Source organism: Sciurus vulgaris (genome assembly GCF_902686455.1).
Source record: "Sciurus vulgaris genome assembly, chromosome: 16".
NCBI classification, from domain to species: domain Eukaryota; kingdom Metazoa; phylum Chordata; class Mammalia; order Rodentia; family Sciuridae; genus Sciurus; species Sciurus vulgaris.
The window spans coordinates 43,866,589-44,443,304 of record NC_136477.1 but is presented as its reverse complement, the minus strand read 5'-3'; the positions used below and the strand labels follow the sequence as shown (position 1 = coordinate 44,443,304).

At 35.9% G+C, this 576,716-nt stretch overlaps 1 protein-coding gene across 1 annotated transcript; it reads left to right on the top strand.

Annotated features, from left to right (window-relative positions):
* The first annotated feature begins 140,420 nt into the window (after positions 1-140,420).
* On the top strand, positions 140,421-542,008 carry KCNH8 (potassium voltage-gated channel subfamily H member 8). Its single transcript, XM_079115168.1, has 16 exons — positions 140,421-140,673; positions 249,056-249,289; positions 275,857-275,988; positions 323,017-323,144; positions 329,782-330,022; positions 413,501-413,658; positions 419,624-419,831; positions 455,804-456,001; positions 466,532-466,731; positions 467,594-467,843; positions 473,855-474,069; positions 502,574-502,612; positions 509,418-509,776; positions 511,779-511,885; positions 514,390-514,466; positions 540,515-542,008. The coding sequence occupies exons 1-16, from the start codon at positions 140,598-140,600 to the stop codon at positions 541,223-541,225; spliced, it is 3,333 nt and encodes a 1,110-aa protein (XP_078971294.1). The 5' UTR covers positions 140,421-140,597; the 3' UTR covers positions 541,226-542,008.
* The last annotated feature ends 34,708 nt before the right edge of the window (positions 542,009-576,716 follow it).

Genomic DNA, 576,716 nt, shown 5'->3' with positions numbered 1-576,716 from the left:
TTTTTCTTAATGTATTAACCTGATGAAATATATTTTAAAAGTTCTACTATGGAAACATCTTTGCATTTTTGGAATTGAACCCAGTATCTAGTATATTTTACTTTAATTGTTGCCAGATTCCATTTGCTAATGTTTTATTTAGAATTTTTACATTGATAAAAATGAGATTCTTAAATATTCTTTTTGTGCAATATTTGTTAGATTTTTAGTATTTATTATATTCATTAGAATAAATAATTTGAAAGTAGATTTCTTTTTCTAATGTTTGGAAAACTTTAGGAGGTATTAAATTATCTATTCATTAAGGTTTCATAGAATTCCTTTATAAACTTATCTCTGTATGGTGTTTTCTGGGAATTGGCTAACTCTCTTTCTTACATAGAATCTGTCTATTTAAATTTTCTATTTCATCTGAGAGAAGTTTTGGAATATTTTGTATTCCTAGAAATTAAAACATTTCATCCAGATTTTCAAATGTATTCAAATATTAGCAAAATGATTTTACTGAGTTTAAAATTTTCTCTATTGCTGTGAATATTCCCCCTTACTAGTTCTTACTTTTGCTATTGAGTGCTATTTTTCTCTTTCTCTTGATGAGATTAATGGTTTATTAGATTTTTCAAAATACAAGCATATAAGTAAAACCCAGATAAATTTTAAAAATATAAAACTTATAAATAAAACTAACCATTATTCGCTTTCCTCATTCATGAATTGGTGATGTTCTAGCAAACAACCATAGGATCTTAAGGGCTCCCTCTCCCTCTTAAAATGTGATGTTGCCTGGGACAGTTTTTCTCCTGGCTGTAGTGGCTGGAGAAGTTCTGTTTCATGCTATGAGTTGACCTGCCCAATTCTATTTTAGGTTTCCCATCCTCCTCCTACAATCAGCAGGCTACTTAGGCATGTTACTATCTTGACAGTGGCAGAAGCTCAAGAGGGCTTGCTCAACAGCAAAAACACTCCATAGACCTCTACTACACCACATCTGTTGACATCCCATTGACCAAAGAAACCCATATGGCCAAGTCAAAGTCAAGGGCAGAGAACACACCCAAGAATACCTGAACAAGTGAGATCATTTGTCAGTCTATCAGACATTCATCACTTCTCTTCAGTATATTTCATTTTCTCTTTATCAAATTTTTGAGTTGGCTGTCAATTTTCATTTCTTTATTTTATTTTTAATTTTTACAGACTGCATTTTGACATATTTTAAGATCATGCATCCTCCTCTAGATCCTGTCTCCATTACATCCCATAGGTTCTAAAGAGTTTTTGCTATAGTTTTTCCTGTATTTTCTGCTATTTCATTTTTTAATTTCCTCTTCAACTTAGATCTTAAGAAAATTATTTTTTTTATAAATTCCAGGTGGAAGTATCTTTTTTATTGTCTAGTTTTATTGCCTGGTGATTAGAAAAGCTTGCATCTTTGGTTCCAATTTATTTTAAATTGAGAGTATATTAAGAATTTTCTGCTGACCTATATGGTCAAGTTTCACTAAACATTCAGAGGTTTATTTGAAAATCAGCAAGAAACAGAATTATCTTATCAATTAGCTCTATATTATTGTATTTTCTGGGGCAAAAAATATGTTTCTCAAAGTTTATGTGTTGAAAACTTGATCCCCGAATTCATGTCAGTGGTATTTGGAATGGGAGTCTTTGGGGAGGAATTTAGGGTTACATGATAACCTAAGAAGTTTACGGTCCACTGAGTTTTCTATGTTAATAACTTAATTCTTCAACCCAGAATTACATACTTCTCTTTCTTTTATAACAGAAAATGTTTTCACCCCTCCAAATCTCTGGGCTTTTTGTATATGAAATGGAAATTATGTACCATTTGTAGGTGTCATATCTATGACTATCATGAGAATATCTTGAGATTGGATATCTGATCCTATTGCAGAGATCAAGGATAATCATAGCGATATCAGTTATAATTGTGGATCCAAGACATGGTAATTTTCATAACTATAACAATATTAGAAATATTAGGTTTGAAGAAGTCTCCAAAAATACAAGAAAAATTCTGGGAATTGGAATTTTCCCGGAATAACGAGATGTTGCCCTTCTTACCCTGCACTGGGTATGCCTTCAGGAACTACGTATTCCTGGGATTTCAGCTTGGACAGTGCTCACCAATCTCCACTTTGTCTATCAGTTGCCATTTTAATAATGTAATCATGTTCATCTGCTGAAGGAGTTGAGGCTACTGTGTTTGAATAACTATGAAATATAAGATTAGAAGCATGACTTTTGACTCATTGAACAGAAGACAGGTTAAAAGCTGTGATATGTTCTGACCTGCAGCCCCCCGCAATGTCTAAGCCACACTGGGGAATTCCCTACCCTCCTCAGAGGGTGCCTACTTGTTCTTAATCTCACTCTTATTTTTGTAGCTAACCTTCAGAAAGAAAAAAAAAATTGGTGGTAGAGTGGTCTTATTTGTGTTATAAAAGTTTATTTTCAGCAGGATTCCAGGAGGGAAGAAAGGAGTCCTGAAATCTGTGTGAGATTCCTTTCTGATCCTCTCTCAGTGGGCATTCTCATATCTCTGTGGCTTTTTGACATCCATCATTGTAGCAGATCACTGTGACTCATTTGGACTAACTGGCTGACAGAGCCATCTGCTGTCAAGGAACCCAATTCAGAATTATCCAATCAGGAAGCCAAACAAAATACATCTCTGAATCACAGGACAGAAGGAGAGCTGCTATCATCTGCCGGTAATTTTTTTTTTTCTTTAAATAAGGTTTTCCCTTCAAGCAGGTGGAAGGATTCACCTTACAGAGCCTCTGTGATTGGCTCTCAGCCAGTCTTCTGCATTTTTCACAGCTGGCATCAAGATAAACTAATTTTTTTTTTCACTGAATTGACCCCTATTACTTCCATTTTTCACCAGCTCACAACCAATTGATGGGATACAATTTAATACAATGCAATTAATGTTACAGCACCTTTCATAGCAAAGCATCAAAAAATGATTTAAAACTGAAAGGCCAACCAATGGGATTGGGGGGATAGGGAGAGGAGAGGTAGAAGACAACAGAACCCTTAGAGAAAAGAGAATCCTAAGAAACAGGACAACATATTCTGCCTACTCTGGCAGAAAGACAACAAAAGTTTAATATTTATTTCACTGAGATGATCCTAAGAATTCAATAAATCTTTCCAAAGATGGCACATAGAGGGATGGGGAACTGATGAAAAAGAGGAGGACTCTGTCAAACAGAAGGAAATTATGAGCAGGAGCAGAGAACTGAGAAAAAAGCATTTATAGCCAGCTCCTCATGACACTGCCCTTTGTCCTAAGTCATTTTCCACCACCACCTACCACCTGAGCTCTTTATGTATTCATTCACTCTTCTACCTGTCTTTGAATATGAAGTTGGACTTATGGATTTATCCAATGCATTACAGTCCATATTTAGCATTTTTTATGTCGATGGTCAGATTGCTTCAAATTTTTAACCTTGGTAGACCTGCTGGCTTCTATGTCCCTTTGACATTTTTCCAACATTCTTTGAATGCTTTCTTGCAACTCAGTTTGTATATTTTTAGTTGCAGCTCTGGAATTAATCTTTCTTCTAAGGAGTTATGGTAGCTTTGAGTGGAGAATGATATTTAGCAGCCAATGTCAAAGTACTGGCTATGCTCATGGTACTAGAATTTTCACGTTTTCTAACCTATCAGTGTTCAGAACTAGGAAAAACAACTAAACTGAGAATTCAAATATATGCACACTTATCTACACCTATTCACACATTAAAACAATGAATTTACCTTATAATTCAAATTCTAATACCCTGGGTTTATTCTATAAATCCGCCTTTCTGTGTGTATAATTCTCTTCTATGAGAAAAATCTGGAACTCATTACCATCAATAGAGCTCCATATTCAATCACAGTACAAACTGTGATTTCAGAATTGTTCATCTATACCTTGTGAAAATTCAAGCCTGTTAAACAGAGATCAATGTTTGAGAGTAAAGTTATATAAAAATAAGTGTTAAACTTGTATACTATAAAATATACAAATCTTAAATGCACAATTCAACGAGTTTCAATAAATGCCTGCATCCCGATAACTCACAATAGTATGAAGACAAAGTTTCATCATGGTAGAAAGTTCTTCCTTGCCACTTCCTGATAAACCTTACCTAATAGGTTTACGTTTCTTCTTTTAGAAATTCACATATTTGAAATCATGGAGTTTAGATTCTTTTGGGTCTGGCTTCATTTGCTCAGTATTGTCTGAAAGATTCATCCTCTGGTATTGATTGGCCAATAGTTGTTCATTTTTATTTTTTCATATTACTCCATTGCATGACTACATGAAAATTATCTCTTGTTGATAGGTATTTGGTTGTTTCCAACTTTGAACTATTATTAGTAAAACTACTAGAAATGCTTTTTATAAAGTGTGGAGTAAAAACATACTTACCTTTTGGGTAAATCTCTAGTACTGGATTTGGTAGATCATAAGGAGGATATATGCTCAACTAAAAAACGTTTTTTTTCAAAATGAATTTTACTGTTTTAACTCCATCACAAATGTATGAGAATTACAGTTGCTCCACATCCTTGACAATTGGTCTTTTTTGAGTTTAACTATTATGCTAATCATGGAGTAGACTCGTCATGATTTAATTGAATTTTCTATCTGATTAATGGTGCAGAATTCTTTTTCATTTACTTATTGCCCACATTTATTTCTTCCTCTGGAAGTTTCTAATCAGGTCTTTTTACACTGAAATGCCTATCTATTTATTATTAAATTGTAGGATAGATGTTTTTCATCTTTCATCAGATATGTGATTTGCAAATAATTCCTCTTGATTTACCCTCGGGTCATAAAGATTTGTTTTTCAGGGTTTCTTCCAGAAACTTTATAAGTTTAGTTTTTAAAATTAGGCCTGTGATTAATCTCAAACTGGATTTTGCAGGTTGCATGAAAAAGAGGCCAAATTTCATTGTTTTTAGGTAGTTATCTGGTTGTTTTAGCAGCATTTATTGAGGTCCTTCAATGCTATTGTCAAAAATCAAATGACTATATAATTGTGGGTATATTTCTGAACTCTATTTTGTTTTATTTAATAATCTCTTCAGACACCACACTGTCTTTATTTTGTAGCTTCATAGTAAATTTTGAAGTCAGGGAATGTAAGCCCTCCTATGTTATTTTCCTTTTTAATTGTTTAAGCTATTCAGATTACTTGCACTTCCACATAAATTTTAAAATAAATTTATGAAATTTAAAAATAAAACAACATGCTGAAGTTATTATTGATCTTGTATTGAATCTTTATTACAACTTGGGGAGAATTGACAGCTTGACAATAATGTGCCTTCCAATCCATGAATATGGTCTATGGTCATCTCTCAATTTATTTAGGATTTCTTTAATTTCTCTTATTAATTTTTTTGCAGATTCTGCAGAGAGATTTCATGTGTGTTGTTCAATTTATCCTTGGAATTTTATTCACTTGTTACTGTTGTAGATGAAGTTTTTAAATTATTTTTCCAAATTCTTTGATCTTAATACAGAAGTATAACAAATTGATGTGCGTTAACTTTTTATAATGTGACCTTACTAAATTCACTCTTTGGTCTAGCAGATGTTTTGTATATTCTTTAGGCTTTACTAATAATTATGCCATATGCATAATTCTGAATGTTTTAATTCTTACTTTCTAATCTTTTTATCTGTATTAGTGAGGGTTTTCTAGGGGATCAGAATGAATAGAATTGCATATGTAATATGAGAGGCGATTTATTAGATTGGCTTACATAATGGAAGACTAGATGGTTCCATCATGGCAATATAGAGAGCAGGGGAAAGAAGCAGCTGCTTGGTACAAGAAGTTGGAAGACTCAGAATGAGTAGGAGTAATGATGCAGCCCCATTCTAAGGCAGCAAGTCAGGAAGCTCTATGGAGTGCCACTGGTGCGAGTCCACATTCAAAGTCTTGAATCATTTGGAATCTAATGTCCATGGTTGATGGGAGGAATAAAAATTGCACCCTCTCAAGAAGATTGCATGCAATGGTAGGCTTCCTTCTTCTGCTTTTTTGTTTCATCTAGGCCCCAACCTATGAACTGGCTGGGTGAGACCCATAGGTCAGGGCAGGTCTTACCCCCTGAGTTGGCTGACCCACATGCCAATCATCTCTGGGAACACCCTCACAGACACAACTAGAGGTGTTTTTTATTTTTATTTTTTTTACCAGCTCTCTAGAAAACTCTCAATCCAGTCAGATGAACATCAAAGATTAAACAACATAATATTTGTCTTTTAAGCAAATAACAAGTTTAATTTGAAAAGAAATGTGATTTTATAGATATAATTCTAACACAAGACTAGGGCACTATCAACCAAAAGACATTCTAAGTGATAGCAATTCTGGCAGAAGATACCACATATTAACTTTTTAAAAATTTTCGAGTAAATTTGGGAGATGCTAAATTTTAAAATAGGAATTACCAGGCATGCTGACCTGTTATCCCAGTAACTGAGGAGGCTGAGACAGGAGGATCACAAGTTCAAAGCTGACCTCAGCAACATAGTGAGACCCTCCTCAAAATGAAAAATAGAAAGGGCTGGGGCGGTGACTCAGTGTCCCTGGGTTCAATCCCCAGTACCAAAAAAGAAAGGAATAGGAATTTATCTACATACTATTGTAGACTATCTACACTCATTTGTAAAAATTTTATATTTCTATGTGACTAAATTCTTACATGTTCTCTATTTCTAATGATGGTTAGAAAATAATAATGTAAAATTGCCAGTTAGCAGTAACTTGATCTTTCCAGTTTAAAGCCTGCTTGTTTAGGTAACTTTACTCAGTTTAACACCTCGACATGGTCCACACCATTTTCTTTCCAAAAATAAAGTTCGGAATTGAGGCAAATGCCTTCTGAGGCTTACTCTTATTAAACTCCAATGGAGGTATAGTTTGTCTCACCTTAATCTAGGCAATAACCATTTGTCCTACTCCATCTGTTGTTCAGGTGATCATAATAGATATTATGATTGTCTGTAGTCTCAGCAAAATCAAAGTCTCATGGTGACCGTCCTCATTGTTCCTCATTATTCTGGCTTGAATCGTATACCCTTAAAATCCACATGATGAATTCCAAACTCCAAATATCACAGAATATGATCTTATTTTGAAATAGGGTCATTGCTGATGGTTAAGTGAGGTCATTATAATGGGTTCTAATCTAATACGACTATGTTCTTATTTAAAAAGGGAAATTTGGAGGCAGACATGAACATAGGGATTATGCTATGTAAAGAGGAAATCAGAGTTTGAAGTGTCTATAAGCCAAGGAACCACAAGCATTGCCAGAAAACCACCAGAAACTAGAAAAGAGGCATGGAACACATTGTTTCTTGCAACCTGACAACATCTTGATCTTAAACTTCTAATCTCCAAAACTAGGAATTACAAATTTCTGTTGTTCCTAATCTACCAGTTTCTGGTCCTTTGTTAGAGCAGTTCTAGCAGACTAATGATTCATTTTCACTTCTGGATGTTCATACTTGGCTCCTATTGACACTCTAAGGCCCCTGCTTTTTTGCTACAACTTCTTTTTCTTGTTTAGACTCACTGTTGCACTCTTTTGTATGTGATCACCATGCCATTTACTATGGAGAACCAAAGTAAACCCAATGTCTTACTGCTCAGTTATTTTCTCTTTCCTCAATAAGAATACAGATAAATTTTGAACTCCTTCCATTCTATATAGCTGTCAAGGGAGAGTCCATTGGCAAATTCTCTCCTATTTTTCTGCCTTAATAATAATCTTTACTATATAATAGTCTTTTTCTATATAATCTTTTCTCTTTCACTGGACAGCCCACATTGGCACAACAGAAAATCTTGCATTTAGATGTTTGTTTGAGTCAGTATTTTTGTTGCTATGACCAAAAGACCTGGCAAGAACAATTAGATGAAGAAAAGTTTATTGGAGAGATCATGGCTTCAGAGGTCTCAGTCCACAGAGTGCTGGCTCCATTTCTCAGGGCTTGAGATGAGGCAGAACAACATGGAAGAAGAGTGTGGCAGAGGGAAGGGACTCACAAGATGATCAGAGAGCAAAAAGAGAGACTCCACTCACCAGATGCAAAAAATATACCCTAAAGTCACAGCCCCAATACCTACCTCCTCCAGTCACACCCTACCTGCTTTCAGTTACCACTCGGTTAATCTCCCGCAAAGGATTAATCCACTAATTGTGTTAAGGCTCCTATAACCCAATCATTTCACCTGTGAAAATGCTTGCATTATCTCACACATGATATTAGGACATCTAATATCTAAACCATAACATTCTACCCCTGGCCTCCTAAAGCTCATGCCCATCTCACAATGCAAAATACTTTTAGTCTAGTTTCAAGAGCTCCCGTAGCAGAGAATCCCAAATTCCAGGTCAGCCTCAGCAACTTAACAATACCCTAAGCAACTTAGTGAGAACCTGTCTCAAAGTAAAAAAATAAAAAGGGCTAGGAATGTGGCTCAGTGGTTCAGTGCCCCTGGGTTAAATCCCCAGGGCCAAAATAAAATAAAACAAAATAAAATAAAATAAAATAAATCTCTAGAGGTGGGTCAAGATGGTGAACTAGAGAAGGTTACTTTCCAAACTGCATGGGACAAGAGAGCAAACAGCTTCTCTCCAAGGTCAATAAAAAAAAAGAAAAAGAAAAAGAAGAAAGAAATCTTACTGGGATTTAATACTGGACTCTTAGAATGGCCTAGGGACTCAGAAAGTTAGATGGAATAAAATTTTCAAAAATAAAAGAAAGAAAAATCCCACTTCTGGCACCAGCAGCTGCCTATTTGGATCCACTGCGGGCAGGTCAGAGAGAGAGAGAGAGAGAGAGGCTAAGAGTCACCAAGGTGTGACTTGAAGCAGAGAGGATATTCAGGAGCGGAACCAGTGGGTAAGTCGCACTTTGCATCTCTGTGAGAGGGATGCTGTGCTTTTTCCCGTGATCTGTGAAGAGTGGGGTCAGTTGCCATCTCTCTCCACTGTGCTAGGGTGACTGGTGGGTGTGTCTCCAAACCCAGGCACCCAAACCAGGTGAAATTCAGGCATGATAAGTGTTGCACCCAGGGGAATTCCAGACACACAGAACTGAGATCCTGGGTGTCCCTCACTCTGAGACTCTAGGTTCACAGGCCCACCTGGGAAAAACCCAGGACTTGATTGGATAGAGGGGGAGATGAAATGTGCCCTCTGGATCTGAGCCCAGGTGGTGAAGATTCAGGAGCCACGGGAGGTGAAGAGGAGCGAAGGACTGGCTCCTCCAACCCTGAGTGGAACCCGGGGGAGATTCCAGCAATGTAGCCACCCAGAGTGAGACCAGAAGCAGCTGGGTTTTGGAGGGTGCTGATTTAAAAGCTTTACCAAACATCATTCCACAAAGCATCAGGGGTAGCTAGACCCAAATTCCACCTGTAGGAGCTCCACCTCTGTGAACCCCTTTCACAGAACTCTACAGTGACCTCTTGCTGTGCCTGGAGTAGACAACACTCTCCAACCTGCCCCACCACATACTACTGAGAAGGGAAGTTGAAAACTGCAACCTGACTACTTAGAAAAAAGAAGGAATTGACAGCCCCTGACTACTACTCTTGTGTGCAATATTCATCTTAATGAATAAATGACCTAAAATTACATCTCAAAACCCTAGGAAAAGAAAAACAAATCAACACCAAAATAGTAGAAGAGAGGAAATAATTAAAACCAGAGCCAAAATCAATGAAATTGAAACAAAAGAAACAATGAAAAAATTGACAAAAATGTTGATGCCTTGAAAAAAATCAATAAAATTGATAAACCCCTAGCCATACCGACGAAGAGAAAAAGATAGAAAATCCAAATTACTAAAACATGTGATGAAAAAGGAAATATCACAACAGACCCAACTGAAATACAGAAGATAGAGATTATTTGAAAATTTATACTCTAATGAAATAGAAAATATTGAAGATATCAATGAATTTCTAGAGCCATATGACCTACCTAAACTGAATCAGGAGGTCAGACACGATTTAAACAGAACAATTTCAAGTAATGAAATAGAAAACTCCATCAAAAACCTACCAATTAAGAAAAACCCCAGACCTTATAGACTCTCAACCAAGTTCTACAAGACCTTCAAAGAAGAATTAACACCAATATGCCTCAATTTATTGCATGAAATAGAAAGAGAGGGAACCCTTCCAAACTCATTCTATGAGGCTAATATCACCCTGATACCAAAACCAGACAAAGACACATCAAGGAAAGAAAACTTCAAACCAATATCTCTGATGAACATACATGCAAAAATTCTCAATAAAATTCTGACAAATTGCATACAAAAACATATTAAAAAGATAGTACATCGCAATCAAGTGGGGTTCAACCCAGGGATGCAGGATTGGTTCAACATACAGAAATCAATAAATGTAATTCATCATATCAATAGGCTTAAAAATAAGAATCATATGATCATCTCAATAGATGCAGAAAAAACATTTGACAAAATACAGCACCCCTTCATGTTCAAAATGTAGAAAATCTAGGGATAGTAGGAACATACCTGAACACCATAAAAGCCATGTATGCTAACCCAAGGCCAACATAATTCTAAACAGAAAAATTGAAAACATTCTTCTAAAAATTCTTTCACCACTTTTATTCAACATTGTCATTGAAATTCTAGCCAAAGCAATTAGAAGAAAGAAATTAAAGGTATACAAATAGGAAAAGAAGAGCTTAAACTATCACTATTTGCTGATGAAATTATTCTATATTTAGAAGATCCAAAAAATTCCATAAAATAACTTGTAGAACTAATAAATGAATTCAGCAAAGTAGCAGGGTATAAAACCAATATCCATAAATCAATTGCATTCCTATACACCAATGATGAATCAGCTGAAAGAGAAATTCAGAAAACTACCCCATTCACATTACCCTCAAAAAACAAACAAACAAACAAACAAAAAATAACAACCAAAAAACCCACCTGGGAATCAATCTAACAAAAGCAGTGAATGGCATCTATGATGAAAACTACAGAACACTAAAGAAAGAAATTGAAGAAGACCTTAGAAGATGGAAAGATCTCCCATGTTCTTGGATAAGCAGAATCAATGTTATTCAATATGGCCATAGTACCAAAAGCACTAAACAGATTTAAAGCAATTCTATTAAAATTCCAATGACATTCTTCATAGAAATAGAAAAGCAATCATGAAATTCATTTGGAAAAATAAGAGACCCAGAATAGTCAAAGCAATCCTTTGCAAGAAAAGTGGAGCAGGAGGCAGCACAATACCAAACCTCAAACTATGCTACAGAGCTATAATAACAAAACCAGCATGGTATTATTAGCACCAAAACAGACATGGAGACCAATGGTACAGAATAGAAGACACAAAGACAAACCCAGTCTCATTCTAGACACAGGTGCCAAAAACATTCACCGGAGGAAAGATAGCCTATTCAACAAATGGTGCTGAGAAAAATAGAAAGCCACATGTAACAAAATGAAATTAAACCTTTATCTCTCACCCTGCATAAACCTCAATTCAAAGTGGATCAAAAACTTAGGCACAAGAACAGACATCCTGCACCTAAAAGAAGAAAGAGTAATCTTCACCATGGTGAACCCAAATCTTCACCATGTTGGGTTAGGATCTGACTTCCTTAACAAGACCCCTAAAGTGCAAGAAGTTAAATCAAGAGTCAATAAATGGATGGATTCACACTAAAAAGTTTTTTCTCGGCAAAAGAAATAATCAGTAATGTGAATAGAGAACCTGCAGTTTGGGAGAAAATCTTTAACACATGCACCTCAGATAAAGCATTAATTTCTAGGGTACATAAAGAACTCAAAAACTTAACACCAAACAACCAAATAACCCAATCAAGAAATGGGATAAGGAACTGAACAAACACTTCACAGAAGAAGATATACAATCAATCAACAAATGTATGAAAAAATGTTCAATAATCTAGCGATTAAAGAAATGCAAATCAAAGCTACTCTAAGATATCATCTCACTCCCGTGAGAATGGTAATTATCAAGAATACAATTAAAATGAATCAAACAACATTACCATATGTAAACTTATGATTATACAAATGGTATGCCTTTAACCCATGTACAAACAGACAAACAACATGTATCCCATTTGTTTACAATAAAAAAAAAATAAAAAAAAATAAAAAAAATAAATTCCAAAAAAAAAGAATACAATTAAATATAAAAGTAGGTGAGGATGTGGGGGAAAAGGTACACTCATATATTGATGATGGGAATTCAAAATGGCACAACCTTTATGGAAAGCAGTATGGAGAGTCCTCATAAAACTTGGAATGGAACCACCATTTGACCCAGTTATCCCATTCCTCGGTTTATACACAAAGGACTTAAAATTAGCATATTACAGTGATGCAGCCACATCAATGTTTATAGCAGTTCAACTCAGAAGAATGAAATTATGGCATTTGCTAGTAAATGGAGAATATCATGCTAAGTGAAATAAGCCAAACCCAAGAAACCAAAAGCCAAACGTTTTCTCTGATATGCAGATGCTCATTCACAACAAGGGGTGGGGGGCTAGGGAAGAATATAATTACTTTATATTAAGTAGAGGGGAGGGAAGGGGATAGAGGGGGAGGAAGGATAGTAGATTGAAATAGATATTATTACCTCACGTACATATATGACTGCATGACCAATGTGATCCAACAATATGTACAACCAGAAAAATGAGAAATTATACTCCACTTATGTATGATCTATCAAAATGTATAAATACATTCTACTGTCATTTACAACTAATTAGAACAAAATTAAAACACTTTTAAGAACTCTTCATAAAACCATATATATATATATATTTATAGGTGTATGTATATATATGCACACACATATATATACACACACATGCACACACCTCAGTTTTGTTTTATATTATGAACAGCCAAAATCTATTGTTCTCTTTTACTCTTCCTTTAACTCTTTACTACTATTATCTCTCTTCCTTCCTCTCAATTATTACATCTTACATCTACTCTACATTCTCCCTCTTTACTTTTTGAAATAAAAATTTTTATTTTTATCTTTTTTAAACAAAATGTCTCTAGGCAATTGGCTATTATACCATTTCTGTTCATAGTGCCAATTAACATTGTGGATGCCAAAATAGGAACCAAATATTTAGTTTAATGCTGAATATTATTTAAAATAATATTAATAAAATTAATATTATTTTGGTTGTTGCTATTATTTATCTCCCCCTAAAATTCGAGGTACTAGAAATCTTCAGGACCACTATAAATTCATAAGGTAGAAGATCTACCACCTCAGATTCTTACTGATAAATAGGTAGATATTCAAAAATATGCAAAAGCAAAGGAACAAATCATCCCAAACAAATCAAAATACCCCATTAACAGATTCCAAGGATATCACAGTGTAAGATATGTCAGAGAAGTAATTTAGAATGTTCACAGTGATGCTAGTCTTTAAGTTAAAAACAATATGAGGATTAAAATCAAAAAGAAAATGCAAGAAATGAATGATTATTTCAATAAGAAGATAAAAATTCCAAAAAAGAATCAATCTGAAATTCTAAAGATGAAGGAATCAATACACCAATTTAAAAATTCAATGGAAAGCATCACCAGCAGACCAGACCACATGAAAGATCAAGTTTCAGGCACAGAAGATAAAATACATAATCTGGAAAATAAAGTTGACCATGGAGTAAAGATGCTAAGAGAACACGAACAGAACTTTTAAGCAATGTGGGATAAAATGAAAAGACCCAATTTAAGATTTATTGGGATAAATGAAGGCTTAGCAATACAAACCAAAGGAATGCACCATCTTTTCAATGGAATAAAACCAGAAAACTTCCAACACCTTAACAATGAAATGGAAAATCAAATAGGGGAAGCTTTCAGGACTCTAAATATGCAAAATTACAACAGACCTATACCAAAATACATCATTTTGAAAATGCTCAACACATAGAATAAGGATAAAATTTTAAAGTCCACCAGAGGGGGGGAAAAAAACAGGTCACATTTAGAGAAAAACCACCTCAGATCTCAGGTGATTTCTCGGCTCAGATCATAAAAGGCAGAAAGTCTTGGAATAATATATACCAAGTCCTGAAAAACAATAACTGTCAACCAAAAATACTATATCTGGCAAAATTAAGTTTTAGATTTGATGACAAAACAGTAACCTTCCATGATAAACCAAAGTTAAAGGAATTCACAACTAGAAAGCTTGTACTACAAAACATACTCAGTAAAATATTTCATGAAGAAAAAATGAAAACTAAAATTGAAAACCAGAAAAGAGAGGAACTACGCTATAATGCTCAATCAAAGGAGAAACTAACTCAAATTAAAAACCAAAAATAAATCAAAATGACAGGGAATAAAAATCATATCTCAATAATAACATTGAATGCAAATGGCCTGAACTCCTCAATCAAAAGACAAAGACTGGCAGATTGGATTTAAAAACAATACCCAACAATATGCTGTTTCCAAGCATATGTTGCTATGCTGCTCACCTCATAGGCAAAGACATCCACAGATTTAAAATAAAAGGATGGGGAAAAAAATCACTCACATGGTTCTGGAAAACAAAGAGTTGTTTCTATCTTCATGTCAGATAAAGTGGACTTCAAACCAGAGTTAATTGGAAGGGACCAAGAAGTTCATTTCATCTGTTTAAGGGAACTATACATCACAAGATGTAACAACTGTAAATATTTATGCCCCAAACAATGGATCATATCTGTACATCAAATAAACCCTTCTCAATTTCAAGAATCAAATAGACCACAACATAATAATACTTTTTGGCTTTAATAAGCTTCTCTCATCACCAGATAGATCATCCAAACAAAAACTAAATAAAAGAAGCTATAGAACTAAAAAACACAATTAATAATTTAGACTTAACAGACATATATGGAACATTTCACCAATCAGTGACTGAATACACGATCTTCTTAGAAGCACACAGATCATTTTCTAACATAAATCACATCTTGGGGCACAAAGCAACTTTTAGCAAATATGAAAAATATTAGAGATAATACCTTGCATTCTATCAGATCATAAGGGAATGAAATTATAAATCAACAATATAATAAAAATAGAAGCTACTCTAACACCTGGACACTAAATAATATATCACTGAATGATAAATAGAGACTAGAAAAAATCAGGGATAAAATTTAAAAAGAAACTTAAAGGCAAATAAATGAGAATAGCAACAAACATATCAAAATCCCTGGATCACTATGAAGGTAGTTTTAAGAGGAAAGTTCATAGAACTGAGCTCATTCATTAAAACATTAGAAAGTCACCAAATAAATAACCTAACATTACATCTCAAAGCCCTGGGAAAAGACGAACAAATCAACACTAAAAGTGGTAGAAACAGGAAATAATTAAAATCAGATTCAAAGTCAATAAAATTGAAACAACAAGAACCAAAACCAATTCAAAAAATCAATAAAACTAAAAGTTTTTTTTTTTTAAATCACTAAAATTGATAAACCCTTTGCCATGCTAACTAATAAAAACAGGGAAAAATAATTTCTAAGATTCATGATGAAAAAGGAAGTATCACCATGGACACCACAAAATTAGTTTGAAAACTTATACTTCAATAAAATAGAGAATCTTGAAGACATTGACAAATTTCTGGAGACATATGACCTGCCCAAATTGAACAAGGAGGACATAGAAGATGAAAACAGATTAATTTCAAGCAATGAAATTAAAGAAAACATCAAAAGCCTTTAGCAAAAGCAAAGCCCAGGACTGGATGAATTCTCTACTGAATTCTACCAGACCCTCAAAGAAGAACCAACACCAGTCCTTCTCAAACTATTCCAAGAAATATGAAATAAGGGACCCTTCCAAGCTCATTCTATGAAGATAGTATTACCCAAAACCAGACAAAGACACATCAAGGAAAGAAAACTTCAGACCAATATCCCTAATGAACACAGATGTAAAAATTATTAATAAAACTCTGGCAAATCACATACCAAAAAAAAAAAAAAAAAAGCATTAAAAAGATAGAGCACCATGATCATGTGGGTTTCATTCCAGGAATGCAAGGTTGGTTCAACATAAGGAAATTAGTAAATGTAATTCATCACATCAATAGACATAAAGACAAGAATCTATGATTATCTTGATAGATGAAGAAAGAGCATTTGACAAAATACAGCATCTATTCATATTCAAAACACTAGGAAAACTTGGGATAGTAGGAAAATACCTCAACATTGTAAAAGCTATATTCATTACACCCAAGGCCAGCATCATTGTAAATGGAGATAAACTGAAGGCATTCCCTCTAAAAACTGGAACAAGACATGGATGCCCTCTTTCACCACTTCTATTCAAAATAATCCTTGAAATTCTAGCCAGAGTAACTAGGCAAAAGATAGAAATTAAAGGGATACGAGTAGAAAAAGAAGAGCTCAAACTATTCCTACTTGCCAACAACATGATCCTAATTTTATAAGTCCCAAAAACTCCAACAGAAAACTTATAGAACTCCTAAATGAAATCAGAAAAATATTAAAATTAATACCCATAGATCAATTACATTCTTATACATCAATGATGAATCAGCTGAAAGAGAAATTAGGAAAACTATTTCATTCACAATAGCTCAGGGGAAAAAAAATGTCTGGGAATCAATCTAGCAAAAGAGGTGAATGGTATCTACAATGAAAACTACAGAACACTAAAGAAAGAAATTGAAGAAGACCTTAGAATATGAATAGATGTCCCATGTTTTTGGGTAGGTAGAATTAATATTATCAAAATGCCCATAGTATCAAAAGCACTAAGCCAATTTAAAACAATTCCTATTAAAATCCCAATAACATTCTTCATAGAAATAGAAAAAACCGATCATGAAGTTCATTTAGAAAAATAGGAGGCCCAGAATAACCAAAGCAATCCTCAGCAAGAAATGTGAAGCAGAAGGCATCACAATACCAGACCTTAAATTATACTACAGAGCTATAGTAACAAAAACAGCACAGTGTTTGCACCAAAACAGACATGGCGACCAATGGTACAGAATAGAAGACACAAAGACAAACTCACATAAATACAGTTATCTCATACTGGACAAAGGAACCATAAAAACACATTGGAGAAAGTATAACTTCTTTAAAAATTGTGCTGGGAAAACTGGAAATCCATGTGTAACAGAATAAAAATTAACCCCTATCTCTCACTCTGCACAAAACTGAACTCAACATGAATCAAAGACCTAGACATTATACCAGAAATCCTACACCTACTAAAAAAAAAATATATATAGTCCCCAATACTCCATCCTATCAGCTTAGGAACCAACTTCCTCAACAAGACACCTAAAGAATAAGAGTAAAATCAAGAATCAATAAATAAAACTAAAAAGGTTCTTCATGCAGTGGGTTCCTCGTGACAAGATCTGTGGACACCACACCCACCTGACCTAGAGATGGTGGGTCTTTATGACTCCACCGTGCCATGCACTGTACATCATTCATTATAGTAGAGGGAGGTATGGAGAGATTTCAGAGCCTAGCTGGAGTCAAAGCCAACAGTGCACACCAAACTGACACCTGACGTAACTATTCAGGAAAGTCATTTACTAAAAAGGCTACCCATAAAAGTGGTAAAGATATCCGAATCATATGTACAAATTCCAATGTAAAAGCACAAGAAATGTTTAAAATCAAGGTAACATGACACATCCAGAAGAACAAAATAACTCTTTAAAGAAAGACCCCAAATAAAATGATATTGATGAAATACCTAATATATAATTTAAAAGAATGATTATAAATAAGTTCAATGAAATTCAAATGAATATAAGCAGGTAGTTGAATGAAATTAGAAAATGCAGGATATGATTGAGAAATTCAGCAAAGGGAGATCTTGAGAAAGAATCAAACAGAAATTTCCAAAATGGCTCAATAGTCAAATTAAAAACATAGTTGAAAACCTTGACAATAGACTAAATCAATCAGAAGAAAGAATATTTGGATTTAAACACAGGTCTATTGAAATATTCCAGTCAGATCTAGAGAGTAGAAAGACAGAAGAAAAGAAAGATTGATTGAAGAGAAACTGGATGCAATGATGTAGCCCTGTAATTCCAGGGCCCTGGAAGACTGAGGTAGAAGGATCACAAATTCAAGGCCAGCTCGGCAACTTTTTCAGAGCCTGTCTGAAGATAAAAAAATTAAAAACTGGGAATGTAGCTCAATGGTAAAGCACTTCCAGGTTCAATCCCCAGTACAGAGAGAGATTGTAAGAGAGAGAGAGACACACACACAGAGAGAGAGAGAGAGAGAGAGAGAGAGAGAGAGAGAATTCTAGACATTTGAGACACTGTTAAATAAACAAATATTCACTTATTTGGAGGATCTAAAGGAAGATAAAATAAAAGACATAGAATGTCTATTTGATGAAATAATAATTAAAAACTTCCCTAATCTTAGGAAATATATGGACACCTAATCTTAGGAAAGATACAGATATCCAGGAACAGGAGGCCTACAGGACACCAAATAGACATGAACATAAAAGATCCTAACTCTGACATATTATAATCAAACTGTCAGTAATATAAGCAACAAGAGAATTCTAAAAGCTAAAAAAGCACTAAATCACATGTAAGGGAAAATCCATTAGACTAATAACAGATTTCTTACAGAGCTGATGAGAATGGACTGACGTGTTAACAAGTTATGAAAGAAATTAATAGTCATTCAAATATACTATATCCAGCAAAGCTATCCTTCAGACATGAAAGAAAAATAAAGACTTCTCAGGAAAAGCAAAAACAGGGAATCATTATCACAGGACCAACTTCTTTCTAAAGATGCTTAAGAAAGTCCTAGGTCCAAAAGAAAAAGAAAGATAACTGCCATCATGAAACACATGAATGTATAAAACCCACTGATAGAGTAGACGTAAAAAAGAGAAATAGAAATGAATCAAAACTCAATATAAGAAACCACCAAACACAAAGATGAACAATAAGAGAGGAATAAAAAAATGAATGGTATTCAAAACAAATAAAGAAATTTAACAAAATAAGAGGAATAAGTCCTTACAAGATATGAAATTGCACATCAATGTTTACGGCAGCTTAATTCACTGGACAAATGGATAAAGAAAATGTGGTATATATATATTTATATATATATACACACACACATATATATACATGATGGAATATTACTCAGCTTTAAAGAAGAATGGAATCCTGGCATTTTCTGGTAAATGGATGGAGCTGGAGAATATCATGTTATGTGAAGTAAGCCAAACCCCAAAAAACCAAAGGCTGAATGTTTTCTCTGATATGTAGATGCTGATTCACAATAAGGGGGTGGGGAAAAATAGGGAAGAATAGAGTTACTTTATATTAGGTAGAGAGGAATGAAGGGAGGAGAAGTGTTATAGGGGAAGGAATAATAGTAGAGTGAAATAGACATTATTACCTCATGTACATATATGACTGCATGACCCATGTGATCCTACAATATGTGTAATTAGAAAATGAGAGATTACATTCCATTTATACATAAATGTATTCTACTGTCATGTACAAGTAATTAGGACAAAATAAATGAATAAATAAAAACAATAAAAAATAAAAAGATATATAATGGTTGAATAAATACAAAAATAAGGCCCCAAAATATGCTGCCTACTAGAAACTTTCTTTCAGTAAAAATAACCCAGATGAAAAGTGAAAGGAGAGAAAAAGTTATTCCATGCAAACAGAAACCAAAAGTAACCAGGAGTAGCTATTTTTATGTCAGACAAAATAGACTTTGGATCTATCAAGATCTCTGTTGGTTGGGATCTTAAATGTCCCCCAAAAGCTCATCTGTTGAAGTCTCAGTTCCAAGCTGGTGGTGCTATCGTGAGAACTGAAAGAGGTAGAACCAAAGTAAATCACTAGGGGTGTGTCTTTGGAAGGTATATTGAGACTTGGGCCCCCTCTCTTCTCTCCCCCTCCATTTCTTGGCCACTCTGAAGTAAGCAGCTCTGCTCTACAACCTGTTCCCTGCTGAAGCACCTAATTTTGCAAAACAAACACTATTAGATGACTGAAGCTGGACCTTAAACATATACAGTGGTCAATGAAACTTGACATTTCTGCCATATGTATTCAATGTCATTCAGATAAAAAAATTCTCTGCCATTAAAAAAGAAAAAAAGACTACACAGAGAGACCAATAGAAAAGAAAACAGAGGCATACATCTGCAGCCAATTAATTTCAAAGGCGCCAAAAACATATGTTGGAGAAAGGATAGTCTTTTTGATAGTCACGCAGGAAAAACAGAATATTTAAACAGAAGATTTAAACTTGATCTTTATTCCCCACACTGTACAAAAATATACTCAAAATGAATCAAGGACCTAAATGTAATATATGAACTGTGAAACAACTAGAAGAAAACGGAAGAAAAGCATCATGACTTTGGTATAGGCAATGAGTCTTTGAATATGGCCCCAAATGCACAGGAAACAAAAATAGACAAATGGGATCCCATGGAATTTTAAATCTTCTGAACAATAAAGAAAATAATCAACAGAGTAAAGAGACAAACTTTAGAAAGGGAGAGCATATCTGCTAACTATTCATCTGGCAAAGGGTTAATATCCTACATATATAAGGAGCTCAAAAAACTTAAAACAATCCAATTGCAAGTAGACAAGTAATCTGAATGAATGCTTCTCAAAATGAGAAATACAAATTGCCAACAAATACATGAAAAAATGTGTAATGTTATTAGCTATTAGTGAAATGCTAGTCAAACCTACAATGAGGTCTCATCTCACCTTAGTTGGAAAAGATATTATCAAAAATAACAAATTCTGATGAGGAAGTGGAGAAAAAGAAACCCTTATACGTTGTTGATGGTAATATAAATTAGTGTAAGCATTATGGAGAACAGTAAGGAATTCCTTTTAAAAAACTAAAACCTGTCAGCACAATGGTGCATGCCTGTAATCCCAGCAGCTTGGGAGACTAAGGAAGGAAGATTGCAAGTTCAAAACCAACCTCTGCAACTTAGCAAGGCCCTCAGTAACTTAGGGAGATTCTGTCTCAAAATTTAAGAAACATAAAATGGGTTATGGATGTGGCTCAGTGGTTAAGTACCCCTGAGTTCAACCCCCAGTACCAAAAACCAAAACCAAAACAAAACAAAACAGAAGACCTAAAAATAGTTTTATGATATGATCCAGCAATCCTACTCCTGGGTCTGTTTCCAAAGAAAATGAAATTATTATGTTGAGGAGATATCTGCTTCTCATGTTTGTTGCTGAACTATTGACATTATCCAAGGAACAGAAACAAGCCAAATGTCTATCAAATGATGAATATAGAAAGAAAATATGATACATATATATGTATATATTATGCATACACATATATATGTGTGTGTGTGTGTGTGTGTGTGTGTGTATGTGTGTAAGAAAGAATGAAATTCTGTCATTTGCAGCAAAATGAATGAAACCAATGGATGTTCTGTTAAGTAAAATAACCCAGACAGAGAAAGACAAGTATGGCATGTTCTCTCTCATATGTAAAACTTTGGGGGAAAACATGTTGACCTGGTTATAGTATATTGATTACTAGAGTTTGGGAAGGGGTGGGGAGTGTAAAAAAAGAGAGGCTAGATTTATCAGTGCAGGCTATAAGCACGTATGGAAGTATCACCCTGGATCCCATCAGTATGTACAGTTAATACATATTCATAGAAAGCATAACTTCCCTCCCTCCTTTTATCCATGCCCCTTTGCAATGTGAATTGTAGTTACTTGACTCAAAAGGTAGACTTTGCTTTCCCATCTCTTATATCTGGTCTGAACTTATGACTTGCAATGACCAGTGGAATACAGACAAAGTAACCTTGTGATGGTTTCAAGTCTAGGCCTCTAGTGGCCTTAGGAATTCTACTCTGTGCAGAAACATCCCAGCCTCTCTGGGAACAAGTGTGAGCCAACCTATTGGATGATGGAAAGTCACATGCACCATCCCAACTGAGGCCATCCTCCACCAGCCTTCCCTATTAACTGACTGTAGGCTTATGGTTGAGACCAGCTGAGACCAGAACTGTGCAGCTAGGCCTGGCCCTAACACCCATCTATAGAATCATGGTACAAACAAGTGGTTTCTGCTTCAGGTAATTAAACTTGGGGGTGGTTTGTTATTCAGTCACTAGTTCTGTGGCCAGATTGTTCCTCTCCATAACTATTTTAATCACTTTTTGGTAGTCTTTCTCTCTTCTCTCTCTACTTTCATCCTATGTACACATTGATTTCAATTTAATTTCTTAATCAGTACTCTTATTCTTCCACTTCTTGTTCAAATAAACCCTCAGTGACTCTTGCTTGTCCAGGTAATAAAGTCTCAACTTTCATCTGTTATTCAAGGCCCTTCATGATTTTTCCATAATGTAAAGGTTGACTCCAAGGCTACTGCTACTTTGCTTCACTTACCCTTGAATTTGTCAAAATCTGTAATCAGAAGTCCTTGACTATGAGAGACCATCGACTGAAGAGCATCATTCATTTAACGCACATCTTATTCTACTACCTTGTGGATGATACGTTTCTTTTGAAATTGATTCTAAGACAGCTCCTGATTTAGGGACATTAAAATATGAAAAGGTAATGTGACTGAGAAGGGAAGAAACAGAGTCCTCATCTTTTTCTCCTGTCTGATGTTACTTGCCTCTTGCCTCTGTCTAGAACAGCTCTCCCCACTTATATTCACCCCGTCTACATATTCAAATAATCCTGAACATACAAAGTCTATTCAAAAGCCCCCACCTTAGAAATCCTTGAGACCCTGTCTGTTCCCTGAGCTGAATGCAATTGCTCCTACATGACCTCCCTTAGAATCATGAAAACCACTCTCAGGCACTTGTCACCTCCTACTCTCTACCGGCAACATTTTTCTTTGCTATTTGATTATATACAGCTTCAGAATAATTTAGCATTTATTGAATATTTTACACTTTTTTGTTACTCCAAAAGAAGTTCTGAGTATGACATCTATTGGACATTATTCTCTTTATATTAATCAAATAAATTAATGAACCTCTAAGACTTCCTTTTATTCTGCCACTAATTAACCATGTGACTTTAGACAACTTAACTTCCTCTGGCTGATGCGCAAATCATAGAGGAGACAATGGATGTGTAAATATTCTGTATAAACTGTAAGATCAATTCAAGGCATTAGCACTGTTTCTTCTTCTGAGAAATGAGGCAGTTGAATTTAATCTATTTCAAAAATTGCCTGTAAGTAGCATTCCACAGTGATATGATTGCCAGCTTTTGCTTTTTCCTTGAAGGTGAGGTGACTTTAAACACCAGGTACAGAACCTGCCTCTTAGAAAGCTTTTCTTGGTAGCTGTTTGTGCTAGTGAATATTCCTAGTTTTTATTCCATACAGCTTTGCACCATGTGCACAGGTCAAAGGAGACATAGATAGGTACAATGAGCCAATGCTATTCAGTTCTGTCTCCTGCATTCTGAGACCAAAGGAGATATTCTTATGAAGAAAGAGTTAGGTGTTATTACAGTGATATAAATCACCCAAGAGTTTGATTCAGAAGATTTTTTATTAACTAAAACTTTTATTAATAAAAGTAGATTAAAAACATATTAAGAGTTCAATATTTTAAAGAATTACCCTCAGGAAATAGGCATATGGTGATTGGTGTTAGCTATAATGATATACCATAATTAACATGAGCACTACAGAATCTTGAGCCCTATGTCCCTGCATGATGGTGGGTTTTCTAGCTTAGTTTGAAAAAGTTTGATTCAATTCACTCTCATTCAATTTTATTTATTTCAACATAAAGGTAGCATTTGATGTTGTGGAAAGAAGGTTGGTTTTATCTAAGATTTTAGAATTCATGGACTTCAACATTGACCACTGTATATGTGGTGTTTGGAAACTTACCTGTAGCTTTTAAACCTAATTTCCTCATCTGCAAAATGAGAACAATATATGACACTTCACAATAAAGTCTCCAGCACAATGATCATCTCATCTTACTCTAACTTCTTTAGTTTATGCCAGTTTTTTAACTTAATTCAACGTCAACTATTTATCAACTGCAAGGCTGTAACATAACAATGAATGATAATAGCATCCTGGCAAATATGGGCTTCTGGGAAACCTCTGTGATTCAAAAGCTTATCCTTGAGAAGATGTGCATTATTTGATTAAGCAAAAGATTACATTGCAATGGGCAATGAAGCAGATGTATTTAGTCCAAGACACAAAGCGATGGGAGATTTGGTGATCATGCATATGGACACATTAAAAGATGTCACACTAAACTGGAAATCCCTATGCAACAGAATGAAATCAAACCCCTATCTCTCACCCTGCACAAAACTCAACTCAAAATGGACCAAGGACTTCGGAATCAGACCAGAGACCCTTCATCTTATAGAAGAAAAAGTAGGTCCAAATCTTCAACATGTCGGCTTAGGATCAGAATTCCTTAACAGGACTCCCATAGCACAAGAAATAAAATCAAGAATCAACAACTGGGATAGATTCAAACTAGAAAGCTTTCTTTCAGCAAAGGAAGCTATCAGCAATGTGAAGAGAGAGCCTACAGAGTGGGAGAAAATCTTTGCCACTCATACTTCAGATAGAGCACTAATTTCCAGAATATATAAAGAACTCAAAAAACACTACACCAAGAATACAAATAATCCAATCAAAAAATGGGCTAAGGAAATGAACAGACACTTCACAGAAGAAGATGTACAAGCAATCAACAGATATATGAAAAAATGTTCAACATCTCTAGTAATAAGAGAAATGCAAATCAAAACCACCCTAAGATTCCATCTCACCCCAATTAGAATGGCGATTATCAAGAACATAAGTAACAATAGGTGTTGGTGAGGATGTGGGGAAAAAGGTACACTCATACATTGTTGGTGGGGTTGCAAATTAGTGCAGCCACTCTGGAAAGCAGTATGGAGATTCCTCAGAAAGCTTGGAATGGAACCACCATTTGTCCCAGTTATCCCACTCCTCGGCCTATACCCAAAGGACTTAAAATCAGCATACTACAGAGATACAGCCACATCAATGTTCATAGCTGCTCAATTCACAATAGCCAGATTGTGGAACCAACCTAGATGTCCTTCAATTGATGAATGGATAAAGAAACTGTGGTATATATATATACAATGGAATGTTACTCCACCATAAAGAATGATAAAACTATGGCACTTGCAGGCTAATGGATGAAATTGGAGAATATCATGCTAAGTGAGATAAGCAATCTTAAAAAGCCAAAGGACGAATGATCTCACTGATAAGTGGATGATGACACCTAATGAGGGGTGGGAGGGGGGCAAGAATGGAGGAAGGAAGGACTATGTAGAGGGAAAAGAGGGGTGGGAGGGGTGGTGGGAAGGAAAAAAAATAACAGAATGAATCAAACAACATTACCCTATGTAAATTTATGATTACACAAATGGTATGCCTTGACTCCATGTACAGAGAAACAACATGTATCCCATTTGTCTACAATAAAAAAAAAAAAAAAAGATGTCACACTGTGGTGAGTTTTGAGATCTTAAACTGAAATTTTCCCGTGTCAAAGATGAATTCTGACTTGACAGAAAGTATTACAAAGTTTACTATAAGCTGAAAATGTTGGCACATTCTCTCATTGATGAATTTAATTGCTCTTGAGCATTAAAGATAACAGTTTGGGAAGCTGGTGAGCATGTCCATGGTAGAGTGCTTGCCTGGTATGAAAGAAGCCCTGGGTTTGATCTCCAGCACCGCAATAAGTAAGTAAATAAATAAATAAACAAAAGGATGAATAGAAGGTAATAGTTCATTCTAAGTAATTGATAACATTGAAGTATAACTCACACTCCTGGCTTTTATTATTGTGACCAAAGAAATTTGCAAGGGTTTAAGGTTATTCTAGACAGAATATCTTATAATAGTATAGCACACAATCCCTAGATCTCAGGAGCTAAACATATAAAGTTGATTACTTGTTCCCACAAGCTCTATTATACACTGAGTAACACTGCTGCCACCATCACCACCACCACCAAGGCAGCTGTGCTCCATGGGATGACTCAGCGATCCAGGCTCTTGTGGTTTTGTCATCTCAACAACCACCATGTTTTCCACTCAAGGAGAGAAGAGAGAGTTGGGGAATTTTGCAGTGACTTTCTCTGCCTCCAGTGGGAGCAATGCATATCAGTTCTCCTTCTATTTCATTGGCCACAGTTATTACCTGGATCTGCCTTCTTCCTGCTAGAGAGTTAGGAAGCATTGGCTCTCATATCCCCTGGAAGAGAACAATGACTAGATACTGGTGTTCTTCATAGATTATTAAAGGCTACCCTAGTGAGACTATTACAAAGGAGAACCTGATGTTTTCTCTGAAAAATTGGTGTCTCTACTCCACTATAAAAATAAAGAAGCCTCTGGATTTTAGGGAGACAGTGGTCTCCTATGAAGAGGTCAGTGGGCATGGTCTCAAAGGAAGGCATGAGTGAAGATACATATTGCAGTTAATGGACTGTATCCGACCCTTCCTGTTCCCCACTTAATGCAGCTCAGCCCTACTTCTTTCCCAGTCCCTGCTGCATAACCAGCTCTGCATGAGCTTTCCCACTCAGAACTCAAATACATGCAAGCAGAACTGTGAGTGAATTAATAGACCAATACATAAACGATTCCCTCTTCACTCTTCACCCAGACATGGAGGTCTGAGATGCATTTCAGAAGGCATTACAAAGTCCCAAGGGATGAGCAGCAGGCACACAGCAGTGGCCATCACGATCATGCCTTCTCTTCTTAGCCTTTCCTCCTTTCCTGTGTCATTTTGCTGCCACTCCCTCCTGTTTCCTCAAAGCACATTCAGAGGAACTTTGGCTAAAACTGAATATGATAGAACAATCTTTAAAGCTTGAAATTCCTAACTCCATAACTCCTCATAATGTAAACTGATAAGGGTGATCAACTGTGTATAAGGAGCCAAGGAGACCCCTGGAAAGAAAAGATTGAAATGTACATTTCTTTGGGGTTCAAGGTTATTAGAATAACTCTGATGCATGAACACAGTCCCAAGTGAGGTTGGTCAGTAGCAGAAAACACGCTGGGTCTCTAATGCCAGTCTTATTATCTTATTATAAGCTGTAACCTAGGCCAGGGTTAAGCACAGTGTGAGGACAAGGTTATGAACGTTGTCTAATCTGGACTGTGTGAATGTGCTTGGGACAGGTTGCTGGTGTACATGACTGTAATCTACACAGCTATGCAAATGGGAGCCCAGTCATAATGCAGTGTGGGCCAGGATAGATGAGGGGAATCCTGAAGGCAGATGCTTGTTTCCTTTCTGCTCTGTAAGCCACTATGTTGAACAGTGATGTCTGGGCTTATGCATGTTGGTCATCAGGAGAGGGGCAGGATTTCATAAGACCTATGCTGTGTACCACACAAGAATCTGCAGCTCTTTCTGCCAGAGACTTTCAGACTAGGGCTGAGAATACAACAGCTATAAGACAAGAATTGCTATTGCTTGGATGGAAGCATCCTTACTCCGGGGGGGGGGGGGGGGGGGGAGTTGCCTCAGAGAGCAGTGTAACCGGATGACCCAGGTAGGATTGAACCAAGAAGGAGAGACATGCTTGTGGTAGTCAAGATAGAAGCTGGACTTGCAAAATGTCTTTTAAGCTTTGTTAGAAGGTAGCAAACAATAAGGAGGCATCACCTGACCTGAGTGCCATGAATTATTTTAAATCTCTTCAAACATAAAAAAATTTTAAAAATCTCAACATGTTTCTGATCCTCCTGGTCACTCAGAGATGGGAAACTAAAGCTATGTATGTAGTCAGGAGTTTTATAATAGTCACTGATTCTCAGCGTTTGCTTATTGTGGGTTTGTGCAGTGTTAATATTAAATCTGAATTACATCACCCCGAATCCTCTTTTCCTGCATGGAAAACACTTGACCAAAAAGAAGTTTCATGTGAGGCTGAAAGACAGAGTGAAACTGCAACTGTGTTTATGTGTACAGGATACATGAAGGTTCAGGAGTGGTCACTGAGCACTCACTTTGTCACTGCTGTGCTGATTTGCCTCATTGGTGTGGGGCAGTCACGAAGCGATGCTACTCCAACCCACCCAGGTATCCTCTTCAGTCTCTCTGCACCCTGGACCAGGATCATGTCTAGCTTTTTGATTAGGGCACTGACGTCTCCTGCTGGACACCCATGCTAGCAAAGCAAGAGGCCTGGAGGTAAGTTCCAGTGTTCCCCAGGGGTTCCAATTTGTCCTTGCCCTCTCCCATTCCACACCTATTCTTCTTTTTTCATGGCCAGTCCTGTGGATGTCAGGACCAGATCAAGACACAAAAAGAATAGTCCTACATAAACTATTTTACCAGCTCCTACATTTTTACATGGTAACCTCCCTTAATAAGCCCCTTATTCTCTGTCTCTCCTGGTGCATCTGCTTCTCCGATCAAACTGTGACTTGCTATCTTGGGGAAAAACCAGAGATTTCTGTTTCACAACTTTGGGTCAGAAGAGTTTCAACCTGCTTTGTCCTGATTTCACTTGTGCTATGTGTAATAGGGGTTGTGAAAGGAGGTGAGAAAAACAATGCTGTGCTAAGAGAAGGGTCTCTGGGGACTGTCCCCAGTGTCACACAGCAGCACAGATGCCATGACACCCAAAACCAACATCAAATCCCTGCAGGGACATGACAGGTGAAGAATAGGAAGGGAGCAGGCCAGGGCAGACTGGAGGCATGCACATGCATCTTCTTAGGGGGAAGCAGCCGATCCCTCAAGCCCATTGTAAGTAGGTGAGTGTAATGGCCTGTTGTACTACTGCTAAGTGGATTCATGAAAAGCTGCAAATTCAAGTTCTTATATAAAATTTCCCAATTTTAAATGCTCATTACAACAAGAACAAAAATCAATGTGTAAATCTAATGAATTCTGTCAGTGGGCCACATTTAGCCCAGATTAAACGAATTCCAGAGCCAAATTATCTGGGTTCAGGTTTTTGCTTCACCCTTTGGTAGATGTGTCGCCTTGGACAAGTCTTTGCATCCCTAATGCATAGATGAGAGTGACACTACTTACCTTGTATGTTCATGAAGATCAAATAAGTTACGAATGAACTTCCTAAGAGACCAACAAAAGCAAGATGCACCATTACTTTATGGGCCCCGGAGAAAAGATGGCCACCAGTTAGGCTATGACACAATGCTTTCTTATCCCTTAGAATTGATATTTTAGAATTATTGGAAACTATTGAACTTCCTTCGGAGTTATTTCAGCATAGATTTTTGTCATATTATCACTGTTGGATAGATGTATAAATATTGTGATAATTTGGTTTGGTATTCTTTGAAGTTCCCCCACATTCTAAGTCTGACAAGCATGAATTAGTTTTCAATTGTTTTCCAACAGATTGCCATGACAAGTGCTGTTGGGGGCAGTGGTGATGTGGCACTTCATTAAAGAGAGCTCCCTACTGCCTCCAGAAATTTCCTCCAAGTTGCTGACCCTTAATGAAAGTTTCTATGTTGCCACTTTCTTGATCTCACCAGAAGATGTAAATGGAGAATTCTTAAATAGAAAGATTTGTGTTAGAAAGACTTGTGTTCTTTCCATACGTGGTCTTTAAATTAACGATTGCTGTCTAAACACTCAAAGGATTTCAATTGTTCAGTCACTCACTAGTCTGTGCAAACATCAGCACCATGTAATAACTGTTTTGCTGAGTGAGGCTGTCAAAATTTCATTAATTGTAAGATATTTTCGGGTTTCCTAGACGTTAATATGTAAAGGAAAAAAAATATGTATTAATACTGAAGGAGAGCCTTGGCAAAGCTCTTAGAAAATAAAGCAATATCTAAGTGTTTGATAAAAACAAATCTTTTATAGAGGAAAAAGCTAATATTTTTGTAAGTCTCAGTTCAATCAATGTATTCTCTACAAGGCCTTCCTTAAGATATTATTTGACCTGTAAAATAGGTATCATCTGAATGGGAATGACTGCTTATGACGATACATGGGTAGATAGTGGTCAGGAGTAGCGCACCATATGTGTGCCGATTCATCCAACCTGAGTCTGAGGGCTAGAATGGTCTAACCTGGGAAAGACCCAGGGGTTGGGAAGGGCAAAGAGAACATCTAGAGATCCTTGGAGAAGTAAAAACAGACATATAATATCGGTTTTGACCAACAAATGTAACCTGTTGAAGATGAGAACCAATGAGAATCAGGGAAGAGAGAAAAAAAACAGAGACGACACATGCAAGTTGGATGTTCTAGTTAGACGGCCTCAGAAAACGCAAGTCAAGGCTCATCTGTCTGACCTAGGCTGTCTGGGCCAAGCCAAGTCCAGGAGAGGTCATCATTTGTGATGGCGTAGTCTCAGGGACCCACTTGTCCATTAAACCTGAATTTCAAAATCTCCCCTATGAGAGCAAAAAAAGCACTGCTCCGGCTTTGGGATTCTCATTGCCGTTTGGCCCCTTCCCCATCCTGAGCCCCTAGAAGGGTCAGGATTTAGTGAGGCCCGCGCCAGTGAGAAATCAGGCAGAGGGAAGGGCCAGCTCTCTCCGACCCCACCTCCCGCGATTATAAATGATTCTGTGAGCCGAACGGGGCATTGTATATTTCATTTACAATGATTGTACAACAGCTGTATAATCGATGTTGCCGAAGATATGAGTGTTGCTCAGAGTGTAGCATAAATGTCCACAGTGCGCTGCAAATGTGAATAAGAATGGCCCTGCCTGCATAGTAATTGGTATTATTACTGGAATGAATGAGAAAGCCACATATGGATGAATGGGTGGGGCTGCAAGAGGGTGCAGCATGAGAGACTAATGGTAGCTTTTATTTCTCTTATCCATGCCTGTTCTTTTGAATAACCAGCCAGAGTAGGTGGAGGAAAAGACATAAGAAGTGGGAATATGGTAGAGAAAGAGTAAAGCTGTGTATTCACAATGTTCTCTATCATGACCTTTCCTCTTTGTCAATGCCCACTCTTATTAATTGCATTAAAGTACATCACACATCCCCTCCTGGAAAAATAAAATCTCCCTCTTACAGAGGGGTGGAAGGAAAGACTTAGTGAAAGGGATGGGGGTGGGGGGAGACATTGGGAAGAGAAACACTTCAGGTTAATTGGAGCTGAGAATATAAAATACTCGTCTTAAAGTGTGTGCTTCAGTTATGAGAAGGAAAGAGTCGAGATCATAATGTTTTCTGTGCAGGATTCAACACAGCATGGGTGTTTTAAAACAAGCGGTAATCATTTCTCACAGAGAAATTAGAAGCAGCAGCTCCCGGCTCAGGACAAGCACGGGAGAGACCGGTTCTTTTCTTCTCTCCAGGGAGACACACAGTAGTCAACAGAGGAGTCCCTTAAACCAAACGGCAGAGTTAGTGACGGAGAGAATTACAGAGTTCAATTTGCTTAGTGCTTCACTCAGTCAGAAAGAAATGACACTGAATTCTCCTGGAAATCTGAAAATTAGGAGGGAAGAAATGTGGGTTGGAAAAATTAAACAGTCCGGCCTCTACAGAGGTTGAAAAAGCAAATTCATCGGTCAACTTTGGAGTCAGGAAATAACAGAACATTGTTACAACAATTTCTTTGGCAAAGCTGGCTATGCTATTTCTTTGAGAAGAGGAGCTTTTGAGCCTAGTTTAAAAAAAAAAAAAAAAAAAAAAACAGCCTCTGCCGGGCTAGACAGAGCTTTGACTTGCTTGCTCTCATTCTGGGTGCATTCATGTGGCATCTGAATCACTATTAGGTCTCTGTTTAAAAATTCATTTTTTTTTTAACTAGAAATAATTTCTCTAAAGTAATAAACAATGCACTGCATAACACCAAGTTGAAAATTCTTAGAAATAAATGCAGGGAAATTAGTTACAATTATTCACATAGTTCTTCAAAATGGTAGCACATGAGAAGAAAGAGGGATCCTTCTCACCCTCTTTTTGAAGACCATCTTTGTTTACTTCATTCCCAAGTATTAAGAGATTGCATGATCCATTTGCATAGGATAACTAACATATACCACATCATTTGCACGTCTGCAAGTACACGTGAGTAACCGTAATTACACGTGACACCAATTACTCTATTACTTTGTATTAAATTATAATGGAAAATTCCACTAGAGAATTGAAGCCTAATTGCATCTTAATTTGCATAATTTTGCATATTAATTACATCTCAGATGAATAATAAATTTCAGCAGATTTTTAATTTATGCATAGACACAAAAACAAGTGGAGAAATAATTTAGAAAAAAAATACCAGCAACTATTACTTAGGGCATTCAACTAATTTTGCTTAGTTTAGCAAAACAAAACTTGGTTTGTTTAATATAGCATCTTTAGGCTGATTGCTGTTTATTGCACAATATGTCAGTCTTGTAGCATAGGTGCAGACATGGCTTCTCTTAATAAAAAAAAAGTGTTCAATTATAGTATTTATTCAAGTTTAGGGATTTTATATTTCGATAAAACTGTCTCAGATAACATCATTTGGTTGGAAATATCTTTAATTGTGATACATTTTTTACTGAGGATTAATTTCTATTGAGTTATTTTAAATGTAGATTACAAAAAAAATAAAATATAAAGATATCTTGGTGAAGGAGATCACTAATAAAATATGTCAATTGCTTTCTTGTTTTGAATCTACAATGAAATCACCTAAGACTGTTTGAGTGATTTTGCATGAACAATTCAGAGTGAGAATTTCCATGCATTTTTGTATTATGGGGTACAATGATTTAGAAGGATGGCTTTTAAAGATGACTATTATTTTCTGATTGTTTTCTTTGTTTTACATTGCCTGCATGGTAAACAGTAATACTTGTTCTTGATTGCTAGAGACCTCGATTTTAAATTCAGTCACCTTTGCTTTGGATTTATTAAATAAACTGAAGGTATATTTCTCTAAGTTAATTAATGCATTTTTAGTTACATAGCGGTATCTACATTGACAGTCATTAAAAAATACACTGACTTAGTATTCTCCAATGACAATTTGTAACTGAAAATTCTTTTCATCCACCTTTTGCCTACATCCAAGGTTTATTTCTTTTTACCTGCTGCCACTGTTCAAGGAGGGGGAAAACCCTTAGCTCTGCCTCCACCAAGTCTAATACTATGATCATTTGCCAAATTATACAAAAGGAGAGGATGACAAAGTCCTAATAAATCAGGAAACTGTCAAGATTAATAATCTCAGCCGTCATCTGTTTTCCTATAAAAACCCTACTGGCATCAAATATTTTCCAGTTTGTTTTGCAGTTCTGTTGGAGCAGAAACTGGACCCGTGCCAGCCTGGTGCCGTGCGACCTCCAAGAAGCCATTCTATATGTCTTTTATCACATTAGTCTGGATTTCACAATTGTGCTGGTTCACAGGGCTGTAAGCAAGAATTCTTTACAACATATGTTCCCCTTCTCCGGTTACTGATCATTGTTATTATTCGCTATGTGATAGGCAACACTTTTGAGCCTAAACGTCTGGAATTGTCTTTGTTTCCTTATATGTCAGTATCTTCTGTTTGTATCAGAAAAGTTTGACTCGTTTTAGGCAAACTAAAAAAGCTGGAAAAATAAAGACTTGTCCGTGCTTGCATTATTACATAAATTCCTTTTAAGTGCTTGACTCTGGTCTTTGGCTTCTGTTACCAGGTTACAGCCTAGGAATACTCTTGATTATTTGGATATTTAACAACTGAAATAGTTCAGCAATCCAAAATAGAACCGCATTGATGATTGCATCTATCTCTACTTTTTTGTTCAACCCTTTTGATCAGGTTCTTATATTAAAGAGATTTGAGCTGGCTGAGTTCCTCAGACAGCCCCAATCCTTCTAACATTTGAACAATGGTTCCCTCTTGTGGCCTTGCTTTAGTACTACAGTTTGAGAAAGTGGGGAAAGTAAAAATCTCTTGTGATATTAAAATGAGCTTCTATGAAGCACACTGTATTAATCTACTTGCACATTTTATTTGGAGAACTTACCAGAATTCCCACACCTTTATTGCTTATTTACAGTAAGACATAAGTTTTGGAATTTTGGAGAAAGAACAATCAAGCAGTCTGATGTTTATGACTAAAGATATTAAAGGGAAAATCTGTTCGGAATAGAGTGTCTACATTTTAGGACGATTTGGAAGTTGTTGATGTGTTTATGGGGAAAAGGCAGTTTGACTTCCATCGTAAGCTTCAGAAATAAATTTATAATTTAACAATTGGCAAGATTCATCACCTTCTAAAGGAGCATGACAGGTGTAGAAATTAATCTAGATCATGCTTATACTTTCAGGCATTTTATACTTAGAGTTCATCAGGGGCTAAAAACCTTAAGCTTAACCTGTTGTTCAGAGATGATCTTTCCAAGCACCTTTGATATGTGCTTTTAAAGATTGACTTTGAGTTCCTTTTCTCCAGGGGCCCCCATCTTACACCCTCCAAATGACTGTGATCCATAGCATTCTTCTGACCCAGCCACTGTAAACAGCCTCAGATGCATCCTCTCAGTGTTAAGCTATGTTCAGAACAGCAACCACCAGGAGATGTCCCTTAAGTAGATTTTTTTTCTCCCTCTGAAGATCATGTTTAATGTAAAAGTAAAGTGTTGTTCGTAACAGAGACAAGAATCTGCTCTTGCGGTCACAGGACTGTTACTATCTACGAAAGATCGCAGCCATCCATGCAAGATGGATGTGATGTTTTTTAGTAGACTTCACAATTCCGAGTAATACAAATACCATCCTTCAATTCTATTCTAAGGATCCGTTTTAAAGAATGGAAGCATTTGTATTTGTCAAGCCATTTTCAAGCCACAATCCTTCTCATTCACCACAGAGTTTATTTATTTGAAAGTTGAACGTGGGAAATGAGATTCAGAATGAAAATGGACACTCTTTTGAGAGTCCTGGGGAAGGTAGTAAAAAGAGAGTTGATTGCCAAGAAGCAAGAGCTCGGCGAGCATATCATTACTGGCACAACATATTACTTATTCTTTTGATTCCGAATGAACTCCTTCCCTCCCCTCCCTCAGCCACCCTGGCTCGGTCACCAACTCGGTCTCCACCTTGTTGCCAAGGCTGCCGGGAACCTGCAGGACACCTGCGTGGATTTTGCTGATGAGACTCCATTTCCTTGAGACTCGCACACCTTTCTGTTGTGTGGGGATAAAAGCACAGGCGGTTAATTTTTAACTCTCCACCTGCAACGTGAGTCATGTCAGAAGTTCACCTCACAGAGGAAAGTAATATATTCAGGATATAGGAAAACCTTCAAATTTTTAATTTAGCACAAACTTCAAAATGTAAAAGAGTGACTTTTCTTCTTCAAATAGTGAGATTTAATTTTTTTTTTTTAAATGCTGCTTGTAATGGTCCTTTGCTGCCCTATTCCATCATGACTGTGAGTTGGAGATACATCTCTCTTTGTCAAGGGCAACCCAGGTCTGTTCCAAGGCCTTTCATGGAGTTAATGCCCAATCTTCTATGACAGGTTTCCTACCATTACACGATTACTAGCATCTTGTGGACATTTTCTTTAAAAAAAAAAAAAACAAAACAAAACAAAAAAAAAATCAACTACTTTTTATAGTATACCTGTTTTTAAACTCTTATTCCCTCCCTGCCCTTGTTCCCAATTTATCTCTGTCTCTGGCCCTGTCTCTCCCTCTCTCTGTCTTATTATCTCTCTTTATGAGATCAGCAGATTTAATTTGTTTGCACAGGAATAATAAAAAGCAAAATCCATTGGCTCTTCATTTTCTTTCTCTTAAGAGATCACAGACAACTTGGAAGTTAGCAAAATAAATAAGGAAATAGGACAACTGACTCAAATTTCAGATTTAAGGAACCTGTAAAATGTTAAAGTATTTTGGGTTTGAGACTAATAATTTGCCAGCTCTTTATTTTTCCAAAATAGGTTGCAGACAACCTAGAAAATCACCATATTTCCTAAACATCATTTAATAAAATCTTTAATAATGAAAGAATGAGGAGAACATAAACTCAGAAAGATAAAAAAAAGGATATCCTTGTTGTATTTAGCTTGAAAAAATTATCTTTGCATTTTCTTATTTTTCTCCTTTTGTCTATGAGGAAAGCTGAAGTTCAATCTAGAATGGGGTTAGTCCACAGACCAGTGCCTGGAACTCGCTTGCTGTTTGTCTGTCCTGCAGGGCCCTCATCAAATTCACCTCCTCCAGGAGATTCCCCTGGATTTCCAAGATAAGAACAAGCAACTCCGCAATCAAAGCTTTCATCAGGCATCATTTCATTTCCATGTGTTTTATCATGAAATTTGATTCATAGGTAATTACTTCCACCTCCAGATTGTAGATTCCATGAGGTCAGGAATTCCTGCAACTTCCTCATTTTTTTTAAGAAGCACTCCATAAATGTCAAGTGACCGAATGAACCCAAATCTAGAAGAAAATAATATGATTTATTCGAGTTGCTTTTTCTTCCTGCAGCCCAACAATTTCTTATTACCACGCAGAAGAAGGTTGAGACATGGCAGAACTGGGACTCCATCGCCCTCACCATGCTTGTGACGAAGGCCCAAGAGGAGGGAGAAGGCTCCCCAACAGTTCTGTGTTCAACCCCCAAATCACTATATATGGAGAGAGAGTATCCAGAACATTGCTCTAATAAGACTATAACCTAAAACTCAGGTACAGGAGATTGCGTGTGTGTGTGTGTGTGTGTGTGTGTGTGTGTGTGTGTGTGTGTAGACATATTCTAAGTCTTAGATGCTCCTCCATGAGCTTGACTGGTCACAAGCCGGGTACAGAAGCTCTTGTCTGGTCTGAGCTTCTGGTTCTTTAGGGTGAGTCAGGTGTTAGAGATTTCTCTCTCTCAACATCCCAAATGTATGGGAGAGGAGTCAGAAACTGAGACCCAGAAAAACAAAACAACCACCTTCTGACTCCCCAGCCAACACTTTCCCCACTCAAACCATTTAATCAACAGAAGGGACAATCATGTGGCCACTTGTGCTTTTAAAAGAGAGGATTTGGGAAGTCATCTAATTATTTTTATGCGACATTAAGAAAGGAAAAGGAAAAGAGGAGCAGTGTACCAAAAGCTGGAAGGTAACTCTACAGGAAACCCGGTCTCTCTCAGCTGCTCATGGCCTCGGGAGCCAAGACCAGGGCCCAGAGGAAAATCCAGGACTGATTCATTCTTGGCAGAAACCTTTTTTTTTTTTTTGGGTGAGTTAGCCGCCCACTAGCCTTTTTTTTCTCCCATCTTCTAGATAAAAATGAGTGTTTAAAAACTGTGCTAAAATTTTCAAAAACACCTTAAAAAGATTCCATTACTTAAAGTGATTTGGATAATTGTGTTCAATGGTAGCCATTATTTAAAAATATAATTAGTTGCTGAACTCAGAGAAGGAGGGAAATTTCTGCAGGTGTTTCTCATTATTTGCTATGCATACAAAATATCTGCATAAATTACCATTATTATTCCAATGTATACTAAGAGACAATAAAGCATTAGCAAGCAAAGAAGAATGCTGTTGACCCACAGACTGCGAGAGGCCTGGATGAGCAGTAATAGTGTGCTGGCCTTCAGCTCTATTGCCGCACACGTGCGACGGCATTCAGAATGGAGAGAAACAATTCTGCACCTGTAACAATATTACATATGGAACGTAACTCCATCAGAAAGATATTGAACATAGCAGAGGGGGAGGGAGGAACCACCACAGAGCTGGTGACACGGAATCACGTAGCTGCGATTGTTTTAAAAGGTGGATGCACACCGTCGGTGGTTATTGGGGGGTATATTTCTTTGAGTTTCAAGCCCCCCTAGAATACACAACTGATTCTTTTTTTTAAGTATGTGCTGCATTTCACATTTTTCTTTTATGGGTATTTCTGGGGTTGGATGGCAATGTTATTGGCAGCATGGTCCGACAGAATTTTCTGTGATGATGGAAATGTTCCATCTGCACAGTCCAATACAGTAGCCAGGTGTGGCTGTTGAGACCTTGAAATAAGATTGGTGTGACTAAGAAACTGATTTTTAAAAAACTTTAATTTTAATTAGTTTTCATCTAAATAACCATCTGTGGGTGGTAGCTACTATATTAGACAACTTAAGGAATTTAATTTCATTGACTAGTTCATGTCAATAAAAATAGTGACTAATGTCTTTTAAGTACTTATTACATACCAGACCCTGGCTTAAACATTATTTCATTTAAATTACCAGAACAAATCTGAGTTAGGTACTGTTGGGTTGAGGATACTGAGGTTTATAGTTATTAAATATGTGTCTTGATGACAACGTACTAACTTACGGAAGTCGGGATATATTCTAGACGGTCCGACTCAAGCTTTCTCCTTATGAATTTTGTTAAAGTGGCATCAAGAAATATGCTACTGAATCTGCTCTATTTATCTACAATAAGTCCTGTAGTTATATAAATGGGAGCAAGTGATAAATGAATGATGTGGAAACATGCTGTGTAGAAGGTCAAGATTATCCAACAATCAATGCAGTTCTTGACATGGACAAGCTGGAGTCCCAAGGAGCTGAGTCCAAGCACATCAGTGGCCAGCAGCTCAGGACCATGTCACTGAGTCACACAAGTGTACAGCAAGTACCGGCAACAGCCTGCCCCACCATGAGCACTCATAAGATGGTGCATCTGCCTTCTCCATGGAAACTGGATACAGAAGCCAAGAAGGAAACATGGAAAGAAGATAGGTTGGGTCCGATTGCCTGGTGACAAAGAGCAAAGGAAAATCACAAATTGGGCAGTGAAAAGTCACTAAGGACTTGATACATAATTCTGTCTTTTATTTATCATCCTTGAGCTATCTGTGATTCTCTACCTGAATACTTTCATAGCTTCCTGTATTTCAAGAGTTCACCATCCTGCTCATGCCGAAGGCCCATCCAAAAACAGAAGTACTTGGTCAAGAAAATTAAGGAAGCAAATATTTTTCACACTCCTGTCACAGTGTGTGCTAAAAGAAACCTGTTCGAGTCTTGCAGCTGCAGCCTTTGGTATATTCTTAGAATTCATGTAATTTTCTGCAGACTATACACATATGCATATATTTTGAATATTACTGGAAGAAAGACCCAGAAGAAAACTTTCATTTCGCCCAAACTGTGTACTTGTCACATCCCCTATGTTAGGTAGGTTAAGTTATTCCCACTGGACTTCAGAAAGTTTTAGGAACTTTCCCAAAGACACACAGTTAGTGAATTAGGAAGTCAAAATTTGTACTCAGATCTATTAAACTCTGAAAAGTGACCCTGTGTTATTGCTCGGACCTGCCTCCCACTGCTATGTAGTAATGTCTGTGACCCAAGCTTGAAGTTCTAAATAGAGTCTGAATAGAGTCTCATTTTTGATGTTCAACACAATCAAAGCTTCAAAGATGCAAACCAGTTCATCAGACTTGAGTGACAACATGTCTCACAATCCTTCTGATTCTCTTCCTTTCAAATGAACTCCACACTCTGTCCTTAGCCCAGCTTTATGCCATCTTCTACCGGAACTTTCCTGATTTATAATTCTTCACAGTCATTTTATTGTTATTCTGGCCCAATTTCTTAGGGGCTGAACTAATTACCTCTCCCTCAATGTATCATGTCCTTCCTCTGCATTTGCACCTGTCTTTCCATCTCAAGGGCCCTTGTTTAGGTGTCTGCCCTTCATTCCAGCTCTTGTAGGCACATTTTATCCCCTTTCTTTTTGTATCTTCAGGCACTCACAAAGTGCCTGAACGTAGTAGGTGCATTTTCAGGCTGAACTCAATTAAACCACAGAGCCAGTTCACCTAAGCTCTACCAACTACTAATTAAACCAAGATACGCATCCCTTTCGCATGGACAGTACTGCTGAGTGATCTAGCCAAATAATGCTGTGTCCATAACCAGTTCACCTACTGCTGTATAATTATTTGCTCTGATTCCGTTTCACCATGGGATGGTGAGCCCTTTAAAGTAAGGATCTTATTATTTATATCAATACAGCACATAGGCCAAAAATACAAACTTTGGAGCCAGATCACCCAATTCAAGTCCCAAAGACCACACAGTGAATACTGCTCAGATCTTTGTTTATAAAATTGACAGACTACATAGAGATCATTGCCACTAAAAGAAAAGTTGAATGTCACTCACAGCTGCCTTAAAAACACATCACACGGGTCCACAGGAGGAAGCCACAGACTTGATCAGGAGGCAGAAGCAGCAGAAGTCAGGGAATAGGCTAGGTCAGAGATTTTGTTGGGATTTCTGCAGGAAAGGCAAGCAGGGCAGAACAAATAGTTGCTCTATTTATATGTATATATGTATATATTTGTGTATTCATATTTACGTGTGTGTGTGTGTATATGTGTGTGTGTTTATCGTTGGCTGATTTAAACGATTACTGTGAGCCCTGGGCTATAGGAGTGCTCCCTAAAGCCTGTGCACAGTCCTGGAATGATTTGAAGCAGTGAAACCTGGCTTGACATGTGAAAGGGTCTGTGGAAGCATCCACTAGGGATCACTTGGTTTGCATATGAAAAGTACACTCCTGGCCCTTTCTTATCTCTCAGGATTGGCTAACCCTAGAAAAGGCAATTTCTCTGTGGCCAGCAAGATTTTTAGAATGTAAAACAGCATAAGACATAGAAAATAAGAAGAAGAAGAAGAAAAAAAAGCCAACGTAAGACAAAATATTTTCAAAATTAAAAAACAAAACAGGAAATAAGCATATTAGCACAATGACCTTGAAGAAGTTGCTTAACTTCTGCGTGACTTTTCTCCTCTGTAAAATGGGGATAATAATAATCACAACATCATAGGGCTATGGTGAGGATTAAATAAATTAATATGAAAAACGAAGAGTAATCCCAGCAGCTCAGGAGGCTGAGGCAGGAGGATCACAAATTCAAAGCCAGCCTCAGCAATTTAGCAAGGCCCTAAGTAACTCAGTGAGACCCTGTCTCTAAATAAAATATAAAAAAGGGCTGGGGATGTGGCTCAGTGGTTAAGCCTCCCTGGGTTCAATCCCTAGTAACAACAACAACAACAAAATCAGAGAGAAGTATATGACATGGAAGACATATGATATGAAAATTAGCAATAGCATTTGTCACTAACACCTCTCATAAATGCCTCCCAAATAGGAGGTGCTCAAACAGCACTGAATGAATGAATGCAGGAGTGAGTGAGAGAGAGACCTTATGACTATGTACCTTCATGTTAAGAAACCACTTTTTTAATTTCTTAGAGACAGAAAATGAATGCATATGTAAAATTGGCACCGGAATAAGGACCAATCAAGACTAGTGAAAGAATAAGATTCCCAGTGACTAAAGCTTTTGCTACTGTTTTCCCATAGTGCTTCTTTTAGTTCATCTATCTCTGTCTCAATATTTAAGGCAGGCATTTGTCTTTCAGGTTTCTTTTGGCATCACTGCAGTCATCAAATGAAACATAATTTCCCCCATCCATAACCCAGTGAAGTTTAGTTGGACTTGGTACCGCTTCCAATTTAAAAAAAAAAAAAAAAAAAAAAAAAACACATCTTCAGACATCAGCAGCATGAGGCAATCTAAGAAATAAGTGTGCATTAGGTCTCGAAATAGACTTTTCCTTTATTATCTGTATATAGCAGCTATCTAATAGAAAACGAAGCAACAGCATTCATCTCCTTCTGCAGGCATTACTACCCTTGCAACAAGCATAGAATCTAGCCCCATTCTCTACTTTTAGTCTCAGATACATAGATGTTTAGAGTTGGAAAACTGGATGATATTTAATCTACTCCCTGGATTTTCAAAGAAGAAAACAGTTTCCAGTGCCCCATCTGGCATCTCTTGTCAACAGCCTTGGGACAAGGACTCATTTCTATGTATTTAGGACATGCAGGATAATGCCTTATTTTCTTAAATCGGTATGGTGCTCAAATGAATGCAAACATTTTTACTATTCATAATACAAAAAATTAACTTTAGTGAGCAATGAGGCCTGTAAATGTCCATCTACTGTAGCCCTGATGCTAAGAACATGCCAGAGACAATTTATATCACGACACAGGTAAGTAACTAATCCTCTTTTTCGTGGATATGAACTGTTCTACTGGAATCAACACTGGATGGAGACTTCAGAGGCAGAGACCTACTCACCTCTAGATATGTGACTGTGTAAATGATTTAAAACTCCAGGGCCTCTGTTTTCTTATCTGTAAAATAAAAAGCGTAAACCAGATGTTCATGATCTAACATCTCATGATTTTATGAGGGGATTTATAATCAAACCTTATGGTACTAATTACCTACAGGTCATTAGTAGGTAATCTTTTAAAAAACTTTTTAGGTTATTTCCTATAACAAGAGGTCTAATTTAAAAATGAGTCAAGTTATAGGCCTTTCTATAGCATTCAGTTCTACACACTTGAAATAGGAAATGTTAGCTATTTAATCAGTCAGGTTCGTAATTTAGTTTGTAAACTCAGAGACCATATCTAGGTTTTACATAATATTGATTACATGATCAGGGCTCATTAAAGGATAATAATTTAAAAATCACTTCTAAGTGCTACCATTTTCTAGCTAATTTCCTTTCCATGTGAATGCTTCATATTTTAATATATCACCCTTTTCTCCTATTTATTTATTTATTTGCTCTAGAAAAACCAGTGAAAATTAATCCAGAATGATGACAAAATTAATGAAAATTTAAATGAAAGTGTAATCTTATTGGAATTTCAATTTTGATGACATAATAATAGGCTTATATAGCACCTTTCATCTATGGACCTCTAAGCACTTTACAAACATTAGTTAATTCGCACAACAATCCTGTGAGGTTGGCAATTATAATCAGCCCCATTATGTAAATCAGGGAAGTGCAATACAGGAAGGTTAAGTTCCTCAGGCAACAGGAAAACCAGTGGCAGAGCCAGCATCAGACCAGGAGTTTTCCTCTGCTTAGAACTGCACACTCAAAGAACCTCCTGGAAAGCCTAATATTTTGGTTGGTTTCCATGAAAGACCTCTTTTCAAAAGAAAGTCCCAAATAAATGCCTAATTTTGCCAACTTTACAGAGTTCCATATAGGTTGTGAAAAAATAGGAGGGTTAGAAGAGGACAGTGGGGAACCTGCCTTGAAACATGAACAATACCAGTATTCTTGTGCATTTCCTCAGCAGCAAGACTCCAGTCAGGAGGCTGTGTGATTAACCCTTTTTTTCATGAGCAACATTTGAAGGAAAAATATTAATCCAAATACTAATGTGAATGTTGTTTATAATAGCAGAAATTCTTTCTGCAGAGCTTTTTGTTGAAATGTGCAAGATATTAGAGGTTTTGTATGTTATCTCATTTACTCTTCATAATGACCTATACATTGATGTATTCGTTAGCCATTGCTGTGTAACAAAGTGCCTTAAGACATAATGACTTCAATATACTTTCATTCTTGCTCACGTATCTGAGTCAGATGGGGTTGGTGATGTGGACAGGTGTTATGGTTTGAATCTGGAATGTCTGCCAAAGTCTCTGTGCTGTGCTCAGAGGTGGGGCTTTTGGTAAGGGATTAGATCCTGAGGCTCTGACCTCAATAGTGGATAACCTAATCCATTGATGGCTAAATGGACTACTGGGAGGTGAGACCTTGGAAGAAGGAAGTCCCTGGGCGTGTTCCCTGCAAGGGTTTGTCTTCTCTCTCTCTTTCTCTTTGCTTCTCAGCCGCCATGATCTGAGAAGCTTCTCTCCATCATGCCCCTTCTACCATGATGCTCTGCCTCACTTCAGGCCTAGAGCAATGGAGCTGGCCAATGCTGGGCTGAATCCTCTGAAAACATGAACCAAAATAACTCTTTCATCCTCTAAATTGTTCTTGTCAAATATTTTGGTCACAAAAAATGGGAAGCTGACTAACACAGTGGGGCTTGGCTTTTAGCTCCAGATTGGATCCAGCTCTACTCCACTCCACGAGTCGCTCCTCCTTAGACAGCAGGGTATCTGGAACATATTTTTCTCGTGGTCAGAAGATTTTCAATTGTCACTGCATCACATCTACTGCCACCCGCTTGGGAATGCAAGTTACATGGCCAGCCTAAAGCCAAAATGTGGTAAGGAACCCAGCCCAGCATAAGACAATGGATTTGTATGGCTAAATTCAGCATCCATGAGGTAGAAAAGTTTATTCTGCCCATGATGTTAGTGGAAAAAGAGTGAATATTTTTAATGCTAATCAAACCTATGTCATTGTAGGTATTCTTGTCCCCATTTTATTTTATTTATTTTTATTTTTTATTGGTTTAGGGGGATGGGATACTGGGGATTGAACTCAGGGACATTGGACCACTGAGCCACATCCCCAGCCCTATTTTGTATTTTATTTAGACACAGGGTCTCACTGAGTTGCTTAGCGCCCTGCTTTTGCTGAGGCTGGCTTTGACTCAAGATCCTCCTGCCTCAGCCTCCTGAGCCACTGGGATTATAGGCAGGTGCTACCACTCCCGGCTTGTCCCCATTTTATAGATGAGAAAGCAGGCTGAAGGCAGGGAAGAATAGGTCATTTTACTTCCATATTTCTACCAGTCCCTGCTCCCAGTGTTGTCTCTCTTTAAACACCAAGTGTATTATAGGCTGTTTTCTCGTCTCCCAAATCATCCACTCAAAAGGGATAATATACCCACCTCCTCCTCTTCACTGGAGACTGATGATGATTTAAATTACAGGGCCAGGGACCTCTTTATCCTGGTTATGGCTTAAGCAGAGGCTAAATAGCCCTTTTTGATTCTGTGCCTACAGTTTCTCATGGGACCAAAAAGCCCTGAGCCCTTCTCAAACCTTCATCACCAGTGCATTTAAGCCATTAAACCATCCTGCTGCATTTCAAAGAATGATGCAGGCAATTCACAGAAAGCGCCCTTTAGCTTTTGGATGTATGAATTAATCATTCCAGCTAACTAGATACAGAGTTCACCTAAGGTCTCTGACCTCCTCAAGATAAATATTAAACATATCGGACTTACTCAGTGGAAGCAATGCAAATTACCAGCAGTCCCCAGGTCAAGGATTTAAGAGGTGATAAGAAGTTCAAATAAATCAGACCATAAGGGCAGGCAGGAGTTTTATTATTGGTGTGAATATTGCATTGTTCATATACTGTTGTCTCCTGCCAATATCAGCAGGAACACCAGGAAGGGTAAGACCGGCTGGTTCAAATTTTGTACTTTTGCTGGCAGTTATAACTTTCAACTCTATTTACTCTGCATGAATTACAAACATGAGAAAAGAGAAAAGATTTGCAACTTTATTAGTATATATCCACTGGTTTAAAGGCGCTAACACTATTTTGTATCAGTGAAACTATGAAATGCATAAAAGCTGCAACATTCCAATATTTGCTCTTCAAATTCCATTTTGCAGAGAGCAAGGATTCCCTGGCAGGGCTTCAGGAGCAGCTGCAGGAGAAAAAAGAGAGGCAGAGGTACTGTGCCCTTGGCCTCCCCTTATTCTACCGGAGCAGCTGCATTTTTATCTGCTTTATCAATTGAACTCCATGTACAATTACATTGAAATAAAAGCATTCTGCTGTTGAAAAAATGGTTGAAAACCATTGGTTTTGATCATGTCTTTCTCTGCTATAATATTCATTTTTCTAGACCAAACAACTGTGCTTATCTTGAACATGGCCTTAACATTTATTTATTTTATTTTTGGCTCTTTGTGTATCAGTAAAGAATGGCATTCTCTTTGGCACGTTTTAGCTTTTTTCCAAAACATGCCCAATTTTGTTTTGATTGCTTTAATCTTTCTGTTCTCTTCTCCTTATGTTCAGCATCAAAATTGCTATTTTACTCCTAGCCTAGGGACAAGGCATGTTTGATACCATTTCAAATAAATAATCTAAGTGGAGATTGGAGAGGAAAACAATGTGATCTCTCAGGTCTAGGCATGGTTGTGTTACATTTAATTTATGCAAAGCTTTCCGTATCACACTCCCTATAGGATTTCCCTTGGAAGCTGATCACTACCTTTCAGGATAGTGGAGTTTTGTGGCCCACACAGTAAGGAATGGTCTAACCCAAAGGGCTCTTTCCCATCACTTCCACTTTCCATCTCTTTTTTCTAAGTGTCATGGATGGATGAGCGGAGAGACCACAGAAACACACAGGCTGTTCCCAGAAAGCCAGAGCTGCTTTGTATCCATTTATATGTCGACATGGTGTGAAACCCCCTGGACAGATACAGCAGCTCTTCATTGCGAACACTTCAGCCTTCTCTTTTAACACAATATTCCAACCCTCCCTTCTCTCTTACCACACTGAGCAATGCCTCACTTTGCACCAACCCTCAGCTCCAGGGTCTGTGTCACCATGCAGCAGAGAAAGAAGAATCAAATTGAAACTCTGGTGCTGTCAAGTGATTCCTGTCTCGTTGGCACCAAATGCTGGTGGAAATTTCTGACCTATTTAAATGACTGTGATTTCCGACATCACGAAAACTATCTTGCCAATTCTTTCTTATATTGGCAATCATGTTGAAATAAAATTCATGATGATTCTTTGTCACATTTTAGCAATGTTGAAGAATTATAGCGGGAGTATTCATTTTGAATCTTTACATGTGTTCAACACAGTGTCTATATTGATCCGTTAAGTAAAAAGTATTTTACTTCCCTATAACACAGAGACAGGTCTGAGTCCTACTAACATTTTAAGTTCTTTATACAGCACCATATTATGAATTTGTGTGCAAATTCTGTTTTTGAAAAACACTGGTTCCTCAATTCCTAGTAGTAGATGTGGCCAGCACTCCATCTGTATCTAGGTATTACCATTTGGAAGCACCTAGGGCCAACTTCCAATCATTAGGCAAAAGAGGTTCCACTAGTGGACATATGTATCTCTACATGTACAACAGAATGAGAGTACAACTGATTAGTATGCTTTGGTTGACAGCCCCAACCTATCGCTGTTAGGAATTTGGGTCAACCTGCTCCAGTTCTATCACCCTTTGGGTGGCATAACTCTAAGGGCCATGTCCTACACTAACTTCCAGAGTCCCCCAATGAGATGAAACTCCAGTTGCCCACGGTGATGGCTGACTTGATAACACATCATTTTTCTGTTCTTTCTTTCCCTGACTCACTTCCCCTGTTTCCTACTTGAATTTCCTGGGATCAACTCCCGAACAATTTGCACTCAGATCTTTGTTTCACAATTTGTTTCAAAGGTCATTCAAACTAAAACTACTCTCAGCTTTCAGCTCATCATCGATAATAGGAAGGATATGCTAACTCCCTCATAGCCTTGGAAAGATGCAATGAAACACTATCTATAAGCCGCTACTGCCACCAAGTAGGCATTCAGTGAATTACAGTTAACCATAGCATGTACCTCTCACCTTGACTCCCTACCTCCATTCCCTGTTTCCCTACAGTTTTCTCTCTTCCTCTTTTTTTTTTTTTTTTTTTTAAATCGGGACACAGTGTTCTTGCTCTTCCTCAGATACCCCAAGCACATTCCTGCTATGGTCTTCACAATATCCTCTTCCTGATATCTGCCAGGCTATTCCCTTCACCTCTCTTCAGCCTTGCTCAAAACTTGATCTGACCAATAAGGATTTCCCAGACCAATCATATATAAGATGGCACTTTCCATAAGATTTCAAATTTCCCTTACCCTACTTTGTTTTACTTCATTATACTCATGATGGCAGGAGCCAGGTGTTGTTTTATGTCCTACTGTATCACCAGTACCGGTAATAGAGATAAGCACATACAGAATGTAAAAATAGCACTTATTAAATGAATAAATGAATATTCACAAGATCCCAAACTTAAAAATCCCTTTTAAAAATTCTTATGCTGAAATATATTGATTAGGGGAATCTTATCAGATTATGCCAGTGGTGTGCTGGAGATGGCTTATAAATACAAGAGCCAACTGTTAAACATTCAACAATTTTTTTTCCCAACCATTTGCTAAAGTGTTATAGTTTTAAATTGGCTATGATGGAAGGATTTACACCATGGAAATTAGCAAATGCTATAAATCAAGACTTTCAGAAAACCAGCTTTCCAACACACCACTGATGACAGCTAAGATTTGAGTGTGAACCAAACTAACTGCTTTTGGATTGACTGGAATGTAACTTTGGACTAAGGATAAAGAGTAACATTACTCAACACAGATATCAATCTTGTCATTCAGTTGGGCTTTACATGTGATAGGGTAGGATAATCCCCCAGGAAGCTGTAGTAACGTTTTCTTCTGTGCTGTATCACATGATGCATACATTTTTATTGTTGCTTATATGACATGTGGAAAATCTGAAACTTTGAAAACAACATTAATATATTAAAAATTAACTCTATAAGGACAAGACACTGCTCATCTTTATAATCCCCAAAGACTAACAAAATTTGACTATAGTAGGCTCATTGAAAGTTTGAATGATACAACAGTAAGAGTCAGGTTATGAAGATTGACACAAAAATAAGGACATAAAACTGACTCCATAATGCTCCCTTCCATAATATCTTAAATAATGAAGTTGAGCCCAATGTCATCTTGAATTGGCAATCACTTCATGGAGATGGCAGAAATAATGCAATGGACTTGGTCCTTTTTTTTCTTTGCACAAATAATCTCTACTAAGGGTAGGAGTTTTCAAGATATCATTTCTAGTCAATGTTTAAATATAAATTGACTTATTGAGCCACAGGGATATATGATGAAAACTGAGTAAAATTTCAGTTTCGGTTTACATGCCATGAGTTCAGTTAAAGGTGTGTTATTGACTACTGTCAGGTATAACTAATTAGAACAAATTTTTTAAAATATGTTATTGAAGTCTGAGTACTAATTTTCTCTTTAGATGAATGTCTTAGGTAAGCAGGAAAGTTTATGCTGCGCTAATAACGAAATCCAGAAATTTTAGTGATAGAAATCAATAAAACTTTTTCCTATGTATCTTAGTTTTATATGAGAAATGGGGATCTCTTAGGTAGGGCTCCTCCAACATGTTTCTACTTGCAGAACGCAGACATACGACTCCATTATAATTGCAAGAAGTGGAAAAGAGGTAGTCTTCCTGTGGTTTAGGGAAGGAGAAATAACTCTGTTGAGTATCCAGTCAGTCTCTGCTACAATGCAGCTAAAATTCTCAAGAGATTCTGCACACAAATTCATTTCGTGGAAAATCTCACTACCAAAAATTATTGACAACAGTCTACTTGTCCTGTGAGTCAAAGTCTGTTTGCTGCCCAACCACTAGCCATGTATCCTTTCCCATTCTTGGCTAGGAGCCTGTTTCCTTCTCCTGGAGTCTGGTTTGCCTAACCTCTCTTCATTGACCTTATGAATCTGGAAGATAAATCTGACGGGAGTTCCTGGAGAAAATTTTCCTCCCTGATCAAAAAGAGAACAGAAGTTAAGTTCCCCCATTTTCTTTCGTTGATGTGGGCATGTGTTCTGTGATGCCTGGAATTAGTTCCACCACCTTGTGACAATGAGAAGAGACATAGCAGAGGTACAGAGATGGCAGGCCCAGAAGATGGAAGTGACAGACTCTGATGACAGAAAAGAACCACTGAATGAACTCTGGAACCTGCTACCGTTGGTCTCTTTATTATTTGAGATAATAAAATTTTTATAATAGAGCCTATGAGAGAAGAATGGGGGAACTTTAGAACATGTAGAAGAAAATGAGAGGAAAGGGGCTATGAAAAATGGTGGAATGAGATAGACATCATTATCCTATGTACATGTATGATTACACGAATGGTCTGAATCTACATTGTGCACAACCATAGAAATGAAATTATGTACTGCATTTGTGTACAATGAATCAAAAGGCAGTCTGTAAAAAATTAAAAGCTAAATAAAAATAATAAAATAAATAAATAAATAGAGCCTATCTCAGGGTATTATTATAGTTACATATTTCAGGGTATTTAAGCCTGTATTAACATGTATGTACTGAGTGCCCTATTGACACAAGGTGCAGAGGTGACCATAATAAGGCCATTTCTGTACCACTCCAGATCTGCTCTGTTACATCAGCTGGACACTCAGATGCTGTTAGACACCATGGTGAAAGACAAGCCATGACAAGGTCTCTAGTGAAGAGATGCCAGAGATGTGAAGGGGGACATTAAATTGTTCTTCATTACAAAGCAACAGGAATTTTCAGGATGTTTCTCTGGTAGATCAACAGAAAAGAGCTTTGGGACTCAAAGGGAATAAAAGGAGGTGGGAGAAAGTTTTCCATGGTGAAACCTGATCTTAAGAGTTTGTCTGTAAACATCCATAAGGGGAGGGGAGAAGGACCAGGCATTTTTGTCACATTGATGTCTGATCTCTAAGTTTCTGCTGTTTTTCTCTTTCTGCTTTTATTTCACTTTTGTTATACCAAATCTTTGAGAAAGTTATTAAACATTAACAGTTATGCCTTGGTGTCTTAGAGAATAAGGTGAACAACTCATTCAAGTTTTCTTGGGACTTCTTCAGTCTTAGCCCAGAAAGTTCCTCATCCCACACACCCAGATGAATGGTTGTCCTACTGAAGAATGAGGGAAGAGAGATAGATCCCTGGATGACAGTGGTGATTAAAGGGTGAGAGTTAATAAAAATGGAACCAGGAGCAGTGTTTTGAACCAGAAGGTGACAGGCACTGAGAAAATGATAGTACTTTGCTGGGAATTTTGAGTGACACAGGACAGGTTATTGCATTTACCCCTGGGACCCGAGAAGTCAAATGGACTATTTGAATGTAAAGAAAAGAGCAACCTCAGACAATTGGGAAGCACAAGGATCCTGTTGTTGCTAGTTTAAACTGATTTCTATAAGTCTGGTAAGTACTGCAAAGAAACACAAAACTTCCTGACAGCACCTAACAGAGAAATCTTTCTAGATGTATCTAGACAGACCTGCAGAGGACATGCATCCTTGCCAATCTGAATTTGAGATCTTCCAGGCAGATTAATTCTCCAGTGTCACTGATAAAATAGCACTTTTTAATGACTACAATTAATAGTGACTTTTAGTGACTGCAAAAAATAAAACTTGGAAACTAGTGTGAGAATTATAAATAATTCAAATAATTTTTTATAGACCTCAGCACCTGTAAGACTGTCCCATTCTCAAAACGGGTGCTTTTGAATCTCTCTGATTCATTTTTACCTGACTCTGACTAAGGACAAAATTTTCCCATAAATCAATTCTGCTTAACACATTACCCAGTTAGAAGGTTGATTCTCCCAGATACAGACTCTCAAGATGAGGGACTGATGATAATATGTGGCATCACATCAGCCTCCAGTGTATGGTGTGGGAACACGCGATGTTGACCATGAGAATCTCAAGATGTTTTCTAAGCCAGTTTCCAGAAAAAGATAACTTTGAGGGTTCAATCATTTTCTTTATGTCACACCATGTGACATGGAGGGCCCAGGCGCCCTGATTTCCTTTTTTTTTTTTTTTTTTTTGTTCTTTAAAATTCTCTTATATTTAGGTAATAATTGGACCATTGGCCATACAACCTTCTTGCAACTCCTATCTATTTGCCAGAACCTGTTGGGGGTTATAACATATGAGGACAAATAGAACCCTGGGTTTTGGGTCCAGGGGTAGACTAAGGAGTGCTGCTTCTGAGGAGCAGTGTCCAATCCAGGAAACATTTGTGGAGTCACTGCATAGAAGTTGGAGCAGCCCTTTTAAAACTGATAGACAAGGGACTGGCATAGGGTTGGAAACCAGAACTCTGAAAATCAGGTCATTGCTTAGGAGAGATAAACAAGCGCCAAATGGGCCATGGTTCTCTCATGTTCCTTGAAGGCTGCAAGGCCTACAGGTGGATCATCACAGAGTTGTAGCATCAGCTAGTGTCAATGGGGGTGTGTTTTCTGGTTATCAGCTCCCTGTTCCAGAAGGCAAGAAAATCTGGAATACATCAGGAAAAAGAAATCGTGGAGCTACTTCGACTTCATTCTTTAGAGCTTTGAAGGTAAATGGCATTCTCAATGAGGATACCACAGTTCTGCCAGGCACACCAGGATAAGAAAGCAGATTTGGAATTTGCACCAAACACCTTTCTTATGGGCAATCCACCTTCTCATCATCCAAATCTCCAAAACCGAAAAGAATGTGCAAAGTTAAGTATAAACTATAGAATCTCAGGGAAGAGAATTCTATTCACCCAAAGGCAGTTAAGCTCATAATGTGTTTTTGTGTGCTAAGTGGTATTTCACTGTAGAAGTTGTCTGAGCAGCACACATTGGATTGCCACCAGCCTCCAGAGTCGTAAGAAAAGAAAATGATCACTTATGTATCTTAGTGGCTTATCAGGGAACATGGAAGAATTAATGTATTTATTCTTTCTTCTGAGATTAAATGTAATTGCTTTAAAAAGATAATCATGCTATTGTTTGAATTGTATGCATTTCTTATGAAGCACTAATACATTTTCCTGTAGTCTGACAAAGTGTATGGTCTCTTATCCTCATTTCCCTGTGGATAAATACTTTGTTAATTAATAAAGTATTATACGAGCACTTAGTGTCTGCATTTAACAGTGCAAGGATTTCATTCAGATTATGTTAATAGATTGTTCACATTATTTCTTGCATTAATTACAACTTCTTTCTGTGGTTTCATCATAAGAGCATTGTCTCTGTGAATACAGGGGGCTTTTTGGATTATATTCTTGTTTGACTGCTGAAGTAACGCTAAGAAAATATTATTATATTGAGAACCACTCGCTAGGACTTGGATCAAAAGACAAAAACAGAGATTCAATTATTTCAAACTCTTAGAGGCAACACAATTAGTCTGCCCTACTTGAATCAAAATCAAGCAAGTTGGGAATTTTTCTAGAAACCACAATAACTTAGGAACAAATTTATGACATTGGTATTCCATATCATGTTACCTTAGGCATAATTATGAGGAAAAAAAGTAAAAGGTTTCCTCCTAGTAATTGGTAAATGCAGAATTCAAATGAAGCAAATATGTGGTGTGGGTACAAATTCTTAGGCCACAGGTGTGCAGGAAATTTCACTTTATTTTTTCAAATCAACTTAATTTTGACTCATCCTGCTGTGCTAGTAGGAACTTTAATCATCATTACTACATGGACCACCCCTCTCTCCTGGTGTTAAACAGGTTCTGAAGTCTTTGGTAGTTTCTAGAAATAATGAAGCCTAGGATATCCACCATGGATCCACCGTGGTCACCACTGAGGCATCTGTGACTCATACCCAGTGTCCTTTCAGGTCTGACTTTGCTGCATCTGTGCCCCAGCAATTTGCCTACTTTGGAAAGCTGAGGGTCTCTTTTGGCTCCAAGGATGAGCCTCCCAGCATATCTCTAAAGAAGCAATCCCCATTGGTCTACAGATGGAGCACTGCCACCAGGAAATAGGTCAGTCCCCCTCCATCTCTTTTCTCTGTCCTAAAAAATATTTCCCTTCTTCACTCCTGTTACTCCAATAGCCATTTACTTTGTCTGTAGTTGTCCAGAGAAGTAACTATCTTTAGCATTTGTCTTTTTTAGGCTTTTCCTGGTCAGGAGTACAAGTTCTAAGGAACTGAAAGATGTCTGCCAGGCCAAAATATCTCGGAGGTCTTTTCGAGAGAACTAGCTATGTGCTTCCAGTAAAGGTGAGAAGAATAAATATAGGAGGAAAACACATAAATCATGATCTCAGTAACAGATCCTGGAACATAAACCATTTTATGAAGCCATGCAATCTTGTTTTCTAAAAATTAAAATTTGCAAAATAAGTTCTGTAGTCATTATTTCATATAGAAAGGGAAATGTTTTGTAAAAACTAAACTAGCTTGCATTCAGACTTTACAAAGGCACAAATTTGATGTTGTAGGTGATAAAATGATAAAACATTAATATTTGACATTTTGTCTAATTATATTTGTATACAAAATGATTAGATTATTTTCACTTTATTGAATATTCCAGTGAAGTGTAATTTCTGAAAGTAAGAAATGTATTTTCCTTCCTCTATTTATATGCACACCCACTCTTCATTTTTTCCTCTTGCCTTTTCTCTCTGAACCAGCCCTTCAAAATGTACCCCATTTCGTTGGTGGTTTATCCCATTCATGACTACCTCTTGCCCTTTCCACTTCTTCCGTTATCTGTGGTTGCAGATTTAGTGAACAACAACAGGACAACCAGTCTGAAATGCCCTGAATTTCAGAAAAACAGTACAGAAAATTTTAGTATTTCAGTGCATGGAACAAACTTGCTGTAGTTTGGAAGTCAAATATCCCCCGGAGGCCTGTGTGTTAAGGTGCTAGGGAGATGCTATTAGAAGGTGATAAAATCTTCAAGAGGAAGAACTTTGTGAAAGGTTCTTAGGATATTGGAGGTGTGTCCTTAAAGGGGCCAATGGGATCCCAGTTCATTTTTCTTCACTCTCATTGCTTCATGGCCATGAGGGTGGTGTTGTAGCTTGGTCATGTGCTCTCCTTGTGATGTACTGCCTTGTCACAGGCCCAAAGCAATGGGGTCAATGACTCAAGGACTGGAACCTCTAAAAGTATGAGTCAAACAGAAAAATAAAACAAAAGAAAACAAAACAAAACTTTTCTCTTTATACGTTGACTATCTCAGGTATGTATTATAGTAATGGAAAGCTAAGTAACACAATAGTTATACCAAAGAAAAAAGAAACTTCATAGTTTATATGAATTTTAGTGATAACTGAGAATTTTGTATTTTAACTGGCAACTCTACTCATATCCCAAGTCACTTTCTCCTGTTTTTTCCTCTAACCTCTTCCACCTCCTGTCACAGATAATTACTAATCCATGAGCAAAGTTTCACAAAAAGCAAGATGAATATGCTCTAGAGAGCTACTGTACCACCTTGTCCCTATAGTTGATGATACAATAATGTATCATGCACTTTAAAATTGGTTAAGAGGGCCATATATCATGTTAAGTGCTCTCACTACAATAAGATAAAATTTCAAGAAGAAAAGCCATTGTAGTAAATTGTGAAAGAATCTTCAAAGAAGAGGCACTTTGGTTGAATATCTCAAAATCTCTGACGAATTTCTCAACCTGTGCTCCCAGGACCTAAAGTATCTTAGAAACAGAAGACTGACCTCAAAAGATAAAATCTAACAGCCTCAGGATTCCACATTTATGGTGGAAATAAAAAGTCAAGATAAGGAATTAAGAGTTTAGGTTAGAAGACAGTTTGAGTCATGTCAAAAAGAAAACTCAAAGAGTTTATAATAACTGAGCATTGTGAATTCATGAAATAAAATGGAAAATCCACACTGAAATTGCAATGGAAAGAGAGTTGTTGTTTTTAACTTGATAGCACTAGAGTTAGGAAGATAAGTTTATCATCAAACAGTTCTCTTTAGAAATCATCCATCTATCCATCTGGAATATGAAGACCCTTGATACAGAGAGAGGGGAGGCTGGGGAGGTGGAGACCCTCTGAAGACGGCAATTCTGTCAACCGTATCTGTGGTTGAAGTGAAGGTAAAGAAGAAATGATTGTTCCTGCTAGAAAACAGAAATAAACTTACAGATCAGGATTTCCAAGTGAGAGTGCAGGAATGGGGAAGCAGAGGTGTTTATTTCAAGTCAAAACAAAAAAGCATGTAGGATATGGGCCTCCAGGTACGACCAAGTCTCCAGGATGCTTTCAAGTTGAACATGTTTCTGCATTGCAAGGATATTTCCTAAGTGGTTTTTCTTAAGCTGTTGCTGATTAAATCAAATCTGAATCTGGCAAAGTAACAGCACAAGACAGGGGAAAGCCAGTAGATGATGCATTAATGCAGTCTTGAAAATAATTTTCAAGTCTTACTCAGCAACAAAATTTGTTTATATCCTGCTTCATATGGAATGATTTCATTCCTTTGTTTTTTTTTTTAAGTCTGCTTTTTATAATACCCATTTGAATCAGGCATTAAATTAATCAAAAAAAAAATTCTTCTTATAATTAATTCCAAAGAAAAGAAGAGTACCACCTTCTCCAGCCAACAGAGTGAGGACCTCTGTCATTCAGTAGAATTTATGCAGAAAGAAATGGTCTTTATTTTTAAAAAGACAAAAAGACGAACAAAAGAAAGAAAAAAAGAAAGAGGCAGCAGATTGAGGCAGATCTATGTTTGAAACCCATCATAATCATTTACTGTCATTTACTATGTGTAGCTTTGAATGGAGCCATTAACCTCTCTGAGTTTCTTTCCTTAACTATAATATGCTATAATAATGCCTACTATACAAGACTGTTAAAAATTTAAAATAATATCTGTAAAGTGCTTCATATATAATAATACCTACCATTTAATGAGGGTTATTAATATACCCCAAAGCTCAAAAAATAGAATTACTAAGACCTCTTGAGTAAGTTACATTTCTCAAAATGTGTTGGGGAAACATTAGTCCCTACAGATGGGTCTATTTGTTAAAGACCATGAGAAGCACTACAACTTAAAAATCTGCTTGAGTGTAACACTGAGCTTTCTAAAGTTAGGAATGCTGTAACCTTTAATTCAGTTTTTTAGTCTGTTTTACACTACTATAAGAGAATAGAGAGACAAGGTAAATGATAAACAGAAGTTTATTTGACTTTCAATTCTGGAGGCTGGAAAGGCCTAGAGCTTGTGCTAGCTTCTGGTGAGGGCCTTCACACAAGGTGGTGGCAGGGCAGGGGGGGCACATGTGAGACCAAGAGAAATAATGGTGCTGAACTCATCCTTATATCAGGAGCCCATTCCCCTGGAAATGGCATTAAGGGGTTAATTCCCTCTAAAAAAGCCCTACATCTTAATCATCACATTGGGAATTAAGTTTCCAACACATGAATTTTGGGGACCCATTTAGACCATAGCAGACTTCTACAGAAATTTCAGTCTTGAGCCAACTTTGTTCCCAGTATTGAAAAAAAGTAATTTATTTCTGGTAGTTCAGCTGAGGAAATACTTCCGACTTACATTGTTTTAAACATTGTTTCCTTTACCTTTCACTGATATTTTTTAATCCCCAGTTTATGAAGTTTGGAAGAAATGTCATTTATTAAAAGTATACTAATGTATAATCTGACCAAGGGACTTGTGCCAAAAATTTCAAAGTATTTTATCTGAATTGATTCATTTCTTTAAGGAACTAATACATCTACCACAATTAAAATGCACTGGAAGAGAATTTCAAAGACCTCTTTGTCTTATGAATGAAACACTACATTCCCAGTTTCTATGGCTAAAGATCCTAGATTGCCTCCATTTACACTCTGAGCCCTCTTTCTCATCTCATTCTCTCAAATTCCCTTAGTTTCTGCTTTCACTGCTCTCTCCATCTTGAATAATAATGGTGAGCATCCCTACATAAATACAATCCACTGTACCATTTGTTTTGCTTGAAAACTTCATGTCTTCACCAACTGGGTTCCACATGTCCATGAATGACTGTCTACAAACAGCTGCACAGAATATCAATGAACCAAGTCAACCTCCTATTCTAGATCTGAGAGTCCATGAATGCCTCTGCTTCCTACAGCCCCAATAGAAAGACCCTTACCTATCAATCCCAACCTCTAGGTTTAATCTAAACATTTTTAATAACCTAAAAGCAAACAGGGAATCAATATTTTTGATAATATATAAGATGGCAGTGATTTTTACATGACTGGTGAAGTACTTACACAAGTACCTGTTAAACAAGACAAGACTTCTCTATGAGCAGGCTGACAACACAGTCTTACTTAGGTACTGTTTTGGACTTTAGAGGAAGTAGTCTGTTGGTAATAGACCATAATCCAGAAGCTACCAATCTGAGCATTTCATACCTGGCCATCATGCGATAAGCCCAGAGATCATCAGCTCTGATCCCAAAGGCCTCATAGAAAGCACTGGTTGTGGGATGCAGCCAGAGCTCTCATCTCAAAATCTCAATTCCTAGAACACTACAGCATCAAAAGGCCTGCTGGGTTGGCAGGGGCTTCCTCAGTGATGTCCAAGTCCAGGGCTGTGGTGGTGAAAGGGCTGAGGTGTTTTGGCACCAAGGATGGAGAATGGCTTCTCAGCACCTGCCCACAGCATGCTTGCTTCCAGGTGCTATGATAAAAACCTTGGCTTTTTATTATTCTTCAGCCCAACATAAGACCATAAACAAAGAGGAATGAGGATGAACTCCCTGGATGGTGGAAATAAGACCTCTATTATAGCAGAATGAAATACACATGCTCATCATCAATCTCTGCTTATAACTTTCATATTGTTATTTTCATGCATATGAAAACTCATTGTCATAAAATTCAAGTGTAGGTTTTTTCATCAAGTTTCAGCTTCCCAGACAGGAAGTCTTGAATAAAATGTCTAATAATAATAAACACACTTAACACTTTTCCTTTATAAGCACAATTCCAAACATTTCACAAATGTTGACTACCTCAATACTCAGAACCCTCTGAAGCAAATACTATTATGAGTCCATTTTAGAGGTGAGAGTAAAATGAAATAATGCTAGGTGGGGAGACTGAGGCTCTGTTTGATTGTGAGCCTTTACAGACCAGAGAACCCTGTCTGAGCAAAGAGGTACCAGGAAGGACTTGACAGTGGAGACCTCTGATGTTACTGTGAAGTGATAAATAGAGGAAAGTCATTAAAATCACAGTTGGCCTCAGTTTCCCTGTCTGTAAGATGAACATATGTTCAGTGTTCTCCCTGAGCACCTGAAAATGTTTCCAAACAAGAAAAGCCACAACTGTTATGAATAATAGCATAATCACTATCAATAGGTGACCTACTATTATGGAAATGAAAGTAACACAATTTGAACCAGAATTGTCTGATTTCTATGCAATATGATACCTCTTGCAAAAGGACTAATGAAATGGGCTGGGATGTGGCTCAGTGGCAGAGTGCTTGCCTAGCATGCACTAGGCCCTGGGTTCAATCCCCAGCACCACACACACTCACACACACACAAATACACACAAAAATCAAAATGAGGAGACGGTTTTAAACACAGAAAAGTAGATTTTTTAAAAAAGAAGGTTTTAGGAAATAAAGTGTACTCTCTCTGGAGTAAACTTTTAAGGAAGAGAGGCAGTCATAATTTATTCTGAGTTATTTTCTAGTTCAGGCAAAATATTACAGAAGGCTAAATGAAATCCTCTATATTCAACAATTTTTGGCTTTAAAAAATAACAATCTAACATAAACATGGGGGGGGAAAGCATGTTTGATTAGAAGGTAAATCTGCAACAAGTATAGGCTGAAATATTTAACCAAAAACAACTGACCTCTATCAGATCTACAACCTTAAATATATAATGAAGAGATGGGAGCAAAATGTAATTATTTCTATGGAAATTTTAGTTCATTTATGAGATCACAGCCCAGGTGATACAGCTGGAAACATAGGATTTCAGTCCTCATGCTCAGTATTCCAGAAAACATGATGCAGCTATGTTCAACCTTTCTGGGCAGGAAATTTTAAATGCAAATTTTCTAGGAGACCTCTTGCAAAACAACAAAATAAAACAACAATAAATCCTCTTTCCAGGATCTTTTTTTGAAAGACAGTGAGGTAATGTAATGAAACTCTCTAATATACTTCTACAACTACCATTGTAATCTGTGAGATAATCCTACAAAAACAGATTTGGAGTGACTCCAGTTCCTGCTGTCATTTTGGACTAAGACAAGTAGTACAAATGGGCAGACAATTTTTTTTTTATAATGAAATCTAGAAATTTGTTTGGAAGACCCTGAGTAATTTCATTGGTGCCGTTTGATACTACAGTGCCATCAGCATGAAACGGAACAGTTCTGCTTTAAAGTGCCTGGCAAAAAAAGTGTATGTCTGCATCTCAGAAGCATAAGCCATAAACATGTTACTGTAAATTCCATTTTTTAGAGCAGAGATTAATAATGCATGAGCATGCATTTCTTATCACCATTCCAATGGAATTTCTGGAGACTTTTAATTCTAAGGTAAAAAAAAAGGTGTATATTTTCTATGTTGTCATATGTGTGCTGTACATGTACTAAGAGATAGAGACACATAAAGAAAAAATATGAATCTTGAAAGAATTATCTTTTTATCCTTAAGTATTTTCTGGTGTCTCTGGAGGAATCAAAAGTGTCACTGCACATATTTCAGAAAGTTAAAAAAAAAGAACAGAAACATAATGATGTATCTTCATGGGGATTCCATTATTTACAAGTGAATTTGCAGGTGAGTACAAAGGAATGGTTTCTCAGCACTCCCCAAATCCTTTAGAAATTGAAAATTTGTATGAAGTTTAACTCTAGAATGCCTGGCTTGGAAAAATGCTATTTCTAAGAATACATGTTTGCTCCCACATGCACACACATATGAATATGCACTCAGAAACATAAAATATGCACAAATAGAAGGTGGTGGCTAAGATGGTCTTTTTGCGGTCAAGATATAAGGTCTTTAGTCAGGAACTTCCATTTTTTTTTTCAGTCCATAAAACCATTAGATTATCGATGGGAACTCTTATTTAGGAGGCTCCCAAGAAAGCTCTTCTGTTTGCTTTGATGCTATGCATTTGGGTGAAAAGTACCTCGTGTTCCAGTACTTGACCTGTTGGCTAAGCTCTACAACCTCCACATAATTCTTTTTCTGGTTCTCCTTCTCTGATTCATAATGTTTCCATAGATTTTTAATCTATCTTATTTTTGTATTAGCCACACAACAGCATGTGTTGGACGGTACTTTCCGTAGCCTGCCTAAGCCCGCACAAGGGAGGTTGGCCTCTAATTGCATGAAGACACTAGAATAGTCACATCTCTAGGGTCCATTCTTTAGAAATTGATTTTACAAAATGACCTTTGAGGGAGGTACAAATTCTGCTGTGAGATCATTTGAGTTTTACTTGTGGCTCACCTTATGAGGAGGATGGTGATGATTGTCAACCTAATATTAATTCTTCAATCCCATCTCCCTTGCTCAGGGTGGCAGTGTACCTAGCTAAAAATAGTCTATTGCAGCTATAGATGGTTGTAGATGTAATGCTGACCAATAAAAATGGCTGAAAGCTTCTGGTTCCCTATTATTTTCATTAACATAAACACACCCACTTCTATAGCTAGTACTGAGCAGCCATTGAGTTTCTCAATGATGCCAGAGTCCCTGTCCCAAGTGCAACCATTATCATCTTTTTGATATGCCCTCCTTGGGAATATAGTTAGCCAGAGGATGCTCTGCTCTTACATATCTTAATTAATGAATCTATTTTAATGCATTTCTATGCTTTTAAATCCTTATTCAAATCTACCATAGTTATCCCGTATCTTTACCTTACTTCCTGCTATTATTTCTAGCACCAAGGAAATATTCCTACTCTAGGGGTCAAGTACAGAGCACCAATAATATGTGTTCCAAGAAGAAAGAGATAAATCCTTTCCTATTTTTATTGCCTAATTTATTGCTCTGAATTGTGCACTTCTTATAATAGAAACCACTAAATATATGTGGTAGTTTAAATTTAAATGAATTAAAATTAAACCAAAGTTAAAACCACTTCCTCAGTCATAGTAGTCACATTTTTAAGTTCTCTGCAACCATGTATTATTGGTGAATATTTCTTTATCCATGACATTATTACCAGTTCTTTATAGTTATTTCTCACGATAACTTTCTGAAACAGATTCTGTTTTTACCAGCACCAACAATATCGCAGAGAATAATCTTTGTGAATATAATATGTGATGGTATTGCTATGGTTTTTCCCTCCAGGACTCATACATTAGAATCTTGGTCCTCAGTGTAGTGATGCTGGGATTTGTTGGAACCTTTAAGAAGAGACTTACTGTGAGGTAAGTAGATCATTGTGGGCACCACCCTCAGAAGAGATTGATACTGGTTTCACAGAGTGAGTTAGTCATTCTTGCAAGAGTAAGTTGTTATAAAGGAGCAAATCTGACCATGAAGATTACTCTAGCTTCCTGTTTTGGCAAGGGATGCCTCTCACAACATTCCCACCATGATGCCAGCTACCATAAGTCCCTCATCAGAGGCCAAATGGGGATGCCTGATCTTAGACATTTAGAATCCAAAACTGTGAGTTCTTTTTTTATATATTACTCAACCTCAAGTATTTTGTGATAGAAACAGAAAATTGAATGTAAATAGATTAACGTATCTTGATGGACTTTCTAAAGTTATACAGTCAGTAGTTGTGAGTCTGGAAAATACACCTATATTATTCATCTCCAAAGTCACTCCATTATGTTGCCACTAAAGATCATATTTTTCTGTTGACTTAGATTTCTCTCTGTTTTAGACAGCTTTTTTTTTTTCTTGCTGTGACCACAAAAGCCTGACAAAACAATTTTAGAAGAGGAAAACTCTTTTTGGCATTCACATTTTCAGAGGCCTCAGTCCATAAATGGGCTGATTCTATTGTTCTGGGCCTAAGATGAGGCAATCATCATGGTGGAAGTGTGTAAAGGAGGAAAGAAGCTCAGGATATGACAATCAGTAAGGAAAGAGATATTTTCTGCTCACCAGAGACAAAATATAAACCCAAAGACACACCCATAGTGACCTCACTCCTCCAGCCACAAGCTACCTTCCCAGTTACCACCCACTTAATCCATTCAATTAGATTAATGAATCAATTAGGTTAAGGCTCTCATAAAGCAATCATTTCACCTTTAAACTGTCTTGCATCATCTCACCCATGAGTAGGATACCTCATACCTAATTCATAACATTCCCTTACTGTCCTTTGATGATAATATTTAAATTGAGGAAGAGTCATAGATTCTGACTGTGCTGTGAACAGATGAAAATTTTACCTTATTTTACAAAGAGATGCAAAGATGGTTTTGCGAGTTTTTTTTTTTAAAGCTGATACCTACAAGAAATAAGTCATAGAAAGTAGGAAAGTGAACAAACATCAAAATTGTGAGATAATTTTAACACCAACATGCACGCCATGGGAAAACCAGACAGAGAGGAGGGGGGAAAAGAAGTATAAGAAATAACAACTAAAAGCTTGTCAAATTTGCTGAAAAAATGAACATACACACCAATGAATTTCAACAAACTCAGTTAGGATAAATTCAATCTCAACAGTCTCCAAGTAGGATGTACATTCAACACCCAGACACATTATAGTAAAAATGCTGAAAGTCAAGACCAAGAGAAAATCTTGCAAGCAGAAAGAGACAAGTGAATCACCACATATATGGGAGCCCTGATAGTGTTAACATGGGATATTCACAGTACTGAAAGGAAAAAAAGATAAACCAACACACCAAAATGATCACCCAAGAATTTTATATCCAGCAAAACTATCCTTCAAAAAATGAAGCAAAATAAACACTAATTTCTAAAAATCAAAAACTCAGAGACTCAATGCTAGAAGACCCACCTATGCCTAAAGCAAGTCAATCAAGATGGAAATTCAAATTCACATGAAAAACAAAAAACAAAGATCACCAGTTTTATTATACATTATAAAATGCAATATAATTGCATATTTCTTTTTTCTTCTGTGAACGTATTTTAAAAGCAATTGTATAAAACAAAATGCAAAGAATTATATTAGGTAGCCTATAACATAAAATGTAACATTTTACAATAACAGAAAAAGGAAGTGGGTTGGAGCAGAGTTCTACTGAAGTAAAGAAATGATACCAAGAAATGTGCAGAGAACCTAAAGAAGGTTAAGGACACAGTTGCACCAAGAAAATAAGAGCAGAAGTCATTGGGACAATGAAGATATTTAGCAAAGAAATTTAAGAGGAAAAAAATATAATGAAGTTAGTTTAGTGATAAATTTTTAATATAATTTTTGATACCAGTAAAAAAGTGAATTCTGTAAATAACAATATGGGCATATTTATGGGAAGAAAGCTCAGAATTTTGGGGCTCTGGTTTGTCTTTAGAACCCTGCAGGGGATCCTCAAGGGGCATTGCTGGCCAGTACCTGAGTTGTAACAATTTATGTCTGGGGCAGGTGGGCAAAGCATGTTTCCTCCACATTGCAGAATAAAGTCCTACTTCCTGTTGTCAAGGGAAAAAAAAGAAAAGAAAAGAAAGAAAAAGAATTGATACCAGATATTATACAATGAGAACAAATGAAAAAGTATAGAAATGTTCAATAAAAAGCAAATATATAAAATTCTAAAAGTACATACTTGTTCTCTTTTCTTAGTGTATTTAATAGATATAATTATATAAACTAATAATTATAACAATGTATTGCTGAGTTCACAACATATATAGATATAATATACACAAGAACAATAGCACAAAAAAGAGACGCAAGAATAAAGTTTTTTAGTAATAGCTAAATTAAATGCAAATTAAATACAAATCTTGGTGGAACTAAATTAAATACAAATCTGACATAAAATGTGTATGTTAAGATGGAGAACTACCATGGAGAATGTAATTTAAAATATGGTGAAAATACTAAAGACATTAAAATGTTGCAATAGAAAAAAATCACTTAATGCACATGACAGCTGGAATGAGTATATTAATACTAGACAAAGTAGACCTTAAAAAAATGCTAGAGACAAAAAACTTAACACCAACAAAACAACCTAATCAATAAATGGGCAAAGGAACTAAAAAGATACTTCACAGAAGAAATACAATTGTTCAACAAATGTATGAAAAACTGTTCAACATCTCTATCAATTAGAGAAATACAAATCAAAACTACTCTATGATTCCATCTCACTCCAATCAGAATGGCAATTACCAAGAATACAAACAATAAATGTTTGCAAGGATGTAGGGAAAAGGGTACACTCATACATTGCTTGTAGGATATGCAAACTGGTGCAACCATCATGGAAAGAAGTATGGAGATTCCTCAGAAACCTAGAATGGAACCACCATTTGACCCAATTATCCCACTCCTTGGTTATACCCAAAGGACTTAAAATCAATAAACGGTAGTGGTGCAGTCACTCAACTCACAATAACTAAACTGTGGAACCGGCCTAGGTGCCCTTCATCAGATGAATGGATAAAGAAAATGTGGTATATATACACAATAGAACACTACTCAGACATAAAGAAAAATGAAATTATGAAATTTGCCAGTAAATGGATATAACTGGAGACTATTATGCTAAGTGAAATAAGCCAAGCCCCAAACTCAAAGACCAAATATTCTCTCTGATATGTGGATGCTAACTCACAATAAGGGAGGGAATAATAGAAATTTACGGGATTAGACAAAGGGGAATAAAGGGAAGGGAGGGGGATAAGAATAAGAAAGACAGTGGAATGAATTGGACATAACTTTCCTATGTTCTTATATGAATACACAGCCAGTGTAACTCCACATCATGTACAACCACAAAAACGGTATGTTATGCTTCATGTATGTATGATATGTCAAAATATGTTCTACTGTCATGTATAACTAAAAAGAACAAATAAAAAGTTTTAGACATGCTAGAGATAAAGGGCATTTAATGACAAAAGATAATCTGTCAGGATTATCTAGGTACTAAACGGTTTGAAAAATTCTATAAATAAATTAGACCTAATAGTTATCTACAGACTATTCCATCCAACAATAGCAGAATTCACATTCTTAGATACACATAGAAAATTCTCTGAGATAGATACATACTAGATCCCAAAACAAACCCTAATGGATTTAAAAGTATTTAAGTCACACAAAGTAGTTTTTCTTATTATAATTGAGTGCAATTGGAAACTAATAACAGAAACAAATTTGGGGATTTACAGACATGGAAATGGAACAACACACTGGAAAATAGCCAATGAGTAATAAAAAAAAAAAAAAGAAATTACAACAGAGAAAATTAGATAAAATAAAGATGCAACATAATAAAACTTATGCAATGCAGCTAAAGCATTGCTTAGAAAAATATTAATAGCTATAAACACCTACATTAAATGAGAAGAAAGATCTCACATCAACAACTTGTTTTCTCCTTAATGTAGTAGAAACAAGAGCAAATTAGATCCACGGCAAGCAGAAGGAAGATAATAATATAGATTAGGGTGAAAATTAACGAAATAGCGAGTAGAATAACAATAAACACAATCAACCAAATCCAAAATTTGGTTATTTGAAAAGGTCAACAAATTCACACTCTTTAGCCAAACTGACCAAGAAATAAACACAGAAGTCTCGAATTATCCAAATCAAAGATGAAAGAGGGGACATTACTACTAACCTTAAAGAAATAAAAAATAGTATGAAATGAAAACTATGAACAACTATATGTCAACGAATTAGATGGCAGAGATGAAATAGAAAAATCCTAGAAATATGCAAACAACCAAAAGAAACAAGAATAACTATACAATTCAAATAGAGTCATAACATGTAAAGAGATTGAATTAGCAGTTTTTAAAAAATTCTACAAGACATTATTACCCAATATACATGTATGATTACACTACTGGTATGACTCAGCACCATGTACAGCCAGAGGAATGAGAAATTATGCTCCATTTGTGTACAATGTGTCAAAATGCATTCTACTATCATGTATAACCGATTAGAACAAATTAATTTTTTTTTAATTCTACAAGAAAAATCCCAGGGCAAGAGGACTTTACTTGTGATTTATGCCAAATACATAAGACAAGTTCTTCACCAACTATTCTAAAAAGCACAAGAGAAGAGAAACTTCCCAACTTATTCTATGAGGCCAGTATGACTGACAAAGAACCCAATCAATAAATGGGCCAAGGAACTGGACAATTTACAAAAGAAGACATACAGCCAACTAATAAATATATGAACAAGTACTCAACATCTCTAGTAATTAAAGAAATGCAAATTAAAACAACTCTAAGATTTCATCTTACCCAAAGTAGAATGGCTATTATCAAGAACACAAACAATAATAGATGTTGGCATGGATGTGGGGAAAATGGCACACTTGTACATTGCTGGTGGAGTTGCAAATTGGTGCAGCCACTCGGGAAAGCAGGGTGGAGAATCCTCAGAAAATTTGGAATGGACCCACCTTTTGACCCAGTTATTCCACTCCTCGGTTTATACCCAAAGAACTTAAAATCAGCATACTACAGTAACACAGCTGCATCAATGTTTATAGCAGCTCAATTCACAATAGCTAGATTGTGGAACCAACCTAGATGCCCTTCAACAGATAAATGGATAAAGAAACTGTGGTATGTGTACATAATGGAATGTTATTCAGTCATAAAGAAGAATAATATTATGGTATTTGCAAATAAATGGATGGAATTGGAGAATAACATGCTAAGTGAAATAAGCTAATCCCCCAAAACCAAAGGTCAAATGTTTTCCCTGATAAGTGGGGAATGATATATAATGGGGGTGGGGGGGTGTGGAGAGTAAGAGAAGAATAGAGGAACTTTGGATTATGTAGAAGGAAATGAGAGGGAGGGGTTATGAAAAATAGTGGTATGAGACAGACATCATCACCCTATGTACATGTATGATTACACAAATGGCATGAATCTACATCATGTACAACCATGGAAATGAAATGATGTACCCCATTTGTGTACAATGAATCAAAATGTAGTCTGTAAAAAAATTAAAAAAAAAAAATTCCATTAAAAAAGTAAAAGAGAAAACCTATAAAAGAAGTCTTGAAAATAATATGTCTCATAATAACAATGAAATACTACTGCATACCACTACAATGGCTTTAATTAAGAAATAATAATAATAAAAAAAAGAAATAATAATAAGTTGTAAAGATATGCAAACATTAAATCCCTCATATACTGTAATGCAATTAATATAAAATAGGGCAATCACTTTGAAAATCAATCTGGCTATACCTCCAATGGGTGAAGACAGAGTTACCATATGATTTCGGCATTTCCATTTCAGGAGTTCACTCAAGAAAAATAAAAACCTATGTTCACACAAAAACTTGCACATGCATATTGTACCACACTATTCACAATAGTTAAAAGGTAGAAACAGCCCAATGTCCATCATATGATGAATGAAATAACAAAAAGTGATCCATCCATTTAAAGGAATAGTATGTGGTGATAAAAAGCAAGGAACAGGGCTGGGGTCATGGTTCAGTGATAGAGCACTTGCCTCACATGTGTGAGGCACTGGGTTCCATCCTCAGCACCACATAAAAATAAACAAACAAATAAATAAATAAAGGTATCCGTGTAAAAAAAAAAAACAAGAAAAATGCATAAAACTTGCAATGTTATGCTGAGCGAAGAAACCAGACAAATAAAGAATGACAAGTTGTATGACTCTATTTATGGGTGATGATGGTCACAATAGGCAAATCTATGGGGATGGAAAGCAGACATTAAGTTGCCTGGGGCTGAAGAGATCAGGTAGTGATGGATGATGGCAAAGAGTGTAGAATTTCTTTTGGGAATGATGAAAGTTTTCTAAAGTTGATTATGGTGATGATGCTCAGCAGTAAATATGCAAACAGTCATTGAACTGGACACTTTGAGTGAATTGTATACTATGGTACCAATAAAGCAGTTTAAAATAGAGCAATAGCTAATGCCAGGTTTCTGTAAAATAAGAAAAGTAGGAACGAATATATGAATATTGTTTTAGTCAGCTATTTTGCTGCTGTGACTAAATGACCTGACCAGCACAACTGTAAAGGAGGAAAGGTTTATTTGAGGGCTCACAGTTTCAGAGGTCTTAGTCCGTGGGAGGCTGGCTCCATTCCTCCAGGGCTCAAGGTGAGGCTGAACATCATGACAGGAGGGGGTGGTGGAAGGAAGCAGCCCACCTCATGGTGATCAGGAAGGAGAGAGACAGTCTCCACTCTCCAGATAAAAAATATATACCCCCAAAGCCATGCCCCAATTCCAGTCTCCTCCAGCCACACCCTACCACTTCAATTAATCCCCATCAGGGATTAATTCACTTATTGGGTTAAGACTCTTACAACCTAATCATTTCTCCTCTGAACCTTACTGCATTGTCTCATATATGAGCTTTTGGGGGACACCTCACATCCAAACCATAACAAGTATATAAACCATATAGATTTTATGTTCAATTCAGTAGTTATCAACCACGTGTGCCTATCTAAATTTAAATTTTAAGTAAATAAAATTAGATACAATTAAAAATTGAATTATACAATTATAGTTATCACGTCTCATGTTTTCCATATCCACATGTGGCTAACCACTGAACAGGGCATATCTAGCACACATCCATCATCTCAGAAGTTCTTCTAGACAACACTTTATATATATCTATAATCTATATATCACACATTTATTTTTGCATTTGCCAAATTTTTATCTCAAAATAAGAGCAATTTCTTATTTTGAGGTTTTTTTCCTGGCCAGTTTAAAATTATTTTTTCAAATAAAGGAAAAATAACTTAATAACTGTTCCTACCTTGGGAGAAAAATGATTGTTAATCCACATTAGCTCTCACTCCCATTTCCAATCTCCTCATGAAAAAGTCTGGGATCATCGAAGTATAATATTTTCAGTGGTACCCAGTTTGCAAATTTATGCAGAAAAAAAGTAGTTTATAAGAGTGAAAGTAGAGAAAGATGAGAGTCTTGGCATATTAAGATGCATCTTATTGGTATGTAAATATTGAGTATTAATGTAGAAACAAAGGTGGTTTTGACAGTGAAGTGCTAATATTTCAACCTCATCTGAGGATAAAACATGCCCTTGATTGAATCAAAGGCATTCAAAAGAAGGGTTATTTCAATTGCTCTGTCACTGGAGAATAAGAAAAAGGTAAAAGAAAATATTCTATTGATATGTGTTGTCACTTGGGTTTACTTTTCTGTAGTCATCTCTGTGTGAATTTGATTGTATTTTATGTCACCTTGGTGAACAATACCACAAATGTTAAGACCACTTAGCATTCAACTATAAAGGAGCTAAGAAAAGAGTTCTGGTTTTCATGTCGATCAGCATCTTCTGCTTAGATTGGGAGGCCTTAAAATTAACTCAAGCAGTATAAAAAAAATCAGACACAATGCTTAACAGGCCGTCTCACAAAAGACTTCCTTTATGGCTCATCAGAGTAAATTTCCTGTCAAAATACTCCCCATTCTAAGTAAAGGTTATCTATTCACATGAACACCTGACTTATAAAATCAATCAGGGCACAATAAGAAAGATGCCTGCTTTTGTATGCATTCATGTTGTTGCTCCCATTAACTTAACTTCCTAAAAATATATTTCATTTTTTCAGTCTGCTCTGCATAACTCATTAACATCATAATCGCCAGCAATAATTGCCAGAAGTGAGTAAAGAAAACTGCAAAAGATGAAGAGTTGAATTACCACTTAATGAAAGAAGAAGGAAAAAAAAAAAAGAAGAAGACAATTTAAATCAACAGTCTACGATGCTGCCACCACTCCCTTCCTTGAGAAAATGTATAGTAATTGTGTTTCTTGGAGCCTGTTGTGTTTATAAATGAGGCTTCTCAGACAGTGAATTCTCAGAATGATTCTATGGGTTTAATGGGTGGCGTGAATCAAATAAACTTAAGAATATTTGCTTAGCAAACTAAAAAGGCATTTGTATAGCAAATTGCAAAATAAAATTAATGAAAATATTTTCAAAATCATCTCTAGGGCAATAAAAAGCCTGGCCAAAAGAAAATGTTTCTGCTTGGTCCTTGAAAAGTGCAGAATCTCTCAAGGAAATGTTTGCTCTACTTGAGATGGTTATCTATTTTAACCAGTGCTTCTCGACAGGAATTGATTTGGGCTCTCAGGGAACACAGAACAATGCCTGAAGAAATTTTGAGTAGTCACAACTCAGAGGATGCTGCTGGTGTATAGGACAGCTCCCTGCAACAAAGAATCGCCTGTCCCAAAATGCCATAGAACCAGGTTGAGAAACCTTAATTTACACCAACAAAAGGACTTGAGATATTATGATAAAAGGCAACAAATAAAAAGATGTCCTTTGGGTTGGAGATGTAGCTTAGTGATGGAACATGTGCCTAGAATCTGCAGGCCCTGAGTTCTATCTCCAGCACTGCAAAAATAAATAACAGTAATAACATTTCTTTCTTTTGCGTACTGGGGATTGAACCTAGGGGTGCTTACCCAATAAGTCACCTCCCAGCCCTTTTAATTCTTTATTTTAAGACAGGGTCTTGCTAAGTTGCTTCAGGCCTCACTAAATTTCTGAGACTGGCCTCAAACTTATGATTCTACTGCCTCAGCCTCCCAAATTGCTGGGATTGCAGGTGTGTGCAACCATGTCCAGCCAAGAAATGTTTCTTAACAACAAAAGGATCATGAGCAATCTAACAAAAGCTGAAAATTTAATGCAACAATTTACAAAACAATGATTTATTTTACAGTTTAGAGAGCAAGATGAAAATATGGAGATGGAAAAGAGAAGATGATACATTCCTCCAGCTGGCCTGACTGGCCAAAAACTCCACTTTCGGTGATTTAGATCTGATGCACGTCAAATAATCAGCAGCCTCTAATTGTGGCAAAGTATCATTATGGTTTATAATTTTGTCATCCTTAAGTCCGCAAACATATGAGTTATTATGAGATATAGGTTAAGGGGGTTGATAACTTCAGCCAAGTAGACATATAAAAGTATATTAAAATAGAATTTTGGTAAATGCCTTGAAATAGTGATTCTTAAGCAATACCATGCATTAGAATCACCTGGAAGATTTGTTAAGAATACCACTTATAGGCTCTACCCCTGTAATTTTTGATACAGTAGGTCTAGGGTGGTTCTGAGAATTTACACCTTTAATAAGTGTCCAGGTGATGCTGATGATGTTGGTCTGTGGTCATTCTTTGAGAACCATGGCCTTAAGTCAATGGATACTGCATCCTAAAATGAAGCAGGAGACAACTATGATGCAAATGTTTAGAGGAGATGGATAAAAAATTCCCCACTCACAACAAAGACATAAGCAAATAGAGATGTAAAGATGTAAAGTGGAACCTATTTTAGAAGTAACTGTAAAACTTATGCTTTTTATCCCCATGTTGTTAGTGGTGGGTCTGGAGAGTGCAGACAGCATCCATCAAGACTAGAAGAAAAAACTTCAGTTTAACCACATGGAAATCGAATGACAAGTGTCACAACCCGGAGTAGACTCATTGTATTTTGCAATACAGAGCAAATCATCGATCTCGTTTGAGAAACTTAGAGTAAGAGAGACTAGGTGACCAGCCGAATAATGGCAGGACAAATGTTAAGTGGCTAGTGTGGTGAAATTAATCCACATCTTTGGAGTTTGTCAAGAAAAGAGATGGGAAGAATTTCCCACCTTTAGATCACGCAGCCCTTGCAAAGGTCCTAACATGGGGTGATTTTAAATTCTGTCCACAATAGGAGGCTGCAGGGAGCAAAGAGACCTCGGGAGAAAAGACTGGAGGTATTGCTGGATTTGTAGGATTGGGAAGAAGTAAGATATCAGTCATAATAGAGGTCATTTCTTTCATCAGGGAAATGACAGGTGGATGATTTGTACAAGAATGAGGAGATGAAGGACTGGGGTTGTGACTCAGTGATATAGAGCTTGCCTAGCATGTGTGAGGCACTGGGTTCAATTCTCAGCACTGCATATAAATAAATAAAATAAAGGTCCATTGACAACTAAATTTTTTTTAAATGAGGAGATGAGATATCTCAAACAACCTATTGAAGTGACTTCAGAAATTTCATTTCTAAGTGCCTACCACATTTTCACAGCACTAAAGCTAAAGAAACAAGATTACTGGCTAAATGAGAATGTTTTCTCCTTAACATACCTTCCTCCCTCACTCCAACACTGAAAAGGTCAGAAGAAAACTTTAAAGGAAAAAAAATTAGACAAACTAAATTTAACAGTTTAAACACAGAATGATTCATGAATCAGGCAGCATTCAGAAACAGAAGAGTTTCAGAGAACTCTGTGCAGCAGTGTGAGCTGTTTCATAAGCCCAGTGAGGAAGCAAAGGAGAGATACCATCTGATTGGCAACCACTGGGCATTTCCCTCCTTTGGGCTTGGTGAGATCAATTGGCTGCCTATGATTGACTGAAACTCAACTGTTTGTGATTGGCTGAAATTTGGCTATTCATTACCCAAAAATACACCCCTAAAATAGATTTTGTTTACACACTAAATTAGCTTACAATTTGTGACACAGGAACTGAAAGTACAGGTAGCCTCAGACTGATAGCTTTCTGCTTATTCAATTTGACATTTTCCTCCTTTCAACCAGCCTCCCCACCTTGAGAGCCTGACCAGAATCTTGGAGATGAACAGCCACTCTTCCTTACCATCATAATGGACTTGTTTAGTCTCAGTGTGAAAGCCACAAGTCACAACTTGAAGTCGGTTGAAAGACTCTTTATGTCCTCTTTGTGCTTTTCTCATTTTAACCAGAGTGAGACTATTCGATGCACAATGGATTGGCTGCATAGAAGCATTTAAGACTCTTGAGAGGATACAGCACACCAGGGAAATGGTCATGATATCTATTAGGAGGATAATCCAAAGAGACTGAAATATGCTCATTAAGAAAGGCCTCCTCGAATCAAACCTATTAAAATCAAATAAGTCAAAGAATCATCCAGGAAAGAAATTGACTTGTTTTAACCAAGAAACTTATATGTTGAGTTCATGTACCTAAGTTTCTGCGATACTTGACATGTTGATTCAAAGGCAGTAGGAGATGTTAGTTGATGATGCAGCACACATCCCTCCCATTCAGCCAACAGATAGAAGGCAATCCTTATCTAAAATAACTTCAACAAGGGAATTTAGAGAAATCTATCAGACAACTACAGCCTTCGAAGTAGAGTCAACCACAGTAGGTAATGTTTGAGACAGCTATGGGAGAACAACCTCATTTACATTTACACCAAACCAGATAAGGAGAATCCTACCACAAGATGCCCATTTGGAGAGATTTAGGCCTGCCGGAAAATTCTTCTTTACTCTATATTTCAAATTAAAAGGTATAAACCAATGTTCAGTACCAAATTAGTTCTAGAAAAATGGGGGTATCATTAGAATTCCTTATCTATTTGACTACTTATTTCTCCCTTATTTAAATATGGAGTTGCTTACTTGTATAATTATTAAATCCTCCATGAATAAAAATGCCTCCTGGAGGGACAAACATGCAATATCATATGAGACACCTTTGGTGTTAGGGGCGACTGGTAGGGAAGCACTGCTAGTATTTATGTAAGACTCCACTCTTGAATTATTGCATGATTGCAGGCTACTAGCAATGAGAGAATTAGGGTTACAAATGTGTCTACAAACTGTCAAATTATCTTTCCCTTTGGTTTTCCTATGCATTTCTGGCATAATTTAACTACAAAATACTCACCATAGGTTTTATCTACTGTTGATTTAAAAGAGGAATCTGAATACATGAATGTAAAAGCCTAACTTTATAGAAAGGCTCAGATGTGCAAATTGAACACATAGTCACACTTGAAATATCACTGAGATTTGTTATAGAGTGAACTACAGCATCTCCAAGATCAGGTAGGGATTTAGGTTTAACATGACATATTTAGCATTCAGTTAAGTTTTCTGCAGAAGTTATCAGTTGTGATTTCCAAATGATAGTTTCAACTTGCCATTCATAAACAGAAAGACAGCCCAGGTAAAAGATTAAAAAGGAACAAAGTTTCATGATGACAGGGAACTCTTGATCTGTGATTTTGATGAAAATGTCCTTGACTAGGCTGTTGTCAGTTCTGGGTCTTTTAGGGTCTGCTGGGGCTCTCCCCAGTTAAGAAACGTAGACCTCAGGAAAAACCTTGAAGTTTTGCTACAACACAGATGGTGAAAACTTAGTATGATTCCTTCCCCTGGGATTCAAGGGCAGTCTTTCTCTAATGTTGATCCTAAAAGACCCAATCTCTGGGTTCTTAATATTAAAAAGATTGGTTGTCTTCAGTCAGTGAAATTATGAAAGACTTCTTTTACCTGGTGAAAATACACTTTGGTATGATGCATCAAAGTCTTAAAACATATATTGGTGTCAGATCTTAAAGAGCAGGAGAGACGTGAGGTTTAGATTTTAGGGGCGTACATTTTATAGTAATTCTGTCATAATGGTTAATTTGTGTTTCCTAATAGGGGTAGATATGATGGCCTTCTAGGCCAATTGCTATATCTTTGGTCAAGGCAATGCAATTGATTCAGATAGAAGATTCATTTTGTAGAAAACTCAGCATAAGATTTTTTCCTAATTGTTGAGAACTTTCACTTTATACCTAAAAATAATACTTTACCCTTCTCTTCTGCATATCTGAATTATCAATATTACCATTATCAAGTAAAATAGTAATTACTTTAACATAAGCACTATTAAGACCATGACAGTCCATCTAATAACCAAGGTGACTACCAAGTAACTAATTGGATAATAGCTTATATTGCATGAATACCCTGGGCAAAGAGATGGTTCACATACAGGGTGAGATGAAGCAAGATAGCATTCTATAGTATCATGTATTATGCTCTCAATATGATACAATTTCTTTTTTATTGGTTCTTTTCAGTTACATATGACAGCAGAATCTATTTTGATAGAATTGTATAAGCATGGAATATATCTTATTCTAGTTAGAGTCCCATTCTTATGAATCTACATGGTGGTCAGATTCACAGTGTTGTTTTTATATATATCCATGGAAGAACTATATCAGATTCATTCCACTATCTTTCCTTTGCTTATCCCCCCTTCCTTCCCTCCATTCCCCATTGTCTAATCTACTGCACTTCTATTCTCCGTCTTCTTGTTATTGTGGGTTAGCTTCTACCAATCAGAGAAAACATTCAACCCTTTGTTTTGGGGGACTGGATTACTCCAGTTAGCATGATAGTCTCCAGACCCATCCATTTGCTGGCATAAAGTCAGAATGAAACAATTTCAAACCAATGAACTGTTTATTTCTGAAATCTCTCATTTAAAATTTTGGATCATAGTTGACCACAATTGAAACTGAAGAAAGTAAAACCATAAATAAGGGGAACCATTTTAATCACATGATAATTCTATAAGGAATTTGATTACTTAATCATCCAGTTTCACTAGAAAAACAGAACTAATATGTGTGTGTATAGATACATGCATTAAATATTATATATGACATATATGTATGTATGTAAATACCTCATGCCTGTACTCATGTATATGTTATTTGTGTATGTACAGCATGTGCATACATGTGTGTTGCACCTGTGCATATTAAATTGTGTCTGTGTATATATAAATAATGTGTGTATATATAAATGATTGAGGGGACTGACTAGACAAATCTAAAACCCATAGAGCAAACCATTACAAAGGGGAAGCTGAAAGTTTTAGGGCATCAGCTTTGGCTTCAGTGCACAGAATTGTTTTTCTTCATCAAGGAAGCCTCAGTTCTGCTCTGTTATGGTTGGATATGAGAAGTTCCCCCAAATCTACTCTTGTACAGGAATATTCAGAGATAAAATGATTGGCCCATGAGAATCATTAGTCCATTCTAGTTTGAATGATGGGTGGTAACTGCAGGTAGGTGGGGTGTGGATGGAGGAGGTGGGAAACTGGGGGGGTGCATTCTGGGTCTTCCCAGTGGTCCCTTTCCCTCTCTGGCTCTCTGCTTCCTGACCCTGCCATGAGCTGAGCATCTTTCCTCCACTGGACCCTTCCCCAAAGATGAGCTGCCTCAGCTCAGACCCAGAACAATGGAGTTGACCATCTATGGACTCAGATATCTGAAACCATGAGCCCCGGATGAACTTTTCCTCCTCCAAGTTGTTCTTGTTGGGTATTTTGATTGCAGCAACACAAAGTCCAACTGAAACACACTATTGAAGTCTTTCAATGGATTAGATCAGGTCCATCCAGATTTTCAAGGATAATCTCTCTTCCTTGATATCAACTAATTATGATATTTATGACAGCTATAAATTGCCTTCACAGTCACACCTAGATTAATGTTTGATTGGATAACTTGACATATAAAACTGACTATGACAGCAACATTATCAAGGAACTTAGATAACTCCATACCATTGGATACAGGATTCTAACTCCTGAAGTCTGAAAATATGAATAGATGTGTGCAACTTTTTATACATATTAGTAGCACACTCCATTACTATCATGAACCAAATCTTGGTTCCACTAACCATGGGCACATACAGTCTACCCCAGAGAGCCTACTTACTTGACAAGTACAAGCCAAAGTTATTTTTGAATCACTAACTGATAAATGGAACTAAAAAGAGGAAAGCAATTAAAAGTGTTAAGAGTGCATATTGTCATTATTTACCTCTTTATATTCCAAAGATTCTATGGTAGATGTGTACATTTTACACTCTGAAAAATAAGCCTTTGATATATATTTTAAACAACTGCAAGAGACATTTCAAAGCACCACTAAAATCAAAAACAACTTTGTAATTAACTAACTACAGCACTCCAAATATGACAACATAATTTGAATTTATCACAATGTTATGATCTTATTTCAGTGCTAATATATCACAAGGTGTCTAATACTAGAGATTTAAAACTGGATTTTAGAGATTTGAGCTCCTGCCCTTACTTCAACTATTGGATGAGCTGATAACAACCAAAAAAATTAGTACAATGAAAACAACCTAGTCTTTAGCAGAGTTTGGACAGTCTCTCTCTTCAAATTCTTTTGACCACATTGGTCCCAAATTTTAGATTTGAAGTTGGGAGTGGAGAAGAGATAGTTGGCAGTTAGATTCCCCTTTGGCCCCAAGCTTTAGCCCCATTCAGCTCTTAGGAGACTGCCCATAATGTGGAATCGAACATTCTCCCAACTATCAATGAAGGGCTACTTTGAGTCCACATTTTGCTATCATTTATTTTGAATACAGTTCCTTTAGGAAGTCAAAGGGATTTAAAATAATTGGCAGGGCAGAATCCAGACATTCCTGAATTTTTTGCTCTGGTTCAAGCATATTTTGTGTAACAGAATTAAAATCTCAAACTTAACCCTTAAGAGTGCTTGAAATTGGTACTTTCCGTTTATTTTTATCTCACATGCACATGATAAATTGGTGTTATCCCCTTCTCTCTTATTTTGAAACAGGATTGAATAATAAGCTCTATTCTTCTATAATAGCCTTCATGCCTTTGTTCTCTTCTGAATATCCAACCTGAAACTTCTTTATTCATAGTCTTGGTCCTTCTGAGCTATTTTTTTTGGGTGCCTTCTCTATTCAAGTCAAGCTTTTATTATCCAAATAAAGAGCCTCCTTTGTGTAGATTTATCTCCTTGACCATGCCTTAGTGTTGGTAATTTACTCACCCAACTCATACTGAATTTTTGGATAGGCAGAAATATAAGATATTTCCCAAGATGACTGGTCCTGATGCATACACCCTATATATGTATAAGACCCTCTTCTTGAGTGTGGTGGGGTTAGGGAATAATATGGATGTCACTCTGTGGTAGTTTGCATTGTATGGTAAAAGTTATGGGATTTTTCAGGTGTCAGCTGATTTTGAGAAAAATCAAAAGCATGATTGTCCCAGGTAAGCCTGAGCTATCAAAAGAGGGTCCAGAGGTAAGAGAAAATAAGCAGTAGACATACCTCCTGTTGGCTCTGGAAAAATAAGCTGCCATGGTACGGAGAGAGTTGTGTGGCAGATACCTGGGACCTCAGTCTTTCTACCACAAGGAACTAAATCGTATGACCTTTGAAGAAGAACTCAAGCTCTAGAAAGACATACAGCCCTGTCAACACCTGAATTGCAGCCTTGTAAGATCCTGGGCAGAGGGCTCATTTGTGATATGCTTAGAACACTCCCTTCAGAAACTGTGAGATAACTAATGAATATTGTTTGAAGTTGCTAAGTTTGTAATAGTGTGTTACATGGCAATAGAAAATTAATGTTTTCAGGATAGTACTCTTACCAGAAACATAACTAAAGACTGGGATACTTAAGTATTTAAGTACATGTAATTCCAGGCTCAGTCAGCAGTGAGACTACTTCTACCAAAGCTGACCTATTCTTGCACACATGGGGAAAATGGACAAATCTCATAAAAAGGGAGAAATTAGTGTTTGAAAGCAAGAGATGCCTCCCTTCCAGTTCATTTCTAAGAGTATCTTTTTCTTACATTGCTAATAAAAAGGGAAATAATTTTGCTATCTGGGTTTCTTTTGTGAATAACTATATAATTCATCACTTCAGAACCTAAATCTTTCTCTCTGATCTGTAATTCTTCATGGCCTTTACAATAAAACAGTGACATCAACTCAGTGTGTCTCAACTATTCCACACTTTGTGACATTTCTGTTCAAAGTGATTTTTCGGCTCTTTGGCACTGGAGTTTCTTGATATATGCAATACCTTATTTATGGCTATGAATTGTGTTTGCTGGGTAGGCTCCAATGATTTGTATAGTGATTTGTAATATGTGTCCCTGAAAGCAACCATACAGAAATGAATTGCATTATAAAAACCACATCTGATGCCTCAATCAAGCCCATTCATTATAGTTCTGAAAATTCCACCACGCATAGGTCAGAGCTACTACTTTGCATATACCGGTAAGATTAGAGATTTCTGAGTTTTTGATTATTTTCTAAACCCAACTGAATGTCAATAATCAGAAACAAGCTATTTGGTTTTAACCATTATAGTAAAATAGCTTGTATGATTACAAATAAATAAAGACCAGTTCTTTGATCAGAATCCTTGCATGAATACATAAGCCCTGAAGCAGGTAGCATATCGAGGAGCAAGAAAGTTTATCGTGAACTCAAAAGAAACAGGAATGAATCCTTTCTCGTCTTTGCTTTCTTTTCCAATCATGAGTGGATAGGATGAATATGTGGTAATCCATCATGTTAGTCACTGACAAAAAAATATGTAAATGAATGCAAAGACATTTTTAAAAGTCATGATAACTTCTGCAGCCTGGGGATTTCTGAATCTCACTAGATGTTCTGTCCTGCACCTAGGTGCTATGGTTTGGATGCATTTGTCCTCCAAGAGTTTGTGCATCAGAGACTTGGTCCTAAGTTTGCCAGTGTAGAGATAGTGGGAGAGCCTTAGGACATTGGTTGTGCTGTCCACAGAAGGGATTAGGGTCATTCTCATGGGAACACTGAATTATTTCTCATGAAAGCAAAACTTATAAAAGACTGATCGAGATCCTTGAAACTCTCTCTGGATTCCTGTTTGGGAACATGAGCTCTTCTTCCTGTGTGTGGTACCATCTGCCATGAGATTCTCATCAGAGCTGAACTGATGTCAGTACTATGCCTTGAAAATGTTTATTTAGTTCAGAGTTTTGGAGGTTCAAAGTCCAAGATCGGGTAGCTCCTTTGATGAGGGCATTGGTGAGGGGTGTGTGTAGTGGCACATCATGGTGTGAGCACATGTAGGGGCAAGCAGTCACAACATTGGAGCAGAGAGAGAAGATGGGAAGGCTCTCTCAATACCTTTTAAGGCGCACCCCAATGACCTAAGGAATTCCCACTAGGCCCACCTTTAAAAATTCTATCATTTCTCAACGTCTCTTTTGGAAAAAGCCTCCTTAACATATGGAAATTTGGGGGACACTATCTAGTTCCAAATCATAGCACCTACTGTGTATCAGGCATTCTGTTAAACTGGTAGCATACCATGAATAAGAAGGTCAGCATTCCAACTCTATGGAAACTGCAATCTCCTGGGTATGGCAAAGGAAGGGGAAAAGTAGCTATACAAGGAATAATGTAAATTTTTCTTCTTTTAACTTGGGTCTATTGACCATTTATAATTATTCTTTCTTAGTGTATTAGTTCATTTCCATTATAATGAAATACCTGAAACAGGGTCACTTTATAAAGAAAATAGGTTTATTTAGCTCTCAGTCTAAAAGTTCAATGCCCAAACAGCATAGCACAGAGTATATGGTAAGAGGGTTGACTCTTTGGTCGTATCACCTTATAGTCAATAGCAATGACAAGAGTGTATGTAAGAGTGTGTGCAGAAACAATACGATTATACTTTGAGCCAGGACACAGAGAGAGCTGGGACTCACAATCCTCCAATGATCTAAGGACCTCCTACTAAGTCCTACCTCTTAAAGGTTACAACACTTCTAATGCTTCCAGGGGACCATGCCTTTAACACATGACACTCTGGAGGAACACAAATCATAGTCAAATAGTAGTGACACCAGAGATGATACCAGTGTGGAAAACGAGGATCCGAGTCTCGTTCCCCAAGTATTGAAGATCGAGCACCCAAGAAATGCTGAGCCAAGCACAAAAGGTTTTATTTAAAGGATATTTATTTAAATGATGGATCAGAGAGAGAGAGAGAGAGACAGAGACAGAGACTCCTCCACAGAGGAGAGAGTCTCAACTGGTGCCTGCGGGAGTGGGAGTGTCTTGCTCCTTTTATCTTTTCTTCTTATGCCCCCTCCTCCCCTTATCTTACCCACATGACCAAAAGGTGGGAAAGGAGCCTTCCAGGGGTCACTCTCCATATCTGCCCAGAAGGGTAGGAAGGGAGTCACCCAGGAGGTCTTCATTAACAACTCCTTGTTGAAAGGAACAATTCCCTGGAGGCAGGTAACCTTGGCAACAGGTTGGAGGAGGAGAAAGTGCTCTGGAGGTATTAGCATTTTATTTCCTTTTGAATCAGCCCCATCTTCCTGACCCAATCATTCATTACCTACACTGACTGTCCTTTTGAACCCCCACAAGAAGCACCATATTAAGATAGAAATTCCCAGCTACTCCTTTAACCCATCTTTGATTAACCTCTATGCTATGCTGACTCAGGGATTACCCATAGCAAGCTAGGTTTAAAGATAAAAGCAAGAACTAATGGGATGGGGGGAACAACCCTTATCAGGGACATTAGAGGATGCTACAGAATAAGTTTGGAAAAAAATCACTAGACAAACAGACAAGTGGGACAAATCCCAGTAATATCCACAACCCCTGGGAGAACTGGGTATCACAATCTAGGGTATACAACGTTATCTAAAGTACAGTTTCAACAAAATGGGTAAAACAACAATGTGTGGCCCATATGCAGGAAAATAAATGTCTCTGCTTCTTTAAAACTTTGCTGAAGAGGCACAGATGTTGAACTTGGCAGACAAAAAGGAGCATACATGTATATGTTAAGTATATTCAGAAACAAAAAGGAACTGTTCAAAAAATTGGAGCACATCATGATAGCCAGATCTCATCAAGTAGAGAATGTCAGTCCAGGAAGAGAAAGTATAAAAAATCAACCAGATTAAATTTTAGGAATAAAAAAGCATAACCATTAAATCAAAAAATTCACCAGTGTAGTTTAACAGAAGATTTGACCTGACAGAAGAATGAATAGCAAATATGAAATGGATCAATAAATATTAGCCAATCTAAAAAAATGGGAAGAAAAGAAGGGAGGAAATTATGACTAGAGCCTAAGACACACATGGGACCTCATCTAGCCTACCAACGTATACGTAGAGAGAGTGTCAGAAGAAGAGAGAAAGGAGAAGAAAAAATAGAGGAAGAAATCATGGCTAAACATTTCCAAAATTTGATCACCCCATTTGTCAAAAACAGAAGTGTTGGTCTACATATCCAAGGGTAACAAACTTCAAGTAACAAACACAAAGGGATCCCACCTAGACACATCACAGAGGACACCAGAGAATATCTTAAAAGTGGTAACCAAAACACTGTAATGCATCATGAACAAGTCAACCTCACTAAAAGTAACAAATGATGGGGAAAATGAAGGCCAGAAGCAGTGGGATGATATATTCAGAATGTTGAAACCATAATACTGTCTACTAATAATTCCATATGGATCAAAACTATAGCTAAATGAAGGCAGAATTAAGACATGGCAAACACAAAGACTGAAAGAATTCATAACCACTTTATATTTAGAAATACTAAGACCAGGCATGGTGGCACACTCCTGTAATCTCAGCAGCTCGGGAAGCTGAGGCCAGAGGATCGAAAGTTCCGAGCCAGCCTCAGCAACTCAGCAAGGCCCTCGGCAACTTAGCAAGACCCTGTCTCAAAATGAAAAATAAAAAAGGGAAGAGTATGTGACTCAGTAGTTGAGCATCTCTGGGCCCCTGGGTTCAATCCCTGGTACCAAATAATAAGAATAAGAATAAGTATAGGAATAAGAAGGAAAACAATGACACCTGGTAGCTAGAATCCACACAGAAATCAAGAGTGCCAGTAAGTCTATGTGAGCAAATATAAAAGAGGGGATAAAACTATATTTGCATATAAATATATATGTGAATATAAAATGTTTTCTTAACTGAATTAAAATTGAATAAAACAATCATTATAAAGTTGTTGGGTTGATTACATGAAGATATATGACAATGATAACATAAAGGATAGAGGGAGCAAATAAATCTGTGTTGGATAGTTTGTATGTTTCACTGGAATTAAGGGGTGGGAGGAGGACTAGAATCAAAGATACTTTAGGAACTTATTCCAATGGCTAGGAAATGGTCATTTACGGACTGAATAGGAAAGTTACAATAGACTGAAGGAAATCTGAGTGGGATAAAGAGATGTAATTAACAACACTTGAAAAGGATTATCGGAATAAAGAGGAAGGAAGGGGAAGCATAGGAGAAAGAAAATTTAAAACAGCTTGAAAAATGAAGTATCCAATGATACAATTGGAAATATTGACCCTTAATTGTAGATATATTTAAATTGTTTCTCAGCCTGAGAACTAAGTAAAAACCAGGTTCTTGAGGAGTGAGAGATAAGGCAGGTAAATTTTGATAAGCCTAAACTCCCTGCCCCACCCCTTATGAGTCCAATTCCAGTATGCCATGAGGGTAATGAGTCTCAGCAAGAAGAAGAGATCAACGTGGAAATGTCAAGCCATAGAGACATTGAAAGCAAATGAAAGTTCCTCATATATTTGATATTGTCTAGTACTGCTACTGTTAATGAGAAGAACTCATTTTCAATTTGGCTTAAGTTAATTATTAATAAAATAGTTATACTGTGATAAGCTTGGCAATGACTAGGAAGAAAACTCCTCATAGTTCACACCTGGAAGAAACTAGGAGAGGAAATGGGAAGAAAGGACTGAGAAATGCAATTGCGTTGGCAGATGGAGAGAAGGAAGAGAGCTTTCACTGGAACACCCTTCTTCTTGACTTTGTTCTGTTTTGTCATCCTCTGCAGGTTGAGTGATAACCTTATTGTTCCTTGTTTTTTTTCCCAGTGTCCATGTTTGTTTAAACAGCTTCCTGAATTTATGAAAATAATTTTTTAATTCGTAGATCATTCTTGTTGTACCCAAAGATATTTTGTTCCAAATATCTTAAACCCCATTAAGATGACCCTGGATATTTTTATTGAATGTTCAGATCTCTTGGTCCCACAGACCTAGCAGATAAGCCATCAGAATTTAGAAGTCCTGAATCTTCTGGTTTACAGTTTCTCACTGCAATACAGAAGTCTTTGTGTGAATTATACTAATTATTTAGTTATTTACTTTTAGATTAGAAAGATTTAGGAAAACAGACAATTGCTGTGGAACCTGGAATTTAGACAAGCATGCAGAAGATAATGCTAGGATTAATAAAAATATGGAGTAGTGTCTCCATAGAACCAATAATTCAAGCAAACTACTTTCTATATTTCTGTGTCCTCCTATCTCATATCATCACTCTTCCTATTCCTTTCTCATCTTTTGTTATTAGGGAGAAATATTACCTTCTAGAAAGTTCTTTGGTTATCAGCAGTAGCATAAGTCACTATGTAGATTTGATCAAGTAGCCTTGAACTAAATAGACTGTCTTGTTAAAAACATAGTAATTCCCAAAGAAGAAAATCTTGGCTGAGGAAGAGAAGATGTCAGCATGAACTATAGATATTGACATGATGAAAATCCCCAAACACTATTTAGAGATATTTATCACTCATTCCTTTGAGGATTCCCTAGTTTCCCAACAAATAGATGGGCTTGTCCAGTAAAGGCTTACAAGATAACCAAGTCTTACTGATAATCACCATAGGGTAAATTTAAGGCATATAATATGGTGTTTCAATAACCATAGTTTTATGCTATAAGAATTTGTAACAGCTTGCCCTACTGAAAAAGCATGAATGACTCAGTTTACTGAAGGTGGAAAAAATTTTCTAGTGTGAAATAGCTATTCTGGGCTAAGAACATTACACAGAGAGACCCTAGCTCAGGATGGTTTTACTTAGAATTTATGGACTTTCTAATGGTGCAAAAGTAATATGCATCAATAGAAATCATACTTCCAGTTTTGAATTTTGATCTTTTTTCACACTCATAACATGTGGTATAATACCCTTGTGATGCTGGGTGGTGGCAGCCAGCCACACGTCCCAGTCAGCACTGTGATCATGAGAATGAGCCACAGACACTTTACAAGATGCACTGTATTGCTGAACTCTGGTGTTCAGTAGCTTAGGTACATTAAATCCATTTTTTTTTTTTTTACTTCTGATATTTTCAACTTACAATAAGTTTTCCAGGACATAACTCATTATAACTTGAGGAGCAGGTATGGTATTATTAATTGAATGCTTTCCATAATTCTATAAGGAAGACACAATTATTTGTATTCTATGGCTGAGATACTAAGTTGCATAAAAGTTAGATCATATAATAAATGCAGAACAGATTATAGGGATAGATACCCATAATAGGTTATGGGGAGGGATGCTTGGACATTTTCTATTTCTGAATCTGGCACCGGGACATTATCCAAGTGCTTAGAAAATTTCTTGATAATTAAACCAAGAATTCACATTACATTCCTAACCATTATTTGGAATATCTATATCACTTGAGATATGTCCTCTGAGGCCTAAGGAAAGTAAAAATAAGAATGTAACACTTCATCTTGGTGTTAATCTTATTCTTTTTTTATTTTTTTTTATTGTAAACAAATGGGATACATTTTGATTCTCTGTACATGGAGTAAAGGCATACCATTCATGTAATCATAAATTTACACAGGGCAATGTTGTTTGATTCATTCTGCCATTTTTCCCCCTTCCCCCCCACCCCACCCACCCCTCTTTTCCCTCTGTACAGTCCTTCCTTCCTCCATTCTTGCCCCCCTCCCTAACCCTAACCCTAATGCTAACCCTTCCCACCTCCCATTATATGTCATCATCCGCTTATCAGCAAGATCATTCTTCCTTTGGTTTTTTTGAGACTGGCTTATCTCACTTAGCATGATATTCTCCAGTTTCATCCATTTGCCTGCAAATGCCATAATTTTATCATTCTTTATGGCGGAGTAATATTCCACTGTATATATATGCCACAGTTTCTTTATCCATTCATCAATTGAAGGGCATCTAGGTTGGTTCCACAATCTGGCTATGGTGAATTGAGCAGCAATGAATAATTGATGTGGCTGTGTCTCTGTTGTATGCTGATTTTAAGTCCTTTGGGTATAGGCCAAGGAGTGGGATAGCTGGGTCAAATGGTGGTTCCATTCCAAGCTTTCTGAGGAATCTCCATACTGCTTTCCAGAGTGGCTGCACTAATTTGCAGCCCCACCAGCAATGTATGAGTATACCTTTTTCCCCACATCCTCGTCAACACCTATTGTTGCTTGTGTTCTTGATAATCACCCTTCTAATTGGGGTGAGATGGAATCTTAGGGTAGTTTTGATTTGCATTTCTCTTATTACTAGAGATGTTGAACATTTTTTCATATATCTGTTGATTGCTTGTACATCTTCTTATGGAGCAAACACTGATCAAACATTAAAGAATTATTTTTAAAGTAAGCTTGCATTGATAGTTTTAAAGGACCTCAACTGTCTCAATCAGGCCTGGTTGTATAGTATTATAGGTTGAGTTTCCCTGGAGGTAGACTCTGAGATAGAGTTAGAGGACAGACAGTATTTTAGAGCCTATTGTTAAGATTAACATCTATAGGAAAGAAAGGAGAGATGCAGGTCTGGGCCAAGGGAGAAGGCAAGCTTGTGGTAAAGACCCAATAAAATCCTCAACCAACTCCAAGTGAAGTCCTGAAGCTGGGCCCTTCAGAATTGCTCTGATTTAGACCAAGATAGCCAGGTCTTAATATGTGCATATCAAGCTGTCATTGAATAATGTGGATCAGCTGCTTTGTGGAGGGGGTGTGACCTTGGGCAAAGGATTACCAAGAATAATTTCAGGAGATAGCTGACAGTTACAGACAATCATCCGACAGACTCTCATTCAGTGGAAGAAAATCTTCAACATTCCTGAAAATAGTCTAGGATGGATCAAAGCAGTGCCAACTACACTTACCCAGTTAATGGCTACTCCAGTCTTCAAATTCAGACCTGTCTGATTCTATGCACATGCTCTGTCCTTTATGTTATTGCACCTGTCTGAACACATAGGAAACACTGATTATGACTATTACTGAAATTGTAGCATCTCTAACCAGGCTTCAGAGTATCTTAAAGAACAAAACATGTGCACCTGGATGCTTAGGAAATGTTTAGTTTAGCTGCAATGATTGTGAACTAGATGTGTGAAGGGGCGTGACATTCTCCCCACTCCCCACTCTCTAGGAATAGCAATTGACTCAGACAAATCATCCCAGGGAGCAGGCATGTGGAGTTGTACACCAAGGTTTTGTTGTAGGTAGGTAGTCCTCAAACCTTTCCTAATCCTCAGGAAGGGCTCTAAAGGATGAGAGTTGGGTGTCCAGTTAGCTCCTGCCTTTGATTTTCTATTTTGAAAGAAGTTATCTGCAGCTGTGCAATGGAACATGATCAGTACTGCTGGACTTTGGCTCTTGTTTTCCCACACAGGATGGCAGGAGGCCAAAGACCTACTGCAGGTAAACTAGGTAAACCAGAGCTAAGTGATCCTTGAGGACTGAGCTCAAGGGAGGAGCCAGATGTTTCCCAAACCATAGGGATGCCTCCTGCCAGTGAGGGCTGAGCTGATAGGGAGGTACCAGATTTTTCCCAAACCATAATATTGGAGTTTTAGTTTGGGTTCTTTTACAAGCACAGCCTGAGGAAAGGACCCAAATACAGGTAGACATTTTGGGGAGATAGGTAATCCCGAAATGCATGATAAGAAGTATTTTAGTTAGTCTTTCTTTCTTTCTTTCTTTCTTTCTTTCTTTCTTTCTTTCTTTCTTTCTTTCTTTCTTTCTTTCTTTCTTTCTTTCTTTCTTTCTTTCTTTCTTTCTTGTCACTGTGAACAAAACATCTGACAAGAACAATAGAGAGAAGAAGTTTATCCTGGCTCATGGTTTCAGAAGTTCAGTCCAGGTCAGCTGACTCCATAGCTCCAGGCCCAAGGTAAATCAGAACACCACAGCAGAAGAGTATGGCAGAGGGAAGCAGCTCAGGACAGGGCAACCAGGAAGCAGAGAGAGCTCCACTCACCGAGGCAAAATAGAAACCACAAAGGCACACCTCCAGTGACCCAACCCCTCCATTCACACCTGCCTACAGTTACCACCCTGTTAATCCATACCAGTCAATTAAACTGGTGATGAGATTACAACTCTCATAATCTAAACATTTCACCTCTGAACAGTCTTGCATTATCTCACACATGAGCTTTTTGGTGACACTTCACATCTAAATCATAACAGAAAGAGAACATAGAGTATTGCAGGGAAATAGCTTTCAAGTTTATCTGTTATTTGGACTGGTTATTGCTGTTGGCGATTGGGGCTCAATTCCACTAAGAACCTTTTAAGGAACCTTGCAGAATGTGCCTCAAAATCATCCTATGAAGAGGGCACCTGAGAGATTTTCCCAGTGACTATAATCTCCTAGTATATAATGGTTTGCCCTGGGAATATTTATTGTCTCACTCTGCCTGAGCAAACTCCCTAGATTTTAGAGGAAGTATTAAAGAGCAGTGGAGAGTCCATGCAGGACACTGTTAGCCTGCATAGGAACTGTCCATCACACCTACTGCTGAAATCAGACATGGGCTGAGGAGTATGGCATAGGAATCTAAGAGGATCTACTAACAGTCCATGATTATCCAGGTCGGTATCCAGATGGTTTTTAAGGGATTAGCTCTTACAGGAGCAAGAGTAGAGAAATGGTCACTTGGATTGTCAACTCAGCTCTTCAATGTTTCTGCTCTGATACTCATTAAAAGCTTCCTGCTATGCACATTAGAAAACATTTTTACTCCTAGGAATTGTTTTTCAGGGGAATGTATGGGCTTCCTGCTTTTAGATCTGGCTCAGTCTTCCAGAATACAGGAGTGATTTACCCAAGCTGGGAGTCTTTTCTTATCCTCAGTAAATTTCTGTGTCTATACCTAAGAGAAGCAGCAGTCCGGAGATTACATGACTGGACAGTGCTATAAAGCTGGGTAGTTTCTCCTAGTTGTACATATTTTAATTCATTGACCTGATCAGTGCTTAGCATAAAAGCCAGTGATCATTATAAATATGATATTAGTAGTCTTTTATTTTGTCTGCTGAAGTTAGACTTTACCACTAACTTTATTACTACTTTGCGTTTCTGTATGTCCATTCTGCCATTTCTATGATTTCATTATATGATACAATGGGCTTCTGTTGCATATTTTTTTTCAATTGCTCAGGCAGTTTAAATAGGACATTTCACTTCATTTTGTTTCACTGCATACAATTCAGTAAAGGGTAGCAAGAGAGCTAAACTCTTTGAGTAGATGCTTTTCATTGCAAACCAGTTGGCTTTTCTCCTACTTTTTGAAAAATTCTGATAACATTCATGCTTCCAGATTCCTACCCCTCTCTGCATTTTCAGGCTTTTTCTCTGCATTGAACCTTGAAATGCAATTTTTCAGCACAGAGGAAAAGGACGCCTTCTTTGGCTGACGTCTAGAGATGAAAAATAAACATGAGGGTAGGTTTTAGCCTTCCTTCCTTTTAATTAACAAATGTATGAGTCTAAATAAAGTGATGAAGACCCTAAAACAAAAATACCAGCTATCCCTGGTTAGTCAATAGAGGACACAAAATTTCATTCTTTTAAACAGTGAACCATATTTATTTGTATATCATAACTCACAGCATTCTCTTGTGAAACTGCTACTAATATTCTCCTCTGCAGATGACAAGACTGAGCCATGTAGGCATTGAACAGCCCTCTCACATTCAATGCAGCAATTAATCAGAGGAGCCAGGACAGAAACCCAGGAAATCTAGCTTTCAAAACCCAGGCATTTTGCCCAGTATCCTCTGCTTCCTCTTATTTAAAGCTGTAAGTCTTTGGTATGAACTTAACAATACCTTTTCAAGCTGTAATGAAGTTAAGGATAGCAGCATTATTTATTTAACTGTTTATATTTGTCTGAAAATTAGCAGTAAAGCAAGGAAACTTCTGATTCTAGTTTTTATATGCACAATCCCATTTTAGCAGTCTTGATTTCTCCCACAAATCAAAGCCCAAGGATGTGCTTGTGTATTTTCCTGCAATACCACAAAGTACCACACATGTAAGGACTGCAGTTTGGAGAGATTTCTAATCATAGTAAATAAAATGTGGTAAAAATAAGACGACTTTTAGTGAGTTTTGACCTGTCTACCTAAAATCTCCAGAAACCCTAAGATAGCAATCATAGTAGAGTATTGGCATGCCTGCTTACTCTTGATTTTCCCCCCGCGGCTTTGACTTGTAATGAAGGCTGTAGTACACTAGATGGTAGCATTGCCACATGAGCTCTCAGCCCAAGATCCCAGTCTTTGAGAACTAAAGTGAGAAAGATGCCCATTTCAAAGTGGCACATTTACGAGGATGTAAATGAGTATCCTCTGATTTCAGTTAGAGGTAAAGACCTCTGGGAGAAGAACTCATAGAAAGGTGAGAGAATGGTTCTCAGCTCCTAGCTCAGTAGTGTTGTCCTTGAGAGATTTTCCCCTGTGAATTTAGGAAAGTCACTTTATGATCCTTAGGTGAATGGCAATAATGTAAAAAGCTCCTTCAGGCACCCATTAGAAAAACACAAATAGTTTGCCTGCCATTACATACTAAAATAGTTGATTTCTTATAGATTTTTAGTTATATGATTAATTGATAACCATAAATAATGATACGACTACAAATAAAATATATGCTAGGCATTGTGTATTTTTCCTTGAAAATAGACAAAACTTTTCCCCCTCCAAAACATGAGATTTGAAGGTTGAATAAAAAATTACTAGTCCTAATATTATTATGTGTGCTCCTTTTAAGTTCCCGAACATCACCCCATGTTTTTCCTTGCTCCAGAAATGCATTCTCTAGTCTTTATCCTTTCTGAACTCAGTCCAATACCAGATGTTTCATACCAAAGTCTCCGGTGACTATCTACCTCTCTGCCGAACCGGCTGAATGGGAGTTGAGAGGGAAGGAAGGTAGGAAGGAGGAAAGGAAGGAAGGAAGGAGGAAAGGAAGTCCCTATCTCACAGCATCTAAAAAGACAGACCTAGCCCTGGCATCCCCTGGGGAAACCCAAACCACCTTGCCCTGTAAACACAAAGACTACTTTAGCTATATTAGCCTTTAAACAGGCTTTTGTGGGTTGGCTTTGCAACCAACTACCATCTGTATACAATAGTGTGCTTGTGACAAATAGATTTGTCAAGCAGGGCAAGCTGTTCAAATGCTTGGGCTACAACCAACTCCTAGACTGGGGGCTAAAAATAATGATTATCTCTTTCATTTTTCTTTGACCTCCTACAGTTTTAATAGGATGTCCTAAGTCATACAGCTGCTTACATTCTAATTTATCTTGCTACAGCTATTTATTAACAAAGCAATAATTATGACATGACATAGGCTCAGTAGGACAATCCTGCTTTATGATTATTTTCCTGGAGATAAAGACAAAAAGCTTTCTGTAAAACCCTGCACTTTTTTCTGGGCAAAATCTAGGTGAGAGTGTTTTGTGCAATGTTTAACGGAGACAATTGATTGTGAAATATTATCATCAAACTCTACTTTGAAGAAGTACAGATTAAGAAAGCCTTAATACATATAACAACATATTTACAACTTATTCTTTTGGTCTTTAAATAATTTTCTGTTTATAGGGTTTTTTTCCCCTCCCTTTTAAGGTTATGTCTATTTGCCTTTCTTTCTTCCCACATTTCTTTAGCAAAAATATAATGAGTTCCTCCATGTCAGTGACTGTGTAAGGACCACAGTAAGGGTACATGTTAGAAAGAGGAGAAACACCTTGCCTATTATTCAGCAGATAATTTGAAACTGCAGGAAATACTATATGTTGATTAAAGTATTATTTGAAGAATTGCAACATTTCCCAGTCTTTGCTATCTGCCTTCATGTATGATACAGCATTCAAATGTCAGAACAATCCTAAATAGAGAAACTGAGATGCAAAGAAGTTGAGGGTCTTTTTCACAACCGTGGGGAATTCTAAAGCAAGTTGCTTTGCACTGATGCCCAGTTGCTAATGAATACCTGGACATTGTCTCTATTTTCTTAATTAAGCCTCAACTAGCTTAATTAATTAATAGCTACTTGCTAAGTACCTAAGCCAGAAAACTTGGTAAATTGTGACAAAAACTATTCTGTTCAGGATAACCAGGTGCCTAATAACTGTGGCCCTATCTGCTATGTGTTGTTTACATGAAGTTTCTCTAATGTTTGAAAAGAAAAACCAAGAGTTTAGATTTATGCCTATGTGGTTGTAAATACAGGAGTAAACAAGTCCATAGAATTGTTTGTATTTGCTCTTGATTGTACAATAAACAAAAACAAAGAATTCACCAGGACAAAAATGTTAATGAAAGGTAATCCTATTAGGTCCTACATTCTCATATTTGTCTTTGAATTAATTTCTTGATCCCAAAATCTATCTTCAAATAAACCAAGTTATGGCCAAGGTCAACTATTGTTCCCAAGACATGGAAACTGTCTGCTCTGTTATGTGAAGGTATTTGGAAGCAAGGTCTATTCCCTAGGATCTATGTCAAACCCCCATAATAACCTTACTTACAAGGATGAATTTTAGTTCTGTAGAATTTTAACATGACTGTGTTTGAAAGTCAAGCTTTACACATAAACTTAAAAGATGTGAAATGTGATGAAGTGATAAAAATTTCTGTACTACAGATGAAGAAAAGATAGGGGTCTCTGGATACCACAGGCAATAACAGAGACCAAGAGCAGTCCATTCTGACAAATTCCACTACATAAATGCTTAGTGCCTCCACAATGTTTGGGGAATAGCTGTGTACAGTGGGAGCCATCTCCCCAGAGGAAGCTTAATGGTACATATGATGTCAGTAATTTAGAAACATCATAAAATTCCCCAGCCCTAGCAGCCCTGTGTCAGTGCTCTTTCCTGGCCTTTCTTTCTTGGTACTCAGGTCCTGATCCAAATGTAACAGTAAAGTATCCGGCACTTAGGACTGTCCCAATTTGCATCAGGGTGACCAATCTATAGAAAATAAAATTTTTCTTTGAGCCTGTACTGTGGTCTTTCTGGTTCCATCATACTTTCTACCTCCTTAGGACTGGAGTCAGCATGTCACCTTTCTAAAAGACTGGGACTCCTGTCACAATTTATAGCCCACAGACCAAGCAATAGAGCTCATGTGATTCTCTATTTATTATCGAAGCCAGTAAATATTTCAGACTGAAATGGACAGTATTCACAATTTTCTAGAAAAACAAATATAAACCAAGATAGGTCTGGGCCAACCAGGATACATGACTCACTACCTACAACCAACTTGGTTTGCGAATGAGACTGTGGATCCATTGTTAATATGCACATCTCCTGCTGGGTGGCTAGCAAGGGGGGCAATCTGACTCACTTCTGTTCATGCCAGGTTCTTTGCACATGGTAATAGAAATTGTCTGGTCATTCTCATTGTAGACCATTCCTTTAGGCTTGTTTTTTTCAGTCTGTGGGAAATATTTTCCAGGTTGTTCCCACTTTTAACAGCCCTTCACTTTAAGCCCATGCCTGTTATGTCTCACAATGAGAGAATGCACCCAGAGAAATACCTTTATTAACTTTACCTTTACAGATTTGGTTGCCTCGTGACTGGCAAGAATCTATATTTATATTCATCAGATATATACTGAGTATCTACTATGTGTAAGACCTTTAAATTGAAGGGAATATAAATCTAAATCAATAAGAAAGGAAGGATCCAAGATGTCGGACTAGAGGGTGACTGCATCTCCAGTTGCTCCAGAACCCAGGATTCAAGAAGGGGAGGCATTGAGAGACTCGCTCTAAAATAGAGCCTCGGGGTGAGTCTCCCCCACCCGGTGAAGCGCTGCCCGGGCAGTAGGCCCAGATTCGGGTGGCTTATTAGAGTAGGGTAGGGCAGCTAGAGTCTTCCCCAGGCAGCCCTGTGCACTCCAGCGGTGGGCTCCTCCCACAGGGCCAGATTCTCCAGCATCTCGGAGCAGGCCCCCCAGTGAGAGTCTTTCTGCACAGAGCCAAGCTTCAAGTCCCTGAACCAGGGCGGTGAGTTCCTGCCCGCAGGTTGCTTCAGGGACCAGGGCAGCCAGGGACTTCCCCAAGCAGCCGGCAGCCCGGCCCCCTCCGGTGGGAAGTGCCTTTCCAGGCTAGCTTCTCGAAGCAGGCCCCCCAGTGAGAGCCTTTCCACACAGAGCCAGCTCCAAGTCCTGGAACCAGTAGAGGACTAGGGGCAGCTTTCCTTGGAAGCACTGCATTATCAAGTTACTCCAAGACTTCAGGCTACTGAAGGCAGGAAGGTGATACACTGGAAATCTACAGGGACACTATAAGCCAATAGAAGAATTCTGCAATATCACAAAGTCCCACTGACATCTGACCAATATGAGAAAACAAGGGAAGAAAATGTCTCAAACAAACCTAGATACTATATCAATAAAATCCAATGACAGCACAGCAGAAGAAATGTCAGAAAGGGAGTTCAGAATGTACATAATAAAACAATCGGGGAAGCAAACAAGGAGATGAAAGAGCAAATGCAGGCATTGAAGGAGGAGATGACAGAGCAAATGCAGGCATTAAATGATCACACCAATCAACAGTTAAAGGAGCAAATATGGGAAGCAAGAGACCATTTCAATAAAGAGTTAGAGATATTGAAAAAAAAACAAACAGAAATCCTTGAAATGAAGGAAACAATAAACCAAGTTAAAAACTCCATGGAAAGCATAATCAATAGGATAGAACACATGGAAGACAGAACCTCAGATATTGAAGACAAAATATTTAATCTTGAAAACAAAGTTGACCAAACAGAAAAGATGGTAAGAAATCATGAACAGAATCTCCAAGAATTATGGAATATCATGAAAAGGCCAAATTTAAGAATTATTGGGATTGAGGAAGGCTTAGAGAGACAAACCAAAGGAATGAACACTCTATTCAATGAAATAATATCAGAAAATTTCCCAAGTCTGAAGAATGAAATGGAAATCCAAGTACAAGAGGCTTATAGGACTCCAAATATACAAAATTGCAACAGACCCACACCAATGCACATTATTATGAAAATACCTAACATACAAAATAAAGACAGAATTTTAAAGGCCGTGAGAGAAAAGAATCAAATTACATTCAGGGAGAAAACAATAAGAATATCAGCAGATTTTTCAGTCCAGACCCTAAAAGCTAGAAGGGCCTGGAACAACATTTACCAAGCCCTGAAAGATAATGGATGCCAACCAAGAATCTTATACCCAGCAAAACTTACTTTCATATTTAACAATGAAATAAGATCCTTCCATGATAAACAAAAGCTAAAGGAATTTACAAAAAGAAAGCCAGCATTGCAGAACATTCTCAGCAAAATATTCCATGAGGAAGAGATAAAAAACAACGATGCAAATCAGCAACGGGAGGAACTAGCCTAAAGGAATAGCGAAATAAAGGGGAAACCAAAACATGTTAAAAAACAAAAATGAGTCAAATGACTGGGAATACAAATCATATCACAATAATAACCCTGAATGTTAATGGCCTGAACTCATCAATCAAAAGACATAGACTGGCAGCATGGATAAAAAAGAAAAACCCAACAATATGCTGTCTGCAAGAGACTCATCTCATAGAAAGAGTTACCCATAGACTAAAGGTGAAAGGATGGGAAAAAACATACCATGTACACGGACACAGCAAAAAAGCTGGAGTATCCATCCTCATTGCAGATAATGTGGACTTCAAGCCAAAACTAGTCAGAAGGGATAAAGAAGGACATTTCATACTGCTTAAGGGAAGCATAAATCAGCAAGACATAACAATCATAAATATCTATGCCCCGAATATTGGCTCATCCATGTACGTCAAACAAATCCTTCTCAATTCCAGAAATCAAATAGACCACAACACAATAATACTAGGCGATTTTAACACACCTCTCTCACCACTGGATAGATCGTCCAAACAAAAATCGAATAAAGAAACCATAGATCTCAATAACACAATCAACAATTTAGACTTAACCGAATTATATAGAATATACCATCCAACAAAGAATGAATACACTTTCTTCTCAGCAGCACATGGATCCTTCTCTAAAATAGACCATGTTTTATGCCACAAAGCTACTGTTAGCAAATACAAGAACATAGAGATACTACCTTGTACTCTGTCAGATCATAATGGATTGAAATTAGAAATAAATGACAGAATAAAAAACAGAAACTTCTCCCATACCTGGAGATTATTATATGATGAATGGATAACAGAAGACATCAGGAGGGAAATAAAAAAAAATTTTAGAAGTAAATGAGAACAAAGACACATCATATCAAAATCTCTGGGACACTATGAAAGCAGTACTTAGAGGAAGATTTATTTCATGGGGCGCATTCAACAAAAGAAGTAGAAATCAACAAATAAATGACTTAACACTACAGCTCAAAGCCCTAGAAAAAGAAGAGGAGACCAACACCAAAAGTAGTAGAAGACAGGAAATAGTTAAAATAGAGCTGAAATCAACAAAATTGAAACAAAAGAAACAATCGGAAAAATTAACAAAATAAAGAGTTTGTTCTTTGAAAAGATAAACAAAATTGATAAACCCTTAGCCACACTAACAAAGAGAAAGAGGGAGAAAACTCAAATTACTAAAATTTAGAATGAACAAGGAAATATCACAACAGACACTAGTGAAATACAAAACATAATTAGAAGCTATTTTGAAAATCTATACTCCAACAAAACAGAAAACCTCAAAGACATCAACAAGTTTCTAGAGACATATGAATTACCTAAACTGAATGAGGAGGTCATACACAACTTAAATAAATCAATTTCAAGCAATGAAATAGAAGAGGTCATCAAAAGCCTACCAACAAAGAAAAGTCCGGGACCAGATGGGTTCTCAGCTGAGTTCTACAAAACCTTTAAAGAAGAGCTCATTCCAATACTCCTCAAAGTATTCCATGAAATAGAAGAGGAGGGAACCCTCCCAAACTCATTCTATGAAGCCAATATCACCCTGATACCTAAACCAGACAGAGACACATCAAGGAAAGAAAATTTCAGACCAATATCCTTAATGAACATCGATGCAAAAATTCTCAACAAAATTTTAGCAAATCGCATACAAAAATATATTAAAAAGATAGTGTACCACGATCAAGTGGGTTTTATCCCAGGGATGCAAGGTTGGTTCAACATCCGGAAATCAATAAATGTCATTCACCATATCAACAGACTAAAAGTTAGGAATCACATGATTATTTTGATAGATGCAGAAAAAGCATTCAATCAAATACAGCATCCCTTCATGCTCAAAACGCTACAGAAAATTGGGGTAGTGGGAACATTCCTTAACATTGTAAAGGCCATCTACGCCAAGCCCATGGCGAATATCATTCTAAATGGTGAAAAACAGAAAGCATTCCCCCTAAAACCTGGAACAAGGCAGGGATGCCCTCTTTTACCACTTCTATTCAATATCGTTCTTGAGACTCTAACCAGAGCAATTAGACAAACCAAAGAAATTAAAGGGATACAAATTGGAAAAGAGGAACTCAAACTATCCCTGTTCACTGATGACATGATTATATATTTAGAGGAACCTGGAAATTCTGCCAGAAAACTCTTAGAACTCATAAGTGAATTCAGTAAAGTAGCAGGTTACAAGATCAATGCTCATAAATCCAATGCATTTTTATACATAAGTGATGAATCTTCAGAAAGAGAAATTAGGAAAACTACCCCATTCACAATAGCATCGAAAAAAATAAAATACTTGGGAATCAATCTCACAAAAGAGGTGAAAGACCTCTACAATGAGAACTGCAGAACACTAAAGAAAGAAATTAAAGAAAACCTTAGATGATGGAAAGATCTCCCATGTTCTTGGATAGGCAGAATTAATATTGTCAAAATGGCCATACTACCAAAACTGCTAAACAGATTCAATGCAATTCCAAATAAAATCCCAATGATGTACCTTACAGAAATAGAGCAAGCAATTATGAAATTCATCTGGAAGAATAAGAAACCCAGAATAGCTAAAGCAATCCTCAGTAGAAAGAGCAAAGCAGGGGGTATCGCAATACCAGATCTTCAACTCCACTACAAAGCAACAGTAACAAAAACGGCATGGTATTGGTACCAAAATAGACAGGTAGATCAATGGTACAGAATAGAGGACAAGGACACAAACCCAAATAAATACAATTTTCTCATACTAGACAAAGGTGCCGAAAATATGCAATGGAGAAAAGATAGCCTCTTCAACAAATGGTGCTGGGAAAACTGGAAAACCATATGCAACAGAATGAAATTAAACCCCTATATCTCACCCTGCACAAAACTCAGCTCAAAATGGATCAAGGACTTCGGAATCAAACCAGCGACCCTGCATCTTATAGAAGAAAAAGGAGGTCCAAGCCTTCAACTTGTTGGCTTAGGATCAGAATTCCTTAACAGGACTCCCATAGCACAAGAAATAAAAGCTAGAATCAACCACTGGGATAGATTCAAACTAAAAAGCTTTCTCTCAGCAAAGGAAACTATCAGTAATGTGAAGAGAGAGCCTACAGAGTGGGAGAATATCTTTGCCACTCATACTTCAGATAGAGCGCTAATTTCCAGAATCTATAAAGAACTCAAAAAACTCTACACCAAGAATACAAATAATCCAATCAACAAATGGGCTAAGGAAATGAACAGACACTTCACAGAAGAAGATGTACAAGCAATCAACAGATAAATGAAAAAATGTTCAACATCTCTAGTAATAAGAGAAATGCAAATCAAAACTACCCTAAGATTTCATCTCACCCCAATTAGAATGGCGATTATCAAGAACACAAGCAATAATAGGTGTTGGTGAGGATGCGGGGAAAAATGTACACTCATACATTGCTGGTGGGGTTGCAAATTAGTGCAGCCACTCTGGAAAGCAGTATGGAGATTCCTCAGAAAGCTTGGAATGGAACCACCATTTGACCCAGCTATCCCACTCCTTGGCCTATACCTAAAGGACTTAAAATCAGCATACTACAGAGATACAGCCACATCAATGTTCATAGCTGCTCAATTCACCATAGCTAGATTGTGGAACCAACGTAGATATCCTTCAATTGATGAATGAATAAAGAAACTGTGGCATATATATACAATGGAATATTACTCCACCATGAAGAATGATAAAATTATGGCATTTGCAGGCAAAAATGGATGAAATTGGAGGATATCATGCTAAGTGAGATAAGCCAATCTCTAAAAACTAAAGGACGAATGATCTCGCTGATAAGCCGATGAGGACATATAAGGGTGGGTAGGAGGGATTAGCGTTAGGGTTAGGGTTAGGGATAAGGAGGGTGGTAAGAATGGAGGAAGGAAGGATTGCATGGAGGGAAAAGAGGGGTGGGAGGGGTGGGGGGAAGGGAAAAAAAACAGAATGAATCAAACAATATTGTCCTATGTAAATTTATGATTTTTAATTAAAATAAATAAATAATAAAAAAAAGAAAGGAAGAAATTTGAACAATGATTACAGTGAGTTAGGAGCCATTAAAGAATTTCAGGTAAGGGGCATCTGCCTTTATATCATGGTTAAAATTCAAGATTCAGGTAAACCAATTATTAGCTGCCCCAGTTAGTCTCAAGAGGAAATATATAGCACAGTCAGGATAATTTTAGACATATTTTCACGAAAGAACTACACAAAGTCATGTAGCAAAAAGTTGGGGGACAACAAGGACAATACAGGAAAGTTGAGGTGGCAGCAATAATCACCGAAGGACTACAAGCAACGAGTGGACCCACGGGAAGAATCTTGTAAAGTGGACCCCCTTGAGAGCAGTAGCTGCAGTTGAGGGCAACCATCATTCTGAAACAACTCCTGGGGTCCCCAGTTGGCTAACGGAACTGGACAGTAGGGCTCAGAAGCCTATTGACGTAGGTCAGCATCCATAGGGAAGAGAGCATACTGAAGAGAGGTAGAAAACAGCTGGGAATGAGGGGCAGATGGGAGACATCTGCTTCACCGTCACTGACCAATTGTCCTCGTTACTACTAATGCATGCCTAGCTACCTCAGGCTTTACTCGAGTAACACAAAAAATAGGAGTCCAGAAAGACGCCTATCCCCAGCATCCTATAGAAAATGGAGTTGGAAACTCAGAATGAACATGAGGGTGCAGCTTGTGCCTGTTCCATGACCTCTGCAGAATCAGCTGAGAAGGCTTTGAGGGGAACTTGATAACTGGGGCTAGAATCATCTGCTCACTCATCCAGGTGCCAGCCAGTGATTTGAGCTGTTGACAGAGACCTTGGCTGGGGCTATGAGCCACAATCACTGTATGTGTAGCATCTTTCTGTAGTCTGTGCTCCTGCAGAGAATGGTGGCTGGATTCCAAGAGCAAATGTCCCAAAAGAGAACTAGGTGGAAGCTGTCAATTTTCATAAACGAGACACAGATTTCCCATAGTTTCAAATTCTACCATAGTAACAAGTTTACCCAGATTCCAGGATAGAGAACATAAACCCCACCTCTCCATGAAAAGAATATTAAAATCGCATTGTATGAAGAACATGAGCCATAAGAGAGAACGTGACTATCGTTGAAAAATGAAGCCTACCTCACCCAGTCAATAGAATTCCCTATCTCACTCTTAGTACCAGTGATTATATAACTTATATGCCTTAAAAATAAATTTTGAGTTAATGTAGTACTAATATATTGTTTGATTATATCCTTTGGGTATTATTTATTTCATTGTATTGTATACAAATAAGTAACATTGGGACAAGAAACAAAACCCTTTTTTTGAAACGAATGTGATACTTATTAACTGATTGTTATAATGCAATTATAGATCCTGTCCACCTTCCATCATTTTGATATACTAACACCTCTAGAAGAGAATGTCTATTATATATCTAGTCACACATTTAAAAATTAGATTAGAGCCAATTTTTGTTTTTATCATATAGGTATACACATTTGAGAAATTCTGTTAATTTTGGTACTTTTTCCTAAATGAATTGATAAGAAAATAGAATTTTTGTGATTATACATGAACTCCAAGATTAAACACATAATTACATAGTGGTGAATTCTAATTGAATTACAGAGAACTCAAGGAAAAAACTGAATGTATCCCATAGCTCTGAGGGACTTATTACTCATTCCATGCACAGTTCTGTTTTGAAGGAAAAGAAATCCCTCTTGGGATTGAATTAAATCCTGTTAAAGACATGGCTCAAAATATCAAAATATGAGCTGAGTTAACACTCTTATTTTACATCAGTAAATGACAGATGTCCTCTGAGGGAGAACAGCTCAGTGACCAGAGCTGAGAGATAACAAAGGCCCAAAGAAAACATTTGGACCCAGAAACTAAGGACAATGTTTTAGAATTATAATAAACTGGTAAAGCAAATGATACAAATTTAATCCAGGGTTTTGCTATCCTGGCATGAAATATAAATGCTTAACAAAAAGAAGACCTTGATATGTATTTGTTGTAAATAACTAATTATATAATATTACCATCAAAATAAAGAAGAGAATAGACTACCAGAATAGATCTATGTCTACTAAAGACATTGAACTAATAATTAATAACCTTCCAAAGTAGAAAATTCCAGTCCCAGATGGGCTCACTGGTAAATTCTATTAAACATTAAAGGAAGAAGTTAACCAATTCTCTCCAATCTCTTCCAGAAGATACAAGCAGAGGGAATATTTCCTAACTCACTCTAGGAGAACAGCATTACACTAATACACAATCCAAATAGAAGTATCATAAGAAAAAAATTCTACATGAACTTTGTTCATGTTCTTCCATGAAAAAAGTTACAAAAATTCTCAACAAGGTATAAATAGAATTATACCAGGTATAAATGTGACCAGGTATAAATAGAATTATAAACCATGACTATTAAGTAGAATTTATCCTAGTTATGCAAGAACAGTTCAGCATTCAAAAATCAATTAATGCAGTACATCATGTTTTTGACAGATTAAGGATGAAAATTCACATAATTATATCAACGGATACAAGAAACATCTGAAAAAAATTAAACACCCATTCAAGATAAAAACTGTCAGTAAACGTGAAATAGTAGAGATCTTTCTCAATTTCATAAAGAACATCTCCAAAACACCTACAGCTAATGTACTCAATGGTGAGAAACTAGAATTTTTCAGCTAAGATTAGGAAAAGGGAAGAAATGTGCCCTCTCACCATTCCTTTTCAACATCATATTGCAAGTCATGGTTAATGTACTAAGACATGAAAGGAAGAAATAATATTGCCTTTGTTCACAAATAAAATTGTCTTAATCATTTATGTAGAAAATTCTAAAGAATTAATAAGAATAACATAAACATTTTGGAACTAATAGGTGCTTATAACAAGGTTGCAGGATATTTAAAGTACAAATGTTAATCACTTTCTTATATACCAGCAATGGGCAAGTGGAATTTTATATTAAAAACATTGTCATTTATATTAGCTTCTTAAAAATAAAATACTTAGATATAAATCTAAGAAAATATTTAAAATCTATGTAAGGAAAGCTATAAACCTCTGATGAAAGAAATCAAAGAACTGAACAAGCACAGAGATATTCCATGTTCATGGATAGGAAAACTATATATTATGAAAACGTTACTTCTTCACTACTTCATATATAAATTCAACGTAGTCCAAGTACTAATCCTATATTTATTTTGTAGGCATTAAAGCATGTTTCTGAAGTTGTGGAGAAACAAAAGGACCCACATTAGACAACACATTCAAGAGAATGAGAAGATAAGCCAAAGCTTGGGAGTAAATATTTGGAAGAATTATATTTTATAAAGGACTCTTATCCAATATTGAATGGGGTTTCTTCCTTGGAGGGGTGAGGAGGACGACAGTGTCACCTACACACAGACAACGGGGACTTGATCCAGGTGGTGGTGAAGCAAAATCCGTTTATTGTGCACCAAGGTTTTGGTTACATAGACTATGCAGCTGCTTACATGAGGGGAGGCTCCTTCTGCACAACCAATGAGAAGGTCAATAACTCCACTTATCGGGATGTTCCCAAGGCTACAGGCAAGCATCACACGTCCACTGGATGGCATTCCAATCCAGCATGAGTGGTGGGCCTTTGCTTACACCATTGACTCAGTGATTACTGCCAAATATGCCTGTGGGACATTACCTACAATCCAAAATACATAATGAACTTTTAAACTCAACAGTGAGAAAATGAACAACCCATGGGAAACACGGGAGAATGTAGCAGTATTCTGTAAGTCTTAATTTATCAGTATGTCAAACAGACCCCATTTGCTGGGCACTTCCTGTGGTTAGTGTTGACTTGGTAAATGACTTATGCCAGATGTTCCTATCATTTAAAAGGAGATCTGCCATAAAATGAAAAATACTCAGCAGCAATACCAACATCCTTCCTAGTCATATTTAATTCCCCTTGAACTCAAAAGCTCAATACTGGGCATTTGGAAGTCAGTCTTCCATTGCCTTAAAAAAGTATTCTCTGTATGTAGGAAGAAAGATCTACAACATATCACCTACATACAGAAAATACTTTTTTAAAGGATTGAGCCCAGGGGCACTTTATCCAGCATTTTAAATTTTCCTTTTTTAGATAGGGCCTCACTAAGTTGCTGACCCTGGCTTTGAACTTGCTATTCTCCTGCTTTAGCTTCCCAAGTCACTGGGATTACAGGCATGCACCACTGCTCTCAGTTACAGTAATTCTAATATACACTATTTTTAGATTCATGTGTTGAACTTTGAAGACATCATTTTAGAGCAAAGATACTATGTATGCAGATATTTTATTTTAAGCATTTCTATAAATCTCCTGAAATATATGCCAGGAGATTTATAGAAATGCTTAAAATATAAAATATATATATATAATATATATGGCATATATATATATTATACATAAATACATATATATGTATGTGTAATTTCCAAGTAACATAGAAAGATAGCATCACCAATTTGACTGATATAGGAATCCTGATTTGGAATTTGGCTGGGTAAGTCACACATTATTCTCATTTTCAATTGGCACATTTAATAGCTCTTATTGTCACTATGAAATTGCTTCCTTGCGAATGACTAGAGAATGAGACTGAGTTTTTCGATCTGGATTCAGGAAGATGCTAATGTATTCTCTTAAGCACAGAAAGAATATATTTTCCTGGGGTCTAAATGATTAGGTTTCCCTTTTGTCAGCTGCAATTTTAACAAGGCATTTTCCTCAAGCTAGCTTTACCTCACTGTGGCTCCTTGCTTTTAAGGGGCAACTACATCCACATCTTGGCCTCCTCCAACCTCAAAGAAAAAAAGCTAATGCAGGTTAAAGAATGAAAACTGCATGTGAAGAGAGGAGGGAAAACCGTTGCTCCTTTCCCACCTCTGTATGGTCCTGGGATTACCTTTCACCTACTTGGACATCGCCCCTGAAGCTTGTCTAGTCAGGTCTGCCCATGAAATTGCCCAAATTTTAATAAAACTTTGTTGTTTTTTTAATTTTGATTAAAACAAATCATTCAACCTTAGCAAATCTTCTGATTAGTCTCCTCTGACATACTTCTCTGTTTCCTAGATTAGATGATCTACTCTATAACACATTATAGTTTGTGATATACCCATGTGTCTCCTGACCAGGGGCCTGTTATCTCCATTTATCTTCTGCAAAGGAGGAACTAGGGCCTGAGACATTATAAGGTTTGTCTCAAGGTCAAACAGGAAATAAATTGCAGAGCCAGCACAAGAGACCAGATCATTCAGCTTTTTTGTTCCTGGTTCTCAAAATTGAGCATGCATTAGAATTACTTGGGGCGTCAGTGATGTGAAATTTAGATTCCTAAGGTCCAGAGTTCCTAATTTAGAAGGACTGGGGGTAGCAGGAGCCAAACATTTGTATTTCAGACAATTTCCAGGTACTGGAACCCACGCGCTGAGGACCTCTGGTTTAAGAACATGCTATAAGCTGTGTTGTTCACATGCTCCTCCTACCAGACCTAGATTAATGTCTTAAAATAAAAACAAATATGAAATAAAACTGAGAGGGGACTACTATTAAAACATCTTTATTTGGGCCGTCTCCCTTCTGTCCTCTCACCTTGGAGTCCAGAGTTTATCATCATTGCTGCCTGACTGTAATGTCCTGAGATGGAAGTGTTGACAGCCAGAGGCTGCAGGGAAAGGAGACTGGGTGGGCTTTGTGTTTACAAAATGCATTTTCAGAGAATGATCATTTTAGTCTTTTCTTTTGATTTCATCACATGCTGTTCTCTCAGCAGGCTTTCAGCATCTGGCCTCCACAGGAAACTCCAGCTTGACTCTAAGAGTGAGGTAAGTCTTATTTTTAGCAAGAAAATATTCACCATTGCTAAATGTGTTTGGTTTTGCTTTAGATTTAAATATAGATTTATTTTAAAAGGCAGTGAGGCCAAAGGAAAAACAAATAGCCCTTGCATATGTTTGGGAAGAACTGTCTTATTAAAAAGAGAAGTTGGTCAGCTGAAAAGAAATTTCAAATATTTTTTAGAGCAAGGTACTATGATCTTAGGAAGTCACTTGATTTTAAATTCCTTAGACTATTCTAATGAAAATATGCCCTTACACTATGCCATATAATGTTTTGAAAAAATATTTACATTAATTATTAGTGCATGAGCTGCTATTTAAAAGAAAGGATAGAAAAGAGTAGAAGTGGTCCAGGTAGTGGAGATGAAAGAGTTCAGTGAAAATATATATTCTAGGAAGAGAAAATGTCATTACAAAGTGTCTGAGAGCTCAGTGCCTGATTTCAGTCATGAGCAGGAAGTAGAGGTGAAAACCAGGGTAGAAGTCAATCACAGAGCTAGGTTGCACATTATTGAAGGGTAGGTCTACAGTTCACTGAGCCTAGGAATCCAGGCACTCTAGACATAGGACTTTGGAATGGACTCTATCTGCAGCTAAAGTAGAGCTTCTTGTCTACTTTCAAGCCCTGTTCTCCTTGATCCTGAAACAAAGTAGAAGCTGATCCTAATGACATATTTAATTTTTTTTTTCATTTAGAAAGAAAAGACTGACTACCCTAGTCCTAAAGAATAAGTTTTGAGGTGTACAGTTTTTCCTTTTCTTCTCTCTCTCTCTCTCTTTTTTATTTATTTATTTTTTTTTTTTTTGTAGTTTTTCTTGATGCATGTAAGCAAATGGTTTATAAGTTTAAAAAAATTATTTGGTAAGTCCTTGTGTTAATATTGAAGGGCTCAGGAAAAAATTAAAATTTTAATGATTTCAAAAAAATAGAAAATACTAGTCAATAACATTTTTACAAAGGAAATCCTAGGACAAAATTAGTTTTACCAGAAAATTCTTGCAAATCTTCACAATATTATTATCTTGAATTTTACACAATAGGTAACTTCCTCTAGTCAATTGTATGAGAAAATGTAAACTTGATACTCAAATCAACAAGGACATAATGAAAAAAGAAAATTGCAAATTGATCTCAATCATTAATATGTATGAAAAAATCGTAAGTGAAATATTAGCAAATAATTCCAACAATGTACAGCAAATACATATCATTCCCAATGAGTTTATCTAGGAAATGCAAATACATGTAAATTAGAAAATCAATTAGTGTGATTCACAAAATTAACAAAATAAAGGGAAAAATGCGATCATCTGAATAGATTCAGAAATGCATTCAATAAAGTTAATGTATATTCATGATTTTTTGAAATACATGCTATTGTCTGGCCAAAACTAGGTTGGAATTTCCTTAATCTGATGAAGGAAAAAACTATGACTTGACTATTTACTCACTCTTATTACTAACTCTTCTTTCTTAATTAATCTCTGTGGTGGGGAAGGATATCAGTGTGGCCTACAAACAACAACAACAATAACAACAACAACAACAAAACCACATATCTTAACTATACTTATAGCTGATTGTTCATGAAATGTAAGGGCAAGTGCCCCTTCAGACCTCTGAGAAAGCCTTTTAAGAGCAAATGATTCCTCTGCTTTCTCCAACTCCGCTTCCTCCTTCTGACTCCCTAAACAGTTGTTGTGATAAATGAAACCCAGCAGCCATCTTGGGTCATGAAATGACCTTAAAAGGACAATTCACATGAGGAATGTTGGAGAAAAAAGAATAAAGATTTATATTTCTGATGACTTGATGTAGCTGCTATGTTTTCTCTTGATTACTTGCCTAATAGACCCTCAGGTAGAAAAACTTTCATTTTGGATTTCCTGAAAAACAAAACGAAACAAAACAAAAAAAACTTTGTGATTATTTTGACCTAATACAATTCTGATATAGAATTGGGGAGAGAGAGAGAGAGAGAGAGAGAGAGAGAGAGAGAGAGAGAGAGAGAGAGAGCGCGAGCGCGCAAGAGAGAGAGAAAAAACCTCTGGAGTAAGCATCATACTTAATAAATACTGAAATTAAACATGTTAAATATTTAAAGTAGGAATCACAAGAATGTCCATTATTTGAACTTCTAATTAATGTTATACTGGGAATTCTAGGCAACTAGTAAGAAAATAGAAATAAAAATGTGAGATTTCAAAAGAAGAACAAAGCTGATATTTGGAGATGAGATAATTTCCTACATAGGAAAGTAAATAATCTACAAATAAATTGTTAGAATTAAGAAAAAGTCTTAGTAACATTGCTGAATCCAAAGTCAAGCAAGATAAATCAGTGCAATTTCTGTACACTAGGCAAAGTCAGAAAATTGGAAAGAAAATAGCATAAGTATAAGGAACCCATAAAGAAATCTAAAATGTTTCTGGGACTTTCTGGGGAAAATTAGAAAATCTTATAGAAGGACATAATAGAAATTCTTACTAATGGAGCATCATACCATCTATAGAGATAAGAAGGCATAAGGCTACCAAGATGATCCTTTTCTCAAACTAATCTTCAGTTTGATGTCATTCTAATAAAACTTGCAATGATATTTTATTGATCTCAACCAATCTTTAATATAGATGGAAAAAGAAAAGACCAAAAAGAGATAAGACACTACTAACAATGAAGAATGGCATGAGAAACCATAGTGGTCAGGACATCCTGACAATTTTGGAAATATAAATAAACAGGGTAATGGAAAAAAAATTACATACAAATGAAAGCATATTTTATGAGGAAGCTGGCATTTCACCTCAGTGAGACTAATTAAAACTTGCACTGAAACGATTATTTACATGGAAGAAAATACAAATAAGTTTGAAGTACGTTAAGGGTGTAAGTGTCAAACTGAACACTTTTAGTGTTTACAGGACACAGTAGAGTAAAAGGAATAATATCAGGATAAAGAAATAGTTCCTTTTAAAAAATACAACTCATGAACCCATCCAGAACATTGTAGAAATTTGACGTTACAATGAAACACTTTTCCACCAAAAGAACTTATGAAGAAATAAAGAGACAAGTTTATGCAGAGAGACTTTTACATGTTAGTATAAAGGTGTGATCAGTTTGGGGTTATTTTGTTTGTTTGTTTGTTTGTTTGTTTTCACGCTGTGGATGGAACCCAAGGCCTTCCCCATGCTAGGCATGTGCTCTGTTGTAGCCCCAGCCTCTAATGACTGTGTGTAAAATGCCATCAAACTGCACAATTTTTAAAAAGTACATCTTTATGTATACATACTATACTTTGGTTGAAACAAAATTCCATCCTATGATGACTTTATAATTCATCTAGGTGGGGGCTTGCTCACTTGAGACAGGGAACGCAAGAGAGCGAACCACAAGAGAGCGAGGCACTAGGGGTTGCCCTGCGACAGGCAGATTTCCTGTGAAGTGAACAAAACTTAAACTTCAGGGGCTCTCAGTCCCAAGAGTCATTTTCAACGCACCAGGTAGGGGACTGAGCAACTGATGAGCTGTTCACTCCCCTGGAAGTCATCACCTTCCCACATATAGTAGAAAAACATGTGCATGCAGAGTACCTTCGTAACCACTCCCTGTGACCCACCCCCAGCCCAGGCTTCCCCTGCTCCTGGGCCCACCGCAGACCATGCCATTTTGAGTCCTGCTGACTTTGCCACAGGATGGGGCACAGGATCCTACCCCTCCTTCATGGGGACTCAAAGGAAGCAGAAGCTGCTGTAAGAACCTCCAGAGAGAGTTATCAGTTTGGAGAAGACGAGACTCTTTTCTCCGTATGGTTCCTTTTTTTTTTTTTTTTTTCCTTTGAAAAGATTTTCACATAGTTATGTAAACATATCAGGGCTTATTGAAAGCTTAGGAAAATATAAAGCAAATTAAATGGGAAGGAGAGAACTTAAAACTGTGAGCTAAATGTTGCATTTCCCATACTCAAAAGGAAAATAGCCCCAAATTAAAACCCTTCACAGAGAATATGCTTGTAGGTGCATCCCGTGCCCCAACCTTGCTCTCTTTGTTCTGGGTTTACTTTTTCAGAATCTGGTCACCTAATGTCAGGTGTGAAAATCTTGATCCATCCTTGGAAAACTTCATCCCTTCCCCATAGATTGTTAAGAATTAAAAAAAAAAAAAAAAAAAAAAGAATTACTCAAATCTTCAATTCCTTTCCTCCACAGTTCACTTCCTCCATTCTGAGTGATTCAATCTAGGATACTTCCCTGGAGACTCCTGGAGAACAGCTCAGGTTTACTTTGTACTCTGCGGCCCCCAGCACAATGCAGGCTGGGCAAAGCCCCCACCAAATTCAGCTACTTTTGAAAGTAGCCCAGCTACTGTGAATTACAGCTATGCTTTTTTTTTCCCCCAAGTTTTCAGGGGATGAGTGATCATGCACACATAGACTTGCACACGTGCTGAAAGCATATCCCTTCCTAGAACGAAGATGAACGCTCAAAGTATGATTTTCCAGCTGCTCCATCGCCCATGAAGCCACTCCTGTCCACAAAAGAGTTTGCATTTAAACCACAGAGAGCACTGTGTGCTCCAGCTTTTCATCTTCATCCTACTTCAGCTCTCAACCTGTGGCCCACCAGGCCTGCTAGGGACTAAGAAATTGGCAGTTACTGACTGAGCAAGTATTCCACTAGGTCTGTAAGGACCAACTGAAATCGCAAAATGATGCCTTGAAGGACCTAATTAACTTCGGAGCTGACACCACACTGTCTTTGCTTGGTCATTGTGTGAATGTGCTACAGACTGGTGATAATGGGAAAGGGAGGCATTGTACTAGAATTGATTGTATATTTGTGGTTTCCCTTGCCTAGAAAAATGGATCTCAAACTGTGATTCCCAAACCAGCAGGGGAGGCATAACCTGGAGACTCATTAGAACCAACTACTCAATTAAAAACTCTAGGGAGGGACTAGGGATCTGTGTTGAAGCCCGACCACCATTGGTTTAGAATATTCTTCTCCCCACTTATTTTCAACTCTGCCCGGGAGAATGGACTCAAATTTCACACCCATTTGTGAAGTCTTCCTCAAACCCACAGGCCTATTCACTAAGCAAAATAGAATTGCTCTGAATCTCTCTGTTCATGGTGTTCTTACAGATGTCCATCATAACACATATTACATTTTCTAAAATAGCAATCTTTCTACCCACACATCATGCATCAACTTGCTTAGATTTCATATGCCAATTACGATGCAAAGGTGTCATAAAGGAGGCTTCTTTCGTTGACAACATTATACCAGGAAGTCATGCAGGTGGAAACCAAACATTGTGAAAAAACAACACAAACACCATCCTGAAATTTTCATACAAGTCTCTTCTGCCATTCTCATAACCTCAGGAGAAATAAGAACCAACAAGGTAATTTTTAAGAATAGAAAGAAACTGATGAGGCAGAGAAGATTAAAAACAAGATCAGTGATTGGTGTGAATGTTGAGCTGTTGCTTCTTCCTAAGACCTTAGACTGCTTTGCCATTTCTTAATTAACCAGTCTTTTTGCTGTAGCCATTTGCAAGCTTCAGACATCAGCTCAGACATATATTGGAATGTAAATCTTCACCCTTTAAAAGATCGTGTGGTTAACTGTTTATGAGTCAGATATGAATGTATGAGATATGCTTGCAAACAGATTCACAATGTCCCAGTGGAGATGGCTCCTTGATTATAAGTTAAATACTTTTGGGTACTGCAGAATTTTCTTTCAGTTAACTGAGTATAATTAGAAAATTAGTGCTCCAGTGATCTAAACACAATTTTTAAGAGTAAATGCCAAAGATGCAAATTGAGTGAGGATTCCCCTCATTTTCCATTATCTGTGTTGGAAAACCAGAGTTGGCTATTTGTAGCCATATCAGAGATTGCTGCAAACCAAATAATACCTGTTTTTGCTTTGTGTTGGGAACAGCTCCCTGAAATGCTTCTCACATGCTTGGTCTTCCATGTAGAGTCCAACTAGACAGATTTTTCTTGCAGACATTGTTTTCAAAATATTGAACAAATACTCTTCATAGCTCATCTGATATTTTCAAGAAAATATAATGCCTTATTGTTATTGAAACTCATTACTTTGAAATTTATTGATAATGGAAGATAGCAACAAGTCTTAATTGATAATGGAAAATGAAGAAAAGGAGCTGTAAGATATCCCTAAAACATTTATAATTCATCACACAATTTTAGTTATGCTCTTATATATTCTGAACAGTAGAAATAAACATTTTTCACTACCTCTTCATTTTTTCTACTCAAAATTTTATCATTTTGTAAATAAATAATAATAGGACATATTCCCATTATGCCATTTTAACATTAATAAAAATAATGCCTATTCACTTTGGATAGTTAAGAAGTATAAATATGTAATAAAAAGATAATCACATTTAATTCCACCATTAAGGGAAAACCCATTTTTGGTAATTTTGTGAAGGATTTTCAATTCATTTATCTATATATGCATTTAATTTATTTTCAAATTTGGGATCATAATGCATTACACCACTTCAATATTGTTTTATTTAGTTATTGTAGCATGAGTATTTGTGTTTACTTTTCTAAAGGATTTTGATGCAAGAAAACTCAGATAGATAACAAACCTAATTCAAAGATGTCCAAGAGAGAATGTGAACCAAACATGTGATTTAAATTTTTCTTAAAGTCAGAAGGAAGTTGAAACTAATTTTAATAATATTTTATTTAACCTAACATATCCCCAAAATGACATTTTAAGAAGTAATCAAAACAAAGTATTATTGAGATATTTTACATTCCTTTTATTTTTTTAAATCTTAGAAATATAGTGCGTACTACATGCATACAGCATATCTTAAAGCTGATGAGTCACATGTCAGTTGCTCCATTTGACCAGCACCTGCCATATAGGACAGTGCATTGTCTCGATTACAGTTTTGTTTTGTTTTGTTTTACTTAACTACAATAGACAGCAAATAGCATATTAAAATGAGAACCCTGAAGAATGCGATTTCTTTTACATGACTCTTCTGTTATTTCTTCCTCACATCATGCGTCCCTATAAGATTCAAAGGTAATCCCAGTAATCTGGAATCCCCAATAATCTGGAGGTGCAATCTGCTCAAAGATTCCCTACCCTGCTGCTTCATCCCTACCATTTCCACACTCACCTCAATTCCCAGCAGCCAATGGTTCTTTGTGTGTGCCCAGGGCCTTGTGCACGCAAGGTAAGCACTCTACCGACTGAGCTATATCCCCAGCCCATCAGCCCATAGTTCTAGGACTTCCATCTTGAATTCTCTGGTCAGCTCCTTTGTGCCCTTGCTCTAAAGAAATGCCTTTGTGGACTTAAAATCAGCATACTACAGAGATACAGCCACAACAATGTTCACAGCCGCTCAATTCACAATAGCCAGATTGTGGAACCAACCTAGATGCCCTTCAATTGATGAATGGATAAAAAAACTGTGAGATATATATATATATATATATATATATATATATATATATATATATATATCACACACACAATGGAATATTACTCAGCTATAAAGAATAATAAAATTATGGCATTTGCAGGCAAATGGATGAAATTGGAGAATATCATGCTAAGTGAGATAAGCCAATCTCAAAAAACCAAAGGATGAATGATCTCGCTGATTAGCAGATGATGACACATAATGGGGGGGTGGGAGGGGGGCAAGAATGGAGGAAGGAGGGACTGTATAGAAGGATAAGAGGGGTGGGAGGGATGGGGGAAGAAAAAAATAACAGAATGAATCAAAAATTATTACCCTAGGTAAATGTATGATTACACAAATGATATGCCTCTACTTCATGTACAAACAGAGAAACAAGATGTATCCCATTTGTTTACAATAAAAATGAATTAAAAAAAAAAGAAATGCCTTTGTCTCTATACCTTGTGATTTCTTTGAAGTCATGTTTCCTAACTATATTTTTGGTCACTATGTTGGTCCGTAAACAGTCCTCTTAGGCAGCAGCCTTGAACTGGGGTCTGGGAATCAAAGTTTCCAAGGGATACTTGGAAAGATACTTGGTCATATGGAAAGAGAATCAAATTTTAAGTGATCGACTGCCATATGTATTTTCATCTAAAATTAACTGGCTTGAAAATGTTTCACGCAAATTCTCTTTTCTTTGAAAAATATTACTCAGTGTACTTTTTCCTTGAACCTTGTATTGCTCTGTGCCTTGCCCAAGTGGAAAAGTCTCCAGTGTGTGCAACAAAGAATCATTTCTAAATGTTGGTGCACATGCTGAGAAAGTGAATAAGTAAATGTAAGAAAAAGATAGCAAACAGGATATAGAGGCAGGTGCTTCCCAAATCTGTTTCTCACAACTTACCTAAGCAAGATATCAGTTACAGATTATTAAAAATAATGTTTGACAATAGACCATTATGTAATTCTTTTTGTATAACTTGGAGGATTTATCAAAGACTTGCAGCATCATTTCTAGGAACGTAACTCTTTCCTTGTCAACGGATTCAGGCCAACATAATTTCTGAGCACTTTTATTAAGAAAAAATAGGAATAAAACTAATGCTAAATCCTGTGCTTTAGAAAACATAAGGAAAACCCCATATGCATGGAAAAATCCCCATGTCTCTCAACAAATTCAAGGTAATATTATTTTTAAAAATTTATGCTAATTAGTTATACAGAACAGTAGAAAGCACTTATGCACTTTAATACATCATACATAAATGGAATATAATTGCTCATTTCTCTGGTTGTACATGATGTAGAATCACAGTAGTCATGGAGTCATATATGTAATAGGATAATAATGTCTGCTTCATTCCACTATTCTTCCTACTCCCATGTCCCCTCCTCTCCCTTTACTTCCCTCTACCTAAAGTAACTCTATTCTTCCCTAATCCCCCCTTATTGGGAATTAGCATCCACATATTGGAGAATATTTTTATGCTTATTATTTGGTAACATTTATAATGTATCTCACTTTTATTAGTTATGTATTCATAATTATTATGTAGATAATTCAATTTGGAAACTTATTGTCATAAAAAATAAAATATATAAAATTTAATTTATTTTTGCAGTACAGTCACAACAGTCACAACAGTTGAACTAAATTAAAGTGTTTCCCCTATCCGGAACTAATTGTTTTACTATCACCTTCTCATTTAATACTAACAGCAGTCATCTGAGGTAAATTGTATGTTTGTAATAGTTATCTATTGTTGAGTAACAAAGCACCCCAAAATTGAGTGGATCAATACACAACAATTTATCATTTCTCACTGTTCAGTGGGTCAGGGTACAGGCATGTCTCAGCTAGATAGTTCTGCTACACAGGGATCACTCATTCATCTAGCTTCAGCTGGTGGCTAGGCTGGGCTCAAAGGTCTAAGAAGCCTCCACTTAGAAGTCTAGTGCTCCTTATGTGCTCTCTCTCTCATTACATAAACTTTCCCCCACCTTATGGTGTTACCTGAGCTTCTTGATAGCATGGCATCTGGCTTTTCAGAATTGTTCAAGTTTATTTCTTGGACCGGCTCTGAGTTATTTTCTCTACAATCTTTTGGCAAAAGGAATTTATGAAGCTGGTCTACACTCAGGGGGATGGGAAATAAGATGTCCCTCTTGATGGATGGAGCAACATGAGCATAGACAGAGAATAGATAACAATTGCAGCTTTTTTAGGAGACTATCTACTATGATTCTTCTCATTTTTCACATGAGGCATTGGATTTCAGAGAGATTAGATTGAAACATTAATAAATGGCGATTGTGTGAGTGGAATCCAGATTTCACTGACTCCAGAGTCACATCCTTAACTATTATCCTTTACAGCTTCTAGTAGAATGGCTTCCATACATCAATTAACATCATTTTTTCTCAAAAATTTTCATAAAGTTCAAAGGGAGGGAACTCTTGAAAACTCATTCTATGATATCAGGATACTTTGATACCAAGGACAAAGGACAAATAAAAATATGAAACTAGAGCAACATCTTTGGCAAACATAGATGCAAAGATTATCATCAAAATTTTAGCAAACTGAGTCCAATCACACATCAAAAAGATCATACACCAAGATCAAATGGAGTTTATCCCAGGGATGCAGGATGGTTCAACTAATCATTTAGGCATCTCAATAGATTAAAGATATAAAGCCATATGATCATCTCAATAGATGCAGAAAATGCATTTGATAAAATTCAACATTCCTTTCTTAAAAACTCCACACAAATTGAGTATAGAAAAAAAAATACCTTAACATATCAAAGGCTAGATATGACAGATTCAAAAGGAACATGATTTGAATAGGAAAAGATGAAAGTGTTTCCTTTAAGATCTCTAGGAAGGCACAGATGTCCATGTTCATCCTCCTTATTCAACATAGTAGTAAAGTCTTAGCCAGGGGGATTAGGCAAGAGGAAGAAATAAAAGGCATACAAACAGGAAGAAAGGGAGTCAAATTATCCCTCTTTACATATGGAATAAATAGGAAAACCTGAAGATTACACTAATGATTAGAACTGATAAACAAATTCAGTAAAGCAATAGGATATAAAATCAACATATAAAACCTGTAGCTTTCTTTTTGCACCAATAATAAAATTTCTGAGAAAGAAATTGAGAAAGCAATCCCACTCATGGTAGTTTCCAATTAGAAATAAAGTAAAATACTTAGGAATAAATTTAACCAAGGAAAAGAATGACCTCGGCCATGTAGGAAAATTACAAATCACTGATGAAATAAATTGAAGAAGACACATGCTGTATTAGTTAGGCTCTTACCACTGTGACTGATTCATAATAAAAGACCCTGAATAGCCAAAGTAATCTTGAGCAAAAGAACAAGTCTGGAGGTATCTCAATACCTGATCTGAAGACATTCTACAGGGCTATATTATATAAGACAGCATGGTATTAACATAAAAACATCCACATAGACCAGTGGAACAGGACAGAAATCCCAGAAATAAATCCTTGCTTCTAAAGCAAGCTGATTCTCAACAAAGGCACCAAAGACATACATTGGAAACATGACAACCTTTTCAATAAGTGGTGCTGGGACATGGATATTCATGTGCAGAAGGATAAAACTAGACTACTACCCCTGGCCATGTACAAAAATTAACTAAAAATGGATCAAACACCTAAATATAGGACCTAAAACTGTGAAGCTACTTAGAAGAAAACATGAGGGAAACACTCAAAACATTGGAATGAGCAATGATCTCTTGGTTAAGGCTCAAAAGTACAGGAAACAAAAGCAAAAGTAGAAAATTGTGATTATATCAAACTGGAAACTTCTGCATAGCAAAGGAAACGTCAACAGGGTGAAGAAAAAAATCTACAGAATGGAGACAATTTTTGCAAACTATTAACCCAACAAACAATATTTAGAATATGTAAAAAACACAAAAAATGAATAACAAAAAAGATTATTTTAAAAAGCAGGCAAATGACCTGAATATCAATTCAAATGATCAAAAAAAAAAAAAAAATCAACATTACTACCCATTAAGGTAATGCATATCAAAATACAATGAGATCATTTCACTCCAGTCAAAATGACCATTACCAAAAAAGCAAAAAATAACAAATGCTGAGCTTAATATGTAGCTCAATGGTAGAGCACTTATCTAGCTTGTGCAAAATCCTGAGTTTAATCCCTAGCACCATTAAAAAACAAAAAAGATGCAGGTGAGGATTCAGAGAAAATAGTAGACTTACACACTTATATTGAGAATGTAAATTAGTATAGCCATTATAAAGAACACTGTGGAGGTGTCTCAAAAAACCTAAACATAGATATACTATATGATATAGCTCTTCCACTTCTGGGCATTACATTAAAAGAAATGTAATCAGCATATTGAAGAGATACCTGCACTTCCATGTTTGTTGCTGCACTCTTCACAACAACCAAGCTATGCAATCAAATAATATGTACATTGACAAATGAATGAATAAAGAAAATGTGATGTGTGTGTGTGAATATTATACAAGCATAAAAAAGAATGGAATCCCATCATTTGCAGTAAAATGGATGGATAGGAGTGTGTGTAAAGTAGAATGATCCAAGCACAAAAAGACAACTTTTACATGTTCTTATTCATTTGTAGAAGCTAAAAAGGAGTTGACTTCAAAGTAGAAGAGACTAGAATAGTGATTACTACAGAGAGGGAGGAAGGTTATCGAGGAAGAGGAATGAAGATAACTTGAATAAAGGGCACAAAATATAGTTATATAAGAGAAATAGTTTTTTGTATTCTATAGCATGGTAGGGTAATTATACTTTACAGTAACCTATCATGTATTTTATGAAGAACTAGGAGAGAGGAACTCTCTGCCTCTAAAATAAAGAAATGACAAGAATAAAATACTTATTTTTCAATTTTTTCATTACACAATGTATAGATGTTTTGAAATATCATACCATGCTTAATAACTATGTATAATTATTAAATGTTAATTAAAAAATAAAAATAAAAAGTACAGCAGACATCTTGTATGAAACTATGCTAGCTAGAAGACAATGGAGTAAGATCTTTAATTTGCAAAAAAAAAAAATACAAAAAACCTGTTACTATCTCCAATTTCCAATTTTAAAAATCTTTTTTAAAATGAAGGAAGAAAAAATCTTCTTAGACAATTATAAATTGAGGGCTTCATTACTACCTCACATACAGTTCAAAAAATATTAAAAGAAGTTCTTCAAGCATGGGTCAAATGATTACATATTCATAAAGAAAAAAGTTACTCATGGTCTCTAGGCATATATACAAATTGATTACAGGTAGATTTTAGAATAATGTAAAAGTCAAGCAAAAATCCTTTTAAAACATAATGTAGAAAAATATTTTCTTGATCTAACAAAATTTCTCAGATTGATGTTAGACTAAATTGAATTCAAAAACTTCTGTTCTCTAAAATACATAAAGTGAAAAGAGAAGTCACCATATGGAAGAAGTAAGCCATAGTACAATTTTCTGAGAACTTATCTTCAAGCTGGTATGAAATCTTATAGATACCTTCAAATCAGTAAGAGAAAGCAGGTGAGTCGGTAGAAAAATGAATAGTAGACTTAGTTAGTATCTAAGTGGCCAAGAAATATTTTAAAACATGTTCAATTCTATAACTATCAGTGAAATGCAGCTTAAAAGCAAATGGGACACCACCATGATGTGTGAAAGTAAAGTAACCGTCAGTATAAAGTGCTTACGAGGATGTTTAACAATGTGAATTCTCTTAAACTGGTAGAGGATTGTAAATGGTATAATGACTTTGGGAGAATTAAATATACCCACTCTTTGATCTGATAATTCTCAAGTACATGTCCAAAAGAAAAGAGCCCACCTTCCTATAAAAAGACTTTTTATATGAATGGCATTGCAGGTTTAGTAATCATAACCCCAGAGAAGAAGCAACCTGAATGTTTATCAACAGTATAACTTGTAAGAAATTAATGATAAAGTTATACAATGCAATACTTTACAGCAATGAAAGGAATAAATATGACTACATGTGACACCACAGGTGACTCTCACAACCACAATCTTAGTGATAGAAGCCAGACACAAAGAACATTTACTACATGTTTCCATTCATATAAAAATTCAACATCAGGCAAAATTAATCTCTGGTGGTAAAGTCTAGAGGAAACTTTATGGAATTGAGGCGGCAGTTGGGAGGAGCCATGGGGTGTGCTGAGAATGTGCTATTTTCTTGATTGTCATTGTGTTCACCTTGTCGTAATTCCTTGAAAAGCATGCTTAGGATTTATTAACTTTATTGCATGTATTGTTAAGATTTCAATAACAATTTTTTTAATAATAAAAAACAGCAAAGTGCAGAGCATATTATGTTCCAAACTTGAATAAATTTTAAAGTCATAAAAGTGGCAATGACTTCTTGTCCATTTGACCTGAAGTTTCCCTGGGAACCAATACTCTTCGTTGGGTGTCTGTGGCATAGGTGACATTCTTGGTTGGCAGCCCTGTGGAGCCTGAACTGTGAGTCAGTTCAGGTTCTGTTAGCCTTTGAGGGAGCAGCTCCCAGCAGGCAGCTTCCCTTTGCCCTTTCCTAGCATCTTTTACCTGTTTACTTTATGCTCCCTTCCTGCTGAGAGGTCTGTGGTATTAACAACAAATAAAGGGGCAGCTATAGCCTACACAAAGGGATGCCTTAGGTAATCCCTTTGTGATGAATCATCTGATTTTTTATTAATTCTTGTCCTTTTGATTTCAAGGGAAGGCAGAGGGCACTGCCTGAGATCCTACCAGTGATGAATACTTTTTGCTGTTTACTTGCCAATAATGGAAGGGTTTGACTTTTCTAAAGTATATGGTAATTTTCATCATGGTAGTGTTCAATTGCACAGCACCTTACAAAACATTTTTATATGCATTATCTCATTTGTTCTTCATAATAGTCCTTTCAAGGAAAGTGGGGCAGACATTATTATCTCCATTATATTCGAGAGGAAACTGAGTTCCATAGACATCTTGCAAAATAATCACTTTATTTCAGATGAATCGAGGAAGGTGAACTTTAATATCACTGTCTGAATTTTGGTTTCCCCAGAGACAGATTCTAAGCCAAAGTACAAGCACAAAGAATTTCTTTGGGAGAAGAAAGTACCAGAAAAGTTAGGGAGAAGTGAGATAAGGAAGGGAAAGCAATCAATAAAAGGATGTATTATCAAAATTTTCCACTGTGGGCTACTGGAATTCGGTTCTGCTGTGGAAACCAAAGTTATACATACATCTGAGGATTATTCCACCAACAGAGCAAAGGAGCTCAGAACTGGAATATATGTTCACTGACACTGGGGGCATTAACTTCCTATCACTTATGGCCTGTTTGGTGGACAAAGAAGATTCTGAAGACCAAAATTATTCTCAGTCAAAAAGATGCAAGGGGCTAGCAGTTGGAATTTAGGCCCAAGAGCACTGGAGTGTGATGATTATGTGCAGGGGATTAACAAGTGAGCTAGCTACACTTGGCTAATGAGTGAATCTTCTGGTCATTTGTGTTAGCCTTCCCTGCCTTCATGTCCTGGTTCTTTCTTCTTGTGCAAGAGCTCCCCATTATTATAGGGACCAAAGAATGAAGCATGTGACTTGAACTGGTATAATGAGAATTATGTGCTTTTTCTGGATTCCTGGGGGAAATTTATCACTTTATTCTGATGGATGTGGAAAAAAGAAGCTTGTAGTCCCAGCAACTGCTGGGGGTCACCTTGTTATTATAGAGAACTGACCTGAAGATGAAGCCAAACAAGGTCAGTCAAAGGGCATGAACGCAGGAAGCACTTCCTAAATGGTAGTATAATTCCCTGGCTCTAGGCTTACTTGAATCAACCTGAAAAATTGGATTTTATGATTAAGTAAAACGATTCTTTTCAGTGTTTAGTTATGTGAGTCATTTACTTACATTAAAGAGTCTAACTTATGAAATCAATATAACCTAATATAAAACACCATCCTTTGCAAGAATCATCATTATTTTATTGTTTTATACATTACTGAGAAAAAAAAATGCTTCCAACAAGCATCAATGCATCACAATGTCTTAGGTTTTTAAAATTTTATACTTTTTGAAAGATGACTGTTAATCGTAGAGGTTTTTTACATTTGAATTTTAAGAGCATTCATTAAAAAGGGGTACATGAATGAGAATAAAATGAGCTAGTTAAGATAACCTTACACCATGTTCCATTTAGAACCCACCTATTCTCAGATCATATCAACCATCATCATCATTACTCATGCTCACATGGTCTTACCAGATACACTCCTTGGGGACACGACTTTTCTTAAATATCTAAGAGTTACCTCTGTAATCTTCTAGGTTCTCACACCTGCAAATTTTAGTGCTTGCCATTTCTTGTATGTAATGGGCAATCTTTTAACATATCCTTTAGTAACGATACCTAACACAACCTCATCTACTGTGGATTTCTTTCTTGAGTCTCATAGAGCATTTGGTTGCAGGTTTGCGAGAAAATGTGAAAGGAGTTTATTCTTTCAATGGAAATATTTGCCCTACAAAGAGCAAATTTATAACCCACTGCCTTTTTCCGTTGCCTTACTTGGCACACAATAACTTTTCATCTTTAAATCATAAAGCAACTTACAAAAAAGCAGCAATGGGATTCAGTATGCATCATATATTTTAATAATGTTCATAGCACAATTGTTGTCATAACAGCTAGCTGTGATCAAGTTTTGGTCACACACAGGTAATGATAACTAAGTCATTGTTGCTTGGCAGAAAGTCATTGTGAGATGTTGAGTGTTTCACACATGACAATTTCAGAAACATCTGGAAAGATATGCATTTTAAAATAGATGAAATATATTCTTACATATTCAGTAGTGCAGTATCAAGTCCTCTCTCCTAATCTAGTCTTTCAATACACTCTATGCTTAATTTCAATAAGGATAGTTTGTCTTCTTCCATTTCATTATTATAGTTAGGGTTTTTTTCAGAATTTTTATTCTTTGTATATTTGTTATTTCTTTTGATCTTTGAAACATAAGCATTTGATAGTCCTTAAAAGATGCTCTATGGTCTAAGTATTTTTTAAAAAATTGTATAAAATAATATCTGAATAAAAGGAAATGAGGACTCAATTGCTGGGTAGGAAGAATTAATATTATAACAAAGCAAATCTTCAATAAATTAATTTGAGTATCCAAAATATTTTTCTGTGGATGTAAATCAGTTACTTATGTAATTCTTCTGGAAGGACAATGCAAAAGTACCTATTCTCCCTTTTTTAAGCAAAGAAAGGGTAACTTTCTCTAAAAGATTTAAAATATTCTGCAAGAAAGTTTTATTGAGAGCAATAAAGGTTGACACTGTTATAGACAAAATGAATGGAGTAGCCTAGAGGGTGCAAAGCATTAAACTTATGCAGAAAATTAATGCAGATTAAAAGTGGCTTTGAAATTTGGTGTGGGGGATGAGTTTTGTAAATGATATTTACAAGCAAATGATTATCAATTTATGGCCTTGTATAATTCAAAATTTAAGAATTACAAATAAAACAATATATGAATAACCCCATGTAGATATTTGGAGGAACTCCCCACCAAAAAAAACATGAAACCCAGAAGAAATTAAGAAAACATATTTAAAAACATGATGGTTATTTAAAAATATATGTACACAGAAAATTTATTAAGAAAGTTCTGAATTAAGCAATATATTGGGAGAAAATATAGGCATGTTTGTGTAATGATGAAACAACTAATATTCCAAATATATACAAAGAATAAAAAGTATGTCTGCAATACAATACGAAAACAATTTAATTTTGTGTGATGACATTTTGTGATTAAATTGCATTGAAAAAGCACATATGCTTTCACACCAAAAATAAAAGAGATTTGTTTGATTTGGGATGATCAAATATAAATACATATATATGTGCACATGTGTGTGTGTGTATAAACAGATGTATACATATATATTTATAGAGCAGATGATACAATATGCAAATTGTGATTCTGCTATTGAAAATTACATGCATTTTAATAATATGTATCAAAGAGAGCAGTGATTGTATCTGGAAAATATGAATAGAGTGATTTTCTCTTCTTTAATGAGCTGTATTTTCTGAATAACAGAAAACAAACCATCAACTGTGAGCCAAACTAAAAGTTTCCTAAATGTACTACATGTGTTAATTTTTCTTCTTTGAACTTTTCTTTGTTTTCCAAATTTACTTTATAACATATTTATTTGTCGATAGGATAAGTTATGTCATACTGCAATAAAAACTGACCCCACGTGTTCAGTAGCTGTACACATTGAAGTGCACCTATGATTTCTGCTTTTTGTTTCCTGGCTCTCGACCAGCTAAATGGCCCTGTGTAATTCTCCCCAGATGAGGGGAAGACCACATTTGTTCTAGGAACAATGAAAGTCTCAGCTACCACCTGCCCTTCTTGGGAAATAAATATTCTTTGTTAACTTCTCTCCACCCAGCACACCATCAGTCTTCCCCAAGAGTGACAACCCAATATCACAATGTCACTGACAACATCAAGCTCAAAATCCAGGCTGTGCTGCAGTTGCTCCCTCAGATTGGGTTGCAGTTCCTTTTGGTCCAGGCATCTATGAACTAAGGAGCAATTACTTTCTCGTCCCTTACTGGGTATAAAGTGGTGGAGCAAGAACAGGAAGACTTCAGTGAAGCCTCCCAGCAGAGAGAGAAGGAATGGGGACACATGGCCTGCACCAGCTGGCAGCAATTCTGAAACCCTGCTTAACACTCTCCCCTGCCAGTACCTTGTCAGGCTGTGACTCAGCTCTCAGGAAGAAGTCCCTGGGCCACTACAGCTTGTGAATCCTGCAGCCTTCTAGGAGTCTGTTTCTCTGGCATTGTTTTGATTTTTTTTTTTTTTTTTTGGCTACTTTTTTAAAGAATATGCCCTTTGAGGCTGTATAACTTTCCCTTCTCAGCCTGCTTCTTGCTTATGGAAATGAAAATTTGAAGACCTCAGGATTATTGTTGTGAGCAATCATGATTATTTTTGGATCAAACTCATGATTTTTTTTTAAAGGTAAAATTTGATTTTAAAATGCAAGAATCTTCCCCTTTGTTTGCTTATACTCTTATCAGTACACTGTACCACCACCCTCTCAGATTTGGTATATTTCTTTACTTTCTTGCCCCATACTTTTCTTGCTTGACCTGCTGACAGATACCTTAAGATTGTCAGGACAATGGGCATTAGGACAATAGTCTAGCATATACTTAACTGACCTTTGCCTTGATTATTTTAATTAGCTACCCAGTTTGCCATTTTTACTACAGTGTCAGGTGGATCCTCATCTTTCCAGCCTCTCTATATACCCTTTTTCATTTCCTGTTGCCCACCTATGAAGCTAAAGCCAAATACATTAGGGTTTTCTTTTCCTTTCCTGTTTTTATAGCAGCCCTAAGTTGGAGTATTGTTATTTTTACTGGTATGTATAATTATTTAAAGTTGAACTAAGAAATAAATCCTAAATGTCAGTAGCTTCACTTGACAAAGATTCATTTTTCACAAGTATATGCATTCTTTTTTTTTTTTTTTTCTGTTGCTAGCTAGTGACTTCCTTGCTTATAAATCTCTGTGCAGATCATCTTACAGTTTCAATCTTATGATAAGGCTTCTGGTTTACTGCAGAAGGGGGAAAAAATCTGAAGGGTACCACTATCAGCCAGAATTCATTACATGCATTACATGGACTTATCAAAGAAAGGGAGCTGGGAATTGTGAGGAAAGCACATAAGTATAAGGTGAGTATTAATTGCCTCTGTTCCAAGATATTATGAGTATTTAATACCACACTGAAAAAAAAGAGTAAATCCATTTTATGCAGGCTATTAATGTCCCCCCCCCCAAGAAATGTATAGGGATATTTTTTAAGCAGTAGTAACAATTAAGGAGAAAGGTTAAAAAATATATTCCAAACCAATTAAAAAAAACCTTATTTTCATTGTACTCACATGTTTTTTCTATGTTAGAAACATTACAATCACAGTTTATAATTGTATAGGAAATATATTTAGATATCTTACCTTATAAAATTTTTTAGTGATACCATAAACATTTATATTTGTAACCTTCCCACCCCCAAGAGAATTATTTCAAATTATGATATCAATTTTAACCTAGTTTTATCACAAAAATACTTGGAAATTATGTAAGTAGAAAACCAAGAAAACTGTAAAAAAAAACCATATCCTTGCCTCTTGTTTATAACTATTGTTAACATTTACATATATTTTCTCATTTTATGTTATACAGAGTATTATAAATATTATTTGATATATTTTCCTTTGCTAAATATTTAACATAATATTTCTCATACTATTCAAAATTACATGTAAACATCATTTAATAGCTATTCAATCAACCATATGGTATGTGCCATAATTTATATAATTAGATTCCGTTTTTTTGGACAGTCAGGTTTCTTTCCAATTCTCTAAATTATAAGTTATAGAAAATGAATCTCTTTGCACATAAACACTTTGTTCAAGTGTTTCATTAGTATAGATTCCAAGGAGTGCAATTACTTGATCAAAGAATATACATATTCAGAAGTTTAGTAAATATTAGCAAATACTTCCAGAAGTGTACTGATTTTTATTCCTTTTATCAGTGTATAAATATTATCAAACTTTTATTAGAACCAATATATATATATATATACACATACATGACATACATGTGTATTATATAGGTGTATTATACATCTTTGCTAAGTATTTTCAAAGAAGTGAAAATACCACCTTCTTACTCTACTCTAAGCATGTTATTTTTTAAAATTTATTTTTATCGTAAACAAATGGGACTGTATAGAGGGAAAAGAGGGGTGGAGGGGTGGGGGAGAAAAAAATAGCATGTTATTTTTTGAAGTAATTATTTTTATTTAATGGAAAATGATCTTCATAAAATAAAACAAGTAGAATTCAAGGTTACATTCAGTAACTTTTGACAAATATGTGTATGACCAAGTAACTGCTACCCCCGTCAAGAAATAATTTTTGGGGGGGTACCAAGGATTGAACCCAGGGGCTCTGAACCACCAAGCTACATCTATGGCCATATTACATTAACTTTTATGTATGGTGTGAGGTAAGGGTCAAGACTCATTTATTTTCCCTAAATGGAATTTTAGTTATTTCAGCATTGTTAGTTTAAAAAGGCTATAATTTTCCCACTTTAATACTTATATATATATTTTTTAAATTCAATTAACCTTATATAACTAGATCTATTTCAGTTATACTTATTTTATCTTCTTCACTTATATGTTTGTCGTGTACCAATACCCTACAGAATTAGTTACTGGAACCATGTAATTTTAGGTGGCTCTTTTATTTAATGGAGTTTGGGTAACTAAAATTTAAAAGAACTTGAATAACTAATGTGAAGGAACTCCCCAATACATAAGGAATTGCATTTTAAACAAAAGTTAACTTAGGGTCCCCTAAGTTTCCTTTTAGGATACAAAGTGGTGACTGCATGGTCTTTTATTGTGTGTGTGTGTGTGTGTGTGTGTGTGTGTGTGTGCGCTATTTAGTGAGAAACTATTATAGTTCACTGTTTTAGGAGCATATATTTAAATCAGAAAGGAATCTCAAATACCGTGTAGTCCAGCATTTCTCAAACTGTGATGAGCATATAGGGAAGTATATATTTCCCAATAATCAGGCATCTTCCACCACTTACACATTTTTAGCTTTATTTCCACTTGCAATATTAATATTTAATATAATCTCTTTTAAAACATAAATAATTTATGGAATGTAAAAATTGAAGTATATTTTAATCACTACTGAAATGGGAATATATTTTTTTCTTATATGTGTTTTCATAATAGATGATTATTAAGATGAAACAATGTCATCTTGGTATAAAGTAAAATCATCCCATAGGCAATGCATAGCATTGCACTCTGAGAAGTGCTTCCCTAGAAGCCTGTAAAACTGTGCTCTGAATCTTTAGGGGAATTTCCTCAGCAAAGGAATGATGTTGAACTGAGTCAGTTAGGTTTCATTTTTAGTGACAAAGATTTTGAATATTTATAACATGACCTATTTGTTCTAAGTGCTCAAGACTAGAACTCTATAGTGTCTTAATCCCAAGGCCAATGATTTTTAATTATTCTAGACTTCAGGAGTCTCTTTTCTCTGTTTACTCTCTAAAACATGTGTTTGCAAATTACTTCATATAGTTCTTATAAAAATGGAGCCATTATAATAGTGGGAAAAAGGCCCAATTAGCAAGTCAGACTGTGCTTTTGAGTTTGGTGAATTTATTGTACACAGAAAGCAGTGAGTTTGGGGTTTAATTTATGCCACAGAAAGTAATTAAGTAACACTTGAAATGTTGCAAATGAGAAAATAAATTTTCAATTTGATTATTAGCTTTTAATAATTTAGGTTTATAATAGAATTTCAAATTTTTTCCTGAGTGCAATTAATACAAGCACTATTTATTCTCTGAATATAATAACATGTAATGCATTTATACAATTGTTTTAAAGTAAGATTGCTTTTTAAAAAGAACCTGATCTTTAAAAAGTACAAAAGGGAAGAGAGGTGATTTTAGCTATTCTTCTGCACAAAATTCTTCCACATGTGCATAAATAAGCATTTAACAGCAATTAAAATAAAATCCCTAGATGTTCCTGTTTAACTGTTGCCTTTGGCAGAGAAGAATGAGTAAGCTTACAAAATGCTATCTAGGGAAATGTTTAACTGTTGAAATTTGAACTTAATATAAAGAAGAGGCAGTGTGGGCTTATGAAGCAGCAAAAATGCTCTCCATTTTCCAAATTCAAGTAAACTCGCACTTCTGCACCACACTTGACGGAAATAAATACACACTGAACCACAGCACCGGCTGCTTGATCACAAGGTACTTGAATTCCTCCAACCATCCATTCATTCATTCACTCACTCACTCATTCTTAACTTTTTTTTTTTTTTTTCCCGTATTGGGGATCGAACTCAGGGCCTTGTGATTGCGAGGTAAACACTCGCAAAAAATAGCTGAGCTATTTTCCCAGCCCTCACTCACTCATTCTTCATAGGAATAATCATATCTTTGTGGTATGGAACTCATTTTGTGTAATATTTTCATTTAGAATTATCTTGTGCACTAAGCACAGTTATGATAAGTATTAACTATTTTTAATGAAAAGAATAAGCCATTGATGCCTCACCCTATCCCAATGTATTTTATCATTTTATGCGTTATTTCTTCACCTCTAGTTGCCCACTTCTAAACCTGTGACTAAACATGACATTAATAGTCGAAAAGAAGCAAAGGAAAAGCTCACTACAAATTATATCCTTTAAATAGATCATTTATGTTCTTGGGAAACAACCTCTCCATAGTCTCTCCCCTATAATGTGAAAGGATTGACTTTTTTAGTTTAAAAAAAAAATCCACAAGTGTTAAGACGTGAAATTAGAATTATTTCATTATTTCAGAAACTTCATTACTTTTACGTATTTCTTCTTTTTGATTAAAACTCAGAGGTAAATACATTTTTCTTTAATATTCCAAAGGGAGATTTTAGCATGTGTATCTCTTAGAAAGAATAAAATTAAGTAGCTTATAGAACTGTGGAAAAAGATGATCAATTAATGTGCACATAGAAGTTTCTGAGTTATAGGCTAGAGGTGTAGTTCACTGGTAGAGTACTTGCCCAGCATACATGAGACCCTGAATTCAATCCCTAGTCCCAAAACAATAAGGTATCAGCTTTATATTCTTGTTTTAATTATAATCTATGTACATAGTAGAGTCACTGAGCTTTCCATTTGCTTTGTCTTACATCAGCAATTTAAAACGGAAATATTTCTTAAAGTAAATCCAGGTTGTTCTTTCCTGATTTTTCTCAGAGTTTAAAATACTCCAGTGTTAGACCCTTTAAATTCCTGTGATACATACTATGACCTATCTGGGTTTTCATATTATTTCAGGCAGTTATGTTATGGTTGCTACCTTTAAAAAATATTTGCCATCCTTAATGTACAATCCACATTTACTAGGCATTTATTAGGTTCTGGGATCAGTACTTTGTTAAATGGTCGAGAACACAAAGAATAAGATAAGTAGAAAGTCAGGGGTAAACCACAAGTTATACAATAATTTCAGATAGTTTCATAACCTAACATTGTAGGTGTTTTGCAGCTGACTAAAAAAATGTCACATTCTCTACTTCATCTGACTTCTCAAATTCTGCTAAACTCAAGGCAGCATGAGTGCCACCCTGCACCACCACCCCTGGGGGGAGAATAAGCCAAGTAGCAACCATAACTTTGAAAAAATTAAAAATATCTTTATTACAGAAGAAATTCATCAGTATACTTTAACATGAAAATAAAGTTCTAGAAAATGTGTCTTGTTTATCTTGTGACTTTAGAAATAACTTTCCCACTGCAATGAATCCCACACACACTCTGGTTTGAGAAGCTTTGAAGGTGGTCTACAAAAGATGAACTGTCATGAATATTTTATCAGAAGAGTTACACCTCAAAAGAAAAGAAGAGAGTTAATCTTGCAAGACTACATTAGGAACTGAATCTCAAGCGCACTGTGTGAATAATTTCAAAAATATTGATTCAAGAAGGAGCAGAGGCACAAAGGCAGGGTTGCCTGGGTATTTGGGTAAAACAATTAAGTTTTAAGTGCCCTCTCTTGAATTGGCTGTTTGACCTTATAAAAGTCACTTCCTTTCTCAGTGCATTACCCCTCCTCTGTTAGAGTGACTGTGCAGTCTCTGTGGTCTTCTCTAGTTGTGCCTTCTTATAATTCTAAAATGTACTGAATTTCTTGTTGCATTACTGCACTCCATTTTCAATTAATGAACACAGTAGAGTAACAGTGGTCCCTTAGTGCCAAACTCACCTCCAGAAATAGTTATAGCAGTACAATTTTAAAATGGATTTTGACTGCCTGCTATTTTGAGGTTGCTGCAAAGTGAAGAAACTAGCATTTATTGACCTATTGCATATTCACCAATAAAAAACGAAGTGACCCAACACTGTTCCTTCCAATCTATTTAGGAACAAAGTTTGTTGAGTGGAAATAGGTAGGAAACATTTCAAAACTGAGCAACTACAAAGGAAAACCTGAATCTTCAAGATTTAAGCCACTTCAAGTTAAAGTAATGGCCAGAGTGGAAAAGAATTAAGAGTAGAAGACTTTTAGAGAAAGTGAATGTTGAGTAGAATCTGGGAGCAGATGATAGATAGCTAAGTGATAAAAGAAGAAAGAGAAAGCAAGAGTTAAATGGGAGATAAAATGAATAACATAGCTGAAGTGAATCTGTCATTGAAAGATTTTGAGTAAAGTACTACAGTGAACATGCTGGAACACACAGGTCCTAGATAGATTCTCTTGACAATCCACACAGCCTTCTGCCACCATGTACAGAAGACAAATCTATATTGAAAACTCACAAAGAGCAAAGGTCTAGGTGAGGTACCGTGAAAGATACAAAGCGTCTAAAATAGCTCTGCTTCTAAGGTAGCTCTGATTTGGTAGGAAACTCAAGATAATGTTACATAGAAAGATAATGAATCCTACATTTTATAGAAAGAATTCAAAACATCAAAGGAACCATGTCTTTTTATTGCATGAGATATTACCAAATACAAAGTTTGCATAGTGCCACTGGAATTCAGAAAAGAGAGAGATCACAGAACTAGTACTGTGAGATAATTGAAAAGAAGTGGGTAGCATGATGTCTGACCATCAGGAACTTACATTTTATAAATGGTTCCTTCATCAACACTCAAAACTTTTCAACCTTCCTTCCCTTTATTTCTGTTTTCGGCTAGCTGGGTGATGACGGCATTGCCATTTACATCAGCACCAAAGATCTATTCTCATCGTCTCCTAAAACACTGGGTTTAAATACATACAAAGGAGCAGCAGGAGACTTGGAAAAGACTGAGTTTATATATATGTTTTTTTTTTTTCTTCTGTGAAAATCTAAAAACAGAAACTCAGAGTCTAGGGAAGAGAAGGAAAGTGTAAGAGTCACTTTTCATCTGGAATGTTCTAGGCAACTTTCTGAATTGTCTCTATGTGACTGTGAGCAGGAGGATACAGGTTTTCTTTCAAGTCTTCGTGGGTAGCAACGATTGTTGCTGGGTTCAAATTTCACATGTAAAGAAATAGCTCCGAAACTTTTTTGAAATTTTCTTCCTGAACGTGGATCATTTTAGATTAAAACCAAAGGCACCTTAGAAATCTGAAGCTATTCTTCCTTCCTTCTTCCCGTATATGAATCCCAGAGATAGTAAGTCATTTGATCCAGGTCTTGGAATTGGTTCTGAATAAACTTGGAGTGAAACTTGAGTTTTTGATGTCCAGTAGTTTGTTCTTTTGATAAAACCAATTGATGTGTTCCTCTAAGAATGTAGTAACATTAAAGATTTTGATTTCACTTAAATGACTGAGATGTCTATTTTTACCAGGACATATTCTGGCCTCTACTTAAGACAAAGATTACTTTAATATTAGACAAGTAAACAATATATTTTGCACAATAAATTTTCCCTACCTTCATACAGTTTCTGATTTATCCCATTTTTTTCATGGTTATTTTGAATTTCATTATTAACAAATACACATTCATTATTAAACAACTTGAAAACATGTCAGTCTATGTTTGAAAACATGTCAGTCTATGTTCTCATAATACCACCATTCTGGTTACTTTACTTGAATTGCATTTCTATATGTAAGTCTTATTTTAAGCAACCTGGAAATAGTTTAAGAAGTACAAAGAGATAATCCTATGAATAAATATGTTTTATCAAGCAGAACTTGCATCAACTCATTTTTCACAAATATCCACTCATCTATTGATATATTAAGCATAGTCCATTTAGCTTAATAGGCATCCAACAAGTGGGATCACTTTATAAATCCACTTTATAAATCCACATCATAAAGAGGTGGAAGCCCTAGTATGGGACAGGGGCATGGGATCTTGAACTCATAGTGAATACTTACAGGTTTAGGAAAGATGCTCTAACCCAGAAGTTTTGTGATTTAATGTTCATTCATAGAAAGTACCTGTGCATTCAATAATTTGAATGAGTACGTTTGGATCACATACAACTCCTTACCTTATTTTTGCATGCAAATGATCAATCCAGTAGTGTCGGGGAAAATCCTCAGAATTTCTTTTAAGTTCAAATTTGGGGTACTTAAAAATCAATGTATTATATTCCTCCCTGCATCCCCACATCTGCCTTCAGGATTTCAATCAAACATGAAAAGAAGAGATTAGATAGCAAAGTGAACTGTAATGAAAGAGTCATGAAGTCAGTATGGACATTTGGTCCAGAGGAAGACAGATGGAAATAACTCTGGAAGTAGACCATGAAAGTACAGTTGACTGTGATACTTTAAAAAGAAAAAATTCTTTTTTTAGTTGTGATGGACATAATACCTTTATTTTATTTATTTATTTTTATGTGGTGCTGAGGATTGACCCTGGTGCCTCACACATGCTAGGCAAGTGCTCTACCACTGAGCTACAACTCTAGCCCTGGCTGACATACTTTTGAAAATAATCCCTTATCTTGTGGACAGATAGATGTAGCTCTAATCTACTGGTAGCTGAAAGAGCAGGTCACTGATGGTGTTTACCAGTAGGGTCCAATGAAATTGGTGTTCCAGGTTTTGTGTAAGAGGCCTGAGCAGAGTATTGAAAATTAGAGAGCCACTGAGGAACATAATATTAAGTTTCCTGTGGCAGTGTATCTTCAGAACAAGAGAAAGATGATGAGATGTAATGAACAAAGCAATATTCACTTTTCAATATTCTGAAGAGGCTCAGATTCTCTCAGTGGCAAAAAGATATGAAATGTATTCTGGGTCATGGGACTTACCTGTGAAAATTAGTCAAGAGTAGAAGATGCTACTGGATAAATCCATGTATCTCCAGGAATCTACTATCCAAATATTGTTCATTGTAGTGACCTAACTTTTTAAGAAAAGGTATGTATAGGATAATCTATAATAATAATAAATAATAATTCCTTACATTCATCAAGTTCTTCTTATAATCCAGTTACTGTGATGTATTGTTTTATATTATTAATTCAATTATCACAGAAAAATCCAAGCAGGTGGTAATACTTTCCTTTATATATACAAGGTTGGTGAAGTACTTTTTAAGTGTCCTCTCTCTCTCTCTCTCTCTCTTTCTCTCTCTCTCTCTCTCTCTCTCTCTCTCTGTTATAGGTGAGCAGATCTGATCAAAGTGCTCTTAGAATAAGTGACATGTATAATTGCTGGACAGAAACACAGAAGAGCAGATATGTGGCCTTCCAGGTGGCTTTTCTGTTCAATGATAATGAAATGAATATTACCTTGGAATAATGACTTGAAGGTTTCAGTCTCTGAATGTGCAACCGCAATGTAGCTGAGTATCCATCAGTCTGGGTACCCAAGTAATTGCATAGAGAAAAGCCTCTTCTACTGTTTTATAATCAATAATTAAATTTTGATGGTCAGGCTGCTTAAATTTGAGGTGGGTATTCATTTGGTGCCATATCATAATTTAACCCATCCTTTCTAACAAGTAAGTAAAATAAGAGCACTAGAGCATAGATCTGGTAAGTACTTCTTCACTTTCCTCTGTGATGACAAGATGAGGACAAATGTGTCTCTTAGGGATTGGCTACCCAACTAACAGCTCCAGGTCATACTGCAGGGCTCTAAACCCCTAGGGTTTCCCCCATATTCCTGGTAGGCAACTTTAGATGAATTTCAACTCTCTCACTGAGCCTGAGAATGGTCTAAAAATTATTTTTAATATGGGAAGTCAGGTAGCTACTATCAATTTTTCAGAATGCAAACGTGATATAAAACCTGTTCGTCATCCATGTTATGGGCCTTTGTTTATATCACTCTTTGTTTATAATTGTTTTTAATATATGTGGTAGAATATGTAAGTTGGTTGACATCAACAATAATCCTGTTTGCTTAAGCCTCATTAACCATTCTAAGTTGGATGCTCTCTTACCAGCAGACAAGTGGAATCCTAGTAAATATAGGACATTTTTCTGTGACTATTCAAGTACATACCTATTGGCAAAGAGCATATGTGAATTACTATAAGAACACAAAGAAGGAGTACCTAAATTGGATTAAGGAACTCAAGGAAAGGTTTCAGCAGGACTGACATTGAAAATTATTCTTGAGTCATGAAAGTTAGCAAATGTGAGATGGTCATTTGAGATAGACATAACATGTGTTCAAAATGAATGGAGGCCAGAGAGAAGATAACACATTAGGGGAACAGCATCTAATGCAGCATATATCAAGTACAAGGTGAGGCGGGAGTTAGACTGCTACGTGAGTAGATGAGACTGGAAGACTTGCATTGCTTTAAGTGACAGGTAGTGTAGTTTGATTTTCCCTTAAAGAAATAGAGAGTTCAGAGAAAGAGTTGCATGATTATATTATAGAAAAAAACCCTCGTGCTGCCTGCAACATGAAGGGTAAACTGAAGAAGAATGGTTTTGTAACAGAAAGACCAGCTGAGGAAAATACTCATAGTAAGAAATAATAAGTGCATCAACTAAAAGGATGACAGGAGAAAATGGAGGAAGGACAGTCAGGTCCCACATATTTGAAGAAGTTAGAAGTGACAAATATTAGTGATAGATTATTTATTGGAGTTTAAGGGGAGGATATATAGATCAGTTCCCAGATTACAGTTTGGGCTCATGGTGAATCATGTATGACAAATAGGGGGGAAATGAGAAATAGGTGCTGGAGTGAAGACAACATAGAAAGAAGTGAGATGTTTTTTGATGGTTTTTAAAATTATTATTCAAGCCATAGAATCTAGCAAATGGGCTCAAGGTTCTCTCTTCTCAGGAAACCTCCCTGAGGTTCAAGTTGAATCTTCTGCAAAGCAGATCCAACTAGATGTCAAGGAAAGAGTGTGTGAAGGATAAGGGGGTGGGTTCCAGAGTAGGCAGGGTCTTCAGACTGTGTGGCAGGGTTGACAACCTGGGAAGAGGAGAAAAGGAGCAGTGGGTTGGATAAGCAGTAGACCGAGAAAGCTGACAAAGTCTTTGCTAACCTAATGTAGAATGCCTGAGCAAAGATCAACTATTAGGAGAGTCCCCCACTGAATAGGAAAGACCAAGTTTTAATACCGGCATCATGACTGACTAGGAGTAATCTTGGAAGAACATGGCTCAGCAGGAATGGTGCACCAGATTCCAGGTTGTGGCAGCTTGAGGCTGTTAACCAACAACAAACCTCCTAGGAAGCTCTCTTGAAATGAGAGTTGAGTAGAGTGCTTCCGGGGCCACCGCATGTCAGTTTCTGAACATTCCAGAACTCATTTTCCTTGATCATGGTGGTTAGACTGTATTTTACTACCTCTATAAAACTAGTATGGCTATGTGACTTATTTGGCCATTAGGTTTCAAGTACAAGTGCTAGATGCTCTTTATCCCACTAAGGGAAACACATTTTGAGGAGAATTTCCACCAATTTTGGTCCCAATAATGAGCAGAGATCCTTGTCAACTCATGCAAAAAATAGAATTGTTGTAATAAGCCACTGAATACCATTTTTACTGAAGAATAACCTGGACTATCCTGATTGAGACTGAAACTTTGGAGATTTTGCCGATGCAGTCATTATAGTTTTGATACACAATGGGGAACAGGGGCAGTACCATACTCCTAGAATCTACATTGGTTGGACATTAGAGCAGGGCAATTCAAAAGCATTAGTCAAATAAACTAATAAGTTTGAGCTTCTAGAGCCATTTTCATTTAGAAAGAAAAACTGGCAAACCAAAGTTCATAACAGGATATTAATACATAAGTAGAACACACACAATGTAAGAATCAGTCATCCATATTTATTGTGTGTAAAAAACTTTGTGTTAAATGCATTAGAATGCAAAAAGAAATAGATGCTTATTAATAATCCTTTCTGTCACATGCCACACTTTATGAGTTTCAAAGGCTTTTCACAAATATTTTCTTCCGCTCAATGAAATAAATAGGTAGGGAAAGTATTACCCCAGTTTTACAGATAAGAAAATAAAAATCCACAAAGATTGAATGACTTTACCCAAAGACACACGAAGGTCAAAAAGATGATAAGTAGTAGAGTCAAAACCAGCATTTGAGACTGCAGAGTAGATGCTCTCTTATATCATTGTGTAAATTAAATGTTTTTCCTTATCTTGAGGGCTAAAATACTTTTTAAAAAATAAAAAATTTATTGACACATTATAATTATGTATAATAGTGGGTTTAATTGTAATATATTCATATATGCACAGAACACAATTTGGTCAAATTCATTCCCTAGTAATATCCCTTTTCATCTTCTCTTTCCTCCATCCCCTTCCCATCTTCTATTCTACTGATCTCCCTTCTATTTTTATGAGATCCCTTTTGCCCACATTTTTTTTCCTTTTTTCTTTCTGGCTTCCACATGTAAGAGAAAATATGGACCCTTGATTTTTTAAGTCTTGCTTATTTCATTTAAAATTATGTTCTCCAGTTTCATCTGTTTCCCCACAAATGACATAATTTCAGTCTTCTTTGTGGCTCCATTTTGTGCACATATACCACATTTTCCTTAGTCATGCATCTGTGGAAGAACATTTAGGCTGATCCTGTCACTTGGCAATCATGAATTGTGCTGCTATAACTATGAGTATGCATGTATTGCTATAGGATGCTGACCTTTGTTCTTTTGGGTAAATGCCAAGGAGTGGTATACCTGGGTCATATGGTGGTTCCATTCTTAGTCTTTTGAGAAACCTGCATATTGATTTTCATAGTGATTGTATTAATTTACAATTCCACTAATGGTATATAAGTGATCCTTATGCCCCACACCCTCACCAGCATTTATTTATTAGCCCTTTTCAGTCCTAGCATCAAGTGTTGGAGAGACAGTCAACATTGAACAATGAAAATAATAATTGCTTTATCCATGCCTTATATTACTTAAGCGACTATAATGTATATTTGTCTCTCTTGTGCCTTGCATTTCTGTATATGGAATTATAGAATTGAACCTATATCTTGTACTCATAAATCCAAAATGTTTGTGGAAATATATAGAATAAGTGAAAATTAATTTTTAATCAAAGGTACCAGGGGATTGAACTCAGCAGTATTAGACCACTGAGTCACATCCCCAGCCCTATTTTATATTTTATTTACAGACAGGGTCTCACTGTGTTGCTTAGTGCCTCGCTTTTACCGAGGCTGGCTTTGAACTCGCAATCCTCTTGCCTCAGCCTCCAGAGCCACCAGGATTATAGGTGTGCACTACTGTCCCCCTCAATCAATGCCTTTTGAAATTCAAAATACTAAAAAATTGATGTGCAGGTTTTAAAATATTGCCCCCAATTTTTTGATACTTCTTCCATTAACAGAATAGATTTTTGTCTGTAATAAAAGGATTCTGGATTCTTTAATCAGTGGAGAGATTTTCTTTATTTGGGGCAGCCTTTAGGGAAAACTCCTGCCTCTCATGGTGACTCTTGATCTTTGATTTCAAGGTGACAAACAGGATTTAGTATGTTTAAGCTCCCATGGGGGTCGTATTTTAATGGAGCAGTTTGACTTCACCCAGTATGCAAATATTTAGGAGGAACATTAGGATCAGGGTTTGAATTTCAATTTATGGCAGGACGCTTGACATGCCTAACAGAGTCCCTGGTTTACAGTGGGGGCTGAAGGAGAGACTGAAACAGTGAATGACAAATGCCATGAAAACGAGGCTTTTGTTTTCCCATTCTCAAGCCCCTCTGTGTTTGTTTCTAGAAAGCGGTTTCCTGCATCAGGCAATCATAGATCAAACTATACTCACAAGGATAGTTTTTACATACACATACACATACACAGTCCTACAGTGCAAATTTTATGAACCCGAGCCATGGCTTACAACAAATACACGTCTTGCTGAACTTCAAGCACTTATCGCTTTTACATCGACAGAGGCAGCTGGGTTTTCTGGCACGCGATGCGCCACCCAAGCAGAAGCAGGGACTCCCTCATCTTTCTCTCCTCGGCTCCGCCCAGGAGGGAGCCAACCGAGCCACCCGCAGTTGCGCTCAGCTCACCGCGTGGGGGACACCCGCAGGAGCTCGATTTCCACAAAGCACGGCTGGCTCAGGACAAAAAAAAAAAAAAAAAAAGGAAAAAAAAAATCGTGGGGACAGTAAGGGCAGACCCGCTGCTAGAAGCAGCGGCTCACCGGGAAAGGGACCCCACGTCAAGGGCGTCACCACTGGATGACCGCCCACTCAGGAATCCCGGCCCCTCCCGGGCGCGCCCCCGCCCCACTAGCAGAGCGCGGCTGCCGGATCTTGAATTTCAACACAAAGGGAATCCTCGGCCGCAGGAAGTGCATCACCAGAAAGGGGGACCAGAGGCGGGGAGAGGGGGGATGCCTCTTTCTCTCTCCAGCCCCGCCCTCCGGGAGCCCCGGGCAGCGGTGACGAAACCCGCAGGGTCCCTTCATCCCCGCCCCCAGGAACCCGAAGAATTCAAATAAAGAGACACCCCACACACACTAGCTGTAGTGGGGGACAGTGCTCCCACCCCACCCCCACCACCATGCCCGAGTCTCTAGCGGCGAGGATACGAGCTGCTATCCGCGGTGGCTCAAACACCTGTTCGCTTTTCCTCTTCTTTCCTTCCGGGTGCGGGAGCACCTGGGCTTACGTTTATTTTTCTATCCTTGGGTTCTCAACTTTCCTTTCGTACCTCTCTCCTTTTTAAGATTTTCTCTAGAATCCAGGCTCTGGGTGTTCCCTCCACTTCTCGCAGAGTTGAGCAGCAGATTTGGGCAGCTTTTCTAGGCATAACGTTGGTAAAGAGGGAGTCCCCGCGTCATCAAGAAGGAGAAGGGCAGAGAGACCACTTTCGTTTTCTAAGACACCTGCGGTTCCTGGAGCTAGGCCAGGCTTTCTTCTTGGAGGTGTCAGTCTTGCGGGCAGCTTTTTATTGGAGAGGGGCGGGGAGGAAATCGGCTAGGGGACTTGTATTGAAGGTGTGTTTGCAAGGCAACCTTACTTTTTTGTGGTATTTTGCAAATCAATAAAATAGCAAACTTTTCTTGAAATGCTTTATTCACATTTCACGAAGAGTGGGAAACCATCCATTGTCCATTTTAAAGGCTCCCCCCTTTTAGTGTGGGATGGGATGGGAGGCCAATGGTATTTGGAGGGAGGTGACTGAAACACCACTTTTTGAAGCTCAAGGAGAGACTGAAACCCCTCTGCGCTTTGGGCCAATTCCCAGGTTAAAAAGACCCTGGTGACTGGGAAGTGGGGTGCGCCACTAACTTGAGCTGCCCTACTCCTGTAGCGTGAACTCGCAATGGCAGGTGCACCGGAAAGGGGCCAACTCCCCGCTTCTCTCCGGTGTCCTTGGCTGCCTCTGCTCCCTTGGACACCACTGGGGGGCCTCCCCCTCCCAAGTTCTAGGCGGAGGCCGTTTACCTGCCGGGACCTGTCTCCTCCCCTTCAACAATACCACACCCACGAGACTCGTCTCCCAGGGAGAGGGCCAGAGCGGGAACAAAGGGGTCTTTGTTCCCTGGCTCCTGGGGGGCGGGAGTCGCGCACGCTTCCTGACGCCCCTTGGAGACCCAGAGGCTTAACTATACAGCTTCCCCCAGATTGGGCGCAGTCCTCCACGACCCTAGAACCTTAGGTCAGGGCGCGGCGCCCTGGGCCGCCGCGTGCTCTTTCCGGGAGGGGAGGTGGGGGACAGGCACCGCGCGGCGGCGCCTGGCGGGCACAGTAGCCCGCGGAGGGACGGTGGGGGGGTTTCGGCAGCTGGCGGAGGTGGAGGGGGCGGGAGAGGGAGCCTGCGCCGGGCTGAGCCTGGAGGTGCGGGGCGGGCTCGGAGAGCGCTCGCGGGGCGGCTCTTGCCAGGGCAGCAGCGTCTGGAACTCGCTCTCTCTCTCCATCCATCCTCCTCCTTCCCTTGATCAGCCCCATCTCCAAGCCAGGCCCCCCTTCCCTGCTGTCATCACGTTCCCCTTCTCCCTTCTTGGCACTTTCCTTCCCAACCATCTTTCTGGACAAACTTTGATGGAGAATTTCACACCACGCTGGAAAAATGCCGGTTATGAAAGGATTACTGGCGCCCCAGAACACCTTCCTCGACACCATTGCCACCCGTTTTGACGGAACACGTAAGTCTTACACTTGAACGAGTTGCCTGATATTTTCAGAGAATGATTTTTATCTTATTCATTACTTTCGCTCCTACCTTTCTTTTTTGCACCAGAACAATGAATTTCCTTCTGTTCTTGCCAAGGTGTCTTTTGTGAGGAGAAAATTTTCCCCCTCCGGTGATTCGGTATAGTATTAACAGTTTGGATTGATGTAGTTGATTCTCTTGACTTCCTGGGTTTGTAAGGCTGTAAAACAGCCTGAAGAAACACCGACGCCTGTGTTCACTGTGGGACCTGTATTTTGGTACAATTTTAGGAAATTGGTTGAAATTCTACCAGGTGAAAATTGGGATATTGTGCTCCTTATCTTTCTAGAGTTTCAAGGCTTCCGAGGTTGGAGAGTTCCGAATGTTCTATCGTGGAGCTTCCTTCCGAGAGGTTTTTCGGCTTGACATGATTTCCCATCTGAGTTTTAAGAAGTGCAGACTAGAATCAGGATTGCCAAGTGTGAGCTTTCTGTAGACTTCGAAGTGTTGTGAGTTTGTCAGAATCTTCATTCCTGATTTTTTTAGCTAGAGTACCATACCTGAAATTAACACTCTTAACACTCAGAGACTAACCAGGAAGGAGTAGCTGACTATTATAAAAGCTGATCAGATCATAAGAGAAAGTTTTAATATTTTTTTTTTTTTAATATTTGGCTTGTTTAAATTGGCGTGGAAAAAAAAATAGATACAGTGTTGTGTGGATGTTTGGAGACTGTTCTGAATCTAGTGGTTCTCTTTCAGGACCACGGTCAGGTCCCCTCTCTCTTTCCCAGGTTTCTGAAACTCTGTGCTTGAGCCTGGAGAATCTTCCCAGAATAGCCCCAAAACAGGAGTCTGTACTACCACCCCTAAAAATGCCCTGAGTTGCTTCAACGATGATATCTACTTTTCTCCTACCTTATGCAGCTTCTGTGTACTTCCCCCACCACACACACTTTTTTTTTTTTTTTTTTTTTGGTCTGTTATACAAGACTCATAAATAAACTCGCTATTTCCAACAGCTTTCTTAGTGGTTCAAGTTCCATTGTTTTTACTACGACTGTGCATTTCTTAGAGCTAATATGAGAGAATGCATCTAATTCTATTTCCACTCCAGTGATCTAGATACATTTTCCTTTGGGATGTGAAGCTAGTCTTGGATTTCTATTCTTTTGGAATTGTTGGACAAGTTTATATGAGAGAAAAACAAAACAGTTTGATTTTGTTCAGTTTTTATTTTTTACATTCAGCCTAATTATAGTTGGTGTGGATGTTTGGTTCATTCTTCCAGTGTTTTTTCTTTAGGTTTTTGTCCATTCCTTTTCCTTTTATATTCTCCTTCTGTCTGACAGTATGAGTGATTAGCAATACTATTAGATGTCTTGCTTCTTTAGTCAATAATAATAAAAAAAATTGTTGGGAAAGTTCACACACCTTGCCACTCCCACTCCCACCAATGCCCAAGTACCACCAATATTACCACAGCTCTCTTTAACTGTACACAGTTACATGTACTACTATTTAAAATCTGAGAAATAATCAAGTTCATGTGGATGTTGGTTCTTGAAAGTTGAACTTTTAAAACTAAGAGGCTCTAAACATTGATCTTGAATGCATCTCTTGAAAATGAGGTAATTGGAAAATGGTAATTGCTTATCTCATTGTCACTTAAAGTTGAATGAAGTGCAATGTGTACTGAATCTTCCCAGCAGAGTCCTGGGAATTATTGCAGAGACACATTTAAATATCAATTGCTAATGAAAGAGGCTTTAGATCATCAGTGTGTGGATATCTTGTCCTCTTTCTGACTCTCACCATAACATGATAACAGGAGGGCATGCAGGGAGAGAGGGATGTATGTATATGTGTTTCTATTTTAGCTGTGCATTAATGTTAATAAACAGGAAGTCAGGAATTTCAAATCCTTATTTGAGAAGACCTCCTCACATATAAATGTTTATCATAATTTAAGAAAATCTAAACTCTGTGGGAAGGAGATGAGGTTTGGTTCATGTGCCATAGAATTTAGAGAATTCCTAGAGGGATCTAGTTTGTATGAAATCCATCAATCAGTGAAATAGATTTCAAAGTAATGAGTAAGATAAAAGTTTATTTTGGCAAGATTTTGTTTAAAAAATTTAATGACTATATCTCCTTTAAAGAAGTCTACTTGAAATAATGTTATTTTCTTATTTTTTTTTTTAAGTTGCAGGATGACTTGAATCATCTGAAACTTAAAGAACTTAAGCAAATTTTTAGCCACACATTTTGCTATATCTAGAATCATGAGCATACCATTTCTCCAGCTAGATATTTAGTTTATCTCATTATGACATCTTTTCTTACTGACATGATTTTTATTAAGCATTGTTACTACCTCTAAAGTTCTTTTTCCCATGATTATTCTTTTTCTCTTGATTTTTCAGTAGCAGTCATTTTGTTTTTGCCAGATAAAACTATTTGTAAATTTTAAACTCTCAAAACTCCACCCACTCAAAAAAAACTAAACTAAAAAATGAATATTGTCTTCATGCTCAACATGGATTGTGTTGACTTGCTCTATTTTCTGCTTTATTTATGAGGTACATTTTGTAGTCATGCTTATTTCTTTTTTAAATCTTATTTTGTACAATTTTAAAGAAAAAATAAGAGCAAACAATATACCTGGCTAACCTAATCAATGTGCAGTATTATTATTAGCTTTATTGATTTACTATCAAATGGAAAATAATAAAACAATTTAAGACATCATCTAGAAATCCAGCCAGGAAAAATAAACATGTGATTATATTGAAACCTATAACATAATCTTTCTAATTTATCAGTTGTGATAGTATCACAGAGCAACATAAAAGAAGTTAATATATTTTATCACCTAGTGACACTTTGTGGCTTTACATAATAAGATATTCTTTCCTTTTAATATTTATGAAGTGAGTTCTTAGGTTTGAAAGACGTTTGTGGACCATTACATTAAACTATTTTTTTCTTGATATATGATACAATTTGTAAATATTATTGGAAATCATAAATATTTTTATTTATAAAATTATCACTATAATATGTTCTTCTGGTTTGTCTTTAATTGAAGTATAATGTGACAGAAAAGCTAAAGATCTTTCAAATGTTGAATATGTATACCCCATTTAAGGGGAAAAAGTAAACCCAATGAATTTTATTAAGTGACATGTAACAACATTTTGCATTTGAAACACTCTAACACACACACACACACACACACAAACACAATTTTATCATTTTGGATTCCATATAGTTGACTCCTACATAGCTTTTTAGAAAATGTTTAACACATGAAAAAATCTTTCTAAAAGAGTAGACTTTTGTTGTAAGTATTAATCTATATGAAGGGAAAGTATAATAAAACACATAAGTACATATTTGAAAAAATAGTTCTTTAGTACAAATATTTGTCACAGGATTCCTATTGAGAAAAAAAAACACATTTTTTTTTTCTTTTTTTGAAGAATATAAAACTTTCAAAGAAAAGTGTCCATTTTCAAGCATAATAGTGCATTAGCCTACATTTCCTGGCCATATCAAAATTTAGCCTTCTTCTCCTTTGGGGTTACTAAGACAAGATTTAAGTTTTAAAGGAAGTTTGTAACCCAATGTACTACTTCAAGGAAATGCCAGTTAAAAATATTCAAAGTGATGGTGGTTTAGAAACTCATTGCATATATTTTGTGTACTCTTGTATAACCCTTTTGAATTTCCTAGGAAATTGGTTAAAATTAAAATGCACACTTACAGAGACCATAACTCATAGCTTTTCTTTCCATCTCTCTTAATGTTAGAGGCATAGGAAGGATAATGCACCCAATGTGGGAAAAAGAGGAAAGAATAAGGTGGGACAGTGGAGTTCTTTCTGTGTCTTAGCTATTTATGGTTTGAAACATGTTATCCAAGATGTTTAGCCAGTAAAAATAAAGAGCTCTATGGATCTGTAGGTAAAACGGTATTGCATGAATATATTCAGGGAACTACCTAGCACTGCACAGATATCACCCGCCAGTGGAAATTTGTAAAGACTTGTTTCTTATAGGCTCTTGGTAGTCTCTTGTTCCTATTTTTTATGTTTAGGAACTACGTTCCAGTATTAGTGTTCTACTTGTGATAATAAATTATCACAAACTTCATGGTTTATTATCTCACTTTCTCCCTAGGTCAGGTATCCAAGCACAGATCAGATGGGTCTTATCCACAGAATTCCATAAGACTGTAAGAAGGTTGTCAGATGGGACTGTGGTCTCATCTGAGGCCCAAGGTCCTCTTCCAACTGTGCCTGGTTGTTAGCAGAGTTGAAGTTTTTTGATTGATGTTCCTGTTTTCTTGTCAGCTGTCTACCAAGGAATTTCTCAGCCATTAGAATCTTCCATCAGATTTTTGCTATGTGGCATCTCCCATACACTCTTAGAACAGAAGAGCTTACTTCTTTAGACCAGTGGGGTGTGTGTAAGAGGGGGTGTCTCTCTTTTAGAAGTTCACCTAGGTCATCTCTACTCAAGTTAATCTCCCTTTTGATGAACTCAAAGTCAATTCATTAAAAATCTTAATTGCATCCTTAACCTCTGCTGTATCCATCAAATCCACATGTTCTCTGCACACTCAATGAGAGAAGGAATTGTAGAGGGTATGTACACAAGGAGGTGGAAATTTTGAGAGCTGTCAATAGAATTCTTCTGGCCACCCTTGCTGTCTCCTAATATTGCTGTACTATAATGCAAAACATAATGCTCTCACACTTGTTCTTCTATGAAGCAGATTTTTGAGCACATTCTGTAATTCAGTATGCAGAATACTCTACTGAGTTTACGTCTGAAATCTTTGGGAACATAAGGCCACACTTACTGGAGGGTTTTCCTTCACATCTGGTGATGGCATATGTGTAAATCTAGCCTAGTATATTTTCAGTCTCCTGTGCTGTCATTCATTTTTCTTTTTCTGATCTAGATGAAATGTGGTAGATATAGAAATATTTTCAGAATATTGACCTTGGTCTGTTTTTAGTTAAGAAAGGTTGTGGAGGTCTGTTGGTCCATGTACAGATACTTCAGATTACACTGCATGGGGAGTCCAAGAATGTGGTACCTGTGAAGACTTGCACCCAAGATAGATCCCTGCACTTCAAGGTGACTGTGTCTACCTCTTTAACTGTATTAATCAAACTATTTCCAAGCCAACCATATGGACTCATATGAAACTGCTCTTCTCTCTGTTTCTCATGCTTCTGACCATGTTTCAGATTGAGAAACTTCCCACAATACACTCCTGCTTTAAGGTCAGCTGTGTTAAACTAATTTTTTTTTTTTAATTTTAACTTTGCTCCGAGTAGGTATACTATTATTTTACTGTTACTCTCTTAACTATGTAAATGAATTCTTGCCCTCTGAAGGATTTATCATAGGGACTGTCATGATTACTGCAATGAACAAAGTATTTGACTTATAAGAAATGGATATGTCTGAATGTGTTCCTTTGATAAGATATACAAATATTAAAAAGTTGTTTTGTCTTTAAAAAATAACACCAGATAATTTTGTTTTGACATCATCATATAGATAAAATGCATACCTAATATGTTAAGAATATTATGCCCACAGTTCTAGGCTCTAGAATTTGGCATTACCTTCAGACCAAAGGCCGGGGCATAAGACCTCCTATTGCCAAGTAAACCAGCAAAGAACACAAGACCTTTGCATAAGTATGTTGAGGGCCCAGAGTTACAAGTGTCTGAGATATCCTGAACTCAACAGACTTCTGGGAGGGGTACGTTCTCTTTGGAGAAAGGTATTCTTTTTCATTCCGTCATTCCCTCAATACTGTTTAATGAACACTGACTATATACAAAGTCAGTATACCAGGATCTTTGGGAGATGTCAGACTTATCTTTTTCTCAAAGGGGACAATAAAACATACACAAATTATCATAATGTAGGTTTCCAATAAGAGCAATTCAGGAAGTACCAACAGAGGGCTGTATACATTTTGGTGAGGGAGAAATAATTTCTGTGGGGGAATGATCTGGAGGGCTTCATATAGTAAGTGAGTTTTGAGTTGTCTTATATATCATAGGACCAAGAACAACATTCTATTTCCTGTTCTAGTTTCTGCAGCACTTGGCATGGAGGCTTATAAGGACCTTCAAGGAAAATATATAATTTAGAGTGTGTGAAGGGAGCAAGATTGAGGCAAGAGGACAGTGGAAACTGGTCAGACCAGATGTAAAAGGTCTTTTTGAAAAAATGGGGCATGTTAATCATACAGAATGGTGGGTATCATGGCATATTCATGCCTTCACCTAACATTTTGATCAGTTTTACTCCCCATTACCTCCCCTTGTCCTTCCCACGTCCCTCCCACTTATCCCCTTTCTTTACTCCAGTGGTTGCCCGTCCACTTTCATGAGAGAACTTTTTTCTTTTTCTCCTCCTACTTCCACAAATGAGAGAAAGCATACAGTCCCTGTCTTTCTGAGTCTGGCTTATTTTGCTTAACACGATGCTCTCTGGTTCCATCCATTTTCCTACAAATGGCATAATTTTTCTCTTCTTTGTGACTGAATAAAACTCCAGTGTGTATGTATACTACTTTTTAAAATCCATTCATCTGTTGAGAAACACCTAGGCTGATTCCATAACTTGACTTGTGCTGTGATAAACATGTGTGTGCACATATCTATAAACGATGCTGACTTGAACTCTTTTGGATACGTACTGAGGAGTAGAATGCCTGGGTCATATGGTAGCTCCATTTTTAGTATAACATTCAGTTCTCCCAGCACCATTTGTTAAAGAGGCTGTCTTTTCTCCAGTATGTTTTAGTCACTTTGTCAAGAATCAGGTGTGTGGATTTATCTCTGCATCTTCTATTCTATTCTATTGATCTTCATGTCTGTTTTTAGGTCAGTCCCATGCTGTTTTCATTACTATGGCTCTATAGTATAATTTAAAATCAGTATGGTAATCCCTCAAGCATTGCTGTTGCTTAGGACAGCTTTGGCAATTCTGGGTCTTTTTGTAGACAGTCTTTAAATCCAGAATGCATTGTTATATTATGCCATCAGACAGCCATGTCATGGTAAGAAGTATCATGCCACCAAGGACTGGTCTAAAAACTTTCAAAACTCTTAACATTCCCATATTCTATACTTGCAAGCATAATACAAAGAAATGTTGACCTAGAGAGTTAAGACATTTCTGCTTACAAACTCTTCTAATAATACTTATATGCGGACATGAGTTCCATAGTATGTGGTAGAAATTTTTGTGTTCATTTTCCTAGGAATGTCTATTTTCTCTTAGGAAAATATTGATTTCCCATCACATAGCTGACTACCCTTCTTCTCCAGGGCTGTTCACCCCTGCATTTTACCACAGAATTATGTCCGTGATGAAGAAAAAGAATTGAGTCTGTCCTGCGAGTTGATTGGAGAAATGCCACAGGAAAAAGGCATGGAATTACAACCGCTGCAAAGATAATAAAGTTCACCCTGGCAATGTGTGTTTGCTGATATCATCTAACTACTAAGTTTCTAATCCATTTTTGGTTTAGCGGAGCCAACAAACAAAACAGATGATTCTTCAACTTTACCTACGGCATAGTTCAGATTTAGCAACTGAAGCAAATGAAGAGCTTTCTCAGTAATTTAAACAGTCAAATATAGTTCTTGGCTTATAAATTCTCTGGAAGAAATATTTTGCTTTCTTTTATACTTGTTAATGCAGTTGTTATCTATCTCCCTTAACCCTTCGAAATTCATATGTACCCAGATGAACTAATAATCTTTTGTAGTCTATCAAACCTATTTGTCTTATTATTTTTTTTCTGGTCCCTATCAGTACATCACCCACCCAGTTCTTCAAGCTAGAAATATGAATCAGTCTTGACTGCCCACACATCTAATTGGTTAGATGGTTATCAAATCCTTGATATTTTGCTGCAGAAATGCCCTAATTTGTGTCTTCATCTCCTTCACTGCTTCTGCTTTAATTTAGATCCTTCCTTTCTCAGCTACACAAATGCAAGCCTCCTCTAACTAGACCCCTGTAGCCGTTGGTCCTTTCTGTCACTCCCACCACTACCCCTTCAGTTTCCATTGTCTGAAGAGCAATTTCTGTTAGAAGCAATAGGACAAGTGAGTCAGGTAACTTTCCTGCTTGAAGTCATCCATTGAGTCTCTGCTACCTCTCAGATAAGGTCCACAGTTCTCACTGTCATCTGACCCCAAGGTGATTCCAAGGTGGCAGACATACTCATCCTAAATCCCCTGTTCATTCATGCCTCTGGGACTCCCAAGTTACCTTGAGAGAAAGATGGCTTTTGTCCTGCAGATGCCTTTTGTTCCAGAAGGTTCCCTTCTGTGAGGTACCAAGTAAAGTTGGGTGACATTTCCTTTGTGCTTTCACATGACCTTGTTCATCCCAAGGATTAGTTCTTAAATGTGCTGCAGTTATATGCTTCCATCTTCCAATGAGGAACTCCCTGAAACTCTGTTTTGGTTCATTTTGTATTCCATTCTCTCAGGTTTGCACTTGGAACAGTCCTCATTCAATAAATATTTGCTTAAGTGTAAGAATTTCAAGTTCCTTGAAGGCCAGGGATGTTGACTAAACACCTTTTTTTCCCCCCTCCAGTGGCAACTAGTCTTCCTATTATTAAACAGTATGTCATTAGATTTAGTTTTGAAGATTAACTGTAGACTAGCTTCCACCCCTCACCACTTCATTTTCACATGGTTCCAACACTGATTTGCTTCGTTAAACCCTAGTGATAATAGTGACTACTGCCCTGGGTATGTCTCCTGGGGTAGTCTATATTGTACTGGTGCTTTATCACTTCTACCGCGGCTCCAAATCTATGTGAAAAGCACCTTCTTTTTAAGTTAAAAGTTGGTAAAATTCAAGCTCAGAATTCTACTGCATCACACTAGCCTGTGATTTTTCTACTATAACCTGTGATTTTCCTACTATATAACACTGCCTCTGAAATGTTTGTATATTAAATATAAACAAACTGGGGTAATCTGTGGTATCATTTCTAGTTTCTAACTCTTTCAAAAGGGATTTATATTTTAATGTTCTTAGCTACTTCTAGTTAATGTGCTGGTTTTTTCCCCCTTGCCGATATATTATGCTTTAAGTACTTGTCATTTAAGGAGTGTTTTAAAATGGTATTTAAGACATAAATCTGGAACTACTAAATTCATTCACTGTGCAAAGCAGTTTTGCTCATCAAAGAAAATCTGCTGTCCATTTTTTTTTAAATAAAGAAATCCATACTCTGAGATTTTGATGCTTAGTATTTGCTGACTTTAGTACTTCCTTGTGATTTTTTTTTATTGTGAAGCTAATCTCTCTGTGGAGATATTCTAATTCTCATAGCTATTATAGTGACATCATTTTTTATTTTTAGCTTGTCAGGGTCTTATAAGGGAAATTCTTCTAGCTATTTTCAGTTTGCTTTCACAGGGAAGAATATATTGTCCAGTGTCAGGTACTGTTGACGTCTTTTAACAGAATTCACTTATCTTTTCCCCACAATGAATTTACAGGAAGAAATAAGTGTACTTTGCTCTCCAACTCTCAAATCTAATCCAAAGCTCTTTTTTTTTTTCTTCAGGTTTTCTTTTGTTCTATTAAGTCTTTTAGACAGATGTCCTTATTGCATTTGTCGCTCCAAATGAGTTTCTTATTCTAGTTATGGAACTAAAGAGAGTTAAGACCAGAGCACTTATCAGCCTTACCCTGTTCTATTTGATTTTCTAGAAGGAAGGATCCACATAAGAAATTTAGATGTTATCAAAATATCAAATACCCAGTTTGATAAGAAGTAGACTTGTCCTTAAATATGGTGTTTCTGGCTATTCATTCAATGGTGAGAATCATGTAGGAGATAAAATGGGCAAGCTTTTAACCTTAACTCTTAAGTAAATGTTTCTGCTGTGATTCCATGAATGATGGAAAAGAGGAAGGGTCTGTGAGAAAGAGCTTTGGTGTTGTATTAATTTGGAACAACTTCTGTTGGACTACATCTCAATGATCTGAAAATGACCCTGTCTTCTCTCTTAACAAGTCTGTGGTTTCTGATTTTAGGATACTGAATTGAACACCTGTGGTTCTTTTCTATGTGTACTTGATTTATATCATTATTAATAAATTATTATCTTCTACATAATATTATTTGAAATATATTATTGGTGAATATTTCAGTCTTACTATAAGTGAAGCTTAACATTATTTAATATATTTAGAGATTATTTGAATTTCTTTTTTAGTATGTGTTCACATTCTTTGTCTTTTATTTGCCATTTCCATATTTGATATCTTTGAGTTATTCACATCATATAAAATACAAACAATGACAACAATAACAACAACAACAACAAAACCCCAGAACTTTCTTAGTAATGTGAATTGCTGATTTTTTTTTTTTTTTTTTTTTTTGCACAATTTTGGTTGGGTCTTTGACATTTATGTAGCTGAATGAATCAATTTTTGTTATAATTTCTAGAATTTGTATCATACCTAGAGATGCATTTACTATTCTGAAACTATTTTTCAAATGTACCTTATAGTTTCATTTTGTGTTTTTGAGTATTCTCCTTTTCTCCTTCATTAATAAATTCCATAAGCTGATCTATTGAGTTTGATGTAAGGATCAAACTATAGTCTTTATAGATTCTTATCCAATTTTTTTCTAACAATTCCTTTTTCCTATGATAATTTAAAATGTTGAGTGTATCCTATTCTCTGTAATTCTATTTTTGAAACTTATCTATCCTATTACACTTATCTATCTTTTCCTTTATATGTCAGTATCATCATTTCAATTTTAGTATATGGTATGTCTTTAAATAATCAGTCTCAAAATTTTTATTTCACTATTGTTTTTGCAGAATTTTACTTGGCTAATTATACTTATTTAAAAGTCTATAAGAACTTCAGAATCAGATTATCTAGTTGAAAAAAATCGTGGTGGTAATTTTAATGAAATATTCTATAGGAAAAATGATACTTTTATGAAATTCACCATTCATATATAATAAATTGCTAGGTATTTCTATCGTTTACATCTTTTTGAAGCATTCTCAGTAAAACCCTTATACATTTCCTGCTTATTTTACTCCTGGAAATTTTGGCTTCCTAATTGTTATGTGAAATGGAATCTTTTTTCACTTCTTTTTTTACTTCAATCATGTTAGTTTCTTGGAAGGCTATTGACTCCTGTATGTTATTATTTTTTTAACCAGCAAGCTTACTGACTTTCTCCTATCTTTTGTAATAATTTTGAAGTTTGATTCTTGGGGTTCTCAGATAATAAATAATACTGGTCTCAAATAATGTAAGTTTTATATTCATGTTTACAATATTTACAACTCTTAACCTTTATCTCCCTACTTTTTTTCCTATTGTCTAGTTGCTTTGCTGTTTTAAGACAAATGTTAAACAATGGTAGGCATCAGTAGAATAGTGGAAAGGAATGGGAGCGAGGAGGGAAGGGAATAGGGAGGTCCTGGGAATGAAATTGACTGAAGTGTTGTGTGTATACATGAATACGGCACAGTGAATCCCACTATTATGTATGTTATGATGCACCAATAAGAAAGAGTTTTGAAATGGTGGTCATAAAGAAAATCCTTCCCCTTCCTAAATTTAACTTGAACACATGTTCACTGACCCCCTATGTTTAGGATTTTTTACGTATATATGAAGCATATTTATTATATAATATTTGCATTTTTTTCTCTTATTGTACATGTGAGTTATTGGATTTTGATGAGGGAATCACATGTTTATAATTGTGCTGATTAAAATGTAATCCCATCTGGCTTAGAATTTGCACCAGGCTTTTCATATTTTAATAAAGTATTATTAATTGTTGCATTAAGACAAAACAAAAATGGGTTGGTAGATCTCCATTTAGTTCTGACAGCTTTGGCTATGGCCTTATCTATCAGTGTCTCAGATGCCTGTGTAGTGAATACCTCTTAAATGTGTGCTTAAATCTGAAATATGGGCAGTAATAGCATGCATTTTTTGTCCTCTTTTCAGAAACAAAATGTATCTGTCTTCCTAGAAGAGCATGCATATTGTCTGCCAACCAGTAGTACCATAGACTGTATGAATCTACCAGGCCATAGACTAGTGCAGGCAATAGGAAATATGAGAAATTATAGCTTAACAAGAAATGTATGTAGAATATATTTATATTTTTGTCATTTAAAAAAAAAGTTTTACAAAAAACTCCTGGCATTATTGACTTTACAAAATGAAAAATTTGTTACAAAATGTTAAATTTCCATTTCTTAAGGAAGTTTCATGATGAAGACAATGTTGACATTTATATACTTTATGGGTGCTCACTTTGAGGCAAAATCACTACCACATTAAAATAAGAATATATAGGCCAGACGTGGTAGCACAGGCCTGTAATCCCAGCAGCTTGGAGACTGAAGCAGGAGGACTGCAAGTTCAAAGCCAGCCTCAGAAACTTAGTGAGGCCCTAAGCAACTTAGTGAGACCCTTTTTCAAAAATAAAAAATAAAATGGGCTGGGGATGAGGCTAAGTGGTTAAGTATCTCTGGGTTTAGTCCCTTGTACTCCCGGCCACACACACACACACACACACACACACACACACACACACACAAAACAGAATATACAAATATGCTGCCTAAACATCATCATGCTTTTAAAAAACAAGTTCCTAATTTAAGAAGAGTGTATGTGAAGATAATTCATTCTTCAGAAGATGTCTTGGACATGTTCTATGAAGCATGACTTCATTTACATCAAAGAACTACTTTTCTACGTGGATTTAATTCATTCTTTTTTTTGGTAAGGTTTTTAATTATATAATTTATATGCAATAAATATCACTCCTTTTAAGTGTACTATTCCATGAATTTTGTAAAGTATATACAATCAGGCCACCACAATCAAGATGTAGAATAATATCCTTATCCCCAAGGTCAATATCAGTCCCCAGCTTCCAGTACCTAGCAACTTATACTCTGTTTTCTATTCCTAGAGATCTGCTGTGTTTTGATGTAATATTAATAAAATCATACAAAATGTAGCTATTTGTCTGGTTTTTTTTTCATTTAGATAAATGATTTCACAATTTATTCTTTTTTCCCCCCTAAGGAATCAGTAATTCTACTTTATAGAATTTTCCTTATTTTTGATTCCAGGTTTTCCTATGCATGTAGAAAAAAAATGAAGCAAAATTTTGTTTCATAAGCAGAAGGTCTAAGACAGTACTAAGGCTATCAAAGTTTCCAGTGGAAATTAGGTAATTTTAATAATGCTTGAGTTTTTGCATCTAATTCTTAGGCTTCAGGTAAAGCATTTCCATGTTCATTTTGTGTGTTTTATATGTCATTATAAATGTTATTGTAAATTCAGTTTAAAAGGTCATTAAAGATAAAGTTAATGATTTTGTGGTGACATGATAAATATAATTTAATAGAACATACTATCATGGTAAAGATAATGTTATTCAATTAAAAAAAATCAGCCAGGTATAGTGGAGCACTCCTATAATCTCAGTAATTCAGGTGGTTGAGGCAGGAGGATCACAAGTTTAAGGCCAGCCTGGGAAAAAGAGTGAGACCCTGTGTCAAAATTCAAAAAGATTAAAAAGGACTGGGAATGTAGCTCAGTGGTAGAGCACCCTTGGGTTCAATCTCCAGTACTAAAAAAGAAAAAAAAAAAAAAAAAAAGACGGAATTTTAAAAAATTTATCAAGTGGAAATAGTCTTGGGTTTGGTATGTTGTGTATATAATTCATTTTTGTTCCCCCCAAAAGGTGATATTCTATCAATCACTATAAGAACTATAGTGACATAATTACCAAATATTTTTATATCTGAAGAATTAGTCATTCCATTATACGATTAATGATATTATATTCCAAAAAAAAATGTTCGTCATGGCAGTACAGAGTTCCTCTTTTTACTGACGGTCATCAGAATTTTGAAATATTTGAGCCTCCGAATTAATGGTGTAAACCAAGTGTCACAGGTGTTAATTTTTTTTACCCTAAACGAGCCTGTTTTCCTTTCGTTTTGTTTAAAACAAATATTTAATCAAATAGTTAATCAAATCACTTAAACAAAATACTTCAACTTTTAAACCTTGCGAGTAGCAATTATTTGAAGCCAAACCTGCAGAGAAAAGACGAAAGGCGTCACTAGACGCACCAAAGACGAAGGTCAACGGGGAGAGGCAGGTGGTGGCGGAGGGACGCGAAGGGGTCCAGCAGCCCCTCTGCACCCAGACTGACCGGCCGACACACTGCGCCTCCGCCAGTACCAAAGTAACAAAGGCACCTCAAGAACATGTAACAGTGATTTGTTGGGGGAAAAAAAAATTCATAGAGCTGCAGAAAATCGGTAACTTGAGCCCAAGAAATGACACCTCAGACCCGTGCCAGCTCCCGCCGCCAGCAGAGCCGAGCCAAGAGCGCGGACAAGAGACCCATGGTCGGTGGATAAAGAAATTGAAAAATTAAGAAGAATTGACCGGTTTACAGGGCAAGGCTGGTTTTTAAAGGGCACAGAGTTGGTAGGGAAGCGTCTCAGTGGAAATAGATCCACAGTGGTCCCTGTGGCGAAGGTTTCCCTGGGGATGGCAAACCCCCATGGCAGACAGGCCCAAAGCCCTGTGCGAACCTGGAACCTGCCAGCAGGTGAGGAAAATGTCCCTGGGTGCTGGAAGCTGTCCCCTTGCAACTTGCACAGCTGTGAAAGGAGAGGGTGGGGACTGGGAACTCTTAAAGGAAGTTACCAGTTGCTGATGAAGTTACCAGTTGCAGGGAAGTTACCTGCAGCCCACGAAAAAAAAAAAAAATTCCCAGAGGTTGCCTGAACCCGAACCAAGACTGAAACAGCCACAAAGAACATTTAACCTGGACCATTCAGCCTTTGGATCCCAAGAGAAATAAATCCCATCTTACCTGGCACCTCATAGGAAGTATTGTGAAGACACTGACTGGCTAGGCAAGCATATCTGCACTCCAGAGCGACAGGGGAAACCTGTGGGGGCTTGGTCCCTAAGTGCTGAAAGTGGATTTTTTGGAAAGCCCCAGAGATCCAGAAGCCCAACAGAGATAGGAAGCTCCACAGCAATAAAGGGAGTGGCCTAAATTTCAAATACCCACCAACAGAGATCCAAAACCCACCAAAGTCCAAACCCCAGCAACTGGAAACTCCAGCCTAGAACTCTGCAATCAACCCCCATATTGGATTACACAGTTCATCAGTCTATCCCACCCAATACTGGGAGATTGGAAGCTGAGAGCCACTACACCCATCTAGTCAGGAGCACAAGGACGGTGGCCAAAAACTCAGAACCTAAAAAAAATATAAAGACTGAAAATCCATCCAGTACCCATTCGTGTTAAAAACACACCTAGCTGGAGAAGCCAGGAATGAAAATTACCTCAACATCACAAAGACTGTTTATGGCAAACCCAAAGCCAACATCATACTGACTGGAGAAAAACTAAAAGCCTTTCCTTTAAAATCAGGAACAAGACAAGGCTGTTTATTCTCGCCCTTCCTATTCAATGTAGTCCTTGAAACATTAGCTAGTGTGATCAGGAAAGAGAAGGAAATCAAAGGGATACAAATAGGAAAAGAAGAAGTTAAAGCTATTTCTGTTTGCCAGTGATGTGATATAGATCTAAAAGACCCAAAAACTACATCAGAGGACTTCTAAAGCTTATAAACGAGGTTATCAAAGTGGTAGGATACAAGATCGACACCCACAAATCAATAGCTTTCCTATACTCCAATAGTGACTCAGCTGATGAAGAATTAAGGAAAAGTACGCCATTCACAATCACCTTAAAAATAAGATACTTGAGAATTAACCTAACCAAGGAAGTAAAAGAACTCTACAATGAAGATTATAGAACACTGAAGAAAGAAATTAAAGACGACCTTGGAAGATGGACCTCCATGTTGAATAGGCTATACTACAAAAAACAATATACAGATTCAATGCAATCCCCATCGAAACACCAACGACATTCTTTACAGAATTAGAAAAAACACTCCTTAAGTTCATTTGGATGAATAAAAGACCTAGAATAGCCAAAGCAATATTGAGCCTGAAAAGTGACGCAGGAGGCATCACGATACTCTATCTGAAATTATACTACAGAGCTATAGTAACAAAAACATCATTTTGGCATCAAAATAGACATGAAGACCAGTGGAGCAGAATGGAGAACACAGAGACAAATTCACATTCTTACAGTCATCTGATAGTTGACAGAGTTGCCAAAAATATATTTTGGAGAAAAGACAGCCTTTTTAAAAAATGGTGCAGGGAAAAGTGGGTAACTGTATGTAGAAAAGTGAACCTAGGGTCATTTCTCTCACCCTGCACAAAAGTCACATCAAAATGGATCAAAGACTTAGGAATTAGACCAGAAACTTGGCATGTGCCAGAAGATAACATAGGGTTAAACTTCCATCATTTAGGTGCTGGCACTGACTTCCTTACCAAGACCTCAAAACTCAAGAAATAATGCCAAGAATCAATAAGTAGGTTGCCATCAAATTAAAAAGATTTTTGCATAGCAAAGGAAAGGATCAAGAGGGTGAAGAGAGAGAGCCTACAGAATGGGAGAAAATTGTTGCCAGCTACCCCTTCAATAGGGGATTAATATCCAGAATATATAAATATATAAAAAACTCAAAAAATTTAACATCAAAGCAAGCAAACAAACGACCCAATCAGTAAATGGGCAAAAGAACTGAAATAATCTGAGAACAGATATTTCTCAAAAGAAGAAACATGAATGCCCAACAAATATGTGAAAAAATGTTAATCATCTGTAGCAATCAGGGAAATGTAAATCAAAACTATACTAATATAACATCTTACTCCTGTCAGAATGGCAATAATTAAGAATATAAACAATTGTAAATACTAGTGAGGATGCAGGAAGAAAGGTATACTTGTACATTGTTGGTAGGACTGCAGGTTAGTACAATCACTCTGAAAAGCAGTATAGAGATTCTTCAATAAAAGTAGGGATGGAACCAAATGACCCGGTTATCCCACTCTCTGGTGTTTTCCCAAAGAGTGAAAGTCAGCATACTACAGTGATACATCCACCTCAAAGTTTATAGCATCACAAGTCACAATAGCTAAATTATGGAATCAACCCAGATGCCCATCAATAGATGAATGAAGACATTGTAGTATACATACACAATAGAGTTCTACTCAGCCGTGAAGAAGAATGAATTTATGGCATTTACTGGTAAATGAATGGAAATGGAGAACATCATGCTAAGGGAAATAAGCCAAATTGAGAAACTCAAAGCTTAAGTGTTTTCTCTCCTATGTGAAAGCTTGAGCAAAATATAGGAGTGGAGGAAGGAGGGGCAGGATATCATAAAGATATAGGGAAGATCAGTAGTATAGAAGAAGGAGATGAAGAGGCAGAGTGAAGGGGTGGGAAAAGGGAGGCAATGCAGAATGAATTCTTTAAAAACTCATGTGCGTACATTCCACAGGGAATCTCACCTTTATGTATAAGTAAAAAGAACCAATCAAATATAAATACATAGATTAGTGAAAGGAAGTCTAGCAGAATGGATAAAGGAGAATGGGGGAGAAGAGGGAGAACTTGAGAGAAAAGGAGGGGAAAAGGAGGGGGTTCATGAACTAAAATTGAATTACATGTGCTTATGATTTTGTTGGGATTAACCCAACCACAATGTATAACTGTAAAGCTCTAATTTAAAAAATAAAGTTAAATAATGAGAGCTTAAATTGTGTGCTTTACTTAATTTTTAAATTCTTTAATTTTTATTTGGAATGTTTCAACTTGAAAGAGTATTTTGGTAGAATTTCTACTTTTAATTAGATAAATTTGTATTCAGTACTGATATTTTCAGCATCTAAATTTGACATGCTAAGACTCATACAGATTCTTTTGTAGTAAATTATTGTATTTTGAAAATATTTTTGAAGGTAGTTACTCTAAATCGGGCAATATGAGAGGATCCATGAAGTATTTAGACTAAAATAGTTACACTTTCCCATACAAATAAATAGAATTAAAAATATTTTCAACACAGCAAAATTAGGGAAGGGGATTGAGATTATATTTTGTTTAGCAGAATTTACTTTTTATAGATTTTTTTCAGCAACCGTAAGAGTTTTTATCCATTAAGATTTTTATGGCTTATAGTGAGGAGTTAATTGAAGATGTTAACAATTCCAAATTTATTAACCATAAAATGTACCATTGAGGAAAATTATAGGCAGTTTTATGAAAAATTAAAATTAATTGTACTACATAGAAAATGTAGAAATAAATGTTTAAAAAAATACTGCATAGAAAAAGAGACTGTTTCTGGCTAATACCAGCAACTTTGTACAAGAGATACATATGACTATATACATGACTTAAATATGTGAAGATATAATGAAATATCATTGTTTCAATTTTCCAGTAAATGATTTTATTTTTCAGTAGCATATAGACATAATATATGTTATTTAAAAGAAGTAACTCTTAAGTTTCTCAAAATAGTTATGGAAAAATAAATTTTGTAAGTTCATCAATATAGTAAAATCAGTCAAAAATAAAATATAAATACTTGTAAATTATCATTTTATTCTTTAATTTCTACTTTCACTCTGAGAGAACTTGCTAGTCATGGTGTTTTATGTACTCAGGTTGACAAACTCCAGTTTCCTAAAATGAAACTTTTAAAAAATTTAGTTTTTATATTATCTTCTGAGGTAGGATGGTAAACTTCAGAAAAAAGACACCCCACAGGAAGGAAAAGGGAAGAGAATTGACATTGAGCAAGCAACAAGGAACCCAATAGTACACTCAGCATTAAATATGTTCATTTATTTAATCTCTATACTGCAGTCAGATGTTTTTATTCCTAATCTATGGAAATTGAAGCTTGGAAAGACTGAATAAATTGTTAATGTCACATACTTTGAAAGTACTGAAGCTGAAATTTATACACATATTTTTGACAATAGCAAGCTGTGTTTAATAAAAGGCAAAAAATTGAATCTAAATTGTAAGGCATTAAATTTATGATTAAGATCTTGATAGTCATGCTTAACTTCACTAAAAGACACTTACAAACTATTTTATGCTTTTTTATAAAAACACCATGGAGAAACTCAACCCAGTAAGTTGCAAAGTGGCAGTGTTTAATAAACAGTATTTACTGAAATGTCCAGAAATCAACCTCTCTTGTTAGAATAAAGCACCCAAAATGATTCTTTTTACCTGATGGGTCATGACCCACTAGCATTGGAGACGTCAGAGCTATGCCACAAGCCCAGAGGCTTGAAAATATTAGAACTGATTCAGAGTTAGTGGTAGAATCATATTAAAATGCATCAGTGGTTTCTTTAGGGATGGGTAGGATCTAGGGGGCTAAAATTACATAGGGATATACAGAAACTTTTTTTCCCCACTTTTTTTCATTGGTGTATTATGTTTATATATAATGGTGGGATTAGTTGCTATATATTCATACATGCACACAATATAAAAATATAATGTGGCCAGTATCATTCCCCTACCCTCCCCCAACCTCTCCTCCTACTGTCAGGTCCCTTTCCTCTGTTCTACTAATCTCCTTTTCATTTTCATGAGATTCACCCCACAAAACTCATAATCCCACCCATCTTTCTTTTCCTTTTTCCTCTAGAGCATTCACATATGAGAGAAAACATTTGACACTTGACCTTCTAAGTTTGGTTTATTTTTTTATAACATAAAGGTCTCAAATTCCCTTAATTTTTCTATAAGTGACATAATTTCACTCTTTTAATGGATGAATAAAATTCCATTGTGTGTATATATATTTTTTCTTTATTCATTCTTTCATTGATGAACACCTAGTTTGGTTTCATAGTTTGGCTATTGTGAATTGCCTTGCTATAACCATGGGTATGCTTATATTACTGTAGTATGCTGACTTTCTTTCTCTCCTTTTCTCTTTCTTTCTTTCTTTCTTTCTTTCTTTCTTTCTTTCTTTCTTTCTTTTTTCTTTCTTTCTTTCTCTCTCTCCCTCTCTCTTTCCCTCTTTCCCTCTCTCTCTCTCTCTCTCTTTCTCTCTCTCTCTCTCTCTCTCTCTCTCTTTCTTTCTCTTTTTTTTTTTTTCCTTGAGTTTAATTACTGAGGGTAAATACCAAGAGTGGCTAGCTGGATCACGGTCTGCAGGAGGATCTTTTGAAGAGATGGCTATGGTTGCTGTTTTGATTGTGGTGGTGATGTTTTGGGTATATGCATCTATTACACTTGTCAGTTAGTATACACTGTGTATATGTACAGTTTATTTTATGTCAATTATACTTCAATAAATTTGTGAAAAATACTTCCTGGGCTAGGAGAGAGTGGGGTAGAATTAATACCACTAGGAATGACATATACTCTGCATGCTATCTATATGCCTTTCAGCAGGCAATCTTATCTGGTCTATTAATAGTTGTGTAGATTCAAATTATTGAGCATATGAGACTAGAAAAACTAGTGAAATTAACAATAAAGATATTGAATTTAGTAACTCAATAATTTTTATAGTAAAACTGGATTAAAGTCATTGCTGATCTTTTTTGACAAGAGTACAGACTTGCTTGCTGTGTTAGTTATTATCTGTGTTATTATTATTAACTGATTAGTTATTAACCTAGTGGTGTTTGGGGGTTGACTGGGGATTCACCTGATCCAGGTTGGGTTGGTGGGGTTGTTCTGGAATGGCTGGGCTCACTCATGCATATACAGATTGTCTAAGGCTAGCTCTTCTGTATGGGTGTGGCTGGAAAAACTTAGCTGGGACATTCCTGTTCCAGATGTCTCTCCTCTTATGTGGGCCTGAGCATGACCCTTGTAGTGATGGCAGAGGTAGAACAGAGCCAGCCCAATAAAATGACACATGATATTCCAGACATCTTGTGTCATGTTTGCTAATATCCTATTATTAAATTAAATCACATGGATGAGCAGAAGCATGGGAAATGATGCAGTGTCTACTGTACGTTCTGTTACCTTTGCCATACTATTCTTATCTTTTGGTAGGGGAGGAAGTGACATGTTTCAAAGATTTTAAATTCTTGAAAAAATATTATCCATGTTCATTTTCTTTGTAAAATGATAGTTTTATACTTCAGAAGTGCTGTTTTGTTTCCTCACATGCAATTAATATTTAAAAAGAGTATCGTAGAACAGAACATTTATGATGCTACATCATAGATGAGACACAGAAAAATGTTATTATTTTAATGTGATGGAAAACTGCACATGCAAAAAAACATACTTCTGCATATTTCTTTGCATTCAGCTGTTTTTGCAAGAAAAGTAATATACAAGAGGATGGTAATCACCTCAATCTTGTTCCCAGTGTATGTCTTACCCCCAGCACAGTTTCTAGTACATGGCTGAATTTCAAATATGTGTTGAATGAACTGAAACATTTTTAAAAAATAAGTTGCCTGTCTCTTTAAATGCTTTCATGAAATGGAACCGAGTTTGGTTAAATTACCTTGCTGGAGTGATGTCCAATAATAGACACACCAGTAAAGTTGGGGACAACACTAAGAAAATGAATAACTTATTTGTAAGTCAATCAAATATGATGATGACATGTAATCTTAAGCTCTACATTGAATGAAAAGCAACAGGAGTATCTAGTACGATTAAAAGAAGGTTTCTAAATATAGGCCCTCAATTGTTTTCCCACTGTGTTTTCTGTGTGTGAGCTGCTTGATGCAAGGCTACAATACCACTGACCATAAAACCTAGCACACTACAGTTGAAGCTCTGCTTAAAGAGCTCAGTTGGGGCTGCAATGTCAGCTGTAAATGACCAGATAGATTATATCCCATTTCTGCATTGGCTAGATATTGTGATATGTTTACATCATCATTTCCTATGTTCCTTGTTATGTGTCTATTATTTTAATTATTTTTTTTTTTACCACACGTGGAATAGACATGGGAGAAATTTTATCTCTGTTCTACAAGTGAGGAAATTGAATATTAACTGGTTTATGGTTACTGAGCAGATAGGTGACAGAGACAGAATTAGGACCAATTGTCCTAATTGTCAGGTCTGTATTTTTAAATCATATCACATTACTAGCAGAAAGGGCTGTATGGGGGAATTGAAAAATATTCGCCTAACAGAAACCTCATAAGAATCAATGAATTGTTGCTTCTGCTAATGTTAATGTTTCATAACTTGTTCAAAATGTTTTTTTTTGTAAATCTAAAAACCTGTAAGATTTTTCACATGTAATTGTGAGTCATTTCATAAATTGAAGAGTCCTCTTTCAACAGGTAATATTATCTATTGAATTTTCTTTCTTTCTCTATTAAATCTGAGACCAGGGAATATGATTCCACTCTCCCCCTCAATATTATTGCTGCTATATCTTTTTTTTTTAACAAGTCAATATCCTCTATTAATGAAAATATTCAAAGTGTAAGGGATACAAAAGTAAATGGCAATCTAGTTACTGTAGCCACATTCTAGTATTTTTCTATTCTAATTTGTGGATAATTGTATATTCACATGCAGTTGTAAGAAATAATAAAGACATCAATGTACTGTTCATCCAATTTTCCCCAATTTTCCCATCTTGTTTAACTCTAGTACAATATCACAACCAGGAAGTTGACATTTAAACAATTCATCCACCATATTCTAATTTCACTATTGTTTACATGTATTCATTTGTGTGCACATGTGTGCATTCTATGCAGTATTATATATAGATTTCTAGAATAACCACAACAGCCAAGCTGCAGAATAATTTTATCATAAGATTCCTTCATGCTATTCCTTTATAGTCCTAGTCACCTCTCTCCTTAACCTTGACAACCACTAATATGTTCTTCTATATAGTTTTGTGATTTCAAAAACACTGCATAAATGAGACCACACAGTAAATGGTTTTAGAAGTTGAATTTTTCACTCAGCATCATTCCCTCCAGATCCATCTCAGTTGGTATATGACACTATCAGTAGACAGATTGCTATTTTTTATTGCTGAGTAGTATTCTATCCACTTATTTTGGCTCTGATTCCCTCATACCTTAGTTGTATGGCATGATCTCTGAGGACTTAAAACTGTACAGGGCAAAAATGTGTTGTTTGAATGAATGCTCAAGCACCCCCAAAAAGCCAACATATTTGCGTTAACAGGTGCAACTATGAATCCTACAGAGATGGCATGTGTTCCTCCAGGTACTTCAACATTGCCCCAGTGATATAACTATCATTTTTATACATAAAAGATGAAGAGTGACAGTTTTCATTAACAAGTAGCTCATTAACAAGTTTCCTTAGAAAAAATTTTGGAACTATTTATTGACTTCTCATCTCTCAAATGAGAAAAAAAAAACCTCCAATATAATTATAAATTCAAAGACTTATCTGTGAAGTCATTATCTCCGGTTGGCTTTTAAACTATCCTTCAGCACACTTAGGGATTTAGCAAACACCTGCACTTCTTCTCCTCTCCATCCTCTTCCAACGAGAGCAACCCTGAGATAATCTCTTTTACACATTGAGTTTTGCATCAGTTTTCCTTTGAAAAATGACTTCTGTGGCTGAAAAGAAATTTGAAAACATCAGATCTGTCACCTAAACATTATATAACTGTAGCTGTTTCGCTGAATGAGCACTCCCAACCCCATGCTTGTTCAAACCCATTTCTGTGGAACCAGTTCTCCTCTACATAGATGAAATCTAGGTCAAGGGCTATGACATTTTTGGTTAGTGTTAGGTAATGAAGGTATTTTAATTTCTATAGTGCTCAGAAGTTCAGGTAATAAATATCCAGTTCAATGTAATATTCCCAATGTTCATCTTCCTTTGAAATGATGCCTTCTTTCCTCTCCCAGCAGAGATACAGTGTGGCCTGGAAACCTGTAGTGGGAAAGTTTCTTACCTCGAGTTTATATAACCCATCTGTTATCCTGCCTCAGGTTCATCTAGGTTAAACCTGGAGGAGGGAATGCAGCAGGAAAGTTCTTAGCTGACTAATATATCACCAACAAAGGTGAAACTTGTTTGATACATACCGCTCTCATAAAACTTGTAGAAGTCATTCTGACTCGTCACTGCCCAGGTCTGATTATTGGCTGTTCTGCTGTCTGATTGCTACATCTGTAGAAAAAGGTTCATAGATTGGGGTCACGGTGAAGGTGATTCCCTTTTGGGGTGTTTTGTGGAGTTCTTAAAACCTTCTCCCCTACACACATGTGCACACACACACATACACACACACAGACACCCCTAATGTTCCCTTGACTTAGATGATCACATTTACCTCTAGTTTATGACTCTTTCTACCTCCTCAGGATATCCAGTGAGATACCTCCAACTTGTTCTAAAGGGATCACTTCACCCTACAAGGGAGTCCTCTTGGTCAAAATCCAAGCCGTTTTTTGTTTGTTTGTTTGTTTTTTATTTTGTGAGCCTAGATTACTTCAGAGCCACAGGGAATAACACTTCCATGTTCTTCCCAGGCCATGTTCATTATAGCAACCTCTCTTCACTCCACTGGCAGGATATCTTTCATAGGCAGTTGGCCAGCCATCATGTCTGGCTTTTCGAATTGTTTCCCCAAGTTTCCAGAGAACCTACTTCCAGTATTTTACTGAAGACTCATTTTCTAGACTTGAGGTGAAGAGCATCCCCCTTCTATTTCTTAGAAACTACCTCTGAAATCTCCCAATCCCACCCTTCTCTGACATTAGTGTGAATGAAAGAATAAGAGTGTGAAAACTGTTTTTTGTTTAAAACAAACTTTTTACATGTAGATTCGCACCACCTGTTGGAATGTGGCAATATTAGAACCTAATGTTTTCGGCCCTCCCTAGAAATGGCAACTGGAATAGATATATACATTTTATTATTCTGCTATGTAACAAAGATAACACAGCACATGATTGTCCCTCAGTAAATGGATAGGTCTAAGTAAAGTAGATCTTACAAAGCCTATTGGGAATTAATAAGCATTTTTTATGACTGAGAGGTTGTGCATACATATGTTCTATTTTCTTGTTGAAGAACTTAAACCTAAATTTTATTATCAATGATTCTATGTATAATGCTTTGTTACAAAAAATGTACACATATTATCTTGTTTATTGTTTACGATTACCCTATTAGTTTGAGAAAGAATCCAATGTGTTCCCATTTGAAATCCATGAAGAAGATCCACCCATATTTATGTATTCCAACCTTACATCCTCCATGGAAGAGTTAATTATACAAATAAAAATAAGTTTTAAGAAAATCAGCTTTTTTCCCCTTAACTTTCTTAAGAACTTCCTCACTGTCCTAAAGTTTTCTAGGTTAAATTAGGCCCCTTGGAGAATATTGCTCATGGTTTGCTCCTATTAATTCATCTCTATGTACCTATTTATTTCTCAGTGACTGAGGGGTAAAAACTAAGTTTCAGGAAGAAATGAATGCTCCTTGCTTGCGATCTATCTTTCAACTTGTCACCTGTTAAGTTTTGATGCAAATGGTGAGATATATTGCTTTTCTTCAATTCTTCTTTAATATTCAAGTAGATATTCAGTAGCATGAATCTATAAATAAATGAGCCTATCAGGAGTAAGATGCCATGAATGACAGCTCTGCTCCTCTGATTACTACATTCACTTAAGTGATTTCATGTATATTTTTAAATTAGTGCCTGCAAAATTTTTGAAGGGTGCAAGGAAACAAGCTAATTACTTACAGTGCTGAGTTTATAGATAAAATGAGAAATATACCATTAACTCAGAGTGGGTCATGGTTCTGGGTAACCTATAAATGAGAAATATATTGGTTTTGAAAACTAGAAAAAAAAATCCATATGTGATTTTACTAAGTTGGTGTTGGTTAGCTGGTTAGATTTTCTCTGCTCAGTCAGTTGTCAAGGATCTTCACTTTGAATGTGTGCAAGAACTTGACGTGTTTGCACTCAGTGTGACAATGGGGTAATCTCATCCCGGTTGTACTAATTCCCTCTCTGTCATGTAGAAGGGGGCGGGAAAGGCTTTTGATCTTTGTAGATTGTTGCTGTCTGTCAATGGATTTTTCTCAGTGGAAATGTCTTCCTTTTTCTCTCCCCACTTCATATCTATTCTTTAACAGTCATGGGAATACTTTGACTACCTTCGTTAGTAGGGCAAATTATAAATCTTGCTGCTGCTTAATACTTAAATTATCTTTGTAAAAATTGTACTCAGAACATATTATAGTTCAGAGTAAGAAGTGGGTCTTATTAGCACCTCATTATGGAATTATATTATTATTATTATTATTATTATTTTACTTATATACTGGTCTCCCTCATCAAAAAACATATTCCTTGAAGACAATCTTGTTTTTTAAAATGTCTTACAGAGTGCTCAAGCACAGTAGAAAAATCTACTGAAAGTTATTAACCCAAACAAGAGTTATAGAAAGTGTTTATTTGTTCACCTACCTAGAGTCTTTCAAAATCACTCCATCAGCTTATATTCAGAAGTCTTTGTCATTACCATTGTTATCTCTGTCATCATCACTGTCATTATCTCATCTCCCACTTATTGATCTCTTGTGAAATACCAGTCTCTCTGCTAAGTGTGTTTTGCATAACCTCATTTAATCCACAAAACAGTCTTATGAGATATTGGCCTCATTTCCATTTTACAAATGATCAAACCCAAGAAGGGAGAAGATAAGCAATTTGTCTCATCTGAAAAAGTAGCAGAGTCATAGTTCAGACTCAGGTTGGCCTTATTTTTGGTCTGAGTTTTTTTTTTGTGTGTGTGTGTGTGTGTGTTTGGTTGTGGTAGAAGGTGCCCTTTCATCTTCTTGATTATATAATAAAACTTTCTTGGGGAGAAAAGAGGCCAGGGGTGAACACAGGACCTTGCTAATGCTAAGCACCTGCTTTACCACTGAGCTTTACCCTTAGCAGAAGGTTTTTCTTTCCTTGTTTTTAATTATTCTATTCCATCTTCTGTTAATTCCTCAGCTTTTTGCTCCCTTGGATGTACTGTATTATATTTAAAAGGCAAAAAAATGTTATCTGAGTTAATAGACACACACACAAACCTAGGTATGGGGAGCCATTTCCTTCTAGGTGGTTCTCAACTGTGGCTGCATATCACAATTGCCTAGTGAGTTGCTAAAAACTGGATGGAGACTCTTCAGGTTTCATCTCAGAACTGTTGAATCAGTCTCTTAGGAGGGACCCAGGGATCTGATTAAAGAAACAAATGTGTTTTGTAGGTGCAAAGTGGTTGGAAAACCATGGCCTGGGTCTGTGAAGTCATGACTTAAAGTTTTTTTCTCCCTGAGCACTGGCACATCAATGGGCAGTGGTGATGGTGCCTTAATAATGGACACCTGTATACCTCCTAGGTTTTTCCTAGTTCTTCCCTTCAATAAATAATTATCATCCTCTGTGTGCTTTACCTTGTGCCCAGCTTATACCTCCTAAATATAGAATGAAGACATAGTTCAGTCAGTTGGTCTCTTTTTCTTTTTAAGTAAAACTACAAGGCAGAACCACTTTGTCTACAGCATATTCAGTTACTTATGTTGTAGTTCTTTCACAAGAGATCAGTTTGTTACTGTTGCATGGAGGTAAGGGATTTAGAGAAGAGGAAGCAAGAGAGAAAGTCGCAAGTCATATGGATACATACAGCATGACAGAACATACTAAATCATTAATACAAGCTACTTACAACCTACGATATGAGAAAGTGATAGAAATTTTGTATATTTTCTTTATTATATCTATGACTATACTTCTTTCAATTATTAAATATTCTACATCTTCATATTGTCTTTGCATCCCTGGAATTTACCTAGGCACCAATTCCCAGTAACTGTTCCTCAGGTTTGACATCTGAAAATTCCTACAGATATCTTTATTGATTTTTGATCTGTTCTAATCTGTACCTGTGTGTGTTATACTGTCATGTAGCACCAAGTAACTATATTTTGATCAGTGGCAGAATAAATATATATATAAATGATGATAGTCTCATAAAGTTATAGTGGAGCTGAAAAATTCCTATTACTTATTATTTTTACTGTACATTCTCTATGATTATTTTATTAATTTATTTGGTGCTGGGGATTGAACTCAAAGGTAAGTTTAAGTAACATCCTTTCAGTTGTAAGTAACATCCCCAACTCTTTTTCACTTTTATTTTGAAACAAGTTCTTGCTAAGTTGCTTAGGGCCCTAGGGCCTCACTGAGTTCCTGAAGCTGGCCTTGAGCTTGTGATCTTTCTGCCTCAGCCTCCTGAGCATCTGGGGTTACAGGTCTGCACCACTGCACCAGTTCTGTGTTTAGATATTCAAGGCCTTATTGTGTTGCAATTGCCAGTGTGCAGCACAGTCATGTGCTGTACAGGTTTGTAGCCTAGAGCAACAAGCTATGCACGTAGCCTAGGAGTGTAGTCAGGCTGTACCACTCAATTGTATACCTACATCCTAAGAAGCAGGCACAGCCACAGAGCCACCTCAAGATGGGTTTCTCTTCATGGTGCATTATCCCTGACATTACAGGATGAGCCAATGCACTCACATTCCTTCGTTTTCTCCCATCTCCTTCATGTTCCCTCCTCTTCAGCTCACCATCCCCTGCATCTCTGCCACACCTCCTCATTCTCCCTTTTCTCCCTTTTGGGTTAAAAAAATAAAGAAAAATATTAGGAGCAGAAACTCTGTGTCAGGTAACACTTTCCCCTTACTCTTGCTACAGTTTACTTTCTAGGCCCCACATAGATATGAAATCATTTTTTCCCCTTTGTTCAGTAGTGTTTTGACATCTGATATCTGGCATTAGTTCCAGAGAGCAATTGTTCTTTTTAAGAATTTTTGTGTTTTCTGAATATTTTCAAATACATTCGAACAGAATGACTTTTTCCCCCCTTTGGCACTGCTGGGGATTGAACCCAAAGCGTCGTGCACGGTAGTGAAGTGTTCTACCAGTGAACTATCTCCCCAACCCAAGAATAAATTTTTCAAACACAAATGTGGTGGTTTTTTTCAAAATTAATACTGAAAATTCTTCCAAAGAATCCAACAAGAGTTAAGTTTATACCATTGTTTTAGTAAGTTCACAAACTTAGTATTACCCAGAACTGTCTAGCACTATCTTAATTCTATCTAGGTTAGAGTCAAACAAGCTAGTAAATAGTCAAAAATTTACTTTAAAAATTTTAATTCGGACCTCTTTCAAATTTTAAAAGAATATTGATTATCATTTATGTTCTCAATCTCAAGAGTCTAATTCAAAACAAATTTCCATGTTCCTAGTGAGTTTATTTTCTCTTTGTATCTTAAAATATATTCCTTATTCAATTTGCCTGGCATCTGCTACATGCTTTAGAATATAAGTAGTACAAAAATATTAGCTATTTTCAAAGAGGTGGTGTCTAGCATGAGAGAGGTTGTCTTTAATAATAAAACCTAGAGAGTCTTTTAATTTATTTTGATTTCTGTATTGTAATGTTTGTGCCTACTTTCTTTTGGAAAAGGAATATTTGAATCCATCTGTAATTGTTCGGTTTTCATTAATGAGAATCACTGTAAATGAAACAAAGAAATATACATCTTTGAAGTAGACACCAGTCATTTTATAGTTTATTATGTCTTTGACCAATTAGTCAAAGTATGGGATTGCTCTATTTGTTGTCTTTGAAATGATGAATTTGGCCTCTTTACTCTGAGCAAAGTGTCATCAGTTTTAAAGGACATTATTACACTGTGCCATACACTTTCTTTGTCCAAAGTTTTGACAACGGCTTGCCCTACCTATAAGAATTTACAAATACCTTGTTCACATTTATATATATCTCTAAGTCTTTGATTTGAAACATGTATAATAACTCTTTTGTGATTTTATTGGTGATGTTTCCATACTCATTGTTTTATTTCAAATTGGCCCATAAAATGGCAATGAATATGTCATACTTTTTGTGACTCTAATAGTTAGGATGTTATTTTATGATTATATTTTCTGTAAACTTTATGAAGAACATAAAGACAAATTATTATACATTTTCTAGTGTGTTTCTTCTGGAAATTCTGTCATATCACTTTCTTTTCACAACTTCTAAAATGAAATTTAATCATCTCCATTTCTCTGTTGATCATATATTTATGTAATTAAGTGTAGAGTCTCAGTGTAAACTGGGTCTCCTAATACTCCCCTATGACATTTCAGAGGGGCAAAGAAATCTGTGAACTATTTATATTTGCATTTGAATTCAAGTTCAAGTTCTCCTAAGGTATTCAGACTTCACATTAGACATTTTCCTCAACTACTGAATCGCTGTGTGGGAGCTCAGGATCAATTTGGGTACATTAGCTTATTTAGAAATAATGTTACCCAAAATGATAAAATTTCGTATTATGATGTCAGTTCTTTCTCTGAATTTGTTTCCTGTTACTGACATTTTCTCAGAAAATGTGTGCAGCTAAGTTTGGGGTGAAATATTTGTTCACCCCTTGTTCTTTAATATTTTACTCTGTATTTCACCCTTGAGTAAATTCAGAATGTTTTGTTTTTGATAAATCCTTGAAAAAAACACCTGAAGAATTATTTTATTTCAGCTTCTTATTTCCTTAAATATAAGGAAAGCTAAGGTGTAGAGAGGCACAGTAGGTTAGAACCCATGCTTTCTGTCTGTTGTCATGTCCATTCTGTAGAAGAATATATGGAACTGGAAAGAGTATTTGGCTTTGTGATTCATGTCTTTTCTACATAGATTCGTACTCCATGGGAATTGGCCTGTAGGGTAATAAATGTGCTAGAAGTTATATGATTTGGTTCAATGACAGTGACTATCATGCTAGCCCTAGTATCTTTTTTTTAAAAAATAATCTTTTTATAGACATTGTAAAGTTGAAGTTATACAAAGGCAGAAAAATGAAAACATAATGAGAGCTTAGCAAAAAGTAGAAGACCTACTAAGGTTTAAATATAACACCGATTCCTCCAAATTTCCCATAGTAAGCAGCGTCTGCTGTAGCAGAAATTGTCTTAAGTAAAACTTTTATCAATTTCGTCAATAGAGGCTGACATCTTTGCTTGCTGGTTGGATATAAGCCTTCTAGTGAATAGTATGTGGGTTCCATTGGGCACCTCTGTTCGCTTGGTTGGAATCTTTTTTCTTTTGGCTTTCTGTAGCAAAAGCAACTTTATTACCCATCCTGGAAGTCAGGGAAAGTAGGATCCCTTTTAAAGTTTTCACTTTAGCAAGTGAAAGTGGCTCACTAAATCATTATTCTGGGATTTGGGTTGAGATGCAGTTATCCAGGTTCCAATATCCAAAACTAATGAAGATTTGTATTAAGCTAAGTGTGCTCCACATGGCTTGAATCTGTTGTTGTCTGTGTGAACAGTCACATCCTGGTCACAGAATGATCCTTCTCCTTATTAGCTTGCAGACTTTTATCCAGCAACATTCTAGTGCCTTCCTCTGGGATCAGGTCTATGTATATGGATAGAGCACTATTCTTGAAAGATACTTTTCCTGAGCACTTTTGTCCACAAAAACTTCTCCTATTTTCTTCAGTCCATACAGTGCTTCATTATACATCATGTTGTACCACAATATGTATAACTTATTTTGTCATTTTTTAAGGTGGTGTTTTAATTTAACAATTTTTTTTTTTTTTGCAAATTTGGATATTTATCAACGTGTTGACAAATAAGAACAATATTGAACACTTCCTATAGGCCAGGCCCTATTCTAGGTAACAGGGTTATAGGTGGGAGTAATTCAGATATAGCCCTGCCTTCCTGAGACTTATATCATCATGATGGGTGGGGACCAGGAAGAAATCTAAAACATATTACATCAGTCCAGAGTGAGGCTTGACATTAAGGAAATATAAGATAAAAGAAACACAGGGTATAATTGAGGGAAATTTTTCTTGCACATGATGGTCAGAAAAAAGCTTTCAAAACAAGTGACCTTTAAATTAATTCTCAAATAATGAGAACAAACCAGCAATGGAAATATTGAGGGGACATCAAAGGCAGAAGTGAGTGAGACTAGATGAGGGAGGGGAGTGTGCTGTGAAACAAGTTCTGATAATTAGAAGAGACCATTTAATTAATGACTTAATTAACTTACCTAATTATGATAAATGACTTAAACCATGATAAATTTTAAGGACTACTTTTTCTCTTATTATTCCATTGATTAACAGAGAATGTTTTTCATAATTGATAGATGGAAGCAATCTTATTTATTTTAACAAAACTTCAGAACATAGATTTAAGGAATTGGTAGACTGGAGGCATTTTCTGTACTGTGCACTTACTCTATTGGAAATCCCCAGCTAAGCAGCATGGGGCTCAGCAAGCATGGAGGAAGGGTATTCTCATATAGCAGAGAACTTTCTAACTTAAATAACAAAGATGCAGGGATAGAAGGTGTTGGATAGATCTGAAAATGCTGAGATCCTGGTTGGTAGTTGCTTTTAATGTGGAAAACAGATTCTTTCTTGCTTTGTTAAGATTCCTTTAGGACTATTTTCTATCTTTAAAGCTATCAGAGAAGTTAATAGAAAAAATATTCTTTGTTTACTAAAACTTAATACTTATTTTGACTGGAACATACTCATTTTGAGCAAGAAGTATTTTAGAGTTAAACAAAATTTTTCTTTAACATATCTGTCTTTTAATTATTTAAACTTCATGACTTTAGTTTAGACTTCTATTCCGAGTAGATGTTTGTGTATGAAGTGTAGTCTCTTCTCATTATTTGCAGGAATCATATTCATTAAAGTTAGGTGGACGCTGACAATCAGCAAACACTGAACCATTTCTCCTAGGGGAGACACAGGGTGAGGTTCCTGCAAGCATCTAATCCCCACATTTTTGTCAGCAGACCATATGTCACATGTAACCTCATATCATATGTTTTTAGTTAAAGAATCTTTTAATGTTTATTGTTGATTCAGTAGCACTGACCTTAAAAACAATAACCCTGAAACTCATGCCTGAACAAAGCTTATCTAAGACACGTGTTTTCTCCATGAGGTGCATTATAGCCTTGTGCTTAGAAATACAGGCAAGGCTTCAGCACTACACTTGGGAGCCAATTTAAAGAGCACAGCCACCAACAAAATGCACAAAAATGTGAAAACCACAGCAGTGCACAGACCTTGAGAAGCACACCTGTTTACACTGAGAGCTGGAACTGGAAGGCAGAGTGTGTCTCCCTTCAGCCTCAGGTGGGAGCACGTCAGGTGACTCAGATTGATGCTCTGGGCACATCAGCAAATGACCACACCCTCTCCACAAATATTGATTTTGAGGTTACAGATGCCTTTTAATAAGTAGGGAAATTTGCAACTAAGGAATCAGTAACAGTGAGGCTTGATTGTATAATGACTCATCAATGGCATGTCTTGGTTACTAGAAGGTGGGAATTATCTTCTATTATATAATGTCTTCTAATTCATAATACTTGGTGGATAGCAGTTTCTTCCTTTCTGTGTTTCCATTTGTGGTCAGTTATAGGCAAGTATCTCTGCGTGTAACATTTTTATTTATTAAATGCATGAATATTTATGTACATGCATATTACTTAAAAACCCATACAAAGACAGAGAGAGCAAGTGAGAGAACAAGACTGAAAGAGGGAGAGAGGACATGTTGTGCTGAAGAAACTCATTTTTAAAAATAATGAATGTCCTAATTATTCATGTGTTAGTGCCATGGCCTGCTTAAAAATTCTTTGAAGTATATAAAATTGACTTAACCTCTTCTGTTTATAGACAATTAAACTGAAAACCCTTCATAATTAATATGATCTTAACATTATTTTAAAATGCAGTTAATGGGAAGTCATCCATCTTCTGACACAGTTAATTCAGTTTTTGCCACACTGCTAGCTACTGAATTTGAACATGTCATTATATATTAGAAGGTGATGCTTTATTTTACTTTTTTTTCCCTCAAACTATTAAAGTCAGTGGAAGGTTTGCTTAGTATATTACCAGCTCAATTCTTTGTCCACTTTTCAAAATTAATTTCTGTCATCTAATAACAATTGCTCAGGAAAAGAAATATAGTAATTGGGTAGCCTATTCCAGGATATTCTGTAGTTGTTTATTAATAAGGCTTAGAATTGATACTTCTTTGAAAATAAATTAATTCACTGCTTGTATTGTATTTCATACTTGGAGATTTTTCATTGCCATATCTCTGTAGAACAGAAATCTGTGGTCATTTTTTCATTAAAAAATTTATTGGGAATAAGGAATAATGAGCTGGTGCTCTCTTTTTGTCTCCCTAATCCTTAGGCTGTAATTCAGTGCCTCAACCTTCAACTACTTTTGCAAATTATGGTTGCATATTGTTGAGGGAGTGGCTAAAGTAGAAGGATGAATCTTCCCTCTTTTCAAGACATGCACACTACACTAAAAGAGGTATGATTGGCATGAGTAGGACAAAGAGCAGAGAATGGAAAGGGAATGCAACAATTAGCAACAAGGACTGGTAAGTGGACAAATGAGGGGAAGGCTGCTCCTTAGGGAGAATAGAGAGTGCTCATTTAAACTGAGGTAAGGAAGAGGTCTGGGCCTCCAGTAGGTTTAATGGAGCCAGGCATTCTTAAAGGCAGCTCCAGGAAGGATGGAATGATGATTTGAATCTGTGATGTAGGTGTTAAGTGTGAGGTGATGTGGCTGCACATTAATGAACAGGCAACTGTGAGCTATTGCAGAATGTTAAACTGGCAAAATGAAAGCCTTGCTTTAAGAAATGCATTCTAGCAATGGACTTGAGGTGAATTAGGTGAGATAGGACACCATCAGGGTCCCATTTTGTTTATGAGATCAAGGAATCTTAACCAGTAATGCAAATTTGAACTAGATAATGGAGATGAACATGAGAGGCATTGTTGAGAAAGAATATGCATTCATTGTAGTACTTTTCACTTGACTGAGAGAGTCTTCGCCCCAAATGTTGAGTTTTCATAGAGACTTTACTTCTAGTAAACTATTGGTTTTGTTGTTCTGCTTTTTATTTGAGATGGGAGAATGTTTATTATTTGTTTCCCTGCAAATTTGTCAAATGTACTTTTCTATGGTGGCAGTAAAAGACCATATATGAATTATCCATGTTTGAATAATAGGGACAAAATACTTGACATTATTTTAAAGCTATGATGATAATTAATCTTTACTAGTCATTCAGAAGATCCTTTAACATCATGGGTCTTGTCATCAATGTTATGAATGCCAGTTATCAAGCTACTTAATTTTCTATAACAAAGTTGGTTAATGGAATTTCAAGGAATTTACAGTTATATACTTCACTCAATCAATTGTTTGAGTAATCAGTAATCAATAGTAATCTGCTTCAGTTCCCCTGCAAAGAAATAATTTTTGGATTCAACTTTGTTGCCTCTTTTGGTTGTAATTTTTGTTCTTCAAGAAGAAGGTTAGCTGGCACAACTACTGGTATACATTTTATTTAAAAGTAGTAATAGTCTGTTTTCATCTCAAGAACTTTGAGAGTTTGGGTGGGTATTTAATGAGCTAATTTTATAAAAAAGACTAAAATATATAATATCTTTGAATAATATATGTAGTAATTTGATCAAGCAAAATGATAATAGCAGCAACAATAAAATCATTATCTTTATAAGTCCCAGAAGAAGTATAATAATAGATGTTTTTAGCAAAATCATGGATAAACAAGAGTATTAATACTTGTTCAAAAATACCAAAATACTAGATAAAGGAAAAATCTATCTATACTTGTTAGACTATACTCTCAACTCTAATCACAGAGAGAAGATCACATGATAGACATAATGCAAATGACATTCATGGTAGTTCTGCAGTGGACTGATGAGTGGGAAAAGGAAAACACTCTAGCAATAGACACTCCATTGGGGGGAAAAAAAAAAAAACAACAATTATTTAACAACCTCATAAGGGGCTGGTTTTCTGATAGGATACTGATGCTTTTGGGCATGGCCAAAATGAAAGTACATCGGTATAGCAGAGAGACTTTGTACCAAGAAATTTTGTTTTGAGTTTGTACCAACAGTTTAATATTAAACTGTCCAAATATTTAAAAGTTAAAATGATGGCAGTTCTGCTTCAGAATCAATCTTTTCTCCTCAAATGTTTGGAGAACATATGTTAGGACAGATTAGAGTAGAATACCATATAATTGGCAGTCCTATCATCTACCTACTTCCAGAGCTTTGTAAAAGTGATCTGGTATGATCTGCAGAGGCAAGAAAGAACTTTTCCAACCAGAGCAAAAGGAATCTTGAAGTCTACATTTTAGAGTATTCACAAAACTGTGCTCCTTACTGAATAACTATGAGAGCCACAACTGACTGTTAATCATCACTGGATAAATGAGGAATCAAAGATTTACTTTGGCCTTAAGAGCACTGTACTTTTTGAAATTAGTCATTGCCAGAGTTATTACAAGAATAAGCAAATAGCAGTTTCCTCAAGGCTGACTCTTTTTAAAGTGGTCTTATTTTGGACAGGTCCATTTGTCTTTTGATTTGACTTCAAACATGCAAAATTGTATTACAGCTTTAAAATCTCATTCACTATACTTATAAAGCAAGTTGGTACCAAATTGTTTGCTTTGGGTCTTGTTTTGTCTTTTAAATGCACCGCACCCCACAGGAGACTATTTGATAGACTCTGAAGATATACTCTGCAAAATGTTTTGTAAGGGCTTATTTTTAGAAAGCTATGCCAAGTTTAAAGTGCATGTACTATTCAATACTTCTGTTGATTGCTACATATAATTTCCTAGAATGATCACAAGAAAAAAAGATGTCGGTTAGGGGAAATTGAATAAAATAGAAATTAAATTCTTTCAGTCAATAGAGACAAAGGTATGGCATACTACTATAAAAAACAATTTAAGATTAACCTGAATACTATCTTAATATTTAATTATTATTATCAAAATATATAATTTTGGAAGAATTAACATCTTTATAATTGGTATTTCTTTCCAATAATATGATTTTGTTGTTTAAAGTATATTTTTGTAGAAAGGCCTTTTTTAGTCCTACTAAGACTCCAAGAGTTTACACCTAACAAATACTCAGAAAATAACTTACAAAAGACATACTTTATTAAAAGGAAAACTAAACCCTTAAGGACTTTGTGTTCTCTGCTTTCTTTCCTGTCACGTCTATTCCTTGCCCTTCTGCTTTGCCTAATATTTTATTTGACTCCAAAAGTTAGAAAAACAGGATAAAATTAAAGAGAGTAAGAGGAAGAAATGAAGAAAAACAAAGATAGATCTGCAGAAATGTTTACTATAAGGTAAAGAAAGATGTGATTAACAAAACCAATTTGTAATTTTGAAAAAATCAACGATATATAAATATATCAAGATTGATTCAGAAGAAAGAAAAAGCATGAAGAAACGATTTTGGAATAAAAAGGGGCATAGAATATTTCAAAAAAATCTTTATGATTACCATGAACCAGTTGAAGCCAATATAAAAACTTATATGCAATCCATGAATGTCTGTAAGATTATAAATTTCCAAAATTGACTAATATAATTTAAAAATGAAAGAGAATTAAAAATTTAATCAACTCAAAAATGTTGGTACTATTCCCTGTCTTGCACAGGCAACAGAATAATTATAAGCATTCTATCTAAAGAACTGATGATCCCTAATCTGGGCAGATTAAGGGAGAAAGAGTAAAATCTCCTTTCTCTAGAAATCTTGTTTTAAAATTGGACAAAGATAGTAGTAGAAAAGAAAATTAGGAAACAATACCTTCTGAATATACAAACATTATTTATAATAGTAGCAAAGTGAATTCAGTGTCTCGTTTGTGAGGTGTATAAAAAAAAAAAATAGCCAAATTCCTAGGTATCTGTACCAGAAAAGTCTGCCTCCACATCAGGAAAACCTTGGAATATGCTATAATAATAGAACTTCAGATGGCAAAGGGTAGCCAGGTATTCTTTGCTTCTCTTTCCATTAAGGGGAGGAAACTGTTTTTCCATACCCTGGATCTGTGTTCAGTCTTGTGACTTTCTGTGACTGAGGGACCATCAGCAAAGGTGATGGGAAGAAGAGGCTGGGAAAATGGTCGTCCATCAAACTTTCCTCTTCCTTGCTGCTGGGAGCCCTGGTACCATCAGGTGGTGAAGAAACCTGGGCTAGCCTCTTGCATCGTGAAAGGGTAAAAGGAGAAAAAATCCCCAGCAGTCCCTGCTGAGTCCTGGTAGGTCTGCTTGCTATATACAGCCTGCCTCAGAGGAGCCCAAAACAGAGCAGAATTGCTCTGTCAACACACCAAGTCATAAGAAACAAACAAACAACAACAACAAAAAATGAACGGTTGTTTTTAGCCACTAAGTTACAGGGCACCTTGTGACTCAGCAAAGCCTAAATGATACAATAGATATGCATGATCCTAGATGCAGACAAAATTTTAAATGTTTTTTGATGTTTCCTTATTATGAAACACCATAGCTAAATATCAGTAAAGTAGAACTTTCCTAACCTGATTAAAGATATTTAGCTGAAACTTATAGTTAATATAGTTAGTATACTTAGCAGTGAAACTTTAGAAGCATCCTCATTAAAATTTGGAACCAGTCAGTCAAGAATCCTGTTCATACCTCTTCTATTTAATATCGCACTGGAAGTTTTAATCGATGCAATATAATAATGAAAAAGGCAATGAAATATATAAATTAGAAAAGAAAGCCATATCCTTATTTGTAGATTATATGAGTGCCTATGTGGGAAGGCCTGGAGGATATAAATATTATTAGAATGAAAAACACTGAAGATAATATTGAAGAACAAGAAGGTGTGGAGAACTGTTTTACCAGGTGGCAAGACTTATTTCTTTTATTAATGTATAATAAGTAGATAAGGTATTGTGCAGGCATACAACAGTGACCAGTAGAACTGAACATGGCACCAAGAAACAGTATTAGATGTTTATAAAAACCTGATATCAGGCAGAGTTAACAATCCAAAGGATAAAATGACTATTCTGAGTCAACTGAAGACTTAAATAAATGAACAAAAGTATAAATATAGTCTTTAAAATGAAATAGAAAACTCTCTTTGGGATCATGGGGAGGGAGAAGTACACAAAACAGTACGAACTATAAAAAAGGGATTGACAATTATTATTAAATTGCAACTTAAAAACCATTTAGCAGCCACAATAAAACCTGTCATAGACAAAGTTGAATTGTAAGCTGCGGTTTGGAAGTAGATATTTGTCACACATAGAGCAGACAAATAATTCCAAATGATTTTTAAAAGATCTCTTCCTGCTAGTCTAAATAAGCGGATGAAGGCATATCATATAGGAGGAAATTCTCATGATAAATAAACTAAGAAAGAAAAAGGGAAAGATGCTCAACTTTACCAGTAAACAAGGAAATGGAAATTAAACATTTATTTTCTGTATGGGGAGTGTATTTTTTTTAAAAAAATCTGAACACAATGTGTTTTGGCAAGAGTTTGAAACAGGTTTAAACATATTTTTATTGGTATCAATTGAAAGAATCATCCAGGGAAAACAATTGGGCAATGATGGTAACCTTGAAAATGTGCCTGCTTTTTGACAAAATTTTTAGGAATTATGCTTTTAGAATTACATTCTAGAAAGTAATCCACTACAAGTACATAAGGAGATAAGTTCAGAATGCTGGTTTAATCATCCTTTGTAGTAGCAAATTTTACTATAGTTGTATAAGTAAATTCTGAATATAATCACATATTGAAATACTAAACCCCTATAATATAAAATGATCTCAAAAACATAATTTTGACAAAAAAGCCAAGTATGCCATTGTTTATATAAAGTTTTTAAAATATAGAAAACACCACATATTATTTATAGACCTATATCTGTGTGGTAACAGTGTAAAAATAGGCATGGGAATGATAAACACCGCTTTAAGGAATACAGCTGAAGGATGGAGGAGGACAGAATTCAGATACCCACGCACTTCAACTGTATATGTAATATTTTTTATTTTAAAAAATCTAAAGCAGAAGTGGAAAATTTTAATATTAAATAAAGTTGATTGAAGAATGAAAGAATGTGTCATTCTCTAACTTTCTGGGTGGGAATGATATTTCATTTGCAAATGGTGTTAAATAAAGTTAAGTTGTGTTGTTGCTAGTGTGAGATTTCTCAGGACCTTTTTTATACTAGGTTACACTGTGACTCTCTAACACCTTTTACCAGGGATTGAATTTTGAGCACATGTAGATGGAGAGACTAGATTATTGCAGAATACATGAGAGGAATGCAAATCTACAGATGGACAATGCTGTAGCATTCTTTATTAATGCAACTCCCTGGTTTTGGACCACCATCTGCCTATGGTCAAAGATTTAGCCAAAGTGGGTGAGACTTTGTTACATTTTTATTACTAATGTACAAGGGTATCAATTTGTCTATATCCTTGCCAAAAGTTTTTCTTTTTTGGTCAGGATTTTGGTTTTAGGTATTTGAGTGGGTGTGTAATGATATCTAAGTGGTTTTAATATGCATCTTCCTAATGATGAATGATGTCGAACATTTTTCTGTTGTACTTGTGAGTTATTAGATATCTCCTTTGGTGAAATTTCTAGGTCTTTTGCCATATTTTAAACTGGATGATGATGACAAAGATTTCTTTTTTTAGTTATAAGTGTGCTAGTCTGGATATAGTTCCTTTACAGGACAAAAGATTTGCAAATATTTTCTTTCTGTAAGAAAAAACATAATTTTTATCTGTATCTTATCTCTCGCATAATCTTACTTTGGACAGAAAGTACTGCTATGAAGACAACTTAAAGGAGAATCATTATAATAAAGCTGATTCTTCAGATAGTTACCATGTTTATGCTCCTGTGATTTATTTGCCCTTTCTCTTTAAAGGAAACAAATTTTATGAAAAAATTATTAGAATTCCTGCCTTCCAGTGGATGATGATTCTGCAAAATGAATGCCTTATATTTATTCTTCACATATACTTTGAAAACATAACCCCTGTTGAAAATATTCTTTGAAGTTTTCTCTTGATTCACGTTGGGCCAGTTTTAAATTTTTGCACATTACACACACACACACACACACACACACACACACATACACACACACTTATGAATTTTCTTTCCTTCAAAATGTAAGCATTACTACTTTGCCAGTTGCCGACATTGCCCTTATGGTTGTTGGACAAACTCCAGTTGACAAGTTAGTATTACATGGGAAGTAGGGATTTAGTGAAAAATAAATAAATCAATAAAAATAATCTCTAATAACACTTTTAAAAAACAACAGTTAGTAACAGTTCTAGAAATCTAGTGCTTCTGAAGAAACTAGATTAATTAGCATTTCAGCACTGAAGCCTAATGGGACGGGGAGCTGTTCTCCTGAGTCACCTGCTCAGATTGTCCAGAAGACTGCTGCATCCACACACTCCACTGCTGTTCATTCTCCCAGAGCTTCAGTGGTTGCAGATGCTCCTCTTTATAAAAGGAAGAAAAAAAGTTTTGCATGCTGCCCTTGCTGGCTTGAAATGGATGTCCTTTACACTTGAATATGCCTTTTGTTTCAATTGTCAAAATCTTTCTATTAAAGAAAACCTTATATGAACACCTGGCATTTCACAAATTATTGTGTTGCTTAAGGGCACTTTTCCTGGGCTCTGTCTTTTATTTAGATATTGAAAGGGCAGAGAATAAACAGATCACTTGTCTGTGCTCTGCCTTCACTTGATGTGAGGGGTGGGGGCAGGGACAGTAGTACATATTCTTGGATGTGTTCTTTTGTTCTGTGAAAGGATAATTTTCTTTTCCAGTCTTGGAGATTGAACCCAGGGATGCTCTACCAACAAGCTGCATTCTAGACACTTTTTATATTTTATTCTGATACAGGGACTCTCACTAAATTGCCTGGACTGAACTTGAACTTGTGATCCTCCTGCCTCAAACTGCCAAGGAGCTGGGATTACAGAGATATGCACCACTGCACCAAGCTTTTGTCTTTTTTTGTTTTGTTTTGTTTTTCAGTATGAGGACTGAACCTGGGAGCTCAAACATGCTAGGCAAGTGCTTTATCACTCAGCTGCATCCCCACATGCCCAGCCCAGGATACTTTTTTTTTTTTTTTTTGGGGTACCAGGGATCGAACCCAGAAGTGCTTAACCACTGAGCCACATCCCCAGCCACTGAGTTGCCTAGGGCCTGACTAAATTGCTAAGGCGGTTTTTGAATCCTCCTGCCTGAGCCTACTGGGTCTGCTGGGAATTAGAGGCATGCAACACTGTACCTGGCCCAAGGTAAATTTCTTAAAGAAGGGAAATGCATGACTTTTTTACAAATATAAAGCAAACACAACTATAAGTTGAGTAAAATTTTTACTTAACTTATATTTGTTAATTTTTGCTTACTTTACTTAATGTTAAGTAAAATCTTTACTTAAGTAATTAAGAACTTAATTTGAACTTAAGTTCAAAGAAGTCAACAAATCCCAAATTTATAGGAGTAAAGGAATGTTGAAATGATTGTACAAAAAGAAATGAAATTGGTTTTCCTGTAGGTGATAAGGTAGGGAAGGGCAATGCACAAGTTCATTAGAGACACCCAGTCATCTTTTCTGTTTATTCTATATGTCCATACAGTCTTAAGCAAGGTTTATCAAATTTTCCTGTAACATGCCAGATAGAGGATAGTATAGATTTTTGTGGGCCTTATTTTCTCTCATTCAACTCTGCTGTTGCAACATGAAAGTAGCTACAGATAATTGGTGAACAAAAGGGCAAGATTTTTTTGAATAAAACTTTATTTGTGGACACAAAGGTAGAATTTTATTTTATTTTCCTTCATCATGAAACATTACACTGTTTTATGTTTTCTGTCATGAAAATGCTATATTTTATGGTTTTTGTTTTCCAACCATTTAAAAATCTAGGGGGAAAAAAGCATTCTTTCTTATGGGTCATATAGCCTGCAGATCAAATATGGCTAACTAATCTATAGGGAATAATCTGAAAAGCTCATAACTAAAAATAGCACAGATTTTCAAAGTATAAGATTTGTGGCAATAAATTACCATACATAATAGTCTAAATACAATACATTTACATATATGCAAGTATAGGTACATATATGTGAATATAACAATAACAATAATAATAATAATAATAATAATAGAAAAACAAAGTCTTATCATAAAACATTTGAGAAACCACAGTTGGTTAAGTGAAGATAACCCTACCTTGTTGACTATAGTTACATCACCCCAGTTCATTGTCCACTTTTCTCATAAAACTAAACTTCATATGATGAAGTCAAAATTAGGATACGATGTTGAAGATGAGTTACCCAGAGTGATTCTCAGAGTTACCTATATCAAACTGTCATGAAGCTGATTGCTTTCCATGGGTTCATGAGAAACAGAGAAAAACTTAGAACCCAGTAATTCACAAGTGGTGAAAGCCTCTTTATAGAAGCTAAACCATAGGCATAAATGTTTTTCTTTTATTAAATATTATTTAAGTTGCACATATGGTGTAACAGTTTTTCAGATAGTCTCAAAATAGCCAGAACATGGCTTTGTCAGCCTTCATCAACTTGATAATTGGTATGAGTCTGTACTTTGGGCATAGCTATAAAATTATCTGTTTGTCTTTATATTATCTATGTTTTAGAAATGCTACTTCCTATGTACATATATGAATACACCACAGTGAATCTCACCATCGTGTATATCCACAAGACTAGGGTCCTAAAACTAAGATATATCCCATGCTTGTATAATTATATAGAAATGGACTCAAGTGACATGTATAACTGAAAAGATTCAATTTAAAAAAATATTCTGCAGACATGGAGAATCATCAGATATATTCTCGGGGTCCATGAGCACTAATAAGTTTTAAAACATGGTTTATTTTTACAAATGAGCTAAAAATATATTAACATATTTTCTGTTATCCATATTCCCACTTTATGACCAAGCATTGTTGAACAATTTTTGTTTCTTTGTGTTTATTTCTTTAATGGGTTTTAAATTATGTTTTAAAATGTAACCCTTTTTCTGTTATTTGTTCAGTTGTGATCCTTGGTCCCTTGTTATAGAGTTCACAAAAATTCTAGACCTGGGGTTGACAATCTTTCTGTAAAATGCCAGATCATAAATACTTAGGTATTTGTGGATCATAAGGTCTCTATCCTAACTATGCAACTTGACAATTGTAGCATGAAAGCAGCCACAGACAATATACAAATGTGTGATTGTGGCTATGTTTAAATAAAATTTTATTTACCAAACAATTGGTGGGTTAATTATGGCCCAGGACTAATTATTGCCCAGTGGTCTTACTTTGCATTCTAGAGCTTCTGATGATTCTCAAAAGTCTGAAGGAAAAACAACCTACAACTATACACTACTTTAACAAAATTGTTCTATAAAACAACATTTTTGCAAAGATAAATTAGGAACCCATTATTCGATTGTGACAGGATTCTTCATTTATGTATTTTAAATTAAAAATAAATTTAAATTTATTAATGTATGTTAAAAATTCTGTTTCAAAATATTTTATATATTTTTAAATATATATAAATATATTAGTTGTAGGTGGACACAAAGGAGGAAATGACAGAAGTTGTGGGAGATCTGAACTGCTCTAAGAGGTATCATAAATGAACTTTAAAAAAATATTGGTTGTAGATGAACACAATACCTTTATTTTATTTATTTATTTTTATGTGGTGCTGAGGATCAAACCCAGGGGTGCTAGTACTCTACCACTGAGCCACAACCCCAGCCCTTGTATATTTTTTAATAGCAAGTACATCATAGGTAGCTTTTTTTTCATTCATAGTCATGATGTATATATATATTTGAGAAACTAAATAAACTGATAACCATATTCCTAGATGGGATCAATTTTTTCATGCTCATCCTGTAAATTCAGGAATTTTAGATATCAGACAAACCAGAAAAGTTTAGTTGAAGAAACTTCGATAGTTAAAATACAATGGTTGATCATTCTTTAACAGAATAACATGAAAGTTTGCAAGTTGATCGGTTCTAAAAAATTCTATTTGCTGAGTTACTGATCTGCATAATTTATAAATATTACTTTTCTTTTTGAACATATTCAATGAATGCTTAATACTAAGTTGATTAATTTTAATGGATAAATTTATAAATGTAATTTATAATTTCTTTACTAATTTAATGACTCTAACAAATATTGCATATAAGAACTAATTTCAAATCCTTTTTAAAATCACTTAATTTTTTATGAAAGATTTTTTAATTGCTCAAATAACATTGATTTAGTTTATTCTAATTATTATATAAATTGGCAATTTATACTGAGGGACTACATGCATTTTAATAGTTCTGTAAGTTTCAGCTTGTTGACTTGTTATTGTTTTTATAGCAATATTTGAAGAATTATTTTATTGAAAGATAATTTTTTAGAAAGTAATAGCATGACTTAGTTTTCTTATGAAGACATTTCTTCTTATCTTCAAAAATTTATAATTCATATACAGAAACCAAAATTTATAATAAAATTATTACTCCTAATTATAAAGTCATCTTCAGAAATGTAACTTTACCTAGGAATGTTCCAAAGAAAACACATTAATATTGAGAAATAATGACTTTGTTATTAATTACAAAACTATGGCTGATGTGCTATTTAATGAAATAATGTGAAACTTAAAGCCTAAATAATATTTTTTAAAAACCCAAAATTAGAATGTGAAAAAACTAAAAACAAAAAGCTCAACAATTCCACCACATATGAACTGCTGAATATTTACATTTCAGTTGCTACAAATACAAAATTAAAACTGATATTCACAACAGATTCCTAAAAGAATAATAGGTTTCGACTCTAATTTAAAAAACGTTAATGAATAGTATATTCCTCACAATAGTTGAAACATTTGGCAAACTTTGGAGATCATTTGATAGACTGATTTTCACCTGAATTAATTTGGCAGCGTTGGCCTAGTTAAGGGATACCAAACATTTTGCTTGTGTTGAATGGAACACTTAAGTTGGAGCATCAGAATCAACATGTCTCTGAAGTCTGATGGTCAAGTAAACATCTCATATCTGGTCTTTGCAGGTTTTCCACTGATTCAGGTAACTCTAGGAACTAGTAAATGCTTTCTTCCCCATTTTCACCTGCAGAAACTCTAAGAAAAAAAATTGTATTCACTGTCCTCAGCAACTATCTCTTTCCCTTGGAGTTTTCAAAGGAGACCTCTGGTCTTGCCAAGAGCAAAAGCTGAACAGATGCCTCACTAAATGCAGTTAGCTCTTGGCTAGCTAAGGCTGCTTGTTCACAGTACATCAAGTTTTCTGTTTGTATTTTTTTTTTTTTAAAGCCCAGTTGAAGTATTTCAAAAAGCATAAACATATAAATACCTTGGGTGAAATCAAACTTTTGATGAGATATAAGGAATATAATACACAAATCTGGCAGCTATAAATAGCTGTGTGGAGGATATGTGTCCAATTTATTGATAGTCAAATAAAATCATCTGCAAGGACAAACAGTCTATATGGCTTTAATGTGGAAAAAATAGGATTCTATTGGAGTTGACCTAATTTTTTAAAGCAACAAGTAGAAATGACAATGTAGTAATTGTTTGATGTTCACAAGATGTAATGGGTAACAGAATTTAGGATTGAGTCCACAAAGAAATATTCATTTGTAGTCTCCTATTTCAAATCTTCACTTAAAATCTCTCAAACATGAATCTCATAAGGGTAGGGTATCTTCTACAAGTTTGTATACCCTTATTTTATGTTCATTATGCTATTCTTAATCTTATTTTTTTGCTTGAATCCAGGAGCACTCTATATCTAGACTATATCTTCAGCCTATATTATTTTTATTTTCAAACTATTGAAGTAAGATTTCACTACTTTCCAGGCTGGCCTCAAACTTATAAACCTTCTACCCCAACCTCCCGTGTTGCTGTGATTACAGGTGTGCACCATGGCACCTGGTTGCTAGTTTTATTTTTAAGAAAATAGATGTATGCAATCATCCTTTTGATGTGTATTAACAATGCTTGTCACATACTTTAATTATTCTTAATTTTATAGAATTAGTCAATGCCTTAAACTAGATTATTTTGAGGAATTAGCATGATTCTATCTTAAAATTTTTATAGAAACTCCTGTTTATAAAAGAACAGCAATATATGGTCCATTGAAAAATATTTTTAAACTGTAAAATGATGCATGAATATATAATTCAAATAGTGCATACATATGAAACTAAAAAATGCAATTCTCTTTCCAATTCCATGTTGTAGATGCACACACACACACACACACACACACACACACACACCCCATACACAAGCATTTATCTGCTAATCCTACCACTTTCTATCAAAAAAATTTTAGTAAACCTCTTCACAGACCTTTATTATGCATTTGCATTCATATCTATAATATAAATGGGTTTGTACTTTAATATGTTGCGACCCTCCCCCACTTTATATAACTTTGGAATCTTTCTATGCTAGTATATATATCTACTTCATTTAACATTAACATAGCATTTTATGACATGAATAATTTATAATAAGAATATTATCAGTTTATTCCATAGTATTGCTGAATTATAATATATCCCAAAGAATAGACATATAACTCATCAAATGTTGCTCTTATGTATATATTAAGGTTGTTTCAATTTTTACTACTTAAAATGTTAAGTTTATATATTCCGGTATACTTGCACACTTCCTTAAGACAGAGTCCTAGAAATGGAATTTCTGGGTCCAGATAGAATCACAATTAATATTTTAATACTCTGCAATTTTCCAGCTACATTAATTGTGATCCCACTGAAGTTGTGTAAGAATATTCATTTTCTAATAAGCTTGCCAGCATCGTATTTTATCAACCTTATAATATTTGTTAATATTATAAATGAGATATTATTATGATTTTAATGTATCTCATTAGTAATAAAATTGAAACTTGTTCACATATTAATTATCCACTAGCATAGTTTTTCTTGTCTTTTTATATCTTTAACTAATGGGCAGATTTTATTTCTTTGCGTACAATTGCTTTTCCTTTTAAATGGAGTCTTTCAAATTTAATTTAGAAAGTGTTTTTAAGGCTAGGGAAATTTTCTCCTCTTTGGTGATTCCATCTTCTCGGTTCCCTCTTTCTAGAATTCCTATTAGATGAGTGTTAGACTCTAATCACTCCACCTTTAAACTTTGCCCTTTAGTGTTCAACTTTTTGACCTTCACTGTCCAGTTCCTGTCCATTCAGTGTGGTGGACCCTCAGTTCTTAGTCTCCCATGTCAGAATTTCTACTTCTACATAATGAATTCATGTTTGTTTTGGTTTTCAAAGTCACAGACATAATAGTTACTAACCCTAAGAGTTGGTTACTCTGATTGGTGCTTAAATACACTGTCATTTTTCTCTTGATTGTAATCCAGTTCTTAATAGAATGCCTTTACATAGGTGCAGGTTGAGATCTTCCCTGGCTGAGATAATTTTAACTCTGTTGGATCTTCATATTAGTCTATTTCCATCTACTTTATGTCCTTCAGGAAACCTACAATTGTCCCAAATTCCCAGGACTCTATTGTATTTACATTTATTTTTTCACTTATTCTTTTCAAAAGTGTTTGGGAAGTGGGGAGATTTGCTTGGTCCACTGTCTTCCATCTTGATAGGATAAGACCACATTTCTTCTATTATTGACAAAATGTCTCTAGTTAGACAAATCATTCATTTGGAGTAATTGATTTTTTTCCCAAGGCATTCCTTTTCAGATCTCTATGGAGTTAGCTTTGATTTGTGTTTGAATTTGATCCCTTTATATTTATTTTCACACAGCCTGATTTCAATGAAAGCCATGGCTTCTTATCTTGTTTCAGTTTGAAATGCCTGTAGCAGTATATTTAGAAATGGTCTACAAACTTTGCTGGAAATTTAAACCAGTTAAATATTATTAGAAGCATTATTCTTCATTTCTTTTACTGTTTTAAATGCAGGATTGCCTTTGATTGTCATAACAGATTTAACATTTCCACATAACCTTTTAGAAAAGATTCATTTATAGAGGCACTGAAACTTTCTCACTTTAAAGCATCAGTAATGAGTTTTACTTTGAAAGCTTCAGACTGATCCCATGCACGTATTATTTTCATTCCCTACTTGACTAAAAGTTTTAGATTCTCAAATATATGCCATTTTTAAAAATAGTAAAGAGAACTTATTCTAATTCCAGTATTTAATACGCCTTTCTTTGCAAAACCTGTAATTTAGAGCTCAACACAAAGAATATGTGTAAGAATTGAATATTAATGTAAATTAGTGAAGTTTCTGCATAGAGACCAATGTGAACAATCTTCTTCATCTCCATGGACACTAGTCTTTCCTTGTTTTTGTGTCCAGTCATGGTCTCCTTTTCCTCCATGTTTTTCTTCACTCTGTGCCTTTATATGTAGTTTGACAATCATTTCTGCAGTATTTCTTGGGTGCCAAGCACTGTATTAAACCTAATATATACAAAGATAAGTAGGACATATTTTTTACCTGATCTTTTGACCTTCATGTGTGTACAAAGATCAATTGAGATGGTAGGGATGAAAATGCTTTGTAAAATATGGTATAATAAAAGGTACTATCAAAAATACAGGTAGGTATAGAACTTTTTCAATTTACAACTTGGGTAGAGAATAAAAGTTATAAAATTAGCCCTAATAGCTTTCAGAATATTGTCTGAAGTATTGAGTATTAAATTGGAGATAATTATGGTATTGCAAAAGGTGACTGCTAAAAGGATCATTTTACTGAAGAAATTTTGCTTTAAAGCTTCAAATATTTTGGGAAGCCTTGGAGGTGTCAAACACTTATTTCTTGTAGTTTTTGTGTGTGAGCAAGAATTCAGTGGTATGGTAGCTGTGGAAGTTTTCTGTAAATGGTAAAGCACTATGTAAATACAAGGTGCTATTATTGTGATGGAAAGTGAAGAGGAGAGGGAGCAATTTGGATATGATGCAGAATAGGGTATATACAGGGCAACTTTAGATAGGAAGAGACAATAGAGTAAGTTTTAAATAACACTAAAACTACCTGAAGAGAAGACAGTACAGTAAGTTTTGAGCAAATTTAGAACTACCTGTATATTGTATTGTGAAGTATGCTATAAAGGACTTCATTTCCCAAAATACCTCTGTCTATCACTTCCTCTGCCATTTGAAATTCTGCTACAGAAATTGCTTTCATTTGATGCTAATAATATGTTATAGTATGCATTCAAAAATAGCACTTTTATAATGTAGTGATTTAAGTTGAAAGTATTTTGCTGTGTGTTTATTGGCTCAACATTTTGAACTACATATTGGTGGTGGTATTTTATTATTGTTCCTTTTTTACTGATGAGTAAGTGAGAATCAATAGTTGAGTGAATTATTTATTTTTACTATGGTCCTTAGTCTGTCTCACTCCTCGTTTATTTCCACTCTATCATGATTAAACTCCCAATGAATGAAGTGTTCATTAAGCACCTATTAAAAAGCTAAGGAATTTCCAAGTCAGTATGGTTTCTCCACAGGGTTCACAAATTAGTTGGGAGACATGTCTTATGGGTTAGAAACAATTAGAGATCATAGGACAGGGCTTCATTTAAAGTACTAAATTGTATGGTAAGAGTTTTGTCAGTTTAGACAGTGGAGAAAACAACACGGATGGGTTTAGGTCAAGGTTAAGGGTGGAATTGTCTCCCTGTCACCTTTTTTCAAGTTGGGGGTTGAAAGCAGGACCTTGCCCACAGTAGGCATGTGTTCTATCACTGAGTTACCCTCCAAACCCTGTCCAAATATTTTAAAACTATAAAATGCTTAATTAGATTAAAAGATCCTTCCAGGGCAGGTGGTAAAATCATTCTGAGGAGGGCCACTGTAACTGAAAGTGACAGTAAAAATGACTGATAAGACATGTTTTAGGAGGGAAATACCAATAACTTCTACAATCTAGTGTTTCCCCTGAGCCTCATCAGCAGTAGTCACAGGAACACCTAAATCGTCTATTGCCTGCTTAAGATTCCTGGGACCCTCACATTCGTCTTCCCTGCTATCTTCATGGTGTCTGCTGAGCCCCTGATCTCTCTTCCACTCAGGAGCTGCTGCCCAGAGCTCTCACATACAGGGTGTTCTTTATTCCTGTGGGTTGTGAAATGCTTCTGCCTCCACTTCTAGTCAGGCTTTTAAGAAGGGTGCCTACAGCAGAGCCTTGGTTGCCATTGTCCTCTTCCTCACAAGTCTATCCATGATGACAGAGCAGAAAAATCAGATGGGTTCATTTCTCACTAGTAAGTGAGTACTCCATACCCAACAGAGAACTTCTTGGGTCTCCACACTTAGTCCTAGACGTCTGCTTCATTACTTGACCGTGTAATACCCATTATTGCCTTTAGTTTCTAGCAGAACTTACTGCTGTGTATTTAGGAGCCATGTGCTACAGTGCTCTGCCTCTGACTAACCATAAGAGTGGAGAGGAAGATAGGCTAGTGGGTCATTCCCCACTAGCCAGGGAATGACCTGGGACCCAAGCTCAATCCATCCAGTGGGGCATCCTGTGACTTTGACTCTAAAACAAGCTCTCCAAGAAAGAAGGATTGATGACAGTGGTTTCCATTACTTGTCATTTCTTTCAGAAGCATCCATCTTTTGACTGGCTGCCTTTGATTCTAGGATCCTTCAGTTAAGGCCTTCCCTGTGTCTTGGTCCTTCATCAGTTTGCATCTTCCATCTTCCCCTGGCCTTCTTGTGGATTCTGCATGTTTGATAACCTTCTATCAAATTCCTGGACATATTTTGTTCATTTGCTTTTTTTTTTTTTTTAAATATATTAAGATAACTCAAGTTAGTTTTCCTTACAACAAGGTGCTCTGAAACAAAGCAAAAGACCTTGCCAAATCTGCTTTTTGGGGGCAAGGTGACATTTTTTGCTTGTGCTAGATTTTCTCTGACAGACCCTATGCCCCTCCTGTCTTCAGCTGTTGTCTTCCTCTACCACCTTACAAGTAGCCAGGATTACTTGCATAAGCTTAGATCTTGTGAAGAATAACTCTTTTCCTGAATTTCCTAGTGCACATGTGTTTTGAGAAAATGATTAGGACTATTTAAGGAGTGAGGAGAGGGAAAGACTTACACAATCCCATGTATTAAGAAGCTTCAAATCCCCTCTGATCCCATACCATAGATATTATCACTTAATGCTCAGGCCAATACTCTGAGATGGGTGCTCTTAACTCATAGAAAGACTTAAATGGGGAAAAAAAAATTGCTTCATGTCTTTAGTAGAAAAATTGGCATTTTTAAGTCACTCACTCACCTTCCTGGTTTTCTGATTATGTGAAGGCACAGGACTGTACATTATCTTTGAGCTATTTACAACACTATCAATTGTGGACAAATGAAAGAAACACAAATATTTCTTGTCCATGGATGTGCAAATACAGTTTGTCTGGTGGAGGCTAAATTGACTCCTTTTCCTCACAATGGAAGAGCTTTCAGTCTACGTGTAAGGTGTAAGTTCATTTCAGCATTTTCTACTGGCTGTGTGGTTCTTTGAACCGCCCTTTGAAATAGTAACAACATCTGACTGGTTCTCTTATTCATTAGTAGGTTAAAAAACAAATCTTTGGCACATGAGCACTTTACATTTGTGTGAAAAACTTTTTATCTTTTTAAAAAATTATCCTTTAACAGTATCATTTAATGAAATAGAAAATATTATAGTTTTAACTTTCAGGGACTTGGCAGAGATAGAAATTTAACTCCAATTTCCCAACTTTGAATTCAACATTTTCAAATTGAACTTCACGCAGGAAAGAAATGATAAGTAAAACTATGGTTCCATCACTTCTGTCCAGACCTGTGTGTTAGTGTTCTAATGAGCTTCTTATTTCCAGGCTCTTTCCCCTTGATTTTTGCTTTACAGACTACTGACAAATTATTATTCTGAAACAATGGTTTATTCATTGCTCTTCAGCCATTGGTCCCAGTGACTCCCACAGTCAGCTATAAATAATTTGGACTACTGACTCCAGAATTTTTCCCTCTTCCCCACCCAGCACAATCTCATCCCGTGTACCCTCCAATATTATCTCAAATAGAACATGAGAAGTTCTTCCTCATCTGTGTCTTCTCAGATTTTGTTTTCTCTACTGTGAGGCCTTCTTTCACTCTGAATTACCAATTCCAGTAAGCCCTGAACAGTCAATCCCAATCCATTTTCACGTCTTCCATGATGTTTTCTCAAATCTATCTGGCATGGAGCCATCATAGTGTCCTCTAAGGCCATAACACTTATCTATTCAGTCATTCAGCAGGTAGTCTCAGTAACTGTTTTGGGGACACATAGGTATTTATGTTCCAGTTCTTAAAGGCAATAAAATACTGTAGTTAAGATAAGGTTTTGGAGTCAGGTTTCCTGAATTCAAATTATAGTCTTGCCACTTCTTCCCTCTCCAACCTTGGATGAGATGCATAACTTCTCAGTGTTTGATTTCTTTGTTTCTAATAGGACAATGAGAGTTCCCAACTAAGTGCGAGGATGATGTAGGTAAATTTATTTCAAACGCTTACAAATATTATTTCACTCAAAATGTGTTGTATAAAGGTTTATGTTATTGCTGATACTGTATCTGTTTTGCACATTATTGATTTATTTTCCAAACTAAATTTTAAATTAATTGAGGAAAGAAATGATTTTTAAAAAGTTTGATACACTATGTGTCACAAATATGGTTTTTAATCACTTGGTAAATGGGAGTTATTGAAGGAAGGCTTTTGAGCAGAGTCTTATGTGTCAAGCACTGTCCAGCAAGGTATTAGAAAGATTTTTGAAAAGGCTAGATCAAGAACTATTGCAATAATTCCAATATGTACTAGTTTTTGTTTTGTTTTGTTTTGTTTTGTTTTTGGTTTTTTTTTTTTTACTCATTTACAAGCAACGAACAATTTTGGTACCTGACATAGAGATATATCTTAGGGATTTGAAATGAACAAATAGCCATTCCAATTTTCAAAGCACTTAACTAATAAGTAAATGAATGGAGGTAATCCATTGCTAAGAAATATAATAGAATTATATATAGGTGTAGAATACAGAGGGAAACAGGAGCCATAAGAGAAATGGTTTCTTAAAGGAAGTAATTCTTGAGCACCAAGCAGGAGGAGTTGGGAGGTAAAAGTAGGGCAATATTCCAAGCAAGTTCAGCACTGCCTGGGAGAACCACAAAGGAGTCAGAACCTCAGGCAGTGGCTTGTGGCAGGTAAGCAGTCAAAGAAAACCGACTTGCTGACCAAGATCTGTCTATTGTCAGCCTTATGTTTATGGAATAAAATTATAAAATAGAAAATGTGTTGAAGGAAGAGCTATCTCGACATTTTCTAAGCTGTTTTGATCTTCTTCCATGTGTTTAACTTGTACTTCACGGTTATCCCTGATTTGTGTCCCTTACTCACACCTGAAGTCTGGTAGTTACTCATCACTAATCAGGTTGAAATAAGTCATGTTGTGTATTAAGCTGAGCTTCATTCTGTCCTCTGTTTTTTAACTGACAGGGTGCTTTTAGAACAATAAGTTCCACAAATGTCAGAGCATAAGCAAACTTTCATTATAAAAGCAATTTCCTAATATTACATAAATCATAATGAGAAACAAAGGACACTGAGTCCTGAGAAGCAAACTTTCCAATCATGTAACAAGAGAATACATCCCCAAATTTGTAAATAAGTGTTCTCAGCTTGTAATATTAAAAGTAGGTGCTGGATAACATCCACTATTCATGTAATTTATGTAGCAAAAAAAAATGTATCTGTCATTAATTATTAAAAGCAATTCACTTATATAACTGTTTATTCTTAGAAATATATGTTATATGTATTTCAAAACACTTAAAAAATCTCTTAGCAATGGGTATCAGAAGTTTCTAATTGTAAGGAACTATCTTTTGTTCTCATAAATGAGATGATTTCTTTAAGGTAAATTCAATGAAGTACATAAATCATTGAGAGCTTTGTGATAGATGTGTTACTAAAGCAAAATAGTATGTGACATAATACTACTGTTTCAATTTCAGAAGTCCTGTTGTCTAGATGAACTGGGTTCTATTCAGCTAATATCCTGACCTAATGCCACAGTTAATAATGGAGTTCATAATAGGATTTCTTTTTAAACTGTTATGCTATAAATTCTCTTGTGATATGAATGTCTTGGTACAAAACTAAAGAATATTACATCTTGTTCAATGAATTTCTGAGCTGGGTAATGAGGGTAAAAAAAAACCCAATTAATCAGTTTATTCCCCACATCATTCCAGAAATGAATATTTTGTAGCTTCCAGAGATACAAACTGGTAAAAAATAAAAGCAAAAAAAACGGGTGAAGAAATAAGAGTGATTAAAAAAAAGCTAGAAAATAAGATAAACATGGTTCAAACATATATCCAGATCAAAAAGTAAGCACAAATAACTAGTAGTTTATTCATTTTTAAGTATTTGTGTTTTAAAGATGTTTAAGAAATAACTAATGGACTATTAAATGAATAATTATACTTTACTAAAATTGTACGTTCTAAACAACATTGGTATATTTTTAGAATTTATTAAAAGTCCTCAATCATATGGCACCTATCCAAAGTTGTGAAGCCTCTGCTATACAATTAGGATACACACATTTTCCTCTGGAAAAATATTTCATCCAAGCTAATCAGAGTGTTCTTTAGCTAGTTATATTTTTCAGTTTTATATATATGTCTTAAAAAATAAATTAACGTTAGTTCAGCTTCATCTTTATAGACTAATTTTTATTAGGGCTTTAATTTTGTCCTGCAGAATATACCAATGTCAATTTATAACAGCAGTAATTTGGACCTATAAATTTCACAGAAACAATTTTGAGACAGGAAGTGTTCCCAAATCATTACTTGTACAGCGAGACTTCATTGATGAAGCTCTGACCTTAACATTGTACTTTTAAATTATTTAAAACATACTCTCAAGTTAGGCAACAAAAAATTTTGGATATATTTTCAAGTCTGTAAAAGATAATATATTAACAATTATTTTAAAATTTTTGTTAGATATTCATATATGTAGCTGAAAGCACCTTTTTAACAACATGTTTATTTTGTTGTTTATTTTGTTCCTCTTTAGTTTTTTGTTTCTAATTATTTTTCAAAATTCAAAATTCAAAAACTGTATTTTAAGGGCCAATTATGTGTCTTTGTGTCTTTTAATCTCACAACATCCTCTCCTTCAAGGATGTTAGCATGTCCATTTTACAGATACAAAAACTGTGGGATAGCAATGGTGAAGGATCATAATGAGTACAGGGGAGATAATTGAACATAAATTTTCAATTTTTTTATTCAATACTCCACCAGCTACTATACAGTGCAATTTTCTTAGCCATGCTCTCAATTTCTGGCTTATTCTTTAGTTCTATATCACTAACCCAGGCCCCATATCTTAACTCAGCAATTTCTTGGTGCTTCAAAGGACTGTTCACACTGATGTTATCCATTAGATTCACAGTCCAAGACAGAATGAGAACACGATATCTCAATTTTGCAACATCAAAACATGAGTTTTCTCTTTACTATGTTCCATTCTAATTTCTCTTCAAATGTTTTACTCATATTATTACACAAGGGAAAACAAATTGATTGTTTTCACATTTTGGATCAAAATCATTGGATGTTAACTTCTATTTCCCTGAAAAAAAAAGTTGTTTAAGTTCATTTTCATTCTAAAAACAAAATAACACTAACAAAATAAAAGGCCAATTTATTGTTTGACAGAATCACTACTAATGTTAAAGATAAAAACTGACAATATTAACTTTAAAAACATATTTTCTACACCAAATTAGTGAGTTGGGTAAAAATAAGGTCCTTTTTTGAGTTATGGCTGGAAGTGCAAAGAGGCCTTATGAGAAGGTCTCAACAATACGTCTTGGTTTGTTTGGGTCGGTCCTGGCTTATGCGTGTTGTCCTAGCATCCCATCTGGTTTAGCATTTATTCAAATTTTTGCAGCTTTTAAGGACAAGTTCTTATTATTCATTTTACTAAAATGAGCAGAGTTGGATTTAATTGATTTCTACTTTGCTTGCAGCTTCTGCCAGTCTGGATGCGTAGTTTGTGAGACCCATGTGCAATGAAGAGATTTCTCATTTTAACATGTGGTTGAATCTGAAGGACAATGGCCAGCCTATCTCTCTATTCCCAACCCTTTCCAGCTCCAATCTCTCTTCAAAGACTGCATGCATTGTGCTTGCTGATAAAACAAAGAGCTCTCAGACCTTAGAGGCTAGCAATAGCTTTTCCTTCTGTGCCAGTTGCACAAAGCTGCCAGACCAATAGCAATTGGAGTTAGTAGGAAATGTTGAAAATCATGCCTGGGGTATGAGAAATATGTATGGAAAATAGAGAATGAGTAGTTTTATTCTACAGAGAGTAGGCTATAGTCTTTTTTGTCATTAATTGTATGATTTAACTCTACAATGATATTGCATTATTTGGAAAACTTTTATTTTGGAATAAATCCTTTTATCAGCAATAACAGAATAAAAAAGAAATTATTATTCAATGAAATGTTATATAAAATGCTTTAAAAATTAATGATAAACATGTAACTTGCAAAAGTTAGTTAACATTTACCACCCATTATGGGGACCACAGACATGTCACTAAGTAATGACCACCAGAAGATACAAATTTGCTGAAGAAACATCATTGTCTGTTTCAAAAATTAGTTGAAATTTAGAATCAAAGAAAGGAGTCATCAAAATATTCATGTTTTAAATATGTAACAAACCGTGATTATTGCAAACAATGCTTACAAACAAGAACGCATTGAAATGAATCCTTACTAAAAGAGAAACTAAGCAAATTAAATAAGAAGAGCTCCACTAGTGTGAAAGACTGAATTTGGAATTTTATAAGTACATTTTGGAATGTCTTGCATGATGGGAATAGTGTTTTGTTAGAATTCTGCTCTTGCATTGAATGAGTTTATATATTTTGGAGTGTTTTAATTTAGCTAAACTTCCAAAGTATCATAACAGGGAGAAATCACTGATGCAAAGGATTTATTCCAAATAGTAAAAAAGCACCATCTCTGAGAAGATTTACAGGTTTTGACATAAAAATATTAAAATTGAGAACATATCCCAGGTATCATAATTTGCTTTTGGCTTGCCAGGTACCTCAGCATTCTGGAGAAAATGATTTTCACTTAAAAATGTTGAAGAGTACAAAAAAGCTCATTGGAAAATAACACACATTTCTAATGTATTACACATAAAATGTCTTTGAAGAAGTGTGCAGGTAATTTGACAAAGAAAATTAAAAATAATAAAACTATATTGGAATAACATAATTCTATTGACATGTAGTAGAGATAGAGATGGATAAGAAAGTGTATAAAATGCATACATATCTACAAAATTCTTTTCCTATTTATGTTGATTCTGAACTAATTTCTTGCAGGAAATTTTAAAGGACTTTCCAATTCTATTTTAGATTTACTAAATGTTTTATTACATATTTTTTAAACCTAGAACATCTTTGATAATATCAGGACAATTCTCAGAAATTGAAAGTGAATATTGCTTATGTTACTTTCAATGTTCAAATAATGTTCAAGAATTAGTTTCACATTGCTTCACTGGGCAAGAAATGCTAATTTTATTTTTAGAAAGAATTTTTATTTTGAGAAGGGGTATTAAGTAAAACATGTTATTTGTTCACTATTAAAACTGAATTGTCAGTTTTTAATTATTTCAAGAATTGTATAATTTAATTATTTGTATTGCTCCTTTTCAGTGTTATCATTCTTTGGATGATAAGCTACATGGCCTCCCTGTACTTGATGGCTAAAACCAAGCACTTGAGTCCAACATGAGCTAAGGCTGCTACTCTCTGTCTCTTTCTTTCCTCTTTGTCATGTTTCTGTGTGATCTTGGGAATGGATTACATGAGATAACATAACTGTAAGAGACCATGCCTTCATACTAGGCCAGTTCTTGGAGAGGACTGGATAGAAGCCCCTAAGGCTATCTGTTCCCATTGAATCAAAATCGCAAATTGTAATTTTAATCTGTAAATAAAGAATGTTCTGAAGGGGAATAAAAAATGAGTTATCATATAAATGATTTTCAGTTTTCCTTGCCTTTTTTTTTTTTTTACAGATTTTTAGACTTTATTTTTTTATTATTTTAGTTTTGATTCATTATACACAAATGGAGTACAACTATCGTTTCTCTGGTTGTACACGAAGTAGAGTCACACCATTTGCATATTCATACATGTACATAGGGTAATGATATTTGTCTCATTCTACTATCTTTTCTTTTCCTGCCCCCTCCTTACCTTTCATTATCAATCTGCACAATCCATCCTTCCTCCATTCTTCCCTTACCTACCCCCAGCCCCTGTAATGTATAATCAACCACTTATCAGAGAAATCATTCGGCAGTTGGTTTTGAGGGATTGGCTTATTTCACTTAACATGATATTCTCCAACTCCATCCATTTACCTGCAAATGTCATAATTTCATTCTTCTTTATGATTGAATAACATTCCATTGTTTGTATGTACCACAGTTCCTTTATCCATTCATCTGTTGAAGGGCATCTAGTTTGGTGAATTGAGCTGCTATAAACATTGATGTGGCTGCATCTCTGTAGTATGCTGATTTTAAGTCCTTTGGGTATAGGCCAAGGAGTGGGATAGCTGGTGAAATGGTGGTTCCATCCCAAGTTTTCGGAGGACTCTGTATACTGCTTTTTATAGTGGTTGCACCAAATTTGCAGCCCCACCAGCAATGTATGAGTGTACCTTTTCCCCCACATCCTCACCAACACTTATTGTTGCTTGTATTCTTGATAATAGATATTCTAATTGGGGTGAGATGAAATCTTAAGGTAGATTTGATTTGCATTTCTCTTATTACTAGAGATGTTGAACATTTTTTCATATATCTGTTGATTGCTTGTAGGTCCTTTTTTGTGAAGTATCTGCTCATTTCCTTAGCCTGTTTATGGATTGGGTTATTTGTATTCTTGGTGTAAAGTTTTTAAGTTCTTTGTAGATTCTGGAGATTAGTGCTTTATGTGAAGTGTATGTGGCAAAGATTTTCTCCCAATCTATAGGTTCTCTCTTCACATTGTTGATTGTTTCCTTTGCTGAGAAAAAAATTTTTTTTAGTTTGAATCTATCCCAATTATTGATTCCTGCTTTTATTTCTTGTGTTTTGGGAGACATGTTAAAGAAGCTTGGTCCTAAGCCGATATGATGAAGATTTGGACTTACTCTTTCATCTATTGGTGAAGGATCTCTTGTCTAATTCCTAGGTCCTTGATCCATTATGAGTTGGGTTTTATGCAGGGTGAGAGATAGGGGTTTAGTTTCATTTTGCTGCATTTGGATTTCCAGTTTTCCCAGCACCATTTGTTGAAGAGGCTATCTTTTCTCCATTGTATGTTGTTGGCACCTTTGTTTCGTATGAGATAACTGTATTTATGTGGGTTTGTCTCTGTGTCCTCTATTCTGTACCATCATTCTACCTGCCTATTTTCATACCAATATCATGCCGTTTTGTTACTAATGCTCTGTAGTATAGTCGAAGGTCTGGTATTGTGATACTACCTGCTTCGTTCTTCCTGCTAAGGATTACTTTAGTTGTTCTGGGCCTTTTATCCTTCCAAATGAATTTCATGATAAATTTCTCTATTACTATGTGGAAAATCATTGGGATTTTAATTGGAATTGCATTGAATTTGTATAGCACTTTTGGTAGTATGGCCATTTTGATACTATTAATTCTGCCTATCCAAGAAGATCTTTACATTTTCTAAGGTTTTCTTTAATTTCTTTCTTTAGTGTTCTGTAGTTCTCATTGTAGAGGTCTTTCACCTCTTTTGTTAGATTGATTCCCAGGGTTTTTTTTTTTTTTTTTTTTTTTTTTGGGGGGGGGTAGTTTTCCTAATTTCTCTTTCAGAGGATTCATCACTTATGAATAAAAATGCATTAGATTTATGAGCATTGATTTTATATCCTGCTACTTTACTGAATTCATTTATGAGTTCAAGAAGTTTTTGGTGAAATTTTTTGGTTCCTCTAAATATAGAATCATGTCATCAGCAAATAATGAATAGTTTGAGTTTTTCTTTTCCTATTCATATCCCTTTAATTTCTTTAGTCTGTCCAATTACTCTGGCTAGAGTTTCAAGGACGATTTTGAATAGAAGTGGTGAAAGAGGAAATCCCTGCCTTGTTCCAGTTTTTAGAGGGAATGCTTTCCGTTTTTCTCCATTTGGAATAATGTTGGCCATGGGTTTAGCATAGATAGCCTTTACAATGTTGAGGTATGTTCCCACTATCCCTATTTTTTCTAGTGTTTTGAGCATGAAGGGGTGCTGTATTTTATCAAATGCTTTTCTGCATCTATTGAAATAATCATCTGATTCTTAACATTAAGTTTGTTGATGTGGTGAATGACATTTGTTGATTTCCAGATGTTGATCCAATCTTGCATCCCTGGGATGAAATCCACTTGATCATATTGCACTATCTTTTTAATATGTTTTTGTATGTGATTTGCTAAAATTTTGTTAAGAATTTTTGCATCTATGTTCATTAGGGATATTGGTCTGAAGTTTTCTTCCCTTGATGTGTCTTTGTCTTATTTTGGTATCAGAGTCATATTAGTTTCATAAAATGAGTTTGGAAGGGTTCCCTCCTCCTCTACTTCATGAAATACTTTGAGGAGTATTGGAATGAGTTCTTCTTTGAAGGTCTTGTAGAACTCGGCTGAGAATCCATCTGGTCCTGGACTTTTCTGGGTTGGTAGGCTTTTGATGACTTCTTTGATTTCATTGCTTGAAATTGATCTATTTAAATTGTGTATGTCCTCCTGATTCAGTTTGGGTGGATCATACGTCTCTAGAAGCCTGTTGATGTCTTTGAGATTTTGTATTTTGTTGGAGTATAGATTTTCAAAGTAGTTTCTGATTATGTTTTGTATTTCAATATGTGTCTGTTGTGATATTTCCTTTTTCATCACAAATTTTAGTAATTTCCCTATCCTTCCCTTCATTAGTGTAGCTAAGGGTTTATTAATTTTGTTTATTTTTCCAAATAACCATCTTCCATTTTGTCAATTTTTTGTATTGTTTCTTTTGTTTCAATTCATTGATTTCAGCTCTGATTTTAATTATTTCCTGTCTTCTACTATTTCTGGTGTTGATATGTTCTTCTTTAGGGCTTTGAGCTGTAATGTTAGGTCATTTAATTGTTGACTTTTTCTTCTTTTATTGAATGTGCTCCATGCAAGGAATTTTCCTCTTAGTACTGTTTTCATAGTGTCCAGAGATTTTTTTTTTTTTTATTGTGTCCAGAGATTTTGATACGTTGTGTGGTGAATTACATTTGTTGATTTTCAGATGTTGATACAACCTTGCATCCCTGGGATTATCTTGTTTACCTGTAAGATTTTTTTATCTCCCCCCTGATTTCTTCTATTGTTTATGCATCATTCAATAGTGTATTAGTTAGTCTCCATGTGTTGAAGTAGTTTGTTTTTTTTTTTCTATTGTTGATTTCTAATTTCATTCCATTATGATCTGATTGAATGCAAGGTAATATCTCTATCTTTTTGTATTTGCTAAGAGTAGCTTTGTGGCATAACATATAGTCTATTTTAGAAAGGATCCATGTGCTGCTGAGAAGAAAGTTCATTCACTCATTGATGAATAGAATATTCTACATATGTCTATTGTCTAAATTGTTGATTGTGTTATTGAGTTCTATGGTTTCTTTGTTCAATTTTTGTTTGGAAGATCTGTCCAATGGTGACAGCAGTGTGTTAAAGTCACCTAGTATTATTGTGTTTGGGTCTATTTGGTTCCTGGAATTGAGAAGGATTTGTTTAATGTACATGGATGTGCTATTGTTTGGGGCATAAATATTTATGATTGTTATGTCTTGCTGATTTATGCTTCCCTTAAGCAGTATGTAATGTCCTTCTTATCCCTTCTAACTTTAGTTTGGAATCCACTTTATTTGAAATAAGGATGGAAACCCCTGCTTTTTTACTGAGTTTGTGTGCATGGTATGTTTTTTCCCAAACTTTCACCTTTAGTCTGTGGGCATCTTTTTCTATTAGATGAGTCTCTTGAAGGCAGCATATTGTTGGGTCTTTCTTTTTTAATCCAATTTGCCAATCTGTCTTTTGATCTATGAGCTTAGGTCATTAACATTCAGGGTTATTATTGAGATACGACTTGTATTCCCAGTCACTTTGACTTAATTTTGGCTTTTAACTTGACTTGGTTTCTCTAATTGGCTGTTCCTTTAGGGTAGTTCCTCCCTTTCCTGACTTACGTTGTTGTTTTCCATTTCTTCTTCATGGAATATTTTGCTGAGAATGTTCTGTAGTGCAGGGTTTCTATTTGTAAATTCTTTTGGCTTTATTTTTTTATTATGGAAGGATTTTATTTTGTCATCAAATCTGAAGATACATTTTGCTGGGTAAAAGATTCTTTGTTGGCATCCATTTTCTTTCAGAGCTTGAAATATGTTGTACCAGACCCTTTTTGCTTTTAGGGTCTGGGCTAAGAAATCTGCTGATATCCATATTGGTTTCCCCTTGTATGTAATCTGATGCTTTTCTCTTGCAGCCTTTAAAACTCTATCTTTATTTTGTATGTTAGGTATTTTCATTATAATGTGCCTCTGTGTGGATCTGTTGTAATTTTGTACATTTGGTGTCCTGTAAGCCTTTTGTATTTGATTTTCCATTTCATTCATTATATTTGGGAAATTTTCTGATATTATTTCATTTGAATAGATTATTCATTCCTTTGGTTTTTATCTTTGTGCCTTCCTCAATCCCAATAATTCTTAAATTTGGTCTTTTCATGTTATCCCATAACTCTTGGAGGTTCCATTTGTGATTCCTTACCATCTTCTATGTTTGTTCAACTTTGTTTTCAAGATTATTTTGTCTTCATTGTCTGAAGTTTTTCCAAGTGATCTAGCCTGTTGGTTATGCCTTTCTATTGAGTTTTTAATTTGGTTTATTGTTTCCTTCATTTCAAGGATTTCTATTTGTTTTTTTTTTTTCATAATCCCTCTCTCTCCTTATTGAAATGATCTGTTGCTTCCTGCAATTGCTCTTTTAACTGTTTATTTGTGTGATCATTCATTGCCTGCATTTGCTCTCTTATCTCATCATTTGCTTCTCAGATCATTTTAATTATGTACATTCTGAACTCCCTTCTGATATTTCTTCTGCCATGTTGTCATTGGGTTCTACTGATATAGCATCAAGGTTTGTTTGGACACTTCCTTCCCTTGTTTTCTCATGTTGTTCATATATCTTCCCTTCTAACAGTGAGAATCTGAGGTATTGCTGTTTCCCCCCTATAGACTTAGTGTCCCTGCAGATTTCCAATACCTCACCTTGAAGTGAGAGATCAATATTAACATGCCATACAAACAATATGCATTCTAAACCCAAACTGTCTCTATTAAGATATTAACCGTGTTGTCTTAATAAACAGAAATGATGAGTTCAAATTATTATCTACAGCATAACCAACAGGTTTGCAATAAGGACCACAATTTCTAATAGTGGACAAAGAGGATGAGGTGGGGTGTAGGATATGACATTAATGAGATAAGAAGTGAGTCTATATAGATACTATGTCCTAGGAACAGTAAAAACAGAATTAAAGAAATAGGTTGTTAACTTGAGAAAAGGGAGAAAGAGTCTCCAAGGAAGCAGATATATAAGAGTAAAGTAGAGACAGAAAAATATTAATAAAAGAAAAATTAGGAATATAGTAGGCATAATAAGAATAATTGTAATAATACTAGTAATTTAAAAATTCTGCAATAAAATTATACCGTACTTTCAAACCTCCTATTCTTCAGTAACCTGATTCCTGAGAGGAACTTTATAATGTCGTGTCCCAAGAAAGGTGCTGTCCCACTACCTTCAAGTCAGGAATAATCAATGCTTGTGGGCAAAGGCGACCCCCATGTTAATAGATGGTCAGCACAGTATGGGTGTGGGCCAGGACACGGGCCTGGGCCGGACACTGTAGATTCATGATTTTCTTTCCTTTTGAAATTCATATTTTGACCAAAATAATTTATAAAGTACATTTAACAAAACCATGTCATGTAGGAATACAGAGAAAGGGTAACTCACCTGAGATGCAGTGGTGGGGAGTGGAAGTGGTATCAAGGGAGACCTTCAGAAAATGTCTTAAAGGATTATAAAAACTATTCAAACAAAAAGAAAGAAGGAAAATCATTCCAGGAAGGAGGAAAATTATGAGCAGAGGCACAAAGGAGACAGAAAGTATGATGGAGAATTACAGGCAAACTGACTCTACAAAAGCATAAAAACATATGTGACAGGCAGGAGATGAGTTGAGGTAGAAGACAGAGCTGTCACATGAGGGCTTTTATGAACATTCAAGAAGCTTGAGACACCACTGGAATGGCTTTAAGTGGTGGAGGTGGTAATGAAATGGCCAGTTTTTATTATGGACAGGTTTTTGACCTCAGCACTATAAACATTTGGGCCAGATAATTATTTGCAATCAAGGGAAGGAGTGGGGTACTGTCTTGTGCATTGTAGGCTTCCGAGAACATCCCTAGCCCATGTCCTCTAGATACCAATACTAGTGCCCAGTTGTGACAAAAATGTCTTCAAACTTTGCAGATGTCCCCTGAGGAACAAAATCACCCTAAGTTGGCAGTCACTATTTGGGGTGAATCACCTGGAGGATGAATTTGAAAATGAAGACAAGTAGTAAAATCAGATCTGAATGTGGTGGAGAAAATTAAAGTGAAAAACAGTTATGGTAGAAAATATGGGAGACACTGGAATGGCAAATATCAGAAGAAAGATGGTGGGACAGAGGAGTTGGCAGGGCAAGGTTGGGAGAAATTATGAGTTTGGTTTTCAAGATGGAAAATTTAAGGTGCTTGAACTACATCAGACAGATGGAGCTGGAAGACAGTGGGATATACAAACCTGAAACTCCATGCAAACGTTTGATCTTAAAGGAGAGATATAAATGTTATTGGTAAAGTGAGGTAGGAAGTTTATAGAAAAACAAAAAAAGTGGGTCCATAATCAAAACTTTGAAGACAGAAGTAGAAGAGTGGATGGAAGGAGAGAAAATTATCCAGAACAAGGAATGGTCAGGAGCCTAGGAAGAGCCAAAAGACTGACCTTGAGACTTTCAAGAAGTGTCTTAATAATGTTGGATCAGAAGGCACATTGAAATAAGGAAGGAGAAATGTTCTTTTCACATAGCAGCCAGTTTGAGTGAAAAAATACAAAATTAAATAAAGACAAAGCTGGTCTGCTCTGTGGACTTGATGACTGGCACACAGTGAATGCTCAGAAGATGTGAGATGAATGGAAGAATATATAAATAAATCACAATGAAATTACTCTCAATAAGGAACAACTTTTGAGAATTGGTCTATACCCCTACATTTTAAATGGTTTTTGTCCATAATATTAATATCATATCTAAGAAAATTGAGATTAATTCACACTTCTCCCTTAGCCACTTTATAACAACATAAAATAATATATGTGAAGTATTTTGAGACTCTCAGATACAAGCATTGCAGGAATACATTTGTATTATGCCCCTTTCCATACCAATATGCACAAATATATAGCTGAATTTTACCAGTGACAAAGTCAGTTCAATGTGTAATTGGACTCAGCTACTCTATAAATAATCATTTATATGTCCTGAAATATGCCAAGTTATGTGTAGAAGGCTGTGGACAGCTGTCTCATATAGCTAATGGCTTTTCTCACCAAAAATGTAAAAAAGTAGATGTAATACTCATCACCAACATGATGTATTATGGATTCCAAAGAGGGGGAAAATATTTGCTCGTGTGAAATTTTAATGTAATTTTTTAAAGATTTCAAAATTTTTAAAAATGTAGTTCAGGGTATTCCTCATGCTTAATATCAATTTGCAATTCTAGTAAGATTTTTTTTAAATAAGAAATTAGTGACAGTTGAGTTAATAAAACTGTAGCACAAATAATCTTTGCCTGTTTATCTGCTTATACTACAGCTGAGAGTGTCAAATGCTATATTCCCTAGAAATTAATTTCCCAGGATTCAAGCTCAATTTAAGGAAATTAGTCATTATCTCTTGTCAGTGCTAAAGGATTGTTAATTTGAAAGATACTACATTATCTTTTGTTTATGAGGGGGTATTTCATTCTTTGTATTTCCTATCAGAAAGTACACATTGAACGTTTCAAATGTCAATATCTTTATTCCTATTGTGTATTTTCCATGTATCATAAAATACTCTAAGTGATCTGAAGTTGTCTGGATGTTACGAAGGAATAAGTTCACTTCTTTTGTAGTTAAATTAACCCCCTCACTATGTTTTCAAGGACTCAAAAGAGTGAAAAGAATAATATGGGATTCTTAATCAAGCTTGTGTAAGTGAAATGCTTGTGTGAATTGATAAACCACTGGTTACCATAAGATACAGATAATAAATACAAATTGTAGTCCTTATTCTCAGATGTTAGCAAACCAGATGGAAAGGAGGAACCATATATAAATCAGGAAGGAAACAATTACATGCTCTTTTGAGCAGAAGGCTTTTAGGAGTGAAGAAGGGTATGGGAACTGAGGAAGTCAAAGGGGCTGCATGACCCAGGCGATCTTCCTCTTTTTTGATGATATTGTTACTGGTCCCAAAGAGAAATCTGTTTTTCTCCAAGTTGTACTAGTATCCTTTTTCTGGGTAGGAAAGATGGGGAAAGAGGAATTATATTTGCCTTTGGAAAGAGCTCAGAGATAAAGCAAGGAATCAGGATTGTCAGGTATTCAGTATTTTTGGACTGGGGTCCTTTTTCAAACTTTCCTTGTTCAGGAAACAGAACCATCAAGGACTGCTTTGGACAGAGCTAATTTTCACTCAGTTTTTGGGACTTAAAGTAGTAAGGAAGTGGCTTCCTAAAATAAATATTTTTTAAAAAAGGTGTGTGTATGTGTGTGTGTTTACACCTTTTCCCTTCCTTTAGTTATTTTGCAATAGAGTTTTCTTTGATATTTAAAGCAGAATGCATTCTTTTACTTTAAAAGATTCATTGTGATTGCCTCCACAAGCAAACCAATAATCTCTTTTGTGCTTAGAAGTTGATTTACTAATGAAAATAAGTCACAAAAACATGCTTTCTTCACTTAGGAGAATAATTTGTATTTCTTGGACATGCTGTTATTGAATTTTATGAGGTTAAAGAAGTATATTCATCTAGAAATTAATGCTGATAAATTTAAGAAAATACTTGGACCATTTTAAAATAGAGTTGGCTCTTGTAAGCAAAGCTAATTTAATCTTTGGGAGTCTGGAGGGTTATTTAACACTTATCCAGAGATCGGCTATTACATTTTAAAGCATTCAAACCAGTCATGTGGACTGTTTCAAATTATCCAAGAGATTTGAATTCCCTTGCACAAATAAGCAAATGACCGTGCCTTCACATCTGCTCTAAGTACACAGTACAGCTCCGTCTACTGGATTCTGAACCAGTAGCAGCTTTGCATATAGGGGGATGTGTTGTCAATAGTAGCATGAAACCTGAGAGAGGTACTGCCTGTTCCCTCCAGTTGCCAAGCACTGAAGTCATAGACTGGAGCCATATGCTTGCTGACAACCTGGCAGAACCATTAGTAGAAGAGTTGCAGGTATCTGATGAGTTACCCACCATCTGCATAAGGTCTACTCCTTTTCCTGCCATTACTACAGCCTGGGCTGAGCAGGAGGGAAAACTTCAAGGTTTGAGCTACAAGAAGAGAACTTAGTGAGAGGCATATGAACAGGCTGAGGCTGCAGGTTCACCTCAAGGGGTATCCATTCCACACTTCTCTTTGCCAAGTATAACAGAGTGATCAGACAATTTACACTCTTTTCTGGTCTTCTCTTTTTTTGTACAGTGTGGACTTTTCAGTAAATAATCTCTAGGATCTCTTTGGGTTCTGATAAAGAACCCTTTTAGAATTTCCCATTTTTTTCCCCCAGGAAGACCTTTAACATTTTTTAAGTGGAGCAATTTGCCATCACATTTTAAAATGAAGAGAGAAAGATGAAGGGTTGACAGCAACAGGAAGCCCTTAAATGTGGTTCCTTTTCTACTTCCGCTTGCTTTCTGATTTTCTCCAAAGTGATATTACCCAAATGCATAAATTGAAATTATATCCTCTGAGACTGTATGCCTAGCTGTGTTATGATTAACACCCTGATTATATTGCACAAGCCTTAGGAAGGAAGTAATGCAAGAACCCTGCTGCTAGGTTAGTAAAGCCTTCTATTTATGTTCCTATTTCATTGAAAGCATAAGATGTGAGAGAATTCATTTCGTATTTCATCCTCTTTTGTATGAAACCTTTTGAGTACATATTTCTTACTTTTCTTTCTTTTTACTTGATTGTCTTTTTACTTTTGAAGTTCCACTGTGATGAGGTCTGACATGTTGTGAAATGGCCACTTCACTGTCATCACAGGTGAAGTTTCACAAGCCTATCAGTTCAAAAAAATGGGAAGAAGAAAACTAGGTGGGGACATATGTCCAAATAGGCATCATTCGCATTTCCTGGTGAGTCAAATGAGAGATCAAAACATAGGATGTTGGCAAGAATATGTTGATGGTGGATTTCCTCTGATGGCACCACTTGGGTGGAACCCTGTTAATACTGGACCCTGGAAATGTGGTGACCATCTGAAATTTTCGTGCTGAGAGCTCCCTTATTTACAACCATATGAAAACAAACTATCTCAGGAAAACACTTCTCTACTACTCAGTATTCGACCATTTTTATTTCAATCATGCCTGGAGAATGCTAGACTTGTGGACTTGATTCGTGTTGTCCCTTCTTCTGAAATTCCATTACCCCCTCCTTTATCCAGATATTAACAGCTGTGGTTTATGGATTCCTTCTCAGATGCAAGGTATTTATTAAGCATCCTGAATGTAATGATTACATTTTTCATCACAACTACCCTAAGAGAAAGGTATTAACCTTAGTTTAGGACTGAATAATTTTCCCAAAGGTCACATGGTGAACAGCTAGTAGTGTTGGGTTTGGAATCCATACCTATTTGATCCCAAAGCTCATAGTAATTGTGCCTAGAAAGGCTACTCATCTTCAAGTTCCAACAAGAATACTGTCTTTTTCAGTCTCAGCCACACTTTCCAACAGATGTTTGATCTGATCTCCTCTTCAGCCTTCATGCCGCTGGCAAGACATGTTTCTGAGTGATTTTCTGAGTGATTCTAGTGATTTTCTTCTCCCCTTTGTTAGAATTATCTAGTCATCTCCCAAATGGGTTATAAACCATCCCAAGGCCTCCAGCATGGTCTGTTTCTCATGGTTGAGGCTCATATTGTTTGAACTGAACTAAATGTTCTTCCGCTACCTTTGCTTATCACAGGAATACACCTTACCATCTCAGAATAGAAGTGGGAACAGGAGTTCTGGTGAAGATAACTCGGGAACAATCTGAAAAGGCTTTGCCAAGAATCTAATTAATTTTGAGCAGATCAGCAATTCTTCAGATTTGTTAAATCATTTTAGATTTTTTCCTGTAGCTGGGTTTTGTAACATTTGGGTTAAATAGCACAAAAATGAATGTCTAGTAATTATAGATTTTTAGGAAATCTTAAGGAATATCTCATCCAAGTTCTCTATTTTATTCATGAAATATCTGAAGGCTGAGGGGGTTTCATGAGTTGCTTAAAGCCACAGAGCAAATTAAAGTAGGCCTTTAACTGAAGTTCTCTCAACTGCTAGTCATTTATCTTCTGTAGTGATGGCTTTGAGCTTGAAGGTCATGAGGTTCCTCTTCCCACTTAGTGCAGGGATCCTTACAGTATTCCTAACTGATGTCCACAGTTTTACTTGTGCACATGGAACAAGAACACATTTTCTTCATAACCACCAATCTATTCCTTTTTAAATTAAGTATTGTTCTATACTAAACCCAACAGAATTATAATCCTGTCCACTGCTGAAAACAGGAGTTTCCTGATCTCTTTTTTGAACTCTTTTTCTTTTTTACCCTTATGTGATGCTATCAGTCCCAAGATTTTAAATACCTTCAAATTTCTATCTCTAGAACAGCAACATCTTTCCCTCTGACCCATGAACAACCGAATATTTTCCCTTGGATGGCTAATAGGCATCAGATTGATATCAAAAACCAAAATCTTGATTATAACCCCCCTCACTCCAGTCTTGTTCATCTCATGAAATAAGACTTTATTTTTTAGTTGCATGGATCAAAAATCAGAAGTCATGCTGATGTATCTTATTCTCTTTCATTGCACACCTAAACTGTCCATACTAACCCTATTAGCTCATTACTTAACATTTCTTCCAGAATACAACAAGTTCCTACCAACTCTACTGTTCCCATTCTACTCTTGGTTATCACACTCTCTTGCACTGATAGCTGTCCTACCTCAACCCCTGTTCTCCTCAACAGTCCATTCTTGGAGCAGTTGGAGCATAAATCAGCTCATGTCATTTCACAGCTTAAAACCTCCAGTGACTTCTCATCAGACTTACAGAAAAATAAAAATCTTCGCATGGTTTACAAGCTCCTAAGCATACCCCTGACTCCTTTCTGACTTTTATCTTTTGCTCCTTTTCCTCTCCTTTGGTGTCCCTATGTATTCTGCCTCCTTATTGTCCCTTAAACATACCACATAAAGTCCCAACTCCAGCCCTTTGCATTTGCAGTTCCCTCTGCTTTAAACCTCTCCTCCCTCTGACATTCCCACACATACTTCCTCAGCTGCCTTCAGGCCTGTACTCACCTTATCAGAAGGCTTTCCCAGTACATTATCCCAATACCCTCATTAATTTGTATTCAAATCATTTATCACTCTCTGACAAATTGCATTTGCACATTCATTTTTAATGTCCTTTTTATATCCCACAAAAGTGTGACTTCAATGAGACCTGGAATCTTATTTTATTTTTGTTGTTTTATGCAGTTTCTATAGTATCTAGAATAGTAAGTGCAAAATGTAGACACTATCTCTATTTGTTAATGTTCTTGTTAAATGAATTTATCCTTCAGTTTTGCCATTTACCCAGGTCTTGTATTGTAGAACTTTGGAACCCATGTGTGAGAATTTGCCTTTGTTCCCATAAATCTAGCTTTAGTTTGGGACCATTAGGCCAAGTTGGTAAATTTTTTTTTAATCTACATTTTTGCATTCCTTTGCTAATTTATAACAATAATACTAGTTGCAGTTTCATTTATTGAACACTTACATGGTCATCACTTGACCAAGTATTTTACAATTTTATTCACTTAACCCTTAAAATTATTCTGTTGGGGCTGGGGATAAAGCTTAGTTGATAGAGTGATTGCCTTGCAAGCACAAGGCCCTAGGTTCAATCCCCAGCATTGGAAAAAAAAAAAAAATTACTCTGTGGGTGGCTCTTGAGTGACAATGATCCTATATTATGGATGAGAACACTGAGCCCTCAAGATGTAAAGCAATTTGCTCCAACTCATACACCAATAAATGGATAGAGCAGAGTCACACTTCAAAGCCATATGCCTCTGGTTCAGATATACTGTGGATATCAGGAGCAAGGTTTCTGGAGTCAGATCTGGGCCAGCACTCCTCAGCTTTAGTTGTGTGATGTGGTCCAAGTCATTTTCTTCTCTAAGTTTTGGTTTGCTATCACATCAATGAGAATAAGAGTAATACTGATCTCATTTTTCAGATGATCAGATGAGATAATATTGGCTATGTGCTTAGTATCATCTTGACACAGAATAAAAGCTCAATAAGTGTTGTCATAATAGTAATATAATTTATAGAACTGACAATTTCAGGATTTTTGTGACTATGGGGCTATGCACATACTTTTAATGTCATTTTGTTCAACTTCAGTCTATATTAGTGCTTGCTTCCATCTGTATAATCTGAAATTTTGATAATGTTGTCATAATATAAACCACTGACTAGAAGTACTGAAAGATGTCAATTTAAAGATGGATTTTTATTACAAAACCAGAGGCTACCTCTGGAAACAACCTAAGCTTTGTTCATCTGCAACAAGTTATCAGTAAATATGGTACCTTCTAGAAGCATGCCTTCGTTTCACCAGTCTGTTTAGCTCATCTGCTAAAAGACCCTTCTGTTTTGTTTTCCTCATCTAGAGGTTCTATATGAGCTAAATGACTTATTAGAAGATCTAAGAAAAGATTATGAAGTTGGTAGCATTGGGTCATCTGGAGTTTAGTTAGCCCTATTTTCATCATTTCAGAGTGGTTATTAGTAAATGCAGTTAGCATCCCACCTAGCTCCCTTTACTGGCCTGGTATACGTGGTGTCAGTTATCAGTTTATGGCCTCCCAGCTCCACATGCACTCTTAAGAATGTGCTCTGTGGTAGTGGAATTCCTTTAAGAATTCTCCTTTAAAGTGAGCTTGAGAGACACTGCAGGAGGAAGAAGTTGTCCTGTCATTATTGGAGTGGTTCTGGGGTTGGTAATGTAGGTGCGAGGATATCCAGAGAAGTCTGCACCAGCATCAAGCCCTCTGCAAACCTACAAGATCTGATGATAACCTTTCTGCAGTGCTCTTGACAGAGAAACCAGAGCCCCAGCATGACTGGTGCTCCCTGAAGTTCTTCTACTCCCACTAGCACCTGGACTTCCACTACCCCTGTCTGCCCACACATTTGTTGCTGTTCATCTGTTTCAGTATGACTCTCAGGAATTCTGGAGAGTGGTCACCTGTCACTGTCCCAGCAACTCCAGTCCAACTCTCACCAGGCCATACCTTCACACTCCCCTACTGCCTGGTGGGCCAACCCACACATTCCTTCAAGTGTGTCCTTTCTGGATTCTCTCCCTCATTCCTAGAGTACTATAGAGTTACTCTTTTATCATGGCTAACAGTCCTTCATTCTAAAATGTCTCTGTTTGACTTAATGTAATTTCCACTTCCAGATTGAATTGAGACTGCTTCAGGACCATTTTGTAGGACCATTGACTACTAAATCACCGCTGCCCCTTCCTCTAGTAATTGCCCTCAGTTCATGGGAGCTGCCTTACCCAAGAGGTCAGCACTGTCCCCTCTGCCTCTCTTTGTGAGTCCAAGTCATTGTTTATCTGACAAAGTCTGCTTCTTTGACTTAAAGTAGCGCCATCTATGTGGTAAAGTCTGCTTTCCAGAGCTCTCCTATGGATCAGATCAAGACTGACCTTTACCAGAAATTGTGTCCTCTCTCAGCTCTCTCCCCACTTCTCAATCCTTCCTTCATTTCCTTACAGGCTTTCCCTGAGAGTACTTCCTCAATAAATCTTTGCCTCAGGCTCTAAGTCTCAGGAAGCTCACCTAAGGCATAAACCAAAGCAGAGCTAGAAGATGAGGAAGCTGATAATTATATTAGGTCTGTCCTGTGCTCTTTTTCATACCTTCTCATGGTTGAGGAATTTTCTACCTCCAACCATGTTCTCCCTAATTCAATATGTCTTCCAGGCTGAGCTACCTTGGCCTGGAGAATGGTCTGCCATTGGATCAGAGTGAAGTATGCTATTACTGGTCTGAGACCTGAGCCCGCTGTTTCTCGTCTGCATGCCCGTTGTCTATTCCGTGGAGGGTTACATAACCCCACTTATTACTGCCTAGGGCCCATCTCTCTCTCTTCTCCCTCCTTTGCAGAGGGTAGACCAATATCCTGACTGGAACTCTACATTTCCCTTTCCCTGAAAGTCTGCTTTAGACAAATCATGCTAAATCATGCTGCTATTCTCTAATCATTTTTATTTGGGGTAGGCTAGTTACCCATGCCTTGGAAATTGTGCACTAGCATTCACTAAGGTGCAAAAACTATGATGACAGCTTGACACTTGAATGCCTTTTAGGTAAATAATAGTTATTATTGAGAGGCCACAGCAGCAGGTTTATTTATAGCTCCTGCCACCACACACTAGCATTTAGGAGGGGTTGGTAGGAGGCAGTTGAAGGGCTGCTTAGGGACCCAGGAGAACCAAGAAGACCTAGATTTACCAGGGATTGTTTGTGTCAATCTTGAAAGATAATTGGGCCAACCCTGCGTGAGAACAGCATCTTTCAGCCCATTCCCTTTTCAGAAGCTTTAACACACAGTGAAAGCTTCAGCAAACAAGTCAACAGGTCTCAGATTTAATTGCCTCTTTCCCATGATCCCAGCTTGTATTTGGGTTTTCTGGTTTGTTCTTTGACCATCACATGCGGATTCCCTTGAGGATTTCTCATCCTGGTCTGTGCTACCTCGTAGACTCTAAGTGACTCCTGTTTTCCCATTTGGTAGTAATTACTTGAGAGTTACACAACTTCTCTCTACCTGCTCAACAAATAAACAAAGCAATAAATAAAGACCCATGTTCTTGTTGATAGGCTCTCCTTCCTTCGGAGACAAACTATTCCATTTTAGAAAGGTGGTTCTACTCTCTTTGGCACTGCTGCATTTTCTTTGTGACTGGATGAAGTACAGATGTTGCTAATTCAGTCACATTTTTAGTTGTCCCACAGTTAGATGAAATTATTAGCCATTTCTACAGAGTGTCAGCAACTGCAAATAGAAATGTGCCTTTGAAGGCAGCTGGTTCCAACTGGGAATTGGGAAATTAATAGGAATTTAGAATAATGGGTATGCTTGCAATGAACCCTTCATGGGTTCAGAAACCTAGTTCCTTTGGTAATTTGAATGAGCAGTTTTGCTAATAAAGTTTGTCTGTGTTTAGTGAACCTGCTGCATCTACCTGTCATTCACAAACAACTTGAATTATCACTTTCCCATCAAATTTTTTCCTTTCACTTAGCTTGTGGGCTGGTGGAACTGATTTTCTCCCCTGTGGTTAGGTGATGGAAGGATTAAAAACAAACAAACAAAAATAAATAAATAAATAAATTTTAGTACTAGTTTAAATATGCTGACCTTCTCCACCAGGAATGAAGGTTGTTTTCTATACATAACTTTGGATGAATTTCATATGGTACCACGTTTATTTTAAATGGCAGTTATTCTCAATAGAATTTTCCAATTACTATCAATGTCGACTGGTGGCTCTTGACCTCTTTACATAGTCAATTTCCAAGTGTCATGATCCCCATCCCTCTGAACATGGTGGATTTTTGCCTTCTGGAAAATGAGCTAGTGATCCCACAACTTCAAAATTTTAACAATCGATAATTCTTCATATGTGTAAAGCACATCAGAGTTTTCCTTGTCACCTTTATTTATGTGATCTTAACCTTTTCTGGGTCACTTTTCTTTTTCCTAGTGGAAATACATGTCCCATGAAATGCAAAGTGCTGCTCACTCACAAATACATCAGGAGCCCCTTTTGTGTTCTCTGCAGTTTTACATCAGTTAGAGAGCTGTTCTCAAGTAAACAGTCATCAGCAGGATTGATTTTTCCATGTGGCCCCTGGGATTGCAGCAGTGTGGCAATAGTCCAGATCCAGGCGCTGAGGCACTGTGGTTGAAGAAGGAGTCTGGGATCTGAGAGGGCAGGTTGAGCAATCTGATGGACAGCATGGCTTTGGAGCAAATATGGTAGTATAGGGGAGAGCTCAAATCCTAGGTTTCCATCACTTCCTAGCTGGTGTGGGGTGAGAGGAGATATTTAACATCTCAGAGATACTTTCTTCATCTTTCATTAGAGAATAACATGATGTGCCTCACAAAGTTTAAGAATTAAATGAGAGATGCATGAAAAGTCTCCAGCACAGTGTCTTCTACTAGGCTAATGTTTTGGGTTGATAGAGTCATCATCACTGCTAATTTAGGTGGAAGAGAAAACCATTTGCTTCTGTTCAGTTTATTTAAACATGGCTTAAGAAATGTCACCAGACATTTCTATATAGTTTATAAAAAATTCTTCACATTCAAACTTTCAAGGTAGGTGAGAATTCTGTGAGCAGGTGGGCATACAAGCATAGATGTGTAGATCATAATTAATACAGTGTTTTCTGGAAGCACACATTTTAAGGATTTGAAAAGTTTGTTTTATTTTAATATATTAAACCTTTTCCTTCATATTGTTTTTTCTTATTTATTTTTATTATTTTCTTTGCCTGTACTTATTTTTGGTGCTGGGGATTGAACCCAGAGCCTCATACATGCTAAGCACATGCTCTACCACATTGAGTACCCCTGAACCCTGCATTAATTTTTATGTACTTTTTCATTAAAAACCTTTTGTAGGAACAATGCATACTTATTTGTTATTATGTACTTAACAAATACTTATGTTGTGTTTACTTAGTTCCAGGCATTTTTAAGCCCATTGTAATTAATTCATTTAATCCTTGTTACAATTTTATGAAATTGCTTCTATTATCCCCATTTTACATTGGGGCACAGAGTAGGATTAAATCTCAAAAGTTCTGTAGGTAGAGCATGAGCCAGATTCGAATCCAAGCAGGCTGATGTCAGTCTGTGATTATGGGCATCAGGCTGTTTTTATAATGAGGTCTTTGGAATAATTGAAATTGGGATTATTTGAATTGTTCTGTGTTTAGTCAGTCTAGACTTTCTGGGTTGACATACAGTCATGATATTTAGTTCTTTAGGACTCTGGCATAACCAGGGTTTCCCCTTTGCCTGAAGTTATTGGTATTTGAGAGACAGGGAAGCAGTTTAGGGACGCCCTGGGAAGGAGCAAAGTGTTCAGACTCCCTCTTAAGAAACTGTGTCATAAATTAGGAACCAGAGAATTGACTGGATTAAACTGATTTATCAATAAATGCATATTATATACTGATACTGGGACCTTTGGCATTCTGAATCACCTTCAGAATAGCCCTGCTTAGCAATTCAAGTTGTGTTCAGCACAAATAGAAGACCTATACACCAAGGCCAGGGTTTTATCATGTATCTTCTTCTTCTTCTTCTGAAAAAGATATTAATTCTTTCTTTTAAGAAATTTTAAGCCCGGCGCAGTGGCGCATGCCTGTAATCCTAGTGGCTTGGGAGGCTGAGGCAAGAGGATCTTGAGTTCAAAGCCAGCCTCAGCAAAAGTGAGGCACTAAGAAACACAGTGAGACCCTGTCTCTAAATAAAATACAACATAAGACTGGGAATGTGGCTCAATGGTCAAGTGTCCCTGAGTTCAATCCCTGATCTAAAAGAAAAGAAAAAGAAAAAAAAATTTAAAAATTCACTAACCACAATAATCCATATGGATTTAAGAGATTGTTTTATGCTTCATAAAAGCTTTATACTTTGACAATTACTTATAGACTTCCTTTTCCTCTTTGGCAATTGTCCGATCCCTAATAGTGGCCTACTTTTAAAACAGCAGCTAACCATGTGTTTGTTTGAAAAACACCAGGAATTTCTCCAGCTATACCATCTCCTGATTTCCTTCCTATGTTACCAGTGGCTCCTTCTGGCTCCGTTTCTACTTCCCCTATTTTCTGAAGTGCTCCAGAACTCAGCTTTTAGTCAGATCCTATCACTCCTCTGCTCAAAATGCTGTAATGACTCCTTGTTCAAAGTCCTTACTCCCCTCTGTCTCTTTCTGGACTGATCACTTACAGCATGAGTTTGCTAGGGCTGCTATAACAAAGTACCACAAGATAAGTGGCTTAAACAACAAAGTGTATTTATCAAAATGCATTAATGCATTCCACTGCCATGTATAACTAACTAGAACAAATTTTTAAAAATTAAAATATATTTAAAAATTATATTTATTGTCTCACAGTCTTGGAGGCCAGAAGTTCCAAGTCAGGGTGTCGACCAGGCAACTCCCTCTGAGGGTCAGGGAAGGATCTGCACCAGGCTTCTCTCAGCCTCTGGTAGTTCCTGGTGGTGGGAGCAAAACTCCAATCTTCACTTGGTATTCTCTCTGGGTATATGACTTTCTTTATGTTCAGATTTCTCCTTTTGATAAGGACAAGAGTCTTATTGGATTAGATGCCCTCCCTATTCTACTAAAACCTCATCTTAATTGTATCATCAAGGGCCCTATTTCCATATAAGGTCACATTATGAGTCACTAGAGGCTAGAACTTCAACTTTTGAACTTGAAGCAGGAGGACACAATTCAGTTCTTAAAACCTACCCTGCTTGTCCTTCCTTACTATGGACATCCTTGAATGCTCAGATGTTCCTTCCTGAAAGTCTTCACATTGTATTTCCTCTGCCTGCATACTGCCTACCCGCTCTGTCCACATGGCTCACCACCTCCCTCTGGAAGCCTGTTTCCAAAGCTCCACTCCTCTGAGGTACCTACCCCAACCACCTTATTTAAATTAATCCCTCTATTCCTTCCCAAACTCCCTTTTTAATCATTTTTTTTTTGTTTTTTTCCCATAATACTTATCATCTGCTTACATACTTCTTAACTTGCTTATTTACTAGTTCTGTCGTTTATTGTTTGCCTTGCCCCCACTCTGTCACTGGGATATAAACCCCAAATGAGGGAATGTTTGCCCATTTTATTCTGATGTATTCCAAACACTAGAACAGTACTTGAGACTGAATTGCAGCTAAAAAAAAAAAAAAAAAAAAAAAAAATTGTAGATTTCCAATTTTTCTTCATTGGTTTTACTTTAGAGATGCAGACTTTTAACACATTGGAGTAAGGAGGGCAAAAGGAGGGCAACCATGTCTTAAACTACTTTCCTGGGACTTGGCTTACCCATACCCTACACCTGGAGCTTTTGGTCAACGTTGATCATGACTTCGAATCCTGGTAGAAGCTTTCCATATTTGCCTACTGAGAGTGCAAAGTATTTTCCATGTACAGGATAAAACCCGACCCTTCTTGAAATATAGATACAGGCTTCATTTGACTTGCTTCCACCCTCAGTTGGCACATGGAGATGCATGTTCTAGAGGCTTCTAGAAGGAGCTGAGATTCAGGTTGAGAACACAGGCATCATGACTCGAAGTGATTTTTCTACTAGCATCAAAAGTAAAAAGCTCCTAAAGTGACCGCAAAGTGCTCCAGGAGGCATTTCTCTAGCTTCGGAGAGAAGGCATTTCTCATCGGAGAGAATGAGGTTAAAACAGCCCTCGGATGTCACATCCAATTGACTTAATAATCACATCAGGATCTCTTATGGGCCCCTGGTAGCCCATGACAGGGGAGATTCCCAGCAGAACCACTAAGCTAGCCAAGTTACTGTGCATTTCTTGGTCTCAAAATCCATTTTAGATTTAAATGATCTGTTTCTTGTCAGTCTCTGTCCTCATGGAGTCTAATGAGGGCAAATATGCCTCACCCATTGCTTTCCACTCTGAATAGGCACAGGTAGATGTTTGATAAATGCTTCCTAAACTCTGACTGAAGCTATCTCAGAGTGCAGCCCACATAATCTCATAGAGGCTGCGTCACCATGCAGCTTCCTGGGCCAGATAGCATTGATGCCCAGTCCATGCTTTGGTTTAGTTTCCTTTTGAACTCATGACTGACTTGCAAAAATAAATGATGAAACACTAATCTAAATAGTACTTTTGCCCCAGGGAAGATTGGTGGATTGTAGAAGGGCTTGGAAGGGTGTTTCTGACATCATGGGCCCAGGTAGTGGAACATCTCAACACTGCATCCAAATGAATGAGACTTCTGAGGGAAGGACTGGCCACACAGATGTGGGAAAGGTGACATTGATTTTTTTTCCAGCCATGCTTATTGAGGGTGGCAACATTATCCGTGACTGATCATAAAACAAGAGGGGAATCAGGAGGCATCAGTTGTCTGAGGCAGCACATTTGATCCCTCAATGCACAGGTAATAAACTTATCTTGTTCCTTGTTTGGCAGCCCATCATGTGCTTTCTGAACAATGGCTCCTTTTTCTCTCTAGTCTTGACAATGCTATCCAGATGAATTTGTTTAGAAGAAAATACCAGGTGTGTCTGACTCCAGAGCTGGTTCCTTTTGATGGGAATGAGGTCTTTTGCAGATGGAGATTCCACTATCAGGGCATGGATGATGACTCAGCTCCAGGGTCTTTCACTTGCCTTGCCTTGGCAGGGACCTTAACCTGTCCTGCAATCATTGATGTTTTCAAAACTAATATATATATTTTTAACCAGAGTAAGTTCATAGTAGTGTCCCCCTCCATTATGATTTCCCTTCTGCATGTGGCTGCAGGTAATTTTGGGGAGCAGCTAAAAGGGAGAGTTGAATTGGGAATACATTTATTTAGATTAGCTTGAACAGAATATATTTGTGTAGTTTGCAGTAATTTCTAAGTGTAACCATTGTTTGTTGTCCTGGTATGTAGGAATGGACTGCTTGGGGGATTACTCAGGTCACCCACTCTCACTGAGTGGGTGTTGGGACACTAGGGTATAGGACCTGAGTTCTTGCCAACAGATGGATAGCTCCTCTGGTGCACTGCACCAGAATCATGTGAATGGAGGAGGAGAAAGAAGACTTGAAACACAGCTGGAAGCTGTCTGTGACTGTCATAAGGGGTGTATCAGGCAGTGGAGTAATCAGGCCAGTAGGTTATTTTTCTGGATTTTGGGATGTTTGTGTCTGGAAATCTTTTACTACTTTGTGTTTTGGGGAAAATTTTCTCATCCTAAATGAATGTTCATATTCATTCCTAATTTCTTTATATTTTTCTTGCATAATTCTCCCTATTTTTGAAAAGCCTTAGGATTTCCAAAACATGAATCCTCCCTGCCTCTGCCTCATCAATTCTCTTTAATTTGTTAAATTTTGACAAGTCCTCTGAGGTTTAATGCATAAAAATGCCAGATAAAGGTTAATGTCATTTTGCAGTTAATATAAATATTTACTGCCCTCTGCAACTTCTAAAAATATGTACATAGTAAACAATTGGTCTTTAAGAAGTCTCCAAGAGAAAGAAAAAAAAAAATTACACTAGCATCTCATTTTTATAGGATAAGTGGGTCAGGCAACTTGAGTGGATTTTCATAGCTTCAAATCCTCTAAAACTACTTAGGGTCCCTATTTATCCCATCCTTTCATAGGGGACTCTATTTTTCCACCTAAAACACTTTTTTCTAATGAATGGTAGATATTATGAGAGGATTGCCAAAAGCCACTTTTTTTTTTTTTTTTTTTTTTTGGTTAATGCAGTTATTCTACCTACATACAATGATACTTCAATTAATAAATAAATGTTTTATAGAGCTAAAATACTATTCAGTATTCTGATGCAAAAGTAGAGATAGTGAACTATTAAGCATTTCTCCTTGAACTAGAGTTGACTAACATAGGTCAAGGCATATGCAGTTGTGTACAGAGGATGATTCTTTTTGGAAATTGCAGTCATCAACCTCATGTGGTAAAGGTTTCAGAAGATATCAATGAAGCCTTATAAAAGTGCCTGTGATGTGACAAATATGAGCTTACCCTTTAAGTAAACTACATCTTTTTGAAAAGTAGTGCTTTTAAGAACTGATGAAAGTGATTAGAAAGAACTTCCCAGCTCAAGTGTTAGCCAGTTTTAGAATCTTTTTGAAACTTCTGCTTTGACCACAGATAACCTGTAGCAAAATCACTAGGTCCAGCTTGTTCCTGGACATTTTTGGGATAAAGCCTATAGGAACAATTAAAGAAAACTTTTGCATTATGAAGGAGGATTTTCATTTCCTGTCCTCAGAGTCTAAATAAGTGACCTCAGTGTGCACATCCCTGTGCTGATGTAGCCTTGGCCCCATTCCTTAACTTCATTGTATATATTTTCTTATCTTATGAAAGTTTGGATCCACAACTCTCATCATATTTCTAGCTCTTGCACACATATTTTGTGATCTTTATTTCTATTTCTATTTTAAATAGGGTGAGGTCCATAAAGGAAGAAGGGTAATTAGCACTTCAGGTGTATCACAATGTTTGGGGAGATGAAGTTAACCACTTACACCCTTAGAAGTCTACTGAATTATTGCTTAATACTTGGGCAACAGCTACTGGAAGGGATAATTCTGGCTTGAGATAAACAACTCCAAATATAGAGCATTAGAACAGAGGCACATTATTCAACAATACTGAACTAAGGTCTCTATATAAGGTTAAATTTTCTTGTAATGAAAATTATTTGCCACCACCCCTTATGAGGTAAATATATTGTGGATTAACATTTTATCTTTTAATAATATAGTCAGATCCCCGTCCACTCCCAGCATTAAACAAGTAATTAGTTCTTGAGTTGAGCTTTTGATGAAATAGTTTCCTTTATGTTTTGGGATTATATCATATATATAATATATATATGATATATATATAATATATATATATAATATAATATATATATATGTGTGTGTGTGTGTGTGTGTGTGTGTGTGTGTGTGTATACACACACACACACACACACACACACATTTTCATTTGAGGTCTCAAAATTGACTTTTGTCTCAGCATTCATTTCTAAATCTCACCACCAGAGCAAACCATTTTTGTGATTCATCATCTTTGCCTAATTCCTTTACAATTTGAGACAATGAAACCTCCAACTTCAGCCCAGTTTCTCAGTAGTTTAAAAACTTATAATCCCCTAAGATTTCCCTCTATTTATTTGGGAAATTAAAAAAAAAAAATTCACAATTTCTGCCCCTTTTTGTTGGTACTGGGGATTGAACCCAGGGTGCTTAACCACTGAGCCACATCCATAGCCCTTTTTAGTTTATATTTTGAGACAGGGTCTTGCTAAGTTGCTCAGAGCCTTGCCAAGTTGTTAAGCTGGCTTTGAAAGGTTGTACTGCTATATCACTTTTTAATGTTTAAAATATTTTTTGAGATAAAGAAGTATGCAAAGTCAGGCATGGAAAAAACATAAAAGAAATTACTTGAAATCATTTGTTAATGAACAGAAGAATAAATAAAGAAAGATTGAGACCTATAGGGGCACATCTTTTGTTGATTTTGCTTTCCTGTTGGAGAATATATGTGTACCTTAAAACATAATGCCATGATTTCTCTTTAAATTAATTGAAGTGTTTTTCATCTTCATGGTTCCAAAATGAGGCTTTTTATTTTCTGTGCAGGAAATAAGACAGCCTAAAACAGGAGACTGATTTTTCTTGGACATTAAATAAAAACAAATTCTGACATGTTTCAATGGTGAATATACTGTTATGTTCCAAGTTAGAAAATATTTAACCTTATTCCAATCATTGGATTTCTGAAACACTTGACAACATAATTTATGAAAGTTGCTGTGGAGCCTGTGAAAAGTTTATCTAGTAATGGTTATTTTGTTTACCTGAACCATGTTTGCTTTGAAAATTATGAATCCTAGCTTGTCTATGTTCAAAGAGAAATGGACCATTTAAAATGATCTAAAAATATCATTTATTTTACTGTCTTTTCCAAAAACATTTATTCCTACAAGGGTAAGAAGAATTAAGGACTCGTTTTGTTTTGATTTTGAACAAAATAGATCATTGATTAAAGTAAAACAGATATTTTGTTTTCCATTACTATGACTGGAAATACCAGTCATTCCTATGAATATATTTTGAGCTAGGTCTCCCTGGGTACTGTACAAATGTATGCCACCATGCATCAGGCCTAGCCTCTGACATATAAGAGCTTATAGCTTCCAATTTTATGACATTCCCACAGAACTCTAACACAGGGGTGGCTTCAGCAAAGGCTAGAGTGCAGTCACAGACAATTCAGCTGAAGAAGAGGAAGGAAAACCAGAGGCTAGTGACAAGCAACTAAAGAAAGAGGATCCAAATGGGATTTTTTTTTTTTTTTTTTTTTTTTTTTTTTTTTTTTTTTGCGGTACTGGGGATCGAACTCAGGGCCTTGTGTTTGCAAGACAAGCACTCTACCAGCTGAGCTATCTCCCCAGCCCCCAAATGGGATATTGATGTGATATTGGGAATAGAATAATATAAAGATGGAGTTGAAGGCAATAGTCAGAATATGGAGAAGGTTGCCTGCTCACCTGAAGAGCTTAGATTTTATTTTCAGTCACTGAAATCGAGAGCTAGGATGAAGGAAGATTTGTAGAGACAGCATAGACTTTGTGGAGATATTACAGAATGTTAAGTCAGGGAGGATCCATAAACATTCAAGTCATTGTTTTAGAGATAAGGAAAATTTCCATGATATGGACCTAAACTTATCACAAAAAATGTATGTGTAGACATTTAAAATATTTATGGACATTATTGTCTCTCATAATATATTTTGGCTGTTGCACTGTGTCAGTTAAACATATAGAGCAGTGATTTCAGAAGTGAGGCTCATTATCTGTGTACTCACAGTACTTATTACAAATTCAAGGTTTGGGAAAAGTAATACCATGAGCAAAGAACATTGTCAGGAATTGCAGATTTCTATTTTGAAAGAACACTTTTCATATGAAATTCATGTGCAGCTTCCCTTAGTCTTAGATGATCCAATGATGTAAATATCAAATGCTTATCTCATATGGTATAATTTGAAAAATGTTTAAAGCCTTCATGTTGGGAAAACAGATTTTATTTAGTAGTGCTGCAACTGACAGCAGTGTTGGCAAGATGCCTTTGAGAAAAAGCAGTGCCTACTATATTTAGCTATTTTATAAGATGTCTGCATATATTTGGTTTTATGTTTATATATATATATATATATAAAATAAATGAGTGAATACTCAGATAATGAACCCCACTTATAAAATCTTTTACACACACACACACACACACACACACACACACTTGTGTGTATGTGCGTTTATAAAATTTTCTGTCCTAAGTCCTACAAAGTGTTGTAGGTCGATTACCAAGAGACTCTTCTGCTTCAGATGTTGCAAGGAAAATATAAAACAAGTCCTCAAAACAAAGTGTAGTTTATATAATCCTTGTCTTGTTGAGGTCTTGACACCAAGAGGCTAAGTTATAGTTTGAATGGCATCATGATCCATCCCACCATTCTGGGCATTCTGGGCTCTCTCTCTCTCTCTCTCTCTCTCTCTCTCTCTCTCTCTCTCTCTCTCTCTCTCTCTTTCTCTCTCTCTCTCTCTCTCTCTCTCTCTCTCTCTCACTACACTTACACACACAGGCATCACCACCACCACCATGACCACCACCACACACAGCAAAATTCACCCAGGAGAGAGTCAACTGTTCCACTAGCCGATGTTCAAGTCACACTGGCTGTGCTTTGCAAAGTTCAGGTGGGTTCCATGCATAGGAGGCCTCTAGCCTGTGAATGGTACCTCCTGGGCAAAAGCAGGACTCATTTAAAAACGTCTCCACAAGATTCTCAGTGGCAGAAAAACAACACCAGCACACATTGGATCTATAGGTTTGTGTACTGTTCTGGAGATCCACAATTTCTGTCTCTCATTCCTGACCTTTTCCCTAGACCACAAGATTTAAGGTCTATTTCCAAGTCTACTCCTGGATGTTTCACTGGAATGCTTCTGCCTGAGTTGATTCAGTGGCTTCTTCCACTTCCTGCCTAGAATTTGTAGTTTATATTTAGGTCTACTATGAAAAATATCATTGTTTCATTCTAGAACCCACCTCACTCTTTCAACACCTCAGTCTGCTTCTCTCTCCAATCTTGAGACCAGACAAAACATCTCCCTCTCTCTGTGCTTTGTTCTTTAGCCTCTTTTGTCCTTAATACCTCATTTTACTCATTTCTTTGCAACTCAGGCAAAGTTACTATTCTCCATAGCATTACTAATAAGAGTTTGACAAGATATATGCAAACACAGAGGCACACATGGATTGTTACTGGTACAAAGATAGAAGGCACATTAACGATCTGTAAAGGTTATGAAAAAGAGGTTATCATAAAACTGTGAATGGAAAAATTTTAAAAATATCTCATTTATGCAGTATTCAGGAAAACAGGTAGTATCCACTCTGCACCAGACTCCCTCCACAGTCCTGAACTGAAGGTAATATTGCATGCCCACTTACCTTGTAGAGAGAACCAAGTCTGACTTCAGGAATGTTGTGTTTCTACTATATGTGAAAATAAGTGTGCTTAGATGATGTTTTAATCAACTTTGTGTTACTGTGACCAAAAGAACAATAAAACAACTTAAAGGAAGAAAAGTTTATTTTGGCTCATGATTTCAAAGGTCTCAGTCTCTAGATGACTAACTCTATTTCTTTGGGCCTGAGACAGAACATCATGGCACATGGGCTTGACAGAGAAAAGCAGCTCACAACACAGCAACCAGGAAGCAGAGAGAGTGCTCCACTCCTCAGAGAAAAAAATATATACACCAAAGTCATGCCCCCAGTGACCTTCCTTCAGTCATACCTTACCTGTCTACAGTTGTTACCCAGTTAATCCATGTCATTGGATTAATCCAACAATTAGGAAACTCTGATAATCTAATCATTTCACCTCTGAACTTTCTTGCTTTGTGAGCTTTTGGGGACACTCCATTTCAAAACCATAACAGATGGCAAGAGAACTACCATTTTGGGCAGCTTCCCATGCATAACGCTGTGCATTTCCTTATATTCCTCACCGAGAGCACATATTAGTCATGCAATTGAGGGATGAACGGCCATTCCTTCTTAGACCCCTGAGCAGAGAGAGAGGACCAATTTGTTCAAGATCACGTAATCACAAAGAGGAGAGCCAGAATTTGAATCCAGATGGTCTGATTCTATAATAGTACGTTTCCATGGGCAGTACCTGGCTCATTACCTATTTTTTGGACAAGTGCACCAAGAAGAGTAGTTCGTAAATGGTTGAAAAGAATAGAAAGAAAACACAACAATATTTGTTTTCGTATGTTTGCCTATTTTCTGTGTCTGCTTTCATGGTACAATGGGAATTGACCATTTGTGACTGAGACCAAAAGCCTCCCACACCCTAAAATATTTATTCTCTGGCCTTTTACAGAAGAGTTTGCTAACCCCTATTCTAAATTCTACATTCTTAATCCATCAGCTATACTAGCTCATGTTAGGCTCCTATTCAGTACTCTTAGAACTCCCAGCTTATTCATGTGAGTTTTAAAATGAAAATAGCAAGCATCTGGAAGCCTTTGGATGGCAGTGGCACAGATGTGAAATTTTAGGAGCAGCTCAATTCAGCCATAAAATAAATGTTGTGTAGTATTGTGGGAAAGCAAAATAAATGTTTCATTTACACCATTGCTAGCTCTGTCATTCATTAGGAAAAAAGGATTCCCATTGACAAAGAAAATGGAAGTTGTTTATGGGCTACATCACCAATATATTCAGCTAATTTGTGTTCATTTGTATTCATCAGGTTATTTTCCAAAATAGATGAAAAGTAGAACATTAGCTGGAAAGTTATGAATACAGACATTAATTGTTCAGCTAGTCATGCCCATGAGGGAGGCCAAAGGAGCCCAGCTGTGAATAAAGAATCACATTAAATACACCTGCTGTGTTCTGAGCATGGTGATGGGCAGTAACTCATTTTCTCAACCAGGGCTTAGAGGTGGAGTCACCACTGCAAGTCTTGAAGCTAGTAAACACAGAGTCAGATCAGGCTTTTGAACTGGTTCAAATTTGGATCTTTATTTAAAAAATGGCAAGATATGCATTATCACAAATTGTAAACTAACCTAGAATTCCTCATCCAGTTGGACAATGGATTCTTTTCCCCAATATCACCTATTATTTGATTCTGTCTGTTGTCAGTTGTTTAAAAGTAGGACAGTAGTTGAGAAAGTAACTAATATTACCACTGATTCATATCTTACAAAAATTGCTGGAGATATCAATCAAAAATTTTCATCACTGGAAGGCTTTAATTAATTTATTTCCAGCTTGTATAAAAGTTGGAGAGATGACTTGATTTCTAAGGATGTGACTAATTTTTATTTGTGCTTTGTGGTTATCTTAATTTCACAGTTGCTGAGTGTAAACATAGATGTTTAATAAAGTCTAAGTAAGCAGTGGACCATTTCACGTTACTCAGAACTAAGGAGCTTAACATCCATATTCAATGAGAGGAAAGAGAGGCCTGCCCCTGTACTTCTGGAAATATTGTGATTTTAGACAGTTGTTAACAAAGGTTACAGGAAAAGATGCATAACCTGTCCTTGGTAACATGATACCTAAAATTTTACTCTTTTAAAAAATTTGAAATACATGTCTTTTATATTAAGAAAAGACTAATGATCATCACTGTGCCTTTATGAAATGGAAATATGTATTTACTTCTGCCCAAGAATGTAGAGATTATTTGCACTTAGAAAACCTAAAAACTTTGCAAAAATCTACCGCAATATGAAAATTTATGTGTGTATTTGTGTCTCTTCCAAAAGACTCAACTCCTAGCGGGCATGTAATTTGGCACGATGTTTTTGTACTTGAGAAAGCAATTTTGCACTATGTTCCTAGAGCTTTAGAAATGTTCTTGCCCTCTGAACCAAAACTTTCATCTTATGGGAATTTTCTTTAAAATAAATTTAAAAGCTGGGTGCCGTGGTGCACACCTGTAATCCCAGCCTCAGGAGGCTGAGGCAGGAGCATCACATGAATTCAGAGCCAGCTTCAGCAACTTAGTGAAGCCCTAAATAACTTAGCAAGATCCTGTCTCTAAATAAAAAAAAAAAAAAAAAAAAAAAAAAACAGCGCCTTGAGGGTTGCTCAGTGGTTATATACCCCTAGGTTCAATTCCTGGTATAAATAAATAAATAAATAAATAAATAAATAAACAAATAAACAAATAAACAAATAAATAAATAAAATGTAAAAGTTGTTCTTCATTATGATAGTCATAGTGTGAAAAAAATTTTAAATAACCTGAACAAATAAGTATAAGAAAATGGTTAGCAAACTATAGCATGTCCAAACTGTTGACTATTTTGCTATTAGTAATGTAATATTAAAAATGTTTATCTATGATCATGGAGAAAAACTGCATTAACTGAAAATGAAGAATATGCGCTTTTTAAAAAATATGGTCATGTCCACATAAAATATTCACATGTACCTCTATGTTTACACATTTCAAAATGTATTACATTTTCCTCTTTATGCATGTTCCCCGTTAAGCCACACAAATTTGGGGACAGGGATTGTGATTTAATCACCAGTGTACTTTCCCTGTTACACATAATACATTTCAAATTTAAAAAAAAATTAAAGAAAAACAAAAAGACATAGCTTTGGGAACCACATAACCAAGGATACCATAGGTATTTTTTCCTTTAAACTTTAATCACAACTATCTAATACCATGATGCTGTAGATAATCTGCAATTTCTTTTGAATAAGTAAGAAAGAGGATAAAATAATTTAGTTTCCTTTATATAATTATCATTGGTGGGATTTTTTTTTTGCATTTTTTGCTTCAATTAATGATTTATCAAGACACAATTTTTAAAGTAAAAAGAAATTTACAATTTGTATATTGGAAAAAAGAAATAGCAACTTTTCTCCAGAACTTCTGGTAGCTTTAATGTGTAGGGACAAAATGGGTCTTTGTAATTTTACTCTAGTTTAAATAACCAGCCTAGAAAAGCATATCTGTTGCTTGGCTTCCTCTCTACCACATGGTGTTCTTTCACAGAATGGAGTATCCAACAATGCAATGCTGATTCATTATTAACTCTGATTTGGGGCATTGAGCCTTGAAGTAATGAGTGTGTAGGGCCTGATTCTGTGATTGCTACCCACTTTCAGTTTTCTTTTCATCAAAGGATCTCATCTTCATTCGCAAATATTCCTTTTTTTCCCAGAAACATCTCCCACAGTGCCCTTGCAGGTAAATACATCTCTGCTTGATGTATTAAATCAATACATCAAATTAATTGCAACAAGTTGAGATCTGACACCAGAAGAGAATACATGACACCCAGTCCCAGTCAGAGGTGCCTATGCTGAACTGCTTGTAAAACCTTTGAACTATGCATCAGAGATGATTGCTGCTGTATCTCGGTTTAAATTTATTTTTAGCAAAGAATGTACAAGAGCAATTAGGGCTACAGCATTTTGTTTTCTTTTTCTAAAGAAAAATACAGGGTCAAATGGAAGGCACCTGCATGATCAGCAAACAGAACACACCTTAGAGGTTTATTTACTTCAATCAATAGATTGCAAATGCTCTAATGTAACTTGAATATGTCATCCCTATTTGGTTGCCAAGAAGATAATCTGACTCCTGGTTTCATTTCCCCAACTATATCCTTCACTCAGAATTTGTAGCTGAAAATCTGTCAACAACTCATCAAAGGGATGTTTGATATAGAAAGATTTGAGTTATGAAAAAACCAAAGGTCCAGTGTAACAGAGCAGTTTCAGTTTCCATTTGCATGCATTAGGAAGCTCTGGGCCTCTATTTCTCCATTCAGTTCATTTTTATGCCTCTGTTGTCTAGGTTGCTGTGGAATTTAGAAAAGATCTAAAGTCCCCTGTAGGGTGCTGTTGTGAAACTTAGAAGAAGCACATACATTGGGCAGATCAATTAGGAAAAGGCTCCTCTTTGCACAGACTGGGTGTGTGAGGTTAGTCATCAGTCTCTCCTCACCCATTTGGCTGGGATCCTTTGTGAGATGCACAAATGCTCAACCCTGGATGGCAGCCCTGGATAAAGTGTGTGAGAGAGGATTGTATGAATCATTTGAGAGGTAGGCCACATGGGTTTCAGAAATAGTCCTTGACTACTTCAGAGAAAACCATCCTAATGGATGCCAAATCCAGAAAGCATGAAGAGCATCCAATTTGGATGTGTTGCTGATGTCTGACATACACGTGGCAGTTTGCTGTGGTCCAACCTAAATAGCTTCCCTATCAATATTGCCTTGGCAATTTTCTGATGTTTTAATTTTAAAAGCTATTTATCTCTTATCCTCATAGCTCATGCCCTGATATCCTTTCCTCTGTATAAACCAACTTGGTATCTTAAGTGGCTGCCATTTTTATCTGATATTAACTTTTGATATTGTTGAAAACAGCTTTGATTTGATATTATAGTTACTGTCAGCACACTGAATAGGTACCAATGTCAGGACACAAAGGTCAGTGAAGGGTATTTTAGCAGTAGAAAGTTTGTAGCAGAAGAATCACCAGCATCATTTGTTAAATAATCCTAGAAAAATGAAAATGACTATCAATTACTGGACGGATATTTCAAAAAAAACACATGTTTTTGTGGGTTATAAAGCTTACAGTGAACTTCAAGAAATGCTGGCACTCATGCTTCATGGCCGTGCTTCTTCGTTTATTATTGCATTGAGAGAGTAAGGAAAGATGGGAGGGAGGGAGAAGAATACCTGTCCACAGAAGAATGGATAGATTGATAAAGTGTTTTGTATCTATAGTTAAGTAGTTAAAATGAAACAAGTGGACATATAGTTATCAATGAGAACTGAAATAGAAAACAAACTTTACTGGCAGAGGGGAGCAGACATCAGAATAATGCATAAAGAATGTTATAATTTAGGGCTGGGGTTATACCTCAGTGGTAGAGCACTTGCCTGGCATGTGTGAGGCACTGGGTTTGATTCTTAGCACCACATATAAACAAATAAAGTTTCACTGACAACTAAAAAAAATTTTAGAAAGAATAATACAATTTATGGAAAATTTGCAAACACATGGAACATTTCTACAGATTGTTTATACATACAATAAATATGATGAAAATATAAAAACAAAAGTGGGTGGGATGATTGCTCACTCCTGTGTTACACATGTCTCTGGAACACACATATGCACCCTCTACGGAGGGATGAGAGAGACCATCACTGGGGAAGGAATGTCAGCAGCATCTTACTATCATCACATTAGGAAAAATATGAGAATGTTAATATTCATTAAATCTGAAAGATAAATATCTGGATGTTGGTCACATTACTCTCTTTAATTTTTATGTATGAATATTTAAGAATGAAAATATGGCAACCATCATTTGTAAAAGTCCATTTTACCTGGAAAAGATAAATTGTTTCAAATAAATGGATTTTTCTTAAAATGCAGATGTTAAATGCTAATCTTTTTAATGCCCTTATACTACTCAGGTATTTCAGATTTACAGAGCTACAGTAATCTAATGTGCTGGGTAAAAGTTATGCAAGTTGTAATTAGTTATTATCATCATCATCATATATTCATTTGATAGAACATTCCAATATAGTTTTATAGTTAGTGATTTTTTTTAAAAAAAATCAGTGAATAAATGATAGTTTTATGTGCCCAGATAGAGAACTGGGGTAGAGGAAAGCAAGAAACAGCTTGATGGCATAGTCCTGGGCCTTCTGACAATGTGTGGATTTTTCAATAGCATATAAATGGCTCCAGATTTCCCAGAGGGAGTTTCCACTTCTATCGATCGACTGCACCAATTACAAATATGAGCTCTAACTCCCAGATTCAAAAACAAAGTCTATAAGATACCCTCCTCCCACTACTGCTAGACACTTACTGATCTCAAATGACCTTGACAACTTAATCAAGTTCTATAATTTTCAGCAAATGTTTATCAAGAGCAAAGCTCAAGAAATGTAGTTTATGATGTAAACACATGCTAAGAAACAGCATTATCCCACACTCTACTTTTTCCCTCTATTTTACACTCTGATAATATTAGAGACAGGGAGGTTAGGTAATTGGTTCCCTTGCCCTTGTAAAGTCTCCCCTGGCATTATTATTTGTCTCCAATTGGAAAGCAAAATGTATTTGCCAGCACATGGTTATTAAATCACAAAAAGAGAGTTATGATTCTATACAAATAAGAAATTCTCAGAAAGGGTCACAAATATCTGCCAAAACAAAGACTTGTCATAATCTCTCTATTTCATGATTTGATCCCCCTCTTTTCAATTTGTTTTGTCATTATCTAGTCTACTATTTTCTCAGTCCAGAGAGAGGGGGAAATTGCACCATTTAATATATATGCAGCATTGGCACAAAAAGGAGAGGGCTCTCTTGTTCTAGGTTCACTCAGAAAGCAGAAGCATGGACTGTGGATGGACATTAGGATGGAAAATACTTAGTCTCTACCTGAATGTAATTGTTTTAGTCAACTTTTTTGTCTCCCTGTCCAAAAGACCTGGCAAGAACAATGTAGAGGTGGAAGAGTTTATTTTGTCTCATGGTTTCAGATGTCTCAGCCCATGGTCCGTCGACTCCATTGCTCTGGGTCTAACATGAGACAGAACGTCATAGCAGAAGGGCATGGTGGGGAAAAGCATCACAGAACATGACAACCAGGAAACAGAGAGAGCTCTACTCACCAGGGACAAAATATAAACCCCCTAAGTCATGTCCCCAGGGACCCAACTCTTCCAGCCACACCCAACCAGCCTACCGTTACCACCCACTTAATCCATATTGGTGGATTAATCCACTGATTAGGTTAAGACTCTCATAATCTAATCATTTCAAATCTGAAGATTCTTGTATTGCCTAACACATGAGCCTTGGGGGCATACCTCATGTCTAAACCATAAAAATAATTCTGTCTAGTGGTGAAGGAGGCTCAGAGGTCATAATCTACCTTAAACACAGTGACCTTCTTATCACGAAGAGAACTTGTAGTAAGATGGCAGACAGGCATTATCCAGAAGAAAGGGGGTGACCCTGAAGGGAAGAAACAGAAGACTTCTAAGGCCTCTTGAAAAAATCTAAGAAATAATATTTCCATGCTTTTTAAAGTGCAGCCACCAACCAAGACCTGAATTCTGGAGATTTTTATTTCTAAATATTACTACAAATCTAATTGCTATATTTCTCATTATAAAATTATAGAATATTTGTAAATTACATAGGGGGGCTGAGGATGAAGTTCAGTGGTAATAATCTCTACTTTTAGTGTGCTCTCGTTTTAGTTTGCTTTGCTATTCTCTGTAATAAAGAAAAAAAAAAAAAAAAAACAGGCATTTTCCCATCCATTAGACCTGCCATGTCCAGGCATCTCCCCTTAAGGTCACAAGATGACAACCACAGACCTGGATACCACAGTGCTACTCCAAGGCAGGGATGAGGGGTCAGAAAAATTAGAAGGGCACACTGGGTGGTAAGAGCATTTATCTTCTCATACCTCTTAACAGAAATGAAAAGAGCTCACTAGATATGTGCAAACTGACTTATCTCGGGACTCATTGGACAGAATGTGGTCACATAATAGCAAAAGGAAAGTTAGTTTTCACAATTGTAGCTACTTTATGATTACAATGATCTAAAATACAAATAGGAAAATGTTTTAAAAACCAGTCTAAAATTATTATTAGCAGAGGAAAGTAAAATTATGGGTTACACACACACACACACACACACACACACACACACATGCACACACACACACATTTGTTGGGAAGACTCATTGATTTGTGAAGTATCTCATCTGACTTCTCTTCCCCCACGTGCAGAGTTGAGCAAAGCAGAGAAGCCAAACCAGTACCTACAGGGTCATTCTTTTCAACTAGAGCATGTACAGTGTCTTCAAGAAAAGCCTTTCCCAGTCTCTTGACTCAAGGCAAGATTCTATCTATCCATTTATCCAAAAGTCTATACTGCAAATCATATTTAAGCATGAAATACACTCAGTATTGACCTGTAAAAATTGGTTTCATGATCTCCTTCTTGATTCTCTTCTATGTCCTCAGCCATTCTTTCTCAGTCTCATTTGATGGTTTCTCCTGAGTTTTCCAACCTGTAACCACTGGAGTCACCTGGAGTCAGTATTTATACTTTACCTTTTCTCTGTTTGTACTCACTCCATATATTTTTAAATTTCTGCTAATTCTAAATTTTTATCATCTGCTTAGCTCTCACCCTTAATCTTCAGACTCATGTATTTACCTACCTACTTTACCTCTCCTCTTGGATACTTAACAGTTTTCTTTAACAGCCTATCCAAGACCAGACTCTTAAAATCTCCAAAACTTGAAGACTTAGTTTTTAAAAATTCATAAATGGTACCTGTACCCCTCTAGTGTTTAAGGCAAAAGCATAGACATCATCCTTACATTTTTAAAAATCTATCCCACTGCAATCAAAGCCAGAGGCAAACCCCTTCTACTACTCTTCCTAAAATGCCTCATACCTACCACTTCTCACCACATTCACTGCTACCACCCTAGTCCAACATCACATTTTTAAAAAATGAACTAGTATGATAACTCCTAACTGTTCATTCCAGTCTGGCCCTTGCTCTTCTAGAGTCTGTTCTCAGCAAAACAGCTGGAGTGGCCCTTTCATGAAAGAAGCAAAGCAGTCACTCCTTGGGGGTTCCAGTCGTACTCCTTTCCTCGCTTTTCCACAAACATATCAAGCATGCTTCCACCTCCGTGCCTTTGCACTTGATCTCCCCTCTGCCTGGGAATCCTTCCTTTATGTCTACAGAGTCACTCCACCACTTTCCTGTTATAGTAATTTAGAAATTTCCAGGAGTCATTCCTAATTCTGCTTGTTCTACTTTACTTTCATAGCATGTCACCATACGATTTTTCTTTCTTTGACACAATGCCTAGCACATACATGTTCCATAAATATTTGCTGGATGATTAGTGAATATGTCTGTAAAATCAGACTACAATGCAAATGGTTCCTAATTCAAAAACCTTTGTATAGTTTTTGACTGATCTGTATGTCTACTCCCAGAAAGGGAAATTGCTGAAACAGCAATTTGGAAAAGATAGTTATGATTTATGGAGCAATGCCTTTAGTTTATTTTATGTGCGAGAATAACCGCCCCCTATTTTATAGGATGAGGACACTAAAGTTCGGAAAAGTACATAGTTTGCCAACATCTCATAACTAAAAAGGGTCCACATCTGACTGGCCCGAGCAACATACTAGAGTGTGCTAACTCTTTCCTGAAACAGTGAAAGAAATCTGACACATTCTGTGCTGTTTTAAGATATTTCTACAGCTGGCTTCTAATGTTCAAGCTACTGTTCTTTTTGTCTGTCTGTAATTTACCTTCCTCTCTCCCCTTCTTTTTCCTTTCTGCCTTTTTTCCTACCTATCTGTGTCCCTTTCTACACATCTGCTTTCTTTGCTTTTTTTCTCCCTTCGTAGCTTCCTTCCTTCTTTTCTTTATTTCATAAGATTAAAACTGTATGCACTATTTTTATATCATTGAGTACAATTGTCAGGTTATCTTCACTGTTTTCATGTACCTCTGCATCTATAATTTATTGAATCACCACAGGTCTGAGATGGAAAAGATCTGGAAATCATGTCATTAACTCCCTCTCCTTAGACATGAGATAAGAAAGGCCCAGAGAGGGGAGACGACTTGGGTCTGATCACACAGCTCGTTATTTATTGAACTGTAATTCTATTCTAAGGTTTCTAGTGTATAGACACCATTTATCCAAAATAGAAAATGTTCACCAGATGGACTATGTTTCATATTTAAGCCTCCTTATTACTTAGGTCTAAAAGATAAAATTTCATCATCACAGAAATGAACTTCCTCATGAGAAGACAGTTTTCCTTGTTGCAGGTTAGATGTCTTTTGTGGTCTCAACATCACTCAGGTGCACAGACGGCACTCCTTTAGAAAAAATGTGTACCTTGGATAATGTACAGTTAGGAAAAAAATGAAACTACACACACATAATGTGTGTGATGATAAGATATATAACAAGAGGAACTGTTTCCATATAGATTATGCAATTATGTATTTACAGGTTTATGTTATGTGGGCTTAGGTGTGAATGGCTAAAAAATCATATATAACTAAAATATTGAAATATCATCAAAAATTTTAATACTCAATGTTAAGGTATATAAAAACAGACTATAAATGTTAGAGAATAATGGGAGGAGATACCACTTTGATAAGATGATTAGGGAAGGGCTACCTAGGCAGTGGACATTTAATTTGAGACCTGAAGTATGAAAATGAGAGAAAAAGAACTATGGGGGCAAAAGTCTGGAGACTGGATGGAACTGGGAAGAACATACTCAGGTGAAGATACCAGGTGAGGAGTAAGAAAGATCTTAGGATATTATAGGGCAGGATGGAGGAAGACCGGGTTTCATTCCAAATGCAATGGAAAATCCTTAAAGAATTTAAATAGGAGAATGGTAAACATAGTTTTCTTGGCAGAGATTATTCTAGGTAATAAGATCAAGAGCAGGTGCTAAATCCACATGTGGGTTAGGTGACTACCCTTCACCGTCACAGCATTGACATTACTGATTTGTGAAAGAGCAAGGTTTCCAACATGAGGGTCCCGTGCAAGAGACTGGATAACCACGCAATGATAATGGCCTTTGTGATCCTCCCAAACATTGAGTTTCTGTAGTTCTCTGAACTGAGCTAATTTTTGAAAGTCTCTTGAAGAATGAAAGAAAAGCATAAAATCCAAGTTTTATTATACAGAAAGAAATTCATCCAAAGTTTAGAAATCTTGTACATACTTATCTACAGGGATGGTATCACCTCTCCAGGTGGGGCTGAGGAATATGATCTACAACTCCTTCCACTAGGACAGAAATTCTGAATTTGTTGTCTGATATAGATCACCCTAAATTCTCTTGCTTAAAATGAAGGTCTCCAGGACCCATGTCTTGGAGGTTCTAAGTTAGTAGATGCAAGGTGAGGCCTGGGGAACTATGAATGGAATAAGCAACCCAGGAAGTTCCTCTGGACAAAGTGGACCAGGAAGATGAGGGTCACACTTTGAGAAACAGTAGGCTTGGTGCAAAGAGCTGCTACTCAGACCCAGCTGTAAATCACATCCAGCTGTCATCTGCTTCACTTGGGGTTATCATAACTCTAAAATACACTTGAATGGTCAGCATTGTTAGGCTAGTCAACCTTTCTGAGCCTTCGTCTATAGTGATACTGACCTTAAGTTGCTAATGTGAGGGCCGGAAATTCAAAATACAAAATGCAGGCCTGAGAGGCTGGCATATCACTGCAGCTTAACAGGCAGCAGCTATTATCTGTTGTTTCTCAGTCTGTCTAATTTGTTTGGCTGCCTCCTTCCTGCTCATCTCTGTTTCATAACGCAGAGTCAGCCCTCACCTTTCTTGGTTTGTTTCTTAATTATCATCTTCTTGCCTCCACCTCTCACAAATTTCTAGACCCCTGCCCTTAGCAATTGTCACCCTTCTTAAAGTTTTGCCCACCCCCACTGCATTATTCTAAAGACAGTACAGTAAAAATATTGATAGTATAGCCATGGAATATCTATAACTATCAAATTAGTTTAGACTTAGGTTTCCTGCTGCAATTAACTTACAATTATCTCTTGTAAAGTCACTCATCTTTCCTGTTTAACCTAACATAAGTACTGTGAGGCAGAGAAGACTATGCAGTGGACAAATGAGGTTCTGGAAAATGCTACCAAATTATGAAAAACATTTGAATCTCATTAGCCTCTGAAGTACATAAACGAAGCTCAAATGGAGCAAGAATAGTCCGTCCACTCTGGTGTGTTGGGCTTACTGATTTATATATGTTGTCTTTAAAATTTTAAGTTTAACTGACCTTTAAAGTGTGAAAAAATACATCACTAAAATATGGCTGAATTAATCCACTTTTCTACTTCAGGTCTTCCTGTGTTTAAAGAAAGGAGCCCTTCCAGCCTACTTAAAATTAAAAGGAAATACTCATTGGATTAAACATAATTGCAAGCAAAGTCTAGATTATACAGCAGGAGGAACAGGAGATAAGTTAAATTAGATATTTGGGGAATTTGTGTATTCATAGTATATGACTGGTTTTATTTGGTGTATTCCATTTAATCTGTCTTTCAATGGGCCACACAGGATGCCAAAGTTAGTACCGGTTTTTCAGAACAAAAATCTTATCATGTGGTCTTTACTGTGTTCTTAAATCAACTCCTAAGAAAAGTTTTACAAAGGTATAAAAATTTAAATCACAATGAGCTACATAGTTGGTAGTTTATTTGAGAGAATAAAATTACACAAAATGAGAACTGTCCCAGGAAATCCACACCCTGCCACTTTCCTCCTAACTCCTAACTCCTTCCTTCCCTTTCCTCTGGGTTGAGGGCTTTGGCATTTTTATATTATCCAGTTAGTTGTGGAAGCTGTGAAGGAGAACTGTGGCCAGGAGAACTGTGTCTTCCCCTGCTCTTTGCAAAAAAGAAGGAGATGAGCAGGATCTTGTCAGGAAACCCACTTATGGTTCCTATTTGATTTGGAGGTGGGGTAGGGAAGGACAGGAATTACAAATACAAAAATGTAGGAATCATAGGTCTGCAAATCAGGGATATTTACATCAGACTTAGTTCTTTCTTTATAAAATATTTGGAACAGGTTAGCCTGCCCTCACTAGGACAGTGGTCAAGATGCAGATCTTGGATTAGAAAATTCCAAAGTAGCCTCTTAATGACCTGGAAAAATCCGTAATGTTTCCAAATGCTTGATTCATACACACACTGTTTTCTTGAAGGAGGAGTAGAGCCTTATTATTTCTTCCTGCTGTATACTGGAGAATGGGCTTTGTTTCGATTTATTTAGCCATCTGATTATGTTCAATCTGTTTTGGAATAGGAAGTTAAACTTTTTATTTCTGTTTATCAAAGATTTTCCTGAAAGTAGCACATTAACCTGAAAGCTAAGGACTTGAGATCAACTACATAGGGCGGATCTGGTTTTATTTTTAAAGCAAAGCTGCTGGTTTGTTATAAGTGATTTCTGCTTAACAATAAAACAGATAATAGATTCAGTAAAAAACATTGCCCTCCAATTTGGGGTGCTTTAAAGAAAGTTACATACTTGTTTTTCTCAAATATTTGTTGAACAGCTTCTGTATGCCAGGCAACTATGGTTACTATGGTTGGGACTACATTAATAAGCAAAAGAATCAAACCCCTGTCCCTTGGAGTGTACCTCTGAATGACAGAACATAGATAATAATACTAATTTTTAGAGAATAGAACAGATGATGTGAAAGACCATTTTGTTTGAAAAATTGAGTTTATGAGACAAGAACCAGAGAAAAGTCAAACACACTTTAATATTATTACCCATGTGTATGTAGAGAATCAATTGTGGTCAAAATACCGAGTGTATTTTATTGTCACCTTTAAGATTTTCTGAACTTTCTCCATTTTTCTTTATGAGTCATCTCACTGTGCCTTCATGAAAAACCATTTTTTTTCAAGTTGAAGCTCATTTCCTGAGACAATAAGCCTGACAGAAATTAGTACGACTCAACATTGACATACATACAGCTGACAAAAATGGAATTTCCAAAACTTACTGATGATTTTACTAGTTTTAAATTATAATAAAGAGTATTTTAGGGCTGGGTATGTAGCTTAGTGGTAGCTCACTTGCCTAACATGTGTGAGACCCTGGTTTCAATCCACAGTACTGAAAAGGAAAAAAAGAAAGGAAGGAAGGAAGGATGAAAACTAAATTTTCATCAAAGTGATTTGTCTTAATGAACTTTATCTTTTTTATTGGAAACTAGAAATCAGTTCTCTCAGATAGTTCTTTTTTCTTCATCAAGATTACTTTTTATTTTTAATCAAGTTACTTTTCCTCAGCCATTCAAATGAATGGTTAAACTTTAAGAAGATATTTTTGTGTAGATATTACACACATATGGTATAAAATTCAAAAGAAAAGATATACAATGAAAATAAGTCTGTGTGTGTGTGTGTGTGTGTGAGAGAGAGAGAAGAGAGAGAGAGAGAGAGAGAGAGAGAGAGAGAGAGAGAGAGAGAGACTAGGGATTGGACCTAGGGGCACTCTACTGCTGAGCTACATCCCCTGTCCTTTTTATTAGTTATTTTGAGACAGGGTCTTGCTAAATTGCTGAGACTGGCCTCGAACTTATGATCCTCTTGCCTCAGCCTGCCAAGTCACTGGGATCACAGACCTGTGTCACCCCACTGGCAGAATAAGTTTCCTTTTGTTATCCTTAGCTCCCCTCCCTTAGCCATTTATTGTCAGTAGGTTCTTGGAGCTTTCTCTAATGTTATTCCAACTTTAAGGTGCATTGAGTGAGTCCTATTAAAAATGCAGATTTCAGTTCATTTGTTCTGGGGGTGAGGCTTAAGATTTTGAATTGCCAAGAAGTTCCAACTAAAACTGATGTTGCTGGCACAGGACCATGCTCAATGGCAAGATTGTGAAGGACACTTGTTTACGTGTGCACATGCATGTGCATTTGTTTATCAGACTAAAGAGAGCAAGATATTCTTATAAGCATATACAACATACTGCTTTCTTTTATTACTTCGGCACTAGAGTTACAGCTTTGAGTTTTGCCTTGTTACAAAGTTTTCATCTAATCCTTGTCTATTTGGAGTGATAATTTACACAGTATTTTAAAAATAAATTTATGAATGAAGGATGAAAGCCAGCAATGTGACATTTGAAGATTGACACTGGATCTTCAAAACACAGGGACTGTGAGAATCTCTCTCTACAAATTTCTCATTTTTTTAAAAAAATAAGATTAGAAAAGTACTCAAATCTAAATAACTTCCTAAATTTTGGCTGAGGGCATGTGGAGATCTTTAGCTTACAGACAGTATCATTAATCTAATAAAGATGCCATCATACTTGGAAATGATACAATTAAGCTCCCTGAAATCAATATAAAGTACAAAGATCAATTAAATATTTTAAAATCATAGACATTAATATTCTATCTGCCTGAATAAAGTAGTCTCCAGTGATGACCATGTTCAATATCAGAAGGGATAGAAATGTTATCTTCATTGAACCTGTGTACAAAGGTAATTCTTAAAGCATGAGGGCAGCTCATAAGCAAGATTAAATGTTCATGCTTGTTTTTTACTCTCTGCAGAAAAATAAGAGCTAGTGAATTTGAGTTTGCCCATCTGCCTTACCTGCAGGGTATTTATTTTAATATAAGTACTTGCTAACACAACACAAGGTTTACTTTTTTAAAAGAGTAAGTACCAAAGGCACTCTTCGGAAATAAAGATTTGGATCATCCAAGTCTGAATTTCTGTGCTGTTGGTGTAAGGAGTCAAGGGTGTACAGATCTTTCTTTGATGTGATGTCAGTGTCTATCAGTAACCCCTTTGCTCTGAATGACTCTGAGGTCTGCCATATGGAGAGGTACTGGACTGGGTGCTAAAGATGATTGCCTTTAAATATTCGAACCTGCAGGGAAAGACCGATTTGAATCTGCCTAACCTTCTGAACATGGACTTACCTAAAGTTGTGATCCTCAAGCCCAGGTCATATAGTGTTATGTCTAACAATATGCACATAGTCACAAAATAAACAAATAATACATCTTTATGAAGTTTCGGTTAAATTAAAAATTTGTCAGGTCCACAAGAAAACAAAATCAAAACACTAAAATGAGAATAAATATATTAAAGAGTGAAATGCAAAATTCTGGTGCTTAGTTAAATTAAACATGAGATTTCAAAACACATCAGGCTTAGGATGATGACTCCAGATCCTTTATAATAGGCACTAACTGGCTTTGTCCAGTGAGAGCATATTTCAATGGGAAAATTTTAGAAACACTATGGTACACACCAACACGAACTGAGGAGATTGAAAAACAGTTCATTTGAATAGCAACTACATTTCTATGCCTCTTACGAGAGTCTGGAGTGGACCTATGCAAAATATTTCAGAACCAAGGAAGTTACTGTCATACTTTTGAAATATTGACTTTCTGGAGGAAATGAGGAAATGACAGAGGTTGTTGGGAGATCTGGACTGCTTTAAGAGATGTCATAAATTAACTTCTTAAAAATTTTTTTAGTTGTAGATGAACACAATCCTTTATTTTATTTATTTATTTTATGTGGTGCTGAGGATTGAACCTAGTGCCTCACACGTGCTAAGGCAAGCGCTGTACCACTGAGCTATAATCGCAGCCCATAAATTAACTTTTAATAAATGATCTCTATAAAGAAAAATCAGTGGCTTTGGGCACTTTGGAGCCTAGAAAAGATAAAAATATTTTTCAGCAACTTGCCCATTTCTCCTGGCAAGTCATGTCTTTAAAGAAAGTACACCTGATAGAGTAAAACCGTGTGATTTAGGCTGGGTTTTTCAGTTTTTAGTTTTGGATTTTCAATAGGAAACTGAAGTTCTTCAGGTCTCAATCTTCTCATCTTTAAAGTGACGCAAGTACAAACATTACAGTTAGTAGTAGATCAGTGTTTGCCTACACCTAATATTATTATTATTAATAGTAGTTGTAGCAGTAGTAGCAGTGATGGTATCTTCTATACCTCTCCATTCCTTTGGTGCTTAGGAAGTCAACAAAGAATTGTGCATTTCTCAGTGGGAAAGTAGTGTTCCAGATTAGGAGGTGAGACCACCGAATGACCTGGGTCTCTACTCATCATGAGATTCCCTCTGATGATCCATGAAAGCTTTTTGCTAAGGAAGCATTTAGAGAAATAATCAACTGCCTGATATGTAAATGCATTTAGATCTTACTGTTTGCTGTCACTTTCAAACTGCAAATACAAAAAAGGATGACCTAGAAACAAGCAGAGAAAAGCTGTGTGGCATTTAGATGCATATCACATATGCATAATTGATTCCTTAAAAGGTTAAATACCCTTAGCATATGTATGGATAGTGATATGCCCATGATGAGTGCCTAATCATTATGGCAGTGGCTTTGTTTTACATAATTCTAAAGTAAATGTCATGTTTCTTCTTTGGGAATTCCAGGACTGTATTCAGGAAAGCATATGTTTCCAAGTAGATAGCTGGGCAAAGGAGCTACACTTTCCCAAACAGAAGGACCATTCATGTAGCTAGTACACTAAGCTTTATAAAGCACAGACTGCCACTAAATTCTCTTTGGAATTGAAATGCAATTACATATCGAGGACAAATGCTAAATATAAACAGAAAAGACAAAATGCATGCCTTTATTTATTTATTTATTTTTGCTTTGTTTCTGTAGTATGTTTGCAGAAAGAATTAGCTATCTCACATGCACTATAATCCTTAAATAAAACACACAGACCAGGTAACTTGGCGAATCTTTCAGCATCTTTTTATCAAAAGCCTTAAAGGACTTGTCCTTTTTTCTTATGTCTGCTAGCAATTATAAAAATCCAAAGAAATTAATTCAAAAAAAGCATGTCACTAAGAAATATACAGAAAGAAATACTATGTTATATGCCTTAAATATCAGAAAAATAGACAATATATTGCATGAGAACAAATAACAGGTAAAAATATATGTAAATGTGAGTAATCATCACAAATATTGAAGTTATAAGTTTCTTCTTTGGGGACAAAAGGACATACAAGTATACCTGATACACACAAAGATTTTCTCTGGATAAATGGTCTATAGGTGTTTATTGCTTGAAAATTTTTAAATATATTTCAAATTTTCAAAAATGGAAAAGGCAAAATAACAAAAACATAGTAAAAAAAGTAATTATATTAATATGAGGTGGAAGGATATACTTTTGTATTTTACCTTAGAAAATTTAAATGAAGACCACATGCAAAACAACTAAAATATGGGTACCTAAGGGATCTGAAAATAGAAAGATGGGAAAAATATAGCAGACAGACAGACACTAACAAAAGAAAGCTATTGCAACTATATAACTGTTATATATAGCTACATATATAACAGATGGGAAAACTGAACTTGAGGACCAAATGTACTGCTTGTTCTTTCTCTCCAGTTCCTTTCCTTATTCATTCAACAACCCTACTACATCCAGGCATCTGTTCCTAATAGACCAGAACTTTCAGTAAGTCAACTCCACCTATTTTGTCTTATTCCAAGTTAGCCATTTTCAATGTCTATGAGACATTTAATCTCGAATTCTTACAGCAATTATTATATCTGTATTACTGATTTGGTACTTAGAGGCTGTGTTTTATTGTTTTCTGTATTCGTGCATTTCTTTAATTAAATTATAATATCCTAGAGCTATAGACCATGCTATATTCTTTAAACATCCCCTGTCCCTCACCCTAGGACCTGCCACATGGTAGAACCATGTATCCTGGCAGTAAACATGTTGATGATCTACTGAAAAATGACTTGTGAAAGCATATTAAGAATTCTTTTAGTATGTTTGAAGACTTCGCCAATGTTATGCTATTATATTTTCTAAGTAATCTCTCCACCACATTTTTAAGTAGGGGAAGAAGAGACACACATTATGGTTAAAGAGTGATTCCAAGCTGTGTGTGGTGAGACCTCAACCACCACCCCAAAGGAGAGTGCCTTCCTCTGAACCAAGCTGGAAATTCCCATAGGGTCATAACTGATCTTTAAGAACAGGGATCACATAAACTTTTTGCATCCATGCCTGGGACAAAGTCCAATATTAAATGTATAGTCAATAAATGATCCTGCAAAATATGAGAGAATTATCCTTCTGGGATAATTTAATTCTCTCCCATAACTTCAAAACAGCATATAATTTAGTTTCCAAGTGTGCAGCTTTAGCTCGGCATTCAGAGGGAGAAAGTGGCTAAGAGGGTGGAAAAGCCAGTGGGGCCAAGGTGGAATACAGGAGGTATAACCCCAATTGGTAGTCTGAGGTTAGGGGTTAGTTAGAACAAAGCTGAGTAGTGGATGATGTTTAGAAATTAACAGCAGAAGCTTAAAAGGAAATGAGGAAACCCATGGGATAGATCTCAGTGCTGGTCTTACTGACCATCAAGAAGTGGCTATAGTTCCTGCTTCCTCATGGCATGTGACAAAGGCTGTCTGCTCAGTAAACCTCTTTGAAACACATTACTTTTTGAATAGGCAATATATGAAGCATCTGGTATAAAATGCAAAGGGTGCATAGTAGGATATGTCATAAAAATAAGGTTTCATCTCAGTCACTTAGTCACTCTTTGTATAGAGACAACTACACTTACCAGTTATCACATTCATTTTTAGGTAGATGGCTTTGATATACATGTACATGTTTATGTATTTGTATTTTTTCTCAGATAGTTCCTATAACATACTAATTGAATCTTAATTTTTTCATTTAACAACTTATCCCATAGTCCTTTCTATTTTTAATTTATTATCAATACAATCTCAGCCTATAACATTATTGGTATATTGACAGTGTTCAACGTTTGTTTCTTGTGCAAATAAATGGATGGTTTTATAACAGTTTCTAATTCATTCTGAAACTAAGAGTAACCCACTAACAGGTTTTAGAAATGCCTCATTTTAAAGTCCCTCTCCAACATGCAGTGCTTTTCCCTGTAAATATCATATCCATCCTTCAAAGTAAATTCCAAAAAATCCATCCCATAAGAACCTTGTTTTAATATTGACTTTCAGGCTCTCCTCCAGGGGTTATCTCCAAACACTTTATAATAGTCTACTAGTTTTGATTGGCCTCTTATTTTTATTTGTTAATATAATAATAATAAATGTGAATATTGCTCTTAACAATAATCTTTATTGTGTCTTTGTGCCAGATACTTTGTTAGGCACTTTTTATGGGTAATCTCATTCATCCCTACAGTAGAGCTGAGGATATAGCTTAGTGGTAGACCACATGCTTAGCATGTGCAAGGCTCTGGGTTTGCTCCCTTGCAACACACACACACACACACACACACACACACACAAATCTCTACAACACATCATAAAGTAACTAAATAATCCTTATAACATACCTATTAGTGCCCTACAAAAGTCATCTTGACTCATCTTGGAGTCATGTGTAGACCATTTCCTTAAATACCAATGACTTTTGGCCTCTTCCTACCCAAGATATCTCTAAAGTATGAGTGGGTCAGAAGTGCCAATACATTGACTCCCTCCCAGGAGTGATCTTTAAACAGTGAGGTGTGAATGTTGGTGGATCAATACTCCACTTACTGGGAAAATCTTGAGTTCTGTTTTTCACAGTCACATCTAGGATACCCAGATGATTTAGTCTCAACTGAGTTGCCCATGGCATTAAGCCCCCTTATAATTTACCCTTTATTACCTTTCTTCCCTTCTGTACCTCAGTTCCCTACTGGGCTTCTTTCTGGAATCACCCGCAATTTCAACCTTCTTCAAATGTGAGGAAGCAGGTTTAGAGTGTTTGAGTATCTGATTGAAGTTCACCTGTACATCACATGGCAGTTAGGATATGAACCAGAAGCAGTCTTCAAAAGCACCATCCTTTACTGCCAATTAGATGGTGAGCGGCTCATAGCAGGCCTATGAACTGCAAGTCAAAGTTAGTGCTTAGTTCTCGCATCTGCTGTTGGATGCCATTTTCTGTTTTGGAGTGTCTCTTTATCACCACAGCACATCTGAACATGCATTAGCTAAACACATGTGCTCGGAATTTGTTGCTGAAATTGTCATTTAAAGATTTTTAAGTTGCTGAATTTCTTCTCCTTGCTTCTCTGCAGATAGCAACTTTATCCTCGCCAATGCCCAGGTGGCTAAAGGTTTCCCTATAGTCTACTGTTCCGATGGCTTCTGTGAGCTTGCTGGATTTGCCCGAACTGAAGTCATGCAGAAGAGTTGTAGCTGCAAGTTCTTATTTGGTGTTGAAACCAATGAGCAGCTGATGCTTCAAATAGAAAAATCACTGGAGGAAAAAACAGAATTCAAAGGAGAAATTATGTTCTACAAGAAGAATGGTGAGCTGGCTTTCTTTGGTGTTCGGTGGAGAGTGTTAGAGGTCACTCTCTTTCAACTCAGTGATTGTTCAATAAGTCCCATTAAGGCTTAATGGCATTTCACATAAATATGGTCTGCTAGAGAAGTTCCACAAATGACTTGGATGATGGCCTTGTTTTAGCCATTAGCAGCATAAACTGCCTGGAAATTATAACTATTCATTGTCACTATATGAACTGAGTTAATATATGTTGAAACAAAGTGTATTAGTATTATAGTCATTTAAAAAATATATATATATATTATATGTAACAGTTGTTAATATACTAACAGATGATCTTTTATTCAGGGACAGTTTTTCAAAGTTTATGCTTTTAGGAACCACATTTCAATTCCAGTCATAAAGGACAGAGTTCCAAGAGTTCACTGACAAAAAAGGAAGTTAATTTAAAGGATATCAGCATATGCAGTTTCCTGATGTAGAGCTTTTCTCACAATTCTCTGAAATTCTAAAGACAAAACAAGAGGCACTTGGTGTCTCAGGTTGGAATAAGTTTGCCTGGACTCAAAACAATAGTTCTCAAAAATACAAAGTATTTTCTTATGGCTGAAGTTTCATGATTCTCCTCTAATGAAAGATCTAGAGATGGGTGTCTGTAGTATTTGGGTCCCATGTAGTAACAGATATCACTACCACATGGGACTGGGTAGTTGGAGGGAACCCAAGAGGCAATGTAAGGGGAAAGTGCTAAATGAAAAATTTATACCACGCTATCATTACTGAGAGTCCACAATTACCCCTCTTCCTTTAATATCTTTCTGTTTTAGTCAGCTTCTCATTGCTGTGGGCTGTATATCTGACAAGAACAACTTAGAGAAGAAGTTTATTTTGGTTCATAATTTCAGAGGTTCAGTCCATGGTCGGTTGACTTCATAGCTCTGATCCTGAGATAAGAAAAAATATCATGGCAGAAGAGCATGGCAAAGAAAAATAGCTCAGGACATGGTAACCAGGAAACAGAGGGAGCTCCACTTACCAAGTACAAAATATAAACCACAGAGTCATGCCTCCAGTGACCTACTTCCTCCAGCCAAACCCAACCTGCCTACAGTTACCACTCCTTAATCCATTCAAGCATGTTAATCTATGGATTAGATTACATATCTCATAATCTAATCACTTGCCTCTGAATATTCTTGCATTATCTCACACATAAATTTTTTTGGGGACACCTCATATCCATAGCACTTCCCTTTTCCCCATTAGAAAGATAATCCTGTAAATTTTAGTTGTGTGCACAGATACCAAGCTAAAGAATATATTCCCAGACTTCTTTGTAGTTAGGTTGTACATGCAACTGAGTTTTGGGACAAGGATAGGCAAAAAGGAATGATTTCTATAAATTCTAGGTAATATCTCTAATAATGAAATAGTTTTCCTTCTAATTATTCTCTTTGCCCTTTCACATGGTATAACAGATCTTGTCAAAGATTTTTATATTGAAATCATAACCCCCAATATGATTATATTTGAAGACAGGACCTTTAAGGATGTAATAAAGATTTAATGAAATCATAAGAATGGGAGAATATCATACTAAGTGAAATAAGCCAATCCCAAAAAACTAAAGGCCGAATGTTTTCCCTGATAAGTGGATGATGATTTATAATGGGGGTGGAGAGTGGGGGGAGTGAGAAAAGAATGGAGGAACTTTAGATTATGTAGAGGGAAATGAGAGGGAAGAGGGGGTGGGAGTATGAAAAATGGTGAAATGAGAAAGACATCATTACCCTATGTACATGTATGATTACATGAATGGTATGAATCTACATCGTGCACAACCATTTGGGTACAATGAATCAAAATGCAGTCTGTAAAATTTAGAAAAATCATTAGAAAAAAAAGAGTGGGGCTTCTATCCATTATGACTTATGTCCTTGTGAGATATGGAAGAGGCACCAGAAATGTCCACACACAGGGAAAAGACCATGTGAGAATACAAGAAGTCAGCCCTCTGCAAGCCATGGAAAAAGGCTTTGGGAGAAATCAAATACCACAGCAGCTCAATCATAGATTTCAGCTGTGAGAACATAAAATTCTTAAACCAGTGCATTTTGTTATAGCAGTCCTAATAAACTAATACACATGGATTAGAAAGTTAAGGCAAAGTTGGAAAGCCAGCCTCAATCACTTGACAAGGACAATACAATAGTGGAATGCAGAGCAACAAAATAGAAGGAATCTGGGTTTTGTGACAGATCTACCTTTCAACCTCAGACAAAACTAAATATATTTCTATCTTCTTTGAGTCACTGTTTTGGGGGGGTCTTTATGTAACAACTTTTAAATTGCACTCTATCTCAGAATTTCTCATCTTTATCACTGTTAACATTTTGCAGTAATTTCTTTCTTGTGGGGGGGTTGTACATTGTAGATGATCAATAGCACCCCTGGCCTTTAGATCTCATACCCAACACTCTGAGGATATTGAAGTCAATGTCAGGTAGCAGAAAAGAAACCTGTGCATGGAAACTTCATCCCCTTTTATAGTTCATTTGTTCTTGGAGGACATTTCCTAATTGTGTGGATTTTGGATATGCAGTAGTCTTGAAGTACTGGACAGCACCCCTCTGGAACAAGGTTGTACCCCAGTTCTTTGGCACAAGGAACATGGTTCAGACCATTATGTTCTTCTCAGTGTCAGTAGATAAGCCCAGCATAGCAAATATGATATAATAAAAGAACTCTAGCTCTACTAATTACACCATGACCATTGAAAAGAGGGCCTGAGGTTAAAAAAATAAAAAATGGAGGTTGTTGCTGAGAGTGTGAACTGGCAGGGAATAATAAAACCGCCTTCAGGTGAAACAAAGGGGAAAAATATCCTTTGTCTGTAGTATCGGCTGACTCAGACTCATCCTTCTTAAGATAGGTGACTTGTGTAGGTCACTCCACATTCATTTGATTGTCTTCCTTTTTATGCCTCTTTGAAATACCTAAATGTGCCACCACTGAAAAAGAGTCAGGTCAAGGAGGAGATTCAGAGATGAAGAATAAATGATGTAGACTTTGGAGGCTCCACCAGCGAATTTCCTGAGCCTAATTTCTTATAAGATGCCTACAACCCTGGAAGAATGTGGGTGGAAATCATTTGAAGGCACCACCCAGCTCTGAGTGGTCACCATGGGGAGTTGTCTGACATTCTGAGCAAAGCAATTGATCCAGGTACAAGGGATTGAAAATTGCCATCTATCCTATCCTAAACATGCTGGATTATAGCTATTTATATAAATAGCTGGAGGCTTCATCAGGTGGTAGTTTGTTAGTAATGCTTGCTGAAAGAAATTAAAATGAATTACTAGAGGGACCTATGGATACTTGACAGCGTGTCTGGATTTCTGATTTTTAACACTATGCCTATGACACCAACAGTCTTACTTCTCTCCTTCAAGGATAATTTTCATTTAATATGCTTTAGAAAGCCTCACCCCTACCCCTGTTGATCCATTGGTTCCTTATAGAAGAACTTGTTACTTGTCTTAACCACATTTTGGTGGTTTGGTGCCAATTTTTGACATTCCTTGATTTGTAGAAACATCACCCAAATCTCTGCCTTCATCCTCACATGATGATCTCCCTGTGAGTATCCCCTTTTATTCAGAGTCCTTTCATACTGGATTAGGTCTTAACGTAATGATCTACTTTTAACATGAGGACATTTCTTAAAGACCCTATCTCAAATATGGTCTCATTATCAGTTACTGAGGATTGGACTCAAACATATATTTTTAAAGGGACAAAATTCAACCTTAAACACCTTGTTACAACCACATGAAATACCCTAGGATTTAAGTCACTTGCTCAAGATTGTAAACTATCCAGTAAGCCATTATGCACAAACATTCTTGCTTTCTCCAAGGTCATTGTTCTTAAATCTCTGTATTCTCTGTGGAAATGGAGATGGCACCACTTCCCAAGATCACTTTACGAATCTCTGGAAGCATTTGACTCAAAAATTAGAGAGCTGCTTTTGTCATATAATGGACAAAAGTCAAGAGATGCCAACTATCCTGTAGTGTGTGGGCTGGTCCTGCAGTTCAAGAATAGTCCAGTGTCTTGCATGACCTTCTAACACCCTGTTAGACTTTCTAGGATATAAAATGTTGCTTTCTAATTGCCTGGACCCAAAACTTAATATACAAAATGTTTCTGGAAGGTTTTACTTTCCCATTGAGTTTCCAAGAACCAAATCAGTATAAGTAAAGGAAAATTGAACTTTGTTCTGCTCGCCATCATTTCAGAACACCTTATCACCGACTTACAGTTTTTGTCCCTGATCCAACACATCTGTGTGGATTCTGCATTTGGACGTGACACATTCTCAGTGATTCTCCACATTGGTCCAGTTTTCCAGCTACTTTATTATATCCTCTACTCTAGTTGGTCATACCAGAGCATTTCTTTTTGAGATATATGTGATCAGAGATCACTTTTATTTTTCTTGGTTACTATTAATAATAGTAATGTATATACCTCTGTGTGGGGGGGGGTACTGGAGAATTAATTCAGTACCAATTAACCACTGAGCTATATCCCCAACCATCTTTATTTTTTGAGGCAGGGTCTCACTAAGTTGTTGTGGGTAATAATATATTTCTAAACGAAAACTATGTATATAGATAGGCAACTTTGGTCAGGATGATTTTCATTTATAAATAGCAAAGAGAGAATTATAAGTGTTTGTTAAAAAAGGAAAGCTTAGAATTGGTACAATTGTGGGTGACTCTCACAAACTCACTCCCAGGTCACCTGTGAGGTTTGCCATTTATTCACAACCTCCAGAAATATTGCTTACTTAATATTTTTTCGTTATGTGGATTCACTTTTTTTGAGCTTAAACTGAAAGCAAAAGAAAATTAAATCACTACTGTCTGTGGAAAACCAGGATAACTAGCTTCAAATAGAAGGGAATCATAAATAAATAGATGATGAAATCATTGTTCTTAAACTTTAACCTTAAAAAATAGAGAGTATGATATGAAATCTAAGTAATAATAACCTTAAATGATTATATTAGGCCAGATAGCACATGCTATGTTATTTAATTGTCCAAACCCTTCAGATACAGATGAGTTATCTCCTGTTTACAGTTTGGGAAATTGCGAGGCAGAAAAATGATAGAAGCACAGGTCTATATGTTGTATCTTAAATAGTGTCCAACTTATTTCCCATCCATTCTCATTTCCTCATTTTGCTTATCCACTATTGTGTTCACCTTTCTATATTGTCACGTGAAAGTGAACTATGGTAAATATTCAGAAGAAAGCCATTTGAATCTGTTGATTTCCTCCCTCCCTTCCTATCTCCTCCCTTCTTTCCTTCTTTTATTAATTTTTAAGGCAATATGCCTCCACGAAGATTATCTTGGCTTACTCCCAAGTTAGATGTGTATTCAGTTACAAATCCAAAGTGGAAGAACTAAGCTATTTATCAACTTTTTAAAAAGCATGGGAGAGGAGAGAGAGTGCTGGTACCAGGAAGGTAAAGAGGCTTCTTTTGGATCTAAATGGATGGAGGAAAAGATGAGATTGGCGGCATGGGAAGAAAGGGAGACAAAAGGGAGAGAGGGAGAAGGAGAAATGGGGAAAAGTCTGGTAGTATCTTACACATTTCCATCAAAATATTTAAATGTAGGCTTGACGTGCTAGGCGCATGCTTTGTCACTTCAAATACACATTTCAGCGAACACATGAATATTAAAATGCAAGATATTTATGTGTACTACCTAAAATAATTTTGTGTACTACCAGGAGCATTCCTATTACCAATTGGGCAAGATACCATTTTTGCTCAAATGTACAAATAAGCTGTCTAAATAAGGTATAGTTATATGCAATCTTAAAAATTAGTCCATGATAAATGACAAAAGAGCAAATTTCTTCATCAAGTTCCTGTTTTACAATGAGCTGCTTATAGCACATATTATTATAAGAAACATTACTTTCCTTCTTTTTCTTCTTAAAAGTTAAACTAGTAGAGAAAGGTGATCGTGGGATGGAGAAGAGAGAATGGGTAGTACTAGCGATTGAAAAAGATAAAACTATGTTATATGCATTTATAAAAATATCAACATGAACTATAAATAAAAGAAAAATTTACAAATTTTTATATCAAAGATAACACAACATGATGTTAAAAGGCACATATATAGTAAAATGATTACAGTAATGGAACAAATAAACTTTTCCATCATCTCACATAGTCACCATCCTTCCCCCTGTGGCAAGAGCAACTATAATCCACTAAAGTAGAAAACATCCTGAATATAATACACTATTATTAACTATAGTCCTGTTGTTGTACTTTGCTTCTTTTCTTCTGTTCATTTTACATATTTCCTACTCTGTATCCTTTGACCTGTGTGTTTCCATATCCTCTCCTTTACTCTGATCCTACTAATCACTGTTTTACTCTATCTTGATGTATTTTACATGTTTGTTTGTTTTAGATTTCACAAATAAGTGAGATCATGCAGTATTTTTTTATGTATGTGGTTTATTTCACTCATTCCTCTAAATCCATAATTCCTCTAAATCCATCCATGTTATGGCATATTGCAGGATCTCCTCTTTTAAGGCTGAATATGAATGTTTCTATACATACCATAATTTATTTGTTCATTCATCCATTGATGGACAGCTAGATTTTTCCATATCTTGTCTATTATGACTAATGCTGCTGTGAACATGGGGGTGAAGATTTCTTAACTAGGTTGTGATTCCATTTGCTTTGGGTATATACCCAGAAGACAGATTGCTGGGTCATAAGGAAGTTCTATTTTTAATTTCCTTAGGAACCTCTGGCATGTTTTCCATGATGGTGGCATCAATTTACATTTCTACCCCAATATTCATTTCTGCTACCTTTCCAGTATATTAGGACTCCCTTTCCTTTACTTCCTAGGCTTATCATCTCCTACCCTTTTGATAATAACCATCCTACCAGCTATTAGATGGTATCTCATGGTGATTTTGATTTGCATTTCCTTGATGATTAGGGATGTCAATCACCTTTTCATTTACCTTCTGGCTATTTTTTTTTTATTTTTATTTGTTCTTATTAGTTATGCATGAGAGTAGAATGCATTTATGCATTTTGATAAATCATACATGAATGGAGTATAATTTCTCATTTTTCTGATTGCACACATTGTAGGATCACCTCAGTCCTGCAATCATATGTTACATAAGGTAATAATGTCTGTTTCACTCTACTGACCTTCTGGCTATTTTCATGTCGTCACTGGAGAAATGTCTATTCAAGACCATTGCTAAAATAAATTTAAAATTTATCTTAACGTGGGGCTAAGGATTGAGCCCAGTGTCTCAAACATGCAAGGCAAGCGCTGTATCACTGAGCTACAACTTTAGCCTACTCTTTTTAAATTGGATATATTTTCTTGCTATTGAGTTATGTAAATTATTTATAAATCTTGGATATTAATTCTTCATTTGGTATATGATTTGAAACATTGTTTCTCAATCCATAGGTTGCCCATTCACATTGTTAATGGTTTATGATACTGTGTTGAAACATTTTAGTTTGATGTAGTCATCTTTATTTATTTCTGCTTTTGTAGCCTCAGGTTTTGTTGCAATATACAAAATATCATCACAAAGGTGAATGTCAAGGAACTTTTCCGTTTTACTCTATATTTTCAGGTCTTATATTTAGATTTTTTTTATCCACTTTGAGTAGGTTTTTACACATGGTGTAAATTTCATCTTTTTCGTATGGAAAAACAGTTTTGCCAGCACTGTTTATTGAAGAGACTGCCCTTTCCCTATTGTATTTTCTTGATGCATTTGTCAAAAAATTAGTTGACCATCTATGTTTGTATTTATTTCTTGGCTTTCTAGTTTTATCCACTGTTTTTATGACAGTACCATATTGTTTTAATTACTCTAGCTTTGTAATGTAAGTTTGAATCACATGCGATGCCTCTAATTTAGTTATTTTATTTTTTTCTTATAATTATTTTGACAATTTGAGCTCTTTTTTGGTCCCATATAATTTTTAGGATTTTTATTTCAATCTCCATGAAGAATGTCTTTGAGATTTTGATAGAGATTGCAATGAATTTGTATGTCACATTTTGTAATATGGACACTTTTAAAAATCTTAATTCTTTTGATCCATAAGTAGGGACAATTTTCCATTTATGTGTGGCCTCTTCAATTTCTTAGTATCAGGTCTTTCAGCTCTATCCCTTTTCTTCTGAGTATACATGTAACATATTCTTAGTAAGTTCTTTCATGCTCATTCAATATGACTCTGGCAGATTTTTAGAATATTTGATTAAACCCTTTGGGTGTTTTAGAATTGGAGCTCAATATAGGAAAGGAAATAAAGGCTTGGGGTTGTAGAATGTCAGATTATTCTCAAAATTAGCATTTTAAATGTGTAACATATGTGACTTCCCCAATTTGACTGTTAGGAGATGGCTTGTGGCATTGCATACAGAATGGTTTTGTGTAAGATCCAAATTTCAGAGAAAAGGGTGCTGTGCCCATCTATGTAATAAATGAACAGCAAGAACATGGATTTTAATGGAAGCATAGTGTCTAAATGTGTATCTTATGTGAATACGAGAGTTCCCAGCGTGGGCATCACTTGTAATTGCTTTAGAATTTCACTACATCTAGAGAATGATGAGGCAAGTTAGCCAGGAATCTATTTTAACAAGAGCTGGAGAAACCAGCCTTGAGATGATAGAAAATAAACTTTTTCTTTTAATCCTGAGATTGAGACCTGGAGAGGACGAAAAGATCCCTCTGAACAAAAAAAAAGGTCATTTTCCCACCCAGCCTTCTCACAGATCCAAACCGGAATCCAGGCCAAGAGAGAGGCAGCAAGTGCAGTGCTTTCTATAAAGATCTCCTCAGGCTGTCCAGGACATCAAAGTCATCGTCACCATGGGCATTTAGTTCACGTGGGGTGGTGGCACTGGCAGCAGCTGAGAGCATCCAAGTGAGTCTGGAGGACAATGCCAAACTTAGATTCTTGCATCACTGGAATCCAAGAAGGCTAGTTTGTGAAAAAAAATTCTGCTGGATCTTAGAAGTATTTGTGAAGATCTCCAAGGGGACTTGGTTTCCTGGAAAGCTGTGAAAGTGAGACCTTGAAAATGTTCTCCTATGAGATCGACATGACCTATTCTTATAGGCTAATGGAGTCAAGGAAGCAGGACACAGTTCACCTGGTGTCACAGTTATCTGTTGTTGTGTTATCTGTGCTTCCTTAAGACCTACCTCGTTGCTTGAAATACCTGTTATTGTGTCTTTCAATTTTGTGATTCAGGAATTCAGGATGGGCGTGGGTTAATGATTCTTTTTCCATGTGGAATTAGTATAGGTTGGTTATTTGATAGCATTCAGGTGAATTTGGAGGGTCTAGGATGGCTTCCCCCATGTCTAGCATCTTGAAAGGATGGGATCAGTTAGGACAGTCAACCAAATTACCTAGATGTGGACACTTTAGCATGCAGTATGAGTACCCTTGTATACCATGACGAGGCAGAAGCTACAAGATCTTTTAAGTCCTAATCTAGGGAGCTCTATAGTCTAACTTTCATTATACCATTTTGGCTTGAGCAGCCACAAATCCACTGATTCATGGGAAAACCTTGATCCCACCTCTTTTTAATTTGTTTTTCTCATTGGTGCAATATAATTATTCATAAGAGCAGGATTCATCATGCCATATTTATACATGCACATAATTTGATCAATATCATTCCCTGGTACCTTCCCTTTACAAGTCTTCTTCTTGATAAGGATGCCAAAGAATGTGTAGGAATGTGTTACCATCTCCATATCTACAGTTTAGAGAAACACACTGTGTGTACATGTATGTGTGCATGTATGTGCATGAAGCAAAAGGCAAGACAGAATTTCATTCTGATGTGTGTAAAATCTCTAGTTTTCATGTAGTCTGTAGGGCCACCAAATATTTTCCATGCTTACTGTAACTCAGTGTAGTAGACAACTGTAGGTCAGATTTTTTTTTTCCTTCATTGCTTTCTCCTGACTGATTCCCCTGAGGCCTTCCCTGTGACTCTGCACGCCCGCAAATAGAAAACATGCATTGCTCTTTATGTTTTAGTTGAAGGTTTTTAAAATGATTGCCAGTATATCTTCTCAGCCTTGGTTGGAGATTAATATTTTTATATTAATAAATATTAATATTATATTTTTAATATTATAATTTTTATATATAAAATATAAAAATTTTATATTTTTCCCTCCTGGGACTTTTACATTCCAGAGGTGAATCTCACAAATGCAAATACAGTAAACAACTTCGAAATTCTTGTAGCAGGGAGACAAGGGGCTCAGAAAGAATATGCAACGAAGTGTAGAAGGAACCTGCCTTGCAGTTTCTCCTTCTGCTGTGGATATCCAAGCCTCCTAGTTGTAAATATAGGCACCTTCCCTGGTCTACTTCTCAGATATCTGAATAAACTACTCAAAGAGAGAACATGCTCTTTTCTGGTGGCCATAGTTAAGTTTGCATTGTTTAATCGATGGGTTGGTGTTATACGTCAGTTTCATTATTGCAGTGTCCTCTGCTGACTCAAGCTCTCCAGCCAGGAGGATCAGAACAAAGGGAGACATTAGGGTATATCAGGCTGCAGAGCATTCATCAGGAACTGCTTAGCGTGGCTTGTCCTGCCAAGCTTGAGCATTCTCTATTACTGCCTAACTATATTCTTCCACATTTTCACTTCTTTAAAGACAGCCTTAGCACTTTCATGACTCAGCATTAAACAGTAATGGTTAACATTTATTAAGTTATCACTGTGGGTCAAGTTCTGTGCTCGGCTTTTCTTTCATTGATCCTTTCATCAACCTTTGAGGAAGAGCCTACTAATATCCCATTTTACAGTTAGAGATATTGATTCACATAGAAGTTAGGTGGAAGGGTTATATCCAGATGCTGGTAGTCTTACTCCTAGTCCCTGAACTTTCCTTGCTTGTTTCTTTGGTATTGGGGATTGAACCCAGGGGCACTTAACTACTGAGTCACATCTCCAGTCCTTTTTATTTTTAATTTTTAGACAGTTTTCACTACATTGCTTAGGGCCTTGCTAAGTTGCTGAGGCTGAACTTGAACTTGTGATTCTCAAGCATCCCAAGTCACCAGGATTACAGGTGTGTGCTACCATGCCCAACTTGTACTCTAAATCAATAAGTCATACTCACAAGATGATAAACCCAAGCTTCCTATTTAGGAAGCCCATGCTTCACTCACCTTCCCTGACCAATGACAGCAGGTAAATGGGCTTGCCATACATACCTCTGGGGGAAATTTCCAGCAAACTCTCAAGGAAAGAATCTATCACGTAACTCATTCATGTACTGTGGCTATTTGTAATTCCATCAATATAAGCCAGAAAGGAAATATAATCACAAACAATGAGAAATCTTTGGAAGTAAAGAGTTGCCTTTGAAACAAGAGATGCTTGTTATTTTAAAGGTTTTCTTTGGTGAGAAGAAATGATGTTGAACTTGTAGAATCAAGCCCTGACCTAGGTCTTCATGCTTCATTTACTATGTCTAGGCTTAGGATTGGCCGTGAAAGGCTATATAATGACAACAATAATTAAAACCAGAAAGATTTGAAGTAGAATCTCAGTTGACTACCACTCAATAAATATATTCCCTGGTTAAGCAACGTGGCTTATTTGTGCCTCATCTTTTCTCAAGTAGAGGTTCGACATTATCCTCATAGATGTCTGATGAAGAACGGGACTGAGAAAACCTTTCTTCAGCACACATGATCAGGACCAGCCACATAATTTGTAGGGTGCAATTCACAAGTAAAATCCATTTCCTTTGTTAAAAGATTATGAAAAAAATTTAAGACAGGAATAGCAGAACATTAAAGGAAAGCATGGGGCCCTTCTGGCCATGAGTCCGCTGTGACTACACAGATTGCACATCCATTATGATGACTCTGAATACAGTAGCCTTTTATTGAATATTTCTTCCTCCCTTGACATGTTCCCTCACCAGAAAAACCTATCTATTCCCAAAGTACCAGGTCCTCAGAACTTTGCCTTCACATGCCTGGAGCCTCACATCTGACCCTGGGGTCACTCTGATTCCTGGTCTGTGGGTCAGTTGCCACCATCCCCTCACCTGAGTAGGAAGCCAGGAATATGGAACCATCCTCAAAGAGATCCTAAAGTGTTCTGTGAGTTGGACAAGCCAAGAGTTGGACAAGAGTCACAGAATTAACACTAAAAAATTACTCACTTTAGACATGCTTGGGATCTACCCACAACATGAATAATTATATAATACTGACCAACTCTTATTATATAAGAACATCTGTGCTTTATTTCTCAGTGAAAAGCTCCATGACATCTTCAGATTTATGCAGTCACATGCATCAGTGTCTCACCCTTCCTGTCTCCACGTTAGTTCAGACCCTCCTCATTTGGAACCTGAGTTGCAACAATTCATCTTTAGTCATTGACCAGTCTTCAGACCTATACCCTTCAAGTTCTTTCTCCTCCCTGCCTCCAAAGCTATCTTCTCATAGTGCAAATCTGATCAGGGTGTGTTCCTCTGGCAAGGCTTCCCGTGGGGGATAGTTCTTGCCTTCCAGGATGAATGAAAACTCATCAGTCTGGCTTAAAGCCACTCATGAGCCAGTCCCAGTTTGTAGTCCATCTCTTTAAACTCACTCTTTCCCTTTTCCACCCTCCTGTCTCCCTTTATTCTTCATCATTCATAGTTCATTGCACCCTATACCTCAGCCTGATTAATTGTTTTATAGTTTTTTTAATGCTCCACATTTTATTTATTTATTTATTTTGTGGTGCTGGGGGTTGAACCCAGGGCCTTGTGCATGCAAGGCAAGCACTCTACCAATTGAGCTATATCCCCAGCCCCAATGCTCCACATTTTGACATGCTATATGCCTTTGAACTGGATGTCTGCCCCTGCCAGGAATGCTACACCCCACCCCATACCTTCACCTTCGCTTTAAGCTAATGAAAACTGAGGCTTGATTCAAGTTTATCTCAACTTCATGTCACGTTTTCCTTAGTCCTCCAGCCTCCTCCCCTTTTCTATCTACTTCAGCACATGGGTTGCATGGCTAAGGTATTTTCTTTTGGAACCCCCCTTTCCTTTTTCAACCTTCTCACAGTTAAAAGTAGAGGTGTTGTGGAATCCTGGAGTTCTCTGATGGGCTGAGAAGTAAATGTTGGTTTGCATGGGAAAAGGCCAGGCAGTTCTGAGGCATCCAATTCAGGAATGTGTGACTAAAGTCTAAAGGGTCATTCATTGACATCTCTCTGCTCTGGTCCTGTCTATCACAGATGCCTCTGGGAGGTTCAATCAATGCAAACGCAAAGGAGGTAGGAAGAGAGGCTAATGTCTCCCTAGAGCACACTGGCAGGAAAAAGCAAGGTGAAAGTAATGCAGGCAGTGCCAGCCACTTGCCACACCTCAGGAACTCCTATGCTTGTTGTTGGAGAATATGGACAATGGGACCACTCTGAATGGGAAAAGAGGCATTTTGCTCTACTTAGAAGCTCTGACATGTGAATGTCTCTCAAGGCTGAAAGGCTCTCCAAGAAGTAGTTCAATCGTTGGCCTTTAGCAACTTAGCAGGATGTGATAATGAATTTTTAGATGCATATTTGAAAACAAAAATATTATAAAAATCCTTTATAGAAAGCACTTTTTCCCATTTCCAGTGTGCTACAATGAAAAAAAAAAAAAAAATGATGGCCTTCGTGTGTGAAAAATTGAGTTCAGGTTCTCATGCAGCCACTAATGTACTGATTGTGACTTTGGCCAAGCAGTTTAACCCTTCAATACCTAATCTTTCCTGTAAAAGGCAAACACAGGAATTTATCTCTTAAAGTTGATGAGAGAATCAGATGAAGAAAGTAAGCTATAGAAAATGTAAAGAATCACATAAATGCTGGTTGTAATGAGTGTCAGACTAGATTTACCAGGGGGTGGGAAAAAAAAGCTTCCATTACTCAATGAACCACATGCTTTGGGGCAGTTTACTTTAACTTCCTCAGCCTTGGTTTTCTCTTCTGAAAAATGGCAATAACAGTACTAGCATCTTCTTCAAAGACTTGTAGAAGATACTGCTTGCCAGGAAATTTCCATAGTATCTGATATTGGATGTGTGCTCAGAAAACACTCATCACTCTTGCAAACAACAGCATTATGATTTCAAAGTTTGAATTCATCTTCCTATAATTAATTTCATTCTTTGAACACAAATTTTTAGAGTACTTGCTATGTTTGGACCAGATGCTCTCTGCTTTGTACAGGAAAGAGTACAAGGAAAGGGAAAACATTGTTCTTGCCCTCCTGCACCTAATAGTCCACAGAGAAGGAAGTTCTGATCATATAATCACACAAATCTGTTAGGTAGAATTATGGTTTAGATATGAGGTGTCTCCCAAAAGCTCATGAGTGAGACAATGCAAGAAAGCTTAGAGGTGAAATGATTGGGTTATGAGAATTTTAACTTAATCAATGCATTAATCCTCTGATAGGGATTAACTTAGTGGTAACTGTAGGCAGTTAGGGTGTGGCTTGAGGAGGTGGGTTATTGGGAGTGTGCCTTTGGGGTTTTTTGTTGTTGTTGTTGTTGTTTTTGTTTTTTGTTCTTGTTGAGCAGAGTTCTCTCTCTCTCTCTCTCTCTCTCTCTCTGTCTTTCTCTCTTTCTGTCTCTCTACTTTCTGATGGCATATCCCCAACTGCTTTCCTTCACCACACCCTTCTGCCATGATATTCTGCTTCTGCTCCTGCCCAGAGCAATGGAGTCAGTCATCTAGGGACATAGACCTTTGAAACTGTGAGCTCCTGAATAAACTTTTTCTTCTTAAATTGTTCTTGTTAGGTCTTTTGGTCAGAGCAGTGGAAAAGCTGACTAAAACAAGTAACTGGAAGGTAAGATGCAGGAGGCTATAAGAGGTATTATCAAGGACTTCTGATGAAGTATGGAATATAAAGAAGGTTTCATTATTTTAGTTGTATTTGGAAGAACAACTACAAAATGACTACATGGAGGAGAGAATGAAAGTATCCTAGGCAAAGGAACCACATGTGCAAAGGTCCTGGGAGAAAAGATCTCATTAGAGAAATGAGAAGAAGGCCAGTATAACTTGAAGATGGGCAGCCAAGTAGCCAGAGCAGATTGTGAGGCTCTGTAGACCATACTCAGACAATCAAGAGTTAACTAAAGGTGTCCATGTGTTTTAAGATGGGAGTCATATGATGAACATTTCATTTTACAAAAGATCATTTTGCTGCCACGTGAGACAGGTAATGCACATAAACAATAATGGTGACTCAGACAAGTGTTATTCAGAGTGTGACCTGAAGACCAGCAGTGACAGGATCATCTGGGACTTGTGAGGATTGCAATTAATCCAGCCCTACCCAGACCTCCTGAATCAAATCTAGGTCTGGGGCCATCTGTGCTTTCACAAGCACCCAGGCAATTTCAATGCTTCAGAAAGGTTAAGAGGAAGGAATTTTAGAGGTTTAGCCACTGGATTTGACAATGCTCAATGATTTTTTTTCTTTTCTTTTCTTTCCTTTCTTTCTTTTCTTTTCTTCTTCTTTTTTTTTTTTTTTTTTTTTTTTTTTGGGTAAGAGAAAGAAGTGTCAAGAATGACTTTAAAGTGTGCATCTGCCACAGGAAACACCGAATCTAGCTTTTGTACTTTTATGGGTGTATAAGAATATGTTTTGGGGTTAGAGGGGGAGGAATGGTTTAGCATGGCTTTTGGTTTTTGTGTGCATGTGTATATATTTTAGCATCCAAAGATCACTGCTGATAGACTCTGAGAAGCATCATTTAAAAATTACTTTACATGAAAACACACACACACACACACACACACAAACACACACATATTATGGCTTGGGACATCTATACCAATTGGTACTATAGAGCTGATTTCCTCTATGATAAGGAAAGCTATTTTTCTTGAAATCTTTACTTCCCCAGAATTCTTCACTTCTGAGTTCACTAAATTATCTTTTGAAACATCGTGTTCCACTATTAAAAAAAAAAAAAAGAAAGAAAGAAAGCACTTTGTTTCAGAAATACACTGGAACTAGAACAGCAAAAGAAATCTTGTTAACAATGCTACTAAGAAAAGATACTACAAAAAGGGAAAATGTTAAACTCGGGATGTGTTTTGAGGTTAATAAAAAAAAACCTGACTATCTAAGGTTGTTTCATTGTGTATAATATCTATAATGATTTAAAATATATCTGTCCCTCCCCATGCATGAAAGAGATTGCCAGAGTGAAACTTTCTCAAGGAATTCTAATGCTTTGGCCCGACTGCAGAGACTCCTTGGCCACAATCTTTCATTTTACTCCTTTAAATGACTGATTCATATGCCTTTAGTTTTGTGATGCAGCTTACAAAGCTCTTTCTTAATGCTTTAATTCCCAAAGTAGCTTCTGTTCATGAATTTGGAAGTAAAACCTTTGTCAGAGATTCTTTTAGATCACTTATGGCCATGACTATTTTTCAGGTGAAGTAAAATTAAGTATATTTTCATCAAACAGTAAGAAATAACTAACCTTTATTTAGGAAAATAGGATTGTCTGATTGGATAATCTTTTTTTACAAGGCATTGTTAATTCTAAAGAAATACTTCTGGTTCTTGCACTAATAAACAGTGCTTCTTAAATACCTTAATAGTAGAAAGACTAGTAAAATCCCCAAGAGTTCGGAATGAACTGGTGTTCAGCAATCTGCAGACTTCCTCATCAAGAGTTGGCAAATCATGGCCTCTATCTGGCAGGATGCTTGTTTTTGTAAATGAAGATTTATTGCAAAACAGCCATGCTCATTAGTTTACATATCGTCTATCACTATTTTAGTTCTACCTTGGCAGAGGGAAATACTTGAGACAGAGACCACATGAACTTCACACCCAGAAAATGTTTACTGTCTGGCCTTCTATGAGAATAAGCTTGCTTACTTCTGAAGGTGAATGACCAAATCTGTTAGATGGAATATCCAAATGGAGCCCTCAGTTTAGAATTCTGAATTTTCACATCTTCACTATACATATAGGCTTATAATGTGCTTTCTCCCCCCACCCAGCCTGTAATCATATTGAAGCTAGGAAGAAAATGTGCATAAATTTATTTTTCACAAAATAATGACTTTCTTGGGCTGATCAGAAATGTAAAGATGACCTTGTCAGAGCTCATCCCTCACCTTAGTAACCTGGGCACCACAGTGCTCCCACAGGCCCTGGGGTTGGTGTGGTGTCCACTCTATTTTTGGAGAGAAGCAGTAAGTTGCAGAAGACGTCTAACTGTTTTGCCTCACATGCCTGCCAAGTTGTGACTCAGGGCAATCTGGCGCAGCTTTGCGAGTCTTCGTTGAGAGTTGAGTTTGCACAATGGAAGAAATGTTCAGTATGTTTGTTGTCTGCATATTCTTAGAAAGTGCTAAATTGACACCTAAAACTGTAATCACATATTTATACACTGGAGAATTGTCATAAAATGCTTAAGCATTTCTTTTCAATTCCTCTGTATTTTCAATTTTTATCTCAACACTTCTGCTTTCTCACATTGAACCTGTTTTGCATCTCATTTACTTTATTTGCCTAACCTTTTAAGTACAGGTTCTAATTCTGAACATAATTGCTTAAAAATAGGATTTCATCAATGCTGAATTTGCTATGTCTTAGCTTATTCTATCAATAATAAATGCAAGTGAAAATTTTCCTTTTTAGATGTCAAAACTAGATTTTTAAGGAAGAGCCTGATCCTAAGCCAACATGATGAAGATCTGGGCCTACTTTGTCTTCTATTTGGTACAGAGTCTCTGGTCTAATTCCTAAGTCCTTGATCCATTTTGAGTTAAGTTTTGTGCAGGGTGAGAGATAGAGGTTTAATTTCATTTTGCTGCATATGGATTTCCAGTTTTCCCAGCACCATTTGTTGAACAGGCTATCTTTTCTCCATTGTATGTTTTTGGCTCCTTTGTCTAGTATAAGTTAACTGTATTTTTGTGGGTTTGTCTCTGTATCTTCTGAAACGAAATGTTGTACCCCATGTATGTATAATGAATCAAAATGCAGTTTGTAAAAATAAAAATAATAATTTTTAAGACAAGCATACAGATACTTCAAGGGAGAAAAACTTTGTTTCTGATAGATAATAACTTTTCCAAAAAGCATTCATCGCCAGATTAAACAATAATTGATAAGACCAAAAAAAAAAAAAAAAAAAAAAAACTAGATTTTTATTCCTTTCATCATTATTCCTTTGGTTAGGTTATTTTTTTAAGGTATGAAGAAATTCATTGTATTTTGAAAGCCCATGAAAACAAGTTATATGATTGAGACCTAGTTCCAGCTCTTCTCACAATTTAACATTTTAACCTTCTTTAGTTAACCACTCTGAAAGCAGGATTTTCATTTTTACTATAAAGAATTCCATCTCATTATCTCTAAGATCTTTTCTAATTCCAGGAATCTGAGATGACTATGAATATTTCAACTTAATATCTGATTAGACATTCTAAACAGAATTATCCTTTTTCAAAGTGTATGTGTGACATGTTTCCTTCACTTAAAATAGTTTAAAAATGTGTCATACATCCACAAAAGACAGAAACTATTACAGCAAACACCCACTCTCTACCACCACTGACTTTAACAGATGCTAGCAAATACTAATACTGAGCTACAGTTATGTTTCTCTGTGGCTAAAGAATTGGTGTTACATGTGTAGCTAGCCCTTACTTCATGTAAACTATTTAAAACTTATTAAATACTTCAAAGCTATTAACTCTAGTGTTTTCAAAACTCTTAACCAGGAGAAGTAGCCTTATATTCCTTATGCAGATGTAGTGTGGACAGGATACTCAGTAAATCAAATGGAGACTCCAGGACTTGGTGACATGCAATGTGATCTGAACTTGGTTTTTCTCCCAGTATATCTCAATTCTTAAATATACAACTTTTAATTACACTTCTTTGTGAACAATATAAATTGATTCTGATTATCTTAAGCAAAAATAGTAATTTATTGAAAGCATTGGTGTAACTTAAGGAACCAAGAAAAGGGGTGAAAAAGTCAGGAAGCAGTTGTGTTCTGTGAGGTCTAGGTAGCAAGAATAACAAGGTTCCCCGGCCTCCATTCTTGAATGAACCTCATATCTTCACTTTTGATCTTGGGAAGGGAAAAAACTGGTCCAGTGTGGATGATGGTCTACTCCTCAGGAAGGGTTAGCCAGGGCAACAGGTTGGATAATTCTACAAAGATTGCATGCAAAGAGGTGTGTTTCCTAGAGGAATTTGGGGGTGCAATAGAGGAGGAAAGGAGCACAAATGCTATTCTGACAAAAGTACTAAATGTTGACTCTACTAACTGTGGTAACCATGAGAATGTGTTCTCATATCTCAGATTATGGGAAAGTCATTGACTGACAGCCCCAACTACCATGCCTGAAACATCACTATATTGATACACAGAAGCCAAACTTTCCATGGCCTGCTCCCAGCCAAGGAAGGAACTAAGCAAGGATACTAAGACAGGCCTGTTCCTCAGCCAGATGACTCCCACCACTTCATGGCCTTGCTAAACTTCTTAGAACTGCACTGCAGTCTAAAATACCTTCATCCAATTTTTCTTCCTTCCTGTTGTCCTTTGCTTGACTTCAAACCTACATCATTCTTCTCATGGTGTGCTTCTAAGAGGACTTGAAATGATACACTAATAGGCCATTAATATTGAAGAGCAATGTTAAGCAGCACTTTGTGGATTATTCCTTAAGAATTATTATACTTTCCTACTCCCTCTTCTTGCACATTCTCCCATACCTCTCCCTTACTCCCCTCTACTTTTTCTGCAATAGCGTTTAAGACCTAATGAATATATAATTTATTTATATATCATAGTTACAATTTATTGTTTTTCACTCCAAACTAGAATAAAAAGTACTTTCAGGGCACATGACAAATCTATACTGCTTTGTTTGCTGATGCAGCCAAATACCTAGAACATTGCTGCCCACAGGAGGCAATCAATAAATGTCTATTGAATGAGTGAATAACTTTACGTCCAATTGCTTGCAATGTAATCTCCAAATATTCTCTTTTGGGTCCTAAACTAGGTAATCTGAGAATCATAGTCTCTCTCTACCATGCTACATCCATATAGGCATTATGTTTATTTATTGGTACCAACAATTTGTTTCCATTGCCCCAAAAGACCATAGAATCCTCCAGCTAATGCCTCTTGTAATTAAAGAAGGTTAACTTAATCCTCAGATTCACATTTAAATCAAGTTCTTTCTCACTGAACCACTGCTAGTTTGATGAAATCTTAAATTGTTTTCTTAAAGTCAAGAATCAAGGGAATGAGTTTATTCCAGTGTCTTATTCTCAGAAAAGCAGTGCACAAGTGGCAATCATGAAACCAAACCTGTCAGATTAGAAAGTTTCTGATCCCTAACCAGTTATCAATCCCATCTGGCTGCCTTATGACCAAGAACTCATTGAGAAGAGAAAGCCAAGTCTCAAATGTTGCCTGACTGGGGCTCACTTCCCTTAGTTCTTTCTGGACTTAGAAGAGAGGAATTTGGAGGATGTTGCTGTATGTCCTACATACAGAGCACCATTTTGGAAGCTTTTTTGGATAGCCAGAAGGTGTACAAAGACATTGGGAATTGGAATCAGACAAAGGCTTCACGAATAGGACCAGAATACGGTGCTGAATATGTGAACAACTGAGGTAATAGCATAGAGAAATTGTAACTGCAAAGCTTGTAAAGTACACCCCTTCTGTCTCTACCTGTGGACTAAAAGAAGCACCAGCGTGGTTTTCTGATCCTACTGTCTCGTCTGATACTCAGGACAATTCAAGGATTAAAACCATGTATACTTCAATAAAGGAAGGAGTCTAATTCTAAATCAAAATAACTGAATCTTATTTCAAAATGAGGTTCTACTTCTCATTCTGGGGTTGAGAGTGGGGTTTTGCCTATTATCCAAAGGTTTTATTTCACCTTTTTCTTTTTTCTCTTGTAATAGGGCATTTTAAAAAGGGCATGTTTCATCCTGCCCTGTAGCATATGTAGAAAGGAGAATTCAACAGAAATAAAATACAATGACTAAAATGTTGTTCATAGAATAGGATCACTCCCAGAATATTACAGTAAAGCAAAACTAGAAAATCAGACTCAGACCAGGTTTTGATCTTTGACACTTACTAGCTTGTGACCCTGAAGAAAATACTACACATCTTAACTTCCTTAACTGTGGAATACAGTTCAGTGTGGCAAAACACTGGCTAAAAGTCATCAGTGAGAAGCTTAGGTATAATGCATGCAAGGCACATGATAGATGGTTAATAAATGACAGCTATCAAGAGATCCTTGCTGTGTACATTATTTTCTCAGGACCTTTTTATATGTATTGATTATTAAACTCAACTCAGTTGTTCTAATTCCTCCTCTAAACTTATCCCAACTGAATTTGTGTTTACCTGTACTTGAAAAATCCTTTCAATTGTAGGTAAGAATTATCTGTTTATCATGTGAACCAACTTTTGCTTTTTTTATCCCAAAGCAAGTAATAACTCCACTGATTGATAATACAGTAAATATCTTGTTGAACAAGGATCTTAAAACAATTGACTAAAGCATGTTGTGTGGATATTTTTTTTAGATCTCAAGTTCCCAAGTTCCCTTGTTTCTAAGTATCAGAGAATTTAAGGGGTGGATGTAATACTTCTGGGGAGAAAATAGTAATTTTTTATTTAATGAAACAGAAAATTTGAAGCAAAATGGAAAAAAAGGGGGAAAAAAAACTTGGCACATTCAATTCAGTTGAGCATCATTTGATTTTATCTTTCTTCCTCCCTTCCTTTCTTCCCTATTCCCCTTTACAGATATCTTGATTTAACACAGAACTTTTCTCAAAGTTTGAAATGCAATATCTGTTTCAACTTGTCCTACAAATCATAGAGAATATATTTGAAAAGGAATCTCCCCAGAAACAAGACCTCATCTCTCTCGTTGTTGGTAGTCTTGACTTCTTACATCTCTTATCCCAATCTCTAGAGGTACCAGACATCTACTCTGGTACAATTTCAGAAAAATCTGAAAATAAAGATCCTGAAGACAAAGCAAGATTGAACCTCAATCCCACAGTCCATCACGATCAGTGAAGCTCCATGCATGCCAAGCAAGTGCTTCACCACTTAGCTACACCCCAGCCCCATTTTTTAAAATACAAAAACATGTAAGACATGTTTCTTTATGAACCCCTCATTTTTCATTAAACGCTGAAATGAAGGATCTCCTTAGCCACTGCCAAGATCAGGAAGGTCTCAGTGGGTTCAGTTAATTTCCTCCCTTCCCCTCTCTGCCCTCCTTGCTTCACAAGTGTCAGGCCCCATTTACTTTGGTTCGCTGGTATCCTGGGGCATTTGAAGGATGGATGTCCACTCAAAGTAAACTCAGGAGGCACTGGGCAAAGACTTCCAAACTGTAGGCTGCTCTAGAAATAGACAGTCCCTGGAGAGGTGTTCACCACAGAAGGGGGAAGGCTTTACCTGATATTGCACTGAAGAAACATTACTTTCATTACACTTTGGGAGACAAAATTATTTCCCATCATGACTGCACTGTCATTAAAGAGAGTAGGACCTCTCTCAATTCAACTTCCTGCATCTTTTCTATATCTTCAACTTTCAATATATGTACCTGCTTGTATTAAGTTATTAAACCATAAACTCATACTTTAAACCTTATCATTAATTTCCATTTTTCCCCCAAATGCAATTTTGGGGGGGTATACAGAAAGCATGTGAGTTGAGTCCTCTTGCAATTGTAGATATTAACAAATAAAATTTTCTCGTGTCCTTGTTTCACAATCAGCAAAACCAAAAAGTACCAAAATGGAGATGTAGGATATTCCACTAGATTTAAGCGCTTGTGTAACTATTTATTCAATTCCAAAAGTAGACTCTACCATATAAGGTATAAACCCTGTTTTATTCTACATCAATTGTATTTATCCATGGAAATTAGAGGTGTTATTAACTTAAATCCTGGCAGAGTCTCATTTGTTTTAGCTCTCCCGGGTGCACATGGTAATTACTGCTGCTATATACAGAAGGAGTTAAAATTGACACAAGATTTATGCCCCCTAACCCTGCTCTTAAGAATCATTCACATCTCTGAACTCAAAGCTGAGGGATTCACTCTCAGTCATAACCCTGTGAGAGATTTATTACATTGGGACTGGATTGCTCTTGACTAAAAGAAGTTGATCATCATTGTGCCCATGAGTAGGGCAGGGAAAAGCCAACCCTGGGGAATAGGCTTGAATTATTACAGTCATGCAAGGTTGAAGATATTGGCAGGGAGCCAGGGAGGAAGGTTTGGCAGAGAAATTGAGAAAAGCAGATAAAGGACAAGTAAGAAAGCTAAGTGTGAAGGGTCTTGCTTTGAACCTGATTGGTAGCTTTGGGCATCTATCCTGTCTTTCTGAGAAAAGAAGCAACTGGTATATGCTCTGCTTTCTATCTTTAGAGGTACCACAAGCCAAAATTTTAAGGGAGTTAAATTTTAAGGGTGTGGATAAATCTGGAGCAGTTAGTGGGAGCAGGGGAGTTCTATATGTCCCTTATACTGGTTTCCTAATAAACATTTTTGGTCAGATAGGCACAGGAAATGTAGGCAGCATCCTAGTTCATGCTAAATCATTATAAAACTTGAATTCAGAGAGATTTAGATCAACAACTCATTGAATTCATAAAATGTCAGGAATCACACCTAGTAATTTAAAAGACAAATTTCAAAGTAGACTTTCGGCTCTCCCAGAACATGACAGGAAGTGATTGGTGTGCACAGGGCGATGATTAGAAAATATTGCCACATTGACAGCTATTTCTTTGGCTTTCACCTCATTTTGAGCTTTAGCTTCTTTCCAAAGTACATTCGTGCATCTGGGCAAAGACTGTGCGGAGACAATAGTGAAGCTTGTCTAAGTGCACACACAAAAGAGACTTTCAGGAAAATTAATAGCCTCTGTTATGATTTGGTCATATTCTCCCAAGGTAATTGACAGAGAGATGCCTTAAAATGGGAACCAAATATCAGATTCATACCACTTTCTGCATCCTGCTATTACTTTCTCTAGGATCTGCTTGTTAGTTTGACCTGATGGTTTTTTTTTTTTTTTTTTTTTTTACTATAGCCATAGCATTATCAAAAAAGGCTCCCAGCTTGAAATGGTAGCCACAGATAGAATTTTAAACGAGTACCATTCTGGAATGATGGAGAGAGCAGCATTTGCTTGGGGATATGGCTCATTTATGAGGTTTCTCCATTAGTCACAGACAGTAGAATTGATTTATCATCTCTACATTTTGGGGGTTACTTTATCCACAATAGATGTGGACGTGAGAATGTTACAATGGAGGGAACCAACTTCCAGAAAGGTTAATTGACTTCCCCATAGTCACATGGCTTGTTAGGAGGGTTGGAGCCAGGCTTAGATCCAAGGTTTCCTGGAGCCTGGTGATGAAATGTCGAAATGAGATCACCTGGGCACAGATACAGAGGCAGATGAATGAAAGGGGAAAGCATAAGTTTGAGTCGAAAGAGCAAGAAGGAAATAATGACTCTGAAACTAATCAGGAAGGTAGGGGGAAGCATGCATATCTTATTATATTCTGTGAATACCTCATGATATTTAGTATATTCCATACATAATTTATTATAGCAGCATATCCTATACATATTTATTGCATGGGAAGTCATCCATGCTTTTAAAGAAATACAATAGCAACTACAATAAAATAAAATATGATTTTTATATCAAATGACCTCTAAATATGTCAACCAGTTCATTTGGTGCTCAACTAATGGAAAAAAAAAAATTCCATATCCCATGACTGGATGTGTATATCTGCTGTGGTGAAAGTTGTGGAACCTAACACACTACAAACAAAATAAGTCCAAATACCAAAGATATTTCTGACTTTTATTTTTTGTCAGACTTGAAATCAACTCCCAAATAAGTGGGAGAATTGAAGAATTGAAATCTTTATTCTTCCATCATAAAAATGAAGGAAAATTATATGTGAATAGATTAATGGAGATAAGAGTTTAAAAAAAGATTGTTCTTTTTTTTTGTAGTGGTGGTGATCTCAGGAGCACTTAACCACTGAGCCACATCCCCAGCCCATTTTTATTTTTTATTTTGAGGCAAGGTATCACTAAGTTACTTAGGGCCTTGCTAAGTTGCTGAGGCTGTCTTGAACTTGGGATCCTCCTGTCTCAGCTTCCTAAGCCACTGATGTGTGCCACCATGCTGGCATACAGTTTAATTTTTAATTTTTAATTAAGCAACAACTTTTCCATCATTTTCAAATATTTCTGTCCAGAATGCTGTTTTAGTAGGACTTAAAGTGCGAGAAATTTTACATAGTTTTAAAAGACATTTTAAGAAGATAAAACATTTAAAAATATAAACCTTAGGCAAGACCCTTTGGCTGCCATATATTTGTACTTGAGTCTTAATGATATTCCTCATGGTTCTTTTGCCAATGTGGAATTGATCTGATTATTAATTTTTAAAATATATTCTCAAAATACAACACACACATTGAAAAATACCCATTTTCAAAAACTAAACACTACTGTGTAAACAACATAAATATCATGTAATAAAACTTAAGCATCCCAGAACTGTGCTCTGTGTGCTTTTCTGTAACAGGAATCCACTCACAGGTAGCCACTAATCTTGACTTCCAATACCATAGGTTAGTTTTGCCTGTTTTTGTTCTTAATGTAAATGAATTCATAATTCATTCTACTCATTCATATTTGGTGACTTTTGCACATTACGCTAGTGATGTTCATCCATTTAGTTGTGAATAATTATAAATCATCCATTCGCATTGATGTTATATTATGATACTAAGTCTTCACGCTGTGAAACAGTATTTAAAATAGATGTTCATATGAAGCCAGCCAGCAATGTATGAGAGTTCAAGTGGCTATGCATCCTCTCAAACCTGGTATTTTCCATCTTTTTTATTTAGTCATTCTAGTGGGTGATCATTGATTTTTAAATTGACCAAAGAAACCTCTAGCAAACTCTCACCAAACGAAGGTCTTCATTTAAGAATCGTGTGCAAGGGGGGCCGTAGGGGGCAGCCTCTCCTACAGGGGAATGCTTCAACATCAGCAAGCTCCGAGAAGTGCAACTTGAGTGACATAAGCAGAAATGTCTCAGCTCAGACCAATGTTCTGGTTCAAAATACTACCTTATTTTCAGGAAAGCATTTCATTTGGGAATGAAGAGATATGCATATAGGCTAAATAATTATGGAATCTGAAAACCGACATTTTTAAGTTGTGGGGAGCTATCCAATAGGAAAAAAAAAAAAACAGTAAGGACTTTATTAATGGTTGGGTTTTTTTAATAGAAAAAAACAGGAGGCAGTGGTTGATTTATGTTTTTATTACCATTGCAGGATCTCCATTTTGGTGCCTACTGGATATTGTTCCTATAAAGAATGAGAAAGGAGATGTGGTACTTTTTCTGGCCTCATTCAAAGATATAACAGATACAAAAGTGAAGATTACTCCAGAAGATAAAAAAGAAGGTTTGTGCTGTTTTCAGAAAACATTGACAGATGGAGTAATGTTTTGAAATTGTTTACTCAAAAACTTGAGAAGGGGGAAAAAAAGATTGCCTTTTTAATAACCGCAACTGATAAATATTCATAACTGTTAGCAGTCAGTATTTGGTGCATATTCCAAAATCACAGACTCTCATGCATTTACATCTTTGTAACAGAGACTCATTTGACAAAAACCAGAAGTTTGTATTTCTCTGTAACTAGGATGAAGATGAGAAAACAATTCATCTCAATATAAAGATTCACACCACCTCATTTTATTACACAAAAAGAATTGATAGGATAAGTGAAGTTAAAATAATGTGATTAAATATGTCTCTTGTTTCATGGAAAGTGCCACAACTCAAAACATAGAAGTACAAAATTTTATTTTATATATGACATTAAGAACTCTCATGTAGTGGTTGTTAAAATGAAATGTGGCAAACAAATGTGTATTCTGTGCCTTCTAATACATAACAGTAAAATAGTTATGTTTGAAAAACAAGCTTTGCGACTATCTTTAAAGGATTCATCCTGTGTTTATGTTGCTTACTTTCTATCTTCTGTTTATAGCTTGTGAAGAAATTGCCAGCATTTCCTATAAACCAACAAAAATCAACACTAAAAATGCTGATACTGTTTATTTTAAAAAGCTGTAGAGTAGGTGTTACACTAACTAGAGAAAAATCTATTTTTCTTGTATTGATTTCCTGTGTAGTGAGTTCTTTATTAGAACTAGCTACTTGACATTTCCACAGCTATGGCTTTTTAGGAATGGACTCTTTACCTCTTTTTAAAAATGTGTGTGAGTGTTTAAAATAGATTATGTCTTTTGAAATGACAACCCAAGTGGAGAACTGTCATAATTTGGTGCCCCCACTTCTGTCACTTGAAATCTTTGCAAATGTATGGCTTTTTCTGCATATTTGCATGAAACCGTGGCATATTTTAAATATATAAGAGAAGAACAGACTCATATGGTAATTACTTGGGTATTAGAACAAGTGTCAAAACCTGTCCACAAAGATAATAGGAAATTGGTGCATGCAGTTTTGTTTTTTTCTGTTTTCTTTGGAATAGAAGAATACAAAAGGTAAGGATTCTTTGAATAAAATTATTCATATATGTAAGTGTGTATATATATATATATGTATAAGTGTACACATATATATGTATGTTTTGTATATTTACATAGATGTGTAGACAAGTAGAAATAGAAAACTATCTTCAGGAGGAAATATTTGGCATTTTTCCCCTTCCCAGCTTTGAAGGGGGCAGTTTAATCCATCTTTAATTGACTTGCTTTGAACATGAAAGACATGCTTAATTACACAAGTTATTTAATCACCTTTGTCTTATTTCCCTCACATCTGTTGATAGGGGAGAAATCGCCATTTTGACAGACTGCAATGGATAAAAGGAGTAAAGTGTGCCTTTACACTGAGGCTTGAAAGGGCTCGGCAAAAGCACCCCTCTTCACTACCGAGGTTCTGAATCAACTGAGAAAGGAAAAGGAGTAAGGCAGATTAGAGTGCAAAATATCACCCTTACTTCTGATGAAACTAATAAAACAGAAAGTGGCATTATTTCTAGAGGCAAGTGAGTTTCCTCTTCAGGAGCTCCATATTAGGCAGAGGGGCCATTAGTCAAAAGCTGAATAGGGGCAGACAATAGCTCCCCAAGAAGTAAGGAGCCCCGAGGTCCAAGGCAACTGCTCCCTTTAAAATAAAAAAAAAAATTTTAAAAAGGAAGAAGGCACCACATTATACCTGCCCCTCTCCCCTTTCAAAGGCAGTGGGTTAAATTGTCCCTCTCTCCCTGAGATGAACTGAGAGAAGAGAGGATAGCATGTTAGACTAGCGAGCCACTTGAATGTGAAAGATTGTACCTGCCATTTGGGAGCGAAGGGCATGCATTAGAAGACTGAGCAACTAATGACAATCGTAATAATTTCATCTTAAAAATGAGTTTTACATTTGTATTAAAATATATTAAAATGTGCTCGATAATAGTACCATTTTCCCAGAAGAAACGTGTATACTCTAAAGACCATTTCTTGCAAGATTTAATGAAAAATGGCAAACTTCAAAAATTATATTATGCAAAATGCGACTTAAAAAACAACATAGCTGCTAGTAAGACTTATAAATCACTTTTAGTTTCATGACTTTGTTCCTCAAATGACTATTATCTCATATGAAATTAAGTTTTATTTCTAATAGATTCTGAATGTTCAAAAACATCTTTTCTCTAATGTGACCTCATATATGTCCCATAAAAGTATATAGTATTTTTTAGAAAGGCTAAGAAACTATGGTAAGTTAACATTGTTGTAAAATGATCATTAAAAAAGCAGATTTTTTTCTCTGATTTTTAATGTTTAGCTATTTAATAGAGGAAAACACCATTTGATAGCATATCTTACAGAGAAGACGCACCTTAATATGTGGGTGGTATTTTTAGAACTTTAAATAAACATTTAAAAATCATTAAAATTTCTTCTGTAAATGGAGCAGTATTGTATCATAGCACCAGAAAACTCTAAATGAGTGTGTGGCCTGACTTGATCCTATACTGCACCACTGATGTTCATCCAAGTAATATAAATAAGGTTTGTGTTAATTAAATTAATTCCCTACAGAAACTCCTATGAACTTTGTTCGATAGATACAAATTCTGTGAACTTATATTTTTAAAAAAAAATACTTTAGTTGGCCAGGCATGGTGGTACACATCTGTTATCCCAGCTACTCAGTAGGATGGGGCAGGAGAATCCCAAGTTCAAAGCTGGCCTCAACAATTTAGCAAAGCCCTGTCTCAGAATAAAATTAAAAGGATTGAGGATGTAGTTCAGTGGCAGAACACTTTAGTTGTTAATCTCTGTGTTGTTTTGGGCTGTATTTGAAATGAAGAAAAACATTTTATAGGAAAGACTAATAACAAAGTATGAAACACAATAAAGATTTTCTGTTAATAAATAGCACTCATGAAAGATTAGCACAAAATGCAAAATACTCTTTGCACCTGCAGAAGCTTTCAATTGGTCATTTGATGTATGTTCTCACATTCATGTGTGTGAAAGAGAGAAATCTGGTGGCTTTTACCACCTAGTAAAATACTTTACCTTTTGCCAGGTGTGGTGGTGCATGCCTGTAATCCCAGCAGCCTGGGAGGCTGAGGTAGGAGGATCACAAATTCAAAGCTAGCTTCAGCACCTTAGGGAGACTGTAATCAACTTAGTAAAACACTCACAAAATAAAAAATAAAAAGGGGGCAGGGGATGTGGCACAATGGCTAAGTGTCTCTAGGTTCAATCCCTGAAACCAAAAAAAGGAATAAAAAAAATACTCTCCCTTTTTTGGCATATTATACTTCCATTCTAAAAGAAAGAAGAAAAAATATGTAGAGTGGTAACAACTAACTTCTATGTCCACATCTAGCATTACTTACTGAAAGAATTTAATATAATACTGTTAGCATTTTTCCCTATCCATAAGATATATTTTGATATAAATTTTGAGTCAGTATATCAACCAACATGGCAACTGAGATTTTCTCACTGATCTGAAGTTTTGTCTGCTAGTTAAAGGTCTCAAAAAAGAAAGAAAGAAAGAAAGGGAAAGAAAGACAGACCTGATAACTTCTTAATATAAATAGTATAAATAGCTGGAATAGCAGAGTCTATCTGGCACAAAGATCCTCAAAAGGGGGAAAAATTAACAAAAAATTTCTTAGGCCTGAAAAGTGAACAATCCTAAATAAACCAATTTAATTCATTGAAATGCAATTAAATAAAATTAGATAATTTTTTAGAAATTATATTTAAAATTTAATATAATTATAATGATTAAATAATTCAACAAATATTAATTGAGCACACCACCCTGCCTTCAGTATTGGGTTAGCATTTGGAGATGTCAAGACAGAAACAGTATATTTTGGATCATCTGAACCTCAGCTCAAATCCTGGTTCTTCTACATGTTGGTTATTATACTTTGACAAGTACTCGTCATCAGTAAAATTATACACACACACACACATATATTCTACATTTGTTGTAGATTAATAAGAAATACTATATGCACAGAGCATACAGAATATGCTTTATTGCTATATTCTATATGTTTTATAAAACTAGCTAGTTGTATTGAGTCTGTGCTTCATGATAAGTGTCTTACTTGGGTTCATTTACTGCTTTGTTTACTGCTCATTATAATCCTATGAAATATTGTTCTTAGTCCCATGAACTTCAGTACTTGACAAAGTTGATAAAGTAAAAATTTCTAACCCTAGGATTTATACTCATACGATCAAGTTACAGAAACTGCACTCTTTTCCCCACAACCCCTGGCCTTAACGTGCTTATGATGGAATGGAGGACATAGATCCAGCAATTGCAAGAATGGCAAAAATGATAAACTCTTTCCGGATGAGGGAACAGGTCAAGAGCAGTATGAATTGGAGCGGAGTCAAGGAGAACTTCACAGGGAGAATAATACTGAAGCAAATCTTGAAAGATAAGTGGAATATGATTGAAGGGAATATGATTGAAGGATGTTAATTTCATGTGACAGAATAGCAAGTAGTGGACTTTTTTGTTCAGAAGAAGAATATGAAAGGGAATTGAAGTTCAACCCTCGATAGGCAGGCCGGGCCTCTATCTTCAAGATCTTTTATACCATTCTAAGGAGTCTAGGTGATGTGGAAGTAAGTGTACTTCAGAGTTAGAACAGCCTGCCTTGACAGTGGGGAATGACAGAGGGAATGAGGACTTGATGAATTCCAGGTTTACTGTTTAAGGGTTTTTATTAACTGAATTGTGTCCCTCCAGCCCAAATGCATTCATTGAAGCCTCAGTCCACAACAGTTCAGTTTGTGACTGTAGGTTTGGAGATAAGGCTTTTAAAGAATTAAATAAGTTAAAAGGAAGGCATTCAGGTGGGTCCTCATCTAGTCTGACTGGTGCCCATAAAAGAAGAAATCAGGACTTAGAAAGCCACCCAGCATGTGCAGCAGAGACCAGCCATATGCACAGGACAGCCATTCATAAACCATGGGGAGAGTTCTCAAGAATCTTACCCTGCCAACTCCTGGATCTTGACTTTCTGTCTTCCACAACTGTGACAAAATAAATTCCTATTGTTTGAGGTCATCCAGTTTGTGCTGTTGTTATAGCAGCTTTAGCAAACATGTGATTAATGCAACTTTTATTCAGAAGAGAAACAAGCATCCGAGGTCATTGATGAACTCAATGTTGGATGCACCTCTTGAGGTGTCTGTGCACATCCTAGAGACGTGTGGCAAAACAGGTGGATCAGGAGATCAAGAGAGAATAATGGGTTGAAGACATAAATGTGGAAGCCATCAGTGTATTGATGGTGTATTGATGGTATGGATGAGATTTTGAGGGCTACCAACAGTAGCTTCAAGAGGAATGAGGAGAGAAGGGAACCAAGGTAGGACTTTAGAGTATACTAACATTTGAGGAACCAGAGGGAGAATATCAGAAAAAAAGACAGAGAAATAATGGTGAGAGATTAGCGAGTCAAAAGCTGTGGAGAAGTTAAGCAAGATGAAGAAATGTTCCCACTTAATTTTGTCATTGAAAGATCACTAGATCGCTACTACAAAGCAGTTTTATGAGTGGTGGGAACAAAAACCAGGCAGTTTCTATAGTAAAAATTTTACTAACTTTCTGACATTTGGGGCCAGTACTTTGGTTAGCATTAAGGAAAACCAATTGTAGTCCTTTGTCATGTGCTCTTAGCTCATGGTAGGAAGATTTTAATTTCAAATTAGTCAAGAATTAACTGGCAGGGTCCCTTAAAACCACTTTCTGACCTTATAATCTGATTGAAATCTCTGGACAAGCCAAACTGGCCTGTTCACTCTCAGGAATAAAGTTCACACCCAGGTCGTTAGATTTTTGCCTCATTTGGAATCTGTCACCCTATTCGTCATGAGAACCCTGCCTTGGGGCAGGTTTCCCCAAGTTACCTAAGCTCACAGTGAGCATCCTTCTCAGACCATCTGTGCTTAGCTGCTTTCTTCTCCCATCTCACTCTTCTTGTACTGATGTACTAGACTTCTCTTTTTTCACCTTTTCCTGTTGCATTTCTTCCAGTGCCTTGCACATAATAGACACAGTCTTTCTTATTAATTGTATTAAGGGATCTTCACTTATGCACCAGTGCTCAAACTTCTTTTTTTGAATTATTTTTTATTTTTTTATTTTTTACAGTTTGCATTTTGATTCATTGTACACAAATAGGGTACATCATTTCGTTTCTATGGTTGTACACGATGTAGATTCATATCATTCGTGTAATCATACGTGTACATAGGGTAGTGATGTCTGTCTTATTCCACCATTTTTCATACCCCCTCCCTCTCATTTCCTTCTACATAATCTAAAATTCCTCCATTTTTCTCTCACCCCACACTACCCCACCCTCATTATATATCATCGTCCACTTATCAGGGGAAACATTCAGCCTTTGCTTTTTTGGGATTGGCTTATTTCACTTAGCATGATATTCTCTAATTTCATTCATTATTTGCAAATGCCATGATATTATTCTTATTTATGGCTGAATAGTATTCCCTTGTGTATATATACCACAGTTTCTTTATCCATTCCTCAGCTGAACAGCATTTAGGTTGGTTCCACAATCTAGCTATTGTGAATTGAGTTGCTATAAACATTGATGCAGCTGCATTACTGTAGTATACTAATTTTAAGTCCTTTGGGTATAAACAGAAGAGTGGGTAACTGGGTCAAAAGGTGGGTCCATTCCAAGTTTTCTGAGGATTCTCCACACTGCTTTCCAGAGTGGCTGCACCAATTTGCAACTTCACCAGCAATGCAAAAGTGTGCCTTTTTCTCCACATCCACACCAACATCTATTATTGTTTGTGTTCTTGATAATAGCCATTCTAATTGAAATAAGATGAAATCTTAGTTGTTTTAATTTGCATTTCTCTAATTACTAGAGATGTTGAACACTTTTTCGTATATTTATTAATCACCTGTATGTCGTCTTCTGTAAAGTGTCAGTCCAGTTCCTTGGCCCATTTATTGATTGGGTTCTTTGTATTTTTGGTGTAAACCTCTGCACTCAGTTGTATGTGTTTCAACTTCCAAAATTTTTTCACAGCAGTTCCCTCATTATGCTAATTTAGTTTTCCATTCAAACCAGTTGAGTATAATAATATGTGCCTTGTTTTTCCAGGCACAGGGCCCAATGCAGTTATTTTTGCTTATTTCTTGTAGAGGGCTCCAGATCTGCTTTTGAGGTGATGGGTAACACTGGGTTATTTATGATGTGGCAACAACATCATCAGTTACCGTGGAATGGGAGAATCTTAATTAAAATTTCTAAAAAAGTGGACTCTTCAAATTTGTATTGAGAATTTAGGGGTTGATATGCAAAGTTTTTCATATCATCTTCGGTGGTAATACAAATCAGGATTCAAGTACGATGGCATTTCTTGGTATTTTAACTTTTGGCAAGCAGCAGGGAGCTATCAGTCAAATATGCTGACAAAAGTTTCATATTGCATCTGCTGCCTCTAGCTGCTACTTTAGAAATAATAATAATAATGAATAGCTTTACTAAATAATTAGGTCTGCATTGCATTTAGCTGCAAGAACCTGAAACCCTACTAATGCAAGTTTGAATAGTAAGAGCTTATTTTTCTCAGATTTTAAAAAGTCTGGGGAAGAGCAGCTGGTGGTTGGAGCAGTGCCTCTGTAGTACTGGTAGGGTTGCTCAGGGTCTTCTGATCTTTCTGCTCTGCTGTCCTTCACAGGCAGTTTTTCATCCTCATGTTTGTCACTCATGGTTGTAACGTGCCTGTTGCCCTTCTAGAAGGCACTCTGGGTATGGACAGTGAGAGAAGTGATGGACAAAGGGCAAAGTATTTTTCATATGAAGCTTTGCTTTTGTTTTAAGAAAAACGTATTAGCCACATTACCCCCACCCACGCCCCTACCCATCAGCACATCATTTTCTACCTGCAAGAGATTCTGGGAAGTCAGTTCTTTGGTTTGTTTTATAAGCTTTTTGCCCCTTAAATAGGGGTAAAATAGGCAGAAGAAAAAAAGATATGGAAATGAGGTTGTGTCAGTCAATCTAGAATACCTATCAATCTATTAAGTATTTATTATTTTCTGTATGTCAGACTAATTATCTATGTATCCTACAACGAAGAACAGGGAGGGTGAGTCAGTTCACTACTCAAAGCCTCAGTTTGTGAAGAAGCAGATAAAAGGACTGAAGCCCAGGACAGTCTGGTCTCAAAGTTCATATCTTTCCACCATATTCCAGGGCTACCTATGAAATAGATGGAAGAAAATTGAAAAAACTTTTTTCAGTTCCTCCCCAAGCCCCCACATGTGTTTATCAATGAAACAATCCTACCCCGATCCTTTTTGCCATTCCCTTTTCTTAAACTCATTATTCAAAGTGTGTTCCATAGGTCCTACAGATCAGCACTATATGGGAGTTTGTTAAAAATGAAGAGTCTCAGGCTTTCAAATCACAATATTTTCATTTTGACAAGATGCCCAGGTGACTCACATGTTACACCTTAAAGGTCTTCCCTGGCATTATGTTTTGAATATGAGGTGTTCACCAAAAGATACTGTTCATGTAAGAATTTTTGGAGATGAAACAATTAGATTATGAGAACTGTAATCTAATCAGTGGGTTAATCTATTTAATGGATTAATAATTTGAAAGAACTACTGTACTGGATGGTAACTGTAAGTAGGTGAGATGTGGCTGAAGGAGGTGGGTCACTGGGGATGTGCCTTTGTGGATTAAATCTTGTCCACCTAGTTCCTCCCTTCTCCTCAAACATGAACTGAGCAGTTTTCTTCCACCATGCCTTTTCCTCCACGATGTTCTGTCTCACCTCAAGCCCAGAGCAATGGAGACAGCCAGCTATTCTGAAAACATGAGCCCGAATAAACTTTTCCTCCTCTAAGTTGTTCTTATCTTAGGTACTTTATCACAGCTATGAAAATCTTATACATGACCATCTAGACTAAAGTGACCCAACCCCAGGCACACTATCACATTACCTTGTTCATTGTTTTCCCAGCATTTACACCTATTTGAACCACTTTTTCAGAAGTTGGTTTCTGTTCATTGTTCTCTGCTTCATTAAACTTTAAGCTTCATCAGGGAGCAGTCTTTGTCTCTCTTGTTCAGGATTGTATCTCCAACACTGATAGAGTGAGTGTCTGACACATAGTAAGTGCTCAATAAATATTTGGTAGATGGATGGATAACTCTGTGAATGCATAAATGATACCCAATTTAGGAAAGTTGACTATTCAGAAATAAATAGCAACACAGCATTCTTGCTATTTTAAAATAATCATATAATAATAATGAAAGCTGTCTGTCTCAGGGGTACAATCTGATGATTATATGGTTGTGTTCTGTTTCATTTGATGTGTGTTTACCTAAGTCTCCTCCCTCTCAGAAGGTGTTCTTACTGCTGGTGTTGAATGACCCTTTCAATTCAAATAGAATCTCTGTAGTTGTGTCATTTTTTTGTTTCTTATTGACTCTCCTGTTTGTCTTTCGGCTTCTGAAATTCTCAATTTAGTCACCTTTTTAAAGATACTTTAAATCATTTATTGAAAAAATATAAAAATATTCTTAAGTACAGCTATTAATCCACTGATCAGATATTAATTAAATCTAAGATGATTTTATGTCCTTTATATTTTAATTTTGAATATGGAACATTGTAATACTGTTCCTTTCACTTGCTAAATATTCTGATTTTGTTGTGATCATTGTTGTTCACAACAAAAGAAGAAACACATGCAAAAATCCTAACAAAAAGTGGCTGCCTGAGGAGAGCATCAGGGTAGAAATTGATACTATATCCCAGGAGATAGATTTCTGTCTTCAAGAAATTTGTAACTAATTCTTTATAAAATATGTCATGAAATCATAACTGAAGAGCCCCCAAAGATGCTTGAAGTATTTTATTTCACAGTATTTTATTGAACTACATGTTTTGTTTTGTTTTTAAGAATACTTTGGATTTTTGCCTTTAGAGATGAAGGGATAAAGTGATGAGAAAAAATATTTCCACAGACCATCAGAGGGACTGAGGCATAAAAGATATGACATGCTTCACTGGTCATTCCATTTTAAAGAAAAATTTAAAATATTCTGCTGCCCATCACAATATACCTGTGCACTGAATTTGTTCCATTGGTCAGTAGCTTGTGATCTGCAAACAAAAACTTTATCAAGCGAAGACCTTTTCAGTCTGATTTTTTATAACATATATTCCTCATTTTATGAATTCAAGAATGGAACGTGGTTTTAACCCCACTTTTTTGGGCAAATTTAGCATTTTAAAATGTTGAATTGTATGATCAATTTATTAAAACACCAGGTGAATATGGAATTGTAAGATTGGTAAGTTCATGCTGAGCATCAAAAAAAGCCATATAACTTGATTCCCTGTATGGATATACATTCTTGGTGACATGCACCAGCAGGAGTCACCTAGACATTGTTATTAAGGAGTATTTTAAGCTCAGGGATTGTAGCTGTTGTGCTACCATCATGAATAACAGACTGGAAACCATGTCAGAAATATCTAGGCGCCTGTTACCTTTGACCTCCCAGCAAAGGAGAGGCATGCTTGGGACTGGCAGGACACATTGTGGGTTTGTGTTTCAGTGGGCAGAAGGGGGTGGAGTAGTTCCCCTTTTTGCTTCTCACTTCATGTGGGGTTAGTGTGGAAATGGCATTGCCACTGTGTGAGTGTGTGTGGTTCGGGAACAGATTGTTGTGTCCTATGAGAATAGGTGTTAGCTCTTTGGAAAAGTCCTGGAAGACACTGGGTGCCCTGAGCAGGAGAGATTAGTTCCCCAGATTCAGGGGACCTTGAGTTTAGTTTCTGCCCTCTTGCCTTAGTAAACAATGAGCTTTCCATCCCAGTTAACTTGTTTTCAGATAGCAGTAGGAAAAATATCCAGGAATCATCATTGGCCAATCCTGCATATTGCCACAGTGGGTGTCTCCAGAATTCCACCTGACTTTCCAGTAACTCCTTTGATACATATTGTAGAGAACAATTTGACTTATAGACAATATGAAAGTATTAGGGGTAAATATCTCAAGAGCCTTCAAGAATCCTCCCCTGGATCAGGTGATCTCATTGGCAGCAAGGGGCCAGTGTGAAAGTTTGAAAGCCAGGGATGCTCACAGACAATGTAAAAGTATTAGGAGTATCTTCTGAAATGTTCGTGAAATTCCTTCAATCTTTTACAATCACATAGATACATTAACTTGATTTTATTTGATCTTTAAAAATACACCTTTCAGTTCCTAAGGGAAATACATATAATTAGGAAACTGCTTTCCAATTTAGAGAATAAAATTTTTCCCAAGTATTAACATTTCATGGCAAATATTCACATGAAGAGTGTTTATGCAGATGGAAGGTGAGCTGAATATATATTCACTAGAAAGCTGTTACATTGACTGATGATATTGTTGAAAAACTTCAGAAATTATAAATGGTGCTTCTGAGCACATTGGTTTGTGCTCTTGTTTTTCTAATTTTGTTTTTTCTCATTCTAGACTGTGAGCTGTTAATTTTATTTGTTCTAACTAGTTGTACATGACAGTAGAATGCATTATGCATTTTGATAGATCATACATAAATGGAGTGTAATCTCTCATTTTTCTGATTATACATATTGCAGGATCACATCAGTCATGAGTTCATACATGTACATGAGGTAATAATGTCTGTTTCACTCTACTGTCATTCTTTCTCCATACCCTCCCCCTCCCTTCACTCCCCTGATTTACTTTTTTTTTTTTTTGGGGGGGGGTGCTGGGGATCGAACCCAGGGCCTTGTGCTTACAAGGCAAGCACTCTACTGACTGAGCTATCTCCCCAGCCCCCTGATTTACTTTTGATCCCAGAATTTCAGCTAGAGTATGATACACCAAGGAGTCGACTGAATAGCATTAAGAACAGACTGTTGTGGCTATCTGGAATCAATCTATAATAACTATTTTTTTTAACTTGGAAAAAAGGATGTTGAAGTAGCAATCCCAGTCATAATCTGAGATGTAGATGGCATATGAGGAATTTTTAAGAATGTGAGAAATCATAAATAATAGAATGAAATAAAGTAGTAGAAGAGGCAAGAAAGTGAAGTATTAAAAAGAAAAGGAGAAACTTCTATTAACAAATGAAGAAAAGTGATGATTCTTTTACAAAAATTACAAGTAGAATATACCAAGAATATCAGATGCAAAATATTTTATTTATTAATGCCATCTTAGTGCAAAGGTAAAAAACGTTTGCAAATTCCAGGTGGAATCTGAAAGTAAATTATAGTGTGGCATGAGAAAAACACCTGAGAGTGTCAATCTCTCAAGAAAATGGTTCTGAATAACATGACGTCTAGGATATGGACCCATAGCATTGAAGAGAAATGAACCACACTTACCATAGAAAAGAAGTTTTGGTGGAGTCCTTATCACACTAGAGCATATTACCAAGAAGTAGCCACAAGAATGGCTGAGAGATCTGGCTTGATTTTTCAAGTATGCATTCTCCCACATGTTTAGGGTACCATACTGTGAGCTCAAGGAACTAATGAAATCACAGAACCCAACTGGGACTCCAACTGTGTTTCATCTTGCAATAGGATTTCAGCAAAACCTTAATAATACATTGATGATATTACAAGTTAACAAGTTATTTAACAGCTTATTTACATACATTACAACATAAATACAGAAACCTAAGCCATGCCCTTAGTGATTTCTGAGTAGGTAGGCTAGCTTTGTGTTGAAAGGAAGAATGGATTAAGTTAGTACTATTTTGGAAATTATTCCTATTAATATTCTGTCATTATCTTCTTTGAAGGCATATTACTTCAAAAAGTCTCCAAACCTAGGTCTATTGAGGTACATCTAAAAAATTGACTTTCAATTCTCCAGCAAAGTTCTCAGGAATATGCTGGCTACTGGTGAGTAGGAAGGAAGTGGAGGGTATTTAAAACTTCAAACATAATCAAAAACAGAAAATGGTGAAGGGAGTTATCTCAAGAGCTTTACAGAATCCTCTCCTTGATCCTGTGATCTCATTGGCAACAATGGGCCAATATGAATAGTCGAGGATGCTTATCAAACTCTCCAGATGTACTACTAACTGGTCATTTTCTCTGGGTAGCCATTACTAGAATTGTAGATAGGAATTTTATCCACCACCTACATGAAAGAAAAGTGTGTATTTTTCTGGTATTTGTTGGTGTTTTTCCATGTGACTATTATTCTTGTGTAATCATAATCATCTCTAGAGTCAAAAGACACAATTTTAATTTGTAAGAATAATAAATGATAGTAGTGAGGGGAAAAAAATCCAACAAATCTGATTTGCTAGACAGGATGGAAAAAAGAGTACCATATGACCTAATGTCCTGTGATTGGCGATGGCTACATGATGCATACCTAATGTGGAATGTTGCATACATGGTACCTCACTAATATGTACAACTTGTAGGTTTTTGTGCATCAATTAAAATTATTAAAAAATTAAAACAAAATGAAAAGAAGCAGCTATTTGAGCTGAGTAGAAATGATTTGATTTTAATGGCTGTGTGCTCCTTGAAATTTCCTTTGTTTTTCCATTTTAACAAGAGAATACAATTTTTATTTCCAAATTAGAAATTTTATTTCCAAATTAAAAATATGCTTTAATGTGAATATGTGTCAAAGTATAATTTTCTAATCTAATGTTTCCCAAAGAGTAGTAAAAGTCATGAATGTTGCTACTAATATATACTGTGACTTTCAATGATACATAAATAACTTTTTAAAGAAAAACTGCTATCTTAATATATATTAGAACATATAATCAATGTATAGATATTATTAAAATTATCTAAAAATAAATGAGTATTTAGAGGTAAAATTAAAATGAAATATATACAGATATTAAATAAGAATGGCAAAATAAGGGAACTGGTTTTTAAATGATTCTAAATTGGGATGAATTAATTGATTATAGGAAGACTCACCATGGGGCAAGTTGATAAATAGAGAAAGAAGTCAGAGAAACATGGTTAACTTCAAAAGCATTACGACTTTCTCTAGCGATTGATCTGTTTGTCTATAACTCAGTAGGAGAAACTCAAGTTCTTATTTGGTAGTATTTTTGTCATGCAGCTGTAATTGATTTCTGTAGTTTAGAAAACAGAAAAACATGCTCACTTACCATAAGGGACTCTGGACCTCTGATATACATTAATGTTTAGAAATTTAATTTTCAAATTAATTTCAAGTAAAAAATTAAATTTTAATTTTCTTAAAATATATAAAGCTACCTTAAATATTTTTTGGGATAAAAATAATGTCTAACATTTATTTGGTTTTTATTGTGAATGATTTATCCTTCTAAATGGTTTCCAAATATTTATCAATTTAATCCCATAGACAATCTTATGATATGGCAATATTATCAATTTTATCAAAAGTTAAGAAACATAAGATCCCAAAGTTAAGAACTGGAAAGGCTAGGAATTGAACCTTATTTAGCTTCAGAGTCTGACCTCCTATAATTGTTCCATCACAAGATCTCTACATTGCAGTATTAAAGACTATATACACAATATCACACTGCAATCAAAAATACAAACAATGACAGTTTGTATCTACTATAAACATATTGCATGGTCACTTATGTAAAACTAGGGAAAATTTGGAAGATACAGAAAAAAATGTGGAACTGAGAAGTACATCATTTCTGGGTTCATTATCCAGGGAAAAGTGTTTTTCACACATTGATGTGTTTCCAACTAAAAGGAAAAATTACTTCTCTACTCATAGAACAGTTCTAACATCAAAAGTGTAGGGTTTCCATATCAAGCAATTCTCTAATTTTCTGTGGGCTGCCATTGGGTATCCAGTGATTGCATTCAATTCTGACACCAGTTTCTTGGAGCTAGCTCAGAACCCACAGGTTAGAGTTCGGTTCCACAAGGCTGCCCACTTCCTCTGATGTCAAATACAAATTATGGGCCTCAGGTTACTCACTTTTCTTTCTAATTCAGTTATATATGGAGTTCTCATGATCCCTTCCTCAGTGTCATTATTTTGCAGTGACTACTCACAACACTCAGAGAAACACTTCACTGACATTTATTGGTTTATTATAAAGGACATTTTAAAGGATACAGATGAAAAGACAAGTGAACAAATCCAGAAGGGTACTGTGCACAGGAGCTAGGGTGCCCGTGGAATTGGGGGTGTACCACCTTCTCTGCACATGCATGCAAAACCCCACTTTAGGATTTTTATGGAGGTTCCATTACATAGACATAATTGATTAAATCACTGGCCATTGTGATTAGCTCATTCCCCATTTTCTCTCCCCTGGGAGGGAGCAGCTGAAATTTCACTTCTCTAATCCTGTGGTCAGTTCCTCTGGCACTGAGTCTCCATCTTCCAAGTCACTTCATTAGTATAAACTCAGCCATAGTTTAGAGAGAAACAAAAGACAATTCTCTTGCCCCATCACTCAGGAAATTCTAACCGTTTTAGGAACTCTTCGCCAGAGACCAATGAGGAAGACCAAATAAATGTGCTTTACTCTGTTACAATGCCACACTTCCCCTCTCTAAGTGAACTTTTAAAGGAATTCTATAGTAAGCCTGACTTTTGAGGAAATTCTTTCAGAAAACTTCATTTCCTCTTGTTGATTTTGAAGATGATTTTATCATGCTTCAATCCTTTATGAAGGAGGAAAACTAACATTAAATGTCCTACTAACAAGAGATACCTTTACTTATGAATTATCCCATTAAATTTTTTCAGAAAAAGCACTTAAGTAATGAGTAAAGTGTAAATATTGTTTTATATGTTTTAGGGTCCATAGAAAACTAATTTCTCTCTTCCAAAAAAGCAGATTCTTCTGCTATCTACTTAAGTTTGATCCACCCCATCTATCTAATCATATTTTCTATTTTCCTTTAAGCCCTCATGAAATACATTCTACTCCTCTTGAGTCTAGAGCAGACATACTAATTTGTATTATATCTTCTAAATACTGAGTTTAATGAAAGGATCACCTTTAAGTGCTTGCATTTTATATCTTCTATCCCATCAAGGTGACTGTTAAAAATAATTACAACTGTCATTCAAGTCATGAGCCATAATGATCCTTGAGATAATGTCTATTTTTTAATCTATACTGTCTTTATATCATCTTGTAATTGCTAGCCCTGTCATAACTCCACCCATACTAAATCTCAAGAACACATCATATTTCAAGAGAAAAAAAATCCTTTCTTTTCCCTCTCATTTTCTGCATTAGTGCAAGAAAAAGATTTTAATGGTGAATGTTTCCATTTAGTATGCAATCTGGCTGGCAAATTGAAATGTTAGAAGTTCTAGATGCAAAGTTTACACCAGGAAACTTGCAAATTAAATGCACATATTTATAAAACAGTGAACAGATTCTTAAAAAACATAAACCCACACATCAAAGATAGTAGAGAATACTCTAACAACAAAATGTTAGAAGCTGTGAAACAAACAAATGAGTGTAAACTAACTTTTTTTTTCTTGATTCATGTACACAGATGGGGTACAACTTCCGTTTCTTTGGTTGTACACCTGAGAAGTAGAGTCACACCATTTGCATAATCATACGTGTACATAGAATAATGATGTTTATCTCATTCTGTTATTTTTCCTTCCCCAACCCCTCATTTTCCTGTATACAATCCATCCTTCCTCCATTCTTGCCTCCTCCCACCCCCCATTCTGTATCATTATCCACTTATAAGAGAAATCATTCAGTCTTTGTTTTTTTGGGATTGGCTTATTTCACTTAGTATGATATTCTCCAACTCCATCCATTTACCTGAAAATGCCATAATTTTGTTCTTATTTATGACTGAATAATATTTCATTGTATATAAATACCACAGTTTCTTTATCCATTCATCTGTTGAAGGTCACCTAGGTTGGTTCTACAATCTATCTACTGTGAATTGAACTGCTATAAACATTGATGTGGCTGTGTCACTGTAGTATGCTGATTTTAAGTCCTTTGGGTATAGGCCAAGGAGTGAGATAGTTGGGTGAAATGGTGGTTCCATCCCAAGTTTTCTGAGGAATCTCCATAATGCTTTTTATAGTGGTTGCACCAAATTTGCAGTCCCACCAGCAATGTATGAGTGTACCTTTTTCCCTACATCCTCGTCAACACTTATTGTTGCTTGTGTTCTTGATAATAGATATTCTAATTGAGGTGAGATGAAATCTTAAGGTAGTTTTGATTTGCATTTCTCTTATTACTAGAGATGATGAACATTTTTTTCATATATCTGTTGATTGCTTGTAGATCCTTTTCTGTGAAGTATCTGCTCATTTCCTTAGCCTGTTTATGGACTGGGTTATTTGTATTCTTGGTGTAAAATTTTTAAGTTCTTTGTAGATTCTGGAGATTAGTGCTGTATGTGAAGTGTGTGTGGCAAAGATTTTCTCCCAATCTATAGGCTCTCTCTTCACATTGTTGATTGTTTCCTTTGCTGAGAAAAATTTTTTTTAGTTTGAATCTGTCACAGTTATTGATTCCTGCTTTTATTTTCTGTGCTTTGGGAGTCATGTTAAGGAAGTCTGGTCCTAAGCTGACATGATGAAGATTTGTCCCTACTTTTTCTTCTATTAGGTGCAGGGTCTCTGGTCTAATTCCTAGGTCCTTGATCCATTTTGAGTTGAGTTTTGTGCAGGGTGAGAGTTAGGGGTTTAGTTTCATTTTTCTACTTATGGATTTCCAGTTTTCCCAGCACCATTTGTTGAAGAGGCTATCTTTTCTCCATTGTATGTTTTTGGGACCTTTGTCTAGTATGAGATAACTGTACTTATGTGGGTTTGTCTCTGTGTCCTCTATTCTGTACCATTGGTCTACCTGTCTATTTTTATGCCAATTCCATGCCATTTTTGTTACTAATGCTCTGTGGTATAGTTGAGGATCCAATATTGTGATACCACCTGCTTTGTTCTTCCTGCTAACGATTGCTTTAGCTATTATGGGTCTCTTATTCTTCCAAATGAATTTCATGATTGCTTTCTCTATTTCTGTGAGGTACATTATTGAGATTTTAATTGGAATTGCATTGAATTTGTATAGTGCTTTTGGTAGTATGACCATTTTGACAATATTGATTCTGCCTATCCAAGAACATAGGATATCTTCCCGTCTTCTAAGGTTTTCTTTACTAGGGAAAGACACATCAAGGAAAGAAAACTTCAGACCAATATTCCTAACGAACATAGATGCAAAAATTCTTAACAAAGTTTTAGCAAATCATATACAAAAACATACTGAAAAGATAGCGCACCATGATCAAGTGGATTTCATCCCAGGGATGCAAAGTTGGTTCAACATCTGGAAATCAATAAATGTCATTCACCATATCAACAGACTTAATGTTAAGAATCATATGATTATTTCAATGGATGCAGAAAAAGCATTTGATAAAATACAGCACCCCTTCATGCTCAAAACACTAGAAAAAATAGGGATAGTAAGAACGTACCTCAACATTGTAAAGGCTATCTATGCTAAGCCCATGGCCAACATCATTCTAAATGGAGAAAAACTGAAAGCATTCACCCTAAAAATTGGAACAAGGCAGGGATGCCCTCTTTCACCACTTCTATTCAACATTGTTCTTGAAACTCTAGCCAGAGCAATTAGACAGACCAAAGGAAATAAAGGGATATGAATAGGTAAACTAACCTAATAGATGTGATAAACTTAATTCTTAACCACCAGTGGAAAGAGCGAAGAAGCAACTGGATTTCCACCATAGCATCCTCCAAAAGCTCAAGAATAAATTCCTCTGAAGTGACAATACACAAAGGTAATTTGAAAGTAGTTTTAAGAAGCATCTAGATGCACAGATTTCCTCTGCTAATATATGCAAGGAGATCAGTGCCCTTCCCAAACCATAAGGTTCCCTAGGAAACCAAATTAGTAGGATTGATATCTGTGTCAAAAAGAAAGAAGCAGAATTGAGCAGCTCTTAGGTTCTGAAAAAGTGGCAATAAAGGCCTCCCAGCTGGGATGACTTTTCAGAATTGTCCTAAGTTGGTCAAGCGACCTGGACATTTCTGAACACTCATACTGGCCAATTACTGCAGGTAAGTTATCCTCACAATTAATGCAGAAACAAAGACAAGGTGATCTTTCCAGCTAAGGGCATGCCCAGCACCTGGGGAAACAGACCCCTCAGTGGTGAAGGGGGATGTTTAGCGTGTAGCACATCATGTAATACATGACTCTCTTGCAGAAAAATTAAGGTTTTTCTTTTCATTTCTTTTTTTCTTTTTCTTTTCTTTTCTTTTTTTTTTGTGAGGGTAAACTGAAAGGTCTCTGGACTGAAGAACATCAGGCAGTACTGCAAAAAAGAGAAAATACTCAAATGTTTACATGTTTATATAAAGACCTTCAGTTTTCTTCCTCAACTTGCCTCCTGGAGTGCTAGCTGACAGCCAAGAAGTTCATATTCTCTCAGTAAAGCTTTGAAAGAATTTTTCCAAAATAATCGGGAGGAAAGTTCCAAACGTATCAACATTAGGACTTGTTCAAGGAGATGATCCACTCTATACCAGAAAGGGCTTTTGACACGCATGCTCGAATGGATTTTTAAAAATATATCCACCAGTAGGAAGATTGAAATATTAAATCAAGGAATCCTCAGTGAAAAAAACATGGAAAATGAAAAAAGCTCATCATTGGAGGACCCAAGGACTGGCGTGACCTAGAGCTTTCCACGATGATGATCCTATCTTATGTTCGTGCTGTTCAGTACAGTATCTGCTAGCTATGTATGGCCAGTGAACACTTGAAATGTGGGTAATGTGACTGAGAAACTGAATTTGAAATGCAAAAGCAAACAGGTACATATGGCTAGCAGCTTGAACAGCACAAATTTAGAAGGTTAAGCAACTGAATTAAAAAGAGAGAGAGAGAAACTGGTCAGAAGGGAGAGGAATCCATCAAATCAAGTTGCTCAGATTCCCAGAAGTGAAGGACCTGAATTTCCAGACTATGAAATTTCAAGGCATGATGACACTGAAAATAAAATAATGATGTCTCTGGCTTCCAGAAATGGAAAAGAAAGAGCCCAGTAACTTATAAAGGATGAGGAATCAGAATGACTTTGAATTTCTCAAGACCAATATTGGAAGCTAGAAGACAGTACAGCAATGCTTTAAAAATTCTAAATGAGAATAACATCCAATGTAGAATCTATGTCGAGTCAAATTATCAACAAACCTGAGGGTAGAAAAAATATTTCAAGACATGAAAGACCTCTGAAAATTTCTCCTTCAAGTACCTACTCTCAGGAATCTACTAGAAACCCCAGAGCCTCAAAATAAGGCAGTAACTACAAAAGAGAAAGACAGGAGATTCAGGAAATGAAAATAGCAGTCAAGAGAGTATATGGTAACCAGGATGAACAGGAAGGGACAGCCCAGGCTAGAAACCATGCCCTGGGTTCAGCAAGTCACTCTACCAGATTAGAAGGGGGTAGAGGCCTCTGCAAGTTTTCAAGATTATTTTTATTATTTTAGTTCTACTTGAGGCATCAAAACCTAGTGAGAGAAAATTTATGCACAATTGATAAATAATTTGGATTTTATTAGTGATAAACATATAAAAGCAAAGCAAACTCCAAACCCACATAATTCTTAAAACCAAAAAAAAAAAAAAAACCAGAACACCAAAACCAAAACAAAAATATTTATCATATATCAAGACCAGAGGTATAACTAGGGGAGACCCTGAGTTCTATAACTAGCATCAGGGGTGGGGGGGGGGTGTTATAAATCAAATGACTCAGCTCTCATGGTATTGTGAACACTGAATATTGATCCAAGTACAATAATCCCTCTTATCCACAGGCTCACTCTCCACAGTTTCACTTACTCACAGTCCACCATGGCCTGAAAACATTAATTTTTATTTTGACTTTTTCTGAAGAGAGAGATCACATTCACCTAACATTTATTATACTGCATTGTAATAATTAATCTATTTTATTAGTAGTTGTTAATTTCTTACTGTGCCTAATTTATAAATTAGATTTTATCATAGGTTTGTATATACAGGAAATAGCTAGCCTGTGGTACTACCTGTGGTTTCACTGGGTGTCTTGGAAGTCTCCCGAATGGATAAGGGAGAACCACTGCTAACGACATAGCCATACTCGGAGGAAGGTGGGTGGAGAAAGGACATGACTGGTTGGAGGGATGGAATGCAAACAGTGGGAAACAAATCGATAATGCCTACAATCAGAAAGTCAAGAAAATGGCAATTAGATAATTATTTGTAAGGAAATGATTACTAAAAAAATGTTTTTAAATAACCAAGAGACTTGAAAGTTTTGTTTCTGATGCAGAAGAAATGGGCAAGAGGTTCTGAAACTTGTTTTCCAAGAATTCTTGGGCTGTTTATGCTATAAACATTTATAATCTTGATTTATCTTTTAATGAATATGTATGTGAAATTAACACCACCAGATATGTTCAGTTATGATTGCCACTCATCCAAACCTGTACTAACTTATTAGTAATAAAAAATTTCCTAAAATCTTATGAAAAACATAAAACTAAACTAAACAAAGGAGCAACCCTTCCCCTTTTTGTCAGGTACTTTAATTATTGAGGTAGCCCCTCAAATTAGGGGGAAAAAGCCATAATAGTCAAAAAGAAGAATAACATTTAATAAAGTATTTATAAGAAGAAGGGAGAAAAGCTTAAGTGGTCTGAAACGATCCCAAAGTCTCTGCAGGTAAATAGTCTATGGTATAGCCAGTGCAGTGGTGGACAGTTTCCCCAGCAATCTCATTTAAGCCTGCAGATGAGTGACTGAAGTTCTACTCTAGGCTGACTCCAAAACCAAAAGGAGCAGGTGCTTCAGAGCCTGGCTCATTGCTCCATCTTCCTTGTCAATCAAGTGAAGCAATAGGCATGATTTGAATACATGAACCATAGATTCTTTTCTCTATCAGGAAAGATGATATCATGTCAAGGATTAAATGTGATAGATGACATATGTCCTTTAATTATCAGTAGAGGGACACAGACATACAAAAGCAAAACCAACAAAACAAAACAAAACAAAAAAAAAACAGCAGCTTTTAAGATCTGTACTGTAAAGCTTATAGATTTCAGGAAACAGGGAATTTCCCCTCATGTGTTCCTCAAATAGTAATTAGAATTTATAAGGCCTCATTCCAGTAGACTTCAAACTAATCTATGCACAATAGCCTTATATGGACAGCTTATCCTTTACCTGACCTATGTTCTTAATCAGTTAGTTACCTCTGGAAGGAAAGATATTTTAAGTATGGTCAATTCACCAAAATAAAGCTGCTGATTTCATCACACTCTTTATATTTAAGTGAAATCCATTAAATTCAGTTCCACTGCAACAGACATTTTCAAATGCTCAAAAATTCCAATTTTTTTTCTAAAAATTCCAGTGAGCCCACACATGAAAAGATTTCGTGAGCATAGCATTTGTTTCTAGAAGAAACTTGAGGTTTCAATGAATTGAGTTTTCAGCCCTGCTTGCCAGTGCAATATTTCCAGTGAAACTTTTCCTTTTACATTTGGACAGGGAGCTGTTGTCCTTCAGGGACCTCTGGGGGATCAGATGTATTGCATTTCAATGAATCTTGGGAGCACCCACTATCAGCAAACCTCAAAGCTCCATGCTAACTACTAATATCACACATCCTCCCTTTGCATATTTCTTTCAAATCTGGGCAGAAGTTACTCACTATTGACAAAGGAGATTTAGCTCTAAAGTTTCTTTTTGGGAAAAGCATAAATGATCCTTTTTCCGTTTTAATTCTATAATAACTGAAACAAGAAAGCAATTTCAGAAGAATGACACTAGGTATCAAACAAACTTGCCCCACTGCTTCATATGAAAAATGTGAGTGTCTCTTTAATTTCATGAGTGGGCATTGAAAGACATTTCTATTCAAAGGATCAGTTATACTTTATAAAATACAAAACCAACTCAAATAATAAAAAGAAACAATAACTTTAAGTACTTCTAGATAGAATAACAGTATATTGAGTCCATTTTATGGGTGAGAAAAAAAATCTGAAAATTTCAAGTTACTTATTTGTTGATTCTCATGCTCTTTCCTCCTGCCATCTCTCAAACACAAGATTTTGAAAGAAAAATAGTTATTTAGGATGATGTAGATGTTTTTCATGTAATTCAGTTGCAGAGATCACTGTACTAAGATCATCAAGTCCTTTTCAGGACAGAACTTATCCTTCAACTTCTGGAAGTGTTGCTGATTGACAGTCTGGAACAGTTAGTCTCTAAAGGGATTACCTGGGCTGAAAACATGACCTATCCTGGTCTCACCCCTTCCAGGCAACTTTCATCCAATGATTTGTCCATCTTGGGAGAGGAAAGTATAAGAATATAAAGATTCAGCTCTCTCCTCCAACTTGGGACAATTCTGAAGGAACCTCCCAGCTCCAAACTTCCCACAAAATTGTTGAGATTTAGCATGACCCTACTTTTCCCTCTGCACCAATCTTGTTTTGTTCCCTGAGCACACACTAAACATCTGCCTCCATACAAGTCTCTACTTTAGTTAACTTCTTTGGGAACACAACATGTTCCACTGGTAGAACACATACTCTCTCTCTTTCAAACATGCACACACAGTAAATTTAATTTCTATTATGATGAAAACCAAGGATTCAATTAAATCAGATTTCAAGGGAGCAAGGCAGACTGCCTTAGTATCACTGTTCATCCCAGTGATACTAACTAACAAGAGCAAATTAGTAATGTGCACAGTAGTGTCAAACTGGAAATAAGACCAAATCACAGCTCTCTATCATTCAAGGGGAATCAGAATGTGACAATCCGATTAAAACTTGATACTAGTCGAAAGCTTATTTTCTAATATTTCTTTTGGATTTGGCATGCTCAGATACCCTTTGACTCTTACATAACCAGAGGCCAGTGGTTTCCATTTTCAGTCCGCTGGTACACTGTTTCCATTCTCAGAGGGCCCAGCTGCAGGTGCTGCTGTTGTATAAGAGACATGGGGTTTCCCCGTTGCTAAGAGAGGAGAGGGTTGCTCACTCAGAATGCAGTGAAATTCCATTTTTAAGTCAATTACTGAGGGAAGGGCAAGAGCTGCCTGAATTAAATATCAAACTTGAGTCAGAAAAATTGCTTGAAGTTGTTATGGCATTTATAAAGTCAAAGAGTACAACTTCACAGTGTACTGCTTAAACGCTTAAGATTTAACTGAAACGCTAGATCCATAGATTCATTGATGCACTCATCCATTCAGCAAAAAATTCATGAGAACATCTAGATACATGAAGATGAAAAAGAAAAAATTATTAACCTTTGCATTAACCATGTTGCTGACTGCCAGCTCTGACCTATTAGTCTCTATACAGATTACCTGGACTGAAAAGAGGACCTATCCTGGAAAGGTCACATCCCTTTCCAGGCAACTTTCATCCAATGATTTGTCAACAGGAAGAGAGGGAAGTATAAGAATATAAAAACTTAGTTCTTTCCTCCAACTTGGGACAATTCGGAAGGATCTTCCCCTCTCCAGAACACCCCACAAAATTGTTAATAGCAGAAGGGTAGAGTCGTCAGATAACTAACATACATTCTTCTTGATAGTAAAGGATAACTGGGGGAAACTGTTTTTTTTTTTTTAATCGTAAACAAATGGGATACATGTTGTTTCTCTGTTTGCACATGGCGTAAAGGCATACTATTTGTGTAATCATAAATTTACATAGGGTAATGTTGTTTGATTCATTCTGTTATTTTTCCCTTCCCCCACCCCTCCCACCCCTCTTTTCTCTCTATACAGTTCTTCCTTCCTCTATTATTGCCCCCCTCCCTAACCCTAACTCTAACCCTAACACTAACCCCTCCCTCCCCCCATTATGTGTCATCATCCACTTATTAGCGATATCATATGTCCTTTGGTTTTTTGAGATTTTCTTATCTCACTTAGCATGATATTCTCCAATTTCATCCATTTGCCTGCAAATGCCATGATTTTATCATTCTTCATGGCTGAGTAATATTCCATTGTATATATATATATATATATATATATATATATATCACAGTTTCTTTATCCATTCATCAATTGAAGGACATCTAGGTTGGTTCCACAATCTGGGGTTATTTGCATTCTTGGTGTAGAGTTTTTTGAGTTCTTTATAGATGCTGGAGATTAGTGCTCTATCTGAAGTATGATTGGCAAAGATATTCTCCCACTCTGTAGGCTCTTTCTTCGCATTGCTGATAGTTTCCTTTGCTGAGAGAAAGCTTTTTAGTTTGAATCTATCCCAGTGGTTGATTCTAGCTTTTATTTCTTGTGCTATGGGAGTCCTGTTAAGGAAGTCTGGTCCTAGACCAACAAGGTGAAGATTTGGACCTACTTTTTCTTCTATAATCTGCAGGGTCTCTGGTCTGATTCCGAGGTCCTTAATCCATTTTGAGTTTAGTTTCGTGCATGGTGAGAGATATGGGTTTAGTTTCATTCTGTTGCATATGGATTTCCAATTCTCCCAGCACCATTTGTTGAAGAGGCTATCTTTTCTCCATTGCATATTTTTGGCCCCTTTGTCTAGTATGAGAAAATTGTATTTATTTGGGTTTGTGTCCGTGTCCTCTATTCTGTACCATTGATCTACCTTTCTATTTTGGTACCAATACCATGCCGTTTTTGTTACTATTGCTTTGTAGTAGAGTTGAAGATCTGGTATTGCAATACCCCCTATTTCACTCTTCCTGCTAAGGATTGCTTTAGCTATTCTGGGTTTCTTATTCTTCCAGATGAATTTCATAATTGCTTGCTCTCTTTCTGTAAGGTACGTCATTGGGATTTTAATTGGAATTACATTGAATCTGTACAGCACTTTTGGTAGTATGGCCATTTTGACAATATTAATTCTGCCTATCCAAGAACATGGGAGATCTTTCCATCTTCTAAGGTTTTCTTTAATTTCTTTTTTAGTGTTCTGTAGTTCTCATTGTAGAGGTCTTTCCCCTCTTTTGTGAGATTGATTCCCAAGTATTTTGGGAAACTGTTTTGAGAGAATGACAATTATCTCTGAGTAGGAATGGAGCAGTATGAGGGACGTGAAGGGATGGTTTTTCAAAGCAGTTGACAGTTTCACGAGAAAAATATTTGGATAGAACAATGGTGGAACATAAACCAAAAGTAAGACTCATGCAGCAAGCAGTCATATTGTTACTAGAACCACTGAACTTAAAAATTACCAGAAACAGTGAAAATCTGTCACCTACAGTCACGATAGGAGAGATGGAACATCACAATTTTCTTTCACACAGGATTAATTCATCGGTGCGTCAAGTTAAATGTTCTCCGCCCACCATTTCTCTGTTCTCTTGGGGGCTTGCTTATAACTAGATAAGTAGCTTTTTGGATCTTCTACATGCAGGAAGCATTTAGGAAGAAAATAATAGGAACCCTAGAACTATTCAATTACGTGTGAGGCTTGTCTATGCCTTTGCTTTCTCCTTTCTACCACAGTGCCTGGCATATGGTAGGCATGTCTGTTTAAAAGGTCAGGGGAGTAGAAAACAAAACAAAACATGTTTTTAAATGCATGGACGTGTGAACAATCATCATACTGATTCCTAAAGCACTTGAGATGGGAGAATTTTCCTCTTATTTTTTACCAGCGTAAATTCCAGTGTTGCCCAACATAAAAGATTAATATAAAATGTTTTTCACTGCATTGCTTTATTTGGTTTGTTAGAAGATATTTAACTACTTGTTAAAAAATAATGTCTTTTTTTCATATGAAGCAATTTATAAAAATGATGAACCAATCTGGTGCAGAATTCTTAGATTCTGGTAAGAATCCTTTTACTATCCAGGGATAGATGTAAAATATCATGAAATGTCAATATAAAGCATGCAGTTTTCCTTTTGTGTTATTTATGGATTTTCATAACCTGGGAATCATAACAGCATTGTTTTTATGAAGTCCCTGAGGAAAGACCATGAGGAAGAAGTTAGCAGATCTGGAAGGGATGAGGGCCATCAGGAGGGTAAGAGTCCTGAAATGAGAAGAATAACCTTTAGATTAACACATTTGTATTGGCATGGTTGCTTGATGTTCTTGAGTTCCAAGAGGTCAGTTGTTCCCAACTATTTCTTAATAGAGTAATTTAATGGATGTCATAAAAATCATATGATGATGTCTTCATATAAAATTGTTTTTAATGGATAAATTAAATGAAACAGGGGACTTATAGTTATTTCACAATGAAAGACTTAAAAACCTAAACTGAAAAAAATATTTTTTTCAATTATATTTTAGGATAACACCCTGACAGAATGACCCATTGCAAAAAATAAATAAATAAATAAAAAGTGAGGAAAGGCTGGCACTTACGATCCTGTTAAAAGTGCCCTCTCTATTCCAGATTGGTTTGTCTACTGTAAGGAAGCATGAACCTTTCCTATCACACCCACAAGACTATTTTCTTACCCCTCTGCCCTTCCCAATCACCCACTCCTCACTGTAAAGATCTGCAATCTACCTTACTCTTACTCCCATTATAAGTGTGCTTTCCTTCCTCTGATATTTTACATATTTATCTTTGTCTAATATTAATAACAACAATAACAACAGCTAACATTGAGTGGTTACTGTGTGTCAGGAACTATTCTCAGCACTTTATGGATTTATCTAATTATCACAAAATGCCTCTGAGTCAGTATTATTGCTATCACTAGTTTTAAAGATAAGCAAATTCAAGCCCAGAGAGGTTAAGTAACTTGCTTAAGCACATACAACTAACAAGTGATAAAGCGAGGATTTGAGCCTATACTTTCTGGTTTCAGAGGCAAAACTATTAAATACTCTCCATTTTTTGCTTTTCATTTGACCTTTTTGCAGGTTAGGTAGATTTTAAGTCTTTTTTTTAAACTATGTGTATAGCATAAGTCTTTTTTGCCTCTTGGCCATCTTGAATTCATTTGCCCTACTCCCTATAATATATTTGGGAGGAAGGAAGCTCCTATTTCCCCACTCTTGGACCATAGTTCTGCTCAGCTGATTATTCTATTCCTTAAAGACTTGAAGGATGGTATCTGATGCAGGCTAGGCCAAACAGAGTTGTAGACTCCTCTGACACTGAAATTGATGTAGGATCAGACACGTGATCCCACCAAAGCTAAGGAGATAAGAGACACAGGCTTACATACTTCTGAAACAGATGATACAACTTGGAGCTTTCCTGATAATTTAGTTAACATAGGTACTTGATGAAAATTCTTTTTTTCTCCATTTAGCCAATTTGAGTATAATTTTCTGCTAGTTGCTGCAAAATGTATCCTGGCCAGATTTTCCCAGATTAAGTTATGAATTTTTAAGTATAAAGACTGCCTATCTCAAACTTTTTTTTGAGTGTGATATTTTGCACTTAATACTGTATAATACTGGTTGAACTCATTCTGAAAATTAGTTCAGTCAATATGTTAAACTAGAATTCACTCTTAAATGGACTTCAAATTACATACTGACTTAGATTGAACTTTATGGTGAGTTCAACTTAAACTACTGTTTTTGAAATCTTGCATCCTGAAAATGTAAATGTCTGTATATACATCAATGGCATAGAAAAGAACTCAGTTATTTCTATCTCTACCTCCAGTACTTTTCCTTCTTATTTCTTTCTTCATTTTAGAAGATGAGGAAAACATAGCTTTGCAACTTATTTATTTATTTATTTATTTTTTACAGACTGCATTTTGATTCATTGTACACAAATGGGGTACATCATTTTGTTTCTATGGTTGTACATGATGTAGATTCATACCATTCATGTAATCATACATGTACATAGGGTAATGATGTCTGTCTCATTCCACGATTTTTCATACCCCCTCCCTTTCATTTTCTTCTACATAAAGTTTCTCCATTTTTCTCTCAGTATGCACTCCCCCACCCCCATTATATATCATCATCCACTTATCAGGGAAAACATTCAACCTTTGGTTTTTTGGGATTGCCTTATTTCACTTAGCATGATATTCTCCAAGTCCATCCATTTATTTACAAAAATTCACAATAGCTAGATTGTGGAACCAACCTAGATACCCTTCAACAGATGAATGGATAAAGAAACTGTGGTATAAATACACAATGGAATATTGTGACCCGTTTTCTATACAAGATTGCACTATGAAACAGCAAACTATAGTGGAAGAAACACCACTTATAAATAGAAAGCTTGGAAAACTTTATGAGCTACTGTAGGCCTTTAGTATACTTCAAACTTGACCTTGAGCTTTCTCATACATACTCTGAATATACTGAATAAAATCACTTCTTCCTGATAACTATTTTATTGAAAAGAATGGGAACTTTGATTGTGGGACATTTCTGGGCCATCCATCACTTCTCCTGAGTTTATCAATGGCCACTCAGAGCTTCTGGTCACATATTAGTAAATATTATTGTAGATAAAATCTAGGTTAGAAGAACATAACATCTATATATGTATGTGTGTTGTCTTAAGGGGTATTGCAATGAGATAAAAATATTCCTCCTAGGATTTATGTAATATTAAAATTTGTTCAAGGAGTTTGCTCCTCCACTGCTGTTATGGACCATTAACTGAAACTGTGGTATCATTGAGTTAGATATTCTACAGGGCTTCTGCCAGCTCTAACTTCCTTTGAAAAGACATTCATTTCCTGGTATAAGACTTAAAGAACCTTATGGAGTTAAAATGTGGCCTCCTTGAAAGGATGACTTCCTTTTGTTTTAGACATCTATGAGTCCAGGGTTTCTGCAGATGTGTCCTTGGCTATTTGAGCTTCACAGCGATCCTACCTATGAAGTGTCTTGGCACTCCAGGAACATCAGTTTTTGCACTGAGGTGAAGCACAGGTACTACAGTCCTCCCAGTCTAGGTTATACTAAGAAATCTGGCTTTTTTCTTCATTGGGTGATAGGTGAGTCCTTTTGTCAAAAGCATGCAATCCAAAGGGGATTTAGGATTATTTAGAATTGTTTGAGGACAGAACTCCTCTATTTGATAATCTAATCTGGGGCAGGTCATCTTCCTTGCTCTGTGATATAATAAAATGATCCCAGGAGTTACAGGTTCAAGTTTTACCTCTGCCCCTAATTAACAATGTGACCTCAGTCCAAGCATTTTGCCCCTGCTACTTGAAGTTTATCCAATTGTAATATAAATGAATCAAACTAGACTTGTGTCATTACAAGGATCTGTAATTCCATAATCACACTACAAGACAGGGAAACTTGCATACTGGGTTAGAGAACCTTACAGATTATGAACTAAAAGCCCTGCTTTTTGAATCTTCCATCAGAACTCACCAAAGCCAGAGAACACTAAGCCTGTCACATGCAATATTATCAGCCAGACAAACTACTGTTCTGACCTCAGTTCATGAAAATGAAGCATATATTCTTTAATTTTGATGCTCTTACCACTTCAATTGGAAAAACTCTGTATGTAGCTCTCTGAATAAGTGAAGAAATACTTCCTAAGGAGAGTCATGCAGATGTCATATGAAGTTTCTAAGGGTCCCTGTTAATGTATGGTCTTATTCAAGGAGGAGAAAGACAGAAATAGACTTTAGTATTCCTGCTGAATCTAGTGGGAATTTGCATTTCAATGCCAATCCTTAAATGGTTCCATTTTCATAAACCCTACATTTTATGGAGTGTTTGATGTTACATAATGTTGAAATGAATAGAATTAAGAAATATTTGAACTTCAAATGTACTTGCTGATGTGCATCCCCCCCTTTAAACCACCTACATACATAAACCTAGGATCAATTATATGACGTTTAATTTTTTAAAGTTTCAATAAAGCTGGGTCATTACACTTTCTCCTTCTTTAGAAAGTTCTCAAATAGAAATATATTTGGAAAATGATTTACTCAGTTTTTTTTATCACTTGTTCTAGAATCTGGATTAAAGATCAGCAAACTTCTTTAAAAGATCTGATTGTCATTATTTTGACTTTGTGTGTCATATAGTCTATCACATCTACTTCATTCACCCACAATGGCAATAAAGCAACCATAGACGTATGTAAACAAATAGATACGGTTGTGTTTCAATAAAACCTTATTTACAAAAGCAGGTGACTGTCTGAGGGCCAAAGTTTACAGATCCTTGATCTATATAATTAACAAGTGATTTATTGTTTAATGACTAAACATTATTATGCATAATGCTTTGGAAAGTTTCATTAATATGATGACTTCCTTAATCATCATATTCAGTACTTAACACATATTGGTGAAGTGCTAATAAGATTGTTGTTTATGATACACTTCATATATTGTGCAATAAGTTAACTATCAGGACACGGGAACTTCTGTCATCTTAAATGTAAATCAGGTTAGATATAGATCAATAGGGCCATATTTCTGGCCTTGAGTGAAGACAGGATGTTCTCCATTGTGGCCCTGGGAGTGTTCCAGAATCATAACAGACTGGCACAGGAGTGCACAGAGTTAAAATTAGGAAGTGAGGTGCCAGTAACATAAGGGATAAAGAAAATGAGAGCTCAATTTCTGATTCAAGAGATCTGATCAAGGAAAATTAGGTCTATGTCGTGGATCCAAGTATACCCTGGAGTCAAATGACAAAGTATTAGGAGCCCAGGTAACTGGGGGATACAACCAAGATAATGATACATGAGAGCTTGCCTGGACTCTCTGTGAGAACAATACAAACCCTGGACAGCTTCTTTCTTATTCAGTGAAATTGCAGATGTGTTTGCCAGCTCTTGTTTCATAAAATTTAAAGGTGCCTAGGTACTTCATGGCAACTAACACATAGTAAATGCAGAAAGAATAATAGAACATTGGCCGACAGAGATCTTCTGGCTATTTTGATCACTGAAAAGAGAATGTGTTAGTTATATTTCTGTTGCTGTGGCAAAATACCTGAGGCAAATAACTTAAAAGGAAGAAAAAGTTTCATTTGGCTCATGGTTTCAGAGATTTCTGTCCACATCACCATGGACAGTAAGTACAGAGAAAGAAGGAGAGACCGGGGTCCCAACAGCCCTTTTAAAGGCACATTCTCAGTGACCTACCTCTGTTCACTTGGCACCACCTCCCAAATTTTTCACCACCTCCCAATAGTGCCACCACCTGGGGACCAAACCTTCAACACATGAGTTTTCGGGGGACATTTAAAATCCAAATCATAATAATCTATGTCAATAATCTGTTAGTAGAATGGCACTATGTTGCCCCAACAAGAATGCTTTAATATGTCTCAAAATTCTTTTGTGCACTTCAAACATGTCTTCTGACCTATGTGAAGTATGTGATTTTAATTTAATTAGCCAATCAAAAATCAAGGCTAGAAAGTCAGGACATTGTATTTTACATTTCACTGAGGTTATTACAGATACAATCTTTAAATTTAAGTGAGTGAGGCTCTATTATTTTTCTTTTAAGAAAAAAATAAGGGCCGGGGTCATAAACACAAGCTTAACCTGCGTGAAGCCCTGAATTCCATCCCCAGCTCCCCCCACCAAATAAATACATAAATAAGGAAAGAAAGAAAGAAAGAAAGAAAGAAAGAAAGAAAGAAAGAAAGAAAGAAAGAAAGAAAGAAAGAAAGGAAGAAAGAAAGGAAAGAAAGAAAGAAAGAAAGAAAGAAAGAAAGAAAGAAAGAAAGAAAGAAAGAAAGAAAGGAAGGAAGGAAGGAAGGAAGGAAGGAAGGGAGGAAGGGAGGGAGGAAGGGAGAGAGGGAGGAAGGGAGAGAGAGAGAAAAAAAAGAGAGAGAAAGAAAGGAAGGAAGGAAGGAAGGAAGGAAGGAAGGAAGGAAGGAAGGAAGGAAGGGAGAGAGAGAGAAAGAAAGAGAGAGAGAGAGAGAGAAAGAAAGAGAGAGAGAAAGAAAGAAAGAAAGAAAGAAAGAAAGAAAGAAAGAAAGAAAGAAAGAAAGAAAAGAAAGAAAGAAAGAACAAGGAGAATATTTTTGTGACCATATATGGGAAAATTGCTTTAAAAGAAAACCTCTAATATCAGAGGTAGATTGCTATTTGGCGACTTGATGGGCATAACTGAAAAAACATGGATCAATTAAAAGTTGACTGTCCCCAAATGAATGCTTAAGTAAGTCCAATTACTAATGCATGACCCAAAGATTTAAAAGAAATTAAGTCACTCATTGATTTCAGATCATTTCTGTGCAACTCCATTTACTTATTCTGCAAAAAAAAAAAAAAGTAACAAATCTAAAAATTTCTTTAGGAGGAGTTTATTTATTGTGTATGATTGATTGCATCACGTTTTATGGTTGAATTGTATGCAAATATTTTAAAATTCATATAAAATTGATACTCTGCATGTTTTCTCAACCTTGACACTATCGACATTCTGATTATTAGTGACAATCAAGAAAACCCTTTGCTGTGGGGGACTGTCTTGTGCATTGTAAAAATTTTAGCAGCATTCTTGATCTTTCCCCATTAGATTCCACCACATCAATCTTAACAACCAAAACTGTCTCCAGACATTGTCAAATACTCCTAGGAGGCAAAATCCTCCCTGATGGAGAAGCAGTAGTGTTCAGGAAACAGGCCATCACTCTATATATACTAAGGAATAGTAGTGGAATCCTACTGTAACATTGTTTAATAGTTGAATTTTGGTATCAAAGTGAATTAAATTTATGTGATTCAGAATTTTTTTCAGTAGTACATTTTACGTAAGACTTTCTAAGGAAAGTCGCTATTTAGAAATGAAGAATCCTGCATAAAGGGCACTCTCTCTGTTCCCTAGCTCTTATATGTCATGTTACCAATCACGAGCTAAAATTGTAATAAGGATTGAAGTATCCACTCTGTCCCTCAACCAGAAAGTGTGAGCAGAGTAGCAATGGTGGAGTTACATCTCAGAATGGAAAATGAATTGGATGTTATCTTGGAAACCTCATACATTAAATGGGTCACCTTCAAATCTCCCATCACACCTTTCATCTGGATAAATCAGATTATTTGTTTTTCCTTAACATCAAAAAACGTGACTTACTGATCACTGCTCAGTGTCTGGCACAAAATAAATAGATAGTTTAAAATGGTATGAATCTATTTTTTGATGTTATAGATAAGGAATTAGCATGTGTTTTCAACATCTTCTGTTCTTCCCTCTTCCTTCCCTGCTCCTACAATTTCATCCCTGGCTGCTGCCTCCTGGCTTGATATTTTTCACAGGTGTCCTATCCTGTTCCATGACTAGAGCAAGTTATGGCCACGATTTTGTCAGTATGACTACTATAGACCTAAGAAGAGCTCAGAACCAACAAGTTTTCAGGATTTTGAATGTAGGACTTTGAGAAATATAGTCAGAAAAACACTGTCATTTCAGGACCCACCATTATTACAATTATTTCAGCTACAAAATTATTAAGGCAGATTTGGGAAAAAATTACATTTACTTTTAATTGATTTTTACATTAGAATTCTTATAAATTTGCTTTTCATTTTAAGTACTTTTTAATGTGTTCTATAACTCTAAAACATAGACCAACTTCCTATAGAACTTAACTATTTTTCAAAATCATCAATTTTTTTTTTTTTTTTTTAATTGACAGTCCTCAAAAACAGGAAGGGTCAGAATAAATAAGGAGCAACTGCATGGTAAAAACAAAGGGTAAAGACTTTGGAATTGGCAGAACTGGATACTAACTGTCATGCTGACTCTTGTAAATTACAAGGATTGGGGTATGTTATTTAAGTATGCTGATCTTCAAAGTGGGCCAATGCTTCCCTCACAGTGTCACTAAGAGAATAGAGAAAAATGTGACGTGTGGTCTAGCATGGTATTTGCATAAAGTACCTGTAAGCTGTAAGGTATTTGCATAAAGTACAGTGTAAACTCTAAGTCAATCGACCCATAATAAGTGATGACAATTGGTGGTAATAATGGAGGTGACAGTGATGGTGTTAACATGGCCAGAGCTAAAGCTCTGCAAAATCAGCTAGTGTCCCTGGTGCTTTTCTAACCCTCTTTTATGTCAGGCTTAAATGGAATCTATACATCTTGTGCCAAATGTTGGCATTCTATTGTTTGTGAGATAATCCCTACTAAGCAGCTAACTATTGCTTCTAGGAAGGATTAATATTTTAATAGAGGTATTCTTTATGTCAGAGGCTTAAGGGTTTGAAATAAAATTAGGTTGGAAATAAAGTAGGTAATTCTGCTTTACTACTTTGCTTATATTTTCCTAATAATTTGTTCCCTCCTCTCCAGGATCACCACACTAGGTATATCCATTAGTTTTTCCCAAAATTCAAACAAATCTCCCTAAACTTGAAAAACTAAAAACAAGAGCAGCTTGTTATGTTTGATTCATTCTACTATCTTTCCCATCTCCCTCCCTTCCCTTCATTCCCCTTTGTCTCATCCAACCAACTTCTCTTCTTCCTTCCCTCACCCCTTATTGTGTGTTAGCATTCTCAGATCAGAGGGAACATTCGGCCTTTGGTTTTGGGGGACTGGTTTATTCTACTTAGCATGACATTTTCTTTGCAGGAAAGATACGGGTTTAAGAAGATACAGAACTCCAAATAAATGAAGGCTAGGAATACTTATTCCTGGGTGTATGGCAACAAGCAAGGTCATCAGCTCCCCTACCTCAGTCTTCTCACCTATTCACTAAACAGAGGGGGTAAAACTTGACTTAAAGGCTAATATGAGGTTTATTTTGATATGGTTTATGCATAATGATTAACTAAGACCTATAGGTTCTCAATGAACATTATTCCTGTTTCTCTCTCTCTCTCTCTCTCTCTCTCTCTCTCTCTCTCTCTCTCTCTCTCTCTCTGATTTTTTTTCTGCTTCATTGCCTTTTTCTGGAAGAAATATTTTTGAAACTTTCTGAACTATTCTTATAGCAATCAAATACATTTTTCCTAAGCCTGCTGATAATGCTTCAGGCTTTATTGACTGTACTGACAATTACTATTCTCTTATGCTGAAAGAACTCTAATTATTCCTGAGTTTGCCATGTTATTACCACCTAATCTTGGTCTTATTTCACCCTTGACAAGTAATCCCCTATTGTCTACTATTAGATCCGTATGACATCTTTTCTCTCTGGAAGCAGTGTCTAATGCTTCTGGTGCTTAATATTTACAACCTTGTCTTTTAATCTCTTATGTTCCTAAATGCTTCCATCAGTTTTAGGCTCTTTGATGACTTTGGGAGAGTTTAAACCCTGTATATTCCCAACTACTCCAAATTTCACACACTATAGGTCAAACTAAACCATTGCCAACTCTTCAGTACCAGAATATTGAATTGAATTCTTCCCCAAGGAACTAAAAAAAAAAAAAAGCATTAAAATTAGGGCCACATTATCCATGAAGCATTCCAGAGACAGCATTACTCAATGTCTTGATAAATTTTGTGGAAAAAAATAGAAATAGAATGTAATAGAAATGATTAGGGACAATTGAGTGATTTCAGTTTCTGAAAAGACAAAATTGAAGAAAACACATTATCTTTCTTGATTTATGCATTATTCTGTGTGATTAGAATTACCATAAAAGAAACTCCTAACCAGTATGTGACTAAGCATGAGAATAAAATAGTGGATATGAGAATTTTGCTTCTATCATATTATAATGCTTACTATAGTTAGAATATGCAGGGGCCATTTTTTTATTTAGTGTGTATGACTAGATAATTTCTTATTTACGTCCTTGATTATAACTGTCAGAATGTGTCCTAAGAGACTAAATTGCTAGAGGATAGTTCTTACCAATCCATTAGAGTTTTTTCTTTTCTACATTTTTTATTGATGCATTATAGTTGTACATAATGATGGGATTTGTTGTTACATATTCATACATGCACACAATAGAACAATATAATTTGACCAATATCACTCCCATTAGAGCATTTTTATAGCTAAACAAGCATTGTTTAATCTTTCTAAAATCCTCCCTCAATACATATTTCAGTCTAAATCCCAAAGCGAGTCAGAGCTCATCTTATAGATTACCCCAATATTTCTTTTAAGAGTTAAGATTAAATTCTTTACCATATCATGCAAAAATCACTAATACATTTAGCTGAAAGTTTACTCCCAGCTTCAGCTTCCATAACATCCATTACATACCTTTTATTACTCATTAAGTATAAGTTTTCCCCAAAGTCATAAAGTGTGCTAATATGTTTTTTCTTCAAGCTTTTTCAGTTTAAAAGACTTTCTTCCATGGATTTGAGCCAAAGTATCTCTTTTAGGTCCAGATCAGAGGCCAGTTTCTCCACTAGTTTTGTTGTTGCCGTTCTCCCTTGTAAACCTCTCCCTTCTGTTCCCCAAGCATTTCCATTTAGTGCTCACTGGCCCCACTCTATCCTCAGTCTTGCCCATCTTTCCAACCAGACATGACCTTGAGGAAGTCAAAATTTGCTCGTGTCAGCTTGGTGCTTCACAGCATCTTCCTTGTACCATGTACCTGACTGGGTCATAGTAAGACTTAATGAGTTTACAACACCTTTTGTGAAACTTGTGAGAGTTGTTTATTTTGACATTTAAATTGAATTGAAGTTAATTTAATTTGGGGAACATCACAATTATTCTAAGGTTAGTGTCATTCTGGTATATTATAAACACAAGATTTGGAATACTATCTAGAGGCTAAAACAGGAAATAGGAAAGTCTCCCCCAGATCCCCTCTCATCTTTTTTTTTTTTTTTTATTGTAAACAAATGGGATACATGTTGCTTCTCTGTTTGTACATGGCGTAAAGGTATACCATTTGTGTAATCATAAATTTACATAGAGTAATGTTGTTTGATTCATTCTGTTATTTTTTTCCCTTCCCCCCACCCCTCCCACCCCTCTTTTCCCTCTATACACTGCTTCCTTCCTCCATACTTGCCCCCCTCCCTAACCCTAACTCTAACCCTAACACTAACCCTTCCCTCCCCCCATTATGTGTCATCATCCACTTATTAGCAATATCATTCGTCCTTTGGCTTTTTGAGATTGGCTTCTCTCACTTAGCATAATATTCTCCAATTTCATCCATTTGCCTGCAAATGCCATAATTTTATCATTCTTTATGGCTGAGTAATATTCCATTGTGTATATATACCACAGTTTCTTTATCCACTCATCGATCCCCTCTCATCTTAATCCAGGATGATTTTAGGTTTTGTTTTGATGTCATCTAGTACAGACATAGAAGAGTCACCCATGAGCTGAATTGCTGGTGGAAGTTTTACCAGAGAAAAGTTGTCATTTCTTCATAACTAGTTCAGCTGAAGAAGAGTACCTGGAGGCAAAGGATAATTATATATTTATTGCAAAGCGCCGAGGTTTTTTTGAACCACATTTTAATGCCTCAATTACATCAGATGTTTTGCTTTTGTTTCTTAAAATATCATATTCTGTACTGAAGATATAAAGTTCAAAGTTGCAGCACCAGCCAACCCCCCTGGAAGGACAGAAATCTCCAAACTGATGATACCAAATAATAATCAAATCACTGAAGGCATACTCTTTTTTTTTCATGGTGAGATGACTTTTTTAAAATGTCAAAATTAATACTTGCATTATTTTCTAATAATGTAGGGAATTTTTGTTTGAGGTTTTTCTCATAGTCCAGGTTTCTAATTATCTGACATTGGCAACAATAGTAGCAAGATGTTGACTTTTGGAAGAGTTTAGATTCTGAGATGGGTCTTCTATCATGACAATATCAAGTCTAATTCAAATATAATGAAATGCTTAGGCTCTGAATCATTCTACTGTGAAGGTCCATGTTCACAATGACTATGTCAGATTATTTCCTAAGAGAAAATGTGTTTTAATTATCATACTTAAAATGTTTGGATTATCCATTTTTTATTATAAATTAGTTTTTTTAACATTCATTTCACTTGTATAAACTATTTAAATGTCTTACACAAGATTTCAGACCTCTTTCCTTATACTGGGCTCTTTGATGTCCAGCAATGAACAACACTTTCTTTCAAAATTTTGATTAATTTAATTTAACTATAATATTCAGAGACAAAGGACAGAGGCTAAAGATCTGTAGAAAACACTAAAACTACCAGTCAATAGGCAAAATATCTCCATAAAAATATGAATAGGCCTAGAGTTGTAATCGTCTGAATTTCTTATTGAAATCCAAGGCTTGAACATTTTGACATTATTAGCAAGTTGTCTTTGATGCATCTAAGGCTTAGTGACACTGAAGAACAATCTCAGAGCTCCAGTTGGAAAAGAAGTCATAGGTGGCCAAAGGGACTTCAGCCCTTGTTATGCAAAATGATGCGATCATGATGGTGGGCATGACATTGGAGGTGGTTTTCCTTATTGATATATAGTCACATTTTACCAACTGTTTTCTGCTTCCCTGGCAACACTCCTCTTAACTGAAAGCAGTGCAGTAAATAGTGAAAATGCTTGGTCCTATGGGTTATGCTGGTTTAGGCAAGCATTGTGACATCCCTCAGGCCTTTTATCAGTTGTCTGTTTATATGTGTACATATAACTCCCTCAGATTATTGGTCATCATTAAAAGATAATTACCTTCACCTTGGTCTAATTATTTAAATTTTTCATTGAAAGACACTTCATTAATTCATAGAAGTCAGAGAACCATTCATCAAAAGATCTTCATTGCTACAATAATCTTAGATAATCTATTTCCATCAGTATTATCAAGAAGCATAGATTTTTAAAAAAATAGAAAATCTTAATGTTCCATTTGTGTCTTCTCCTCTATTAGCTTTAGGGCATTTTTTTTTTTCTGATTTTCAAATTTATGCGTTTTTTGTGTTAATTTATGCATTTTAATCTGCAGATGTGAAGCATTTTAAAAATCCAAATGGCTGAGGGTTTTGCACCTACATTGATTTACAGCCATAAACTTTGATGTCTTTTAGTGTGTTTAAAATTTTTTATCATGAAAATTTTAAATTAAACTAAGTAGGCAAAAAAATATAATAACATTAATGCATTCATTATGTATTACAATAAATAGCATTTTAAATGGATAAATATAAATTTAATAAATATCAAAGTGAAAAATCGAGAGTCATTTTCTAATTAAAAATGTATTTTAAAGTAATGCAAAAACATTCATTCCATTGTATGGTTATTTAAATGAAACTTGATCTTCATACCTAGAATCTGTTATATTTGTTAATACTTTAAAAATATCTAAATTCTAAATGTTAGCTTATCTTTATCTCTTCCCTTTTCCTTGTTGATTTGCTGTTTGAATATCTCACTCTTATTTTATTTGAGGCACTCCTGCTTCACTCTCGATAGAAAGTGACCTGCTCTTATAAAAATCCTCTAGCATATTTCTAACTTCTTAGAACTCAGTAAGAGGCTTTCTATTCAAAAGAAAGCCTCTGAAGCATTCTTCTTTTCTCTTTTTATCTAATCCTTGTGTAAAGACTCCTTCCAAACTTCATCTGATCAATTATATAAATTCTTCTCACAGGACAATTGAAGTTAATAAGCCAACTACCTCACTAAGGCATTACAGCACCAGGTAGTAACTCACATATCTCTATTGCGGCACTAAGTTATCAGTGGCAAAATTTCTAACCTCTATGATAATCTATCCTCCCCACCGGGTCTCCTGTAAGATTGAACTGCCCACCACATCACCCAATACACCACTCTACTAAGCGCACTTTTTCTTTTCAGTTTGAGATGAGTAGAACCAGTGCTACTCTTTCAGTTTGACTTAAGATTATCCATTTGGTAATCTGCATTTTCTTTTCATGACAGAATTATTTCACTGAATAAAATTTTGTTCAGAGGTTAATTTTGTAAAATAGAAACAGAGTGACACTACTTTTGAAATAGGGCTTTCTGACTTAGACCATTAGCTGGTGGCTTTTTTCCTGTATCCCACATATCTGTGTCCATCTCTATGACTCCTCCTCTAATCCTGAGAATCCAAGGAGCCCAACTTTAAAGCCACAGCTTCTCAACGACTAGATGTTTGATGGTATTGCAGAATTACTATATTTTTCGTGTGTTATGTATCATGATTGGATTTTAAAAACTATCATATGTGTGCATGTACATAAGTAGATAGATAAATAAATTAAAAAACAGATCTATAAATACAATGCCTTGTATTTGCTTCAAAAGAACCTGAAGGAGTGAATAGGTAGAAATAAAAAGAATGTACCTGTATTCATACTTGTTGAACTTTGGTGATAAGTGTGTCAGTCAAGGGTCTTTTGACAATAATAGGAGACAGGTATATATGAATATCAATATAACTCACTCTTATAGTAGGCCATTCTCTCATCTTTCATATAAATTTGTACTTTCCTATAGTAAAAAAAGAATTACACAAATTTATACAAATAGGTTATGATTTTCAAAAGCAGTTTCACAGTGGTCTTGGAGTTTCAAATTTTCAGGTAGTATTTCTGATATTCCAAGATAATAAATTTGGTAGGGACAAGAAGGTAATCCAAATCCAAAACCCATGTTTGCCTCATGTTTTAGAATATGTGGGAATGGGGCAGGGCATGGTGGCACACACCTGTAATTCCAGCCACTCGGGAAACTGAGGCAGGAGGATCGTGAGTTCAAAGTCAGCCTCAGCAAAGCAAGGTGCTAAGCAACTCAGTGAGACCCTCTCTTTAAATAAAATACAAAAAAATAGGGCTGGAGATGTGGCTCAGTGATCGGTTGCCCCTGAATTCAATCCCTGGTATCCCACTCCCCAAAATAATATGTGGAAATGGGAAATGTCTGCCTCTACAGGAGTCTCTGATGTCAAAGTATTTTAGACTGTTGAGTCTACATTTCCATCCCCTCCTTTATAGCTTTCCCTCCAAAGACAAGTCTATAGCTGTGAAAGAAGAAAGATATTTTTGTTCAATCTAGATGTACTTGAAGTGGATGAGTAAATATGAATGTGCATTTGTAAATTTGAACTGAGGTACAATAATTAATAAAATGGCCATAATAGGACAACCTATTATATAATTAATATACAGATAATGCAAGGTTCAAACAGTAATCAGGTGCTCATTAAGACATAACTAGTTTTTTGAAGCAATATTAGGAATTAGGGATGACTGGGATATAAAATATCTGATACCAAAGACAAATTTTCTGTTTATAGGAAACACCTTCAAAGTTAGATGTACTGTTTTATAAACTGTACTTTTGGGGGAAGAGGAAACAAGATTATCTTATTCTAATTGTCAGAAAATGGGTAACCCAGAATCATATTAATATAAGAAATTTAACTTTGAGACCTCATAAGTATTTCTAGTTTAAATTCATTATGACCTACATCTAATTTCTTTGATAATAAGGAAAAGCAAAACAAAACAAAAAGAAACCTTACTTAAACTGAGTCTTGTGGTCAACCAGGAAAGTAAGAAGGATGAGGAGTCTCTATACAACACAGAGCAATGGAACTTATGTCCCATTAAGTAGGTCAAAAGCTTTCTGAACCTTTCTTATTATCATCTCCTGATTTAGACGTTTGACATCAGTACCAAACAGAACTCAAACAGTATAATTTGATTAGTCATATACATATATATGTTATTGTATATAACATGTAATATTACAGATGTTATATACAATATTATATATGTTATATATACAGGACATATATGTCTTATGTGTTACATATATTTATAAAATACTAAAAAAATTACCTTGAAATGCAAATGAAATAAGGAAATTGAAACTGATTACATGAGAGGCTATATAAAACATCTATGACCTTATAATCTAGTCATATGCACAGTAGCCTTGTGGATTTCTCTTCTAAACAAACTTAAAAAGGCAAGAGAAAAAAAAGTGTTGACAGTTATTTTGATAAGCAAAGCATCAAGTCAGACTACCAATAATTCATAGATATTCAAATGCCTCATCTATGCAAAATACATAACACGGAATAGGAAAGAATTTCAGTTTATTCATTCACTAAAAAGAAAATTAAAGTGCCTGTTATCGGCCAGGTTCTACTTTAAATACTAGTTACACAGTAATAAGCCATGTGTATCTCAAAATGTATGAGTGATAGGTTCAAAAACATGCACACTGGCCTTGTGGGAGTGTAAATGTGCATTTTTGATGATAAATGTTATGGCACAGGACAGAAAAGTGTCTTCTCACAAAATCAATGCATTATAACAATTTAAAAATAGGTGAAAGTAATATCTTCTTTACTTTGAGGAATGACCCTTTTTCAACTTCACACAAACTCATGGATAGGCTGGCACTGCTAATTTCAAGTATTGAAAGCAATTAAGAAGCAATTTTAAGTGAAGTATGCTTCACTTAAAATCAGTAAAAACACCCTAACACCAACCAGGACAGAACCTGAACATAATTTACTCTTTATTGTGAAATGACTATAAATTCTCAGTAAGCTACAAGGTCAGTCCAGAGAGTCCTATGTATCCTTTATCCAGTTCTCCCTGTGGTTATAACTTACATATTATGTAACCAGCCAACTGGCTTTGTAATACTACATGTGTGTACTGTTGTACCATTTTATCACACACATGAATTTGTGTAGCCACCAACACAATCAAGACACACAGATATCCCATCACTGCAAAGATCTCCCTCTGCTTCTTTCATAGCCATATTTTTCACCCTCTCTGACACCCGACTGCTGCTGATCTGTTCATCTCCAACATCTAGAAAATGTCATGTAAATGGAACAACACAATATGTAACCTTTGGAGATCAGCTTTTTTTCACTGACTATACTACCAGGGAGATTCATTCAAGTTGCTGCCTGTCTCAATCATTTGTCCCTTTTTATTTCTAGGTTATGTTTCATGGTATGGATAGACCAGTGTAACCACTTGCATGTTGAGGGACATTTAAGTTAGTTCCAGATCTTGGAATGCTACTATGGACAATTGTATGTGGGTTTTTGTGAGAACATATTTTTATTTCTCTGGAATAGTTGCCCAAAATGAATTTGGTGGTTTATATGGGGAAAATGTTTAGGTTTTTTTTGTTCTTCAAGAAATTTCCAAACTGTATTATTTTACAGAGTGACTGTATTATTTTACATTTCCATGAGCAATGTCTGATAATGCAGTTTCTCTACATCCTCAGCAGCATTTGATATTGTTGCTATGTTTTAATTTAAACTGTTGTAATAGGTGCATATTGCTATTTCAGTTTTTGTCTCAATTTTCATGGCCATAATGGCTTAGGGTTTCTTAACATCTTTAGATGTGATTGTCATTCTTACATGTTCTTTAATAAAATGGCTATTCATGTCATTTGCTTATTTTCTATCTAGATTTTTTTTTAATGTTCAGTTTTCAATTTTTCAAGGAAATTTTTTTTTCTTCTGTTTAGAGTCAAGGCCAAGACAAATGTTTCTTTGACATTTCTCTTTGAGGGGTCCTTTTTTTAAGATGATAAAATTGCTATTGTTTGATTTGGAAAATCTCTGTTGTTAATTAGATTTCTCTACTGATAAGGGAATCGACTTGCTGTCATAAATATCTACTCTGCTCCATTTTTAAGTGTTGTAACTTGGCATTTTGAAACCAACTGATATTGCATAAGCAGCCTGCTGGCCTTACCCTTTTCCTACAGACATTGTCTTAAAACTGTCTGTTTTCAAATTTAAATACATTTAAAATTAGTTCCTGCTGTAAGAAAAATTACATTTTCAAATGCAATTCATAATAGTTCTATATAAACTAAAAAATTTAGCATATGAAGCATGATTAGAACTTTTAATAACACACTGAAATAAGTCTTGTTCAACCAGAATTTTTAAAAATACAGTCCCTTTTGATACTTCTTTTTTTTTGTTTTTAATAAACTTTTAGTGATTCATGTCCATAGTAATATATATTCTATTTAAATTTTTTCAAACTATTCAGCAAAGTTGAACAATTAAAAAACTGTAATATCATATTTGACTTTTGCAGTAAGTAAAACACCTTATTTGTCCATCATTAAAATATCCCTGTGGGAAATGCAGGGTGGGGGACATTTAATTCTTTAAAGACTTGGGAGTCCAACCTCAGATGGGCAGGGCTTATTATAACCTATTTGTCTATGTGACACTCATTATAATGCAGCAGCCCCGAACATTGACTAAAGTCATTTAGGGATGTGGTACTGCTTGTGGAGGTAATAGAGACTTCAGACCAATATGGCTCCACATCTGTCTCTACTGCTTACCAGATGAGCAAACACATGACATGTTATTAGCCCTTCTGTTTTCTCATCTACAAATGGAGGGTAGTAATACTTATCTCATGAATACTATGGGGATTGATTGAAATAATAAATACAGAAGATCAATTATATAACTTCTCAACATAGGTGCCAAACCAAATTATTTTTATGAATGAGCAAAATAAGAGAGAATTCATAAGACTAGACAGATTGGATGATAAAATTTAGACAAGCAATAGTTATTAACTTTTAGAAAGTTTTCAATCATCATAATATTGATATAATTTATTTAGGATGAAATTATGTTAACCAATTGGCAAAATAAAAACAAATGTTTCTTAATGTACTATAATGATGCTATATATTTATTTTGGAGAATGGCACTTTGAAAAAATATATAATTGACTCTTGACCTAATTTTACGAAAATAGAATCCAATTTGATTAAAGAGTTAAATATCAAAATTTTAAAAATAAAATCATAACTATATCAGAAACATGCATAGATTTTAAAAATAATTTTTGCATGAAAAATTTTTAATATGCATGACATAAGGTTTAGACGCCACAAATAGATCAATAAATTCAATAACATAAAAATTTAACATTTTTAGGCAGCATAAATAAAATACAAAGTAAAATATAAAGTCGAGAATATTTTTGGTAGAATATAAAACAAGAAAATGACTGTATACTAAGAAATGTTATAAATAAGGTGAAAGTAGGAATTGAATTAAAAAAATAAATGTAAAGAAACATTAAATATTTAAGGATGTGCTCTTACCATTCATTTTTAAAAATAAAAGTTTGAACAATAATATGAGATTTTCCATCATCAAAATATTAGACAACACCTGAGACCTTTGGCAATCTGCACATGTGTGCAGTAAAACAGGCATGTTTGTTCCCTTACTTCACTTGTAAATTGCTGGGGTAAAATTTAGAATATCAATACAAAAATTTAAATTGCGCAATGCTGGCAATTTATTTACTGAATATCTGGACAGTCCACAAACTTGACATTCCATGCATTCAATAATTTTCATTGTAGGATTTTCTACGGAGATTTTTTTTTAAAATCCAGGATAAACCTACATGCTTATGATAGAGAAAGAATAACATTAATAGTTTTATAATTATTTTCGGTGATAGTCATATCCTTTGAGTGGCATGCTATTAGCCATTAAAGTAAAGGGGGGAGAGTAGTACAATTTCAAATGATTTACAAGTTATTTGATGTGAAGAAAATAATGTGCAAACAGTTTTTATAGTACACTTGCATTTATGCAAAGAAAAATAATTACACATATGCACATAATATATGGATCAGAAATTTTCTGGAAAGAAAAGTTTTTTAAAATATTGGGTAGAATTAGGAATTTGCACGTGGGATAGCAGAAAGGAGACAATAATACTCCTTAAGACTTTTCTGCATTATTTGAAAGTGCCTTTATTTTCATGTACGTTTTACTATAATTTTAAAAAATTAATGTAATGATAAAAATATGTAGATTATAATGGACCAAATTCAATTAAATATCATCAGGAGACAACAGACAATTTTAGGTGATCTAAAACAGGTACATATTATTTGCTCTTGAATGTGAACTTACAAAACGACTTCGTTGGGATGAACTGATGTCTTCATTGATGTCTAATGCATTTTATTTTCCCCCAGACAAAGCCAAGGGAAGATCAAGAGCAGGAACCCACTTTGACTCAGCCCGGAGACGGAGCCGAGCAGTCCTTTATCACATCTCTGGGCACCTGCAAAGAAGAGAAAAGAACAAATTGAAAATAAATAATGTAAGTGGTATGCATGTACACTATGACTGTTAGAATTTCCCCTGGTGGTAATATTTGATTCACTAAAGGCTCCAGTTGCTCATTTATTGGCTTTCCTGACTTTTTTTCCACTTTGGCTTGTTCTTGCCTGTAAAGAACAAACTGGGAAAGGTCAGCAGTCATGAGGTATTTCTATAATAAAAGTGCTTAATCAGAGTGTTATCACAGCACAGAGATTAGAGTAATATTGCAGCCTAGTACAATATGGTGCTGGGATGCTGCAAATGGAAACATACTGTTTACATTTTATGAAACAGGATGATGCAGCAAGTCATATTACACACTCATAGTTTGTTGGTCAAATTGCTCAAATTTAATTTTAGTTTCATCTGTTTTGCACTTTATCTAATTTCTCTTAATATGTTTACCCAGGGGGATCATGGAAAAGTCAAAGTCATTACTCCATTTAAAAATTTAAATTTTATATGAAACAGTTGGAAATTTCACAGGGTAGAACATTAGATTTGAAATTACATGCCATATGTTATAGTTTTGTAAAAGTCGCACCCTTAGTAAATTACAATGGGGCTACTTACTGAAACCTTGAAAACTGGTGCTTATCTGTCAGAAGTCACAGCAAATAACTGTGCGTGTAAAAAGTGTTTCTTTGGAGAGTTTTACATGATGCACATGTTCAGAAATGTCATAATTGGTTGGACTTAGCACAAAAAGAATGCATCTTCATGGAGAAACCCAGGACCATGCCTGTTTAGTTGTAGATGTTCAAAGGTAATTTTCAAATGATGTTAATGTCATTAATTTCCATTGTGGAATCATCAGAACATACTTGGGGGTTTCATGGTTATGAGTAGCAGATTGAATACTCAGTCTAACTTACTAATAACATTCCAAACAACCAGAGTTATTTTGGAATTGGTTTAAGATTCAGAAGTCATAGGACTAAGGATACAGGGGATCCTCCAGCATCTCACTCTCACATACTAAGGTCTGGGACTATCTAATCTCCCGTATAAATAATTTGATAAAATAGCCCTTACATCAGACATGCAAAGTATCTGTTTCTCTAATTGTAGTGAACAAAGAAAGATGTGTAATCACAGGGTAAGAAGAATAGCATGGAAATGCTGAAAAACTGGTTATTCTTCGGTGTGATTCCTTTCTGGAGGCTAGAATAAGATGTTTTGATCTCTCTATACTCTAAGAACTACCTGTGACTGGTCTGCCATGCACCACTACCACTGTGGAGAATCACACGTTACTTTTTTTTTTTTTTTTTTTAGTCCTAACTTACTATGAAGTGTTTCTAGGAACACCTGTGCCTTAGTGTCACATTGACTTCCTGAGAATACAGGGAGAGATTTAATAGTGCATACCACTTGATCTATGGATCCTACCCCTGGTCCCTATTTACAGCTCCCTTAAATTACCAAGTCAGCCTTGATGACAGTGAACATGTTCTAGGAAGAAACAAAGGTGTTCACATCTGAGCTGAATGCTGTGAAAGCTAACCAGCAAAACACCTAAACAAATATTACCCAGATTCTGTTATTCTGAAAGCTGACATCATTTTCTAGCTTTTAGTTGGGAATTATTTAGTCGAAAATGACTTAAGGATGTTTCAAGTATTAGTAAGCTTTAAAATGCATTTGCTGAACCTATGTTCCCCTTTAGAGTCAACAAAGTACAAAATGCTACTTAAAAATCTGATTTTAAAAAAATCATAACTCCCACTGCTTAACTAATTGCTTAATTGCCATTCATTTCAGAAGTATAAACATCAGGGTGGAGCATTAAAATAATACATAGTAATTAAGGCTGTCTAATCAACACAGTGGCTCTGATATTACAGGTAAATGTTACTTCTGAAGACAAGCATGGAATCAGAACTGGTTCTGTTCACCATCTCTTTCAAGGAAAACAGAGAAGAATGGCTAAAAGGCAACTGAAAGAGAGAGGGAAGAAAAGGAAATGATCTGACTATTTCTCAACTGAACAATCTTTGGGGAAATTCTGGCTGCAATAATGTTTGCACACACATAGAATAATTTCTAATATTTGATAGCCCTAATCTATTTAAAAACAAAATGATTAAAAATTCCTTTAACTCACAGCAGGCAGTAGTAGGTATTGTTTTTATTAGTGCATTTTAAATATGGGGAAAGAAACCTAACTTATTTTAAGTCTCAAGTAGAAGCAGAAGCCATGGGATTCATATCCTAGTCCTCTGACTCAAAGCCACTATTTTGCCCCTACCTGGCTTCCTCCCTGAGACAGTTCTATGGAATAGGCACATGTGCTTCAGCCATAGCCAAATGAACTCATCAAGCCATTGGTAAAGTCTGAGGATAGGGGTGATGTAACACCTGTAGTCCTGACTCTAGTTTTTTTCTGGTACATCTTGGAAAGGATAGTTCATTTCTGCTTTCCTTGATTCATTACTCTGTCCATTAAATGAGAACAGGATAATGAAAGTGTTTCCAACACCAAGCAATGATACATTGTAAAGATCACATGAGAACCTTCAGAGCTTGAGAGTGCTGTAAATAAATGCCCCAGTACTACAGCAGGGGCCTGTGCTAGTCTTCCTCAAAGACATACACTGGGCCTGGCAGTGCTACAGTGACCATAGAAGCATTTTCCTACCTTCTTGTTCATTCAGATGACCATTTCAAAGGGTTGCAAAAATACTTTAGGAAACAGTTACCATAATTAGGCATTGAGTTAACAATCATTTAAATAATTCATAGATTAGAGGTTGAACTGAGAAAGCATGATTGACAGCCAGGAATGATGATACATACCTGTAATTCCAGCTGACAAAGAATGGATTGCAAGTTCAAGGCCAGCCTCAGCAACTTAGCAAGGCCCTAAGCAACTTATTGAGATCATGTCTCAAAGTGAAAAATAAAAAGGGCTGGGGATGTGGCTCAGTGGTTAAGGGCCCCTGGGTTCAATATCCAGTACCAAAAAAAAAAAAAGAAAAAAAGCATGATTAGCACTAAAGCCATATGCTTCCAAATCAATCAGTAATATATACCTAAAGTCTAATCAAGTTGGTTGTCTCCTACATTAGGCAAATACCATGTTTAAAGGTTATGAATAATATGAATTTCCCCCTATTTCCTTCTAAAAGCAAAATTTTACAAATGTATACTTTAAAAAAATAATTCTGAGATATTTTCTTCCATTTAAATGGTTTTGACAAAATTTCATAAATACAGTAGTGGAAATAGAGGAGTGTCTATTTTTTCACTTAGGTGATTGTGTAGAGATGTATGCAGGATTTGAGTTAAGAATATTTCAAAACTTAAGTCTAACCTAAGAGGTACTGAATTCTCAGCATAATTCTAAAATAATATGCTTTAACAATAATCTAATAATTGATCATTTAAAATAATCTTTAAGTAGCCTATGAAAATGAAATCTGATTAGCAGAGATAACAAATGTGTTGCTGAAACTTTTGCATCAGTATCACTAATGCTTCATGCAATTAGCATTATACAAAGAAAACACTTTACTTACTCTTTTTTTCCCCCGATTCTCATTCTAAACCTGGTTTCTTCCTTAATTAAGGTAAAATTTCAATTTCTGTAATAGGACAGTAAAAGACTTACTCAATGGAAAATGAGATGCTCCCCAGGGCTTCTGAACTTTCCCCTTATATTAAATATTAAGAGGAAAGTTATATTATAACCTATCACAGTATTATAACTAGAAGTGCTTATTGGCCTAGAGGAGATGACTCTTGCAGACCTTCTTGTTCACCTTCTTAAGTTCTGATGAGAAGCCCAACAAGACAACTTCATCTGTTTTTCTCAGTACTATGCCAAAGTCCACCTTTGGAGCTTGTTTCTCAAAACCAGAACATGAGACAAAAGTTTCAATAGGAGGGAATGTGGTGGAAAAAAATTCCGATGGCAGCAGGTGGGCACCAAAGAATCATCTGGAAGTAGTTGAGCAGTTTTTCACTATGAGGTCCTGGACTAGGAAGTGCCTGGGTGGATTGGGTGAGAGTTTACAGGAAGTACAAACACCTCAGAGACACACCAGACATGGGATGCATTCATATTAGGGTAGCAGAACTATTTAATCACTGATAGCCATCACTAGGGGCTAAGTGTTCCAGATCTCTCTTAATGCTCTTAATGTTCCCAGCATCCTCAAATACTTCAAGGCTCCCTGAACACACCGCATTATTAATCTGCCTTTCCCAGTGACTGAGACACGAAAATAACATTGTGACCTGCAAGTAATATGTATTCTGGAACTTTTAACTGCTTTGTTAATTCAACTTAACTTTCAAATTTAAGTTTTCATTACCTATCTTGTATTTCTCATTAATTGAGGTCAAAGCAAGGTCTGCAAGTATCTGGTCACAGACTTGTCAAATTTCCACACACGCTATTGTTGGGCCTCCCTTTGTCTCATAGCAATAAAGGAATTGTTCATCAATTTGGACTGCTTTCAAAGTGAAGTGCTTTTGCTGTTATCAAAAACTCCAGCTATTCTTCTGCATTTAATCAGTTGCACAGTGAACATTGCTTTTCTTCTTCCATGACTTGAATAATAACCCTTAAGTAACTGTTTCTCCCTTTACCATCTAACCAATGGCTGCCCAGTGGCAGAATATATCCTTGTTAATTAAAGTAACAAGGTTTGGGGTCCCAATTGGAAACTTCACCATCAACCACAATGCAAAAAATGCATGCACGACCTGGTTATATTTTGAAAACTATGTAAATAGGTGTTTACAGTAGACTATTAGTAATCCCCTTTCTAGAAAAAATTTTTAAAAAAGGCCATGTTTGCTGACATCAGCAGAATCTCAGGTCAAATATATTCTCTAGATAATGACTCATTTAAAAATACAGAGTGTCTTCATGGCAATGAGCATATAAACGGACCTTGGTGTTTGTGCTCTGTGTAGGATTATACTTGCAACTGTGGATATTTTTAGATGACATTTTAGATAATGGTCTTTTTGTTTTTAATGAACAAAATCTGGACTGCTCACATTCATGACAAAACTCTACACAGTCTTATTACTTACAGCAAAGATCTCTGCTCAATTTTTTTTTTTTTTTTTTTTTTTTGGTGCTGGGGTCTGCTCAATTTTAATACAGTAATGCATCACATAACAACAGGGACACATTCTGAGAAATGTTTGTTAGGTGATCTCATGGTCGAGGGAATGTCATGGTGTGGCCTGTTGATGCCATCAACAGATAAGGTAAACAGGAGATGTATGAGGCTGCTGGTCTAACATCGCATGCTGTTTTACAGTCAATTTGTTATTATTAGGAGCACACTCTAAAATAATAATAAAAGGTACATATGGCAAGAGGTGTTCATGGGAGCTGGCCTGTAAGTGTCACCAGGAAGAGAATCCCAGAATGTGGGATGGAATGGATGCTAGCATCTTTCCAAACGAATTTCAAATGGAGAGCCACCAGATTCCGCTGCTCAGTTAGCAATCATTATCTTCTCCTCCCAGCATCTGGAGTAAAAGTAGTTGAAAATGGTTCATCCTTTTAAAATAGATGTACCCACTATCCCCTACAAATTTGGAACCGTATTTATTTGATATTTTCAATAATTAGTTTCCTATTTTAAGTCACCCACTAAACCGTGAATAGACATGATATGGAACACCAAATGACTACACATTGGCTGTCTGAGTTAATAAATAGCATGGTTAGTTCTGCTTTAAAAATTGAGACTTGAAGATTCATGAAGCATTCTCCAAGATAAATTTGCACTTTTACACCAGAGTTCCAATTTTATAGGAAACAACTAATTTTTCTCTTAAAATTATGATTATAACTATCTTTGAAAAATTATATTTTAAAAAATGTACAACTCAAACTTCTATAATCATCCCAATAGTTTACTTCTTTAAAAATGCATACATCAAAGAACTAAGTCCCAATCCTAATCCATCACAACAAGCAGTAAAAGAGAACTTCAAAGTAGTGACTGTCCTTTAATTCTTTTACTTGCAATTGTAACATTTTATTCACATTTAAGAATCATAGTAAAAATAACTTGCATATGTTTTATCAACCAGCTCCTAAGTCAGACTCACATTACTTGTTTTTGGAGACAGTTTCTAGATTATCATGTTAATCCAATACTTCCTCCCTTGCCAATATATAAAAATTGCCCAATGAAAGTGGATTTTCTGATGTACAAAGAAAAAAATGTGTATATAGTATGAACATAAATCAGTAACACAGTTGTTCATTGCCACTACCAAGTGTCATGCACTGGATATAATTGTATGGCTATGCTTTTATATGAGTGGCAGCTTCTGCAGGTTTGTTTACAGCAACAACATCACAAATAGTGGAACAATATGTTGAGCTACGATGTGACAAGAGCAACCATGTCACTAAGGGTTAGGAATATCTTGGCTCTGTTGTAATCTTATGGGAGCACCACCATACATAAAGTCCATCATTGACTAAAACATAGTTACATGGTGCATGACTGTGTGTACATGCCAGGTTTTACTCATAAGATATGCTGACATGGTGCCATGCGTGATCCTCCTCCCACAAGCATGTGTCTAAAGCAGTGTGATCCTTGTTGCTAATGTTTCTTTTCCCCTTCTCTTCTTTTTGTCTTTATCCACAGAATGTTTTTGTAGATAAACCAGCATTTCCAGAGTATAAAGTTTCTGACGCAAAAAAGTCCAAATTCATACTTCTGCATTTTAGCACTTTCAAAGCTGGCTGGGACTGGCTTATCTTGTTGGCGACGTTTTATGTTGCCGTGACTGTACCTTACAACGTCTGCTTTATTGGCAACGATGACCTGTCCACCACTCGCAGCACAACAGTCAGCGACATAGCAGTGGAGATTCTTTTTATTATAGGTAAGAACCCACGGTGAGTTTCCTTGGAGATTTGCCTATGGGAAGTAAGTCTTTTCCAGATTTTTCTGATGGGAATTTGAACTAAGATCCATTTGCATGGGCATGATTCAGACTGTGATGCAAATTTTGGAGAGGAACATATTTGGATTTCTGAAAATTGCCTCTGCCAGTTTTTCCACTGTTCTTTTATTCACACAGATCTAGACCAGTGTTTTTTGTTTCTATATTTATTTTGTCCAAAATGGGTGGAAAAAAAAAACCCTGAATGACTATTTTGTTTGTATTCCCGCATCCTTCCCGATGTTAACTATGTGGAGTCAGAGATGGGACTTGGAAAGAACACACCAGTTGTATTCTGACAGTGATCCTGTCCCAGGTGTGTGGTTCTGTCTTCATGTTTCCATGCCCTTTCAGCATGTTGATGGTAATTTCAATAAGCGGCCCAGTTACAGAAGCAAAGGGTTACATAAAGTTAATCAGAAGAATCTGCGAATATCTCATTTTAACTTAAGAAAAAGCCCCAAGGATGTTTGCTAGGGGGCCTTGATCTCTAGAATATTAGGAACCTCAGCTGACATCGCATCTGTTCCAATCTTGTAAATCTTTTCCTATTTTCTTTTTCCTTACATCTTCTTCTTGTTTAGACCATATCCTAGCTTTTGCTTGCCCATTTAGAATACGTTCTAGGTTTCCTTTAAGAGTTAAATAATCTCCTTATTGTATTATTAACCACCATTGGCAACTACTTCTTTACCTGCATAGTGACATAGCCCAACAGCCAGACTGCAAAGATGAGAGAATGTTTGGAAAATATTTCAAGCAAGTAGTGAACAAAGGAGTGAGACATGGACCTTAAAAGTTCAGAGAAAAGAAAATAAATAAGTAAAGGAGGTCAAAACTTTTTTCAGTGGTGGTAGTTTTTTCTTAATGAGCTGTTAAAACTTTGGGGCCACAGTGGACTCTACAGCTGAAGTCAGTACATGTTTGCTCTGGATGAGTTTGTGTGCTCTTGGTGCAGCTTTGGCACACTAGTAGCTTTGTACCTACTGGGCTCAGAGTTCTCAGGCCCCCAGTTCCCACCCCAAAAGTAGTAACCATAGTATGTTTTGGCCACTAGATGGCGATGTTGTCTAATTAGGTAGCTGGTAATGACTACAAACTTAATTTTTTTAAAAACTGACGTTTTTTTTTTTTTTGAAAAGTATAACCATAAAGGGATCTATGAAGTCATTGTTGTATATCAAATGATACCTTTACAGTTTGAACAATTAAAAATGAAAATCATGAATACGTTGATACATTGGATATGTCTAACACCAATCCATTGTGGTTTTACATCCTCTTGCTGTGCTAACCTTGGATGTCTCCTTCTACCCATCCATGACACATATATAAGTTATCATCCTAAAAGCACTTCTCCTTCCCATGACCTGGTAACAGTTCTCGATAACTTGGGCAGTCATTCAACATGTCTGAGCCTGCCTGTTTTCTTACACACAAGTGGTTGATAGGATCTCATGAAATAATTGATATGTCGTGGTTTACCAAATATTTCATCATCCGTATTATTGTTGTTGTTAAAAATTCTGTTATTAGGAGGAAGTTGTATCTTGACTTTCCTCTTCCACTTTTCCTGATTTTTAGACATTTGACATACCAAGAACTTAGAAGTGATTTCCGGTACTACCTGCTCATTGACTACTTGTTTACCCCCATGAGAACTCATACGCATGAAAGATATTTTATAAATTTTTGTTCTTGTGTGTGTGTAGGTGCTTACTCTACTAAACCAGTGGAGACTGGTGTGCTCCTTTGATAGCTGCCCCTGAATTCCTCTGCATTCTCCCTTACTGTCATCTCAGGAAGCAAGTTGACTCTCCCAATAGGCAATACCCAGCCATTAATAGCTGCATAAAGGAAGTGGAAACCTTACTATTTTTAAGCAGTTCAGTGTCTACAAAGATTACTTTAGAATTTAGAATAGTCTGACAGCAGATCTTGTGAGGCTTCTGCCTGGAAATCCCTTGTTGACTGACTTATTTTTATAAGCCATAGGAATGTCCTTACTCTTTTCTACTATCTTCTGCTCTTTCTACTTTTAAATGAGTTTAAGTACATGTACAATTTATTATAACATATTCGGAAAAATAAGTTCAGACTGTCATCTCTCCAAGTATATTCCCTCGATATTTATTCTATGAAATTTTTCACAATGATGACTGAAGAATGATTGTTGATAAATAAGTTAAAACACTAGGGGGGAAAGTGCTTTCCCTGTAATACATCTTTACAATACTAATACAGTGTTCATATCACTTAACATTTACTAAATTAAAAAGTGTGGTATAATTCAAGTGTGTATTTAACCTACTATTTGTTTCTATTTCTAGAATAGCTTACTAAATTGGCACTTCATATTCCATGAAATGGTTAGTTTAAAAAGGGTAAGAGATGAAGCCTTTTCATATATCTAAAGGATAATGATTATAAAAACATTATTATTACTCTATATACTTGTACAATTACATTACCGGTGTGACTATCCACCATGTTCAGCCAGAGGAAGGAGAAGCTGTGCTCCATTTGTATACAATGTGTCAAAATTCATTCTAGTGTTATGTATAACTAATTAAAAGGGGGACGGGGAGAATGAGGATTAGGGAAAAATACAAAATAAAAATTGAAAAACAATTGTGTTAATTGCATCAACTCCATACAGATGTTAGGCAACAGGAACCATTTTATAAAAGGGAAAATAATTCAATGTTCCATGGAAAAAGAATTTGTAGTAAAATTAAAGTTGGAAGATGATAGATCTCTTTGGGAGATTCACAATGCACTTTAGCATTGCAAATCCTCCAAGAAATCCTGTGATAAAATAAACTTATTTAAATGCAATTAATCCAGAATCATGTTGGATTTATTTGTACCTCAAAACTCATTCCTCCGTAGATCACTTAGTAATGCTCTTTTGGCACGACTGACTGAAAAACATTCTTCCCAGATGAATTCACCATAAAGTGTCTGAGTATAATTTTGTTAGTCAAAACTTACATCTGAATGATGGACTCAAAACTTGCCTAGGTATTCTCTTACTCTTAAATTAGATTCTTCTGTAATCCATATTAGTTCTTTGGAATCAATATGGCGCAAAGCTTGGCCGAGATATAAAATTTCATGTTTAAACTAGCCATTGATTCAAAACCTTGTGGAAGCTTGAGATGAGAAGTGACTTAATAGTCACCTAATTCAATCCTTACTTTATAGGTAAGAAAACTGAGGCCTGGTGATATGCCCCAGGCCACAGAACTAACTAATGGCAGATTGATAGCTCAGGTTTCTTGTTTAAGAATTTATAGTCCATATGATTCCAATGCTCTCAACTTGCTTTCCTTTGTTTATAAAAACTGAGTCAGAAAAGGAGAGAAAGAGCCAATTTCCTTTTCTTTCTTCCATGAATATAGAAAACAATAGCTTGAATCTCTCCTGTCTTGGTAGTAAAGCTGTTGAATATCAATAGATTTGAAAGTCATCTCCCCCTTTTCTTACTAAAGCCAAAGAACCTAATTTTATGCAGGCAGCAATATGACCAGACTTGGGAAAAATTATGAGTTGATTAATCCAGTGCAAATTCCATTCCCCTTATCCCATATCTGGTATAGGGACAAATATGCTACCAATTCTATCCACTAGGACATAAAGAGATCTTTGGCAGGTGGGAGGGGGATTACTTGGAAATAGTTCTTTTCCCTGAAAAAATAAGAGACAAGCAATGATAAAAATATTTGCATCCCCATTCTTGCCTTACTCCTGAGATGTGTGGATGGGGTGATAGGATACAATTCTTATAACTATGCAGCCATCTTACAATCACTGGGATAGAGAAGGCAAAGACATGCACCTCCGGACTCTTTTAGTAGATCTAAACTGTTCCTTTTATTGGAGCCTCTCTTAATTGGGTATTTTGTTACTAATAGCTATGTCATTCTAAAAATACACACACATTAAAAAAAAAATCATTTGTGGGTCCTTCCAAAGGGCCCTTTCAGAGACTGAACTATTCCTTTTCAAAGAAAAAATGCCTTTTTCTATCTTTACAGTCTTTCCACTGTGAGCCTACTTAGGAGATAATTTTCTCATGCTTATTATCTGCTATTATAACCACAATGGCTTAGACTCATAGGCTACACCATAAAGTTCTAACCGACTGATTTGGTCCCTCCAAGAACTCCTCAGAAAACTAAATGTCAAAAGGAAACATAGTATACAAGTGTGCTTTCTGGTTATCACAGTTATAAATCACCAAGTTATTTAATAGACCTTCCTAAAGAACAAAATAGAGAAACTAATGAGGGGAAGGATGATATAGTAAAGAGAAAATAGCCAAGAATTTTTCAGAATGGGAAGAATATGTGAATCCTGAGATCAAAAGAGAATTCTAGGTAGTAAGTTGTATAAGTAAAAATATTTCCAAATAGATAAGGCAAAAAGAAAATCTTCAAAGCTTCTAGAAATAAAAGTTACTCATAAAGGATAATAGTTATACTGAAATCAGATTTCTCAGCAATAGAAGAAGTCAAAAGACTGAAAAAATTCTGGAATGTCTGGCTTACTGGAAAAAAAAATCATTTTCTTTTCCTTCCTTCCTTCCTGCCTTCCTTCCTTCCTTCCTTCCTTCCTGCCTTCCTTCCTTCCTCATTCTCCATCCCCATCTCCCTTTTCTTTCCTCTTTTCCTTTCATTCTTTTCCTCAGTTTACTATCCTTCAGGAAGGAGTATACAATGAGGACTTTTTTCACAAAAAATCTTACCACCCACAGATTCTCACTAAAAGAACTATTAAAAACATATTCTTTAGCAGACAGCAATGTGAACCCAGAAAGAAGGAGTGGATCCAAGATAAAAGAAAACAAAACTTAGAATGAAAATTGATAAAATGTGTTAACAAATTAGATTAACTGTTGGATGCAGAAAGATAACAATTATTTTCAGGAACCCAAGAGGAAAAAAAGGAGCATGTTACAGCAGATATTGCAAATCCATGTTGGTAGATTTTATTAATTATTAGCTAGAAACATACTATTAACTGTCAAATGAAAATAAGCAAGATCCACTGTGGTACATATAGAATGCTACCACTTACGTGAAAAAAAAAAAGAGGGAAAATATTTAGGTATATGTGTACTTGGTAATGTTTACATGTCTTTGGAGGACTATACTAGTCATTTCTGTGCTTGCTTGCTTCTAAAGAGTGCAGAGGGGCTGGGGATATAGCTCAGTTGGTAGAGTGCTTGCCTCATAAGCACAAAGCCCTTGGTTCAATCCCCAGTACTGCAAAAAAAAAAAAAAAAAAAAAAAAAGAGTGCAGAGTTTCTGAGAATAATGACAGGAAGATTTTACTGTTTATCCTATATAAATTTTGAGTTTTGAGCAATGTAACTCTACTGCCAATCAATAAAATTAAAATAAAATCCTAAGTATAAGAGTTAGGTAATTACTGAAGAATTCAGAAAAAGAATGAGCAAAAAAGTAAAGGAAGTTATAAAGATAAGAACAGAAAGGAATGCTTTAAAATAACAAGTAAAACCAAGAGCAATTTGGCAAGATCTGATCAATTTGGAAATGCACATACATCAGGATCTGGCAATTCTTTTTCTTGGTGGATTTTTTCAGGTGCTTGCAGATGCACCTGGGGAGTCATGTAAAAGTTTTGCTGGGACATTATTTGCAGAAGCAAAACAATGGAAACAAACTAAATGCCCATCAACAAGAAGAGGGTACAAACCAAGTGTGGTAGGTGTATAAAATGAAAGAGTGTAGAGAAAAGGAATCTGGCACTAAGATTGACAAACCAATTTCCAGAGACCAAACCCTGCTGTGCCCTCTTTGTAAATACACATTTATCGTTAACACAGTCATGTTCTTTTCCATATTTTCTATTGCTGCTTTTACATCAACAGAATTGAATAATCGTGACCAAGATTATATGTTCTGTCAACAATGCCTAAAATGCTTACAGTTGGGCCCCGTAAGAAAAAGACGGCTAACCCTTTTTTTAAAGCTCTGGTTTCTAATTCAACATTTCCCTTTTCATTACAAATATGTTGTGATGTTCTTACTCTCTAGTGATTTACCTTTTTTAAAAAAAATGTCAATACAACACTTTAACTGTAATATCAAGGAGAATGCAAAGGAAATCAATCGTTCATCATGTATTTTGATTTATAAGGGCTGTAGCATGACCATACTAAAAGGCAAAGTGAGGTAAACACTTGCACTTTCTTATAATAAACAAATTCAGATCTATGAGAATTCCATGGAAGAAGTACATGTAAATTAAAGGAATAGAGGTACAAGCAAACTAGTATGAGGATACGTATGAATGAGAGCAGACATATATGTGTATAACAACAGAAATAGAGAAATAGCTAACTCTAGCAGGGAGAGCTTGCCAAGACAGATTTCAGATGATCACAACAGAGAAGATAAGGAAACCATGTATGCTGTCAAATCAGTCGGATCTCATACTTCCATGTAGTATCCTAGTAACTCCTGTACTTACACCTGGGATGAGGTGGTGACAAAATATAAAAGAGATTCTACATTCCTCTGCCAGGACAGGGACAGTTGGACGCTAGGCAGGATAAGAACAGTCACACATCACATGGACAACCCTGTTCCAGGACTGAACATTATCTAGTAATACTTCTGATCATTGTGACAACCCAGAACTATTTGAAAAGCATTGTTTTCTGGGTGTAATGTTGTAACATTAATTCCTATGTTAACTTACACAACTCTAGTCACTGGTTGTCAGTGGGGCCAATACCAACTATAGGGCACATGATAGAAATATATATGTTTCCTTTAATTCCTCAATCAGGACTACCATCACTTAGTGTTCATTTAATGTTTTTAAAATACAATTTACAAATGACTTTGCTCCAACTCAAGTGAACAGAATTCCTGTAATATTTCTTATGCACATATATCCATATTTTTAATTTTTCTGATTATTTTTCTTCTTTATTTATAATGCTTTATTAGACAATATTTCTATCAAATTACAAATCTCCAAATTTTGCAGTCTTAGAATATCTATTTCTACACATCATTTAATTTTTATTATAACCTTGTGATATAATTAAGGCAGATATATTTGTTTATACATGGGGGGGATAAGCAGTTTATGCAAAAGCTGGCTAATTACTATCCAAGCTAGGATTAAAACCTTAAATGTTTCATTTGTAAATTGGGCAAAGTAGTCAGTAGCATTATTGTGAGGATTTTGTGAGGCAATTATAATCAAGAAATATGCTCACACACTGTTCAATCAATAGCAGTGATTATTCTCAACAATGCTGCTGAGGAAGAAAAATTTTCTTCTTAGGCTCTGTGGCTGGATCTGAGAATTCAACTAATGAAAGAGGAGGGATCAGCAAGGAAAAAACATATGAGTTTTTTTATTTATTTTTATTTTTTATGGGCTCATAGGAGTCCACAGTAGGAATATTAAGAACTGAAGAAGGCATCAGGCCCTAAAGTTTAAATACCTTTTAAACAAAGAATAATAAATAATGAGAATGTGGCACGACAACAGGCCTTGGGCCAGGGGGAGTAAATTGAGGGACAGGGACTAGGAAATGCATGGCAGAAACTAATAGCTGTAAGAGTTATTAAGTAGGTTGTTTGTATGGATCCATTTCACCATCAGTTCCCAGTCTTCAGTGATGACGATGTTCCTCTCTTCATTTCTCATGAGAAATTATATAACTTGCTTGCAGGTAGAAAGAGAAAGATCAGAGAGCTTTTCCTATATCTTCTCTTTCTTTTGTGCCTTCAGATCAAAACAGTCAACAGGCCAAAATGGTTGCAACTTGGGGAGGCATATTCTAAACCCCTTCAATATTATCAAGTCTGTATCTCCTCAATTTGTTTTAATATAAGCTATTTTCAGAAACCAGCATTTTGTGATACATACTGAATCAACCAGCTAATTTTGAGACTAAGGTACACCAGAGCATTCCACATCTAATAGCTTTCAGGAACACAAGTGCCCCAGAGACTCATTTACCACATCGGGGACTGGAGGCCTTTTCAGATACTAATACAAAGTTGGCTCAGTATCCTTTTTGAAAGAGCCAGGAAATGTTCTCTTACATCTTGCATCTACTAAAGTTGCAGTGCACAAGGGACTGGCGTGTTCTGAATAGTCCGGAAAATACTGGAGGCAAGCAGTTCAGTGCTCTTTCTTTCAGTTTCTTGGCACACCTACAAACAAGGAAAGGAGCTGATCTGCATTTTAGCTCCTCCTCTTTTTTCCTATCCAGTTCTGAGGAGGTCAGAAAGATGCACCAGAGCTGGGTGCTGGCTTCTGGTGGCATAGTCCAGAGGGAAGTTGTTAGCTGAAGGTTTAATCATCAGCTTTAGTATATCTGGGACCTGTCTCTATTCAACAACTTCAATATGTGCTGGATCTGAGTCCAGTCCTATTAGTGAGTATCCACAAATACATGTATACAGCTTTTCCCCACATCTCTTCACTGTATGCAATCTTGTAAGCATACGATTTCCCACTTAATGTGGAATGGAGAGGTGAAGTTGTATATCATTCCACTTCTTTCATATCAATGCTCATTACTCTCTAGTAGAAACCAAGCCCCCAGAGAGGTACTTTGATTCTGTCAAGATTCTTGTGTATCTTTTTCTATCAGTGTGAATTATATAAATCTTAGTGGAACCTGAGAGAGTATAGATATTTTATTGTTCTTTCATTATGTAAGCAAACCCCAGTTTATAATATAATCATTTTGCACTGAACAGTGTAAAGATATGTTATTTTTCCCCTTCAGTTAAATGAAGTAAAATTTACTTCATTTACATCATTTACTCAGTTAAATGAGTAAAATTAAAGATACAGACTTGACTACTTGGGGGAAATATCTCTAACAATAAAGTCAAGATTTCATGGTGATGAGGGAATTAAATAAATTTATTCTCAAATGCTTTGCGCATCCTGATGTGAGATACCTGGATTGCATAGTTAGAAACTATTTACTTAAAATTAATTTATCTTTTAGGGTTTGGATGCCTCCTCTTCCTCTTTCCCTCCTTCACTCTCATTTTTCTTCCTCCCCTACCTCTTAATATTTTCCCACCTATTTTTACTCCACCTTTTAGACATAGGACAATGGCAGAGACACATACCCATACACCCCCACATCTGAACATTGTATACCCATCATCCAAAACCTTAAGCATGTTAGGAGACTCTTCCCAGTTATCTTATTTAGCCATCCACACTGCTCTTGGATTGAGTAATAAAGGTTCTTACTAACAATTCTCAGTGGCATTCCTAGTCATGGCAATTCTAGTCATGGCTCAGATTTGACCTTTGTCTCATGTGACTATCTATAACCCAACCATAAGAATATTCAGTGTCTGTATTATAAGATAAAATATTTGGAGTATTGAACAAATGGAATGATTACATTGAACTTTAACCATTATCTAGCAATGAAGGAGTGTCCACTTGGCTACTAACCAGATATTTTCTGTTAAATAAATCTATACCTGAGGATAGAGCGATAATTAAACAAAATCCAGAAAATTACCCTGATACTTCAGATTCCCAGTGGAGTGAAACACAGTCAGTGTCTTATCTCAAAATGAAAAGATTTTATATATAGAATGGCTTGAGAGAAATAGTGCATTGAAAAGTAAGATATTATTTTCGTGGTTGTTACTAAGAACTTCTAAATAACTTGGCTTAAAAGTACCTACTTAAGCAAAGACAAAAATTGCATTTATTTTGCAAATAAACTCTTGGTTCAGGTATTGCTTCTTTAGGCTTTTCAAAATTCCCTATGGGAAGATGAAGCACTGTGGTAAATTACCTATTGAGCTGATACCCAAGATAAGTGACCACTGTATTTTCCTTTACTGTATGAAAGTGCAAAGCAGTGTTTTTTTATTTAATTGGTTCAAACATAGCAATTGATATTTTCCTCAGGCTAGATGTAACAGGCTCTTGTTTGATTTTTAAAGAGTACTTTGTTCACCATTAGCTCCTATGAGGCAGATCTATGGAAATTTGAAAACATTCCACCATTCTTTGCTGTGAGCAAAAGCATGCTCCATGACAACGTTCTCAACAAACCTACAAATTAAATCCTAAGGCATTTTCTTTTGATTGCTTTAATTTCTCCTCTGTTCATATTCTATGATAATTATGTAAACTTTAATATAGAAACAGTAGAGAAAATAAATTGTTCTTGGTCGCACCCATTCCAAAACCAACAGCACTCCCAGGTCAAATCTTCTTGACTGCTGTTTCTGTGTTTCTCTTAGTTGTGATCACAGTCTATGTAAATTTGGAGAACTTTTTTTATTCTTATAACATTTTAATAAGAATATTTTCCTGTTTCGTAAGTACTTAAAAACACATCTAATCATTGCGTAATATTTCATCATCTAAAAGATCCATTTATTTAGCTAGGTACTAATTATCACACATTGAAGATAATTTTTTGGCACTTAAATTAAAAATATAATGAACACTTCTATGAAAAAAAGTATGTTCACTATTAAGCAAGCAGATACTGAGTGTCTGTTGCTGTGTGCTGTTCTGATGTTCATAAAGGAGCAGTAAAGCAAGTAGACACAGATTCTTGCCTTAAAGGATTTAGATTCTAAAAGGAAGCAAACAGTAAACAATTCAAATAAATAAAATACATAGCATGTTCAATAGTGGTGAGTTCATTTCGAAGAATAGACTAGATAAGGGAAAGTGTAATTGAGAATTTGATGTTTGAACAAAGACAACAGGGAAATGGAAACAATCAACTGTCTTGATGAAGAACATTTCAAGCAAAGAAAACAAGTGCCAAAAGCCTTCTCCTACATGTACTTATTTTCAGAAGGCATGGAAGTATGGGTAAAGTATATTAATATATACAATTTAGAACACATTTTCATAGTTTTTTTTTAAATCACCTTATCCTGAGAGCATTTTATTGGGTCAATAAAGCTCTAGTTGAAATGCAACTTGTTCATGCCAATAATTTTTATGGTAATAGCCATTTAATGGAGTATTTCAGATCAAGTAATATCAACATTGCATTATTGTTACTTATTCCAGATTTTTCTTGGGAATAAAAAGTGGAGTTGCATTTGCCTGACAAATGCCAAATTCATTTGACAATGCACATGAATACTTAAATCTAAACGTCTGTGAGATGGCCAATATGGAGAAAAATTATACATCCCAGAATGATGTGACTTACCTATTGCTGTAAATAGACTACTCAAGAAGAAGCGTGTGCTCATAAAATATTAAACAATGCTGCTTATTTTGAACAAGGCTGGGACATTAAAATTGGAATGTTACTAAATTTAGAAACTCAGAAGAAAATTGTGAGTTCTTGATTTAGAAACTTATTGCAGAGTAATTAGGGTTTTTTCCATTCGCCTTTTACCAGACATGAACTCTGCTATGTCATTCTTTCCTCTTCCCGCTTTTTCAAGTATGTTTAAAAAAAAAAAAAAAAAAAAATCCTACTCTCTAAGTAGAAATAGCATCATTTGTGTGACATATTTCCCATTTCAGTCTGTGGAGTTAACATTCAATAACCTCCTCTCTCCCAATCACCCCAATATGTTTTAAATAAATAAATATAAATGTAAGTAATAAAATTAAAATGAATTAGGTATCAAATTAGGGAGAAGTTGTTAAAAGAACTTTACATGACAGTTATCCAGGCCTAGAGGCAATTCATTGTGTATTGTTCATGAAATATTTGCTAAGGACTAACGTGAAGTCACCCGGGTGGGTGAACATGGGAATCCCTGAACATGGCCTCAGTGGCGCTTGACGGTCTGGACTCTGTATCTCCACACTGTCATCTCTCACCACGTGCTCCTCCTTCCTCTGACTTCAGCCAGGCTGGAGCACTTTCAGATCTTCAGCTGTGTCATTCCTTTCACCCCCTTGCATATTCCTTGTATTTTCCATTTCTAGATAACAGCAAAAGACGTTTACTTAGTTTGCCTTTACCTAATAAACTTCTCATCCCTGAAGTATCATTGGTGAACTTGTCTATAAAATCGTCTTTAGTCCTTTCCCCATTACCATAAATCGAGGTTAGATTTCCCTTATTGACTATTGAAGTGTTTTTCCCTCCCCTGTCTTTAGCACCATATCTGGATTGTCTCGTTCTCTTCCCACAAACATCATATTCCGTAAATAAACAATGAATTCCCAGAGGACATGGACTGGACAATATATGTATTTCTGTGGTTTCACAAACTAATATAGTACACATTCAACAAATGTATACCTACTCTCACAATTCTGATAAAATATGAAATGTACTTCACTGAGTTGAGAAACATCTTACTTCCAAAGATAGGCCTGCATGATTTTTTAATGTGACCCAACAGGTGATTGTTCTTTATTTTAGACAAAATAACCCACTTAGAGTTATTAATCCTTAACAAATCAAGAACCATGAAGTGAATGGCAGGTATCTTGAGAAATCCACAGGTTTGGGTGCCCTGAATGGGTCCTTGTAAACATACCAAGAGCTTGTACAGGCACTCCAAATGACCCAGTGAGCATGCGATGAGCTTAGCTTCTCCAAATGGTAGATGCTAGGATGTCATCTTTCTCTGATGATGATCCTAGAAAGGAGATTACTGATATCCAGAGAAATAAGGAGATGTTACAGCCTCAACTCAGTTAGAGACTCACTGATTACCATGCAATCAGAAGTCTTTTTTTAATTAACTAAAAGAATTATTTAATTCTTATTAGGTAATTTAACTTAATCATATCAGACCTGATATAAACCTGATATTATGCTGATGGATTAGGGATGATGAAAAGAATTATGGATGATGACATTATGACATTATGGATAATGAAAAGGATCCTGAAGAAATTGAAAGCATTCTCCCTATTTTCAAAAAACTTATGTAATGATTGGGGAAATTTGTTTTAAGTATGGAAAACTCTTATCACACAGTAAAAGACAGTGGAAGCCCTGTATCAGAGCATGTAGTATGATTCCAAGACTGCAGGAAAGACATCTGTGGTATATTTTGAAATAGATGTAGAGTTGGTCCTTATCAGTCATTGAATGTAAAGTATTATCAAAGGGAAATGGTGATAGAAAGTGAGACAGGAGACCATAAATGCTGAGCACCTGGAGTGAAGAGAGGCCTATCAAGGTGGCAACAAGGAAGGACCTGTGTTTATGGTTATGAACTCCTTCATAATTCCATCTAAGCCCAACTCTCTAAGCCAAAGGAAATTCATTGCTACAATAGAATATTTCAAGAGCACTTCCACAAAAAAGCTGTTGGACAAATGTACTCTTAAAAGCAAAATTAAGCAAAATAACACTGAATTCCTGATGTTTCATATATGGTAGCTATTTAGTACATTTATGCTCAATGTTTTCAAGTGAGTATGTCTGGAGATTGCAATAGTAAATAAGACTGATTCACTTGTAATGAATCAGATATTGACATAGATAAAACAGATGGGCTCACCCAGAAAAAATACAAGATGTTAAGTCTGTTATTAAAAATTAGTGGTAAAAACAAGATCTAACTATATGCTGTTTACAAGAGTCTCGTCTCTCAGGCAGACATTCACAGATTGAAAGAAAAAGGATGGCAAAAAATATTCCATGCATATGGTTCAAGAAAACAAGTAGGAGTAGCTGTTCTCATATCTGACAAAGCAGATTTCAAGCAAAAATTAATCAAGAGAGATAAAGAGGACACTATATCCTAGTAAAGGGAATAATCCAACGTGAAGATATAACAATACTAAACATTGCCCCAAATGCCAACACACCCAATTATATGGAAAACATTCTCCATGACATTAAATCTCACATAGACCCCAACACAATAATACTGGGTGATTTTAATACACCCTTATCACCATAGACAGGTCATCAAAATGTAAAATCAATAGGCTATCTCTAACCTAAATAGCACTATAAATCAAATGGACCTAACAAACAGCTACAGAATAGTCCACCCCAAAACAGCTGAATTTACCTTCTCACTGCATATGGAACTTTTCCCAAAATAGATTATATTCTAGGCCACAAAGCAAATCTTAGCAAATACAAAGAAATTTATATAATCCCATGTATCCTATCAGATTATAATTAAATGAAACTAGAAATTAATAGCAAGAAAAATAATAGAAACCACATAAATACATAGAGATTGAACAATATTCTCTTAAATAAAGAATGGATCAAAGAAAAAATGAGAATTGAAGTCAAGAAATTCTTATAAATGGATGAGAACAAGAGATACAACATATCAAAATCTCTGGAACAGTATGAAAGCAGTTTTAAGAGGAAAATTTATAACACTGAATGCCTACATTAAAAAATTTGAGAGATCCCCAATAAATAAGCTTATGTTTCACCTCAAGACCTTAGAAAAAGAACTAACTAACCACAAAACACATAGAGTAGAGGAAATAATTAAGATCATAGAAGAGAGGAAATAGTTAAGATCAGAGCCAAAATCAATGAAATTGAGAATAAGTAAACAATACCCAGAATCAATGCAATGAAGAGTTGGTTCTTCGAAAAGATAAATAAGATTGATAGACCCTTAGCAAACTAACTACAGAAAGTGTGAGATGATGCAAATCAACAATATCAGAGATAAAAGAGGAGATATTACCACAGACCCTTCTGAAATCCAGAGGACTATCAGAACCTATTTTGAAAACTTATATTCCAATTAACTGGAAAATCTGGAAGACATTGACAAATTTCCAGCCACATATGACTTGCCCATATTGAATCAGGAAGCTACAGAAAACCTAAACAGACCAATATTAACCAATGAATTTGAAGCAGCAATTAAAAGCCTTCCAAAAAAGAAAAGCCTGGGACCTGACGAATTCTCAGCTAAGTTCTACCAGACCTTTACAGAAGAACCAACACCAGTTTTTCTTAAATTATTCCATAAAGTTGAAAGAGAGGAACATTTCCAAATACTTGTAATGAAACCAGTATAATCCTAATACTGAAACCCAACAAAGAAGCATTAAGGAAAGAAAATTATAGACTAGTATCCCCGATGAGCATATCTGATGAAATTCTTAATAAAACATTTACTAATATTTACTAATGTTTACTAACATCATTCAAAACACATAAAAAAGATAATACACCATATCAAACGGGTTTCATCTGGGTTATGCAAGATTGGTTCAACATATGCAAATCAATAAATGTAGTTCACCACTTCAACAAAATTAAGGACAAAAATCACATGATCATCTCAACAGATGGAGAAAAGACTTTTGATAAAATTCAGCACCCATTCATGTATAAAACACTGGAGGAGCTATGGATCAAAGGGATTTACCTCAACATCTTACAGGTCATTTATGACAAAGCCAAATCCACCATCATACTAAATTGAGAAAAACTAAAAGCATTTTCTTTAAAATCAGGAAAAAGAAAGGTTGTCCACTCTCACCACTCATATTCAACATAACCCTCAAAACATTAGCCAGAATTAACAGACAAGAAAAGGAAATCAAAAGGATACAAATAGGAAAACAAGAAGTCAGACTATCTTCAAAAAAAAAAAAAAATCACCAGAAGAAGTATACAGCTTATAAATGAATTTATCAAAGTAGCAGGATACAAGATCAACACCCATAAATCAATAGCTTTCCTATACTCCAACAATGACTCAGCCAAGGAAGAAATTAGGAAAACCATAACATTCACAATAACCTCAAAATAAAATAAAATACTTTGTAACTAATCTAGCCAAGGAGGTAAAAGAGCTCTACAGTGAAAATTATAAAACACTGAAGAAATTGAAAAAGATCTTAGACAGTAGAAAGACATTCTATGTTCTTTAATAGGCAGAATCAATATTGTCAAAATGGCAACACTACCAAAAGCAATCTACAGATTCAATGTAATTACCATAAAAATACCAATGACATTCTTCCCAGGATTAGAAAAAAAAAACAATTCTTAAATTTATTTGGAAGGATAGGAGACTCAGAATAGCCAAAGCAATACTAAGCAAGAAAAGTGAAGCAGGGGGCATCAAAATATCTGATCTGAAATTATACTACAGAGCTATAGTAACAAAAACAGCATGGCATTGTCATAAAAATCAACATGAAGACCAATGAAACAATAGAAGACAAAGAGACAAATTTGCATATCCTTAGTCACCTGATAGTTAACAGAATTGCAAAAAAAAAAAAATTATCTTGGAGAAAAGATAGCCTTTTTAACAAATGGTCCTGGAAAAACTGAATATCCAGACATAGAAAAAATGAAATTAAACCCCTATATCTCACTCTACACAAAACTCAAATTGAAATGGATCAAAGAGGAATTAGACCAGAAACTTTATACATGCTAGAAGAAAACACAGGGTCAGCACTCTGTCATATGGGTGGTGGCACTGACTTCCTTAACAATAGCCCCAAGACACAAGAAATAAAACCAAGAATCAATAAATGGGATACCATCAAACTAAAAGCTTCTGTCCAGCAATGGAAAAAGATTAAGAGCATGAAGAGAGAGTCTACAGAGTGGGAAAACATCTTTGCCAGCCAGTCCTCTGATAGGGGATTAATATCCAAAATATACAAAGAACTCAAAAAAAAAAAACAAAACAAAACACAACACCAATCAATCAATCAATCAATCAATGAAGTAACACAATCAATAAATACACAAGAGACCTAAACAGAATCTTCTTCAAAAGAAGAAACACAAATGGCCAACAAATATAATATATGAAAAAATATTCAACATCTCTAACGATCAGGGAAATGCTAATCAAAACTACACTAAGATTTCATCTCACTCTGGTCAGAATGGCAATGATCAAGAATACAAGCGACAATAAATGCTGGTGAGGTTGTGGGGAGAAAGGAACATATGTACATTGTCGGTGGGACTGCAGATTAGTACAACTCTGGAAAGCAGAATGGAAAACTGTGACCCAGCTACCCCATTCCTTGGTATTTTCTCAAAAGTTCTAAAATCAATATACTACAGCAATACAGTCACTTTGAATTTAGAGCAGCACACTTCACAATAGCTAAATTATGGAATAAACCCAAGTGCCCTTCAGTAGATGAATGGATTAAGACGTCGTGGTATATGTATACAAAGGGGTTCTACTCAGTCATTAAAAAAAATAGAAAAAAAAAAATTGGCATGTCCCTGTAAATGGACAGAAATGGAGAATATCATACTAAGTGAAATTAGCCAAACTCAGCAACTTGAAACTTGAATGTTTTCTGTCAGATGCAGAAGCTAGATTGAAATAAAGAAAAGTGGGAGAGAAGGATAGGATAATATAAATAACCCATCAAATGTAAATTAATAGATGCGCTAAAAGAAATATAGTAGAAGAGAGGAAGGAGAATGGGTGAGGGGAGGATGAGAGAAAAACGGCAGAGAAAAGGGGGATCGTGAACTGAAATAGATTTTCATGCAACTACTATGTATAACTATAAACTCTAATAAAAATTACACACAGCAAAAAAAGCTTAGTGGTACTATGAATCTATAAAAGCATTAGAACATTTAACATATATTTACTTGAATTGTAAACATGCAAAACCCTTTGGAAGACGGATCCTCTTCTTTTTCCCAATACTTCTAGAGTTGACATTAACTACTATAGTATAATTAAGAGCTAAGCTGGATGGTGATATTCACTCCAGTTTGTAGATAAAGAAACTGTAGCCAAATGTGTTAAAATCACATTGAAAAGAAAGAAAATAGGAAGGGAAATGAGGTATAAACTTATGTGTTAAACAGGACTCTTAAGATGAACATTTCTACATTTATTGCTTCATTTCTATAGAAGATTTTTTCAACCACCTGCATCCTTTTGTTAGGCAAAGGGTGCTAGCTAGTCTTCACTAGGAATCTTTCCACGTTTTATGCTGGTGACCCCTTCTTCTCTTCCACTGTGTTCTGATTTTCCTTGTCCTTCTGGAACACTTCTGCTTGATCTCTTTCACAAGCTCTTCTCCCTTTTCCTGTACATTAAGTGACTTCTCCCCAGATTTTATCCTCTCTCTATCACATCACACGCTTACACGGGTGATCGCACCACCTAAAGGATGTCATTCCAAAGAAACACAACCTCTTTAAATACCAGACTCCAAACTCATCATTTTCCCCACAAGTCACACACCTATTTCCTTCACGGATTTCACCTTATCCGTGAATGATTCCATGAGCCCTAAACTTAGGGCACTTCAGATTCTTCTCTCTCCCTCAATTCTCCAGAAAAATCCAGCTCAAGATCCACCTACTGCCATGTGCTGACACACTCTCCTCCCTTCTTATTCTTGCTGCCACTACTTTATTTCTGGTCACCATCAGCTCTGGCTGGATTACTACAACTCCGGACTAGCTTCCTTCTCCACCACACTCCCAGGATCTGCTTCCAATGCTTTTGTTCTTTTTCTTGTTGTTGATCAGATATGTAACAATGTGCATATCTGATCATGCCATAGATCTGCTTGAGACACTTCAATCACCTATTCACAAACTTTAAATGCATACCTGCCACCTCCACCCTGCTCCTCTTTGCAATCTCTTATTCATCATTTAGGAAATGAACTCACTTGTTACCTTCCACCTGTCTGTCTCAAGCTTCACCTTCCACGTTCTTGTTAGCTGTTCCTTTTTGTTGTCTCAAAAACATTCATCATGTGACTTTATAATTTCTTATGTATTTATTTACCTGTGTCTTCTACTAAATGTGATTTCCTTGAATGCAAAAAACAGAATATTAATCATCTTTATAGTCCAAGAATCCAGATGATTGATAGAAATATATATATATAAGTATACAAGTATATAAGTATACATATGTATTGCTCAATATATACTGGCTGAGTAAACGGAGGAAGGGAAATTATTGTTAGTTCCATTTTCCTTTTGGAAATTTGAATTTAGGAAAGTGAATTCACTTTCCAAAGGACACATTGTCACTGTATGGTAGAGTTGTAATTAAAAACTAGTTGTATTTTATTTTCAAATCAAGGTTTACTTGAAAGGCTTATGACATTTTATCATATTACCACATACAGCTGAACTAAGATTATAATTTCACCCCTTGCCTTGCAGTGCTGGGGACTGAACACAGGGACATTCTACCACCGATCTGTTGTCCATAATGATCAAAGGTTATATTTTGTTAAACCATCTACACTAAACACCAAAACACTATTTTCATCGGGCAGGAAAGTGTTAAAATATTCGGGTAATGAAAGAGAAGTTCAGTGGACCTTACTTTGTGTATAGTTAGTGTTGATAAACTGTTTTCCCAAGAATGGCTTATGTGATGTAGAAATTTATTTCTCTTTCATCTAATACTCTGGGGAGTGTATTGAAGGCTAGTAGGGAAAGTGCGTGTGTGTGTGTGTGTGTGTGTGTGTGTGTGTGTGTGTAAGAGAGATCTCTTACATAATCATTGAAGGACTGAGGCTAACAGTCTTTCTCCCATCTTTCATGGGTGATTCCTGAGATCACTCTGTTTGTTTTCATTCCAATAATAAAAAAAAAAAAAAAAAAAAAAAAAAAAAACAGAAAAGCAAAAGAGTATGGAAAAGGAAATGTCCACAGTTTTATGGATGAACCACAAAATCTGCACACATCACTCCGATTGCCACAGTCCAGTCATGTGACCCTACTAGTTGCAAAGAGGGCTGTGAAGCATCCTCCGAGCTATAATCCTATTACTCTGGCAAAAGTGGACAGCTACAATTTTTTTTTTTTTGGTCATGTTTCACATTACCAACTAAGTTGCATTACAAGTCTCTTTCAGATAGAAGGAAAGATAGAAAAGAAAAGCAGCTGACAATTTTAAATATTAGAGGCAGTTTTCTCCATTCAACTCAGAGACTGGATTAAGATGTGAGATAAATGCCCACACTCTGAGATGAACTGAGTTTCTTCGTTTCTCCTACAGAGTAGGAACGTTATTGATCTGAATGCAATTTTAGTATCTTATGGAACAGAATAACATGGCCACTGGATGCCAGCCAACCAATTCATCTGCTGTTTAACTGAATGTGCCACAATCTCTTTTAATGTTGAAGGAAAAGCTAACACATGGGACTTAATGAAAGGTTTATGGGTGACTCAAGGTTTGGAGAGTAAATTTGACTCTACATGACATTCTCTTTTTTCATTTGCTGACTTTGGAAGCAACCATCAACATAAACAAAAATCTACCTGCAAAACAAATAAATTTACCATTGTTCCAGTCACTGGTTTTAAAAAATTGACTGTCACAGGTTTTGAATGTATTTTTCAAGTATCACATGTTATAAGAAACAAAGCCAGCTCTTCCCAAGTGGTAGGTCTTAGATAAACAAAAGGAAGCAATTTGCATTGTCATTAAAAATAGCACACAAAAGGAAAGTGAGAAGAAAAATAGCAGATTTGGAGAATGTTATTTAATCTAATCAGCCTCTATTTTGGACATCTTTATTAAGATTATACAAATGAAACTTTACTTATTACCAAGAATGCATTTTCCTGACAGATAGAAAACCTAAACTGACTATACACATGAAAAGTTTGTTTACAATTGAAATATACAGTGGCCAATAGCAATCCTGAAGCAACTTGAGGCAGTTATGTTTGAATCTCTTAAATGTCCAGGGAGATACTCCTGCCTACATTTTAACATGTATCCAGAATAGTATCACTAAGGATGGACATTGAAATGCTAAATAACCAAACAGCATTAGCTTGAGTAAGGAAATTCATCAAAACCAGCCCTAGTCAAGCAACACACTTGCAATGGCCAAGTACCACAGTTGCATCACTCAGTCAGTGGAGAGCTGCCTCAGAAAATAGATTTCCTGGGATAAAACCTTTGTCTTATAATTTGTGGCACAGTTCAGTGCTAACGAACATGAATTATGTTTTTTGTACCGGCTGACCCAATAAAGGCAATGTGGTTTTATCCATAAGTCTAGAAAATCCATATAAAAATTATCTGGTAATAAAAAGTTAATTTGAGGATAAGACTTTTGCTGGGTAAATGAGTAATCTTTTTTTTAAATTCATTTTTATTGTAAACAAATGGCATACATCTTGTTTCTCTGTACATGAAGTAGAGGCATACCATTTGTGTAATCATACATTAACCTAGGGTAATAGTTTTTGCTTCATTCTGTTATTATTTTTTCTTCCCCCAACCCCCCCCACCCCTCTTTTCCCTCTATACAGTCCCTCTATCCTCCATTCTTGCCCCCCTCCCACCCCCATTATGTGTCATCATCCGCTTATCAGTGAGATCATTCGTCCTTTGGTTTTTGAGATTGGTTTATCTCACTTAGCATGATATTCTCCAATTTCATCCACTTGCCTGCAAATGCCATAATTTTATTATTTTTATGGCTGAATAATATTCAGTTGTATATATATACCACAGTTTCTTTATTCATTCGAAGGGCATCCAGGTTGGTTCCACAATCTGGCTATTGTGAATTGAGCAGCTGTGAACATTTTTGTGGCTGTATCTCTGTAGTATGCTGATTTTAAGTCCTTTGGGTATAGACCGAGGAGTGGATAGCTGGGTCAAATGATGGTTTCATAGCAAGTTTTCTAAGGAATCTCCACACTGCTTTCCAGAGTGGCTGCACTAATTTGGAGCCCCACCAGCACTGTATGAATTTCCTTTTTCTCCACATCCTCGCCAACACCTATTGTTGCTAGTATTCTTGATAATCACCACTCTAATTGGGGTGAGATGGAATGTTAGGGTAGTTTTGATTTGCATTTCTCTTATTACTAAAGATGTTGAACATTTTTTCATATGTTTGTTGATTGCTTGTAGATCTTCTGTGAAGTGTCTGTTCATTCCCTTAGCTGTTTGTTGATTGGATTATTTGTATTCTTGGTGTAGAGTTTTTTTTATTTATTGTAAACAAATGGGATACATGTTTGTATGTGTACATGTTTGTATGTATGGGATACATCTCTGTTTGTACATCGAGTAAAAGCATACCATTTGTGTAATCATAAATTTACATAGGGTAATGTTGTTTGATTCATTCTGTTATTTTTTCCCTTCCCCCCTACCCCTCCCACCCCTCTTTTCCTTCTATACAGTCCTTCCTTCCTCCATTCTTTCGCCCCTCCTTAACCCTAAACCTAAACCTAACCCTAACCCTAACACTAACCCCTCCCAACCCCCATTATGTGTTATCATCTGCTTATCAGTGAGATCATTCTTCCTTTGGTTTTTTGAAATTGGCTTATCTCACTTAACATGATATTCTCCAATTTCATCCACTTGCCTGCAAATGCCATAATTTTATCATTCTTCATGGCAGAGTAATATTCCATTGTATATATATGCCACAGTTTCTTTATCCATTCATCAATTGAAGGACATCTAGGTTGGTTCCACAATCTGGCTATTGTGAATTGAGCAGCTATGAACATTGATGTGGCTGTATATCTGTAGTATGCTGATTTTAAGTCCTTTGGGTATAGGCCAAGGAGTGAGATAGCTGGGTCAAATGGTGGGTCCATTCCAAGGAATCTTTCATACTGCTTTTTGAGGAATCTCCGTACTGCTTTCCAGAGTGGCTGCACTAATTTGCAAACCCACCAGCAATGTATGAGTATACCTTTTTCGCCATATCCTCGCCAGCAACTATTGTTGCTTGTGTTCTTGATAATCGCCATTCTAATTGGGGTGAGATGAAATCTTAGGGTAGTTTTTATTTGCACTTCTCTTATTACTAGAGATGTTTAACTTTTTCATAAATCTGTTGATTGCTTGTAGATCTTCTTCTGTGACGTGTCTGTTCATTTCCTTAGCCCATTTGTTGATTGGATTATTTGTATTCTTGGAGTAGAGTTTTTTGAATTCTTTATAGATTCTGGAAATTAGTGCTCTATCTGAAGTATGAGTGGCAAAGATTTTCTCCCACTCTGTAGGCTCTCTCTTCACATTGCTGATAATTTCCTTTGCTGAGAGAAAGCTTTTTAGTTTGAATCTATCCCAGTTGTTGATTCTTGCTTTTATTTCTTGTGCTATGGGAGTCCTGTTAAGGAAGTCTAAGCCACATGTTGAAGATTTGGACCTCCTTTTTCTTCTATAAGATGAAGGTTCTCTGGTCTGATTCCGAGGTCCTTGATCCATTTTGAGTTGAGTTTTGTGCAGGATGAGAGATAGGGGTTTAATTTCATTCTGTTGCATATGGTTTTCCAGTTTTCCCAGCACCATTTGTTGAAGAGGCTGTCTTTTCTCCATTGCATATTTTTGGCCCCTTTGTCTAATATGAGAAAATTGTACTTATTTGGGTTTGTGTCCATGTCCTGTATTCTGTACCATTGATCTACCTGTCTATTTTGGTACCAAAACCATGTCATTTTTGTACTATTGCTTTGTAGTATAGTTGAAGATCTGGTATTGCAATACCCCCTGCTTTGCTCTTTCTGCTAAGGATTGCTTTAGCTATTCTGGGTTTCTTATTCTTCCAGATGAATTTCATGATTGTTTGCTGTATTAATGTAAGGTACATCATTGGGATTTTAATTGGAATTGCTTTGAATCTGTGTAGCACTTTTGGTAATATGGCCATTTTGACAATATTAATTCTTCCTATCCAAGAACATGGGAGATCTTTCCATTTTCTAAGGTTTTCTTTAATTTCTTTCTTTAGTGTTCTGTAGTTCTCATTGTAGAGGTCTTTCACCTCTTTTGTGAGATTGATTCCCAAGTATTTTATTTTTTTCGATGCTATTGTGAATGGGGTAGTTTTCCTAATTTCTCTTTCTGAAGATTCATCACTTATGTATAAAAATGCATTGGATTTATGAGCATTGATCTTATATCCTACAACTTTACTGAATTCACTTATGAGTTCTAAGAGTTTTCTGGTGGAATTTCCAGGTTCCTCTAAATATATAATCATGTCATCAACAAACAGGGATAGTTTGAGATCTTCTTTTCCAATTTGTATAGCTTTAATTTCTTTGGTTTGTCTAATTGCTCTGGCTAGAGTCTCAAGGATGATGTTGAATAGAAGTGGTGAAAGAGGGCATCCCTGCCTTGTTCCAGTTTTTAGGGGGAATGCTTTCAGTTTTTCTCCATTTAGAATGATATTGGCCATGGGCTTAGCGTAGATGGCCTTTACAATGTTAAGGAATGTCCCACTATCCCTATTTTTTCTAGTATTTTGAGCATGAAGGGATGCTGTATTTTATCAAATGCTTTTTCTGGATCTATTGAAATAATCATGTGATTCTTAACTTTAAGTCTGTTGATATGGTGAATGACATTTATTGATTTCCGGATATTGAACCAACCTTGCATCCCTGGGATAAAACCCACTTGATCATGGTGCACTATCTTTTTAATACATTTTTGTATGTGATTTGCTAAAATTTTGTTGAGAATTTTTGCATCGATGTTCATTAAGGATATTGGTCTGAAATTCTTTCCTCGATGTGTCTCTGTCTGGTTTAGGTATCAGGGTGATATTGGCTTCATAGAATGAGTTTGGGAGGGTTCCCTCCTCTTCTATTTCATGGAATACTTTGAGGAATATTGGAATGAGCTCTTCCTTAAAGGTTTTGTAGAACTCGGCTGAGAACCCATCTGGTCCCGGACTTTTCTTTGTTGGTAGGCTTTTGATGACCCCTTCTATTTTATTGCTTGAAACTGATTTATTTAAGTTGTGTATATCCTCCTGGTTCAATTTAGGTAATTCATGTGTCTCTAGAAACTTGTTGGTGTCTTCGAGGTTTTCTGTTTTGTTGGAGTATAGATTTTCAAAATAGCTTCTAATTATGTTTTGCATTTCACTAGTGTCTGTTGTGATATTTCCTTGTTCATTCTGAATTTTAGTAATTTGAGTTTTCTCCCTCTTTCTCTTTGTTAGTGTGGCTAAGGGTTTATCAATTTTGTTTATCTTTTCAAAGAACAAACTCTTTATTTTGTTAATTTTTCCGATTGTTTCTTTTGTTTCAGTTTCGTTGATTTCAGCTCTGATTTTAACTATTTCCTGTCTTCTACTACTTTTGGTGTTGGTCTGCTCTTCTTTTTCTAGGGCTTTGAGCTATAGTGTTAAGTCATTTATTTGTTGATTTCTACTTCTTTTGTTGAATGCGCCCCATGAAATAAATCTTCCTCTAAGTACTGCTTTCATAGTGTCCCAGAGATTTTGATATGATGTGTCTTTGTTCTCATTTACTTCTAAGAATTTTTTTATTTTCCTCCTGATGTCTTCTGTTATCCATTCATCATATAATAGTGTATTATTTAATCTCCAGGTATGGGAGAAGTTTCTGTTTTTTATTCTGTCATTTATTTCAATCCATTATGATCTGACAGAGTACAAGGTAGTATCCAATCTGCCAGTCTATATCTTTTGATTGAGGAGTTCAGGCCATTAACATTCAGGGTTATTATTGTGATATGATTTGTATTCCCAGTCATTTGACTCATTTTGTTTTTTGACATGATTTGGTTTCTCCTTTATTTGGCTATTCCTTTAGGTTAGTTCCTCTTGTTGCTGATTTGCATCGTTGCTTTTCATCTCTTCCTCATGGAATATTTTGCTGGAGAATGTTCTGTAATGCCAGCTTTCTTTTTGTAAATTCCTTTAGCTTTTGTTTATCATGGAAGGATCTTATTTCATTGTCAAATATGAAAGTAAGTTTTGCTGGGTATAAGATTCTTGGTTGGCATCCATTTTCTTTCAGGGCTTGGTAAATGTTGTTCCAGGCCCTTCTAGCTTTTAGGGTCTGGATTGAAAAATCTGGTGATATTCTTATTGGTTTCCCCCTGAATGTAATTTGATTCTTTTCTCTCGTGGCCTTTAAAATTCTGTCTTTATTTTGTATGTTAGGTATTTTCATAATAATGTGCCTTGGTGTGGGTCTGTTGCAATTTTGTATATTTGGAGTCCTATAAGCCTCTTGTACTTGGTTTTCCATTTCATTCTTCAGATTTGGGAAATTTTCTGATATTATTTCATTGAATAGAGTGTTCATTCCTTTGGGTTGTCTCTCTAAGCCTTCCTCAATCCCAATAATTCTTAAATTTGGCCTTTTCATGATATCCCATAATTCTTGGAGATTCTGTTCATGATTTCTTACCATCTTCTCTGTTTGTTCAACTTTGTTTTCAAGATTAAATATTTTGTCTTCAATGTCTGAGGTTCTGTCTTCCAGGTGTTCTATCTTATTGGTTATGCTTTCTATGGCATTTTTTACTTAGTTTATTGTTTCCTTCATTTCAAGGATTTCTGTTTGTTTGTTTTTTTCAGTGTCTCTAACTCTTTATTGAAATGATCTCTTGCTTCCCATATTTGCTCTTTGAACTGTTGATTGGTTCGATCATTTAATGTCTGCATTTGCTCTTTCATCTCCTCGTTTGCTTCCCTGATTGTTTTAATTATGTACATTCTGAACTCCCTTTCTGACATTTCTTCTGCTGTGCAGTCATTGGGTTTTATTCATACAGTATCTAGGTTTGTTTGAGACATTTTCTTCCCTTGTTTTCTCATATTGGTCAGATGTCAGTGGGACTCTGAGATATTGCAGATTTCCTCTATTATAGTGTCCCTGTAGATTTCCAGTATATCACCTTCCAGCCTTCACTAGCCTGATGCCTTGGAGGAACTTTATAATGCAGTGCTTCTGAAGAATGCTGTCCCTAGCCTGCTGCTGGGTCCAGGGCTGGTGGCTGCTTCTGCGTGGAAATCTTCTCACTGGGTGTTCCTGCTCCTAGAAGCTGGCTATAGACAGGGCCTCCCCACTCCTGAGGGAGCCAGGCTGCTCCGGGAAAGCCTCTCGCTGTCCTGCCTTGGTCCCAGAAGCCACCTGCGGGCCAGGGCTCGCCTCTGGGTCTGGGGCTTTGTGTTGGCTCTGTGCGGAAAAGCTCTCACTGGACGGGCCTGCTCCTTGAAGCTGACTGTGCATCAGGCCTGCCACCGGAGAGAGCAGAACTGCTTGGGGAAGACTCTCGCTGCCCTGCCCTGCTCTGAGAAGTTGCCCCGTGTCCAAGCCTGCTTCTCTGGGCTGAGCTTCACACGGTGGGAGAGACTCACCCCTCCGCTCTATGTTGGTCCGAGTCTCTCAATACCTCCCCTTCTTAAATCCTGAGTTCTGGAGTAACGGGAGATGCAGTCACCCTCTAGTCCGCCATCTTGGATCTCTAGAGTTTTTTGAGTTCTTTATAAATTCTGGAAATTAGTGCTCTATCTGAAGTATGAGTGGCAAAGATTTTCTCCCACTCTGTAGGCTCTCTCTTCGCATTGCTGATAGTTTCCTTTACTGAGAGAAAGCTTTTTAGTTTGAATCTATCCCAGTTATTGATTCTTGCTTTTATTTCTTGTGCTATGGGAGTCCTGTTCAGGAAGTCTGATCCTAAGTCTACATGTTGAAGATTTGGACCTACTTTTTCTTCTATAAGACGCAGAGTCTCTGGTCTGATTCCAAGGTCCTTGGAGCAGATCATTTTAACAAATAAATGTGCTTTGATGAGTTTTGCTTATTAATCTAGATTAACAATAGGTACCCTTTGAATAACATGTCAGAATCATACAGGGTTGATAGGTGTTGAGAGTTGTTTTGGTCCCTCTGAAATGACCCAGAAAATCTCTAGACAATGCAGTTTATTTATACAGATACCCAAAAAACTTCTTTCCTTCTCAAGAGATAATATTTACTACAAAGACAATTTTTTAAGAACTTAAAAAAATCTTTAAGTGTCAAATATGAATAAATAATTATTATTGACTCTACATTTCCCTCATGGCTCTGGCTTTAGTTGGTAACCCCTAGGATATTGTCCATTTCTAACCTGTAGATGTAGCCTCCTGGGATGCATGTCCCACCCTGCCAACCAGTTATGCCTTGGTACCAGCTGGCTCCGAAATTCCTCCTTGCTCACTAATGTTCACTCTTTCTTACTGAATTCCACATTTGGCTGCTTGGATTTTGAATTTTGCTTGCCTTATGATTTGACTTCTTGGCTTCAGTAATCTTGCCACCACAATAAAATTCTTGGCCCCTAAATGCCTAGTGATATTGACTTGACTTATCATTAGGCTACTCTCTCTCAAACACCCTGAAGAAGAATTGATAAAACAGACACCATTTTGCTTCTCAATTTGCCTTTTGGCTTCAGCAACCTGAACTATGACACAGCTGAAGCAAAGAACCACTTTGTACCCCAATTCTGGCATCATTGCTTGCTGCTATTTATACAATTCTGAAATCAGATGGGTGTGACTTGGTGTCATTGATTTTTTTTGTTACCTTACTGTTCGCAGTGACTAAAAATACACAAAATTATCGAAACCATAAGTAGAAATGCAGTACTAGCATAAAAAAAAATATGAACATTTTCCATTGATGGCATTCATAAAAGTGACTGTGAAATCGCAATATGCTTAAGTGAGAATCTTTTATTTTAAGGAAGAAATATTCCATTATTTCAAATACTGAACATTTTATTCCTTTATAAAATAGTACTTAATATTTTACTATATCATATTTAAATTTTGCTTTAAAAGTCAAATATACTGGTCTTATTTTAAAAGTTCTTGAAATTCCTTAAAAATAGCTTAAACTGAGCTGGGGCTGGTGCTCAGTGGTAGAGCACTTACTTCACATGTGTGAGGCATTGGGTTTGATTCTCAGCACTGCATATATATAAATGAATAAAATAAAGGCCCATCAACTACTTAAAATTTTTTTTAAAAATAACTCAAATATATCTGTTTTCTGACTATGCTGGAAAAGTGGAAAAAGCTGGTATCTGACTAATAGGGCATTAGGACAAAATATGAAGACCATAAATGTATCTATGTATATATGATCACCTGATTTACAACAGAAGTGCAACTACAATGCTTTAGGGAAAGGATGTTTTCAAAAAAAGGTGTTGGATCAATTGGATATCCATCTGGAAACTATAATCTTAACTCTTGTTTCACACTATGTACAGAACTGATTGCAGACAAAATGTAAATGTTACAAAATGGAACTCTAAGAAGACATCATGGTGGAATATCTTAATGACCTTGGGGTAGCAAAATTCACCTATACAATACCCCATTCATCAGTAGCATACACTATTCCTATAAATCAGGGGGAAAAGTGGGACTTTTTATTAGACAGAAGTTCTGAATTGATATTTCATACAAGATGATATGTAAATGTGTTATTAATGTATGCTTCATATCATTTATCACTACAAAAATAAAAACAACTTCACCACCACCAGAATAGCTAAAATTAAGAGATGTAAAATACAGAAATTATCATGGATTGGGATAATATGTAGTAACTTGAAATTTCATATACCACATGTAGGAATGTAAATTAGCACCATGTTCCTATTAAACTCTTTGCCCGTAACTATTAAAGCAGAATATATTCTTGATGACCCAGCAACTGGACATAAAGTATCTATGGACATATTGTATCTATAAAAATAAATATAGATAGATATAGAGATATAGATACATACATATATGTGTACACACATATCTATAATATTTCTAAGATCATTAACATTAGTAGCCCAAATTATAAAGAACCCAATTAGTAGCCCAATTTCAATCACAATAAAATTAATAAGTGAATTTATATAGTTATACAAAATAACTATAGAGAAATAAAGAACAATCAACATGGTACCAAATTGATAGTTCTCACATATGAAATCTCCAGAGAAGCATTCTGTACCCAAAGTGTCACATTATTCCATTTACATGAAGTTTTTAACTCATTTAAGCAGAATTAATCTGTGGTAATTAGGACAATAGTTATATTTTGGGAGGGTAATGCTAGTCAGAACAATACAGGACTCTTCTAGTGTTCTGCTCTTAGTTAGATTTCTATCCACTGATGATTATAAAGATAGTTGTCTTTGGGAAATTCTTTAAACCATCCACCCCCTTAAGATCAGTGCACTTAACAGTTATGTGCTATTCTTGAAATACATTTTCAAGAGAATGTTTAACAATTTTGTATGTGGCAATTACAGTTGAGATGCTAAATTTTATGATTTTATGATAATCTTTATGATTCTAAAAATTAACTAAATTTTATAAACAAGTCATAGGGATCACTCACACTGTGTCCATTGGGGGTCAACTGTGGATTCTGCTCATAAGATCTATGAGGCTGACATAAGATCTATCTTGTCACCTGTTTCCATAATCACAAAGGCAGGGAGAAAGATAATGTGAAGAATCATAACCTAGCTCTCCAAACATTTGCACAGAAGCATTCTTGCTTTCATAATTTTGACCAAAACAGATAACAGGGACACACCTAAACTCATTAGTGGTGGAGAAATGCAATTATATCAGGAAAGAGAACCAAAATGTTTGATAAATAGCCCTAATGAGTGCCACAACTATTAAGGGTATTATTTTCCTCAAATATGAAATGAACACCATAGCCCTAAAATATATAGCCTTGAAATATATAGAGATATATAATTGTAAAAGTATCTAATCTAACATTTTTCTCTCTAATGAGCATATATGTGAGATTTCACACAAACATTAATTATATTAATGAATTTTTTATGATTTATCTCAATCTTCATTAATAATTTTATTACTGTATAATCGTTGTATACTTCATATGAAACAAATTGGCTCCAAATATTAATTTTAACTTGCATGACTGTGAAACATTATAGATCGATTATAGATTAGACAGTCCTTATATTTGAATTGTTACTTGAACTTGGAAATTTTGCCACCTGATCACTATATTATAGACTGAACAAGCGTATCAAGACTGTCTATAAATCAAGTAAGAATATGCTGAAATCAGGACTCCAGTAGGTTTATGATTAATTTGTTTCTGTTATAAAGGATCCAATAATTCCAAAGTTTAATATCTAATTTGGAGTTATACATCACTGAAACAGTGAATAATTTGTCAAAAGCCAAAAAAGGTAGTCTTTTGTACAACAATGTGCATGGTTTGTGGAAGTCTTTTGACATGGTGGACTCTATAATAAAATGAAAAACAATGTACAAGGTCAGTATAATACAACTAATTAGTTATAGATTGTAAGTGGGAATTTAATAGCATTCTACTGGGAGTGTGCACTGTCTCCTTTGACTCAGACAACAAATTCACAGATTGTACTTACTTATATTTATGCACCTAAAGGTTGATGGCATCAGATAATACAAACACAAAAACCTCTGGTTACCAGACAAAGTATGCTTGGTTTAGATACCTTTTTATCTTGAGTGCAAAGAGCTCAGCACAGGTCAAAAAAAACACAAGTTCTCAATAGCAATATTTATATAATACTTAAATACATTGAAAAACTGAAAGGTATAGCTATACTTAGCTCTTCAAGGAGAACTTGAGTTTTTGGAGCAATACATATGAAAATCAACATAAAAAGCTTTAAGTTAACAAAAGTTTACTTTAGAAAAATAGTTAAGCGTTGTTTTTTTTTTTTAATCCTTCTAGCAACTGCTAAATTTGCACTACTAAAGTATTAAAATCAATTCTAAGTGCATTACTAGAAGAATTGTATTTCCCCCCAATTGGCAAAATCATTTTTTAAAAAAAGCCTAGTAACATCAGTGGTAGGGTACATTTTTGCTAATGTCTCAGAGTGGGCCAGGACAGTAAATTTTTTTTTTTTTTTTTTTTTTTTTTTTTTTTTTTTTTTTTTTTTTTTTTTTTTGCAGTACTAGGGTATGAACCCAGGGCCTTGTACTTGTAAGGCAAGCACTCTACTAACTGAGCTATATCCCCAGCCCCACGGGATAGTAAATTTAATTCCAAATACTTCTCAAAGGACAGTAATCTTCTACCAGAGTGATTTTCTTTTTCTTACTGTGTTAAAGACTGGGAAATATCTTTTCAAAATTAAAATTGATGAGGAGGCTCATTTATTTAAAATGAATAAAAACCCAGTCTGAAAAGACCAAAGGGTGGATGGGTGGAGAAGGAGGAGATTGCGAAAGCCCCAAAACTCTTCCATGAGACCCATGAGACTTGGTTGTGAAGTCCACCAAACTAAAGACTATGATCAGGGCTATAAAGAGGAAAATATATCTGTAAGGGACAATTAAAAGAAATGAAAATACCCAGCCAAGGGAACAGAGAGATGAATTTGCTGAGGGTGAATATTTATAGAATGGGCTTTTGGGTGCGAAGGGATAATGTATTCTGTGTTGCTGCTGAGGACACAGCTAGGACCAAGGAAAGAGAGTTACTAGGAGTGTTTCCTCTGATTTGAGGAAAGCTAAGAACTACCTAGTGATGGGCATGTCCAGCTAATATGGTGCTCTCAGAAAGCAGCAGACTCACCATTATTGGAAGCATTCAGTGACTCGTTGATCCTTGTCCTTATCAAGGGGGCATGGATGGGATTCCTGAATTAGAGAGACACTAGGAGCGAGTATTCTTATGTCCCCTCCCTCCTATGTGGATCCATATGTTGTTAATGTTAAAGGTCAAAGCCTATGAAGGACTCTGTTGATACAAAACAGAAGCCAAAATACTAGCATCTATCAACCCTCAATTCACCTGCTTGCAATTTTTTTTTTTTAATTCATCTCCTTTTCTTCTAAATGCAGTTGTACTTAAATGTTTCTCACTGGGTCTACTGCTCTTTATTTTCCATAAATCTTTCACTTTAGAGTAAGCCAGAAGGACAATGCTGACAAGGGTGAAATGATGTGAAAACCTCATCCACTAATATTGGTGGTCAGTTGCAGTCATCCTCAGGATCAATAATCCCTTGAACTTTCTTTCAATCAGCTCTACCTTTTCCTCATACCTTCTAGTTACAGTGTGTAGTGACATCATACTATGCTGAAGGAGTGGCTCACAGCAATGGAAAAAGACAGAGCATCTTTAGAACATTATTTGGCAGCTAACTTAGTTAAAGATCCCTCCACCTATGCTCTACTACATTGATTAATTTTTAAAGAAACAGCTAAATGAAGTTATTAATTATTTGTATGTAGTGCATTTGCTCTCATGCCCACTGTTATATTTTAATTTACTTTTTAACGAGTAAGCCAATATGATTTTAAAATGATTCCCCATCTGGCATGCAGGCTAATAAAGAAAAGAAATCTACTAATTTATGCCATATCAAATTTAGCCTCTTTTTTTTTTTTGTACTTTCTAATTACGTAGTTCTCAAGCAATCAAACTAGAAAAAATGTATTTAACCTCTCTGCTTTTCAGTGCACATACATAGCTATTTAGAAATGGAACACTCATTTTTGGAAGTCTTAGGAATATGAAAACAGTATATGACAATTCTGTCTCTATTATTTTTATTTATTTTGATCATGCTACATAAAACTGAATGATGACAAAGCAAATTGATCATCTTGTAAAATAACTGTCAACCTGCATCATCAGAGCATTCATTTATGTTCTTCATTTTGGTGGGGTATATTATGGTCAATTTTTTGAAAAATGCTGTAAACCACATAAAGTATGTATGGTAATTCTTTATTACTTTATTTTCTTATTACACTTGATACTAGTACCATGTGCCACACTGAATTGTTTATGCATATGCAAATCCAGGGAGATAGTAAGCTTTGCATTGCTGTGATGAATATACCCAATAAAAACTTAGAGAAGGAAAATTTTATTTTGGATCATAGTTTCATTAGTTCAGTCCACGGTCAGCCAACTTCATTGCTCTGGGCCCAGATGAGGCAGAACATCACGACAGAAGGTCTTGGTGAAAGAAAACTGCTCAGTTCATGGCAGCCAGGAAGCAGAGTGAGCTTTGCTCACCAGGGACAACTCTAAATCCCAAAGGCATAATGTCAGTGACCTATCCTTCCAGCCACACCTAACCTACTTGTAGTCACCAGTTAATCCATTTTAGTGGACTAATCGCTGAGTAAATTACAGCTTTCATAATGTGATCATTTCACCTGTGAAAATTCTTGCATTGTCCTCACATATGAGCTTTTGGGGGACACCTCATATCCAACCATAACACAAGGTTTTAAGGTGGCAAATTCTTTTGAATGAACTTGCTGTGACTTTGGGATATTTTTCCTGATTGAACATGTGTGAGTGTTTTGGACACACAGATCATTGCACACATTAATCATACACAGGAACAACAAGAAAGCTTACATATAAAAAATTTGGATGTTAATGAGTAACACATCCATGTTCTTCTACAGAATATGAAATGGAAAAATATTATTCTTATGCTTTCTAGATGTCTCAAAATGAAATTATACTGCTGCCTTTCAGATGGGTTATGGATTGTCTGAAGGAGACTACATTCTTACTGTAATAGTTGATTTAATTAGCTGGACATACAAAACTCTTATGGGAAGTGAGACAGTCAGAATCAGAAAGAGTAGCTGCATCCAGTCTTTGTGAAACTCCACTTTGCCCCTGAGTCTCTCATGAGGGACGCCGGATCCAGGAAAGCTCTTTTTCTTCCTCAACACAATCTTTGTTAATTCTGAGTTTCCCTCTCTCTGAAAGAACTTGTACTGGCCATCTCTGCCTTCTGCTCAAGAGGACATTCACAAATATGGAGCTCTCCTTGTTCCCGAACCCTGCCTCATCCTCACCAGCAGGAAACAAAGTCCTTTCTCAGTTGTCTCTGAACAAAGCTTCACTCTTGTATCTCCAGAATTAAAGAACGTTCACTTGCCATGTTTAATTCGGAGACTCTGTTTTAATATTCTTTTATTTGGTTGGTGCTGATGCTGAATCTGATCTAAGGACCACAGTGCATTTCTCTGCATTGACCTCTCATTACTCCCTCTAAAAATACATTTAGGAGTGTAATAATCTTTTCCATAATGGAAAGAAAATGGAATCAAGTGCCAAACAATAGCCTATCTCTCAGCTGATTACAGTCTACATGATTAAGTCAATTTATTTAAATCTTCTGAATCTTTGATAAAATTAAGGTCCTAGTAGTCCACCTGAGAGACACAGCATGGAAACCACACAAACTTATGAGAGCAAAAAAAAAAAAAAAAGTCTTATAAACATCCCATGTCTTTTCTCATGGGTATGACAAAAGTGGTTTGGCTTTGTTTTGTTTTGAAATCAGCTCTTCAAAAATGACACTAACCCCTGGATTTGCCACTACACAACAATGTTACCATAGGCCTGGAGATCTTAGAATGTGATATATCTGGAATTTTTCCCCTGGAAACAAACATAAAATATTCAAATAATTCAACAACATATTTGCATACATAGACTTGAACAATCTTTTATTCTTTTACTATTATCACTGTTTTTGTATATCTTATAATTACTTCTTTTTTGCCTATAATTAGCATATCTTTTCATCTAATTCACTCAATTAAGTAACTAATTCTTTCCTAAAAGCTTTCTAAATTGATAGTCTGTAATGATTCATCTAATATCTATTCTACTCAGAAGTCAAATACTCTATTTTGTTCTTACTCAACCACATAATTTAACCACATAGTTTTTAAAAATGTTTACTGTATCTATCAACTCAATATCACTCACATTCTTCATACTTCCATTCATGGGAGTGCCCCATGTATGTAGATTGCAATGAGTTTTCTGTGAAATTTGTAGTAGAACTGGTGGTCAGTTAATACAGTTAATAAACATGCAAGGAACTTGTTTCTTCAATTTCAGTTTTTTAAAATATATGTTTGTTTTTAATTGACACACAACAATTGTACATATTCTGACATATACATATATATGTATATATATAAATATATATGTAAATGTGTATATATGTAAATATGTAAATATATGTGTGTGTGTATATATATGTGTGTGTGTATATATATATATATATAAAATATATATACACACCCCATGTGTAGTGATTAGATCAGGATAATTGGCATATCCATTGCCTCAAACACTTATCATTTCTTTGCAATACTTTGCTCTCATGTACACTGTTGTTATATTTTACTTTATTTGGGGTAAGTTAAATTTGGTAACAATTTAATCGTTGGTAAATTTCAAAATATACTCTACTAGCTATTTTGAAATGTACAGTTAATTGCTGTCAGTCATAGCCATCCCACCATGCTAAAGAACATTAGAGGTTGTTTTTCTACCCAACCACACTGTCCCTTTGGTTTTATAATGAACTTATGGACTTACCTCAGTCTATGTTGCAGAAACAAACATCACTGATCAGCCTAATAAAGAACTTTGAATTTCTCACCCAGAATATGAGAACCTAAATGCTTTACCTGAGCTTCTTAGAAACTTTAAAATTTAAATGTCTGTTTTACTTCAAGAGATGTGACCTGATCTGTATAACTGCTTGGTTAATGAAGAATTACATGAAAGAAGGTGAAAGAGGATAGGGCTTCAAGATGGTGGATTAGAGTTACCCAGTACTCACCTGTTTCTCTCCAAGGCAGAATCAAAATAACTGTACAGCAACTGAATATCAAGGTGGGTGACTGTAGAGTAACACAAAAGTTCAATAATGGACAGACAGACACTTGGAGAAACCCAGAGACTTTAGATAGTAAAATGGAGCACCCCAGCATCAATCATGTGGCAGCATGGCAGAGGGTGGGGATAGAGATAAAAGAGGAAGAATTCCACTAAGTGCCACTGGCACAGGAGTGGCAACTCAAAGAAATACAGTCTAAACAGACAGTAGATGGAATCTGAAGAGTAAACTGACTCTGAAGAAGTGCCCTATGCTTCCCAGAGTGTTCTCACAGTACCATAATATGGAGCCATCTTGAGAAGGTCTGGGCTTAAAGTTCTGGGAATCAAATGTCCAGGCACTTTCCCATCCCCAGATACCCACAAAAATATTGCAATTTTGACAACTTCCTTGATAGTCAGTTTGGTACCAGGGTAGAGCCTCTGAGACTAACCCACTGAGAATTATATATGGTGGGATATTGGACTGCAATATGTAAGGGAATGGAGAACATTTCCCCCTTTAAAATTGAGGTTTGGGAGCCAGCTTAAAGAATCCAAGGGAAGGAGTAACTACATGTGATTATGCATGGGAGCTAAATCTTGGAACACCTGAGTTAGGAGTGATGGATTGTAAGGGGCCCACCTCCATCACTCACACACCCCCAGCACGGATAGTTGTGACTCCATTACCTCTCTCTGCCTTCAGAGTATGTGATTAAATAACTATGAAATAAATCTTTGCTTGGGCAATTCTGAGTTTTGCCTCTCAATGCAGGGCATCTGAGGCATATTCCAATTGGCTCCAATCACAAACCACCACACTGGTCACCTGGCAAGCACATCAAAGGAAAGAAAGGGTGAATAACTCCCAGTTTTTACTCTCTTCAAGGGCCACACAGCCTAGGAAGACAGAAAGAAGTACTGATCAGCATAGGTTGCAATGATTTATTCTTGCCCTCATAATCAAGCACTTGGACAGAAAAGAAATTGTTATTTTTTATTAATAATTTTTGTTATTGCTTCCTTTGCTTTACTTCTAATTAATTTTATCTTTTAACTTTTTTGTTTATTCTACATTATTTTTGCACTTTCATTTCTGTTGTTGTATTTATTTAGTTTTCCCTTTATTTTTGTATTTATTTTTATTGTTTACTAAGAAGGCCCTCATATAAAAGTGAAAAAAAATGTGTATCCCAATAGATACAAAAATATCAACATAGGAAAAGAAAAAAAATTAAAAGCAAGGCAACATGCACCTGCTAAAGGTCATAATTCTTTAGTAAATAATTCCAAATATATCAAAGTGGTTGAAATATCAATGAATTCAAAAGAATAAGTTATTAAAATCTCAATGAATTTCGAGAGATAAAATTGAACACATAAATGAACTAAGGAACACAATGCAATTATTAATGAGCAAATTAATAAAGGAATAAGATATTTTGAAAAGAATCAAACAGAAATCCTGGAAATTAAAAGCCCAGGGCTGGGGATATAGCTCAGTTGGTAGAGTGTTTGCCTCACAAGCACAAGGCCCTGGGTTCAATCCCCAGGACCACACACACAAGAAAGTCCAATAAATCTGAAATCTGATTAAGAACTCAGCTGAAAGCCTCTGAAACTAGATCAAGCTGAAGAAAGTATGTCAGGACTTGAAGACGAGGTTGAGTAATTAACATTCAGATAGTAATCAAGGGAAAAAAATATGAATGAGCAGATCATTCAAGTTTATGTCTGTGTCTGGGTCACCATTCAAAGACCAGAATTATGCTTAATTGGAATATGCTCGAGGCATAGGCAATCTATTCAGTGAAATAATAAAAGGTTTTCTAAATCTTGAAAAATATGTGGACATCCATATAAAGAAAGTTTTCTAAACCCTAAATAGCATGAATAGAAGAGAACCTCTTAATGACATATTATAGCTAAACTTCCCAAAGTACAGAACAAAAGAAGAAAAAAGCTGCAAGAGAGAAGCACCAAGTCATATTTAAAGTTAAATCCATCAGAATAACAGCAGATTTTTAAGCAGAAACTAAAGACCAGGAGAGCATAGAAAGATGTATTTCACATTTCCTGAAAGAAAATAACTACCAACTGAGATTACTATACTCAACAAAATTATTCCTCGGAAATGAATAAATAAAAACCTTTTGATAATGGAAGTATAAACTAAGAGAATGCATTAATAGACCAGCATCAGAGAAGATATTTATGGGAATTCTACACCAGAAGAGGAAGAAAGATAACAACAAGCATGAGAATACAGGAAAGAATAGTTCTCACTAGAGAAGTAGACACAGAAATGAGAATTAAGAATGAATCAAACATTATTAATAAAGAAAATAATCAAATATTTAAGATGAGTAAGAGAGGAAGCAACAAATCAGACTATTCAAAACAATTTTAAGAAAACCAACAAAATGACAAAACAAGCATATACCTTTCAATGTAAATGGTTTCAATGCTCCATTTAAAATATGCAGATTGACTGATCGGATTAAAAAGCAAAACCCAACAATATGCTGTCTGCAACAAATTTACCTGACCAACAAAGACATACATAGACTGAAAGTGAAAGGATGGAAAATAATATTCTATATAAATGGACTCTGAAAGTAAGCTGGAGCAACTATGCTCATATCTGACACAACAGACTTCAAGCCAAACCAGTCTGAAACAACATAAACTATTACTACATAATAATAAAGGAAATAATTCATCAAGAAGATATGATTATAAATAAATATGCACTAAATGTCTGAGCACAAAATTTTATAAAGCAAACATTACTGAACATAAAGGAAGAGATAGGCCCTAATGCAATAATGGTGGGTGACATCAATACCCTACTCTCACTGGTAGATTATCCGGACCCCTCTAAAAGTAACAAAGAAACCTCAGAGTACAGTTACACAATAGATCAAGTGGAATTAACAGACACTAAAGAACATTCCATCAAACAACTGCAGAACACAACAGTCTTTTCATCAGCACATGGAACTTTCTCTTAAATAGATCATATTTTATGCCATTGAGTAATTCTTGGAAAATTCAAATTTGAATTTGAAGAAATTTGAAATTACTTCACTTAGAACTTGCTTCCTAACCTATGAAGTAACTGTATTTTGTTAAAGCACAAAACACAAAGCACTGAATTGGAACCCAAGGGACTCGGAGCTGAATCTTGCTCTTCACTAACTACCTGGAAAATTCAATGCTGTGTTTCTGTATCATCATCTGTGTGACACTAGGCAAATCACTTGACCTCTTTTATGCCTCAATTTCCTCATCTATAAAAGAGAGTAATAAGAGTATTGACATCTTAGTATTATTGGAAAGAGTTAAAAGATATGATTATAAATGACTTAGAACTGTACTGGGCTCATACTAAAAATGTGTGTTTCCTTTAACTGTATAATAATCTGTCTTGTTATAATTCCTATATTATCTCACTTTACAAAGCTCTGTTGCAAACCAAACAACATAACAAAATTTTACTTACTTTTTAAATTGCTGTATAGCAAATTACCACCAATTTGGCAGCTTAAAACAATGCCTACTTATTATCTTACAGTTTCTATAGATCAAGAAATCTAGGTATGGCTTAGCTGGATTCTCAGGTCAGGAATTCAAAGGGCTGACATCAAATTATCAACTGAGCTATGTTTTTATCCTGTACCTCAGATTCATTTCCCAGCTCCATGTGGCTGTTGGAAGAACTCTTGTCTTTGTGGTTGCAGGGCTGAGGTCCACATCTCTAACTAGATATTAGCCTGGGATTCCTGTCAACAATAAGAGACCTCCTGCTATTCCCTGCATGTGGTTCTGTCCATCTTATGGCAGTCACTTTCTTCTTACTGACTTCCAATACCTTTTCGCCAGGTGAAGAAAACTTCCTATTTTTAGAGGGTTTGCCTGTCACCCAGGATAATTTCCCATTTGTCACAGAATATAACCTAATCACAGATTGATACCTCATCATGTTCACAGGGGAAGAGATCAAATGAGGACCAGGTCATTAAGAGTTGTTCAGAATTCTCCCTTCTACAAATATGAACGTGAAATGAAAATTAAAAGTAATCTACAAAGATAAAATGAGCCTTTTCTTGAGTAATTTTTACCATTGTCATCTTTGTGATATGAACTAATTCTTTATCTCATACAACACTGTTCTTATTTTCAGTGGTTTAAATTAGATGTAAAGATTATCCTATCCATCTGATTGTTGTGCAGCTCAGAGCTTAGTACTGGTTTCATAACTCCTCAAATTCCTATGATCGTTGACTGAGATATTTATTTCCCTCATATCCTGCTAAATAAATTTCCATGGAGAAATTTCTTTCCATTATTGTCACCAGTCCATAAAATGCTCAACAATTACCACCCTTTCATGTGTACCAATACAGAAATTCCCTGAGGTCTACTTTTATTTAATCTTAAAACAAACTGAGGGAAAATACCTTAATGATATTTAACCAGGAAGTAAGAGGACAGTCTCAGAGATACTTACTGGTAAGCAACAGGAGAGAGCTCAAATAACCCACTTAGTTATGGATTTAACATTTGACCAGCACTCAAGAGGACCTCATCTATTATAAAAAAAAAAAAAGTCACAAAGTAAAAAAGAATATGTATGGAAAGGTTGAAATGCTTACATAAAGTGTTTATATTTTTTAAAAGAGGGGACAATTTAACCTCTAAATCCAAACAAGAAACTTCTGGTATTTTGTTAATAGGAGTGCCTTCAGGGCAAGAATGAATTCCATATTTCCACAGAGATTAGTAAAACTGTAATACATGGAAATTGGGTAGTATTGCATAATTGTACCTGTGTTCAAATAATTTCTTCCACTGTTGGCAGTATGATCTTGGATGAGTGACTCTTCCTCATGGGAACTTAGTTTCTGCCTCTTTAACATGGGAGTACTACTGTCTACTTCAGGAGATGTTTGAGGATTAAGTGAAATACCCCATGCTAAGCTCTTAAAACAATGTCTTTACACAGTGACTTTTTAGCAAATTATAGGTCCGCTGTTCTTACTGCTTTGATCATTTAATTGTCTTACCTGGCTCCAAGTTTGGAATGTAGTAAATGCTCAGAAAAGATTACTTTCTTCACTCTCCTTAATCATGTTTGTTGAGTTGATCTGGATATATCAAGGAGGGTATTTTGAATATTAACAATTAACAGGCTAAAGAAGTTATGTTAATTTTAATTTTATACATTTTTTTTTTTCCTCCCTGGTTGCCTGCCTGACTTCCTTCCCTCCTTCCTTGCTTCTTTCTTTTCTTTCTCCTTCTTTTCTTTTCTTTTTTCCTCTCCCCATCTTTTTTCCTTTCTCTCTTTTTTTCGCCAAGCAGATATTATTTTAAATTTCCGAACAACTTATGTCAGCAAATCTGGCCAAGTTATTTTCGAAGCAAGATCAATTTGCATCCACTACGTCACAACCTGGTTCATCATTGATTTAATTGCTGCCCTGCCCTTCGATCTCCTGTATGCTTTCAACGTCACAGTGGTGAGTCAAGAGCTTGATCCCACACAGCTTTGAGCTTGCTTTTACTCCTCTACTTACTTTTCACATGTTCAGGTTTAAAATGTTATAGCAATTGTGTTTCCCAGGATTTGTGCCCTCAATAAACTGCCCAGGTGCCCAATAACTGCAGGCTAGATTCTCCACTTCAGAAAGTTACTTCCTTTGGAAATCTGCATTACCTGTTTTCACTATACAAAATACCCAGAACCAAGTTAAAAAAAAAATTTTTTTTTAAAAACTTGAATTTATCATAAATATGGGACTCACTGACAACAAATCCTTTGAGAAGGAAACCATCTGTAGGGATATAACCATTTCTTTATATACCTAAAGAGAGATTGTCTTCCAAGTATTTGGTGGGAAAGTTTGAAGATTTCTTTTCCCTCTTATGACCTTTAACTTCCTATCTCTTGAGTATTTCATTATTCATCATTTCATCATGGCCAAAACCAATGCAAGACCAATCAAGATAGAGAACGAAGGCTGAGGTTAAAAAGTTATTCAGTCATTTCTTAGACGTTCTTATAAAAGTGTTGGGTGGGACAGAAACCTGACTGACACAGTAATTGACCAAAAAACATGAGAATTCCCTTGAATTTGTATTAATACTTATAACTTTTCCCTTTCTTCCTCTAAACCCCTATCCTTATGCTCCTCACAAGCAAGTATGCCCACTTACAGTAGTAAGTACTTTTACTAGATGATTGATATTCTTAAAATTATCAAACACTTCCTTACAAATGGAGAGACTTTTAAGGAGGTCATTTTAAATCATAAATGCAATTTTCTGTTAAACAACTTCAGCATGTAAAAATTTACTTAAATTTTGTTCAAAGTAAACAAATTCCCTGGTCAGTTAACTATCTCCCATAGAAATCATATTCTTCATTAAGAATTGAAAGGTATAGCTTTCAAAATGAAACAAAGGGATGGATGTTTCAAATACAGTCATTATTGACTTCAAAATGAATATGAAACAGTAATATTTAGTATACACTTTTGCATTTTTAAATTGCCGGTACAATATGTTTTCTTTCTTTCTTTTTTCCTAAGTTGGAAGGTTGAGAGAGTCGACATGGTTAAAAGGTTTACAACATAACTGAAAGGAAAGTTGGCAGGAGAAGTCTTGTGTATTAATATCAATCAGTGCTACATCAAACTGTTATCTGGGCTTTGTAAAGTGCTCTTGAAGATTGAATTTGACTAGATAAGTGTACTATAATGAAAGTGTAATGACTTAAATAAGGCTTTCGGAAGACTGCAAAAGAATCTAAAAGAAGTATATAATTCACAAAATGTTAAAAAAAAAACTTTCTGAATTCTGGCAAATGTTAAGTAAATGTTATTTAATAGAATTCTGTTTTAAATTATGTTGCTGCTTTGCTACTAGATACTAATAAATTTTTCATGTTCCATTTTTCTTTGGGTGCTGAACAAATAGGAAAATCTTAAATGTATGTATAGTATGCAATTATTAAAAATGTATAGAAATATTTAACACATATTTATTTATCATTAACATATACATTACTTAAATTAACATGGATAAAGGAATTTATATGTCAAGTTCTCATCTTTTGATGAATTTTAAATAGTTCACTTTCACTACTCTCAGCTCCCTTTTTTATTAGAGCATTATAATTATACAAAGTAATTGAGTTCATTTTGACAAATCATACATGCAAGGAATTTGATTTTGATTTTCTTCCCCATTTTCCTCCCCTTGCCAGCCCCTATTTTCCTTCCTCATCACTACTCAACTTCCTTTCCTATTATACACAAAGGTGAAATTCCCTGTACCTTTATTTATGAATGTGATTTTGTTAATTTCACTCCATATTTCTTCCCCTTTCCCTTCCTTCCTCCCTTTCATTCCCCTACATCTACTCCACTAATCTTTACTATACCTTTATGCTCTCCGATCCCACACACACTACTGCTTTCTTTTCCTTATTTTGCTCTGGCTTCCACACATGACAGAAAAACATTCAATCCTTGATTTTGTGGGTTTGGCTTATTTCACTTAGCATGATTTTCTCCACTTCCATTCATTTACCAGCAAATGCCATTATTTCATCCTTCATGGCTGAGTAAAACTCCATTTTGTGTGTATTTTCTTGATCCATTCATCTACTGGCAGGCACCTGAACTGATGCCGTAATTTGGCTATTGTGAATTGCTGCTATAAACATTGAAGTGACTGTATTGCTATAGTATACTGATTTTAGATCTTTTGAATATAGACCAAGGAGTGAGATAGCTGGCTCATATGCTGGTTCCATTCCTTGTTTTTGAGGAGTATTTAGACTGCTTTAGAGTGGTTATATTATACTAGCCTGCAGTCCCACCAAAAATGTACCTTTCCCCCCACATCCTTGCCAGCATTTATTATTATTCATATCTTGAAAATTGCCATTCCAAATGGAGTGAGATGAAATGTTTGTGCAGTTTTGATTTGCATTTCCCTGATTGCTAGAGATGTTGAACACACATACACACACACACACACACACACACACACACCATATATATGTATTTTGGGCCATTGTGTTCTTCTTTTGAAAAATTTCTTAATGTTTTTGCCTGTTTATTGCTTTTGCTATTTGTTTTTTTTTTTTTTTTTTTTTTCTACTGAGTTTTTCATTTCCTTCTGTATTCTGGATATTAATCCCTGTCAGGAATAGCCGGCAAAGATTTTCTCCCATTCCATAGGCTCTCTTTTCACTCTCCTATTCATTTCCTTTGCTGTGCAGAGGCCTTGCATTTTGATGGCATGCCACTTATTGATTCTTGGTTTGATTTCTTGAGCTTCAGGGGTCTTGTTGAGAAAGTCAGTGTCTGCACCTATGTGATGGAGTGTTGACCTTACATTTTCTTCAAGCAGGTTTAAGGTTTTTGGTCTAATTCTTAAGTCTTTGATCCATTTTGATATGAGTTTATTCAGGGTGAAAGATAGGACTCTAAATTCATTCTTCTACATAGGATATCCAGCTTTCCCACAACATTTATTTAAGAAGCTATCTTTTCTCCAACATTGATTGTGGTACCTTTGTAAGTACGTGGGTTTGTCTCTGTGTCTATTCTATTCCATTGGTCTTCATGTCTATTTTGATGCCAATATGTTGTTATTTTTGCTATTACAGCTCTATAGTATAATTTGAAATCAGGTATTATGATGCCTTCTGCATTGCTTTTATTATTCCAAATGTCTTTGACTATTCTGGCTCTCTTATTTTTCCAAATAAATTTAAGAACTGTTTCTTCTAGTTCTGTGAAGAATGGCATTGGTATTTGGATAGGGATTGCATTAAATGTGTATATTACTTTTGGTAGTATGGTCATTTTGACCATATGAATTCTACCTGTCCAAGAGCATGGGAGGTCTTTCCATCTTCTGAAGCCCTCTTCAATTATTTTCTTTAGTCCTCTATAGTTTTTGTTGTACCTCTGTGGTTAGATTAATTCCAAGGTTAGATTAATTAATTAATTAATTCCACTTTTTTGAGGTTATTGTGAAGGAGATGGTTCTCCTGATTTCTTTCTCAGCAGAACTGCTGTTGGATTATAGAAAAATTATTGATTTATGGATGTTGATCTTGTATCCTGCTACTTTGCTAAATTCATTTTATGAGCTCCAGAAGTCTTCTGGTGGAAATTTTTGGGTCTTCTAGCTATCAAATCATGCCATCAACCAACAGTGATAGTTTAACTTCTTCTTTTCCAATTAGTATTCCTTTCATCACTCAGCTTTTTTTCATCATTATGTCCTATGCATCCAGCATAACTGCTTTATGAAGAATGTGAGGTGTAGATCAACATTTATGTCAGGAAGAAAGACAAAAAGGAAAGAATAAATCCTCCTTCTCAGCGATTCTTTCTCTGCTTTCCACAAAACTGAAACTAAGATCATTTTAAAAACTGGCACATAAATTTGTTAGCCTCCTCAAATAAATTAGGATGAAATATTTCATTTGAACAGAAAAGTTTGTTCAAGGTATTACATTTCCTTCCAAGAAAGCATGTTGTGAGAAATGTTATAAATTATGTTGTTATACTGCAGATACTTATAAAAAGAAAAAACAAATAAACAAACATCCAAGAAGTATTTATCTTCCAGATTTAAAAAAATATCCAGTCAGTGCATCTCCACAGATGCCAATTGCAAGGCACTGCTACCATCAAAAAATGTCTTATATGCTTTGGCTTTGGCTTTGTCCATAATTGCTCATGGCAATTGTTTTAAATACAGCTCACACATTTCTTTATTGAAACTTACTGTGTTATGTCACTGTGAAAAGCAATATGAGAGAAAAAATTATGAATTAGACATGGAAAGTGTGAAAGAGTGGGAAAGGAAAAGGTATGAATCCCAGTTTTATCACTTGCCATCTGAGAGCCTTTCTTGGGGAAGTTAACATCAAATTAGGACTAAAATGAAATGTTAAAAATTCCTACATTTTTTTGAGCAACTAACAAGGTAAAAAATTCTTTTTTTTTTCCAATTTACAATTAATATTTATTCTTTATTTTACACATCAATATTTTACAGAAGAGAAGAACCCTTAATAAGTTCAATTACTTAAATGTCTTCTGATTCTTTTCAACAGATGCATGCAATTTTATACTATATAATCAGTAAATATAGGTTATGTTCTAATTAACATTTTTGATTCTCAGTTTCACATAGAAGTTTACATATATCAATATTAATTAATGGCTATATGTTTATGATAGCAACAGCAACACACCAAAATTTATCCATTCCTCAATTAATAGGCTTTTTTTAAAATTTGTATGAAAGGAAAAAATAAATAATTGTATAAAAGGAACTGCTACAGGTAACTTTTTTTCTTTAAAATATTTTCCCAGGCATACATTTGCTACTCAAAATGATTTAGTATGTTAAAAAAATCAGTTACAGAAGTCTCTAACAACATAAAATTTCTATCAAATGCTTTCTCAATGTCTGACATAGAGTTGGCCTCCACCATCCTGCCAGTTTTTCTTCTCTCACCTTTCCCTTATCCCCAATTGACAGCAAGAAGGTATTATACACACTTGATAAAAGGGAAATAGCTATTTATAAGGTGTTTTGAGGAATGCAGCTATCTATAAATGGCTTATAATTCTTGACAAATCAGAATAGCATCCCAAAGTAACAAGAGTATTTTTTGGATTACATATTTACATTTAAGTTGATTATATTTGTTTCTGTCTTTAATTAAAAACCAAAATTCACATGTATAGCAAGGCATGATTCTGACAGTAGCAAGTATAATTGTTTTGAAATGTACCAGCAAAATAAGCAGGCTGCCTCATCTGAACACCCAAGCTCATGTTCCTTGTCTTTGCAAATAACTGCTATTCTCATATAAGGGGAGCACCACTTCTTCCCTGAAGCATTCCATTTCTGGTCAGAGAAAATGAGGAGACTTTATCAATATCATGTGTTCAGATGATTTTCTTTCTGAACTTCTGTTCCAGGTTTCATTTCACCTATGAAATTGTCCACATCTATCTACCTATCAAATAAACTCCACTCCAGCAATGCCTAAGTGACAAAGTAGAGATTACGAAATCTTAGCATGTTACCACCTAGCTTTCTACCAGCTCAAGAAATGACAGATGAGAACCTGCTGTAATGGAGGAGAATGTAAACCTTAACATAGAAGAATAACAATTCATAAAAATGACTATAGAAAATAACCCACTATTACATATAACTGTGATCTACTAATTTAAAAAAAAAAAATCTTAAACAACCATAGAAACAAATGATTATACTTAACTTCGAGAACTTTCCAGGATGACTGTAAGTTAGAGTAAATGTCATGGCATGAATTTAACCTATGGGCCAAGTTGTACTGCTCTGTCTTCTACTACAGGTGTCTCTCGTGCATCTCTTAAAGACCGTGCGGCTGCTGCGTCTTCTGCGTCTCCTGCAGAAGCTGGACCGTTATTCCCAACATAGCACAATCGTCCTGACTCTGCTCATGTCCATGTTTGCGCTCCTTGCACACTGGATGGCTTGTATCTGGTATGTCATTGGAAAAATGGAGAGGGAAGACAACAGCCTTCTGAAGTGGGAAGTTGGTAAGGGCTTACATTTGTCACATTTTCCATTTTTAATTTGAAAATGAAGGTTGTCCAGAATTTGGAGGAGGTGAAAGATGAGTTTATAAATATATTCTTTCTTCCTGCCAATTTGTTTCTCTGTCTTTTGTCGCTCTTTCTATTCAAAATACAAGTGATTTCTTTCAAAAATGTTTTCTGGAACAACCTTGGTCTTGTTGTTGTTGTTTCAGAAAATTAACAGGTTAAACTTTACAGATACAAGTAACTTTCAAAGATCAGAAAGGCTGTAGAAGTGTTTAGATAAATAATGTGGGATTTTATCTTGACAAGTTAGTAACAGTAAATCACTGGGCAACTGGTCTATGACTGCTCTCTGTAATACTTTAAATAATAATCACTTATACATGAGGTTCTGTGTTAATAAAAACATACCCCTTAAATTAATGGGAAGATAGTCCCTTTTAAAAAGAGAGAACTCTTATAATGGTACACTTTCACATTTAGCACTATGAGAATCTGTGATTGTAGAAAGGACTAGATATTTACAAATATCATTTATAAAAATTTTGTATTCCCATAATACTTAAATTTTGAGAAAGACTTTCCAATGATTACATAAGTCTGCATAAATGAATCTGAAATACTAAGCACATAGACACATTTTTAAACTCATGGTAACCACAGGAAATTTATAGAAAATAAAAATTCACAAGACCGTAACCTTCTATCCTAAAATATCTACATTCTTTTCACAGTCATACCCTTTAAAGAACTGTCCCTATGTAGGAATTGTTTTTCTTAATCTGACATTTAATCAAAGGAATCTTTTCTTAGTTGACTAAAAATCCTGCCCTCATCATCTCCATCAAAAATCAATCCTAAACTCTTGAAAGAAACTCAGCTTTGCACAGTGATGAAGCCCCAGGGGACTCCCAAGAAAGAAAAATGCCCCAACTTTTCCTGCCAAGCACTTAGGGGCAGGATGCATTTGGAACATCCCGTGTTGGCTCCTAAATGCCACTCTCTCACCATAGGACATACACAAAGCCTTCAAAGGGCATCACTGGAGAATGAGATGGAGCTTTTAAGAAAGCAGGTTTGAGAAAGTGAACCTCCTGCCCAGTTTCTTTAAAAAAAAAAAAAAATGCTTCTACATATCCTAACTTTATTTTTGAATTGCAAAAGTGATGTGTTCTCATCATTTTCCTCGCAGAATGTATGGATCCATTTCACCATCAGTTCCCAGTCTTCAGTGATGACGATGTTCTCTCTTCATTTCTCATGAGAAATTATATAACTTGCTTGCAGGTAGAAAGAGAAAGATCAGAGAGCTTTTCCTATATCTTCTCTTTCTTTTGTGCCTTCAGATCAAAACAGTCAACAGGCCAAAATGGTTGCAACTTGGGGAGGCATATTCTAAACCCCTTCAATATTATCAAGTCTGTATCTCCTCAATTTGTTTTAATATAAGCTATTTTCAGAAACCAGCATTTTGTGATACATACTGAATCAACCAGCTAATTTTGAGACTAAGGTACACCAGAGCATTCCACATCTAATAGCTTTCAGGAACACAAGTGCCCCAGAGACTCATTTACCACATCGGGGACTGGAGGCCTTTTCAGATACTAATACAAAGTTGGCTCAGTATCCTTTTTGAAAGAGCCAGGAAATGTTCTCTTACATCTTGCATCTACTAAAGTTGCAGTGCACAAGGGACTGGCGTGTTCTGAATAGTCCGGAAAATACTGGAGGCAAGCAGTTCAGTGCTCTTTCTTTCAGTTTCTTGGCACACCTACAAACAAGGAAAGGAGCTGATCTGCATTTTAGCTCCTCCTCTTTTTTCCTATCCAGTTCTGAGGAGGTCAGAAAGATGCACCAGAGCTGGGTGCTGGCTTCTGGTGGCATAGTCCAGAGGGAAGTTGTTAGCTGAAGGTTTAATCATCAGCTTTAGTATATCTGGGACCTGTCTCTATTCAACAACTTCAATATGTGCTGGATCTGAGTCCAGTCCTATTAGTGAGTATCCACAAATACATGTATACAGCTTTTCCCCACATCTCTTCACTGTATGCAATCTTGTAAGCATACGATTTCCCACTTAATGTGGAATGGAGAGGTGAAGTTGTATATCATTCCACTTCTTTCATATCAATGCTCATTACTCTCTAGTAGAAACCAAGCCCCCAGAGAGGTACTTTGATTCTGTCAAGATTCTTGTGTATCTTTTTCTATCAGTGTGAATTATATAAATCTTAGTGGAACCTGAGAGAGTATAGATTTTATTGTTCTTTCATTATGTAAGCAAACCCCAGTTTATAATATAATCATTTTGCACTGAACAGTGTAAAGATATGTTATTTTTCCCCTTCAGTTAATGAAGTAAAATTTACTTCATTTACATCATTTACTCAGTTAAATGGATAAATTAAAGATACAGACTTGACTACTTGGGGGAAATATCTCTAACAATAAAGTCAAGATTTCATGGTGATGAGGGAATTAAATAAATTTATTCTCAAATGCTTTGCGCATCCTGATGTGAGATACCTGGATTGCATAGTTAGAAACTATTTACTTAAAATTAATTTATCTTTTAGGGTTTGGATGCCTCCTCTTCCTCTTTCCCTCCTTCACTCTCATTTTTCTTCCTCCCCTACCTCTTAATATTTTCCCACCTATTTTTACTCCACCTTTTAGACATAGGACAATGGCAGAGACACATACCCATACACCCCCACATCTGAACATTGTATACCCATCCCAAAACCTTAAGCATGTTAGGAGACTCTTCCCAGTTATCTTATTTAGCCATCCACACTGCTCTTGGATTGAGTAATAAAGGTTCTTACTAACAATTCTCAGTGGCATTCCTAGTCATGGCAATTCTAGTCATGGCTCAGATTTGACCTTTGTCTCATGTGACTATCTATAACCCAACCATAAGAATATTCAGTGTCTGTATATAAGATAAAATATTTGGAGTATTGAACAAATGGAATGATTACATTGAACTTTAACCATTATCTAGCAATGAAGGAGTGTCCACTTGGCTACTAACCAGATATTTTCTGTTAAATAAATCTATACCTGAGGATAGAGCGATAATTAAACAAAATCCAGAAAATTACCCTGATACTTCAGATTCCCAGTGGAGTGAAACACAGTCAGTGTCTTATCTCAAAATGAAAAGATTTTATATATAGAATGGCTTGAGAGAAATAGTGCATTGAAAAGTAAGATATTATTTTCGTGGTTGTTACTAAGAACTTCTAAATAACTTGGCTTAAAAGTACCTACTTAAGCAAAGACAAAAATTGCATTTATTTTGCAAATAAACTCTTGGTTCAGGTATTGCTTCTTTAGGCTTTTCAAAATTCCCTATGGGAAGATGAAGCACTGTGGTAAATTACCTATTGAGCTGATACCCAAGATAAGTGACCACTGTATTTTCCTTTACTGTATGAAAGTGCAAAGCAGTGTTTTTTTATTTAATTGGTTCAAACATAGCAATTGATATTTTCCTCAGGCTAGATGTAACAGGCTCTTGTTTGATTTTTAAAGAGTACTTTGTTCACCATTAGCTCCTATGAGGCAGATCTATGGAAATTTGAAAACATTCCACCATTCTTTGCTGTGAGCAAAAGCATGCTCCATGACAACGTTCTCAACAAACCTACAAATTAAATCCTAAGGCATTTTCTTTTGATTGCTTTAATTTCTCCTCTGTTCATATTCTATGATAATTATGTAAACTTTAATATAGAAACAGTAGAGAAAATAAATTGTTCTTGGTCGCACCCATTCCAAAACCAACAGCACTCCCAGGTCAAATCTTCTTGACTGCTGTTTCTGTGTTTCTCTTAGTTGTGATCACAGTCTATGTAAATTTGGAGAACTTTTTTTATTCTTATAACATTTTAATAAGAATATTTTCCTGTTTCGTAAGTACTTAAAAACACATCTAATCATTGCGTAATATTTCATCATCTAAAAGATCCATTTATTTAGCTAGGTACTAATTATCACACATTGAAGATAATTTTTTGGCACTTAAATTAAAAATATGAACACTTCTATGAAAAAAAGTATGTTCACTATTAAGCAAGCAGATACTGAGTGTCTGTTGCTGTGTGCTGTTCTGATGTTCATAAAGGAGCAGTAAAGCAAGTAGACACAGATTCTTGCCTTAAAGGATTTAGATTCTAAAAGGAAGCAAACAGTAAACAATTCAAATAAATAAAATACATAGCATGTTCAATAGTGGTGAGTTCATTTCGAAGAATAGACTAGATAAGGGAAAGTGTAATTGAGAATTTGATGTTTGAACAAAGACAACAGGGAAATGGAAACAATCAACTGTCTTGATGAAGAACATTTCAAGCAAAGAAAACAAGTGCCAAAAGCCTTCTCCTACATGTACTTATTTTCAGAAGGCATGGAAGTATGGGTAAAGTATATTAATATATACAATTTAGAACACATTTTCATAGTTTTTTTTAAATCACCTTATCCTGAGAGCATTTTATTGGGTCAATAAAGCTCTAGTTGAAATGCAACTTGTTCATGCCAATAATTTTTATGGTAATAGCCATTTAATGGAGTATTTCAGATCAAGTAATATCAACATTGCATTATTGTTACTTATTCCAGATTTTTCTTGGGAATAAAAAGTGGAGTTGCATTTGCCTGACAAATGCCAAATTCATTTGACAATGCACATGAATACTTAAATCTAAACGTCTGTGAGATGGCCAATATGGAGAAAAATTATACATCCCAGAATGATGTGACTTACCTATTGCTGTAAATAGACTACTCAAGAAGAAGCGTGTGCTCATAAAATATTAAACAATGCTGCTTATTTTGAACAAGGCTGGGACATTAAAATTGGAATGTTACTAAATTTAGAAACTCAGAAGAAAATTGTGAGTTCTTGATTTAGAAACTTATTGCAGAGTAATTAGGGTTTTTTCCATTCGCCTTTTACCAGACATGAACTCTGCTATGTCATTCTTTCCTCTTCCCGCTTTTTCAAGTATGTTTAAAAAAAAAAAAAAAAAAAATCCTACTCTCTAAGTAGAAATAGCATCATTTGTGTGACATATTTCCCATTTCAGTCTGTGGAGTTAACATTCAATAACCTCCTCTCTCCCAATCACCCCAATATGTTTTAAATAAATAAATATAAATGTAAGTAATAAAATTAAAATGAATTAGGTATCAAATTAGGGAGAAGTTGTTAAAAGAACTTTACATGACAGTTATCCAGGCCTAGAGGCAATTCATTGTGTATTGTTCATGAAATATTTGCTAAGGACTAACGTGAAGTCACCCGGGTGGGTGAACATGGGAATCCCTGAACATGGCCTCAGTGGCGCTTGACGGTCTGGACTCTGTATCTCCACACTGTCATCTCTCACCACGTGCTCCTCCTTCCTCTGACTTCAGCCAGGCTGGAGCACTTTCAGATCTTCAGCTGTGTCATTCCTTTCACCCCCTTGCATATTCCTTGTATTTTCCATTTCTAGATAACAGCAAAAGACGTTTACTTAGTTTGCCTTTACCTAATAAACTTCTCATCCCTGAAGTATCATTGGTGAACTTGTCTATAAAATCGTCTTTAGTCCTTTCCCCATTACCATAAATCGAGGTTAGATTTCCCTTATTGACTATTGAAGTGTTTTTCCCTCCCCTGTCTTTAGCACCATATCTGGATTGTCTCGTTCTCTTCCCACAAACATCATATTCCGTAAATAAACAATGAATTCCCAGAGGACATGGACTGGACAATATATGTATTTCTGTGGTTTCACAAACTAATATAGTACACATTCAACAAATGTATACCTACTCTCACAATTCTGATAAAATATGAAATGTACTTCACTGAGTTGAGAAACATCTTACTTCCAAAGATAGGCCTGCATGATTTTTTAATGTGACCCAACAGGTGATTGTTCTTTATTTTAGACAAAATAACCCACTTAGAGTTATTAATCCTTAACAAATCAAGAACCATGAAGTGAATGGCAGGTATCTTGAGAAATCCACAGGTTTGGGTGCCCTGAATGGGTCCTTGTAAACATACCAAGAGCTTGTACAGGCACTCCAAATGACCCAGTGAGCATGCGATGAGCTTAGCTTCTCCAAATGGTAGATGCTAGGATGTCATCTTTCTCTGATGATGATCCTAGAAAGGAGATTACTGATATCCAGAGAAATAAGGAGATGTTACAGCCTCAACTCAGTTAGAGACTCACTGATTACCATGCAATCAGAAGTCTTTTTTTAATTAACTAAAAGAATTATTTAATTCTTATTAGGTAATTTAACTTAATCATATCAGACCTGATATAAACCTGATATTATGCTGATGGATTAGGGATGATGAAAAGAATTATGGATGATGACATTATGACATTATGGATAATGAAAAGGATCCTGAAGAAATTGAAAGCATTCTCCCTATTTTCAAAAAACTTATGTAATGATTGGGGAAATTTGTTTTAAGTATGGAAAACTCTTATCACACAGTAAAAGACAGTGGAAGCCCTGTATCAGAGCATGTAGTATGATTCCAAGACTGCAGGAAAGACATCTGTGGTATATTTTGAAATAGATGTAGAGTTGGTCCTTATCAGTCATTGAATGTAAAGTATTATCAAAGGGAAATGGTGATAGAAAGTGAGACAGGAGACCATAAATGCTGAGCACCTGGAGTGAAGAGAGGCCTATCAAGGTGGCAACAAGGAAGGACCTGTGTTTATGGTTATGAACTCCTTCATAATTCCATCTAAGCCCAACTCTCTAAGCCAAAGGAAATTCATTGCTACAATAGAATATTTCAAGAGCACTTCCACAAAAAAGCTGTTGGACAAATGTACTCTTAAAAGCAAAATTAAGCAAAATAACACTGAATTCCTGATGTTTCATATATGGTAGCTATTTAGTACATTTATGCTCAATGTTTTCAAGTGAGTATGTCTGGAGATTGCAATAGTAAATAAGACTGATTCACTTGTAATGAATCAGATATTGACATAGATAAAACAGATGGGCTCACCCAGAAAAAATACAAGATGTTAAGTCTGTTATTAAAAATTAGTGGTAAAAACAAGATCTAACTATATGCTGTTTACAAGAGTCTCGTCTCTCAGGCAGACATTCACAGATTGAAAGAAAAAGGATGGCAAAAAATATTCCATGCATATGGTTCAAGAAAACAAGTAGGAGTAGCTGTTCTCATATCTGACAAAGCAGATTTCAAGCAAAAATTAATCAAGAGAGATAAAGAGGACACTATATCCTAGTAAAGGGAATAATCCAACGTGAAGATATAACAATACTAAACATTGCCCCAAATGCCAACACACCCAATTATATGGAAAACATTCTCCATGACATTAAATCTCACATAGACCCCAACACAATAATACTGGGTGATTTTAATACACCCTTATCACCATAGACAGGTCATCAAAATGTAAAATCAATAGGCTATCTCTAACCTAAATAGCACTATAAATCAAATGGACCTAACAAACAGCTACAGAAATAGTCCACCCCAAAACAGCTGAATTTACCTTCTCACTGCATATGGAACTTTTCCCAAAATAGATTATATTCTAGGCCACAAAGCAAATCTTAGCAAATACAAAGAAATTTATATAATCCCATGTATCCTATCAGATTATAATTAAATGAAACTAGAAATTAATAGCAAAAAAATAATAGAAACCACATAAATACATAGAGATTGAACAATATTCTCTTAAATAAAGAATGGATCAAAGAAAAAATGAGAATTGAAGTCAAGAAATCTTATAAATGGATGAGAACAAAGATACAACATATCAAAATCTCTGGAACAGTATGAAAGCAGTTTAAGAGGAAAAATTTATAACACTGAATGCCTACATTAAAAATTTGAGAGGATCCCCAATAAATAAGCTTATGTTTCACCTCAAGACCTTAGAAAAAGAACTAACTAACCACAAAACACATAGAGTAGAGGAAATAATTAAGATCATAGAAGAGAGGAAATAGTTAAGATCAGAGCCAAAATCAATGAAATTGAGAATAAGTAAACAATACCCAGAATCAATGCAATGAGAGATTGGGTTCTTCGAAAAAGATAAATAAGATTGATAGACCCTTAGCAAACTAACTACAGAAAGTGTGAGATGATGCAAATCAACAATATCAGAGATAAAAGAGGAGATATTACCACAGACCCTTCTGAAATCCAGAGGACTATCAGAACCTATTTTGAAAACTTATATTCCAATTACTGGAAAATCTGGAAGACATTGACAAATTTCCAGCCACATATGACTTGCCCATATTGAATCAGGAAGCTACAGAAAACCTAAACAGACCAATATTAACCAATGAATTTGAAGCAGCAATTAAAAGCCTTCCAAAAAAGAAAAGCCTGGACCTGACGAATTCTCAGCTAAGTTCTACCAGACCTTTACAGAAGAACCAACACCAGTTTTTCTTAAATTATTCCATAAAGTTGAAAAGAGAGGAACATTTCCAAATACTTGTAATGAAACCAGTATAATCCTAATACTGAAACCCAACAAAGAAGCATTAAGGAAAGAAAATTATAGACTAGTATCCCCGATGAGCATATCTGATGAAATTCTTAATACAACATTTACTAATAGTTACTAATGTTTACTAACATCATTCAAAACACATAAAAAGATAATACACACCATATCAAACGGGTTCATCTGGGTTATGCAAGATTGGTTCAACATATGCAAATCAATAAATGTAGTTCACCCACTTCAACAAAATTAAGGACAAAAAATCACATGATCATCTCAACAGATGGAGAAAAGACTTTTGATAAAATTCAGCACCCATTCATGTATAAAACACTGGAGGAGCTATGGATCAAAGGGATTTACCTCAACATCTTACAGGTCATTTATGACAAGCCAAATCCACCATCATACTAAATTGAGAAAAACTAAAAGCATTTCTTTAAAATCAGGAAAAAGAAAGGTTGTCCACTCTCACCACTCATATTCAACATAACCCTCAAAACATTAGCCAGAATTAACAGACAAGAAAAGGAAATCAAAAGGATACAAATAGGAAAACAAGAAGTCAGACTATCTTCAAAAAAAAAAAAAAAATCACCAGAAGAAGTATACAGCTTATAAATGAATTTATCAAAGTAGCAGGATACAAGATCAACACCCATAAATCAATAGCTTTCCTATACTCCAACAATGACTCAGCCAAGGAAGAATTAGGAAAACCATAACATTCACAATAACCTCAAAATAAAATAAAATACTTTGTAACTAATCTAGCCAAGGAGGTAAAAGAGCTCTACAGTGAAAATTATAAAACACTGAAGAAATTGAAAAAGATCTTAGACAGTAGAAAGACATTCTATGTTCTTTAATAGGCAGAATCAATATTGTCAAAATGGCAACACTACCAAAAGCAATCTACAGATTCAATGTAATTACCATAAAAATACCAATGACATTCTTCCAGGATTAGAAAAAAAAAAACAATTCTTAAATTATTTGGAAGGATAGGAGACTCAGAATAGCCAAAGCCATACTAAGCAAGAAAAGTGAAGCAGGGGGGGCATCAAATATCTGATCTGAAATTATACTACAGAGCTAATAGTAACAAAAACAGCATGGCATTGTCATAAAAATCACATGAAGACCAATGAAACAATAGAAGACAAAGAGACAAATTTGCATATCCTTAGTCACCTGATAGTTACAGAATTGGCAAAAAAAAAAAAAAATTATCTTGGAGAAAAGATAGCCTTTTTAACCAAATGGTCCTGGAAAAACTGAATATCCAGACATAGAAAAAATGAAATTAAACCCCTATATCTCACTCTAACACAAAACTCAAATTGAAATGGATCAAGAGGAATTAGACCAGAAACTTTATACATGCTAGAAGAAAAACACAAGGGTCAGCACTCTGTCATATGTGGTGTGGCACTGACTTCCTTAACAATAGCCCCAAGACACAAGAAATAAAACCAGAATCAATAAATGGATACCATCAAAACTAAAAGCTTCTGTCCAGCAATGGAAAAAGATTAAGAGCATGAAGAGAGAGTCTACAGAGTGGGAAAACATCTTTGCCAGCCAGTCCTCTGATAGGGGATTAATATCCAAATATACAAAGAACTCAAAAAAAAAAAAACAAAACAAACACAACACCAATCAATCAATCAATCAATCAATGAAGTAACACAATCAATAAATACACAAGAGACCTAAACAGAATCTTCTTCAAAAGAAGAAACACAAATGGCCAACAAATATAATATATGAAAAAATATTCAACATCTCTACGATCAGGGAAATGCTAATCAAAACTACACTAAGATTTCATCTCACTCTGGTCAGAATGGCAATGATCAAGAATACAAGCGACAATAAATGCTGGTGAGGTTGTGGGGAGAAAGGAACATATGTACATTGTCGGTGGGACTGCAGATTAGTACAACTCTGGAAAGCAGAATGGAAAACTGTGACCCAGCTACCCCATTCCTTGGTATTTTCTCAAAAGTTCTAAAAATCAATATACTACAGCAATACAGTCACTTTGAATTTAGAGCAGCACACTTCACAATAGCTAAATTATGGAATAAACCCAAGTGCCCTTCAGTAGATGAATGGATTAAGACGTCGTGGTATATGTATACAAAGGGGTTCTACTCAGTCATTAAAAAAAATAGAAAAAAAAAAAATTGGCATGTCCCTGTAAATGGACAGAAATGGAGAATATCATACTAAGTGAAATTAGCCAAACTCAGCAACTTGAAACTTGAATGTTTTCTGTCAGATGCAGAAGCTAGATTGAAATAAAGAAAAGTGGGAGAGAAGGATAGGATAATATAAATAACCCATCAAATGTAAATTAATAGATGCGCTAAAAGAAATATAGTAGAAGAGAGGAAGGAGAATGGGTGAGGGGAGGATGAGAGAAAAACGGCAGAGAAAAGGGGGATCGTGAACTGAAATAGATTTTCATGCAACTACTATGTATAACTATAAACTCTAATAAAAATTACACACAGCAAAAAAAAGCTTAGTGGTACTATGAATCTATAAAAGCATTAGAACATTTAACATATATTTACTTGAATTGTAAACATGCAAAACCCTTTGGAAGACGGATCCTCTTCTTTTTCCCAATACTTCTAGAGTTGACATTAACTACTATAGTATAATTAAGAGCTAAGCTGGATGGTGATATTCACTCCAGTTTGTAGATAAAGAAACTGTAGCCAAATGTGTTAAAATCACATTGAAAAGAAAGAAAATAGGAAGGGGAAATGAGGTATAAACTTATGTGTTAAACAGGACTCTTAAGATGAACATTTCTACATTTATTGCTTCATTTCTATAGAAGATTTTTTCAACCACCTGCATCCTTTTGTTAGGCAAAGGGTGCTAGCTAGTCTTCACTAGGAATCTTTCCACGTTTTATGCTGGTGACCCCTTCTTCTCTTCCACTGTGTTCTGATTTTCCTTGTCTTCTGGAACACTTCTGCTTGATCTCTTTCACAAGCTCTTCTCCCTTTTCCTGTACATTAAGTGACTTCTCCCCAGATTTTATCCTCTCTCTATCACATCACACGCTTACACGGGTGATCGCACCACCTAAAGGATGTCATTCCAAAGAAACACAACCTCTTTAAATACCAGACTCCAAACTCATCATTTTCCCCACAAGTCACACACCTATTTCCTTCACGGATTTCACCTTATCCGTGAATGATTCCATGAGCCCTAAACTTAGGGCACTTCAGATTCTTCTCTCTCCCTCAATTCTCCAGAAAAATCCAGCTCAAGATCCACCTACTGCCATGTGCTGACACACTCTCCTCCCTTCTTATTCTTGCTGCCACTACTTTATTTCTGGTCACCATCAGCTCTGGCTGGATTACTACAACTCCGGACTAGCTTCCTTCTCCACCACACTCCCAGGATCTGCTTCCAATGCTTTTGTTCTTTTTCTTGTTGTTGATCAGATATGTAACAATGTGCATATCTGATCATGCCATAGATCTGCTTGAGACACTTCAATCACCTATTCACAAACTTTAAATGCATACCTGCCACCTCCACCCTGCTCCTCTTTGCAATCTCTTATTCATCATTTAGGAAATGAACTCACTTGTTACCTTCCACCTGTCTGTCTCAAGCTTCACCTTCCACGTTCTTGTTAGCTGTTCCTTTTTGTTGTCTCAAAAACATTCATCATGTGACTTTATAATTTCTTATGTATTTATTTACCTGTGTCTTCTACTAAATGTGATTTCCTTGAATGCAAAAACAGAATATTAATCATCTTTATAGTCCAAGAATCCAGATGATTGATAGAAATATATATATATAAGTATACAAGTATATAAGTATACATATGTATTGCTCAATATATACTGGCTGAGTAAACGGAGGAAGGGAAATTATTGTTAGTTCCATTTTCCTTTTGGAAATTTGAATTTAGGAAAGTGAATTCACTTTCCAAAGGACACATTGTCACTGTATGGTAGAGTTGTAATTAAAAACTAGTTGTATTTTATTTTCAAATCAAGGTTTACTTGAAAGGCTTATGACATTTTATCATATTACCACATACAGCTGAACTAAGATTATAATTTCACCCCTTGCCTTGCAGTGCTGGGGACTGAACACAGGGACATTCTACCACCGATCTGTTGTCCATAATGATCAAAGGTTATATTTTGTTAAACCATCTACACTAAACACCAAAACACTATTTCATCGGGCAGGAAAGTGTTAAAATATTCGGGTAATGAAAGAGAAGTTCAGTGGACCTTACTTTGTGTATAGTTAGTGTTGATAAACTGTTTTCCCAAGAATGGCTTATGTGATGTAGAAATTTATTTCTCTTTCATCTAATACTCTGGGGAGTGTATTGAAGGCTAGTAGGGAAAGTGCGTGTGTGTGTGTGTGTGTGTGTGTGTGTGTGTGTGTGTAAGAGAGATCTCTTACATAATCATTGAAGGACTGAGGCTAACAGTCTTTCTCCCATCTTTCATGGGTGATTCCTGAGATCACTCTGTTTGTTTTCATTCCAATAATAAAAAAAAAAAAAAAAAAAAAAAAAAAAAACAGAAAAGCAAAAGAGTATGGAAAAGGAAATGTCCACAGTTTTATGGATGAACCACAAAATCTGCACACATCACTCCGATTGCCACAGTCCAGTCATGTGACCCTACTAGTTGCAAAGAGGGCTGTGAAGCATCCTCCGAGCTATAATCCTATTACTCTGGCAAAAGTGGACAGCTACAATTTTTTTTTTTTTGGTCATGTTTCACATTACCAACTAAGTTGCATTACAAGTCTCTTTCAGATAGAAGGAAAGATAGAAAAGAAAAGCAGCTGACAATTTTAAATATTAGAGGCAGTTTTCTCCATTCAACTCAGAGACTGGATTAAGATGTGAGATAAATGCCCACACTCTGAGATGAACTGAGTTTTCTTCGTTTCTCCTACAGAGTAGGAACGTTATTGATCTGAATGCAATTTTAGTATCTTATGGAACAGAATAACATGGCCACTGGATGCCAGCCAACCAATTCATCTGCTGTTTAACTGAATGTGCCACAATCTCTTTTAATGTTGAAGGAAAAGCTAACACATGGGACTTAATGAAAGGTTTATGGGTGACTCAAGGTTTGGAGAGTAAATTTGACTCTACATGACATTCTCTTTTTTCATTTGCTGACTTTGGAAAGCAACCATCAACATAAACAAAAATCTACCTGCAAAACAAATAAATTTACCATTGTTCCAGTCACTGGTTTTAAAAAATTGACTGTCACAGGTTTTGAATGTATTTTTCAAGTATCACATGTTATAAGAAACAAAGCCAGCTCTTCCCAAGTGGTAGGTCTTAGATAAACAAAAGGAAGCAATTTGCATTGTCATTAAAAATAGCACACAAAAGGAAAGTGAGAAGAAAAATAGCAGATTTGGAGAATGTTATTTAATCTAATCAGCCTCTATTTTGGGACATCTTTATTAAGATTATACAAATGAAACTTTACTTATTACCAAGAATGCATTTTCCTGACAGATAGAAAACCTAAACTGACTATACACATGAAAAGTTTGTTTACAATTGAAATATACAGTGGCCAATAGCAATCCTGAAGCAACTTGAGGCAGTTATGTTTGAATCTCTTAAATGTCCAGGGAGATACTCCTGCCTACATTTTAACATGTATCCAGAATAGTATCACTAAGGATGGACATTGAATGCTAAATAACCAAACAGCATTAGCTTGAGTAAGGAAATTCATCAAAACCAGCCCTAGTCAAGCAACACACTTGCAATGGCCAAGTACCACAGTTGCATCACTCAGTCAGTGAGAGCTGCCTCAGAAAATAGATTTCCTGGGATAAACCTTTGTCTTATAATTTGTGGCACAGTTCAGTGCTAACGAACATGAATTATGTTTTTTGTACCGGCTGACCCAATAAAGGCAATGTGGTTTTATCCATAAGTCTAGAAAATCCATATAAAAATTATCTGGTAATAAAAAGTTAATTTGAGGATAAGACTTTTGCTGGGTAAATGATTAATCTTTTTTTTAAATTCATTTTTATTGTAACAAATGGCATACATCTTGTTTCTCTGTACATGAAGTAGAGGCATACCATTTGTGTAATCCATACATTAACCTAGGGTAAATAGTTTTTGCTTCATTCTGTTATTATTTTTTCTTCCCCCAACCCCCCCCACCCCTCTTTTCCCTCTATACAGTCCCTCTATCCTCCATTCTTGCCCCCTCCCACCCCCATTATGTGTCATCATCCGCTTATCAGTGAGATCATTCGTCCTTTGGTTTTTGAGATTGGTTTATCTCACTTAGCATGATATTCTCCAATTTCATCCACTTGCCTGCAAATGCCATAATTTTATTATTTTTATGGCTGAATAATATTTCATTGTATATATATACCACAGTTTCTTTATTCATTCGAAGGGCATCCAGGTTGGTTCCACAATCTGGCTATTGTGAATTGAGCAGCTGTGAACATTTTTGTGGCTGATCTCTGTAGTATGCTGATTTTAAGTCCTTTGGGTATAGACCGAGGAGTGGATAGCTGGGTCAAATGATGGTTTCATAGCAAGTTTCTAAGGAATCTCCACACTGCTTTCCAGAGTGGCTGCACTAATTGGAGCCCCACCAGCACTGTATGAATTTCCTTTTCTCCACATCCTCGCCAAACACCTATTGTTGCTAGTATTCTTGATAATCACCACTCTAATTGGGGTGAGATGGAATGTTAGGGTAGTTTTGATTTGCATTTCTCTTATTACTAAAGATGTTGAACATTTTTTCATATGTTTGTTGATTGCTTGTAGATCTTCTGTGAAGTGTCCTGTTCATTCCCTTAGCTGTTTGTTGATTGGATGATTTGTATTCTTGGTGTAGAGTTTTTTTATTTATTGTAACAAATGGGATACATGTTTGTATGTGTACATGTTTGTATGTATGGGATTACATCTCTGTTTGTACAATCGAGTAAAAGCATACCATTTGTGTAATCATAAATTACATAGGGTAATGTTGTTTGATTCATTCTGTTATTTTTTTCCCTTCCCCCCCTACCCCCTCCCACCCCTCTTTTCCTTCTATACAGTTCCTTCCTTCCTCCATTCTTTCTTCGCCCCTCCTTAACCCTAAACCTAAACCTAACCCTAACCCTAACACTAACCCCTCCCAACCCCCATTATGTGTTATCATTCTGCTTATCAGTGAGATCATTCTTCCTTTGGTTTTTTTGAAATTGGCTTATCTCACTTAACATGATATTCTCCAATTTCATCCACTTGCCTGCAAATGCCATAATTTTATCATTCTTCATGGCAGGTAATATTCCATTGTATATATATGCCACAGTTTCTTTATCCATTCATCAATTGAAGGACATCTAGGTTGGTTCCACAATCTGGCTATTGTGAATTGAGCAGCTATGAACATTGATGTGGCTGTATATCTGTAGTATGCTGATTTTAAGTCCTTTGGGTATAGGCCAAGGAGTGAGATAGCTGGGTCAAATGGTGGGTCCATTCCAAGGAATCTTTCATACTGCTTTTTGAGGAATCTCCGTACTGCTTTCCAGAGTGGCCTGCACTAATTTGCAAACCCACCAGCAATGTATGAGTATACCTTTTTCGCCATATCCTCGCCAGCAACTATTGTTGCTTGTGTCTTGATAATCGCCATTCTAATTGGGGTGAGATGAAATCTTAGGGTAGTTTTTATTTGCACTTCTCTTATTACTAGAGATGTTTAACTTTTTCATAAATCTGTTGATTGCTTGTAGATCTTCTTCTGTGACGTGTCTGTTCATTTCCTTAGCCCATTTGTTGATTGGATTATTTGTATTCTTGGAGTAGAGTTTTTTGAATTCTTTATAGATTCTGGAAATTAGTGCTCTATCTGAAGTATGAGTGGCAAAGATTTCTCCCACTCTGTAGGCTCTCTCTTCACATTGCTGATAATTTCCTTTGCTGAGAGAAAGCTTTTTAGTTTGAATCTATCCCAGTTGTTGATTCTTGCTTTTATTTCTTGTGCTATGGGAGTCCTGTTAAGGAAGTCTAAGCCACATGTTGAAGATTTGGACCTCCTTTTTCTTCTATAAGATGAAGGTTCTCTGGTCTGATTCCGAGGTCCTTGATCCATTTTGAGTTGAGTTTTGTGCAGGATGAGAGATAGGGGTTTAATTTCATTCTGTTGCATATGGTTTTCCAGTTTTCCCAGCACCATTTGTTGAAGAGGCTGTCTTTTCTCCATTGCATATTTTTGGCCCCTTTGTCTAATATGAGAAAATTGTACTTATTTGGGTTTGTGTCCATGTCCTGTATTCTGTACCATTGATCTACCTGTCTATTTTGGTACCAAAACCATGTCATTTTTGTACTATTGCTTTGTAGTATAGTTGAAGATCTGGTATTGCAATACCCCCTGCTTTGCTCTTTCTGCTAAGGATTGCTTTAGCTATTCTGGGTTTCTTATTCTTCCAGATGAATTTCATGATTGTTTGCTGTATTAATGTAAGGTACATCATTGGGATTTTAATTGGAATTGCTTTGAATCTGTGTAGCACTTTTGGTAATATGGCCATTTTGACAATATTAATTCTTCCTATCCAAGAACATGGGAGATCTTTCCATTTTCTAAGGTTTTCTTTAATTTCTTTCTTTAGTGTTCTGTAGTTCTCATTGTAGAGGTCTTTCACCTCTTTTGTGAGATTGATTCCCAAGTATTTTATTTTTTTCGATGCTATTGTGAATGGGGTAGTTTTCCTAATTTCTCTTTCTGAAGATTCATCACTTATGTATAAAATGCATTGGATTTATGAGCATTGATCTTATATCCTACAACTTTACTGAATTCACTTATGAGTTCTAAGAGTTTTCTGGTGGAATTTCCAGGTTCCTCTAAATATATAATCATGTCATCAACAAACAGGGATAGTTTGAGATCTTCTTTTCCAATTTGTATAGCTTTAATTTCTTTGGTTTGTCTAATTGCTCTGGCTAGAGTCTCAAGGATGATGTTGAATAGAAGTGGTGAAAGAGGGCATCCCTGCCTTGTTCCAGTTTTTAGGGGGAATGCTTTCAGTTTTTCTCCATTTAGAATGATATTGGCCATGGGCTTAGCGTAGATGGCCTTTACAATGTTAAGGAATGTCCCACTATCCCTATTTTTTCTAGTATTTTGAGCATGAAGGGATGCTGTATTTTATCAAATGCTTTTTCTGGATCTATTGAAATAATCATGTGATTCTTAACTTTAAGTCTGTTGATATGGTGAATGACATTTATTGATTTCCGGATATTGAACCAACCTTGCATCCCTGGGATAAAACCCACTTGATCATGGTGCACTATCTTTTTAATACATTTTTGTATGTGATTTGCTAAAATTTTGTTGAGAATTTTTGCATCGATGTTCATTAAGGATATTGGTCTGAAATTCTTTCCTCGATGTGTCTCTGTCTGGTTTAGGTATCAGGGTGATATTGGCTTCATAGAATGAGTTTGGGAGGGTTCCCTCCTCTTCTATTTCATGGAATACTTTGAGGAATATTGGAATGAGCTCTTCCTTAAAGGTTTTGTAGAACTCGGCTGAGAACCCATCTGGTCCCGGACTTTTCTTTGTTGGTAGGCTTTTGATGACCCCTTCTATTTTATTGCTTGAAACTGATTTATTTAAGTTGTGTATATCCTCCTGGTTCAATTTAGGTAATTCATGTGTCTCTAGAAAACTTGTTGGTGTCTTCGAGGTTTTCTGTTTTGTTGGAGTATAGATTTTCAAAATAGCTTCTAATTATGTTTTGCATTTCACTAGTGTCTGTTGTGATATTTCCTTGTTCATTCTGAATTTTAGTAATTTGAGTTTTCTCCCTCTTTCTCTTTGTTAGTGTGGCTAAGGGTTTATCAATTTTGTTTATCTTTCAAAGAACAAACTCTTTATTTTGTTAATTTTTCCGATTGTTTCTTTTGTTTCAGTTTCGTTGATTTCAGCTCTGATTTTAACTATTTCCTGTCTTCTACTACTTTTGGTGTTGGTCTGCTCTTCTTTTTCTAGGGCTTTGAGCTATAGTGTTAAGTCATTTATTTGTTGATTTCTACTTCTTTTGTTGAATGCGCCCCATGAAATAAATCTTCCTCTAAGTACTGCTTTCATAGTGTCCCAGAGATTTTGATATGATGTGTCTTTGTTCTCATTTACTTCTAAGAATTTTTTTATTTTCCTCCTGATGTCTTCTGTTATCCATTCATCATATAATAGTGTATTATTTAATCTCCAGGTATGGGAGAAGTTTCTGTTTTTTATTCTGTCATTTATTTCAATCCATTATGATCTGACAGAGTACAAGGTAGTATCCAATCTGCCAGTCTATATCTTTTGATTGAGGAGTTCAGGCCATTAACATTCAGGGTTATTATTGTGATATGATTTGTATTCCCAGTCATTTGACTCATTTTTGTTTTTTGACATGATTTGGTTTCTCCTTTATTTGGCTATTCCTTTAGGTTAGTTCCTCTTGTTGCTGATTTGCATCGTTGCTTTTCATCTCTTCCTCATGGAATATTTTGCTGAGAATGTTCTGTAATGCCAGCTTTCTTTTTGTAAATTCCTTTAGCTTTTGTTTATCATGGAAGGATCTTATTTCATTGTCAAATATGAAAGTAAGTTTTGCTGGGTATAAGATTCTTGGTTGGCATCCATTTTCTTTCAGGGCTTGGTAAATGTTGTTCCAGGCCCTTCTAGCTTTTAGGGTCTGGATTGAAAAATCTGGTGATATTCTTATTGGTTTCCCCCTGAATGTAATTTGATTCTTTTCTCTCGTGGCCTTTAAAATTCTGTCTTTATTTTGTATGTTAGGTATTTTCATAATAATGTGCCTTGGTGTGGGTCTGTTGCAATTTTGTATATTTGGAGTCCTATAAGCCTCTTGTACTTGGTTTTCCATTTCATTCTTCAGATTTGGGAAATTTTCTGATATTATTTCATTGAATAGAGTGTTCATTCCTTTGGGTTGTCTCTCTAAGCCTTCCTCAATCCCAATAATTCTTAAATTTGGCCTTTTCATGATATCCCATAATTCTTGGAGATTCTGTTCATGATTTCTTACCATCTTCTCTGTTTGTTCAACTTTGTTTTCAAGATTAAATATTTTGTCTTCAATGTCTGAGGTTCTGTCTTCCAGGTGTTCTATCTTATTGGTTATGCTTTCTATGGCATTTTTTACTTAGTTTATTGTTTCCTTCATTTCAAGGATTTCTGTTTGTTTGTTTTTTTCAGTGTCTCTAACTCTTTATTGAAATGATCTCTTGCTTCCCATATTTGCTCTTTGAACTGTTGATTGGTTCGATCATTTAATGTCTGCATTTGCTCTTTCATCTCCTCGTTTGCTTCCCTGATTGTTTTAATTATGTACATTCTGAACTCCCTTTCTGACATTTCTTCTGCTGTGCAGTCATTGGGTTTTATTCATACAGTATCTAGGTTTGTTTGAGACATTTTCTTCCCTTGTTTCTCATATTGGTCAGATGTCAGTGGGACTCTGAGATATTGCAGATTTCCTCTATTATAGTGTCCCTGTAGATTTCCAGTATATCACCTTCCAGCCTTCACTAGCCTGATGCCTTGGAGGAACTTTATAATGCAGTGCTTCTGAAGAATGCTGTCCCTAGCCTGCTGCTGGGTCCAGGGCTGGTGGCTGCTTCTGCGTGGAAATCTTCTCACTGGGTGTTCCTGCTCCTAGAAGCTGGCTATAGACAGGGCCTCCCCACTCCTGAGGGAGCCAGGCTGCTCCGGGAAAGCCTCTCGCTGTCCTGCCTTGGTCCCAGAAGCCACCTGCGGGCCAGGGCTCGCCTCTGGGTCTGGGGCTTTGTGTTGGCTCTGTGCGGAAAAGCTCTCACTGGACGGGCCTGCTCCTTGAAGCTGACTGTGCATCAGGCCTGCCACCGGAGAGAGCAGAACTGCTTGGGAAGACTCTCGCTGCCCTGCCCTGCTCTGAGAAGTTGCCCCGTGTCCAAGCCTGCTTCTCTGGGCTGAGCTTCACACGGTGGGAGAGACTCACCCCCTCCGCTCTATGTTGGTCCGAGTCTCTCAATACCTCCCCTTCTTAAATCCTGAGTTCTGGAGTAACGGGAGATGCAGTCACCCTCTAGTCCGCCATCTTGGATCTCTAGAGTTTTTTGAGTTCTTTATAAATTCTGGAAATTAGTGCTCTATCTGAAGTATGAGTGGCAAAGATTTTCTCCCACTCTGTAGGCTCTCTCTTCGCATTGCTGATAGTTTCCTTTACTGAGAGAAAGCTTTTTAGTTTGAATCTATCCCAGTTATTGATTCTTGCTTTTATTTCTTGTGCTATGGGAGTCCTGTTCAGGAAGTCTGATCCTAAGTCTACATGTTGAAGATTTGGACCTACTTTTTCTTCTATAAGACGCAGAGTCTCTGGTCTGATTCCAAGGTCCTTGGAGCAGATCATTTTTAACAAATAAATGTGCTTTGATGAGTTTTGCTTATTAATCTAGATTAACAATAGGTACCCTTTGAATAACATGTCAGAATCATACAGGGTTGATAGGTGTTGAGAGTTGTTTTGGTCCCTCTGAAATGACCCAGAAAATCTCTAGACAATGCAGTTTATTTATACAGATACCCAAAAAACTTCTTTCCTTCTCAAGAGATAATATTTACTACAAAGACAATTTTTTTAAGAACTTAAAAAAATCTTTAAGTGTCAAATATGAATAAATAATTATTATTGACTCTACATTTCCCTCATGGCTCTGGCTTTAGTTGGTAACCCCTAGGATATTGTCCATTTCTAACCTGTAGATGTAGCCTCCTGGGATGCATGTCCCACCCTGCCAACCAGTTATGCCTTGGTACCAGCTGGCTCCGAAATTCCTCCTTGCTCACTAATGTTCACTCTTTCTTACTGAATTCCACATTTGGCTGCTTGGATTTTGAATTTTGCTTGCCTTATGATTTGACTTCTTGGCTTCAGTAATCTTGCCACCACAATAAAATTCTTGGCCCCTAAATGCCTAGTGATATTGACTTGACTTATCATTAGGCTACTCTCTCTCAAACAACCCTGAAGAAGAATTGATAAAACAGACACCATTTTGCTTCTCAATTTGCCTTTTGGCTTCAGCAACCTGAACTATGACACAGCTGAAGCAAAGAACCACTTTGTACCCCAATTCTGGCATCATTGCTTGCTGCTATTTATACAATTCTGAAATCAGATGGGTGTGACTTGGTGTCATTGATTTTTTTTGTTACCTTACTGTTCGCAGTGACTAAAAATACACAAAATTATCGAAACCATAAGTAGAAATGCAGTACTAGCATAAAAAAAAATATGAACATTTTCCATTGATGGCATTCATAAAAGTGACTGTGAAATCGCAATATGCTTAAGTGAGAATCTTTTATTTTAAGGAAGAAATATTCCATTATTTCAAATACTGAACATTTTATTCCTTTATAAAATAGTACTTAATATTTTACTATATCATATTTAAATTTTGCTTTAAAAGTCAAATATACTGGTCTTATTTTAAAAGTTCTTGAAATTCCTTAAAAATAGCTTAAACTGAGCTGGGGCTGGTGCTCAGTGGTAGAGCACTTACTTCACATGTGTGAGGCATTGGGTTTGATTCTCAGCACTGCATATATATAAATGAATAAAATAAAGGCCCATCAACTACTTAAAATTTTTTTTAAAAATAACTCAAATATATCTGTTTCTGACTATGCTGGAAAAGTGGAAAAGCTGGTATCTGACTAATAGGGCATTAGGACAAAATATGAAGACCATAAATGTATCTATGTATATATGATCACCTGATTTACAACAGAAGTGCAACTACAATGCTTTAGGGAAAGGATGTTTTCAAAAAAAGGTGTTGGATCAATTGGATATCCATCTGGAAACTATAAATCTTAACTCTTGTTTCACACTATGTACAGAACTGATTGCAGACAAAATGTAAATGTTACAAAATGGAACTCTAAGAAGACATCATGGTGGAATATCTTAATGACCTTGGGGTAGCAAAATTCACCTATACAATACCCCATTCATCAGTAGCATACACTATTCCTATAAATCAGGGGGAAAAGTGGGACTTTTTATTAGACAGAAGTTCTGAATTGATATTTCATACAAGATGATATGTAAATGTGTTATTAATGTATGCTTCATATCATTTATCACTACAAAAATAAAAACAACTTCACCACCACCAGAATAGCTAAAATTAAGAGATGTAAAATACAGAAATTATCATGGATTGGGATAATATGTAGTAACTTGAAATTTCATATACCACATGTAGGAATGTAAATTAGCACCATGTTCCTATTAAACTCTTTGCCCGTAACTATTAAAGCAGAATATATTCTTGATGACCCAGCAACTGGACATAAAGTATCTATGGACATATTGTATCTATAAAAATAAATATAGATAGATATAGAGATATAGATACATACATATATGTGTACACACATATCTATAATATTTCTAAGATCATTAACATTAGTAGCCCAAATTATAAAGAACCCAATTAGTAGCCCAATTTCAATCACAATAAAATTAATAAGTGAATTTATATAGTTATACAAAATAACTATAGAGAAATAAAGAACAATCAACATGGTACCAAATTGATAGTTCTCACATATGAAATCTCCAGAGAAGCATTCTGTACCCAAAAGTGTCACATTATTCCATTTACATGAAGTTTTTAACTCATTTAAGCAGAATTAATCTGTGGTAATTAGGACAATAGTTATATTTTGGGAGGTAATGCCTAGTCAGAACAATACAGGACTCTTCTAGTGTTCTGCTCTTAGTTATATTTCTATCCACTGATGATTATAAAGATAGTTGTCTTTGGGAAATTCTTTAAACCATCCACCCCCTTAAGATCAGTGCACTTAACAGTTATGTGCTATTCTTGAAATACATTTTCAAGAGAATGTTTAACAATTTTGTATGTGGCAATTACAGTTGAGATGCTAAATTTTATGATTTTATGATAAATCTTTATGATTCTAAAAATTAACTAAATTTTATAAACAAGTCATAGGGATCACTCACACTGTGTCCATTGGGGGTCAACTGTGGATTCTGCTCATAAGATCTATGAGGCTGACATAAGATCTATCTTGTCACCTGTTTCCATAATCACAAAGGCAGGGAGAAAGATAATGTGAAGAATCATAACCTAGCTCTCCAAACATTTGCACAGAAGCATTCTTGCTTTCATAATTTTGACCAAAACAGATAACAGGGACACACCTAAACTCATTAGTGGTGGAGAAATGCAATTATATCAGGAAAGAGAACCAAAATGTTTGATAAATAGCCCTAATGAGTGCCACAACTATTAAGGGTATTATTTTCCTCAAATATGAAAATGAACACCATAGCCCTAAAATATATAGCCTTGAAATATATAGAGATATATAATTGTAAAAGTATCTAATCTAACATTTTTCTCTCTAATGAGCATATATGTGAGATTTCACACAAACATTAATTATATTAATGAATTTTTTATGATTTATCTCAATCTTCATTAATAATTTTATTACTGTATAATCGTTGTATACTTCATATGAAACAAATTGGCTCCAAATATTAATTTTTAACTTGCATGACTGTGAAACATTATAGATCGATTATAGATTAGACAGTCCTTATATTTGAATTGTTACTTGAACTTGGAAATTTTGCCACCTGATCACTATATTTATAGACTGAACAAGCGTATCAAGACTGTCTATAAATCAAGTAAGAATATGCTGAAATCAGGACTCCAGTAGGTTTATGATTAATTTGTTTCTGTTATAAAGGATCCAATAATTCCAAAGTTTAATATCTAATTTGGAGTTATACATCACTGAAACAGTGAATAATTTGTCAAAAGCCAAAAAAGGTAGTCTTTTTGTACAACAATGTGCATGGTTTGTGGAAGTCTTTTGACATGGTGGACTTCTATAATAAAATGAAAACAATGTACAAGGTCAGTATAATACAACTAATTAGTTATAGATTGTAAGTGGGGAATTTTAATAGCATTCTACTGGGAGTGTGCACTGTCTCCTTTGACTCAGACAACAAATTCACAGATTGTACTTACTTATATTTATGCACCTAAAGGTTGATGGCATCAGATAATACAAACACAAAAACCTCTGGTTACCAGACAAAGTATGCTTGGTTTAGATACCTTTTTTATCTTTGAGTGCAAAGAGCTCAGCACAGGTCAAAAAAACACAAGTTCTCAATAGCAATATTTATATAATACTTAAATACATTGAAAAACTGAAAGGTATAGCTATACTTAGCTCTTTCAAGGAGAACTTGAGTTTTTGGAGCAATACATATGAAAATCAACATAAAAAGCTTTAAGTTAACAAAAGTTTACTTTAGAAAAATAGTTAAGCGTTGTTTTTTTTTTTTAATCCTTCTAGCAACTGCTAAATTTGCACTACTAAAAGTATTAAAATCAATTCTAAGTGCATTACTAGAAGAATTGTATTTCCCCCCAATTGGCAAAATCATTTTTTAAAAAAAGCCTAGTAACATCAGTGGTAGGGTACATTTTTGCTAATGTCTCAGAGTGGGCCAGGACAGTAAATTTTTTTTTTTTTTTTTTTTTTTTTTTTTTTTTTTTTTTTTTTTTTTTTTTTGCAGTACTAGGGTATGAACCCAGGGCCTTGTACTTGTAAGGCAAGCACTCTACTAACTGAGCTATATCCCCAGCCCCACGGGATAGTAAATTTAATTCCAAATACTTCTCAAAGGACAGTAATCTTCTACCAGAGTGATTTTCTTTTTTCTTACTGTGTTAAAGACTGGGAAATATCTTTTCAAAATTAAAATTGATGAGGAGGCTCATTTATTTAAAATGAATAAAAACCCAGTCTGAAAAGACCAAAGGGTGGATGGGTGGAGAAGGAGGAGATTGCGAAAGCCCCAAAACTCTTCCATGAGACCCATGAGACTTGGTTGTGAAGTCCACCAAACTAAAGACTATGATCAGGGCTATAAAGAGGAAAATATATCTGTAAGGGACAATTAAAAGAAATGAAAATACCCAGCCAAGGGAACAGAGAGATGAATTTGCTGAGGGTGAATATTTATAGAATGGGCTTTTGGGTGCGAAGGGATAATGTATTCTGTGTTGCTGCTGAGGACACAGCTAGGACCAAGGAAAGAGAGTTACTAGGAGTGTTTCCTCTGATTTGAGGAAAGCTAAGAACTACCTAGTGATGGGCATGTCCAGCTAATATGGTGCTCTCAGAAAGCAGCAGACTCACCATTATTGGAAGCATTCAGTGACTCGTTGATCCTTGTCCTTATCAAGGGTGGCATGGATGGGATTCCTGAATTAGAAGAGACACTAGGAGCGAGTATTCTTATGTCCCCTCCCTCCTATGTGGATCCATATGTTGTTAATGTTAAAGGTCAAAGCCTATGAAGGACTCTGTTGATACAAAACAGAAGCCAAAATACTAGCATCTATCAACCCTCAATTCACCTGCTTGCAATTTTTTTTTTTTAATTCTCTCCTTTTCTTCTAAATGCAGTTGTACTTAAATGTTTCTCACTGGGTCTACTGCTCTTTATTTTCCATAAATCTTTCACTTTAGAGTAAGCCAGAAGGACAAATGCTGACAAGGGTGAAATGATGTGAAAACCTCATCCACTAATATTGGTGGTCAGTTGCAGTCATCCTCAGGATCAATAATCCCTTGAACTTTTCTTTCAATCAGCTCTACCTTTTCCTCATACCTTCTAGTTACAGTGTGTAGTGACATCATACTATGCTTGAAGGAGTGGCTCACAAGCAATGGAAAAAGACAGAGCATCTTTAGAACATTATTTGGCAGCTAACTTAGTTAAAGATCCCTCCACCTATGCTCTACTACATTGATTAATTTTTAAAGAAACAGCTAAATGAAGTTATTAATTATTTGTATGTAGTGCATTTGCTCTCATGCCCACTGTTATATTTTAATTTACTTTTTAACGAGTAAGCCAATATGATTTTAAAATGATTCCCCATCTGGCATGCAGGCTAATAAAGAAAAGAAATCTACTAATTTATGCCATATCAAATTTAGCCTCTTTTTTTTTTTTTGTACTTTCTAATTACGTAGTTCTCAAGCAAATCAAACTAGAAAAAAATGTATTTAACCTCTCTGCTTTTCAGTGCACATACATAGCTATTTAGAAATGGAACACTCATTTTTGGAAGTCTTAGGAATATGAAAACAGTATATGACAATTCTGTCTCTATTATTTTTATTTATTTTGATCATGCTACATAAAACTGAATGATGACAAAGCAAATTGATCATCTTGTAAAATAACTGTCAACCTGCATCATCAGAGCATTCATTTATGTTCTTCATTTTGGTGGGGTATATTATGGTCAATTTTTTGAAAAATGCTGTAAACCACATAAAGTATGTATGGTAATTCTTTATTACTTTATTTTCTTATTACACTTGATACTAGTACCATGTGCCACACTGAATTGTTTATGCATATGCAAATCCAGGGAGATAGTAAGCTTTGCATTGCTGTGATGAATATACCCAATAAAAACTTAGAGAAGGAAAATTTTATTTTGGATCATAGTTTCATTAGTTCAGTCCACGGTCAGCCAACTTCATTGCTCTGGGCCCAAGATGAGGCAGAACATCACGACAGAAGGTCTTGGTGAAAGAAAACTGCTCAGTTCATGGCAGCCAGGAAGCAGAGTGAGCTTTGCTCACCAGGGACAAACTCTAAATCCCAAAGGCATAATGTCAGTGACCTATCCTTCCAGCCACACCTAACCTACTTGTAGTCACCAGTTAATCCATTTTAGTGGACTAATCTGCTGAGTAAATTACAGCTTTCATAATGTGATCATTTCACCTGTGAAAATTCTTGCATTGTCTCACATATGAGCTTTTGGGGGACACCTCATATCCAAACCATAACACAAGGTTTTAAGGTGGCAAATTCTTTTGAATTAACTTGCTGTGACTTTGGGATATTTTTCCTGATTGAACATGTGTGAGTGTTTTGGACACACAGATCATTGCACACATTAATCATACACAGGAACAACAAGAAAGCTTACATATAAAAAATTTGGATGTTAATGAGTAACACATCCATGTTCTTCTACATGAATATGAAATGGAAAAATATTATTCTTATGCTTTCTAGATGTCTCAAAATGAAATTATACTGCTGCCTTTCAGATGGGTTATGGATTGTCTGAAGGAGACTACATTCTTACTGTAATAGTTGATTTAATTAGCTGGACATACAAAACTCTTATGGGAAGTGAGACAGTCAGAATCAGAAAGAGTAGCTGCATCCAGTCTTTGTGAAACTCCACTTTGCCCCTGAGTCTCTCATGAGGGACGCCGGATCCAGAAAGCTCTTTTTTCTTCCTCAACACAATCTTTGTTAATTCTGAGTTTCCCTCTCTCTGAAAGAACTTGTACTGGCCATCTCTGCCTTCTGCTCAAGAGGACATTCACAAATATGGAGCTCTCCTTGTTCCCGAACCCTGCCTCATCCTCACCAGCAGGAAACAAAGTCCTTTCTCAGTTGTCTCTGAACAAAGCTTCACTCTTGTATCTCCAGAATTAAAGAACGTTCACTTGCCATGTTTAATTCGGAGACTCTGTTTTAATATTCTTTTATTTGGTTGGTGCTGATGCTGAATCTGATCTAAGGACCACAGTGCATTTCTCTGCATTGACCTCTCATTACTCCCTCTAAAAATACATTTAGGAGTGTAATAATCTTTTCCATAATGGAAAGAAAATGGAATCAAGTGCCAAACAATAGCCTATCTCTCAGCTGATTACAGTCTACATGATTAAGTCAATTTATTTAAATCTTCTGAATCTTTGATAAAATTAAGGTCCTAGTAGTCCACCTGAGAGACACAGCATGGAAACCACACAAACTTATGAGAGCAAAAAAAAAAAAAAAAAGTCTTATAAACATCCCATGTCTTTTCTCATGGGTATGACAAAAGTGGTTTGGCTTTGTTTTGTTTTGAAATCAGCTCTTCAAAAATGACACTAACCCCTGGATTTGCCACTACACAACAATGTTACCATAGGCCTGGAGATCTTAGAATGTGATATATCTGGAATTTTTCCCCTGGAAACAAACATAAAATATTCAAATAATTCAACAACATATTTGCATACATAGACTTGAACAATCTTTTATTCTTTTACTATTATCACTGTTTTTGTATATCTTATAATTACTTCTTTTTTGCCTATAATTAGCATATCTTTTCATCTAATTCACTCAATTAAGTAACTAATTCTTTCCTAAAAAGCTTTCTAAATTGATAGTCTGTAATGATTCATCTAATATCTATTCTACTCAGAAGTCAAATACTCTATTTTGTTCTTACTCAACCACATAATTTAACCACATAGTTTTTAAAAATGTTTACTGTATCTATCAACTCAATATCACTCACATTCTTCATACTTCCATTCATGGGAGTGCCCCATGTATGTAGATTGCAATGAGTTTTCTGTGAAATTTGTAGTAGAACTGGTGGTCAGTTAATACAGTTAATAAACATGCAAGGAACTTGTTTCTTCAATTTCAGTTTTTTAAAATATATGTTTGTTTTTAATTGACACACAACAATTGTACATATTCTGACATATACATATATATGTATATATATAAATATATATGTAAATGTGTATATATGTAAATATGTAAATATATGTGTGTGTGTATATATATGTGTGTGTGTATATATATATATATATAAAATATATATACACACCCCATGTGTAGTGATTAGATCAGGATAATTGGCATATCCATTGCCTCAAACACTTATCATTTCTTTGCAATACTTTGCTCTCATGTACACTGTTGTTATATTTTACTTTATTTGGGGTAAGTTAAATTTGGTAACAATTTAATCGTTGGTAAATTTCAAAATATACTCTACTAGCTATTTTGAAATGTACAGTTAATTGCTGTCAGTCATAGCCATCCCACCATGCTAAAGAACATTAGAGGTTGTTTTTCTACCCAACCACACTGTCCCTTTGGTTTTATAATGAACTTATGGACTTACCTCAGTCTATGTTGCAGAAACAAACATCACTGATCAGCCTAATAAAGAACTTTGAATTTCTCACCCAGAATATGAGAACCTAAATGCTTTACCTGAGCTTCTTAGAAACTTTAAAATTTAAATGTCTGTTTTACTTCAAGAGATGTGACCTGATCTGTATAACTGCTTGGTTAATGAAGAATTACATGAAAGAAGGTGAAAGAGGATAGGGCTTCAAGATGGTGGATTAGAGTTACCCAGTACTCACCTGTTTCTCTCCAAGGCAGAATCAAAATAACTGTACAGCAACTGAATATCAAGGTGGGTGACTGTAGAGTAACACAAAAGTTCAATAATGGACAGACAGACACTTGGAGAAACCCAGAGACTTTAGATAGTAAAATGGAGCACCCCAGCATCAATCATGTGGCAGCATGGCAGAGGGTGGGGATAGAGATAAAAGAGGAAGAATTCCACTAAGTGCCACTGGCACAGGAGTGGCAACTCAAAGAAATACAGTCTAAACAGACAGTAGATGGAATCTGAAGAGTAAACTGACTCTGAAGAAGTGCCCTATGCTTCCCAGAGTGTTCTCACAGTACCATAATATGGAGCCATCTTGAGAAGGTCTGGGCTTAAAGTTCTGGGAATCAAATGTCCAGGCACTTTCCCATCCCCAGATACCCACAAAAATATTGCAATTTTGACAACTTCCTTGATAGTCAGTTTGGTACCAGGGTAGAGCCTCTGAGACTAACCCACTGAGAATTATATATGGTGGGATATTGGACTGCAATATGTAAGGGAATGGAGAACATTTCCCCCTTTAAAATTGAGGTTTGGGAGCCAGCTTAAAGAATCCAAGGGAAGGAGTAACTACATGTGATTATGCATGGGAGCTAAATCTTGGAACACCTGAGTTAGGAGTGATGGATTGTAAGGGGCCCACCTCCATCACTCACACACCCCCAGCACGGATAGTTGTGACTCCATTACCTCTCTCTGCCTTCAGAGTATGTGATTAAATAACTATGAAATAAATCTTTGCTTGGGCAATTCTGAGTTTTGCCTCTCAATGCAGGGCATCTGAGGCATATTCCAATTGGCTCCAATCACAAACCACCACACTGGTCACCTGGCAAGCACATCAAAGGAAAGAAAGGGTGAATAACTCCCAGTTTTTACTCTCTTCAAGGGCCACACAGCCTAGGAAGACAGAAAGAAGTACTGATCAGCATAGGTTGCAATGATTTATTCTTGCCCTCATAATCAAGCACTTGGACAGAAAAGAAATTGTTATTTTTTATTAATAATTTTTGTTATTGCTTCCTTTGCTTTACTTCTAATTAATTTTATCTTTTAACTTTTTTTGTTTATTCTACATTATTTTTGCACTTTCATTTCTGTTGTTGTATTTATTTAGTTTTCCCTTTATTTTTGTATTTATTTTTATTGTTTACTAAGAAGGCCCTCATATAAAAGTGAAAAAAAATGTGTATCCCAATAGATACAAAAATATCAACATAGGAAAAGAAAAAAAATTAAAAGCAAGGCAACATGCACCTGCTAAAGGTCATAATTCTTTAGTAAATAATTCCAAATATATCAAAGTGGTTGAAATATCAATGAATTCAAAAGAATAAGTTATTTAAAATCTCAATGAATTTCGAGAGATAAAATTGAACACATAAATGAACTAAGGAACACAATGCAATTATTAATGAGCAAATTAATAAAGGAATAAGATATTTTGAAAAGAATCAAACAGAAATCCTGGAAATTAAAAGCCCAGGGCTGGGGATATAGCTCAGTTGGTAGAGTGTTTGCCTCACAAGCACAAGGCCCTGGGTTCAATCCCCAGGACCACACACACAAGAAAGTCCAATAAATCTGAAATCTGATTAAGAACTCAGCTGAAAGCCTCTGAAACTAGATCAAGCTGAAGAAAGTATGTCAGGACTTGAAGACGAGGTTGAGTAATTAACATTCAGATAGTAATCAAGGGAAAAAAATATGAATGAGCAGATCATTCAAGTTTATGTCTGTGTCTGGGTCACCATTCAAAGACCAGAATTATGCTTAATTGGAATATGCTCGAGGCATAGGCAATCTATTCAGTGAAATAATAAAAGGTTTTCTAAATCTTGAAAAATATGTGGACATCCATATAAAGAAAGTTTTCTAAACCCTAAATAGCATGAATAGAAGAGAACCTCTTAATGACATATTATAGCTAAACTTCCCAAAGTACAGAACAAAAGAAGAAAAAAGCTGCAAGAGAGAAGCACCAAGTCATATTTAAAGTTAAATCCATCAGAATAACAGCAGATTTTTAAGCAGAAACTAAAGACCAGGAGAGCATAGAAAGATGTATTTCACATTTCCTGAAAGAAAATAACTACCAACTGAGATTACTATACTCAACAAAATTATTCCTCGGAAATGAATAAATAAAAACCTTTTGATAATGGAAGTATAAACTAAGAGAATGCATTAATAGACCAGCATCAGAGAAGATATTTATGGGAATTCTACACCAGAAGAGGAAGAAAGATAACAACAAGCATGAGAATACAGGAAAGAATAGTTCTCACTAGAGAAGTAGACACAGAAATGAGAATTAAGAATGAATCAAACATTATTAATAAAGAAAATAATCAAATATTTAAGATGAGTAAGAGAGGAAGCAACAAATCAGACTATTCAAAACAATTTTAAGAAAACCAACAAAATGACAAAACAAGCATATACCTTTCAATGTAAATGGTTTCAATGCTCCATTTAAAATATGCAGATTGACTGATCGGATTAAAAAGCAAAACCCAACAATATGCTGTCTGCAACAAATTTACCTGACCAACAAAGACATACATAGACTGAAAGTGAAAGGATGGAAAATAATATTCTATATAAATGGACTCTGAAAGTAAGCTGGAGCAACTATGCTCATATCTGACACAACAGACTTCAAGCCAAACCAGTCTGAAACAACATAAACTATTACTACATAATAATAAAGGAAATAATTCATCAAGAAGATATGATTATAAATAAATATGCACTAAATGTCTGAGCACAAAATTTTATAAAGCAAACATTACTGAACATAAAGGAAGAGATAGGCCCTAATGCAATAATGGTGGGTGACATCAATACCCTACTCTCACTGGTAGATTATCCGGACCCCTCTAAAAGTAACAAAGAAACCTCAGAGTACAGTTACACAATAGATCAAGTGGAATTAACAGACACTAAAGAACATTCCATCAAACAACTGCAGAACACAACAGTCTTTTCATCAGCACATGGAACTTTCTCTTAAATAGATCATATTTTATGCCATTGAGTAATTCTTGGAAAATTCAAATTTGAATTTGAAGAAATTTGAAATTACTTCACTTAGAACTTGCTTCCTAACCTATGAAGTAACTGTATTTTGTTAAAGCACAAAACACAAAGCACTGAATTGGAACCCAAGGGACTCGGAGCTGAATCTTGCTCTTCACTAACTACCTGGAAAATTCAATGCTGTGTTTCTGTATCATCATCTGTGTGACACTAGGCAAATCACTTGACCTCTTTTATGCCTCAATTTCCTCATCTATAAAAGAGAGTAATAAGAGTATTGACATCTTAGTATTATTGGAAAGAGTTAAAAGATATGATTATAAATGACTTAGAACTGTACTGGGCTCATACTAAAAATGTGTGTTTCCTTTAACTGTATAATAATCTGTCTTGTTATAATTCCTATATTATCTCACTTTACAAAGCTCTGTTGCAAACCAAACAACATAACAAAATTTTACTTACTTTTTAAATTGCTGTATAGCAAATTACCACCAATTTGGCAGCTTAAAACAATGCCTACTTATTATCTTACAGTTTCTATAGATCAAGAAATCTAGGTATGGCTTAGCTGGATTCTCAGGTCAGGAATTCAAAGGGCTGACATCAAATTATCAACTGAGCTATGTTTTTATCCTGTACCTCAGATTCATTTCCCAGCTCCATGTGGCTGTTGGAAGAACTCTTGTCTTTGTGGTTGCAGGGCTGAGGTCCACATCTCTAACTAGATATTAGCCTGGGATTCCTGTCAACAATAAGAGACCTCCTGCTATTCCCTGCATGTGGTTCTGTCCATCTTATGGCAGTCACTTTCTTCTTACTGACTTCCAATACCTTTTCGCCAGGTGAAGAAAACTTCCTATTTTTAGAGGGTTTGCCTGTCACCCAGGATAATTTCCCATTTTGTCACAGAATATAACCTAATCACAGATTGATACCTCATCATGTTCACAGGGGAAGAGATCAAATGAGGACCAGGTCATTAAGAGTTGTTCAGAATTCTCCCTTCTACAAATATGAACGTGAAATGAAAATTAAAAGTAATCTACAAAGATAAAATGAGCCTTTTCTTGAGTAATTTTTACCATTGTCATCTTTGTGATATGAACTAATTCTTTATCTCATACAACACTGTTCTTATTTTCAGTGGTTTAAATTAGATGTAAAGATTATCCTATCCATCTGATTGTTGTGCAGCTCAGAGCTTAGTACTGGTTTCATAACTCCTCAAATTCCTATGATCGTTGACTGAGATATTTATTTCCCTCATATCCTGCTAAATAAATTTCCATGGAGAAATTTCTTTCCATTATTGTCACCAGTCCATAAAATGCTCAACAATTACCACCCTTTCATGTGTACCAATACAGAAATTCCCTGAGGTCTACTTTTATTTAATCTTAAAACAAACTGAGGAAAATACCTTAATGATATTTAACCAGGAAGTAAGAGGACAGTCTCAGAGATACTTACTGGTAAGCAACAGGAGAGAGCTCAAATAACCCACTTAGTTATGGATTTAACATTTGACCAGCACTCAAGAGGACCTCATCTATTATAAAAAAAAAAAAAGTTCAACAAAGTAAAAAAAGAATATGTATGGAAAGGTTGAAATGCTTACATAAAGTGTTTATATTTTTTAAAAGAGGGGACAATTTAACCTCTAAATCCAAACAAGAAACTTCTGGTATTTTGTTAATAGGAGTGCCTTCAGGGCAAGAATGAATTCCATATTTCCACAGAGATTAGTAAAACTGTAATACATGGAAATTGGGTAGTATTGCATAAATTGTACCTGTGTTCAAATAATTTCTTCCACTGTTGGCAGTATGATCTTGGATGAGTGACTCTTCCTCATGGGAACTTAGTTTCTGCCTCTTTAACATGGGAGTACTACTGTCTACTTCAGGAGATGTTTGAGGATTAAGTGAAATACCCCATGCTAAGCTCTTAAAACAATGTCTTTACACAGTGACTTTTTAGCAAATTATGGTCCTTGTTCTTACTGCTTTGATCATTTAATTGTCTTACCTGGCTCCAAGTTTGGAATGTAGTAAATGCTCAGAAAAGATTACTTTCTTCACTCTCCTTAATCATGTTTGTTGAGTTGATCTGGATATATCAAGGAGGGTATTTTGAATATTAACAATTAACAGGCTAAAGAAGTTATTGTTTAATTTTAATTTTATACATTTTTTTTTTCCTCCCTGGTTGCCTGCCTGACTTCCTTCCCTCCTTCCTTGCTTCTTTCCTTTTCTTTCTCCTTCCTTTTCTTTTCTTTTTTCCTCTCCCCATCTTTTTTCCTTTCTCTCTTTTTTTCCCAAGCAGATATTATTTTAAATTTCCGAACAACTTATGTCAGCAAATCTGGCCAAGTTATTTTCGAAGCAAGATCAATTTGCATCCACTACGTCACAACCTGGTTCATCATTGATTTAATTGCTGCCCTGCCCTTCGATCTCCTGTATGCTTTCAACGTCACAGTGGTGAGTCAAGAGCTTGATCCCACACAGCTTTTGAGCTTGCTTTTACTCCTCTACTTACTTTTTCACATGTTCAGGTTTAAAATGTTTATAGCAATTGTGTTTCCCAGGATTTGTGCCCTCAATAAAACTGCCCAGGTGCCCAATAACATGCAGGCTAGATTCTCCACTTCAGAAAGTTACTTCCTTTGGAAATCTGCATTACCTGTTTTCACTATACAAATACCCAGAACCAAGTTTAAAAAAAAAAATTTTTTTTAAAAACTTGAATTTATCATAAATATGGACTCACTGAACAAATCCTTTGAGAAGGAAACCATCTGTAGGGATATAACCATTTCTTTATATTACCTAAAGAGAGATTGTCTTCCAAGTATTTGGTGGGAAAGTTTGAAGATTTCTTTTCCCTCTTATGACCTTTAACTTCCTATCTCTTGAGTATTTCATTATTCATCATTTCATCATGGCAAAACCAATGCAAGACCAATCAAGATAGAGAAGAAGGCTGAGGTTAAAAAGTTATTCAGTCATTTCTTAGACGTTCTTATAAAAGTGTTGGGTGGGACAGAAACCTGACTGACACAGTAATTGACCAAAAAACATGAGAATTCCCTTGAATTTGTATTAATACTTATAACTTTTCCCTTTCTTCCTCTAAACCCCTATCCTTATGCCTCCTCACAAGCAAGTATGCCCACTTACAGTAGTAAGTACTTTTACTAGTTGATGATTGATATTCTTAAAATTATCAAACACTTCCTTACAAATGGAGAGACTTTTAAGGAGGTCATTTTAAATCATAAATGCAATTTTCTGTTAAACAACTTCAGCATGTAAAAATTTACTTAAATTTTGTTCAAAGTAAACAAATTCCCTGGTCAGTTAACTATCTCCCATAGAAATCATATTCTTCATTAAGAATTGAAAGGTATAGCTTTCAAAATGAAACAAAGGGATGGATGTTTCAAATACAGTCATTATTGACTTCAAAATGAATATGAAACAGTAATCCTATTTAGTATACACTTTTGCATTTTTAAATTGCCGGTACAATATTGTTTTTCTTTCTTTCTTTTTTCCTAAGTTGGAAGGTTGAGAGAGTCGACATGGTTAAAAGGTTTACAACATAACTGAAAGGAAAGTTGGCAGGAGAAGTCTTGTGTATTAATATCAATCAGTGCTACATCAAACTGTTATCTGGGCTTTGTAAAGTGCTCTTGAAGATTGAATTTGACTAGATAAGTGTACTATAATGAAAGTGTAATGACTTAAAATAAGGCTTTCGGAAGACTGCAAAAGAATCTAAAAGAAGTATATAATTCACAAAATGTTAAAAAAAAAACTTTCTGAATTCTGGCAAATTGTTAAGTAAATGTTATTTAATAGAATTCTGTTTTAAATTATGTTGCTGCTTTGCTACTAGATACTAATAAATTTTTCATGTTCCATTTTTCTTTGGGTGCTGAACAAATAGGAAAATCTTAAATGTATGTATATAGTATGCAATTATTAAAAATGTATAGAAATATTTAACACATATTTATTTATCATTAACATATACATTACTTAAATTAACATGGATAAAGGAATTTATATGTCAAGTTCTCATCTTTTGATGAATTTTAAATAGTTCACTTTCACTACTCTCAGCTCCCTTTTTTTATTAGAGCATTATAATTATACAAAGTAATTGAGTTCATTTTGACAAATCATACATGCAAGGAATTTGATTTTGATTTTCTTCCCCCATTTTCCTCCCCTCTGCCCAGCCCCTATTTTCCTTCCTCATCACTACTCAACTTCCTTTCTTCTACTTATACACAAAGGTGAAATTCCCTGTACCTTTATTTATGAATGTGATTTTGTTAATTTCACTCCATATTTCTTCCCCTTTCCCTTCCTTCCTCCCTTTCATTCCCCTACATCTACTCCACTAATCTTTACTATACCTTTATGCTCTCCGATCCCACACACACATACTGCTTTCTTTTCCTTATTTTGCTCTGGCTTCCACACATGACAGAAAAACATTCAATCCTTGATTTTGTGGGTTTGGCTTATTTCACTTAGCATGATTTTCTCCACTTCCATTCATTTACCAGCAAATGCCATTATTTCATTCTCCTTCATGGCTGAGTAAAACTCCATTTTGTGTGTATTTTCTTGATCCATTCATCTACTGGCAGGCACCTGAACTGATGCCGTAATTTGGCTATTGTGAATTGTGCTGCTATAAACATTGAAGTGACTGTATTGCTATAGTATACTGATTTTAGATCTTTTGAATATAGACCAAGGAGTGAGATAGCTGGCTCATATGCTGGTTCCATTCCTTGTTTTTGAGGAGTATTTAGACTGCTTTAGAGTGGTTATATTATACTAGCCTGCAGTCCCACCAAAAATGTACCTTTCCCCCCACATCCTTGCCAGCATTTATTATTATTCATATTCTTGAAAATTGCCATTCCAAATGGAGTGAGATGAAATGTTTGTGCAGTTTTGATTTGCATTTCCCTGATTGCTAGAGATGTTGAACACACATACACACACACACACACACACACACACACACACCCATATATATGTATATTTTGGGCCATTTGTGTTTCTTCTTTTGAAAAATTTCTTAATGTTTTTGCCTGTTTATTGCTTTTGCTATTTGTTTTTTTTTTTTTTTTTTTTTTTTCTACTGAGTTTTTCATTTCCTTCTGTATTCTGGATATTAATCCCCTGTCAGGAATAGCCGGCAAAGATTTTCTCCCATTCCATAGGCTCTCTTTTCACTCTCCTATTCATTTCCTTTGCTGTGCAGAGGCCTTGCATTTTGATGGCATGCCACTTATTGATTCTTGGTTTGATTTCTTGAGCTTCAGGGGTCTTGTTGAGAAAGTCAGTGTCTGCACCTATGTGATGGAGTGTTGACCTTACATTTTCTTCAAGCAGGTTTAAGGTTTTTGGTCTAATTCTTAAGTCTTTGATCCATTTTGATATGAGTTTTATTCAGGGTGAAAGATAGGACTCTAAATTCATTCTTCTACATATGGATATCCAGCTTTCCCACAACATTTATTTAAGAAGCTATCTTTTCTCCAACATTGATATGTGGTACCTTTGTAAGTACGTGGGTTTGTCTCTGTGTCTATTCTATTCCATTGGTCTTCATGTCTATTTTGATGCCAATATGTTGTTATTTTTGCTATTACAGCTCTATAGTATAATTTGAAATCAGGTATTATGATGCCTTCTGCATTGCTTTTATTATTCCAAATGTCTTTGACTATTCTGGCTCTCTTATTTTTCCAAATAAATTTAAGAACTGTTTCTTCTAGTTCTGTGAAGAATGGCATTGGTATTTGGATAGGGATTGCATTAAATGTGTATATTACTTTTGGTAGTATGGTCATTTTGACCATATGAATTCTACCTGTCCAAGAGCATGGGAGGTCTTTCCATCTTCTGAAGCCCTCTTCAATTATTTTCTTTAGTCCTCTATAGTTTTTGTTGTACCTCTGTGGTTAGATTAATTCCAAGGTTAGATTAATTAATTAATTAATTCCACTTTTTTGAGGTTATTGTGAAGGAGATGGTTCTCCTGATTTCTTTCTCAGCAGAACTGCTGTTGGATTATAGAAAAATTATTGATTTATGGATGTTGATCTTGTATCCTGCTACTTTGCTAAATTCATTTTATGAGCTCCAGAAGTCTTCTGGTGGAAATTTTTGGGTCTTCTAGCTATCAAATCATGCCATCAACCAACAGTGATAGTTTAACTTCTTCTTTTCCAATTAGTATTCCTTTCATCACTCAGCTTTTTTTTCATCATTATGTCCTATGCATCCAGCATAACTGCTTTATGAAGAATGTGAGGTGTAGATCAACATTTATGTCAGGAAGAAAGACAAAAAGGAAAGAATAAATCCTCCTTCTCAGCGATTCTTTCTCTGCTTTCCACAAAACTGAAACTAAGATCATTTTAAAAACTGGCACATAAATTTGTTAGCCTCCTCAAATAAATTAGGATGAAATATTTCATTTGAACAGAAAAGTTTGTTCAAGGTATTACATTTCCTTCCAAGAAAGCATGTTGTGAGAAATGTTATAAATTATGTTGTTATACTGCAGATACTTATAAAAAGAAAAAACAAATAAACAAACATCCAAGAAGTATTTATCTTCCAGATTTAAAAAAATATCCAGTCAGTGCATCTCCACAGATGCCAATTGCAAGGCACTGCTACCATCAAAAAATGTCTTATATGCTTTGGCTTTGGCTTTGTCCATAATTGCTCATGGCAATTGTTTTAAATACAGCTCACACATTTCTTTATTGAAACTTACTGTGTTTATGTCACTGTGAAAAGCAATATGAGAGAAAAAATTATGAATTAGACATGGAAAGTGTGAAAGAGTGGGAAAGGAAAAGGTATGAATCCCAGTTTTATCACTTGCCATCTGAGAGCCTTTCTTGGGGAAGTTAACATCAAATTAGGACTAAAATGAAATGTTAAAAATTCCTACATTTTTTTGAGCAACTAACAAGGTAAAAAATTCTTTTTTTTTTCCAATTTACAATTAATATTTTATTCTTTATTTTACACATCAATATTTTACAGAAGAGAAGAACCCCTTAATAAGTTCAATTACTTAAATGTCTTCTGATTCTTTTCAACAGATGCATGCAATTTTATACTAATATAATCAGTAAATATAGGTTATGTTCTAATTAACATTTTTTGATTCTCAGTTTCACATAGAAGTTTACATATATCAATATTAATTAATGGCTATATGTTTATGATAGCAACAGCAACACACCAAAATTTATCCATTCCTCAATTAATAGGCTTTTTTTTAAAATTTGTATGAAAGGAAAAAATAAATAAATTTGTATAAAAGGAACTGCTACAGGTAACTTTTTTTCTTTAAAATATTTTCCCAGGCATACATTTGCTACTCAAAATGATTTAGTATGTTAAAAAAATCAGTTACAGAAGTCTCTAACAACATAAAATTTCTATCAAATGCTTTCTCAATGTCTGACATAGAGTTGGCCTCCACCATCCTGCCAGTTTTTCTTCTCTCACCTTTCCCTTATCCCCAATTGACAGCAAGAAGGTATTATACACACTTGATAAAAGGGAAATAGCTATTTATAAGGTGTTTTGAGGAATGCAGCTATCTATAAATGGCTTATAATTCTTGACAAATTCAGAATAGCATCCCAAAAGTAACAAGAGTATTTTTTTGGATTACATATTTACATTTAAGTTGATTATATTTGTTTCTGTCTTTAATTAAAAACCAAAATTCACATGTATAGCAAGGCATTGATTCTGACAGTAGCAAGTATAATTGTTTTGAAATGTACCAGCAAAATAAGCAGGCTGCCTCATCTGAACACCCAAGCTCATGTTCCTTGTCTTTGCAAATAACTGCTATTCTCATATAAGGGGAGCACCACATTCTTCCCTGAAGCATTCCATTTCTGGTCAGAGAAAATGAGGAGACTTTATCAATATCATGTGTTCAGATGATTTTCTTTCTGAACTTCTGTTCCAGGTTTCATTTCACCTATGAAATTGTCCACATCTATATCTACCTATCAAATAAACTCCACTCCAGCAATGCCTAAGTGACAAAGTAGAGATTACGAAATCTTAGCATGTTACCACCTAGCTTTCTACCAGCTCAAGAAATGACAGATGAGAACCTGCTGTAATGGAGGAGAATGTAAACCTTAACATAGAAGAATAACAATTCATAAAAATGACTATAGAAAATGAACCCCACTATTACATATAACTGTGATCTACTAATTTAAAAAAAAAAAAATCTTAAACAACCATAGAAACAAATCTGATTATACTTAACTTCGAGAACTTTCCAGGATGACTGTAAGTTAGAGTAAATGTCATGGCATGAATTTAACCTATGGGCCAAGTTGTACTGCTCTGTCTTCTACTACAGGTGTCTCTCGTGCATCTCTTAAAGACCGTGCGGCTGCTGCGTCTTCTGCGTCTCCTGCAGAAGCTGGACCGTTATTCCCAACATAGCACAATCGTCCTGACTCTGCTCATGTCCATGTTTGCGCTCCTTGCACACTGGATGGCTTGTATCTGGTATGTCATTGGAAAAATGGAGAGGGAAGACAACAGCCTTCTGAAGTGGGAAGTTGGTAAGGGCTTACATTTGTCACATTTTCCATTTTTAATTTGAAAATGAAGGTTGTCCAGAATTTGGAGGAGGTGAAAGATGAGTTTATAAATATATTCTTTCTTCCTGCCAATTTGTTTCTCTGTCTCTTTTTGTCGCTCTTTCTCTATTCAAAATACAAGTGATTTCTTTCAAAAATGTTTTCTGGAACAACCTTGTGTCTTGTTGTTGTTGTTTCAGAAAATTAACAGGTTAAACTTTACAGATACAAGTAACTTTCAAAGATCAGAAAGGCTGTAGAAGTGTTTAGATAAATAATGTGGGATTTTATCTTGACAAGTTAGTAACAGTAAATCACTGGGCAACTGGTCTATGACTGCTCTCTGTAATACTTTAAATCATAATAATCACTTATACATGAGGTTCTGTGTTAATAGAAACATACCCCTTAAATTAATGGGAAGATAGTCCCTTTTAAAAAGAGAGAACTCTTATAATGGTACACTCTTTCACATTTAGCACTATGAGAATCTGTGATTGTAGAAAGGACTAGATATTTACAAATATCATTTATAAAAATTTTGTATTCCCATAATACTTAAAATTTTGAGAAAGACTTTCCAATGATTACATAAGTCTGCATAAATGAATCTGAAATACTAAGCACATAGACACATTTTTAAACTCATGGTAACCACAGGAAATTTATAGAAAATAAAAATTCACAAGACCGTAACCTTCTATCCTAAAATATCTACATTCTTTTCACAGTCATACCCTTTAAAGAACTGTCCCTATGTAGGAATTGTTTTTCTTAATCTGACATTTAATCAAAGGAATCTGTTTCTTAGTTGACTAGAAAATCCTGCCCTCATCATCTCCATCAAAAATCAATCCTAAACTCTTGAAAGAAACTCAGACCTTTGCACAGTGATGAAGCCCCAGGGGACTCCCAAGAAAGAAAAATGCCCCAACTTTTCCTGCCAAGCACTTAGGGGCAGGATGCATTTGGAACATCCCGTGTTGGCTCCTAAATGCCACTCTCTCACCATAGGACATACACAAAGCCTTCAAAGGGCATCACTGGAGAATGAGATGGAGCTTTTAAGAAAGCAGGTTTGAGAAAGTGAACCTCCTGCCCAGTTTCTTTAAAAAAAAAAAAAAATGCTTCTACATATCCTAACTTTATTTTTGAATTGCAAAAGTGATGTGTTCTCATCATTTTCCTCGCAGAATGGTTTTCTCATGTTCCTCATCAAAGCATGTTTTCTATGCCTTGCTATGGATCTCAATTCTCAGCAACCAAGGAAAGAGATTCATAAATTGGCAGAGTGAAAGCAAAAGCATCCTAGATAAAAATGAGACCCAATGAGAGGAGAGAGTTGGTTAAAAAGGGTATCAAGTTAATTTGATTAAAACATTTGCCTTCATCATCTACTTTAGCCTTGTCCTAATAGTATTCAATGAATTACAGCATTAGCTCTCTGCCCTCTGTTTGGAATCCATATTAACATTCTGAATTGTGGTCAGCACCTGATTCCCTTTTAGACGTGACCTAATTTCCTTCAGGCCCCAGACCTATACATTCATATTAATTTGTAAGTCTTGTCTAGTCTGAGAGTCTCCAGATGGGGAAGCTCAGCTTATTCACGCTCTCAAATTTAGTTATATGAGGAAAGCTTTTTGTTTCATTTCCAACATGTCAGTCCTGCCACAGATGTACAATCTAGCTGTTGTTTGTCTTCCCACAAACATGCAGAGTTATTTATTTTCCAAGAAAAAGAACCAATAACCTAAACTGCCTCTGTATTACCCACTTCCTTGGGCCTGGTGTTATGGTTTCATGTGATGAACGAGAAGTTGTAAGCTGCAACTCCAGACAGCTTTGGCATGATGTGATGGTGCGAAGAGCTTTGGGCTGGAGGCAATGGGCCTCTTCGGTCATCATGGCTCTATCACTAACCAACTGTAAGATTTCAATCATTTTGCTCACCAGTCCGTGCCTCATGTACAACATGAGAAAGCTCACCACACAACTCAAAAGTCTGTATTTGGTTCCATGATTTATGATTCTGTCATGGAAAAACAAACTGAACATTATTTGCTTCATGTACATGTGTATGTACATGTATATATGAATAATAAGAATATATGCATAAACTTATTATAGCTCAATATCTACATAAATCATCAATTGCAGCCGTCCAATATCAGTTTGAGGGTACGTCCAGAAATACATCCTAAAACTACAGCATGTCAGAAGCTAATATATTCTAATCAGTTATGATAAAAATTACTGAACATTTATCTTTAGAGAGTTAGATTTCCTGGTCCAAATACCTTGTAGGATATGATTAGGAAGGCAGTATGCTTAGTTGTCCATAAATATTGTATTTATAGACTTGAACAAGCACTGTACCTTCCTATAAAAATTACTCCTATCATTTGTTCACTGAAAACATTTTCCAACTGAGATTTTTATACAAATTAAATAATCATCACCATCTCCGTCTGGTTTTATAAAGAAGTGGCTGAAAACCTAGGTCCATTTAGTTCTTACTATGTAATTTCTTCACCAATGGTAAGTGTTATCTTTTTTGGTTCAATTACCATAAATTGAAAAATTTATCACACAAATAAAATCCACTTAAAGAATACATTGTTCTCTATTTTTGTGGCTAACATATAGAATCAATTCATCTTCCTGGAGGTAAAATTCCTTTCTAATCCTTGTTATTTGCCCTGAAATGATTTTGTTCTTTTGTTCTTGGCAGACCCTCTAATTACAGCTAGAGGGTATTTCAGTATTTTATGCTAGATAAAATCAGTGTTAATCTTTAAAAGGTGTTCAATGTCACTTCTTAATAAAATATCTATTTTTGGAAGGAAAAATTTATTATTTGTGAACTTGCTATATCAGAAGCTGGTTATGAAGTGATTGGCCTGCTGTTGTCTTTTACTTCATATTTTAATGTATTTTGACATTATAATTTAAGAAATTTTGAAGTTTGGATTATTGTTTCATGTAATTTTAGATCTAGGAGAACCTTAGGCAAGCTCTTTGACTTTATGAGGAGAAATGTGGCTATAGGTTGTACAGATTTCATGAAGGGAAGGGTTGGTTTATTGTGTCCACTGCTGTTTCTCAGTGGGGTGCAGCTCCAGGAACATGCCAAGTATACCCACAAAAGTGTTGAATGAGTCAATGTTCAAGGGCATTCAATTACTAAATGAGAGTCATGGTACAAGGATGTACATTCCCTTTTTTTCTAGAAATCTAAGCATCCTGAATATTATGAAATTGTAGAGAATGGCTATTTAGCAAACTCTTTCTGGCTAGGGAAATTTAGAAGATTTAAGAACAGAGGGATCACTTAAAATTTGGTCATTTAAAAGAATGTTTTTATACATGCCCATTAAATACTTAGCCCTGTGCTAGGCACTGGAGATTGAACCCAAGGCCTTATGCTTGCAAGGCAGGAACTCTACCAACTGAGCTATCTCCCCAGCCCCCAAATAGTATATTTAATATCATGGAGCTTAAATCCTAATGGAGAAAACAAACAAAAAAATTCAAAGGGTGTATTACAGTGATACATCCCATAAGAGGAATATGCAGAGAGAGGTGACAACTGATTCTAATTATACTATTAGCCTAGACTTCCCAGGGATGGCCTGAGTTTTAAAGGATGAATAGGTCTTTGTTTGTGCATATGTGGAGAAAAGGGCATTTGTGATGGCAGGGATATGTTTGTATTAAACAGTTCACTAGAATTGACATAAAGAATGAGTGAGGGGTGGAATTAAGGTAATAAGTCTAAAGAGACTGGTAAGCAGGCAGGGACCAGATCCTTTAAAGACTGCCACACTTTAGAGCTAGTACTTCATTCTAAGCTACAGAGAGACATGAAGTCCTCTTACAAGGAGAAATTCTTCAAATATAGAATACCAAGAAACAGAGAGATGGTTCACTGTGCTCCATCTTCAATATCTGTAAAATGGGCAATAGTAATTGTGCCAACCTCTTTGGGGTTGCCAATATTAATTTACACAACATATATGAAGCATTTAGCATTGTCCTTGGCACCTTATCACTGCTCAATAAATATCAGCTATCATGACTATCATAATTTTATTATGACAATTATTTCTCATGAAAGAAATTAGCATAAGCTGTGATTAATGAATACATATATGGGAAGGTGACCTAGAACTTGCTTAAAACATGTTGCCTTCTGGGTTTATTTGTAGTGCCAGAGTGAATATTATGTACTTTTTCATGTTTCCTAAAATTTTCTATTTGATAAACAATTGGCAAAAGTAAGTAATTTTTACGTAGACTCACAACTGCACACTTCTAGGAAATTTCCTTTTCAAGGCCAGTACCAGAGATAGGTCCCACATCCACCTTACAAGCTTGTTGGGATTCACTAAATTTTTATGGAATTTGGATATAGTGCTTCAAGGGTAAGATTTAACACTGTATTAGAGACATATCACCACTGAATCAGAGTTCTTTTTAAATTTAATTTTCATTTTGACTGCAAAGGAATGTTTCAAATGATCCCCTTTTTTTGGGGGGGGGGGCTTTATTTGTGTGTTTGTTTTCAATGAGAAGACTTAAATGAAATTATATATGTGTACAAAGGGCTGGAATATAGCTGAGTGGTGTGGTACTTTCCTAGCTTGCTCAAGGCCCTGGGTTCTATCCCTGGCACTACCAAAAAATCTTTTAAAAAAACATGTAAGAAGTCCTCAGACCTCATATTTGTATATCTGTGAAGTGGGTGTGGTAGCACAGACCCATGCAGGTACTGCCCTTGCATAGTGTCTCCTGCATAGGATGTTCTTGTCACTGGTAACTACCTCCCTAACTACCACTGCACCACCATCTCTGCTCCTACCAGCTATTGAGGACATCTTCAAACTCCAGCTACTTGCTCACACTTAAATATCATTGAACAGTGTAGAAAAGAAATAGCAATGCTATTGAAGTCTTATGAAGAGGTGATATTTCTATATTGGTCATTTTTCTTGATTGCAATCAGAAACAAAAAGGGAATTTATTAATAGGAGCTGCAGACTCAGAATTAGGTCATAGAACAAGTCTCAGGAAAGGAGACATAGGCAGCTATAGTGCAAGAAGGTCAGTTGCTGACATTTTCTGAGAATGGCCTGAACACCTTTGTGTCTTTGTAGATCCTATGAAGGAATCTTAACCTCCACTTCTTCACAGTCCCTGCAGGGACAATGCAATTGACCAAGCTTAAGTCACATGCTCATGACTATACACAGTGGAGAAGCTCCCCTTCAAATAGGAGATTAGCCAACCAACCAAATGTCAATATCCACAATAATGTCTTTACCCTTATTCTCAAAAAATGCTGACTGAGGGTACAGCTGGGGGTAGAGCACTTGCCTAGCATGCACAAAGTACTGGTTCATAATCCCCAGCATCACCAAAAGGAAAAAAATTTAAAATGAAGTGAAGTTCATAAAACACTTATTAAAATACTTCTATGAATCATCACACCCTTCAAAGACATCATCACGTCAAATGGAATTGGCTGAAATATGGGGAAGCAGTCCGGTAGTCACTCTAGCACAGTCTACTCCCTATGTAATAAGCATACCTGAGTATTTCCTCAACTAAACTGTATCTTTGTCAATAACTCTATTTTGCACTAAAATGTTACCTTATATTCATTTTCAAAAGTAACTCCATTTCTAAGGCGATGACAGGCTGAACTTTAAAATAAATGATCTACTTCAAATGTTAGTGGCTGATAATTCAAAAAAGCCCTTTTATCTCTTAATTCTTAGGTTGGAGTAGACTTATACATTGTAGATCCCTAAAAGTGCATCTGTATCAATGACCAAATAACAAACATACAAAAACAAAACACCAACAAAGACTAAGAATCTAGAAATATGAAAAATGATTAAGTCAAACAGCATTTAAATTTTTTAACCTGTTTTTTTAGATATTGATAGACTTTTTTCTGAGAATCAAACCCAGTGCCTCACACATAGTAGGCAAGTGCCTTACCTCTGAGCTGCAACCCCAACGTCAGCATTTTAAATTTTTCATTGAAAATTTTATTCCTAAATCTCCTGATCCTCCTTGGCTCATAAAAGTTGATTGATGCGAAGAACTCTGTAGTGTTTATAAGCCTCATATAAGGAGAAAAAATTTACCTGGCTTGTGATATTGTGAGCTGATTACTTTAATAACTGAATCAAATTTTCCTAAAAAGTACAGAACTAACACTCTGCTTTTCAGGTTTTTTATAAGGGATTATAAAAACTTTTTGAGATAACCCCTACCTGTCGATTCACATTCTTGGAAATACATGAAATAAAGAAAGGGAGCATACTAAAATATAAAGCTCCCAACCATTAAGATGGTCACTATTGAAGAACTCCTGGATTTAACTTTTTTAAAGTAGGACCTTGAATTTAATGTGTACTGGAGTCACCCGAGGATCTCTGTAAAACACAAATTCTAATTCAGTAAGTCCCAGATGAAGCCCAAATCCTGTCTTTTCTGTCATCTCCTGGGGGATCTCTGTGTTCCCATTTGCCCTCACCACACTGGAAGTGGCAAAGTTTTAGAAAGTCTCAGGTCTCTGGTGAAGAGCTGTACTCTCAGTGATAAAAAGTCCTAACCAGCAAGAGTTTGGTGCTTTTTCACTACCTTATCCTTTTTCTGATCCAGGGCATGTCTGCAAATTTATTTGGACATAGCTTATCCCTAATGGACCAGTGAAGTCCACTGAAGAGTAATTAACCTTAATGCTGAATCAATACAGTACAACCTTTTAAATGTCTTCCTCAGAAGCCATCTGTGTTATTGTTGGTTCTGGCAAACCAAAATCAAATACTATCCATTTTAAAGGAGTTGCCAATACTCTATTCTACTTTGAGAAAAGGCTCCAAGAAACCAGAAAACATTTCTATTTTTAGGAGCAAAAATTTTACTCTTTTGCTATAAAGAGCAGATGTTCATTTTGAAAGCTCAGACTTGCTTTATATTTTGAAAATGGCAATACACCTTGCTTATAGTAAAAGTTGGGGAAATATGTATGAATTTTCTTTATAAAATTGAATTATGTCTGCAAGTCTGATCATGTGTTTAAAAATTATTTGACCATTTAGAGAGTGAAGAATACAAAAATAAGCTTTTAATTGCATAATGTTCTCCATCCTTTAAACGGGAACATCTAGGTTTCAGGTAGCAGATGGGGAGTTCACAGGATTTCAAGTTGCCAAGGCTGGTTGGAGAGGAGGCAGGAAACATAGAAGCTACAGTATGCTCAGAATAGTTGCTCCAAAGTTTCCAAATGTGCTCCACACTGTAGACCAAACACTTCAAACAACAAAGGATCTACTGTCATTGAGAAATGCAGCTCACTCCACCCCTGTACTTAAGGACTGACCAGGTATATTAGTATAAGGTATATAGTGTGGGCCCCTAGAAATCCTGAGGAAACCAATTAAGCTTTCTTAACCCAAATGTTGTATAAGTGTATTTTGCCTCATAATCCTTCCCTTTTTTGTACACATTATGAATGTTCTGTTAACATGCTATGAATTTGGAGTTTTAAAAAGCACACTTTAGGGAAAGTTGCTATACTCAATATCATAATAGGGAGAATAATAATGGTTTCAGTGTTTTTAAAATATAGAACACCACAAGTACCATCTCACAACAAATCTTTAAGAACAGGGAAAGAGGTTATTCTCAACTATAAAATGGAGATAATGAAAAATACCTAAGTGGAGAGTCATTGATTAACTTACATAAGTAATGTATATGGAAGTAGTTTTGCAAGTTGAAAAGTACTATAGAATTATGACTTGTTGTGTTGTGTTACAGTTAGTAATAGACACACAATATAAACATATGTATGTGTGTAAGTGCATTTATCCCTCTCTCTTCCTCTGAAGACAAAGACATCTACTTATTTACTATACTCTGTGCCCCAAGCTCGTGTCTTTGTGTTCTCCCCATGATAGTGATCATAGTGTGCACAGAGAGTTCACACATAATTCATATATTTAACGGATTGAATATAGGAATAAATGGTGGGTTAGCCCTCTGTACCCTATCAACAGGTCATTCCCCCCACATAAAAAATGAAGTTCTAAAATTAGTGGTTCTTCAGTGTTTGGAAGTAAGTTGTTCTGTTTCTATGTCTTCATAGTATCTTACCACTGATACTATTAAAGAATAACATACTCATGACTCATTTGGTTAAAATGAGAACTGCCATGAAGTATAGATAATAATGTTATAGGAGACCAAAAATCAGGATTGGGTTTCTATTGAATAGTCTATTTCTTTGGTAGATTTTTGCTATCTGAATACAGAATTCCCTCAGTAGCCAGATCACGCTTGAGGTAGAACTGTTTTCTTTCTTTCTTAAAAGACTGTGTAATACCTGACACTGCTAAGTATAAAAGCACTACTAAGTGTTCATAAGTGCCACAAACTAAGTCATGTTCGGTTTGTGATTCATAAAACACTGTATAGCCTGGCATGGTGGTTCACGCCTGTAATCCCAGTGGCTCAGGAGGGTGAGTCAGGAGGATCAAGAGTTCAAAGCCAGCCTCAGCAAAACCAAGCAACTCAGCGAGACCCTGTCTCTAAATAAAATACAAAATAGGGCCAGGGATGTGGTTCAGTGGTTGAGTGCCCCTGAGTTCAATCCCTGTTACCAAAAATAAAAATAATAATAATACATTATCTAAGTGTAGCATTACCTAAATGGCTCCTGCTCTTCATCTCTGACCTTTTACAAAATAATCAACTTGCAATCCATAGTCTATTTATTCCTAAGATTTTCTGAAAAATCTCATGAAAACAACTGCTTGCTTTCTGTTTTTCCCCTCTTAAATTAGCTATTTCTTGTTTTTCATTTGCTAATGGTAAATTTATATACATACGTTTATATGTATATGTATCATTTTTCTGTTCATGATATTACTAAATAAAAAATTTTAGCTATTATACCAATCAAGGAAGAATACACTGAAAACTCATAAATCAGTATAATTTTATTGTGAAAATTAATTATTACATTAATAAGGCTATGGGCATTGACTGCAGGTGTAAATATTAAGTATCAGTTGAGTCTAAGCCCTTGAGTTAAAGGTGAAGTGTGAAATTTCAAATTGCTTATAGGACAGCACAATTTTTGAACACTAAAATTTTTTTAGATGTTGATAGACCTTTATTTTATTCATTTATTTACATGTGGTGCTGAGAATCAAATCCAGTGCCTCACACATGCTAGGCAAGCGCTCTGCCACTGAGCCCCAACTCCAGCCCCCTAAAAGTTTTTTAACCAAAACACAAAGTTAGACAAATTTTTGATGATGGAAATCAAAGCAGGAGTCACATGTCATTTTCCTGAGGATAAAAGATTTGGAGCAGCTAATACTTGATGTTGAAGGCTAATTATTATTCTCTAATGATGGCGTGTTCATGTGAACTTTGCTATAGTACCTATAAGATTAAAATCCTTATGCTATCTTTCATGTTATGCCTCCCACAACAATACATTGTCAATTTTACAGGTCTTATTCATAATTTAGTATCTTGGGATTTGTACAATGTTGCAGTGAATCCACTGCTGTTAAAGCATTAACAAATTCTTAATATGTTGTAGCATTGATGAAAGAGAATTATATGTATTAGTGTCAGCCTTGTAGGATTTTTAATTTCACCTGGAATACAATAAAGAGCTGATAATTTCACTCCCTCATCACCCCTATCCCATTCCCTTTTTTCTGTGCTTCCCAACTGAACAAGGTTTCAAACATGGTTCCATCTTCTAGCTGGAGATAATTTGGGTTGCTGCTACTTACAGTTCTTACTAGATCCAGAATCCAAGGAACTGTTGCCTTGTCTCATGTTGGTCTTTCTATCCTTGGGGAATATACTTGTCTCTTAAACATCTGGGACCCTGCTGTGGACCTAGACTTGGAAGAGAGTCTCCTTTGAGTGTTTTCTCCAGAGTCTTGGAGATTTTTTAATGCTTTTATTATAGTTATACACAGTATTGGGGTTCATTTTGACATAATAATGCATGCATGGAATATAATTTGCCCTTCTTCATTCCCCTGACTTCCTCATTCCCTTCCCCTCTTCCCTTTCCTCAACACTACTGGTCTTCTATTTAGTTATAATTTTTTTTAAATTAGTGCCTTATAGATACATAAAGGTGGAATTCACTATGATATTTGATATTTTCACATATGTACATAGGATAATTTGTTCAATTTCATTCTATCATTCCTCCATTTTCCCATCCCTCCTCCTTCCTTTCCAATCTCCTTCCTGTGTTCCACTGACATCCCTTCTATTTTCATGGAACCCTCCCCTCACTTTCTTTCCTTATTTTGGATAGCTCCCACGTATGAAAGAAAACACTGGGACTTTCTGAGTCTGGATTGTTTCGGACAAAATCAACATACATAAATCAGAGGACTTCCTATCCCCTATCCCATTCACAATAATCTCAAAAAAAAAAAAAAAAAACACTCAAGAGTCTTGGCTTTGAAATGATTCTTGACCATTCTTTGACTTGCTATGCTCCTCCTATGACTTTAATCTGGAAATCTTACCCACCCCTGACCTCTTTCTACCTATTGGTTTTTTCCTGAGTCATTCCTAAGGCTGCTAAGATGGTGGATGGTAATATGCTTCTGGTTTGGGCAATGTTGTCTACTTCTATTTCTGAATGAGTTCTAAGTTAAAGGTATATAAAACAGGAAACACTAATTTTAGGGTAATCCCAAAGATAATGTGAGATAATGTGAACATTCAAAGAAGAAGAAAATGAAGTTTTATTTTTGGTCAAGGGGAATATGATCTAGCTGAGTTGAGGCTTTCATCTAATCTAGTTGGTTATTAATTAATTAATTAATTTTCTAAATGCTCAGCCAATTTCCCAGAATCATTTATTGAATAATCCATTTATGCCTACTAATTAAATATGGCATTTTAATTATACTTAATTGTGACTTATGACTGTGTACCTATGCCTGTTACTAGGTTTCATTTTTCTTTCATTGACAGCTAATTTTACACCAATACTTCAGAGTTTTCATTATTGTGTTTTTTAAAACTTGGTACAGCATGTGGAATAGGAACCATCCTAGCCTATTTACTCGCAAATCAATATTAGAAAAAAATTACCACCTTCAAAATTCAAATGACATTTTAGTGGGAGTTAATTTTAGAAATTAAATTGGTAAAATTAATTATTTTATAACATTGAGATATTTTGCCAGTCAAGGTCATGGTATTTAATCTCCATTTATTTAAAATATTCTTCTATATAATTAAGTGAAATTATGTAATTTCCTTGACACAAGTTGCATATATTTTTATTAAGTTTATTTCTAAGTATTATACATTTTTGTGCTGCTGTGAATGGAATCCATTTTCATTAATTTTGTTCCAATCACTTCTGCATAAGAAAATTAGTGACTTTTAAATGTTTTGCATAAATCTCAATATATATCCAGTAATGTTTAATACATTTAATTAATTTCTTATAGTTTAGAAAGATAATCATATCATCTGCAAATACTAATGAATTTCTCATTGATTTTGAACATACTCTTCTTGACCTATTGGTTTGAGAAAATTATTTATTAAATATCTACTCTAACTTTACTAAGAGATTTTATTGAAAAGGTGTTCTATAAATCACCAACAAGCATTATTATTATTGATACTTGGTGATCCACAGAAATTTAACAAATGATTTTAAAAAACACATTTCATAAAAGGGCAAGTTATGGTGGAACAACTCTTTGTCAGGAGACTGAAAATCCTTTTTATTCTAGCCAAATTCTGCCACCAATGAGTTGTATGGACTAGGCAATTTTATCAATCTATATTTTTTCCAATTATCTGTTTTAAAATGAGATACTTAATGAGTCTGACTCCATCATAATTAACCCTTTTGAAAAATGAATGAAAGCTGTAGATTTTCTCTAATCGCAAATATGTCCATATATAAATAATATTTTGCATGAAATTACAGATAGTTTTTATATTCCATTGTGTTCTTCCATGGAATCCTAGCAACAAAAACAAAACAAAACAAAACCAAATCTTAGGGCTATTTGCTCTCCAAGGTTGTTTACAATTTGATGATTTGTCTACATTACTTTTAAGAAAACTGTCTTGTTCCTGAACATTAGGCGTGTTGAACATATATTACCCTGTAGATTTGTCTCTGGTCATAGTGAAAACTGGTCTGTCTAATTCATTTATTCTTAAGGTTCTGAACCTTTGGAGGGTTTTACATATAGCTATGTACTTCAATTTTATGATATAAACAAGCTCAATAAACAACAGGCAACTTTTCAAAAATGTAATTTCTAACTGAGAGAAAACATTACCACTCTCTCTAGATTGCATGTAGAGGTAATGTGACAGAAATGTTCAGAATTTTGTATTTTAATCTCTAAAGGACAGTCAGAGCAAAGCAGAACACCTAATATTTTAAGACTTCTGGCATTTGGACTGTGTTCCAGTCTGTGATACAATTAAAGGCTGCACAATGTAGCCTTTGATTTCCTGGATTGTGTTTTGATCCCTATACCCAATAACTGTATGGAACTGTGTTCACTTCATTTATTTTTGTTTAAGCTAAGATTAACTCATATTCACAGAATACCAGTGTAAAGAGGTACCCTAGATATCCTATATTCTAAACCTTTCATTTCATTCAATTCCTTGTTTTTGATAAGTCCTCATAATGTTCTGGGTATAATGTGAACTAGGAGTCATGAAATGAAAGGTCTAATCCTGGCCTCCAAGCTCTTCTCTGCAAAATAAAGTGGTTATTATATCAATAAAAATAAAATAAAATAAAATGAGAAAAATAAAAATAAATAAATGAGGTGGTCAGAACAAAAGGTCTCCAAGATCAACTTCTCTTATTTTCCTTTAGTAGAATTATTCTACTCTCAAATACTTATAATGAGAAATACATATTTCTGTTTCCTAAAATCTATGAAATGACCTTCATGACTTCTGGTCATTGTTCTGAAGAAGTGGATTTGACCCTGATACCTCTCTTTTAAATTTCTTTTTTAGTCTATATGTTCTTTTCTTCAAGTCCAAATATGATATTTTTTTTAATTCCTAGCATTGAAAAGTAAAGATCATGTATGCAAGATATAACTGAAAATAATACATGGTTTCAATGGAAAAATATTAGGACATCAATGTTTTTCTTAAGTTAGTATCTTTCTTTCTTTACCTATTTCCCTCCACTAAACTTAAAAACATTGGAACCAACTAAGAGTTCATCTGAATAGCAACTCTTGATGTGGCCTCTCCCATCTACCCACTAAAATAATATGGAATCTAGGATAAAAACAAAATGTCACATCCTCACCATAGTAAGAAATTCAGATCAACTCTTAACCTACTATTCAAAATTAGAAGAATTTCTAATAAAAACCGGGTAAATAGGATTGGATTTTTTTTTTTTTTTTTTTTTTTTTTTTTTGGTATCAGGGATTGAATCTAGATGCACTCAACTACTGAGCCCCATCCCCAGTTCGTTTTAATATTTTGTTTAGAGACAGGGTCTTACTAAGTTGCTTAGGGTCTCACTAAATTGCTGAGACTTTGAACTCATGATCCTCCTGCCTCAGTCTCCTGAGCAACTGGGATTACAAGCATGAGCACTCGACAGGATTGGATTTTTAAAATGTAATCAATAAACAACTTGAGTTTTTGAGACACCTCTACTAATAGGAAACACTTCATTCTGTACTCACACTCTGCCCTCTGATTCAGAGCCACAGTCTCCAAGAAAATTGGACAAAGTCCCTGTCTTGTATAGACCTTACTTCAAATGTCTCCACCATTTCCAGTAGACTTCCTCATTCTGTCCAGTAATCAGAGGAACATTAACAGGTACAACATTTTCCAACTTTGTGTTGGGGGCAGGGAAAGGATGCACTAAAATGAAAAGCCATCCATGTTGATTGATAAATAAAAACCCATGGAGTAGATGGAATTTTGAAAAATTACAAGGCTTTACCAAATAGAATTTAAAATAGGACACATGATTTATAGAACATCTTATAAACTACTGTATAAACCACAGAATATATAGAAAAAAACAGGAAAAAAGGAAATATCAAAAAACACAAATGTATGAAATAAGGGACCATTAAACATCATGATTTTAAGGAATATTTAATGACAAAAAGAAGCTCAACTTATTTCAAGTACAGAACTCAGGAGACATTTCAATTTAGTATATGATTCACTCTTGGGATAAAAAGGAAATACATACACATACACACACACAAAAGACTAAAAATAAATTCATTGAAAGAACTAGAAATAAATTCGGTAAGTAGTCAAATGACTTATAAATTTCTTTACATTAAAAATATAGTATTTTGGCAGGTGCCTTGGTGCATGCCTGTAATCCCAGAGGCCTGGGAAGCTGAAGCAGGAGGATCTCGTGTTCAAAACCAGCCTCAGCAAAAGCAAGGCACTAAGCAACTCAATGAGACCCTATCTCTAAATACAATACAAAATAGGACTGGGGATGGGACTTAGTGGTCGAGTGTCCCTGAGTTTAATCCCCAATACCCCCCAGAAAAAAATATTTTGCTTGAATTTGTTGAAAATAAACTGTGCATGGTTTCAGTGTTGTAATATATTCATTATTTAACCATATCCTGATTACAAACTCATGAGTCAGATCATTTCAACCATTTTATAAAAACCTAAAACTTGAAAAGTTTGAGATTTCTTCTCTAGAGACATCTTTTTTTTTAAATTGGGAAATTCAAAATAAGTTTAGAACTAATAGAATGGACATAATAGAAGTGAAAAGTTGTACCCCATTTGTGTACAATGAATCAAAATGCATTCTGTAAAAATTTTTAAAAAGAACTAATAGAATGGACACCTCTCAAAAAACATATTTTTTTAACATTTTTCCATTTTACTTAATCTCTATTTTTAGTTTCAGTAAAATAAAGCTTGACATCCACTACCCTTTAATTCTCTTTTGCTCCCTCTCTCTCTCCTTACCATTCTAAATTTGGTACATAATATTTTCTTATATGCTACTTTTACTACACAAATGTATTAGTAAACCAATATATGGTATTATTTTTTCTCATAACTTTTGTATGAGTCATCACAAATAGAAGAAGTAATTGTAATGATCATAATAATATCATAATAATAGCAGACACATGGACTTCCTCAGAGTCAGGCACTACTCTAGCTATTGTAGATGGATTAACTCATTTCATCCTGCAATACTTCTATGAGCCAAATCTTATCATCTCTTTATAGATGAGAAAACTGAGGCAATAAACTGAATAACTTTTCCAAGGTCATATAGATAGTATAACTTGGAGCTGGGATTTTTGTCTTCTTACTTTCTCACTAAATTTTTTAAAAAATATTTATCCACAATAATGATTGTAAATCTTACACATTTCTTAACTGTTTAAAAGAATTCTATTGCACAATAAGTCAATTTACTTAGCCTATTGTTCTCTGAAGGAAAGTTCATTGCTTCGCACTTCTTGATATTACAAGATATGAGTCATGAGCCACCAAATACAAATTTCCCTATGCACACACATGAGAATTTATCTGGATGAGATAGGTACAGGAGTACTTGGGGTTTGTGCCTCTGTGGAGTTTCCGTCTATTACCAAATTTCTCTCTGAAGTAGTTGTGTCAATTTACTAGTTGTTAGTGCCAAATGTATTCCTTCCCAGATCTTTTCCAACAACACAGTTGTTAACCATGTTTTTCAAGATGTGAAATCCTGAAATAGTGCCTAAACCTTCCAATTTCCAATTCCCTGTGTAGGTAGAACATCTTTTCATGTTATTTTGGCCAGTCCTGTTTCTCTTTGATGAATTAAACACTTATTAGTTTGCAAGTTCTTTTCTAAATAATTTACTTAATGCTATGTATTTTTGAATATGGAGTCATTAAAATTATTATTCAAATTATACTAGACTTTGGAAGTTAACTCATTTTTATTGATTTCTAATTATATTCATGCATTATTACAGAATTTGGTCTATAGGATATTGATTCTTCAATATTTGTTGAGTTTCAATTTGTACACATTGTGCAGATGCACACATAATTTCTAGTTCAAAGTTTATATATGTCTATTAGAGCAAGCTTCTGAATTTAGTTATACATGTGATTGATCCTTATTACTATATTTTTCCATCAAATTTAAGAGAAATTCTGTTTGGTTCTTTTTCAGATCTTTTTATTTTCCATCATGTTTAGTCTGTTTTTTGTAATTCTAGTATACCCACTAGATCCAGCTTCTAGATTAATTTAAATATTTAAAACACACTACCTTATTATATTTTCCCATTTTTATTTTATTAATACAAATTCATTGTGTACTAATGTTCTATTCTGCTAACTGTTGCAAAAAGGTGAATTATTTTTTCATGTGTTTTGCAAATCTTTTCATTTTGATTGTGAACTCTCTTCCATAGGGCTTCTTTCTATAGAAATCCTGTGCAGACTGAAATACAAAAGAAAACACACAGAATTTGGCTGTTGTTAATGTTTCTGCCAAGGACAACAGGATTGTCATCTGGCCTAAGATCAAATTTTTAAATGTTTCTTAGCTTCAAGGTTCTTGTGCCTCACAAATAGTGTGCATACAAAGCTCAAGGCTGAATATTTAAAATTTCTCAGAAGAGACAATTTTATTAAATTCTAGTTTCCTTGTCATTACCATAATCCAGTGCATAAATTATTTCTACCATTTTTACTGCATGGGTCACATTGAGTACCCCAGTTTTACACAAAGCATAAGGTTCAGTGTTTTTAGGATTTAAATTTTATATTCTGTGCCTTGCACAGCCATGAAATTCAGGTCTGCAGACATTATTGCCACTGAATAGCTGTTTATGGCTGTCCCCCTAATGGCACCACCACCACAATGCCAGTTGATAAATTTCCACCTCCTCCTCCTCCTTATATGAAGATAAAATTCCTCTCTCTATATATGTGTGTGTGTGTGTGTGTGTGTGTGTGTGTGATATAAAATTTTCAGTATTTACTATAAAATATATATGTATATGTATATGTATATATATGCACATGTATATATATATATGCATGCATATACACATATATTTTTAGTATTTCTAAGTGTTTATAGCAAATGGGCTTGCAAATGCATGGTCTTTAAGTTCATGATCTTGCCAGAACCACAATTACATTTCTGCCCAAATATTATACTTTAAATTCCAGTGTGTTTTTTTTTTTCTTTTGGCTCGTTTTCTGTGAAATATATGAATAGTTGTTATCTGGTTCATAAAAGTGTTAATTACTCTAGAACTTAGAGTGCTCTTTGGAGCACCTTGATGGGGGTAAAATCATTTAAACTTAAGACCTCAAATTCCAGTTCTTCAAACAGAATTATTAGGTACCAAGAAAAGAAATTATGCTACTGTTTTGAGATCATTAAACTCTTTAATGTATAATTATTTCTTTCTAGCTATTATGTCAATCATGGTGAGTCTTTGGGAATGTGTGACAATTTCATATACCACAGATTATATTCATAAGACTTTGGATGTAGAGAAAAATAAAATAGAAAATATCCACCTTTGAAATGATTGTGTTTAAACCCTATAAAATTTTCAGTAGTTACTATAAAATAAATATCCATTGAGTCTCTCAAAGGATCATAGTTCTGTGAATGGTGAAGAATATTAGAAGTTCAGTGAAGGGATTAGCAAAGGGAAATGAAAGGAAGGGAGGGGAGATAGGAATAAGAAAGACAGTAGAATGAATCAGATATAACTTTCCTATTTTCATATATGAATACACCACAGTGAATCTCAAATCATGTACCACTACAAGAATGGGATCCTAATTAGAATAAATTATACTCCATGTATGTTTATGTCAAAATGCACCCTGCTGTCATGTGTATCTAAAAAGAACATAAAAAGAATAAGAAAGAAAAAAATTGGACTATAAAGCCTGCCTTCTAGAAGTGTACTCTCTAGTTAGAATGCCAAAAGGTGGACATAAATAAAGTGAAAAAAAAATTTTTTTAAAGACAAAAAAGTAAATCTGGTGTAAGTTTGTACAAGTAAAAACTTCCTGAAAAGTTGAGGAGAGGTAGAAGTAATCCTCACCGGATCTCTCTGAAAGTGGCATTTGAGCAGGGCCTCAAAAACTTTTACTTTGAAGGAGGTTTCACCTGAATAAATTTTAGGTAAGAACCTCAGTATGAATAAATGCATCGAAGTAGGAAATCTCACAATGTTTTTGAGGAATGGTGAATGGACTCATTTGTTCATGTTATAAAATTAATGAATAGTTGTAGTTAGAAGATTTAAAAACAAAAGCTTATGGAGAAAAGGACATTGGCATACATGGGTGAATCAGGCCAGGTATTAAGTGAAAGGTTGATAAAATTAAGTTCCGGAAGACATGGAGAATGCAAGTCCATCTGAGGGACTGGTTCCACCATCCAACTCCAGCACCAATGGAGAAGATATGTGACCACACCTGCTTTTTCCAGGGGACGTGGAATCAGAATATTTTGGCAAATGATTAATATTTAAGTAGGAGCAAATAATTCAGTAACTGAAAAGCATAATGTTAAGCATAAAACAAAATATTAGCGGACATGATTATACCCATAGGTCACTAATTTACCATCCCAGAGAAAGAGGAAATGAAAAAAACAGTTTGAGGTTCTAGCTGCAACATGCAGTATGACTCTTTAGACAAGAGAGGCCAGATAAGGTATGATTTTATCACCTCATCAATACAGTGTTTCAGGAATCTTAATCCAAACTCAAAAGAGAGAAACGTAGAAAATACTTTTCTTCACAATATTTTGCAAACTACAGGTTCACATTCCAGCTGTACATTCTTGTGGAAAGGAAAAGAAGCTGTTCTTAGGTAATTGGTCTCACTTTCTATATACTTGCACTAATGAAAAGTTTTCCTGTTTGTTATCCTAATTCTGTTTTTAAAAAGGAGTTTTGCATTTACAAAGAATTTCCTCTAGAATACTCCCCCTCATGAGATTTTAACAAACATGAATATAACTCATAGAAACATGATAGGAAATAAAAGATAATTAAACATTTTATCTAAACTAATTAGACATCTGGCATAAAAATTTCAATGCCTCTTTTCTCCTTTCTTGACATGTGTATATGTGTGGGTGTTTGCTTTGCATTCAGGATTTTTCCAACTAGCCACCAAGAGAAGAAATAATGAAAATGTGTTTTATAGTCTTCAATCCTAAGGAGGCTATTGCCAAAATTTCCTTGGTAACATGTCCTTTATCTGGATATAGTCTTTTGCTTTTTTGTTTTTATTTTTTCCATTGAGATTAGTCAGAAAAGACAATACCTCAGAAACTCAGAACCCAAAACCCCCATTTGAGACTTTAAAAAAATGATTTAAGAGCCCCACCTCTTCAAAATTTAGTGAATTCATATCCTACTATATTTGTCCACACCCTTGTTCTCTCTACCCATGCTCAAATAGGCAAAGATTAGATATGATCCATTCAATTGACACATTAGGGACATAAGTAAAAGTTACCACACATCTAGTTTCATGTAACTTTTGACATGTACATTCATTGTCTATTAATAGATTTAAAATTAACCTTTGACTTGACAGCCATCTGTGAACCTATGTATGTTCTCATGCAACAGAATATTCTATGACAGTGATCCGGTGTTCTGAAGCCTAGCCCCCTTTCTTAACTATCTATGTAAATTGGTTGGAGCTGCTTGATGAAGCTACAACTTCTAAAATAGACAAGATTAGCTGCTTTACCAGGTTGTCATGATTAAATAATGGGAAGTGATTACTAAGTGCTCAGTATATGGTCATTGCTACTGCTGGCACTGCTACTGTTAATTGTCTTAGCTATAGTCATTATTATTGACATGCAATATTTTATTAACATGACTCTGACAGCTGATTTTATTCCTGAGAAACTGTAGGTAACTTTTTTACTATGTAGGAGCCAGCACCCCAACTGCCTGCCATCTCTGCTGAAAGCCTGCTGCTGGTGGTCAGGGATTATAGGCTTATTTTTAGCAATCTCTGTAACCCGAAATGGAATTCTGTCAAGGTTGGTCTTTTTGAGTCTGACACACAGAAACAGGGTGGTGTTTCTAATTTTATCATCTTCCCAGAAAATCGTGTTTTAAGAGCTAGCTAATTTCATTAATTTTTAAAATATGTTGGTTTAGCCTTATAGGTTGCAAAACTGCTCTGTGTCTGAAATGGTGTATTTGGGCACATGTGGTGACCCTGGGACCCACTGGGGAGGAACTCAGGAAACAGTTCCAAAGAGTCATTTAGGGCATGGTTCACATCAAGAGCATGTCATCAGGGAGGGCTTCTGATTCCAGACTCCAAAAATAATAACTCCATGATACATTAGGATTCAGTAGAGTTAGAGATACCTAGATGTGCAATCCAGTATTATTTGGGAGACAACTGAGAATATGTAACTCTATGGTCTCTCTGTTGGCAACGTGCTTGGTGGATGGTAGTAAATAAATCATGTCATGATGGTCATTCTTTACAGATATCATGGTCATATTGACTGTGTGTTTGTGAGAGCAGGGAAAGAGAGGGAGAAGATAGAGAAGAGAGATAAACAAATAACACATTGACACAGCCAACTTAAAGAATTGGTAGAATGTGAAATTCTTTTAAATTGGTGAAATAAATACTTTTCATTCTATAAGAAGGAAATATTGTGTTTGAAGTGGAAAGCTTAATGAAACAAATTTAGCAATATTCTCTGCTTTCTATCAGTCACTATTCCTTTAGGAAATATCAGTTGGACAATTAAAAGTATTTGTCTGACCGAATACTGATTTGATTCTGTTGAGTATCAAGTATTTTGATCCTGCCATTTTGAAGCTACTATTTTAATCCTGGGAATGTTTTGTTCCCACACTCTTGATCCCTAAGGATATTTCCATTGTGTGTTTGGTAACACAGCCATTCTTATTGGAGTAATAGTATATTTCTACTCTCATCTAAAGGGTACTTTTTTAGAATTTCACTAAATTAATCTAATTTTTGGATTAGATGTTTATACAGACAATTTTTATAAACTCTTTAATTTTACTGAAATTACTGTTTATGAAATCTTTTCTCTGTAAACTTCACACCAAAGATTTAATCAATCAATTTTTAAAATTCCACATTGGATGCAATGAGTTTTCTTTTGTAAATTTTCTCAATTTAATTTTGCAGAAGCTCATTTTTCTGAAGAAAGTTTTTATTGTTCCATCAATTTTTGATCAATAATAAATTTTCTCTGTATATTTTTAGCTGTTGTGAATTGTGTTCTTTATTGATCATTTTACTGAATCCAATTTTTCCTCAGTCAAGTCTTGCTCTCTTCAGTTTTCCCAAGGAATGCTAAATTTCAATCAGGTCTTTTTGTTTTGTTTTGTTTGACAAAGCCTGTTTTAAACATGTTCAGTTGTATTAGTCTCATTTCTACCAATCATGTTTGATGACTGAATAATGTAATTTAAATATGTGTTTATTTCTGAGAGCAAAGAAATGCTTTGGACCAAGGAACAAAGAACATAAACTAGTACCAACCATATCTGAGTGGAGACAGGGGTCAACATGTCATGGCTATTGAAATAGTGGGGTCACAATATCTTCTGGGACCCCACTGATGAGGAGGCATGTGACTTGACTAAGTGACCATGACACCTTCCAGATAGCATAATTTCTCTTCTCTGTCTACATTCACAAATCACCTTACTGCCTGAATTTCCTGTCTGACATCCGACCATTTGTACTTATGTACATATTATATGATTTAAAAAATTGTCAACTCACCTTCCCATTCAGACATGCACATTTTTAATGACATCGTTATTTGTGACAAAGTGCAAAGATTTCGGAAAAGGTGGAAATCAACTGACAGTTGAAGCAGCAAATATACCAGCTACAGTGCCAGATGTTTCAACAAAAGTATCTTTTTCCATCCTCTCAACAAAGAGAGTTCCATATCTTAGAAGAAGGAGCTGAAACTTAAGAGAGCTAGCTTAAACTAAAGTCAAATTGCCAAGTAGCGGTGGGGCTGCAGTCCAAGCCATTCTGCAAACCCAGATCCTATTGTACATACAAAGCCAGAGCATCTGTTCTGTGGTCCTTAGGATTTAGGTGACATTCTTTATCATTCAACAAATATGTATTGAGTACATACTTGGAGCCTTACCCCAAGTTAGGTTTGGGTATCAAATGGACAAAAGACGCCATAACCCATAATCCCCATGCTTATGAAGCAGTCAGTCCAGTAAGGAATACAGGCAGACAATCCAAGGATTAAAGTGTAGTAAGACCTCCACTGACAGCAACAAGGGGCCAAGGGATTAATTAATCTAAGTCATGGAAATGAAAAATCAATTGCTTACTGAAAAGTAAGAGGGAACAATAATACCTGTACATAAAATTACTTAAGGTGAGAGAATTTCGCAATATCTTGAAAGTCTTAAAAATGTTTATAATTGTTCCATCATGGTGACGATTAATAATAATTAGAAATTATTACCCAGATTCCAGCATAAGAGTTGAATGCTGGTGCCTTGAAATCTTCAGTAGGAACCTCTCTGAAGACTGAAAAGTGTCTCTTCTGCCTCTACATTTGTTAGGTTTTATAGTCAGACTACATGATGCTAAGATAAGAGGTCTCTCTGGCCTCAGTAACTTTTGCTTTATTATTTCTTTTAAAATTCTTTCCACGACTAAAAAAAAAAAAAAAAGGTGCATTACACTTTGCATCGTGAGTTGTTCTCAAGATAAAGTTGAACAAACTCCCTGACACTAGGGAGAATTATTCTAAATCCATCCCCACAGTATTTGTGATTTCCCTGTTGTACGCACACACACACATTCACACACAGAGGGAATGAGTTAACAATTTTTCCTGTTAATTTATTCAAAGGCTTACCATTTTGTCAGGAAGTTGACATTATTTTAAATATTAGTCCTCAATGTAGCAGTATAAACCTAGTTTTCTTTTGATTGCTGATTTTGATATCTTGGAGGAAAAGGAAAATATTTATACTTTCAAAAACTTGTAAGCTAAACGCACTTGACCTGGCTTCCTGCCCTCTTCTGCCTTGTGAAAACACAGTCATGAGAACGAACGGCCAAAGACAGAAGGTGCTGAGAATCCAAAGAAAGACTCAAACAAATGGAAGGTTGCATGAAGTTCGGCTTATTAGGGACTTAGTGACAGAAGGGTGTCTTGGGCAGCAGCAAGACAAAGGTCCCTATGCCCTTTGAACCCCTTCTGGCTGCTCTAGCCAGTTGTCCTTAGTTATTTCAACCTTGTGTTATTTTGTTTACATTTGCAGAGTTGCCCCAATAGACAGTAGGGTATTGCAAACCCATTCTCTTGCCTTTATTCCTCACACAGCATCTTGACCATCTTTAGTGACCATATTGTTTATGATCACTAAGTATGTTTTGAGTGAGTTAGTTAATGAACTAACAAGGGAGTAGAAGCTATTGGACAGTTGAAAACAAGGAAGGTCATATTTCAGTCCCCTGGCTCCATTGAGGCCTCTTTTCAGGGTGGGTGGAAGGAAAAGCAAAGGGAATTGATCTGAATGAACACTTGGCTGGGAACTGAATGTCAGAACACAGAATCAGAAATCAAGTCTTGTTGTGAGGAGAAAATTGCCAAGAAAAAGAAAATTTTGTTCAGTTCTGAGACAAAACATCAAAGATAGACTTTACCAACCTATACAAGGCTCAGAAAAGGAAAGCCAAGCATAGGAGGTAGTGTCATTTGACCTTCGGGGGAAAAATGATCTTATAGTAGGGATGAGGTTAGGCTGAGATGTTGACAATTGTATTCTTAATCATTGGAAGTGCTGAATGAGACATATGTTTCCCAGAAATTGAACTAACAGGTTTTAGAGGATACCACGAGATATTCTTCCAAATTGTTAGGGCAAGACTTAAGCAAATGAGTAAACGCAATTTCTGTTGGCTTGTGTGGCTTTTTTTTTTTTTTTTATCTTTTTTTTTTATTGTAAACAAATGGGATACATGTTGTTTCTCTGTTTGTACATGGCGTAAAGGCATTCCATTTGTGTAATCATAAATTTACATACAGTAATGTTGTTTGATTCATTCTGTTATTTTTTCCCTTCCCCTCACCCCTCCCACCCCTCTTTACCCTCTATACAGTACTTTCTTCCTCCATACTTGCCCTGCTCCCTAACCCTAACTCTAACCCTAACACTAACCCTTCCCTCCCCCCCTTTATGTGTCATCCTCCACTTATTAGCGATATCATTCGTCCGGCTTGTGTGGTTTTAATGTCTCCAGTCCTCTAGGCAGTTTTGCAAATTGGGATCCCAGATATTTATTACATCAGAAGGAACATTCTGAAATCAAAATTGTCTCAAAATGGATGCAATACCCGTCAGATGTGAAGCATGTATGGTCTTACCATAGGTGGTCAGAGGCTAGATGTCATTTAATTCAGTATTGTAAGCTAAACACCTGAGTGGATAACCTCGGGGCTCCCTGTGAGCGCCATGATTGAATAAAATGGTCATAAACAAGGGGAGGTTGAACACACAAAGCTGCCTTTGCTTCCTTACAACTGGCCCTTTGGATGCCATCCTCCTTTCCAGTTTTACCTGCTTTTAAATCAAATACATTTTTGTTTATGATCCTTCAGCTTTTGTCATTTTTAATCTATGCTATTGTTCTTCAGCCAATGAATATTTTCTTCATCTCCATCCACTTTCATAGACCTTCTTTCTCCTTCATATTCCTTGGTAAAGTATCTTGGTGATTCAGAAATATCTTTGGTTTTGAAATACTGGAAGGTTTCATTTTATATAGTATCATGAGTGTCAAAAGGCAAAGGGCTTGGGGCTGGGGATATAGCTCAGTTCATAGAGTGCTTGCCTATCAAGCGCAAGGTCCTGGGTCCAATCCCCGGCACTGCATTAAAAAAGAAGGGAAGGGAAGGGAAGGGAAAGGAAGGGAAGGGAAGGGAAGGGAAGGGAAGGGAAGGGAAGGGAAGGGAAGGGAAGGGAAGGGAAGGGAAGAGGCAAAGGGATCAAGGGTCCCATAGACATGGCTGGTAACAGGGATATAAAAATTGCTACAAAGAGAGAGCCAAGTTATTATCTTAAAAGCAAGATAAACCCATAGAGGTTATTTAGGGGTTTAGATCTAGATATGGAGTAGTCATGTCCTTTATATACTTAAAAAGCATTGGCTCATCATTCTGGAAGTGCTTTTAAGTCACTGTCAACCATGATTAGGATGCATTTTAAACTATATATTGTACTGTGGTTACACTGTGAGTTAAATTCAATTTTGTGTGCCAGGATGGGAACTAAACCACATTTTACCTTTGGTGCCACTGTTTTAAATCCTTTAAAAAGATATCATAGTTGCCAAATAATGGATTTGTAAACAGACAGTTGGTGTCTGTAAGTGAAATTAGAAGTCAGATGCCAATGGGTGGAATGGTTAAAATGTGATTCGAAGTGCTTAAATTATCCAATATTTTTAATGAGGTCAAAGAAATTATATAAGAAAGTGGGTTCTCATAAAAAAACAAAAGTCATGAGGTCTTTAATTTCTCTGCATCTTGGGTCTGACCTATATAAAATCTCTTGCAAAATCCACAAGAAAGTAACCAAAGATTTCTATTCCTGGAAGATGAAGCATTGAGAAATTGCTAGGAGTTCATTCTGTGGTTCTAGAAAGCTCTTATTTCACTCAGGTCTGCACACACACAGCACTAACAGCAATTTCCAACAACAGCCTTTGGAATGACAGGATTTCTGGGTGAAGGAGGGAGACCTCATGAGTTTCCACATTCAAAATAAAAGTAATACAAGTTCTACAGACCACATATCCCAGTAAACAGGAAAAGAAAACCAGAAAAACTTGTTGGACAGGAAGATCAAGTGCAGAGGAAAATCACTGGGGTAGCCATTTTCTATGAAAGGGATGAAGTCAATCAAGAGTTCAACTCATAAAACCTCAACTGCCAAGAAGGATCAGGAGGTATACTAAATAGTATACTGATTTTCAATTCAGACAAACCCATCTCCCCAACAGGTGCTAGCCTTGTTCATGTTTTGTATTAACATTCTTAAGTAACAACATTTAATATCAATATTCCAGGTTGTAATACTTAGCTCTTAGAGTTATAAGAGATCAAATTACATCTTTAGGATTATATTAAATAGTATATAATCACCTTAGGTAATCAGGGTATGATCTCCAACTATGAATGCACGAATGAGAATATTACAACATACTACTTTTATTATAAAGAGTCAAGTAGAGGAACAGCATAGCAAATTAATGCCAGAAAATATTCTATGTTGTTTCTATTTAATGTCTTCACTACCTCATAATGGAAAGCGTCATTTGTAAATATGAATGGTGCAAGATCCTTGATTTGAACAATGACGTGGTTGTGTGCATAATTTTCTACTTATGAAATTGGAGTGCTGGAATGATATTTTATCCAGGCTTTTAATAATGAGGATAATGAGGATATTTTTAAGCAGTATAATTTTCAGTTAAATAGAAAGCCTTTTTCCTTTAAAACAATAGCAGCAACAATAATAACTTTATATTGAGTGCCTGCCATGTGTAATACTGCACTCTGCTAAGCACTTTATGTGAATCCTGTCAGTGAACCTCACAAAAGCCCATGAAGTTTACTACCATGTTCTCCATTTTAGAGAGACTAAGACACACACACACACACACACACACACACACACTTACCCAACACAATACAACTAGTAAGTGGCAGAACTAAGGAATGAAAATGTTGGATAACACAATTCCAAGGTCAGATTTCCTATGTGCTTTTATAGACCGCATTGCTCACCTTCTGGGCTCTCAGGTTTTACCACAATACCAGATTCTAACACCTGCCTCCAGACCTATATTTCTCTTCTCCATTTTCCTGTTATTTCTTGTCTCTATGTGTTGTCCCTTTGCACTCTATCTTCTTCTCATTTTTAAAAATTTCCATGCCACTCTGTAAGTCTCTCTGACACTTCATTCCATCAAGGCCACTCAGTCACCCACTGATTAAAAATATTTTTTTTAAATATTCATGAAGCCTCCCACTACGCATTGTATTTCACACCCCATCAAGACATCAAACACCGTTAGTTATATGTTTTTAAATGCATTAGTAGACATGAGTCAGAATCTGCTTTTCTAAAGGAGGACAAAGATTAACACCTCCAAGTTGGTGTTTCATCTTGAGACTGGGGCATTGCCTAGAAACTTGAAGGAAAGGCCTTTAGAATAGTATCAATACCAAGATAAGATAAAGTCCTAAGGACTCTTTTCCACCATATTTGTATACAATAGTCAAGCATATTATGTGCTCTAATTTACTTTAGGTTACTTTTATAATCAAGATGTCATAAAACATGCCTTCCTCTAATGTACCTGGAAGAAATGTAATTAGAACTTTTTTTGAGCTTTAAAAAACCAGGGTGACTTGAGACTCCTTTTCAATGGATGACAAAACCCTATCCTTTCAAGTTAAATGGCTGCCAGGCAACTGCTAAGAACAGTTGAGAAGTGGTTTGCACATTTGAAGCATGTCACTACATTTTTCTCCTCCAGTTTTGAACCTAAATCTTTGAGAGAAAAAAGAGGTCAAGGAGGAAATTTGAGCAGATAATGAACATAAACTTTAGCATACTAATATTAAAATAAAATGATGTAGCTGGATTCAATTATTTTTATCCCAAATTGCCTTCCTAAAACAGGTTTCTGTCCTGATACAGGTATAAGTAATGAGAACTTTGGATTAATGTTTTCTACCTGAGTGAAAGGTTATCTTTGTGAATGATCCTCTGAGCTCAGGCATAAATTTAAGTCCCAGAAACTCATTTAAGCCACAAGAAACACAAGAGCAATTATCCATGGAGGAAATGCCCATATTGGGCACAGATATAAAAGCATTGTGAATTGCACCTATTTTATGTAAGAGGGTTACATGCAAATAGTTCATAGTTTATGTTCTGCCAATTTAACCATAAGCCTAATCTTTGTTAACAATTTTCTCTATTTTTAGTTGAGATTTGAGAGGCATTTGGAAGTGCCCTAGTTAGTTGGAAACAGATGGCCTATTTTGCCTCTTCCTAGGATCAATCAGAAAACTCTACGGTAGCTGCTTAACTGTGGTTTCAGATTGTTTCATATTTTTCATTCTTTCTAGGGTTCTGTGCATGTGCATGTGTGTGCATGTGATGATGGTTTAATTTGGCAGTTTAATTGTTACTTAAGTAAAATGCTATACCTCAGTAATCAATATCCAAGACTCTTCTATTGCCTACACTTTTCAAATTTAAAGTAAACTGTAGAGAAATGACAAATTGTGGACTAATGTTAACGTAAGTGGTACTTTTTCTTGACAGTACTAACAGCACATAATGTTTCTTGCCCAGAAGGATTGATCACCAATGGAACTAGGGCAGACATGGTACATACATCAAAGTGTGAAAAGTTTCCATCTCATTCCATCAATGTTTGCTGATGGTCTTCACTTAAAGAATTAAAAACAGATGAAAAATGAATTCATCATCACTAGTTACTACACAGTATTTTGTATTAAAAAGAAATAGTCATTTTAAAGAAACATTACAGAATCTTACTTCATAAAATCTTGAACCAGAAAGAGAACCTAGAGATTACTCAATTCTATCACCTCACATTTAAGTGTGAGAAAAAAATCAGAGCAATTAATTGATATGTGAAGGACCATACAGTTATTTAATTAGTGATAAGACCAAGCATAAGATCTCAATATTATGACTCAAATTGCTATCTATACTCTTTTATGATCAGTCATTATTGTTTCAGTCTTTTACTTCAAAAATGAAATGCATTCTGCTGTTATGTATAAATAATTAGAACAATTTAAAAAAACAGACAGATGAAAAATAAAGTAGATTGTACCACTTTGAAAATGTGAAAGACTCCTTGGTTAATATGAGAATGACAGGTGAAATTAGTGAAACCCTAAATAATGACTACTTTCCTGTCACATTGGAACCTCAAATGCACAGATGCCTTCTTAGTGTAATCAACAAACCAACATCAAACACCACTGCAGTTGTCTGCCTTTCCTTCCTTAATTATCCTTGACCACATCTCATAAAATGGGGAGGGAGTAGATAGTGGGAATGAGTTTTGAAGGACAAGGCAGAATGTCTCCTTGATTCTGATTCTTAAATCACAATGCAAAAATCCCCTAGTTTAGTTAATATTAATGCACTGATATTAATTTCACAATTTTGACAAATGTACAGGTGTGAAGTAAGATATTAAAATTGGGGAAACTATAACCTATACAGGGACTCTCTACTCTTTGTGACTTTTGCATACTTCTAAAAGTACTTCCAAACAAAAAGTTTACTAAAAGAATAAAGAAAAAAGCAAAATATCATAATGACAGGCACTAGGTGAACCTTCAAGAATCATGACAAGTATGTTTTTTATTGATGATGTTTCTTATCCGTGCAGTGGAGTATAGATATTTTATAAGACAATGAAAATGAAATCTCAAACTTTTCTCTTGTATTTACTCCTATTAAGTATTAGTACTAGTAAATGCAACACCTCAAAAATGCTTTGGGTCTTGATTACCACCACCACAGCCCCCCATACAGATACACACACAACTCAGACTTCTGACACTACCCTGACATTTCTCAATCACCTCTGCAACTGGACAGTCCCATGCTTCAGCCCCTAGGTCCTGTTGACCTCCACTGTGCTCTGCCTCCCTCAGTCAGCCACCTACTGTCTTATGAATTACAAGAAGCACAGTGTTTTTCCACCTCTCATCCTAATGACGTCTGAGAGGATTAAGTGGGTCTTCAGAACTAAGAAAGGGAGTAAGCAAATATTAGCTCTAGCATGGTATTTTCTGTGCTTAAAATTTGTACTTGAACTCTCTTGATCACAGTTAAAGTAACATTCAGATTCTAAATACCTGGTTAGGCTGGGTTTATACTGTGGATTATATTTGGATAATCTCATCTATTTTCTATAACATTACATCATGCTTTGGGGAGACATTCTCCCACTCAAGTAAAAGCAAGCACTGAAAATGCAAACTTACTTAATAATGATTTCAACAGAGCACAATCTAAAACAACAATTTAAAATAGTCTATTTAGGGCATGATTCCATATAGTTATATAGTTGTACTGTGTACAACTCTAAACAGTAATAATATAAACTATATACGTCATAAAAATGTAAATAATATAAAAACTGCAAATTTGAAAATTGCTAAGACAGTAGATCTTAAATGTTTTTACAACTAAAAAAAATAGATGAATGTAAGTTGATGGATATCTTAATTAACTTGGTTATGGTGATCATTTCACAACATATACATGTATCAAAACATCATGAGCACCTCATAAATATACACAATTTCGTTTGTCAATTATAACTCAATAAAGCTGGAAATAAAAAAAAAAAACAGAACCCTCTCCAAAGACCACTAGAGAAAAGTAAAATAAAATTAGAACTTTATGTAATATAGCAGAAAGAACAAGGATATTTAAGTTAGAAAGTTATGAATCTGCATCTGAGATCTGATACTAACTTTAAAAATAAAGAAAATTGCTCAACTTATCTTTCCCTTTCCCAAGGGAATTATTGTAGGAACTGGCAAAATAATGTCATGTGAAAGTTTAGCTAAGGACTTAGTATCCAGTAATGTTGACTGCTGTCATAAACGTTGGTGCTCCACCCCGGCCCCTTAGCCTGTGTGATTTTCTATCCATAGGTCCTAATTGTCTGAGGTATTTTCTAAGCGATTCTGCTAGGAGGCAAGGCACTAGTGAAGAATTAAAATTCCCCAAAGCAGACCTCAACTAATGATGGATGATGGTTGGTGCATCTTTCCCTGAGTTAAGAAGCAATGGTTTCTACGTTGGTCCAGACGTTTCCCAAAGGAATTAAGGTTCAGTTGCCTACAGTGCTAACTTTCCTGATGACGCATATTTTGTTGTCTGCCTTCCTTTTTCTGTGTCCCTTTCCTGCTATTTTCTGAAGATGTTTGCTGAACCAAACAGCAGACAGATTTGGACTAGAATCCCAACACTGCCATTTTGAACAAGTCATTTAATCTCTGAGCTTTTAGTTTTCTTTTCTTTTGGATAGATATAATAATTCCTAAGTTGTTGTGATCATTAACAAAATAATGAGTCACAATGCAGGTGGTAATTGTACCTGTTCCATACAGTTGGTGCATGTAGATCAGACAGAAAATGTGCCACCCCAACAGAGTCTGAAGCACAGGTAGCCCTCAGTGAAATGGTAATCAGATGCTAACCTACTAACAAGCAAACCCTCACCTGGGCTCCATTCTTGCTAATTCCTATTACAACATGGTTTATTCATAACTAGAACATCACTTTGAATTATAGGAATAATGACTTGCTAATTTTTCTCCTCTTTCTATCCCTATACACACACATATTTAAACACACATCTAAACTCTGATTTAACAAACTTGTATTTTATCAAGTCATTTTTCATTTTACTGAATTATATAACCAAAGAGATTCAGCATGGGTTTCCCTTAAATTACGTATTTTTTTTCCTCACCTAAAATACCTGTTAACTTACCAAATGCTAATGTAAACCAAACTTTTCCAGGAACACATCTGTTGTACAAAATGGGTCACACCTGTACATATTGTGAATGCACACATATAATTAGTAAAATGAAGTATGTTTTTGTACACAGTCCTAGAGTGTAAAATAATAAGAAATTCCTTTTTAGTGCTAAACATGTGTATTTAAGCAAAACACTAGGCCCATGGTAAATATGCAATGATAAATACATATATTGAATTATAAGAACTATATGCTTTTCTAGGTATGCTCATTAAGAATCATTCTCTCTTTGAGATTGATCACTTATTTCACAAATCTCTATTCATGTAATCTACTTTAGTAATGACAGCATTATTTTGTGATCTCTTGTTTTTAGCATATGGCAGTGTATGCAGCATATTTAGATTCTACCGCATGTTGTGTGTGCTTTTTCCTTCAAAATGTTCTTTTAAAATGTTCTTTAAAAAAAATGAGCAGAAGCAGACAGATTGTTCCAGGACATCCCTTCCTTTAGAGACATGAGTTTCTCCAGCTTAAAAAAAAAAAAAAAAAAAAAAAAAACTGGATTCCAAATTGGTTAAATTGCTTCTTCTGTACAGTGAAGTGACATGTTGTCTGACTACAGTGGAACATGTGCTCTCATTTCTGAAGAGCTGTTCTGTGAAGAAGTTTTATTTAGCCCACATAGCCAATCCCCGGATTTATGGGTGTTACCTCCTTTCCAAGTTACCAGTTTTTTTCATTATCATTATTGCTTCTGCTCTGTCAGCTGTAACACAGTTTAGTAGCAACCCTTTTTAGAAAACAAGATGTTTCTCAAAATAGATGGAACAGTTGGCTAGACAGAAAAGAGATACAGTATCAACAAAAAGTAGGTCTGTTGTTCATCTGCATGTTGTTCCCTGGACCACTCTGAGAGACAATCTCACAAATATGTAAAGGAATAGGCATCAAGTGAGGGTATCATCTGTTATCCTTACATAAACTTTTACCCCTTTTTTTATTTTATTAAGGAAATCAAATGATATGAAAACTGATTTGGTCCAGAGAATACTTACATGTTTCATTTTTGTTCAAATTAAAACATTTAAGAAAATGTATGGGCTAACTTTTTTTACTTTTTGAATGAGATAACTTGGAATTCCATAAGTAAATAAGTGCTTTAATTCAACTAATATCAACAAATGGGTCCAAGTTGTATATTCATGTTCTGACTGTGTGGCAGAGTCAAACAAGAAGAAGCAGGAGCTTTAGAGTGGATATTTTTGGGTTTTGGTTTTGTTGTTGTTGTTGTTGTTTTCTCTATGCATCAACTAAAACAAAGATTACATCACACAGTATTTATTCTCAGGGGAGAGTGACATTTTTAAGCTGCTCAGAGTTCCCTATCATTGGCAGGAATGACCACTATGGAACAAAGGGACAGCTCCTTTACTCATTCCTTTGTCATGCAGAGATGATAGGACATTCCTCTCATAGCACAACTGGGATGACTCCTGAGAAACAGCCAGTCCACCAGTTACCCAACATCCCATTGTTGTACGTACTCAACGATGCTCAGTCAAATGCCCCTGAGACCTCTGTTCTGCAGATATCTTCATCCCAATCATGATGACAAATACAGATGTCATCCCTGCTTCCTGATTTTACCAATGTGTCTTGACTCTCCTCCCACAGAGCATGTAAATCCAACATAGTATTCCAATGCACCTTTGTGTTGCTTTTGTGATATCTCTTTATTTTTGGATAAGTTGTCTTTATTTCTAAATCATGTTTTTGCATAAGAGACCAAGCTAAGTTTTGCCAAGTCATATTTTATTACCTCTTCCTCCTCCTTTCCCTCACTGAAAATTCTAGAGCAGAGTTTTTAATCTCAGTCTTTGAACCACGCATGTTTGAAAGAGCTGCAAGAAGCTGTGGACCACCTGAAAATTTGTACAGAATCATGTTTGTGTGTCTCCCCAGGCTCATTGTTCTGAGAAAAGGATTCAACATCTTTCCTTAGATTCACAATCCTCCAAATTTAAGAAATACTATCTGCTGGATCATCTTCCTAGATCTATAAGTTAGGAAATGCTCGATTCTATCACATGCCACTGCAGTGTTCTACCCAATAAATTTTGTCACCACCTTCCTTTCTCCAATACAGTTCACTTCTGGCTTCATATCTTCTCTTATCTGTTTGAATTTTGTGATGGTATATTCCAATTTAAGTAAGGAAAGAAGGCGATAACAGTGATAGTGTACTCCAAATCTCTGCCAGTAGCAGTGGTTGGCATTTTCTTAACGTGGTATCTCATTTAATGCTGCTGTAGCCTTACAAGTTAGACAGAATCCCTATTTTTAAAAATGAGGAAACAAACTCAAAGAGGTTATTGATTCCCACAACATATAAATAGCAGAGTACAGACATAAATCTAGGTTTGCATCTAGAGCTTATTCCTTCCATGAAACTTTTCTAGACAGGGTGAACAGCTGCAACTGACTAATGGAATCACCTTTTATAACATAAAAATCTTACATTTTATTATCAATTTCCTATTATCAAGAATATTTTTATTATACTGTGTGCATGAATTCAATATGAATTTACAATGTTCATATGTTTTATATCTGCATAAGTGTTATCATCTTATCTCACAACACCATAAAGAACCATTTATACATTTATTAACACATTCACTTTTTAAACTAACATTTGTTAAATTCTATTATTGTCATGTGTTTGCTAAGTTCTGGAATAAAGAGGGTCTAAGTCCTGCTTTCACATTGGCTTCTTTTGGGAGCTTTTAAACCATACCAATACCTGGACATGGCACCAGAAATTCTGATTTAATTAATGGAGGTGGAACCTGGGCATTGTGTTTCATCGGCAGTCAGCTTTGAGAACCACTGTTACTGGAGTGGTGCTTTCTCAGAGTATGGTCCAGCAGCAGCGGCAGCAGTAGTATCACCTGGGAACTTGTTACAAAAGCAATTTCTCAGCCCATTCCCCAGCCTCCCCACTTACTGTACTAGAAATGCTGGGGATGGGACCTGGCAATCTGTTTAACAAGCCCTCTAGATGTTCCTGATGCAAACAAAAGATTAGGAAATGCTTCTTCAGAGACAGGATGAACCTAGCACTGTACTCATCACTAAGCATTTCTCCTGGGTCTCAGGGAACTCTCAGCTGCTTCAAATTTGCATTTTAATTACCGAGCAGAGTTCCACAGTCTATAACTTTAAAGTATTATTACTGCTTAAAAAATGTTATGTTTTTCCGTCTCTTCCTTGGCAGTCATTTAGTGAAGTGTTTATAAGAAAGTGGTGGTTTGTGAATAACACCCATTAACCAAATTCTTATGAACCTCACATCCATGTTAAATAGAGAGACACAGAGTGAATTGTAAAATATTATAATTATAAAATATAAAATCTTAAAGGGCAAATATTTTCACTGAAGGATTTTAAAGTAACTTTGTGTTGTGTTACCATTCTAGATAATGCTGTTGTTAATATTATATTGGCTATTCTCTCTATTAATATATCCTTTAATAAATTATCACAATATAATTGATATGCAATAGACAGTTAAAGCATTTAATCTGATAAAATTTGACACATGTACACAAGTAAAAAATGACTGAAGTGGGCATAAGTTCCATTAGTTATGCAAGTTTCCCCCCAATCAAAAATGCAGAATGAGGTTGCAGAGACTCTTCCGGAGTGAGGGAACATAAGCTGGAGTTCATAAAGTGACTACAATCAGCCCAAATGAAAGGGGAGAAAAGGGAAATAGTCTTACAGAATACAAATAAATCCCCCCCTCACTCTGTGAACTCTAGACTTTCATGATTCCTACATTTATCAACATATAGGTTTTAAAATAGCCAACCCTTTTATTTCTTAAAATTTCCATTGATATGAGCTTAAGAGGGCTAGTGAAATTCACAGCACCATTACAGAGAGTAGTAGTCCTAATTCAAGCTCTGCAGTAAGGTAACCTGTTTAGCTTTGGCCACCAATCCATTCTCAAATGTATATTTCTCAGCTGTGTGTGTTATACAGAACAGTGTGCATAAAAACAATGTTTTTGTTTCTCATGGCAATGAAATCTGATACTTCGCCTTAATTTCCTTTTAACTTTTTTTTCTTGTTTTCCTTGAGCAAATTATTCTGTCCCTGTCTATCATTACCCACACACAAGCTAATACTAAGATTTACTTTTCAATCTGAAATTTGCATTCTTTTCCCTATTGCAGGTTGGCTCCATGAGTTGGGAAAGAGACTGGAATCTCCCTACTACGGCAACAACACCTTGGGGGGCCCGTCCATCCGAAGTGCCTATATCGCCGCTCTGTATTTCACCCTTAGCAGCCTCACCAGCGTGGGGTTTGGGAACGTCTCTGCTAACACAGATGCAGAGAAGATCTTCTCCATCTGCACCATGCTGATTGGTGGTAAGGGAACTAACTCCTTCTTTCAGACCAAGGAGAGGAATCTGAGTGTGCCAAACTGTCACATTCTGTTTGCTCTGTCCTGAAACACAATAGAGAAAAATTGATCAAATTTGAAAGATTCTAAAAGCAGTAATTAGGAAATCAGTGACAAACATTATAATGCACATATAAATTAGCAATGAAAGCCTGGGATGTTAATGAATTTCATTTTCTGGACAGATGAATAAGCACCTGATGGTTGGTTTTGAAAGGGCAAGCACAGTGTTTTCTTAACATGCTGTTTACCTCCTGTGTTTGGGAGTTACATGAGTCTGTTTTTGCAGGTGTATATTTGAAACTTTATTCTGTGATCCCAAACAGGTCAGTGTTTTCAAATTTTGTTAATACTAATGTAGTAAGTTAAGAATGTTTGCTAGATCATTTGGTTAAAACTAAAAATAAAAACCAATTTTGTACCAATTGTAATAAGATTATTGCACCAATGTAATAATAAGTAGTTAAAATTTATTGATCACTTCCATGTTCCATTCTCTGCGCTAAATGCTTTAGTGCAACACCATACGCAATTCTTAAGATAAATTTGGGGAGTTGCCATTATTATCCTATTTAATAAATAACCAAGTTATACTGTTTTCTCTGAGCTCCAGACCACTCTTTCATGCTCTTCTTTGTCAGTTGACTTTATTGACTTCTGCCATTACAGAGCACCGGAGGGAGACTGGCAGGCAGGAGGATGGGAGAAGGCAGGCTACTTCTGCTGTCCAGACTTTGTGACAGTGGAGGCAGCCCACCCCAGTTGCTTTCACTCTCAGGCTCTTAGGCACTCCTAGAACCAGCTTCCTATGGCCTCCTCAGAAATCCCTGCATCAACTGCAGACGCCAGCACCCCAAAGTCAGAGCCGTGGCTTCCTGAAGCTCTTCTAACTCCTCCTCTGAGATTTGTGTCTGGTAACCTCACTACTTTCCTTTCTGGATCCAGCTCTTAGGTTAGCAGCACCTCTTCATTTATTATATCTGTTACCTTTATGCTCCCTTTTGGCTCATTCAGCATTTTAACACCAGGAAAACAACTCTTTATAAAAATTTCCTCTGTTGAAATACTTAGCATGATTTCTCTTTTCTGAATCTCCTAACTGATGTAGGATAGATACTATTATTATCCACCTTTTTCAAATGTCTAAAGTTTCGGAAATTAAAGTAACTTTCCCAATGCCACACGACCGTTAAGAGACAACATTTGAATCCAGTTGAATGCATCTCTCTTTAAATACATAAAAGAAATTTTGCTGAATAATAAGACTGCTATCATGGAGCAGCAGTGGATGCAGACATTTTACCTGGATCAAACATTGTTCTTACACCAGAATTCTGTTAGTATTTTCTGACCCACCCTATTGCTCCAAAAGCCTACGTCATGTTCTCTTAAATGGCTTTTATCCCAGATATCACTTACAGTTTTGAACCTTATAGTAGGGAATGATTTCTACAAGCTCCTCCCATAGAAGATGTGATATTGAGCAGTATGTGGGACTCAAGGGATTTGTCATTCAGCACACAGTGAAATCAAAGTGTAAAACCAAACCTTTCCTCAAGGAGTTGATAATTCAGTTTGGAGGAGATGGGCTGAAACATCTGGAAAAAGTTTGGATGATACTGGGCAGTTGATACTAAATGCCAAATCAGGACATTCAGGAGCAGTGAGTAGGAAAGCCAGAATAGGGAGAATTTCTTGGAAAGGCAGTGTTCATGGCAGAGTTGCTGAAGTAGCATGCTGGGACTGCAGCAATTTAAGAGACTCTTGGCTGATGTTGAGCAGTAACAGCCTAGGGAGCAGAGAACAGGAATTCTCATTTTCTGAAGAGCTACACTGTGCCAGACCCTGTGGTGACTGTTTCATATCCAGTATTATGACTTATATAATTTCCACTCTCCTTGATGGCCCATCTTTCTGCCTAGCAAAATGACAAGCATTTTGCAAAATAAACCCAGTCTATACTTATTTAGTATTTGCCCATGTTTCTTCTACTCCTGATGGAAATGTTGGGAAAGGCTCAAATGCTCAACGCTTAAGCCTCCTAATTTAGCATTTGAAAAATCTGTTAAATAAATGAGCTTATTTTCTAGTAATCCACCTACTACATTGTGAGTGGTCCTCAGTCAGAAATCGTTAAAGCATAATCTACTTCCTAGTGTTCACTGAAGGTAGGAGCTCCACCAGTCACAAGGTCCAAAGGCCCAAAAAATAATCTGATAATGTCAGTTTGTCAGTTCTTTGTTAAATATTTATTGAGTAAATTTCTTGGCAGAAAATACTGGTACAGTGCTCGTGTATAAGTGGTATTAAAACTTTAGGTGACTTCAGCAGCACTCTGCTTTTGAATGCCAAATGGCATCTAAGTGACTTGATTTTACTGGTTAAAGCTCTCTAAGTTTGTGTTTAGGCTAAGAGAAATGATGCCTGCATTTTAATATTTCCTAATTCACGAATTACTTGTATAACATTGACAGCTAATCATAAAAGCATGCAATATTGAGCACTTTGTTCACAATTTAATTCTCAAAATATTATAAGATGGAAATTATTAATACCCCAACTTAGATAGAAGGCAGCAGAGGTTTAGTGAGTTTAAATGTCAGGACTCCCTGAGACCTGGCAAGTTTCTTGTAAAATATCCATTTCATTATATAGTAGAAATTAATTTTATTTACATAATATTTATAAATATACACAAATAATTTATGTTTTTAAAAAATTAAGCATAGGTTCTCTGTTACTACAATTTTTTACATACCATAACTGTTACAGTCACTAAAGCAGATGAATAATCAAATTTCAATGCACAAATTAAAATTGTAAGGTAATAATGAACATATTACTAAGAAAACCATAGAGAGCTGCGATTGTGGCTCAGTGGTAGAGTGCTTGCATGGCATATGTGGGGCACTGGGTTCACTTCTCAGCTTCGCATTTAAATAAATGAATGAGATAAAGGTTTATCAACAACTAAAATATTAAAAAAGAAAACCATAGAAAAAATAAATTTAGCTTGTATGTGGAAAGTCCTATCTAAATTCCTATAAGTGATGAAATCTAAATTTGAATTATTTGTTGTTTTTCTCTTGCTGCCAATTACAAATGAATAAAATACACATTTATTTTGAGTGGACTCCAAAAAAAATTTAAGCATATATTACTACAGATTTAAGTCTAGGATATCTTATTAAGAATCCCCATGTAAGATTGATGAAGTTGCTAATGTTAAGAATGCAATAGCTACTACAAAATAGGTAGTAGCAATATTACCTATAGAAGAGAAACTGTCAAAATCCCAGATAATTATCTAGAAAAAAGGTACACAGAAGCTGGGTGAAAAATAAATTAGCAAAAAAAAAAAAAAAATGCCAAATGAACCAATCTGGAAGGACTCTAGGAACCTGAAGAATTTCCTCAGGAGTTGCAGTTTTATCTTTTGTATATATTAAACTTCCACTTGAAGATATTATTTAAGTTTCCATATAAACGTCTGTAATTATAGAGTGTGAACCCACTGAAATATGGAATGAATATTTCAAACTATAAAAAGGGATTAAGCAAAAATAATTTTAAAATTCACACCTAGAAAAATCTACATGAACTTTGAGAACATTCATAACAAAGAAGTAATCCTAAAAGCTTCAAACAACTATTAGAATTAATAAATGAATTTAGTAAGGTTAATACATAAAGATCAATTGTATGCATGTAGACTGGTGACAACTAATTTTAAAAATGAAATGTACAAAGCAATTGCAAAAGCCTCCAATATGCAAGAATAAATTTAATTAGAATACTATGACACTTCTACACAGACAACCACAAAAAAAAAAAAAATAGGGAGAAAATTTACGATTTTTTTAATTTAAATAATGGAAGGATATACAATGGTGATGGTTGGTACTGATGGACTCAGTATTGTGATGTTATAAGTTTTGCCCAAACTAATGAAAAAGTCAATGTAATCCCAATTTTAAAAATCCCAGTAGATTTGTGTTTGGGTGCCTGTGTATTATGTGCGTTTGAAAACTGACAAGCTGTTTACAAAAGCTAGAGTAAATGAAAAGAGCTAAAATGAATCAAAACAACCATGAAGAGCTAAAAATTTGGAAGATTTGCACTATAGATATCAAGTTGTATTACAAAGTCATGGTAGATAAGAAAGTATGGTTCTGGCTGCAGAATAGATGGATAGGTCAATGAATTGGAATAGAGTTCAGAAACGCCCACACATGTATGGCCACTTTATTTATGACATGGGTGGCAGAGCAGTGCAAAGTGAGAATTATAGTAGCTTCAATAAGTGTTGCTGGGTCCAACGTGTATCCATGAGTTGATACACAGCTGTACATTAAAATTAGTTCCAAATGGATTTTGATGTAAACATGAAAAATAGAATAATAAGGCTTCCAAAAGGGAATTGAATAGCATATTGTCATGACACAAGTTCCCTAGGCATAAAGGAAAAGAACAATAAATTGAACAGCAGAACCTCTCTTTATCAAAAGACAGAGCAAAAAGAGTTGAGCTAAAAGATAGGAGAAAATAGTCACGAACATTTATCTGACAAAGAATTCTTACATGTTTATGCTTAAAAAACTTATATAAATCCACACACACACGCATGCAAACCAGACAGCTTACAATACACAGAAACTTGAGTACTTGAAGAGAAAATAAGCATAAAAAGGTGCTCAATATCATTCACAGAAATGCAAATTGAAAACAAAATTAGACACCATTTTACCCTCCCCAGAAGGTTGTCTTGTAAAAAACTGGGAAGCCTACCTGCTTGGGAAGATACTGAACACTATGACCTCTCCTATATTGTTGATGGGACTCTCAATTGGTGCAATAATTTTGTCAAGGTCTGCCAAATTCAAACATACCTCAATTCTGAAACTCAACAATTCCACTTTTGAGGGTATAGCCAATGGAAATGCACAGTATGTATATCAAAAAAACATATACATAGGTGCCTATGAAAGCATTAAGAATCTCAAACAGGAAATGCCTGGTTAATAAAAGAATGTCATTAATAGGAGAATAAATAAGCAAATTGTGAGATAATTATTCAGTAGAGGACTATATAGCAATGAGACTGAATGAACTATGGTATCATGCAACTGCATAGATGAGTCTTACAAACTCGACACTCAGCGGAGAAGCCAGACATACAAAAAAAGCACAACCTATATGATTTTGTTTACAGAAAGTTCAAACTATTGATTGAAGTTCAAATTACTGATTGTAATATGATTCATAACTCTGGTTACCTTTGGTGAGGAGGCTAATGGCTATGAAGGGGACACAAGGAAGACCTCTAGGATGCTGTTAATAATCTGGTCACTCATCTAGGGGGTGATTCTGTACCTATGTTCACTCAGAAATGTTGGTGTGGTATACAATTAGTATTTGTGTAGCATCCTCTACACATATCTTTAATGCTAATTTTACCTTGTAAAATTATAATAGATGAGCTAAAAAATAATATAACCATCAAGTGAGGGATGAGATGCTAGGTAATCGCGAGCTTAGTTCTTTCCTTCCATATCAGGTTGTTTTTAGAATCGACTTAACAATGATGAGTCAAGCGATAGGAGTAAAATTCTATTGTCTAAAATCTAGCTATAACCACAAGTGGACCTAGGAGAAATCACTTAAAAAGAAATATCCTTTAAGGAGTGGGAAGAGGGTGGAGAGATGGATGTGAAGCTGAACTGTTCATTATAGATTTTCTGAGCCACTTGCTTACAATGACAAAAATTTTTAAAGATAGCATCAAACTACAAAAGGTTTATTGTAGTTCCATAAATATTTATGGTCCACTTAAATTATGCCGACTGTACTGGATGCTTGGGAAACAAAATGACTAACACAGGATGATTTCCTTCAGGGAGTTCCCACCCAGTAATGGAAATAGGTATTTAAGCAGGTAACAATCTTTTTCTTCTTTTCAATTTTTCCTATATAATGTACATTGAGAAGACTACTAAAGACAAGATTATTAATTCTTCACAATCCCATCACCAAACAACAACTTTTTAGTCTTTTTATACATTTGTAGTCCTCTTTTTCTAAAATATTTTTACATATCTACACATATCCTGTTTGAAACCAAAATCTGAGAACATTTTTCCATGTCTTTAAAAAGTTCCTCTGTCATACTTGTTAGTGACTGCCTATAGTCACCTAATGAGTTTGTCCCAATTGATGAAACCATCAACTCTTCCTTGGAGTTTTGATAAAGCTTCCTAGTGTAGATGACTCATTACTGATAATATGTCCATTGTTTTCCTTTTTCTTTTTTTCTATTAGTTCATAATACTTATACATAATATAAGGGTTCATTTGACCTAATTGTACAAGCATGGTGTATAATTTGCTCTAATTCAGTCCTCGGCACTACATGATTAATTTAAATGGACATTATTTTCTGGGTGTATAACTCAATGGTAGAAAGCTTGTCTAGCATGCTCGAGGTCCTGGGTTTGATCCCCTATACTGAAAAAAAAAATAGATAGAAATAAGTAAGTAAGTATAAGTACAGGTAAATGAACATTATAGTCATGAAGCAGTCAAGGCTTCTGTTGGACCTACCAATCTGATACATACTACCCTGACATAATTTTATTGGACCCATATGAGCTATTATGTCCATAAATTCAGGCCATTCTTAAAATGTCTTTACACTGCCATTTAAATTCATCATTTAGGAAATCTTTCTCACTTTGTTTTTCTGCCATCTGCTATCCACAACCCACATACTGGTAACAAAGAATGGAAAATTCCAGGGCAATGAGGAGATGGGACGAAGGAGGAAGACCTTTAAGTTTTGTCAAATTCTAAGTTCCGGTCCCCTTTTGCATTGGGAGAAAACAGCCCATATGTAGACTCCAAAGCCACTGCCAAACAGTTAGCTAAAGGAGTCAGCAATGATATTATACCCCAGAAAGCAAGGTTGCCCAAAATCCAGGGAAGGAAAGGGGGAAGGGAAATAGAAGAGCAAAGAGAAAGTGAAAGCCAGGCTACCCCACAAAGGTGCTTCTTTGCATTTGAAATCTGCATACTTTCTTTTTAGATCTCAACTGTTAAGTTCCTTTCAAAGACCTGTTACTAAGATGAGATTTTACAAAATGCATTTTATGCAAAACTCTTACATGCACAAACACACACACAAAACACACACACACACACCCCACAAAGAACCTCCACACACTCAGCAGGTCTAGCACTCAAGAATTAAATTCATTAAATTTGCTAGGAGTGGAGAAGAGTGATCATTTCCAAACTGACCTGGATACAGAAGTTCTTGAGTCAAACTTTCATAGCAGATGGAATAATTTGTCCCGACAGTTACACACACTCTTTGCCAGGGTGCCATGAAAATCAGTGACAGAAAGGACATAATAACTTTGGAAAATGAAAAAGTATGAGAGCCAAGGTTTTCTTTTTTTACTTTTTTAACTCCTTAAATTAGCAGTAGTTTCCTATGCTGAAATGAGACTTTGAAATTATGGTGAGTCAGACATAGACTAGTACTTTCCAACAACGCTTATGAATGCTACAATTAATCCAGTAATTCATTTTATTGATAATGTACAATTAGGATGCTAAATGATCTGAACATATTACTTCTCTTACTTTTAGTGCTTTACACATTGTAATTAAGAAAAGCAAAGTTAAAATCATACACATAATTAAGGAAAGCAGTGTTAAAATAAATGAAATAAAATTGTTCTCTGTACTCAGTTTAATCTCCATGAAAAGACTATTATATACTGTTAAAAATGGTAGGGTTTCCAAACACTTAGCCCATAAGCATCTTAACAGAGCCTGCAATCGGTATTTAATTTCTTTGACTTGGAGCAGAGTCAGTTCTTTTCTTTGGTGAGTGTTATCATAAATAGAGATCTTCTCTTCCAAAGAAAATATTTAAGCATCGGAATTGTTGTGTTTGTAAAACCATACAGAAGGAACCAAGCACAAAGAATCATGCAGCATTAAGTTGTTAAAAGATACACATTTTCCTTGGAATATTTTTGACCTGTTGGAAGACATTTCTTTTTTGGGGGGGCCAGGGTACCAGGGACTGAACTCAGGGGCATTCAACCACTGAGCCACATCCTCAGTCCTTTTATATATTTTATTTAGAGATAGGGTCTCACTGAGTTGCTTAGCACCTCACTGTTGCTGAGGCTGGTTTTGAACTGGCTATCCTCCTGCCTCTGCCCCCAGCCACAGGGATTACAGGTGTGTGCCACCATGCCTGGTTTCATTTTTGAACATTTAGGAAAAATAATTACTTACATGAATTTGTATGTAGCAGGCACTTGCTGAATATTTGTTAAATTTCTTTCAACAAGAAGAGATTTTTACCAAGAACCACTCTTAAACTATTTAAGAGATTGAAGGAAAATCTTAAACCCAAGTACATTTCTCCAAATCTTACTCCATTAAGCACGCTGAACATTCATGATACCATTTTTCACTTTCATAAGAAAAAATTAATATGAATTGAACAACCATTGTTTCAAACACATATACTAGATATGTGTATATATGTATACACACACATATATTTAAAGAGCATACACACATACACATACACACACGTGCATGTACTCTTTAAATCTCAAAAGAGCCCTATGAAAAATGTATATTCACTTAACCAATAAGGGAAATAAGTTCCCATAAAAAAATTATAAAACTTGACAAGTTCACAGCCAGGAAAAGGCAAAGTCAGAATTCAAATCTAGACCTGTCCGATTCTGAAGTCCATATTCACTTTTTCTCCTGCATGTGGACCAAAACTTAACCCTCTTTTAGTAACTTTTCCCAAATACTGAGCTTTCGTAATTAAGGATCAACTTTCTAGGCATGGTGATAATTATTCCATGAAGAAACTACAATATACCTGGTAGAGGATTTTAACCAGGTAAAGATTTTAATTTCAGTCTTACATTAAAATGAAATCAGTATGCTAATGAATGGTAATTTCTGGTAAATGAAGAGGAAAAAAGAACTTGAATGGGATGCACTGAAATATTCAGGAGGATTGATATAATAACACATTGACACATTTGCACTAATATATTTATTTTGGTACTGAGAAACTTTTAATGTGGCTCCTTGGATGTTGAGATTTTTATTCTGGGATATTTTGATAGATCCTAATGGATAAAATATTAAAATTTCAGTCCTTTCTTTTTTTAACCCAAAACTGCTAAAACACATGACTTCATTCAACCCCTGAGCTTCTTACCTCCGTGGCAATCCTGTCCCAAGGCTAAAATCTGAGTACCACTTAGAGTGATATGCCATAAATATACGTACACCTAGCTCTCCATCTTCCTTTAGTTTCATAGGCTGACATAAATCCAAGCCTGCTTGGGTTATCTGGTGGCACTGCATAGGCTGTTTCAGTTCCATTCTGCTAATGACTCTGGACTGCAAAGTCCTGTCATGTCTTCTGGGCTTCCCATTACCAGCTACTCCCCAAAGTAGCAATTCCTGAATAGTGAGGTCCATCTTCTCCCTCCACCTTTATCCAAAAGAAATTCCCATCCCACCCCCATCCACCCTTGAATTATGGCAAACAAAGACTTCCCTCTCATTACACTCTGGTGGTAGTTTTTAGAAAGTAGAGCTTGAATACTATCTGACTGGCAAACCTTGATGGAATGGGACTCCTATATCTATGTACTGTGCTGGTTCTTCTCAGGATGGCAACAGTGCAGAATATCTGGTTTTCTGTATGCATCATCACACATAAAATTTGTGTCTTGAATGGTCTGAAATTTTTTCTACTATTTCACTTAAAACCAAAGTGAAAGCAGAGCTGAAGTGTGGTTGAGGACTGGAGTCACACTCAGCTTCAGACTACTCGAAAAATCCTCACTCACATTTCTAATAGCTTCCTCAATCTTTGCAGAAATATAAATGTATCATATTCTAAAACTAATTTTAAATGATGGACCTCTGGGAGGTGAAACCACGATTTCCACAAAGGCTAACAGATTGACTTTATGACAATTATAACAGATTGATTTTAAATTTATGTGACAAAATAAAAATAATTGTTAAGCTGTGAATTTGTAACTTATTGTATCAAACAGTTAGTGCTGTTTTATTATAAGTATCAAACTACATATAACTCTATATGTAACTATTAAAATAATATTGATGTGAATAGAGCTCAAGATAAAAATTTGTCAGAGCTGGAATAGCAGCTAACAGATTGAGTTTGAGTCAAAGGAGCCTGTTTTGTATATGCTGAATATTTTTATGTTTTACTCTCATCAAGTCATGGCTACTTCAGGATGCACCCTGTGATAAAGCGGTTGCACCAAACTGCCTATACCAAAATAGCTGTGCCAACTTGGCCACACAACCATACTTTGCTTTGATCCCAGATACATAGACCATAAATTTATATTTCGAGGATGGGCCTTCCATCTCATTTCTCACTCCTTCTACACCATGTTGTTCTCCAGCCTTGATGCATGCCTTGGTGTTTGGGAATGTGACAGCAATCATACAGAGGATGTATTCCCGATGGTCTCTCTATCACACCAGAACTAAGGACCTAAAGGACTTTATCCGTGTTCACCACCTGCCCCAGCAGCTCAAGCAGAGGATGCTCGAGTATTTTCAAACCACCTGGTCAGTCAACAATGGAATAGATTCAAATGAGGTAATATTTACTTCTCACGTTTTCAGGCAGAAAATACATATTCTAAGGTAAAAGTAAGATGCTCTAATGTACGTAGCAGAAGTGACAAACACACCTAGCAACTTCTTTATCTCTTTATTTGTTAATCCCTATTGAAATTCAATCCACTTCTTTTAATTGCTTTGGTTTACAAATTCGCAGTGCCACTTTGGACTGATCTGTATTTTATATTAATAAGTCATCTTGGTGGATCAAATTATTTATTTTCAATTTTTTAAAGGAACCAATTCTTAAGAAAGCATAATGTTGTAATGTTGGGTGATTAGATTAGTCAAGCTAAAGCAACCATTAGAATAAATAAATTAATAACAAAAATCCAATATAGGTGTTATCTGTAGACTTCCAGAAATAACACAGACCACCACTGAGGAAAAAGGTATTTATATATATCAGACAACCATTTCAGCAATCCACCAACCAAACCAACTCATTAAGGAGTAATAATTTGGCTTCTCCTTTCTTCATGTGGTTATGACATCAGAGAAAACACCAGCAAGTCCAAATTCCATGTCTTCTGCCTTGAAAAGGAGTCTTTGGGAGAAGCAAGTCACAATGAGTTACATGTTAATTTTATGTTTTCCTAACAAGGTCCTTTGTTAATTTGTGCTATTTCTCCAGATTTATTATCCACTGATTATTCAGTAGTACACCATAAATGTCATGGTCAATGAAATATCCTTCCAGGATCATACATGCATAGATTTCCTCTTCTGTACTCTTGTTAGCCAATCAGGAAGAAGAAGAGCATTTCTCTTGTCTTGCGAGGTATATCAGTCAGACTTTACTTACCCAAGTTAATTTTCTCCTCCATCTTCTTCGACAGCTTCTGAAAGACTTTCCAGATGAGCTGCGTTCCGACATTACTATGCACTTGAACAAGGAAATCTTGCAGCTGTCCCTTTTTGAATGTGCCAGCCGGGGCTGCCTCAGGTCTCTGTCTCTACACATCAAGACCTCCTTCTGTGCTCCGGGGGAGTATCTGCTGCGCCAAGGGGATGCATTGCAGGCCATCTACTTTGTGTGCTCCGGCTCCATGGAAGTTCTTAAAGACAGCATGGTGCTGGCTATTCTTGGTAGGTCTGAGTTGCAAAGCTTCTGTGCAGTTTTACTCTGCAGCACGAATTAAGAAAATGAAAAGGAGGAAAGTCTGCTGGTGAGAGTAGAAACATTACAGGTGAATATATGGACTCAGGATTATTCTTCATATGGGTTTAATTTAGCTAAATATTGTATACACTGGTTGATTCTTATAAAAACTCCAGTGGCAAAAATATTAACCTCATCTTATAAATAAATAAATGCAACTTAGTGAACTTGCCCAAATCACATAGTAAAAAAATAAACTCAGTTCTTTCTGATTTCTAAAGAAATTATTGATCATGAGTTATATGCTTTCCCAGCTAAAATAGCTGCTCTGATTTAAAAGGGCAATTCTGTATTTTTGTGAAGAATCAATCCAGAGAGTACAAAAATTAAGCTTTATCTGTGCTAGAAATAAAGCAAAAGGGAATATACTTCAAGAGTAAACTCTCATTGCAGTCATTAACCTAATACTGTCAAGGTGACTATAAGCTCTTTTTAGCTCCTCACAGAACTAAGAAAGAACTAAAGAGCTAAAACTAAAACTCATAATTGTGAAAATTTTGTGCCATGAATTTGACTGCAAATATTAAGACGTAATTAGTCTTTGTTGAAATATAAAGGGCTGCTGAAAAGTGGTGGCATGTAGGGTTAATGTAGAAAATTTTCTTTCACAATTTTATGTGAACTTCCTTTAAAATCCACTCTCCTTTGTTTGTTCAGTTATTCAGCTAATACTTATTGAGGGCCTATGAGTGAATCAGATACCGTTCTGAACCCTGATAATATAGCAAAAAAGAAAATAGCCAAAATCTTTGTCCTTGTAGAAACTTTTACTCAAGTGAAGGACATGATAGAATAGACCAAGGATGGTATGGTAGCAGGGATGGTGAGTGGAAGGTGAATTCAGGATATATTTTAAATGCCAATATAACAGACCAATGTTTAGAATTTGTGTCACTAAAAAGGAGCTAGTGCAGTATTTTATTCGAATTTTCTAAGAACCTAATATTTTTAAACGGCCACTTGCAAAATATTTTCACACATAGGATCTGACGTAAGCCTCCATAGCACAGAGGGGAAGATCATAGGCGTCTTTTCTGTTTTTCCAAGACCAAGGCTAACCTACATCTCAACTCTGTGTCCACTGCTTCCTCCTTGTCTAAACAATGCTTACTAGTCTATATAATTGTAGGCCTACTATATCACTGGATTCTAGCTAGTAAACTTCAAGACAATTGCATTTTGGGAGAGAGAAGATAACTAATATTTATTAAATCTCTAGTATAAGCTGGATTTTTTCACATCCATTACCCAATTTAAATTTTATAAGTTCATTGGGTTGGTGTTATGGTTTCAAATGTTGGGCATCCCCCTAAAATTCATATGTCAAAATGCAATTATTAATAGGATGGTTTTAGGAGGTAGAACCTTTGATTAGGTCACAAGGACAGAGCCTTCATGAACTAGTGTTCTCATTAAAGAGGCCCCAGAGAGCTGCCTTGCCCTTCTGCCATGTGAAGAAAGGCATCAGCTAAGAATCAGAAAGTGGGTCCTTAGTAGACAATCTGTTGAAGACTTGATATTGGACTTACTAGACTCTAGAACTATGGGACAGAAAATCCTATTGTTAATAGGTAACCCAGTTTTCCATGTTTTGTTATAGCAGCTCAGATAGACTAAGCTCTTGTGATTATCCCCAACTAAAGGTGAGGAGATGGAGAATAGTGAATGGTGCTTTTCATTGCCTCGTGTTTACCACTTACAGAGGAAATGTGGGGCTTGCATTTTGAAGCTTTGGCTGAGCTGTTGACTTGCCTCTGTGTTTTTCTACTTAATAGAAAGGTGGGGCATAGAGCTGGTACAGTTTATTATCAACATGATCAGTTCATTTTCAATATTACAGGAGATTCCTACTCTTTTTTCCTAAGAGAAGAATTTGACACACTCCCTGCCCTCTTCTCAAATTTGCGAAGTTGAAGACCAATCATCGTATTTTTTTGTTTTGTGATTCTAAGTTAGAATTGACAGTTGTTTCTCATTTGTTTCAAAAACTTTAGTCATAAAATGTTTTTTTCCTGTGGGTTTCCTTAGTTCCACTGTAACTTTTATAGCCTACCTACTGACAACCTGATTTCAAAAGGGCATCTACTCATATTTTCAGAACCTATGGTTTGATATATATGTAAGAAAAAAAATAATGCATCATTTCAAAACAGATATAATGTGGGCTTTTTAAAAAAATTGTGGTGCATTTTTAAATTTGGTAACTAGTAACAATTTTAGGGATGGAATAATGAAGGCATCCTCTGTGACATTAGAACAGAAAGGGCACAAGTGTAGTGTCTTCTGTGGAGCTGCCACCACTTGTAAAACATGACCCAATTGGATCTTATTATGAAAAAAAAATTGACTTGACAGTCAAAAGATTTAATCCATTGCATTTTCTCCTGGCCCTAAGGTCCTCCATAAATTTTGATTTCCATAATTAATATTTTCACCTCTTTGCTTCTACTACATATATATAAAAAGTGATTTAAGATGGAAGATTGGAGGTACCCAACATGTGCCTGCTGTACAAGATAGAACCAAAATAACAGGCATGTAGCTGGATAGGGAGTTGTAGGAAAATTTCCTTGAATCAAAGGAAAATGGAAGAATAATATACAAGAATCTGTGGGATACAGCAAATAAGTACTCTAAGGGAATAAGTTACATAAAAAAGGAAATCTTTAAAAAATAGAAAAATCTTAATAGATCACTAGATGATGCATCATCAATGCACAATATTCATGTTTAAAAATGTCACAGTGAAGCCCATCAATTTGCACAATTAGCATATGTAATTAAAAAGAAAAAGAAAAATTTATTTGCAAATTTTCTCATGGCCATTCTAAACACTGGTATGTGTTATTGAAACTTAACCCAAATAAAGATTTTTTAAAATATTAATATTTGCTCTCTGCCTAGCATTATTTCAATGAAAATGGATTCTTTTACTTTCCCTCTTGTAATCTCTTATGAGACCAATTGAAATCCATAGTGACTTTGATAAACTTACACACATTCTTCACATTCGATCTGTGGATATTTAAAACATGTTCGTGGTGCCAATGAAATAAATTAATATGTATGGTTTTGTGAGGGAGAAGTATCACCAAACTGTTGTCAAACCATAAACTCAAGCAACTCTATTGTCCCATCAATACATGAAGACTTTTCCTAATCTGATGGTGGGAGGGTAGTTGTCATAGGGGCAGAAATTTGTTATGAGGATAGAATTTTTTTATGTATATACATTCATTTCATGTCCAGATAATTTCTACCAATTTCTTCATTGTTGTTTCAAAAAGAAAATGGCAAAGCACCAGTAAGTGGATTTTATACAGAGAGCATTCGTCTACCAAAATGTAATTAAACTTAAGTTATAGTTCCAACATGGTGGTTTGCAGATGAATCCCATTACTTTTTTTTTTTTTTTTTTTTTAAATGGGATAATAACTGATCAACAAAGTTAACAGTATAATTCTAAACAAATAACCCCCCCCCCCAAAAAAAAAAAAAACAGTAAGGGGCCATGGAAATCTTTCTTGTTTTTTAGAAATAAGGATACTGAGCCCCAAGTAAATAAGAAACTTAGCTGAAGATTCTGAGACAGTAAGAAATCCACAAAACTATAAAATTAGTGAGGGTGAGACCCATATTGGTAATTACCAGTACCTACTTTCCTGGGTCCAGCACACATGGTTCATGCTCCATAAATATTCATTGAATGAATAAATGAGCTGTAATTCTTTCTAGGGTGCCAAGTTTAACAAAATGTTGATGTTATTTTTGTATCTACTGTCATTGTGGCTGAAATAGCCATACCATGACAACCCAAATATGAAAGTGTGATGACCCTAAAGTTCTTCCACTTACTTAACAGAATGTGAATACTCATTGTATAAGACACTACATCATGAAAAATCCTCCTCAAATGTACAGATTTGAAAATTTACTGTATTCAAGACATCCTGGCTCTATTTACATCTTGTATCAGTGCCAAACTTTGATATTTTTTTTTTCGAGGAGCAATTTAGACCTCTAAAAAAAATAAGTGACAAAAATAAGTCAAATGTAAATTCTTCTGTATCATCTTCTGTATCATTGTATTTATTGCACTTTCATGTCTCTAGATACATTTTTTAGTCTTTTTTCTTCTGTCAAAATAGACTCAGTTTCCAAGTTTAAATTCAATATTCATTTGAAGTTAAGACCTAAATGTAATTCAGAGATTTTAAAAATCTGCCACTTTTTGCTTTTCCATAGATATTTATGAATATCTTGTGTACATGGTTAATTAATATGTGTTTTTACTGAAAAATTAAGTAGAATAACTTTATTGAAGCTGATTCTTTGCCAAGGGATTTCCTTCCACAAATTCTGGGCACAATAAAATATAGGAATTTAGAAGTTAAAAAAATTGTGCATGGGGCAAATGGGGGCAATTCGTTCTAACAAAATCCCAATGATATGTTTTGCTTGGTGGTGATATTATTGTTCAATTGGTGGTTCCTTGTGAAATGGAACAAAACGATTACTAAAATAATAAAACAGCCCAGGCATGATGATCTTTGTGTACAAGAAAAGAGTCAGTAACTCCTAATTTACAACCATGAAAAACTTTTATAGAGTGCCCTCTCCAAACTTAGTCATAATGCTTCAACTTTTAACCTGTTTGATAATTGAATGGATTTTCTTTCATATTTTTTTGCATGACTGCTGAGCGAATTAATGGATGTGTCTACAACAAATCAGAAGTTGAAATGAGTGTTTTATTAGCACTTATGGGCATACTTTCCTTCCCGTTAATTTAAACTGATTAAATCAATTTAAGGATTCAAAAAATTCAAGTAAATTTTTTTAGTATTATCTATTGTATGAACTCCAGCAAACAAGCAATTCCTTGATGTGCAAATTCCAGCCTATGACTGGAAGGCAGAGAGGTACTGCTGGGTGTGGGGTGGGGCACAAATCACTTGAATAAAGTAGTGTTAGATCTCGCTCCCGTTGGTGACACAAGTGAAGAGCTCATAGTTTTTATTTGCCTTCTATTTTGATGAAGAAAGTGGGGTTTTACACTGTCACTAGAATATGAGAGTCATGCACTGTGTTTTGTATTTTATGTAGCAGATTCATTGTTCATGATGTTCAATAGTTATTTCTTCCTCCCAACACTGAGAAGACGGATGCAGAGTTCTTCCTCCCACATCACCCTCCTGTCTTGTAGAAATAAGCAGAAGTGACTAAGAGAACTTGAATATGTTTAAAAGTTGAAGATTGTGCTTCTAGTATGTCCAAAGTGCTAGAATCAAAATAATTAATATATATTTTGATGGTCTTACCTCAGAAGCGCAAAGTCATTTTTCCACTTAGAAAAATCTGAGCCATTATTACTTCCCTTGAAAGGTTAGGTAGGCTGCGGGATGTGACAAATGGAAGGAAGGAAGGAAGGAAGGAAGGAAGGAAGGAAGGAAGGAAGGAAGGAAGGAAGGAAGGAAGGAAGGGAGGGAGGGAGGGAGGGAGGGAGGGAGGGAGGGAGGGAGGGAGGATAGAGGGGTGTGTGTGTGTGTGTGTGTGTGTGTGAACTGATTTCTCTAAAGCCATTTGACAAATCCTGCGAGAGACCTCTATAACCTGAAATTCTGAACTCTCCATCCTTCAGCCATTATCCCTAGACCAGTGTTCAATACCAGCAACAGATTTGCCCACCAGAGTCCATTGTACAGCATTAGAAGATATTTTGGGTTGTTACAATGAGGGTTCAGGGTGTGAGACGCTGCTAAACACCCCCTATTACACAGCAAAGAATTAATGAGTATCATTCTCACCCCTGCCTGAAGAGTCTTCTCCTCTCTTCAGTGTAATCTGAGAGATATGAGCCTGTACATCTAACGAAGTTACCAATCCTAAGGTTAAGTTTGCTTGCTTTTTTTTTTTTTTTTTTTTTTACTGTTTCTAGGTAAAGGAGACTTAATTGGAGCAAATCTATCAATTAAGGACCAAGTGATCAAAACCAATGCAGATGTGAAGGCTTTAACCTACTGTGATCTTCAGTGCATCATCCTCAAAGGACTCTTTGAAGTGCTAGACCTTTACCCAGAATACGCTCACAAATTTGTGGAAGACATTCAGCATGACCTCACATATAACCTTCGAGAAGGTCATGAGAGTGATGTAAGTATCATTTTTAATTAGTGCTGAGCCCTAACAACAGAAGTCCTAGAGATCATTTGTAACTGCAAAGGCAGATGTTATCACCTGACTTTAAAATGTCTTTGATATAAAAATTTACTCAGTCATTAAATAATTAAACAATTAGCTAGAAGCCAAACTGGAGTTAATTCTCAATACTCTAGGAAAATATTATTTATAGGTGACTTCTCTAAACTTAGTCTGTTTCTTGTCTATTTTCGTGTGCTTATAGCCATTTATCTAGATTTCTCCAGAATTTAAAGGTTTCCTGACAAAATAATATGGCTCAGAGTTTACAGTGTTTACGATTGTTCACTACACCAATTGTTTGACATAGATTTTGCTTAAAACTAATCTTTTTGTTAGAACAGTACCCAAAACAATCTATCTTTAAAATAATAAATATGCATAAAGGGATTCAAGCCTAAGATTTTTAGACTGAAAGCATAATGAACATTTTATGCAATAATGTATTTGCTACGTTTCAGTTTATACTAACAGCTTTCATGTCAAAATATGTACTATGCTCCATCCTCTGATTAAGCTGATCGTGAACATGACTTCATTAGATGTGTCAGAGACAAAGGATTTAATAGGAATGATTGTTGAAAAGCAAGCCAGAGCATGCAGAGCATTGTGTAACAAACAGAGCCTTGTCCCACATATTTGCAATACCCAAGTTTTTAAGGGGTTAAGAAGCTGTGATTTTTTACTAACCCATATTGCCTGGACATTTGCAATTACCATTAACATTATACACTAGGGAAGGTATAAAGGAACTCCAGGTTTATATTCTTTCATCTTCATTGGTGATATAACATTAGATAGATGAAAGATGAGATTTCATTCTGAAGTTTATGATTTCCAGTTTTGCATGTGCTTCTTTTTGCTGGTGATAGCAAATAACAGAGGAGGTATCATTGACCACCTATGATATGTTAAGTTCTCTACCTACAGACAGCATCTCATACATTGCTTAAAACAAATCTTCAAGGAAAGTTTCAATTTATTTCTATGATAGAAAAAAAAAAAAGACCCTGAGATTCAGAGTGACATATAATCACACAAACTGGGTGGCTGGGAGAGTTTGAGCATAGGTATTAGATTCATAACCTACACTCTTTCTGTTAAATATGGTGCGTCTTCTTGAGGTACTTTCATGTATTTCATTAAACAGAGGGAATTTTAACACTAGAGATGTCTTGTGCTCTCCATGAAAGCATAAAATAACAACTATTTTTGAAGGTGAGTTGGTGGGGTGGAAACAATCAGTTAAGGAGGAAGAAATTCAAAAAGCCAATATTCCCTGCATCAAAAAGTGGAAAATATTGCATCTCAACCTCTATCTTCTTTCCATTTGACTGTTATATTTTAAGGATCCTTACCTTTTATTATTATTTGTATGGTGTATTTTAAAATATGTATACGTTATGGAAAAGCTAACTCAAGCTAATTAACATAGGAATTTCCTGACATACTTGTCTGTGGTGAGAACATTTAAAATATACTTTCTTAGCAATTTCCAAGTATACAGTACATCATTATTAACTATACTTAAAAGTCTTCCCAGTTCATCCATGTTGTCACAAATAACAGAATTTCCTTCTTTTTAAAAGACAAATGATATTCCAGTGTGAACACATGTTTGTTCTATTTTTCCATTCATCCACTGATGGACATTTAGGCTGATTCCATATCTTGGTTATTGTGAATAATGTTACTATGAACATCAAAGGGCACATATCTTTTATAGATAATGATTTCATTTCCTTCAGATACACAACCAGTAATGGGATTGATGGATCCTATGATGGATCCATGTTGAAAAATTTTTTGAGGAACCACCATACTCTTTTCCATAGTGACTGTACTAATGTACATGTCCACCAACAATGTGCCAGGGTTCCCTTGTCTCCACACCCTTGCCAGTACTTATCTTTCCTCTTTTTGAAAATTCCATTTCATTGTGGTTTTATTTTGCATTTCCCTGTTGATTAGAGATGTTGAACTCCTTAAGTATGTCTCAGTAAATATCTACCAGGCCCTTTGCCCATTTTTAAATAAGGCTATTTGTTTTCTTCCAGTTGAGTTTTTTTAGTCCCTTATGTGTTTTTGAGTCCCTTATCAGATGTATGGATTGCAAATATTCTATAGGTTGTCTCTTCACTCTGATGACAGTTTTGCTCGGCAGAACTTTTTAATTTGATGTAATCTAATTTCTCTTTTCTTGATTTTGTTTCTTACACTTTTGGAGTCATATAAAAAAATATCATTGCCCAGGTCAAAGTCATGGAGTTTCCCTATTGTTTTCTTTTAGAGTTTTGCAGTTTCAGGTCCTATATTTAAGTCTTTCACCCACTTTGAGTTGATTTTTTTTTATATTATGTGACATAAGGATCTAATTTCATTCTTCGCATGTAGATAAGGAAATTTTATCATTGATAAGTACTTTTCCCTTTTTTCTTTTTGTCAGAACATTCATCATAGTACTTTAAAATGCTTGTGAGTCTAACTCATTGTTTTTTTTCTCCCTCCCCATCCTCCCCCACTTCCCCCTTTCTGCTTGCTCTCCCTTTCCTTGTCATTTGACCCTTTTTTTAAAACCAAGTGTCATAATTTTGTTTAAATATAGATGTTGCTTATGGAGTGTGGTTCATATAATTTTGCTCTAAATAGGATGAGGTTTTCTCTGGGCAAGCAGGCCACTTTAGTGTTGTCCGCAGTTCATCTCAGGCTTTGTTAGGTTGGTCTCTTTTGCTTTCCTTGGTCCTGAAGTCTAACCCTTATTCCTCGGACAGTTTTTCTGGGCCTCCCCTAAAACTCTAGCAAGCTTATCAAAGCCCCTCCTTTACCGGGGTTGGACTCCAGTCTCCCTCTACTTAGCATGACCCTTGGGGAAAAGTCTCATGCTCTCCTCAAGCATGCTCACCTTTGAGGGGGAGTTATATTCTGAGGTTTACCTGAGGTTATGGGATTCCTGCTCTCTGCTCTACAACTCTGCTTTAATATCAGACCAAATGTGAAAGACAGCCACTTCCCTTCCATGTACGCAACAAAAATATCCAATCATGCTGGGTTTTCTGGTAGATGGAAGCATTGGTGGAAAGTTGAGCAATGGGTGGTAGAAGGAGCATTTGCATATTGGAGATGCCAGCAACATAAACGTCACTTATCTACATATCCTTATTTTTAAAAATCATGTCACCAATCTGCCCTGTCTTCAGCCATTAATTATTGCTTCCACCTCTCTCCTCTTATATAATCTATTTTCCCCTTTTATCCATATTACCTCTGATATGTGTGAACATAACTCTCCCTTTGGATGGCCTGTGCCTAACTTTGCCCTCTAGATATCACCTATTACTCCAAAAAAGCTTATAGACTATCAGATGACACAGACTTCCCGGAATATCTAGATAAAGAGAAGACTAACAGTCAACCCATTCTGGAATAAAATAAAGGTCAAAAAGCAGCTTAAGAAATAATCAAAATTTAGAAGGGATGTGTTTGTAGCAAAGAGATTATGACTCCTGGAACTGTGATAAATTGTATAACTTTAGATTGACAGCATATTCTGCCCTCGTAGGAAAACAAATTGAAATGTATAAAATATTTTATAAGTTTGTTGAAAAGGCTAGTTAGGGCCATTTTGACTGCATGCTAATTATCCATTTTATGCAATCAGTGTGTTTTCTATATTTGCCCTTATTTATAACTCCTGAATGGTCCCAATAATGACATCAATTAATTTAGCTATTTCTGTCTATGCAGATTATGAGAAATTTGCTTCACTGCTTCTTATGGTGAACTCTGTAAAATCGATTTTACCATAAACTCATCTGTTGTTGTGAAATCTAGTTTCTTTACACAAAATATTTTAACTTTTGATAAACAAATTTAAGTGATTGGAGAGTATCCAAAATATCTGTTCTTCAAAAAATGGGTACTGTTTTCACATTGAAATTTGGAGATTGATATTATATGTAAATATCTTATGTGCTATAGTACATACTGATTTCTTATTGATGGTGTTGGAGTTGTGAAACAATAAGTGTCAACAGTGTTGGGAAAAAAAGACGAAAAATTATCTACTTTTAACTTACTGAAAGGTTTCTAAATAACAAAATTTATTACAATTTTAAATAAAGTTGAGCACTTCATCTTTCTTCCAAATTTTTACCATTGACTTATAATCCTGTAAGCATAAAAAATAAAATCGTCTTCTTCTGTTTCCCCTCTTCTTTAAAAAAGGAAGGGATATTTTACTCATTGTCCTGAGATTTAGTGGCTTCCAGTGAAGGTCTCTTACCTCCTATATCCAATAAATACAAGAGGTTACAACAATGTTGAGAGTCCCTGAAGCAGAGACAAGGGGACCTTTGAAGGCAACTCACTTTCAGCAGGTTCTTTTTACTTCTGATGTATTTAGTGGGTGGTCCCACAGCTGCTTTTACCTGAACATGTTTCAGTCCTCCCCACTCTCTCTATCTCAAGGACCATGTTTTTGCAGTGTGGTTACAAAACTGAATATCCGGAGTCCTGCCAAGTACCATAAATACATATATAATGATAGCACATTATAAAAGTTCCAGAGTAGTCATATGCATAAAGTTAACACAAATATAAATAAACATAATTGAATAGCAAAGTTATGCATAAAGTTAATGAAAGAAAGAAGGGAAGAATGTCTATAATATCTAAATCCATAAGGATTGATGAACATATAAAAATTAGCATCACTGTTTAAAACTGTGCAAAAAGATATGAACAAGCAATTATAGGTGAGGAAGCCCAAAAGGTCACAAGTCCATGAAAACATGCTCAAAACAGCAGAAATACTAAAATTTAAATTAAAATAACCATGAAATAATTTTAAAAACGTTTAGTAGCAGACATTATGAAGGATGAAAATGGATAGGAGTCCTTCAGCCAATATTGGTATACATGCATAGTGCAGTGTACTCATTTTGCAGAAAAATCCAGCACTCCTTAGTTCATTTAAGTATGTAAATAAGCCTATAACTTGTTAATTCTATTGTAGATATGTATCCAAAATTTTTTCATACAAGCCTATAAATGGAATTGTATATGGATAATCATTTTATCTGTATTTGTTGTGTACAAGAGTTGGAAGTTTCCTGGGAGTCCATCACTGGAAGAGTAGGTTCAGCAAAATATAGTGCATTCACACCATAGATTTCTATGCAGTGGTGAATACAAATGGGGTGGATGCACACACAGCATCATAGGTCAATATGCAAAATGTAGTAGTTACTGACAAGAAACAGAATGAAACAGGAAGAAATAACATTTATATAAATCAAAATGCATTCTGCTGTCATGTATAATTAATTGGAACAAATAAAAATAAAAATAAAATATGTAAACAGAATACTTATGTATTCTGAAGCCTGTAAAAAGGTTAAAAAATAAAATAAAATGAACCCAAATAAGTCAGGCTGCATTTTTAGTTCTTTCCCTTTTTTATTTTTTATTTTTTTACAGACTGCATTTTGGTTCATTGTACACAAATGGGTACAACATTTTCATTTCTATGGTTGTACACAATGTACAATTCACACCATTCATGTAATCATATGTGTACATAGGGTAATAATGTCTGTCTCAGTCCACTATCTTTCCTTCCCCCACTCCTCCCACCCCATTTCCCTCTACACAACCCAAAGTTCCTTGATTCTTCTCTTGCCCCACCTCCCACCCCCCCTTATTATATATCATCATCCACTTATCAGAGAAAACATTTGACCTTTGGTTTTTTGGGATTAGCTTATTTCACTTAGCATGATATTCTCCAATTCCATCCATTTATCTACAAATGCCATGATATTCTTATTCTTTATTGCTGAATAATATTTCATTGTGTATATATACCACAGCTTCTTTATCCATTCATCAGTTGAACAGCATCTAGCTTGGTTCCACAATCTAGCTATTGTGAATTGAGCAGTTATAAACATTGATGTGGCTCCTTTACTGTAGTATGCTAATTTTAAGTCATTTGGGTATAAACTGAGGAGAGGGATAACTGGGTCAAAAGGTGGGTCCATTCCAACTTTTCTGAGGAATCTCCTTACTGCTTTCCAGAGTGGCTGCACCAATTTGCAACTCCACCAGCAATGTATAAGTGTGCATTTTTCCCCACATCCTCCCCAACACCTATTGTTACTTGTATTCTTGATAATAGCCATTCTAATTGGAGTTAGATGAACTCTTAGGGTGGTTTTAATTTGCATTTCCTTAATTAGTAGAGATGATGAGCACTTTTTCATATATTTGTTGATCACCTGTGTATCTTCTGTGAAGTGTCTGCCCAGTTTCTTAGCCAACTTATTGATTGAGTTCTTTGTATTTTTGTTATAAAGTTTTTTAAGTTCTTTATAAATTTTGAAAATTAGTGCTCTGAATTGTGTGAGGAAAAGATTTTCTCCCACTCTGTAGGCTCTCTTTCAACAATATTGTTTCCTTTGCTGAGGAAAAGCTTCTTAGTTTGAATTCTTCCCATTTATTGTGCTCTACATTCCTGATACATTTTTGAGTTGAGTGTTGTACAGGGTGAGAGATAGGGGTTTAATTTCATTTTACTGCATATGGATTTTCAGTTTTGCCAGAACCATTTGTTGAAGAGGCTGTCTTTTCTCCATTGCATGTTTTTGGCACCTTTGTCTAGTACGAGGTGACTATATTTATGTGGGTTTGCCTCCATGTCTTCTATTCTGTACCATTTGTCTGCCTGTCTGTTTTGTTACCAATACCATGCCTTTTTTTTACTATTGCTCCATAGTAGAATTTTAGATCTGGTATGGTGATACCTCCTGCATAGCTCTTCCTGTCCAGGATTGCTTTGGCTATTCTGGATCTTTTGTTCTTCTAGATGAATTTCATGATTGCTTTCTCAATTTCTATGAGGAATGTTATTGGGATTTTATTTAGATTTAAACCTTTGTAAATATGGCCATTTTGATAATATTAATTCTGCCTATCTAAGAACACAGGAGATCTTTCCATATTCTAAGGTTTTCTGTACTTCCTTTGTTTAGTGTTCTGTAGTTTTCATTGTAGAGGTCTTTCACTTCTTCTGTTAGATTGATTCCCAAGTACTTTACTTTTTTTTTTTTTTTTTTTTGAGGCTATTTTCAATGGAGTTGTTTTCTTAAATTCTCTTTCAGAGGATTCATCACTTATGAATCGAAACGCATTAGATTTATGTGTGTTGATTTTATATCCTTCTATTTTGCTGAATTTATTTATTAGTTCTAGAAGTTTTCTGGTGGAGTGTTTTGGATCCTCTAAATATAGAATCATGTCATTGGCAAATAGTGATAGCTTGAGTTCTTCTTTTCCTATTCATAACCCTTTAATTTCTTTGGTCTGTCTATTGCTCTGGTTAGTGTTTCAAGCACAATGTTGAATAGAAGTGGAGAAAGAGGAAATCCCTGTCTTGTTCCAGTTTTTAGAGGGAATGCTTTCAGTTTTTCTCCATTAAGAATGATGTTGGCCACGGGCTTAGCATAGATAGCCTTTACAATGTTGAGATATGTTCCTACTATTCCTGTTTTTTCTAGTGTTTTGATCATTAAACGGTGTTGTATTTTGTCAGAGGCTTTCTCTGCATCTATTGAAATAATCATATGACTCTTAACCTTAAGTCTATTGATGTGATGAATTACATTTATTGATTTCCGGATGTTGAACCAACCTTGCATCCCCAGGATGAGCCCCCCTTGACTGTGGTGCACTATCTTCTCAATATGCTTTTGTATGGGATTTTCCAGAATTTTGTCAAGAATTTTTGCATCTATGTTCATCAGAGATATTGGTCTAAAGTTTTCTTTCCTTGATGTGTCTTTGTCTGGTTTGGAATCAGAGTGATACTAGCTTCATAGAATGAATTTGGAAGGGTTTCCTCCTTTTCGATTTCCTGGAATACTTTGAGGAGTATTGATATAAGTTCTTCTTTGAAGGTCTTGTAGAACTCAGCTGAGAATCCATCTGGTCCCAGGTTTTTCTTGGCTTTTGATGGCTTCTTCTGTTTCCTTGCTTGAAATTGATCTGTTTGAATTGTACATGATTCAGTTTGGGAGGATCATATGTCTCTAGAAATTTGTTGATGTCTTTGAGGTTTTCTATTTTGTTGGAGTATATATTTTCAAAGTAGCTTCTAATTATGTATTTTAATGGTGTCTGTCACGATAGTTCCTTTTTCATTATGAAGGTTAGTAATTTGAGTTTTCTCTCTCCTTTCCTTGTTAGTGTGGCTAAAGGTTTTTCTATTTTGTTGACTTTTTCAAAGAACCAACTTTTTGTTTTGTCAATTTTTTTGAATTGTTTCTTTTGTTTCAATTTCATTGATTTTAGCTCTGATTTTAATTATTTCCTGTCTTCTACTACTTTTGGTGTGTTCTGTTCTTCTTTTTCTGAGATGTACTTTAGGTCATTTAGTTGTTGACTTTTCATTCTTTTCTTAAATATGCTCCATGCAATGAATTGACCTCTCAGTACTGCTTTCATAGTGTCCCAGAGATTGTGATATGTTGTATCAGTGTTCTCATTTACCTCTAAGATTTTTTTTTATCTCTGCCCTGATGTCTTTTGTTATCCATGCTTCATCCAACACTACGCACTGTTGATTTCTGTCTCCCTATTAACGGTGGGGTACTGGAAATCTTCAGGGACTATATAGTTCTACAGAGTAGAATCTATACTGCCTTAGATCTACACAACTAGATGGGAAAACCCACAAGGAACATGAAAACACAAGGGAATGAAGTGTCCCAAACAAACCAAGATGCCCCAGTAAAAGAATCCACTGACAACACAGTAGAAGAAAGGTTCAAGAAGGAGTTTAGAATGTACATACTTAAATTGTTCTGTGAAGTAAAGGATGGTATACAGAGTGAAATCAAAAAGAAAATATAGGAAGTGAAACATCACTTCAATAAAGAATTAAGAGATTCTGAAAAAAGAAAAACAGAAATCCTCGAAATGAAGGAATCGATAAACGAAATTAGAAATTCAATGGAAAGCATCACCAACAGACCAGGCCATTTGGAAGACAGAACCTCAGGCAATAAAGATCAAATATTTATATTGGAAATAAAGTTGACCATGCAAAGAAGATGATAAGAACCCATGAACAGAACTTCTAAGAAATATGGGATAACATGGAAAGGCCAAACTTAAGAGTTATCGGGATAGAAGAAGGACCAGAGATTCAAACCAAAGGAATGCACAGTCTTTTCAATGACATAATATCAGGAAATTTCCCAAACCTAAAGGTTGAAATGGAACAGCAAATACAGGAGAGGAGGCTTAAAGGACTCCAAATATACAAAATTACAGCAGACCCACACCAAGACACATTATAACAAGAATGACTAAAATATAGAATAAGGATAAAATCTTAAAGGCCATGAGAGGAAAAAAGCAAATTACGTACAGGGGGAAACCAATTCGGATCTCACCTGATTTCTCAACCCAGACCCTCAAAGCTAGGAAGTCATGGAACAACATATTTCAACTACAGATGATTTAATTTTAATAAGTTAATTTCATAGATATTTTCCTTTGAAGTTTTCTTCATGTCTTATTTAAGAAGCAGTCCCAGTAGGCAGAGTGGTCCATACCCATAATCTCAGCCACTCAGGAGTCTGAAGCAGGAGGATCATGAGTTCAAAGCCAGCCTCAGCAATTTAGCAAGGCCCTAAGAAACTTAGCAAGACCTGGTCTCTAAAAAAGGGCTGAGGATGTGGCTCAGTATTAAGTGCCCTGGGTTCAATTCCTAGTACAAAAAAAATAAAAAATAAAAAACAAAGAAGAAGCTATTCCATGGCCTGAAGTCTTAAAAATATTTGCAGTTATTGCATTTATTTATTCTAAATGTATTAGTATTTTGCCTTTAATCTTTGGTATCTTTATTCATCTGGAATTATTTTTTGTTAATGATATCAGCTAAAGAATCTTTGTTTCTTCCTCATATAGTTAACCAGTTTTCTCAGCAACATTTACTAAATGATGTGCCACTTTTTCCACTGATCTCCAGTGCCACCTCTGTTATATATTGGGTACTCATACACGTACAGGTTTCTGGGATCTCTGTTTTGTCTCCCGTGGTTTGTGTCCAGTTTTGCACAAGCACACTTCATTTATTAGATTTACAACAAGTCTTACTTTCTGGGAACGCAATGAGCTCCACCTTGCCCTTGTGCTTGTAGGTACCTAAGAGTTCTTTGAAGCTGTTATTCTGATCCATTGTTGATGTTGAGAAATCTTTTTATTAGTGTAACTGTTGTTTACAAGTGATCAGTCCTTGTTCAGGCTGCTTGTAAAAATCTTTTATGTTCAGTATTCTTCAATTTCACTGTAATTTACCTAGGCACTCCTTTTCTCTCTCACTCTCTCTCCTTGAGTGACTGGCTGTCCAGTGTTACTTTGCTGGACCGCCATATATCATAAGCCCCTTTGTGTATCTGATAAAATCTGTGGACTTCTCTTCTGGTGACATGCCATATACCACAGATCACAGCACACCTTCAGGGGGCTCACTGACCACTTGAAAACCATATACAGATCACAAGAAACTTAGATGAAGAACATACACATTAAAATAGTTCTAGTTCAACTATGATGACTCTCCTCTTTCTTTTTACAGATGCATGTACAAGTAGATATATGTGTGTATGCTCTCCCTCTCTCTCTCTCTCTCTCTCTCTCTCTCTGTCTCTCTCTCTCTCTGTCTCTCTGTCTCTCTCTCTCTCTCACACGCGCGCACACACACACACACACACACACAGATAAGTATAATTACCTAGCAACCTGCAAAGGATACATAGGATGAGCATCATTGACACTGACCATTTCTGATTACTCACTCTATCATAGATGCTGTATAGGCATTATCTTGTGAAATTTTTATAAGAGTCCTGAGACTTGGACACCAACTGTACTGTCTGTGCTTAACCTCTGTCAGGAGTAATTCAGCCTCTAATGGAAGCATCAGCTTGCCCTCTGTAGCCTATGGCAAGGAGCGTGAGTGTGTGTGTGTGTGTGTGTGTGTGTGTGTGTGTGTGTGTGTGTGTGATGGCAGTTGCTGAGACACATCTATCTGACCACAGCAAATGAGAATAAATTTAATGAGTCCCCCTGCCTCTATTCTTAACCTTTTAACACCTCTCTCCTCAAGGCTACAGGAGTGATCTTTGTAAAATATAAATCAGATCATGTCATCTGCTGCTTAAAATGTTTCAATGAACTGGGCATGGTGGTACGCACCTGTAATCCCTGCAACTTTGGAGGCTGAGGCGGGAAAAATTGCAAGTTCAAAGCCAGCCTCAGCAACTTAGTGAGGCCCTAAGCAACTTAGGGAGATCTCATCTCAAAATAAAATATAAAAAAGGGCTGGGGATGTGACTCAGTGATTAAGTGCCTCTGGGTATATATATGGTATATATTATATATAATATATAATATATATATTATATATATATTATTATATATTATATAATTATATTATATATATATTATATATTATTATATATTATATATATTATTATTATTATATATTATTATTATTATATATTATTATATATATATATATATATATTATATATATATATATATATATATTAGTAGATAGATAGATATTTCAGTGACCTTCCATGGGCTGATAATAAATCCAGACTTCTTTCCATAACTTTTAAAGTCCTATGCCTTCTTCTTACCTTGCCTGCGTTTCAAAACCATCAGATGCCATCTTGTATCTGTGTACTCTACAACAAACTGGCTGCTTTCCCCTCTCACGTGTGTCAGGTTACTTCCTACCCTCCAGGCCTCAGGACTTCTGCATGTGCTTTTCCTCTAGTAATGCTGCTTCTCAGGCCTTACCTGACCACTTGCTCTAGAGTTGGCCCCTTCCAGTTATCCTCCATCATATCACCTTGTTTTTCTTCTTCATGGCATTTAGCAGGATCTGAAATTATTTTAATTTGCATATTTTCTTGCCCACAGTCAGCTTCTCCTAACAGAACATCTATTTTATGAACGCCTTGTTTTATTCTATACTATTATCCCCAGTACCTAGGTCAGAGCATAGTGCAGAATCAACATTTAATATCTATTTAATTGAATGAAAGTCAAAAAGTTTACTCTGGAACCTGGAAACTATGTGAAAGTTTAAGAAATGAAGAAAGCCCTGAAGAAAGCAGCATATAGGACCAGTAAATAGAATCTAAAATGAAAAGCTAAGAGAATTTAGAATTATATCCCTCAAGTGTAACAAAGTCAAAGAGAGTGTCAATCAATAAATAGCATTTGAAAGAACAAATTGAAAAAACAGCTAAATTGAATAACAGTTATTTTTCTCTTCCATTAAGTTTGGGACAAGAGGTTTTCAAAAGCCATATGAGGAATTTAAGTTGAATAGCAGAAAAAATAGTTTGCAATATGGGTAATAGAATTCCCCCAGGTGGTTTGGTATAGTCAGTGGTTAGATGGTTAAGATGAAGATCTGCCTTCAAACCTGACATACACATTTCCTATAGAAATAGATGGACTTTCATAACAAAAATACCCCCAGAAAGTAAAGAAGCAGTACTCTTAACCACTGAATCATTTTGAACTTAATCACCTTTTATTACCTTATATTACCTGGGGCATATTTGGGTGGGAGTGGGGAGTGGAAATACATTTAAATGTGAACAACTCCAAGGTCTAGTTAAGCAATATATGTATGGTTTTTAAACCTCATCAGAGTGTGATACATAGATCTATTGCCTTTAATGGTAAACTGACATTACATGTCTGTAATGTACCTGATGGAATCTAATGAAGTATTTCTCATGTTCCTTAATCAACATTAACCTTAGTGGGATCTGAATGTATATTTCTGCCTAGGTCTGGACCCCATGTCTTTAATACAAAAAGGTGAGTTTTTAAGTTCAGTGTTTTTAGAAAGGAATTCCTGTCTCAAATACAAATGTCATTGGAAAAAGCATACAGATCCCATGAACTACTTAGCCTACTTGGACTACTCAGCCCTGGGCACTCTCTGTAAGTAGACTGGACTGTTATCTATAAGATTCAGCTCCTTGCTTACTCCCTCAGCTAAAGACAAAACTGACTAAATCTTTTGAGTAAAATCTTTGATTTGCCAATATCTCTTGCTGCCTATCTGACCATATTACAATTTAATTCAAGAACATACTGAAACGGAGCTTTTCTAAAGAAGAGACTAGGTTTAAATTTAGTCCCTATTTCAATCTGAAATAAAATTGGTCTGCTTGGAAGCAATTTTCTCAAAAAATTATTTGCCGAATAGTAATAATTTTAAAAATCATATCTGACAGCCTAAATTCTTAGCTCTACAAGAGTAGCCTTTGTTTAGGTGTGCTTCTGCTAGCACAGTCTTGTGTAATAGGAGAACATAATTAAAACTGCACCTTTCTGAGTAATTGTTCTTGGAAAATTGCATGTTGAAGGACTCACGTGTCATTTCATCATGTCAGATTTCCTTGTCATCACGGACTCAACAGGTGTTTTGTTTGTCAGTTGTTGCTCTTAAAATATTCTCCTTTGGAAAGCAAAAAAAAAAAAAAAAAAAAAAAAAAAAATTCCTAAAATATCTTGTAGTAAACCGTTTTACCTACTGCATACTTCTATGGTGCTTAACATGGTGTCAGATAGGAAAGCTCAGTGGGCAATGGCCTGGAAATTTTACTTGTATCCAGCCAGTATTTTCATGTTCTAAAACATTTCTCATACTAGTAGATTCAGAAGTGATCATGGCAAACAAAGTATCTGAAAGGAAGAGATCATGTTTCATTTAGCATCTCCAGACCCTACTGCTGTGTTTATGCTCATAGTGTTCAGTAGACACAGGCCCATTATGTACCCTGCACTCATTGACATTCTCCTATCTGAGTGCACCTTCTCCTCCTAGGGATCACCTGAGTTTACTGCTTCATTCCCTCCATCCCTATAGGTCTCATCTTCTTTCTCCTCCTTAACAAAGATCTCAGTGAAGACTGGCTCAACCAGACTCGATTGGCATCAAAATTCGTGTTCCCTTCTTATTCTGAGGTCCTGGTTTCTCCTGCCTAGACCTCTGCTTCAGAGAGATGAAGGCTTTATATTCCTAAACGTTATGAAACAAAGGAAAGTTACTCTTACCCCTTCTCAAACCACAGACTGATTCTTTTTAAAATTCTATTTTAGGATAGAGCTAGTGTGGGGCATTGGCAAAGAGGTTTTCCAAGAAATCCTGGTAAGTTTGGGGGGTCATTCAGAATGAGGATATTAGTGGTAGGCAATAGATATCCAGCTCAATACAGCATTGAGTTGTATGGGAAGTTGGATTTTAAGAATTGCAAGTATCTAATGGGATCAAATAACACATACCCACATACAACCACCCTGGATCTCAGGAACTCTTACAGTCTGGTTCTCAAACTTTTCTTTTTCTCTGCATGTCTTCTCCATTCTTCTCTCCACTAATAGACTTGCCATTTTTCTTTCCTCATCAAAATGGCAGAAAATGTTCACAGATATCAGCTCTTCAATTTAGGTGGACAGCAAATTAAACTGGACTCTTTGTTGATTTTAAATTCCTGTAAAAAAAAACAAACAAACAAACAAACTTCAAGCAGTTGAGCCTAAGTTTTCACCCAGGTTTTGTCAATCATTGTGTGTATGTACAGAGGGCATCAAGGATAGAGGGAGATCATACTGTTCTAGCTTGGTGGTTTCCATAGCAACCTGTGGGCTGAAGAGTTGAGATGAGAGACAGGATCCAGAAAAGGGATGAGTGGGCAGAGGTGGTTGCTGGACAACAGAAGCAAAGCTTCATTAGATTGTGTGAGTTGTGGTTCTCCCCCATGTAATCACATCCTGGGAGGTTCCCATGCAATCTTATCTCAGCAACATTTCCTAAAACCCAAATCCCATTTAAATATGCATTAAAAATAAAATAGAGAACACACAAAAAGCTTTAAAACATCCTGTAAGGACTCATCTTTCTTCTCCTCAGAATTTTCTCCGATGCAGCCTCTTATCAGTCAAAGAGAATGACACCATACCCTGCAAAATGACCAATCACATTTTGGTGGCATCTGACTATTTCAACTTGTATTTGCAACTTAAACAGTGAGTTCTTAGATTTTTTAATTCCTTGAGGGAATGAGGAGGTGAGCCAGGCTGGGAAAGAAAGAGTTAAAAAGGGCCACCTGCTATCCCATAAACAAGATTAAAAAAAAAAAAAGAAAGTCTTCCTTTCCTTCCCTAGTTGTTTCCATCCTGCAGGGAACAGCAGATGTTCAGCCTGAAATAAGAAGTGTCAAATTTGCATATGCAGACACATGCCCACAAACAGGCCTGGCTCCACTTATCTGTACCCCTTGAGAATGAAAAACTACCTACTGCTTCATCTGCCAGGAATCCTCAGAACTGCCCCATGGAGACTCCGAGTGTGGGAGAGCAGGTTCTCAATTCTACATAGCATTCTGGATAGTGGTGTAGGGTCTAGAAATGCAAGTGCATGCCCTCCTTGGATTTCTGTAGGCTGGGGTAACAGAGCTACACCCCATGGCAAATGCTCTGTGAAAAGATGATGTTGATCCTGCTGAGATACAGTAGCTCCTCTGAGTCAGGCTACATGCTAAGCAGTTTACAAGCTTTAGCTTACTTTTCCTCTCACAATAACTTTGGAAATAATTGGCATACAATTTTGTTCTAGATATCAAGGTAAGTCAAAGATGGGAGAAGTTAAAAACTGGTTCAGAGTCCTTCAGCAAGTAAGCAGAGAAGGTTAGGAACTGGAATTTCAGTCCCAAACTACCTGACTCCAAAACCCAATTGAAACTTAGTGTAAACTTAATCCATCAATATAAAGTTACAAATTCTTGCTCAGTACCTTAATCTTATGAGCACAGTAGGCCAGTTGTATAGTGGATTAATGGAGTATTCTTAGGAAGCATTTGCACAAATAAAGAAGCATCGCAAGCCAAATACATACATAAATGAACCACAGTGCTCTTGGATAATTCATCAAGCTGTATGCTTTTGATTTGTGTGCTTTTTTATTTCCCGTATGCTATACTGCAATAAGAAAGGTTTTTTTAATGAATCATAAAAATTCTACCCAGTTACAAATACTCAGTTATAGATATATAGGCTCTTTGAGAGCAATAACTATTTTTTATTCATCTTTGCAGTTCTGTTCCTAGTAGTGTTACTGATACAAAGTACTATGTGCTCCATGAACACTTACTGGAATTTAAGTTTCCATGTCTACAGAATAACAGAATATTAGAACTGAAAGTGGCCTTAGAAACTATCCAACAAAATGGTTTCTCTTTTGATTATAGGTGGCATAACACCAACTCAAACTGACTTAAAGGGATGGGAAAATAAAATGTTTTCACTCACAAAATGGAAAATACAGTCGTCAGTTAGGTATATCACCTATGTGGGTTATATACAGTCTGAAAGGACCTTCTTGTTTGGACAATATCTCCCATGGGCCACACTAAACCTAGGTTTCAAATAAGACTCAGACAAATGATGAAGGCAAATTTCACCAGGTTTTATTTTCTCTAGTCAACTGAATATTTATTAGTGACCTGCCCACAATAGAGAGGAAAGGATGGCAATATTCATTAAGTATGTATTATGAGCAAGGTACTTTATTTACATTACCTCATTTAATTTAATTTTTAATCCTTGCATCATCCCTGGGAGTTTGAATCATGTTTCATTTGACAGATAAGGGAACTGGGTGTCTAAGTGATGCACAGCCAAAATCACAGAAACAGTACAAGAATAAAGCAGTATATAATCAAGTTGTATTCTAGTCTTCTGAATACAAGCCTCATGCATTTGTCCACCAAATCAATCTTCCACAAACCAGAGAGCAAAGGACTTGTCCCCTTCAGACCTGATGGAAGAAAACTGAGTTTATACTGATTTTCTGGAATGATATTCACTTTAATTTTTTAACCTTAATTCTATTATTTGTCATAGCTCATCAAAAATCCAATGTAACTAGATATTTCAGGAAACATCTCTCATTAACAGAAGGACAAGTAAGACCCTAAAATTACTACACTATGGCCTTTTGACTTCTTCTCTCCTCTAGTATTTGTGCTATTTGCTCATAAATCCGTCCATCTATTAAATAACTCTGTGACCAAGAACCAACTCTGCGATAATCTTTTCCCATTCAAATTTGTGCTTCTCAGTCTGCCGTATACATTATTGTTCTTCATACATCCCTCATTTCATTTTTAAAATTTGTGAAATCCTCAATCCACTGTCATTTCAAGAGCACAAAATAATATTTCAATTTCTTTCCAGCCTCAGCTTCATCCTTATAAAAGTTTAAGTTTTTATTAATATAAATAAATAAAATTGTTTGAAGTGTAAGTATATCATATTTGCCAAAAATAAAAAGAATTCTCAGTACTTCCTGCATACATCCACATACACAAACTCAAACTCAAATGCACACAGACACACACACATACACACACACACACACGCACATTTATGCAGAGGGACTGAGAACATAAATAAACAAGGCAATATTTTTAATTTAGACTTTTCTTCATATTTCTCAGCCAGCTTGCAAATATATCACCTGTGCATACATTAGAACATCTTTTAAAGTATGATTTTTTTTCTACGTTTTGTTTAAGGATTTGTTCTCTTTGGACTTGTTAGAATAATCCCGAATGCTTTATTGCCATTGTGATTTCACTCTTTGTGACCATGTACATCTAATAATGTGTCACAAGTCATCCTTGGTCATGTGGGACGATTGTTCAGTTAACCCTCTAATCCAAAATCCAGACTCAACTGCTATAGCACAGTGTCCATGGGTGGTCTGTTATTAAAGCTGTTGTAAATGAGCTAAGTTGGTGAAAATTAAATTAAAATTAAAAACAAGTTTCAAAATCCCAGGATAAACATCTTTAATAGTGCATTTCCCGTGAAGTTCCCCAAAAGGGTGTAGACAGCAGAGAGGATGACATATGGCAGAGAAAGTCTGCTAACAATGTAGCACAGACTGTACTCAGCAGGCAGATCTTGAGGCCTCCAGTTTGATCAGATCTATTTACTTACCATATAAATCCAGCATTATGGGACACTAAAAGAGCGACAGCTTTGCGTGGAAGAAATAGCGGCCAAATAGTCTGAAAAATGAAGCAAACAAGACGCCAGGTTAGTGCAGAAAGCTGAAGTACTCGAAATTGTGAATTGGAAGGCCACATATGGGGATGACAACTCTATAAGGGTGGGGGACAGGGAAGACATGTTTCTGCCAAAGGAATTAGGGTTTAAAAGATTTGGGTTCCATGTCATTGAGGAAAATGGTTAAGGAAAATCCCAAGATGAACATCCACAAGATGCTAAGCTTTTGGCAATGTGGTAATCCCACTTATTGGGATTCTACTGTTAAGATTAGGGTCTCTAAAAGAAGAGCATATGGGGACTGATCTATGTCACTGCATTTTGCCAGTATTCGCAGAGTCCCAAATCTGACACGTACTAATGAAGCATATTTATATTCTAGATTATACAGTTGACATTTTTTCTTTAAAGCCATTAATTACCCTTCCATTTTGATTATACAAAATGTCAGCCTCTTTGATGGGGGAAAAGCAAACAGGATTTTGTCAAAAAGAGCAATGCATGAGAACCCATAAATCCTAAGTCTTAGACTCCACACATACATAACTAAGGCCAGAATCATTTGCCCAAAGAATCTAATGTTGCAGGTTTCCTGCAATCCCCAAGGAAATAACTGAACAAACACAGTTTGGACTAATAAATTGAGTGTCTACAGAGCTGAAATTGGTTTGCACAAATTTGTATAAACAGGGATGCATCCTCCTTCCAACAGTCACTGGTTCATATTTTGTTATCATGGAAATAGCCTGAAACTTTGGAGAGAAAAGCTTGTTCTGAAGATAAGTATATGTCCACATTCCATGTGTGCAGCTAAAAGAATAATTTCTTTGTATGAGCCTATAAGTGACTGAATTCGGTACTTCTGTGAAATTCAACAATGACACCATTGTAAAAAAGTTTTTCTCATTCAAAATGGATACACCCTGTTCATTGTTCACATTTTTAAGAACAGGAATTCCTCAGTAGATATAATTGTGATTATTCCCCAAATTTGGAAATGGGGCCTTTGTAACTAGACTGCCATGGGATAACTAAAAACTCGTCCATGTGGTACAGTTGCAGGAAAAGGGTCATTTCTTCACCCTTCATTCCCACAGATGTCTTTCCCTGAATTCTTTGGTTTCTTTTAAAAGATTAAGGAAATGTCTACTCTAGGATGAAAATTCACCCCCAAAATATTAATTTACATAACAAAATTAGAAAATACACACTGCTATGCAAAGTGGAGAATGATTTCTCCCTCCTAAAGAAAAAAATGCTTGAGGTAGAAATGTTTGGGGAAGGAGACTGGAAATGTATAAGATGCATGTTATTTATGTCATAATTTTTGTTCTCAGGGAACTCCACTGGGGGAGCAAAAATACCAAAACAGACATTCTCCTACCTAAATTTCATTGTTTTGTAATACCAGTGTGACTTCCCACAAAGACTTGTCTTTAATCCATATATAGTCAATAACCTCTTCCTTGTGATGCATCGCATCAACTTTGAGTATAACAGAACTACAATATAAGAAACTTTGCCTTGTGACAATTCCTTCCTTACCTGGAAATTTTTGAATATTTGGTAAAAATGATATTGTGATAAGCAGTATTCCTCAAGCTTAAGTTTCAAAGACTTCCTCAAATGAAAACTGTATATACTTAGTCATACAGAAGATACCTTTAACCTCCCCCACCACCCCCTGCCCATGCCAATGTGGTTCTATATTAGGTTTCTTATTTTCTGTGGCTAAGTAAGCTTAACCAGAGCACTATAGTACAACTAAGCAAAGTAGCTCATTTCAGTTTGCTGGTTCGAACACTGTCTTCAACACATAGGACTGTTTAATTTTTCCGTTACAGTATATAATTAACAACAGGTTTCCTAGGCAGCAAATTCGGCATTTCGCATTAACTTTAAAAGTGCCATCGGGAATTGGGATGCACAAACTTCCCACACCAAACTGAGCATATTTCTTAACCGACCTGATTTGGAACCAAAATGCTCAGTGGGTATCCTTAAAATCTTATCAAACCAGCTATTGTGTTTCCTTACAAATACACAATAGCTGACTTTACAGACTAACCAGGAGCCATTGTACCCTAATCAGAAGCAGGTCACTTGGGGGCATGGGATTCAGCTCAATATAAAGAGTATAAACACTGTCATTCTTTCAGCACAGATTACCCTCCTGAACTCCCAGATCATTGATCTGGGAAATAGCTTCTTAAACTTGAAATCTTTAAAATTCTGAGAGAGTTCTAGTTTGTTTTCTATACATTATAATGTCTATATTTTCTCTTTCTAGAATGATATGAAACAAATGTTAATAAATAGCCCCCCTCTCAAAATCATCCTGCATTTTCCAAGCTTTTAAGTAAATATCAAGGAATGATTTGGGTTTTTCTAAAACCTGAAACCTTGTATTTTATGCACTTGAATTCAGAGATAATTGTGCTTGAGTTGATTTATGCCTATTGTCAATGTCTTATTGACTTTATTTGTACCTGTGAATGGTTTGAAAATGTCTTACTTTATGTAAGATCTAAAGGTGTTGAGGAGAAAAACAGAACACCAAGCCATTCTTTATATTATGTATTACACCAAGTGTTATGCAAAGACAAGTGTATTTTTGTGGCATGAGATGACAGCCCTTTTGCCAGTTTTCCCAATTTGGGGAAAACTGGTGATGAAGAAGAATATGGCCTATTTGTTAAGGAATTCTACATATATCTCAGTTTCAAGTTGGACAAACCCATCTATATGAATGTTAACAATGGATGTTAAAAAAAAGTCCCGATCCCTACATTAACCCATTTCAGAGAAAACTTTTTTTGTTCATAATGGACATATTCATAAAATGTAATTAACATTTAATTAACATGAATTATTTTCCATGCCAGACACTGGGCCAACTGCTTAACAAATGTAACAATATGAGAAAATTTTTTTCATAGAATTTCATAAATTCTATGTGAGAATTTCTTATGGATAATGAAGTTGAAGTGATAAGAAGCTTACACTCACATCAGATTCCAAATGCTTTCCCTCTGGAGAAATAAGAGACCTGAAAGGCAGATCCCTATCCATCAGTCTTCTCTGGCAGGAAAGTTCACATTATGACCAGAGAGAAGCAGCAAACATAAGAAACCTAGAGAGTTTCCAGGAGAAAAATCAGATGCACCATTGTTATTCCTAATAAGAGAATAAGTGGGGGGCGGGGGGTGTAAGTTTCACTTGTGAGTTATCAGATGCATCTCCTTCAAGGATCCTGAAAAACACTCATGAAAACTTAGAATTGTATTTTATTTATTTTGTGTTTCTTTTCTGCATTTCTATGAATGTGACTCAATGCCAGATACAACCAACTAGGTCTCCAAGATTTGTTCAATTTATATCTCATTTATTCATGAAAACAGCTCTGGTTCTTAACATTTTTGAGGGGAGGAAATGAAGGCTCACAGAGTTTAAACTGACAATGACTGTGAGATGGCTTCTTATCACTGCAATGTAAGAAGTGACATGTCACTCTGGGCTGGGCTTGCACCCAGTGTGCCTGGCCCGTTCTCTGCACTGAGTTGTCAGTTGGATGATGCCAGGACAATTCTGAGGTCTTCCTGTGGCAGAACCACAAAATAGAAGCAGCCTAGGTCCCAATCACCTCTTGGAGGAGAATTGTTTAGTATACATCAAACTTTATGTGACTGAGAAATAAAAGGTTTTTTGCATTAAACCACTAATATTTAAAGAATAATTGTTACCTCAGCATTACCTACTCTGACATAATTAACATACTTTCCAGTTCTACACAGCTAATAATTGACAGGACTGGGAATATTCCAACTTTTAACCACTAAGTCATCCTACCTCCAAATGGCCCATCCCTAGCACAGATATTTAACCATAAAACAGAGTGATAATGAGTTTCTATGGTGCTTCCTACCATGTGGGCTCTGTAGCTGACTCTCAAGCACTAGTAATCAATAAAGCCCTAAATTATGGACTTAATTACTTGGCTCATGCTTTCTACATCAGAAGTGATAGTATTTACCTAGAGGAAGAGAATTCTTCTGTACTTCTTAATAGTTTGTCTTGACCTCAAGGCTCAGTATGAAATTGGGAGATGTCAAAATCATCAGGTCTTTCATTAAAATCTCATTTCTGTTTCTAAGTTATGTAACAGGCTAAGAAACTCTGTTACCCACTTAGGATTCAGATCAGCATCAAAAGTCTCTTCTTCCGATTAGCTAGTGGTGAAATACCACACTTGTTTAATTGAAAATTAATACTCCCCTATTCACAGCCTATCCTTTCTATGGAAGTTTCCATTTCTCTTCCCATCTGCCACCTGCCCATCGGTGTCATTTACTACTAGCTGGTACTTCTACTTCAGCCTGTAAGAGGAAAAAGTGGATCAGAGATAAAAACGAGTCTTATTTGCGACTTGCCTCTATTATGTGACAATTATTTATGGTTTTGTAACAGGATGTTTTAACCATGTGACTTATGGAGTTATTTGTGAGTGTGCTTCACTCATATTCTCTTTATCCCAAACAACTATCAGTACCAGTTATGCTAACATCCAAGGAATAAGATAAATATGGAATGATCTCTTTCTGAATGAGGATGCTTGTTCTTTCAATCTGCTTTGTGACTTAACCCACAGGTCATTATTAATGAAACAGAAAGACAACGAGTCACTTAGAAAGAAACTTGTAACACACATTCCTATTCCCAACTGCAAATAATATTCCTGCCAGACCATTTTAGTGTTACATGAGAATCCAGAATTGAAAGGAAAGTTATAGATACATACAAGAACTTATAAATTTTGACCTATGTACAAAGTAAGCTAAGCATAGATTCCTACCTTCCTCGGGCTACTGGCTCATTAACTTATACTTTAGAATTCATAGGTTCATGGTGTGGCTTCCTTTAAGATTTGCTTCCTTCCTTCTTGATAATAGTCAAATTTATGACTCAGCCTCTTGAAAGGAACTTGAAAGTAAGGAAGGGTTACTGACTATGCCTCACCACTACTGAAAAACCACTCAAATCCCCTCTAAAGGTGAAGCATTAGCATCCCAAGAAGACTGAGCCCCATACTGGAATACCATCTGTCAGAATTCAGGGACATTTCATGGATAAAAGAAATAGAGGAAAGAAATCAAAGAGTTCTCTTCACAACAAAAAAGGATTGGTGGAAATTCTAAATACAGGGAAATTGGCTATTGAGAAATGTAAGAATTTCAGGACAAACGAATTAGCCAAGGTTAAATATTGAACTTCCAAAAGATTTTGCACTCCCAAAAGATTCCCACTACCCAACACACAGGTCCTGCATGTACACACACACAAACATGACAGCCTAACACCTATGTAGCCACATACTAGGTATTCAGTGAACAACAACAGACCACTTGGTACAAGCACTTCAAAAGCTCCCAGACTCCAAAAATATGGAACTTGTGTTGTTCTCTGATCCAAAATAACAGAGTGAAAAAAAAATAAAATAAAAAACTAGCCAACCTGCATGCCATGAGCACAAACTCTGGGCTGGCCTGGTGAAACTCAGGTACCTGCCAGCTTTGTCAAGAAACTGTACAAGAACCATGGAACTCATGCAAAAGAGTCAATTTATGGAAAGGAAAATAGGTCAGCATGTACAGTTTTTTTTTTTTTTAATCTCTATTCTCTTTTCTCTCACAAAAGTCAAAGACTTCTCATCTTCATAAATTATCTCTGAAGTTGACATAGCAAGTCTTTGGAGCATTTCCACCATGAAAAGAAAGACATTTGATTTCTGTTCTAGAGATAGTAAAACAATCTTCTCATTTTCTTCGTGGCCAGAGAGAAATATATTACCCCAGGTAGACAGAGGGGACTCTTAATTTTTAAAAAGTGCTTGAAATAATTTTTTTAAACTCTTATAGAAATGTCTTAATTCAGTAAAATAAGGATAATATTAAAGAATTTTATGGCACTTTATATCTGAAATTACATTAATGTGTTTAGCATGTTTGATTTCCAATTGCAATTCAAGTTCAGTAGTTTTACAAACTCTTCACAGTTGGAAAAATAAGGTTTTGTAAATTTGTTTTGCATTTTCTGTTGCAGATAGTATGAATACAAGATAATATTTTCCTCTGATTTTGCATGTTAATTTAATAGTCCTCCTTCTCAATTCCCCCTGGACTCACAGAGTAAGAGAGCAATTTAGGTGAGAGGGATGGGGGAAAGGGAGAAAAGAAGAAAAGTTATTGTGGAAACTTCTGAAACCAACTGACCATAGCTGAGAATGTATTTCCCAATCTACAAGGTTAGAAAGTCTTAACCTCTGTTCATCATAACTTTGTACCCTCCTGACAAGTGTTAAATCCCAGGGTCCAAGTGGAAAAACCCTAAACTTTCTCTGTTTCTCAAGACTTTGTTGCAATGACCTCCATCCCTTAGTTACTTTTTATTTCCCCAGCCTTTATAACTCTAGGCCTTTTTTTAAAAAATTATCTTTATTAGAGATAACAAAAAGTCCTTCCTATTGTCTAAAAGGCATAAAACTTTCTTGTAAGAAAGATTTAAAAATGGATAGATTCAAAATTTAACAGGATAGTCCTCCCCAAAACTTTGAGAACTTTCCAGTCCTCTGGAACAAGAAAATGGGGTCACAGCTATACCACAGCCTAAGGAATAAAAGTCATGACACAATAGTGATATATGCATTCCCAAGTTTATACAGCACAATTCACAATAGCCAAACTATGGAACTAGGCTAGGGGGTCTGTCAGTGAATAAATAGATTAAAAAAAAAATATATATATATATATATATGGTATATACACAATAGAGTTTTATTCAGCATAAAGAAAAATGAAATTATGTAATTTACAGGAAAATGGATGGAACTGAAGACCATGATGTGAAGCAAAATAAACTAACCTCCAGAAAATCAAAAATTTTGTTTTCTCTCATATGTAAAAACTAGAGAGGAAAATGTGAAAGAAAGGTGGGAGAGATCTGTAACAGGAAAAGAACCAGGGGAGGGAGGAGAGAAAGGAGAAATACTTGAGAATGATATTGACCAAATTTATATTGTTATATTGTGTACATGTATGAATGTATAACAATGAATCCCACTATTATGCACAATTATAACACACCTATAAAATATGGAAAAAGGGGAAAAAAAGAAAATGGAGCTAGTAAATATTTTACATCCAAAGATTTAATGATGTATTATTTTCCAGGAGAGATGTCCATAAGGCATCAGATTTTCATAATCTGTGCATCCTAAAAGGTTAAAGCATTCCTTGAGTGGCTTACTGTAAGGAGTTTGGGGGGGAGGGGTCTGTTTATGGCCATCATCAAACCCTGCAGCATATTAAATTGCACAGTACAGCAGGTATTTTGTCATTTAGCCCAAGTAACAGCATTAACTAATGGAGTGTATACCTAAGAAAACTTGAGGTTCTGTTAAGGCATGGGAGTCAGAAATTCCAGTAGCAGTTCTGCTACTAACTTGGTGACTGAAGTTTGCAAGTCACCTCATCTCTCTGGGCTGCAGATTCCACATCTCGAAAGTTAAGGAGTAGGACTAAATCTCTGGTTTCACACCTGACCTGGAGACCCTGGCAAACTCTGGATCACTGGACCCCAGTCACTACCAATTGAAGGGGACTCACTTGGAGTTAGCATGCTGGAATCTGACTTTTTATTTATTTATTTATTTATTTATTTATTTATTTATTTATTTATTTATTTATTTATTTTTGTACTGGAGATTAAGTTCAGGGATACTTTACTACTAAGTTACATCCTTAACCCTTCTTACTTGTTATTTTCAGGCATAGTCATGCTAAATTGCCCCTGATGGTCTCAAACTTCCAACCCTCCTAAATAGGTGGGATTACAGACATGACTCACCATGCCTGGCTTAGAAATGACTTTTAAAGAAAGCTTCTCTAGACATTTTTTTTATCTCCTAGGTGTGAAAACTATTGTGGCAGACACTCTAGGGTCAATCTAGCTTTAAAATCCTGGATTTCCATTAAACTAATATTTGCTACATTTTGCAAATCTGGATCATCATGAAGTGTTAGTTATTAGAATGAGTATATCATGGTACTCTTTTTAAACATAAGTGATTGATAACACATGTAAATAAAATTATTTAGAGAATCTATCACAGCACAGGGGAATTGTTAATCATATATATATGTATAGCACATACAATGTGTGTGTGTGTGTGTGTGTGTGTGTGTGTGTGTGTGTGTATGTATGAACTATCCTTGATTCTGCTTGATTCTTGACCATCAATAGGTTTGCTAAAAGACAAGATAGGGTGACCTTAGGTCACTGAAGGCACCAAAAAGCAAGAGGAATAAAAGTATATTGCATGTCAATCACTTTAAAATATATGATTGCATTTAATCCTTATAACAGACAACCTGTGTTCATTTTCCTACTCCTAGTCTTGCAACCATAAGCAAGTCATTTAACTCCATCTAGGACTCCTTGACAAAATGGAAATTAAAAATACCTTTCTCATGGAATTGCCATGAGAATTAATGGACATAATACATGAGAAACATTTATCAGAGTGCTTATCACATGATGAATATTTAACTAATTGATAGGTAATAGGATGATAAATAACTGTGATGTTGGCTGTCAGGTCTTGCTATTCAACTTTTACCTTGTGGCCAGCAGCATCAGTATTACCTGGGAACTCACCAGAAATTGATCATCTGGGGGCCCTACCCCAGACACCTGCATAAAAAGCTGCATTTCATAAGATCCCTGTATGATTCATGTGCACATATATGTTTGAGTAGACAGAGATGGTAAAATGACTTGAGGCTCCGCAACTTGACAGAATATATACCACTAGTAAGCCAGGAAACTGAGGGCATTCCCAGATCAGAAAACGCTAAGGTCACCATCTCTCTCTCATCCTCTACAGACTTCTATGACCTAAAGGTATTCAGGCTTCCTGAATTCCACTGTGATGTTCTTTCTCTAGTCTAAGCTGTAACTGAAATGCTTTGTGAAACACATTTTCATGTCTACCACAGTAACAAGAGCATCATAATTTTGTTTAATTTTTCACGTTTTTAATTATTCAGCTGTTTTGTTTGTCACCATTTAGGGAATTATTATAAAACTTATGTCTAAAATGCTTCTGATTAATGCATATTTAGGCAACTAAACAGATGTAGAATGGGTTGACTGCTTTGATAAAATTAAACATTGATGAAATGTATATTTGCACAGCAATAATGATGACGGCATTTGTATAAATAATAACAGATCTATTATCCTAATCATCTAGGAGAAAAAATGATGAGACAGTGACAGAATTACCAAATATGTCTGGCTTACTAGGCAGATCATTTTCAAGTGCATTTTTTTCAGATGTGAATAAAATTATGCAAATTTATAGCATCTACAACCACATTAAAGTGAAAGAAGTATAATTAAGCAAAAAAATAATGTGGATGATACCAGAAGCATATTTCCAGGACATGTTAAATTTCCAGAGCTTCTCTGTACATCATGGAAGGTACATGTTTTTCATACAGCCTTCCCCAATACCATAGTTCGATTTAATAAAAGATGTGTCCTGAGATCAAAACTTAAGTATTCTAAAGTACTTATTAATATTTAATTCTCCAACTGTCTGTCTTCCAATTGACGACATGTCACAATTGATGGGCAACATTTGTTTTTTTTTGTTTTTGTTTTTGTTTTCATTTTTGCAGCCAAGGGGATCTTGGGTTCAATTAAATAAGGGATTAGGATGCCTAGTAAACTTAATCCTGGTCCACAAGGTACATCATAGCGAGGGAAACAAATGTGGCAGGAAGGAGATATCATCCTCCCACCAGAATTCAAGCAAGAGCGGGAGGTGGATAAATAGAAATAACAAGATTAAATAAGAAAAGGATCCACAGTATGAAAAAAACTTAGCACAAGAATAGGGAAGAGGAACAGGAGATGGAAAACCAGAGGAGGGAAACAGAAGCATGAGATGGAGTGTGTCCTGTGGTAGACATTCAGCTGGCTGCTCTTTTTTCCATTATGCCCACTGGTCAGTTCAGGTCCTAGAGAGTGGGGTAAGGGAGATGTTTTCAGCACTTTTCAGTTGGCCTTTTCTCCTCCTTAGCCTACATGAGCAGCTCCACAGCCAACCACAAACATTACACTCCCTAAAGATTCCTCTCTCCGCTGGCTCCTACCTTTTATTCCATTCAAAACCACCAGGAGAGGCTGAAATGATTGTTAAAACTTGTGTTTGTTCTTTCAGGTGATATCAAGATTATCGAACAAATCTACAGTCTCACAGGTATGGCTTTTGCTGAAGAGAAAAATATTTATCCAAACTTTGGAGGATTTCAAGCATATCTTCCTTTCCCTTTAGGATTTTATGTATTTACTTTTTACTTTCCCTAATCCACTTCCCAATAAGAGATGTGGTGACTGACTTTTCAGAGAAGAAAGGATAAAGAAGTATTTAAACTCATATCTCTGTGGAAATAATTTATATTGTTACAAAGTTGTTTATTATCAAAACCTAACAGGAGTAACAAAGTACTGAGGTGTTGATTTTTATAAGTACTTTCCTTTCATTTAAAATTGGCAGTCAAGTTTTTCTTATAAGTATCTACAATATTAAAAATATGGTTCAGAAATGGTCTGGAAATATGTTTTTTGATATATGTGAACTCTTAAAACAGTCCCAATTTTAAGTACCCTCTACTTGCTTAGAAAACTTTTTGAACAGCAATTTGTCTGATTTATTAGCCAGACTTTTTTATTACCAATAACCTTATGACAGTGTTTTTGTCAGCTTTTTCACCACTGTGACCAAAAGACCTGACAAGAACAATTTTAAGAAGGAAAAGTTTATTTGGGGGCTCACTGTTTCAGAGGTCTTAGTTCATAAATGATTGACCCAAGGTGAGGCAGAGCATCATGGCAGAATGGTGTGGTAGAGTAAAGCAGGTCAGGACATGGCCTTAAAAAAGCAGAGAGACTCGACCCCTAGGAAAAAAATATGTACCCCTAAGCCATGTCCCCAATGACCTACCTCCTCAAACCACACCCTACCTGCCATCAGTTACCACTTATTTAATCCCCACCAGGGGATTAATTCACTGATTCAGTTAAGACTCTCATAACCCAACCATTTCACCTCTAAACCCTCTTGCATTGTCTCACACATGAGCTTTTGGGGGACATCTCATATCTAAACCATAATAAACAGCAACTTTTCTTGCTTTGTGCCTTCCCTGAAGCAGAAACCAGCAACTCTACTACCTACACACACACATACACATATACACTCATGGCACACAGAGAGATTCAATTACACATTTATTTTAGTCAGTTTTGGCCTCTGTGACCAATATACCCAGCAGGAACAACTTAGAGGAGGAAAAGTTTATTTTGCTTCAGTTTCAGAAGTTCAGTTTGTAGTTAGCTGGCTCCATTGCTATGGGTCCAAGGTGAGGAAGAGCATCATGGCAGAAGGACTTGGTGGAGTAAACCTTCTCAGTTCATGACAGCCAGGAAGTACAGAGAGCTCTGCTCACCATGGACAAATTATAAGCCCCAAAGACACACTCCCAGTGATCTACTTTCCCCAGTCATACCTCACTACAGTTACCACCCATTAACCCACTAACATTACTAACCCACTGATTAAGTTACAGCTCTCATATTCTAAGTATTTTACCTCTGAAAATTCTGCATTGTCTCACACACAACCTTTGAGGGGACCCTTCATATCCAAACCATAACATTCTTCCCTTGGCCTACAAAAGTTCATGCCCATCTCACAATGCAAAATATGTTTAGTCCATTTTCAAGATTTGCCATAGTCTTAACAGTTTATCTCAGCATTGCCCAAAAGTCCAAGTCCAAAATCTCATCCAAGACTCAAAGCAAACTCCTAGCTGTGGACCCCCTGTAAAGATCAAAAGCAAGTTACATTTATATAATAATAATGGTACAGTGTAAACATTTCCATTCAAAAGGGGATAAATAGAGGCATTAAAAGAAAGGATGAAACCAAAGCAAGACCAAAATTGAGGTGGGAAAATAAGTTCTGTAGCTCCACATCCAGCATCTGGGGTACATGACATCATAATTATTCCCTCTAAAGGGTTTGTGTAGCTCTGCCCCTATGACCTTGCTGGTTGTAGCCCACATGGCCTCTCTCTTGGCTTGTATTCTGCAGATTTCCTCTGCAGATGTTCCACATCACTGGCATCTCTTAATCTCAGGGGTATCCACCACAGCTTTGATTTCCTCCTCACATCTCGGTGTATTGCCCTCTCAGGAGCTACCTACAGGGATTCTGACCCTGCTACACATTGGCCTCTTGAGTCTTCCTTTGAAATCTTGGTGGAAGTTTCCGTGACCCCAAACTACAGAATCCTGCATTCCTGCAAAATCAACATCATATAGATGATACAAAGTACTGCTGCCATCTCAAGCAGTAGCCAAGCCTCCTGGGACAGCAGCCTGAATGCCAGGGCAGATGAACATAGTGAAACAATATTGTAGGCCCCCCTATATAAGCAGGATGCCCCCATGGTCTCTTCTCAAAGGAATTTTTACTCTTATACTCTCGATCCTGTGATGGATATGGTCTTGCCAACTCTTGAGATGCCTTCAAGCCATCTTTCCTATTGTCTCTTTGTAAAGTACTTTTCTGGCTATAATCTCCTCCATAGCCACATGGAGGAGATTATATTTTGGCCTCTATTTGACACTTTTCTGGCCAAATTGAAAGTTTTTAAATCTTTCCTTTCTGTTTTCTGTTTCTGAATATCACAGTAAACTCAGCTAAAAACTGCCAGCAAAACCCTGCCACTACCTAAATACTGTGCTGCCTCAAAATTTCCTCCACCATATTAATTTGTTCATCACCTTTAAATTCAGTCACCCAGAAAATCTCAGGACCTGGAAAAATCTAGACAACTTTTTTTTCCAGAATGTAAAACAGATGGCATGGCCTCTAGTCCAATTTCAAATAGATCCTTCTTCTCCTCTGAAACCTCATGAACCCAGTCTACAGTCCTGTTGGCTCTCTAGTCTCCTGAGCTCCCACCAGAATCACCCATTAAGCACTGCTTAAAACATTATAGGCTTCTCCAATTTTTCAAAAATTCCTTCTACAAACCAGCTCCAAATGCTTCCAAAACACATAGGTTAGTCACAGAAACAATCCCACTTCCAGGTACCAATTTCTATTTCACTCAGCTCTGGACCACTGTGACCAATACATCCAATAAGAACAGCTTAAAGAAGGAAAAGTTTATTTCAACTCATGGTTTCAGAAGTTCAGTGCATGGTTGAAGGTCTTCACAACTCTGAACCCAAGATGAGGAAGAATATCATGGCAGAAGAGTTTAACAGAGGAAAGACCCTCAATTCATGACACCTAGGAAGGAGAGAGAGAGAGAGAGAGAGAGAGAGAGAGAGAGAGAGAGAGAGAGAGAGAGAGAGAGAGAGAGAGAGAGATTGATCTGCTCATCACCAGGGACAAAATATAAACCCCATAGGCATACCCCCAGTGACCTACTTCTTCCTGTCACACCCTATCTACCTATAGTTACCATCTGTTAATCTATTCAGATTATCAATTATCAATCCACTGATCTGAATGTTTCTGCATTGTCTCAAATATGAATTTTTAGGGGACTCATATCTAAACCATAGCAATATGACAAAGACATTGATAATTTATCAAATTACATTGATAATTTAAAGATGGTGCAGTGGGAGGCAAACAGTTTACTTTTAATATTATATCAAGAAACTTCTTAAAAGCTCCTAAGGTTTTTGCTGCTTGCACCCACACTTCTTTTTGAATTTAGTTGAATTTTCTTTCATCTGTAAAAAATCCCTCATCAAAACACAATGGTCTTTCCGTTTCAGTTCTTCTCACCAGACAGCCTTTCCTCACGAAAGCACCAACTTTCACCCAGACCTTTTATATTCCCTCATGCGTATTGAGAAATTTGACGTTGGAGGGGTTGTGTTTGTTTATTTGTTTGTTTGTTTTTCATTTGAATTTCTTACCCTTTCATAGAATTGCAAAGATGAGAATCCCTCCCAATCATACAAATCCTTAATTTTCAAAAGTAAATTCTTTTGCATAATTTAGGCTGATGTTCATTTGCAATGTTAAAATCACCAGAAGAACAAGGGATTCAAGACAATAGATGTTTATTTCTGTCTCTTGGACAAGTTGAGAAAAGAAATATAGCTACTCCAGTGGGTCCATTAGGATCCCTGAATTTCTTATTTCTGTTTTATCAGTCTCAACATATGGCTGTTTTCTTCAAGATATCTTCATTCTCCAAGATGGTTGCTGAAATCCATCTATTTTATCAATATTTGATACCGGAAGTCAAAGAAATATGAAAGAGGGGAATAGAAGTTCCCTTATTTCTAGTAACCTTTCTGAAAATTTCTCAAAGCCAATTTGCTTGTATGCCATCATTCCACAATGTAACCTCATGGCCAAATTAAAATAGGAAGGGAAGCTGGGAAAGACTATCTTTGGGCAGGGTGCATTGCTAATAGTTTTGGTGCATTGCTAATAGTTCTGCTAATAGAAAGGAGAGAAGATTTAATGAAAAGAAGTAACCAGCACCTGCCCTGATATAAATTTTTCTTTCAACCTCTTCATGAACATAATCATTGCACGGACAAGTGTTTATTCAACTTTTTCTTTGTATTGCTGAGTACTTAATTTCTATTATTTGATATCTAATATTTTCCTCACATTATTCTTAATTTACCAGTGAAGAAACAGATTTTTAGTAATTGTATTGCCCAAGAGTACAACTAGCAAGTCGCTTTTGATTAGAAAGAACTTCTAGAACTTTGTAATTAAAACTCCCCGCATTCAATATCAAGATTTTATTCTGCTTCCTCTCCAATCAACATAGGTTTGTCTAGTCATTTGTAAGTTTAAAGTGGCTATTCCAGCAAAATGTCATGAACCAAATTTGAGACTCCTTTAGCTATGAGCATAAAAATCTCATTGCCCTCAAGAAAGCATTTGCTAAGAGAATAAGGGATAAGTCAAATGAGAAGAAAGAAATCTGTGGTTGGGTTTAATAGCAGTGTGCAACACGTGAATCCAGCTACACAAAGGAAGCAAGCGTTGTTATATAGATGACCCAAAGCAAATAACTGGTACTCTTACATAGAGGCTGATGTGGAGCTGGGTATCTAATAATCTAATAAATTTCAGTCCTGTCTGCAATGATGGTAGGTAGGATAATTAATTCTTAGTATAAGGAATATCTGCTGCCCTGATTGCAAGACTCAGTTTCTAAGTAACTTGTCCAAGGTAGCAACTCTCCTTGACAAAATACAAGTATGAAATATAAACAAATTTGTAGAAGTACAGACATTTGATAGATCATTAGTCAAATGATTCTACTAGAGCCTGTGGAGACTTTTAAAACAAAGGAATGATGAAATTATCAATAGAAAAGCAAATAGTTGCCTAATGAGAGAATGTACTCAATGTTTTTCATTTCTTTGGTAAGTTTGCCCTGTTGTGTCTTTAGCTGGGTAAGCTAATTTTTCAATTCCACCATGCTAGTACACAAATGTTCTTCTGTAATTACATGTGGGTCCAATTTTTGTTAAAACAGATTGTTAAATGCTGTGGGAAACAAACAAAAGCAACACCAAGACTATCCAAGAAAAAACTTAGCCTTTACCATTAATTAAAACTTGTATCTAGTTGGAAATGGGACTCATCTAGAAATATCTAGAAATTTTGTGCCATTTAGATTAAACTACCAAAAAAAGTTTCATGAATAAACCAATCATTTCACTTAGTAACTATATCCTAAACTGAATGGTTTATTGTCTCTAAGTCACTACTGTTATTTGCTGCATCTGTCATTACAACTATTTTAGATATAGAAAAAATTCAAATACCCCAATGAATAAACTGTTCATTGAAGTCATAACCATAACAGCTCATGAGATTTAAATAACCTTAGAGATTTTCAGTTTTTAATTTTATTTTATTAGAAATATTTGTAAGCAGGTATAAGTGATTACATCTTCAAAAGAAACTAAAGCACATAAAAATGAATTGACCTTTTGGAATGAATTGACTTCTGAAGATGCTCAGAAAAAGTTATGTCTGGGGCAGAGCAAGAAACTATTACAAAAACCTAAATTAGTGGCTCTGTTCAGAGCTGCAAACATAGTGACTGTAATAAATGGTCGCTAAAATATATGTAACCGTTATTGTGTGTATATTGTACGTTGTATATATTCACTATAATAGTGACTCTGTTTAGAGCCACTAGGTTAGCTTTTGCTGCCATCCCTGCCCTTTATCTCCGCCAGCATCCCAGTTGTCTTTTCCTATCTTCTCTCATTATTATTCCTAGCCTATAAATTTGAATGACCCTAGTCAAGAGTTCAGTGATCCTAGGATAGGTTTTGGCAAGACTATTTTTCCTTCTTTCCTCAAGTTCTTTAAAGGGAGCAGACCAGGTAGTTTGTTCCATTTCTTGTTCACAACTTATGAGAATAAGGAGAGCAGGAAACAGAATAGATGAGGACACTTCTGATTTTTTTTCTATCCATGTGACCCCAAGTAGCAAAGATTTTTATCCCCAAGGAAAATATAATTTTGATGGTTGATCTCCATGTAAAATTCCACTAAAGAACTTGTGATTGAAATAACAAAGCCCAAGAACCTCCACTAAAATCAAAAACACCAAAAAAAAAAAATTCAAAAACATCTTTATTCCTACCAGCATATCCTCATATACAAGTGACTACAGGATTAAAATCTAGGTGCAAACCTAGTAAAATACGCCTTTCACACAACTCCCCACCAGGACAGTTTAAGAGACAAAGAAAATTGGGGAGGGGGTGATAAAACCAGGAAAGCAGAGAGGGTAAACCTAGGGCTCAGAAGTGGGGCAATTTTTTAACACCTGAAATAAATTATAGCAAACTTTGCAGATTTCAATTCCAATGAGTAGTATGTCCCTAAGGAATCTGACTTTGTTCAGTGAGACCTGCAGCATGAATGATATGCCCTTTAAGAAGTCTTTTCCATGTGTACTAATCTACTTTATCCACTATTTTAGTCAGAGCCCAAGGGAAATGGCAGCATCAACAAGAGGCTCCCATCCATCGTGGAAGATGAGGAAGAGGAGGAGGAGGGAGAGGAAGAGGAGACAGCCTCCCTCTCTCCCATCTACACAAGGGGATCCTCCTCTTCACGCAGCAAGAAGATTGGAAGCAATAAAAGCTACCTAGGCTTAAGCTTAAAGCAATTGGCCTCAGGAACTGTGCCATTCCATTCACCTATCAGAGTCTCCAGTTCAAATTCCCCCAAAACCAAGCAGGAGACTGACCTCCCTACCCATGGCAAAAGGAAAGAGAAGAACTTGAAATTGCAGCTTTCCACTTTGAATAGTGCTGGACCCCCAGACCTCAGTCCAAGGTAAGAGTTCTCATCATGTAACTTTCCCTGGTGAAAGTGACCACCTTTAATAAAAACTAGTAAATTTCTTAGCCTTTAGGGTCTTTCTACTACATGGGTTCATAACCTGGATTCTTTAACATTCCTGAGCTTTGTGTGCAATTTTTTAAGTGTAAGCACAATCATGTGTCTGGTATAAGAAGAACTAGGAATATTCTCAAAAGGACCCGCTGAATGTTCAGTATTCCTCTCTACTCCCTTTAGAGTCACTGAGCTCTATGTTAAATGTGTATTTTACATTGTGAGTTCACAACAATAAATTTATAATGAAAATAAAAGTTCATCAATGTTATCTCCTTAATGCCAGCTTTTGCCAAAAGGTTCATGGAACAAGTTGAAATTCTCAAGAAAATAAATTTTTATTTCTGTACTATTCACCTCATATTGTAGATGGCTGGAGCTTAGTTTTATTTCTGGTCTCTTCGATAGGTAACATAGCTTCATTGTTAGTTAAAAATAAATCACTTTGGAATCAACTAAGATGATTGAGAAGGTGAAAAATCCTGACTTGGAAAATGTGAAAGGGGGCAGGGTATGTTGCATAAAAGGAACAGCAATCATCAAACCTCATAAGAGTCAAATAATTCAGAAAAGCAAGGAAAAAATATTGAGAGTTTTCTATGTATTGTGCTAGGTAATTTCATGTTCACTACTGCATTTAGTCTTCTTGGAATCCTATAGTTTGTATTATCTCCACTATAAAACTGCAAGAATTATAACTCATAATTTAAATATTTTTCCCAAGATCTCAGAAATACTCAGTTTTGCAAGCTGGATTCAAGTTCTGTTTTTCTACTTATAAACCAAGTGATCTTTCTGGCACACTATGTATTTATTAATTCACTTAAAGAACACAACTTATCGATTTAGAGAGAATATTAAGAAAAATAAGCAAAGCAAGATTAGTAAAGAGTAAATGGACATTAAGCTTTTGGAATTCAGTTGGAGATGGTGATTTGAAAACATTACTTAACTCTTCTCATTTCTAAATTTTTACTGAAATGAAAAATATCAAATTTTAAATGGAGAATTATGAGAGTTGGACTAGAAAAATTTATGTATAATATGAGGCTATATTTATAAAACTAATATATATTCTTCTATATAGAGAAAAAGGTTTTGAGACATTATGCTAAAATGTTGAGAGTAGTGGTAAATTGCAGATGATTTTTTTGTCTCATATTTTGTAAATTTTATGTCTAAATTTTCTACATTAGACATGTATTGATATAGTAATGAGTGAGATAGATATTATTTACCAACGAAAGAAGACTAGCTCAAGTTCTGATAGTAATTTAAATATAATTCCTTAACTTTCAGAGTTTTGTTCAAGTTTAGAATGGAGACATAATCAAATTTATTTTCTGTGATGCTATAATTATTAGGTTAGAATATTTTCTGCAGGATAGAGTATTGATTCAAGATAAGATGAAATAACTTTTGTGCATATTTTTTAATCTGAGTTTCGATTTTGAATCTGACTTTTGAATCTGAGAGCAAATAAAAGAATGAACTCCATAATATTGATGTCCAGTATAAGTAAAATGTGAGCTAAAATCATGAACCACATATGTAATTTTAAATTTTCTAGTGGTCCCATTTTTAAAAGCGAAAAAAAAAACATAAATGAGACTAATTTGTTAAATATTTATTGATGCAATATATCCCAAATATTATCATTTCAAATGTGTGCTATTTAAAAATTGTTAATAAATAATTTACTTTCCTTTTTTAAAACTAATTCTTCAAACCCACTATGCACATACTTAGAATACATCTCAGTTGCACTAGCAGTACTTCAGTTACTCTAGTCATCTAAGGCAAGTGGCTATCATATTAGATAGAACAGTCCCACCATATTTAGAATTTAGAAATTTAATATAAAAATTCTTTAAGTCTTCTAAAAATACTGGAACTTTCGCATATCAATACATAACATCCCCGTTCTCTTTATTTTAAATAGGATTGTTGATGGAATTGAAGATGGAAATAGCAGTGAAGAAAGTCAGACTTTTGACTTTGGTTCTGAACGAATCAGGTCGGAGCCCAGAATTTCTCCTCCTCTTGGGGGTAAGCTCTTTATTTACTCTTGTCTGAAGGAGTGATATTTCTTTTTAACTTGTAATGTTTGGTATTGGCTTTGGGGTAGTGTTAGTAGTCTCAAATTTCTGCTGTTCAATAAATAATACCTATGATGTCCTATTATAAATTCAAACTAATTCACAAAAACATTACCTAGAGGAAATTCTATAATGGTTGTGCACTGTAGGTATATTGGCTATATTAGCCAATTTATCCGGTAAGAGGTTAGGTACTTAAAATTTGTCCAAGGATAACAATTTCAGAAGGATTTACGTAAGTTGGAAATGATAGAGAACTTTTGGAAACACTCACCTCTAATGATGATGAATTAATGTAAAGATTACCCAACCCAAACCCAGGGGTCTCTCTCTCTCTCTCTCTCTCTCTCTCTCTCTCTCTCTCTCTCTCTCTCTCTCTCTCTCTCTCTCTCTCCCTCCCTCCCTCCCTCCCTACCCTTTTTCTTTCTTTCTTTAGTTTATTGACCATAGAAAGGAGGAGTCAATCAACACACTGATGGCCAGAAATGACAAACTCTAAAGACATACTTGTATTTGGCACAGAGACACCAATGAACAATGTCAAATACGCATAGGTAACCCAAAATGGTTTACCAGCAAACTACCACATACAAAAACAGCAATCCCCTGCCTACCCTCTTCTCCCCTTTCCACCAAATTTGACATGCTTTTATTAGGATCTCCTGCTAATTAGCAAATCCTTTTATGGACAAAGCTAAGTCCAAGAAAGACACTTAAATATACCTTTTGGAGTGGAGATATCTCTGGTAGACTATCAATTATTTCATCTCTCTCCACAATCCTTTCCAGCAATCATTACCTTCTAGTGAAACAAGAAGTCTTTATAAGACTTCTTGCAGTAGGGGAAAGGGTGCAAGAGCAGAAGGAATACAATCTTGATTCACTAATTCAATTTAATTACATGCATTGATTATTACTCTTGGGATAACAATCAAAGAAATAAGCCAATGGTGAGTCTCAACTACAAGTTTTGTTTTTCTTTTTGTTTTTGGCTTACCTGAAGACAATGCCCAGAACCTCATCATGTTTATCCACCTATTTCTATTTTTACTACCTCTTAGCTTCCCCCTTTCCCTCTACCCCATCACCCATTCAGGCAACAAATTTTATTTATTATACCCCTAAATATCTTGTTAATTCTGCCAAGACTTTCTATTCTTACTGCCACCATCTTTTCCTGGTCACATTCACCTCTTGCCTATATTGCGGCCAAAGTCTCCTATTCTAGACTCACACTGTTTTGCATACAGAGTAAAGTTCTTAAAAATACAAATTTATCTGTAATAACTGTACTCTGATGCTTAACACCATAAAATGATTTCCCTTAGTATGAAATCCAAGCCTACAGCCCATATTTTTAAGTGTCTCTTTTCCAGCTAGATTCTAAGCTCTGTAAGGGTCAATTATATTTTCTTTATTCATAAATCTCTCCCATAAAGAGATGTTGGTTTATTTCATATGACCAGCAATCATTGGTTAGCTCTGCAAATCATCTCTGTAAAACCAACTCTCAGTTCTTTGCTTCAGACTCTTTTGAGTGATTTTATTTCCCCCACAAACAAGTTACTCAAAATTGATAAGAATTAGTATTGTTACCTATAAAGGAGGTGGCAGGGGAGAGGCAGGGGTGGGTGGAGTGGAGATTTTCCAGCTAGTACTGGTTTATCTATACTTTTTGACCAAGACAAAAGAAGAACATAAGTAAAGAAAAAGTTAAACCAGACACAGTGGTACACACCTGTAATCCTAGCTGCTCAGGAAGCTGAAACAGGAGTATCACAGGTTCAAAGTCAGCATCAGCAACTTAGCAAAGAGGCTCTAAGCCACTTAGCCAGATCCTGTCTCAAAATAAAAAGAGTTGGGGATATGGTTTAGGGGTTAAGCACCTGTGGATTCAATCCCTGGTTTAAAAAAAAAAAAAAGAAAGAAAGAAAGAGAGGGAGGGAGGGAGGAAGAGAGAGAGAGAGGAAGAGAGAGAGAAAGAGAAAGAAAGAGAGACAGAGAAAGGAGAAGAAAAACTAAGAAATGGGAGAGATTACCTTTTAGACTAACATGGAAAGAAACAGAAAACATGCAGAAGAAATCCATACCTGAAAATGTTCTAATGGCCATAGAAATCAACGTTTGGAAAGGAGAGAGGAAAAGAAATGAGCACAGACTGATATATTTTTAAAGAATGTATCATCTTAGAACACAGTGGTAATTGTGCTCAGGAGAATCATGGTAGCCATAGTCATGACCATGTTGTGTGCCTGGTTCTAAAGAGTATTTCAAGTGGTACCCAGAGAAGAACAAGAAGCTTGACTGATCTTGGGAAAGATAGGACACACAGTGCGTACATATCAAGGAAGGTTTAGGATAATGAATAGGTCTTCCTTCCGTATTCCTGTTGCCCCAATCCTCAAATGTGAAGTTTATTTCTTAAGAACTCATGCTGTATGTGTCTTCTTACAGACCCAGAGATTGGAGCTGCTGTTCTCTTCATCAAAGCAGAGGAGACCAAGCAGCAAATAAATAAACTCAACAGTGAGGTATGGAACTCTTCTTTGGTTTTGCTAGAGCAGTAAGAGAAACTATAAAACCTAGTTAGCAGCAGAAGCAGTATAAGATAATGGTTATAAGCATGTGCTCCTGTGTTAATCCATCATGGTGAATCTCTACTTAGCTTCATATGAACTCTGTGACCTTTGACAAGTCACTTACCTTCTCTCAAGCTCCATTTTCTCATGTGTAGGAAGGGGGAAATAATAATGGCTACCTTTTGGTCTATTGTGAAATTAAGCGAAATACTCTAGGTAAATCATTTAGCATAAAATAAGTGCTAAATACATGACAACTATTGTAATTATTATAAATATAATGATATTTAATTGCATTTCCACTTTTTGTGTTGGAAATTAAAGCAAGATCATTAGTTCACAAAATACTGCTTCTCAGATCAATCACATGATCCAAATTCTGCTCTTATCTCTAACACATATTTGCTGTGTAACCTTGAATACTTTAACTTTCTAGATCACTATCTGTCCATGTTAAATCAGGTAATTGTTTAAACAACTTTATTAAAGTATATGTATATATCATAAGATTCACCCATTTTCAGTATATAATTCAATGATTTTTAGCAACTTACATTGAGTGATTCAACCATCACCTTAAATCAGTTATAGAATATGTCATCTCTCTCCAATAATATATCATAAAAATTATACTTAATTCCTATTCCCATGTCCAGCCCTAGCTGGCCATTTAGTTACTTTCTGTTTTGATTTAAAAAAAAAAAATTCTTTTCTTCCCATTTCATATACAGAAAGAAACAAATTTGTTTCTTGATTTTTTACCTTAATTTGAATTTCTTCCCCCAACTGGTAAACTAAAACAAATTCTGAGACAACTGGATGCAGCTAATTATTTGAGAGGTGATCTAGGAAGTATGATTAAAAAAAGAGAAGACAGAAAATATTTTGAAGGCAAAATATAAAGTTGTGTTAATGAGATAGTTAAACCTATGGACAACTGGTTCCCAATCCTTATGGAGACCTCTCAGAGACTGTAGGACAACTAAAAATTGTTTCACAAAGAAGCATAGAAGAGTTGGGGCTCTTTATGCAGGCCTAGCTGCCAAGGAGACTAGAAAAACTCCTCAGGAGGAAGATGCAGAAGCACCTTCAGGGTGACCTTGGAAAGGGCATGTGGGTACTTATAGTGTAATAGAATTCCCCTTCAAGGACTGAAGCTATATGAAGACATCTTGGGGGAAAATGGAACCATATGAGGGTCTAAATGAGATTTTTAAAACTGAAATTCATATTATGACAATTAACTTCCAATTATCTGTATTAATGGAAGACTGGGTAGCTTGTCATAAAATCCCAAGTTTTCTCTTAAACCTGTATTTCTTCAGCTTAATGAAGATTTATGTTTAGCTGCCATCTCTGCTTCCACACTTGATGTCTCTGGAAGTGAGATTGCAGCTAACAAGAAATAAGAAAGCCAAAGGGCAGACTAACAAGGCAAAAAAGGAAAACTTGGAGATCCGCTAACTGAATTGAAAGTTCTTAAAGCATAAGGACTTGGCCAGACACTGGATCACCCAAACAATCTCTCGTTAAAAAATACATCAAAAACGAAACAAAGCAAGTTGACCAACGTGCTGGATAACTGCACAGTAACTTTCTATTGAATAGTTTCTCTCAGCTATTGTTCCCATCGTTTTATGGTTTTAACAGCTAATTAACCTATTTCTGAGCTCAAATATCAAAGTTAGTAATTCTTCAGTGGGGTGGGGGGAGTGTTTGCATCTTGACCTCTTAAGGTCGATAATTTTTATAAGTAGATGAACACAGATAATTTCTTCCAAGTTAGGGCTATAAATCTACATACTATATCATTTTCCTTTGACAACACAGACCAATGGTAGATCTGATAAAACAGATAACTCATTGCAAACCAAAATATTTCCCCAGTGTGATTATGTTTTCATGATTGTTTTTCTAGTGAGATGACAGAAATGTTTTTATCCTGTCATACACTGAAATAAAAAGGCCAAGATAAAATACCAGTGGTCCAATTATCCTTCCATAAAGAATTAATTTCTCTTTAAAGTGAAATATCTGATTTCCTCATGATTGAAACATAAACAGAAAACTCTTTTTCCTTTACACATAATGTATACAATCCTGATCCACTGGGTAGTACATTAAAACTCACTAAGACAGGCAAAATGGAAATACAAACGGCTTCAAACTATAAAAATCACCCCTCTTCTAACCCCCTATTTGTGTTTTCCTCACAATGTTGTTTATGTAGAAAACAGATTTTAAGTCCAAGCCTCATGTTCCATTTTGCCTATTTCCTAGTACTCACCTGTGTGATAAGTTGATTGCTCTACTTAATTGTTTATTCTATTCTTAGTAACAAGCAAGAAAATAATACTAAAACACGGAGGATATGTTGCATGAAAATAATTCCACCTCCAAAAGGGCAACTCCAGATATATGTGGGGCATTGTGTGAGGTCGAAGAGCACTGCAGAGTTCTTATTCCGATGTTTGTTTTCAGATTTAAGCAAAAAAAAGAATTTCTCATTGATGTCTAGATTTCATAATCATAATTGCCTGGCAAAATACAGAACGAACTTAGGAAAGGAATAACGTTGGTCGAAAACCTACATTCACAGAACTGTTAAGAGAGTTTTAAAGATGTAGGGCAGCAACTAATATTAGCATGCTTTGGACAGCATTGCTCTTGCTTTACGGCGGAGTAAGAGTGTGACTCTGAGGAAACTCTTTGAAAATAACAACAAAAAGTCACCGTGGGAGTGATGGGTTGTGTAAATCAAATGCTCCATTTCTGAAAAGGTTTCTAGGTAAGGGTGAGAGCGTGCTCTCGTTTCTGAAATCTGGCTGACCCAGAAAGACATTGTGGCAACATCTGCCAAGAGAAACTGCTCTGGCACAGCAGGCATAAAGTACAAAACAAATTTTTGGGGGGGAAAGAGTCGTCGTTTTAGAGGGAGGCAGATATCTTGATCTTTATTCTGTGACTTACAGGTGTTTGCCTTTCCTAAGTTTATATATTTTTCTTCTGTGAACTGGTAATAAAATCTGCAATTGGCTGGATGGGGTGGCACATGCCTGTAATACTGGCAGCTCAGAAGACTGAGGCAGGAGAATCTCAAGGTCAAAGCCAGCCTGAGCAATGGGAGACCTTGTCTCAAAATGAACAAGGGCTGGGGTTGTGGCTCAAGGTTAGAACATCCCTGGGTTCAATCCTCACTAATACAGATGGAAAGCGGAGGGGAGAGTAAAATCTGTAATAGAAGGCAGTTGTGACCACTAATACCATATGTAAAGCTTCCCCTTAGTAGTCAATATGTACTGATTCCTTCCTCCAAAGGTTATGCTTCGACTCAACAAAGCATGACTCTCATGGAAGCCTACTCCTAATACCTATCAATGTCCAGTACATAGACACAGAGGAAAGAAGATTAACTCATGTTTATGGAATAAAATGAAAATGAATGAATTTAAGAACATATCTGATTGTAGAAACGATGACTTTCACCTAAGAAACTTTCCTTTTTTGCTACAGAAATATTCAATACGAAATTAGAATAGAAAATGATATGACAGATTGTTTATGTTTCTTTGCATCTTGGTTTAAAAAGTATGGTGTAAAATAACCACCGTATTAATTTTAAAAACACTATGCTGCAAGAATTCTAGATTTAAGGGAAAAAGCCACAGCACAACCATTTAACAATGCTTAACCATTGTCTAATATTACAACCAATATATTAATTGCAAAACAATGATTAGAGCAGGAATAAAAAAAAGCTACCAAGCTTAACTGAAGGAAAAGCAGAACCATATCTACATTTTCAAAATAAGAGAATTCAGGTAGCTTGTTAAATCATCCTTGCTCACCAAAGTGTGCTTTGGTTCTGATTGGCATGTTTTAATATTTTGTTTTGTATGTTTTAATATTTTGTTTTGTAAAGGAGCTATAGTAAATTTTATTCCTTTCTTATCCATCTTGAATCCTAAATACATATTAAAGGAGAATGAAATGTGTAACATACCTAAACAGAAAATGAACTTTGTTGTATATTTAAATATAACAAAACTTATGATGATCCTTTTAGAAACTAGTCTATTAACTTTAAAAAAAAAATTCACTGAGATATAATTAATGTATTATACAATTCACCATTTAAAGTGTAACATTTGATGGCTTTTAGTGTAGTCACAGAACTGAACACCCATTGCCATGATCAATTTTAGAACATTTCATTATCCACAAAGAAGCCCCACCCCACACAGATAACCTCTATCCCAACTACAGTGCCCCCTCTCCAGGCAACAACCATTAGTCTACATTTAGTGCCTGTAGGTTTGCCTGTGCTATACATTTCACACAGACAGAATCATCAATATGTGATCCTTTGTGATTGGCTTTTTTTCAACAGCATGGTGCTTTCAAGATTCACCATATTGCTGCATATATTGGTACTTTATTCCTTTTATTGCTAAATAATATTCCAATGTATGAATACATTACATTTTGTGTATCCGTTCATCAATCAATGAACATTTGCATTGTTATCATTTGGGGCCGATAGAATAATGCCACTTACAAACATTGTTTTGTGTGGACACATTTTCATTTTTCTGGGATACACACCTAAAGGTAGAATTGCTGAATCATGTGGTAGCTCTATGTTTAAAAGCTGAAGGAACTACCAGACTCTTTTCCAAAGCAATTGCAATATTTTATATTCCCAGCAGTAGTATGTGAAGATTCCAAACTCTCTGATTGCTTGCTGACCATTTTACTTACTATTATCTAACTTTTTAAAATCATAGTCATACTAGTATATGTGAAGGGATATCTCATCATGGTCTTAATTTGCCTCTTCCTGATAACTAATAATAATGCACATCATTTCATGGATGTGTTGGTCACTTACATATCTTCTTTGTAGAATGGTCTATTCAGATCCTTTACTCATTTTAAAATGGGGTTGTATTTTTATTATTGAATAAGACGTCTTTACATATTCTATCTACAAGTCATTTATCAGGCTGGGGATGTAGCTCATGGAAGAGAACTTGCCCAGCACATATGAGGCCCTGAGTCTATTCCCCAGTAACATTTTTTAAAAAGTCTCTTTTCAAATATATGATTTGCAATTTTCTTCTCTCATTTTGTAATTTTAATTTGACTTGCCTGATGGTATCCTTTGAAGCACAAAAGTATTAATTTTGATGATACCCTATTTTTTTTATTTTGCTCCTTCTGATTTGGAGTCATATATAAGAAACCATTACCCATTCACAGTCATGAATATTTATTTCTGTTTTCTTTCAAGAGTTTTATAGGTGCCTGCTCCTACATTTAGGTCTTTGATTCATTTTCAATTAACTTTTATAAATGGTATCCAGGATGGGTCAAATTTCATTTAAATTCTCTGTGTCTGAATATCCGGTTCTCATAACACCATTTTTTAAAAACACTATGCTTTCTCCATTGAGCACTCTTAACACTTTTCAGTAACCAACTGACCATAAAGATGAGGGTTTATCTCTGGACTCTTAATTCCATTCTGTTGATCTATGTCTGCTTACCAGTACCATGCTACCTTGATTACTATAGCTTCATAGAAGGTTTTGAAATGGGGAAGTGTGGGGTCTTCCATCTTTATTTATCTCTTTCAAGATTGCCTTGACTATGCCGAGTCCCTTGCAATCCTATATGAATTTTAGAATAAGCTAATCAATTTCTACAAAGAAGACAGTTGGGATTCCAAGAGTGAAAGTGTCGAGTCTGTAGAACATTTTGGGGAATATTATCCTCTCAATAATAATGTCTTCTGATTAATGAACATGGGATTTTTCCCCCATTTGTTTAAATGTTCTTCAATTTCTTCCAGCAGTATTTTGTACTTTTTAGTGTATAACTTTGCAGCTCCTTGTTTAAATTTATTCCTTAATATTCTAGAATTTTGATGCTATTGTAAACAGAAATATATTCTTAATTTCATTTTTGGATAATGCTCATTGCTAGCCTACACATTTACAGTTGATCTGGGCATGATTAGCTTATATCCAGTGGTTTCTTTAGTACTTTTCTATGCCAGATGATGTCACCTGAAAACGGAGATAGTTTCTTCCCAATTTTATTACCTTTTCTTGTCTAATTTCCTCGGTTAAACTATCAGTACAATGTTAAACAGAAATGAAGAGACACTCTTTCTTGTTCCTTATCTGAGATAGCAATCTTTTAATTTTTCATCATAGGATTCAATGTTAGCTGTGAGATATTCATAAATGACATTTATCAAATTGAAGAAATTCAACTTGTACTCCTAGTTTATTGACTTTTATCATGAAATTTTGTCAAGTGCTCTTTCTGTATCTGTTGAGATGATGTGGGTTTTGTACCTTATTAATACAGTGTATTCACATTACTTGACTTTTGAAGTATAGATCAGCCTTCCATTCCTGAGATAAATCCCACTGTTCATTATATATAATCTTTTTAATATATGACTGAATTCTATTTGCTAGTATTCTGTTGAAAAATTTTTTCATGTATGCTCCTGAGAGATATCTGTCTGTAATTTTCTTGTGATTTCTGTTTGGCTTTGGAATCAGAGTAAGACCAATCATATAGAATGAATTACAAAGTATTTTCCCCTGTGTTTTGGAAGCATTGTTAATTCTTCTTAAATGTTTGGTATAATTCATCTGCAAAATCATCTGTTCCTGGACCTTCTTTTTGGAAAGTTTTTTTTAATTACTAATCTGATTACTTCTTGTAGGTCTTTTAAATTGTTTTTTTTTTTTTTTTTCTTGAGTTTTGGTAGTTTGTACTTTTGTTGGAATTTGCCTTATTCATCTAATTATCAAACTTCTTAATATATAGTGTTTGTAATATCCCTTTATGATCCTTGTCAGTTCTGAAAGGTTGTAACAACAGCTGAACTTTTAATCATTTCAAAAAGTTGAGTTTTATTTTACTTTTGGTTAGTCTAGGAAAAGCTTTGCCAATTTTATTAATGTTTTCTAAAGCCAAATTTTAATTTTGATTATTTTCCATTATGTTTCTATTCTATATTTCCTCTATTTTCTGTTCTAGTCCTATGATTTCCTTTCTTTTGTTTCCTTTGAATTTAGTTTGCTCTTTTTTTTCCCAATACTCCAAGGTGGGAGAGTAGGTTTTCAGTTTTAGGCCTTTTTTCCTTACTTTCTTTTGCTCTATTTATTCAATAAAGGCACTTAGAGCTACAAATTTCCTTCTAAGCCCTGTTTTAGCAAAATAAGCTTTGGTGTGCTGTGCTTTTAGTTTCATTACTCTCAAATTATTTTCTGATTTTCCCTGTGATGTCATCTTTAAATCACTTATTATTTAATAATATGGTTATTAATGTTCACATATTTGTGAATTTTTCAAATTTCTTTTGTATTTTTATCAACTTACAATTTCACTTCTTCAACTCAATACATCACTGATATGCCAACTTTCTCAAGTATAAACTAGACAACTACTGATGATCTCTCTCTCTCTCAGTGGAAGCATTTCATTATTTGTATTTATTTAAGTGGATATCATATGATATATTTAATTGGAAAAATCCTGGCATTCAATTTTGAGTAAAATTAAATAGAAGGAAAAAATTTCCTATTAACTTTTGGGTGTTATGGTAGATATTACTAGTGTTTGCCAGTATTCAGTTTTTCATTTCTTCTGATGAACAAAGAAGATTACATTTTCTTGCCCCTTGAAATTCTCTGTGCCCATCGAATTAGTTCTGGTTAATTAAATATGAAAGAAATGATGCGCATATCTTTAAAGTCAAACAATTCTCTGTTTTGCTCTTGAAATAGAACATTCCAGATGGTGGTGCCCCTGTTTCCTTTCATTAGCTATGAGTGATTTTAAATATAGAAATTGATATGATAACAATAGTTATATCATCCATATTTAGCAAATAATATCATGTCACCTTTTTAAGATGTTAGATTTTAAAGAAATTAAAGTTTTTATATATTTAAAGGCTCTTCTTTCTTGTTTCATGAAATGATAGAACTCAAGAAAAAGGGAAATTCTTTTCAAGAAAAATTGAAAATGAAAAGTCTTTTTTTTTTTTTTTTTGGAAATTAAGACTCATCAAAGGAAACTATCAGTAATGTGAAGAGACAGCCGACAGAGTGGGGGAAAATCTTTGCCACTCATACTACAGATAGAGCACTAATTTCCAAAATATATAAAGAACTCAAAAAACTCTACACCAAGAATACAAATAATCCAATCAACAAATGGGCTAAGGAAATGAATAGACACTTCACAGAAGATGTACAAGCAATCAACAGATATATGAAAAAATGTTCAACATCTCTAGTAATAAGAGAAATGCAAATCAAAACTACCCTAAGATTCCATCTCACCCCAATTAGAATGGTGATTATCAAGAATACAAGCAACAGCAGGTGTTGGAGAGGATGTAGGGAAAAAGGTACACTCATACATTGCTGGTGGGGTTGCAAATTAGTGCAGCCACTCTGGAAAGCAGTGTGGAGATTCCTCAGAAAGCTTGGAATGGAACCACCATTTGACCCAGCTATCCCACTCCTTGGCCTATACCCAAACGACTTAAAATCAGCATACTACAGAGATACAGTCACATCAATGTTGATTGCTGCTCAATTCAGCATAGCCAGATTGTGGAACCAACCTAGATGTCCTTCAATTGATGAATGGATAAAGAAACTGTGGCATATATATACAATGGAATATTACTCTGCCATAAAGAATGATAAAATTATGGCATTTGCAGGCAAATGTATGAAATTGGAGAATATCATGCTAAGTGAGATAAGCCAATCTCAAAAAACCAAAGGAAGAATGATCTCGCTGATAAGCGGATGATGGCATATAATGGGGGGTGGGAGGGGTTAGCATTAGGGTTAGAATTAGTTTTAGGGTTAGGGTTAGGGAGGCAGGCAAGAATGTAGGAAGGAAGGACTGTATAGAGGGAAAAGAGGGGTGGGGGAGTGGAGGGGAAGGGGAAAAATGGCAGAATGAATCAAACAACATTGCCCTGTGTAAATTTATGATTACACAAATGGTATGCCTTGACTCCATGTACAGAGATAAAGTATCCCATTTGTTTACAATTAAAAAAATTAATAAAAAAAAAGAAAAAGAAATTAAGACTAAGGAAACAAAACAAAACAAAAAAAGACTAAGAAACAACATAAGAACAAGTATAATACTTCGTGGGAAATAGAAAGTGAAAGAAAGAAAATTTAAAGCATCTAATCTACATGAAGAGACTTTTTTAAAAAAAGAATTTAAGGAAAACTGACAAATATTGAAGATAAAGAAGTTCTAACAGACAAAAAGTAGAAATTTCTCTGAAGAAGAAATTCAAATTAAGGGAAGCAAATAGACACTAAATTATGATTCAGTAATTTAAAAAATTGAAACTACATAATGAATTACACATTCTAGTGGAATTACTAGAATCTAGTAAAGGAAAAAAAATCACCTGGTCAAGAAATGTCTTGTGGAAGACTTACTGAGGTAGCCATACTTGTAAAAAGAGGAAGTAGCATATAAAATACATAAGATGCTTAAGAAAATGTTAAAGGTTTTATAGCCAGTGAAATTGACCATCAAGAAGCAAACTTTTACCAACATACAAGAATTCAGGGAATATTGTTCCCATAAGCATTTCCTAAAGAGTACACCAGAGAACAAGATTTCATAAAAATAAAATGACTTGAAAGACACTGTCATAAGGATAAGATCATTTACCTTGAATATGTACTCATTTACAGAACCAAATGAGAGTTAAAGGAAAGAAAGCATAAGTTGGCAAGGGTCATTATGTTCTGATAATATATAGCAGAACCCTTGAAAAAAAAAATAGTTGCAGAGAATGAGAAGAGAATATACCAAAATATTTTAACTATTTTCTGTGATCATAATTTTTAATGATTTTCTACTATTGATATACTGAGACTTTTCTGTGTACAAAAGCAAATGAGTCATTAGGGAATATTCTAATTTCATCATCTTCTATACATCAATAACCAGAATTCACATTGTGGAAGAAAGAAGATACAGATGTAACAAAAGAATCATGAACCCAGGCAATATCATATGCACAAATGCATCTCGAAGTTATTTCAACAAGAAGGGGTAAAAAAAAATGAACAATCCAATAACTGAACATTTCAAGTGTCTAGTCTCTGGTTTTAAAATACAATTTCCCACTAAAAGAAACCTGCATTCCTTGAGTAAATGACCATTTCCTTCTCTGGGGCATGATACCTACATGATGAGTGTGGAACACCTGAGTATTCCCAACAGCAAGAATGCTGTCACAGAACCTGTGAGGGTGAGATTGTAAGAATCCAGGAGCTAACAAAAAGTCTCACACTTGATTAATCTGGGCCTCAGTAAGAATGAGAAATACAATAGACTAAAACATATAAAATATGCTGAAATTTATGAATTCATCATGATTAAACAAAACTAATTGGTCAACTTTAGAGACAGGGAAACTATGTTATTTACAACTGATTTTCTTAATTTATTTTTTTATTTTTATTTTTACAGACTGCATTTTGATTCATTGTACACAAATGGGGCACAACATTTTCATTTCTATGGTTATACACGATGTAGATTCACCATTCATGTAATCATACATGTACATAGGGTAATAATGTCTATCTCAGTCCACTATCTTTCCTTCCCCCACCCCCTCACACCCCATTCTCCTCTACACAACCCAAGGTTCCTCCATTCTTCTCTTGCCCTGCCCTCACCACCCCCCTTATCATCCACTTATCAGAGAAAACATTTGGCCTTTGGTTTTTTTGGCTTGGCTTGCTTCACTTAGCATGATATTCTCCTACTCCATCCATTTACCAGTAAATGCCATAATTTTATTCTTCTTTATAGATTAGTAATATTCCACTGTGTATAGACACCAGAGTTTCTTTCTCCATTCATCAATTGAAGGGCATCTAGGTTGGTTCCACAATCTAGCTGTTGTAAATTGAGCAGCTATAAACATTGATGTGGCTGCGTCACTGTAGTATGCTGATTTTAAGTTTTTAGAGTATAAGCCAGTGGGTGGGATAGCTGGGTCAAATGGTGGACCCATTCCAAGTTTTCTGAGGAATGTCCATACTGCTTTCCAATGTGGCTGAACCAATTTGCAAGTCCATCAGCAATGTGTGAGTGTGCCTTTTCCCCCATATCCACACCAACACTTATTATTGCTTGTGTTCTTGATAATAGTCATTCTAATTGGAGTTAAATGAAATCTTAGGGTGGTTTTAATTTGCATTTCTCTAATAACTAGAGATGATGAGCACTTTTTCATATATTTATTGATCACCTGTATATCTTCTTCTGTGAAATGTCTGCCCAGTTCCTTAGCCCATTTATTGATTGGGTTCTTTGTATTTTTGGAGTAAAATTTTTTAAGTTCTTTATAAATTTTGGAAATTAGTGGTCTATCTGAAGTGTATATGTAAAAGATTTTCTCCCACTCTGAAGGCTCCCTTTTCACATTATTGATTGTTTCCTTTGCTGAGAAAAAGCTTTTTAGTTTGAATCCATCCCATTTATTGATTCTTGTTTTTATTTCTTGTGCTCTTGGGGACTTGTTAAGGAAGTCTGGTCTTAAGCCAATATGATGAAGGTTCAGGCCTATTTTTCTTCTGTTTGGAGAAGGGTCTCAGGTCTAATTCCTAAATTCTTGATCTATTTTGAGTTGAGTTTTGTATAGGGTGAGAAATAGGGGTTTAATTTCATTTTACTGCATATAGATTTCCAGTTTTGCCAGCACCATTTGTTGAAGAGGCTATCTTTTCTCCATTGCATGTTTTTGGCACCTTTGTCTAGTATGAGGTGACTGCATTTATGTGGGCTTGTCTCCATGTCTTCTATTCTGTACCATTTGTCTGCCTGTCTGTTTTGTTACCAATACCATGCCATTTTTGTTACTATTGCTCTGTAGTAGAGTTTAAGATCTGGTATGGTGATACCTCTTGCTTCGCTCTTCCTGTCCAGGATTGCTTTGGCTATTCTGGGTCTTTTGTTCTTCTAGATGAATTTCATGATTGCTTTCTCGATTTCTATGAGGAATGTTATTGGGATTTTAATTGGAATTGTATTAAAGTTTTATTTAGATTTAAACCTAACCTTTGTAAATATGGCCATTTTGATAATATTAATTCTGCCTATCCAAGAACATGGGAGATCTTTCCATATTCTAAGGTTTTCTGTACTTCCTTTGTTTAGTGTTCCGTAGTTTTTATTGTAGAGGTCTTTCACTTCTTTTGTTAGATGGATTCCCAAGTACTTTACTTTTTTTTTTTTTTTTTTTTTTTTTTTTTGAGGCTATTTTCAATGGAGTCGTTTTCTTAAATTCTTTCAGAGGATTCATCACTTATGAATCGAAACGCATTAGATTTATGTGTGTTGATTTTATATCCTTCTATTTTGCTGAATTTATTTATTAGTTCTAGAAGTTTTCTGGTGGAGTGTTTTGGATCCTCTAAATATAGAATCATGTCATTGGCAAATAGTGATAGCTTGAGTTCTTCTTTTCCTATTCATAACCCTTTAATTTCTTTGATCTGTCTAATTGCTCTGGTTAGTGTTTCAAGCACAATGTTGAATAGAAGTGGAGAAAGCGGAAATCCCTGCTTCATTCCAGTTTTTAGAGGGAATGCTTTCAGTTTTTCTCCATTAAGAATGATGTTGGCCATGGGCTTAGCATAGATAGCCTTTACAATGTTGAGGTATGTTCCTACTATTCCTGTTTTTTCTAGTGTTTTGAGCATGAAGGGGTGTTGTGTTTTGTCAGATGCTTTCTCTGCATCTATTGAAATAATCATATGACTCTTAACCTTAAGTCTGTTGATATGATGAATTACATTTATTGATTTCCAGATGTTGAACCAACCTTGCATCCCCAGGATGAGCCCCACTTGACTGTGGTGCACTATCTTCTCAATATGTTTTTGTATGGGATTTTCCAGAATTTTGTCAAGAATTTTTGCATCTATGTTCATCAGAGATATTGGTCTAAAGTTTTCTTTCCTTGATGTATCTTTGTCTGGTTTGGAATCAGAGTGATACTAGCTTCATAGAATGAATTTGGAAGGGTTTCCTCCTTTTCTATTTCCTGGAATACTTTGAGGAGTATTGATATAAGTTCTTCTTTGAAGGTCTTGTAGAACTCAGCTGAGAATCCATTTGGTCCCGGGTTTTTCTTGGCTTTTGATGGCTTCTTCTGTTTCCTTGCTTGAAATTGATCTGTTTGAATTGTGCATGATTCAATTTGGGAGGATCATATGTCTCTAGAAATTTGTTGATGTCTTTGAGGTTTTCTATTTTGTTGGAGTATATATTTTCAAAGTAGCTTCTAATTATGTATTTTAATGGTGACTGTCACGATAGTTCCTTTTTCATCATGAAGGTTAGTAATTTGAGTTTTCTCTCTCCTTTCCTTGTTAGTGTGGCTAAAGGTTTTTCTATTTTGTTGACTTTTTCAAAGAACCAACTTTTTGTTTTGTCAATTTTTTTGAATTGTTTCTTTTGTTTCAATTTCATTGATTTTAGCTCTGATTTTAATTATTTCCTGTCTTCTACTACTTTTGGTGGTGCTCCATTCTTCTTTTTCTAGTGCTTTAAGATGTTATGTTAGGTCATTTAGTTGTTGACTTTTTATCCTTGTCTTAAATGTGCTCCATGCTATGAATTTACCTCTTAGTACTGCTTTCATAGTGTCCCAGAGATTGTGATATGTTGTATTGTTGTTCTCTTTTACCTCTAAGAATGTTTTTATCTCCTCCCTGATGTTTCTGTTATCCATTCTTCCTTCAATAGCATGTTATTTAGCCTCCAGGTATTGGAGAAGTTTCTTATTATATCATTGATTTTTATTATATCATTGATACCTAATTTCATTTCATTATGATATGATAGAATACAATGTAGTATCTATATTTTTTTTGTATTCACTAAGGACTGCTTTGTGGCATAGCATATGGTCTATTTTAGTGAAGGATCCATATGCTAGAGAAGATCTATCCAGCAGTGACAACAGTGTATTAAAGGCACCCAGAATTATTTGTTGTGGTCTATTTGATTCCTGGAATTAAGAAGAATTTGTTCGATGTACATGAATGTGCTATTGTTTGGGGCATAAATACTGATGATTGTTATGTCTTCCTGATTTATGGTTCCCTTAAGCAGTATGTGATGTCCTTCTTTATCCCTTCTGACCAACTATGGCTTGAAGGCCACTTAATCTGATAAAGGATGGAAACCCCTACATTTTTTACTGAGTCCATGTGTGTTGTATGTTTTTTCCCATCCTTTCACCTTTAGTCTGTGGATGTCTTTTCTTTGAGATTAGTTTCTTGAAGGCAGAGTATTGTTGGGTCTTTATTTTTAATCTAATCTGCCAGTCTATGTCTTTTGATTGATGAGTTTGGGGTTATTACTGAGATATAATTTGTATGCCTAGTCATGTTGGCTTATTTTTTGGTTTTTAACTTGGCTTGGTTTTTTCCTTTGACTTTTCCTTTAGGGTTGTTCCTCCCTTTGCTGGCCTACATTGCTGGTTTTCATTTTCTCCTCATGGAATATTTTGCTGAAAATGTTCTCTAGTCCAGACTCTCTATTTGTAAATTCTTTTAACTTTTGTTTATCATGGAAGGATTTTATTTCATCTTCAAATCTGAAGTTTAGTTTTGCTAGGTATAAGATTCTTGGCTGGCAACCATGTTCTTTCAGAACTTGAAATATATGGTTCTAGATCCTTCTAGCTTTTAGAGTCTGGGCTGAGAAATCTGCTGATATCCATATTGGTTTCCCCCTAAATGTAATCTGATGCTTTTCTCTCACAGTCATTAAAATTCTATCTTTATTTTGGATGTTAGGCATTTTCATTATAATGTTCCCTGGTGTGGATCTGTTGTAATTTTGTACATTTGGTATTCTGTAAATTTCTCATAGTTGATTTTCCATTTCACTGTTGGGGGCTGAGCCATGTTGGCGGCGCCAGGATGGCGCCTGATCACATCGGCAGCGAGGAGGTTAATAGACATAAGCACACTCAGGTGATTTTCTCGTCCACGCACACAATGTATGCGCATGTGTTCTCGAGCACTAATTGCCTGCTCCAGCGTCTGGCCTAATCTTTGCGTAAGAGGCGTGGCCCTGCTCTCCGCATCCTGGAGGTGATATAAGCGTAGGCGGAGCGAGACAGAGACAGCAGCCATTAGAAGCAGCCAGAGGAAAAAACACGCACAGCAGCCATTACCAGAAAAGCGGTAGCAGAAGACACGTGGTGCAGCAATAGCCAGAGAAGAAGACACGCCACAGCAGTCATTAGCAGAAAAGCAGGAGGAGAAGGACACACGTGCGAGTAGGGGCAGCGGCGGAAGGCAGATCGCGGAACGGAGAAAAGCCTGTCTTTCAAAGTTTCTCTCTTGAGCAAAGTTTCTTTCTCTCTGATAAGCGGGGTCTCTCTCTCTCTCCTCTCAAAACAAGTATCCTCTATAAATGAACAAGCAAGAAACAAAGTCTGTCTCTCTCTCCTCTCAGAGCAAGTAAACCTCATTTCCTCTATCCTCTATAACCAAGCAAGAAGGCAGTGCACTAAAGAGAAAGATAGAAGTGCCTCAGTTTCCACTCCACCTCCCGTAAGACCCGTGCAAGTTGTTGCTGCAGGCAGTGACAAATATCCATGGATTATGGAACCACAAAGAGCCAGCGACATTTCACTCTTCAGGTTTTCTGATATTATTGCATTGAACAGGTTGTTCATTCCTTTGGTTTGTATCTCTGTGCCTTCCTCAATCCCAATAATTCTTAAATTTGATCTTTTCTTGATATTCCATAGTTCTTGGAAGTTCTGTTCATGATTTCTTATCATCTTCTCTATTTGGTCAACTTCATTTTCCAGATTAAATATTTTGCCTTCATTGTCTGAGGTTCTGTCTTCCAAGTGATCTAGTTTGTTGGTGATACTTTCCATTGAGTTTTTTATTTGGTGTACTACTTCCTTCATTTCAAGGATTTTTTTTTTTTTTTTTTTCAGAATCTCTCTTTGTTGAAATGATCTTTTGCTTCCTGAAGTTGCTCTTTTGACTATTTATTGGAGTAATAGTTCATTGCCTGTATTTGCTCTCTTATCTCATCCTTTGCTTCATGAATCATTTTAATTATGTATATTCTGAACTCCTTTTCTGACATTTCTTCTACCATGCTGTCATTGGAGTCTATTAATAATAGAATCTTGGTTTGTTTGGAACACTTTCTTCCCTTGTTTTTTCATGTTGTTCATGTATCTTCCCCTCTACCAGTGCAGATCTGGGGTATTGATGTTTCCCCCTGATAGTGGCCCTGCAGGTTTCCAAAACCTCTTCTTTAAGGGGGAGATCAATGTTAGCAGCACCCAGTACAAACAATACGCAGCCCTAAACCAAATAGCCCCTATGAAGACATTAACTGTATTGTCAAAATAAACAGAGAGGATGAGTTCAATTATTATCTACAGTATAAACAATAGATTTGCAATGAGGTCTACAGTCTCTAATGTTGGACAAAGAGGATGGGAAGGGGTGCAGGATGTAACTGTTAATGGAATTAAAAAAGAGTATATTGAAGTACTAGATCATAGGAAGCATGAAAGCAGAATCAAAAGAAGTTAGTTGTTAGCAAGAGAAAAGGGAGAGAGAGAGAGTGTGAGGAAACAGGTAAACAAAAGGAAAATAGAGCAAGTAAAATAAAGAAATAAAAACAAAATTTTTCAAAAAGCAGAAAAAAATCTACACTGTAACAGTCATATACTATTCAAACCTCCCAGTTTTCAGTAGCCTGATGCATGAGAGATACCTGACAGTGAGTTTCCAGTCTCCAGCAGGCATCTCAGGATGGGATTGGCCCCATCTAAAGATGGCAGCTTCCACTTCCAGGATAATCCAAGATGGCTGCACTGGCTTCCAAATGTGTTGGCAAACGGGGAGGTGCAGCACGGGTCATGGGCGCCAAGTCCATGTGTGGTGTGATCAGTCAGTCTGGGAGTGTCCTGGAGGTAGGGCATGGTCAGTCAGGCTGAGGGGTCCTGTGGGTACTGTGACAATGGACTTCCAGGCAACAGCAGGCAGCTGGTGATCTGCTGGCAGCTTGTGGGCAGTCTACAGGCTACTGGTGGATGATTGGCAAGTGGACCTCATGCAGTGGGTGATGGGTAGGTGAAAGGCAAGGGATGGGGCAGACAAGAGGCAGGCAAAGCAGCAAATGCCAGATGATAGGTGGCAGTCAGTGAGTGATCTGCACTCAAAAAGTAGGAATATGCTGCAGACAGCAGATAATCACAGTGGACAAATGTGGTAAACAGCAGGGGATTGATGAGCAGCAAAGACTGCCTCACAGAGAAACAGATTTTCCTCTGCTCAAAACCCCAGTTACAGAGCAGCAAGAAGAAGCGCAGCCTCCATCTAGTCTGCCATCTTGGATCCTCTACAACTGATTTTTGTGCTAGGGAAAGCCATGCATTTTTTCTCCTTTCTTTCCTGTGTTAAGTGGGGAAGCCAGATAGCCTATGAGAAAAACATCTCTTTATAAAATTATTTCAGTTACATGAAATTATCAAATTAGACAGAATTAAAATTAGAATATCACCACTTAGCAGCTCCTAATGAATTAATGGGTCAAGGGAATACCCATCACTGCCTGCTAACATAACAGTAAGAAAGGCAACCAAAACCATATGCTTCCTAGAACTCAACTCCACCTGTGAACTTGCCAGAGGAATTGAAAAAGAAGCAGACTAAACTTGAAACTTTAAAAGACAGTACATGAGGAGTTAACCAAAAGGCCTAATTCCAAAAGAGTCAGGAACTAGATTTCACCGTATTTGTTGAACTCATATAAGCAGAGGGTAGAGCAGTGGTTACCAGGGCCTGGAAGGAGTGAGGAATGAGGAGGTGTTATCAGAGGACACAAAATTTCAGTTAAACAGGGTAAGTTCATTGTACAATAGGATGATTAGAGTTAATAACAAGCACATCGTGTATTTAAAAATTCCTGAGAAGATTTTAAATTTTTTCACTACAAAAAAGTGAAATAATTGATATGTTAATTAGCTTAAAGTAATACTGTCATAATGTATATATATCAAAACCTTATATACACCATAAGTATATATGATTTTTGTCAATTAAAAAATAAAAATTCAGAAAAGAGAATAAGAACTATTGATCTCACCCTGCTGTGTTGGTATTAATTGGAAGAAAAGCAGAATCCCAGACCTCATCCCAAATTTACTGAATCTGAATATATACTTTGTCAATATTCCCCAGATGAGTCCTATGTAAATTGAAGTTTGACAAATACTGTTGTGTACAACTGACATTCTGAAAGGAGACAGATTTATTTGGTGTGTGTTGATAGCAGTGAGACTAGCCAGATAACAATTCAGATACTAATCACACTTTGCCATAGAAACCAGAAAAACAGATGTGGAAAGCAGTCAAAGTGATAAATAATAGATTACCATAGTACAATTGAAATAATAAAGTTATGTCCAAAGGCCTGAGCTTGCAGAAATTCCAGGAAATGATTGAAGCAATCACTTTGAAGACTACAATTGGTCACTTTATATTGATAATGTCAGGCCTATCATTCTTCTGTCCTCATAATTTAAGAGCCTTCAGCTGCACCTACAATAGTAAAACCCTGGGAACTATTCCTAAGTGACCTAGGACTAGCTACTTCAACCATTCTAGCTACTTCAAACATTCTAGTTTCTCCAGCTGTAGACAAAAATCTACAAATTTTGTTAGTAATGAGATTGAGATCTTTATTTGGATGAAATGTATGCAAGTTCCAAGTATGATTATTATTTTAGCTGACAGATGAAGACTGTCACTTGATTTTGAATGCTTTGTGAAGCAAAAGACACAAGAATGAAATTGTGCTGACCATCTTTTTTGTTTTGCCTGCTTCTGGACTTTGATTGAACTTGTCTGAATCTCATGATAAATATGCAACATAACAAAGGATTAAATGAAAGACCATTTAATTACCTAAATCAGAGCTTGTAAAAATGTATAGGGGTTTGTGGCAGGATTGGTGTAATTAGCACCCCTGAATTTAGGAAAATTGTGTCTAGCAGGAAAATGTGTACACATTTGGCAAAAATTGACTGACAGGTCAAGAACTCTCCAAGCTAAGAAGATTATGTCAACAGATGCATTCCCCATCTGCTCACTGGATGCATAAAATTGGTAATCACATTTTTTTTTCTCAGCCTACCAACTAAAGTTCCAGATATACTCAGAATCCATGGATCATACCATACTAATAGCCAAGACTGGCAAAGAGAAAACATACATAAGAAAAGTTATTTTTATGTGAAACAAAAGGTATTGTAAAAGATTTATTTTTCTGGTCCTCATTAGAAACTCATATTTCTGTTCCCAAAAGGCACAATCTAAAGACACAGAACAATCAATTCATGTCTGAACCAAGAAACACAATACAACTGAAAACTGGCTCTGTATGATGTTTTAGGGAAAATAGGTCACCAGCACCACAGCTGGATTCCTTAAACATAATGTTTTTACATGTCCCATTTTTACATGATGGGGACTTCCATGAGACACACCAAATGCTAGAGGTATAGTAACACTTACTTCTGCATACAGCGCTATTAGGAGAGATTGGTGAAATTCAGTTGAAATAACAAAAACTCTGTTAAGAAGTTCATCATGCAATTTTTACTATTCATCATAATATTTGTATATCAACTAAAATGTATTGAGTACTTAATACATAGCAGTGTTTGTGCAGGGGCTTGAGCTGCTGTATAGAACATTACCTGCCCTCCCCACCCCGGCCCTCACATTGATTTTTATTTAGTTTTGATCAACGCCAGAATGCATAGCCTCACATATTCTTTTTAGAGAATCATCAGTCCATCTGACTACAATTACTAAACTTGCATTGGAAATAGAAAATCTTAAACTATGTTTTTCAATGGCTTCCGTTAGTGCTCTCACTATTTGCCACTACAAAGGTCCATGCAAGACAACACTAAAAATTGAAGATTCTTCCAGTATTAATTATGTAAAAGTATTAATAGAAATGGATTATCTTCCATGCTGAGGCAGAGGAACAGTTATGTAGATAGCTATGATCTTCATTTTCTTTGGCCTAAATATTTCCCATGCAGTAATTCTCACCTAAGTTGAGTCCCTATATTGCATTATCAAACACCCGGAATTCTGACATGATACCAGTTATATGGGGACTTAAGTTTTAACATCCATTATGTTATTTAATCCTTACAACAAAGCTCTTGTGGAAATAGGATGCAGAAGAGAAAGAAAAGTAATATTACACCAGTGGAACTAATCAAACATGAGAAGAGTGAACCAGATAGTCTGGAAGGTGGGACAACAATCAATGACTATTTCTCAAACCAACAGAAGTTCTGACAAATCCCAGATGTGACAGAAATAGAAAATTTGGGGTAGTTAGTGATTCCCTTCTTAAGCTAATGAGAAGGGGTAAGTGGGTGGATTATCATAGTTAGTGATTCCCTTCTTAAGCTAATGAGAAGGGGTAAGTGGGTGGATTATCATAGTTAGTGATTCCCTTCTTAAGCTAATGAGAAGGGGTAAGTGGGTGAATTATCATAGTTAGTGATTCCCTTCTTAAGCTAATGAGAAGGGGAAAGTGGGTGGATTATCATGGCCAGTAGACAAGTCTGTTGTCATGCAGGTATTTCTACTCATGACAGGTGGTGGTGCTCAACAAGAGGCAGATTTCCCTCAGGGTATTTAGGGTAAAAATCATGAAATAAGATTTAAAAAATTGAAGGTGATATGAACACCCAAAGAAAATTTCAAAATGGCAGGTATTTCTTTCATTTTTGCATTGCCCTCAAACCCAATGAATACCTAATGATTTGTGTGGCCAATGCATCATCCTGGGAGAACAGTGAAGGGAGGAATCTTTAGATGCCCCAAAGTTTTGGATAGAAAACTGAGCCACTTGGAAGCACAGATGGTGTTTTTATCACTTCTTCTTCCAAACAGTTGGGACTTTGGAAAGGGTAGAAAAATCTTGCATGTGAACAATTGGCTACGCAGATGGTGATGGTGGACTGGTTTGGCCAACAGTTTAAATTCCAGATCAATGGATTCTTACCCACAGAAGAATGAGGAGGAAGAGAGGAAGAAGAAAAGGGAAGAAGAGAAAATGGATTAAGAAAATATAACAGTACATAAGTAAGAAAAGAAATGTGTATTATGTTTTCTTTATCCACTAACTCTCTAAGTAGAAAGAATCCAAAGACCACATCAAAAATAGCCATCTAGACAGGCAACTAGGGATGCAACAAATTTGCCAAGTTTTAGTTGATAAATAACTCTGAGTAACTTAATTGAATTTACTACTTGGCATTCATAATGGAGTTATGATAGTTAGAGATAATTAAATGGAGGAAATTTCCCAGAGAATTCAACTACCCATGGAAATCAAGTTTATGCTAGGACATTTGACAAGGCAATAAGATTAGTGAAATCTCACAGAAGTCTTGACCCATTTCTACAATCATAAAGGAACATAGTAAGAGAAAAGAGATTCTTACAGTAGAAATGTCATCTACTTTTAGAAACTTGGGGATATTCAAGACTTTATATTAGAAAAATTGTATATAGAAACTTTAACAGTCATATAAAACCTATTTTAATATACAAATATAAAATAAAATAGAAATAGGTATGAATTTTTTCATTACAATTTTGTACTAGGCAGCTTTCCCTCAGGATAGTTAGGGTAGAAATCATGAAATAAGATAAAAAATTGCTGGGCTCAGTGGCACACATCTGTAGTTCCAGCAGCTCGGGAGGCTGAGGCAGGAGGATCACAGGTTCAAAGCCAACCTCAGCAGAAGCAAGGTGCTAAACAACTCAGTGAGACCCTGTCTCTAAATAACATACAAAATAGGGTTGGGGATGTGGCTCAGTGGTCAAGTGCCCCTGAGGTCAATCCCTGGTACCCCCCCCCCAAAAAAAATTGAAGGTAATATGAAAACCCAAAGAAAATTTCAAAATGGCAGGTATTTTCTTCATTTTTACATCCAAGGTGTACCAAGTGCATGTTGTGTTCTAGGTGTTGCTCTGAGTTCGGGAAATACTGAGATAAATGAGTTTCTACTCTAAAGAAAAGTATAGCTTTCTTTGGGCTTGTATGATGTGAGATGGAATGGTCAAAAGTACGAATGAGTATCAGTGAGAAGGAAAAGAAAAATGCTCTGATGAGAAAAATCAAGTATTAGAAGTTTGAAGGGAGTGGAGAAACGAAAAGGTGGGAAAGGGCAGAGGGGAAAAAGCCCCAAGTCAGAGAAAAGAGCATGCACTTTCACTTGTTCAGTCTGATGGGTGTGCAAGGGAGAAAACAGGATGTGGGGCCATTAAAAAATGGGAGGGGGACTTGCAAAAGAGTTTGTAGTCAACAACTCAGAAAGATATTGTGTTTTCTAATATGAATGGCAGAAAAGGTTAAAGATTTAGATTGTTTTAGTTTTTCCGTTCTTCTTAGATATGCATGACAGTAGGGTGTATTTTGACACATTATACATACATGGAGTATATAACTTATTCTAATTAGGATCCCATTTAGGTTGTTGTTGAGATGAGTAGGAAAACTGGTTCATTTGCTCAGAATGATTTATTTTTGTTGCATTCTCTCTTTGCAGTCCTTTGGTTTTAAATTGTATTTATAAGACAAAATTGCCTTAACTGGACAGAGTCTTGGTCGCAGAGTAGCCCCAACGATCTTTTTTAGCAATCGGAAGTCTTCTTACCGTGACTCAGAAAGCAGATTCTTTGTTTCTACATTTGATTAAGAATCATGTCTTTCCTGTTTTAGAATGAATTCTGTTAGCAAGCTCAGCAGGAAGCTGTAGACAAAAGTTCAGTAAAAACCTTAACTGCGTTTCCGTGGTAGGACGTTGCCAACTTCAGTGTCACCCTGAACTCCACCTTCAGGAGATGCTGTCTCTCTTTGTGACAGCTGGCTTTGTCTTTATAAAGAGAGATCCCTTTCCTAAAAGGGATTAATTCCCTCATGTCACTTTAATAAGGTACAGGAGTGTGTCCCCAGAGACACAATGACAGAAAACTTCCCTAATATAAATTGATCATTATGCTGTAGAGCTAAAGAAAGAGCTGTTTCCTTGAGTTCTTTGCTTCTTTTAGTTCCAGCTAGGATAGTAATTTGTTTTCTGAAAATGTTAATGTTTACAATTCCTGGAGCCAGTCAAGACCCCGGATGTGCACTCAAAGTTTATGACCTCAAAGTTGTGGTAAAAGTAAAACATTAGATGTCAAGAATATGCCCATCATCACATAGAAAAATCACATGGGAAAATATTTATTTTGAAAGCTAGAAAAGAAGTTCATCAGAAATGTTTTTTTACTCTGTGGTGAGTTGTTTTTGCATTCATATAATTTGTTATGAAGATAATTTAATGTGCTTGATTATTCTTCCTTTCTTTTTAGAGATCACACTATTTCCTTTTTTGATGTTAACATTTAGCAGTTGTTTTTTTTTTTTCCTCTTTGTGTCCTTGTGCCCCTCATGAATTCTGACCACCTTAGCAAACATCTCAAGTCTCTCTTAAGCAATATTCCCTTTCCCCTGTGATAACAATGTACTTTAACAAAAAAGAACCAAATTTATGGGACCTGAATTCCAGACCAAAGACCATCATTTATGAAAGAAGTGACCTCAAAAATGTCATTTATCTCTTGGTCTTAGTGTCCCCATTTTACAGGTTCAGAAATAATAATGCCTGGATTGTCTGATGATCAATCCAATCAGGAAAGCATACCTGAAACAGATTGCATTACAAATTTACTCAAACACTTGCTGAATCACATAATTGTTGATCTGTCTAAAATTCAAACCTGTCCTTCAAAGATTTTATTTAATTCTCAGTTTTAAAGAAAAAAAGCCAATTGGAAACATCTTTACTGGGAACCAAGTTAATAGTGAGCTTGCTACAAGAATGGAGCTTAGGCCACTAGAAGAAAGAATGGTCAATACATTCCTTCAACTATCTCATTTAGTGGCAGGAGAGCTAACTCCTTGACATGGAACCTGTGAGTGCTTGCAGAGCAGAAGTCCTGTGATGCTGATTCAAGTGTGATCCGTCTGCTTATTTATTTACATATTTTTATTTAGAGGCAGGGTCACACTGTGTTGCCCAGGCTGGTCTCAAACTACTGGGACAAAGCAATCCTCTTTCCTCACCCTCCCAAAGGATTGGCACTCCAGAATTGATGAAACTCACAAATTCCAAAGCACACTCTATTGTCCTCAGACTCATTGCTCCACTTCTTAAGGTTGAGGCTGAGCGGTATCTTGTCATGTGCAGAAGTTTTAGATCTGCAGAAAAGCTTGGGCAGGTATTTGGTCTGGTTCCTCAAGTTCCATTGCCAGCAGCAAGGCAGAAATGTTTTGGCCTGGCAATTTCGGGGCAGGTGTTATCTGTTGGTTGCCTGAACCATGAAAAACCTTCTTCTGGCTCTTTTTTAAATGCCTGCCTTGAAGCAGTGTTACCTCCCGGTGGGCCTGCCAGGGAGAATTAGTTTCAGCATGCACACTCAGGAAGTGGACTGAATGAAGCTGCTGAATGGATTAGGAATGTGTGCTTAAATTTTGAAGAAAATCTGCCGGAAGCAGTGGCCTTGGTTTTGGCCTCACGGGAGATGGTGCTGCCCTTTCTTTTATCCTCACGGTCCTCAGCCAAGGGGTTCAGATGCTTCTCTTGGAGATTTGTGGTTCTTGATAGTAAAATCAAGTCATAAGAAAGTCTTTTAGAAAGATTTATAGCAAAAAACACAAAATATCACATTGTGTTAGTGTTACGAATCTAATCAATGATTAGAAATTGTATGTGTGTCTCCTGCTTCCTGAAATATATATGTCTTCCTCACTTTGGGGAACACAATCACTTTGAAAAAGCTAGATTTGAGTCCAGTTCAATCTGTTAGTGGTCTTCCTCAATTAAACAAAACAAAACAAAACAAAACTAACAAAAAAAAAAACACTTAATGTATCTAGTGTGGTCATTAGGAAAATGATTCGTCCCATGAATTTTATTATTGGTTTTAAGTATAAAATGAAAAAAAAATATTCTTCAGTGATTCTTAAGTATTTAGTAGCCATGTCTCCTTTTGAGACCCTGATGTCTTGCCTAGAAAAGCATATACCTCACAATTTGGATTACAGCTTCATGGGGTTCCCTGTTCATTGACAGATCCCAGGTCGCCCAGGTGCCCACAGTGCTTATTTGTAGGTACCCACTTTGCAGGTCTTTTTATTTCTTTCCAACTGTTATTTTGTAGCTCCTTTTTCCTATGGGAACTCTCTCCCTAGCAAACCTGGTGTGAGCTCTTGCTGACTACCACTGAAGACCCTTTGCTTCTGGATCCTCTATTAGCATGGACTACAAGAGGAGAATAGCAAGCCTGAGAGCTGCCACTCACTCAGTGTCCACACCAGCCACGTGGTGCTCAGTGTGCTGGCTGCTTTACATACAATATCTTCCCCTCCACATTGTTTAGAAGCATCTGATGACTTCCATGCCCCACTGTGAATCCCATTCTCTCCAAAAAGAAAAAGAAAAAGAGAAAGAAAAAAAAATACCAACAGTGTTTAAGAGATGCAGGATCTACTGCTCTAATTTTTTTTTCAAGAATTCCAGAATTGCTGATTAAGAACCCTAGATAATGTATGTCTCTCTAGGTTCCTTCAGAACAAGAATGGCCTTGGGTCAGGACATATGTTCATCCAGATGCTCAACCTTCTCGTTTCTCATTCTGGTGTGGTTGGACTTGGAGATGGAACAGCCTTTCAAACCTTATTTAAAAATCTCACATCCCTGCCTCTGCTCTTAAATCTGCTCACACGCCATACCCCTAACTATTGCCTTTTCCTTTGCTTTCTCTGTACAGGTAACAACGCTGACTCAGGAGGTCTCCCAGTTAGGTAGAGACATGAAGAACGTGATGCAACTCCTGGAAAACGTCCTGTCACCTCAGCAGCCATCTCGGTTTTGTTCTCTGCATACCACCTCTGTGTGTCCATCCAGGGAGAGCTTGCAGACCAGGATGAACTGGAATGTGCACCAACCTTGCCTACACTTGCAAACAGGTGGAGCAGCTTATACCCAAGCACAACTTTGTCACGGGAATGTCACCTCAGACATTTGGAGTGTGGATCCCTCCTCTGTGGGGAGCAGCCCCCAGCGAACTGAAGTTCATGAGCAAAATCCTGCAGACAGTGACCTTTATCATTCTCCAAACCTCGATTATTCACCTTCCCACTACCAGGTCGTCCAAGAAGGTCATTTGCAATTTTTAAGGTGCATCTCTCCACATTCAGATACCACACTGACCCCTTTGCAGTCTATTTCGGCTACTCTCTCTTCCTCCATCTGCTCCTCCTCGGAAACATCTTTGCACCTGGTTCTCCCAAGCAGATCCAGATCAGAGGAGGGTAGCTTCAGCCAGGGACCTGTTAGTTCCTTCAGTCTGGAAAACTTGCCGGGCTCTTGGGACCAAGAAGGAACGGCATCAGCCTCTACCAAACCCTTGGAGAACTTTCCACTGGAAGTTGTCACAAGCACAGCGGAAGTGAAAGATAACAAAGCCATAAACGTATGATATCAGCACACCAGACGCAGCTACCATTTTGAAACCCACAACTGCATGACAACTTTAGTTTGCCTTTTCTGCCTCTGGTAGGCAAAGTTGGGAATCCTGCAGAAGAGTGCGTGAGGAGCCAGAGAAAGGCAGAGCCACCTCCATACTGTAGCAAACGATTTCTAGATCCTAGAAGCATAATACAAACATTTTTTCTGTACAGGTATTAACTTCCTGGTCTGTTTGACAGACTTTGGTAAAAGTCCAAAGACCCTGAGGGTCTGAGCAGCTAGAAGTCGCAGACAAAGAATTTGTGGATTAGTTTTTTCCTAGGTGGCTTTTGTGAAGTGCAGCAAAGGTTTTTCCTGAGTGCCTGTTTGTCATTCCTGAACAATATCCATAGCACTGTTGGCCTCGGGAGTGCACAACTCCCGCTGATCTATTTTTCTTTTGGTGAAGGCAAAGGGACAATTATCACTGCATGTCATCTCCTAGACAATCAGTCAAATAGAGCTGGTGGCCAGTGGTTAGCTATTCGCACGTTATTTGCCATGTAAATGAAAACATCTTTATTTATCAAAAAAAGAAGCTATTTTTATATCCTTGGTATGAAATATGTATTTAAACTATTTAAAATATTTATAAAGAAATGGATGTTTTCTTTTCATTTTGGTAAAAAAAAAAAGACACAAGCTTGCTGTTTTAACAAGAAATGCACTACTGTTATGTATAGTAGATCAAAAATTATTTATTATTAAGAGGATGTAGCATCAAGAGGAATCTCCCTTTTATCTGCATGCAATTTACGACAAATGTATTCTCATACTTCTGGGTTACAAAAGAAAAGTGAGACCATATTTTATTTACGAAATAAAAATGTAGACTGAGTGTCCACTCCATGAGCTTTGGCGTGGTGGTAGAGAGGGCTCCATCTAGTCTGCTGACTGGCGACAATGCCCTGAGTTTAGGCAGCCCCCACTGTGCCAGCAGAAATGCCTCTGCTCCAGGCAGGCATCATATTTTGTAGTTCAGGAACCCAAATTCGCTTTGCAGAGTAGGAGATGACAATCTACATTGAGCCAGTTTGGGCTTACAGTGAGGAGAAAAGTCTTGAGTGTGTCCTTTCCCCGTGCCTCTCTTTTCTGAGAAGTTGCAGACTAGCAAACGTTTCCAAATGGAACCGAGACTTCCCAGCTATGACTGCTTGCCTTGGGTCAGCTCAGGACCTTTTTTCTTTAATGTTCCCAACAAAGACTTATCTCTGCACAGCAGTTGTTGACATTCCAAATGGGCAGGGGAAAGAGAAAATCCCAGAGATTACACAGCCAGCATCCTGTGTAGGTCTAGAACCCAGAATGCTCCCTACCTCTCACACCCACCCACTGCAGACTCAAATGCTGGGTTTGGCAATGATTTAAACATCTTCACTTAAGTTGTAGTTTATGTTTAAGGACATTTGAGGGCTTGATCATCCCAAACATTTCCAGAAGACACATTGAGTTCTGGAGTCCTCCTGTTTTTATTTCCTGCCACAAAGAATCAACAGGCTGAGAAGTGCATCATTAAAAACATCTAAACAAACCAAGATTTCTGATGCTGTGTGAGTCATGCACCCTGAACCTGGCAGAAAGAAATCTTCTCTAAGAAAAGTGACTTTGTAGTTCAGGAACCCAAATTCGGTCTGCACAGTTAGGAGATCACAATTTTTATAAGTCAGCTTACTCAAGACTCAATGGCTTTCACTCCCCAAGCCCCCAAATTCAGTGTCTCCTTAGGTTAAAGGGAAAATCGAAGCAAAGGCAACATTCTAGATTTCATGTGCTCATGTGTGTTCCCCAATTTCTTGTCCTACCTATATAATCATTTTAAGTACCATCCAAAAAGAGCTCACTGATGTCAGTTCATGAATATCCACCTGGCAAACTAGCACCACCATTACTGACGCTGACAATGACGACTGGCACTCTGTTCTCTGAGTCAACAGATGTCTAGGAATTAATACATGTATGCTCTCTCATATGGCCATCAAACAGTGCTAACAGTTACTTAAGTTATTTATTATGATTTCTATTTTACAAATAAAAAATCAGGACACGGGTTTTTTTTTAATACTTATTTTTAGTTGCCCACAGATCCTTATTTTTATTTATTTATTTCTATGAGGTTCTATGTGAGGTATGCCTCACACATGCTAGGCAAGTGCTTTACCACCGAGCCACAACCCCAGCCCCAGTTTTTTTTGTTGTTGTTGTTGTTGCTTTTTTTTTTTTTTATGTGCCCAGTCGCCTTGTTCTAAATAATAGATCCAATACCCCAAAGATCGCTCTAGGTGCGTATACCTTCCTTTGTATCCAAAGTGATCTTTGCTGCCCCTTGAAACTTTGCTAGCAATTGATTTCAGAATCAATGAGTAAAATATTGTTGTTGTTGTTGTGGGGTTTTTCTTTGTTCTTTTGTTTGGTGCCTGGGATTGAACTACTGAGTCACACCCCCAACCCCGTTTTTTGCTGAGTTGCCAACTTTTTTTTTTTTTTTTAATGTAGAGACAGGTTCTCGCTAAGTTGCCTCCAGCCTTGCTAAGTTATTGAGGCTAACTTTGAACTCACGATCCTTATTTGTTTTTAAGTAGGCAAACTAATGGGATGAATTAGTTATGCTCAGAAGATCTGGGGGAGACACCATGATTGGCTGGAAACGTGCCCGTGTGCTTCCATCCAGTCACCTCCTCTGTCTCTACTCCTAAGAGCTGACTTGAACAGGCCTGTGAACCATTTGCCTGACCTGCAGGGCATTGCAGGGGAACAAGAAGGAGGGGTGGGCAGGGGGAGGCAGGGTTTCCACCTACTGTCCACAGGAGGGCCCACCTCACCTGAGTCCACTTCACTTTATTCTTTTCTGATCCCTTTGCTCATCTGACAAACAAGACTCTCCCACATCCGAGAGGTCAGAGTGCTATGGTTTTGTTTTATCTTGGTGATGCATGTTATGACATTATTGTAGAACAAGAGGATCTGAGGTGTCCCTAGATGTTAGATTTTCTAAGTATTGTTGCGCTTGTCTTTTCATCATCAGGGATGCATTTTCAGATCCCTACATTTTCCTCACCTACCCTTTGAGGAAGGAGCAAAACAGGGATCCAGAGCAAACAGAAGCAGTTATTTTCTTAATCAAGTACATTTTCTTAAAAATAATATTGGACCAGGTGCACACCTGTAATTCCAGGAGCTCGGGAGGCTGAGGCAGGAGGATTGCAAGTTTGAGGCCTGCCTCAGCAACGTAGAGAAGCCCTAAGTAACTTAGTGAGACCCTGTCTCAAAATAAAATAAATATAAAGGGGGTGGGGGCTGGGAATGTGGCTCAGTGGTTAAGTGCCCCTGCGTTCAATCCCCAGTACCAAAATAATAATAGTAATAGAACTTGAAACTAAAGTCTGCTATGTAGTTCTAATTCAAAGAACCAGGCAGACACAATATATGAGGTTTTATATTAATTCAATATAAGAAGAAATTTCTGATAATTAAAGTTACTAGAGTCTATTATTTATCACCAATAGATAAAGTGTCCTCTCAGAGATTACATGACTGTCTGACAGAAACAGTGTTTTCCAGAAGGACTCTGCTTTAGGTGTGAGATTAGAAGAATATGTTCATCAAGATCACATGTTGAAAATACAGAAAATACAGCTTCAACCTAGTCCCTCTGAGTGGTGTCTGGGAATCTACCATTTTTTAAACTTTCCCTGAAGATTGAGAAATGCTGGCTTAGAATCTACAAAAGTACAAACTTGAATTCTAGCTAACTTATGGACAATAAGTGGACTAGCACTGAAATTCAGTTAAAGAACCCTGAGTCTATAATTTTGTATCAGAGAGAATTAGTTAACCTCTATCTAAATCAGTAGTTTTCAAGCTTCAGTTCAAATGATATATTTCTGGGGAATCCTATTAAAAGAGTTTCATTAAAAAGGATCCCTAATATATGGGCTGAGTCCCAAGTCATCCTAATATGGATGATTCAGAGAACAAAACGAGGAACATTGTACTAAGCAGTGTACTCTTACCTAAGATAATGAACTTGTTTATTGGAAGGTAGACCAACTAGAATAAAAGCCATTTTAGAAGATAAATTTTTGCAATACTACTTCTGTGCAGTTCCTAACACATCAATGATTTTTTTTTCCATGAAGTGATCAATCACTTCTCTCCAAGAGAACTTGAAACATGCATGTGATACTTCAGCTAATAGAAGGTTGAGTGCCTACTATGTGCCATGCAAAACCCATCCCTGTGGTTTGTCATAGGTCTTGGTTTTCTTGTTCCACATGGATTTTTTTTTTTTAAAGAAAGAAAAAATAAAGTGAAAATGCCTTTTGAAGTCTGGCAAACTGATCGGTTCCTCCCAGAAAGGAAGGAATCATATTTTGGATGTGAGGCAAGATCGTTGTTTAATTAGAGAATGATAAATGCTATAGGTGGCCCCTGTTTGAAATTGCCAATGTCAAGATTATGATTTTATACATGACAGTGAAAACATCCTGCTTCAGATCATTCTTTCCAGGGCTGTTTCTTCTCATGAAGTGTACAGTTTGTTTTCTAAGGTCATCACTTTTACTAAAGTCTATCATGCTCCTCTCTCAGATCACCTCCGTCACTGAAACTGGAGACTCAGTACATGCATAGGCTCTATTAAAGGCTGTCCCAGAAGGCCTCCCTTTGCTTTCTTCTTTCATTTTATACAAGGGCAAATGCTCTGAATAAATAAGATGTCGAGAAGGAACAGGGAAGGGACTCAAAGGAGTGTTTGCTTACAACCTTTCTTCCTGGCTGTGTGACCTCAGACGGGTTAGTGAGCACTTCGGAGTCTAAAATTTGAGGATTAAAATATGTCTAATTTGCCGACTCTTTGTGGGATTTAATGAAGTAATTTATGTGAGAGCACACTGTCTCACATATAATGAATGCTAAGCAAATGTCAGTTCATCTCTCCTGGCCTTCCAGCCCCTAGCTCCTCTCCTGCTTCTCCCTCCTCCCCCTCCTCCCCTGTCTCCTGATTCCTCCACCTTTCCTTGCCCCCAGCCTCCTCCTGCCCAGCCTCTCCCTCACTCCTCCTTTTCCTCCATTCTCCTGTAGCCTTCCATCTTTGCTGTCCTTCCCCTCCTCTTCCCACTTGTGTGCCTTCCTCTGGCCCTCTCCTTACTCCTCTACCCCTCCCTTAGTGTCCCAAGAAAATTGCCTCTTCTCCACATAGGTCACAGCCCAGCTACCATACCACAGCCCCCAAGGTCCACTCAACAGAGTGTTAATAATCTAGTCAACATTCACTTTTAAAAACAAAACAATTGCGGCAACAGCAAGGTAGAAAAATGTACTTTCTTTACTACCAGCCCCTTAGCCCCTTAGTTTTTTTATAGTTAAAGTCTTAGAAAAAAAAAAAAAAAACAAAACTCTTTACAATTACAGCACATAAGGGATTTATTTGCTAATATGAATATATTCCATGAACACATACTGGGTTGTTGTTTTTTTAATCTATAGTTTCTCTATGGAAATTTTGCTACTGCTTCAGAAAACACAAACATACACTGATTGCACGGCCACCACCCGCCACCAGACCCCAAGAAACCTGACGCTATCAACCAAAAGCCTCAGGACCTTCTCTGTGACATGGGTCCCCTTGCCCAGAGCCCCTCCAGTTAGGAGCAGAGCTGATGAAGTATCTGCCACTTCACACGGACACCTTCAAAGCTTGCTCTGGTACCCCATCGAGGAAGCAGGTCCTGCCAGAGGGAATAAGCTGAATGTCATTCCCTGCGGCTCTTGTCCTGAAAGAATCTGTTCCTTGGGTAGTCTCCTTCAGCACATCCCTGAACGAAGCTCATAAAAGATGTGGAGACAGCCCAGCAAGCCAGAGACCAGTGCATCCATACCCGTCGTTACAGGGAATTAAATAAGAGGCACGTTCTAGAATTAAACAAACAAGTGAAACAGCTGGGTGGGCAAACTGTATCTTGAGGGCAAAACTATGCCTTCTTAGACTTTTTCCTTCTGGTTTAGGGTTTTCCCCTATGGAGATAGGAATCTGGGAACTGAATAGAATTGGATGCTGATGCTAAGCCTCTGGGTCTTTTCTTACAGCTGGCTTGGTAAAAATAGAACATACACATGTGACATATATTTGACTATAACAAAGAATAAAATGGGAGGAAGTGAGATTTAAAAGTGTGTCTGTGCCTTTTATTTACATGAAACAAAAAAAAAAAAACAGCATATTAATTTGAAGGAACTATTTTTATTTAAGACTTCCCTCTAGAATAAAGAGTGCCCTATCCCTTTGGTGCTCTTGTTTTAAGATGTGTGTGTATATATGTAAAATTCTTGAACCACAGCTGGTAGTTCCATTCTTCACTGTGACTTGTTTGTTCCAAGGGAGAATCATTTCTAAAATCAGCATGAGAGTCAACACTAAATGTGGTGAAGGAAGAGACTCAAGCACAGATGTACTTCTCAGGGAACACAGAGCCCTCTGAGGAGCTGTGGCCACATGGCCAAAGCTCCCTGGATGTCTCTGGGTATCCTCACTAGGATTGGCAGTGATATCTAGGAGCCACCAGGTTGAATCGCAGTTTTCTAAAAGTTGCCATGGTAACCTGTTACCCAAAGTGAGACAAGAGAGCTCTTCTTGCTCTAATCAGACGGCCTGTGGAATCAAATCAAATAGTTGTGTCTGGCTTCTAATATACAAAAGGTTATTTGACCCCTAAGCCTGGATCATTTAGTTTATCTCTGGTCAATTTACAAGAAAACCTAATCTCCAGAAAAGGGAACAGGAAGACAGTGTTTCTGACTCTTCTTTTCTCAAAGTGTGATTGCTTCGCCTGAAGGCTCGTTAAAAATGCCAAATCTTGGACCCTGTCCCTGACCTACCAAATCAGAATCTGCATTTTACTAGATTCCTGGGTAATTTGTGTACATGATACAGTCTTAGGTACACTGGCAGAAATATTTGTTCTTGACTCTGGTTGCCCATTGGAATCACCTGTGCAGTTTCTAATAACTTGTGACCCCCAACCTCAAAATTGTGATTTAGTTTGAGTGTGGGGTGGGGGAACCCACATATCAGTAATATTTTTAAATTTCCCAGTTAACTCCAGGGTACACACAGTGTTGTGAAAACACTGCTCTAGAACCTAGTTCTCAAATGCGGTCTCCTGACCAGCAGCAGTAACAGGAATCTGGTGCATGTTTAACATGCAGATTCACAGACTTCACTCCCAACCTACAGAATCAGAAACTTCAGGGAAGGGCCCATGATCTGTGCTGACTCTGATGCCACTTAAGGTTTGAGAGCCACTGCTCTAATCTAGATAACAAAAGAAACAGTGTGGGCTGAAGCAGATCTTAAGCAGAAGTAGAACGTACATAATAATAAAGTACATCATAAGATATGTATCAGTATCAGCTTCTTCCTGGAGACTCATCACTCTCTATTTCAAATACTCCTCTGTTTTAAAACCATACTCATAGGTGGCCATTGAACACAACAGTGGACCACAGTTGTAGATCTTGTGAACCATGTCTCCTGGCCTACAGATGGTGCGCCCCGAAGAAACCCTATCAAATGCCTGTCCTGTCAAACCAGACAGTTATTTTCTGAAACTGGGACTTTAGATTCCAACACAGAACCATCTCCATATATGTGCTATAATAAGAGAGCTGTGCTATTTTAATAACATTCACAGAAAATAATAATCTAGAATCTGACCATGGAGAGGCAGAACCTTCTAACAATAAAATATTATATTCAAAATAATGAGAAGTGAATTTTTCTGTTATTGGGAAGTATTTTGTATTTTAGTGCTGCCTAAGTCCCTGCTATAGCAATCTTTTTCAGAGATTTGCATATATATATAGAGAGAGAGAGAATTTATACACTATATATATTATATATAGTTTATATATAATATACATAGTTTTTATATATAATATAGTTTATGTATATATAATCTATACTATATATATATATAGCTTTGTACATACTGGGCAAGCACTCAATCACTGAGCTACATCCCAGCCCAACTGAGATTCACTTTTAAACAAGTCAATTTTATTTTTGTATATAGAACACCTAGACTCTAGGGTTTATATATTTAGACTAGTCTGCATTTATGTACTATACAGTAAAATATCTTTCCAAAGACAGTTACTGAAGTGAATGTAAAGAATGAGACTTGAGCTGAGATCAACTGCTTGTCTTTGGATAAATTCTCAGATTCTTCATTCCTTCCTCTCCTGAGACTGGGTTGTCTTCCAGTTTCCTTAGAAGTATCTCCTAAAATAAGAATTTTAGTGAAATGATTTATTTGCGGGATGACTTTAGGAAACCCTGGTGGGAGAATGGAGAAGTGAGATAGGGAAGACAAGAAAGCCAATAAGTAATAAATTATTGAGCAGTTAATCATTATGAGCCACTAAGGCTCAGTCATCCTAGGGAGTTCCCGGACAACACAGTAGAATGATGAGTTGTCCCGCCTAATGAGGAGGAAGTTGGATTATTCATCTGCAACTCCTATCAGTCAATGGCTGAAGGCTGCTCCTGGAGATGTAAACTTCTGGATATGCCTGGTCTGCCTCCCTGCAAACAGAGACAAAGACTGAAAAGAGTCTCAGGTGCCTGCAGAGGTATGCCTTGGGCATGGTGTGGAATGAAGTGTGCATAGGGGATATGAGTAGGGAACCAAAAGCCCCTGCTGCTACCTGAGGTAGGTATCAAGTCCAGTCAAAAGGCAGAAACCACAGTCATTTGAAGAGGAAATGCTTACTATAAAGAATGATTAATAGAAGATCAGTTCCTAAGAAAAGATGAAAGAAAATGCCAAAAGAAATATTCTGTGGTGGAGGGAAGGAACAAATGGAAGAAGGGTCCCCATGGCAAGGATCCCGACTTTGTTGAAGAAGGTACAGAGACTGCCCTGCCCACTGGGAGAATTGCTGTGTTGCCTGGGCAACCAATTGGTTCACAGTCACTGGACTGAAGCTGGAAGGAAGGGAAATGCATTCTGGAACAACAAGCACAAACCTGCTGCTGGGGTGCAGGTGAACTGAGGATGTGCAAGAAATGGCAGGCAGAAAGTAAGTGATTCCAGTGCGTACTGGTCACAGTGTACAGCAGGAGCCACACAAGCAGCCACAGAGGAAACCAGGGAAAGAAATCCTTTTCTTCTATGGTGTCTCTGCAGCACCCTCTACTGGCAAAGGGGAAATATTACAGGCTTCAGTCCAGTAGGAAGCAGGGCAAGGAAAGGTGGATTTGAGGTGAGAAGCAATAATCTGCCAACGACCCACAGTAACACTATTTATCTAAGATAAAAATGTGAAATAAATGGAATTCATGTATTAGAACTACTCCTTAAACTATAATTTTGCTTTCACAGTTTTAAATAAGTGTTTTCATTTTTTAAAAAAAACAGCAGAATTACCACTTATGATAAAACCATATTTTTCACTGATTTATTACTTTTGAGAACTATCTTTAGCATATGGTCTTCCTAACAGGGTTTATCTTCTGTATAAAAATGCTATGAATTGACTTTTCTGTCTACACACATCTCTGGTTGCCTAAAATCCCTGTAAGAGAAACCAAATCTTTTTTTCTACAATTAATGATGTGTGCAATATGTCCACTTTAATCCTTAAAGGAGAGGGACTCTAACATACCTTTACTTCTCTTATAGCTAGTTTTGATCGGCAGTGGGGGAAGTGAAGGAAATGGCCCGGGCACATGGCAGAGAAGCTGTTGCTGGGCAACGGAATGTCATTGCTTCTCCCTCAAAGTCCTTCAGGAAACCACATCATTTTTTCTCACCCTAGTTAGCACAGAGTCCAGGTTCAGTGCAACCAAAGCACCAAACTGAAATCTGATTTAACACACATTCTCTCTTATCTTACTTTCTAGTGATGTGACTGTCAATTAAAATATCTCCTTGAGATGTCTTTGTCATATATTCATCCAATTAATTAACCTTTCCCCTAAATGAATTAATTTCTTGACCCATCAATGTGCTTTTGGCTATTAATTTATTGTTCCCTCCCGTTGATGTTCAATAGCCCCTCAAAACTCTTAAAGATAGAAAAACAGTTTGTCTTAGGGTCTGCTAATAAGTCAGAACATCCTTATTTCCTGCTCCTTCTTGTTTCATGAAGCTTTTAAGGCCATCAAAGGGATGCCTGTAGTATTGTCAGAGCATATTATATGAGGCAAAATTGAACAAGGAATCTAAACTGGAAAGAAATGAAAATAGTTAATATTTAATAATAAACACTTACAGGGTAAGAAGTACTATACTCAAAACTTTATATATCAGTTCATTTTGTCCTCTCAATAATCCTATCAGGCAGTTCCTGCTATTGTCTTCATTTCATAGCTAAGGAAATAAAGAGCAAAAGAACCCAAATAATATAGCCAAAGTCATACTCCTAGAGTAGCTGAGCTACAATTTAAACCCAACTGTATTGGTTCCCAAATCCTTACTCTGAGCTCTGCATCATATTCTGGCTTTGTGCTTGTTTATGGCTCATATTCTTCTGTGGGAAATAAGGCAAAAGAGCTGAAATCTGTCACTTAAATTTCTATCCCCTACCCAACAACCAGGAAAGACCCTGACACAAAGTGGCCACTGTAAATGTCACTGATAGGCGACATGCTCCAGTCTGTGATCATTATTCCCATTAGCCCCATGGGGATCGGTAAAACGACTGGTCAGAAAAAGCTTCTCATAACATGATTAACATCCAAAGCAAATAAAATGTCATTCAAATCAGTCACTTCAGAAGTCCTACTTTTGCTGACAGATGCAATGTTGCACATCTATAATCCCCACAGCTTGTGAGGCTGAGGCAGGAGGATCACAAGTTTAAAGCCAGTCTCAGCAACTCAGTGAGACCCTGTCTCAAAATAAAAAATTAAAAGGGCTGGGGATGTGGCTCAGTGGTTAACTGCCTCTTAGTTCAATCCCTAGTACCAAAAAAAAAAAAAAAAAAAAAAAAAAAAAAAAAAATCTACCTTTGTGCTATTAGATCTCCCATCAAACTCAAGCAAAGGCTTAATGAGATCAGGATTTTGATATGGTACAATATCTTTTTTCCAAACTGGTACCCAGAGACAGGAAAGATCGCCACTCAGCACATAGCATGTATTCTCTTTAACCATTATTAACCACTTTCCTTTATGTGCCCCCTCAATGAGGGATCTTATGAGGATTTGTATACCTTAGCATATTAATAATCCAGACAATAAATAACCTAAGTTCCTAGCATTACCATCCTTATGTCTTTAAAAATGGAGGTCAAAGGAAATGACATCTTTTCTTAAAGCTTAAGGTCTCTGAGTTGCTTGAAGTCAATAGCTCTAACTCTGCTGGAGGTAAATAAAACACCAAGACACACAGAGATCTATTCCTCTATTGCAAACAAAATGGCACAGCATTCTTACATGAACATGCAAGACCAGCAGACAGCTTTCTCTTCAGTCTCTCATTAAAGCAGGCATGAGTGAAATGGGACTCTTCTTATCCCACTTGAACTATTCTGGGTTAAACATAAATTTTTTATTGAGGTTCCAAATTCTTAGGTTTGCTGCTGTTTTTTTTTTTCTTCCTTTCTTTCTTTCTCTTTTTAGAGAACCAAGTCCTTATAAAGTTTGAGACTCAATAAAATTTCTCTGTCCTTCTTTCCTTTCTCATTCCCATCCTTCCCATTGCCCTCTTCCGCCCTCTCTTCAATGCATCCCTATCCTCTAAGTTGAAATGTCAACACAAGAGAATTGGCTGAAATGTAAGATAAAATATTTCCATCATCTGCTCAGAGACCTCTGCCAAATATCAAGGTTGTTGACCCACATGGAGTGTAAATATACTTTGAAAACCATATGTCGGGGGACCTTGGCTTATATTATTCACTTGGGCCTGCTCAGCAGTAGGCTGCTCTAAGAGAGGGCCATGTCAGAGGCCACCGCAGAGCAAGGCCTTCATGTGGCCACTTTTGCACTGCTCCAAATTAAATCAGAAACTGGTTCACTGACTGTAATTCATCTACTGAAAACCAAACAGCTACATTTTTTGTTTACAGAGATATTTGACAGAGTAAAGGGGGCTTCAGTTTTGTTTTTTTTTTTCCTAAGTAATCTGTATTATTTTTCAGTAATTATGATGGACTTCCATTTTTGCTACAACCATCTGTAGCTAGATACATGTGACAGGCCTGACATGGCCCGGGTGATCCCTACGTCATGGTGCTTGGAATTGCACATGCAATCCGCTCCTGGGGATGGACCTAGTGACTTTCTTCCAACAAATGAAAAACAGAAAATTGATATGACATTATTTCCATTTTAGATAACAAAAGTGTGGGATTATCTCTTGCTGGTATGTTCCTTCAGGTTCTTCCCACTTCTTACTGTGATCAAAAGCACCACAAGACAGGGAACTGAGGGCAGCCTCTGGCCAGTAACTGGCAAGGAACTAAGGCCTTCAGCCCAACAGACAACAGAGAACCAAACTTTATCTGCAACCACAGAGCAAACTCAGAAGCCAAGCCTGCCCAGTTGACCTTGTGTTGACCCTTGTGTCAACGTGTTGTACAATAGAGCTTTTGCTCCTGTCTTGCAGCCTGTGTGAGACCCTGACAGAGGTCCCAGCCAAGTGATGCTCCAATTCCAGACCTCCACAAGTGGAGAAATAATGTTTCATGCTACAGAATTTTGTGATAAGTTGCTAAACAGCAATAGATAATTTATGCAATAAGAATGGGAGCGTGTGCTCTTAAATTGAGCAGAAGCCAAAATACCCCTTCCCAGCATAAAAGTAGCTCAATAAACAAATTTAAAACTTCATGGTTGTAGGGTTGCTTGGTTCAGGACATAAAGTAAAAAGGAACTCATTGACACTAAAAGCTATGTCATCTAGACTTGAATAGCTCCTAGTCTGACCAAAAAAAAAAAAAAAAAGTTCTCTCTTTTGGACAGGACTGGAAATCGTTCATAATTTTCCCCCTTTCATTTAGAATGTCCATTTTACAATACAGTTGATTAGGTTTCTGCTTCCTCTAGTTATTGTTCAGTATTCATAACCCTGTGACCACACTGATTGGCTTGCATGGTTTCTAAGCCTCCTGCAGATGGTTCTACTGTCCATCTGATGCTGATTATTACTAGTTTCCATCTCAATCTTATCCCAATAACTTTTGTATTATTAGTTTCATTTTATGCATAGGGAAATCTGAGAGGTCACATCATATGTTAGAAGAGACAAGAATAGAATTCCATCTCACAAGCTTGTCTCAGCCTCTCAATGTCATTCATTCTTGTTGCTTTATATGAATATAAAATGAATTTAAAGACTCGTTCTTCTTTGAATAGTGTTCATAGCTCCCATTTCTATCTATTTCTGCACTCACATCCTGTACTTGATAACAACTGCTTATCTTCTCAGGTTATGTTTCCTGAGCCAGTTCTGTGCCTCTAAAACTTCATTCTAATATCTCCTCTCTCACCTTAGAATCTTAGAAACCTGAATCTTCCTAGAATCCTTCTCAGATGTCCCCTCTCAACACCTTGAAAGGCCAAGAAAAGCACAGATTTTAAAATCTGGTGTTCCTGGGTTCTAATTCTGATTCTACCACTTACTAACTGTGTGAGTTTTGAGAAGCCTGTCTAATAACTCTGCTTTTCAGCTTCCTGACAGGTATAAAAGTTAAAAAGAATTATGTGTTTCGATAAGTAAAATTAGATGCTGAACCAGTCCAGGATCTTCCACACTATGTGTCAAAACCTCTTACTTCTCTTTAACCTTCTGCCTTCACCTCTATGATCTCTCCCTAGTCTTTGTGAGGAGTGGAAGACTTCAAGGCTTTTGGGTCAGTGGGACATTGTTGATGGCAATGTCAAATCCAAGTTGGCGTGGACATTGGCTCCCAGGTGGTCTGCAAACAATCCCATGAGCTCATCTGCCTTTACACGGTATTTTATTCAGCTTTTTTCTGCTGTTGACTGAAAGACCTGAGCAGAACAATTTTAGGGGAGGAAAAATTTATTTGGAGACTCACGGTTGCAGAGGTCTCAATCCATAGAGAGCAGGCTCCATTCCTCAGGGCTCAAGGTAAGGCTGAACATCACAGTAGAAGAGTGTGGCAGAGGGAAGCAGCTCACATGTTCAGGAAGCAAAGAGAGAGGTCTCCGTTTGCCAGGTACAGATATATACCCCCAAAACCATATCCCCAATTCCCACCTCCTCCAGCCACACCCTACCACTTCAGTTATCATTCAGTTAATCCCTATCAGGGGATTAGTTCGCTGATTGGGTTAAGACTCTCACAACCCAATCATTTCTCCTCTGAACCTTCTTGTATTGTCTCACACATGAGCTTTTGGGGAATAGCTCACATCCTAACCATAACACACATTGTCTCCAGGGTTCAAAGAGGATCAGTGTCAAATCATAAATCAAATACTGTGTGATAAACTTTATTTCTTGATTTGTGCCCTCCTCTGACTTCATTCTCTCACAATGTATGGATCCAGAAAGAAACTTCACAGGCCTGCTGCAAGACCAGTCCTTCCATGTCAAGCCATGTGATGCTCACTCTACTTTCAAAGAACAATTTGTCCTTGATTGTGTTTTGGGGGGTTGTTTTGTTTTATTCTGATTAATTCTACTTTTCCCCTGCATTAGGGAATCATAGCCTCAAGTTTTTATGTAAAATTGTGTTTTGAGCACTAGAGTTTGAAGGTACTTTACTAAGGCCTTTATTAATAAGACACACAACAGGTGCTGGGCTCATTTTAGATCCAGAGGAGCCTGGTAAGAAGTCTGATGAAGACTTTCTGCCCCATAGATGGGTATATAGCCCAACCCACACTTCCAGCCTCTTATTTAAGATCTCCATATCTGTTTCAGTGATCTCCTTATATGCAATGCAAAATTTCAAGTTTTAAGTCCTTTCTTAAGGGATGCAAGAACTGCTGGGATTTCCTCATGATAAATTTATATGTGAAAAGTCACTGTGTTCCTTCTTTATTCTCTCTTCTATCAAATCCACAATTATTATCCACACATGTGTGCAGACTAGATCTTACCACAATTTTAATATGAAACTGGAAATTTCAATAAGATACATATGGCAACTCAACCTTCAGGTCTCAGCTCAAATATCACTTTTTAAGGCTTACATTCTTATAATACTATGAGATTTTCTTGCATAGGATTTAAATTAAAAATGCAGGCTACTCACTAATGTTTCTCTCCTCAACAGACTATAAAACTGAGAAGAGACACTTTGACTATTTTGCTTACCATTACATTCACAGAGAACACAGAAGATGCCAAACAATTGTGTGCTTAGATGAGCAAATGATTGAGGGAATGAATGAATAAGTGAATAAAAAGCTGGAATTTGACTTTTTATGTCATAGAAATTATGTCCTTAAGAAAACTTATTGATACCAAACCAATCTCCACATTGTGTCTTTGATATTTGCCACTTCACAGAATGATGGATATTCCTATAACCCAGGGATAACTTGAATTCCATGAGGCCACGTGAAATCTGCAGACAGGGCTATTCTGCTAGGTAAGCACACTGGCTTCCAGACTCTCCAGGTTCTGACTCAGCAGACTGGACAAACAGACCATTATCAACATCCAGAACATCTAGTCCTTTTACTCTAAAGAGCTTGAGGTGATACGAATAGAATCAGTTTCCCCAAACCCGAAGTAGATTCGGACCCAGCATTCAGCCATATCTGAATACAGAGAAAGAAAGTGAAGGAAGGAAAGAGTAAAAGGAAAGGCAACAGAAGAGATTGCTAACATTTTTAAACACAGTCATTGGACATATTTATATATATTGTTACACAGTGACCACAAAACTATAATTCATTTCTCAAACTCCACGTTTTTTGAATTGATTAATAGACTATTGAGACAGTGGTATTATCTCTTGAGTTGACGGTGTTGCTATTGGGAGCATGGTAAAATACCTGGTGTTTATATTTAATATAAGTTTCTATCTTTGATCTACCCAGGGAAAATTGAATGACACTGTGGTTTAGACTATCTCAAAATTTCTTAGCTGTTACTTGGTATGCAGAAATAATTAGTGGTGGGAATAGAAATTCCCCATCCAGGGAATTCTGGCTTTATTGCTATTTAAATCCTCTTTACAGAGGTTGGGCCAGAAGGTCTTGGAACCACATGTTTCACTTCCCCCTCCTATCCTCTACACACTTTTGATACTGGAAATATTTTCTCTGACAATAAAACCATCAGATGTAAATGGCACTTGTTGCTATAGCAGCTAAAATGTTCAGTTCTTCCTTCCCCCTCTCAACGCGACTTCACGCATCCAGTTCCTTTCTTGGGGTTAAAACATAAGTTAGGAGCTAGGTTAGGATTCGCCTCAGATATTCTCTCAACTATATGTGCAAATTCATTGATGGTTGTTATTTCAAATCATCTTGTAGCATAAAAAAAGAATCAATCATATGATTGACTGATAGTTCCATATTAACATTGTCTGTCTAGGGGCTTTTTAAAGAGTTCTATGGCAAGAGAGAACAATGGACATTAGTTGAGTCTGAACTCTGTGCAGTTTAGAAACTTGGTTACATCTAAAGTTAGATTCACATGTTTTGAGTCCCTACAGTTTAACTTAGCAAGCAATATTCCATTAATATTGACCCTCCCCCTGATTGAGTCTGATAATTACTTGCTTATACTTTCAAGTACTTACATTCTTCCAATTTTGTTTTCTTTGTTTTTTCCATGGAACTATACTGCCTGCTTGGTAGCCAGAAGGATTAAATCCTAACTGAAAGAGAAGTAGGAGAAGGAACTAATTCTCTGCCTCTATAAGAGAAACAGGAAAGGCAAGAAGTTCTACAGACATTGTTGCCACATTTACTGCTAAATTTGTCCATTTCAAATGGCTCCTGGAAGTCATGGGAAATCAAACATGGATTGTAAGGAAGGAAAGCAAAAACAACCACACAAACACATATCTATAACAACAACAACAAAAAAAATACATATGACTGTCTCAAACAGGAAACACCCCAAATGTCCATCAACAGGGAAACAGATGAACAGAAGTCTACTCAGCAATAAAAAGGAATCATCTATGAATATAGGCAACAACATGGATAAATCTCAGAAGGATTCTACTGCATGGAAGGAAGATACTGTATGATTACATTTATATGAAACTCTAGAGAAAGAAAATCTAATCTGTGATGACAATAATCAGGTCAGTGGTCATCTGTAGTCAAAAGAGGGAAAGGGGAATATTGGAGAAGAAAGACAAGGCACCTTTGTGGGGTGACAAAAATATTCTGCATATTTACTGCAACTGTTATGTGGGTGAATAAATTTACTAAATTCATCAGGATGCTTAAAATGATTGTTTTTTATTGTATGTAAATTGTATCTCAACAAACATGACTATGTGTACATATATTCATTTCTTACTATCAAACCCTTATCTACGGAAACTACCTTTTACCTTGGATTTCACTCAAATGAAGAAACAAACTCAGGATTAAAAATTTAAAAGTTAGATTGCTTGATATGTGATTCCTTGGATTAGATGGGTTTTACCTGTAATTGACTAATATTCCCATAGATAACACATCCTAGTCCCCCTAATTGAAAAGGGGTCTTTGCAGATGTTGATTAAGTTAAGGGTCTTGTTCTGAATTACTCAGCTGAGATCTAAAATGCAATACAAGTCCCTGTAAGACAGAGGTAAAGGAAGATTACACATATTGAGAAGGTCATGTGAAGAGAGAGGCAGAGATTGAAGTGATGTAGGCACAAGCCAAGGAATGCTGGCAACCACCAGAGGCTGGAAAAGGCAAGAAAAATAAAATTCTCTTAGAACTTGCAAAGAATGCCACCCAGCTTGACTTGGGCCCAGTGATGCTGAGTTGAGAGGGAAAAAAACTCTCTTGTTTTATGTGGTAATTTATTACAGTAGCTACAGCAAATCAACATTATGGAATTTTAATTCCATTCAATCAGAAAATACTCCTTTTCTGTAAGGAGTATTATGAATAAGGTCTCAGAGAAAACCCAGCTTAAGTCATTTACAAAGGGAGGAAACAGCTGCTAGAAGATAAGGCTGAAGAGATGATAATGTAATAGAGAGACTACCCCAGGACAGGAAAACAGAGGGGGAGAACAGACATCTTCAAAATGGGCTTTGAAGAACTGATAAGACTTCCTCAGGCAAAAGGTGACAAGGCATATGGATGTTTTCGAGAGTCCCTTATGCAAGTTAGTTCACTTTTAGGTTTTGGGGGACTCCTTTCCATGGATACAGCAGTCTTCATTCACATACTACTCCATGAAACCATAGTGCCTCTCTCGTTCAGTAAAGAAACCCACAATATGGATGCTGTTCCTATATCCCAACAGCCAGAATACAGGCATTCCTCAGTATTCCTTCCTCTGTGGGAAAAGTCTGGATGCTCAGATGAATACTAAAAATACAGTTTATCTTGACACTGGTCTTCTCTATTTGTGTCCCAGAGCAGAGGTCTGAGTGTTTGTTGTTGTTGTTGTTGTTTTGTTTTTTTCTTTTGTTTGTTTGTTTTTATTAGTTAACAGCAGTCCCAGTGTCACAGAGATCCACTGTCCCAAAAGGAATAACATGCACACAATGTTTTAAGAAAAAAATGAAGAGGTACAACATCTGAACTGTACCATGATAAGGGACTGGAGACCAATAGCAGCTCTATTTAAAATAAAACCTGGGTTCCAGTATTCATAGTTTAGTTCCCTACAAAACTCCCATTCTTCTTCGCCAAGGCCCCACTTCTCCCCCATATGCATACATATTATCAGGAATGAATGGGAATGAGCCCTGATAGGTCTGAAGGAAAGCATATCACAGAGATTAATGCAGCTAGGTACTGGGGATGGAATATGGAGTTTCATGATACAGAATATGCAGTTAGAACTACAACACAAATAGAAATGGAAATTTGGTATGTTATAAAGCTTATATTTCATATCAAGGAGCAAGAAGTAAATACTAAAACAAATGCTATTTAAAGCATAAACTAGTTTCTATGCACTTAAACATACATCCCAGAAATAACAAAGAATTGTGTTGAAAACATAAAATAATAAAATTACCAAAGAAACACTTATAAAAGCTTTCCTTTCTAACCAGGACCAAGAACATTAGAGACAAAAAGAGATTAAATCATCAAGAAAAAAAGATTAGTACATCTGATTACATAAAAATGAAAGCATTCAAAATAGAAAAAGAAATGCTATTGTTATGGTTTGGATGTGAGGTGTCCCCCGAAAGCTCACCTGTGAGACAATGCAGGAAGGTTTAGAGGAGAAATGATTGGGTGATGAGGACCTTAACCCAATCAGTGAATTAGTCACCTGATGATTTTAATTGAGTGGTAATTGAAGGCAGGTGGGTGTGGCTGGAGGAGGTGGGTCATTGGGGGTGTGGCTTTGGGTATATATTTATATTTGGCAAATGGCGATCTCCCCTCCCCTCCCCTCCCCTCTGGTCTCCTCCCCTCTCCTCACTGATCATCTTGTGAGCTGCTTTTCTCTGCCACGCTCTCCACCATGATACCCCAAGGAATAAGTTGGCCTTTCTGTGGACTGAGACCTCTGAAACCATGAGCCCCAAATAAACCTTTCCTCTTCTACAATTGTTCTGGTCGGGTCTTTTAGTCACAGTGACAAAAAAAAAAAAAAAAGCTGACTAATACAGCATTCAACAAAGTTGACAGCCTGAAGAATATGTGCAGTCAAGGACAAAGTGCTAATATCCTTAATCCAGGAAAAAATATAAATATTCATTAAAGTAAAAGATCAGTCATTCTATGCGAACACTACCAAAGAACAAGGATAAACATCTGTTGATATGTAAAATTGATATCACCTTCTTAAAGGGCAATTTGGCAACCTCTGTCAACTTTTAAAATGTATATACACATTATTTGATGGAAATTTCCACTTCTAGGAAATTATCTCACAAATATTCCCAAACAAGTATATGTAAGTATCGTATATAAGAATTTATTTTATATGTGGAAATGTTGTGATATATCCTATTTTATATAAAATTACTTCATCAAATTTGTCCTTTAAGTGAAAGTCTTAATTGTCTATAATGGATAGGGATTACCATCATCCATCTCCATCTCTGATGGAGAGAGTTAAGTTTGTTGAAAACTTTCATTATTACTACATCTTGAAAAGATTTTTATTGAAGAAAAGTCACTAAGAATATATTAAGAAGTATATAGAATATATTCAATATATTGAATATATAGAAGCAACTTATACTTCAAAAGTCAGTTTGGACCATTTTATTTCAAAGGGAAAGGCAATAGAATTTCAAAATACATGAAGTGTGGGATATAGGTATCTTCCAGGGCTTGCACCTGTTGAACATCATTGAAGTCAGTCATCCTCATTTCCTGAGGTCTCCAGTTAATTGCTTTAGAAATTTCTCCCACACCACTAACAAATAAGTAAGAAAAAGTCACGGGCAGAAGTTGTTTAGGTGAAAGGTCTTTCTCTAATGAGAAATGAAGGTTATTAAGATGTGATATTTATCAGAGTAGACAAAGACCCTCTCAAAACTGGCTCTAGGGGCCAGGGTTATAGCTCAGGTGGTAGAGTGCTTGCCTTCCATGCACAAGGCCCTGGGTTCAACCCTTAGCACCACAAAAAACAAAAACAAAAAACTGCCTCTAAGAGATGCTACTTCAAGAAATAGTTTTATGAACTTTCAGAATTAAAAACACATACTTCAATACATACAAACTTCAAAAGTTTGACTGCCTAGCTCAATATTTTTCTAAGCCTACACAGTAACTTATAGAGAACTATCTGAAAAAAAGAAAAATCCTTGATTAGCTTTCACCTGCAATCTAAACCTTTGATAATTCAGGGAATAAAACCTTTCTTCTACTCACCCTCTAGCTGGAAATCTTGTTAAAATTCCCACCAAGGGCTTTAAAGTTCAGCACACATGTGAACCCCTTGTCAGAGATGGAAGGCTTCATCTCCTAAGAATTCTAATTTAGGCAAAAAAAAAAAAGAATGAAGAAGCATGTTAAGAATCAAGCACATATCCTCACAGGTGGAGGCACAACCTTAAGATTTAATCTCAGGTGACTGCAGGGACAATTCCAACCATGAATAAGAGACATTATATGTTTCTGAGATTTGCTGAGATCTGATCATTACCCTGGTTCCTATAACAAAACAGTGAATCCTGATCCCTATCCTCAAAGAAATTAAATAATTTTGTGCAATAAGCATACACAGCAATAATGATGCAAAAATTCCAAATGTAAACCACCATTTTTGCCAGGTGCTGTGGTGCACACCTGCAATCAGAGGAGTTTGGAAGGCTAAGGCAGGAGGATCATAAGTTCAAAGCCAGCCTCAGCAACTGAGCAAGATCCTAAGCAACTCAGTGAGACCCTATCTCTAAATAAAATTCTTACTTTAAAAAATGCTTTTCAGTTGTAAATGGACACAATATCTTTATATGTATTTATTTTTATGTGGTGCTCACCTGTGTGAGGCAAGCATTCTACCACTGAGCCCCAGCTCCAGCCCATAAAATACTTTTAGAAGGACTAGGGCTGTGGTTCAGTAGCTAAAACCCCTGGGTTCAATCCCCAGCACTCCCCCACCACCACTTAATTAAAAAAAACTATTGATATATTTATCATCCATTCACAAATTTATTTTCATTAATTAAACTCTCAGAAAAATCATCATGTTTTTGAGATGTAGGAAATAACTATTGTATATCTAGTTACTTTACTTTTAAATTAAGCTGCTTTAAAAATCCCAACCTTATCAGCACAGGATGTTATCAATTTTTTTTTAATTTGCTGTCTAATGTTGCTCTATTTGCATTTTTATCATTAAATACTAAGAACAATTTCACATATCATTGTTTTCCAATTGCATTTCCCCTTTTGAACTGTCAGCTCATGTCACTTGCCTGCTTATCTTTTGTAGTCTTGATACTTTTCTCATAACTGAGTGCATCCTTAATATTTTAGAGATATTAAATTGTGTCATATCTGATGTAAACAGGTTGGGATCCATCTTATTTTTTGCCATTTTTCATCATAAGGTTATTTTAAGCTTGTATATATTAACATACTTTCATTCTTCCTAATATTACTCAGAAGTTGAAAAAGTTATCATTCCTCCATAGATTAGATAAACTCTTCTATTTTCTGCCAGTTCTTCTGTAATTTCATATTTTATTTTTAAACCACTAATTCTGGTGTTTCTAGACATTTTGTTCCCCTTTAGTACGCAAGCAGAAACAAATTGCAGTTCCCATTCTCCATTTTCATTCACCCAGCAAAGAACTCAGCATGGTTCTATAAACAGCAATTACTACTTCACATTTTCCTACCACCACCCCTCATGACAACTGTGCTTATTCAAACAAAGTATAACTGGTGATGAGCATAAAGTAATTTTTTATATTTTAAAATGTTAACATATTTAGTAATGTTTCCACTTCATACCCATTTTTTAGTAAATTTACTGATGTTTGTGAGCTTTGTTTACACGTACTTGATGCTACTTCATTATTTCATAGTATTTTTTATAAATATCAAAATGACCTAAACATTATTGATTTATTATGGGTCTTAAGAGTAGATAGGCATTTTTAATACATGTCTTGATTTTTATTTCTCCTATTTTACAAGTTTAAATAACGTGAAATTTTTGTGAAATTCTTAAAATTCCTTTTGAAATTTTGATAGAAATGTTATCAAATGACATTTTAAAATCTTAGATACACAACATAAATATATTTCAAAGCAACACATTGTACGTGGTAAATATTGTATATATACTTTCGAGGTGGAGGTATCAGGGATTGAGGTATCAGGGCACTCAGTCACTAAGCCACATCCCCAGCCCTATTTTGTATTTTATTTAGAGACAAGGTCTCACTAAGTTGCTTAGCACCTCACCATTGCTGAGGCTGGCTTTGAACTCAAAATCCTCCTGTCTCGGCCTCCTGAGCTATTGGGATTACAGGTGTGTGCCACTGCCCCCAGCCAAATGCCTTCTTTTTACCCTCACTTCTTACTAATTAGAAGTTATTAACTCTTCTTTTTTTTGGTATCGGGGAGTGAACCCAGGGGTGATTAACCACTGAACCACATCCACATCGCTTTTTATATTTTATTTAGAGACAGGGTCTTACTAAATTGCTTAGGACCTTGAACTTCCAATCCTCCTGCTTCAGCCTCCTGAACTGCTGGGATTAGAGGACTGCACCACCGCACCCAGTTTATGCCACTCTTCTTTTAAGTCATGGGATTAAAATATTTTATCCAATCCTTGAAAATCCAAAAATCATCATTTAGTGCTAAGAACACTAAAGATAAATTTTCTGGAACACAAATTATCTGAACTATACTGGAATGTACTTCACCTCGTAATCTCATCTCAGCTGGGCATGGCATTCCTGAATCATATCCTTTTCTATTTTTATTTTCAATGTTGAAAATATCGCTCTACTGCCTTTTGACTTTATGATAGAGAAATAGGAGCTATCAGGATTTTAATTTCTTTGATAATTATCTTTAATTTTGAGATGGGAAGGACAGAAGAAAAAGTCCATACTATGAAAGATATGAAATACCCAGAGTTATGTCTATAAAGTGTTTTTACCTTTTTTATTTACCTGAGCTAAAGAAAGACACTACTGTCTCCAACGTCAGTTATTTTTAACATTTTTGTTTTTCATATATGCCACTTACTACTGACATTTTTTTAATTCTGTCTTTTTCTTTTATTTCTCATGTCTGGTCTGACATCTTTCATATTCCTTTCCATCTTTCAGGGAATTTCTTCTGTCCCACCATGTTAAAGTCCACTAGTCAGACTTTCTATACCATTATTTCTGCTGAATGCTGTTTGCAGAGAACCAGTGAATTGGCTGACACAGAATTCTACCTTTTTCTTCCATAACTCTTATATCCTTTTATCACTGGAAATAGACAACTACTATTTTCTAGAAACCCATTATGTATCTCCTGCACAAAATCCATTTCAAGTCTTGTTATCTCAGTATTAGAAAAATAATCTCAGAAAAATATGAGGAAATGAAAGAGTCAATTTTTTTTGTTGTTCCCCATCCTAAGTTACTACAGGTGAGAAAAGAAAAGCAGAATGGGAAAATGAAAAAAAGTCATTTTCTTTCTCTTTTATACCCCTTTTATCCATCATTGTGGGGTTTGTGTTCTTACCTTAGTTCAATTAAATATAATTCAGTGAAGTTGGTAAGAGATAGACACACTCTCACTGTTGAACAAAGCTGACTAACACTATTGGGTTTGGGTTACATTGGCTTTCTAGGGTACATAATAAAGTACCGGGAACTGTGTGGCTCAAACAACAGAAATTTATTCTCTAACAGTCCTGGCGATTCAAAGTCTGAGATAAGTTGTGAGCATGCTGATTCCCTCTGAGGGCTGTGAGGGGGAACCTGTTCCATATCCTTCCCCTCACTGCTTGTGGTTAGCTGGAAATCGTTGACTTTCTTATCTTACAGATGCATCACCTTGACCCATGCTTTCATATTTGTATTCATATTTGTATTCCTTGTGTGCATGTCTGACTCTCTTTCCAAACTTCCCTTTACTTAATACACTACTCATATTAGGTCAAAGTCTACTTTAATGACCTCATTTTACCTTGATCATCTGCACAGACCTCTTTCTAAGTAAAGTCAGATTCACAGATACAAGAGGTGGAGATTCCAATGCCCTTTTCAGGAATATACTTCAACCCACATCAAAAAGGGACATCAGATTAGCAAAGAGTAAATAAGGGACTTCAACTTGGGTTAGAAGCAACCTTCCCAGACTTGTGGTTTAGTCAAGTAACATCTAGTTAGGGGCTTGAGTCAATCAGCTTTCAATTGCAATAAACAATCCCTGAGATAAATCAACTTAAAAGGATAAAAGGATTATTTGGGCTTACAGTTTTGGGGGTTTCAGTCTATGGCCTATTGGTCCCATTGCTTTTTGGCCTATTATGAAGCAGTGCATCATAATAGGGAGTGTATGGTGGAAGAAGCGGCTTACCTCATGGCAGTTGGAAAGCAAAGAGGAAGAGGAGGAGCTTGGGTTCCTTTATCTCCTTCAAGGACACACTCCAATGACCTAACTTCCTCCCAATGGGCTCCTCCTCTTAAAGGTCCCTCGCCCTTCAATAGCACCAAGCTAGAGAATAAGCCTTTCACATGTGGGCCTTTGGGGGACATTTCAGATCCAAACTACTGCAGGGTTGGAGGTTAAATTAACTCTCATTAATTTTTTTTAATCCTGATCCTTCAGTGTGGATTATATAGACATTCCTACTGTCATTTTAAATATTCTTTGATGTTTTCATTAGAACAATGGAGATTTATTTTCTTTCTAGATCAAATGATCTATGCTTTTTCTGGAGCATTTAAAACAGAAAGCTAATTGGTGTTTTTCCTAACTCAGTATCTTCTTAGACACCAACCCTTAGAGTTTATTGTCAAGAACAATTCTATTAACCTCAAGCAAATTAAAAGGAAGGAATCACAACATAAAGATACCATTTCTACTTTCAAACATTCAATATGAATGTTTAAGACAGTAATCAATGATGAGAATATAATGATTTTCAATGATTGAGCCAACATTTTATACTGCTCTGCATTCATTCATGAACACACACACTCAATTGACATTAGTCAAACCAAATTAAGTGAAAGAAGTCTGTATGAAGCTGTACCTGTGGTGTCAGTTAAAAGGAATAATAATGGAAATACTCAAAGACATCCATCCTCTCTGTTTTCCTTTTGCACTTTTATTTTGGAATGGGTTCTTTAAGTAGATACTTTTCTTCCCCTGGCGCTAGGGATGGAGCCCAGTACCTTGCTCAGGCTGAGCTTGCACTGTGCCACTGAACTACACCTCCTGCCCCTACCTACTTTCTTTTCGGCCTGCATTTCCAAAGTTCCTTGCATTAGACTGCACAAATAAAATCACTGAAATTTTAGTGATTGTGCAAAGAAATGGTGATAAGAGTAATAAGTGAATAAGTGGATGGACACCCAATCAACTTTCCTGAAGAAGCTTTCAGACAAATTTACTAGCTGTCATTATTTCCTTTGATCTCATTCTTTTCTAGACCCTTTATCATTAAAACACTCCCACTTAAATAAATTGAGTTGATACTTAACAAAATACTAGTTAAGGTTTAAGTCAGATTTATAAATATTTTACTAGATTTACACATACTCTATTACATAGAATATTCTGCTGTCAAATCTTATCCTGACACTAAATTTAATGCAATATCAAAATACTTCTCCCTGCCTGAAATCATAGGTACTCTGTCCTTCACCATGGTTAAGTAAAATGTATTACGCCATTTACCTTGTTTCCACAGATTACAGGACTGAGCAGACAATGCAGGAACAATCAGTCTTGGTTTCAATGATCCTCCTCTACTGTGCAGAAAGCTTGGCAGTTCCAATTCCATCATCCAGAGGTCAAGCCAATTCTAGAATTTCAAATTCAGTCAGAGCAGCTGTGTTCCCCATGGTTGGAAATGGTCATTGACATTCAAACAGATAGCCACTTCTTTAGTGTTTCTTTTCCTTATTCTTTACCTTCCATGTGATGGTCATTGCTCAAACAACTAGGAAAACAGAGAGACTAGGGATAAAGAATGACAATGTGGTGGCAAGAATGGGGGTTGAGCAATCAGAGCATGACTGGACATACTGTCTGAAAAGTCATAATGCAGTTATCTTCCAGAATTATTTTCTACATATGCCAGATTGTCCTGTCATTGAGTACAGCTTTCATTCGTTTTCTTATTTTTTCTCAAGCTGCTATGCGAACTCAATATTTCATAGGCACGGTACAACTTAGAGATACTTACATTAGTCAGGAATAGTACAAACAATGAAAGAAGGAAAAGATTCAAAGAATGAAAGAAGAAAATAATTTCAGGATTCAGAGAATTTCAACAATGCAAAATCAGTACAAAGAAGGCTGCAGAGGTGAATAGGAGCATACCCTGCTGGAGCCCAATTTGAGACAAAACTTTCTCATATGCTTTATGGGAATTCATGTTATTCAAATGAGATAAATGCCTTGTACAAATAGGGTGGAAGTGAATCATACAAATGAGCAATGCAAAGCAGAGAATGATGTGCAGAATCTTGGGCAGTACCTTGCCTCCAGGATGAAAGATACTGCTACGTACCAAGCACTGTGCTAGGTGTCATATATATTCTAACTTAATTATTTTTTAAAAACTCCATAAAGTAAATATCAGGACTATAAAATTTAGGAAACTGAAATAACTTCCCTGAAGTTTCATAGCTAATAAGTAGTGGGAAACAGTAGAAGGAAATTGAAATTAATTTTAGTCAGATACCAAAGTTCACATTCTTCAACATGCACAGGAAATACACAAACCTATATACTGTAGATGCATTTTTGTATGTATTCATATATCCTATATACATATATAATGTATGTACACACATACACACCCATATACAGATAAAAGATTATTCTCTGAGAAGAGATTTTGCAAAGCTCCTTAAGTATCTACTAAATATTCAATTCCCCTTCTCCCTGTTAACCAAAACCCTGATTTTGATGGGGAATCAATTTAGCCAACTAAAAATCTTAGCTTCTCTGCCATTTCTGCAATTACTGTTACTCCTGTGACCCAATTCTGACAAGAAAACATAATTGGGAATCTGGTGGGAATTTCTTTTCTAAATTTGGTTATTCTCTTTTCATTGAAAGCTAATAACTGTACATCTTTTGGGGTTGTAGTGTGATATTTTAGAACTTTTATATATTGTATATTGATATACTTGGAATACTTAGAGATTATTCATCATCTCAAAACATTTATCATTTTTTTCCTCTCCTGAAAAAAAGCACTGCCCTCTCCTCTTCCCTGTCCTACTTTGTAGGGTGGGAAGATGGAAGAAACCTGAGTCCCTAATGGCACCAGAGATTCACTCTCTCACTGGATTTTGTGTGGAAACAAAATGAACCCTATTGTATGAGCCATGGTTTTATGGATTTTCTTCTGTTTGCAGCTGTGTACATTCCTAACTGGTACAGATACTATCTAACATTAGTAACACTTATGTTATAACTCAAATTTTACAAATTAAAAGCTCTTCTTTCTTAATTTTTGTTGTATCAGAGTCATTCTTGGTAATGGGCATTTCTAGGCTGTAGCAATACTGCTCCTGTAGTTCAACATAAATAGAGGTACCATTGTGGTTAAATTATAACACACAATTATGCACAAAAATGCTATGACCCAACAAGCACAGAGCACCATTCATTCTGCAACCTGATTAGCTTAAACAGGATATTACAGGGGGAATATTGGGATAGTTCCTGCTACTCTGCAGTCAGTTTTCACACTTTCTTAGAATTATTTTAGACTCTGTCATCACACAACACCTGCTGCTATGTAGGCAGGAAAACAAGCAAGAACAAGTAAGAATACAAAACATATCAAATTAAAAGTGAATGTGCAATGTCCCAAAATAGGGCACACAAATCATAACCTTCATACTTTGTGAGTGTGTATGTGTGTGTGTGTGTGTGTGTGTGTATGTGTGTGTGGTACTGGGGATTGAACCCAAGTTTCACACATGCCAGACAAGCACTCTACTACTAAGTTGCATCCCCAACCCCAAAAATTATAACCTCCAAAGTTGAAAGCCAATATCCCTAGTTACTAACCAGGCTCTAAGCTACTAGAATTGCCCAGACCCAGAGAAGGAGAAAAACAATCCATATAGTTTCCATGTTGCTATCTATTCTTTTCACTGCTTGCTTTATACAGAATGGAAAATTTTTATCACAATGGGTGTGTTCTTATCTTTGTTCTTCTTTTTTTCAGCAAACTGAGCTTCCACTAAATTTAGCATCAAAAGTTTTGACCGAAACATTTATTAATTTCCTTTACTCAAAAACCAGTCATAATAAATAGGAGGTAGTAAGGGGAAAATGTTGACATTACATATAACTTTATAGTATTTGAACATTGAAAATTGTTATTTTTTTAAATTTGATAACTCAATAGATGGAAGTTGAGAACTGGAAGAACAATTCAGAACTTCTAACAGAATTTAAGTCTGGGTCTTAGGATAAATATCACATTTCCAGAGCCCTTTTGTTATTCCTAAGCACATCCATGAAAAGATTACCTCTTTACTTTCTTATTTGAATTTGGAGAAACAAAAATCCACACTTTGGTTTCTTAATGACAGTCTTTGTATAAGTGATAGAACATATTTTTTAATTACTTTTCCATGGTGGCATTAATGTCTGATTATCATGAGAACAGCCATCAGGACAGGGAACAGACCATCTTCTCAAAGGTCTCACACAAATATTGTGGAAGGTTGTGTTGTAATTGGGAAAGAGAACATTAACAGGACAAAATGAGTGAGAGAGAAGGGGAAGGTTTTTAGCAGCTATCAGAAACAGCAACAAACATCAAAAACAAAGACAGGTCTAAAGAGGGTATTTATAGAAAGCTTTCTGTATTGGATGAAGATGCTTACGCTGCACCTTGAAAACCTACAGTAGTGTTAACACTGTTCCCTGAAATTTATAGTAAGTGGACAGGTATTTCATGATGCAACATGACTCACTAGGTGACCGGATTATATTGGTTATTTTGAAGGAGCCGCCACGAAGGTTCTGTGCATTTGGGCTCAGCATTGGACTGGGCTGGGCTGGGTTGGGCTGTGAAGAAGGCACTAATGAAGGTCTAAGCTCAGCAGTGCCAAGCCCACCAGCCCACTCAGTGTGGACTGAGCAGTGCCAAGGAGTCACAAGGCACCAAGCACAAACTGTGATGGTTCTTGGAATATCACTGCAAACCTACAGGGACAACTTGAGGAAGAATATCATTTTAAACTGAGCTGTAGGCAGAAAACTGGATGTATGCATGTACACAGGATCATGTGAATTCTTTAAGTTATGGAAGTCTAGAATCTTGCTCATGAAACTGCCTCCAGGAAATTGGTTCTTAACCTGGACTTAATGCTTGCTTGATTTTTTAAGATTTTAGGGGGGTGTGTGTGTGTGTGTGTGTGTGTGTGTGTGTGTGTGTTCCCTGAAAAAACTGAGGGAATAGCTGCAAATAACCTGGAATTGGATCCAATCTTTTAACCTCTCTGAGCTGATATTTTGAACTTGGCTTTTACTTGCAGTTAAGAAGACTTTTGAACTAGGATGCTGTCGACTGTCTATCAGAAATTAGAGAAAAATACTTTGGGGCATGGTTAGAAGATGTAGTAGTGTCAATAATAGCCCCATTATCTCTGCTTTCTTCATGTCCTTGTGTAGTTTTCCTTCCTTGAGAGTGGGCTGGATTTAATGACTCCTTTCTAGTGAATATGGCAAAAGCAATGAGATGTTATTTTTGAAGCTGGGTTACAAAAAGACTATGGCTTTCATCTTAGAAAGTCTCTCTTATTCCTTTGCTCAGTTATGCAGTAAAAAGACAGCTGGCATGCTGTAAACAGCTCTATGGTAAGACCTATGTGTTAAAAAATTGGGGGTCTCCAGCCAACATCCAGGGGAGACTTGAGGCCTGCTCACAGTCATGTGAAAAAGTTTGGAAGCATATTCTCCCCCAATTAAACTTTGCCATGACTGCAATTTGGCTAACACCTGGATGCACCTCAAAGATGGACACAGTTGGAGGTACCCAGCTAAGCTACATCCCATCCCTGGTCCATGGCAACTGAGATAGTAAATGTTGCTTTAAGCTTCTATATTTTGAGGGTGGTGGTCATTCAGCAATAATAACTAATATGGTTGTTATAAATTCAAGCCTCTCAGGCCAAGAAGTGCTATAGACAAGATAAGGCTGTACAGAGCCCAGATTTAAAGTTTGATCATAGACTCAAGCCTATCCACCAAAACTTCCAGTTCGTTGGCAAGTTGTCTCTTTACCCTGAAAAGAATATTACACAAAATTGCAGGAATTCAGGCCAAGAAGTCAAAATAGAAGTATTTCATCTTTGGTTCCTATGTGTAAATTTCGGTAGTAAGCTTTCCACCAGGACCTTGAGTTATAGAATCAGAGAAGCATGATTGACATCCAGTGACTTGGGAGAGTCTACAGTGAGCCCTTCTCCTCACCTTGCTCTCAGTGTAGTGAAGGTGGTAGCTTGAAATTGGCTATGGTGAGAGCATTTACACCAAGGAAATTGGCAAAGGCCACACATCAGAATTATTGCTTTTTCCAGAACACCACTTTTTATAACCAAGAGCAATTAAATATCCTAGACTTCACCACAGTCCCAAAGAGCTACCTGAATTCTATTTCTCATGGAGTAAATGAGGGCTGAAGAAGAGATTTTGACCATGCTGTCCTCAGGAGAAAGACAAAATAGATAGTTGCATTGAAATTGGAAGCATCATTGCAGAAAGAGGGAACCCAAATTGATGCAGGTATGCCTCAGTCTCTTGAATTTAGATTTGAATGAGTAAAATCCTACTAGCTACTATTATTTTTATCAGTGGATATAGAAAGTAAGTATTAAGTAGTATTTTGGGACCAGAGAATCTGTAAGGCCAGGGCCTAAGTAAGAGCTAAAGATGGGAGGACACAGATTCTATAAGACCAGAGCCTAAGTAAGATTAGTATGCAGTACAGCACATTAATTATATGTTCTACTCTGCATTTTCTTCAAACCTTTTCATGTTTTTAGTTTCAGAAAAAAAAAATGGTGGAATCAATGAAAAATGAAAAAAAAAATGGTTAATGTGAAAGATATACCAAGAAAATTTAGAATATATTTAGAAAAAAATATGATACCAAAATGTGGCATAAAACCCACTTCACAGGAAGAAAGCTTTGCACCATACCAATTCAGCACATCCACTGTCTAGGTTTCTATGTTCTAAGATAAGAATGTGGCACAGTGCGTGATGTCATCTCTGAAGTCAACAGAGGCTGGGCCACATTTTCTAAGGTTCATAGTTCCCATCATTTAGACTCCTCACTACTTAAATTGCATGAGGTTAAATGCCCAAACTAAATAAATGTAAATCTAACTTTTAAATATTCAAACCATCCAGAAAAAAAAATTTTCTAAGCCATATACCAGGAAGACCTGAAGGATATACTAACCTGAAGGCAAAATTAAATGTAAAAAGAAATGAGAGAGTATTTTGCCTTTCAGGTTGTTTTAGAAATATGGATGAAGCAGAAGTTTGTAATCCCAACCTAATGACAAAAGAAACAAGTATAATATATGAACATGAATCAAGATTTCTAGAGACAGCTATGTGAGAAAATGAGTTGTGTGGGTGACTTGCTGCAGAGATAAAAGCTACAGATAAGAGGATACAGATGCTATATTTGTATGGAAAATATTAGAGATTCCATGAATAGTGTTTTGTTGTGTTATAATATCTTTTAAGAGGGAGGCTGTGGAAAAAAATAGAGTGCTAAAGCTATGAAAATCGGGTGTCATAAGAAAATATCAAAAAAAAAAAAAAGAAGAAACTTTCATCCATTGAGATAAAATATAGGCAAATGTTTCCTTTGAGCTCCCACAGTCCTTACTAACAAGCCAGAAACCTACTTGTTCTATGTACAAGCTCATTCCAGAAGCTGGGTGATCTGGATGACTTTAAGCCCTTTCACCGGAGCTTGCTTGACTCAACTACTCATTAGGTTTTTATTCTCTGCTAATTCTACCCTGAGACTGAGTCTTAGACTCTTATGAGACAAAATATTAGAAGGCTTATGATGGAGGGGTCTTCTGAGAGCATTGACATAGGAATTTCATATCATTATGGAGCATATTTTAAATTATGTGATCCCTTTGTTAGACTTCATTAATAACAAAAGGCATCTTAACAAAGTTTACTCTTGGAGAAAAGTATTGACTGCAAGGGCATGCAGGGGCTTCTGAAGATACCCTGCTGTTTTGTATCTAGGTTGGTTGCATGAATGTTTTTCAGTTTGTAAGATTGCAATGAACTGTAGACTTACGATTCACACATTTTCCTGCATTTACATTTCAATAAACATTCCACTAAAAGCAAACAAAACACAATGATAGCTATGCAAAAGCACTACCCTATCTGTTCAGGAAAACTAATCTACCAGAAGACATTTATGAATTACTATATAAAAACAGAGGACTGTGCTAAATGCTATGTGAGATTTCCTGTCCCTAAGGAGATTTCCATTTAATAAAAGAAATAGAAATGATTCACCATTAATTCATGCACATTGCAATGTAAGTAAATAGCATGGAGTAATACATGACACGTATTATAGCTATGCTGATGCTACATCAGAAGTTGGAAGGAGGGAACGATTAGTTTTGGCGGTAAAAACCATAACATGAATATTTCATTACTCCTCACACCCACCCACCTGCCATTCCCTGGCCAGTGTCCTGAAACACCCTGCATAGATTGAGCATTATTAACTAGATGAACTAGATAAGTCAGAGGAGGCAGATAGGAAAGAGCAAAGCTTTGCAGACAGAAACAAAACTAATTCTAATCCCAGTTGTGATTAGATGGATCTTACAGGATGTGAGACTAAACATGTTCCCCATGGTAATCAACTATTGGTTTCACTCTCCTAGCTCTTCTCTCATTTCAAATTGAAATTCCAAACTTGCTACCATAGTGGAGGCAACCAGTTTTAATACCTAATTCACTGCCACTTTCATTGATCCAGGAATGGTCACATAACCCATCCCAGACTAATCAGAGTCACTGCCCATGTCTCTTGGGTAGTGAAACTGAGAGAAAGAGCTTCCAGGGGCCATGTTCCCAGTCACATGGCAAAAGTAAATGGGAAGGAGTGAAACTGATAGGCAGAAAAATTCAGAGAGAAAGAATCAGAAAGAGAAGGGACCTAGCACCTTTATTCTCCCTTGTTCCAGAAAGCCCTGCTATTCAGGATTGCACTTACCCTTTTCATGGTTTGGGTGTTTATGGCAACTAATTCCCATTATGCTTAAGCTACTTCAAACTGGATTTTAGTGAACAGCAATTGAGAAAACCATAATGAAATACATTTTCCTCACTAAGACTTGGTTTTCTCATCTGGAAAACTGAGACTACAAATATATAATATTTAAGTTTAGGATAAAGATGAAATTTCTCATATAAGGTATAATTGTTCAGTGTAAATTTCTTACCAAGTCTTATCAATGCAGGGATTTCCATCATCCATTCAAGAATTCTCCAAACAGGTATCAATCTGCATTGCCTGACTTTTACAAAGAAGTTGTACAATCCACAAACTAAACCTCCATCATCCAAGAAAGGTAGAGTAGACAGATCTCAGACATTTCCCACAAGCCTCTTTTCTTTTCCCCAGTCAACTCCGATTTCAAACCCAGTTCCTCTGATTCACCACATTGTTTTCCATACCAATGTGGATCCCACATCTAACCTATTACACTAGGATTTTGCTCTTGTTTTCCATAGTATTTTATTTTTTAATCTTGCTGAATGATTGTTTTACTTGACACCCTCTCAAATTTTCTTTCTCTAAGGTTAAAGATGTACTTTTGAACCCCTGGCATAAGATATGCTGTCCACACTTCTGGTTTAGTAACCAGACTGTTCTTCACGCATCTCCAAACTACAACAAGAAAATAATTCTAACTAAAATTTATCGAGCACTTAAATACCAGTTTCTACACTAACCTATATATTCACACTATTTCACTTAATTCTCACTTCAACACTATAAAGTAGATACTTTTATTTTCCCCAGATATTGAAGAAAGAAATTGAGTCATAGAACAGTTACATAAACTACTTTACTACCTAAAAATTTTAAGATCTTATAGTTAATAAGTTTTAGAGCTCAAATTTAAATGGAGGAAGGATGATATGACAGATTACATTATAAATACTGTGAAAAGATATACAATAAATCAGATACTGTAGATATCAACCTGGTGCCATCTTTCTTCCTCAGATCCCCCACCAAATCTATGTTAGAATAGGAATTTCCTACAGTAGGTCTTCATATGAATTAAATTGTTGGTAGGCAGGCTTGTGTGATATAAGCTCAACCTAAAAAGAAAACATTTCTATTATTTTCATACCCTCACCAACTACTGAGCAAATCTCCATGATAGGAAACACAAAAGCATGTTTGTAGGAGATGAAGACTCAGAAATCAAAACCTTTACAAAAAGAGTTTTTCTTACAAAAATATTGGCAGGAGTCAGATTTCAGAAAAAGAAAATGAAAACACAAAATAATTTTACAGACAAAAACTGCAAAATTATCAAGTTTTCATAGTTTACATTAATCTATTCACTGTAGCAAAACAATAACTTCCTCATATGATTATTATTCCTACAAAGGATGTTACGAATCCTTAAAATCAACT

Excerpts from the sequence above, each read along its gene's own strand:
- KCNH8 (XM_079115168.1), top strand. The coding sequence starts at position 140,598 with ATGCCGGTTATGAAAGGATTACTGGCGCCCCAGAACACCTTCCTCGAC. Across the intron at positions 140,674-249,055 it reads CACCCGTTTTGACGGAACAC|ATAGCAACTTTATCCTCGCC; the intron begins GTAAGTCTTACA and ends GCTTCTCTGCAG. Across the intron at positions 456,002-466,531 it reads CTGCACCATGCTGATTGGTG|CCTTGATGCATGCCTTGGTG; the intron begins GTAAGGGAACTA and ends GTTGTTCTCCAG.